The sequence below is a fragment of the Urocitellus parryii genome, chromosome 1 (assembly GCF_045843805.1).
Source record: "Urocitellus parryii isolate mUroPar1 chromosome 1, mUroPar1.hap1, whole genome shotgun sequence".
NCBI lineage: Eukaryota > Metazoa > Chordata > Mammalia > Rodentia > Sciuridae > Urocitellus > Urocitellus parryii.
The window spans coordinates 272,466,607-272,940,717 of NC_135531.1; the positions used below are offsets into that span (position 1 = coordinate 272,466,607).

A 474,111-nucleotide genomic window follows, 5' to 3' on the forward strand; every position below is an offset into this window, starting at 1 on the left:
AGGAAATGCACACAATAATTTTTAAGTCTAGTCATATTTTGGGAGAGTTAGGGACACATGGTCACTTCTCCCTTTTCCCCCAAGTCCTTCAAAGAACCAGAGAACTCTTAAAATACTGGTTTTGTTCTGAAACTTGACCTTGGACCCACTCCCTGTGTACCCCCACTCCACAACCCCTCACGGGGGCAAAGTCCCATTCTCCTGTTTTGGAGGAATAGCAGGTTTTCCTATGAGAGCCCCCATTCTTTCCCTTTCTGTCCAAAATAGCTCTGTGGAATAAGCCACCTATGCCCTTCCATACCCAGGGAAGACACATCTGACCAATCATATATCTCATTTCCTTGATTATCATGATTGTGAGGAATAAGCAAGGGAAGCAAGTCAGCCCAATAGGAGCCAATCATGCAGCTTAAAGATAAAGCTCCTCTTTACATAGCAGCTCAGTGATTTCCCTGAGAAGGCAGATGAAGGACACAAGCAAAAATAATACACTTAATTGCAATGTAATTGACCAAGTCTGTGTGGGGCAACATTTTTATGTTTGATGCATATCCATATTTTAATAGTGAATTTACTGAGAAATCAACACAAATGTTGAAAAGTTCACCAAGAAGGGATAATAAATATGATCACTGGTTGGCAATCTATGTCTATACTTGACTGTTCTTCCCAACTAGGAATCACAACCATATTCTCTGGTTTGAATGAAGTGAAAATTGCTGAAAGTAGCTTCTTCCACATTCTTGTGGCTAGGAACAGCAGACCAGGCCAAAAAAAAAAAAAAAATTACTGTTGGGGATTTTTTTCTCCCCTAATAGAAGACTCCATTAAGTACTTGAATTTTGTGGTTTTCAAACATATGATAAATGGGAGGACAGTAGTCACATGGGGTTTGGCAATCTGTTTCCAAATATTTGTGATATTTGTGTTTAACCCCAAATCTTCTTTCTTTGGTTATTAAAATGCACATGAATGACAAATAAAAAGACATGTTTTTTTTACACATCAAAAAGAAACCTTCCTGAGACCCTCATTGTTATACCAAATACATGCATGAAGATGTGAGAAAAAAAATCAAAAAGAATACCTTAGATTAGGTAGAGAGAAGTGATGGGAGGGGAGGGGAGGGGGGATAGGAGGGATAGTAGAATGAAATAGACATTATTATTGCTGTGTGTATATATGTGACTGCATGACCAATGTGATTCTGCAACCTGTACACTCAGAAAAATGAGAAATTATATCCCATCCGATTCAAATGTATGATATGTCAAGGTCATTGTACTGTCATGTGTAACTAATTAAAACAAATAAAAATTTTAAAAAAGAAACCTTCCTAAGAAAAGTTAATAATAACCATAGCATCACAACCTGTTCTGTTTTGAACTGGGAATGAATTTTTTCCAAAGATAAGCCAAAATGAAAGGTCATAAGTAGGGTCAAAACCAGAGTTAACTTTCTGAGTGAAAATAAGGTCAGTCTATGGAAAGAGCATACCTCTCCAATGCACATGTATGCAGATAGATATAGATAGAAAGATAGATAAATAGACATCTGTATATAAATAGATAGGTGTGTGTTAGACATTTTAAATGTTATTTTCACTAGAAATTAAGGGTGTGAAATGTCTGTAGCTCTATTTTAGAGAAGATTCTAGCAGCTTTCACACTCTCTGCTATCCCTTCAACAGCTTTAGCTCAGAACACAAAAAGTCCAAAGTGACCATTGTCTTATTGGATGATTCCATCATTCTCTTGAAACACTCCCCAATTTGTCTTCATTCTTGCACATTTCTTTTTACCAACCCCACTGCAACCAGATACAGAAAATTTGGGATTTTAATAACCTATATGGGGTGTGGAAATGCATAAAGCATAACATGTTTTTAAGGAAACTATAGGAAAATGCACTTTAAAAACTGGGAAGAAAATAAGGGTTCTCTTCAAAACAGACATCTTTATTTGAATTCTTTAAAGAATTCAAGGCTCTCAACTCTTGCTCTCATTTTCAATAACATTAATTCTTCCACTCTAGTCTCCTCTCTACCCAACAACTACTATGAACAAGAGAATCCAATGACTCTTTTTATAGCATCTTCCATGCAAAATCTCCAAACCATTTGTTCAGATGACTGATCTCAGCATAGTGGGTGAAGGGCATTAATAGACATTTGGAAATCCCTGTAAATCTATCATCCTGAAAGACAGCACCGAGCCCACGGTGACTCCAAAGAGAGAGAAATGAAATATGCCATAGACTCTCTGGAGGTCAATCGATCATATTTCTGGTGCTACTTGGTTTGACATAACCAAATCTGCACTGAAAATCAAGTCATCTATCTTTGTTCTGGTCAACTTAAAAAATTTAATCCTATTTGACCTTTCTTGAGGTTCAATCAAAGAAAAACAGATGCTTTTTTGCACTGGGCAACCCCCTTTTATCTGTATTGCAGTCACCTGGCCACTGTTCTAATTCAAGAGTGCTGAATGCCCTGTAACAAATCTATTCACGGGCTTTGCTTTTTGGCCCCCAGAGGCAGGAAGACTGGGAGATTTTATTTGTTTTATTTTGAGATGATAAAGGAAATTTATTTTAAGGAAGATTAAAGAGAGAAGGAAAGAAAGAAATAGTAATATGATGCTCTGACTCCCCATATGACTGAGGCAGAAATAAATCCAGAGAAATCATTAGATTCCCACAATCAAACAATTTTCTCACGGAAACTGTCACTCCAGCCAGAATTACTATGGCTTCCAGAAAGCAGATGAGGCTCTCTGCCTCTATTTGTTTTTATTAACTTAATTTAAAATTTACTAGAGGGATGTTACATTTTGTATAGAGAGGCTTTTATCCCAGAGCTCAGAGGATTTGAAATACTTCAACCACCTCTACAGAGTGATCTTTCTCCCTCTCTCCCCCTCTCTCTCACTTTTGTCTTCCTTCTCTCTTTCCCGCTCATCAAGAAGTGTTCTGCATACTCTTGGTTGGGTGTTTAAAACGCCATCATTGTCCAGGAACATCTCTCATTAGACAACTTCTCCCCAGGGAAGAGAAGCAATTCTCTCTGACAATAATGGGATATTTTGTTTTGTTCAAAGCTGGGCTAAGTTTCTGCAACAGCGATTGAAGGGGAAGGCAAGTCAAACCCACAACAAAGAACACATGTGTCCATTTCATTTTGGTGACCGAAAGCTAGCTAAGCAGAAAGAAGGAGTGCCTGGAACCAAAAAGATTGACCCATGAGCAAAGGCCCTTTGAGACTAATGTCTACAACACAAACCCCTCTCTGTGCATATCAGGCTCATCATACACGTGATGTATGAACACACATGTGATATACTAAATTCTCACACTGTGCTCTTCCTCTGTGTGTGTGTGTGCGTGTGTGTGTGTGTGTGTGTGTGTGTGTGTGTAGAGGCTAATTCAAACCCTTGGTTCTGTTAGCACAGATAGGAAAAGTAGGTAGATGGAGTTGGAATTTTCTTCTCTAATTGTATACTTTTGGGGTTTTCTTTTTCTTTCTTTCTTTCTTTCTTTCTTTTTTCTTAAATAAGAAAATGTATTTGTGTTAGTACTAATGGATATCTTCCTGTTTTTACTGAGAAATAATTCACAATGTCAGACCAACACTTAAAGGAAAAAAAAACGTTGAGAAAAGATGAGGTTTAATCAAATTCTTTGCTCTTTAATAGGGGGACTTAGGTAGAAGGCGGGGTCCCCTCATATCAGACTGCTTCACCATAGAATTGCTGTGGTTGTCTGTGAGTGGGAGTAATATATATGCTGGTGAATTAAAACCCAAAAAATTCCCACATCTGAAAAGATGTTCCTATATATATACTGTCTGATACATAGGAAGCCATTTTTATCTTTGAAATAAATGTTAGCAAATTCTGCATTACAACCCTAAGAGTCTCTGTTACATCATCATTTTCTTTAGCCATTCCAGAATATAATCATATAAGACATATATTTTAACAATGGTAATAAATCATATATTATATGAATAACAATATAAAACTTGCATTAATATTTTATACTAGGCAAGGCAAGAGTCAGCTATAGCATATACACTGAATAAGTATGACTAAAAACAATGTTAATATTTGTTTACATTCTTTGAGCAGGTATCACCTACCAGGCATTGTTATAAGCACTTAGCTCATTAATCTGAATGATGATCTTGGGAAGTAGCCACAATTATTTCCCTGACTTGCCATGTTAGGAAATGAAGGCAGAGAGTTTTAAGTGAATTTATCAATGTATTATACAAAAAGATCTATAAATATAACTCTATTACAATAACATCCGACATACATTGAGAGTGTGTTATACAACCCCAATTCCCTTAAGCCGTTTAATATGCATGGTTTTCGTACACTTCACCTACGTCCTTTGGTTCATACTGCTCTTAGGTGCAATGACACCAACATTAACTGTCAAGCTCAGAGACCTACCATAGAAACAGAGTCTTGCCCCGACCTTTCTGTGGAATTTTCCATTACTTGAAGAGGAGCACAAATGTACATTGGCCTTGACCATTTCTCTGTGGCAGGAATTGAGTGTCACCCTTTATATACATAATCTCGTTTAAAGATCCCAACACCTTGGCATGAAGAAACCGTTTTACAGATGAGGAAATGGTCTCAGAGTAATATTTCAAGTAATATTTGAAACCAGGAATCAAACTCATATCCTTCTGATGCCAAAGTACAAATGGGGCCATTCCATGGTTTCCTCTTCCGGATCTTGGAAAAGGGTAAAGGAGGTAAAAGGTTATACACTACTCTTTATCCCACCTGCATTTTAGTGGTGGTTGAATAAATGAAAGCTAAGCATATGATTATGTGAGCGAAAGTAATCAGTACATTATTATGAAATCAAGCATACCAAAACATATGATGTTTTCTGTATGTTAAATATGTGGCAAACACCTCTGTGATAAACAGCCTTCTAAACTGGCTCCCATTTGTTCTGTTCTTTGTATTTATGGTGTCATGGGGTCCCTTGAATCTGGAAAACTGATAGTTGTTACTTCTGAGATGAGGCAAAGGAGGAATATTACTTGTATCAGACTCGCATTCTGTTTCTCTTGCCTTCTAAGCTTGCTGGCTTCAGTAAGCAAGCTGTCATGTTGAAGAGGGCCATGTAGCAAGCAACTGAGGGTGGCCTCCAGCCAACAGCCAGTGAGGAACCAAGCCCTCATGTCTAAGAAGCTACACAGTACCAAACCCTGCCACCTCAACGCGAGTGAGCTGGGATCCTTCAGCAGAGCATTCGGATGAGATCACTGTCCTAAAATGGATGGAACGAGAGACCATCACGTTAAGCGAAAGAATTCAAATTCAGGAGGTCAAGGATCATATGTTTTTTCTCATATGTGGAAGCTAGAGAGAAAAAAGGAAAACAAATGTGGGTGAGGGGCATGGATCTCCTGAATGTCAAAGGGAGATCAGTAGAGGAAAGAGAACAAGGGGTGGGAGGGAGGGAGGGACAGGGCAAGGTTCAGGGGAGTGATATTGGCCAAATTATATTGTTGTATTGTGTGCCTATACAAATACGTAACAACAACTCCCAATGAAAAAAGATGGGGGAAAAAAAGAGAGAGATCACAGTCCTAGCTAACAACTTGACTGTGAGACACCTGAAACAGAGAACCCCGGGAAGATATTTCTGGATTTCCAACCTACAGAAGCTGTGAGATAATAAATGTGTTTTGCTTTAAATGGTTACATTTTACAGTAATTTGTTATGAAGTGATAGAGAATATATAACCTCCTTCTCCTATAAAATTTTCTTCCAGAGATGTTTTTGATGTCATTTTTAATTTAGCGTGATGCATTCACAGCTACCAAGAGTGAAAACATTGATTTCAGAAATCCCAAAGGACAGGGACAGCTGTCCAGTTTTGTTTGCCACGTTGTTGCTGGAAAAGTCTATGGGTGGTGGTTACAGCGAGCAGCACACTGGACCTAGAGTCAGAACACCTGGCTTTGCCACAAGCTCTGTCAGTTCACCCCTCTCAGACTTGCCTTGCTCTTGGATAATATGGGGTGAAGGTGCTTGCCAGAGATTCCATGTGACATTCCTCCCAGCATGAAGGGTAAGTAGGTGACCATCATTAACAGAGCTGAAAAGGTGTTACTGTTCAACAGTAAGCAACTGCATTCATTGTTTGTGAAGAGACCATCTCAGTCCGGAATTGCTGCTGTATAACCAGTATTAAAGATTAGCCTTTCTCCCTTAAAGTGGATCAAAACCCAAGTCAGGACCCAATGAGTCACATCTCTGTGTTAACACCTAGGTAGGATACTACTTCAAGCCAACCTGATTTCACAACTGCCTGGTAGGATAGCCATAAGTCATAACTGATGTCCTCCCACCCCACCTCCAGACCTGGGGACCATGACTCCATCAGGGACTTTTCTCAGCCCCTGGGACACAATGGTGTGCACATATGATGTCCACAGTTCATAAATCATGCACTGTGCTTCAAATTACATTTCCAGACAAAATCAAAGCCAGTGGAAAAAGAACTAACTCACTGGAAAAAACAGTTATGGCCCTGAAGTAAAATATCTAAAAAGCCAGAAGTATTTAAACAGTTTTATATGGACACAAATGTGAGTTTTGTGGTGAATCATTGGTATTTTTATGATTTGGAGAAATCTAACTCTGAAATTCTGAGGGATAAGGAACCACCACCTGAAACAGTAGCTTTGAATGGTAACTTCCTTGCAAGGTGAAGAAGACACTTTGGGAGATCTGTAAATTATTTCTAATCTATCTTGGGAAAATCTATTAAAAACCTGAAATGAGTTCATCTTGTGCTCATCACAGGCTCACACAACACAACAGTCATCCACTGATTCACCACGAAGGAGTGTTGAGCTCCTTTTATTTCTATGTATGACCGCATGCCCTTTTGATCAAGAAACAGCCTGATATTCGATTTTAAAGCTCACTATCAATATCTGTGAAGCATTTAACTTGTGTTATTTGGCAGGGGTTGGTTCAATTGTTTTATTAAATCTCATTAGTTCTACAGTGAAAATTAAAGCCACTTACACACAAACACACCTACATAACAGCCATGCCTATGTTGTTTCTTAAGTGAGCAATATCCTTTCACCTTTCAACTGTTTAGCAATTATGCAATGGACCCAATTAATATAGACAGCCAGCACAAATATAGCAGACATAACTGACTTTAGATGAATTAATAAGTACGTAATGAGACCTTTCTGCTTGTTAGCGTGAAAGCTGCAGACAATTGACTTTGTTCTCCATTTCCCTCTTGCATTTAGAAGCAGCTTAAAACAGGGACCCAAGAGAAAAATGTCTGACAAGTAAGCTTTGCTTAGGGAACATTTATTTTGGAGACCATTAGAGAAATAAGCTGGGCTGCGGTATTTTCCACACTACTGTTCAACAGCTTTATCATGCATGTCTCCTCTAGTCTATAAGTCTGTGATATTTAAAACCTTGGACTTGGTTGTTCCTGGTTCTGGAATCCAAGAGTGTTCATTTGTCAGTCTTTCCTTCCTGGATGTGCGAATGTTTTTTCTATGCAATTATTCCTTTAGACACAAGCAAGTGGTTGCAGTATTGGGACAAATTCGTGGGATCAAAACTGCCTGGAAACCTGGTGAAGAGTTTGATCTTGTTCCAGAAGCTAATACTTTGTTGAAATTCAATACCACATATTTTACCAGTGTGTGTTTAATGTACAGCAGTGGACAGGATCTGAAATAGCAAACGTTGATGCTAATCCATAGGTGTCATTTCCAGGCACTGCTTAAAGGATCTTTTAAAAACTACTCTGAATTCCCATGGCCATAAGTGCTACCAACAATAATAGAAATGTCCCTTATGATACCTCTGAATCTGAAATTTACTTGTAGATGAGGTATAAAAACCCTGAGAGACAGATAGAACAAGACCGACTATTTCCAATTTGCAGGTTAGGGAACTGAGACTGTGGTGAGTAAAATAAATAGGTGGTCAGTAGCAAGAAGTACACAGAGAATTAGAATCCAGATCTTACAGCAAGAAGATCTAGCCTATTTTGTCATGTAAAAAAAGATGTGATTTAATCAAAAATATAAAGGTAAAATAACACAATAATCATGTGGGCATCTTTATCGTAACTGGGCAAGACTAAAATAGAACATAAGTAATATTTGGAAGTAGCAATTGGGAGATGAGGTTCATTTGGAAATATGAGAAGATATTTTCTATCTAAAAAAAGAACTGGACTCATCTATAGACTCGATGATCCTCTCAGTTTCCACCAGCTACAAAGGAGCCAGCTACCTGACATGACCAACACACTTCTCCAAGTGAGACAGAGGGGGGCCAGTCTTCATTGCAGAATGTGCTCAGTTTCTGTGGTCACAGCTCCTGGATGTGTACAGCTCTTCTAGATTCACCAAGCTCCATTGTACAAGTTCCCATGGAAAATCTTATGAATGGGCCAGAGCAGATGCCATGTTCCCCCACTGACCCAAAAGGACTCTAACTTACAAAACCACCTCCTCACTCATCTGTGCACTCAAGAGGCAGCAAATCATGGTGGTGGCATGAGAAACTGAGTCTCTGGTCCCAAGCACTGGGAACCTCTTCCACTCATGATGTCTATCTAATGTGAGACCATGTTAGTGGAACTGTACCTCTTTCAATCTCTTTCATCATAGGACAAAATGCTTCTATCAAGGACATCACTTCCTCTATCTTGTTCAATTGATCCCAGAAAAACTTCCTCTCCTAAGTTAACAAGAAGTTGTCAAAAGGGAAGAGCATTCTACTAGAGACAAAAGATCATTTGTTCATTTTTAAAAAGATAGTAATTAGAGGTGGGGATATAGCTCCATTGGTAGAGTGCTTGCCTCACATCTACAAGACCCTGGGTTCAATCCCCAGCATCACAGAAAAAAAAAAAAAAACAGTAATCAAAGTCAATCTGAGAAGACTGTATTCTGTGATGGCAACTACTCTATGATATTCTTCCTGGAAAAACCATGCAGACAGTAAAATGATCAATGATTGGCAGAAGCTTGGGGAGGGAAAGATTAAGAGCACAGGGGATAAAACATTCTGATACTACAATTATATATATATATATATATATATATATATATATATATATATATATATTGATATTGATGTATTGATATATTCTCTAAAACCTACAGAATATTCAACACCTAGAGTGAACCCTCAATGTAAACTCTGGACTTAAGAGTCATAATGATGTATCAGCCTATGATCCTAATGAATATACTCCTCCAGAGGGGGTGTTACCAGTCAGGGAGGCTGACAGGGACAGTAGATATATTGAGAAATCTCTGTACTTTCCCCTCAATTTTCCTATGCACCTAAAACTGCTCTAAAAAAAAAGTCTATTTTTTAAAAGGATCTTGATTAAGGAAAATCAAGAATTATGCAAAAAGGAGGCAACTTTGTGTTATTGGTTTGTCAAAAATGGGGATAGGAAGGATAGTAGAATGAAACAGAGATTATTACTATATATATATATAAAACCACAGGACCAATGTGATTCTTCAAAATATACAATCAGAGAAATGAGAAAGTATACCCCATCTACATATGATATATCAAAGTGCATAAATGCATTCTATTGTCATGTACAACTAATTAAAACAAAAAAAAATTAAATGGTAGGGAAGTGAAGTCAGACAGTACAGAAGAAGCAAGAAAATCAACAGATTTGAAAGACATAACTGCCAAGTGCATCCACTGCGAGTCTCCGTTTCTCGTGCTTCATAGACAGGGTTCAAAATACTGACCACACGTTTCCTCCTGCCCTTCCCCCAGCTCCACCCTGACCACTGCTCCACTTTCACCACTTTCATTAAGAAAAAGTGATCATTTATTCGGTGTGGGGGGAGCTTCCATGCAGCATTCCACATGTTTTTACCTATGTCTTATTGCACTTTACTCTCTTGTTATCGTTTGTCCTGTTCCGTGTCTTCTACTCCACCATGAGGTCCCTGAGAGGGGGCCCACTCTAACTGCTGTCCCCTCCCTGGCACCCAGCTCTGTGCTCCAACACAGCAGCCTTCTTTCAAGGACTCCTTGAGAGGATGGACCACAAGGCCTCACAGTCTCCTGGCAGCAACTCACTAGAGAGAAAATGAAAAGGGAACATGTTCTCTTCCTTCCCCCAACTCCACATTCTTTCACACTGAAATACTTTATTTTTAAAAACAATCCAAATCGAAGAATCATCCCTTTAGGAGGTAGCGTGGATGTCCTTCTTAAGGGAACAATGTCCCTCTTTCTGGGCTGGTACTTCTAAGTAAGAACACGTGTGTCTGACCCTTTCCGGAAAGCAGATTTTCACAGAGAGGAGTCTGACGCGAGAGAGACAGACAGGAAACAGATTGAGAGACACAGAGATGGGCCAGGGACACCAAGATAAACTCTGACCACGTCATAATCTCACCCAGACTAATCCTGTCTGGTGGTCCCCCGGCATCTCCTAGGTGGTCCATTGATGGGTTTCTTGAGGAATTCATGTTTATAATATGACTGCATCTTTGTTTTTGTTTCTGGAATGAATTAATCATTTAGCTAGGATAGTAAATGAGGATCAGACACCGCCTTTCAACAAACGCAGTTCCTTTTGTCTCATTAGTACTTGAGAAAATATTCAGAGCGGTAGGATATGAGTAGGGGAGACCTGTCTAATGCAGGGTCTTTTCCCCTAATAAAAAACGATGCAAAAGAAGGAAATGTGTGAGATCCCTGTTACTATCCTCCTAATTTTATGGAGTTTCTCTCTAAACCATTGGGTTAAAACCATGTCAACATCAGATTATGGGTTTACAAGAAGATGTCACATGACTTCTGGCCTGCACATCATCTTTTGGGATATTAATGACATCTAAAACACTCTTTCCCCCTCGTCTTCCTTGAAACACTGATAATTTTTTTTTTCAAAATTCAACATGAGCACCATGTCTCCACGGAAACAATTTCTGATTCCTACACAGAAGGGTAGACACCACCTATGTTCCCTCACTTGTCTCTTGAATGGCCAGGACTGTTCTGTACAGAACAATGAGCTGAACTTGTACATTTATTTGTATCTCTTTCTGCTTCAATGATTTATTTCTATGTAACATACCATCCCCAAATTTACTTACTTAATACATTGCAGTCTTATGATGATGATGATGATGATGATGATGATGATGATGATGATTTCTCATGAGTCTCTGGGCCAGCTGGGCTCTGCCAGGCAATTCTTCAGCTCTAGTCGCTGTTGTCACTCATATAGCTGCCTTCAGAGGGATGGGACTGTGGCTAGACCTGGGCAGCGTAAGAGGTCATCTCACCCTCCAAGGCCTCTGCATAGAGGCCCATCTCTCGGTAGCCACTGCCCTCCAAGAGCGAAAAGGTCAATCTGCCAGGCTGCTCAAGGGCTAGGCCGAGAACTTGTGTAGCAATATTACCTTCACCTTTTATTGAACAAAGCAAGTCCCAAAGCCTTCCAGAGCAAGGGAGGCTCCACCTCCTGCTGGGAGGAGAAACAAAGTCTGAATGGCCATCTTTCTTCTGCCACCCTTCCTTCCCACACTGCAGGGCCTTCCAGGGTAAGGACTAAACAGTTTCTGAACCAGTACTAAACAAAGTCAAACATCTTTAGGGATGATCGTCTTTGAGAAATTAGGAAGGATGTTTAAAGATGCATCAAAAGGAATTTGAAATAAAAAGCATGTAAAGAGATTCCATAACCCACATTCTGAAGTTTCAAAAAGATTCTGGCTTCGACGTGGCCTAAGAGAACAATAGGAGGAGAGAGGAGCAGTGACAGATTTCAGTGGCATTCTCTTGAGATGCCTAAGGGAAAAAAGCTTCTTGTAGTCAGAACTATGATGAAAACATGCACTCCCTAGATTAGAGCTCCAAAATCTTCCATGTTCCACTCTTAATCCACAGGAATAACCAATCTGAGATTAACCTGATATCAGGTCTGAGGCCACATGAGACATTTAAATAAATTGCAAATGATAGCTTTATCTAGGTAGGGCACAGTGTGGCACATCCTGTAAATCTCAGCTTCTCAGGAGGCTGAGACAGGAGGACTGCATATTCAAGGACAGCCTCAGCAACTTAGCAAGACTCTGTCTCAAAATAAAAAAAATAACGGCAGTGTATGTAGCTCAATGGTCAAGCACCCCTGGATTCAATTCCCACAAATAAAAGGAAAGTTTTACTAAGACATTACATGTGAACTAGTAGGATCTAACAACTAGAATTCCAGGTGTTTGGTCTGAATATGAAATAGTGTACTTCATTTTATAGAAGCAGGATTCATGCAATGAAAGGAAAATGGGAGGCTTAACAATCAGTTGATCCAATTGCATCATTTTTTGGGAGAGTTTATGTAATCATCTTCATACTATAAGGGATGGATCATTGATTTTAAAGTTGGGAGTGAAATCTTTCTCAAGTAAAATTTGATTTGATAACCTATACAGCAAAAATGTTTAAATTTTTGCATATCTTTTGATGTATGAATTTTCCTAAGTGTTATTCCTAAAGGAAGTACTTATGAACAGGCAAAAAGACATCATTAGGAGCTGTTTGCTGTGGTATTATTTATAACAGTGAAAGTGTTGGAGACAACCTATATTCAAGCAATATAAGATTAATTATAAAAAAATTATAGTACATCTATAGGATAGGATTTGAGGTAATCATTGAAATTATACTATGGAAATATGTTTAACAATATGAAAAGATAATTTGCATTGGCTATATAAAAAGCAAAACATAATACAGTTATAAGTAAATATATACTGTATGAAAAGCTTCAAAGCAAAACCCCAGATGATTAACAGTGATTATCCTCGGGTAGTAGGATTTTTTTATTACTTGTGTTTTCCATATTGAACACATATCTGAAATAAAAAGCAGTAAACTTACATTTCTAAAGATTTTTTTTTTTACTTGTACATCACTAAGGACTATTTGGAAGGTGATGGAACAGAGAAATTTGATTTAAGCCAGAAGCTAGATTATGAGAGCTATTATTTATTAAGATACTACTCCAGATCAAAAATAATATTTAGGTCAGGTGTGGTGGCACACATCTGTAATCCCAGCAGCTTGGGAGGCTGAGGCAGGAGGATCACAAGTTCAAAGCCAGCCTCAGCAAAAGTGAGGTGCTAAGCAACTCAGTATAACCCTGTCTCTAAAAAAACATAAAAATATTCCAGGGATGTGGCTCAGTGATCGAGTGCCCCTGAGTTTAATCCCCAATTCCAAAATGTGTGAATATATACATACATACATATATATATATATGTATATATATATATATATTATTTAATGAAATGCCATTGAATATGCACTATCAAGTCTACTATACTGAACAATGAATTATATTTTCTCATTGATGTGATGTGCCTTCAGAACACACTGAGTCTGAAATGTCTATGAGATGCAGAACTGAGAAATGGAGCTACAGTTCTAGACTGTAAATTCCATGGAAGAAGGGATTTCAGCTGTTCCATTAAATACATATGTTTTGAATGAACAAATGATGAGATCATATGAGTCATTAATTTTCTATGAGATAGTCTTCAAGACAGCTCCCTAGATGATCTGACTTTACATCATTATGTCCTCTGCCGTGGCTGCCATGAACAGCCCACGCCCCAGGCACTCCTGAGGACAATTTTTGACAAGCCGTTATACACATACAACCAGGGCTGAGGAAACTCCCAGTGCATGGTCAAAAGCTAAACCACAGGGAGAAATTCAGTCAAGAACATCTAGAAAAGAATAGTCAAGGACAGAATTTTGAGAAATAAAAACGGGTGACGAGCTCACACATCCTCTCTGCCCACCGGTCCTTCTGATGTGCATGTGTGAGTTTTTCACAACTGCCTCCAGCAGACCGAGCCACATTCTGTAGTTCCAAGACCAAAGCACCAGAACCCTGCCACAGGAGGTCCCACATGGCCAAAAAAGTCCTCCCCATCAAATGTTCACCCAATTATCCCACATTGGACTCTGTTCTTAGTGTCTTACTCCCTATTGCAAGTCTTTTAAGACAAAAGATTGTTTGTTAGTATGTCTGTTTGTTTTTGCCAAAAATCTCAGTTCTTACCTGTCTAGGACCTAATTCTCTGCACCTGTACTATTTGCCTCTTGCCAATTCCCAGGTCCTCCAGCCATTGACTGAAATTCCTCCTTATTACGCATTGCTGAACTCTATAGACTTTAGATTCTGATGCTTCCTTCCTTTGAAACAAAAGCCAGTTAACTCCTATTATGTGTATGGAATCAAAAAAGTAAAAAATAAAATAAAATAAAATCTGGGTTGAAGTGCTTCTCATCTGAGGGGAAAAGAAACCCTAGACTTCCCACATCTCTGACACTTGCTGGGTATATGGTTAATCCTCTGAAACTTTCACCTTTTTCTGTATCATGGACTTTCTTCTGCACACCTGGATCTTAGATTTAATTTTGGACATATGCAGAAAATGCTTATGCTGTATTCTGTGTGTTTGTTGAGAGCCTCCTTCAGTTCTGAGTCACTCAAGTTCAGGATAAACCCATTTTGGATATGTATGCTAAATGTCCATCCTTATACTATCAATTTTATTTTTCCTTCTTCATAGTTACTAAGGCCTCTTCTTCCAAATGATTTTTCTTGCTCCCATCATAGATCCAAAGTTCCCACAAATAAAGAGCAAGACTCTTTGTGCATTCAGATTCTTCTTCCTAAAAAATTTCAGAGGATTTTCTCTTCTAGTGTAGGTGCCAGAAGGAACATAAATGGCATCCTATCTGACAGACAAGGTCCTGCCCTCATGAAGCTCACATTTTAGAGACAAATGAGCAAAATATTTAGGTAAGACAATGCCTAATTATAAGTACTTTAAAGAAAATAAATGGGAGGAAAAGAGATTTTCTAGTGTAATAAGTTAGACAACCTGGTAGGGAAAAGCCTGTCAGGTAAGGTCACTTCTCTACACAGGATTATGTTGTGGCAGACATGGCTTTGATTTCTGTAAAACACTAGTAAACATGAATGATTTCTTCTCAAGTTATTTAAAGTGTTTTTTAAGCATTGTTCAGGTTATTGGAGATATTTCATGCAGATTTTTAACAGATGCTGTCAAATCTAAATATTTGTTCAGCTCTTAAGATGGTATCCTGAGGGCAGTATTTTGTATTTTTAGATAATTGTGTTTATTTGCATGTGACCTTGATTTGTTACAACCAACTGTCTGATGGTCTCAAATTTGTGGAGATCAGTAGTACAGTGAGAACTCTTTTGTTATTCTTTCCAGTTTTAATTCTTTCCTTCATCTGATAATTACCATTGTCTAAAGGATTACAAAAGGGGCCTCCTTAAGAAAAGATACACATGGGAACCTTTTCAAACACTAATTTTGGCAACTAATTCAATTATCTCATCAAATGAGTGCTCCCTCTTAAGCTGGAGGCAGCATCTTTCCCAACCACATCTGTGAGCACACAGTCTCGGCCACATTTTGCAGGGAGACACATCTCAGCATCAGGAGACCTCACCCAGAGCTTTCACAAGTCACCCAAGGACCATGCAGAAAACAGCTCACAGCACCTGCTCTTCAATTCCTGTGCAGCTGAAAATCCATGTGCAATTACTACTGTCCTACAGCTGTGGAGACTGAGGTACGCTCCAGCAAGCAATTAGCTATAAGAATAGTTGGCAGCAAAATTGTAAAGAACTGTCCCTACTGGTCCCTGGACACAGGTGAGCCTGTCTCCTGAGGATCAACCTGTCTAGCTTTCAGGACATTCCTGGGGCCTAGCAGAGTTCTTGAGACAAGCAGATTCTTGTATTAGTTTTCTATGGTTCCTAACAAATTACTAACCAATTTTTCAGCTTATAAACAGCATTTATCATCTCACCATTCTGTAGATACAGGGTCCAGGGACACTGTGACTCAGCCTGAGCCCTCTACTGTAGTCTCCAGGCTGAAGTCAAGCTAGCAGCAGGGCTGAACTCCTCTAGGGAGGCCGCAGGAATGAGTCCACTGTCAAGTTTACTCAGGTTGTTGGCCAAATGCAGTTCCTTGTGAATGGAAGACTGAGGTGTCCATTGGCTAGATATAAGCGGAGGGATGCTCTCAGCTTCAAGAGGCCACCTGCTGTCCCTGGCTCATGGTCCCCTTCATCTTCACAGCCAGCAGGGGTGGGTCAAAAGCCTCTCATGCTTCGGATCTCTCTTGCCTCTTCTGCCACCACGTTTCTCTCTGACTCTTCTGACCACTCTTCCACTTTTTAAAAAATTTTTTCTTGTTGTTGTAGATGAACACAATATCATTATTTATTTATTTATGTGGTGCTGAGGATAGAAACCAGTGTCTCAAGCTCACAAGGCAAGCGCTCTATTGCTGAGCTACAACCCCAGCCCCCCTCTTGCACCTTTAAGGGTCCATGTGATCATATTGGACCGGCAAGAATAATCTCCCTATTTTAAAGTAATCCGCAAGTCCCTTTGCCATGTCTCGTGTTGGCGTTGGACTCAATCCTAACATCTTCATGGGCCTGGGGGTCAGGGCGTGGAGATCTGGGGAGGGGGGTGCATTGTTCTGCCTGCAACAGTACTCAAATTTTTTTTTAAATAAATGGGGAATTCACCTAATCTCAGACATGAGTCATATTGTATCCCCGTAGACTGGATTTGATGGATGAGGACCTGGGAAAACACAGAAAGAAAGAAGAAAACATTATTCTTTGAGCACAGGCTTTGTGGGCCTGCACATTAGCTCCACTTTCTAACACAGATCTATTGAGGCTCAAGTTAGTCATGCGACTTGTTCACTAGCAAAGCCCTCTAAATTCAAGTGCTTGTTGTTCATGGTTCCTGTCACATCGTTTCTTCTTGCTTAGAACTGTGTGTGTTATCCCCATGTCTAGTGGTGCTTCAGTACACAGACTCTGAAGCAAGGCTGTTTATACTCAAATCCAGGGCTGGACTGGTAGCGTTAACTATCATTATCTGTTGGAGCAATGGGTTTCAACCACATTTATTACCTTTCAATTTGTTTGTTTGTTTATTTGTTTGTTTTGTGACATTGAGGACAGAACCCAGGAGTGCTCTACCACTGAGTTATATCCCTATCTCTTCTTATTTTTTATTTTGAGACAGGGTCTCTCTAAGTTGCTGAGGCTGGCCTCAAAGTTATAATCTTCCTGCCTCTGCCTCCCCTGGGATTACACTGTCATTGGGATTACAGCCCTGCTCAATTAGTATTATTTTAATCTTTTACCCACAGATAGGTCTTATCATCTCATGATAAATTTGCATTTACTCTGCCACTTTCAATGTTCTCCATAAGCCCTGAGGAGTGATAAAATGGTAGAGGTGAGAAGCTACCTCTGAAATGTGGCCTGGACCTAAGTAATAGATTTGGAAGGACATGTGTTGGGGGGGGGGGTCCATCAGACACTGAGATGTTTCTCCAGGTGTGGCGGAGAGAGACACAAACCCCAGAGATGTCCGAGAAGCCCAGGCTAGGTGGACAGACCATGGAGTTAGGCATGGTGTTGATCTGCAGATGACCTCCATTCCCCATCACAGCCTGGCTGGGCCCCACTGAAGGAGCAGAATCGTTCTGTGCTTTCAGGACAATGAGTTGTGTCCCTGAAGGACCTCCTTTTCAGCAGCAGAAGCGTGTCTGTCTGTTACACAGGCTTACACCCCATTGCCCTCTTTTCTTTCCTCTCCCTCCCTCTCCTACCACCCTTCTCCCCACCCTCTCCTTTTGGATACCAAGACTATGAGAATACCATTTTTCATAGGAAGAAAGACCACCTTTCAAGTTTATGGGGCCCAGGTGAGCATCCGGGCAACACCGGAGTTAAACACTGTTCTCAAATCAAGTGACGCCAGCCAGTCCTTCTTTCTTGCCTTTGCACATCAAAGAGGAAAAAAATCATGATCAATATGCTCTGAGTGCCAAGTAATCACCTTCCACAGGAAGCAGAAACATGAGACCCAGTGAAAATACATCACTGATCCCCATAAGCTAATGACCACCAGAACTGAATTCACATGGAGACGTCTGCTCCCTTCACTCACAATGAGTGAGATCTTGCTATATTGAAGGAGCACGAAGAATGCATTTGAAGGAAGAGATTTGCAAGACAATTGAAATATTTCCATGCTGTCAGTAGTGTGTGAAGGATCATTTGATCATTCCCTTCTATGAGCTCTTCATGGTAACTGCCGGATCAGGTAGCTGTCCAGCAAACAAGTCTCTTCCATGAATTCTATTTCCCTCTTGGGCCATTGCCAAGAATAACAGATTGAACTTTAACTCCAAGTCTGAAAAGTTCCCCTTTACTGAGTAGAGTTCAACCCCAGTCTATTATCCTAAACTAACTGATAAAATGATCCTTTGATGCTATCCTTTGAACAAGTTGTGTAAGCTAAAACTTGGGAGGAAAAAAAGTCAGTGTATAAAGGAAGCTTTTGAGTTTAGCGGCTATCCTGATTCTTAATTTCAGACACAGGACAAACATTTTACACCTTAGGGTTGTAATAACAAGACCCACAAAACTTCAAAAGACAGGCTTGTGAGTCCCCATTCTTTTCATCTCACACAAAAACTGAAGTGGCCATATGTTACCTTTGTGTGCGAGAGAGCTGTGATTTATGTACATTCCAGTTTGCCCTGAATCTGGAAATAATTTCCCCTGAATATGAATGTAAAGGCAAAAAGGAAGGAGGCAGGGCGACGCACTGGGCTGAGAGCGAGCCCTGTTTGCATCCCTGGCATGCTGAACATGCTTCTGTGAAAAGGTGAGTCTCTCCCTCTTGTAGTTATTTATTCAAATCTGAATACCTCTCCATTGCTTCCGTGATCCCTTCCAGAGGCTGAATTACCAGCCAAGAAAATGACCTGAGGGTTTTGCAAGAGAGAGACAACAAGAACAACAAATAAAGATAAATATATAGCAATAGTTTTGATCATGGATGTATATTTTTAGCAAAATTATTCAAGTCCTCCCTACAGGAAAAACCAAGTACTTTGTTGGGCTTCAATCTGGTAGTTCAGTATTGTTGAAGTTGAAGTTATGTGGAGGATGGGGAAGAACCGCCATAATCTTTTCAATATCTAGAGCTTCTGGAGGATTTTGGCCTTCTCTCTAAGTTCCTAGCTAGAAACAGGGACTCTCCAAACTTTGTCATGGGCAAAGATGTTCAAGAATGAGTCCTGAGCCAGAGAGTGCCTGGCTGGACATAATAGGGGGTCACTTGTACTAGAAAATGTGTGAATGGATGGAAATTGGTATCCTTTGTATTTAGCACATGCTTTTAATGAAAAAAATCATTGACCTGTGATAGTGTGGACAAAAGTTGAGATTTTCTCCTCAAAAGTGGAGCACACATTTATAAGAAAGAAATATTTGCAGATAAATGTATCAGATTATAAGTGTGCACACACACACACGCTCACACACACACACACACACACACACACACACACAAGCAATATGCCTAATAATTAGGTCCCTCTGGCGTCATAACCAGAGCCTGCTGCTTTTCTTCCTAACACTAGGATGTCTTATTTTCTCCTCCTCTGTGCATTTGTCTGACTGATCGTGTTGTATCTGAGACTTGGCCAGTTGGAAGGATGATAGCCATGGGTTTGGGTGGCTGAAGGTGCCTGGAAGTTGCACCAGCTCTGTTTTCCAAGGTGGCCCATGAATTGGGGAAGGGGTGGGGATGGAAGTCGGTGGCAGTGATGGTTTAGCAAGGGGAAGGTCCAGATCAAATGACAACAAGCAGCAGATGGAAATGCCACAAAGAACTACCACTGGGGAGGTCCAGGAAGGGATCATGGACTTTCTTGATGGTTGAGAGAGCTTGGAAACAGGGACTTGGAGGAAGGCAACATTTAGACATTCAGGAAAATGGCCAGTGTGCTGGTGAAGTGTAAAGCTTCATCACAGGCCTGGGCTCAAAAGTATAGGGAAAAGACAGAATCCAAGCAAGATGGGGAGCTGGCAAGAGCTAGGAGGGTTCCTGCCTTGAGGGCCTGAGAGTCTGGCTGGATTAAGGAGGAAGGAATTGAGGACTCATGGCCATGCCAAAATAAGAGTCCAGGATGGGGCCTCCGTGCCATGAACAGGGCAGAGGCCCAAACCAGAACCAAACTAAAGCTGATGGACGCCTTCAACTCGTCTCCCCACTCTTAAATCATGGTCTAGTGGCAAGATTGACCGTGGCAGAGACCTGGGGGCCTTAGTGCACATTGGTGACACTTGATAGTCACCAGCTCTGTGACAAGCACCAAAAACTGGTAAAAATTAGGATGAAACAGCCCAACAGGAAAGAAAAGAGAGAGCACATTTGCTGCAAGGAGGTGCAGCAGGGCAGGAGGCACCCACAGGGAGGAGCTGAGAGTCACGGACAGAAGGGAAACGCAGGTCAAAGCATTCCCTGTGTTACACTCTGTTCTCTGCAAGTCAGGTTTCTCTTTGCACATGATATTCAGTAATTTGATCTTTAGTGACTGTGAACATTCCTACTGGAGTAAGTTGTCCTTGAACTAATTATACGGTGTTCATTCATATGAAACTCCAGAGACCCTCACTGGGGTAGAATGAACTCAACCTGAGCAGTGCCTGTGGTTTTGATCCCCAAATCCACTCTTTCCTGCTCTGCCTTCACTGCCCCCACTCCCCACTACTCGGACAAACTAAAAAACCCAAAAGTCATCCTTGACTTCTCTATTTCCTTCTTAATTTCTGCTCCCAACTGCCAAACCATCATCACTCTACTCAAAGGCTACTTCCTGAATCTCATCGCTCGCCCCTATGTCTGCACCAGCTAGTTCTCTCTCACCTGTGCAATCTCAGTAGATCTCCTATGGATCTCCCTGCTTTTGTGACTCCCCAAACCCACTCTGCAGGAGCAGCTTTTCATTATCTGCCTGAATACATCCACTGGCACCCGATGACCTCACTTCACAAACTTGCTGGATCCTACCCGTTCCTAAGTCTGGTCCCGAAACCCCATCACCCACTACTTCTCCCCACTTTGCCACCACATCCCAACCACACTGCCTTCTTCCCATGGCTTAATCTATAATCCATTCCCACCTCTGCACTTCCTGATTACTCTGTCTACAAAGATCATGGCTTCACATGGCTCAACTCAAGTGTCCCCTCCCAAAAGAGCTTCTGTTGCTTAGCTGGGAATGGTGGTGCACACCTGTAATCCCAGTGAGTCGAGAGGCTGAAACAAGGAGATCACAAGTTTGAGGCCAGCCTCAGCAACTTAGTGAGACCCTCAGTAATTTTGCAAGACCCTATCTCAAAATAAAAAATTTTAAAACATTTTAAAAGGCTGGGAGGGGTTGGGGCTGTAGCTCAGTAGCAGAGCGCTTGCCTTGGACGTGGGAGGCACTGGGTTCGATCCTCAGCACCACATTAAATATATATGTGTGTGTGTATATATACACACACACACACACACACACACACACACAAATAAAATAAAGGCATGCTGTCCATCTACAAGTACAAAAATAAAAATTAAAAAAAGGCTGGGAATACATCTAAGTGGTAAAGTACTCCTGGTTTCAATCCTCAATACCAAAAAGAGAGAGAGAGAGAGAGAGAGAGAGAGAGAGAGAGAGAGAGAGAGAAAGAAGAAGAAGAAGAAGAAGAAGAAGAAGAAGAAGAAGAAGAAGAAGAAGAAGAAGAAGAAGAAGAAAGAAAAAAAGGGGTTTTATTCCTTAAATGTTAGATCTTAAAATGTGATCACAGAAACAAGCCTGCTTGTCACTGAATTTTTAAATCTCCCTCTATTGCTTATGTAACATGATGTGCATTTTTTCTAGTCAAAAATAAGCATCGAGAACAGTGACCTGATTGAAATCTTTTATCTTAGCAAACTGTTCAATTCAGTAGCATAAATGAAGACATTTTAACCTCAGAAGGCTTGCAAATCTGTACCTGCTGAGTTACTGTGTGGCTGAGGGTAACAGGAGCTCCACAAAGTTCCAACAGAAACAATCTAGTAGACATGGCCATGTATTTTTTTTTTTTAATACAGGTATCTGAAGCAGCACATTTAAGCAAAACAGAGGCCTAGAGTTTGATTTAGCCTATCACTGTGTGCTGAGCTATGACTTGCAATTTTCTGAGTGACATGCAATAGAAAATTGAATATTTTAATTCAGAGAAAAAGAAAACAGACACAACTTTAGCATTCCTACATTCAGGGTCAGAGAACAGGAAATACAGATTGCATTGTATGGAACAGTCAAGCTTTTGGTGAAAAGCATCTCAGTCCTCTTGGTGAGAAACCCTGGCTAACACATCCAACCTTGGATGTCCAGAACCATATTAGCTCTTTTCACTGGGCCAGAAATTGCACTAAGTGGTTCATATCCACAATCTAAGTCTCCCAACCACTGAAAAGCTTAGACTCATTTTTATTCTAGGAAACTGAAGCTTGAGGACCACACAGTGAGGTGGGGGAAAGACCTGTTTCTCCAACACGGGTCTACCCAGCTCAAAGCCAATTTCTTCAACTAATGAGGCTACAAAAACAGAGACTCACCTAACGTCTTTGGAGAGTAAAACGAGTGTTCTGATATGAAGGAAGTGAAACAGAAAAGAGTATAAGAGGAGAAGGAACAGAAATGGTAATAAAGGAGAAAATTGGCACAAATCCTTATTATTCTTTGAGGTGGAGAGAGTATATTGGATTTCTAGCAAAATCCACTTTATCTTCTCAATTCAATCGGATTGACAAACCCTCCTAAGATTTATACCATGCTGTCACTGTCTCTCTGTCCCATCTGGTGACTGTGATCGTGTTCGAACATTAAATGGGAGGAAAATAAATGTGCAGTTCTTTCTGGAATGGCACCCACATATGTCCTCAGCCCGACACGTCGGATTCGGCTGAAGAAGACACACCAAAAACATGGATGTGCTCGCATGGGAATGGGCTCCAGTCCTTCCCCAAGCAGCTGCTTTATTTTGGGCAAAGCCATTCGAAATGCCAGATAGGATGAGAGCTCTCTCCCTGATGAGGAGCCAGCCAAATGTTTGTCCCCATGTTGGATCCCAAAGAGGAACTAAGAGGGCCTTCCAAGGCATCTTCTGCTGAATGTGTCATTCAAGATTCTTCCTCGCCAGAACTTTAGTCATCGGAGAAAAATATCTCTAGGTGAATTGTCCGAGAATAAATCACTGCCATCTGCAGAGAATTTCGTTCTTTATTTAGGCTTCCTGTGGCTTCTGGGAAATCCCTTTTTCTTTTTCAGTCAAATTCTGATATTTATTGTGGTTTTTAATGGTACACCAAAGAGAGTGTCTCTCTCTCTCTTTCTTTCTGGATGAAGGTATAATTAGCTGGGGGTAAATTCTCTTTTGCTTAATAAGACTACCACAAACTTTTCATTCTGAAAAAGCATGGATTTCTTAGGCACAAAAGTCCTTTTTCAGGACATTCTTTAATAATTTCATGTAAGATTCCTGTGAGTAACTTAGGGACATACATCTTTTGTGCCCAAATTTACAGATAAGAATGTAAGCCAGAGAGGCATAAAATGATTTATTGGATGGTAAATTCCAGCTCTCTGAGACTAAATCAGTCTACCTAGCCAGCAAGTTCTTACACACGACATTTCCTTCCTTTAGCATATTTTACAACTTAAAAAAAAAAATTCTCTGTTTTATTTGAGTCCCCTTTTGGCAAGTACTGTTGGAAATGACCTAGTGTTATTTCTGCATTTGTCTTTGATTTCAAGAGGTAAAAATCACGTTCTACTTGTGGTCTCATATTTAGATTTGTAACACAAATGTTTGTGATTGAGCTTCTGCTGGTGGGAACCAGGTAGATGGGTGCCTCACTGCACATGGCCCGGCGCTGCACTGGGAGAGGTCAGCAGGCTAAGACGTCGCCTCTGTCCAGTCCCTCACTCTGCTCCCTTATTCTGACATCCTCACAGCATGTGCAAACTTTGGAACTCAGATTTTGCTCCAAGCCACCCTTCCAGAGTTTGAGGACAGTCCCAAGGCAAATTTTGGAAACCGATCATTAATCAAGTTTGAGAAGAAATATGGAAAACAATTTCATTATTCCAGCAGATATGAAGTCATTGACATGCACATCTGAGGAAAGAAAGCCTAGCAGTACTTTGAAATAGACTATTTTTCTCCTGACAATGTTTTCCAAGTGTGAGTTTTGAACCATCTGCATTAAACATCGCTAGCAGTGTGTGGGAGAGTGGGGAAAAGTAGAGAAACAATAGTTTTAAAACACAAATTCCTAAGCCAGTCCCAGCCATGGTAATCAGAGTCTCAGAGCTGGGCCTGGGAATTTACTTTTCCCAAGATAATTCTTTTTGGGGGGTGTGGGTGGGATTACTGGGGATTGAACTCAGGAGCACTCCACCACCAAGCCACATCCCCAGCCCTATTTTATTTTATTTAGAGACAGGATCTCCCGTTGCTTAGCACCTTGCTGTTGCTGAAGCTGGCTTTGAACTTGTGATCCTCCTGCCTCTGCATCTAGAGCCACTGGGATTACATGCCAGGCCCAAGATAATTCTTGAGAATTATAATTTTTAAAATATGTATCGTTGCATTCTAATTATACATAATAGTGGAGTTCATTTGGACATATTCATAAATGCATAAAACAGTTTTCTCTATTTCAGTCCTCAAGCCTTCTTCTTTTACCCTATTGATCCCCTTCTATTTGTCTTCCTTCTATTTATTTTTCTTTAAATTGGTGCACTATAGTTATAACTAAAATTGCAAAATGAATTATAAGATATTCATATATGCATGTAGCATGACTTGGTCAATTTCATCTCCTAGTTTCATCTTCCCATGTCCCTTCCCTCCCCACTCTCCCCTCTCCGTTTACCCTCCCACTTCTTCTTCGTTGATCTTTCATCTATTTTCGTGAGAACTCCTTTTTTTTTTCCTCCAGATTCTCCATGTAAGAGAAAATATTTGAGCCTTAACTTTCTGAGTCTGGTCAAATGATTTAGCATGATATTCTCTAGTTCCATTCATTTACCAGCAGATCACATAATTTAATTCTTCTTTATGGAGGAATAAAACTCCAGTTTTCATGTATACTGTATTTTCTTTATTTGTCTATTTATGGGTACTTAGACTGATCCTATAATTTGGCTATTGTGGATTGTTCTGCTATAAATGTTGGTATGCAAGTATCACTACAAGTATGCTGATTTTAGTCCTTTTGGATAAACCCAAGCAGTGGTATAGCTGAGTCATATGGTGGTTCTATTTCTAGTCTTTTGAGGCATCTCGATGCTGACTTCCAAAGCAGTGGTACTAATTTGCAGTCCCACTAATAATATATGTGTACCTTTTCCCCACATTCTTGCCATAAATTTTCACTGTTTGCATTCCTGGTGAATGCCATTTTAATTGGGGAAAGATGAAATCTCAATGTACTTTTGATGTGCATCTCCCTGTTTGCTAATGATTTGGGACATTTTTTTGTGTTAACACTTTTGTTGACCATTTATAGTTATTCTTTTGAGAAATGTCTCTTTATATCTTTTGTTCATTTACTGAGTAGGTTAGTTTTTTGCCTTTTTGATTTTTTGTTTGTTTTTGGTATTAGGTTTTTTGAGTTCCTTATTTGTTCTGATTATTAATCCCCTATCAGAAGAGTAGCTGGAAAAGACTTTTTCTTATCCTGTAAGCTCTCTCTTCAGATTCTCTATTAACCTCTTTAGTTGTTTCCTTTTCCATGCAGAAGTTTTTTTTTTTTTTTATAATTTTACCCCACTTAACTAATTTTTGGTTTTATTTCTTGAGTTTTAAGAATTTTATTAAGGAAGTTGGCAGCTGCTCCAGTGTGTTAGAATACTGCCCCTATGTTTCCTTCTAGCACTTTCACTGGTTTAATTTCTAGGTCTTCCATCCACTTTGATTTGATTTTTGTGCAAGGTGAGAGGTAGGGATCTAGTTTCATTCTTCCACATGTAGATATTCAGTTTTCCCAGCACCATTTATTAGAAAGGCCATCTTTTCACCAATGTGTGCTTTGGGCACCTTTGTCAAGGATCAGATGACTCTATTTATGTGAATTTCTCTCTGTGTCTTCTAGTCTATTCCGTTGGTCTTCATGTCAGTTTTTATGTCAATACCAGTAGACTTTTGTATAGTTCTGTGGGATAATTTGAGATCGGGTATTGTGGAGCCTCTAGCATCACTCTTCCTGCTCAGGATTGCTTTGGCTATTTATTTTGAGTCTTTTATTTTTCCTTATGAATTTTAGGACTGTTTTTTTCTAGCTCTGTGAAGAATGTCATCACTGTGTTGATGGAGATTTCACTGAATATGTAGATTTCTTTTGGTAATATGGCCATTTGGGAATATTAATTCTACCTATCTGTGAACATGGTAGGTATTTCCATCTTCTTGAATTTCTTTCTTCAGTGTTTTATAATCTTCATTGTAGTGATCTTTCATTTCATAGCTGGATTTATTCCTAAGTTTATGTAGGAGTTTTCAGTCATATTGTGTTCTGGTTTTGGTTTTGAGGCTATTGTAAATAGAGCCATTTTCTGGCTTTCTTTCTCTGAAGATTCATTATTGGAGTGTAAGAAACCCTATTGGTTTTAGTTTGTCGATCTTGTATCCAGCTACTTTGCTAAACTTGTTTATCCAATCTAGAAGTCTCTCAGTAGGGTTTTTTGGTCCTCTAGATATAAAATGTCATCAACAAACAGAGATAGTATTATTTCTTTTTTTCTACTTGTATCCCTTTAATTTCTTCTCTTGCCTGGCTAGAGTTTCAAAAAATATATTGAATAAGAGTGGTGAAAGTGGACATCTTTTCCTTGTTCCTGATTTTAAAGGGAATGTTTTCAGTTTTTCTCAGTTCAGTATGATGTTGGTTTGGTGTTTATCATATATAGTCTTTCTGATCTATAAGGTAAGTTTCCTCTACTGCTAGTTTCTTCAGTGTTTTTAATATGAGTGGGTGCTGGATTTTTGTCAAAGGCTTTTTCTATAATTATCGAGTAATTGTGTAATTTTTGTCCTTGATTTTATTTATGTGATGAATGACATTTATTGATTTACATATATTGAACCAACCTTGCATTCCTGAGATGAATATAACTTGATCATAGTGTACAATCTTCATAACTTGTTTTTGAATGTAGATCACTGATATTTTGAGGATTTTTTCATCTGTATTCATCAGAGATATTGGTCTGTAGTTTTGTTTCCTTGATATGTTTTGTCTGATTTTGGTGTCAGGGTAACACTGGCTTCATAGAATGAATTTGGGAGTGTTCCCTCCCTTTTTATTTCATGGAATAATTAGAGGATAATTGGTGTTAGTTCTTTGAAGCTCTCGTAGAACTCAGGTGAAAATTCATCTGGTTCTAGGCTTTTCTTTGTTGGAAGACATTTTATTATTGCTTCAATCTCATTGTTTCATATTGGCCTGTTTAATTTTACATGTCCTTTTGGTTCAATTTGAAAAAAATATATGTATTTATAAATTTGTTTTATGGGCATGTAAGTTTTCATATAGTCCCTGATGATCCTTTGAATTTTAGTGGTGATATCTTCTTCCTCATCCCTACGTTTATTGACTTGCATCTTCTCTCTCATTCTTTAATTACTTGGGATAGGAATTTATCAATCTTGTTTATTTTTTAAAAGAACCAACTCTTTGTTGCATTGATCCAATTATATTTTTTATTCTCTATTTCACTAATTTTATCTATGAGCTCAATTATTTCCTGTCTTCTATTGATTTGGGGCTAGTTTGTTCATGCTTTTCTAGAGTCTTTAGTTGTAGCATTAGATTGCTTATTTGGGATGTGTCTACCTTTTGTTGTGTTTGTCATGTGGGCATTTAATGCTATAAAATTTCCTCTTAGTACCATCTTTATAGTGTCTCAGAGATTTTAATATGTTGTATCCCTGTTCTCATTTGACTCCAGAAATTTTTTTCAATTTCTTCTATCATTTCTTTTACAATCCATTCTTCACTTAAAAGAGTATTGTTCAGTCTCCATGTGCTTATGTTGTTTCTATATGTTTTCTTACTATTGATTTCTAATTTCAATCAATTATGACTTGCTAGAAATTCTGGCTACAAATGCTCTCAGTTATGGATCATAACTACTCACCCAGGGCTTAGCTTTGGAGGCCTACCTAGAGTAGTTATTCTCCAAATACAGCCCCAGATGAGTAGCATTAACTCTTGGGAACTTGCTAGAGATGCAAATTAGCAGACTCCCACAGCTCTACTGAATTAGAAACTCTGGAGGTATGGCCCATCCATCTGGATTTGAACAAGCCCTCTAAAGTTTGCACATTACATTTTTTGGACCACTATGCTAGGCAAAAAAAAAAAAAAAAATACACTAGAAAGTCCATTGACATCTGATATCAAAGACAAGATATCTTTCTATTCCTTCCCACAGATTGCTATGTGCAGGTGACATGCTCAAATGAAATATGTTCATTTACTAACTCTTATACTTTATAGTAGAAATCTTCTCATTGCTGCCTTTGTTATCATTTTACTCAATCAAAAGATAAGGACAATTAAGTAGAGATTTGATTAATTAAGAATTAAGCAGGTAATAACAGAATCATTTGAAGTGCTGCAAATTTCCATAATAATTTTTTTAAAAAAGTTTTCCCTTGTAAAATTTTACTTGCTACATCTCCTTATTCCACCTGGGACCATGGGACCATCAGCAAAAAAAAAAAAAAAAAAAGAAAAAAAAGAAAAGAAAGAAAGAAAAAGCAAAAATGAACTTCAAGACACATCTTTTTGTCTCACGAAAATACAAACCAGTGTTTGCTTTTTTTTTTTTTTTGCTTTGTTTTGTTTTATGATTCCTCCCTTCCTTGATACTCAAATGATTCAGATAAAACTCCAGGATTGGGGGTGTTGCTCAGTGGTAGAGTGCTTACCTAGCACACAGGAGGCCCCAAGTACTATTGCTAGCACCGAATTTTAAAAAATCTAGACATCAGGTTCCTTATTACAAATGTGCATTTTTAGTTTGCTCATCAGCTATGGCCTTGAAGCCCCAGTTACTGCCATATCTTAGAGTCATTCAAAGGTGACCACCTTGAGGAAACAGCATGCTATCAGAATGAACCAGCTCTCTCAATAGTTTTTGGCCTATGATCTATTTTTTAACTTCCTCATAAAGAAGCAGGTCCTTCCTGACATCAACCCTCTCCTTTATTCATTCTTAACATTCCCAAACACACGTGCAGGCATGTAAAATGACTTTTGTACATTTACACACATGTGTACCATCTCTGTTGTTTTTGCTTCATAGACTGCACACATTGGTCAGGTGGTAAACATGGAGTCAGGATCCCTGAGTTCCATTTGCAGCCCTTTCACTGACTAGCTACAGTCAGCAGGAATTATTCTGGTCCATCCAGCATCCCTTTCCTTGGGGAGTGACTCTTCCACCATTCCAAAGTAGTCTTCTTAGACTGTGTGCTACATCGGGGAGTGATGCCACCTCCTGCGGAAGAATCAGTCATGACCCAGGCTGAGACACTCAGAGAACAAGAGCCCCCTCTCTGGGCACAGTCATTAGATCAGAAAAAGTCCCCTGCCCAGATGGAGCCAACCATAATGTTCCCAGACCTGTGTCACAGGATGCAGCTACTCTTTCACTAAAACTATGATCGTTAAAGGCCTCTTGCCTCTGGCACTCCTGGGGCCATTTGTGGCACCTCCTAGAAGAGGTTAAGAGGGAAACCAGATGGGGGAGGTACATCTAGAAGGCCCAGGTCCAGTTACGTCTAAGATCAAGCTCACCCTTTTGACTCCTCAAAACTGACAACTGATTGTGTCAATCAATTCCCTCTTTTCACAAAATCTAATTTGAGTTGGGTTTGGGTGGTTTGCAATCAAGAGTCACATACAGTTACCAGAACATTCCCATAAATTGTTTTCTAACTTACTCAATAAATGGGAAACACATCCTCACTGGCCTTTTCCCAAACCTATGATTCTAAAACACGTTCTATTCTCTAACTTGAGCAGATTACTTTCTAATATAGCAACCAATTTATTTCTGGATCAGTTTTCTGTTATTTAAATAAGATTGAATTGTTCCTCCCTCAAATATTTTGTGGAGATGAGTTTGTCCTCTCTTAAATTTTTATGGATTCAAAATTTAGACATGCTGTGAAGAGAAAGTCCAACTTCTGCAAAAACAGTCCGCTGCCTGGTTTGCAAGTACGAGTCTGCAAGTACTGCTGTGTCAGATTCAGTCTTCTTGCCGTTGACCTTGTTGTATAACTGGGACGTCAGCCCCTTATTTGGTTCTGGTGAGAATCCAAACAAAGAGCAAAAGCAAAATGTGTTGATAATATTTGCTGACGTATTGTGAGCAGTTATATCGTAAGACCCAGGCCTTGGCAGGCCTGATAAATCCGAATGACCACAAGAAAAGGTTACATTGCTCTATAAACAGTTTTTATATATAAATGTCACATGAAAGGCAGTGGGATTTAAGATTTATGCTGTGGGGTTGCCTGGAAAACATCACCCAAGCACTGTTGCTCCTTGGGCTGTGGATGTAGTGGCACTCACTATTTGTTTAATCTGGGCCTCTCTTTCTTAGAACTCTACAATGTCAAAACAGTCCTTTGTTCTTAGTTTATATGTGTAAAATTTTATTAAAAAGAACTGGAGACATTTTATTTCTTTTATAAAAAACAAGGAACTAGAGGCAACTATGAGAAAATGTTTACAAAAAACACTTCTGGATTTTGGGGAACACAGGTGATTTTTTTTGTTGTTGTTGTGAGGGGTTTGTTTTGTTTTTCTTGGTACATAAAGTACATGGGGCTCTATTGGTTACACCAAATTATCACCCATATGGAACAAAGTTCCAGAAGTATTCGTGAGTATATTTTCTGTCCTAATAGAAGCACTTTAAGAAAAAAGTTATCAAGTGTCATAACTGAACCCAGAGCTGAAAAACAAAACATGTTTAGATGAAAATGTTTGAAAGCACTCAGAACATGAAGGAAGCCAAACTGGGAATCTCCCTACAAACCTGCACTTGTTAAAAGAGTTTTTCATCTTTACCATGAGAGTTGGGGTGGAAGGACTTAAACTACCACGGAGGCCGGCTGTTGCCATGTACATACAAACTGTACAGTTATTCTGCAGATAATTTAGATTTTTATTGCTTTGGTATTATTTGTCATTTTCATTATTACTTACCATTGCTTAATCTCAAGAAATAAAGTTTTTCTTCAGCATAAAAGCCATAGCTTTATTCACATATGATTATTTATTTAATCCAGTCTAATAATATTAACACAGCACTCACTCAGAAATGTAATAATTAAGCATCAAAGGAATTTTTCAGACAGACTATCCTTTCATGTCATTTAATATGTCAATTATCGCACAATATGATTTATTCATGGAATCTGGTATTACGTGAAAGGAAATATATTGTTCCAAGCATAGCTTGCTTCGGAGAGAGTTGTTGGGACTCATATTCCAAATCTCTCACAGTGAAAAAGATTCCAGGTTTTACATCAGAAGATATGGGCAAACAAACATGCATTTAAGTGTCTTAAGGTCAAACATAATATTTAAGGCAAGCACCATTTTTTTAATTGTTTCCCAAAATAAACTGATTATTTAGTGAATAAGTCAATAATCACAATGTTTAGTTCAATGGTGACTTATTACAAATGACATTTATTTCTTTTCTATTTTTATAATCAACTTATAAACTTCAAAAAGTATCAGAAGCTTAATTACATTTACAGAACAAAATGTAAATACTAAAATCCTGAGTGATGTAATAGGAAAGATAGAACAGATCGAAATCAGCAGTCAGAAGAGAAAAGGCTGACTGACGTTATGGGGAGCAGATGTCCTCCATCTACATAGAGAGGAGTCAAAGAAATATCACCTGAATTCAAGAAACAATAGAGAGAAATAAGTATAAGCATAGTGCAGAGTTACATAGGTCACCATAAACTGAAAATAACGTAACCTCTAAGTGAGATCTTTTAAAAGTAGGTACAAGACAATTCTTTATCTGCAAGAACAGAAATCAATACTGATATATTTGAGGAAAGAAAAGAGATAAATATTATTTTGCATTACACAGAAGTTATAAGAAAAATGAAGTCAGAAATGAATAAAGAAACTGTGGTATATGAACACAATAGAATATTACTTAGCATTAAAAGAGAATAAAATGATGGCATAGGCAGGTAAATGGATGGAGTTGGAGAATATCATGCCAAGCAAAGTATGCAAATTCCAAAAAACCAAAGGCTAAATGTGCTCTCTGATAAGTGGATGCTAATCCATAATGGCAGGGTGCAGGGAGAATGGAGGAACTTTGAACAAAGGGGAGTCACTGGAGGGGTAGAGTATGGGGGCAGGAATGATGGTGGAATGAGATGGACATCATTTCCCTGGGTACATGTATGACTGCACATACGGTGCAATGCTACATCATGTACAACTAGAGAAATGAAGAGTTGTGCTCCACTTGTGCACAATGAATCAAAATGCATTCTTCTGTCATATATACCTAATTAGAATAAATAAATCTGAAGAAAAAAAAGAAACGATAAATTCCCAGTTTTGTTCTTACTTGATCCATCAGCACCATTTGCCTGTGGATGACCCTCTCCCTGATGCCTGGCCTGCCTAGGCTCCTTGGACCCTACTCTCTGGGCTCTTTTTTTCTGCTTCTACCTTCACATTCCTCTTTGCTGCTTCCACCTCTCTGGGCTTTTAAGGTCATGGTGCCCCAGACCATTTCTTGATTGTTTCTTTTTCTCTTTCTGCACATTTTCCATTGATAATGACAGTCACTTAGCTTAGGATCATCTGGATATTATTCTAGGATTTTGAAAATTGCAACTAATTGTGATAATTAGTTGGCAAATATTCACTAAGCACCTATGATATCAAGGCCCTGGACTGCACTCTCAGGCAATATCGTTCTGGAGAATTTTCTGTGAGGATGGAAACATTCCATATCTGAACTCCCAATGAACCACTAGGCTGCAATGAACCACCCATTGCACCCAACTACAGGGATAGATTAAGCCCATAGACACTCCTAGACAATAGATATCCATTGGCAACCCTAAGATGATGTTCTTAAGCTTTCTCCAGTATCTTTTATATAACTGAAAGGCAATCAGGGCTTTATGCCTTTCACGGGTCTTCAAAATTTATTATAACCCAACCCATGCTTGGGTCAAAGGTACAGTGAAAGGCCATGTCTTGCTGGAATGCTTGAACTTGAACTTATACTCCAAGGCTGTGTCTTCCTTTAAGAATCTTCTGTTGAATGAAAAAAAAAATGGTCTGAGAAATTGGTTTTTCCCTAAACCAACAAAATTTGAGTTCTCTACAGTCCCTTGAAATTCTATTTGCAAACCAGCCGGCTGTTTTCTCAGTTCATCCTATGAAGCTCAGTGAAGCTAATACTTCATCATTCTAATGGAAACCATCTTGCTCAGCCTACAAGTTCATTGGTCACGTGTCTATCTTCCTGCTCACCAGGAAGACAATTATACCAAAGGGTTCATGGTTACATAAAGTGGACCACTACTTTTGTAGGCTTCTATGACAGTTCCTTCAGTATTTTACCAACCTACAGCCACTACTTAATCCCACATATTTTAATTTTTGTTTTAGCTGGCACACCATTATGAACATAAACTTCTGCATTGGCTTGCAATTGGTACAAAAACCTTGCATAACAAACACCTACAAAATCTGTAGTATCCAACAATATTTAGTTAGCTCACATTTTCTGTGGTTGACTAGGGGTTCTGTTAGGCTAGGCTAGAGAACCTCAGCTGGATGGCTTTGCCACGGGGGTCTGTCATCCTCCTTCTGGAATCTGTGACTGACTGGTCATGCTCTTCTCATGGCCACAACTGAAGCGCAAGAGCCCAGGACTCCACGTGAAAGAGCATCCTCAGATTCCATTGAGTCACGACTGCTAACATCCCACTAGCAAAGCAAATCACATTCTAAACCCAAATCAAGGAGTAAGGAATTTCTCTCTGTCCACTCTGAAGCCCAAGAAAGTTACATGGTCAAATCCAACATGAGTGGGAAATATACTCCTTCTGTGGAAGTGAAGGAAGAGAAAATATCAGACAAAAATTAAAACTACATCAAAAAAAATAAAATCATATTTCTACTTTTCTTTCGTAATTCCTATATTAAGGAAGAAGAAAAGATGAAAGAGAAGATTAGGAAACCAAGCTTCTGACCCCAATTGGTTCTAGCCACAAGAACAGTCGCTTTGTAGTCCCTAGCAATGACCAACCAGAAAAGGTTCTCTCAAAGGCACTTCTTCTTGCACACACACACACACAAAAAAAAAAAAAAAAAAAAAAAAAAAAAAAAAAAAAAACCTTCATCTTATCCTTGTGCTAACAAAGGCTTAGAAATCCTTTTTCTCCAGAGTTGCTAAAGAAGACAAAATAGAATTGATGGGCCCTTTCTGAATCTCATATTTATATGTCATCCCACAAATCAACTACAGGGACAGATCAAGCCCATAGACACCCTTAGACAATAGATATCCATTGGCAACCCGCTCTTGGGGCACCCCCTACCATTTGTAGCTCTGCTATTTCTCTATTACTCTAATAAATCTGACTTCTGTGCTCTCTGTCTTATGACTGTGGATTTCATCCTTTGAATTTATGAAACAAAGAACCCACCCATCCATGTTCCTGTTACACAAACACAGCTAAAATAAATTTCACTAAACTCATCATGAAGGAATTCATTGGAAAGCTATGTAGACATTCATAGAATCAAAGAAAAATTCTGATCATACAGGTAAGAAGAATAATAAAGACAAAGAAAAGCTCCAAATATCCAGGCAGCAGAAACTAACAGTCTCTGGGGGATTGGCCAGGCAATGGGGAATGGGCAAGATGTCCCATCCTCATGCAGGCCACTAGAGATTCAAATTCTCAAGACAGATCAGTTGAGAGAGTCTGCTCAACCCTAGGCCAGAGAGGAGGGAGCTGGAGCACTGTCTTGCCAAATCCACACACAACAGGGAAAATTTGTTCCCAGAGGAAAATCAATGCTTTATTACCAGGAGTGATGGGCTGCATGCTGAGAAGGCAAAATCAACAGGTATACACACCAGCCGCCTCATGGGCCAATCTATTAAAATTTTATGGACATTAAGGCTGTCAAAAGCAACACATTGTGCTAGCACACTTACACATGCCCATCCAATAAAAACTTGCTTGAAGAAATAAAACCATGTCACTCTAGTAAACATTGTTCATAAAAAGTATTAGAATCAGAAGACTTAGGCTGAAGATCTAGGGCTACTGTTTACTACTTTAAATGACCTTGGGCAAATCACTAAGTCAGCCTTTGCATGGCAGTACATTACTAAGTAAATTAACAGAGACAAATGAACAAACGGATAAAACTACAGAAGTACTCTAAAAACTGGGAAGAAATTCCCCTTGACAGCAACTCTTATGTGTTTAATGATACGGATACCAATTAAAAATGTCTTATTATGACCAAATCTTATCACCACAACATCCAAACCCTATGCCTATAAATACAGGCAAGTCAGGAACACATTCCTCACTTAAGTTCATGATTTCTTATTATAGGAAGAAGACACTCTGCTCATAGCCCTCAAAAGTTGAAGGAGGGCAGAAGGGTGGTTATTTGCATAGCAGGCAAGTTGGAAGACAGCCTTAATGAGACCCAGGTCTGGGTCTTTATTGCAAAGGCCAGTTCTTTATCACCATAGGAGGTACTAAGTTGGGAAAATATTCAACAGTCCTACAAAGTGAAATGGCAGAGGCAGGCAGGCAGAGAGAGACAGAAAAAGAGACAAAAAATAATAATAATAATGTTTCTTTGTATTGATAAGTCCAGCTGGAATTTTCCCGTTAATTAGCAATGTCTATTCATGCTAGACAGCACATTGTCTAATTCCATACTTAAGGCCTTTCACCCTTTTAGGTATTTGCCATTAGGAAAGAATTGTAAAGGGGATAGAGTATAGCAGAAAACCCAAACAGTCTTCGTGTTGTCAGCTGTGGGAGCATAAAGACTCAAAAGTGGCTCAGCCATGTAGCCCTTAGAAGATTTGCTCTGGCTGGGGCAATCCAGTCTCAATTTGGACAGCAGCTCACAGTAGATGACAAGGTAAATCCTGTGCAGATGAAGCTGGTATTAGCTTCCCCAAGTCCCACGCAGAAGCACTGCATCTTTGAATTCATCCTGGAAGCTAGTGGAGTGCTGGGCTGCACTGCCCACCTTAGCCCAGAGAGGCATTCCGTCCTCACTGATTCAAGATGGAACCTCATAGGACTGTGTCCCAGCTGGGGACCTGCTCATTCATTAGCTCCCACACAATTAGGCCCCAGTTTATGACTTGGCTTGTAACTGGCCTTTATTTGTTCTTTATTTCCTGTAGCAAAATAATGCTTTCGAGACAGTATATTTTTACCTCATTGCAATTTCCTTTTGTGCCCCAAAATCCAGATCCTTTGCCCCAGAGGATTGTTGAGGCAAAATCTTCCTGACTTTGTGGTTCCAAGAACTTCAACCCATTAAGAGACAATGTTAGTGCCTCTGGGGCAGACTTCACTTGTGGAGGGTTGCCCTAGAGAAAAACATAACAGATCAAAGGAGGTAGGGATTTTTATAAAAATAGTGAAAGGTTTCCTGAGCTGAAGTAATACTAAGGAAGAGAATAACAAGAACAATGTCCTGAGTGGGTCTCAGGAAGAACTACTCCTCTACATAAACACACACACACACACACACACACACACACTCATACACACGTAAGCACACATCCATACACACAATCACAAACACACATATATGAGGAGAGCATACACAAACACACCAAATACACATATACAGATAGACACAGAGACACAGACCCATATAGACACAAATACACATACAGGGACACATAGAAAAAAGCCACAGATACACACACCCATGGGCACCCATATATAGGTAGACACAGACTCACATGGACACACACACACAAGGACATACACACATGCACACTCTCCTCATATTCTACTTCTGGGGCAGAGCCTTATCAGTTGTGTTCAGTCCTGCTGGGTCCTGGGAAGATGAGATCCCTGTGTCGTGACATGACATCAAGCTTTCAGACTGTTAGTAGACTCCAAGGGGCCCAGGAAGAAAGAGTAAGGCTATTGCATTTGCTGCCAACCAAAGACTAGACAGCGCACAGAGATCTCAGGGGGTACCTGATAGATATACCAACAGATGAACCGAATGTCCCTTCATCCCAACACCTTGCTACTATTGCACAGAAAAAAGTAAGGAAGCTCCAAATGGTTTTGAGATAAAATTTCCAGCACACCAGCAGTATGGACCTGGAAACAGAAGTTGAGTTATGGAAAAAATAAAATCATATAGTGCTCACACTAAGATTTGTTGCCTAAGATCCACACGGGCTACCTGTGCATGTTTTTGTCTTTCAGATGAAATTATGAGCTCCTACCAGATGTCAAGCAAATGCTTCTCTCAAGGATTGTTACAGCTTAACCTGTCAGATGTGAATGTGTGTTTGAATCACTCAGATCTTATTAAAGTACACATTCTGACTCAATAAATCCAGGGTGGTGCCCAAAAGTCTTCATGTCTAACAAGTTCCCAGATGTTTCTGATCACAATAAGGAAGACCAGAGATTCATAGTAACCTGCACATGCAATAGATACTGGAGTGAGGGGAGGAATAAACAAGCAGATTTAATGAGATTCTTGAATTACTTGAGTAGTTTGAAGAGAGTGCTGATTCTATTCATCATTCATATTTTTACTTCTAGGCTCAGAATAAGAGAGAAGGAAGGTACAACATATGTACAACACTAGGCTAAATGTTCTCATGAAGAAATGCTACCTTCATCAATTATCTTGTTGTTGATACCATACATTCATTTAAAAGTTTTACTGAACACACAATCATGCATTCTGGGGTTGCCAACAAAATGCCACCTACATGGGGTTTACATTCTAGTTTGTTAATTTTTTGACCCTAGGCTAGATGAGATTTGGGCACATTTATCTCACCTGATCCATAAAAGAATTAGTTTTACAAATGAGAATATTATCAGCAGTCAGGGTATAAATTTGAACCTGATTTTCTTCATATGTTTCATGTCTTCTTTCTAGTATCCTAGTGAATGAATTTTACAGAATTAAGACATGGTAATAAATGATTGTCAGGCTCTTCAGTCAAGAAAATGACAAAAAGGATCTCACCTTATTGGTCAAATGTCATTTTTGTTTGTGAAAGAGATGTTCATTGGATGTCTGCACATCAAAGGACATCTGATTTCCCTCTGGAAAGCAGGAAATAGTCTCATAAATGAATCAGCTTATATGTTCATCTTTATTTCAGATTCTTTGTAAATTTATTTGCAATTCTTGTGGCCTCAGTGGTTATTACCTTATCACCGGAGACATTCAAGTGCTTAGAGAAGTGACTTCTAACAAAACAAGGAAAAAACCCTTTCTGAAAATGTAAAGAATTGGTAACTCTGGAAGTTCATTCATGCATCCTCTAACCATTCACAAAGAAATTTCTATCCCAACTCAACAAATTAAATTTCAGTAAAATCTTCTGGAGTAAACTGATTATGTCACCTTTCAGGCAAAATTCTTAGAAGCGGCATAACATGGCCCATGAACTAGAGAGATATTATGGAGTCTGGGGAAAAAGGACACATTGGAATAGATCAGCAGGCCCACATGTGAAGTCTCCATTAAATTATGAACTGAATGATTAAAAGTCATATAACATCTCCTGCTATACCTGGAAACTTCTCATACTCAGGAGGTTCTCTTCAACATAATATGCTTTATTTGGTCAACACAGTTCCCATTAAGTCATTTGTAGAAATGCAAGCATTAAATGTATGCTGCAGAGTGCATTATAATTATTTCAATACGAGGGTAATGGGTTAGCTTAAGATAGCTGTTGAAAGGATGAGATAACCTAGGTTGGCAACTGCCATAACCAGAGTGAACATGGTGGTCCTAGACACCCCCAGTTACTGCCTTTGAGACATCATAATCATTAAGAGCTCCCTTTCTTATATCCAAATGTGCCCCTCTTTTGAACAACAAATTACACAGTCACTTTATTTCTGATCAACTCTCAATTCTGCATAAACTTCACTCTTTGCCAATTTTCTGATTTTGCTGGGCATTTCTCTACACAAAAATAAAAGAGTAAGGAACATAGATTCAAGGGTCCTGTATAATAAGGGAAATTATAGGGTAAATCAGTACAACCAATGACACCATGTTACATCTCTATCATGAATATCTGAAAAGACTTAAAAATTTTATAATTAAGTAATTACATGGAGGCAGATACTACATGACAAATGATGAAGCTAAAATTTTAAAAAGGTAGTTGAAAAGTATTTGAGCACCTACCTGACAATGAGCATGACAATAGGTGGTATTTAGAATCTGTTGTGGGACAGCACAGGTTAAGGAAAAAAATGTAAGAAATTGTAAATGACAGGGACAGACTCTTACTCCCAAGTGTTGAACGACCTCCCCCAAGGTTACACAATAAATATGTGTCAGAGTTAAAAATAGAGGGAGTGGAAATAAAATAAACATTTATCAAGCATATACCATCAGTCAATATGAATTAGCTTTATGTCTTATCTCAATTCTGTTACCAGCCCTATTATTGTGAGAGTGTTTTTCTCACTTGCAAATAAAGAAACAGACCCTAAGAGAAATAACTTGCCTGAGTGAGAGAGTCCACCCCCAAATCTACTGAGGCCACAGCTATCATTGTCTCCCCTGTACTCTATAGATTGCCTTTATTTCCCATATCCCTGGGAAGAAAGTGACAATATCAGGAATTCACTGATTATTGAGATTCAGGAGAAATAAATGCAAAATTGTGCAAAATGTAATGCAAAAATAAATTTAAATAAATTATTTTTTTAAAAAACTGAGGGAATGAAAAAAGATTGCTTAGTCACATTTTCCTTATCTGATTTCAAAAGCAAATTTCCATGCAATTATGTATGATTTGGAAAAGGGGGAAATGGATTGTGCAAAAGTACATAGTGATCCAAAAAATATTTGCTGAGCTGATCATGCTGACTTCCCTAGAAAGACTCTCTACAGAATGGATTAACCTCTTCTGGCTGTTCTCCTAATGCTGTTTCAAACAAAACCCCCTATTTAGTGCCACCCTCATTGTTGTGGAAGGAAAGGAATCTCTGAGCTGCAGGTGGACACTTCAGAGCATTCAAAACATGAAGACATTTGTGCTGCTATGGATTCAAATCTCCCACCCCAATTTATCAAATGCTTTCGTGGAGGCTGGATGGAGGGAAGGGGCAGGAGAGAGCCAAGACACAATTCCTGGCCTCCAGGGTGTTATGATCCAGTAGAAAAGTGGAACAAGTACATTTGTAAGACAAGGAGTCACCTTGCAATTTGCCAAAAGTAAAGTAAAAACCGATATCTGTGAACTGAGTCTAGTCGTGTGTGTCTGTAATCTCAGCTACTCAGGAGGATTGTTAAGGTCAAGGCCAGCCTAGGCAATTCAGGGAGAGCAGGTCTCAAAATAAAATAAAAAATGCTGGGACAGTTCCTCAGTGGTAGAGTACTTGCCTACCATGCATGAGGCCCTGGGTTCCACTCCAGCACCACCAAGATAAAAATAAAAACAAGTGAAGATAAAGAACTATGAGCATGCTGGTGGTGTCCAGGAAAAATGAATTCTCATCTCCTTTTCCCACCCACAGTCTCATAGATGAACTTCATCGCCCTTGTCATTAGAACAGGCCTCACTGGCAAGGGTATTAGGGAGGAGGGGGAGGAGAGGATGGTTAATGGGGACAGGGAAGCAGTTAGATAGGAGGAGTGACCTCCAGTGTTCTATACACAGTAGAGTAACTGCAGTTGACAGCAATTAATGGAAACTTTGAAATAGCTAATAAAGAAGATTTTGAATATTCCCAACAAAAAGAAATTATATATGGGGAAAATATATATAAATTATATATATATATATATATATATATACACACACACACACACACACACACACACACACACACATACACATGAGGTGATAGAAATGCCAGTTATCCTGATCTTATCATTACCCATTGTACACATGTATTAAAATCCCACACTGTTCCCCATAAATATGGACAATTAATATGCATCAACTTAAAATATATAAGTAAAAAATAAAAATAGAATAAAGCAAGGCTCATAATGTCTTCCACGACTTCCTCAATAGTTTAAGAATGCAATTTTCAAAGTTGAAAGTGCACTTTGAAAAATCTTACTTCAATACACAAATGGAAGGCATTATTTTTAAAGAAGAAAACAGCAAAGCCTTGTTTAACTCTTAATGTAAATCCACACTGTCCAACTACATCATGGGTCTAGCAGGCTTCTGCCGGTCTGCAAGTGTACTGCCTCCCTGCCTGATCGCTGTCCAGCATGCTGTGCCCCCACCCCCAGGGCCTCTCTCACACTCAGCCATCTCCTCTGAGGATCTCATGCACGCACATACACAGCTTTAAGTCTCTGTTGACCCAAATTCATGCATTCAGCCCAGACCTCTCTCAACTCCAGACTTGATTTGCCTGCCTAGTGGAGATTTCCACTTGGACATCCCTAAAGCTAGAAGGAACTCACCATCTTTCTTCTCCTCCAAGGAGAGTCTGCTTCCCCTGTTCCCATTCTCCATGAATGTCAATCATCCACCAGATATAAAACTATAACCTGAGCATCCACTAGGTATAGTCCTCTCCTCCTCCAACCATCCACCACTTATTCTTCATGTTACTTGCTTAAGATATAACATAAGAGGGAAGGAAAGTGGCAGATGATATTTTTTACCATTTACTGCTCATGTTCCCACATGGTTAAATGTTGCTTGTTTTGGATTTCAGTATTCTAGGATCTCTTGTGTCTTAACAAGGAGAACAAAGAACATTGAATATCTATATAAGCATTTTCCTGACTGGGGTCTGTGAAAGGTTGTTTCCAAAAGATTGGAACTTCAGGTGTTTCTTTAAAAAAAAATATTTCTAAAAAATGAGGAGGTGTTTTCATGGAAGTCATATTGAGTATTGATTATGTGTCCTGGGCCTTCCCCCTTTGCCTCATTCCCAGGTCTGGGGCTTCTGGGCTGGCTGTCCTATAATGAGATTTTTCATTCTGGCCTCAAGAAAGGAGCAAGATGATTCCATCTGAATTGAACACGCAGACAGCAGTGTGCTTTGGTACGAATGTGGTATCTGAACTTGAGGAGTGTGACTTGATGATATTTTTCCAACTGGCTTTTTTATGTACCTGAGAGAATTGGGAGATTTGAGAGCGTACATATCCCAGCTGGCTCATAATTGGTGTATGACTGTCCTTTTCCAGGGAAGCTTGATGTAGCAAGACCACACACTAGCCTCACCTTTCACTGCTGTTCACTTGCTAGAAATAGCCATCACAATGGCTGTCCCACCTGACACCCCTTCCTGCCAAGTGTAGTAAGTTCAGATGTGGCTGCTCCCAGCTGCCAGCAGCATGCTTGGTACCTGCCTAAGGTGCTGAAAGCCTTCATGGGTCTCTCTCCAGACCTTGGACTCTTCCTTTTTCCCCTAGTGGGGTAAGGTCTTGTAGTCAGCCACAAAGCTAGTTGTGGTTTTACTCCTGTCTGGTGCATCTATATTCTCTTAGCAAGGCTTTATCTGGTGAAGAAAATCACCTGTGGATTGTTCCCCATCACAAAAGAAATTAGCGATTAACCAAGCTAAAATACATCAACCCTGCACTCCTGAACCCCTTTGCAAAGCCACCAAACACAAATGTTCAGTTATGTCCCACAGCATAGAACCTGCGTACTTTTCTTGCTTTTGAAATCTAGTTTCCCAAGCTGTTTGCACGTCAGATAAGACAACTTGCCTTTTAGAGGGTACACGTTGGCGAAAACTGGCAAAAAACACTTGAGGATTTGAAAGTAGCTCCTGCAGCAGGGCATTCTGGGTAAGCCCAAGGACTTCAGCTTTCAGTTGTGTTCAGAACAGGTGACGAGGGGCACCTGTGTCTCTTGGTGTGACATAATCTACATCAAACTGCAGGTCCTGTCCTAAAGAAGGGCACAGCTTGTTGATGCAGGAGACTCTGAGAGAATGAAGGAGACAGGAAGAAGCAGCCAGAAGGAAGAGCCTAGGCTCTGCCTTCTCCTGCCACCTCACTCTTTCTATTTTTTCTTCCTCAACCTTTAGCTTGAGCCCCTGTGGAATGAAAGCTGAGAGATGATCAGGAAGCCAGGGCAGGGCAGTCACCGTGATTCTGTGAATGCAGTGAGGGCCGCTCAGGGCCCAGAGCAGCACTGAGTTCTGGAAAGAAGCATCCTTGCCACCATACCCCAAGTTCTCATTTTGGGCCCCAAACTGCAGCATAACTTTTACTCCTGAGTCCAGTGGAATAGACTCCCAAGAAGGGCAGCAGCAGACCAAGGACAGGAAAAGTGTCTGGCCAGGGTGTCTGGAGGGGACGAACAACCCAGGCTTGTTACTGAACACAGGAGTGATACCACAGTTCAGGGACATCCAACCCAGGAGCCCTGTCCTGTGGGGGTTCTTATGTCTTCATTCCACCCAGAAGCTGGGCAGCCCCAGGCGGTAGATTCCTTTACCCCAACATGGACCTTCTTGTTTCCTCCTCCCCTTTTTCCCCAGGCCACACTTTCCCCATCTTCCCAGTCCTCAGGAGCAATCCATCCAAGGAGGTAGCCCGTGAGAGGCAGGGTCTTTTCTATTTTATTCCCGCAGGGCTCAGTCGGGGGTTGTGTCAAGACTCCCCATGGGGTTACTGGACTCCAAACAGTTTCATTAAATAAATGGGAAAGCTCAGGTCAGGGTTGTTGCTAATCTGGGGAGCTCCCTTGTCCTAAATCCCCAGGACTGTGTACTGGGGAAGGCAGCGTTTCATCTGAAACAGGACGAACTGCAGCCACGCATCTCTTCTGGCACGTCTAGGCTGAGCCCAAGGTTTGCATTCTAAGCACTGTAAGTACCCAGTGGCCACGATGGCAGCAAGCCAAACAGTAATGTTTCCTTTTGCTGTTGTTGAAAAGGGCATTCAGGAAAACAATTGAGCACAATAAGGGCCTTCCTGTTCCGGCAGGCAGGCCGGCATGTGAACCACCCGAACCACCCAGCAACGTGGAGTGAGTCATAGCAGGGAGCTGCAGCAAGACGCCAGGGTGGACCTCCACCAGATTAGCATTTTCAGAATCCATTTCTCACACCTCTCCAGGCACCCAGGGATTTCCAGGCTAAACAAAGTCAATGTTTACGCGGGGCCATGTCACCAGCTTTGGATGGGAAGGGCATTGGCAGCCTTCCCTTGCCGTCCAGCCAGGAAGTCAGTCCTGTAAAGAGAGGCCCACTGCAGCTTGCCCCCAGGATCAGAATGCTGAGATTTCCCGGCTTTTGATTATGTGGAGGACACAGACAAACATGCGCTTGTCTCACTAAGGTAGAGCCAGATAATTGCAGCTGCCCAGGAAGGGGAAATGACTGAGCGCCAATGAAATCAGCTATGTACTAAAGCAGTCAGAATGACCAGAGAGAGACCACGCCTCAAAATGGGTTTTGGGCCTTAATTTTTTTTTTTTTTTTCAGGTAGTGTGACTGAAATACTAAGAATTGCACTGACACGTCCTGGATCAATGGGAAGGAATCTAGAGATATAGAAGCCTCAGTGGTTGGTTGGCATTATTAAGAGTGTTTCTGTCTTTCTTTCTCCTTCTCTTCCTCCTCCTCCTCCTCCTTCTCCTTCTCTAGGCATCTTTCTCCCCTACCTCTAGTGTATTGTAAAACATTCTGCCCTGAGTGAAATCTAAAGTCTAAAAGATCCTTCAAAGTCTGACCCAATAGAGATGGTAAACTTGACATCATTCCCCAGACTGTGCTAGGAGCCAGCCCTCCAGCTGCTAATCAAAAGTTAACAATAATTACTGTTAACTTCCAAGCATCCACTTCCCGTACTCTAATACAGTTTCCACTAGTCATTTATATTTTCATAAAATGAGCTCAGAGCCAAACAATACTGTTTGGGCACTGCCTGTGTCTGTTTTCTAGCTTGCCTTGCACAAATCATCTGAGTTCTTCATTTCCTCATTTTAAAACAGGGATAATAATAGTGTCTACCTCCCAGGATTGTCTTGAAAGGGCTTCCTACGTAACCAGTTTTAAAGTCCTCCCAAGTGCTCAATAAAGGCAATTACTATTTCTATAAAAGTAAATTAATCAATAGTCATTAGATTAATTATTTTAATTGGAGGTCTAATAAATTGGACTTGGAAGAGAGGAAAGCTTCATGCCACATCTTGGGAAGGTTCAGCCTCTCTTCTGGGCCACAAGCTTCTAAAGACAAAGTGTTTTGTGATGAAGGATGGAGGTGATTTGTCAATGGAAGAGTGGTATCTTTTTTCAATCATAATAGAAAATATCTCAAAAATGTGTAAATTTCATGAGGAAGGATTTCTCCAACAAACACGTGAATAGTTTCTATTGGCAGATAGTTCCTAGAAACTCATACTTAAGGGTTATCTAAACCCTTAAACTACACAAATCAGGTAAATTAAATAAAACATTCATTTGCAAGACACTGAAATATCTGCCAGATTTGTATGCTAACTGGATGTGATAGCATAATATGTATTTGGGGGTTTTTGTTCACAGGTCCTAGCTCATAAATCCCTTCCTTAATCTTCTCTGCCTGTGTCTTAGAGCCACAGAGAAACCTCTGACTCTTTTTGTCAGACAGTAGATCATAAGACTCTTCTCATTCTAGAGGGCTCCTACCCTGCACCCTGAATGGAGGAATACTGCACAAAGGCCAAGAAGAATCTAAATAGACACCCAGTCTATAAGCAATCACCTATACAATGAAGTCTCCACAAAACCTCAAAAGGACAGGGTTCAGAGAGCATCCATTCAGCTGGGTACTCAGAGGCTCCTGGAGGCTGGTGCACCAGGAGACGACATGGAAGCTCCCTGCCTTATCTCCCATACCTCCCCCTGTGCATCCCTCCATCTGTATCCTTTGCCATACTCTTTATGATAAACCTGTTAATGTAAATAGGTATTTCCCTCGGATCTGTGAGCCTGCCCCCCCAAAAAAAAATAATTAATTGAACCCAAGGAGTAGATTTATAGGTGGCCAGTCACAAGCACAGGAAAATCCACCTGAAGCTAGAAACTGGCATCTAAAATTGATGTGGGAGAAGCAGTCTTGGTGACTGAACCCATAGCCCGTGGGAACTGACGCTATCTTCAAGTAGATGGTGTCAGAACTGAATTGGGTTAGAAGATGTTCAACTGGTGTCCACTGATACAGAATTGCTTGCTTGGTGTGAAAGGGACAAAACCCCTCCGTCAGGTGTTCTGAGTTTCCCTTATTGATGGGTGGTGTGAGAATAGAGGAAAGCACACCATCTATGTTTGCCTGAGACATACTGAATTAGGCTCAAAACTGGAGGAAATTCTGGGATATCCTTTCTCTTTATTCTAAAAGAATAATCATTCAACAAAACACATTCAAGTATCCATTCTGCTAAGTCCAGTGGCAGTCAGTTGTACATCTCAATTAAGCTCTTTGAAAACTCATTTTTTAACTGCACTGTTGTGTCAAATCTTGGATGTGATCCAAGTTAGGGCACATCTCATTCTGGAGTCACAATCCACATCCCTCTGGGAGTCTCGGCTTTGATCTCAGCCATTCCATGTAAGAAAAATGTCCACATGTCAAGAAAACCCAAGTGCAGCAAGATTTTGGCAACACAGACAGAAAATTAAGAATGATTCTGGTTAATACATCTGAAGCGTTTACACATGATCTTGGTGGGCATAGGTCATTTTCAGCTCAGTCAGGACTTTGGAAAACTGAACCACAGCAAGAGCACAGATGCCGAACAAATCAGCTACATCCTGTGGTTCTCTGCTTCAAAGGTAGCCACAGATTCTTAAGGTATGATTCATAGTCATCAAAATCTATGAATGCCCTCTGAAATTGTTCTTTCACTTCCCCTAAATAGCACTCTAACTCTTCAGATCTATGAGGCCATTAAGGTCCAGGAAGTGCAGCAGGTCAGGAATGTGGTAAGAAATGAGTGTAGCTGACATCTCCTTAGGCCAGTTGGCCAGTCAGAGCCTGCATCTACTTGAACCAGGATTAGAGGGAAGCCAGGCCTCATGCCGTCTTAAGCCCTTCAGGGGTCCAAGGAAGAGCTACTTCAAAGATACTCAATGCAAGTGGCTTATGTCATCTGGGCTTCTCTACTAAAGTTTAAGATCCTACCAAACAACTCTATATGTGTATGCCGGTTGTGAGAGTTTAGAAATAATGCCATATCAGAAAAATGCTAGATAAAAGAATCCTAACAGAAATACCCTAGTAATTCTCTCTGGGTTTCCCCTCCTTGGTACTATGGAGCGAACCCAGGGGCACTTTACCACTGAGCAACATCCCTATTCCTTTTTGTTATTTTGAAACAGGGTCTCACTAAGAAGCAGAGACTGGCCTCTAATTTGTGATTTCCTGCATCAGCCTCCCAAGTCACTGGGATTACAGGCTTCTGCCTCAATGCCTGGCACCTATTAATTGATTAATTCAAAACAGGGATCCACAAAAATGCTCAGAGAGCCCAATGCCACTCCAGGCATAAATTGATGACTATATCAGTTAACTTATATGGCATAGCAAGCCACCCCAGAACTTAGTATAGAACAACAGCTAAGAATGAACTCACGGTGACCACTCAGTTCCCAGCTCACTCATGTCTCCGAGGAACCAGAGGTTTGCACAAGTGCTAAAAAAAATACATTACTAGAGATAGATGCTTCAGCAGAGAGTTTTGGTTTCTTATTATGATGGATTTATGAGTTTTCCACAAAAGTCCCTTTCTAGTATGGCCTCAGTTTGGGAGGACTACAAAGGATGTCCTCTCCTGAGAGTCAGAGGAAGGAAAATAGGCAGTAGCCACACAGTAGCATACACATACCTTCTTGTAGCAATTGGGTTAATGTCAACCCAGATGTTGCTGTGAAGAGATCTCATAGATGTAATTAAAGTCCCTAATCAGTTGACTTTCAGTAATCAGTGGAGAGACCGTCCTGTTGGATCCAACTTAATCAGTTGGTTATCATTTATAAGAGGGCCCAGGCCTTCCCTAACTTCAGAGAGTCCATATTCCAGCTCATGCTTCTGGATTCTAGCATTGCTATGGTTTGAATGTCCCCAGAAACACTCATGTTGAAATTCAATCCCCATCAGGAGGCCTCAGAAACTTAGTGAGATCCTGTCTCAAAGTAAAAAATGAATAGGCCTAGGAATGTGGCTCAGTGACCAAGTACCCCTGGGTTTAATCACCAAAATCAGAAAAAAAGAAATTCAATTCCCATCATGGGGTATTAGGAGTTAGGACCAGGTGGGACCTTTGAGGCCTTTATGAGTGGACTTGGACTAATCCACTCAGGGACTGGTGGATTGGTGAGTTATCTTGGAAGTACTTTTGTTATGAAAGTAAGCTCATTCTGGCTTGCTCTCAGCACATGATGTCCTTCACCATGCCATGACCCAGCAGGAAGACCCAAGCAGATGGTGACACCATGCTCTTGGACTTCCAGACCCGTGGGCTAAATTACCCAGTCTGTGGTATTCAGGTATAGTAACAAAACAGGCATGTCCATGACTTCCCTTCTTGACCACCTCCTCTATGGGCTCCAGACATATCTAACCAGTCCCCCAAATTGCCTAAGCCAATCCGTTTTAACAAATGTCACATGGGTTCTCTTTCTCTCTCGAACCCTGACTGAGAGTTATCACCACAAGGCAAGAAGTCTATTTTTAAGTTTGTTGTTCACGTCTTCCACAAAGGTATGGATATCTACAGAGTGTGATGGGGTAAACATAGACTCAGGAGCCACCTGACCTGAACTTCCTGTTGGCATTTACCTTCACCACCCAGGAGACTTTGGCAAAAAATCTGACCAATTTTTTTACTTATAAAATACCTTTACATAGTAAGTCCAAATCTAACTACTTTCCAAGATTGTTTTGAAAACTCAGAGGAGATAATGTGTATGAAAGCACTTTTGTAACCACCAAACAAATGAAAGATCTAACATTTTTAGATAGAGGAGACAGAGAATGTGAAGGAATAAATATTTACTACTGCTTGTGGTGTGCAGGAAATATGAACACATTCTCCCAAGCGATCTCTGGGGCCATCTCCTAAGGCAGGCAGATTGCTGAATAACAGAGATGAAGACATTGCAGCTCTAGAAGTTGAGCAGCTTGCCTAGATCACAGATATGATTTGAAGGCCATTAAGAAACCAGTTCTATGACACCAAAGGCCAGGCTTTGCCTGGGCCTCCTTCAGAAAAGAAAGACATTTCTTTTCATGTGACACCATGAAATCCATTCTAGCTCCCAGAAGACTTGTGGGAAATATGTTCAGGATATGCAGCTTTTCTTTGGGACATGCTACTTTAAGTGAGAAGCAAACAGTCATTAGCATCGAAGTGGTTTCATCTGAAATGCCTAGAGTCAGGACACTTGAGAAATCAGCGAAAGATAAAACCTTTCCTGTTTCTTTGCCAAGTGGCAAATTTTTATCCCTTAATTTACAATTGAACAATTCCTGTAGAATAATGAAAGTGAAACCTCACTCTTTACTTATTTTGATTGCCACAGTCATTAGAGACTCACAAAGGACACTTTACCATGCTCCTGTCCACAGGGAAATGGCTGTGGCTATAGGATGAAGTTATTCAACAAACAAAAATAATGTTTTTACTGTGCCTTTTCCTCAAAACTTTAAAGCAGCCAGTATAACACAGGGTTTAGGCATTTCCTGAGAATTAATGGTCAACCATTGGAAAAGTCCTTGGGATAGTAAGTTTGTAAAATAGCAAAGAATAACCCTTCCACTGGATGCTGGAGATTTGGCAGCATTTGTGAAGCACAAACAGAACCTAGAATGAGCAAAGGTATATTCAGAGAAAATTGGTCTTTTTCAGATCACTACATTACATGTACAGTTAATTCTACTCAAATTAACTTTAAATATAAAGGAGGGAGAGGAAGAACACTTATTCATTATTCATATTATGCTTGGCATTTTATATTGCTTTTCTCTTAATTCTTGAAAGATTTCTTATTTATTAATCCCATTTTAATGTTGAGGAAGTTGACAAAGGTTTGCATAACTAGTGAGAATAGTGGTAAGGCACAAACCCAGCTCAAGTCAAGGGACTTATAATTTCTACTTTTTGCAATTTTATAGTCTTTTTTTCTTAAATGAGTATTTATTATTACCATAGTTCAAGAGGGTTTTTGTTTGTTTGTTGTTTGTTTGTTTTTTCAGTACTAGGGATGGGGAATTCAGGGCTTCACACATGTTAGGCAAGTACTTTACCAAGAAACTTCATTCGCCAGTCCAAGAGTTCTATTTTAATAAATAATAAATGTACCAACCTTACCACCTTGACTTGGAAACAAAACTGAACCTAGTATGCAAAAATCCAATCAATGCTCTTTAAATCTTCTTGAAGCTAGTGAAAATCCTCATTACTTCTTATATTGGGGCCACACAATTTTCATTCCTACTAGTTTTTTTTATACTACTATTTTTTTATACTACTAACTATTCCTACTAGTTTTTTTATACTACTAACCCTAGTGCAATCCCAATGACAGGAAACTTATTATATCCTATATTGTATATCAAACTTGGAGCATAGCATACAGTGGATGTTAACAAACAGCAAGTGCTCAATAATTGCAACTGAATGCAATCTTATACATGCCTGGTGCATCCAAACTTACAAATCACTCTTGCTCTTATTATTGCTATGACAGTTTGGAGTGTGATTATAACAAACTGCTAGCCCCACTTTTTAAATAAGAAAACTGAAACTCAGAATAAATTGAGCAATTTGTTCAAAACCTCTTGGATTCAACTCTTTTTTTTTTTTTTAGAGAGAGAGAGTGAGAGAGGAGAGAGAGTGAGAGAGAGAGAATTTTTAATATTTATTTTTTAGTTCTCGGCAGACACAACATCTTTGTTGGTATGTGGTGCTGAGGATCGAACCCGGGCCGCACGCATGCCAGGCGAGCGCGCTACCGCTTGAGCCACATCCCCAGCCCGGATTCAACTCTTAAGTACAAACAAAGGTTTCATTCTACTACAAACACTCCTTCATGAATACCTATCAATTTTTGTTAATGATTGACAAAACTATACCTTCTATTTAAATAAAATGCTGAAAGGAAAATACCTGGGTGATAGCAAACTACATGTTAAAGCTTGAGGTCCCAAGTTTATTATCAATGCGTGAGTGGGCTCTTACCACACTGAGCATCTTGTAAACTAGATCAGTAGTTGTCAGTCATAGTGTTGGGTCACCATGGTAGTGATGTGTCTGAGATCAACTCATAAGACAAGAGACATTTTAGAGATGGAAACTGTGATATTATCCACGTAGCACCTGATATTATTTGCCATCACCAATATCGAGGGCAGCCATGAGCAACCAAAAGTTAGTGATGGGTACCAGTTAACTTGATTCATTATCAAAATGTTAAAACAGAGGCCAAAAATAGTAAAAAATATACCTCCTTGTGGGCTGACACAGCTGTTTCTTGAGATTTTATATTTAGAGCATAAACTGAATAATTTTTAAGAAAAAAAATTGATATAGAGGAATGAACCTAGTGGCACTTTACCATTGAACTACACCGCCACCACTTATTTTTCATTTTGAGACGGTCTCGCTAAGTTGCTAAGACTGGCCTTGAACTTGTGATCCTCTTGTCTCAGCCTCCCAAGTAGCTGAGATTATAAATGTGGACCACTGTGCCCAGCTTTTAAGAAAAACTTTTAAATGATTATACAATGTCAAGTTTGGAAGAACTAAACCCGTAACAAATGCAATGTAAATCAAAAACCAAATGTGTGTGTGTGTGTGTGTGTGTGTGTGTGTGTGTGTGGTGTGTATGCAGCGCTCATAATCTCAACCAAAATTAGAATATTTAAAGGGGTATTTTTCACTTGAGTTATCCCAATGTGTAAAAACCAACACATTTTATTCTCAATTACACGTGGTCTTATTTGCTTCCCACAGAACCCGAAGGACATGACGAAGCTGAGTTATGCATTACTTGGCGCTATTTAGCCCACTCTCGAATCTTCTTACCCCGTCTAATCCCTTGTCATAACCTCTGGGAAATTCAACACTATGCAGAAAGAGCCTTTTGCTTTATGGTCTTATATAAAAGATCCTATCACCCAAAAGTCATGGGATACATTGCTGACTCAACCTAAAGAAGGATTTCAGGTTGGGTCAGCAACATGTCCCAGGGGCTGAGGCTGCCAAACTTCCTCTTAAGGCCAGGTCACAGCGAGCACCCTGAGGGGACTGGATGGATCCTGTAGTGACTGCTGGAACTCACTCCAAACCAACATCTATAAAAAGAAACTTCTCTTCAGTCTCCCCTCCCAATCAGCAAACCTGCGAGCTTCCTCGCAGGAAATAGAGGAGAAACCACTTTTTCTTTTCCCTCTGGCCTTTCTGGGGGAAGAACCCCACTTCAGAGGTTCGGAAAGATGATGTATGTGTCATTGGGTTTTGTCCACTCAAAGTCAGGTATCATATGGCAATGTAAGTTCCTCCTTACAGGCTCCCAGAGGTAGGAATGGGAGGGCGTGGTCACTGCGCACAGAACTGCCCCTTTAAAAGCACTGACTTTATTATGTAGGGGTTGGGTGCAAGACGACCCTTCTTTAGTCCTGTGCACCACCTTGGAACCGCCAGATACTTAAATAACACCCAGATTAGGATATTTCTTATATACCTTTGTCCCCAGCTCCCCACACCAGCCTGGGAGATAAAATATCCTCACAAAAGAGCAGAGACCCTATTTCCTTGACTGTCACCTCCTCTGACATCATCTCCAGTCTCCAGAAAGTCCCATTTGCTTATTAGGAAGAGTGGCCTGGGGGTAACTGCAGTTACTCAGCTCCTTTCACCCTTCTTCACTACAGCTGTCTCTACAATGTTGCGTGAGGCCTCTGGTCACCACAGGACTCTCATTGCTTGACCTGCTCTGGCCCTGTGACAAGAAAATTACCCTCCCTGCCAAAATGTATGTCCCTGTGGTACTCCTGAGAGTATCAGCCAGCCCCCACTCTCACCCCCAACACCAAGCACCTCCGCCTGGGGCACCTCCTGGGCCGCACCCATAGGATACCTGCAGCTGGTGCCAGAGGGAGAAGAATGAAAAATGAATGCCTGTCGTAGGCCAGCTTTCCCACAGAAACAGAACCAACAGGGAGGGAGAGGGGTGCGTGTGTGTGTGTGTGTGTGTGTGTGTGTGTGAGAGAGAGAGAGAGAGAGAGAGAGAGAAACAGTTGTGCCATGGGGGTTTAGTCCCAGTACCACCCTTAGATGCCAAACTCCAAGGATGTTGTAGTCTCTTGTACAAAACAGTACGGTGTTTGCCTATAACCTCTTCATATAACCTCCTCTATACTTTAAATCATCTCTAGATTGCTTATAATACCTAATACAATGTCAATGCCTCATAAGCTATATAAATAGTTGTTATACATTATGCTTAGGAAATAATGACAAGAAAATGGTCTGTACATATTCACCCCAGATGCAATGTTTTTTTTTTTTTTCAATATGTTTTTAGTCTCCAATTTAGTCCATGGCTGCAGAGCACATAGAGGGCTGACTCCGTGTGTGTGTGTGTGTGTGTGTGTGTGTGTGTGAATAAACATGAAATATAATGTATGCATCATCCATATAACATAGCATATAATGCATTTAATATATGTATATAAATAGATTGACTTAGGGGATTGTCTCACGTGGTGACATCTGGCAAGCCTGGAGCCTGCAGGAGAGGCTGGCAGGCTGGAGACCCAGGAAAAGTATAAGGTTGCAGGGTCCAAAAGTAGTCTGCTGCCTGGCAGAATTTCACTGGAAGAATTCCCTCTTTGGGGAGAAAGTTGATCTTTTCTCTCCCAAGGCCTTCTGCTGGTTGGATGAGGCCTGTCTGTGTTATAGAGGGCAAATTTCTTTACTCCAAGTCTACTGTTTTTTGATTCCCAATTTGACTGATTTAAATGCTAATCTCATCTCTAAAATACCTTCACAGGACATTCAGGATAGTGTTTGGCCAAATGCCTAGGTATCTATGTGTCAACATGGCCCAATCAAGTTGGCACATAAAATTACTGATATGATGCTCTCCGTCTCTTTGATTTGACAGTCTAGAGGCCTCCTGGCTGCTTGCCCTCCTCTTGGTGGGCTTACAGCTCTAAGCAGTGGTTCTCGAACCCCCCTGAGTATGTTTAGCTATCACAGCTTGGGAGCACTATTGGCCTCTCATGATTAGAGCCCAGAGACACTGCACAATATCCTCCAAGATACAGAACAGCCCCCAACAGCGCAGGGTTTTCCGGTCTCACATGCCAAGAGTAGCACTGCGGTTGAGAAATCCTGCTCTAAACGACCAGCTCACTTCCTGTCTTTCTAACCCTGTTCATTATTGCTTCATCTTCTCTGGCCTCCTTTCAGGTCACAGAACAGGCCAGTTCCTTCCCTCTTTAGGGCCTCTACAATTGTCATTCCCACTGTCTGAAGCACTGGACTCCTTGAATGGCCAGTTCCTGGTCATCTCTCCAGTTTCACCAAGAAACCCCAGCCTTGCCTGGCCCCGAGCCCTCCAATTCATTAACCTGAGCACTTCTTCATCTCCATCTGACATCTGCTTGTTTTACCTGATGCATCAGGAGCCTGACCCCCAGTAAGAGTCTGGAGGGATGGGTACCTAGGACTCTGCCCCAGGGCTGAGTGTAGGCCTGCCACATAGCAAGTGCTCCACAAGTACTCCTTGAACCAGGGAGGAATGTGTCTTAGATATTTTTAGAGAACACTGGCCTCCCTGTGTGTTTGGCCCCACACCACACCTTTCCACCAAGTCACATGGGCCCTTAGAGCACCTGTTCCCAAAGCATCACCTTGACAGTAGTTTTCATATGCTGACTCTGCACAGACAGCACTGAGTCATTTTCTCCTGAACCTAAAACATGAGCCCAGGTCTTTTCTCAAGGTCATTTCTCTCCCAAGACACAGTGTGGTCCCTCAAGACATGTCTGAGTCCTACCCCACGACTCTTCCTAACGTGCAGAGATTCAGCTTCAATTCAAAGGGGGACCACAGGTACAGAGCCCATAACTGATCAGAGTTCTTAAGAGGGACTTTCCACAAAAGGGGATTATTAAATAGATCTCATTAAAACAATTTACATTGCAAATACAACCAACCATACTACCTGGGACCACAGATGCCTCCTTCGAGGAACAATGTCATCTAGGCTGGACCATCTAGCTGGTCATCTGTATCCTGACCTTCATCCTGATTCTTCCCCCGCCCCCTTCCCCCTTGGTCACATATCTGGCATGTTTTTAGGGAGACAGCTAAGAATTTACAAATGCCTCTGAAGTGACTCAGTCTGTGGCCACTACTGATAATTTATAGTCCTTTGCTGTTTTCCCTGTGAGTACTGTAAGTGACATCTCTTACCCCCGTGCACCCTGCAGGACACTTGACGTGACCCTCAAAGCATCCTTCCTGCTTTGGCATTTCCTTACATGATCCTTCTGCTCTCCGTTCTGCTCACGTGGCCATGCACGTGGCTACCCACCATTGAATAGATCTGCCTCTGTCACCCCTGTCGGCACTTGGTCCCCTTCTGGACTAAATATCCATCATGTGGGCAGGAAAATCATGTCCCTTCACAAATCCACTGTTTAGGAGAAAAGATTAGGACCTTTGAGACAAGGGAGGCCATATTCACAGGGAAAACAGGAGTTGGTGCCCTTGCTCCCTCCATTCAAAACTCTCCTGTCCACATAAGAGTCACAACCTGTGGAGGGGCTGCTTATGTTGTGTCTCTGCTGCATGTGGGTGACCCCAACACCCTCCACAGCTGTAGCTTGGCTTCACTGGCATAGCTGCAGACAGTGAGCAGGCAGAAGGCACATCCCAGGCTGTACATAGAAGAAGTTAGGGTGAAGCCAAGTCTGGAAACCAAAGCCCTGATGCCTAGTGTTCAACCCTGTGATAACCTCATGGCACCCTTTCCCCTTCTGTCTGCCTCTCTTCATTTTATAAACCACCCTAGTCCATGCGCTTCACCACCCCCACCACCCCCACTCCAGCAATTTCCTGGAAACTCTAATCAGACCAGTAGGTGGTTAGGAACCAAACTGAAATAACGAGAATACTTTTATAAAATTGACATGGACACAAGCACCATGAGAGGTGACTTAGGGTAGGCTAACTACTATGAAGATAATACCAAAATCACAGTGACTTAACACTATGCAAAGGTTTTTTTCTGGCTTGGGTAACAGACCAGTGTGTGTCTGAGTGAGGAACCCATCCGCTCTCAATCCTCTGGGCCAGGGAGTCCTCCCTGGGCCCCCTGCCGCTGGCTGGTAGCTTGGGAAAGATAGAAGAGAGAATGAGCGAAGTCTCTTGAGACAGGCTGGATTCTGCCACTCTGCCACCTCCCATCCGTCAGAAGTCACCACGTGCTCACACCTAAATGCAAGAGAGGCTTAGAAATAAGTCCAGTCCTATCCCCAGAGCAAAAGGGAAGAATGGATCAAGTGAACTAGCGCAGGTTACCCGAGTCCACCTTTTCTATCATGTGGAAAAAGAGACTGCTAAAAAGTGTAACTAAAACATAGCAAAAAAAAAGGGAAAAAACAGAGAAAAAGAAAGATTTGAGAAACATCATTTGGACCCCTCGATAGATTCACGTCTGAGGTTGGACCAACTCCAGTAATTACCATTTCAAAGAGAACATCCTTGCATTTACCAAAACGTGTTCAGCAGAATAATAATTTCACAGGATGGCAGATAAAAAAAATCTTACAGCTTAAAGAGGTGTCTGGATGAACCAGCACTTTTACACAATCTGCAGATCCTCTTGGGCCCACCTCTTCTTCTGGCCACTGTGTGAGGTGTCCATTTCCAGGCTATCACTCAAGTGCCAGCTGGTAATGTTCACCTTGGCCCAATGTCTGGGGCCTTTCCTTCCAACTCAGGGCTTCCCTAATACAGCAGCCCAATTCTTCAGTGGGAACTACTCATCAATCATGGGGGAGCAACCCTGAAGGGCAGAGGTTTAGGCACATGGGGACCACCCCTGACCAAGGCATCTCAGAAGCCCAGGGATAAACATGCCTCCTTTCATGGGATAATTCTGAGACATTTGATAGGACTCTAATTAGAGGCTCAAATGATAGTTTCCATGTGCTGTTCTCCTTTTCTGAACATGTCCCTCTAGCTCCTATGTTTCAGTTCTATTCTCCAGCACAGATGCCCTTCGGGAGGCTGACCCTGTGCACATGCTGACTTCCTCTCCTCCCCTTCCTTACTCCCCCTTGCTCCTTGCCCTGCTCTCTGAATTCCTACTCCCTAACACACTACCCCCACACAGCCTCTGGCAGCCTCTGCTCTTGAGGTCACACAGGCTAAGACACTTCCTCCACTGAAGAGAGAACTCTAATATGTTCATGTGCACTTTGATTGTCCTGGAAGAAATAGATGCAGAATTCCCCAAAGATATTTGCCTGGACCACTCTTGTTCCTTTATATTTTCTCTTTCTAGCAACCTTTAGAACTAATATAAAGGTCTTTCTACTGATTTTACTTCTAGATTATAGGTATCTAATGCTCTAAGCTTATGTGTTCCCAACCAGATCACGAGTGCTGGGTAGAATAGACACAAATCCATTGACACAACCATCAGACTAAATAAATTAAACACTAAATAAATTCTTACCAGTGGGTTAATAGAAGGATCACTGATTGAATAAATATTCACACTTCAACTATTTCAGTGATGCCTTAAATAATCAGAATATTTTTTACTTTTATTTTATTTAATTGGAACAAAGTGAAATGTTAAATAGTTTAAGCCTCTATAACAATAACATACTGAATTTTTTTCTTCTTCTTCCCTCTTTTTTTATTTTTTGGTTTAAAATTCAGGGAAAAATTCTCCAGGGACACTGAGTCAGTCAATCAAAGATTCAAAGATGTGTTGAATCCCATGGTAGAGAAAGTAGTGAGCCACTGAGAATTCCAAAATAGATGTAGATCTTGTGGGAAAATAACCACCATGCCTTCCGCTCCCATAGAGGATGGTGCTCATTTGCCTGTGTCCTCCTCCAGTGTTTCTAATTATCTTGGGCTAAACATTTCTTTGAGAAAGTCTTTCCTACCTCCCAACTCCCACTCCCATGAACTTTGCTTTTATTGGTAGTGCTATCACAACTCAAAAGACTAAAACTTCAGTGAGAAGTAATGACATGTTTACAGGCAATAACTGGTGGTCGGTCCATCTTTGATTCAACAATCGTACTTCAAGGTAGAATTTTGTAGGTCTCTCTGATCTTCCAATTGGTTAATGTTTAACAAATTTCTATTGTCAATCAAAATCAAAATATATGCATTGTCTCCTTGAGCCCTGGGGCATAGTAGTTTTCCTTTCATGTTATCCCTATTTGTTTATTCACATAAATAAATAGCGTTGGGTATGTATATCATGTGATGGATTTATTATCATTATTCTGAGCCACTGCCTATTAAAAGGGGACTATTTGACTCCATACCTACTCTTTTACACATATTGTATTTAATTTTTGTTTCACAAAAAATCTGTAAATTAGGGATTTGCTATCCACCCTTTACAGGGAGGTTTAAATAACTGGCCCATGATTATACATCCAGTTAGGTGGCACAAGTGTGGTTCAGACCAATATATGTCTGATATCAAAGTCAGCACTCACTCAATGAACCTCCATTTGACTGATATGAGAAGAATCAGTGGTTTGAAAGGTTAAATGACATTATATATGTGCTTAGCACATAATAAAGTATCAAAAATTACTGGTGAGAGGATTATTATGATTACCGTTATTGGTCTCTTATTATCATTATTCAAGATTCAGACTCTTCAAACCTACTGTCCAGGCCTTAGAAAGACCTATGGTATTAAAACCATAAATGTGATGGTAAATTCTCTAAACTAATGTCAGAAGGTGAAAATATAAGGTCAATAAAGGTATTATCTCTAAATACGAAATAAATGAATTGAAATAAGGACTATCTCTAAAAGGTTCACAGTTGTTCACAGAATTTCAACTCAGGAAATGTTGCAGATGGATAATGATTGGCCAAGCTATGGAAAGGGCAAGCTGGTAATGAGTTCCTTAAAATAAAATTTAAAAAAAAAAAACATACTCCAGCTCATGATGGCCATATCCCAAGTTGATGGTTACACCAAAATGGCAGGGATATGGATTGACCAGCTATTAAACACTGAGTTACTTTACCTAGAAAGACTGTAATTTTTCTTTTTTAGAAGTATGATTTCCAACGTACAATATGTGGTCAAAAAACAAGCTGGCCAGGCTGAGGATATACCTCAGATGGCAGAGTGGCTTGTCTTGCATGCACAAGGCCCTGGGTTCAATCTCCTGCATCACAGGAAAGGGATAAAAAAAAATTTGTCACTTGGTGTCTGTTGCTCCAAATACTCTTTCCCACTTAACACAGGGTGTTTCAGGTCCTGGGAGCAACACACAGAAGTCTGTTATGTGAACGATACAACTAAGGTTCATTGTAATCCCAGTGGCTTGAACAGCAAGGACTGCAATGAGAACGTGCTGTTGGAATCCCAACCTCAGAGAGCAAAAATGTTTCTGCCACACTGCATCCTTGGAAGCAGATGGAAGTCCCTTTCACCTCCTCCCTTCTGGCCAGGAAGAGAAGCAGAGGCTCTACTGGGTCTCTGAGACCTGACGGCCAGGGATCTGAGGGATAGCTCTGGTGGGGAAAACGTCAGAGCAATAGTAAAGAGCTAGATCAGAGATTCCAGATAACAGCAGCCGGGAAGGCTCAAAACATCTTGGAAATCTCTGGGGTACCTTCTGATCCTGAGTTTCCCTATCCTAATCCCTGTGTCTTCTTTCTTCCCAAGGGTTCGAATGGTGTTTCCTCTTCCCCTCATTCACAAAGACAGTATGCTGGTTCTCTACTTGGGCTCTCATGGGCCAAAATCAAGGTGTCAACTGGGGCAATGAGACTTTGGTCTTCTTCCGAGTTCATTGGTTGGTGGCCAAGTTCAGTTTGACTAGAGGACCCAGGATCCTACTTTCTCGCTGGCTATTGATCATAGGTTACTCTCAGCCTAAAAGTCCACATCTCCTAACTCAGGGCCTTCTCTCATGACTGCCCTCCTTCTAATAGAATCTTTCAGAGTCTCCACTTTCCTTACCCTTCCTTGAGATTCTCAAAGGACTTTTCTAAGGTGTTTTCCTATCTAGGGTGAGCTGCAGATACTAAGGTGGGACCTAGGTGGGTATGAGGATGAGCCCGTGTAACACTCCTCATTCCCCTTTGTTTAGGTCACAAGATGCCAAATTCCTTTGCAGGAATCCTCCCCTCTTCATTGGGAGGCTGTGAAGGAGAATGTTCTAACTTGCTCTGGTCAAGAAGTAAAGCCGTATTCAAGCCAGGACTCCTGTTTCCTAGGATATTGATAATTTGGGAAGAGGGCTAAAATATGAGGAAAAAAGTGGCACCCTGGAAAAGCTATCAGAAATTAATTTGTACCTGCATTTATTCAATAACTACTATTGAACACCATTCCAGGAATTTGAGATTCGAGAGTAAAAACAAACAAACAAAAATCACAAAAATCCCTGCCCACTGTAATTAAAGTTGACAAGTTGGGAGAGAAGGCACACAAGAAGTAAGATAACTATAAAGAAAACTAGCTTAAGAAAAGGAGACAGAGAAGAAAAATGAGGTTCACCTGCACAATGTTCTTACTGAGAAGGTGACATTTGAGTGAAAACCTGAAGCAGGGTGGCGGCGGGGGAACCATGTGAGAGACGGGGGAACCATTTGTTTCCAGCATAGGAAACAAATGCAGAGGCCTAAGTGGGAAGAGGCCTAGTGAGGTTAAGGGTAAGCAAAGAGACCAAACTGGCAGATGTGCAGGAAATAAGAAGGGAGGGATTAGGACCATTATGGGATAGAATGTGCAAGACCCTATAGACCACTGGAAGCACTTTAGTCTCTCCTCTAAGCCTGTCTTAGTCAGTTATTGCTTCAAGACAAACACACAGACTCTGGGGTATAGAACTATAAGTGTTTCTTATTTCTACTCACTTGCTCAAAGCAGATACATGGCCAGGCCAAAGTCAAGGAATGGGGCAACACACTTCACCTCTTATGAGAGGGATAGAGAAAGGACAAATAAGCCATTCGACCAGCGAGCTATTGGAAGTGGTCAAGAGACCTGTTCTGTCTTTCATTGAACACCATCAATCTGGTTCAAAATACACTGTGAGAGAGCCAAGGTGGAATCAGGGAGATCAGTTAGAAGCAATTACACCAAGATCAGAGGGATAGCAGAGAAGTTAGTGAGAGGTGGTAAATTCTGGAAATATTTTGAAACTACATCAAAGGATTTGTTGATGGATTGAGCATAAAACATGATACAAAGGTTTTGCATTAGGCAACTGTAAAGACAGAGTTGTCACTTTTGAGATGGAAGGACAGGAGGAAGAGTGAGTTAAAAGAAGGTAAAGATGATGAACCTGGTTGGGACATGTTAAGTGTGCAATGTCCCCAGATGGAGATGTCAAATAGGTAGCTGAAAATCAGACTGAAGTTCAGGAGACAGGACTGAACTGGAAACCTGAATTTTGGAGCTAACAGTATGCAGAGGGTGTATTAGTTTTCTAGTACTGCAAATCAAATTACCACACACTGAGCAGCTGAGAATGGTACTCATTGTCTGATGGTTGTGGAGGTCAGAAGCCCACCACAGCATGACTGATTTGTCAGCCTGGGCTTTCACAGGCCAAAATCATGGCTGCAGGGGCTGAGGTGAGAATCTGGTCTTCTCCACATGGCTATCTTCTTCCTCAAGGCCATTAAAAGAATCTCTTTCTCATCAAATCCATCACCCTGAAAAAGATGCAGTCCCTCTTGTAAGAGCTCACAAATCCAGAATAATCACCCTTTTGATTAAGTCAGGGTCACCTGATCAATGACCTTATCACAGAAGTGATATCCCATCATATTCATAGTCCCACCTCCAGTCAAGAGGAGGTTATAGAGAGGGATGAGAATCTAGAGCCCATCTTGGAATTCTAAATACTTTGAGATTCAATGAGACCATCAAGTTTAGTGTAGATAGAAAATTACTTTCTTCCACAGAGACCCACAGAACTGCCTTGTCTTTATCCTTTTCCTGGCCTGATTCTCCAGTCTTCCATTTAGTTCTGATAGCTGCTCAAATCCTCGATCTCTACAACAGCCAGAGAAGATTTCCACTACTTTACAATATACAAATGCCAGTAGACTTTCCCCTGGATGAGTCTCATTCATACCAATGATTGAGGACCACTTGCTCAAACCAGCAGAGGAAGCCTGGAATGCAAATAAATGCTAATGAGTCTTTGGTACCCAAAATTCTGAGATACAACACACCTCTGCTTCCTGTAGGAAATCCTGTCTAAAAATTTGTCTTGATGTTTGCTTCATGGAAAGAGAGAAGTGCCTGCATCTAGAACGTGGCAACATGGCAGAACAATGTTCTACAGTTTGTTTTAGAAGACTAACTCCTTTCATTTCAAAACTGGGCATTACTCCTTTAATTCAAAATTGTCTCTCTTTTGGCTTTTCCCATGGTTTTCTGCTCAGTGTGGTGGACAGAGAAGCAAGAAGGAAATGTAATAGAGAGAGAATGTGGTAGAATGTCAAAAGACCCTGAAACCAGGGGCCCACGTAGCATCTCCACCTTCGAGACTTTGCTTTAAAAAAGGCAGTGAGTACAGTAACAAAAGCACAGACATTAGTGAGAGACAATGTAGTTTTCAATTCTGACACTTCCATTCACCAGTCATGCAACTTTGAGCTCATTACCCAGTGTTTTGTGTCTTTCTTTTTTTTCTCACCTGTGAAATGCAATAATATTACCTTACTTTCGGGTTATTCAAAGGATTAAGCAAGATGATGAATATAAATGCATTTATATCATTTTCTAAGTAACAGTGACTATTACTATGGCTATTGTCCCTGTAATTCTCTTTGAAATAGGAGTTGGAAAGATGACATCCCTATGTCTCTTACCATTGCCAAACATACACAAATCAGAAGCCTTAGGAGAGAAAAGCTGTAAATAGCATGAGGCAGCAGCTCAGCTTGCTCATATCCTTTGCCCTAATCTTGATTTGCTAATCTTATCCTGCCTTCCCATAAGCTTCAGTCTGGATTGGACAGAAAATTAACGAGTAGCGGGTGGGGAGCAGAACCCATACAGTTAAGCCATCCTGTGTAAATGCACATGAAGTCAATGGGGTGGGAATCATGAACCCCAGAAAAAGGAAAAGCAAACTAGGGCATTCAAAACCTTTCCTTGCATGAATGAAAAACCACAACAATTGCACAAGGTATGGCTTTGTTCCAGGTACCACCTTCCCCTGAATCAACACAGAGAAACAGCACTTAAGATGTGTACACAGTCATGTCTATTTTCTTGAACATTTTTTACTACACAAATATACAGTGTGACAGATATCTTTCCTCACTTATCTACACTGTAACTCTCTATTTTTGTATATTTAAAATTTTTTCCTTATATTACCTTCTGCATATTAGCAAGGCTTGCGTCAAATCCAGCTATTAATGTTTCTCAATAACTCTCACAGTTCCACTAATGAAAATAATCAGAGCACCCACAATTACGCAGTCTATTTTCACATTCGTGGATTCCAAGGATCATCTTCATCTAAACGTAAAGGTAAGGATGAACTAAATGTTCCCTTTTGGAGTTTTTCTTATTCCTCAATGCTTTAAACAAGTTGCTGCCATCTGATTATAAAAGACAAGGTTTGGACTGGGTGCAGAAGCACACACCTCTACTCCCAGAAACTCAGAATACTGGGGGAGAAGGGTTGAAAGTTCAAGACAAGCTTCAGCAGCTTAGAGAGATACTGTCTCAAAATTTAAAAAAAAAAAATTAAAAAGGACTGGGGATATAGCTCACTGGTAAAGTGCCTCTGGGTTCAATCCCCAGTACCAAAATAAGCAAATAAATGACAAGGTCTAAGCATATATGAAACTCACCTTGTTATTTTTCCTTGAGTATAGATAGACAACCTAGAACCCAAAGCTCTCAGTTCAAGGGATTCACAAGCATCAAAAGCTTAGCTATCAGGAATTGAACTGCTATAAACATCAATGTGGCTGTGTCATTGCCATATGCTACTATTGTGTATAATTTTAAAGAACCAATAAAAAAGAAAGTCAACTTTGAACTCAAATCAATAAATGATTTTAGTGAAATTCTTAAAAAAGAAAATCACAAGCAACAAGAAGAACCAAAACTCTAGAGCAAATACAATTGAAAGTTCTCATGACCTCTCTGACATGTTCTGACCTCCATCCAAGTTTCACCTTAGCTAAACCAGGGTATTCATGAAACAGAATAAAACAATGGCATGCCTCACTAAATCGGGGAGAGAGAGCTTTTTGACGATCAAAACTGCAAATATACACTGTGACAAATGGTCAGGACAATATTTGACCTCTAAATTTCTGACCTCTTCTTTCCATTTGAATTTGTAAGGGTTCGGGAAGGAAAAGTAAACAACTATCGGAGATGAACAACATTATTTTGTATTTTTTCCATATTTTGTGCATGAAATTCAACAAATAAATATAATAGGCATTAATAGGGGCCAAATCAACTGTATCTGTGAGTCAGCTGGATATTGATATGCCATTTTATCAGCTGCTAACTCAATGTAAGGCCATCCCACAAATTACTGATTCAATGCATTCAGTGATATTTAAAGACCTCAGGAAGCATCTAATTGCCCAAATCAGCCTAAAAAATGAGGCAGAAACTACAGAGGACAGAAAATTGTTGCATACACATACTCTTTGACTCCAAATAATTGCATATATATTTATTTCTCTCCCTCACCCCTTCTTTTCTTTCTTTTATTTTATTAATTGCCTCACTCCTTCTCTGCTATTTTCACTTCTTTTCATTTTCTATTCCTTTTTTCCTACCTTCCATATTGGAGGCAAAACATCAATAGTCTCACCGGTGTCATTAAAAAACCCCAGAGCTTATTCACGCTTGGCTCACGTTATTTAGGATTAAGGATATCTGTTCTACAGTTTCATCACATTTCCTGGGAATTGCTTAAGATGGGACGACCCACCAAGTTCACCATTGTGTAGAATTCACTCCGTTGAGCTTCCTTTGAAACAAATGCAGAAATTGACACCAGCCGTCGACCCGGGCGTTCCTAATTCAAAACCAACAGGAAGCGGAGCAGAGAAATGAAGAAGAGGGTGTGGATAAGGAAGGGGATTCGATGCCAGGAAATAAAGCCCTTTTCGTGGTAAGAGAAATCTAGAAACCACAAACCGATAAGGAAGGCCCTGGGGCTGCCTTCCCAAAGAGATGCCAATAAGGAAAACTGATTCTGAATTTAGAGGAAGCAACTGGCAGCCAGGAAAGGGTGTGGGCACAGGGACCAGCAGGGCAGCAGTGTGTGTGTGTTGGGGGGGGGTGGGGTAGAAGCCACAGAGGCCTCTGAGTCAAGACTCCGGCGTTTAGTCTTGGATTTGACATTAAAGCTGCATGGCTTGGTGCCACTCATTTCATCTCCGTGAGCGAGAGCCTCGTCTGTACAATGTGGAGGACAAAAATTTACCCCAGATGAAATCAGGCTGTGCAAGCCCCTCACCAGGTAGAGAGTGATTTGTAAATGTTAAACTTAGCTCCTATTAATATTTGCTGGACTTGTGGCCCAACCTTGGGATCTTTGCCTGGAAACACTGGGGTCTCTGCCTCAGTGTAGTAATGATTTGGAAGGTTTCAAGGAAAATGACAGAAAAGAAGCCTTTATCCCCTGATGAAAGGGGAAAAAAAAACGATCCTAAGCTTTCATACCCTTGGATAGAGGGCTGACTCCAAAGCACATCTGAAATGAGAAAGGGGTGTCTTCTGATGTTCTGACCTCCCTTCCCTGTGTCCTATCCCATTCAGTGCTTCTCCGGGAAATATTTTCTTGCCCCTTTTTCTTCGCTGTATTTATTCCCTTCTTCTCAAAACCTCTCCCAGAAGAGAACACTAATAAACCCGTTGTGCTAGTTGTAGTAGGTTTTCTAATCCAATGGTTTATAAACCACACAGAATATATGACTCCCTTATCTGAAGTCCCGATAAATGCTGGACAAACTTGGGGCTGGACAATGTCATGACACACTCAGGTTCCTTCTCTTGATGCTCTGTTCAAACAAGACACAGGCCTCATCCTAAGGGGGTTTTCCATGAGGCCATCAGATGGTCATATGTATCCGATAGGACCCCATGCTTCCTCCAAGAAGTGTCAAGAGAATGGGAAGGGGGCAGGGGGCGAGGAAGAGCCTCGACCCAACTCATGGAATCCAAGCCTTCTCTACTGTCTGATGGGACCAACTTGTCATTGATTCCTGGAGTTGTGTGCTAAACCAATTGCTGGTAAGGAAAAGACACTTACCATAATTCCTGGAGAGGAATCAGTGTCCTCCCTCTCTGGAGCTGGGTCAATCTCCCAACACCCACTTCTGCTGCATAGAGAGGACGGTGGAATAGCTGTTGTGCACTCAACCACAATATCCTGTTCCGTTTTCCTTTGTTTCTCCAAACAAAAACATTATTGGTGAGACTTTTGTGTTAGTTCTCCCAGAGATATCTACTTTTTCTTTTCAAATGAGGAAACAACAGAGAAAAATGAATCGTTAGGATTTTATTTTTCAAAGAGATGTTTGGGAAATACTCCCTGAAGGACTCTAATGCCGTATCTTCGAGGGGACAGACCAGATTTGGGAGACAAAGAGACTTCTCAGAGTTAGTATAAGGGAGGAAGAGGCTTGGAGTATAGGTTCGCCCAGGATGGATTAGACCTGGAGTGTTAAGGAGGCACCTTCCAGAAGGAGAGGCCATAACCTGCATTAGGGGTAGGAGGACTTAGAAACCAAATCAAGTCTGAGAAACAGCAAAATGAAGCAAGATGAAGGTGTTAATGTTAATCAAACACAGAAGAAAGGGTCAGCCAGAGAAGACAGACTGTTTGGGAATTAAATCAGAAAGAGCTGGAGAAAGCCTGGCAGAGCTAACCTATTCTTTAAGGAGCCACTAAGACAAAACTTGGACAATTCTGAGGGGGTATTTTTACTACCGAGTGAGATAAAAAGATGTTCTTCTTTGCTTTGACTCCAGCAGGCTTTAATTGCTTTCTGTATTACTTTGGGAGTCTGTATAACTCAACAAACAGAATAAATTATCTCTACCAAGAGGAAACCCTAAATAAATACATGGTGTTTAGTTACAGCAGAAATCACGTAGAAATACACTGTAAACTTGTTTTTTCAGAGGTATCCAATAATATTAATCAATATATTTTTAAATTAGCAGGATTATTTTCCAAACCGAATCTAACATGTCAGTAGAGCAGAGCCCTGTTCTGGGAGGGTTTGTGAGTATTAATTACATTTAGGATTTCTAATCAAGAAAACATGCTGTGGATGTTGCCTAAACACACAGGTGACCCTCAGTAATGATACAACTCTTGGGGTTTCAAATGAATGAAACTAACTCAAAGCAACTCTGGCCAAAAAGGCAATCTTATTTCTAGAAGGTGGAGAATCACCACTGGCTTTAGGCACAGTGGGTATCAGGATCTAAATAATGTTTTCCAAACTCAGTTTCTCATTTCCTCCTCCCTCTTGATCTAGCTTGAGTCCATTCTTCAATTTATGTTTCTCCAAGATGACCTCAGCTGACAGCCAACCACATCCTCTCAGCATGTTGCCAATTCCAGCAGGAAAACACTCAACTCCAAGCTAAAAAATTTAGGGAATGCAGTGATTGACTCAAATTGGCCACATGCCCACCTGTGAACCAGTGCTTCAGCCACACAAAGGGGATACTCAGAGTCCTGTGCCTCACACCTGTGGTCAGTATGGGGCAGGCCACTGTGACTTCCAGCCCCACGAAGTTCACGTGGAACTTGCAGGGTTGTCACTGGAAGGAGAACAAAGAACTGCCGTCAGAACAACTCTAGAAAAACTGTATGGCTCTGAGAGGCCAAAGCTACCACATCCTAGCTACCCTCTGGGTCTTAGTCTTTCTTCTGTAACTTCCTGAAAGGTAATTTAAATTTGCTCAGTGCCCCACCTTGAATATAAGCTCATGGTAATTCCTATCCACACACATCAAAGTAATATTTAGAAATCACCTAATAGATAATTTAAGAGTTCATCGAATTTCATATAACAAAATGTTTAATAATAAACATGAGAGAGGAGACCAAGAATACAACTGTGATAAATATGTTTACTAACTTCCAGTGCTGTTTGGCCTAATTAGATGGTAATCACTGTTAGTTAGTACACAGTGTTCATGCATAAGAAATAGGCACAATAAATATTTGATCTGAGTACTGATAATCCTGCCTGGGTTCTCCTTGTAGACACGTAAGTCTTTAAGGGAGGAAACTTTTTACCTATGTTTGTTATGTATTGTACTCCATTATGATTAAGTTTGAAGGACTAAAAAAATTTCACCAAGTCATACATAAGCAGAGATGTGTTCCGACATGACTAAATGACTTTTAAATAATTCTCCATTAAAATTCTGCTTTTAGCATTCTAACAAGTGAGCAGAGATGGAGAGGCATAATGATATTTGTTTTATTGACAGATTTTATAGCTATCTGTTATCCTGCTGTGGGTTCCATTTGTAGTTAGTTCATCACAGGGCAATTAAAGATATTGGTCCTTAGATACCCAGCCAGATTGTTTCTAAGTCATTTTGTTAATTAGAAATTACTACATTAATATGCATAACTCTTGGTAACTAACCTACTCATTCCAACACAAACTTCATATTAGTAGCATCCCTGAGAAACTTTTCCTGCAAAACAACCTTGGATCGAAAGTCTACAGAATACTTCTTAAGTAGTGTATTCACTTAGTAATAAATTGCAGTATATTGCTCTCATTAATTAAAGGGAATATTTACTTATATGCCACAGCAGATCACACATAGAAAAATCTGCTTCAAAACTATTGCAAAAATAAGCAAAACTTCAACTTCTCTTGCTTTAAAAGGCAGTGAAATTCAAAACAATTTACATTAATAAAATTATGTGTTATACTTACAAAACAAAATGAGCCCAGGCTTTTATGTGTGGACTGTGTGTGTGTGTGTGTGTGTGTGTGTGAATTAATATTATAATATAATTCCCAACATTGGCCCCAAGCCCAAAAGAAAGCTAGAAGTAAATTGCAAACTATTTGTGAGGTAGCAATGAGCTGCCTTCTCTGTAATTGTCTGAGCCCCCAGGGACGCCTGACCTTGCTTATCTGAGTGTGAGCGCACTGCTGGGTTCAGTCTGGACCTCTCCGTATCTGCACAGGCTGACTGGTAAATTAAGCAGGCCTCTCCATGCAGGTGGCCTGGCTTGCATATGTACTGCCTTTGTAGCCCAGTGACAAATGCCTGGTGCTCTTATGGGTGTTCCCTACCAGAGTCCACAGAAACATGGCAAAAGTCAGTTGGTCTTAAATCACAAGGAAAAAAAGGGCACCATTACCCTGGGCTCTGTTATTTCAATTTGTTTCTAGAACACGTTCTCTTTTACACTAGTGTACATCTGGGTGGGGGTAAGAATAAAAAAAGATGTCAGCAAACAATGTCACTTTAAGAGGAGTGCTGTATCAATGAAGAGAAAGATCCAGATTTAAAGGTAGCTTGGGACTGTCTCTTCGGAGATAGAGACTGTGTCCTGCACACCATGTGTCTCCAGTGTCTGGAACTCCCTGGCACATAAACACTATGAATGATCCAACTATGGTTCTCTGATTGATCCACAACAGGCCTCATGGATCATGTCCATCTTTATCTAAGGTCTTCCTCTTGCCTTCTCCATCATTTGAAGACAGAAGGTCTGACCTGTGAACCCTGTAAGGAAAGCGGACTGTGAGATACAGCTACCATCAGGTTGTGGACTCTTTTCTTGTGCAGACTTCAAGAACCTGCCCCTTTGGGTTGTACCTTTCATCAGTGAGTGGTGGAAGGGAAAGAGACTTCGGCGGGGGAAAGAGTGCTGTTAAAAACACAGGGATGAAAAACGGCAAGGGACGACCTGTTGGAGAAGAGATCAGGAAACAGTCCAATCCTAGAGGTTCTTAAAAGCCAAAATAATCATTCTTTCATGTTCTGTTCTCCCAAGTTAGCTCAGCTGTCAGATCAGTTGTGTGCATGAGATGACCTACCGCAGTGCCAGGAAGTAACTCAATAACAGGATCCCCTCATCCAGTCTGCTTCTCCTCGCTGGGCACAGGACTCACAGCCCAATCCGGCTGTATGCAGCTGGTGGGCATTTGGAGCCAGGTGCCTGCTGATAATCCTGTTAGGGCCTCAGCTAAATCAGTCCTCACTCAGCTTCTCCTAAGAGATCTAGACAGTAATTCTTACATGTTTCGAAAGCTGAGATAATTAAACTTATTAAGGCACAGCACAGAGGTTAGAGAAATGTCATGGATACCTCAATGTTTCAAAGTAGGCTGGAATTCTACTTTTTAAAAAGTAATTGCGCAGTGATGGTGGAGTCCAAACCATATGCTGAGGACCTTGCACAGTCTCAGTATCTCACATAAGTCATCCAGTACTCAATAAATAATAGGCTCTTGAAAACATTTTCTTTAATAGTAATAAGGGCTTCAGATAGTCTTGACACTATAGCATGGTTCTGGGGACCCTTTTAGTTAGAGAGTTCTAGGGAATGCTAGAAATTGGGAGGTGGGTCCCTTGGGAAGTCTCTGGAAGCCAGTGACTATTTAACAACATTATGGAACTATTAGATTAAATATATGTAATAACTGTTATAGCCATTTTGAAAAAAACTGTCAACCATCTAAGCTCTACCTAATGCCTCACTGTTTGAATAACCCCCTCAGCCATCATCGGCACATACATCCCAGAGAGGAAGCAGGGATTAGGCTTCCCTGCAAAGGGGCCAAGTTTGACTCTTCAGCTGTATTTGTCTGGCACAATTAGATAGGATGTGACAGGAATCTAGTTCACTTTATCCATGCAGGCAAGCAGATAGATCAAATCATCAGTAAAAATTGTTAGGACTGGGAGATCCATCAACAGCATACCTTGTCCCCACACTCCAGTCAGATTCCTAACAGCTAATATTTACCAATATGCTCCACGTTCCCAATATATTTATAAGGCCTTTCTAAGAATTCACTCACCAAAATCTCATACAACCCTCCAGGAGAGATTCTCCCATCACTCCATTTTATGAATGAAAAAAAAAAAATGGAGTGAACGAAATAGATAATTTTCCAAAGTTCCAGAGGTTGTCTCTGCCACAAAACTGCCTGTCTCCAGAATCTATGCACTTATCTAAGCCAGTGTTCTCCAGAGAAATTGAAACAATGGGATACATTGGTATACGAAAAGCTATTTATCATGAAGGATTGGCCCACATTATTACAGAGGTCGAGAAAACCTACCATTTATGGTTTGCAAGCTGGAGACCAGTGGTATAGTTTCAGTCTGTCATGGTTTGGATAGGAGGTTATCCCCCAAAAGCTCTTGCTAAAGCAGCAAAATTCACAAGTAAAAGGATTTGATTAAGAGAGCTGTAATGTAATCAGCCCATTCTAGTTTAAATGGACTGACTAGATGGTAAGTGGAACGAGGAGCAGGTGTGTCACAGGGGCCGTGCCCCAGAAGGGTGCATCTTCCCTGTGACTTTTCCCCTCTCTTTCTGTGCTTCCTGGTTGCCCTGATGTGACAGATCCCCTCCATCCTCTCCTCCCCCACAATGTGCTGCTTTGTCTTAGGCCCAGAGCAACAGAGTCAGCCATCTACATACTGAGACCTCTGAAACCATGAGCTCCAAATCAACTTTTTCTTCTCTAGTTGTTCTTGTTGGTATTTTGGTGACAGCAACTAAGTGCTAACTAAAGCACAGTTCAAGCCTGAAGGCCTGAGAACCTTGGGAGTCAATCATATAAGAGCCCAAGGCCCATAGGCCAGAGTGTCTTGTGTCTGAGGACAGGAGAAGATGAATGTCCCAGCTCAAACAGAGAGAGAAATTTGTCCTCCCTCTCCTTTTTTTGTTCTATTCAGGCCTTCAACAGGATGGGATGATGCTCACCCACTCTGCAGAAGGCAATCTTTATTCGTTCTACAGATTTAGATGCTCACCTCTTCCAGAAATAGCCTCAGACACAGCTAGAGATACTGTTTAACCAGCCATCTGACCACCCCTTATGGCAGTTCAGGTGACACATCACAGTCCTTCATGGTCTCCAGCTGCCTAGGAATCCAATGGGAGGTCAACAGAGGAGGCGAACCACAGGAGACATTTGCAGATCAACATGGCAGCTTTATTACCAATAAAAGCTGATTGGAGCACACAGCTTAGTACTGCCACAAAGGAGTGTAACACGCACCCTGAAAGAGACAGATCGGTCCACCTAATCACTGGCACAGCTGGACAAGTCTCCCTTTTGGCTGCATGGCTCTAGCAGGACGAAGTAGAAGGACAGGTGTGTGTTGTACAGACAGGCTGGATGGGAAGAGGGAGTCCTGCCAGAGCCTGAGCTGAGCTCCTCTCCCAGTCACCAGTGACTGTGGACAGAAACAGTGGAAGTGTGGCCACAGGTTCTTAACACGAGGTTCCTGGAGAAAACTTGGGAAGCCTATGAAATTGGAGAGGGGAAATTATTACTTCCTATTGTCAACTAACCTCTCTCTGACCTACCAACCTCTGACTGAAATTCAGCCTTCAGTTATGAAAAGAGACAATAAGCCAGATTTCTACAAGCCAGGCCTGTGGCTCTGGGAACAATAAGTGTCTCAGATATTGTCATTCCACAATACAAATGTGGAGACATCCAGAATCATCACTACTTCAAAATTATGCAAGTTCAGAGCTGCTACTAGATGCCGTTATTTAGTGCAATAAGAAGTATGCACATTAATTTACGTATATCCCAAGTTTAGATTTTAAAAGGTATTTTGATTTTGACCTCTCAGTATAATTATTTTTCTCTACACTGCAATGTATTGTAGTGTAGAGAAAAATAATTATAATGAAAGGTATATATCTAAAAACATTCTGAAGGGGTTCATAGGCATTGTCAGAATTTTAAAAAGTCCCCCCAAAATAATAGCCTCCAAACCTGAGGTGTAGAAATGGAGTTTTCTCCTTCTACCTGCACTGAAACATGCTTCTTTCGCACTAAGGAATCTTGTTTCTTTAGATTCAATGTCTCCCTCCTCTCTGTGAATCTGGTCATATCTCTCCATCAGAGTACTCAAAAAACAGGAGGGGCTGAAAGTGGAAATTCTATGATAGAATTGTATGTTGGGGATTTCCTTTATATCTTCCCTTGATCACAAATTGCTTTTGTTTTATATATTCTTGTCCTGCTTTTTTCTAAAAAATATTTTTAAAGATTACCAAAATGATGCCTTTTAGGACCATCACACTATGATATTACAAGTTCTAGTGATAGACTATCTGTCTGCCTGCCATCGCCCATGACCATGCCCTGGACATTCAAGCTCCAAGTCCAATACAGACACAAATGAAAGACAGGGGTCTCTCATAAAGGAACAGCTAAGAATCTGCTGTTGCAAACAGCAAGGGATGCTTCTTCACTGCTGACTGACCAAAGTCGATTTGGAATTCTTACCCTGGATACCACTCTCCCTTTGAACTGTATATTTGTGCAAGGAAAATTCTTCCCCACCCAACCTCAGGTTTTGTGTGTGCCCTACAGACAGCCTACCCCATTGCAGAAGTCTTGGTCGGGGGTCAAAGACAACTTTGTCCCGAGTATAAGCACCAGGTAGAGTTCATGGTTCCTTCCAACTAGCGTAACTTCTCATTGTCTAATCAGAAGGTTGAAATGAAGAGAGAGTAAGGAAAAAATAGACTGAAGACCCAGGCTAAAATCCTCACACAGATGTTACAGGTTTGCTTTTCCTAGAATTTCATCTTTCTTTCCTTTCTATTTTTCTCCAAATTTGAGTAAAGATCCAAATATTTGTTGCTAAGATTCAAGTCTTTGTCACCTTTCCAATCATATCATGACATCCAATTTACTTTGCTCATTTGTATAACTATTTTGCATTGCCCCACCCAAGCATCTCTCTCTCTCTCTTTCTCTCTCTCTCTCTCTCTCTCTCGTGTGTGTGTGTGTGTGTGTGTGTGTGTGTGTAAAAATGAGTATATTTCTCTTTCTCTGCCAAATATAATCAATGACTACATGACTACTGGCCAGTGCTATGGTGCTAACTTTATGAATCTTTCCAGGCTGAATGAACTAAGCCTTATCTAGGCACGCACTGTGAGGAGGACTATTTGTCTGATTAGCCTTCTTGGAAGATCTGAAACACATATGAATTTATCATGGATTCCACCTGGTACAGATATGCAAATAAAAATATCAGAACAGGTTCTTTAGCCTAGGACATTATACAGAATTCACTGAAAGTGATAAAATCCATACCAAGAAACAAACACTAGCGGTTACTAACTAATTAATATAACCGTGTCCAGAGGCACACACGCCAGCAGCAGCAACAGGCCCACCACACCCAGAAAACAAACTGCAAACTGCACTGTAAAGTTCTGGTGTTCCCTTCCCAGCCAGCCTTTCTTCCTAAGGAATTGGTAAAAGTTCAGAGCCAGGTGGGGCTCCTGTTCTCATTCTCTCAGTTCCACCCCCCCCAGAGACTCATTTCTAGGATTTCTCAGCTTATTTGCACTGCTGAGCTGTTTCTTTGTAGCAAGGCATTTAATTTTACCTGGGAATGATTCTCAGTCTGCAGTAGTGCTTTAAGTGGCATGGCTAAGTGCACAGTTTTGATCAACCCCATTCCAACTGGGTTTGCTTTTATTCAAAGGTTTCTGAAGTGTTGGCCACCTGTTGGTATGGTGCTTGTAGTTCTGTGCTTCTGCCTTTATTCTGCTGCTTGCAACATCTTGTCCACTGAAGCCCTGTCCAGCCTTCTTAGAGAGGCTACAGTGTCTTTAAAGTGGTTTTTAAAGCAACTGACTTTAATTCCAAGAATGTATCTGAAGTAAAAGAGTTCTCCCAGACATATGGAATTCATGGGCCTCTTCCCCCCTCTCCACCTTTGGTTCTGGGGATCAATCCCAGGGCCTAGAACATGCTAGGCAACTTTCTACCACTGAGCTACCCCCCAGCCCTTATGGACCTTTTGATAATTCCTAGGCAGCTCCTCTAAATGTGCTCCCTATGGGTCAAGCTCCAGGCTTTAAAATTGAGCCCCTTTGTCCCTATGGTCTCATAGGCAGCACAAGGAATTCTCAGCCATGGGGTTTTAACACCACATGTATTAGTCAGGGACAAGGTGCACTGGAAATAATTCATCACTGAAACTCGAAAATGATTGGCTTTTTCAATATGTCGGAGTCAATGCTAGGTTATTCTCATAGCAGTGACTAATTGCACTCACCTTTCCTTCCATGGTAAAGCTGTGGACATCCGCCCTGGGAATAAAATATAGCGAAAGGCCTAGTTATCTATGCCACAGGCTCTTAATTCTTGTGATAAGAACTGTTATTGTTAGTTTTGGTGTTTCAGTAAAATCTGACTATGGCCAGGAAGTATCAGAGCAGGATAAGCACAGATCTTAATCAGAAACAGACCAGCCATTGCATTGAACTCAACCTCAATTTGTGCAGAGGTAACTGGGCATTTATGGGAAGAAGGAGGGGCTAGGGAGGAGGCAGGTGGGGCTCAGTGGTCAAGGAAGTGAAAAGATACAAAAAGCAGGAGGTGGATTTGTTTTCTATGAAATCCATCTGGGTTTGCTAACTGACTCACCAACACTCCACTGGAGGCTGGGAGACAGGGGTCCTACCTTCAGGAGTCGGCTGGAAGATAATAGCATATTCTTTTGGCATCCTTCAGTTTTCCCAGGCAAGCACTTTAAGAGGGGCTAAGGTCATCCAAAGGATGTAACCTTGAGCTATTAGAAACTGTTAGGGTCTGTTCTTTATAAGCCAAGGTTGAGGCCTCGTTGAGACAAGGTCTCAGGGGAACCCTGGCTAGAGTTTGGTCAGGGAGAGAATCTTTCTAAGTCCATGTATGAATGTCAACTAATCATACTAGCAAAGTAGGGCTGGGGAAGGGGTTGGCTCATGGAGACAGTTTAAAATGCCTGAGCCACAATCAATCAGTTTGGCAATCACCCCAGGCAATACAGTTCTAGAAATCCACTGTAAATGTGACCATAAGAAATTGCCAATATTTGGCCATTTCTGATTCACAAAAGTAGCAAATTCTTGTCTTTGATTTAATATGATTTCGCATTGCGTTAAAACAACCCAGAGAAGTGACAGACCAACCCCCATCCCCCCATGCTGCTAGCTGGGTCTGCAGGCAAGGGAGGAAGGCACTCCACAATGATTTCATTTTGCTCTATTTTGTTTCATTCCATTTTTAACCAAGAGGACTGCAACACTATACAGTGTTACAAATGCTTCCTTGTTGTTACCCATGTTTGGGTCTGCCCATGTGAGAACAGCAGTGGAATTTCAATCTCAGCTCTAGGCCCTCCATGGCTACAGAAAGGTACATCCACAGAAATTAAGAATGGTTGGTTTAACTCCTCTGGACCTGGAAAGCTGTAGTTTGAAAATCTCAGAGGAATGGATTATCCTTTGACTTGAACTTTTCTGAATGAGTCTCTCCATCAGTAACTGGGTACTATTATATCTGCAACTTACAATTTGACTCCAAAATAAAAATAAAAATTGGACAGCATATGAATTATGCAGAATAGCTCTATTCTCTTAAAATTTTTGTTCTATGTTCATTTATCATCTTAACCTGATTGTTGTGGTTTCAAGGAAGGTATTAACCAAATACATCATAAGCTTTATACCTTTCTAGATCTATCAATATGGGAAACTGTATTTCCTTAGTGTGTTTGCCTGTATACATGGAACCAGTTCATCCTCCACTGCCAAGATCATAACAATTACTATTTCAAAACAAAGGTGTGGCCATGAGTCTTAAACATTGGCTGCCTAGATCTTCCTCTTTTTAGTACTAAACAGCCAAAGGGCCAAAAGGCCCAGCCCTTCAGGCCTCGCCTTCTAATTAAGGTTCAGGTGTACGCATCCTGGAAATGCCTTAAACATTTTATCAAGCGCAGGCTAATTATGATGGAGACTGTTGGGAGATGTCTTTACCTGTTGACGTTTTTTCAAAGGATTTCCATCTTTGATGAGGGAGGAAACCGCATATGGAAAGGAACAGGCATGCTTGCTTGGAAGCTCCTTGCCTATGGAGCCATAAGCAGACAATTCTTTTCAACCCAACAGTGGCAGCGCAGGTCACATTTGTCTGCTTAGGTTGCTGTCACAAAACGCCACAAGCCGGGTAGCTTAAACAACATACGTGTTTTTCACCTAGTTCTGGAAGCTGGTGTCCAAGGTGCTGCCTTATTAGATTCTTGGTGAGGGCTGTTTTCCTGGCTTGCCAACAACCCCCTCCTCACTGTGTCCTCACACAGTAGAGGAAGAGAGGGAGGGAGGACTCTGCCCCATCCTGAAGGCCCAGACCCCAAGACCCCGTCTAAATCTAATTATCTCCCAAAGGCCTCAACTCCACACACTGTGGCATGAAGGGCAAGGTTTAGACATGAATTTAGAGACATTGGTCTTTGGCATTGGTTAAATAAATAAAATCACAACAAATATTAAGGAAATACAGAGATGGCTATTTAAAAATAATACCCGTAAGATCCTACTGGACAATTCTCACATCTTTAGTGAACTATTGCTATACACCAAGAAATTTATGGTATCTTCTTCTTTAAGCATTTATATTTACTTTCTACTTACTCTCTCCAGTCTATTTTTTTTTTAACAATTTGGCTTAGTGTGCTAAAAATAGCCTATGTGCACTGTTTTTCCTTTCAGCGTCATTGTTACACACTGACTCCAAATTTTCTTGGAAACTAGGAACACCTCATGTGAGCCGGTGAGCATATTTGATTGAAGCTTACGTGGCCATTATGCAACCTTAGACGTGGGGCCCTGGTTCTGATGACTTCTGCGCTACCACTCCTTAATCCCACACCCTTTTGGAATTTATTTCTGCCCATGCAGAATCTGAGTATTAAACTGCTCTGAGTGGCTATAGTTAGATAGCCTCTATTTTTAGTAACAAACTGCTTCCCTGAGACACACACAGCTGCTCATTAACACTGAAAGCCTTTTCCACAAAGCTCATATTCTCGTCCTTCCTTTTTAATGCCCAATAGACTTCTTAGGGAAAATACAAACATGGGTTATATTTAGTTTTCTACTCAGCCATGGCAAGCCCCTGAATCTAGAGGAAGTTATAAATATACTATAAGGAAAATGTTCTGCTTCCTTCAAGTAGTATTTTAATACCACATGGTACTGTGACAGGAGGGGCACAGATGAATGATATTAAAATAAGAGGGATAGTGAATTAAAATGTGACTTTTTCCAACATGTGGAGTGACCAGGGCACTCTTAAAGATTTGTAGATGCTGACAGGATGGTTAGAAGGAGTAGGATAGACGGCATCTAAACAAGATGGTTTGCTGGAATGGGTATATCACTTCATATATTTACCCTCTGAGATCAGAGAAAATGTTCTTTGAAGCAAACTTCATACATATTTTTTCAAGCCAACATCAGTCAGTTAATAATTGCTGAGTTTTCATTAACTAGTATTCCACAGAAAACTTTTCTTATATTTTTATTGCAAAAAAAAAAAACATACCTCAGCTCCATGATGGGTAAAATAGACTATCAGGGGTTAACTTTGGAAACCAGCAAATTATAAAGTGTTTCTATAAGAGCATGTTCCAAATTCCAATTAAATGACTTACAAGTCGCATATAGAATGACCTGGTAGCAAGTTAGGACGTGACTTGTTAAGCATTTTCTCACCCTTAGCACATCTTCCTCTGTTTGTTTTGTTTTGTTTTCCCAAGATGTGATTTGGAAAAGAGTGAAACAGCTCTCCAACACTGATGAAAGGGCAGGACCCAGGATCTAGAAGAGACTTCCAGTAGGAAAGTGATCTACTTGCTGAGACATTACCACTTTTCATCACAACACATATTTGGCAAAGCAGTAATCATAAGTCCTTCTCCAGCAACACCTGCAACCTCAGGTTTTGGGGTTTCATATTTTGGCTTTTTTTCCCCCTTTTCTTTCTTTGACATAAGGGCCTTACCATATAGCAAGAACATACCTTATTTTATGATCAGCATTGCAGTCTTCATGAGAGAGAGAAATGGAAACTCCTAAACTTCAAAACCATACACTGAACATTCTGTCCATCCATTTTAAATTTACATGAAGAAGGTGCTCACATCTCTGCAGCCATTCCTCTAGAATGGTGCTGCCCTGCATAGAATCCTTTAGATTGTATAGCTACTTAAAATGAATAAGTAAATAAGTAAAATTAAACATCCAGTTTTGCAATTTCAGAAGCCACATGTGACTTGTGGCTACCATATTGGACAGTGTAGACACAGAATAGTTCCTTCATTGTAGAAGGCTTTATTGAACAATGGCACTGTGAGATATGGATTTTCCATGGTAAAACAAAGACAATGATCTACATTATACCCAAATGCTACACTTTAGGAGAGAACCAGTATTCTGGACCAGTGTTCCAATGAAGACTTCTTCATTTTACCTCGTGACTCTTCTAAAAATTCCAGAGGATAGCACAAGAAAGTCTTCACCCCATTCTTCAGACTTAGTGGCTTATTGCTTCAGAAAGATCTCCAATCACAGATTCAGACTTTTTTCTTACACAATCCAGAAGGCAAGGAGCAGCCAGGGAGTCAACCTTTGTTCTAACTCACTTTATTAGCAAGCAAATTAGGCCAGGACAACAATATAATTATCATGTTCCCCCTAAATGCAGCAGGGATTATGAATATATAGCCAAAGTCATAACACAGTTCTGGGAATAAAGCTTCCCTGGTTTCCTGTATGGCTTTTATGACACTTGTAAAGATGACTTGACATTTTCAAGAACTCAGCACATGGACCACCTGCTCAGGAAGGGAAGGCAGATAACAAAAACCACTTCTCTAGAAGACTGGGTCAGCCTTCCATAGTAGTCATCTAAGTTCAAGAGCACATAAAATATTCTTCTGACCTACCCCCTTTATTATTTGAACACTAATTTCTACCTTCTAAAATGCATCTATTAAATTTTGTATCCTAATAAGTGTTTAATTAAATGTAAGTCGAGCTGCCTTTCACTTAACTCTGCCATGAGCTTATTAAATTAAAAAAAAAATTATTAAGAAGATCAAAGTTCCTTCCTTTAATTCCTTTAGATCCTTTGGGGAAACCACTGTTTATCTCTGTAAAGTTCAAGTCTGCATAACTAAAAGTCAGCCAAATCTGACATCCAACCACTGGATCTTGTGGAGACCATTTCCCCCTCCTTTCTGTCTTCATATTCCCACTCCCTGCCCAGACTACAGTTTGGAAGTCGCTGAATGAATTCACAAGTACTACCGTTTGCATTTTCACACACTGTTTAAAGGCAGAAGTATCAGATTTCACAGCACTGGGAAGAAGTTGGCAACCACTTCAAAGCAATTTTGAAGCATCTATTACTTTATTAAGCAAGGATAATAATGATCTCCAAAGCACCAACTAGCTCATGTTTTCCTGTTCTCCTGCATTTCATTATAAATACCACAGTCTCTATTTTCCTGCTTAAACACTAGTTAGTACATTGCCTTTAAAATTACAGATCAGACAGAAATCACAAATAAAGAGCTCAAACCACACAGCTAAATGAGTTGCACAACCATGAGAGCTACCAAAGGATAGAAAATCTGCTGTAAGGTAATGTGTGTCTTGCTACTTTGTGGGCAGTAGTATGAACTTGGTTCCCCCATCCCTTTGTCTCTACCTTCTACACATTTCCACAGATATTGTGAGACCCAATAGCATTCCTTTACAAATTGTTAGTCCCTACAATAAATTCAATAATATTTAACTGAGTGTTTCCAAAATTGCTAATCCAATTGGAGATGGCATAAGTGTAAACTTTCTGTACTAAATTCAAGGAACTTATCAGCCTCGTCTTGGAGACAAGTCTAACCCACATTAAGCAATAATGAGAAAATCTAAAAATTTTAGATTCATTGTGAATTTGGGAAGATGAATTACCCTCCCCAGATCCCTTTCTACTTTAATGCCTTATAAATTCTAAGACAATAGAATTAGGGGACTCCATTATGCCTCTGTAAACCTTGTGGATGTTAGTGCCAAGGTGACAATTGAGTTGCCATTCCTGAAACTTGACCTTGTCACTTTCAACAAGACGTGTTCTTACCAAGTGATCCCTTGTACTTAGGGTGTATTTGTAAGCATCTAGTGACACTCCATCTCAGTTGATAACCATACTTACCTCTGCCCTCTCTGACAGTTCCCTGGATGACACACATGGAGGTGACTGACCTTCAATGCCACACTAACCAGGTCTGCCTCTCAAATATTACCCATTAGTAGTTTGTTCTTCTTCCAATTCCTATAAAAGAATAAATCCAATGGATTCCATATATTAACTCTGATTATTGGTCTTCCCATAGAAATGATTTAGTGATTATATCCCTCTGCCCCTAAAAAAAAAATTAAAAAAAATCAAATGTTGAAGAACTTAGAAATAGTATCTACCCATGAAATCTGAGGCAAATTTTAAATTATCTATGAATATAGCCCATTATTGGAGTATGCAGGAACTCAGGTTCCTGAACCTTGGACTTGTCCAAGGTCTGTTTGAGGAGTAAAGTTGGGTTTGGCAGAACACGAGGAAATAGCATAGTGACTTGGATCACTGAGTTTCCCCAAACTTCCTGTTCACATGATGGAGCCACTGCCTGAGTATTCTCTTTGATTAAGGTCAAAGTTAAATACCTCCTTTGACCACACTATTGATGTTCACCTAGTAATTAATGACTCGCAAAACTCCAATTGCAACCTACCAAATATTGGAGTTAAAGAGCTCTTTGTCATGCTCTTTGTCCTACATTGTTCTTACATCATGGAAAACATTTCTCATCATCACAACTGACCCAAATCCAATGGGGAAAATTCCAATGAACATAGAATCAGAGAAAGCACTGCCATATGCAAAGGACTGGTACAAAGAATTGAGAAAAACGGGAAATTATTCCATATTTGTAATTGTGAAGGGTGACTTATAAAGGAATAGCACTGGCTGCTTTTTAAATAATTATTCAGTATGAAAATTCAATAGAATTTAATTGGAAGGTAAAAAAAAATCTTTGACTTTAGATTGTTTTTCATCTACAGTTACATTCTAAATTATTAAGTATCCTCTATTAAAATAAAAAGAAAATAGGAAATGTCAAAACTTTTTAAAAATAAACTAAAATATTTATTCATCCAAATGAGCAATGGTTTTCTAGACAGTTACCTTAGAAGGTAACAAAACATTATAAGGAAACAACATTTTCAAACCCCAAATTTGTAGTTCCTTTCATCTCTAATGCATAAAACACATTGGAAAATCCAGCCCATTAATTAAAAAATTACACTTCAGTTGAGGCCCTACAGTATGGCCTGGATTGACAGGTCACTTCATTAACCCAGCTTGACCCAGGATCCCTGTTCTTACATTTCAAGTAATGTTCTAGTGGCAAAGGATACCAGCAATAGTGGACACCAAAAGAAGGAGTCACAGTCTCTGAAGATCATTCCCACTTGAACGTTTCAAAATGACTGGAGCACAGTTAGTATCATGGGGATTGGTTTAGAGCTCTGCAAGATAACCTCTCTAAAGAACTGTCCTGCAAAGCCCTGAGGACCATCTCCCAGTGCCACAGCTTTGCACAGTCTCTGAACCCTCCAGTTACACTCTTCTACCCCCCATTACTCCTGCCACATGGGTTTCACCTCTTTCTTGCCCCCGAGGTTAAATCCCATGTTTTCCTGGAAACTTTTCCTGACACGAGGTGCCCACCCTCAGTCAACTCATTGACTACACTGATTAGATGTTGTTATGAACTGAATGTTTTTGCTCCCCCCTAAAATATATATGTTGAAATAGTGACCCCCCCCCTCCAAAGAGCACAGGGAGGTAATTTAATTCATGAGAGAGAAACCCTCATGGGTAATATAATATCCTCCTAAAAGAGACTCCAGAGAGCTTTCTAGTTCTCTTTCCACCACATGAGACAGGAAGCCACAATCTGCAACCTATACTTGGGCCTTCACTAGAACCTAATCATGCTAGCACCATGATCTTGAACCTCCACCCTCCTGGCCTGTGAAAAACACATTTCTCTTGTTTACAAGTTACCCACTTTTGTTATAGCAGCCCGACAGTACGACAATGCTCCCTGAGCTCATTTCTACTTGAGATAGCTCTAATTATTTCCCTATATTGGTCTTTAAGCCCCATGGCATTTACCTTTGTACACATTGCTTCATATCTTCTTTCCCATCTAAACTGTAAGATATTTGATCCCTCTTGGGTTTCTACTTACCATACCATCCAACAGTGTGCCTAGTATGCAATAAGCACTCCCTAACTATTTATTAATACCTCAGTTGCAAGATAATTATTTTTCTACCTAACTTTTATCTATTATTTTCTCCTTGAATTTTTGGCTAGGTAAGCAATAAAAAGTAAAAAAGCATAGACCATAAAACATATTCTTAATTTTGTATAAATTATAATAAGACTCATTCTTTCTTCTAGGCAACAAATCAAACACCTCCTCTGTGGCAGTCACTATTATAACTCCTGAGAATTCAGCCATGTAAGAATAAAGCTTACATTTCAAGTAATGAAGAGAGAGAAAAAGTTAATCATCACTAATAACAACAAATAGAAAATAAAATATATATAATGGCAGACGGTGGCCCCATACTGGGGAGAAACAAATAAAGCATGGGAGAGGGTTTAGGACTAGAAGGTGGGTGAGGGGCAGAGGCCGAGGGTACATTTGAAATGAGATGATCAGGGAAGGGCACTAAGAAGGTGATGCTTGAGGAAATACCTGCAGAGAATGAGATGTAAAACCACATAACAGGTTGAGATCATTTGGGATGCTTAAAGAAACCAAAGTCCACACAGGTAACTGCAAAAGTCTTTGCCATTTCAGTGGGTTTCCTGAGCCTCCTATCCCTTTCTGGGACCCTCAAAGTGGTTCCATCAGCCCCTGTTCCTTTTTATTCCTCCATATTAATCACAACATAACACTAATGTTTTACTATACAACTCCTCAAGAGACTACGAGCTATTTGAAGCCAGGATTATCTCATTCGTCAATAAAAACTTCATAGTATTTAACACAAATCCTGGCCAACAGTGAGAAATCAATAAATGCTTGTTGAATACAGAATACATCTTCATTCAGGTAAATAATTCATCTCATCTGTATTCAAAACACAGTTCATACTAACCTGAGTTGAATGGTGTTTGTGTGAATACTCTTATTTTTTAATGCAAACACTTGGCAAACTTCTTTTGAAATCAAGAATTAAAATGTCTTATGGAAAACAATCAAAGAAAACTGGTGCCTGTTTGGGCACTTCTGTCTGAACAGTGAAGCAAGTACTCACCAAGTATGCATTTGAAACTGGGTGAGGTAGACTATGGTTCAATAAAGGATAGCTAGTGCAAGGAGAGGTGGTGTAGGCTCCCACGAGAAACTGTCAACTAGCACACAGAGTACTAACATAGTCCCAGAGTTTGAAGTTCAAGCCATCCACATGCTCAAGGACAAAGGAGATACGTCACAGTCTTCTTGGAACAGCCATGGTAGTACAGAGACGTAACTTTCTTACTGGCTTTTTAGCAGGGAGAGGGAATGTGAGCAATGCCAGTTTCCTCTAACACTGATCTACACCTCATGGAAAAGAAGTTTTCCTTCTCTATTAACTCATCTTGAGTATCCCCCAGGGACTATTAAAGCCCCAAGCCAGCAAAGTCCAGCAGGCTGTCATCTATGTTTTTGTCCAGAACTACTGGACAAAGGGTAACCATCCAGCAGCCTGGAAGGCTGACATCAAGGTCCCTGCTGATGTGCCCTGGCAACAAAGTATCATAAGGAAGTTTATTCTAATCAAATAAAATTTATTGTAATTATAGTTTATACAAAAGGCCAAAGTCATTTGTCATCACTCAATACCCAACTGTGAGCATTCCACAGTGTCACTAAGAGCTTGGGGGACACAGATGACTCGGGCCCCTTCCATATGCTCCTTGACCCTGAGCTGGTGTGGCAATTCAGTGAAATCTGCTGCTGGCTGCTAGCCAGACAGGATCCTGCCTGCTAGTTCTGCTCTAGTCATTTAATAGTTGGCCAGGTCCAGTTGTTGCTCTTCATGGTAACTCTCTGCCATCCCGAGGGGTGATAAGGTTCCCATGAAAAGCTGCAGGCTCCATCTCCCTACCACTGCTAACCCTCTTGCCTCATCTGGTTCCAGCCTATGGACTGGACCCTTGTTCTGATAGGTCCTTTAGACTGACAAACTAGAGAGATGGTTTTACCTGATTCTATTTCCAATTCCTCCTACTCCAGCTGTTCCCCAACAGGTCCCTTCCTTCAGTGACTGAGCATTAGCACCAAGGGCTTGGGACAGCCATCCCTGGCCCCCTCACTACCATACAAATGCTCCAGGCAGCTAAGGTAGATGGAGCATCATTTGTGGTCCCACATGAAAAACGAAATAGAAAACAAATGAAACAAAGGAACGCACTCAATGCCCTCTGCCATTCGAAGGCACACCTTAGCCAACAAACAGTGTGGAATCAATAATGGGCTTCTAGATGCTCTGGGTTCTTGCTATACTCAACACACCAGAGAGAAGGGGACGTGCTGTCCCAATGAGTGGGTATAAGCCAGAGAGGGCACAATTTTGCTGACTTACTGTAAAGAAAAAAAAATAATGAAGATAATCATAAGCCAGCTCATGGATGCCTCTTAAGTCTTACATTTGTCTGTGAACATAAAGTCGTGCCTTCAGGGAGCAGTGAATATAATGGAGTAGCCTGGAAATCACCTCTAAACCAGGAGGTAGAGACCCTGGAGCTTAAATTTCAAAGAAAGCTGGACCTGAATTTTGCATGTCAATTCTTTATTTTATAGATGAAAACCAAAGGCCTGGAAGTTAAATAATGAACCCCCAAGAATCTGGCTGGAGTTTTTAACTGAATCTATGCAGATGCCTGTCCCTAACTCTTTAATCAAGTTCATACGTGGTTCACTTTAGCCCTCAGGTTTCCCCAAACTCTAATGATGCTGAATGCCCCTTCCTTGAAAGAAGATACCCTCTGTTCAGAAACAAGTGAGTTACAGAACATTTCCCCTGGTTAACTAAAGAAATGAACCCCAGGGTTTCCCTCTGACCCAGCACTCCAAATGGTATGGTGAACATAACACACACACACACATACACACACACACACATACACACACACACACACACACACACACACACGCAAGCATGCACACACAACCACACACATTTAAAAAAGGGTAAAATTACAATATCAAGGCACTAAGGATGTAAACAGTCCTGATGGCATATAATTTATTACTATTCAATACAGGTAACTTTAAATCTAAATATTCTTTAATTGTTATCCTATTTAAAGATTTTAACCAAATAGGTATTTAAAATACAAAGAAAAATTAGTTTTAAATCACATGTTCTAATTTTTGCTCAGAATCCAAGGTCACTTTAAAAAAGAGAGAAGTAAATAAAAAGTAACAGAGTAAGCAGAATAATCTGATGCTTTTAATCTCATACAGATTATCATGTCATTTGTGTATATATTTATGTGTTTTAAACACGCACACACACACACACACAAAACAATAAAATTTGAAAGAAACTCAGCTGAGCAGGAGGAGGATGAAGGCATAATAAGTGAAAGTGAGTCACAGTGACAATGATCTATGGATCAGAAATTTGAGCATCTCCTCTCTGGTTTGCAGGTTTGGGGTAGGGAGGACACAGGATAAAGGGAAAGTCGGGTGTCGGCTTTTTTTCTGAAGTATGTAGAACCAATCAATCAATATCTTTGAAGAGAAAAAAAGAAGTATCAAATACTTGATTGATACACAAAGCACAATAAATTTAAGATTATTTGTCTAACCAAGAGATTTGCTTTCAGGGCAAGGAAAAAAATGATAAGTTATTTCTTACTGCAGTCAGTACAAGGACTCCTGCAAGAGTTGCACAGTAAGAAGCACTTACACTTCATTAGTGCCTTCTCAGCTATGAGAAAGAAGTCGCTATGGAAGTAGGAAGGGAATAGAAAAGACTTTATCTCTAATCTGGTAGCTAAAAGGAAACCAACTCATTCAGCAAGGAGGACCAACAAGTTTATTGACATGTGAACAAGCAAAGCATGGTGGGGTCAGAGTCTGCAAAGCAGATCCCAGAAGTGCCTTGATTCAGAAGTGACAGCTGGCAGGAAGACGGATGCTTGCCCTGGGGAGTACATATAGATTCCATTCCCTAAATAGCTTGACCTGTACCATGCACAGAACACTACACATAGATGATTTTTTTTCCTTTTGCTCTGTTCATTTTTTGTATTGATAAATACAAAATTTTTCTATGGGCAAATACAAATGGCTTTGTTGTGTGTTTTTTCCTAATGTAATAGCAATACATATTAACACATGTTTTGTGGAAAACATATAGATATAGAACAATACACAAATAGAAAGTAATGTCACCCATAATCTCAGCAATACTAATGATATTCTGATGTATCTATCACACTGTTGCTTCTTTACCATGCATAACTTTTTTTTAAATTGGAGATAATATCATGAACACTGTTTTATAACTGCCCTTTTACATTTTAAATAGTGTGATAATTTTGGCAATGTCCTTAAATAGTCTTTTAAAATGTGAGTTTTAATGGTTGCATGAAACACTACCTATGGGTGTTTCTATCTAACAGTCACCCTGCTCATACTTCAACTGATTTCAACCTACACAAAACTTTGTGATATATATCCCCAAGCCTAAGACTTGAACAAATCTCTTTCCCATTTTTCTTCCAGATAAATTTTCTGGAGGTGAAACTGTGTGGATGACTATGCATGTTTCTCCCGGCATTTGAAAGCTGATGTCAAATTGTCCTCCAGAAAATTCTACTGATTAACCTTTCCCCAGCAGTCTGTGAGTCTGCCTTTTCCCCTACACCTTCACGAGCAATAAATATCATTGCAAAAGGAATATATGGAGTTGATATCTAAATAAAATTAAGATGTTGTAATTTTAGTTATGATTTTTTTTAAAAAAATTGTTGGTGACACTTTCCTGACATTTATTTAATTCATGTGGTCTAGTGTGAAAAATCAAACGAAAATGCAGTTTTGTACTCTGCACGTCCTTCTACTCAAAAGCAGACAGGGTGGGCGCTTATCTCCTCTCCATCCCTATGCCTGAGGTCTCATTTCTCTCTGTCATTGTTCTTCTGACATGATGATAAAGCAGTCAATAAAAAAGCCAAGATAGAAGAGCAGGAGAGTCCATAAAAAACGCTTAGAAGGAGGAAGCAGATGAACAGAACAGTGGGAAATGGCACAGAAGGTTTCAACTTCTAGTTCTCTGCAGGAGAGGACCCAACAAGAAGCAAGTGAGTTCTTGCGAGAGAACACTGGGACATCTGGGAGATGGCAGACACTGGTGCCTCTGGAAATCTGTATTAGGGATAGTCCAACACATGTGTTCCTTCTTCCAACCCATAGACCTGGCAGCTGCTCCCTGGCCCTATAAAGAAGATGGATGGAGAGTGTACCTGGAGGGATCCCCAGGGAGGGTTCTCATTTTCTTGTATTTTGTTCAGTTTGGTATTTGTCAATCCCTGGAGAGTCTTAGTTTGAACAACAACAAAAAAAAATTATAAGGTTATTAGATTGAATTGTGTTCCCCACAAGATATCCATCCACCAAGAACATGAGTGTGAACTTCCTCCGAATAAGTTTTTGCAGGTGTAAGGAAGAAAGGATCTCAAGAAGAGATCATCCTGAATGAAGTGGAGAACCCTTACTAAAGACAGAGAGAAGATGACAGAGAACAGAGAAGGACATATGCATATTAAGGTGGAGACTGGAAATTATGCTGCCACAAGCCAAGGACACCAACGATCGCCAGCATCAATTCAAAACGGGGAGACAGGTGAGCAATGAACTCTTCCTCAGACCTTCCAGAGGGAAACAACCCTACTTTCATTGTGATGTAGAACTCTATCCTCCAGAACTCTGAAAGAATAAATTTATGTTCTTTTAAGTAACCCAAATCATATGGTCCTTTGTCCTAAGAAGCTAACACTATCAACCTAATTTGGAGAGGCCAGTCTCAGGAAAGCAGAGTGAAATCCTGAATAAATAAAGGGAAGTGAAGTTCAGACATCTCATTGGCCTTCTTCTCCTGCTCAGGTCCTGAATTTAGCCTTCAGGCTTGTACACCCAACCCTTCCCTGTTCAGGCAGGAAATTGGAAGAGATTTCTCTGGAGAAGCCCCTGACCTGGCTGGTGTCCCTCCTGAATGCCCTACTGTGGGGCTCACAAGTCAACCAGTTCTGCCCATGTGGACTTGACCTCCAATCCCCTTTCCAGGAAGCACTTACCTATAAATGGACACCCAATTACCAAAAGAGGAAAGAAATTCATATTAGCAAGTGAGTGGTGTGCACAGAGATTGACCAGTTGTGGGAGCACCAGATTTCCCTCCTTCCCACAGCGTCAATCCCTCTGTCTCTGGATTCCTGGAGTCTGACCTCACTGCTTTAGTCCCATGTCATTTATAAAGAGCTTTTATATTCATTTTGCCCTTCCATTCAGATGTCGTGTCTCAGGGAGATTGGTTCTATATTCCATGTGTCTCCACCTCCCTCAGAGCATTACCTCCTGAAAATAGTCTCTGTGACAAGACTACAGATGGGACCCAGCACACATTCAGCATAACCTCAACCAGCAAATCAGTCCTAGGAGTTTCCATGGCTGGACACATCATTCCCAAATGTGATCGTGTAAAGAGTAAAAAATCCGAGATTTCTAGGTAATGAAACTGAAGACACTAAAGGTTTTCTGACTTGCCCAGAGTCACACAGCCTAAATTGAGAACCAGGTAATCCAACTCCAGAGTTTGGATCCTTTTTTCCTTAAGTAGATTTTGCTTTGGACATCACTTAGAATTCATGATATTCAGCTACAGGTTGAGCTTCCCTAATCTAAAATCCAGATGCTCCAAAACCCAAAACTTTTTGAGTGCTGACACAATGCCAGAAGTGGATAATTCCACACCACGAAACTTTGTTGTGTGTGTAAAATTATTTAAAATACTATATGTAAAATTACCTTCGGATTATGTATGTAAAGTATATATGAAGTATAAGTGAATTTCATATTTAGACTTGGGTCTTATCCCCAAGATAGCTCAATTTCCAATAAATAAATAAATAGAGTCTGAAATTCAAAACATTTCTGGTCCCAAGCATTTTGGATAAAGAATACTGATCTACATAACCCTCATTCACTCCACCTCCATTTATAGCGTCCCTAACACCAGAGATCACAGGCCTGTCTTCATTAAGACCAAAGAAAGAATCCACTGATCAGTGCCATGGGTGGACTCTGAACTGCAGTGGAAAGCAGCCAAGCCCACAGCCTCACACAGGATCCTTCCAGAAGGATCCTCATCAACAGGGTTTCAGCCAGTGCTCCTGTGATGAGATTCAACTTGAACTTGCAAGAGTGAAGGACAGGAGAGCAGAGAAAGGAATCGTTTTTCTTCTCCAAATTTCCTCTCCTAACCTCTGTATCTGCACCAACTCCACCAGACACGGCCTCCACCTGGTGGTGTGCAGACTGACCGTGAAGCAGCGGTAGCAGCAGCTGTGATTCAAACCTGACCTGGCTCCCAGGCCCCCGTGGGTATAAATGAACTCCTTTGGGCCTCTAGGACTCCCTGGTACTGGATCAAGTGGCTCTGTAGAATTAATAATGCCTGAAAGAGGGGCTCAGATGTACCTATGAGGAAGCTCTATGACCTTGCAGACAGTGGCTGGCTGAACTATGATCCCTCAAAGATGTTGAAGATGAAATTCCTTGAACTTGCAAATGTTACCTTATTTGACACACACACCCCCGCAAAAAAAAAGACTTTGCAAGATGATTAAGTTAAGAATCTTGAGGTAGGGAAATTATACTGAATTATTACCCCAAATGCAATCACAAGTGTCCTTGTAAGAGAGAAACAAAAGGAGATTTGATTAGAGAGACAAGGGCAATGTGAAGACTGGCTGTCAGGTGCAATATGTCTGGCTTTGAGGATGAGGCTGTATCCAAAGGAAAGGATGCAAAGAATACTTGAGAGGCTGGAAAGGTAATAAATGGGTCCTCCCCAGAGACATGGAGTGGATAAGGCCCTCGACACTTGATTTTGGCCCAGTGAAACTGATTCCAAACTTCTGACCTTCTGTTATGTTTTGTATGTGAGGTGTCCCCCAAAAGCTCATGTGTGAGACAATGCAAGAAAGTTCAGAGGAGAAATGATTGGGTTGTAAGAGTCTTAACCCAATCAGTAAATTAATCCGCGATGGGATTAATTGAAGTTGTAGGGTGTGGCTGGAGGAGGTGGGAATTGGAGTGTGGCTATGGGGTATATATTTTGAATCTGGACATGGAGTCTCTCTCTGCTTCCTGATCACCATGATGTGAGCTGCTTCCCTCTGCTACACTCTTCTGTCATGTTCAGCCTAGCCTCCAGCCCCAAGAAATGGAGCCACCCTTGTAAGGACTTAGACCTCTGAAACTGAGAGGCCTCAAATAAACTTTTCTGGTTAGGTCCTACAGTCACAGCAACAAAAAAGCTGACTAAAACACCGTCTGAAGTCTTAAAGAATAAATGTGTTGTTTTAGATCATCACATTTGTTATAGCTACCATAGGAAACTAATGCAAAGATTCATGCCTGATAATGAATAACAAGTTTATTTCACATTCTTTTAGTAGAGCCATTTTTCTTTCTGTTAAATAAGTAGCGAACTTGATAACCAGGTGGTTTGTAAATAAAGAACAACCAACAGTTGGCCAGTCAAATGCCACTCTTAACTACTGGAAAATTTGTTTCTCATTTCTTCTGAGCCTTCCTGTATGGGCCTGTGGGAAGGTGCCAGGACAAGGCAATGTTCAATAGGACCCATGAATCCCAAAGCTTATGAAGATCTGCTCTTCCTCAATACCAATTAGCAAAACAAAACACAACAAATTCACCAGTCATTGTATGCCACAGTCTTAAATCCCTTCTTCCTTCATCTGCATCCAAAGTAAGGATAGAGAGGCTGAAATGGCAGTGTTGAGATGATGTCCACATTATCAACGGCAAAATAAAATTCCTCTCACTCATTTTCAACAGAAGGGCAATAAAGCCAAGGGGGGAAAAAAATAGGCTTAGTCACTGTAACTCAACTCCTGTTATTTGGCTCAAGTTCACTTTGTGGAAGAGCTTTGAGAAAATTGTTGAGGATATTTGATAAACAGTGTTTGGCCACATTCTGGGCACCTCAGATTCTCGGGCAGCATTGGTTGATAGAAGGTAGGCTGGCTTTTTAGAATGAGCTGAACCCAGCTTTGGCACTTCACACCTGGCCCTCAATGTTCTCATCTATGAAATGAGAGCATTGGCTTAAGATTGGTGTTTGCAAATGAGCATCTGTTTACTGATTTCATCAGCTCACATTGTCAAAATATTTAAACACCATCACTCGATGTATAGCTTCGAAATAGTGCTGCTTCAACATGTAACTGAAAAGAAAACTATTTTTCCTTTTATAGATAAAACTGTGTAGAATCTGCATCCTTTTAAATTCTAAATAGAGATGCCTATTTTTTGAAGGGGGTATTTCAAGAGAGCAACCAAAATAATGCCAGCTGGTTCTATAATGATCACATTTGCAATAGTCATATCTTATGATATTTAACCAAATGCTTAGTCAACTGTCGTCTTTATTTCACTTGACCCTATATATAAACATGTGTTTACTCTGTTGGATTCTTTGTTGAACTTTAATGAATCATATATACTTTCAGAAGCTATCACAACGTGTATTTTGTGTTTAAGCACCTCCTGAAATAAACTTAACAAAGTTGCTGAGATCAAGACACTCTGCAGAAAGTGCTGATCATTACCTGTTAAATAAATTAATTTATGCAGTATCATAGGTGGCATAGGTGAGAAAGTATTTATCAGTGAATATTTTCTACAATCCTCGATCTGCTAAGAAAATGCATTTACAGCCAATTGAGTGGTTAAATGTGTGAATTACTTTGCAAGAGTTTCCTTTTCCTCTTTCATCTTTGTAGAGGGAAAGTGTTTAACTTGCTGGAGTTTAAGGCAGAACCGGTGGGTTGAAAGACCTTCTGCACAGTGAACATTTCCCAGGAAGCTTCTCAGCATGGTGAGAGGTCAGAGGAAAAGAGTCCATCTGCAACCAGTTGTGAGATCTTGAGCACTTATCTCCCTAAGCCTGGGCTTGGACATCTTGAAATGGGGACTTGGGGAATTCCCTTTCTTTCTTCCCACTTACTGCCTGCCTAACTCACCAACTACTGTTCCTCACCAAAAGTCAAAAAGGGGGAGAGGAGAGCTAAACAGGAAAAACGTTTTGACATGCACAATGCTGTTGTAAGGTAACCAGGCCCTCTGGGACTAAGAAATTTCAACCTGACACTTTCTGCCTTACTTTTGTGCAATGTTTGGAGGACTTGGATAATCTGAATATACCTTTGTCTGGAGCCGAGCCTCCTCTATCAGTTAGTTTCTGTCCCTGGAAGAACACTCCACAGCTTGGATCCCCTGTTTGCTCAAGTCTTTGTCGGGCTCCTGACCACTATGCCCACCAACTATTCAGGGCACACGGCTTCCTGAGATTTAATCTAGCTCAAAGGGTGCCTCCAAAATCTAGCCCTTGTGGAAAGTTGGGGCTTCACACAAATCTCTCTTCACAAGATCCCCCCTACCAAGTCATCTAATTTACATGTTCTTGGCCCTTTAAATCCTTCATCTATGTAACAGTCATTTGAGTAAGACATCCAAGAGACTTGATGAACCCAACTACGATGTATAACCATTAAGCTCTTAAAAAAAAAAAAGACATCCACGACATATATAAGTTGTTCTAGAACCTATCTTTTGAAAATGTGCATATAGATGATCTTCTTATAGGTAAGTGTAGCATCTCACATCATAGCATCTTTTTTAAAATTTGAGCTATAATTTATAAGCCATAAAATTCTCCAATGGAGAGTGTACATTCCAATGGATTTTACTATATTCATGAAGTTGTGCAGACACCACAATTATCTAATCCCAGAGCATTGCCTTCACCCAAAAAAGAAGCCCCTCGTCCATTAGCCAACAATCCTCCCCCACCCATCCCCAAAGATCCTGCAATCCCTCATTTACTTTCTTTGTCAATGGGTTTAGTTATTCCAAAAATTTCAAGTAGACGAAATCAGACAATTTGTGGTCTTTTTTGATCCTTCTTTCACTTAGCATCATGTTTTCAAGGTTTGTCCAGGTTGTAACATGAATCAGTCCTTCATTCCTTTATCTAGCTGAATAATACTGTGATAACAGATATAACACATTTTGTCATCCATTCATCAGCTGATGGACAATTAGGTGGTTTTCATTTGGAGGTTATTATAAATACTTACAAGATTTTTGTGTGGTTTACAAGATTTTGTGTTCTCTTGTGTACATACCTAAGAGTGAAACTGAGGAATAACATGATAACTAGGTTAAACGTTATGAGGAACTAACTGCCTGGTTGCTTTCAAATATCTATATCATTTTACAGCCCCAAATGTATAAGACCCCTGATTTCTCCATCCTTGTACACTGCTGCTGCTCTTTTATTATAGCCACCTTAGTGCATATGGAGTGAGATCTCGCGATTTTGAGGTACATTTCTCTAAGGATTAATGATGTTGGTCACCTTTTCATATGCTAACTTCATTTGTATATGTTCTCTGGAGAAATGTCTATTCAAATCCTTTGCTGACTTTTTAATGGGATAATTGGTCCTTTTCTGGTTGATGTGTAAGGGTTTTATATATATATATATATATATGTAAATATATATGAATATGTAAATATATATAAGAATATATATATATATATTTATTTATATATATATTCTTACTACTAGACCACTCAGATACATGATTTCAAAACATTTTCTCTTCTTCTGTGAGTCATCCTTTTACTTTCTTGGTAGCATTCTTTGAAACATAAAGGTTTTTAATTTTGTTGATGTCTAATCTCTCTATATTTTTACTTTGTTTTTATTTTAAGCTTATATTTTAAATATAAATACAAGTATTTTATATTTATATTTCTTATATCTAAGAAACTGGTGCCTAACCTAAGGTAAAAAAAGATTTACAGCCATGTTTTCTTTTAGAAGCTTTATCATTCTAGCTATTAGAATAAGATTTTTAATTTACTTTGAGTCAATTTTTGTATGTGCTGTAAGCATTTATTGTATGTTGACACCACACTAAACCTCCAACTCAGCAACTTGTTGCATAAGTAAATCAACTACATTTTTGTAAACAGGAGATGGTAAAAGAATATCTATGCCACCAAAGGAAAATATCTTTGGCACTTTAAAATAGTCAGTTGTTTTTAAAATTAAAGTATTTACTTTCATGTGCATTAAAAATCATCCTTATGTATTAGAAAAGGTCCTTACTGTCCTTTGGCAATAGATGTTTTACTTCGTTTGACTTATTATTTTTATTTTAAAGTAATACAAACATGTTTTTTAAAAAGTCATGATGCATAACCTTTAGTGCATTCAAGTTATTCCAATATTCAATAACTAATTACTCAAAGGACGAAAACAAATCTTTACAAATAAACATGTTACTTTTATGGGTACAATCCTTATTAGGCACAAGTTAACAGAAATATTTTCACTCAAAATTGTTCTTGCTAAATTTAGGTGCCTGACAAAAAAATAACCTTGCAGCTTTCTGATCTTTTCTTAAGTAAAGTCTTGGATAAAATGAAGTGTCAAGGAATAGAACTTGGTAGACTGCCATCAGAACTCATTGCATTCGGAAATTCACGAAAGCACAAAGAGAAGACATTTCTAACTCAGTGGGTGTTAGAGAAGAGGGAAAGGAAATAGTACCAAATGATGTAAAAAATAACAACAACAAAAAAGTCCACGAGACAGAAACAGCTCAGAAAAGATGAAGAGAGTGCTTTTGGAATTAGACTTCCTACATCTGTGCCTCACTTCCATGACTGACCAGATGTATAAACTTGAACCAGTTAAAATATGTAGGCCTATTTCTTCCTCTGTAAAATGGGTTTCACAGTAGTATCCATGTAATAAGTATTTCTGTGAAGATCATTAGACTTGATGCAAGAAGAACACCTAACTTAGTTCCTTGCTGATAGAGAGAGCCCAAAATGTTACCTTTATTATTTATGAAAATTATTCCAGGATGGGTTGCCCCTCAGAGATAAAGAGCTTGTCTACCGTGCAAGAGGCCCTGGGTTTCATCCCTAGTACCACAAAAAAAATGTATATTTTCAATTTTATATATATATATATATATATATATATATATATATATATATATCTGCATATATGTATGTTATTCCAAAACACAGAATACTTGCATGAGGCTTTCAAATTACTGAAAATTCTTGGTTTCAGGAGTTAAACTCCTATTACTTGGAGTTATTATACGATACATAACTTCAGGATAAAACTCCTAGCAAAATAGGTAAATTTGGTTGTGATTCTAGTCTTTGGTCATATAATTCCACACTGGGGGGAAAAGATCTTGGAAGGCCCTTGGAGTAGTTATTAGACAATGAAAACAGAAAGAATCACTCCAGTAAAAATGGGAGAGCCAATGTAACCTGAAATGAGCATTATGAATAATAAATAAAGGTGCCAGTGAGTCTGTAGGAAAATGTGAGATGCCCCAGTTCCAGTCCAACTCTGACAGTAGACAGAACACACCATTTAACTTTTTTGGATTTCACTTTTCTCATTTGGCAAATGAGATTGTGTATCTCATCAGTTGATCAGTAAAGTCAAAAAGTTCATAGGCAAAGAGTTATATGATTACCATTCCAAAATGCTGATGACCATTCACTTATTTTAGATTTAATGCAACATTGTAAGGGAAAGCAACATTTTAAGGACTACCACTTCCAGTGACAGCACAAATAACCACATTAGCACAAAACTTTCAACTTATTTTTCAAGTGTTTGATTTAATTTTCTGAGTAGGCAATGCTTCCAACTAATTCTAACATGAACAAATGCAAAGGATATACCACAAAAAGCCTTTCTTTGTCCACCCAGCACCAATTCTTTCCCTGGCTTTCCAAACACACCCATAATAGTCATATGATTAGCTTCCTTATCATCACTGTGGATGTTGTTTACAAGTTTATATATTCAAGGCAACACTTGTCTTGTTCCTGATGTTAAAGAAATTGCACCTTAAGTATATTTATTAATCATAACTTTCATAATAAATTTTCAGCATACAACATTTTTCAATTTAATTAAATTCCTTTCTAAACCTAGAGGACTAGTCTTTTCAGGGTAATCAGTTGTTAACCACCACCAAAAGTTTTCTTTGCATCACTTGAGATGATCACATAATGTTTCTCCTTTAGTTTACTGATGTTCCAAATAATTTTTTAAAAGTCTGCAGTGGTAAACCATCCTTGCATTCCTGGGACAAAGTTTCCTTGACAACAAGGAATTGTATTTTGTTTCAAATACATTAATTTATTTAGGACCTGTGCATTTACATTATGTAAAGAAATGGGCCTATCACTTTCTTGGTTGTGTATGTACGTGTGAGTGAATTAGTTATTTTGTTTTGGAATAAAGGATACATTAGCCACATAAAATAACTTTGGCAAACTTTGCTCCTTCCTCCTCTCCCCTTCTGTAAGATAAAAATTAACTGTTTATTAAGATTCTGATAAAAATCACACATGTAAAACTCTCTCTGGCAGAAATTTTGAGGGGGAATCGAGTTTTTTTTCAACATCATTTTAATTTCTGTAACACTTGCTAATCCATCCAAGCTATTTTGTCATCAATGTTGATGTTATATTTTTCAAGAAATATTGCATTTCATCTGGACTTTAAAACTTATTAGCAAATAATTGTGTATTATATTTAATTTCTTTTTAAAAAGTATTATGTCCAAATTTATTGTCCCTTTTTCTCTCTATTCTGTTTATTTTAATCATTTCTCTCTTTCTTCTTTAGCAGTAGTGCCAGGTTTGTTTGTTTATGTGTTGTGTTTGGTTTTGTAATGGGAATTGAACCCAGGGGCACTCTACCACTGAGCTATATTTCCAGACCTTTTTAAAATATTTTTTTAAAATTTTGAGACAGGGTCTAGCTAAGTCACTGATGCTGGCCTCAAACTTGTGATCCTCCTGCCTCAGCCTCTCCAGTCATTTGCATTACTGGTGTGCAACTCAGCATCCAGTTCATCTTCTTGCTATTTTCTAAGAACTGGCTTTTGCTTTTGTTACTCTTTAGTATTATTATTTTTTATTTATACTCTGTCCTTCCATCCTGTTCCTTTGCTCTGTTGTGCTTTCCATTTCTTTAGTTGATCATCATGTTCATTTTCTTACCTTCCCTGTTTCTGAATAAATGTATTTAATGCAGTAACATTTTTTCAAAGTGCAACTTTTCTGTCATGTAATTTTTTAAACCAACTTTATTAACATGAAATTTACAAAAAATAAAATGTAGCTGTGAGTAAACAAACCACAGTCAAGATAGTAAATGTTCCCTCTCTCTTCCAGGACGTTCTCTGGTGTAGCCTGCCAGTCAATCTTCCTGATCTTTCATGGAATTTTCTGTGAGCATTTGGACATAACTATCTGTGTTGTCCCACAAATTTTGAACTGTAGTATTTTCATATCTTTTGTTACTGAGAATTTAAAAATTTGCTTCATAATTTCCTTTTAACTTAAGAGTTAGTAAAATGTTACTCTGTGTTCAAATTTATGAGTTTTAAGCTTTTTTGAAAACTAATTTTCTAATGCTTCTACTTTCCATCTAGTGCAGCATCTGTTTTCATAACTCACTATTCTAGAAAAATCTCCAGTGCAACCCACTTCTTGGTTTTATTTTTGTGGAGTGCTGCCTCCTAGTTCTCCACAAGTCTTCCAAGGACCTCAACTGTCAACCTGTGATTATTTTCCAATGATTAGTTTTCATTTTGTGCATTCTTTTCTTTTTTTCACTTGATTTGGTCAACGGATAGCTTTGCTTTACTTTGTCTTTTCGTAAACACCAGATCTTGGCTTTGCTGTGTTTTCTAACCCTCCCTGTCCTCTTCTTAACCAGCCCCTCCCCTCCTCTCCGTTGCTCTCCCCCTCTGCTTTCTTTCGGTTTGTTTTCTTCAACTGGTCAATTCATTCTCACTTTTCCTTACATATATACTATGTTTTCATCTTCATTATTTCTTAGATATTCTGCTGTTTCAGTGTTGACATCTTCTTTGACTCAGGACTTACACTGGAGACAAAACTATTTCCAGGTGAGTAGTGCTTTTGTTGCCTCTTATTGATTGATTGATTGATTGATTGATGTTCCCAATTGCAACCACTGAAGGTTTTTGTATAGATTCTACCCTTTGGATTTCACTCAGTTTTCTTCTTGTTCTAATATCTGATCACTTTTTGTGAATGTTCCATGGACACTTGGGGAGAAATATGCATGCCCTACCTTCAAAGGACAGAGGTTCGTAGGGTGCAGGGCATTGATTCCAGGACCCTTCACGGGTCCAGAAATCCATGAATGCTCAAGTCTGTTATTTAGTAGACTGGCATAGTATTTGCATATGCTCTATTTACACCCTCCCATACCCTTGAAGTCACCTCAGGTGACTTACAACACCTAATGCAGTGTAAGTGCTATGTTAATTGTTATTGAGCTGTAGTATTTAGGGAATGATGACAAGAAGAAAGAAAGGCCTCATAATTCAGAGGAGGCCTCACTACAAAGTACATGGGCCAGACCTGAGACAGGGGATGCTCCTGCAAGCGCTGGAGAGAGACTGAGCAGCCTTAAAGTGTAGGGCGGCTGCAGCAGGATGCTCCTGCACCCATGGCTTCATTTGCTTGGGTTCCATGCAGTGCTCAGTGTGGCAAATTCAAGTTTTGCTGCTTGAAAATTGCTAAAATGTTTTTCCTAATATTTTTGGAACCTGTAAATCAGGAGAAGGCCAACTGCATGTATCAGCCGAATTTCCCTGTTATTTGTGTTATTTAGATCTACTTTTGCAATTACCTCTTATTCACTTGATCTTGCATGGACTAAAAGAACACACAGAAATTTCTTCCTATAATGTTGTTCACCTGTATCTTCTTGTGTTGGAATTTCTTTCTTTATACATGCTGACACTGTGTTCTTGGGCACATATTCAAACTGCCACATCCTCATTCCGAGATGCACTCTTCATATTAAATTATGATGTAGTTATCAAGGCAGACCGAAGACCACAGTTATTGCAGTTCTATTTCCTCCCCATCTTCTTTCCCCCACTCTTCAATCTTTATTTATAATCTTTATCATCAGACTCTAATTATACTTTCAGTTCTACCATTTTATTTATCAGCTATAAATTATATATTTTGACTTTTCACCTAAAAGATCAAAAAAAAGTAGCATAACCTTCCTTATCGTCTTACACTAGCACCATGACGCTGACATCATCGTGGTTTCTAACATGACATCCAGCTCTGTAACAACACTGGTATTCATCTAATGGACCCTGTTATGACAGCCAGGCCTTCTGCTGTGCCTTTGCTTCAGGTCCCCAGCCCTCCCCTACTGATCATAGTGCTCACAGAGGAGGCCTCATCATTGTCCTAGGAGGGCCACCACGTGGCTCCAGTACCATGAAGACTACAGGAATGTGGCCAGTTTTGAAACCGAGACTCTGGCTTTGGAACCTCAGGCAGGGGGCTTGGCTCAAAGCACAGAGTCCAGTGCTGGTGGGGACATCGATGCCTTGTTGCAGAGAGAGGATACCAAGCAGGTGAGAGCAGCAGAGCCGAGCAGGAGGGACTTGCTTGTGAGTCCTGTGAGTCTGAAAGGCTCCAGAGAATCTGGGCAGAGCTGTTGCAGGGACCCTACGTCCTCCTTGACTGGGTGGGATCTGAATCACTAAAACTTGGGCTTAAAGGGAAATCTGATCGAGTGATTCCCAGGATAGATAGGTTTTAGGACATTGAGATGACACACCTGTTATTAAAATGTGAGACAACGGGAAATACATTTTTTAAAAAGATAAATGGTGAAGATTGTTTGAACAGAAATATGGGACCATAAATGTGTGTACAAAGCTCTTAGTCGAATAGATACAGATGTACATGCTTTTGTCTTTAAATAAGAATCGAAGTTATAACTGAACAACAACAAAAAAGAAATTACTTCTTTCTACAACAACTACCTTTTTCTGAATAGAATTTGAACTCTCCTCATCTTTCCTGACTTTCTACCCTCTACTACAATGAACACACACACACACACACACACACACACACACACACAAATACACCATCACAATGCTGTTGGTTTTTTTTTTTTTCCTGAGATTTCTTGTTTCACCTCCAACTGTCCACAGCTCCCCAGCACAGCCCAGAAAAACAAAGTCACCTTGTCACATACCCTTTCCTGCTGCCCTGGCCCAGAGGCCACTTCTTCCTCCTTTGAACTCTCAGGATGCTCTATCTGACCTCACAGAGCTTATCTCTTTCTGTCTTACAGCACCGTTGTTTACATGACTGGACACCAAGCACAGGAATAAAGAACCCTCTGAAGATGAGGGCTGAGTCCATCCCTCACTAGGTGGGTGGCCTTGGGAAAACACCAACTCCTATGAGCCTCCACTTTTTGTTCCGGCAAAATATAAAAGTGTCCTCTCTTCTCATTGTTCGGAGGGTTGGAAGGTAGTATATGTAAAACACAGTGTGTTTGGTAAAATACTCAAAAAGAAGTTGATTGTTATTACTGATATCTTTACTGCGGATGTTATTTTTGTTAGTTCTTCCATCCTCTGCTAAGGTATTTATTCATTCCTTCATTCAACAGGTATTTATTGGGGAGAAACTATGTGCCAGGCACTGGAGACACAGGAAGACAAAGAGAATTTGAAGGTTAAAGGCAGCAAATGAACAAGGCAACCAATGAACACAGAGATAACTTCAGATGAAGATAGTGCCATGAAGAAACAAAAACAAGATATGCAATGGAGTGGTAGGGAAAGAGGAGATAAGGAAAACCTCCCTGGGAAGAAGCATTGGGGCTGAGGGCGGGATGAGATCCAGGTACCTGTGGGACGCTCAGAGGCCAGAGCACTGACTCCTGCAGAGTGAAGCTGGCTCCCAGGAGCAGTTCCGGTTTACACCCAGTGTCCTGGGAGCCTCCATGGAGACAGGGTGGCCCAGGTTGTACCTAGCCTTGTGCTTGGCAGCATCTCTGACTCCTGGGCCATGTAACCTGGCAGCCAGCCCCAGGTTTCTGTGAGAGGTGGAGGTGGAGGGTAGGAAGGAAGACAGGAGGGAAGAAAGAGAAGAAGGCAGGCTGGAGGGAGGGAAGGAGGATGAAGGAATGTCACTGTAGCATCCAGACAGATGAATCTGATGGCTCTCTCCATTGTCAGGGACTCAAGACCAGACTGAGGCCCGTGGTGGGTGGGGAAACTTTCCATCCTCCCATGAGCATGTGGAGTCACACTGGTCTCCTTCCTGGGGTGGTCCCAGATGGCCGTGGGAGCTGGGAGCTGGGAGGTCTTGCAGAAGAACAACTCATCCCTGCCTCTGGCACTGGTCGCTGGCAGTTCTGTGTCTCAGGTCGCAGATAACAACTGTCAGATGGTCTTACTATGAAGCAATAAGCTTTCCCCAAACAAGGAGGCAGGCCAGCTCCAGGGAAGCGGCAGTCTGGACCAAACACACAAGCCTGGAAAAAATTAGAAGTACATGTGCAGAGGAACTAAGCACCTCTGGGAAATGCAAGGGGTTAAACCTAAGCACACAGTGTTCCTGACGCCCTTGAACACACCAGCCGGAAAATCGTCTTGCGTCTCTGGTAAGTGGAATAGAAACGAGGGAGAAACAAGTGGGTGTTCCCATGTGAGAACTAAAAATAGCTGTGAAAGGTTGGCCAAGCCCAAAACATGGAGGGAAAGAGAAAGGTAAGGAGTGGAAGAAGGTAAGAAGCAAGGCAGGAGGAAGAGGCAGGAGCAGCCTGCTCAGCACAGCCTGGCTCAAGGGTCCGGCTCCTTTGCCCTGGAGGGTCCTCCCTCCCTCCAGGTGGGTAGAGTAAGGGAAGCTGGCTTGGCAGGGTTCCTCTGAGCACCTCCCTCCTTTTGTAAAAGACACTATGGAGGAGGGTACCTAGACCCCCAAATGAAGGGAAAACAGCATCCTATCCTTAAATATGTTTAATCAAAATTTTGTTCTCAAATATGAAAAGGATTGAACTCCAACTGGTGAGTCACAGAGATCAAATGGCACGGTGGAGCGGGTCCATGGTAATGGACGAGCCTCTTCAAAGGAAGTGCCTGTGTGCAGAACAGAACATCAGCATTTGGATGAGCAGGAAGTGTGAGAGTGTGAGACTTGGGGACCACAGACGAATCCAACTTAAAGGTTAACGAGCCTGGATTGGATGGAAGTTTCTAGTTGCAGCTCCTATCTTGAGGAAGTAATGCAGCAGTTGGAATGGAAGGTAGAGCTGGCTGGCTTGTTTGCTATTATTAACATCCACTTTCCTCACGGGGGCCAGTCTTGTGCTCAGAAAGTGCATTTCTGAGAAGGAGGGCCAAGATCGCAAGTTCTCAACATAGGACGTTTGTACCAGAAAGATAGGATGAGGACTTTGAGTAAGGCATTGTTCTTTCTGTCCAAGGCCTTTTCAACTTGAGTTATAAAAAAAAATACAGCAAACTGTCACAGAGGAAGAGATTATGCCCAAACATTCTAAACATGTTCAGAATAAAATTACAACACCATGTCACCGATGTTCTGGGTACCAGCTAGAGATGAAGTACTATTCAGAATGCTTTGCATGTGGCAGGAATGCCTCTGGTCCCTCAAAAGTCTGCAAAATAGGTATTATTACCCCCCCCCCCCATCACAGATGGTCAAACTATGGTTCTGAGAGTTTAAGTAATTTTCCCAGAGTCTCTTAGCCAGTTAATAGAATCTCTATGTTGGCCTAGGATTGTATAAATTCAACGTCAAAACTCATCTCTCCATGACCAATTAAAAAAAAATAGTGACAGACTTCAATTTCCTGGTCATCTTTGGTGACAATCTTTTGACAGTTGGTGATGTTTACATGGGGTCTACCATCTTTGTGGAGCATACACACAGAAGGTAGTTTTCTTACCTGAAACACTTAGTTTCTTAGAGATTTTGAGTTTACAGTCTCCAAAGAGCCATATGTTTTTTACAATCTTGGCTGAGGGTTTCTTTGTGTCATGAAGAGCTACAGGGAATAGGGAAGAACAAAAATTGATGGCCCACCACTGGCAACAGGTGGGAGTCCTCTGTCACTCCGGAGGGCCTCTAATTCTTTTCCTACTCTCCCTCATTCTGTTCTTTTTCTGCCTACATAAGTAAGCAAGATTCCTCTTAGAGCAGGTCAGAGCCAACTTCAGAAGCTGGTGGACAGATGGTCATCTATAAAAGATGACTTCAGAGATGAGAGAAGGGTGCTGGACCCTGGCTGGACTACAGACCACCAGCCAAGCAGGGTTTCCACTCCCTAAAATCAAAGGAAATAGTTTATCTTTGATGAATTTATCCAAAACTTAATTATTTGGAAAATCTAGAAAGGAGCACTTTCTGTTAGCAAATACACAAATTATGTGCCATTTCCAAAGTAAAGTGTTATTTTTAGTTACAAAAAATGGGGAAGGGACCAGCTAGCTTGTCATGATCATTTTCAGGGCTCATGCCTATGAAGTGTCCAGTATGCACCATTAGCCATCAGTTCCCTTGTGCTAAAGTGCTACCTTACCTCCATGGTAGGTTTTCTTATTGAGGCAAATGTCCTGAGAACTAATACAATAATTTCATTTACTTCTGGGGAAAAAAAATAGTTTATCACATGTTCTCTGCATTCCAGAAAGAATCAGGCAGGGAGGAGTGCCCACGATCAACCAATACATAGCATTGAGGGGAGAAGGAAGTAGAATAAACTTTGCTGGCCCAATTTGCTCTAGGCTATTCCTTAATTCTATAAAATTTGGTAAGGAATCATGTAAATCATGATGATATTAAGAAACCATTTCTCTGTGACCCCAGAGCCTTTAGTGATTCTACTGGAAGTAACAATCCCTTTTCCCTAGGAATAAAACAATGTGCACACCCCCGAAAACACGGCATTTGACTTGGGAGTGTTGACAAATTTCTGAAGGCCAGGTTAAGATCAGATAACGCTCCTGTCTTCTAAACCAGGAAGGGGGTGGGCAGAGAGCAGAGCTTTGCTCTAAGTCACACAGTTCCTGGCAAGGCAAAGATGAGAACTGAAGTTTTCACACGGTCATGAAAAGAAATACCTCCCATTAGATTCCCATCTGTCAAACATTTCTGCAAAGAAAAATAGGAGGGTAGCACTACTCAGGAAGGAGTTTGTTTAGCTCAGCCAAACTGATTTTATTTTTCAACAGATGAAATAAACCAGATTCAGAACATTTTTTTCCCATATGGGGCATGAGACCCTGCTGACTAGAATAGTTGGTGTGTGGTGGAAATGAGAGGAGGATGAAAAATTAAATGAAAGATTTGTATTTAAACCAGAAGCACACTGTTGATGCCATACATATACTGGTTATTTTAGATGCACTGTTAACATTTGCCCCTTGTGTGTGTGTGGGGGGGGGGTAAGGTGGGGAGGATGAGGTGGGGTTTATGTGTGTATTTGTTTTTGACCTTCTGTGGGAAGCCAGAGAGAAGCTACATTTAACTTGGTGTGGAAAACCCTTCTTTAAGAACTGAGCATCAAGAGGTTAATAAGAGATTGAGGAGCCTTCCATTCTGACTTACCCAGATACCTTCAAAGCTCTAGAGAAGAAAGTTGGACTTGAGGTGGAGGGGCTGGGAAGAGGGCCCAGGCTGTAGCTGGTATAAAAACAGCAAACCAAGACATTCCACATGGCATTTTCTCACAACCCAGTGTCATAAAGGAGGATTTCAAAGTAAATGGAGTTTTGTTTCACTTTCCATGTCTTTTGATTATTATTGAATGGATCTGAGTTGGAATCCCACTTATCAACTGGATGACCATGGACAAGGCCTCTTCTACACATTAGCTTATTTACTCTATAAAATGGTGTCATACTACCTAAACTGGTTTAGATAGTATGGGACCACATGAACTGGTCCATGACCAACCACAGGCATAAAGATGAGCTGTGGCTCATGTTATTTGGGTTTCTACTAGATCTGATCCAGAACTCACGGGGAGGGACTGATGACCTCAGTTTCTTACCTTAATTGAGAATGAGGAGTTGCATCAAATGGTAAGTAAAGCAGCCCTCCAGCAGTAAGACTTTGTGATTTTATGATGCTTTCTGGCCTCTTGGACAGTCCTCCATGGGAGACATTGCCCACCTGCCTGCTCTGCTCCTCATCCCATCTACTTGGCCCTCTAGTGCTGTATCTATCCCTAGCTCTCCATATCCCGGGCCATCCAGTTAAGACTTCAGGAACCCTTCAGGACATGGCTTCCCCAATCCACTCACCAGCTGCACGCTCTGCAAGCTGGGCCCACGAGCGTGCTCCGCTGGAAGGGGGACACTATGGCACGTTTGGAATCTGTCTTAATCAATCTAGTATTGAGTTGATTTTAAAATAAAGTTATGTTAAGTGAAGGTGGAACTGAAATCCAGTTTCCTTATCTAGAATAAAGAAGTAGTTCAGACAAGTTGAAATCGGAGATGGCTTGCAGAACTAATTCGGGAACTTCAAAGAGCAGGGATTTTGTCGGGTGCCAAATCTCACACCTAGCATAAAATAGTTCCTCAGTGATATTGAGGGTGTGATGAGTGAATATTGAGATTTGATGATAAAAATGCTAAGGAATTACCTTCCTAGTTTATTTGATTTGGAACAATGATTCATTTTTTAAATCCAGTAATCCTCAAATATTTTACCTTTGTCTCATAGGTTACCAGATATTGTCTTTCTGGCCAGAATCCATGCTTCCTGTACTCATCTTAATTCTCAGCACTGCAGCTGTTCACAAGTTAGGGGGGGAAAATGGGAAAAAAAATGTTTTTTTGTCCCCACTATTCATTGAGGTCATGCTATTCAGGATTCCATAATCTACTCTGAACTTCCTCTGGACTCCCTCATGGAACCTCAAACTTTATTTTAGAAAGACAACATTTAACCGATTTCTCCTTTTTTTTCCCCCCTCCTATTTTTTTTTTCTTTTTTGATTGTTAATCTATAAAAGTGAGACACCATCAAAAAAGGATCCTCCCAATTCTACTTTCATTCAGCTCTACTTTCCAAACTATAAAATATCCTTTTAGTGTTTGCAGATGAAAAACATTCTAACGAAGTGTTTTTGGCATTCTAAAAGTACTAGTTGTGGCAGCAGAGGTTCAGCCTGTATGATAACAGGTTTTTTTTTTGTTTGTTTGTTTGTTTAAGCAGGTCCTAGAAAATTTCAGAAGCCCAGGGCAAGGGACTTTGTCTCAGATCCCAATTTTCTCTCTTGAAAAACATCTATGGCAGGGGCCAGCAAACATTCTATAAACATTTTGTAAAGACCCAGACAAGTGTTTTAGCGAAAAACAGTTAAAAAAAAAAAAAAAAAAAAAAAACAGTAAACAGTCTGATTCAGACTTTGTGTTTTTGTTTTTATAAGGTCACTGAATTTTTGTCTCCTCTATTCAACTCTGCTGTGAATACCAAAGGCAATATATAAATGATTAAACACAGATATGTTCCAATAAAACTTTATTTATAAAAACAAGCAGCAGATAGATTTAGGCCTCCAAGCTGTAGGTGGATAACTCCTAATTTGTAGACAATGAATAGGAAGATTAATTGGGGGGGGGGGCGGTTCACTGAGAGTATCATCCAACCCTCTTTGTGTTTTTATAACAGTTTATTGTTCTCTTTCTCAATATAAAAATAACATATGATCACTATAAAAGTTTACAGAAAAAGAAAAAAGAAAAATCATCCAAAATACCATCAGAATACCACTTCTTAAAATTTTGAGAAATAAACTTCCATTTGCGTACATATTTTTATAGAATCATGCTAATGTTGTATAACATCTATGCAAATCTACCTAATAACTCTATTTTCATGCTATTTCTTTGTAAGTTTAGACGAGTTTTACTGAATTTTACTTTTTGGGTTGTTTTTCTTTTCAGGAACTCAACTATAACAATTCTTCTCTCATTTACAATTAGGTAACTTTGATCCTTGAGATTTGGAGCTTGGAGCAACTTACAGAGAGGGAGCAGATAGGACATTACTTAATGAACTCCAGTAACATATTCCTTCAGAGTTGGGGTATAGGTCACCCAAATGTGTGTGTATTGGGAAGCCAATTTATTATTAAAATAGTTTCCTGTGGCCATTGCTAAAGTCTGTTGTTATAAGCACATTAGGAATTCTGTTAGAGTTGCTCTTGGTCTGAACTTTGGGAAAAACTGACTATAGCTCAGAGAAGTTCCTGTATAGAGGAGCTTCAGTCATTCATTCACTAATGGTGGGAACTATTTCTGTGATTCAGCTGACACTCAGGCATCTGCCTCCCCATATTTCCTATTGCTTTTCCACTCATTTTCCTAATCATCCATATCCCATGAGAAATTCTGATTCAGAAAGGTTCACCAGAGGTAATATGTAAAACTTAATGCCCCCAAACATATCTGTTTGGATTTTATGTGGCTTTCACGTCTAACCATATTACTATCCTTTTGTGTTCTACTAAATTAAATCTGGATATCTCTATTCTGTTGCTGAAATGAGGTGAACTTAGTGAGAAAAACAGAATTAGGATAAACTCTTGACACTAATGAACTAAACTAGATACAAAGGTAAGAAATGGAAATAAATGGAATCAGGCCCTGTTACCTTGTAGGGTGAAAGTTATAAGCTGGACAAGCCATACTTTCAGGCTCTCATATTATGTTTGTGCAGCAAGTTCATAGCTCAAGGCAGCTAGAGTAATAATGGGTTGTATTTTTTCTTTCTTTTCCTTTTTTTTTTTTTTTTTGTGGTGCTGGGAGGATTAAACCTAGGGCCTTCCCATACTAGGCAAGAAATGCTCTACCACTAAGCTACAACCTCAGCCCAACAGTGTTTTAAATTTGTGGAACATAATTTTAAGTGCCTGGAACCCAGAGACTTGCAGTGGTGTTGATGGGAACATAAACCCTGTCATCCAACAGTCCTCAATGTGAGAGACTGTTCTACCTCAGTAATCTGTGACCAGACACACTTCTCCACTACCCCTGGGTTACCTACAAGAATAAAATGAGATAATTGACATAAATCCTGGTGGCTAACCTAGAATAAATGTGGAGTAAATGTTGCTACTATTTATAATAGAATCACTGAGGTAATTACAAGTTCTACTTGGCTATGCATTTCTCAAAGGTCCTTCATTGACAGCACTTTACTTGCTATAGTTTGTTTTTATATATTTGTAAAGATAATAAGCAGCTGTGCTAAAAATTACACCATTAATTCATTCCAACTAGACCTCCCTCAAATTCATACTAATTAGTGATGTTCACATGTCATTTCAATAGGGGCTAGATGTTCACTTTGCAGTACCCGTAGGAGGGGAAAAATCAGTGGTTCTTGTTTTAAGTATAAATGGAGAAAGGTAATATAAAAGGAACACCAAAGAGCTTCTAGCATTTATTAAATCCGGTCATATGCTGCTCTGAAACAGTGAAAATATTATTTACACTGGCAGGCAGAAGGAAGAGTCCTCCAGCCGATGCCCCAAATAAGGATGGGAAAGTGAGTCTGTCTGCTTTCAGTGCAACACCATGCTTATAAAAAATTACATTAAAAAAAACTTGAATATGTTTCCAAAATGTCAAAAAACTTTTGAGTTACCTTTAACTATCCAGGACCTATCAATTACCTTCATTTTAAGCTGTTGAAGCAAGAAAGCTCAGAGGAGCAAGGGAAGATCCTGGCTGCTTCTATATAGGCACATGGCAAATTATTTTCAAAAATTGCAGGTGTTGCTATTCCTTCTATTGGTGAAATGATCTAAAACCTCCACTTCCACAGAAATGAGTCTCTCCCAAACTTGCCTACCAGAAGAGTCGCCTGCTGAAAGGGGCACATTCCTACACCACTCCACGTGTCAGTATTTCTAATAAGCAGCTCTAATAATCAGAGAAGTTTAGGCAACACTTTGCAGCAGTGGTTCTCAGCCCTGACCATTTGCTAGAATCTCCCTGGGAGCATCAAGTGCATCTGAAACAACTAAAGTTCAGGGCCCACCCCTAGACCTGTTAAACCAGCATCCCCAGAGTTGGCCTGGCCACTGAGTCTTTTTAATAGCTGTCCAGATGACAGTAATATGTATCCAAAGCTAATTGCCATCAGGTTAGGACTAGCAGCACCTGCCTTGGCCTTGCCAGGGAATTGGTTAGAAAAGCTCTCTCTCAGGTCTGGCCCCAATATCTGGAATGACAACCTGCATTTGAACCAGAGATCTGTGTGCACATTTAAGGTTGAAGAGGCTGTCCCAGTGTCTGTAAACTAAACACAAATCCTTCCACCAAGGATGGATTTTTTTTTTCCCTGCCTATTCTGTTCTCCCTCATCACCACCACCAATAAAAGCACCTTAAAATCTTTCCCAAGGCCATTTTGTTTATTCACTTGGCCTTTGAAAGCCAACTGAGAAGAGATAGAGTCAGGCAAAAAGATCAATTCCAAAATTACCTATGGAAGTAGGTTTAATGGTATCCACTGCTCCTGCCCAGCCAAATGCCCAGTTTCTGTGTCATGTCCCATAATCAAAAGACAGGAAGGATCACTAACATTCACATCGTGAAATTCATTTAGACAGTTTTCTTTAATTAACGATGAAGACACTACAGTTCTAAGTACCAGACAGAATCAAGGGGGAAAAAAATTGAAAATAAACATAACACTATAAAGAAAACTTGGAAAAGTGAAACACTTCTAAATAAAAAATATAAACCTGGCCTGGTACCCATGACATATATACATAATACGTATGTTATACACATATATACAATAAATGTTTTGGTAGCAATACAGACCATGTGTTGGTCTCTTGTACACAGATGAAGTAGCACCAGGAGCAGCACCACCATCTTAGGATGATAAACCAAACTGCACACACAGTAAGTGAAAATATATATGTAGTTGATTTGGCCCACCCTGTAGCCAAGAGGTGTAAGGAAAATTATTTTGCAAGAAAAAATTGTTCTGGGAACTACATTCTTAGGCCAATGGCAAAAAAGGAAAAAAAAAAATCAGCACTAAAGATGTCTACACAAATCTAGACACTTTCCTGTGTAGTGAATTTGTCCTAGCACATGGCATATTGGGTAACACTGGTAAATGAACAGCATGAGCAAAGAGAGATTTAAATGCCAGGTGAATGGTGAAAGGCTAACACACCGGATCTCTTTGTGTATACATCACAAATGCCAAGTCATCAACAAGCTAGGAAAGGAAGACAACTTGTCATCTAAATCATACATTTTCTAATCATACTAGCTAATTATAAGCTGTTTATTAATGATAGATCTCTTAAGAGTAGGGCCAAACACTCCCAATATCATTCAACCTTGCAGCATCGAATTTGATGCTCTGGTTACAAGCAGTGAGAAATAGCCGACACACACCAGACCCACACGTTCTGCAGCCACACCTAGGGGTCTGGTTTACAGAGCTATGGCAAGACCTTGAAGATCTTCCCAGGCTTGACTTTAGAAATGACCAAAGACCCTCTTTAACCCTGAACACTCTACTAACAAGGCTGTCATTGCTCCTCATAATTAAATCTACCGTCTGGATGGAGCTCTTTTCCTTAGCCTTGGCAAGGTGATATTCCTCACATCCCTGGAAGAGCATGCTTCTTCCTTCAGGTTTCTCAGTAGCTATATACATGAATCTAGCATCACCTCCAACTAACATTCACCCAGTGCTGGGAACACTATCCCTCCCTCAAATCACTACAAAGAAGTGATTTCATATTTGATTTCCACCCATTCTCTTTTGCATGCCTCCCAAAGGATCCTTCTCTCCCCTATCAGGGCTTTAATTCTCAGTGTCTGGTTTCAGGGCCTCCTTGTATGATGGACTGACCTGTAGAGCTCCACAAAGCCAATGAGAGACTGAATATGGGATCAGCCACAGTGCTTCTCTCTGTACTGATTTTTGTGGCTCTTGGCGTCAATGGGTGGTGAGCCTTCTTCCCCACCTTTAAACCGCCTATAGTAAATAAAATTGAAGTTTTCAGCTACATGGCATATTGCATTCAGGATGCAAGACTGCATAAAACAGGGCTTCAGTTCTGTAAAGCACTGTTGCTTACAGTACAAAACTGTTTCTTAATACTCTGTCTCCCATTTAAAAGATACCTAAAAGACAAAAGCCAGGGAAAGAAAGGTTAAAAATCTCCACTTTCTGACCAGATGATTCTGAGTAAATCCATTTTTGCATCACTAGATTAGTCAAGAGAGTCCCTGACCTTTGAGAGTTAGCAAGAAATAGCCACACATGTAACATCAGAACTGATTTGTCATTATTGACTCAGGTGGTTGATCATTAATGGATTCCCCTTATTTCTAACTGGTTCTAGGGACATGCTTTTGCCCAGAATGAAGATATCAAAGCTACAAAACATTTGTTCCTTTCACAAAGGAGAATTTTATAACTCTGCCTGTATCTAAGAAAGAACGCTGTGAAAGGTTGTTCTCATGAAGAAAAAGCCACTAACTTCTAGGTTAACCAGAGGCCACTAGAAGCCCCATTAATGTAAGCCCTTGGCTGGCCTACAAATACTTTGAAATGGATAAAAGCCAACTCTCTTAAATAGGAACCAAACACAAGGACTTAGCAGCTGATGTGCTCAAAGCAAAACCCTTTGAGTTAGCCAGAGCATGAGCTGTTGGCTTGAGTACCAGCAACTTCCAGTTTTAAGTCAGTAAAGTTTGATACTGCCATCAAACCCAGCTCAGGCACCTCTGGAAGCAGCTTAAATAAGAATTTCTACCTTTATTTGAATCAACAAAAAGTCAGCCATAGAAACTAAGAGATGCACTTTCCAGTCTGTTCATTTCTGTTCTCACCCAAAATATGTTGATAATTCCACATGCAGAGGTATCTTGGTAAGACATATTTAAAGTCTGGGTTCCTTGAGAAATAATAACCAGCTTAGCAGGAAAAGTAGTTGAGGCAGCTTTGTTCATTGATTTCTCTTTTACTACTTAAGTGCTCAACGGAAGAGAGCAGGATAGCTAGCTTTCTTCTTACACTAGCAAGAGTACGAATCAGAAGAGTCAAAAATGAAAAGTTAGTTTGAGAAAGTCTTTTCTTTTCTTTTTTTTTTTTTTTACAAAGGAGTAAAAAATAACTTTCCTATGAGATTTTCAAAGTTGGTGGTGTTCTCTATGAATAGGAAATGATGTAATTCAGCAAGTTCCTTGAAAACAATGGATTCTTATGACTATAGGCCTATTTATCTTAGAAATTGATGAGCATGCAAATGATTAAAATCTGCAACGATGAACATTGTACAATAGTCTGTGAGGTACATGCCATCTGGCTGAATGAACAGTAACACGGGCCTCAGCAGTGTGGGGGTGCCATTTATCTCCACTCCCTTTTAAGTAGAGCAGAGCTCCCCAACCAGCTGATCAGAGCAGCAGCCACTGTGAGGCCCTCCAACCCTGGCCCTTCCTTGTAGCTCCACCCAGGAGGATCAACCCTTCCCAGAAATAAACTGTTGCTCCTCCCAACAGCAGGGCTGGCAACCACTGATACAGACTTCACACTGGCTCAGAGGGAGCCTGAAATTTGCATGAATTCGCTTAACTTTTGGAAGTTTCCTGGCAAAAAGATTCAAAACTTCTGTAGGCAATATCTTTAAATGTGCTCATTGCCATTTGTGTTTCACAAGGAAAAATCCCAAGATGTGTATACTTTCTAAACAAGAAAAGGATTAAAAATTCTCACTGCAGGCTAGATGTTCCCATAGCAGGTCATTATGTTTTTATGTGCTCTCTGTGCACTGTTTTTTGTTTTTGTTTTTTGTGTTTTTTTTTGTTTCGTTTTTTTTTTTTTATTTTTTATTTTTTATTTTTTTATTAAACTAATCACTACTAGGCCAGCACCTACCAGGGCAAATGGGCCAGTTACATTCGGTTAAATAATGTAAAACCGGAAGTTCTCAGAACATGTGAACTCAGGGTCTTAAGGAAACTGACATGTAGCCCTGGTCATGATTTAAAAAAAAAAAAAAAAAAAAAAAAAGCCACTCTGGAATTTTAATTTCTGGTTAGCAAGCACTCACTTGTCTAAGTATACTCAATACAACGCAGGAAATGAAATATTATAACATGTGCACAGGAAAAAAAAAATGGTGGGAATGGAGCAGGAAGCTTCCAGAAGTGGACTGGGGGAAGGGGAGAGAAGAAAAGATTAACAGATTCTAGTTTATTATGAATAGAAAGACATTTCCAGAATTTACAAACACCCACATTGTTCATTCCAAAGAGAGCTTTTGATTTGAAAGGATCACCCAGGTCTCCTTCTCTTTACAATATATACAATGGAAGACTTTGATTTCCTTTTCTTATAATTTTGCTTCCATTCAATCATCAATTTTAAGCTGACATTTGAAAATACCCAAGTAGTATATATTGTTCTTCAGTTTAATTAACATGGTCTACTGTCTTACAGGAAAAATACAAAATTAAGATTAATTCTTTTAAGGAACTCAGCTCAACATCAAGTTTATATTACAAGAGATAGTATCAGCAAATATAACTATACAATTGAGAATCATCTATGGCACTATGATTCTTATTATATTATTTTTCTGAATTACAATCTTAAAACAAGGATCATACACTATTCTACTCTTGTTAGCCTTGTTTTAAGCATTTGCTCCACTCTTTACAACAGAACATTGTATACCTCAGTTCCACATCCAAAAAAAAAAGATGTGCTGTAAGAAAAGTTACATTTTCATTAAAAAAATTACACATATAAATCAAAACCTATGTTAAATATTTAATACTCTCTCCACCCAATGTGAACAGTTTTGAATGAAATAATTTACAATGACATTTTGTCAAACACAGTTTCAGCAGCAGATGAAACGAATCTTGTAAATGAGAGGAAACCCATTCTTTCGCAGCCTGGTAGTGGGCACATCAGCTCATTGTGGCCAGCTAAGTCCTTAAGGTTCAAGATGAAGTTCACGCAGACTATTCTTCTGGTGTCACAGTGCTTTTTTGCTTGGCACAATATAGAACGTGCAGTTCAGTCAACGAACTCCTGAGGATTGTATAAAGTAAACAAACTGAAATGGATGCATCGTACCATCTACAGAGGCGGAAGGTGTGAGGTCCTGATTGTGAATCATGAAAGAGTTAGAGTCTGGGTACCCATGAGTTAGAGGAAGATTTGCTGAGGTCGTTTAGGTCTTCATTCTGAAAGGGAAAAGGAAAGACTTGGTTTAGCACAGGCATCTCAAAAACACACACTCAACCCCAACTAGGGGGCTTGCCTTCTAAAAGGGAGAAGTCTCAGATAAGCCCAAGTAACAGGCACAAACAGTCCTGTGTACCTAAATAAAATTAACAAACTGTACTTGACTATTCTTTCTTTCAAGATGCAAGATGCAATCACAAACTAAAAGTAGTCAATATTAAATCGGAAAACAAATGTGATCTGGACATCTCAGAGGGTTAGCCACAACAAAAAGATTCTTTGGTGTTATGATGGAAGCAAAAATGCACATCATAGTTAGTGGATAAAATATGGTAAACAGGTTACAGGCAATCTATGCTCAATCTTCTTTTAATTAAAAGTCAACTGCAAATTTTAGCTTCTGAAGTTGCCGAGCTTAACATTACAAAATCTGGAATCAATTTTTAATGTGACATTGTTTGACAGAAGAATTTTAGATGCAAAGGAGACCCATGCAAAACAGACATGGTAAATTATTAAATAAGAAAAGAAAGGGATTCCGATTTAAGTCTTATAAAAATAAGTTATATTTAGGCAGAAGCAAGCATTACTTCTCTGCAATTCAAGAAGGCAGACCTCAAAGGGACATTATCCATAATTCCCCTTTTGAGATGAGACCCTTTTTCAAACTCATAAAGCATCTATGCTCTCAAGAATAATAATAGACAATCCTTGGAGCTTCATATTTTTCATGCATTCAAAAGTTACCTATACATATCAATATTTATAGAGTGCCCTGAGCAACATTCAGCACAGCGTAGCTGATCATAAAACTTGTTGAATGAGTCAATGGCCACATTAAGTTCTATAGAGGATTCAAATTTGAATTCTGCTATACACTTTGCCTTCTAGAAAGGCAGGCACTCTCCATTCATAAATAGATAAAATGCTAAGCTGGAAGGTGAATTTCCTGATAGATGCACATGTGGGGAAAAGCTCTAGATGCAGGCAGGAGAAAAAGAATACTTCCAGCGAAGAATCAAAGGGAGGAACCTCCCTGACACACTCGCCTTGCTTTGCGAGAAAAATAATTGGGTGTGTGGAAACAGGGTTTGTGTCTTGGTTGCTTTTATATGGCATCTTCCAGAGCTTCAGGTGTGCAAGAGATGTGAGTTGAACAAATGACAAGGACACAGTACACTTCCCACAGACGTGGTGAAACAAGGCCCAGGGGATGAGAGGGCAGCCATGAATGGGCCACTTAAAGGGTACACGGCTTCACAGGACAGCAAGGTACCTGAACAGGGCACAGTGAGTAGAGTCTATGGATCTGGATGGATGGTGAAAAACCTTGAATGACAAGCCATGAGGTCTTTATCCAATTATAGGAACAACAAGAATAGGCCTGGAGATATGATTAAGATCCACAAAGGCTACACAGATAGCAGCAGTTTCTAAAATTCACAAATTTAAATGTTGACCAATATTTTCACACCCCCCCTCCTTCAAGGGTGATTAAGGGTCAGACCCATCAGCATTCACTATTTACATGATAGTTTCACATAAGTTGAAGTTTACCAAATGAAGACTCTAGGTTTAGGAGATTTCTGTTTATTTCAAGATATTAACTTTGCCTCCAGAAAATCAGGTAAACAGACTATTATTTAATTTACTAATAGAGACTTGGCATGAAGGTGCCAAAGTAGAAGCAGGCAAACAAACAAATAGAAAGCTTATCCCTTTAACTTATTCCTTTAACTGCCCAAATAAATGGGACTTTCTTTATATGGCATCTAAAAGGGAAAGGTAGGCTCCCTTCTTCCAGGAGCCCTGATGGGGCTCTGTGCAAGTCCTCAGACAAGAAGGTCCAAGTCTCTCATTAACTTCCAAATGGCTATCAGAATGTTCCTACCAGAACATTCTAGTGCAGCTGAACACAGCTTCTCAGCTCCAGGACTAATATTAGGCAAGGAAGGCCACACCATATTAAAGGACTTACAACAAAATTTTGCCAAATATAAAATGAGGGGAAAGCAAAGAGCATGCACTATGTTTTTCATTTCTTATCTGGCTCCCATCCAGAAGGGCTGAATGAACAGCTCAGGACAGGAACAAACTGTACCCCGATTTATCATTCATTACACATGCCGTGCCAACCTGCATGCACAGGGTAGAAATCTGCACAGGGCAGAGATCTGGGGCCCTGAGAGGACAGGGGAAAGTACGGCCTCCAGGGTATTGAAATCTATTGTTGTGGACCAGGCAGAGCTCATCCCTGTAACTTTCCACAAATATGTTCAAAGAGCAGATGCAAAAGGATATATAATATCCATCATAGACCTTTCTTCTACAGTCTTATAACACAGTACTCTTAAAAGCCGATATCATAAATCCTGATGAACCCATGCTTCAGCCACAAAGCTACCAAAGGGTGCTATCAACTTAGGAATCTATGAAAAAGTAGAGCAAGTGGTAAAGAGTGAGGCAATGCAGACAGGGCATAGGAACACACCGCTACAGGTAGGTTAAAAAAAAAAAAAAAAAACCTGGAAAATTCTAAAGGGAAAGTCTGAATTTCACACCCGCCTGTCTTTGTAGTGTAGTTTGCCCATGGGTGTTGGTGAAAGTGGAGCTATGCTCATCAGGTAATGCCCGAAGCCAGCCCTCAGTGGGAGCCACCTTGGAAGCTGCACCCTTACTGTGGTCATGCAGCCATGTTGGCAGCAGTCTGGGAATGCCTTCTCAAGCCCCCAGTTCTTTTTTTGCAACTGCCTTCTCAGTCTTGAGCATATTCTTTTGAATAGTCTCTATAGCAGCCAGTCTCAGCCCTTGGAGGGCACATTTGATCTTTGGAGACAGCCAAATAGCTTTGAGAGCCAAATATGGCGAATAAAGGAGCTGATGAAGCAGAGTAATGGTTCCCAGAGAGGTATTATCTGAAGCCAAAGGGCTCCAAAATTGAAGTTCCAAAAAGACAGTTGTTCACAGCAGCTACTCCGATGAGTCAGCTGGGATAGGAAGTCTGACTTTTGGAACAGACCTCAACATACCCTTTATGGGACTTAAGTTCATCTCCCCACATCTCTGCTTTGACATGCTTGCAATCAAGACAGGGTAAGTTTGAATAAAGCCCCCAAAGAAAGGCTAAGATCTATGTGTATATATTGTTGTAATGTAGAAATTTTTTTTTAAAAAAATATTTTTGTGCTTATAGATGGACACAATACCTTTATTTATTTGTTTATTTCTATGTAGTTCCTGGGAATGAAGCCAGTGTCTCATGCATGCTAGGGGCAAGTGCTCTACCACTGAGCCACAACCCCCAGCCCCAGAAATATGTTTTTAAAAAGTTCCTTCAGTCATTCAATTCAACAAACATCTGTCAGTGACAAATTACAAATGTAATAATAAATATTGTCATAAGTACCAGAGAAGATGACATTCTCAGATGGACATTTAATACACTTTATAAACACAACCTCAATTGATACCAACCATATATAACTAATACTGCTTCCATGTTTTACAAATACAGAAGCTCATCTGAGCTCATCTGTAATGTTCATAAACTAGATACCCAAAAGTCAATTGTTTCCTTATGAGAAGACACTGCACAAATATCAAGTGGTGATGTTCTGTGACAGACTCTCTCTAGTTAGATCACTGGGGAATAACTTCTGAACACAGACACACAATGCACCTGTCACGAGATTTACTAGCAGGAAATTACATTTTGACAAAATTTCCTCACCACACCTTCTATGTGTATCTTCTTGTAAGATAAAACCCACTTAATCCTGTGGCCAGTAATGAAAAATGTAATTTTTAAAGTATTATCAAGTAAGTCAACACTTGAGCAATGCTACTTGAGACCTATGGATTATTGCATTATTGCATCCAGCAGGAATTTACATCTCCTGAACTCTACCCACTTAAACTATGCCTACTAAAGCTGAAAAACAAATACAGCTTTTGCTTTCTTCCACAGTCTCAGCCTACTGCTCGGTATTGACCGTGAAAGCTGGAAACAGCACAGTTAAGATCTAAGTATAATGGAAGGATCCTTCCAGCAATGCATTGTCAGTCAAAACATCAACAAGTGTATTTGCCTTGTATTTACCTGTTCTGAACATTTCTTGCCAATATGCGAGTCAAATGCAACATAGTAATAAATATCTGACCAGAGCACTATTAGTTGTTTCTACTGTAAGAAAATAGGAATAAAATTGTTTGGCTATTGTCATATACTGAAATGTAGCCAGAAAATAACCCTTCCTCATCCAACTGTGCTTAAAAAACAACTAGTACTGAATTTTCTTCAATGGAATCATTGTTTGAACTCTTATAGGTTCACCTTGAACATTTTTTATAAATTAAATCTCTCCACTTAAAGCAATGTGTCAAAGCAATCTGTTTGTTTCATTTAACATAAATGACTGTGTTTTTAAAAAATGATATACCTTGAATGCAATACAGAAAATGTATAAAATACAGGGAAATACAAAAAAAGAATAAATATTGTTTATAATTCCTGACACTCAAGAAAAATTACTATTCATATGTCGTTCTGTTCTAACTTTATCATTTATTTGAAGGATTTGAACTTTAAAAATTCTGCATTTGATGAAAAAAATAAAAAGCTTAAATTAGAAAAGTAGCATTCAAATTATACTTAGTTCTTTCTCATGTTTCAAAATCAGTGATGAGAAATGATTTGAAATTTTTAACCCTTTTCAGTACTGTATCCGTTCCCCATGTTCCAAAGTCACCGTATACAGCGGGAAAGTAGGGACTCTGGCTTCCTGGTTTTGGCGTCCAAAAACCTAAGTCCTTAAAGGAATGGCACAGAGAAAAATTCAGGAAGAACTGAGAGAGGAAGCTTCCTCCAGAGGAGAAAAAAGAATTCCCCTCAGTGGGGAATGGGGAGAGAAAAGATGGGGGACATGAGGGCCAGACGTCAGCTGGGACTTGAAAGGTGCTGGCCACGATGCCTATAGAGTCCCTCTCTATTCTGCTTCCATGGTGACTTCTTCCTTCACACAGTTACATCCAACTGTATACCACTACCACAACTCACTTCTTCAGCTATGTCACTAATGCAGCTGCAATTAATTCATGGTCCCACTAACTGAAAGCAGATCCCATCTTCTAGAATGTTGGCATATTAATAAAAAGCACCTTATAAAATACTGCAAAAGTATTGCTCTGTTCTTAAGCATCCTTGAATCTGGCAAATGAACCCAGTCAGTTAAAGAAAAAGTAATCATCATCTCAAATATCTTCATACTTCTGGTGGTAGATGGGTATTACTCATTTTAACATTCACACTATAAAATCTTGGACAAATAAATGAGACTGCTCATCTGCATGGTAGACCGGGAAGCTTTTACCAAAGGAATTTTTGTGGCTCAGAGTCTAGGTTCCTCCATCTGAGTTTGATGACAGCATCAGGAGATGAAGCACCATTGTCTGGGTTGGCTCTACTAGTTAGAGTGGTCACCCACGAAAAAAGAAAAGTCAGGCTAAATCCAGAGAGCTTCAAAAGTTACGGGCAAGGGAGAATCTCTTTGCTCTTCTCAAAGTTTAGTGGGAAGTGCGGAGACAGGCTAGAGCTTTGGAAAAGGACAAAACTAAGTGCTGAAGAAAGCATTCTTCGTTTTAAAGCCTTCAGGACCATACCCCCACCCCCCACCCCAATTAATCAATCAAAGAAGACTGACTAAAGTTAGAGGTAACTAAAGTTAGAGGTAAGATCAAGATGTCTGCTACTTGATGTTAAAAGGAGAAAGGCATTCAATCTAAAGAAGGGAAACCAACTGCTTTTAAAACAGGCCAGGACTGAGTGGGAAAGACTCGGTTTTGTGCTTAAATGGCAAAGGGTAACCAACCCGCCAGGCCAGTGCTTTAATGGAGCTGCTTAAATAGCACTTTAGCCTGTGCAAGTCGCATGGAGAGGGCTGTGAAAATAACAAGGGGACAGCTAGCCCTTCATGTGCACAGGGTTGTCAAGGAGGAAAATTCAGGGAGAGCTGCCAACACGTGAGAGGCCATCTCGCTCCAGTTCCCCTTTTGTCTCAGTGAAAGACCTTCTGGCAGGGCCGGTGACTTCAGAAGACCACCAAGGAAGAAAGACACACGTATGATGGAAAGGACAGGAGATCAAGGAGATCAGGAGTGACCAAGGAAGGGAGACCAGGCTCATCACCCCCGCTGTGGTGTAGCAGGACGAACACTGTCAGCACTGGGGCTTTTCCTCCCAGCTACAAAAGGCAGAAGAAAAGTTCTGGGAACTCTTCAAGATGGTTAGGATAAGCACACGAATCAAACCAACCATAACAGATCGTTCTCAATAATTATTAAGTATTCTATTCATGACAGTTACATCCAACTGTATACCACGACCACAACTCACTTCTTCAGCTATGTTAAGGAGATTCAGTGAAATATTCAGAGGTCTTTTAAACAGAAGAATAACTACTTCCGTGATTTACCATTCTTTTTATTAATGAAACATGCTGATCAAGCAAATGAGGTCAAGGCCATAACACCACCCACCCCCACCCCAGATCAAAACGTCTCCAATCTCTCTTCTACCAACGTTATAATATGTCCCATTTATATGACTGAATCAAGATAGAATAACTCAGAAAAAAAAAAAGCCCCTCTACATGTCAAGCCTGACCACGTGTACTATGGGGACAGGAAGCATTAATTTAAACAGAGTTCAACCAAAATCAACCTGTGATGAGAAGACACGAAAGTAAGATGCCGCGTCCAGAGGACGAGAAGCCGCTGTGTCCCTGCACCCATGGAAGGTTTTTCTGCAAAACATTCCCTCCCTCACAGGCACTGCATCCTGGCTCTGAGGTTTATATGGCAATATCGCGTCACTCTTTGGTTTGGGGTTTTGTTTTGTTTGTAACAGTCAGAACACAGGACACAGGTTTTATAGGTGTGGCTTTGGTACAAACCAGTAGAGTTAAATTACATCAGAACTTCATTTAGAAAGCGGCACAGAGAGAGCAGAAAGTGTAGCCCCATTTCTGCAATGAGGCGAAAGGGATTCAGGCAGACACGTTCCTACTTCCTTTATTTTTCTCTTCAACAATCAATAGATCTCTCCCTCTTGGCCCTCCCCCAGGAGGCAAATGGCTTCAAGAGAGCAAGTGCCCGACTCTCCATGTGAGTACAGTCAGTATAACGGTCCAGCACCTCAATTGTTTCTTAACCACCATCAGCTTTTCCATAACAGCCCTTGAACTGGGCACAGAACAGACTTGCAGAGACAGCCTGGGTCTGCAGAGAACTGAGGTAGGGTCATTAACACCGCTGACATCACTTCTGGCAGCTGGAGGAATGGGAAAACCTGTGTTTAATCTATTTCCTACTCACCGCAAGATTTAGCTGGAGTCCCCGATAATATGGGTTGTGGTTGACTTTATGGAAGAACGTGGTAATGCAAGAAAAATCTCCCCCAGTGGTATGGCCCGCAGGATTCCCTCCCCATACAGCTTTTTTTTTTTTTTTTTGGTGGGAGGGGTGTCAGTAAACAAGGCTGCTAGAGGACAATGTCATTCCCAGCAGTACCCAGTGAGGCCAAGCTCCAGCTCAGTAGAAGACTGCTCCATGACATCTAATTCACATCACCAGGAAACCACTGTCTTAAGTCACAAGAAAAAAGTTTTAGTCTTTGTTTTCTTTTTTCTTGCTTTGAGGAGGATACCAGAGGGAAAACATTGGCAAGAATCTGATCTGTGATTCTTTAAGATTAAGTGAATTGTTCTTAAAAAAAAAAAAAAAAAGGAAAGGAAAAAGTGATCTAACTTCTGGAGAAACACTGAAACTGTCCACAAAGACTAAGTATATGGCAGTATGTTTCACGTGTATTCAACCCACAATTCTCATTCACTTCACCTGAAGAATTCTTGAAGAAATGCAAATCACAAAGATTTCTGGGCTCTGAGAGTGATTGTTAAGCACAAAGCAAGGTTAAGGAGTATGGAAAACTGTGTCATACTCAGTATGGACCAATATTAATTGGGTCCTGTTAAAGATAAAGCTATAACAGTTGTTTGCAATGAAGTAATAATGCAATAAACTCATGCTCCTCTTGAATTGCCACTACCTGAGTGATAAGTATGTGATTTTGAGTTCTAAAATGTAATTTAGGAAATTCAACACAAAAAGGGTAACTTTGAAAATGAAAATGGAGCTATTATTACATGGCTGTCATGCTTTCTAAAGACTGGTAATTTTGTTTAACTCAAAACTTATTTCCAAGTTAAAACTTGAAAGGAAACTTCCATTATCTCTTCTCTTGTTCTTTGCTCTGTGATTTTAGGCAAGTAACTCAAGCCTCTTAAATCTCAATGTTTTCCCATGTAACACAGGATAGCAATATCCATTGCAGAGGGTTACCGAGATTAAGTGAAATAATACACAATAAGTTCTTATTTTGCATGGCATATAATAAGCCCTCAATCTTTAGTTCTTTTGTAACTACTGTTATTAAAAACCCCAAACCCGGAGATCTCACATCTCCCGATACCTGAAAATATACCAGCCAAAAAAACACCCCGATAGAACCAGCAAGCAAGAATGAATCCACAGACCAAATGCTAGCCAAGAGCCGGGGCTGAAGCTCAAATTAGGGATGCATTTTGGGAAGAGAGACAAAGTTATTTTGGAGGAGGTAGCACAGGGAAATGCCAGAACAGAAAGAACAGGGACAGGTAGTAGTAGCAGTGCTAAAAATATGCCCTGCGATACAAAAGAGGACCAGCCTACCTGCACAGGAACAGCACAAATTAACTACTAAGACAGCAGCATTCACTTACCTTTGAGCAAATCTTAAATTAATGCTGTCTACAGAAACTCCCTTCAAAGGCCCCTTCTAGTGCTTGAAGATATTAGAAGCCTGAAGCCCCCTGCCCTTTCTAAGTCTGTTAATGAAAGCCTTATAATACCACATGAAAGCACTGACAAAGAAATCACATGAATAGGCTTAAGTGGACGTTCAGTGAGATTTTTTAAATGCACTATTCCAGGTTCTAAAGCATGTTTATAATTGGTAGGGGAGGAACTGGGTGGCTTTTGTTTCCAAATTCTTTTCCCCAATCTCTCGTGTAAAGGAACTGAACAAGAGGGTGATCCAGCCCTTCAGTGCTGCCTGAGTCACTTGAAAAACTGAAATTGCTGCCAGATGCACATCTAATCGTTGGCAGCTGGAAGAGGAGGAGGAAAAAATCAGAAAGATAATCTGAAATAATTGATAATGTGTACATTGCTGCCTCCAACTCTAAGGTCTTGGAGGCAGACAAAGGTGCAGATTTCTGACTGCAAACACTTCTTTATTGTCTCCCATGAAGAGGCAAAATTCTCCCAGTTGACAAAGAGGGCTGACCTTTCACCCACTGACCCCAAAGCTCCTTTTCCTTAGCTTTCATCTTTCAAGTTTTACTTCCACTTCGATCCAGCTCCCCCCTGACATTTTAAGTTAGAAAATGTCATTTGCTTAGAGGTTCCTTAACAGCCTTCTGAATTAATCTGTGTCATGTTCTCATGGTGCTGAGCAGGCTGCCTGGCTGAGGTGAAATATCTCTGAGGGCAATTGGGCCCGATTCTTAATTAGGAGGCTGTGATGACTCTTAACTAAGAGATCCTTGCTAAGAAATATTGACCATGGCGAGGATGTGAGGAAAAAGGTACAATCAGACATTGCTGGTGGGACTGCAAATTGGATGCAACCATTATGAAAAAAGGTATGGAGATTCAGATATTCCATTCCTTGGTTTATATCCCAAAGATTTTAAATCAGCATACTACAGTGATGCAGCCATGTCAATGTTTATAGCAGCTCAATTCACAATGCCTTAACTATGGAACCAACCTAGGTGTCCTTCAACAGATGACTGGACAAAGAATATGTGGTATATATACACAATGGAATATTACTCAGCCTTAAAGAAGAATGAAATTATGGTATTTGCCGGTAAATGGATGGAGCTGGGGAATATCATGCTAAGGGAAATGAGCCAGTCCCAAAAAACCAAAGGCCAATTGTTTTCTCTGATATGAGGATGCTAATTCACAATAAGGGGAGTGGGGCTAGGAAAAAATAGAGTTACTTTGGATTAGGCAGAGGGGAATGAAAGGAGGGGAGGACAGAGAATAGAATGCATCGGACATTGTGACCCCATGTGCATCTATGACTACACAATCGGAGTGTTTCTACATCATGTGCAGCCAGAAGAATGAGAGGCTATACTCCATTTATGTATGATGGGTCAAAGTGCATTCTACTGGCATGTATAACTAATTAGAAGAAATAAAAAGAATAAAAAAAATCTAATATAAAAAGCATAAGAAAAGGTGATTTCTTATAAAAAAAATTTGAAGAAATGTTATTTGGAAGTTTTATTCTAATTAAATATTTACTGTCTTCTGGAAGGAAGGAAGGAAGGAAGGAAGGAAGGAAGGAAGGCTGGCTGACCAGTGTCTGGTATGGACTGAATCGTGTCCCCTGCCCCCTTATGTTCAAACCCCTACTGCACTGGTATTAGGAAGCGGGACCCTCTGGAGGTTATGAAGATGGAGCTCTCAAGAGGGGGAACAGTATCCATCTAAGAACAGACTCAAGGCTTGCTCTCTGCTCTCCATCACGAGAAAATACAAAAAGAAGATGGCCATCTGCAAGTTGGGAAGAGGGCCTCACTGGACACCATTGTGGCAGCACCTTGATCTTCAACTCCCCAACCTCCAGGACTATGAAAAAAAATGTGTGTTGTTAAGCCACACTGACTCTGTGCAGCAGCTAGAACTAAAACTGACTATCCCAAGGGAAAGGGTCCTGGCTCATTGGAAGCCAGGCAGGTTACCAGTGCACTTCTGCTGAAATGTTCTCAGAGGGCCAAACCTACTGCCCTCTGGTCTCCATGCATTTCACTACATCTCTAGAGTAGCTACTTCTCAGTATGGGTGAGTGGGGAAAAAGCAGGGGATATTTGGAAACATCTGAAGACTTCTGGTTGTCACAACTAAGGTAGTGAGGTCTGGAAGAGGTGCTCCCGGCACGGAGCAGGAAGAGGCCAGGAGTGCTACCAAACCTCCCACAATACACAGCACGGTAGCCTGCCACAAGAACTATCCGGCCCCCAAATGTCACTAGTGCTGAGGCTGAGAAATCCTGCCCTGGAGCAGTGGCCTTTAGCTAAGGAAATGGAGGAAGCCCGATCCCTGCCTCATTGTTTGTTTCTGGGGCTCACATTATCTCTAAACAAGAATGTGAGGCAAGAGGCATTTGTGTTTGCAGTCCCTGTTCTGGAGCCTTCCTGTATTCTGTGAAGTGCCACTACCACGCCCTTCAGGATCCCTCTGGCTCCTCCCTCCTGCACAGGGCCTTTCCCAGATTATTACTGCTGCTTAAAAATCCTCTACTGTTTCCCATTCCTTTATAACCTTTTTGATGGAAGATGGCTGGAGAATCCAGATAAGTCCAGGCCCATGTTCTCCTGTCCCTCCTCCAGAGCAAAACAGCAATGCCACAGCAAAGCACTGACTACAGAGGGAGAACAGGCAGGGCGACCTGAGCCCCAGAGACAAGGAGGGAAGATAAGCAAGATGTGACACAGCTGCACCTACTCTGACCATGAAAAAGAGAACCACCCCACGCTTATCACCCCAGGTCTGCTCAACCCATACTTTCTGGTGGATCCTGGACACATCTCTGGTCCTCCCTTCATGCCACAATTTAATAAAATGGAGAGAACACCCGGTACTCAGGATCTGTGGCAAACCCCAGGGAGATAACAGGAGAAGGATGCTGGGAGCCAGAGGACCCTTTCCTTGTGCTTCTTGTGACTATTTTCGTCATGTTCTCTGTCCTCAAATATCTGGGCATAAAAACAAAATGAAGGAATAGGCCCCCTCCCTTCCAGAATAGGTTGACTTTTGCAATAAATCCACCAAGCTTGCTCAATAAGAGGCCACTCCTAAATCAGGCTGCTATTTGCTAGAGGTGTCTCCCCCACCACAACTTTATGAAAATAATAAATCATCTTTCATCTTGGAAGATGATTTATCACCAGACAAAGGAAAAACAACAGTCAAAATACAAGACTGAAATACAAATTTCCATTGTTGTTTCTATGTGTATGATGTCTGCTTAGTTTAGATTTTTAGGCTTTCCTAAAGGTATCTTTAAAAAATAAAAACAGCAGGGTGCAGAGGGGAGCGGCCACATGCCATCATCCCTGAGAGTAGCCAGGGTTCTAAGAATTAGACCATAAATGGAAAGGAGTAGTCAAATACAAAGATTTTCAGACCAAACCCCAAGGTAATAATAGTAATAACCAACCCTCCTTAAATATAGCCACTGGGGTTTCTGTGGCCCCAGGGTTCCCCAGGAAAACGACAGCTTCTATTCTTCTTAGACTGTAGCCTGAAATGCTGACAAAATGCCTTTAAAATAAGAGCAAACCACACAATTTTTCCTTGTTATCAAACATCAACAGGCTATAATTAACACTTAATTGAGAGTCATCTGATTAATTCTGCTCAAAAATCACATGAAGTTTTTGCCATAAAACCGCATCATTAATGGACAGCGGCCTCCCTCCCTTGGCTTTTCCCCACTTTCCTTTCAGAGGGATGTAAGGGAGAATTGTGACAGGTAAGTGTCCGCGGAAGCCCTGTCCCTTGGAGCTGCTCCTCTCTCTTGGCGAGTTCTCACTCCCCACCATCACCAAAACCCACAGGGCCTGTGAGCACAGCTACTGACTCTGCCTACATCATATCAGAGAGCATTTAATATCAGAAACCATTTCTCCCAGGATCTCTGTTCAAGAGAATTTGCAGTAGAAACAAAGAACACCTCCCCAGGGTGTCCCCAGCAGAGGTGCCAGGAAGGTTTAATCCTAATTTCCATCTCCAAGGCATAGCTGGAGAATGCCAATAGGAAACTGACTTGAGAACCCTCTGACCTTAATTAGATGAGCTGGGCCCCTTCCCCATGGTGGCCTCCTCCCCCTGCCTTGACCTTGGAGTGGTTTACTACCACTTCTTCCTTGGAGAGAGCCAAGAAGTAAAAGAGAACTTAAAACATTCAACTTAGCACATTTCTCCTACTTGACAGCTCTGTGAAAGTGATAAGGAGGGTGGTACAATGACTAACCAAAATCCATGTCTAGGTGACAATTATTTCAATATTTTTTTTTTAATTGCTTCATGCTCATTTCTAGAGGTGACTTCCATTGAATGATCAAGTCACCATAAAAAAGGATTCATGGATGAATACGCAAGGAACCATCAAAGCAGCCCCAGGCCTGGTATTACAGGGACTTCCTTAATTGTGTTGTTAGGATCGATCGAGTTGCCTGACTATGAAACTAGGCAGTAGGGAGCTGGGTGAGACTAGGGGGTCTCTTTGCCCCCAGAGACATGCTGTAAACACAAGTCACTGGAAGCTTAATAGTGTGACTATTAGAAAAGCAAAATAATCATAACAGAAGGATATAAGGGTGGTACTCAAGTGTAAATAAAGCAAGCATCCAAGCAAATTGATCGACTACAAAATGAGAATTTCTATAGGTGAATACAGAATAGGAGAAAAGGACAAAAGTCTATGAAGATCACGAAATTTTTTTTTATAAAAGAAGAATACACATCACTGTAGGTATAAATGTTTGAATATCAGAGGTATGAAATCAACAGAAATTTGAGCTACCTAAATACTTATTAAAATTATTCCCACTATACTTGGCACTATCTAAGCCATCATTTTAGCACCATATCTAATTTTGGCCTCCACTGTTAAGCCATATGAGAGAAAATAATAAAATTAACACCAAAGCAGAGCTTCTCAAACTTGTTTTAAAAATTTCTCTCTCTCCTCTCTCTCCCTCCCTCCCTCTCTCTCTCTCTCTCTCTCTCTCTCTCTCTCTCTCTCTCTCTTTACTTAGGATCTCCTGAGGATATTGCTAGAATGAAGATTCTATTCTGATTCATTAGGTTTGGGGTATGGCCCAGGATTCTGCATTTCTAACCAGCTTCCAAGGGACCTCAATGCTGTTCGTCTGAGGACCACACTCTTGAGAAGCCAAGGGGGTAAGAACCTACAAGAAAAAGGGAAAGCTGCTATTTAACATTTTAAAAAACAAGAGGGTTTAGCTGGAGGACTAATGAGGAGGGTTACACTTTGAGTCATCTGTTCTCCATCTCCAAAAAGCAAATAGACTTCAGTGGCATAAATAGTTGAACTGAAACACGAGGAAAAATTTCTAGGTAGAGAAAGTTCTAGAAGGTACTCTTGACTGACACAGATTCAGATGACTGTAAAGACAACACTAGGGAAGACAATAAGGGTTAAGTTCTTTAAGACTCCAACTCCAGCTTCCATTCCCTTCCCTACCCTTTTATTCTTGTCCCTCCTCTCACCTCCTTCTTTACTTTCTTTCCTCCCTTCCTGTCTTTCTTTCCTTCATGCAAATCTGGTGATCTAATCATTTCTAAGATGTTCTTAATTAACTGTATCAACCCGAGATTTTATCTCCATCCAGGAGCATGTAGACAACCATCCAGTTGATTTTCAACTGGGGGGCCTAGCAGACATAACAGATTAAAAATGTTTCCAACCCTGAAATCTTGATCTTCTTCTGCCTGAACTATCTATATAAATTCCTATCTATATAAATGGTACCGCTTTTCTCCTAGAACTTAGAAACTTCTTTCCTCCTTATCTCCCCATGGTCCAAGCCTGTCCACCCCTCTCCCATTATAAAAAATAAATAAAAGCACAGCAGACTCCATATTTTGGTATTTCATTTTACCCTGCTTCATGTTCACGCTCAGGAGAAAGGCCCAGAGACTGAGGCAGTTGGACTGGGAAAAGGGGTATGAAAACAACAACTCAATGCATTTCTATCCCTTTACAAAAAGAGATCACTTTGACATCTGAGGGTCTTGGTCAAGAAGAACTTCCGTATGACCCTGTACATTAGCTGAGAGGTGAAGACCCCAAACTGAACAGGCATTTGTCTCAATACCCAAGGAAACACATACATCCTGCCCTACATCATCTTGTACCAAATAAACCACAAGGCACAAACCAAAGGTGAGTTCCTAACTCCACATCTTCATTAATTAAGGAGACCTCAAGTAGTAATAGTCACCAAACTGCCAACTCAGGTCTCATCTCGAAGGAGTCGAACTGAGATAACAAGAAATTACAACAGTCTACAACACCTTCAACTTCAAAACACCAAAAGTCTTCATATCCAAACACGCTTTCATTTTCCATTGGGTATGAATTCATCCTCCATCATGATTCTTAAAAACAAGGAGTACTCCTCATGTGGACAGCTCATCCCAAGAACCCCAGCTGCTTGCAAAGGGAGATCCAGAAATAGCATGTGGGGGAAGCCATGAAATCACAATGGTGTGAAGGTACCAATATTTGGAGAAGACTCAAAACTAAGCAAGAAAGGAAGGTTTGTGTGTGCTAATTACTTCCATTCAGGCCAGCAGACAGTACCAGACTGCTCCCGATTTTTACAGGAAGGCATGTCCCTGGGTCCTGTTTATTTGGAAGTCAGTCTCCAGATTCTGTCCTCCAGTCAATGAAGTTTTATAGCAGTGGACAGGCCTTAATTAGTTGATGGCAATTTTATCCACGAAGCCTGCCTCTGTGCTCTGATCCCGAGGTACAGTTTAACTGGTCTGGAAAAGAAGGCCGGGCAAGACATAAGCTCCTAATGACTTTAGGAAATGGTAGGAAAATGATGATGTGGCCAGAGATACTCCCCAAGAGCTAATTCTAAAACCACTGCTGAGCTCTGCAACTCACATGCTGCGCCATTCACACAGAGCTGTTTTCCTAACCAGTAGGGACAGAGTGAGAACACATTTTACCCAGGGCTGTGAGCCACAACAGGAATATAAACGCCTGCAAGGCACTCCGTATTGGAGCCAGGCGGCCACCAGACAGTGGGAAGACCCCAGCCCAGCTCCCTGGTGGGACCTCAGACACCTGATTATTCTCACTGAGCTGCCATTCCTGGTACAATGGTGATGAAAGTACTTAGCTCATTCCGTGGCTGTGAGGATTCAATGAGGTGGTGACTGCGAAGCAGGAGGCACAGATCCAGACAACTGAGCAATTACAGGACAATTGGGGTTTTATTCAATCCAATAGCAAGAACCTATCAGAAATCATAATGGGAAGGAGACAGCAGAAAGAAGAACTGAATGGGAGAAGCAAGGTACTGGGCACTGTATTTCTACCTCTCTGCAATTTTGTGTGTGGCAAAGAGGACAAAGAACCACAAAGAATCGTGGTATTGCAACTCAGCTGCTTACGTTCATCATATAATACCACAGGCACTAAATAAGTCCCCGCTGATTTATCACTGACCACGAAGGTGCTTCCTAGCTTGCCTTGAATTTCTTGTTTTAAACATCTTTGAACTGATCATTTGAAATGGACTGCCCTTAAATAAAAGGGCAATTCTAAAGCACCCTAAACTTTTGTCACCAGCATTTTTACACTTCCTTAGCTGGAAGGCAAACGGTGTCTAGTACGGTAGGTAGCACCAGGTTTGGAAATGAACTTTCATAGCATATGCCATGAAATGTAATTTTCCAACACTGAATACTTATAATTGATTAATACCCTATCCAACTTGTTCTTCAGGTTTCTTGTCTCCAACTCTAAACATGTTTATACTATCTAAAAAAAGGATTTACAGGAAAATCATAGATTCTCATGACTTACTCTAAGGTCCACCTAACTTGGTTAAGAGGTTGGTAATTTCAGCCAAAGCAAAGACAATGGATGTTAAGTATTTGTGAAGAGAGTCTCACATTTGGCAGTGATTAAAGCAGGAACTTGGTAAGTTTTTAAAAGTGTTTTCTTCTTTTAATGATTAAAAAAAAAAGACCCTCAGTCCGTCTTTTAATGCTGCACATTAAGCACCATGAATAAGAAAATAAAGCTATTTTAATATTGATAATTGTTTTCAAATTGTATCTTCCTCCCTTGTGGGATATTTTAGTAAATCATTCATAGGGAAGGAGTGAGGAATATAAACCACCCAAAACACACAGCAATTTAAGAGATCGATGGAGATCGATACTATTGCCCACACTGGTTATATGTCATGGATGTCAACGGTCTTAATATGCATTATTTCATACCACCCTCACGACCATACTGAGATTGTATTACTATTCATATTTTAAAGACAAGGAAACTGAGGTTTAGAAAGGATGAGTAAATTCCTCAAGATCTCTTCTCTAGTAAATAGGGCAGCTGGGATTCAAAGTCCATGCCTTTTGCCACAGATTTATAGACAATGCTATAAAAAGCATGGGTGGAAGTGTTGTCAACCCTTTCATCTAAATAGAGTCCACTGCAATAGACAAAGCTATTTTTATAAAAGGAAACAGAGGGTAAGCTTTGTGTTTACAAAGGGTAATGAGAAATTGCATACTGAAATGCCATGCTGATAAATCTGCACGAACTCAGCTAAAACAGCATTCCACATAATAGGCACCTGGATATCAGAAGCAACTTCCCCCTGGAAAACAGTTTGCAAAAGAGATTGCCATCATAAAAGCATGCTTTCATCCCTTATTATGTGTCCTCCTATAAAAACACTAAAAAATGAAATCCCTTATTTCTGCAAAGAGTCTAGACAGTGGTAGACACAAGCAACTAGGTGTGACTAATAGATCCTGACGAACAAATACAAACAGGACCTGTTTGTACCGAAGGTAAAGCGTGAAGGCCTGACGTTCACTGACCCCATAAAACAGAATCCCTCTTCCCTGTGAGGGCTGCAGGTCTGCGGCCCCACTGCTTCTGGCACAAGACCCGTTGGACAAGGGGATATTTTTATCCAGCAATTTTCCTTCAGTCCTTCCGCCCTTTATTTAGAAAGCCAAAATAAAACCCAGAAAAACTATACTTATAAAGTCATAAGCCATACACTATAATAGGTAAATAAAAGTCCTTTAACATTAGAAGCCAAGAAAGAAGATTAAAAAGTAAATGATAAACAGCTGTATCTCCCCTCCCAATTGTTTACATTCTTAGACATCCACTTTTTAAAAATATTCCCTATGTAGATCAAAACATGCTGTACTTTGAGAAGGAGAAAAACAATGACGTTAGTTTTAAAATATGACACAGTTTACATATAAACAGAGCTAAGTTTATGTGCATTATTCTAGTTGGCAGCAACTGAAGTCAATGGCTCAAATGGCAAGCTATAATTAAATGTGTTAATTATCTTTGCCTGCAGAAAAATAAAAAATACCTGTGTCACCTTTAAAATGGTGTCTAGCTTGAGCACATGTGCCCTGTTATAGAGAACAGGATACAACTGGTTTAACAAATCAAAATAATCCAAAAAGCTTATTCAAGTTGAACTTGGGTGCTCCTGGATGAAATGGATACAATATTGGGAGCACTCTCTTCATCCTCCTTCCCGCCTCCTCCCATCCCTCAACTATCCCCTCCCTCTTTGCCCTTTCAGCTCATGCAACCCATAAATGCTGCTCAGCTCATTCTTAATACCCAGACTTAGGAAACTGAATGGCCCCTGCCAACAACTATTTTTTAAATTTTTTATTCTTGCCTTCAAGCATCAAATATTAATCCAATAAAAAGCTACCCTTAAGAGCATGAATCTCCCTTTCCAGCACCACATATATACACAAGAGAAAAGCAAGAAAGAGTCACATCTTTAGAATTCTGGTTTGTTACATATTCTAAGGTTGACAGTTGGCCAAGGTCTTCAAAAGACAATATCCAGACCAGGCATGGTGGTGGCACACACCTGTAATACCAGCAGCTTGGGAGGCTGAGGCAGGAGGGTGGCAAGTACAAAACCAGCCTCAGCAACTTAGCAAGGCCCTAAGCAACTCAATGAGACCCTGTCTCAAAAAGCAAAAAGGGCTGGGGATGTGGCTCAGTGGTTAAGTGCCCCTGGGTTTAATCCCAGGTAACAAAAAACAAAAAACACAATATTCATTCATAGATTTTATGAACTTACCTCCAGTTGTCCTTTTAAAGGGAAATACTTCACCCCAGGTATGTTCTAAGTATTTGTTGTAGTTGTTGTTGTCTGTTATTAAGTGCTGGGTAACAAACCTAGGTCCTTATGCACACTGAGCAAGCCCTTTACCCCTGAGCTGCACCTCCAGCCCTCGGTGTAAGTTTTAACATAACATAATACAATCCAACTTCCATCAGGATCAGCAAATTAATATTAATGGCAAGAGAGTCAGTAAGTTCAGGCAGATAAAAGAGTTGGCTGCCCTGAACTATCATTAAGAAAGCATTTATCTTATACCCACGTGTCTAAGGTACAAGCCAAGGTGAATCACCAACTCATCTCCCTGAGAAAGCTCTGATGTTAAAATTTGGCATTGCTGACCTCACTGGATCAAGACCTATTCTCCCCTGAAGGTGATGAAACATCCCTGTCAGTGAATCATGGTCTCCCCAAAATCCCCAAAGATGATGTATAAACATGAGCCCTGAAACTACAAGTCAAAATCCTGACATCTAAAGACGTGGCTTCCGCGCTAATGCATACCCATGCTAATGCATACCCATGCTAATGCATACCCAAGGTTTAGTGAAAATAAAAGGAAACAGCAGGTTTTCCCCTTAGAATACAAGTAGGGAAGATATATTTTTTTAAAATCAGATGACTTACTGATTAACCATAATATACTTATTGAAGTGTTACGATAGCCATATGAAGTCAGATACCAATATCCCAATCCACAACTGGGATAGAATCACAAAGAACAGAATTGTCTCCTTTAAAATAGCACGGTTCCTTTCCTTAACAGGGCATATATGGTTATACATGGTCAAAGAGAGGTCTAATGGCATGTGTGCTTGCTTTAAATGATGAAGTGCATGGATAAAAAGCACAGATATATTTGACTATAAAGTACTGCAATGAATGGGTTATGACAACAACTCTATGTCATTTGTTTCATGATACCTCCAACAGAACAGAAAGCATTCACCCTTATAAAATGAGTAGAGCCAGCACATGTGGACTCTCCTGGAGATCTGACCCCAGGCATGCAGTCAGCTGCATAACACATTCCATAGAACATGAGCTCCGTGAGATTAAGTTCTGTATGCAAAGACACTTAGGAGCCATCTTCCTCTTGGCATCTGCCATCTCGTATTAGAGTCTTGACATTTTGTTTAACCATGTGTTTCCTAAGCTTATGATCAGAAAATATATAGCTTTCATTTCATACTGACTACTTTAACATGCTATGAAACACGCTTTAGGAAAATTCTGCAGTAAAGTTTTCCCTCCCTATATATCTTTCCCCTTGAACTTTAATTTTCAACAAGCATTGTGATAAAGTACCAGACAAAATATGTACAGGCATAAGCAAAGAAAATTGTTTTAGGATAGATAATAAAATGAACTGAACACAAAAAAATATGCTACATTTGAAAATATATTTTTTTTATTCCCAAATTCATATGATTTGCAAACAATAAGATCTTAATAACAATAATATACAATTTGACATAATACTTATATGTCAAAAGATTTCTTTGCTGCTCTGAATATAAAGGAAATAAAAATGAGAGAGAGAGGGGGAAAAAAAAGTGGAGAGCGAGCTTCCTCCCCTAATTACTCACAGACCCACTTTGAATTCAGAAAACTATTCTTCATGTTTCAGGACTCATGAATAAAAGTGTTTTATTTTTACCCTCATAGCATTGATAGACAAATGCTATACAAATGAAATGGTTTATTACTGCATAATTTTTAAATAATTCTTGAAGAACAGATGGGAAGATATTCTTCATTACTAGAAAACAGCTCTAGTATTACATTCATCTACCACCTTGACCAACATACGATGAGTCTTTTAAAAATCATAAAAAAGAATCATAAATGAAAACCCAATAGCTCTTTTCTCAAAATATTAAACAGCATGTTGTATTAATTTTTAGCCTAAATACCTTCCCAATTTACAGTTGTCTATATTGGGAAAATGAGAAGCTTGAGTGTCTAAATGTGAATATTTAGACTTGGTAGAATTTTTCCCTTATTAGGTTAGGCTTTGATATGATACAGAAATAATTATGATGAATTCGACTATTAGATTCCTACTTGAATTCCAAGAAGCTGTGATGATACACAATATTTTCTAACATATCTTTATGTGCCTAAATTATATACTGCCAGAAATATGGAAATGAAACATAAAGGGCATCCTATTTCTAGGGAGTTTTAAAAAGAGTTGGCAGGGGAGCAGTGAGGTTAAATGATCAGACACACATGGTAAGAACCCCACAATTAGCCAAAAAAGGACACAATCCATTCTAAGATTCCTAAAATGTCAAAAAAAAAAAAAAAAAAGTGGAAATTTTGAGGCTTTACAGATAAGATATTGGAATTACCTTTGAAGAGATTTTGCATATTCCTATGGCAAAAATACTAATTGTGCACTACACATTTTTTTAATCCAGTAAATGTGCAATAAGACAGGTATGCAATTATACATTCATTTCTGTTTGAGCCCGAAGTGTGACTTAGAGAGGCCCAATGGAAACTAATGAAAAACTAAGCTCTAGTATCCAAAGCTGTGTATTTCTTGAGGTGGGCAGATTACACAAGCTCAGAACACAAATACAAATCACACCTAGCAAGTCATATTCATTAGGCACCCTCATGGTTTTCAAACACAATTCCAAATGCTCATTTAAATAACTGGTTGATGGATTTTTTTGCAGTACCATGTTGGGTAAGTTTGGAAGAGTTCTTTCTACAAAGCAAAACATTTTGTCCAGAGAAAACGTTTGCAGAAGTTTGTAGCAAATGGATTTCTAAACATAGTACTTGCTTTTAATAAAGGGAAAAATCAGTACTGGGTTCTGGAACCTAAAGTTTTAAGGTTTTGACATAGTCCCAATGAACCAAGGCAGACCCGTGGCAGCTGGCAAATGTCTTGAACCATTAACCACCAAACAGCTGCTAAAGAAAGTCACATTCCAAAACCCTGTAGCACTCCCTGTAACATGGTAAATGTTCAATGTAATGAAATGGATGCTTGTGCTAAGGCTGAATGGAGATGTGTGAGCAGAGAGCAGCTCTTATGATCAAAACTGATACATACTTTCAAATGAATTTTTTGAATGAATGAAAAACAACATAAAAGTCATTTTTTTTTTCAAAATCCACAGATAAAAAACATTTTTTGGATACAATCTGAAACATGGCACTTCTCTAGTAAACTCAAAAGAAAAGCCACAATAAAATGAAAATATATTATAAATTACGAAGGCATGAAAATGTTTTGTTTTCTAGCACTCTGTTGAACATATACATGGGCTTGGATGAGAAAGAAAAGCCATGCATGGAACAGCACAGCCTCCAAACAAATCTTTTAATTTATGTGCACGAATTAAATTTCAATTGCATTGTTTTTGCTTTTGCCTTCTAACTAGATTAAAATTAATTTTAACACTGAGATGCAATAAGTGGATTTACTAAAATGTTGCCTGAACTATTTCAACACAAGCCAACACCAAGAATTTCTCCTTTCTATTTCTTGGAATGTTGAAAATATCCAATTAATTTATAAAACATCAATAGAAGAGGATCTCACAGATGGCAAATCTGATGGGTGTCCAGTTCACACTTCCCTACAAATACATGCATCATGCTTTTTTTTTTTTTTTTTCCTTTGGACTCTTAATCTGCTGTGGCTCCATTAGTAAGCCCCTAAAAATGTGACCTGGTGTTTTCACTCTTGTCCATCTGGAATGTGTCCACATCAGAGGAAATCCCTCACTCCTCCATCCCCTAGAAAAGCACACAGCTGGTGGAAATCTGGGCACGGATGAGGGCAACCACTTACACACACACACACGGATGAAATGCTTAACCCCTCGACACTTTCTTATGTTCAGATAATGCTAGGCAGGATGTGAGCTGTTTTTTGAAATTTAATTCTGTACTATTATAAGACACAAAATGATCCCTTGTTGAAAAAAAAAATTCCAAGAACAAAGCAAAAAATTTGCCATCAAATTGTCTGAAGTTCAAGGTGCTATCTTCTCCTGGCAGTTGAAGCCATGGAACCCAAAACGCATACCTCTAAGGCCAATCTTCTGAAAGTATCATTGTGAAACCCAACCCTACTACCCTGTCCTCTTTGGAGCAGGGGATCCACATATGGGCATTTCAGCACAGATTTAGGCAATGCCAATAGCATTTTCCATGCTGATCCCATGAAAACCAATACTTCTAAGATTCACTGCTGGCTCATGATGTGAAGCGCAACTGAGAAATCAAGCTGGGCTCCATATCAAGCTAGCCCACCTAAAAGCTGTGGGCAGGAATATGACTATATAGATAATTCCAGTTCTTAGCTATTGGTTTTAATGAGAAAAGCTGACCAGTAAAATTCAACCCTCAAAGTGATTTAACGACTACATAATTGCTCGGGAATGCATTTTGGTATTAAATCTGACTACTGTTGCTAACTGAGGTTTGACCATGCAAGGGGTGCTACTTACACCTTAGAGTGTGTGTAAACTGTGCACCAAGTTGTGCTATACACAACCCAGGTGATTACAGACTTTATTAAGTCATTTGAAACTCAGTTTCCAAGAGTTCTACCTCAGATAAAGCTGGAAAGTGTTCACTGTATCCCTGATACTTTCCAATGTAATTCTTCCCAGCCACCTTCTCTACTCTGATCAATTGTCACTCATACAATATTTTGCTTTTTATCAAATCTCAAATTGAATAAAGGTTTCTTTTTCAAGGGGCTTTCCTCTTTCCAAATGGAATTCTAAATTATGTATGATTAAGGTGCTAAATATGAATTCCAATTTAGTTTTACAGGTAGCTCAATAAACCAGAAATTCCCCCCAAATCTGCTATCTTAATTAAGCTACAAATTGTAAATCTTGAAACTCAAATGATTATTTCACGAATTCAATTGGAAATCATGAGAGAGCCCTAAGTATGGTCACAAATGACAGAAGTTGCCAAGTGGCATTCCTTTATATCATCAACTACAGGGAAATTAAAGTTTCTCAATAGTTTTAGTAAAGACTCCTGGTTATACTGGATGGTATAGGCATTTCCTCCCACTTACCCAAAAAGCAAATAAGAGAGGACTGAAGTGGCTGATGGATTCGAAGGGCTGAGCTGCAGCCCAAGCTCAACACCAACCATCCTTGATCTTCATACCGCACTCTCAGTTCAAATCAGGGAGGCTCAAGGTTCACTCTATTCTGACAACTGGCAGTTATTATTTTCCAGGAAATATAGATTCAAATTTGGTTTGATCTGTAACGTCACTTAAACCTCTAACTCTTGGTAAGCAAAAGTGTGTTTGTCGCTTTCCATTATTATTTTTAAAAATACCCCAAATGACCCATTTACAAGGGGGAATTGTTTATTTTAGCTCAGTTTTAGACGTTTCAGGCTACAACTGGTTGGCCTCAATGGTTTGGGCCTGTGGAAGGCAGCACATCACAGGGGTACACATGGTAGAGGAAGCTGCTCACCTTGTGGCTATTAAGAAGAAGGGGCGCATGGGTATTCTCTCCCAAGTCAAGCTCCCAATAACCTCACTTCCTTCCATTAGGCCCTCCCTACCTAGGCCTAATGGTTTCATCACCTCTCAATAATGCCACAGGCTGGGGGCAAATCCTTTAACACATGGGCCTTTGGGAGACAATTATCCAAACCATGGCCACAATATGTCCTACCATCATTCAAGTGTGGTATCCCAATTTGGACTACTGCCCGGAACTCTTTGGGAAGTTGTTAAACATGTCCTTTTTTGTGGAGGGAGAGGGGGGAATATCAGGGATTGAACTCAGGAGCACTCAAGCAGTGAGTCACATCCCCAGCCCTATTTTGTATTTTATTTAGAGACAGGGTCTCACTGAGTTGCTTAGCACCTTGCTATTGCTGAGGCTGGTTTAGAACTCACAATCTTCCTGCCTCAGCCTCCTGAGCCACTGGGATTAGAGGCATGAACCACCACACCTGGCCATTAAACATGTCTTTTTTGTTCTGACAAGTCACACAGCTCATAATTCCTGAGATGTTACCATCTGAAATGCCATGAGAACATAAAAGTGTAAAAAAAAGATAGAGAGCAAATCACAACATCATATGAGCTTTACCTGCCACAGGCAATGATGGTGCATCTGCAAGATTAACAGACACTGCACTGAGAATATTAATTGATGAAGTGGCTGGCAATGTTTACTGCACAGGGCCAGACTGTAAATACTTTTGTCTTTGTGGGCCACATATAGTCTGTATTGCAACAACTCAACTCTGCCATTATAGCTTAAAAGCAACCACAGACAACACATAAAGAAATGGGTGCTCCAATAAAGTGTTACAGAAACAGGTGGCAGTTGGATTTGGCCCACAGGCTCTAGTTTGCCAGACTCTCATCCAGTATAAAGTGAGAAAAGCTACATGTTTCATTGTGAGTCAGAAGTCAGAATCCAAAAGGTACTGCACATAAAAACAAAATCAGTTTGGAGAAACAACTCTCCAAATATAAAATATCTTTCTAATGAGAGGAAGTAGGTCAATGAAAGAGTTAACAAGTAGTCTGCCAAAGTATAAATAGGTGTTTGCTATTCTTAAAAAATTACCATACTATCATGATCAACCAAAAGATAACAAAAACAAGCCCTAGAACATTCGGGTCATTATCTTCCATGGGATGCTTTTATAATAAAGAATGCACAGTGTACAACCAGAGATATGAAAAATTGTGCTCTATGTGTGTAATATAAATTGTAACGCATTCTGCTGTCATGTATAACAAATTTAAAAAAAAAAACATAAGGCTACAAAAAAAAAAAAAAAGAAAGAATGCACAGTAACTTTCTGAATGAAAAGATGAAAGGGGAAAAAAGACAATACCTCCAAAAGCAAAAGGGAAGATCACTGGCGAAGGAATGAAGGGAAGACAGAGAGTGTGCTGCCGAGGGCCTTCTACTGTTGGAGGTCCTTTTGGTTGTAATTCATCATTCCCTAAACATTTCCCATACCATCTCATTTTTGGCTCTTTTTTATTCAAATTGCTACATTTTGGTTTTTTTTTTCTTTTTATACCCTTTGTGGTTTCAGTTCTGAAATTCTATGCAAGGTTCTGACTGTCCCATAATAAGGCTCTCTGGAAGGCTACTGTCCACATTTATGACAAAAATATTACAAAAAAAAAATCCACAGCAAGTGCCATAGATGCCACATCTCAGATCCTGGTGGTTACCTCCTGTGAATTCCAAGTTGAAAATGAAATGAGCAACCCAGAGAGCTTGAATTTCAAGGGCATCTTTATAAAGATGCCATCTGCTTTCCAAAAGCAAAATAGAAGCAGAAATAGTCTTCTCTTTTCTCACACCAGCAACCCAAAATATTAGATCTCCAATGGCCAAGGTATAATATTTCTGTGGTCTTTCTTTGTTTCTCTCATACTGGTCAAGTTTTCTTCCTCTGAAATTATTTGCTCACTTCACAATAACTCCAAATTGATTTTAAATGTCATTAAAAAAGACCCTTCATAAAAAAAATCCTCCATTCACAAAAACTTTTGAGTTTTGAATCAAATTTCTCTTTACCAATACCCAAGCTACTCTTTTTTTTTTACATTGTGAAATGCAACAATGAATCTCTGAGCATTAATATATCCTACTTGGTATGATAATCTTTGGCTCAATCACTTAGTAATCAGAGCTTCGAAACTCACTCGCATCAATGTTGTGTGGCAAATGAACTGCAAATCCTAATAATATGAAAATCTCTATATGTAACTCTGTAGTTTGTAACAAATGATGAAAAGTGAAGCATGAATAAATCTCAACAGCTCACAATCCAAGAAGCATTTCCATTCAGCCTGAAAAAACATTTTATGATTTCTCCCCTTAAGTAATATTTTGCTTTTACTTTTACAGCCCTAAAAAAAAAAAAAAAAAAAAAAAAAAAGGTGTGCACTTCTCTGTTCTCTGGCAACACAAAAGGATCACTAAACGGATGTGACAGAGTTAGACTTAAAAATATAGATTTCTGGAGTCTGGGGTTGTGGCTCAGTGGCAGAGTGCTTGCCTAGCCTGTGTGAGGACTGGGTTCAATTCTCAGCACCACATATAGATAAATAAAATAAAGGTCCATCGACAACTAGAAAAAAAAATTTTTTTTTTAAATACGGATTTCCAATTTGCTCTGAAAAGTATCCCACAATCCTGAAACATATCATTGGCCTAGAGACCAGAAAAAAGAAAGAGAATGAAGGAATGAGGATGACTTTGCTACTCGTGGAACAGGGAGTTAGAGACAATGACAATGACAGTGATCCTCAGCCTCAATTCTGTAGGTGAATCCCAGCACGGCTGGCCTCCTGTGGTGAGGTCAACAGTGTCTGCATGCTCATCTACATGCAAGCAGAGCACAGCAGAAACTGACCAGCGGCCTCAATGGTTTTTCTACAAGATCATGTACCACAAGGCACCCCACAGAGTGCAGGCACATTAAGTGTTGATTCTAGGAAAGTCATCAATACTGAACAGAGGACTCTATCATACAAACTTCATTTCTGGTTAATTCCCTTCAGAGACAAGAGAATCTGCTTATATTTCCATTTCCCTCACACTGCAACTTCAGGGGTTCCCATTCTTCTCTTAGGAAAAAAAAAAAGCCTCACTTTCCTATGGAAATACACAGTTGAGTTGAAATGGGAATTAGATAATGCTTTTAAATTTTTATTGACTAGCAAATATCAAACTCATAAAAATAAATGGCTCTGTTGTCAGATACCATGTCCATGCAGCCTTCCCTAGGACTGCTCCATGTCCAGCTGCCAGGGCCAGGAAATTTAATTTATTGGGACCCGTGAGAAAACAACCACTTATTTGCTCTTCTGCCTCACTGGTTAATATCACCCTGTCCCAGAGAGTTCTCTAAAACAAAACCATGAGCACTAACCACTGGTCTTTACTGGGCTCACAGGAGGGAAAGTCTACCCAACCACTGGCCTCATAGCTTTGGAGCAATGAGTAACTCAATTTCTACTCTGCAAAAGTTGGGAAGGAAAGAGCAGGAACTTCCCACAACTCTCTCCTGTTACCACTCTAAGTGAAATACTGGGGATGTCTCCATCACTTGAACCTAACCAGAACCAGAAGGAACCATTTTCAAAAGCAAATCTACTAAAGCATGGACACAATTTTTACAGTAAAATGGATTTAACTGAAAATTTCCATTGAAAAATGAAATTGAAATACATGCAGAAAAAAAGTGATTTTTATCCCATATTTAACAAAATTTAAGTTTTAACCGAATCCACGGCAAAGTCGTACAATGAACCAAGTGCGATTAAGTGTTCATTTTCCCTTTTTTTGGACTATTTATTCTTCATTTTCCTTCTTCGATTTCTTGTTTGGTTTTCATAGAATATTTTTTCTTAAAAAAAGGACCATTTCTGTGGAACTATTCAAAGACTTTAACAATTTTCCCAAGGCCCTCTTTTAATCCTATAATATTCTTACCTTGTATCTTAAAAGTACTAACACAGTTGTTACCTTGTTTCTTCAACAGTTGATCATCTAATTCTGATACTTCCTCTACTTCCTTCCTTGTCCTTGATTACTAGTGAAACCCAGCAATGATCTAGCATCACTTTCATCACCTTAAGAAAATTTTGCACCTTCTGCAAAATGTATATTTTCACATTGACTAAAAACTGATGGAGGAACAGACACTGGTGTTACATGTAGATAGACAATAAGAAAGGAGTTAAAAGTGGTTATTTCATTAGTGGATATTTTTGGAGCTACTTCCCTACTAATTCCTTATAATTGCAGAACTCAGATAATGAAGATCACCCTCCCATTTCCAACTCCACCACCACCATTAGGAGATTTGGTTTCATCAACTCACTAGCAGGCCTGCCTGAAACTATTAGAGCCAGCTGTCCAGAGCAGCTCTAAATAAGAAGGATCACAGAATCAACACCTAAAGCAAATGGCATAATCGAAAACACCATTAAAGGTTAATTTGACCAACATAATTTTCCAGCAAACAGGCAAAAATCAAGTTTGCAGAAAAAAGTAATAAAAATCTAACCAAACCCATTCTACCTGATTGACACCATTATGTTTTCACCATGGACTTCAAATATTTAAAAAAATAAAATAAAAGGCTCTGAAATGTAGGTGTTAGAGAAGACTAATATCCAGCATATAGGAAGATTAAAGAATTAAAATGAACTAATACTGTACTTCCTAAAACATACGGGCATCCATACAGTGCCAGTCAACCAACAGCCAAGTATGATCAGCAAGGCTAAATGTGGATCTCATAACCTAAAAATCACTTCAGATAAAAAGAATGCTGAAATAAGTCATAATAAGGGCCAGTGAGTGAACAAGTTATGTTAGGTGACAGTTTCCAAAACAAAAAGGACCAATTCGAGATCTATAAAAACCAGGTCAAAATATTTATAGCTGGAATGGTTGTTGGAGGCTTAAAACCAGGATTCTATCCTGGAAGGGGCGGGGAGGGGCTCAGCCATTCTTTACAGAAGAATTGAGATGCTGTCTTAAAGAAACCAGAGCAGGCACATCATAAAAGGAGTGTGTCAATGTCATTGCATGAGTGGCCAAACATTCAAGTAGGCCCAGAACCAGAAATAAACTGCAGTCACAATTCCCACTTGGGCATCTCAAGGGGTAGACCAATATGACCCTGGGGCAAAACTAAAGATGAAGCCTCCTTGAGGCACCCCTAGAATAGGCCTGGGTGATGCTGGGAATGAATCTATAAAAATCTAGATCAGAGGTGGCTTTAGCTTCTATCGACAGGGTTCCAGCTGATTGTCTCTATCAAAACTGAAGGCATAGGAGGAGCAAATCATCTGGAAGAACTCCATCTCCCTTCCATGTAAAACCCTGTAGGCATGGTGGATGGTCCTGGCACATATGCTAATCTACTAAATGGTCTTCCCATCAGACTTTGAAAGACCCTAGTTACCATGGTCTCAAAAGCCCTCCAAGGTCTGGCCCTAGGTTATTCTTCCACATCTACGGCCCCTACTGAGGGCACTCTTCACCAGCATACAGTCACGTTGTTCCTCTCTCATCCAGATGTTTACGCAAACTCTGCCTCCTTTTCTGCCTAGTCTTGCAAAGAACAGCCCACCCTACCCCTTTTTCTCTATCCCTTCACAGAGTTTCATTATTTTTATGGCTCTTACTCTCTGAAAATATATTAATTTTATTTACTTGGTTCTCATTTGTCTCTTCCATTACAAGAACACACACCACGAAGACACAAACCTACTACTCTGATTCACCAGTCTCTGTCTTCCAAAGATGTGTCTGAGCACATAAGAAGCCAAAATCAGTAAATATTTGTGCAATCAATAAATGGACACATACTCATTGCATTGATACAAATATGCTTCATGAAAATAATACATGGTAAATAATAATCAAATAGTCATCGATAAGAATAAAATAAACCAAACCCAGGGACTAATCAAAGACTTGGATTTCTGTGCACTACCTACTACAACAAAACCTGCTTGGTAAAACTGGCTGAAGTACTCCTTTGTGTTTCCTGAGTTTAAAATTCATTTTAAACTAGGCTCTGCCTATTACTAAGCCAATCTGAATGGCCTTGAAAGTCCACCAAAATCTTGATTCTTCCTTAAAGTCATTAAAATTGAATGAGGCGTGAAAAATAGTACTCTCTGTGACCCATTATCCTACAATGTCGCTCACGCCTGTTCATGTAACAGGATCACTCACAGTCAATATATTTCATGTACCTAGATTCAATATATTTGTTTGGTTTTATGCAACAAAAGACACAATTAGAACCCAGCACTGCTAAAAGAATTCTGTTGATTCAACATCACCACTATTACTCAACCATTCCATGACCACGGTTTCTTCTTACGTCACAGAAGACATGACCAAAATGACAAACCACTAAGCAGAGTCAGGAAAGAATTATCTAACACACAGTGAAACTGAAGACAACTAAGGCCACCAGCCCTTGCCCAGCCAAGCATGGTCACTGGCAATATAGGGCACAACAATGAATTAGGACAGCCTAGGTTCAAATAATTGGTGACCAAAAAGAAAAATGAGGCTGAATCAAGCCAAATGAGTGTCTTCAGGAAGCAACTGGGTCTATGAAAGATTAGTCCAAAGCAGAGCAAGTCTCCACCACCCAGAGAACCTCAGAGCCATTGTTGGGCTTGTCTTTCTGGTCAACCAGTCCACAGATGGAAGACCTGGACATGCGGGAGATGCCTTTTTATACTTCTGAGGAGTTTTACAGAAGACTTAGAAACAACTTCCATTTAAAGGCAACAATTTATCATCTCACCACTATCCCACCAATGCAGTTTAACAAAAGTATCCTTTGAGAACATGGCAGATAAGGGCAGAGGACTTTTCTGCTCATAATCTCTAAAAACCTGTCTCTACAACTCTGGAAAATCAGGAACATATACAAAGAGGTCATTCACCAATGGAGTAGAGTCTTCCAACTTTCCAAGTGAGCCCAAACCATTCACAGATGACAAGTGAAGTGTGTCACCTAGTAGATGAACTTGCTGTCTGTTGTTCAAGGTGTGGCCTTTCAATCTTAGACTCTAGCATCACAACTTCACTACTCTCCTAGCTGATAAGCAGTGGAGGCTCTGAGAAATCCATTCCTTTCCAAGCAGGAAAGAGGTTTAAGGGGGGAAAAAAAAGAACACCAATTAAGTCCTAGAGTCATAAATGTATTTTGAAAACTTTATGGTTAGAGCTAAGTCATAAATATAGACAGTTAATTACCATCGTTCAGAAATTATTTTCAAGCAGGGCTAAAATCAAACTCTACACATAAAAGAAGAAACATCATTTAACGAGCTACCTTTTAATTCCTTTATTCTCATAAATTGTGATTTTTTTTTCTTCCAAATATATCATTGAAAATCTGAATGGTTTCTTTCCCAGTAGAATTTTTCAAAAGAAACTTCAAAAGCAATACATTAAAACAAAATTTTGAATGTGGCCCACTTGGCTTTTTTTGATAAGTTTATGGTCAGACACTGGGTCCATAATCTCCTCTACCTTGCTTGACATATTCCTAGGGGTTAAACTAACTGGAATATCTTTATGTATTCACTGTCTGTTGCTCCTACTGGAACATAAGCTCCAAGAAGGCAGAAACCAGGTTTCATTCCAATTAAATTCCCATCATTCAAAACAGTGTGTGGCAATGTAAGTAGCTGAGGAATAAGTGAACCAATAGCTACATCTATAACACACACTCTCCGACACATAGCTGAATATCTAACGTGTGTACAGGATCTACAAAACAGACAGGGCACATATACACACACATCTTCATAAACCAGAGCGTGGGGGAGGCATCAAGCTGCAGTCAGGACATAGGAGTATTTTTCCTGTTTCTACCAAGAAACAACTATCATCTTGAGCAAGTAAGTCACTTGAAACTCTCTGGTCTTGAGTCTATTTATCTATGGAAAGAACATTTTGAAATTTATTCTCTTGAGGGACACTTTTGGCTTTAATATTTTTCTTAACAAATTCAAGAGACACATCCAACAATTTACATAATCTGCATGGATGGCAAAATATCTAAAGTTCTAACTCTTGCCAGACCTTCAAGAAATTAAAAATCATTAACTAACTATGGTCAATGGCTAGCAAAAAGACTATCATATGAATTTTAGCCCTCTCCCAACTTACCTCTTTGTTCTCATTTATTATTGTCTTATTCCTTGATCAGGAAACCCAAGTGCTCTGAAATAACTACAGAACACAAATTAGCCTGGTGAGCCACTGAGAATTGGCTAAAACCACGTACTCAAACCCAGAAGAGAGAAGCCAACTCTACATCCTCAGCAGCCCCCTTGCCCCCTCCCTTATCCTTAACCAAACCTTCTGATCATGACACACATAAAGACCAAGAATGAGTTCATGGTTAAATACCCACCCTTCTCATAAAAATAAGGTAACCTTTAAAATCACAAACAGCACTGCCAAAGGTATTCTGTAACAGTGAGAGCCAAACACCAAGAGAGGACTTGGCTATTTCTTGCTCTTCCAAGTTCCCTTTCATTGGATAAGTAAGCTCAGCTTCTGTGACCAGCCTGGAAGAGCCGATCTCATTTGCTCACTACACAGGTAAAAACATGGTTGCCCTTTCTGCCCGGCAAAGCACAGATCATGGGCTCTCTCTGCCAAAGACTATGGGACTCAAGAGTACAGATATTTAGCAACAAGAATTCTGTAAGAAGAAAACATTTAGCACTACCTAGTAGTATTTTTATTTTCCATATTTAATACATAATCAAATCCACAGGAACTATAAAATGTATGCACATACCTTCTTTTAAAGATTAGTAAATATATTTCAGCCTTTAATCCTGATGTACACTTACAGCTTGTAAAATAATTTAGCCCACATGTAGAACTTACATTCTTCTATGCCAAGCTAACAAATGCAACCCATTTTCCTAGAATTTAACAGCACAACACGCTCATATTCTGAGAAATACACATCTGAACTGCAGAGTCAATGCTGATGCGTCTTTTCAGGCACTCAGTCATGATACATTACTGCAGCCAAGTTATCTAGGAAGCTCACTGAATTTGAAACATATTTTTAATTAGGGTAAAACACAACCAAAAGTCCCCCTGTGTTCTAAGTGTGAAAGGGAAGTCGGTGGGATATAATTCCAATCACCATAAACCCCAGGCTTGAAGGGCAATTCACAGTTTACAACCACACTTTCATTTGATCCTCAAGACACACTCTAAGATGGATTGGGAAATATTACTACCTCCAATTTTATGAACCAGAAAATCAGCTCAAAGGATGACAGGTCCCAGAGGTGACAGAATAAGGAATAAAATCCACATCTTCTTTTTTTTTGTGCACGCTACTTCCATTCTGTCATTCGACCTCTAACTTACAATAGCCACCCCAGCCTTGCTTTACAATACAGGCAGAATCAATCCTGTCCACACACAGGGGATACAGTCGATGAAGGTATGGACAGCAGTATTCAATTTTTCTCTTACCCAAGCAAGTACACTGAATAAGAGGAAATGAAAGGCTCTTATCAAAACAGGAAAAGTGATGCTGGTAAACTCTGTTTTCTCTCCATAGCAACTTTTTTTTTTTTTTAAATTTCTAATCCTCTTATAGAAGATGATTACAAAAAAAGAAATCTTGGAATCAGGAAAGCAGAACTGAAACCTAAAGCTTATCATACTGATAAGGATACTTACACAGGAAGCAATAAGTTACCACTGCTTCCTGTTTTAAGTATTCTTATCTGTAGTACATGAAAGGTTTTTCACCAGAACCTCCCATTTAGGACACCCCAAAATAGCATCTTCTGATCTTCAGCTGTCAGCTGAAGTTGTTTCATAAATAGCCCAGCATATGTACCCTGAGAGTTGGGAACACTCTAAATGCAAATACAGCGCAGTAATACCAATTCCTTGCAGACTCTGTGACGAAATGGAATGTGCACATTCAAGCAATTCTATAGAGGATACCATAAATATCTGCAGCTAATGACCTGTGGAGCTCTATGTGGACTATTTCTAGAAACACTGAAGTCAAGTCATTAGCAGATATATATTCCTATTTAGTGTATGCATCACAAAGAAACATTAGATTCATTTGAGGTCTGTTAAATATTTAAACAATTAAAAAAAAATTTGATGCAGAGATTCATTTTGGTGAAAAGGGTGTATATACAGAAACAACTGGGTTTTTCATAATCAACAAGTATAGAGAGCAAAACTGATTATAAGGGAATGTGTTTGAAAATTTACACATGTAACTCAAGGTTAAATACACATACACACACACACACACACACACACACACACACACAGGTATAAGAGAATAAGAGATGCCTAGCCATAATCTACATGATCTAGTATGTCAGAAATTCTATTGCCAAAATCACGCAAGATGAGACAATTTCAGAGAGAGAGAGGGGAGGGAGAGAGAGAGAGAGAGAGAGAGAGAGAGAGAAGAGAAGAGAAGTATGTGTTAAAAAAAAAAAAGGAACTGTGTGGAATGGTTCTGTAGAGCACAAACAGAGGTTTTTATTATTTTCTTTGTGTGCCTTTGTGGCTCCCTCTTCCCCGACCCCAGCACGTTCACCCCAGGAGGGACAAGAGAGCATTTTGCTTTGGTTCTCTGAAGATCAGAGTGACTCCAAAATGACACATAAACCTGTAAAGTTCTACAGCCACTGAACACAAACACTAACACAGAGCAGGTTAAAAGTGGGGAGGGACATGGAAAACAAGAAGCAATCCTCTAACTGGACCTGGAGCTAGTTTGAATCACTCTTCTGGAGAATGTTGGACAACTCTGGACAGGAAAAAGATGTGGAAAACTCTATAGGTTTTGGAAACAACGACAAAACTAATGGAAAGTTTGAGAAGAATGATAAATTGAACATGGTAGCACACACCTGTAATCCCAGCAGCTCAGGAGGTTGAGGCAGGAGGATCACAAGTTCAAAACCAGCCTCTGAAATTTAGCAAGGCTCTCAATAAATTAGCAAGACCTTGTCTCAAAATAAAAAATAAAAAGGGCTGGGGATGTGACTCAGAGGTCAAGCACTCCTGGGTTCAATCCCCAATACCAAAGGGGGGGAGAAAAAGAGTAAAACCTGAAAATGATTAATATTAAGGGAAAACTAAGAACTAACTACACAAAGGTCTTCAAATATATGTAGCGAAACAACTCATAAAAGGCCAGTGGGATTGCTATGATAACTCCATACAAAGAATCCATCAGCAATAAAAAGAAAAGATCTATCAAGTCACACAAATCTGAATCTGAAGTACATATTGCTAAGGAAGGCAGTCTGATAGAGATACGAACTATAACGACTCCAATTATATGACGCTCTGAAAAAGACAAAACTATAGAAACAATAAACACATCAATGATTGCCAGAAGTTGGGAAGAAAAAGGAAGGATTAAATAGGTAAAGAATGGGAATTTTTTTAAAGAACAAGTTATTTTGCATGATATTCTAATGGTCAATAAAAGACATTAAGCATTTGTTAAAACCCACAGAGTTTATAGCACAAAGAACAAACCTTAGTGTGTGCAAATTTTTAAAAAAATCATTGGGGAGGTCAGCGATCACAACATGGAATACAGAATGTGACAAAAGAATCCAGGCACATCACAGTGCAAGGAACACACTCACTGAAGGAGGAAGGGTGATAAGGTGCTGACCTAAGCAACTCTGGAACTGAAGGGAGTCCTGAAGACAAAAGGTAAAAGAATCTGTACGTAAGCAGTGGGCCTAACTGACAAAGCTGTTTCTCACTGGGTCTACGTTAACAACCCTAATGCTGCTATGACATGTAACTGAACACACAACTTAAACTGATGAAGGACGATGGCAACCAGGTTGCTCATAGTTGGAGGGGGGAGGTGACAGACAAGTACAGGGAGGAGGCCACATAGAAAAGGACTGAAGGTAACAGTATGAACTCAGGTGTAGCTTAGTAGAGAGCTACATGGTTACATATGGAAATACTTATAGATGGATGTGGACACGAATCCATAGATACACATATCTATTTCCTTGCTCTATTGGCTGAGAGGGGGAAAAAAAAAAAAGCAATGGACACCCCAGTCCCAACACTCAATCTCAGTTTCTAATATAATTTTCCAATAAAAGGAACCAGACGTACCTTAAAGAAATGGATGATTCTAGGACTGGGGGATAAAATAGACAAGATGATCCTAGGGTATCTTGTAGCATCAGAAATTAAGAAAATGGACCCCCCAAAAGTGCAGAATTAAAAACCCTCAATGATAGGAATATGTCAAGGGGACATAGGAGCCAACCAAAAGAGCTAAAGCTGGAACAATCTGAACAACAAATAAAGTACTACTGACTATAACCCAAAGTGTAAAATAAATTGCCACAAGTCCCAACTGATGCATATGTGATTGAGTGAATTAATCAGTGATTCTCCTGCAAATCTGTGCAGGAGAATCCAAATATATATATATATATACATACACACACACACACACACACACACACACACACATAAATGCCCACTTCTCAGGCAATGGGCTACATATGTATCATGACTTCCTTCCAAAGAGTACAATATGGAAAGGGAGTAAAATAAGACCAACTTTTACAGTAGAAAGACTTGACCAATATGCCTTCAGCTAGGGAGTCAAGGTAAAGAACAACCTTGATAAACCAAGGAAGTAGTAATGCACATGCTTAATCGAATAAGAAGATGGTACTTTATCTTTTGTGATCTTCATCCCCAAAACACACTACCCCAGTCTAATCATGAGAAACACATCAGACAAATCCTAATTAGGTCCATGCTACAAAGTACCTGATCAGTACTCCTCAAAACTGCCCAAGTCAAGCCAGGTCTGGGGGTGTGCCTGTAATTCTAGCTACTTAGGAGGCTGAGGCAAGAGGAATTCAAGTTCGGGGCCAGCCTGGGCAATTTAAGGAACCCCTGTCTCAAAAGAAAATAAACAGGGTTCCGTGGTAGAGCCCTTGCCTAGCACGAGTGAGACCCTGGGTTCACTTCATCTTATTTCCCCTTTCAGTAAACTGATTAGCAGCTGTTCCAATGTTATGATCGCCCACTTCCCCTTCCATAACTTTAAATGTGTTTATCATGCTTTAGGTTTCATTGGTGTTGAGGACCTTATAGTATTTTGCGATAAGCTTTTTATTGGGTCAATTTGAACTTCTGGTAAAAATACGATTTACGACCTCAGACTTTAAAAAAAAGGTCAGGTGCCCTTCCTCCTCACCAGGAGTAAAATCAGGAAGGAAATGCTCTCAGGCGAGAATGAAAAAGTTAAAGTTAGTTCTGAAGGAATATCCCACCATAATTGCTGTTATCCATCACAAAAAGGAACCTAGAGATTGCGGGATTTCCTCCAGTGCTGTATGGATTTAACAAGAATGTGCCTGAAGATCTGTACTTGTAAAATACGCTGTGGTATCAAAATAAAAGCTCTTTACCCAAGAACACTTTCAAGTTAGTAGTCTTTCCTCCCATTTTGTACAAGGAATAAACACTGAGTGAAGCAAAAGAATGAAATGCTTTTCCAACAGAATGAAGCAGCATCTTGGGAAAGCAGGACCCAGTATATAAACACATCACCAGTTTTGCATAGTGGTCTTAAAAAAGAAAACAAGTACCCGGTGAAAATCACCAACACCCAATGCTGTGCCGTGAGCTACAAGCACATGTAGCCCTGTACATGCGGGTGGCCACACTTGCTGGAGGCTTCCATACTCTCAGCAATCTCTCCCTGGTTGTCACCTGATCCAGATCTTGCCTGTCAGTCTCTCTTAAGCAGATACACATGAACTTCAACTCTTACTTTCTTCAAGTTAATATGCTGCCCTATTAAGTCAGAAAAATCTGACTCCATTTCACAAGACAACCTTAATCATGACCAATAAAGCCACAAAGAGCACCAACGACCACTTAGGTCCAGGCAAATATAAGTCATAAGTTTCACAAGAAAATCAATGTGGTCAACCTTTCAAGTCCATTAAAGGGGTCAGAGACCTGGTTACTTCTCTCAGTGGGTCTCATTTATTCCCTGGGGAAGCTGGTCCCTTGACATCCTTCTCCCATTCAATCAGTCTGCAAGAAAGCAAGCTCTATGAAGGCTTGAATTATTGTCTTCACAGAGTTTTCTTCAACTCAAGAACTAAGGAATAGGACTGATGCTTAGGAGAAACTAACTCCTTGCTGATTTAATTAACCAGAATATTCCTTCATGTGTGGTCTTCAGCAATTCTCCACCACTATCTTCATGACCAGTTGTGTATTCTTCAAAATTTCAGGAGCAGCAACTACAACAGCTTAATTATTCAATGAATGGAAAGATATAAGTAAACCACATATTTAGTACCCACCAAGTATCAGGCAACAGTAATGTCATTAAAAAAAAACTCTGCCCTCCTCAATGAATATGATTCTGGCTTACCGTGAATGAGGTGCTGGTGTATTTCTAAAACTGTGCTTTAAAAACACATGGTCCAGTGTCCATTCTTTCACTATCTAGAGATGACAAACAGTACCTACCAAATGCCAGACTCCCTCCATTAAGAATTCAAACCACATCTACCAAGATAACAGAGAGAAACTGCCCTGCTTAATGCCAGATGCATACCTGTTGGAAAATATTTTCAAGCTTTAGAAACTAGAATAAATGTCAAATGACTGTGAAGAGCCAATAAAACTGAAGCCGTGCTTAAAATATAATAGAACGAATTTGTACTACAGAACTTGGGCAGTTAGGAATTTTCTATTAAAAGATAACAAATGTTTTTGCTATATGTCAAATTGCTTGGATACTAAGTTTTATCTCAATACTTGAAATGTCAAATAATATTTGTTATAACAGCTGACAAACTAGTTTAGGATACACGTTCTATTCTTTTGGTCACCACGCTAGATGAGTCTCAATCAAGTGTGGAAACAAACACTGGCAGATACAGGGGGACAAGTCTCAAATCCTAGAGATTAGGTTCAATTTCCTGGACCAACCTAACATTTCAGCAGAGCAGCTCACAACTGCCATGCACGCTAAATAGACTCACTAAAATTTAATTCCTGTTCCCAAACCTTACCCATATATTTTAGTAGAGGGACTAGTTAGCACCAATTCCAAGAGGAAGAAAGGGAATGAGGCAAAGGGACATATTAGAAGGGGTTTATGAATCACAAACTTAATAACTGGTCTCTTTCTAAAAATAAAGGTAACTGTGATATAATAGCTATTTTTCAAATAATTTTCTCATTGCTTTTGATATCTTAAACCTCAGTGCAAATGCTATGCTGTGACCTAGATCAGTAAGCTACAATTAACATCAGAGGAACTATATTAATAGAATAAAGTTGCTGAGCTACTGTTGGAGGCAGAGAAATAAATCTTGTCAAAACAAAGCAAAGTTTCTGTCAATCTTCAAAAGAATGGTTTGGGGGAACAGAGGAAGTATCCAAGACTTTAAAAGACACTGCAATTTCAGACTTGGGAATGATACAGTTGTAATTAATTTTACCCAAGTTTTCATATCCATACCAGATTACAAGGGCTCTTGTAACTTTTTTTTTTTCCTATTTAAAATACATTCAACACTACTAAAGCTGAATTTAGCTTTTAAAATATTTGATAAGTGAAATGTTTTGGGGTACTCAAAACATATCCACATTATTGTTTTTGAGGGTTTCCTAACGCCATCCTCTTCCCTGGTTCAAGGATTCTTCCCAGAAAGGCTGATAAATATGTTTTCAATTCAGGAGTGTTCTGTGAGCAACATGAAATGAACACTGAGCCTATCCTCACATAGCTCCTAAGTTTTAGTGGAAAAGAGTGCTCGGGACCAATAACTACAAGGACAGGTATTCCCATCATCCCTCAGGAAGGGTTAAAGTTTCTGAAACAGAGGCAGGAGCTAGGTATAGTCTAACACGGCAAATAAAATACTTCTGATGTTTTCTAGTAATCCAAATGTATTTTTGGTTTTTGTTTTTTTTACAAAATGCTAGAAATTCACTGAGAACTATTTAGAGCTAAGATCTCCCCCTAAATACCTTCTGCCACAATTTTAAAAAATAAGATTCCCCACGCTCCCCTCAACACCCCCCAAAAAAGCCTGAAGTTTCCCATCTAGCAAGTAAGTTCTATCAGTAGGGGTGGAGACGGAGCGATGGAATGGGGCTCTATTCTCAGAGAAGAAACACATTAATTAAAAATCCACCTAAAAAGAGCCAGTGAATTAGATCGAATTGGGTGGCATGGGTTTTTGTTGTGCACTTGATAATGCAAAGAGGATTTCCAAGAGCCCATCTAACACAGCGTGGTGGGAAGCTGGCTTTGAAGACACAATGACATTCCTCTAGCGAGTTTCAGGCTGGAGGCTAAAAGCGCCAGTCATTCATCTTTCCATCTAGAGACACATTCTTCACCCAGTTCAAAGGCCCGAGAAACAACAAGCCCGCACACTTTCCTAAGTCGTCCCTTGTAGGGACTTGTGAGGGACCAAAGGGCTCAGGCTGCAAAATATTATTAAAGACCTAGCTTTAGGAATGTAACCTTTTTATTGGACTGCAGTTTCCACCCTGAACCTTACTCCCCACCCCCGAACACAAACACACTCTTTCCTCCCTTTCTTTCTTTCTCTCCCTCCCTTCCTCTCTCTCACATGGGGAAAGTTTAGGGCAAAAGGGAAAGTTTTAATTATACTCTCATGATTTCCAGGGTACTCAAGCAGTGGAAATCTTTTTTAAAAAAATGGTTCATTACCCATTATTTTAAAAATGGAATATTTATATTCCTTAATCTAACCAGAGGGAATGAGACCAGCTTTGAAAGGAAGTTATTGTTTAGCTGTGGTTCAAAGAGTGTGCTGGAATTGGGAAGGGAGGGCAGACGGGCAAGTGAGGGGGGTTTCTGGGGGGTGGGTGGGAGCTGCCAAGATCACAATATAAATACCAAGCTCAACAAGCTCGGCATAAAACTCTAAGGCTCTGCCTCCCCCCACCACAACATACTTTATACAGTGTCCCATTTGGTTTTGTTCTGTAACCTCAAGAATATTTAAGGCATTTGAGTTTCTGGTAAAAGAAGAATGTAAATACTGGCTGATGGGAGTTCCAGGCAGAGTGAAGGAAAAGCAAGCCTTTGCTTTTAGCGTGACTTTGCAAACCATTTGAGTTTTCTGTCCTATCAACAGCAATTCTGTGCTATCTACGTTTGGGTTTGTGCTCAGGTGGCAAAAGCTCTCTTTCCAACAGTTTGAAAGTTTTGGACATAGTCCTTTCCCTCTACCTCTCCCCACAAAAAATCTGCTTCTCCCGGCAGTTCTCCTCTGGCTCAGCTAGTTTATAAGTAGGAAGATGTTCACTAGCTCTGGGTTCCCATGTTTGAGCTCAGGTCTGATGTGAGCCACTCAAGGGGTGTTAGGAAGTGTGATCCTCTAGTCTAAGTCACAGTAGGAATCTAACACAAACAGCATAAATCTTTTCACCAACCACCAATGCCACTAAAAATACAGGCAAAAGCCTCTGCTACTAGAAACTTCAGAAGTCTTTTTTTTTTTTTTTTTGAGATTAACTTTCAGCCTACACTCATCCAGCAAGAGGCATTTTTAAGCAGAAAATCTAACTCTTAAAAAGATGCCACCTCAAGACATAAATCTGCACTTGGGCAACAGAATATGGGATATAACATTATTTGTTTACCCTTCACACACCTGAATGTTAGGACTATAATACTTGCTATTCTCTCAAGTCATTTCCTGCCCCAACATTTAAAGTAGTTCCTATTACTCTACCCTCCCCTTCTTCTTCCTCATATCACATTTTGCAGTATACTTCTGTATTCACATGTCTATTCTTTGTTCCCTGTAAAGTATCACGAAGAAAGGAACATGCCTATGTCAGTCTCCACTGCCTGGCTCAAGGTATAAACTTGGAAGAGATTTATGGAAGGGAAGACAAGCATTTGTGATTTTCAAAGAAAAGTGAAGATGGAAAAATGAATTCTGTCCTACTATGAAGGAAATGGCTCATATTTCATCCAGAATTAGAGCTAAACATTATAATATCTTAACACTAATTTTATTCTAAATGTTCAACATGCAATGGATAAATGTTCATGATGGCAAAAGTATTTGCACTTATAGGTACATTTATATAATATGGTAATTCAGAAGAACATGACTGCTCTCAAGAAGTATTATGTATTTTTTACCCCTTGGTATTGATTGGGACACATGGTCCAATCAATAGCAAGCACAAACTGACAGCAGCAGCATCCTCCCTACCCCCAGACAGGTGAGAAAGGGTATTTTCAACAACCAGCCCCCAGCAAACCCCCCAGCACACTGTAACCACATGCATTTACTCTGGTGAGACAAGCAGAAGAACCACCTGGCTGAGCCCAGCCAAACCAGCAGCCTAGAAAATTCATCTAATAAATGATTGCTGTTTTAAAGCATTTAGTTTGGGAGTGGTTTGTTACACTTCAAAGGCTAAATGATACATACATCCAAGAAACTAGATAATTTCATATATAAAACTCTTTTTTTTAAAAGTTCCTTCATGTTGATGGATTTCATTTCTCCTTACTCCAGGTGACTAGAAGAAAATCAATACTATTGCTAGGAGCATATTGTTATTGGCAAGTCACCCCAAATGACCAAACTGATAACTCGGATTAAATGTTATCTGTTATCATAACATCTTAAAAGTTTCAAACAACCTCATTCTGTTCACACTCTTTCTGGGCCACAATCAGGTGGAAAAAGCAGAGCATCTGTCATTCATGATAAGTTCCTCTTTGGTTCAAAGTAGAAGTTATCTCAGCAATACACACACCCTTCTTATTCCACTCCTCCATGGTGTTAATAAATTTGGAGAAAATGAGTAAAAGATCACGAGCATAAAGCAATTTCTTTTATTATTTGTATGCAATCTTATGTCTACAATAAACTGTTCCCAGAACTTGAAACGGCAAAAGACTTATTCTATTTTTTAAAAAATCAAGTCTTTTGAGTTTTTCGATCTTCTTATGAGATCCTGGTGATTAGAAAGTCTTAAAAAGAATCCTTAACTTTATATTTAACCCTACCACTACTACTGCTACATCATACCAACAACTCATTGTCATTCTGTCTTGAGGTGGGGAGATACATGAGTACCACCATGAAAGGAACAAGAGAAGAAAATCAAGACTTTAAATGTTAGTGTTTGAAATTGCAGACACCTTTTCCCTTCTTAATTTACACATATGCTTCAGTGTTGAAAAAGGAGATCATTTCTTAGCGAATGCTTTTCCCCCTTCACTAGGTTATGCCAGATCCCTCACTAGCCACTTTCTGAACCTGAGGATTCAAAAGAGGTCTCGAAAGGATATTTTTTCTTTTTCCTTTTAACAACAACAAAAAAAAAAAAAAACAAAACAAAACAAAACAGGAGTCTGCTATGTTCCTTCAGAGCCAAACTTTGGGATCTGAGCATATTCTCACATGGAAGACTTTGAGCAGTTGGGCATTTAACCAAGCTTCTGTTACTAAGCTTCAAATTTTAGGAGAAGTCTATCTCTAGAAAGATGAATAAAAAGTAGCAATAAAGGTGGTCCATGAGAAGGGAGACTGAGGGACAAGAAATGGAGGAAGCCTTACTTCTGACCCTACACCTTTAAAAATGATCACTTTAAACTTAGAGCATGTGTGTGGACTGCCTATTCATGAAAGAAGACAGGGAAGGAGGGAGAAAGGAAGGGAGAGAAAGAAAGAAAAGAGTGTGAACAGACCCAGAAGCTATTAGAAGTCTTGGTGGTCTGAATCATGTTTTCTTTGTGTTTCTCAAAGAAAATACTATAAACTCAAAAACAAGTATGACTTCCTATCATTGAAATAGAGCCAGGCTGGAAGTGTACACCTGTAATCCCAGCAGCTCTGGATGCCGAAGCAGGAGGATCACAAGTTCAAAGCCAGCCTCAGCTACTTAGGGAGACCCTAAGCAACTCAGCGAGACCCTGTCTCCAAAAGGTTAGGGATGTGGCTCAGTGGTTAAGTACCCTGGGTTCAATCTCTGGTTCCAAAACAAAAAAAAAAAAAAGAAAAAAGAAAAAACACTGAAGAGAAGAAAAAACTTCCTTTGTATCCCCACCCTTACCTCACATTTCCTAACACCCACCCCACAAGTCCACATTCAGGCCCTATGCATCTAATATCTGGACCCTTCTTCAGGCCACTTCCCCTCACTAAAGATCCAAAACAAAGATACCTTTCTCTCTATTCTTGTGAATATTATGTTTGTTGGCTTAACACCTGCAAATGGGCCATTCGTCCAAATGAGAGTTTCAACTATTTGTATGTCATGGTGAGGATAATTTTTAAAAGCCTAAAGGTCTGAGGTAGCTTGGCATGTCTGTCTTATAAGTTAATGAAAAATGCCAATTTTTGTGGATCACTTTTTCTGAATCCTGGTTTTTTTCCTCAAATAAGTTGTTCCATAAGAAATGTAGTAACCACTTTGCTTATCTTCCCTCACATCTATTTTTTTTCCTCCATTTCTATGTATCTACCCTCATCTTCCTTCAACAAAATATGTAATATCTGGAACATAAGGAAGGAGAGAAGAAGAAGAAACAGTGGTTTGGGACCTGTCTAGCCACAGGCAGATAATTTACAGTAGGGTGGGGAGGTGGGTGACCTCTCCAGCACTGGAGTTGGTAGAGATCTTCTAATTACTACAACACCTAAACGTCAAGCGTAAATATGAATATTTTTGTATTAGATGGCCCTCCAAATAATTTTAACATAAACAAGGAAGTAATTATTAGAGAAGATCAGATGAATGTCAGTTGACTACATGGTAATTACTGAATATTCCAGTGGTCAGCACCTAACAGCTCTAATTTTTAATGTTGTGCTTTTTTAACATTTTGCCTGTTTCACTTAGATCATATCCTTCTTAAAAGCAAGATTTATGACTTTCTGTACAAAACATGATTTTTTGGCCACACTACATATATTTGAAAAAATAATAATAATGCCTCTCCTCTTAGATCACTTCAGCAAACATAACTATCAAGTTCTCAATGTTAAATGATACTGTTCAAGCAACATGACCTAAATATGTCAGGGAGGATCAAAGAACTTGCATTAAAGTATTTTTTGGTCAAGGAGAAAAAATATATAAAAAGGAAGGGGATCACGCAAATGTAATGTACAGTTAAAAAATAAGAAAGCATGGAATGGCAAAAGGGAAAGGAAGAAAGCAACTCAGTTTACACAATAAAGCATTCAGGTTAAGTATGAAAACTACAAAATCTCCTCTGCTTCAAGACAGCTAGCACAAAAATTGTAGTGTGACCTAAGTATTCCACTCTACTGCCATCAGGAATGAAAAGGCAGGCCAGGGTCAAAAAAGGAACGAGGGCACTTCTCAACAAAAACATCATTTTTAAAAGCCCTATTATTTCAAAGATCACTGACTCATGGAAGAAGCACAAATGACATTTATTCAACCAAATTTATTTTGACAAATAGATGATAGCAAAGCCTACAGCAAGAATATTATTAAAATGGAAAATGTTCCTTGTACCATTGATGACAGTACCTTATACTTATCTATCTTCCCCTGTATTCTGTGAATTAAGGTTGGGCAAGATACTGTTATTTTCATTAATATTACTACAACAAGAAGCCAGTAGGTGATCCTATCATTTAAAAAAGCCCTACAATAATTTTTTAAAAACTATTTCATATTAGTATGAAGTTAGCATAATATTACTATAGCAAACTAACATGAAAATTAATTCTATTAAGTTAAAACTCAATATGATTATAACTTCTCAACATGTTTCAATAATAACATTTTGAAAAGAGTTTTTAAAATCTGCCACATAGCTACAGACTCATAAGGAAATAATAAACCAAGTACATAATTATAAATATAAAAGGGCATCACTTTTAAAGACAAAAACAAAAGGTATTAGTATGAAAAAGTCACAGAATCTTTAGTATGAAACTGACTTCAAACCAAATTTGCAAGCTATTTTCCTTGAATACGATTTCCAGTAACTCTCTAAAATGAGGAAATAATAGAGCACACAGCTTTCATGAAAACAAAACAAAACAAAAACCTTAAAATTGTGAAGTGTTCCATTATACGAAATTACCAACCCATCAAAATAAAAGAAGACATTTATACACTATTCAGCTAAGAAATCCCACTATAGGAGGAGGATGGGAAAAGACTAAGTGAATGGAGTTCTGAATGAAAAAGTCTGCAGCCTATTCTGATGATTTATGGAGCCCCAGAAGGAGGAAAGAGGGTGGGATCTTCTGAATATACTGGCAACTCAAAGGCCAAGAAAACACTGGGGCAGTCAAGCAGAGTACACATAGCTCAATTAGCTAATCAAAAATCCTAGAGCACACAAGAAAACTAGACAACACTAATTTTGTCTGCAAGAGAAGCATTGAGCTGTTTCACACACCTAACAGAGGAAACTCAAACTACACAAAAAATTATGGAAGACTTCCCCTAGTCCCCAACTGGCTTCTCAGATTTCCTTTCCATTCACTTAAGTAGATATATCACTGGAGAATTCTGATGGTACAAAATGAGAAGCACTATCCATAAACAAGCTACCCAGAAGAAGGGTGATTCCCAACAGAATGAACATCTAAAATAACGTCACAGACATGCACTGACTAAAGCTTGACTGATACTGTGGGGCGAGAGGCTTCAGACAGTTGAACTGAGAAAGCAGGAACTAGCATTCTCTCACACTGGTGTATTTTTAAAGGGTGGGGGGAACCTAATCCAGTCTAGAAAGGGTTCCAAAAATTTAGAATGATACAATTAGGTGGGTTTGACTTCAGTTCTATAAAAACCTGAAAAATAAGCCCTCAAACAAGAAAGGTTAAAATCAGTCAAAGAATATTTTCCTTCCATATTCCTGTGTGCCCATCGTGACTGATGCAAGGACTAGAACAGTATATTCCAATATATTTTATTATAACCCCATAAACAGCCTCTTCAGAAAGAATCCTCATTACAACTGACCCATTAAAGAATATCACTTTTTTCAAAACATTCCTATGTTTAGAGCTGCAAAGGAGGTTAAAATAACTGAGAACAAATTTCTCAAGTTACTGATGAGGAAATCAGTTCAGGGAAATTAAAGGCCTTGCTCAAGGTCACCGGGCTAGCAAAAGGCGCAGACTGTGTTAGAACCCAAGATCTCTGGCTCTCAGGAACTGCTTTTTCCATTGCATCATTCAAGATAATGCAAAGCCATTTTCCAGGAATTTTGATAAAAAAATAAAAATAAAAGGCATTCCCTTTTGGATCCCAAGTGCCTTCCTATAAGCAATATTGGAAATAGTATTTATTTAGGAAGCATCAAGATAAATGATCACAACATATGGAATTTTTATGGATTTTTTTAATGTAAAAAGCTACCTAAACAATGGCCAAAACTAATAAGATTGTTAGATAACTAAAGTATCTGGAACAAGAAAGAAAACACTCCCTTTCTCTCTCTCTCTCTCTCTCACACACACACACACACACACACACACACACACACAAACACACACACACACAACCCTGTTCCAAAGTCATATTGGGTCACTCACAAGGGGGCAGTCCTTCTTAGGTACATTTTCACCTTGCTGTTTCAATTGGCACCTCAGCAAAAACACTGCCTTTGGGGCTTATGACTCAGGAAAAGGGATGCTGGCTGATGAGACATGTTTATTTGAGAGGGAGGGAGGGGGAAGGGGGAAATACTTCCCTAGCCTGTCTCTATCTTATTTTCTTTATTTAGGACAGGTAAATCTGAACATATTTTGCATCTTATAAAACAATACGCTCACAAAATTTTGTTCTGGGAGGGTGCAAAACATATCTAGCAAGCTTTCAGGATCAGTTCACCCATTTGCCCTGCTGGGTACCACAGACCAAAAAGTAATCTGTTTAAAAACAGGCAGCATTTCCTTCAAACCTTGGTAAGGAACCGCCTACTGAGCCCTTTCAATGAATCTCAAGATTCTCATGATCAAGCTGGAATCTAGGTTTTTATTTCGCTCCCAGTATACTCACAGCCTAGGAGGATGGGGTTTTCTTGGTCTGGTGTATCTCAGGTGCTTTGCAACTGCAGGTGCTCAATAAAGGGTCTATGAAAGCTGGGGTGCTTTCAGGCCAAAGGAATTCTTCTCTGAAAATTCCCCAAACTCTACCAGCCACGGAGCTCCTATTTCCTTCCAGCTCCATTTAGTAAAAGATATAACTTTGAGCCTCCTGAGCCAACCCCAGATTCCTCAACCACGTGCTGTAGCGCACTCCTGCTTGCAGATTTCAAGGCAGGAAGATAAAGGAACGGGTGTTGTAGTAAACCATAGTAAAGAGAGGAGGGAAACAAAATGGGGCATGTCACATGGTCACGGCCTGAATTTTTCTCAATTAAAAATAAGAGGAAGTGTGTGTTTCCGGCCTCTGTCAGCAGGCTGCTTGGACTTTTTCATTCTTAGGATTCTGCTCTAGATGAACAAATAAGGCTGAGCACAGAACATCCTCTGTAGTGGGGGGGGGAGTTGGGAGGGGGTTGGGTGAATATGGCTGAACACTGGTTGGGTGAATTATTGGCTGAGCACTGCCAGCGCTAGAGGAAGGGATGGAGGGAGACGGGAGACTGGGCTCAGGGAGGACTCGTCCCTGGCTGTCGCTGACCAAAGCCCCCGCTGGCCCCTCGGCTCTGCCCCTTGCACAGGCCACGCCCCCTCCCGCCCACAGCTCAACCATCTCTCGCGCGGATTGGCTACGTGGAGGCCAATCAGCACCCGGCCACCCCGCCCACCCAGGGCCAGCGGCTGCTCTGGCACGGGAGGGGCGGGGGTGGGGGGGTGAGCCTGCCACCGCCTACCAAGCTGCCTAGGAAGGGGCCCTGCAGCCCCCAGACCCAGAGACAGGCAGAGGCGGAAGGCTGGAGGGTGGCCTCGCCGCATCTTCCCCCACCCTGGCAAAACTGGAGGCCAAATGCCAAATAAAAAAGGGAGGAATGCAGGAAGCAGAGTTGACCCAAGAAAAAGGAAAGTGCCAGTACTGAGAGGGTTTGCTCTGCCTCTGAAGGCCACACAGCAAAGCAAAGAGGGGAGAGGGAGCGAGACCTGAGGAGGTAGTCAGTCGTGGAGGTCCGGAATCCTTGAAGTCACGGGAAGGAAAAATAGTGAAAGGAAGAGAAATGGCGAAATTCTTTTTTGAAGGGGGAAGGGGCTTAAAAGGATGACAAAAAGCAAAAACTGAACCTCAGAGGTCTGGCCCAGGTCTTGAGAAAGCCTGCTTTATCTGGCCAGTTGCAGTTTTAAAACCAAAAGACAAATCTGAGGTAAATGCTGTTTGAAAGTTGCAGGGCTGATGCTATCCTAAGGCTGAGAAGTCCTGTTTGCCCTCCTTGAGATCTCAATTTACTCCCTGCAGAGAGCAGGCCACTAGTACTGTACAGCGAAATTCTGAAAAGGAGAAAAACAAGGGCAATGTCAGCAATAAGAAATAAGAGGTGGAAAACAAAGGAAATGGGAGGGGAGTAGTGCTGGAAACCACCTAGCAGGTCAGAATTAAGTTGGGGGGAGAGACAGATGACAGAGAAGCAAGAAAAGGTTGTTGGATACAAGTCCTGAGCACCTGAGCTAAAGGCTACACAGACGTTCTCCTTTAATGGACACTGAGAAATAGGAGACAAACCGAGATGTTTACAAGAGGTTGCCAGGAGAAAGTGCCCGCCCTCATCTCAACCCCATTCTCTTCATCATGCTGCACTTTTACCTGAAAAATGGGAAAAAGGCAAATAGAGCAATTGCGGAGGAAGTTAGAAAAACAGTTTTCTCAAACTAACATGGGCATTCTGATCAGAAGCTGTTTGCCTTTGATAGGTCTGCTCTGTTCAGACGACAATTAACTATCAATAACATCTTTAAACTCAACAGGGCAAAGGCGAGCAAACAGGATGGAGGATGTGGATGTAACTGGTAGTATTTGGTGCCCCACTTAAAAAACACGTTTGTATCTTAAAAACATAGACTGTAGAATTTTTCTGGCATGGTGCAGTTAAAGCAGGGTCCACAGTTTAGCCCCTACATTCAGTGCAAACCAAAACAAAATATATGATTATTCTAGAATATTATATTTTCCCTAAGAAAGTAAAAAATAGAAGACTGGGAGGTTGTTTTGTTATTTATTTTTGGTTTTGTTTTTTAGTGTATCTGCCACATAAAGAGGATTTTATTTTAAAAAGCTTTTTAAAAATGAAAATTCTATATGGTTTGTTTGTTCAGGACAAACATTATTTATTCTACTCTATAAAAGAAACCTATACAAATTAAGAAAATGGGTGAGGAAAAACACTGTTCCTTAGTCTTTTCTTTCATCTGCTTTAAAATCAAAATTTAGGTTCTGGGTAAGTTCTCATTATATAAATGAAGCACTTTACAATAGGAATGGTTAAAGTGTTATAGGGATTCTGGTACCCAAAAACATCATTTGAAATAATCAAAATTTTTACACTGGCAACTAAATCTCTCTTTAGTGAATGATGAAAAAAGTGCTGAAATAAGTACTGATCAAATAAATGCTTTTCATAACATAACACCTAAATTCTTAGTTTGAACATTCAAATACCTGTATCTTCTATAAAACAGAGAATGATATGGGTTAGGTGTTGGGACACAGAATGAAGAAGGGGACCACATAATTCACAAATACTAGTGATAGGAACCCCAAAGCACAAATTAACTTTTGTGAACAGATACCTATTAAGAAGAATAAATGCTTTTAAAAGCTCATTCTGTAAGCATTTATAAAATTCACAAGATAATCATTTTGTCAGAATAAAGTGTTTCCAAATGCTGAAACTTCTGCTTTGCCAACTCATCACATTATCTGCAAACTATACTCCTCTCTTCTACCCACAATTATGACCACCAGAAAATAGATTCACAGAATGAAGGGCAGGCTAATTTCCTATTACAAATGTTTTTCATTTTCAATACAGCCTTAGCCACAGAAGACTTAAAGCCAACTTTCAACATTTCTGAGGCATCTACTCTTGAACTGAAAAAACAAATATTCTAAGAGCAAAGAGTACACAGTTTAGCCCTTACATTCAGTGCAAACCAAAACAAAACAACTTCCTTTTCCCAGACCTAATGTATCTTCTTTTCACCATAAAAATGTTAAGTAATTTTACAGAGGATGTACAGTAGCCCCCAAGTGATAAATGTGAAGGTTCCGCGCAAGAAGAGACAACTGCTAGGCAGACATGCAGGGATGAACTTCCATAACTCTTAACTCGTAATGGGTCCCAGGCGCATGCAGTTTATTGCATATCCTGTATAAAAGCGGCCATGCCTGTGAGATGGGTGGTTGTGTGAAAAATATTTCACGACTCCTGGTACAGGAACAAAAAGAAAATGTCACCCATAATCACCTTCTCAAGAGATCATAGGCAGATAAGTACTTCTCTCTGAATATGTATGACTAAAGTGCTTTTACTCCCCAGTCTTTTTAGGACAACATGAATAAAAATTGATGCTTCCTGTTGCTGTTTATGTTGCGTTGGTATTGTGAAAACACAGAACAAAAGTGCACACAGCAACTCAGTAAGATCACCCTTTAGAGCTCTGAGAACTATCTTTAGTGAAGAGCTGAGCTTCTGTGTGAACAAGTATTTTTGTAGAATTGTCCCAATGAGGGCTGACCTTAATAAACGGTCAAAAGAAAACTTCAATAGAAAGATAAAGTTTCTCATATATGAACTTCACAAACCTCAGAACTGGTATTATAGCATATGAGTTTTTAAAATACTACAGTATGTTATTTCACTTGGGAATTCTCAAATGAAAAAGCCCTCCTGTGGCTGCTCACACAGTTGATTATCTGCCAACAGTCATTGTGAGGTGAGCATCCATATGTCCTGACCCACCCACCAACTCTCAGTTAAGAGCATTCTCCCTATGGGAGTAGCGGGAAGGAGCACAAGGAGCAGAGGCAAAGAACAGAAATCTAGCACAAGATTAAAAGCAGTTTTGTCTTCTGAATCTGACACCATGAAACGCACCTGCTGTGACGTCCAGTTGAGCTACTGGCGGTCCTCTGGCTGCTTCTGGAAACTGATGCTGGCATAGGTGCTTAAATCCTCGCTGGAGCGGCTGGTGGAGCTGCTCTCACTACTGCCCAGGGGCTGATGAGGGGGTGGAGGTGGGGGAGGCTGTGGTTGAGGGGGGCGCTCCTGAGGGCGCTGTTTGAAGTCCTTGACCAAATCCAGGTCTATGTAGTTAAGACCATTCTCCAAACCCCCAGTAGCTCCACACCCTTGGGCCACCTCCTTGGGGGCTCCGCCGAGCTCCCCAGGTCTCAGCCAGACATTCTCAAAGGAAGCAGAGCTGTGGCGTTTGACATCCTCACTGCTGTTGCTGCCACCACCGCCACTGCCCCCTACTGCAGCCCCTCCTCCAAAGGGCACCGTGTTGGCCCCCCGGGAAGCAGTAGGTGTTGAGGAGAAGGTCTCTGAGCTATGCCTCCTCCGGCACCCTTGTGGATCTGCACGGATCACTTTGGCACTCTGGTTGCGGTTGGGACTGAGGTTTACCCGGGTGAAGGCGCTAATGCCCCCAGGTCCCTGTGGGCCCCCCAAAAGGGAAGAGTGGGCAGGAAGCTCAGTTGCTCCTTGAGGTGCAGCAGGGGAAGAAGAGGCTGTGGAGGCTGAAGGAGGAGCAGCCGCTGAGGCCTTGGGCAGTTTTACCTCCTCTGCAGCAATGCCTGTCCGCATGTCAGCGTAGCTAACAGGGGCAACTGGTGAGGTGTCCACGTAGCTCTGACGGGGACAACCCATCTGCATGGTCATGTAGTCACCCCGGCTGCTGGGCACTGCCCGGGTAGGCCTGCAAATGCTAGTAGTCCCTGGAGGTGCAGGGCCCACTCTGCCCATCTCCCCCCCACTGCTCTCCTGCCAGGCTGCCCTCCGGCCTGGCCCCAAGTCCATGTTCATGTACTCCTCAGTGCCAGTCTCGTCCTCTTTGGGAGCTGGCTGGAGCTGGGATGGACACCGAACAGAAGGTGAGCTGCGGGAAGTCATAGGGCCAGATAAGTAGCCAGGCTGGTCATTCCCAAATTCAATATTCACATATTCCCCTGGGCTTTTGGGCTCCGGAGGGTGCAGTAGGGGCTGCTGCTGTTGCTGTTCTCGAGCCCGAGGCAAGGTGCTGGCCTTGGGATCCCCCAAAGATAGCCTTGTGGGCCGAGCCAGGCGGCTGTTGGTCTGAGCAGCTGTGTCCACTTTTCGAGGCAAATGGGGCTGCAAGACATGATGGTGGGGATGTGGGAGGCCAGGCTCTGGCCTAGCCCCACAGTAACCCCCACCCAGGCTGTCGCTGCTGGTGGAGGAAGAAGAATCTTCTGCAGTTGCAGTGTAGAGAAGGCGACCAGAGCTAGAGGAGAGGCGGAGATGCTGGTGCCGGGCACCCTCCTCTGGCTCCCCAGGGCGCTGGGTGTGCTTAAAAGACCTTGGCAATGAATAGTAGGAAAGGACTGGCTTGTGCTGGGGATCCTCAGGGCCATAGTAGCAGTCAGAGGGGCTGCTGGTGTTGGAGTCCCCCACTGGTGACATGTTCATGTAGTCACCTGTACAAGGCAAGAGCTTGCTACCCCCACTCTCCACAGGGGGCTTGGGGTGAGACAGGGCATGAGAGTGGTGCCCACTGACCCCATTTGTCCATAGCTTCCCATAGCTACTGCCAGAAGGGGCGGCACTGATGCTGCTGCTGCTGCTGGACCCACCTCCAATGTCAGGGGAGCAGCTGCCACTGGGGGACATCATCATGTAGCCATTGGGGTCCACTCTCTGGGGATGACGTCTGATGGGGTTGATGATCTGCTGCGGGGCAGACACGCTCTTGGGGCTCATGGGCATATAATCCCCACTGCCCTTTCGGCTATTGGGCACTGGGGCCACTCCTGGGGACATGGGCATGTATCCATCATCAGTGTGGAGGGTGGAACTATCTGGGCGATGGTGGCTGCTGCGGTGCTCCAAGGCATGCATCTCTAGACCCTCCTCAGGGTAGGAATGGGTGGGCACGAAGGCAGAGTGCCTGTAGCCAGGCAGTCGGCCTCCACTGCCACCTCCTGGTGGATAGGCAGGCATCATCTCTGTATACTCCTCAATGGAAGCCACTGAGGACTGGGATGGGGTCTTCTGGTGGGAAATGGTAGGGGATGTCCCTGCAGAGTGGGTTCTCTTCCGGAACCTATTATCCAGATCAGCAGCACTGGCAGCTTCATCCCCAGTCAACAACGCTGGGCTGGTGCCCAAGCCAGCTCCTGGGATGTACCGGTGGCCATTACCACCTCGGGACAAAATGTAATGACCATTGGGAGCTGTTAGAGTGGAGGCCCCCTTTCCACCCATGCATATATAATTGCTCAGCTCCTCCTCGCCTCGGGCTGGTGGGGTGTGGCCCAAGGAATCTGGAGTGACACTGCGGAAGGAACTTCGGAAGTCGCAGGGGCTAGAGCCATACTCATCTGAAGAGATGAAACCGCCATCACTGGGGGAACCAGACACGGAAGCACTAGACCGCCTTGGAAACAGACAGTCCGAAGTGGAACCATGGCCACTGGTGCTGCTGGACGATAGACTAACTGGGCTGGTTGCCGAAGGCGAGCAGCGAGAAGAAGGCATGGGGATGGAGCGACTGTGGTTGAGAGGCGGGTGCAGCCGGGAGCTGCCCCGATGCCGGTGGGCGTGGGTTCTGTTGGTGCTAGGACTCACAGGGCTGCCATCCACAGAGGCTGGGCGGGACATGGTGCCTTCACCATCGCTGGAGGCTCGCACACGGAAGGATCCTGGCTTCCCACCTACCATACTGGCAGGGGAGGTGGCAGTGATGCTCTCAGTGCGTGATCTGCGGGTCAACCCCACCTGGCTGGGCGGGGGGTTGTTGAGATGGTGCCTGCGCAAGGGGACACTGATGGGGTTGGAGCAGTTGGATGAGGACTGGCTCTTGCTTCGAGGGCGAAACTCATCACTCATGGCCCGCATGGCCTCCAAGATAGTCTCATGCATGTTCTGGGCCACCACCGAGTCATCCACCTGCATCCAGAACTCCCCAGGCCCTGTCACAGCAGAACGGCCCACCTCAATGAAAAAGAAGTTTTCAGAGTGGCCGCAGCGTCTGATGTTCATTAGCTGTAGCACCACAGCCGCTGCCTCTGAGTTCAGCTTCACAAAGCTAATGGTCTTGCTGGTCAGGCAGAGGCGGTAGATGCCAATGAGGTTCTTTGTCTGACCCAGGCCCTTGGGCTTCAAGATCACCTGCCAGACCTCCTTAAACGCAGGTCCTGGCCCATCTCCATAGCTCAAGTCCTCTCCAGCCTCCCCGAGGCCCAAGCTGCCACTGCAGCTACCACTGCCTCCTGCTCCAGGGGCTGAGGCCCCTTCGTGGTGGTGGCTTTTGGCACGGTTGTGCAGCTGCAGGAGAGCCTGGTACCAGCTGTCTTGCTCAGCCTCACTGTCCGCAGCAATGGCAAAGTGCTCGTCCCGGGTATAGAGAGCCACCAGGTGCTTGTTCTTGGAGTCAGCACGTTTGTTGATGTTGAAGCAGCTCTCGAGGGGGATCGAGCGTTTGGGGGCGCTCGACTTGTGCCTCCACTTCTTCTCGTTCTCGTAGTACTCCAAGCGCGCAGGGCCCCCGGCCTCGCTGGCCGCCCGCAGCACGAAGAAGCGCTTGTGCATGCTCTTGGGCTTGCGCAGGTAGCCCACCTTGCGCACGTCCGAGAAACCTTCGGTATCTGGAGGACTCGCCATGCTGTCGCCACCGCCACCGCGGCTGAGCAAAAGGAGGCGCCGAAAAACAACTAGTTGGGGGGCGCAGGCTCCTCACCGCGGCCCCGCACATGCAAACAAGGCTGAAGGCTGAAGAAACCCCGACTCCTAAATCCACGCCGTCCCCTGCAGTGGGGAGGGGTAGCAAAGAAGGACGCAGTGGCTGCGCCAAGGAAGAGAGCCGACTGGAGTTTATGGGCGTTTTATGCCCAGAGGAGAGGCAATGCGTCCGGGGTGAATGCGGCCACGATCTTCCCGAAAGCCAAGTGTCCCCTCAACCACTGCAGCCAGGAAGGAGCTAAGATGCATCTCTAGCCGCCTCAGCTTAAGTCCCGCGCAGGAAGGCAGCGGCGACCAGCGGGTCCCTGTGGTGCCCCTGCAGGCGCGCACGCCTTCCCTCCTGAGTTCCTCTCTGGAAGTAGCGATTCACGAGGCAAATTAAATATCCTTGGGCAGGGGGAGGCGGGCTGCCAAGTCCCAACGTTGCACGGGGTTCTCCCTCCTCCTCCTTCGCCTCCTCCTTTGCCTCCTCCCACCCCCCCAACAGTCCCCGCCGCCACCAGCCGCCCAAATACCAGCTCAATCGCAGAGACCGCGGCGCTGCGGCTGTTGCTGCTGCTGCTGCTGCCGCCGCCCGCGGACGCGTCCTCCGCAGCCCTCATTCGAGCCCATCTCGGCGGGCGGGGAAAGTGGCTTTTCCACGCGAAACGCTACTGGGCAGACGCGGGAGCCGGAGACGGTCCAGAGGGACAAGCTCATCCCTGCCCCTCGCTCCAGTCGGCAAGGGAGGAGGGGAGGGGACTAGGGAGGGAGGCAGAGGGGGAGGTTTGGGAAGGATTCGGGGAAGACGCCTGTTCCCCGGGAGGCACTGCCGCTGCAGTTACTTCTCCCTCCCTCCTCCTCCTCCTCCTCGGAGAGTTGCCGAGAGCCCCAACCAAAACAAGCGGCGGCGTCTGGCTCTGCGCGCCGGCCCCCTCCGACCGCGCCGCCGTCTCACTCGGAGGAGAAAAACACGTGACGGAGTCTCCGCGCTCGGCAGCCGGGCAGCCGCCGGGAGGCTCCCGCCCGGGTCTCTACACATTCCGGGCCGAGCCCGCCCCGCGCCCGCCCCTCTCCGCCCCCCGGCCGTGCCGCAGCGGCGCCGCGCCGGGCCTCTGCGCTGCGCTCGGGCAGCGCCCCTCCGCGGCCGTCCGCCGGGGCGCAGCACCTAGCTGCCCTCGCACCACCTAGGGCGCCCCCGGCCCGCAGGAATCCCCTCGGCCGGCGCTCGCGGGGTGTTTGGGTGGCTACCCGAAAACACGAGGGGAGTCTGGGAAAACGGGAGGGGGCGAGCTCGGGAAGACGCAGGAGTGAGGGTGGGGGGTGACGGGGGGGGGCACTGCGGCTGCGGAGCCCGGCGTGGGAGGGCCGGGGAGGAGGGGGGCCCCCGGAGCTGGGCTAGATCTTACCTAACAGGTAAGAGGGACCCCTTGGGTAGAGGTTTCTAGTCAAGGTTTTTCCTCCCCGGAAATAAAAAGGTGTATTTCGGCTTCAGGGGGATAGGCCGTGGTAAGCAGATCTAGCTTTTTGTAAGGTTTTCTAAGGGACATCAGGGCTAGCCTTCCACCTTGGAGTCCCCAGATTTGCTGCCTCCAGGTACCTTGTAGGAAGAGGGATGCCCAAGGGCAGTGATTGGGGGGGGTTAAGGTCACTCCAGAGAACAGGAATTTCCCGGCAAGCGCCTCACGTCTGGCACTGTGGCTTTAGCTGCTGTTCAATTAGGGAGAACATGTAAACATCACAATTTCTCCCTCTTCCCCTGCCGTTCTAGAAAACAGGGAGTCACACGTAGGGGTAAGGGCAAATGAGATACCCCTCATCATAATCCCAAGTCAATTTTATTTTAGAAGGATGCTAGGGACCTACGAGGGTTCATAAGGCCAAAACCCTACTGTGCAAATATTGGTTGAAATGTTTGTTTCACACACAGCTTCCACACCCATTGAACCACCCTATAAATTTTTAACCTTGACCACAAGGATAAGCGGGAGAAAACAAGGATAGTGCCAGCTCAACTGTACAGGAAAATGAGTACTTCATGAGTTAGAACAGGTCAGCAGCCTGCGTCTAGTTGCACAGCCTCTTGTTTGGTTACCTTGCGGTATTTGTCTCACCACAAGCAAAAGCTCCCCAAAGTTTTTGGTTTGGGGGGTTATTTTTTTAAGGTGACCTATAAACAAGCAGATTGTCCCTGCTTTCCCAGCTGGTATTAAAGACCTACAGAGATGACGCGTGTCGCTGGGTTTAATGGTATTTTGTTTTCCAGTCCTGGCCTGTTTGGGGTTTCCGCCCCCTTTCTGCTCCAGGAACCCACCTCAGCCTCTTGCTTAAGCACTGCAGGATGCTCGCGGGGAAACGCAGCAGTCCTCTAGCTGGGCATGCTCAATGGCCAGGACTGTTTGGGTCTCCGGGGAGGGTGCCTTGGCCTAATGCGGGGTGAGAGGCGGGGCGAATTTCCTGTGGAAGCCTGCTGATTGGCGAAGCTGCCTGTCTTTCAAACCCTGCACTGCAGCGGTGGTGGGGAGGACGGTGAGGGTACCAAGGTAGGTTGCAAAGCGTAGTTAAAAAAAAAAAAAGAAGAAGAAGAAGAACAAGGACCCTAGGCGCCATTCATCGGTTTGCAATACGTGAGCTGGGGGTTCCAGCATCTATAGAGGGGCTTCTCCCACCGTAGCCGAGAAGTCTCTCATTTCTCCGCTCACCTTCGTGTTCCTTGCCACCATGCAGCTTCTTCTAAAGCTGGTTAAAGTATGATTGGAGTACACATGTTGAATTGAAAGCCCTCCCTTCTTTTACTCTGACAGCTTGGTGATGTGGGCACACGTGCCCACTACAGAAAGGCTATAAATAGCAGACAATTTGGAAATGGTAACCAGGCGGCAATAACAGGGATTGAAATTCTGGGTTTAGGAAGTGCTTTATGCGGGGAGGGTAGAAGAGGAGTCTGCGAAATACAGAAGCCTGAAGTAGTGCAGAAGTGTAACTGTGTAGGAGGTTTTTACCCTAGGCAAGAAAAAAGAATCTAGGTAAGGCCAAAGGACTTTTCACAGGTTTGATGTTTAGCGCTGGAGGGGGCACGTGTTTCACATTTTGTAGGAAAACAATTCAAATCCATAGACGTTTGTTTTCTGAATAACCTCTGCCCTACTACCGCCCTACCCCAAGTCTAAATAAAGGGGATGTACTTCTATGGGAGGAAGGGAGACCTTGAAAGCCTATTTAATTTACAAATATTACAGTTAATCTTAACAGGATGGTTAAGATTGTGATCATATAATACTATTATTAAAGCTTTTAAAAAGATGTCTCTCAGTAGTAAGGGATTTCTGTTTTAAAAACATAATTTATGGGCTGGGATTGTGGCTCCGCGTGGAGCGCTTACCTAGCACGTATGAAGCGCTGGGTTCGATCGTCAGCACCACATAAAAATAAATAAAATAAAGGTGTCCAAATGCAACTAATTTAAAAAAAAACATAATTCATGTGGCTAAAATATCTCAAAGAAATCATGAAATAAACCAAATCGCTGTGACAATTTCTCTTCAGACCAATGAACTTCATATGGAAAACAATCACTGAAATTAGGGTTTTTGCCATTTTTTCAATTTGCTAAGTTTTACTACCAATGTTAAAGGTGATTAATATTTATTAAATTATAGTATAGTAAGTTCAATTGTTCTCTACCTTTTTATTATTATTATTATTATTATTATTATTATTACTGGGTTGAGAGAACTCTGAAAATCCAAGTTCACATTTGGTTCATATAATATACAGAATAGAAAGAGGTGCTTTAGTGGAATCTAAGTGAAGTAACGTTGAGTGGATACATGTATTATCCTGTCACCTTACGCTAAATTTGTCTTGTGGTGTATTGTAATGAAATACACTGCATGAAAAATTTACTTCTAACTGAAAATTCACTGGAAAGGAAAAACAACCCATTACTAAAATACATTACTCAATGCTGCCATCTATAGGACAGTGAGAGACGGCTTAGATAATAAATGGGTAAAGTGCATTTCAAAAGAGGGCTGAAATAATGATTCATTGAAAACATTACCAGAGCCATTTTGATACCATAAATACAGTTAGGACTGAAGAAGTTAAAATTTTACATGTCATAGGTGCACTTTTGAGCAATGTCTACAAATTAACTTTAAAATGTAAATAATGCTCTATGTATAACACTATCAGGATTCAAAATTTTATATATATATAAAACACTATGCATTCAAAATTTATAAATTTTTACATATATCCCCAAAAGCTTGAGTTGAGGTAAGGTGCCACTCATCATTCGAAAATTACAAAGCATTTTTATATTAAAACAGTTGTTTTTAAAAGAAAAATGAGTCACTGGAAAAGCTGCCTAAATATTGGTATCTCATTAATTTTGGCAATTTAGAACAATGCTTGAGGGAAAAATCAAGACTTGGTTTTTTTTAACTGAAGTTCTATTTTTCAAAATATCTTAATAATAAGTATTTGAATGCATTCTCTACAAGGTAATATGAAATATATACAATGAAGCAGTTTCTTACATCTTTGATGGGGTAATGAGAGATACAAAATAAAGATAATTAATGTCTAAAGATGTTTGTGTGTGTTAAATATCAACTATTGAGCAGATGGAGAGCATGTGTATGCAATAACTAAAGAAATGTTTATGGAGGAGCGGAACCTTAAGCTTGAACTCTAAAGGTGGCTATAACTCCGACAAGTGATAGTCAGATTTTTTTTTTGCCCATTCGAGGTTTTTGAAGCAACTACTGTGTGTTAGACATCAGGAGAGGCTTCAAGGATTTAGGTATCTAAGACATGATCCTGCACACAGGAAGCTCACAGTTAAGTTGGAAGATGAATAAACACAGGATGAATGAAATCGCACAGCAATCAATTCCTTTCTAACTTAAAAATCATCAGTCACAGACTGGAAGTCTAGAAGATGCCTCTTCCCTTAAAAACTTTGTTTTCTCTTATAATTAAAATCGTTCATCCATTTAGATTGGAAAAAAAAAAAGTTTGTAAAGAAGAACTAAAAAATGAGCTGCAAAGTCACTTTGGCTTAAGAATCTGCAAGATCAGGATCCCTCAGACCTGAGGATCTTAATGCAGGTCCTGATTCAGAGGTTGGAGGGCAGGCTGAACAGATGTGTTATTTGCACACACAAGGTGAATCTTATTTCTGCACCACCCTTAGGTAGCAAAGTTCTAATAATGGATGATTAAGTGTAAGGCATAATATGGTACTGTGAGATGCAAGTAGGGCATTTACTTTTCAGTGTTATCAATACATTCGAAGGGGACAACAGCAGTAAAAATTGCATTTAACTGAGAGATCATTGCATTTGGAGCTTCTGTCTTTTCAACCACTGGTATCAAGAAAACTCAAAACTAATGCAGGATTTCAGAAAGACAGTTTCAAAGCATTTGTATTTTGATATAAATATAGAATCAACGGATGGATGAGGTTGAAAGAAAAGGAGGAGGTGAAAATGCCATGCCACTGTTTAATTTTCTCATTTCAGAATTTTACTGATTGGCGATTTGGGGTTGGGGGGTAGGTATTGGTGATTCTGATAGACTTGCTTTTTTGTTTTTTTCCTTATTTGTTTTAATTTAATTCATCAGCGATTATCTTCTCATTTTATTTTACAGTTTTTTGCTATGGACTGGGAGCTTATCATTATCTTGGATAATGCCATTCACTCTTTTGGTCAGTTAATCAAGGGAAATAATCCTCAGCCATTTCTTATATTCAAAGAGCCAACATTTTATCTAGATATATATGCCAGAAGGGTTTACAGTAGCAGAAGGGTTTACAGACTTTATAACACCTCTTGTTAATTCTGCCCAGTTCTTCATCTTAAATTTGTCTTTTTAATTGCGGTACATTCAGTCTAAAACTTGATAACCAAGAAAGTCTTCAAAATAGTTCTTCAACTTCATTTGTTTATTTTTAATGATAATTTCGAGGAATGATGAATATCCTAAACCTCTTCATTAGTCAGACTTTGTAGCTCAAACTAGTTGGTTTTCTGTACTAACAAAGCATTACTATGTTACCCACAGCCCCTTATTTTTCTCCCACCCTGCCTCAATTGGAAAATTAACAATTATATCTTTTTTCTTTGTTTTTAAAAAGTAGTTCCTCAAACTGGAGCTCATCACTCAAAGGGTTTTCATTTTTAAAAAATTAACTGATTAGAAGCTTAGGGATTTTAGTTTTGTGTGGTTTGGGAAGATAAGAGTTCATTTGAATTTGAGAAATTTGTAATTACATTGCTAACTGTGGTTTGGTGTCTGCATGTGGGCAGAAGAGTCACTCACCTCAGAATCACCTGGGGACTTGCTAAAATTGAAGCTTTCTGACTCCCATCATCCAAGTGATTATGAATGAGGATATTATGAAAATATAGATCTCTAGCAATTATTTCAAGTCTGTGAAAAGCTTTACATCCTATTGCAATGACTTTAAAAGTTTTGACCATGATCCAGAGTACAAATATACGTACAAACACAGTAAATATCAAAACCCCGTTCATATAGACAATTGAACACAACTTATCCTTCCCACCTGTAATGTACTATTTTCCTTTCTTGGCCTCAGACTCTTTCTCTTTTTATTTTAATTTTCCAAGACACACCAGATTAGCATACTAAGGTGTCATGACTTATGGGTGGAAAATACTGCCTGTCTGTATGAGTATTTTGGAATTCAGAAGCAAAACAATGTAGTCCTTGGTTGGGCCCATCCATAGAAACTCCTAAGGAGGAAATTATGATGTGTTCAATGCATCCTGACTTATTAAAATAATATTATTTTTGGTATCAATCAAAAATGATTTTTCCACTGCTTTTTTCCTTAAGCTAGTCTGTATCTACTAAGCATTCAAATCTGATGCACTTATGCTTTTTCATGCATTTTTACAATGGAAATCTGGAGACAATTGAAAGGCAAATTAAGAACAATCACCATTTTTTAAACAGACATTTGTTACGATTTCCCAGTATTATTTTCTTATAATATTGAACTAGTGTTATTTAATTTGCTATATATAAAGTATTTGAGGGAAGTAATGAAGGAGACATTATAAATGCACTTAAAATACATTCATATGAATTTATATTTTGTTTTTGCATCAGTTTGGATTGAGTTAAAAGGAAAAAGGGACTGTCCTCTTTTATCAAGAAGATAACCTTAGCAGGTCACAGGGACACACATCTATAATCCCAACAACTCAGAAGGCTGAGGCAGAAGAATCATTTCAGGCCAGCCTCAGCAACTCAGTGAGGGCATAAGCAACTTAGCGCCTTTCTCAAAAAAAAAAAAAAAAAAAAAAAAAGGCTAGTAAAATACCTCTGGGTTCAATCCCCAGTACAAAAAGAAAAAAAAAATCAGAAAGACACTGTCCCATGGGTAAAAAGAAGATAAACCTAAAAAAGAACATTAAATTATTAATTTTATTAATAACATTAGATTCATTAAAACTAGCTAAAATGTTACAATTTTGTATTTCTTAGTTTACCAAACAAATTTCTCTGATTCCTAGCAAGTTAAATTTTTAAGTGCTAATTTCCATTCATTCAATAAATATTCTTATTGAGCCTTGACTGTGAGTCTCTGTTTCTGGTGCTTTCGATAAGAGCAGAAGACAGACTGGTCCCCATACTTCAGGAAGACTACAATAAAAACTATACATTTTAAATCATGAAAATATCTAGCATATTAGAGAATGATAAATGCTGTGAAAGAAAAGAAAAATTAAATCAATGTAAGGGAGATTTATAAAAGAGCTGGTGCAGGTAAGCCTCATTCAAGAATGTAACACTGAGCAAAGACTTGAAGCAGGGCAGCTAACTAGCCAACTGGAAAACAGTGAAGAGTGTGCCAGGCAGAGAAGCAACTAGTGCAGGGACCCAGCATAGGAGCACACCTGGTACATTCAAGGAAGGTAAGGAGTTACGTCAGTTTTGTAGAAGAGTGAGAGAGGAGAATAAGAACAAAGCAGCCTAGTGAGAGAACAGTAGAGGAAATAATAAGAGATGGTATGGACCATTTTAAGGACTTGGATTTTTAATCAGAAGGAAATGGGAAACTGCTAGGGAGCATTTAACAGAGAGGTAGCATAATCTGACATTTTAAAGATGAATTCTAGCAGTCCTATTGGGAATTGTTATGGTTTGGATGTAAGGCGTCCCACAAAAGCTCATGTGTGAGACAGTGCAAGAAAATTCAGAGGAGAAATGATTGGGTTGTGAGAGTCTTAACCCAATAAGTCCTCTGATACAGATTAACTGCTAACTGAAGTGGTGGGGTGTGGCTGGAGGAAAGGGTTCATTGGGGTGTGTCTTTGGGGTATATATATTTTGTCTGAAGAGTAGAGTTTTTCTCTCTCTACTTCCTGACCACCATGCAAGCTGCTTCCTTCTGCCATGATGTTCTGCCTCACCTCAAGACCCAAGGAATGGAGCCAGCCATATATTGACTAAGATCTCTGAAATTGTGAGCCCTCACATAAACTGTTCTCCCCTAAAATTGTTCTGGTTATTATAGTCATACCAGCAAAAAAAAAAAAAAAAAAAAAAAAAGCTGCCTAAAACAGGAATGATCTACTGAAGAAGAGGGGCAGTGATAATAGCAGAAGCAGGTAGACCTGTCAAAAGACTATTACAGAAATATGGTCAAGAGATGGTGATAGTCATCAGAAGAAAGGATGAGAAGTGATCACATTCTGAATATAGTTTGAAAGTGGCATCTGCAGGATTTAAAGATGATTTGGATGTGACATGGAAGAAGTAATGGATGACACCATGATTTTGTTCTCTATAGAACTGGAAAAATAAAGATTTTATCAACTGAGATAGTGTCTTGGTTTTCTATTATTGGGTTAGCAGACCACTCCAAAGTAAGTGTTGTAAAATATCAATCACATTATTCTGTTCTAGGTCTTTGTGGGTCAGGAATTCAGACAGAGCACTGTCTTGTTTCAGCTCCAGGATGTTTGGGGTCCTAGCTAAGATGGTTCATATGGCTGGGGGTGACTCAAATGGCTGGAACCTGGAATTTTGGGGAAGTTTATTCACATGTTTCTAGAACCTGGCCTAGGATGACTGAAGTTTAGACCAACCAGAGTTCTCAAATCTAGTCTTTTCATGTGTTTTGGGCTTCACACAGTATGGGAGGTAGGTTCCAAAGGATGTGCCCACAAAGAAAGCATCCCAAGAGGGAGCTTCCAAAGAGTGGGTTTTCCAAGAGGATCAAGCAGAGTCTTATCACCTTTTATGATCCCACCTCAGAAATCATCGGGTTTTACTTCTACTGTACATACTCTGTTAGTCAAAGTAGGCACAAGCCCAGTCAGGAAGGAACATATACCATCATTATTTATGGGAGAAGTATCAAAGAATTTGTAGCCTCTTTTTTTTTAAACTACCACAGTTTAGAAGACTGGGGATGAATAGGAATGGGTAGGGAAGAGAAGATGAAGAATTCTATTTGAAACATGCTGAGTTTCACATGTTTATTGAAGTTCCAAGTGGAGATATCAGGTGGAAATTTATAGACATTTGATACTGGAGTTGAAAAGATCAGTCTTTGATAAAAATCTAAATATAGAGGTTGTCGGTATATGAGTGGGATTTAAAACACAAGATGCTGGATAAAATCATCAAGGAAGAGAAAGTAGGTAGAGAAAGGAGCAGGACAAAGGAGATTCCTTTTGTAGGAAAAGAGAAGACACCATAAGAGGAAGAAGAGAGTGAACTGGATCAATTGGTGCTGATAGTCACATCAAAGGAAGATTTGTAATTGGCACAGGCTTTAGGATTATTGTATTTGTGGATGTGTAAGACAGGTAAACACGGATCTCTGGTACCTACAACATGTCTAGGATATGACTGGATTCTTCAGTAAATCATAAGAGTTCAACACTCCTCAGATGTGAGCAGCAAATCTGTAGTGTTTATGTGAATAACTATGACTGCACATTTCATATTCTTAAATAAATGTAACTTGAAGTTGGGTATGGTAGCACACACATATAAGTAATCCCAGCAACTCAGGAGGTTGAGGCAGGATGATCACATGTTTTAGGCCAGCCCCAGCAAAATTTAGGTCCTCTCCCAAAATTAAAAATAAAAAGGGCTGGGGATGTAGCTCAAAGATAAAGTGCCCCTGGATTCAATCCTAAGTGCCAAAAATAAAATAATATTAACTTTAAGAATTGCCATGAGGCTAGAGATAACTGTAGTATTTGGGATATTATTTTAATTCTCATTATTCATTTTAGTCTTTTTGACTCTGAGATTAGAAGTCTGAACATTCTTGAAAATTTGGAAGAGTAGCAGAAGAGAAGTTCAGAGGAAAAATTACTGGTATAACACATTCTTATTTTTTAACTAAGCTTTTTTATGTTTTTGATAAGAGTTTATTTTTTAATTTTTTTTTATTTGTTTCAATTATTTATACAAGATAGCAGAATGCATTTTGATTCATTGTACACAAATGAAGCATGACTTTTCATTTCTCTAGTTGTATACGATGTAGAGTCACACCACATGTGCAGTCAAACATGTACCTAGGATAATGGTCATTTCATTCCACCATCATTCCTACCCTTAGGCCCCTTCTCTTTCCTCTCAAATGTTTATCTAGAAGAATTTAGTGATCTTAAAATTCCTCAAATAACATAACAACTTTCCAATAACTTATCTTAAGTGGAGAAAGATGAAATAAAATCTTATGTAAAATACAATAATGCCCATCAATATAATAATATAAAGTAAAACTTACTGTATCATTGGTAGGATACACAATTTACTAAGATATAAAAGCAATAACTCTTGAAATCTTTACAGAAATATGGAATATGCTTAAATATACCTCTGTGGATTTTGAACCTTAAATTATTATTGTTTTAGTTTTCCACTTTTCCATCATAATTCAGAAGCAAAAATAAAGCAAATATACAATGTGTTATGTGTCAACTGGTGATGGCAAGTGACCCATTCTACCTTTGCCCATGGCCATCTGCCCACTCCCCCAGGTGACCTTTCTTATACATGGGAATATTTGCTCAGGTGAACAATGCTTCCCACAAAGTTGTTTGTTCTTTCAGTTGCCCAAGGTTAATGGTAGTTTATTTGTTGATAACTGGGAGCACTTAAAAATTGCAAAAAAAAAAAAAAAAAAAACCATGTCTTTTCTCCTGCAACAGCCTCTTTACTTTCTCTATTCTCATCCCACTTTAAGTCACTTCTTATATTGAAGTCCAAGAGGATTGTTTGGAACCATGGAGGAAAGGGCCTTACCAAAATATGTTAGGTGGGAGAAGTGGTGATCTTGGAATTGTTCCTCAACAGTGCTCATTTAAAGATAATTATTATAAATAATAACAGTAAATTTATGACTCTGAAATTTGGGGGGAATAATTCTTCTAAACATTTGGCTGGTGCTTTCTATATGTCTCATTGAATTTCATTTGGTGACAGAGAAGATACTGAAAGTAAGAACAGCCATAAGTATCCAGTGCAAAATGTCTTTTGATATGTCATGTTTACAACTTACCACCATTTAGGTAATGTTTCACATTTTTGATAGCTATGGGATGCACCAGTCCACCATAGAAGAGAATTAAAATCATACAGAGAGCAGAATTTAGAATGGATGGTTAGAAGGAGTGTGTGCAGGCTTTCGTCCCCAGGGTATCCAGAGCTGCCCTGGAAACTACAACTCACCTTTCAATTTTGTGAACCACCCAGAATCCTTTCAACAAGTATCTCCCCTCCCCCAAACATGTACCTTCTAATTTTCCTTAAGGTAGTTTCATCTGAATTTTGTTACTTACAACTGAGTATGTCCTAATAGTGCAGTTAGGTAAAATTCAGATAAACATGAAAAGAATTATCCTAGGATAAAGTATAAGATTATAAGCAAGGAAACAGAATGTGGTATGGGATTTTCTGAGAAAACGGGCTTAACATGTAGTGGTTTTTAAGGAATGTAGTTAAGTAACTTCTCTCACCACAATGGGGTAGGTGTATAAATTCTTTCATCCTCTTCAGAGGGCAGTTGAAGAGCTAAAAAAATTTCAAGTACATATACCATTTGGCCCAGAAATTCCACTTTGAGAAATTAATTCTACGGTAATTATCGCATAAGAATATTTATCAGAATGTTATCTTGTCATGGAAAATGGCTGCAAACAACATACATGTCCATCAATGTAGAACTTGCTAAATTATTTATGCTACATTCACTTATTGAAATAGCACATAGCCCTTAGAGGTAATTAGTGGGACCAAATGTGTGAATATGGAGCAATCTACTCAGCAGAAAAGCAAGGTACACAATTGAGTCGTAAAATATTCTTACTTATATTTAAAAAAAAAAAACACAAACATGTATGCTTTTGAATACTTTCAAAAACTCTGGAAGGGCAAAACAAAAATCTCTGTGATGGTTTTCCCTGGAAAGGGGAGCTCCCTTTTTTTTTCCTATTCTTTTATACTGCTTGTTTATACCACCTTCATATATTAATACTCAAGATAAGTTGCTATAATTAATATAATTAAATAGTAATATAAAAGTTAATACAATTAAAATATAAATTATATTAAATATGATTCAAGTATAGGGCAGTGTCTTAAACTACTAAAATTAAATATTAAACCACTAAGATTAAAATATAAACAATGAAAACCTTAAAGTGATATACATAGATACCACTGCTTAGGAATTTCTGTGTGGGTACTGTCTTAAGCCCTCTCCAGGTATGTTATGGTTTGGATGTGAGGTGTCCCCCCAAAACTTGCTTGCGAGACGATACAAGAAGGTTTGGAGGAAAAATGATTAGGTTATAGCCTTAACCTAATCAGTGAATTCATCCGTGGTGGGATTTATTCAGTGGAAACTGGAGGTAGGTGGGTTGTGGTTGGAGAATGGTTCATTGGGAGTGTGGCTATGGGGTATATATTTTTGTGTCTGGAAAGTGGAGTCTCTGCTTTCTGATCATCATGTAAGCTGCTTCCCTTCACCACATTCTTCTGCCATGATGTTCAGCCTCATCTTGCCCCGAGGAATGGAGTCTGCCCTCTATGGATTGACACCTATGAAACAGTGAGCCCCCAAATAAACTTTTCCTCCTCTAAAGTTGTTCTGGTCCGGTCTTTAAATCACAGCAGTGAAAAACTGACTAAAACGATTTATTATCTCATTCAGTTCTCACAGCAGCCCTAGATGGGTACATTCTCAAATTGCAGATGAGGTTGCTGGAGATAAGACAGCAAAGATTAATGAAGCTGAAAGAGCAGATGACATGATTCCAAACTCTGGCTCCAAAGTCCGTGTATTTAACCATTCTCTCTTTTGCATCCTTGAGCCCGACTGACTTCACTGGAATAGTCCCAAGAAGGGATTTCTGTGGATAAAACTCAAATTTCCTTGCAGTTTATCAGCGGCAACCAATAAAGGATTATCTCTATAATGGCTAATAAAACAAGTCACTAAATGACTTTGCCTTCTGTACTAGTTGCTTAGATTTGACGACCAATTTTCTTAAACTGTTAAGATAAACACCACCCCATACCTTTCCTTAGAGAGAAATATGTAACAATGATATTCCTCTCCAGTAGTGGGAGCCATTCTGTCAAGTCAATGACACAGTTGAACTTTCACATTAGATACATCACTTTTGTTTTGGACAGAAGAGAGGAAATTGGAGGCTAAGTCTATTGACATGGAAATTTGGGGGCATCTACCAGCATTCACTTTTCCCATCTTTGCTATGAGACCCTGAAATCCTGTGAGCCAATTCAAAGAATGACAATCAGTTTAGAACTTAGATCTGGACTGCCTTGGTGCAATCTGCTCTGCCTCTTAACATCACTGTAAATGTAAACAACTTATTTAACCTCCTACATGTCTAAAGTATCAATAACATGGGAAATAATAGCATCTATTATATGTTTTAAATAGATAATATTTCTATTATTTGTGCTCAGTAAATATTAGTGATCTTCATCATCATTATTGTTTTCGAGCTCAACCATAGGTTCTGACTGGGATTAGTTACACATCTCCTCTACCTCTGCATCACCCCCACTCCACTGCAGAACCAAGCCTAGCAGACAGTGGTAAGGACTGTAAGCAAAACTAACCAACATGGTTTCAGCACCATTATGAAAACACAACAGGACTGAAGCAGACCTCAGCAAGCTTTCCTTTAATCCACAGTGGACTCAACCAATTAAGCACTGGAAGAGCTCATTTTCTGGGTAGGAAAATGGTCCTCAGTTACAGAGAGACTCTGAGTTTTATAGTTTGCAATGAGGGTGAATTAATCATTAGAGACTGAGGCAAAATGCATAGGTTTGGGTAGTCAGGAAAGAAGTTGTAAAAAGCCAGGTACTCGTCGTCACTGTGAAAAGCTCATCTTCTTCCTCTGGAATCCATTGTTACCCAGAGCTTCACTATTTGCTTTTCTCCTTCCAGGACTCATGGGCAATGGGAAAGGGTAGAATTCTAGGGCCCAGCAATTCAGTATCTGCCTCTTCCCCTCAAGACCCATTGTGTTTGGGAAGGGATGAATGTTTGCTTTTGGTGGAGATGCTGGGGATGAACCCAGGAAGGAATGAAAGTTTGCTTTTCCCCAAAAAATCCATTGTTACTGGGAAAGGATTTACTGGGAAAGGTTCAATGTTTGGCTAATTTCCCTGCCTCCTTCTAAGTTATACCATCTTTCTGTTTTTCCCAGGGGCTGTCTTATAAAAATATTCTTTTCCATAGCCCTTCAAGGACCACAAAAGCTTGTCTGAATTTCATCCTTACAGAAGAGGCAGGCAAAAGCTGAAGGATTTGACTCTCTCCTTAATCTATGTTATTTTTCTTAAATATCACTGTTGATATTTTATGTTTATTTGTTTTTGATCTGTTGCCTGTTGCCTTTAGGTGAGCAATAAACAGGTGTTTAATACAGGGAGTTGAAGACTAACTAGGAATGGGACTGTATGAACAATGGTAGGAAAGTAAAAAATGTAAGCAGAGATTCCATGTGGACTACAGTAAATGAACATGAGGTTGTGTCCATGGAAGAAATGAAACACACAGTTACCATCATGATGGCCATTATGAGAAATGACATGCACAGGCTCTTGGAGGGCAAGAGGAATGTCTTTATTAGAGACACCTTCAGAGCATCTAGAACCACAGTATAGAGCAGGCATTCAGTACTCAACTGTAGGACTGAATTTTATCTAATCTTACAGGCCCACATAACTGCTTTTGAATATAGCTCAAGATACTGGGGCTTATTTTTCAATAATGAGGAGACTTTGGCATGATCAACATAGGTATTTCTTGAAAATAGGATGAAATGGAAACTTTGGCTAGGAGTAGTTAGGAGTCTGTTTTAATAGTCAAATGAGATCATGAGGTCTCAGGGTATTGGTGGTAGAAATAAAGAGGAAGGAACAGGTGTAGAAAAAGAAACTCAGAGGAGGAGACAGTGGGTTGTAAAAACAGGTTGGATGTTAGGGACAACAATAAAAGTCAAAGCTGACTGGGATTTTAATCCTGAGTGATAGGTAAACAGGTGGGACACTTAAGCAATCCCTTTCCCCTCAGTCAGAGACTTTTTTTTTTTTATTGTTGGTCGTTCAAAACATTACATAGTTCTTAATACATCATATTTCACAATTTGATTCAAGTGGGTTATGAACTCCCAATTATACCCCATATACAGATTGCTGAATCACATCAGTTACCCTTCCATTGATTGACAAATTGCCTTTCTAGTGTCTGATGTATTCTGCTGTCTGTCCTATTCTCTACTATCCCCCCTCCCCTCCCCTCCCCTCCCCTTTTCTCTCTCTACCCCTTCTACTGTAAATCATTTCTTCGATTTGTATTATCTTGTCTTACCCCTCCTTTCCTCTTATATGTCCTTATGTATAACCCTGAGGATCGCCTTCCATTTCCATGCGATTTCCCTTCTCACTCCCTTTCCCTCCCACCTCTCATCCCTGTTTAATGTACATCTTCTTCTCAAGCTCTTCGTCCCTACCCTGTCCTTGTTTACTCCCCTTATATCAAAGGGGTCATTTGGTATTTGTTTTTTAAAGATTGACTAGCTTCACTTAGCATAATCTGCTCTAATGCCATCCATTTCCCTCCAAATTCTATGATTTTGTCATTTTTTAATGCAGAGTAATACTCCATTGTGTATAAATGCCACATTTTTTTTATCCATTCATCTATTGAAGGGCATCTAGGCTGATTCCACAATCTTGCTATCGTGAATTGTGCTGCTATGAACATCGATGTAGCAGTGTCCCTGTAGCATGCTTTTATTAGGTCTTTAGGGAATAGACCGAGAAGGGGAATAGCTGGGTCAAATGGTGGTTCCATTCCCAGCTTTCCAAGAAATCTCCATACTGCTTTCCAAATTGGCTGCACCAATTTGCAGTCCCACCAGCAATGAACAAGAGTGCCCTATAGTCAGAGACTTTTTAATCACAGAAAAGCAGGAGACAATTCTCTGTGTGTTTTTGACAGTCTCATATCCCCCAGGGTCACAAGAGTGATGCAGGGGACTGAGATGGATGCAGCACACAGAATGGACTGTAGTGCAGGCTCAGCAAGCAGCAGACAACACAGCAAGCAATGGATAAGCCACCTTTCACTGCTGTCACCCGCTGGGAGGTGGTAGATGGTTCCTAGCAGTCATGCTGTGGGTTCCTTGACCTACAAGGTTGTCTATATGACTGTTGTTGGAGGTGGGTCAGCCTTCAGTTTAGGCACATGTCAAGAATTTTCAGAGACTGCTTTGGACCCATAGTGGACACTTCTAAAACCTAATTATTTTTCCTTCCCATACCCCTATTCATGAATTCTAATTGTTGGTAACTTTAAATATATTAGTTATTGTGTTAGTCAGCTTTTCATTACTGGTACTAAAATACCTGACAAGAAAAACATTGGGGTAGGAAAAGTTTATTTGGGGCTCCCTTCCAGTGTTAGAGGTTCAGTCCATGGTCAGGCAACTCCATTGCTCTGGACCTGAGGTGAAAAAAAAAAACAAAACATCATGGCAGAAGAACATGGTGAAGGAAAGCTTCTCAGTTCATGGTAGCTGGCTGAGAGTCCAAGAACACAGAGACAAAGCATATAAGCCCCACAGCACACCCCAGTGATCTACCTTGTCCATCCACATCCCACCTGCCTACCAATTATCACTCAGTAATCCATTCAAATTATCAATTCATCAAACAGATTAATTTACTGACTAGGTATGGCTCTCATAATCTATTCATTTCACCTCTGAGTAGTGCTGCATCAACACATGAGCTTTTGGGAGCAACACCCCATATTCAAACTATAACAGGCATCTTAGCAGTTTCCCACCACTAATTATACAAAAAGTTAATTCCTGCAATAAACACAATTGAAATTATTTTTCTAACTATTTCTAAAATAATATTTTGTCACAGTTTTCTAGAATCTGCCCTTATGAAATCCTACATATTTACTTTGGGGATTCTCTTTTTTAAAATAAGGATCAACACATCAGTTATACATTTCATCCGACCATTGACAATGCATTGAATATATCATTTGGGGCTGAGGATATAGCTCAGTTGGTAGTGTGCTCACCTCACATGTACATGGCTCTAGTTCAACCTGGGTTCAATCCACAGCACCACCACCACCAAAAAAAAAAAGAACATCAAAGTTGATTGATGATAGACCATCAACTCCACCAACATAAGACAAAAGTAAAGATTAGTACATGCAAATTCTATATCACTCCATTAACTCTAGCTTAAGCTAATTCTGTGTGTACTATGTAGGAAAAATTATTTGAAGAGTTGGCACTGTATTTATGGCAAAATTACTGTGTTTTATTCTGGCTCTTTAGCAAACGGAAGACTGAATTTTCCAAAAGTTCTTTAAAATACAAGTTTTAGGACCCTGGTTACCAAAGTTTAATTTGCATCTCTAAGTTAAAATAGATTCATGGATCTTTTAGACATTAAAATAAAGATCAATAATTTGGGGTGGGGGAGTAGAATTTAAGAGAGGCTATTTATAACTGTAAGACATTGTTTTTAATGACCTGCCCCTGCTCTGTCTCTAGTTTGTGGACATGATGCTGACTACACATCTGTCAGTGTGCAGGTAGGGTTGCATTTGCCAAAGTATCTGGCTTTTGCTAGGAGCTAGATATAATAACATTCTGCTGACTTGCAGGTTTACAGAGTCTGTGATTAAGGGTCATCACACCTGGAACCTGATTTGATGTTGGTAACTGACCTTCTTTTCACCTTCTTCCCCAAGGACTTTTTGACTTAATATTTCTAAAGATATTATGCAGTGCCATCTTGCTGACTTAGACTAGGCAGTGACAAATTTAATATAACTTCACCTCTGCTAGGATGAATTCAAGACCCATCACTGTGCCCAGGAATCCAATGGCATATTTGAATGTTCTGAACTGCAAGCCTGATTGCATTCTAAAATAGTATAAGAATGGTGGAAAAGAGCAATTTGTGGGGCTGGGATTGTGGCTCACTGGCAGCACTTGGCTCACAGATGTGGGGCACTGGGTTTGATCCTCAGCACCACATAAAAATAAATAAATAAAATAAAGGTTATTGCGTCCATCTACAACTAAAAACCTAAAAAATAAAAAAGAGAAAGTTGTGCAAGAAACTGTCTGTTCATCTTCTGGAGAGTGTTGCCTCAGAGGTCATAAATTGCTTTTGTCTAAAAATGCTTGGAATGGCTTTAAAAATAGCCTATTTATGATCTATGCTAAGGGATGAATAATCTCTTACATCATGCTCCATATTCAATTCTGTGATTTACAAGATATGAACATGAGATAGAAAACCAGATCTAGCCAGTCATGGTGGCACATGCTTCTAATCCCAGGGAGTCAGGAGGCTAAGGCAGGAAGATAAGCAATTGGAGGCCAGCCCAAACAACTTAGCAAGATTGTCTCAAAATTTAAAAAATAAATAAATAAAAATAGAAAGGGCTGAGGATGTAGTAGCTCTAAAGCAAAGCACCCTGAGTTTAATCCCCAGTACAAAAAAGAAAGAAAGAAAGAAAGAAAGAAAGAAAGAAAGAAAGAAAGAAAGAAAGAAAGAAAGAAAGAAAGAAAACATAGGTGGTTTATTTCTCTATTGCTTTTTCCTGACCTCGATGTTTTTAAAAGACAGTTTGTATTTTGGTTTATTTTTTTGCTGAAGCAAAATGCCAATTTACATTTCAGTTGAGGTTTTCCCTAGCCATGCTAAAATGTAAAGTTCTTTAACATGTCAGTCCAGCAGCATTTTCTACAGCTAATGTTTCCAGTGTCTACAAGATGTGACATATCATCTATTCCACCCTTAGGAAGCTACTTTTGTCTTGAATAAGAGTGTATTATGAGCTTTATACTTTTAGTAATATGTTTACTCTCTGAATTTAAGAGAAGGCAAGGTCAGAAATTATATTAATTACTTGGGAATGTGTCAGGAGCCACTCTGGACAGGGGCTATGTACACACCTTTAAGTCCTGGGTAAAGAGGTACTAGACAGGTATTGCATCCATTGCAATGCTATTGGACCTTACCTCTGCTTGGATAAGAGAGGTGCTCTCCAGGAGTGGGCATCTTCCGATGGAGCTGGATTACACCCACTTGTTTTTGTAACCCTACCCCTTACCTCATTTGAATGGCTTCTCCCCAATAAAACCTGGGTTCAAGGCGTGCTCTCTCTTTCTTGCCGGCCTTGCCCACCTTGTGGGAACTATGGCTGAGGAGTAGTCACTGAACCCAAAGAAAAGGTACTTTCTGTGTCTGTGTCTTTATTTAGTCAGCCCAAATTTACTTGATGTGACCCTAACCAGTTTAGTCGTGTGTCGTGACAGGAATGGGTTCATTTGGTCAATGTTATCCAATAATTTTCTGAGAGCTACACATTAGTCTAGCTATTGGCTTAACTAAAATGCCTAGTGGGCTAAAGTAAATGATTATTCAGTTCAGTCACAGACAGTTGATCTGGTAGGCCTAGTTGATGGTGTTCTAATTAATGCATTATAATAGTCAATCAAAAATTACTTACTGGGCACCGATCAGGTACATTACACTGATACTCAGTAGGGACCCAAGAGGAAATAACCCACTAAGCCATTAGCTAAATAAAGACATAAACTGGAACCATAAACTTGAAGCTAATGAGGTAGACATTTGTCATTATAAGGTATCAACCTGTAACAATGTAATTGAATGACCCAAATGCACAGTTGTATTCAGGATCACCCAATCCAGCAGGGAACCAAAGGAGTCAAAACTTGCCCCTCTTTAAATTAGAGCTATCTCTGTCTTGGAGAATAGGGAAGATACCAAGTTAAGGCTGGCACTTAAATTACCATCTAGCCTACATATTCTCAATGGCAGAAACTCCATTAATATCTGTATGAGAACCATCTGGGGATTGTCGTGCTTGTGCAAAGGTCAGGTTCCTAGGACACACAGGAGACCAAATAAATGCAAATCCAGAATATGCTTTTTTTTAAAGCAAACTCTTTAAATTTGAAGCAGGTAATATATAGTTCACACATTCAGAAATACACTTTGTGGTTTTACATAGATCCCTAAGTGTTTCCTGTTTGTTCTGGTAAGATAACAAGTGCATTTTTAAGGTTTTATAAAGATTGGTTTAGAAGTGTAAGAATTTGGAATAATGAGGTCATTTGCAGGTATTATTTTAATTATTATTTGTCTTATTTACTCAAATCAGAAACTGCAAACTATGGCCTGATGACAGATATGGTTGGTCCTCAGGTATTCTGTGTAATTGGTCCAAAGGGTATTTTAAAATTAGTTGTCAATATCAAACATTAGGAGATAATTCTAGTTCCTTTTTAAAGATCAGATGGTTTAAGGATAGTATATTTAGTTCAATAAGCCAGACATGGAAAGAGAAGCATTGCATGTTCTTTCTCATATGTAGTAACTGAAAAAGTTGACCTCAAAGTAGAATAGCCATGATTAGGGAAGGGCGTGTCAGGTGGGAAGTTAAAGAAGGGTGGTTGGATATGATCAATGCATGCTGTGTGTGTGGAAATACACTGAACCCCATTAATATGTTCAGTCAATATGTGGTAATAAAAAAATAAAAACAGTGAATAGTTAAAAGTCAGATGATTTGAGAGTACTGGCCCCCAATTTCCGCATGGCTTTAGTCACTAAAATTGAAAAGCAGCTGCCCCTTTCAATGGCTAGTTTGCCATAACCCATGACTCAGATCATCTCCCTGACACTAAAGGCCAAAGTGTCAGGTGCCATTTATCACCACTAGGCTTCAGATGCTTTCTTCAACTCAGCCCACTTGACTCATTTATATCACCTGCCCAGATCCTCTAGACACTTGAGTTTATGACCACAATCTTAAGGATACTTCAAAACCTTTTACTCAAAAGAGCAGTATTTGATGGGATGAAGATAGATAGTCCGTGTTCAGACGTGTTTGCTGCATTCCCCTGGGGATACCCCTACTATGCTCCTGGGCAGAATCTGGACTAGTTCATTTAAAGAATGCCCATTAATCAAAAGAAGGTCCAATCTAACTCAAATCTTTCTAAGAGGCTACATAACTTGCCATGGCTAACTGATGTGCATATTTTATGTTATAAGTATTTTCTATAGGACAAGGAAAGATGTTGCTTAAAAGCTCATTTTACAGAAAATGCAGCTGTTTCCAGTATTTTACCAAAAGGAGATGTTTTTATAAACCCCTCAAAAAAAATTCACCCTTCAGTAATTATGATGTGTCAATGTAGATTGATCAATTGTAACAAATGTCACAGTCTAGTCGGGATGTTGATATTGGGGGAGGTTGTGCATATAAACTGGGCAGGTAACTTATGGGAAGTTTCTGTACTTTCCTCTCAAATTTTTTTTCTTTTTTTGGTACCAGGGATTGAGCTCAGGGGCACTCAACCACTGAGTCACATCTCCAACCGTATTTTGTATATTTTGTATTTTATTTAGAGACAGGGTCTCACTGAGTTGCTTAGTATCTCATTTTTCCTGAGGCTGACTTTGAACTGGCGATCTCCTGCCTCAGCTTCCCAAGCTTTGTGCACCACTGTGCCAATTTTTATGTAAACCTAAAAACTGCTTTTAAAAGTGTCTCTAAAATTTTTCATTTTAAAATCAATCACATGGGCTTTATAGACTATTCAATGGGTAACATGTCCTATATTTCTTCCATTTCATTAAAAATAAATCATTAAAAATATTTCATGTATTTATTTATCAGTAGGGCTTTGAAAACAAAACATGTTGGATTTCTGTAAGATCAAATATGGCATTGGAAAAATAAGCCTTTTCTCTCATTATTTTTACTCCATCGATTATGTGCACTGAAAATAAGTCTCAAGAAAATTCAAGGTAAAAATCTGTAAATAAAATATTAAGTCAAGGTTTAAATTTGAAAAGACCATTTTCTGTAATTCAGGTTTCTCTTTTAGGGCAAGTTGAAGACTCACAGTGAATTCATGAGATTTAGATTTGTGTTTCAAGTCTCTTACTTTTTGGCTGTGTGAATTTGAACTAGTCACTTTGTTTCTGACTTTCTCTTTATTTATAAAATGGAATGGTAATCCTACCTCATATATTGTTAAGAGGAGATATGTAATTTGATGGGAAAAGGTATGTGGTACATATTCAATAAATGATAGCCTTTATTTTAATTAGTTAGGGAACTTTCTCTATGTACTAAGCAGTATTTTCAAAGGACCCAAGAAAAGCTTCTCCAGAAAAGTAGTAGTAAAAACTTGTTTCAAGTTTTCTTTTCTTTTAAGTAGCTTTATTCAACCTCCCCTGATTTAAAAAAAAAAAAAGGTAAATTTATTTTCCATGATACAACACTGTTTAGGTGACTCTCTAGTTACCATTTTTACTTAGGGCTCCATATTGCTTGTATTTATTTCTCACATGTGTGCTCCAAAGAATTCCATAGAAAAGTAACTATTGGCTTTTAAAATTGTTTTACTTTTGAAAGTAAGAACAGAAAGGCCATTAACACAGATCAAAAAGGGGTTGCCTAAAAGCTGGCGGGTCAGAGAACAGTGCTGAAGAAACTTGGGGCTTGTACCTGGTCCAGCAAAGTTGGCAGACAGCATTCCCAGCAGGAGCTCCTTTGCAGCTTTTCCTTTGGGTGTTGTCCCATCCTCTTTATTCATGTCATTCAAGCGCCTGCTTTTCCTCCTCAAAACAGAAAACTGAATATGAATGATGATAAAGATGCTATTATAGTTAATCATTTTACTGAGCTATAAGTAGTGTTTATGGCCTTACCTCAATTAATCTTGACAAAGACCACAGAGAAAGAAAGTATTGCCCTGTGTCAGAAGTTGGTCAAATCACCAAGTCCCAAGGCTAAGGCTGGGATAGAAGCTTGGGTTTTCCTGATTTCAACAGTGATTAGTAGTATTCTTAGTATTATTTTTAAAGCAAATAAATGAGCTTTTTCAGCTTTTCCTATTAAAAATAACCAACTTGTTCTTTGCTTAATGAATTGAATTCATAGTTGCTGACTTTCCTTAGTTTTTCTTTTTGCATGAGTTACTGATCTCAATAAATTTAAATGCGTTAAACTTCTGCCCCAAATGGTTTCTTTCTTTAAAAAAAATTTTTTAAAGACATTGATGGACTTTTATTTTATTCATTTATTTATATGTGATGCTGAGATTCAAACCCAGTGCCTCACACATGCTAGGCAAGCACTCTACCACTGAGCCACAATCCCAGTCCAAATGGTTTCATTTTTATAGTTGCACCTTATTGTATGATTAGGAGTTTATACGCCTAGAGCTATGATTACCTCTTTTAGACATTATAACCCTAGACCCATTTATTAAGTATTTGTCAGTTGTATTTAGCTTAGTCACTACTTCCTGGCTCTATTTTCTTCATCCCCAAAACATATCAAAACTATAGATTTTTATTCCTTCCATTATTATATATTATCAAAACTTTAATAAAATGCATATGGAGTTTTATTTTTATTTTTTTCCATATGGAGTTTTAAATGTTTAAAAATTATGGTGATTCCATGGCTTGGGAATGTAACTCAGGAGAGAGTGCTTGCCTAGCATACCTGAGGCCCTGGGTTCTATCCATAGCACTGCCCAAAAAATAACTGATTCCTTATCTGTACCTTAAAACAACCTTACCTTTGACTCAGCAACTCCACTTCTCATCACATTTTCATATCTTATTGTCTTCTTTGATATTTTTTAAAGCATATTATTTCCTTTTATCTACATCTTAAAATCTTAAATGGAAGAAGCCTTAGAAATAATTGTTATTCCTTCATCTTACAGTTGAAAAATTAAGTTTCAGAGGTTACTCAAGGCCACATAGCTCATGGTAGATCTGAAATTTTATTCTGTGCACTTTCCAATTTTCTATGCTTTCTTGCTCATTATGTACCAAAAATATTAGAAACAACAACTTCTAATAGGCCCACAAATTGCTTTATAGATTTATGTGACAATAATTTCCACCACAGTCTATTAAAGCCATACCTCTTCCCAGCCTCCTCCTCTCCTTATTCTGTGATAACTTGTTTCCTTTTGACTTATGTTATATTCATTCAATCTATTAATTTCAAGGCTTTGGGCTATTGTTTAGTCAAATGAATTTAATTTTGTTGGGAGGCTTGTTCTTTTGTGCACATGAGGAAAGAAATGTTAGGAGTCATGGTGGTAGTTCATCATGAATGGTCTGAATGTTTGTGTTGAAAGCTAATTCCCAATGTGTTGCTATTAAGAGGTGGGCCTTTGGGAGCCCTCATGAATGGAATTACTGCCCTCATCATACAGGCTTGTGTGAGCTTCTTGGCCCCTTTTTGCCTTTCCACTATGGGAGAAGGTATCATCTGTGATTCAGAAACCTCTCCCCAGACATCAACTCTGCTGGGACCTTGATCTTGGACTTCCCAGCTTCCAGAAACTTGAGCAATAGGTCTCTTGTTGTTTATAAGTAACTCATTCCTTTAAGATTTTTTGTTTCAACAGCCTAAATGGACAAATATGGCAAATTTGCATTTTATTTTTTAATAATTAAGTGTGCATTCTCCTTCTTATTTGGATACATGGTCCAGAGCAGCTGTCAATATTTCCTCAAACTGAGCTCCAGGACACTTGGATATTGGCAACTTAAAATGGAAAAAAAGTAGTGCACTAGATTTGTCCTGCACTAGTAGTACACTAGATTAACAACTTTTTCTTAAAAAAAAAAAAAAAACCGAATTCCTATTCTTTTTAGAAAATATATGCTGAAGCAAAATGGCATCTTGTCTGCAATACACATTAAAATGAACCAGAAAATTATGTATCTATGTGTACACACGCACACACACACACACACACACACATTTGTCTTTGTCTGTTTTATGCTCTATAACAAAATACCACAGATTGGGTAATTTATAATGAAGAGAAGTTGATTTGGAGAATGGGAAGTCCAACATGAAGGTGTTGCATCTGATGAGGGCATTCTTGCTTGAACATGGTGGGAGGCATCATATGGGTGAAGAGAGAGTGAAAGGGCAAGTGTGGACTAAATTCCATTTTATTGAAAAAAATCTCTCCTGTGCTAACCAACCCACTCCCAAGATAACAGCATTAATCTATTCATGACTGGAGCCCTCATGACCTGAACACCTCCCAGCAGGCCCTACCTTTAAACATGGTTGCATTGGGGATCAAGTTTCCAACACTTGAACTTTGGGGACACATTCCAACTATAGCTTTCTACCTCTTGCCCCTAAAATTTATGCCTTTTCATATGCAAAATATATTCATTTCATCCCAATATCCCTCTACCCCTGTTGTAACTAGTTCCAGCATCAACTCAAAAACACGAAGTTCAGAGTTTCATTTAAATCAAGAGACAAGTAAGAGTAATCCACCCTGAGGCAAATTCCCTTCATCTGTGAACCCACGAAATTAGCACAAGTTATCTGCTTCTAGAACACAGTGTGGGATAAGCAAGAAAAAAAAGGAGTAACAGGCCTCAAGGAAGTCTGAAATCCAACAGGGCAAAAAACATTAAACCATAAGATTCCAGAATAATCTTTCACCCCTGTTTTTATGGTCATATAGGGGTGGTGGTTGGACCCCAAATCTCCCAAGGTACAAGTTATATCTGGACCCACTGAGTAATGTCTGGGTTTGCTTAGGGGCAATGCATTAGAATGGCAGGAGCAGAGTCCCAAGATGGCACTGGGCAGTGAATGCTGAGGACCCATGTTGCTTTTCTGCAAACATTGCCCTCAATGGTCCCAGCTGCCTCAAAGATCTCTGCAAAGAAGCAGGTATCCACCTATCCTTCTTCATCTCAGCAAAAGATTACTTGGTCACACACTTAGGATTCCCTCCTCAACATGTGTTTCCATTCTTTACATAACCACACTGTTTTCCAACTCCTCCCATTCTTTTCCCCCTTTTTTATTATTAATCCCATCTTTAAATTAGTTCTCTTTTCTCTCATTTCACTGTAAGCAAAAGAAGCTATGTGGCACTTTGAACATGTTCCTGCTTAAATTCCACCTACCATGAAGTCCTGGGACATTGTCACAATTTAGTCAAGTTTTTTGCAACTGTACAACAAGGATGGCCTTTACTTCAATTTCTAATACCTATTCTTCATTTCTATCTGAGACCTTCTCAGAGTGGCTTCTACTGTCCATATTTCTACCAACATTCTGATCAAGACTACTCAAGCAATCCCTAGGAAGATTACAGACTATCCTTATGGCTCTTCTTCTTCTGAATCATCACCAGAATTGCCCTTAATGCTCCATCCACAGTCTTTGGCTCTAGGGTTTTTTCCCATCCTGCTCCTCCAAGTTCTTCCAGCCTCTACCCAATATCCAATTCCAAAACCCCTTCTATATTTTCAAGTATATGTTGAAGCAACAGGCACTACTTCTTGGAACCAATATTCTTAGTTTGTTTTGTGCTGCTATATCACAATTACACAGAAAAGTAGTTTATAATAAACAGAAATTGATTTGATGAATGGTTCTGAAGTTTGGGAAGTCCAAGATTAAGAGGACACATCTTATGTGGGCCCTTTTTTCTTATATTATAGGATGCATCACATGGGCAAGAAAGTGACAGCTAAGAGAGTAAAAAGTGCTTTTATAAAAAAACTTTGCCCACAATAACACACTTCATCCTGAGATAATGGCATTCATTCAAAAGGGTGGAATCCTCATGATTTGAACACCACCTAGCAGGCCCCACCTCTAAAAATCTGTATGGGAATTAAGTTTCTCACACATGAACTTTGGGGGACAGATTCAAACCCACAGCAATACATTTCAGACTTTGTATATGTATAAATATATGTATATACACACACACACACACACACACACACACACATATATATGCTTATATATACATATGTATAGTTTTTTTCTGTATATATATACATGCACACATTTTTATATAACCATTTTCATATATATACAGATATTATATTTAATACATATATACACGTGTCACCATTGTGTGTGTGTGTGTGTGTGTGTGTATACACACGCTATATAGCTGTATACAAAAGTAAGAGGGCATATGATAGAACAAATGCTAATATTTAGGACATCTTCTAGGAATACACAGGAAACTTTTCTGAGTACTTCAAAATACAATTTGAAGAATAATCAGCAGTATTAAAACCTGAGATGTCACATAGACACTGACCTCTCACTAACTATGGAAAAATAAACAGAATTGTAAAAATTCTTTTTCACTGATACATATTCAACTTTCTTAGATATGATAGTCTTTATATAGTTAATTTCCAAATAACAAATCCTTTAGAGTAAAAATGCTTTTGTTAGAAGTCAGGTATGCTAAATTAAAAAAAAAAAAAAAGAAAGAAAACTCCAAATCATGTGAAGTGGAGGTATCTGAATTGCTGGGGATGTCAAAACTCCCTGCTCCACTCCAGGGCTTCTATTTTGCCTAGTCCTATTGTAGCAACTTGGGTAGAACCTTAGCAACAATTCCACAAATACTTCAACTGCATCTTTTGTTCCAGGCTCCCTCCACCAGAGCCGCTCTTCCAGGACTACAATTTGCTGGTGGCCAGATGGACCCATTGGCCTTGAACTGAAATTCAGTCTAAAGTGTTTCCTCAACAGCTCTACATTTTAGATAGGTTTTGTTTAATTGTGGTTGGAAAGGCCCCTTCCAAGGGATTTTAATTATTAGCAAGCAGTGGCAGAGACACAGTTGTGTGGGGGAGAGCGTGCTGTATTCATGTGTGCCCAAAGGAGGTCCTAAAATCACTTTCAGACCACAAGTTGATAGGAAAGCTAAGCCAAAATGCCTAAGAGTCATTTATTACTGCTGTCATCACAGACTGATTTTGAAGCAAGTTCCCTTTTACACATTTTTTCCTAGTAAGAATATTCATAGCTCTTTCTTTTCTAAGAATTCATTATCTAAATGAGTTTTTCATAAACCACATATTTAATATTCATGAAACATTCTGCCAGATTTTAGGATATGTGGTTAGGAAGGCTCCTGTGAGGTCTCAAATGGCACACAGAAAATGTGATTTGGGAGTTGAAGTAAAATTATTCATTGTAGTCATAGAAGCATCAAAATTTTAGTTGATACAAAAATAGAAGTGGTAGTTACATATGTGAAAAATATTTTTAAAGGAATGATTATTAAAATAAGCTGCTTATTTAGGATGTATTATTTGAAAGAAACTGGAACTCTCAAAAGAATATTCTACTATTACCCTACTGTTATTCTATATCTGTAAACCCAATTTAATTTTTAGATAATGATCATAGTGAGTTAAAACAAAATTAAGGAAGATTTTTCCAACACATTCAATAGAAAAAACACTTCCTAAAGTGAAAAAATGTAAACAACTGAAATAAACATATCATTCAAAATAATTCTGAAGTGGATAGTAAATAATTACTTTCATTTTTAGAGTGTAGATAATGAATAAAAAACAATAAAAACCTTATGTCACCATGCACGGGTAAAAACAAAATCAGCTCTTCCATGGATAATGATATATCCACGACACCCTACCTGACAATTAATATTCAGAAGTAGGAATAATGTACTTAAACTATTCATCCTTCTACCCACTAGCTATATAAGTTTTGGAAAATTAACTTTCTGACCCTCTGTCTCCTTTTTTGTAAAATGAAGACTAAAGTGCCTGGCATGTAGTAGACAGTCAACAGATGGTAGCTAATAATAGTTAAAATAACAATTGTACTGAGAGTTGATTGTGTTCCAAATTCGGATAAATGCTCTAAGTGGATTATTACAATTAGATAGTAGAGATCATGCTGGTGGTAATAGTGATATCTTACAGGGTGTTAAAGGAGTGAAGTAATAATTTTAAAATCAACTAAAATAATGAATTGAAGGAAAATAAAATCCAAGTCTGAAGACTCAGACTTAGCAAGACAAGAGAATCAAGGGTTATGCTAAAGCACAGGGTATCTTTTGAGTTGTTCAAGCCAAGGCTGTCCTTTCCCTAGCTAATCTGTGGAGCAGGAACTCTCCCTCTCTTATGAGGCACTGCCATTTCTGGTGTCCAGATGACTTACGACCACAAACCCCTCCAGGTTCTCCTGAACTGAAGCTCCAAGAGAGAGCCTTTGACTAACTGATTCCTATATCCCAAACAGATCTGATGGAACCAGGGCAGAGAAGAAGGCTCATTCATCTTCTATCTCCTTAGGACAAACTTTAAACAATGCACGAAGAAAGAATGAAGTTTTATTGGTTTAATGACCCAATATAGGAAATAAAACACTCTATTTATGGTATGATTGGAAATCAGGGAATGGTTGATGTAGGGGCAGGAGTTTAAGCATTAAATTATATTAAAATACCTGCAGAGTAACATAATTATTTTATTGTTATAACAGCTCTTCTCAGCTCCATTAGATTAATTGAGAGTTGATTAGTGAAAATTGATATGCAATTATAATAATGTCCATAATCATGTCAGGATAATTAAGCATGGCAGGTTTTCTTGCAAAAGCATTGCTCTATTTGTAGTTATGGTAATACCTTATTACTGACAGGACTTTTTCTCATTGGCTCAGAATGAACTCAATCATGATAAAGTCTTAATTCTACATTCTTCTTTTAAACCAGTGAAAAACCACACATTATAAGAATTTCTGAAACATGTTAATAGATTTTTTTTGTTATCTATTTTTTTCCAAGTAGGTTTTAATATTCTACTTTTTTTTGGCGGGGGGAGAGGTTCCAGAGATTGAACCCAGGGGCACTTAATCACTGAGCCACATCCCAGGCCCTTTTTACTTTTTGAGATAAGGTCTCAATAAATTACTTAGGGCCTCATCAAGTTGCTGAGGTTGGCTTTGAACTCATGATCCTCCTGCCTTAGCCCCCCTGAACTCCTGGAATTACAGACATGCAATGTCTGTCTACTTGTAATTTTATATCCATAGTGTATAGATAAACTTGCCACTTATTCTGCCAAGTAAATTCTCCATTCCATTCAGTCCATTATCCACACTGTAATGCTCATAAATGAAGAATACTGGACATGATGGCATACCCTTTTCAATTCTCACTATGATTCAACATAATACTATGTAAATAATATATAACATAATATTATGCTTAAATGCTACATAAAATATAAGTCACCCTAATGGTTCTTCAAAATATTCTGCTCTCTTCACTATTTTTTGTCCTGGAATGCTCCTCCATTCATCTCAGTAGGTCTAATCCCACTGATATTTTGAGAGATACTATAACATTTATTATAGAATATTGTTATAACTGTTGTTTTATATTGTTAATTTCTTACTGTACCTAATTTATAACTTATACTTTATCATAGGTTTAAAAATGGTATATATAGACTTCAGTAGTAGATATGGATTTTAGAACAAAGACCCCTAGAATAAAGGGGGCTACTGTAATATTTTTGATATTCATCCATGTTGCAGAATAAATCAGGAGTTTGTTCTTTCATTTCTTTATCTACTAAGAGTTGATGGTTCTTACATTGTTTATAATTTGGGACTATTGTGAGCAATACTGCTATTAAATTCACATGCAAGTCTCTTGTGGACATGTCTCATTTCTCCTGGGTGAATTTGTTTCTAAGAGTGGAATTGTTGGGTTGTACAGTAAGTGTCTGTTTAATTTTCTAAGAGACTGCTTGTTATCCAAAGTGGCCATACCATTTTACATCCCAACCAGCAATGTACAAGCATTCTGGTTTCTCTACATTCTTGTCCCAACTTGTCTTTTTTAGTATAGTTACATCAAGGGGTACAGGATGGTATCTCACTGTGGTTTGAATTTTCATTTTTCTAATGATTAATGGACTAATGATGTTGAGACTATTTTTATGTGCTTATTCATAGATCTTATCCAGTAAAGTATTCTTCAAAACTTTTGCCCATTTTTTTTTTTTTTTTTTTAAGTACAGAGGATCCATCCTAGAGCCTGTAGCATGATAGACAGGTACTCTAATTCTGAGATACAATTCCTAGCCTTTTTGTCCAGTTTTTAATTAAATCAGTGCCTCCTTATCCCTCTCCTTCTTATGCTTATTTTTGTTTTTTATTTTCAGACAGGGTTTTGTCAAGTTGCTTAGGGCCTTGCTAAATTGATGACCCTGGCTTTGAACTTATGATCCTCTTGCTGCAGTTTCCCAAGCCACTGGGATTACAGGCGTGCACCACCACACTTGGCTCAACTTCCTCTTCTTCAATGGTAAGAGCACTTTAAGATTCCAGATGCAAACCTTTTAACGGTTATATAAACTTTACAAATATTTTCTTCCAAACTGTAGTTCAGTTTTCATTTTCTTAATGACATCTTCCATGTACCATTATTATTATTTTTTAATTAGGAGAAAGTCCAATTTGTCAACTGAAATGAGGCAATCTAACCTGTCAAATTTTGTTCTTTGCCAATTTGTTTTGATTATTCCAGATCTTTTATTCTACATATGGACCAGCTTATCAAAATGTACCACAACAAATGCAGAAGTTCACTGAAATTGAAAGGGACTGTGGAATGAATCTATAAGTCATTTAAGAATTGTACTTTAATATATTCTTTAGCTTTCCAGACCATGATTATAAATTTCTCTTACCCATCTTAAGTAGTTTTCATTGAACAAATCTTGCATTTCTTTTATTACATTTATTTCTAATGTTTCTAAATATTTCTTTTTTTTCCCCTGGAACTGGGGATTGAACCCAGGGCATTTTCAAACTGAGATACATCCCCAGTCCTTTTTATATTTTGAGACATGGACTCACTCAGATTTGTAATTGTTCTGTCTCAGGCTCTGAAGTCATTGAGATTACAGGACTGTACCACTTGGTTAGATTTTTATTCTTTTGATGCTTGCTGGAATGAAACTGTTTGCTTGATTTTATTTTCCTTAAACCAGGAATGCCAATTTGTAGCATACAGAAATACATTTATTTTTTATATTCTAAGACTATGTCAAAGTCACTTATTTTCATAGTTTGTGTGCATATGTGTGCGCACAAACATGTACACGCATGCTTTTCTTAATAATTTCTACATACAGGATCAAGTCATCTGTGAATAGACAGTTTTACTTCTTTACAATCAGATGCCTTTTAGTTGTTTCTCTTAAGGCACTGGCTGAAACCTCCAGTACAATGTTGAATAGAAGTAGGGAGAGCAGGGCTGGGGTTGTACCTCAATAGAGCACTTGCCTCACATGTGTGAGGCACCGGGTTCGATCCTCAGCACCACATAAAAATAAATAAATAAAATAAAGATATTGTATCCATCTACAACTAAAAAACATACAAAAAAAAAAAAAAGTAGGGAGTGCTTCTTTCTTGTTTCAGATCTTGGTGAGGATGCACTCAGTGTTTTACCCTTAAGTATAATGTTGGCTCTAGAAGGATGATGCCCTTTTTTAGGAGGAAGAAGTTCCATTCCTACTTTTTTTTGAGTTTTTATTATAAATGTGAGTTGGATTAAAATAATGTCTTTCTACTCATACAGAGATGATGCTATGATCTGAATGTGTCCCCTTAAAATTCATGTTGAAATCTCAACCCCCAAGGTGATAGTATTCAGGGGTGGAGCCTTTGACAGGTGATTAGGCCATGATAAGTGAGATTATTATCCTTACTGAAGAGACCACAGAGAGCTAATGCCCCCTTTTCATGATGTAAGAACATAGCAAGAAGGTGCTACCTATGAGGAAGTAAGCCCTCACCAAATACTAAATTTGCTGGTGACTTGATGGTGCCTCCAAAAGTGTGAGAAGCAAATTTTTTAATAAGCCACACAATTTATGGTATTTTTGTTATGACAGTCCATATGAACCAACAAATTGTGTGTACTTTTAGTCTGTTAGTATGGTGTTTAAAATTGATATTTTGATGTAAAAACCAACCTTACAGTCATAGTGCATAATCAATCCTTCATATATAATGCTGGATTTATTAATACCTTGCTGGGAATTTTTGTATGTCCATGAGGAATACTGATCTGTAACTTTTTTTTGTAATGACTTTTTGTTGCTTTGGTATCAGGGTAATAGCAGCCTCATAAAATGAGAACAGTTCTGTTTTCAGAGTTTGTATATGATTGCATAATTTCTTAAATTTTGATTAAATTCACCATTAAATCTATTGGGGCCTGAGTTTTCTTTTGTGGGAGGATTTTGAAGTATTAATTTTTTTACTTTTACATAGGTCTACTATGAGTTGAATTGTGCATAGGTTTTAGAGAAAGCATGATCCTGTCAATACTTTGATCTTGGACTTCAGGTCTCTAGAACTCTGAGCAAGCATCTATTGTTTTAAGCCACCTAGTTTGTGGTACTTTTCTTTTTACAGCAATCCCAGAAAATGAATCAAGGGGCTAGGAGTATAGCTCAGTGATAGGGCACTGGGATGCATGAGGCCCTGGCTTCCATCACAGCACTGATTTTTTTTTTTTTTTTTAACGATAGAATTGAATGAACTAAATAATAATAGTTTGATATTATTTCAGCTAGGCATGGTGGTGCACACATGTTATCTCATGAGACTGAAGGAGGAGGATTGCAAGTTCAAAGCCAGCCTCAACAACTTAGTGAAGCTCTAGGCAACTTAGCAAGACCCTATCTCAAAATAAAATACAAAAAGGGCTAGAGATGTGGTTCAGTGGTTAAGCACCCCCGGGTTAAATCCCTAGTTAAAAAAAAAAAAAAGTTTAATATTTCAATTCAATATCTTACTCCCAATAATGGTAGGATTAACCAAACAGAAAACTACTAAGCCTTGAAAAACACTAGCAATCCAACTGATAAGTAAAAACCAAACACATTATATGCAATAAGCATAGTGCTATCTTTTCTCATGATAAAAATAAATACTTTTGAGGCTTTAAGAATTATTATTTGTAAGGTGATATAACAATTACATGCCTTTTATGTTAAAGGACTTTTGTTATTGATTCTTTAGTATTTTTAATACTTGTTCAGTGATTCTACTGACTGCCCCATGTTAATGTTTAAGATATGTAGTTATTATCCAGGTGGCGCATGCCAGTTTAATTGGGACTTGAGAATGATACAATATACCAAATTAGAAACTTAAAAAACAATTTTAGTGTGCTCAACAAATCATATAGAATAAAAGAGAGTTTAAGAAGATTCTTTTTTCTATTCCCTTAAATGTCTATGAAATTTTTCACTGATAATATTTGATGGACCTTTATTTTATTTACTTACTTATATGCAGTACTGAGAAAGGAACCCAGTGCCTCCCAGGTGAGAGGCAAATGCTCTATTGCTGAACTATAACTCCAGCCCTATTTCTTTCACTGATAATATTTGAAACCGAAATATAATTACCTAAGTACATCCTTAATCCCTACAACTGCATTTTTACAAGGTTAATGGTCTGAGACCTCTTGATTTCTCTTGTATTTGATGTATTATGATAAAGACAAGAAAAATCATGCAATTATAGAAAGGAGTAGTGGGTAATAAAAATAAAAAATTAGATTAGTATTAATTGAATGAATGCATATGGTCATGGATCAGAAGGATAAGTGGGAACCCCTTCTTTTTGAGAAATTACATTTATTTTCCTCTAGAGAAATATTTCTGTAGGCAATTTACTGTTTTCCTCTTCCATTTGACTCTTCCTGGGAATTCAGTTTCTGTCAGGAACTTTCTAATCAACATAGTGTTTTTAAATAAATAATTTATAAAGCTCAAGTATGCAATTCACTGAAAATCTTGTCATATTAAAGTCTCAGATACACATATGTATTTCCTGTAAAGGAGCCATATTTTCACTTCAATTTTAACTCTAAAATAAATTTTTCTTTAAAGAATTCTGGCAATTACCAATGACAGAAAATAAACTTCTGATTTAGGCAATTTTTGTTTTAATAGGCAAAACACAGCTGCTACAACCGCCAATAACTAAAAAGCAGCATAAAACCACCTGTTTTCGGTTGCTTTGTTGGAAAAAAGTGCATCTTTCCCCTAGTTTTAGAAGATCTTATGCCAAAAGATAGTTTTCTCCTATGAAATAAATACAGCATTATAACATTTAACTTAGTCTGATTCCAACAAGTGAACAAATGACACGTGGACCTCAAATACCTAACACCTGAAGTCCTTATTAAGGCAAACAGACTCGGCAGTGCAGCCTCCGAGCTAAGTTTTAGGGAGTGCAATGTACACCCCGACTTTGTTCCTCTGGCCTACTTTCTAATGCTGAGATAAGCAGCTCTCACGCCGTCTGGGGAGAACTTTTGGAAGTAGGAATTTGCCTGTCCCACCAACCATTCGAAGGCAGTAGCGGCCTTCCAGCAGCTGCTCAGGGGCCTACAGCACCACCGGACCCTAGCAGGCAGTTTCTCGGCCCCGAAGGAGCCAGGGCGCCAGTAACTCGCCCTTCTCCCCACGAGTCCCTCGAAAGCAACCGCTCCTTTGCTTTGCGCGTGGCAGACTGCTGTTAGCTATTTACGACAATAAGGAGTGTTATTCCGCAAGTTTCTCACGGATCCTGCGGATGAGTAGAAAGAACAAGCTCAGCCTACTGCGCTCTGCGGCGGTCCTTCCCCGCGGCGACCCCGCGGCCTCCAGCACCTGGGGACCACCGGCCAGACACGCACAACTGGGCATGCGCCGCGGCCTGCCTGCGCGCTTTACGGCTCTCTTCCCTAACCCGGGCCCCGTCGCGAGGCTGCTGAGGCTCCCACTATAGCCGGAGAAGAAGGAGCGTCTGGGATTGGCGTCCGTGCGTGATGACGCACGTGCGTGCGAAGACGTGTGGACGCAGGCGGGCCATAGAGCGTGAGTTTCCACGTCTGTTTGGCCCCTCTCGCGTAGCTGGTTCTGCGCTGCTTCTCTCCTGTTTTCCCTGGGCCGCGGGGGCTGGCGGCTGGGCGGGGGTTGTGGGGCGGCGGTCGGCGCCTCCCCGGGGGAGGGGGCTGGCGCGGGGCAGGGTTGGAGGCGCCGCCTCTGGCTCCTGCGCGCTCTTCCCCAGGTCTGAGGGCGGGTCGGATTCTCTTTCCGCGACTGTACCCTGGGTCTCCTGGTCGTTGCCCTCTCTGTGCTAGAGGCCGACCTCACCCGGGACGAAGTTCCGAGACGCTCAGGATGGGGTTGGGTCTAACGGAGTTCTGCAAGATTCTTTTTGAAAATAGGACGATTACGGCCACGTTGCGTCAGCACAGGGCAGTAACCCGTACCTCTAAACAAGTTGTGGCAAATCAAATCCTAACTTCAGATGTGATATTTAACTTAGGAGAAGGGAAATCCACCTTTAACCCTCTTCTGCTCAGACCTTAAAAAACCTTTGGATACTTTTTCCAAAAGTGGATCATCACATGCTTATGTTTTTTCCAAACTGAGCATAAACTCTTGAAAACTTACCTTTTATCAAAGTGAATTGTCGCATAGTTATGATTCCGTTGTTGAGCTGCGTAGGTCTCTTGCCGTAGTTCAATGGCACTAATTTTTTTTTTTCTCTTTGAAATTGCATTTAAAAAAGCTTTGAAAGCTCTTGTGTGTCTCCCCGCCCCCTTCCGCTTTTCTAATAAAACATTAAAGGCTTCTGACTTGCTGCTGGTCTGGACTTGGGAAAACAAGTGATCTTTCAAATTATAGGGATGCATTGGTTCCTATGTTGTTCCATCAGCATCACCTGGGAACTTGTTGGAAATGCAAATTTTGGCGTCTTATCCCAAATTAGAGATTATTTTAGCAAGCCTTCCATTTGATTCCCAGTGCATCTGGCGCTAAGGTTTCAGAATGACTGACATTAGTGATAATGCCCATTGTGGAGTCACAGGGGGATTTGAATTAAGTTCAAGTGTAACCTAGATATAGAATCTTGGACAAGTCACTTAAATGTTACTTCATGGGCCATGTGAAAACGAACAAATGCATTTATCACCAATTCATAAAATTCTCACCAAAGGTGAGATATTGTTATTACGTTAGGACTACCTGAAATTAGTATGAGAATTGTGTTGGAAGGATTCTTTGTTGGGTTAAATAAGAATTGTGCATTAGAGGAGTGTAAGCAGGGCTTAGAGGGTATTTATTCTGTTAAATTGTAAGTAGTCAAGATTGTTGGATGCAGGGTATTCTGTTAAAAGAGCAGTTCTAATACTAACGCTATTAAGGTTGTAGTATTGTTGTAGAATCAGTAATTATGTTGCGATGTGTTTTAATGTTTTGGTATTTCTGGTTTCGTGGACTTAGTTGCAGTTAGTTATGTTCTTTTGATCCAAAACTTGGAAGAGACTAGAGGTAAATACTTTCTTTAGAGTTGAAAAGCATTATAGAGTAGTGATTAGTATAAAACAAAACAAAACAAAAAACCAAGACTAATGAAAATCTGTCCTTGTCTTTTGTTCCTGTATGTCATACAGCTCCCCTGTAGCAAATAGGCCTTATATCTACTTTCCATACTTCCATTTTGTGGAAGGATCACAGGAGTTAAGCTAGATGTACCTTCATCCTGCTGTCAGATGCAGTGTTTTCTTATACCTATTCTTTTCCTTTTTCAAGTCGCCATTGTAGGGTGAGAAAAAGAAATATTTGGTATCTGAAGCTACTGCCCTAAAGCCTTAGCTCATTGCAGTGTTGAGACAGGTCAGTGTCAAACCATGGCCTATGCAATACAATGCTTTGATTAGAGAACACTGTGTATTGTGGGTGAGAGTTTTCAGATAAACATGTCACTTTGGATATCAGATTCTTAATTTTGTTGACCCTCCCCTTGACAAATTGATACTACCCCATCATGAAACATTTGTTTTTCAAAGGCCCCAGATAATTTCTTATTCTCCATATGAGAGAGGCAAATGTGTAGCAGTGGTTTGGGGTCACACAAACCCTGCTTTGGTTTGGGGTCACACAAACCGGGCTTTGAATCCTGCCCCTACTATGTACTGATTGTATTTATTAAGACAAATTGACATCATTCCAGCATTACTTTTTTATTCTATAACATAGAAGTCATAGGGTGCCTATTCAGTTCATTGAATTAAATGAAATAATATGTAAAACATGTTTACCATATGTTAGTAATATACAGCTCAGGAGTGTTTCCTTTTGGACAGACGAAAAAAAGGTATTTATTGCCTCAAATCTAACCTTGGTCCATTCATTTTTTAATATTCTTATATATGAAGTATTTTTTTAACCTAAGTGCACTACTTTTTAAGTAATAAGATGCTGAAGTAGAGTCAAAACCTTCATATAATCATGAAAAAGAAACACTTGGAGGAAGTTAAAACTCTAATTGAGGTTGAAAAAAATCTTCATTTTTATCATAACAGCCACTTCTAGAAATTGTTTTGGTGTATACTGAAGGTCAATGCATGGTTAATATTTTAGTATCTTTAGTGATTCTTCTATCGCTGATTTCAGTGGTAATAGTCAAGTATAGTAGGGGAATATATCTGTTATAGAAGATGACACCTCATTGAAAAAATACACCAAAACATAAGGAAATGTTATTAGTCCTGAAAGAATTAATATTTTTCAATATGGAATGCTTAGGAATAGCAACTGAAACAGTTTGTTCCAATTTTTTGATGAATTTCAATAGCTTTAATTATTTAAAAAAAAATCATAATTTTTTAATTTGTTTTAATTAGTTACACATGACAGTACAATGATCTTGACACATTATACATTTGAATCAGATGGGGTATAATTTCTCATTTTTTTGAGTGTACAGGTTGCAGAATCACATTGGTCATATTTTTTTTAAGAAGTAATAAAAAACACGTTTTATATTTCTATATATTGTTAGGTATATATTGGCATGGAAAATACTTGAGAATGAATCTAGCTTGTAATTTAATTTACTTGATAGTGTATTGTAACATGGAGATGGGGAACAAATGTAAAAATAAATAATTTATATCATTGTAATATGGAGGAGGGGTTAAGTACAAAACAAAATAATATATTTACAGGAAAAGTATGTGCGTGTATATGTAAAAATTATTTTCAAAAACATTAAAATAGACTTACTTAAAAAGATTTATCTCCTTTAATGCTGTAGTTATGTCCTCTAAACAGAGAACAATGTCTGACCTGAAAAGTTTAGAAAATTAGAGGCTTTGAGATCAGTGAGGTAAAGAGCTCTTGATTCTGGGTACCCACCTTTAGAGGAATATCCAGGGAAGCTAGTATTCTCAAGAACTAGGAAGGAAACTACTGGAGGGATATAAAAATCTCAGGACATGATCTATACCTAAAAATTAATGACATTAAGAATTCTGTGAATGGGATTCACAAACTTGCATTGATGACAGTTCCCAGTTTTCAGCAGTGTCAGCTTATGTATAGCTTCTCCTTCAGCATTGTGAGTAGTTTTTTTCCCCCCCAATGTAGCTTTTGATTTGACCCATATTTTACAACCATGGGATTCTGTGCATATTTTTGAGAAATCAAGATTTTTTTTAAAAAAAGAATCTCAAGTTGTGACAGCTGTATCACTATTAAAAGCTATTTAGTATTTTAAGCAACTGCCGTTTAGCATTACAAATGACTCAGGGAAAAGGGGGGAGTCAAGGAAAATATACAGTATTATTTGTGTTTACTATCTACCATATTTTGTTGTAAAGGCAGCTGTCCTGCATTTATATGATCAAGTTTTTTTTATAGTTAATAATGAGCTTTCATAAGAAAAATAATTTCAGATGCTAAGTGTTAGATTGTTATTAATAGTGGTAATAGTAATAGTACATTGTCTTTTTTCACAGGTTGGGGAGGGTTTCCTGGTGACAGCTGGAGTATGGGGGAGGGGGAGTCACTTTCAATCAGCCAGCTGCTCTGTGTAGCATCATGATGGATAATTTTGGCTGTATTCAGAAAAGAATATGTATCCTATTTCTGGGATGCAATAGATAGTGTGCAAGAGTCCTTTGGGATCTAGATGATAGCCAGCTAACAGTGTATGCATTCAGGTTTGCGTGTTGGTGTTATTTACCATCTAGTTTCTTGGACATTGTTACATGCACATCATAATTACAAAGCAATAAAGTCTAGTTCCACTGGGGGAAAGGCTCATTACTTTATGGAGAGGAAAGGAAGATGAAACACAAAATTTAGTAGTGTACTTTCATGTAATACGCTATTTCATTTATTCTTCACAATGACTCTAGGAAGTAAGTGGAATTTTTCTCATCGGGATAGAAAAACAGAAGCTCAGAACGATTGATTACATGATTTGCCCATGGCCACCTACTAGTAAGTGACAGTATGTGTATTTGACCCTAGTTCTTGTGGTTTTAGTTCCAGGAATGTTGTCATTACACCAACAGCTATTTCTTCATTGTGCTAACTTGCTTATGCATTTTTAATCCAAAGCCACAGCATCAGGATAGTAATGAATGAAATTTATATACATAATACAGTGCCTTCAAGTTTATATAAATAATAAATAGGAGTGTGTGTTTTGGCAGCTATGTATAATTTGGGTTTTTTCCCTTGGGAGAAAAAGTCTCATAGGCAACAATGAAAGAAATTTTGTCACCCTTTTAATGTTACTAGTACCAGCAATTATTATAATGTTATTTGTTATAATGAATCAGTTGTGATTCTAAATTTGAACAAATTTAGAAATGTTGTGCATCTTGCCCATATTACTCTTCCTTCGTACCAGTATATTAAAGGATATTTTTTTCTTTCGAGGAATGTTAATTTTGTGTTAATAGGGAACCTTTTAGTTTTCAAAATTACTATGTGCCACATAATAACTGAAAAAGAAATTCTTTCATTTTCATAAAATGAAAATTTTCATTTTCATTACTGTTTTTCGTGATGGGTTTTCAAGAGTCATTTCATCCTCTTCCTCATTGCCCATATGATAATATCTAGTATTTCCTTTTCTCTCTTCCTTATGTCATATATAAAACTTTTGAAACTTATTTTTATTGTTTTCTGAACACTCCATGCTCCTTTACATACTTTTTTGGGGGAAGGGGGTATTGTTATTTTTAGTACTGGGAACTGAACCCAGGGGCACTTTACCACTGAACAATATCTCCAGCTCTTGTAATTTTTTTTTTTTTTTTTTTTTTTGAGACAGGGTCTTGCTAAGTTGTTTAGGGCCTTGCTCAGGTGCTGCTGTGGCTGGCCTTGAACTTGCAGTCCTCCTGCCTCAGCCTCCTTAACCACTGGGATTACAGGAATGTGCCCCCATACCTGGTTTACATAAAGTTTTTTTGTTGTTGCCATTTTTTATTTGTTCTAATTAGTTATACATATCAGTAGGATGCATTTTGACATATTGTACACAAATGGAGCACAATTTCTCATTCCTCTGGCTGTACATAGTGCAGAGTCACTCTAGTAGTGTAATCATACATGTGTATAGGGTAATATATCTGTCTCATTCTGCTGCCTTTCCCATCCTCACAATCCCACCCCATTTCTCCCTCCCCGCTACATAAACCACAGTTCCTTCATTCTTTTCTGTCCCTGCCCCACTATGGATCAGAATCTGCTTATCAGAGAAAACATTCAGCGTTTGGTTTTTTGGGATTGGCTTATTTCAGTTAGGGTGATATTCTCTAGTTCCATTCATTTAACTGCAAATGCCATAATTTCCTTCTTCTTTAAGGCTGAGTAATATTTCATTATGTATATGTACCACATTTTCTTTATTCATTCATCTGTTGAAGGACATCTAGGTTGGTTCCATAGTTTAGCTATTGTGAATTGAGCTGCTATAAACATTGATGTGGCTGTGTCAGTGTACTATGCTGATTTTAAGTCCTTTGGATATAAATCAAGGAGTGATAGTTGGATCAAATGGTGGTTCCATTTCAAGTTTTCTAAGATATCTCCATACTGCTTCCATAGTGGTTGTACCAATTTGCAATGTATGAGTGTACCTTTTCCCACACATCCTCACCAACACTTATGATTGCTTGTATTCTTGATAATTGCCATTCTGACTGGAGTGAGATGAAATCTTAGGATAATTTTGATTTGCATTTCTCTAATTGCTAGAGATGATGAACATTTTTCATGTTTGTTGATCCGTTATATATCTTCTGTGAAGTGTCTGTTCAGTTCCTTAGCTCATTTATTGATTGGGTTATTTATTTTTTTGGTATTAAGTTTTTTGAATTCTTTATATGTCCTGGAGATCATGCTCTTAATTTAGTTCTTCATCATTTGATAATGTTGCTGTTTGTATCTTTGCTTCTCTCTCTGTGGTTTCCTAAAAGAACAGCCCTTGTCTCTATAGGCAGATGTTCAAATAGTTGTTAAATGAAGGGATGTAGATGGAGAGATACAAAATCGTGTGCTTATTGCTATAGTTTTACATTTATTGGTTTTCTTTTCTGGGTTCATGTTTGGAGAAATGTGATGATATGTATTTGTTAAAGAATTGTATGATAGTAAAAAAGTGAAGGAGTAAATCTCTTTGTAGAAAACCATGTTGTACCCTTTCATGTTTCTTCCTGAAGGTCATGATATTGAAAAGATTGAAGAAGCTTTGTGTTCAGTTTTTTTGTGGGGGGAGTAGGGGCTGATGGATCTGTATGATTTGATTGGTCTGAAGTTCTAGGCAGAACCTTTTATTGAGTGATAACATTTTATTAAATGTATATACTAGACTTCTTTTGAATGATGAACAAAGGCAGGAGATCCAGTATTGGGAAAATCAATTCAATAATTAAAAGTATTCTTTAAAAATATCAACTTTGTATAAATAGAAGACAAATTTTAGATTGTCTGGTTTTCCTTTTGAGGCATCATTCCTCATCCAGTGTCCAGGTTTACACACCACCTATTTGAGAGGACTTTGTCTAATTTGTGCAGAAATTGCTCTCATGCTCACATCATTAGTGTATTATTGCTTTCTTTAGGAATAGTATGTGAGATACAGCCTGTATAACTTCTGCATTTTGGTTTTTCTATGGGCTTTAATGTTGTACTCAGTAGAAATGGGAGTTGGTGGTGCTTAAACTAGGATCTGTTTATCAGCCCTTTGCAAATGTCATTATTCTGGGTGGGGTTCTTCATTTATAAACAGTAGAAACCAGGTTAACTGAGTTACTAAATAGTTTAGTCACAACAACAAATTATTGGAGTTGTGTGGATCAGCTCAGAGAATCAACAGAAAATCCAGACTCTACCTGTTTGGTAAACATAAGCAGCTAGGTGACCTCTCAAGGTTTGAGTAGATTGTGTAGGTCTGGAAGGCTCTTCAAGTTAATGTTCTGAGTATCAGCTCCAAAATTGTTGGTCCTAGTTTCTCTGTACTAGTTCTAATTCCAGAGAGTTGTTTATTCATTGTCACCTTTGAATCAATATAGGAAAGGTCACCTTTTATTGACAGTCCCCTCTTCTCCTTCAAGACCATATTTAATAGAGGTGGGGAATGGATTCCTGTTACTGGAAGAATAGGGTATTGATGCTAGGCAGGCAAAAATTCCTAACCTGTCCCCTATCACCACGTGATTTGTGGATGTCCTATGTGTTTGGGGAACATAACACGTCTTTGAAGTCTGACATGCTCTCCCCACTTCTTGACTAGTTCTTGTGCAGAGAAGATTTCAGTCTCATAAATAATTCAAAACCAGTTCTTACACAGGGATTAAATGAGGGATGGTGGTGGTGGTGGTGGTGGTGTCGTCAGTGTCTATCACTTTTCATGGACTTTAGGTAGACAAAGAAATATTATGTGGAGCAAACATGAAAATAGAATTCCTTAAATCTTCTTGAAGAGAGTGATCATGGGATACTGGCATTGTGGCTCCCCATGTGACTCCTAGTTTAAAAACCTTGGTCTGAAGGGCTGTCAGTTGGGAGAACTTTAATGAGCTCTCATTACACTAAAACTTGTGGTCTAAAAGAGAAGGAACTGGCTTATGATTGATACTGGAAATCATAAGTGGTGATGGGTCAGAATTGGACTTGGCACTAATTCACCTAGCTGTGGAGCAAAATTCAGAATTATATACCAAATCTAGTAGTTTCATTTTTTCAGTCACTTTTTATGTGTAAATGTAGTCTAATAATTTCTGTTAAGACTATAACACTTAAAAGGAGGGAAAGTAAAAATTTATGCCAGCTGACATATTGAGATTTTTTTAAAATCTCAAAACAATAGAGGCTCATTAAATTCTCAAATCATCAGATAATCTTGATAGAAACTCTTATTTGAGATTTTATTATAAAATTTATTTTAATTAAAACCTTTTTCTTTCATGTTTCTTGCACGTACTCTATTTTATGGTTTTAAATGTAAATGTATAACTGAATCACTCAAGTTTAAAAATATAAGATTATAGAAAGTCTTAGAAAATAATTTGTACTCTTGTAAAAAATGCTTCAAAACTTTAAAACTTTTTATCTTCAGTTTTATTTGTTTAAATGCATAAAACACTATCATTGTCCAATTTATGGTTATATTTATGAAATTTCATTTAATACCAAATGACCCTTCTTTTCTCTTCTTATAGGGTAGACACTGCAGTTAACTGTCCTAAGGTCACATGGCTAGTTTGTTTTGAGCTTTAACAAGGGCAATGCCCTTAATTATACTGTCCAATACTGCATACATTAATATCATAGCCTTGTATATAATTTTGACAAAAGGCATTGGGACATTTCTTTTCCCAGAGCCTATCTATTTACCCCCAGTTCCCTGACAACTTCTTTATGTTCAGAAACTGTTAGAATGTGTTGTATTACCCATCATCTTATACCTCTGTTTGTTGTGAATGTGGCAGTAGCTCCTATAGTACAGCAGCGTGCACTGTGAAGCCTTTTGTCCTTTATGTCTTAGAGCAGGCTGACAGCTTTCATGCTGAATTCAGCAAGAGTGCTTTTCATTTAACAAACTAAATGTTGTTTTCTAGGCGAAAAATAATTAAATGCTTTTAAAGATGTATTTGATTAACAGGAGGCTGAGAGCTCTGTAAATTAATTATAACTGTAATAATGTCATAGCCCTGTCTTTTGTTATTAACCAGGTAATTGACCAGAAGTTTAGAAGCTTATTGTAACTGACAGTAGTTTGACCTTGTATGCTGTTTGGAAGTGAAACATGCACAATGAATGTAAATGCAGTTTGTTCATTGAGCTGCATGTGTTGTCAGAGCATCTGATCTGAGGTCCTTATTTTTATTCTTCTATTATTTCTTTGTTGAAATTGGTGGTTAGGGTTATATCCTTGAACCGAGTATTATACTTATTTCTCTTACTAAAACCATCTGGCTAAACACAAATATTGTCTGTGTCCTTGAATAACTATAATCAGAAATGAAATGTTGGCACATTTAGAATGTACAGTCCAGTAAACAAATGTCAAAATTAAATGAGTCTTGTTTTAAAAGTGTATATGATGGAAGGTAAAACAACTTTTGATAGAGAAGTCATAAAGGAGAAAGTAGGGGTGTGTTTGACAGTTGAGAAATTTATTCCCTCTTACTCTAATTTGTCCAAGAAAGCTAAGAGCATACTTGGGTGATGAGAATCTTTACCTTTGGTGAGTTTGGTTACAGAACAAGATGGCATGTAAGAATGGGATGTGGAGTAGAAGTGGGATAATAATGGCTAACAGCCCACAGTTCTAGGTGTTGGACTTCCCCTCCCACTAACTTGTGCTTACTGTACAGTTAGCTCTTCTTGAATACGACGTTTATATTCCTGAAAATTATCATATTAGGCAAAATATGGTAATAAAACCCCTAGAGTTTCTGAACAGATGTTGTCAGGAGTACAGCACTCAAAAACTTTGCCAGTGGCATATTGAAAAAAACAAACAAACAAAAAGGTGAGAACCTAATTACATGATAGCACAGTTTTATGCATGTTAAATGGTTAAGAAATACATAAGTACTATAGTAAGTATGGCAGTTCAACTTCAAAATGTCTTGAATGTTGCTTTTAGAAGTGGTTATCAAAAGAATTGCAGTTTGTGAATTATTGCCAAGCGGTGGAAGGAGGGTCATCTGATGTTGGATGGCAAGTTGTAACTGCAGATGTGTATTAGTATAACTCATAATGTATTCTCTGAACTGAGGTAGCTGGAAGATGTTTGAGGAATATAAAATTGTAATTTCCTTGAATTTCTATGTAATTTGCTTCAGGTAGGTGCAGTTTTCTGCATGTATTACATATGAAATTTATATTATTTGTTATATATTTATATAATTGCATACTTGTATATTTATAATGTATGTTTATGTTACATATTTATATGTGTGAAATTTATATTATACCCAAATGATTACCTTACATATTAGTTGTATTTGAATATATTTGCTCATTTCAGAACTTGCATTATAATAAGATTGATGAGATTTACTGCTTTTATTTCTCTAGTTGTTAATTCTTAAGCTGGTCTACACTTGGACTCCAACAATTCATCAAAATTACGATTTATGTGTTCCTACCAATTACTTCCTCCAGTATCTTCAGTCCTAGGTAAATTGATCTTGACTATGATTCTCTATATCAGCCACTCTCCAGATTTCAGAGGGGTAGACTGACTTAACTCCTCAATTGTCTGACAAATCTAATAAACAAAATATTATTTGATTCTCTGTTCACCTTTTTTTCTCGTTTGGAGGACAAGCTCTTTCCATGTCAGAACTCAGACTGGAAGTTAGCCCTATATGGCTGTATTTCATTTCTCTGTGCTAAAGCACATACATGCTATTTTCTCTCTTTAAAATTTCTTTTCTTCTCTTATCTACTTATATCTTTCTATACCTGGTTCAGGTGAGGAAACTTCTCTACCATCTCTTCTCTGAATTGACTGAATATTTTCTGTATTGACACGTATGTGTATATTACTTGCACATTTCAAAAAAGTGATGCCATAAGACACAGGACTATAGTAAAGGAAAATGATAACAACACACCCAGAGGGCTGCATAGCTCTCAGCAGAAGAAAGCAAGTTTAATAGGGGAACTTAAGCTTTTTCTAGGTTTGATAGGATTTTACACAAGGAACAGTAAGTCTGAATGGTGTTTTATAACAATACAAAGATGGTTTCTTTGGTGGGACCTATGTCAAGGCCTCTGATATCAAGTTGCATTTCTGCAGAAGCCATTCTTCAGAGGCAGAGTGATCTGTGTAGCTTTTGGCGATTTGTCAAAACAGAGGTAAAAGTTAGGATAGTGATTCTTAATACCAGTAAATCTTAGGTGAAAGCAGTTTGTGTTTCTCTGTGACTTCCCTTTCAGATGAAACTTTGCTTTGCACAGCTAGGCCAGGGGATGAAGGAATGCAAAGTAGGGGATACTTTATGACCCTAAACCTTCCTTTCAGAGTCCTAGCCAGCCAGATGTGTGGCCCTGATGGGGTCCTCTGAGAAGCCAAAGGGGCTTTTGTTCTCCAACTTCTCCATTTGTTTCTATGAGAAAAATAATTAGAATTTTAAAAACTTTTTATTTTTATTTTTTTTAGTGTAGCTTTAACTAATCATAGTTACCAAAAAATAATTGGGTGTTTGAACAACAATATTTTGTTTTATTCTCCTAAATACAGATGTATAAATTGATTTGTATTAAGAAAACAATCGCAACTGATGTGGAGTCAAAGTTTTATGCAATGAGATTTCCTATATTGAAATATTTTCTAAATACACGTATATGGGCATGTTTAATGGAAGTACTAGCTGCCTTTCTTGGGAAAGACTATTCTTCATACTGAGATTACATCCTTATTTTTTGTGTGATTAAAGTGTCATATCTCTCATTAAATGACAGTAAGATAATATCTAATCTGAGCTCTGACACAGAAAGAGCTTGTCTTCCAAACAAGAAAAAATGCTGAACTGAAAATCAAAAAAGATTTATTACTTTCAGTGTTAGACTAACTTGAGAGTCAACAGTTTCATTGTAAGAACAGAGACTCTGGAACTAGATTGTTTGGGTTACAATCTTGCTCATCAATAAATAATACATGTTTCATGAAGTTTAGAATATTGAATGGGGTGATTATAAATGTGACGTTTGAGAGCAGCATTACCAAAGATTAACTGGTGATGTCTGTTTGTATAATTTTAGTGAGTGTTCTGACTTTTCTTTTTGATCTGTATATTAGAATAAACATCTGTAGCAAAATATGTATTTCTTTTTCAGTTATTAAAACAATAGCTACTAGACTTACGCTTTCTGAGTTTTTTGTGTGCTGCAAAGCAACTTGATGTTTACCTTTGTCTAAAGAAACAGGTTGTTCAGGATGATGATCTTGGGTATCAGATGACATTCCAAGTGGTGGGGCTGTAGCCTGATCTAGAGCCACAAAGGTAGGAGCTAAACCAGAATGAGCAGGACTGGTACAGTTGATAAAAGCAGAGGTGGAAGTGTTACTTCCCTGATGAACAGTCATTCCAGTTCTTTTTTATTGGTTTGCTTTTTTGTGTAAAGTCTGCATTGCTGGGGACTACACAGGCAGTCCCACACTACTAAGGCCTCACTTTTTCCTTTTTACTTTTATAGAAGTCTTTCACTTTTCATTGTTAGTCTCTTGGAATAAACTAGCTGTGACTCTTAATTTTATTACCTTTATATAATTCAAGCTGACTTTAAATTGATACATGCACCTTTTGTTTTTGTTGCTGTTATTGTTATTTTGTTGTTGAAACTAGTTCAGAGCATTTCCTGAACTTGCAGTTCCTTTCCTGAGTTTTCTCCTGTTACCTGAAACCAAAACATATTTCCTTTGGGCTTTTTTTTTTTTTTTTTTCCCTTCAGCAGCTGGTCCTCAGTATAATAGAAAAGGAGTTTTTTGTTTGCTTGTTTGTTTTTTGAGGTGGCTGGTGGTGCTATTTTTTGTTTTCTTCTTTTATCTTTTATTTCTGTATGCCTTTATTCTCCTCTTTAGTGGCAATGACAGGAAAAAAGCTAAACTCTTCTGTTTAACCTGGTATTCTTTGTGCTCTGCCATGCTCTGCCATATTCCTTCTCAGATAAAATTGACCTCACCTTTCCATGAACACTTCAAATCAATCTTAATGATTTTGTTGAATTCATTGCATAGGACTGACTTATTCAGTCTTGACACTTTCTTTTTTGGCTTGGGCATCTATTTCTATGGTAACTACCTTCCTACATTTAAACTTCTTTTTCCCCAGATACCACCATAATTTTGCCTCAGTAGTTTTGTGTTTACAAAAATAAATTTTATGAAAATGCTGACGTGCAATTTAAATTCAGGATTTGAATTCAGAAATTGTGGTGACTCCAGAATACCCCATGTGACAGTTTTAGGAGGTGAAATATATGGGAGGTAATTAGTTCACGAAGGCAGAGTCCTCACAGTTGGGGTTAATGCTCTTATAAAAGGGACCTTTGAGAGTTCTCTTGCCTTATATGAGGATACAAGGAAAAAGATTGCAATCTGCACGCTGTTAGAGGACTCTCACCAGAACCCGAACATCCTGGTACACTGATCTCAGATTTCCAGCTTCCAGAACTGTGAGAAGTAAACTTCTGTTGTTTATACTATCTAGTCTGTGTTCTGTGTTATAGTAGCCAAAGGAAACATCTCTTTATCTCTTTTGGTAAGATCTAATTCTCCATAAAAGGAAGCCTTTTGCTTTTAAATGGTAAGCATCAAAATCTTCACACTTTTGACCACTTTTTTTCTTGTTCATGAAGTTCTAATTAAATTTCATACTTTATTATAAATAAAAGTTGAACTAAAACGAAATAACTATTTTAGTCCCTCTTAAAATTAAAAAAAAAATTATCTCAAACTTTATCTTATCCTCCAAGAAGCAGTTGTGTGAAAGAAAGAGTTTCTAGTCTAATGACTTAAGTTAAAAAATATCGGATATGAAATAGAATATTGAACTATATTTCCCCGTCTCCCTGTAGATCATAGCCTAGAATTTAAAAAGATTTTTACATAACCACATACAGGCATTTGAGGCATTTGTTACATGCGGTAGAAGTACAGAATGTGGAATTTCTTGAGTGATGGGAGGGCCGGGCTGTTGGGTCTTTCACAGACATAGTAGCAGTTGCAGTTGCAGTTGTGGGAGGCAGAGTTGAAGGGCTTGACAGATGAGCAACACAGTCAGATAGGGAGAGCTGGGTTCTAATAGTCCAGTTTATGGGTATTGTCATCTTAGTTTCTTATCTCTATAAAAAACATGGAATTTATGTCTCATTGTTTCACAGTAGAACCAGTGAGATTTTCACTAAATTGAGACTTACAGAGTGGTAAATACAAAAGATAAGCTTAAAATATAAACTGTGGGATGTGTGTGAAATTCACATTGGTGACCTCTGGTGGTTGGGGAGCCTCTATGATTGCCCATCCTTGGAGATGGCCTTGCTTATTAAGCACCTTGGACAGCGAAAGCTGAGACCTGACATTTCAACACCCCCACAAAGTCTCAAAGTAGAACTCTGTTGAGTTGCTTCTCATTTGGCAACTCTATAGGGTGTGCTTCAGGAGCCCATGGCAGGACAGTTAGATGACTTTCTTGGGAAGTGCTGGGTGGACCGGCTAGTACATAAAGTGTAATGTTGTCTTCACAGGATCGTGATAATTAAGTGAAATGAAGCAAATTATACATAATTATTTTTAAACTAAAACATAAATATTTGTTATTGGAGAGGGGGTTGACTGTTATAAGACCTTTCAATTCCTGGGTTGAAGAGCTTGAAATTGATCAAGACAGTGATAAAATTTAATATCAACTGATACTTATATGGTTTTTATTATGTTTCAGGCATTGTTCTAGGTATTTTTACGTATATTAATCATTAGAAAAATGATGCAAGACTTATTGTTTAGTGTCTGTTTTTTGAATAAAGAAACTCAGGTATAGGCTAAGAACTTACTTAAAAATATATATTATATATATTATATTATATTCTAAATATATATATATTTTAACTTCTAAGCAATTAAACCAGGATTTGAATCTGGGCCATTTAGTTCCAGAATCCATTATGTTAACCATGATGCTGTATTGAGTCCTTTGGTGATGAAAAATAGAAAGCCATTTGATGGATTTCAGGGGAAAGATAAGATGATGAAATTAGATTTTAAGCAAATTGAGTTAGGCATTATGTTAAGTAGATTGGAAAAGAATGTAAGGTACTAAAGGCCTGACTTTTGGGGGGGTCTGTTGCCACATAACACACGTGGTTCTTTTTTTTAATAATTATTTTTTTAGTTATAATTGGACAATATATTTATTTATTTATATGTGGTTCTGAGGATCGAACCCAGGGCCTCGAACGCTACCGCTGAACCACAACCCCAGCCCTAAAACATGTGGTTCTTAATAGTTACTTGAAGTATTATTCTTATGTCCATTTAGTTGTCCCAAATTTTACTCCCTGTAGTTTCTGTATATGCCTGTATATGCCTTCCACATGAGTGGTATTGATACATAAGGCAGGGTCTTATGAAAGGCAATTGGACTTTGCTCACTAAGGAATAGAAAATTTTGTATTTGTATTCACTTTGGAAGATGGTTCATGAAGGAAAAAAGAAGAACTATTGCATCTTAAAAACATCAGCCTGCTCACTTAATATCACTTCATATTTAGCCATTGGCATTAGAGTGATAGTATAATGGGTATGTCAAGCTGGGTGAGAGTTACTTAATGTGGTTATAATGATGAAGTATATGAGTTTGGAGATGCATTGTAATAAAGGTCTTAGCAGCCTTCAAAAGAAGAAAAGGCTCTTAATTCCTGATTTCTTGTGGAACAGAGTTCAACTTGTAGATATTTCCATGATTAGATACTGGAATGTAATTACTGAAAGTGTCATAATATTCATAAAGACTAGATTCCCATTACCTTTATATAATTTGATTCTAGTTTTCATTTTTAATTCATGAAGTCAGTTTTCATCCTTTTTTTTGTATGTGTAATTTTAATGTGAAATAAGAAAACAGTCTTACTCTGATTCTCTTTGATTTTATCATTAATGTATCTCAGGAAGTCACTTAACAGATTTAGATGGCCAGAAAATATTGTCATTTATGTGCAACTTGTCATCAAACAATTATGCTAGCTCACAAAGATTTCACACCATACCCCCAGGACTCCCTATTTACTAAGCAACTTAGGTAGGTGATGCATTCTGGTAAATTGAACATGGTGTAATGATGTGAAATTATACCATCTGCTATTATATTTAATATTTAAATATTCTTAAAAGTATGATTTGCATGTTATTCATAAAACTGCATATAGCAAAGCTTTTTGGAATCCATTTATGCATTTAAAAAGAGAAAACAGATTTCTTTGCAAGTATTCAGTTAATGAATTCTTGTTTTTTCACTAAATGTAAATGTATTTTATACTATACCATTTTTTAATTTAAAAAATATCTTAAAATTCTGCATTTTATGATTGTGATATTTTGGGACCTAAGGAAGTTAATACCTTTTAGGAAAAATGAAATTATACTAAGTTTTATTGAAGAACAAAAGATTTTATTAATCTGCTGAACCACAAATACTCATTCAATGGTTCTATATTAACAAATAGAGAAAATAATTTCTTAATTTGAACTCTGAAAGCCATGAATGCTAAGACCTCTGAATTAAGAAAAGCTCTAGTTCAGTTTATTACTCGAGAAAGCAGACCATTCTAAAATGGAATAAAACTGTGCACTATTTTGTGTGTATTTTGTCTGAGTTAATGTGCTGTTAAGCACTAATTTCTTATTCTTGCAATTCAAAAAGCAGGCTAAGTTTTTATGTTTAGTGTAAATATTTGCTGTTTCCATAACATTTTTGCATTATTTGGAGCACTAAAACATATTAACCCTCTGTTTCTTTCAAAATGATTTTACAAAACATTCATAGTTGAATGCTTTGGCCTATGCCATGCTATGTTATTGAAGTGCATTCATATTTCCTTTCAACACTTATCTTCACAGGGGAATGGTAATGCTACAGTTTTTGCAGCTTAGCCAGATAGTTTCTTTGTGGTTTGACTTTCTAAAGCTTTAACCAGTATTTGAGCTTGTTAAAAAGTTTCTTGGAATCAGACAGACAGACAGAGACAGAGAAGGAGAGAGAGAGAGAGAGTGCCATAGTGTGAGAAAAGGAGGGAGGTCTGTGAGCACACATACTCTTATCTCTGTGTCTGTGAACCTGTTTGTGTTCATATTGTATTTGAAGCAATGCAAATTTAAGCACTTAGTATCATTAGCCATTAGGGGAATGCAAATCAATATTACTCTGTACCTATTAGGATGACTATAATAAAAATATGGATTAAAAACAAGTATTGTTGAGGATATGTGATATCAGAGCCCTTATACACAGGCAGAAAGAAAGTAAAATGGCACAAAAAATTTGAAAAACAATTTCTTTGTCCCTCAGAAAGTTAAATATTGAGTTACCACATTACCCACCATTTCCAATTCTAAGTATATACCCAAGAGATCTGAAAATGTGTTTATATAAAGAATTGTACATGAATGTTTGTAGGAGCATGGGGGTGATGCATTCTATTCGCCGCCATCTTCCCACCCTCAGCATTATTTATTATAGCCAAAAAAATTGAAGCAACTGAAATGCCAATCAGGTGATGAATAGATAAACAAATATGATCTATCCATGCAATGAAATAATTGACTATAAAAATATGAAATATTAATTAATACTTGTTATAGTATGCATGGATGAACTTTGAAAACATTATGCTAAGGAAAAGAAGCCAGACACAAGAGGATACGTGTTGTGTGATTTCATTTATATGATATGTCCAGAAAAGGAAAATCCATGGAGACAGAAATCAGATTAATAGTTTTCAGGGGCCGAGGGATGGGAGGGAGAATGACTGCTAATGGATTTGAGGTTCTTTTTGAGGTTATGAAAGTTCTGGAATTAGTACTGTCATGGTTGCACAACCTTGTTAACGTACTAAGAACCACTGGATTTTATACTTTAAGAGAGAATTTATCGGGGCTGGGGCTGTGGCTCAGCAGTGGAGTGCTCGCCTAGCATGTGCGAGGCACTGGGTTCCATCCTCAGCACCACATAAAAATAAAAAATAAAGGTATAAAGAAATCACATCAATCTTTTAAAAAAACCAAAGAAAAGAGTATTTTTCTTTGTTTTTAAAAATCAAAGCTTAAGCATCTGGAGAGTCAGATATTATCAGAAAAGTACTAAGCCTGAGTAATAGTAGGCCTTTGATAAGCACTTGCCAAATGACTTGAACAAACTTACATTTCCCCAATTTTTTTTTTTTGAAATTTGAAGAAAAACTTTATTGAACATTTGAAAAACAATCCCTCAAAGATTGACTTTTCCGGAAAATTGTAGACCCCCTATGATTTTTAGAGTGTATGCTTAAAATACATGAAACTTAAATTTTCCAAAGGTTTGAAAATAGTATTCAAGTTATGGCATTGATCTTTCTGAGATATGTAATGATCTGATCCACCTTTTCTTAAATTTTACAGAAAAATTCTTAAAATTTAAGTGAATAATTTTAAGATTTGTTTGTACTTATATAGAAATCTCAGTCTTTGAACAGCATTTGATTATTTTCATTAAGATTCTGTGTTCTCTTTCTTTCTTGTAAAATTAATTTGGTTAGTATTAGACACCAAATTGGGAATATAATTTATAGATAGTATATATTCTTACAATTTAATAGCCTCAATTCTTATTGAACATTTAAATCTGAAAATTGAGGTATGGATTGCCTTGGTAAATGATAATGATGAAATATTTTCTGCTTTGTAAGTAGAATTGAAAACCACTATAATTAGTTCCTTTTCCCTTTTTATTCCTTTCTTTCCCCCTTGAGACACATTGGTTTCCCAAGTTATAAATTCAGTTTCTTTTGTTTGTTCTAGCTGCTTAGTTTTTCTTATTACGTACCTGTTTAATTTTTAATTTCTCATTATAAGTAAATATGGTTAATTTTCTTATCAATATTTCAAGAAACCTTTAATTTCTCTCTGCCACAACCTTGATACAGTGCTGTCTAGTGTGTATTACTATGTAATGAAAATGCTATTTTGTTTTGTCAAATAGTTCTAGCAAAGCAACTTATCAGTACATTTTAAATGAATCAGAGGTTTATTTCTGTAAAGTTGAGATAGATGTTACAACACTGTCCTGAAACTAAAAATGCTAAGTGGAATAATATGCATAGTGCTATGGGAAAGGTTGTTAAAGTTGCAGGAAAAAATACTTAAATATGAATATATTGGTATTCATATATTAATTAGTTTCATTTATCATAAGATGTAGATACATTAAAAATAATAATCTTGAGTCATTTGGGAAGTGTTTTTTAAGCATGGAGCATATGCCAGTCACTGTGTATTTGTGGTGATCATGTGGTTGCTCTGGGCAACTGTGGTAATCAAATTGGATAAGGTATTTCTTGCCCTCTGCCATATATGCTGCAATCATAAAAGTTCCTTTGACCTCTGAGCACCCATGAGGCTGGAGTAGAGTGTCTGAGGCAGAGACTATCATGAAATGAGAGCAGAAGTGGGCAGGGCACTGGTGTTCATGAGGGTATAATTTAATAAAGAGTTTGAACTTTATTCTCAAGGTAATGATAAGTCATTGAAAGCTCACTGCAGGGGAGTTCACTTGAGTTTTGTGCAAGAGTACTTAGCATTGGTGGTAAATGTTCTAGTATTAGGAGAAGTAAAGAATCCAGTTAGAGCATTTGTTGTAATCAGGCAAATTATGCTTGTGGCTTAGACCAGAGTAATTACTAGTCTAGAGCTAGAAAAAGAAGTAGATTTATTAAAAACTGTTTGGAAGAATTGGATCAAATGAACAATTTCTATCTCATATAGTAGATATATTAGAATGAAGAATTTCTCCTGGGTATTTGTACTAACACATCTAAAACCAAGTCAAAACATCTTATCAGTTAAAAGGAAATAATTCTGATATAAGCATTAAAAGGGAACATTAAGAGGAAATTTTTCTGATTGATTTTATATAAATATATATATATATATATATATATACACATACATACATATATATATAAAGATTATACCACATAAATTAGGCTAAATAAGAATCTAACGTATCATAATGAACTCTTCTCCTGTTCTTGTACTTTGTTTCACATTTATTCCAGTAGGACTGATGTTTTGGGTATGCATGCCAAGAGATGACAAGAAACAGAAATTGGGATTATTTTGATTAACCTGAGTATTCTGGAAAAAAAACAAGGAGTATCTGAATGTTTTTGTATGCAGCCATGAATTGGAATGAATGGTATAACCAGGCTGAACTACATGTTGCAAAATAGTTTACAATGTTTTATAGAACCAATTACCAACAATTTCCTAATAACCAATAGGTGGTTTATGGGTAGAGTCTACAATATGAAAAATGTTTGTTTTCTTCTCCATAGCATGGCTAGGATGATACTTCATTTTGTGATTAGTATATGGCTTGTTGCCGTAATGTTCAGAGTCAGGTGTTCAGTTGATCCTGAGAATTAACAAAACTTTATGGATGGGATTTAGAGATAGGAAAGTGATGAGGGGATGTGAACAACTTGATTGATGGAGATTCCATGTCATGAGATGGGGCACTGAGAGGAGAAGCAGAGTTGGAAAGGGTGTGTTCCAGTGTCTATTTTGGGACATATCGAGTCTGGGGTAGGGGATGTGTGTAGGGAGGCAGGGAGTGAGGTGACCAGCCTGCTCATCCTTGAGCTATAATACAAGTTAGAGTGTATAAGTCACTTCCAAAACCAAATAGATGGTGTAGGTTTTTAGTTCCTAGACAAGTGGCTATCACTTATTATTCCTTTGTGGTCTCTCATATAGCACAGCACTGAAAACATTTTTGTGAATTTGATAGGTAGGACATTAACAATATTCATTATGTAGCCAATGCTCACTTTTTATGTTGTTTTCCATGGTGTTCCTAGGACTATGCTTGTCTTGCCCACAAGGTCAAGTTACAGATTCAATCTTCATGTTGACCAGTGGGATTCTCTAAATTAACCAGTGACAGGATAAGTAATTTATCATCAAAAAGGAAGCTGTCTTATTGACTTGTTATGAAATAGGACTGATTTATCTTTGCTACTTAACATTTATGTTCTACTTATTCACTACTCTAGTGGCCTTTGTAAAGTGGAGCCTAAAAAATATTATGTTTTTATCACTTTTACTGTGGTTAGATCTGATTTTGCATTAAGCATGCATTCACTGAGGATTCAGAACACATAATATGATTCATCTTTTGAGTTACTGCTAACAGTTTGGTTTTTTGTTTGTTTGTTTAATTTCCTTAACATACAAATTATCATTTAGGGGCTAGAATTTTAAGTGTTTTGTTCTTTGTTGTACCTCCAGTGCCTGACACAGGGACTGGCATACATTTAGCACTTGATAAATATTTATTGTATAAATGAGTAAAAGAAAAAATGGCTGAGTCATTATTCTGTGGGAAAGGATAATTTACTTTTCAGAAACCAAGATATCAAAGCCGACTGTATTGTTTCTTAAGTTCTATTTTCTTTTCTTAAAAATTTTTTGTTTGTTTAATTACTCAGCTTTAAAGAAGAGTAAAATTATGGCATTTGCCAGTAAATGGTTGGAGTTGGAAAATATCATACTAAGCAAAATAAGCCAGTCCCATAAAACCAAAGGCCAAATGTTGTCTCTAATATGTGGATGCTAATTCACAATAAGGTAGAGGCACTAGGAAAGAATAGCATTACCTTAAATTCTGTTTTTCCTGTAAGATTAAGTCCCTGAAATCTGCAGAGAAATCAAGTCTGAAAAATATAAAATTGGGACTCATGTAATAAAAATAATTATAGAAACCACAAGCGTAAAAGTCCATAAGTGTGTGCAGGAGAATGAGGATAGAGAAAAAATGAACAAATGAAAAGAGAAAGGTGGATTGGAAGGAGAGAGAGGTTGCAGGAGAGCAAAGTGTCCAGTGGAGCAGGAGCAGTCAACCTGGGGGAATGAGAGGTGAGAACGGATGCAGATGAGAGGAGACCTTTGGTTGTGGTCAGAAGTAAGGAAAGTGTAATGTGAGCCTGGGTGCATGCTGGGAAGAATGAGGAAGTTCCCTCCTTTGTTTTATGCTTTTCTTTACTAGTGATTGAAATCTAGGAGGAATTATCTATCTACTATCTATTATTTTTTATTTTTATTTGTTGTGTGTGTGTGTGTATGGTTCTGGTTTCTAGGGATTGAACCCGGAGGCACTCAATCACTGAACTACATTCCCAGACCTTTTAAATTTTTGTTTTAAGTCAGAGCCTCACTAAGTTCTTCAGGCTGGCATGGAACTTGGGATCTGCCCACCTCAGCCTGTGATTAGTTACATGCTTCCATGCCTGCCCTAGGTATGGGAAGAAGGGAAGCTTTATTAAGCAAAGATATAATTAGTTTTGATTGTCTGTTATAAATAGCCCAGCACCCATAGGACCCTGTTTGCACTGATACTGAAAGGTTTATTTTGTGATTTCTTTCTCTCTCTTTCTATAGTAGAGGTTGAACGCTGGGGCACTCCAGCACTGAGCCACATATCCAGCCAATTTTATGTGTTTTGAGGTGGCGTCTCATTAAGCTGCCATGGTTGGCCTCAAACTTGTGATCCTTCTGCTCAGCTTCCTGATTCTTTGGGATTATAGGCTTATGCCACTACTCAGCTATTTTGTGATTTCTTGTAAGCTGGCTATTTAATGATCAAGGCACTGTTTATTTCATTACTCCATTTATAAATAATGATACATTCATATATACATATATTTTCAAGTGTGTGTGTGTGTGTGTGTGTGTGTGTGTGTGTGTGTATGTATTATACAGGTGAAATTATTTAGAGTGATTGCAGATTTTCAGTAGCTGAGAATAAAAAGTTGACCTGAGTCCCAATATGAAAAACACCCATTTCTCCAAAGTTATTTAGGAGCTCTCAGTTGAAAACATTAAATTTCTCTAATTTATGAGAATGCTACAGAGCTAATATAATAACAAATCCATTGTAATAAAGAAACTTGGTTGTACTAGTAATGGGAGTGTATATACACATGCACACACACAATAATTTTTCAGGGATCATTACTTTGGGTGTGATGCTGATAAGAATCCACATTTTTGAGTCTTATTAGAATTCTACCATTTGCAAGGGAACTAATTTTCACATAAATGGTATACTTATTATTTTAAAAGCAGAAATAATAGCTATAATTTATTTAGCACTTTGTTTAGAGTATGTTGAAGTAATCCTGGGAGGAGGAGGTATTATTCCTAAAGTGGAGAAATTAAAGTTCAGAAAGTTTAAGTGATGTTGTAGGTCAGAGAACTAGTAAGTAAGAGAATCTTTCCCTTTATTACTCCAAATTCCATTTATTGTCCAGTGTGCTAAGTTAGAATCCTGAGGTTGTCAGATGAGTTTCTTGGAGTTGGGGGGCCAGGAAATCTCCATAAGAAAGCAGAGATCACTAAATGAGAACCTTTTCAACATCCTGTTCCTCGTTCTGTCATTTTATATCTACACCTGACCTTTATTTTTCTTTGTGTTAAGAGGAAAGACTCTTCCCTTTTGTTTCTTTTTATCTATCTCTTGCATCTTTAGTCTGTATTTCTCCTTCTTTTGTTACTAGTTTCTCAGGAACATAGATCAGTCCTTCTCCAAAGTAAATATTCTATATTAGGCAGTAATTGCAGCAAACCTGCCCATTCCAAAATCTGAAGTAAACTGAGTACCACTTATTTATATCACTGTTCTCTGAGTCAACAAATTAGGTTGGGCTCTCCTGCAGTCACTTATACATCTATGGTCAGCTAGACAGCTTTGTTTCTGGAGCTTAGGTGCCCAGTGGCCAGGACCATCAGGTGACTGGAACATATCTTTTTTCATCATTCAACCAACTTGCCCAGCCTTCTCCATATGCTTGAAAGAGATTTAAGAGAAAAAAGCCTGCAAAGCCTCCTGAGGTCTAAGCTCAGAGTTCATGCAGTATCCTACCCCAAGCCCCAGTTCTCAAGCTGTCAGCTGAAACTTCTCACAGTGCCGCCCTGGCTCAGAGGGTGGGGAAGAGTCTATTGAACCATGGAACTCCTGTTGCTAGCTCCAATTCACCTTTTAAGACTGTAGTCCTGTCACCACCTTGGGCAGAATTGTGTATCTGGGCCCTGAGCTCCCTCTCTTCTTGTGTTTAGAATATGTGTGGCAGTTGTTTGTTTACCTCTTAGTGGAAAGCAAGTTCCTTAAAAATAAGCACTGTTTGATTCAAGGATTTGCCATATAGTAGATAACTTTTAAAAACTGATTTTTTTGTGTGTGAAAATAAAACATTTAAGAAGTTGATACCCGGCAGGATAGAATATAATGTATGCTTGAATCTAAAATCCTGCTTGTTGACATCTTGAGTGTTTTTAAATTATTTTTTTAGTTGTAGTTGGACACAATGCCTTTATTTTTATTTATTTATTTTTATGTGGCACTGGGGATCAAACGTAGCACCTAACCAGTGCTAGGCGAGCATTCTACCACTGAGCCACAACCCCAGCCCCAATCTTGAGTATTTCTATTAAAAAAATAAAATAAAATGGGAAGGGTGAAACTTCTTGGCCCAGGATTCTTAGTAGAAATTGCTTACTATTTTATACATTATCTTTGTAGGCTTTTCATTAGGTTACAATTTGTTTTTTTTCATTCTTCTTCATATTTTTTTATTTTTTTAATTGATTTTTAAAAATAAATGACAGCAGAATGCATTACAATTATTATTACATGTATACAGCACAATTTTTCATATCTCTGGTTGTATATAAAGTATGTTGACACTAATCGTGTCTACATACATGTACTTTGGATGATGATGTCCATCACATTCCACCACCATCCATGCTAATCCCATGCCCCCTCTCTTTCCCTCCCACCCCTCTCCCCTATCTAGAATTCATCTATTCCTCCCATGCTCCCCCTTCTTACCCCACTATGAGTCAGCCTCCTTATATCAGAGAAAACATTTGGCATTTGTTTTTTGGGGATTGGCTAACTTTACTTAGCATTATCTTCTCTAACACCATCCATTTAAGGAAGACACATTATAATCTCATGATATGTGTGTCAGAAAACCATACCTGTCCGTTAACTAGTCCATTGGAATTTGGGATAACAATTTCTATGGTAGAATGCAAAATGAAGGAAATATGTCAGCCAGCATCCTGGATGTTACTCAGGAAGACACTGACAATTTTTCTGTCAGAACAGGAAGTATGGTATACCTAACATGAGCTTATGTTTAAATGAATTTCTTATCATGTACCTGTTCTTAATTGATGGATTTTAACATGTATTATGTTTTAGGTTCAGCTGTCTGTATGCCTCCCCATATTACTAAAATCTGACCATATTTCCTCATCACTGGGCTGTTTTCCTGATATATAATCATGCAGCGAAGATCAAGAGGGATTAATATGGGGCTCATTTTGCTCCTTTCTCAAATCATCCAAGTTGGGATCAACAATATTCCACCTGTCACACTAGCAACTTTGGCTCTCAACATCTGGTTCTTCTTGAATCCTATGAAGCCACTGTATAACTCCTGCCTTAGCGTGGAGAAGTGTTACCAGCAAAAAGACTGGCAACGTTTACTGCTTTCTCCCTTTCACCATGCTGATGATTGGCATTTGTATTTCAATATGGCATCCATGCTCTGGAAAGGAATAAATCTGGAGAGAAGACTGGGAAGTAGATGGTTTGCCTACATCATCAGTACATTCTCCCTACTCACTGGGGTGGTGTATTTGCTCTTGCAATTTGGTTTTGCTGAACTTATGGATGAGCCTGACTACAGAAGAAACTGTGCTGTGGGTTTCTCAGGTAAGGCAGACAAGTTTCTGAGATAGTAGGCATGAAGGCAGTGAAGGTCACATGGATGCATAGGTCTCTAGTTGGTGACTCCTTAGAGGGTAAGGGTTGCTAGGCCTGCATCGTGAAGAGCATGCTGATTAGAGCACAGGAGGGACATTATTTTTTCAGCAACCGTCATATGCTGCATCATTTACTCTTTTGTCAGTTTGGACTAGGACTTGCTGGAAGGTGGTTTTGTAGGAGATGTCATGCTGGAACATGCACTGGCCCCATAATGGTAGGGCCACAAAAGGACCCACAGATATATTTGTGATAGGGAGTTCTCAAAAAAGATAAGTATGCCTGTGAAGTAGATTCACTGTGCACTGGTTACCATCTTGGCTAAGTCTGGTGAGACAGAATACACCCATATACAACAGATTACATGAAGAAATGTATTACTTACAGATAGGCAGCAATGGACAAGAGAAGCTGATTCTGCAAGGCTCAGAAAGCTGCCCAGGGCAGATGGAGTCTTGACTGTATGTGTTCCTTTTATACCACAGGTGGCTTGGTTGTATTCCTGAAGGCCATGAGTTACTGAGCAAAGCTTTGAAGGACATTCTGTTCTAGTAGGGGACTAAAACAGAACCTGGACTGATCTGGATAGCTTCCCATTTATCTCAGGATGTTTCATTTAGCACATTCCAGTTATTCTCCAGAACTGCAAGCAAGAAAGGACTGCTAACAGTCCAAGGGCACCAGAAGATCTGTCATGCATGTGCCGCTTCTCAATTTCATTAAAATAAATGTACCACACCCTTCCATGGCACACACACCATGTTTTAGGAGCCATGATAGTCACTCTATATAATATATCCTGTTTAATTCACGTGGAAGATCCACAGGGAGATGGCATCCTCTTGATATTGTAGTTGAGGAAGCTAAGACCCCAAAAAGTGAGGTAACTAGCCCAAGGTTATACAGCTAGTAGGTGTTTGAACCCAGCTTGCATGACTTTAGCCATGTGGCCTCTCGTCTTCCCCCCTCATTGCAGATATTTCATGGAACTAAAATTTCCTTGAGGACTCACAGTAGGTGTTCTAAATATTAGAATGTAAAGGGAAGGAAGGAAGTCATTAAATAAGGAAATCTAATCCTCCTTTCTACTTTTCCTACCCTTCCTCCCCTTCCTTCTAAAATGTATCCATATTAATCTAACTGTGGGAGAAGAAAGAAAATTTTTACACTCTGCCTTCAACATGTTTTTCCATAGAGGTTAGAAAAATACACATTACTAGTAATTTTTTATTGAGTTAAAATTCATCTAGAGTAAAATTATCTGTATTAAAGTATAGAATTCAGTGGCACTTAATACCATTTCTGGTATCTTATTCTCATTTTATGTGTTATGTATTTGGTAGCACACTCTAAGTCCCTATGAACTTTTGTTAAGAAACATCAAAGGGGTGACTGACTGCCTTGAACATTGTCTTTTAACAAAAGCTGGGTTATAAGGAATAGAAGATTATGTTTCAATGCATGAAGTTAGATTTATTGAATAATCATTGTCATGTTTAATTAATTTTCTTTGTAAATGTAAATTCCACGTTAAAATTGTTGATATTTTTATGTTCTTTCTTTCTTTTTTTTTTTTTTAGGAGTTTTGTTTGCCTTAAAAGTTCTTAACAATCATTATTGCCCTGGAGGCTTTGTTAACATTTGGGGCTTTCCTGTACCCAACAGATTTGCTTGTTGGGCAGAACTTGTGGCTATTCATTTCTTCTCACCAGGGTAAGTGTTTACTCTTAGGGAATAAAGTGAAGAACTTGATGTTCCATGGAGAAAGAATTGTAATAGTGATGAAGTAACAATTTTTTTTTTTTTTACAGTGAAGCTTATTTTTTAACTATAAGGATAGAATTGACTTTAATGGTTTTAATATCAGTGATTCATAGTTGTGTCATTTTGGGATACTTGGCTTAACTGAGTTTCAGTTTCCTTACCTTTTAAGTAAGCATAAGAGATCCTAATATACAGATTTGAGGATCAACATTATCAGCTAACCAAGAGTTAATTCTAATAATAATATTCCAAAGAGGTACCTAGAAATCACATAATCATAAAGATAAAAAAGCCCACAGGTGTGTTAATTTAATTTTTTTTATTACCAAGATCAGTCTGGACTAGGACTTGCTGGAAGGTGGTTTTGTTAACATAGCTATTAATTATCTTGGTAATAGAATCCCATAACAGAAGGTCTTACTCAGAATGCCACGTATAAAACAGATCAACTCTGAAGTGTCCTGAGTAAGAGAAAGCATGAGGCCCAGTTTCCTGTGTTATTTGGTGTCCCTGTGGCTGCCTCAGAGGCAACTCCATGAAACCTTCAGGCTCTGAGGAGCAGTTTCAGATGTGCTGAGTACAGACGAACACGGAGACTCAGAGGTTAAGTCTCCTGGTCGAGTGACCCCCTCCTTGAGTGCCCATCTCCTTTTTCTTTCTCTGCTTTCTGTTTAGAAAAAGGATGAGTTGTGTTATTTTTTTCTGTCTCTTCCACTTCCACTTCATTTAATCTATATCATACAACTGGAAACACATGGTTGGTTTGTTTCTTTTTACTCTGGGGACCTGACCTGGACAGTGTTTGGAGAATCAAGAATATTCAGAAAGGAGGAGTTTTGTTTTGTTTTGCTCTTCTCTTTTTCAGACATGAGTTTCACTTTGGTTTTGATTTGTGTGGCTGTGTTGGGTGTCATATCTTATTTGAGAATGTTCTTGTTGGGCTGTGTGTCAGGCCAGTAACCTTGACTCCTTCTTAAATGCTAATTTCCCATCATGGGCAGCCATTGGCAGCTGGTGTATAAATGGCAGTGATGTGGCATTGAACACCACTCATTTACACTTGTATTGTTACTTGTGACAGTTCAATAAGAAAAGCCTAACAAAATCTTCAAAGTTTTCTTTGAAAAAGGGTCCAGTGATGTCTGTCCCTTATTTGAACAGCCCTCTCTATACCTTGTCACTCACAGCTTCTCTTACTTGCTTGATGTGACTTGGTTCTCTATGTAGATGATAGGCCCTTCTCTGTGACTGGTAACACCCAACATTCATATGAAAATCACTCCCTCTGGTACTTGAACTATAATGAGTCCACTGAATAACAGAGCCTTTAATATTCTCATGCAACTATTTCTGAAGAGCTCATCGTGTATTTCCTTTTTCTTTTAGGGTCCCTTTACATGGAAAAAGTATGGTTGCATTTTTTTCTGATATGCTGATTCTATGAGGAGGGACCTGATATTCTGAGCATGAGAATTAAATACAATTTCCTATCTTTGAAGTTTGAAAGAACAAATCTTGGTTTTTAAGATTTGATTGCTTTGAATGATCAACTTCTAATATCCAAGCATCTAGTTATGCCTGTGTCCAAATAAAGACTGAGCTAAACACTAGTCCAGGGAACCTAAGAAGCCAGTGCTTCTTTGAGATGCATCTTGGCAGACTGGGAGAAACCAGAGCTCTCATTGTTTTGCATTGTTTTCTCTTGGTGGTTGTCAATTACAGTTTTCATTGGGGAAGCACTGTAATTCTTTAGAACAAAGCCTGCTTTTCTCAGACAACTATGCGGGCTGCCCTTTGGGAGGAAAAAAAAAATCTGCCAAAGCAAACATTTGATGGACTCTATGTTTCATGAAAGCCATGAAATCCGTAATTTCTCCCAGTTACAAAGTTTTATGATTGCAAGGCACTCTAAGTAGGCACTGCAAGGGGTGGACTTGACCACCAGAGTATTCCTTGTGTGTCTTTATGTATGTGATTGCTCAGCTTCACTCTAGTCTTTTCATTTGCCTTCGTGTCCTGGGACCCTGTGAGATGATTGTGTTTGAAGAGTTGTCCCTGCTTCTCAGGTGGCCCAGGAGGCCACTTCAGTAGGCTGCCTCCTACATAGACTGGGCTTCCTTCTCATCTCTCACCCCACCAACATTCTGCTGATGTAAGCAAGTGGGATCTGGTACTAAGATTTGTTCTAGTTCAAATTATGAACATCTGTAATTTTTCATGAGTTTTAGGCTATCTAGGCAGAAGCTCAGAGAAATGAATGTCACCAAGAGTAAGACAGCCACTCAGTGAACACGCTAGAGGATATTGGTCAAGTGTGAGAGAAACAGGGCTCACTACTAGCCAAGGGATCTCAGGCAAATCATACATCCTTTCCAAGCCTCATTTTCTTAATCTGTAAAATGGCAATATCTCTTAGCTCTCTATTTAACAAGTTACTTTTAAGGAGTCAAAGAGGTAATTCATATCAAAGTGCTTTATAAATGAAAAAAAAAGACTGTTTAACCCAAATTTTGAAATAAGTCACTGGAAGAAGTGTGCAGTGTCCCTAAAATGAATCATACCTATCTTTTTCTTTTTAAAATTAATAAGTCAGCTGTTATTTAATTTTGTTTGCTTGAGTTCTACTCTCCATTCCCTTTGCTCCATCCTGAATGACAGCATTCTAAAAATGCCCCTAAGACACTCACAAACACTAATTAAGCAGGCCATGACTGCATCTGGGCCCTGGGAGATTCTTTGGAATAATATGGTAGTTCTGAAAATATTAACCCCTTGGCTTTGGGTACTGCTTCACTGTTAATATTTGACAAGAGTAATTACTTTGACCCTACTAAAAACTTCTTGGTTAGATTGAGCAAATGAGAAAAATATATTTAATAGTGTTTTTTGTTTATGCTTGTTTATATTTTTTTATTGTAAAAATTTTCAAATGCAAAGCAAAGTAACTGAATATTTTAAAGTAAATTGTAAATATCATAATAACTTTACCACTAAAAACTTAAGATGCATGTTCTAAAAATATCCTTTTATATAAGTACATTATTTGTGTCATTCTAAGAAAAGTATCAGTGATTTCCCAATGTTGTCTAGTTATCTAGTGTACATATTCAAATTTTGGGGGGAGCTAAAATGTCTTTTAGATTTTTTTTTTTTTTTTTTGCAGCTGAGGAGGAGGATCCAAAGTTCACATATTATATTTGATTATTACATTTCTTTGTCCTCCTTTAGGGCAGTTCATCCCCCTTCTTATTTTCCATGACAGTGATGTTTGGAAAATATCAGATGTCTTGTTTTTTAGTACATTGCCATGTCTTTGCTTGTTTCTTTAGGGAGTTAACTTCTCTCTCTAGCCCCTGCATTCTGGAAACTCAAATTAGGTCTAAGGCTTGCTTAGATTCAGATTAAACTGATTTCTTTGCCAAGAATACTACATGGGGCTGGTGATGTAGCTGAGTGGAAGAAAGCTTGCCTAGTATGTACAAGGCCCTGGGTTCCATCCTTGATATCACCCCCCAAAGAAGAAAAAATAAAGGCAGCTCCAGGGAGGTGATGGGGCATCATGATAGGAAGGCTATAAAAGCCAGGAAGTCAGGTTGTGTCCCCGGCGCCATCTCAGGAGCTGCTGAGCTTGCCCAGGCTGACAGAGCCTGCAGGATATTTCACTGGATCCCAGCCACTCCAGGAATTGGAGCCCCAAGGAATAAGCCAGAGGTGTGTGAGGAAGTGAAGTTGTACAAGAATGCCTGGGAGAGGGAGAAGTATGACAGCATGACAGAGCTGAATGCAGTAGAGAAGACAGTGTAAGCACTGGAATAAGCATTTATCAAGAACTGCGTCACTGCCAACGAGTACACTGCAGCCTGCTCTCAGCGCTTGGTCCAGTACAGAGCTGCTTTCTGGCAGGTTCAAGGCTCAGAAACCAGCTTCATTGTGAATTCTGCCACAAGTACTGCCTGGGCTGCCCTCTAGCCATGGAGAGGGTCAAGGACGATATGGGCAATCTCAATCACTGCATTGCCAGTGTTGCCTCACTTGTCATCATAGTCATGGACAAACTGCACCTGGAGATTCAACATGGACAAGATCCAGCCGACCTGTGGGAGGTGATGGAGACCATACACCATATGAACCACCTACCCCCAGACTTTGAGGGCCACCAAACATTCAGCCAATGGCTACTAATTGGCATCTGATGAGCTGGATCACTCCCAGATACGCCAGATGCTCTTTGATCTGGAGTATGCCTCCAGCACCTTTAACTGCTTCCTGCACACCTGAGTCTCATCATGGCCCATGGGGGATGTGGGATGGCTACCTAGGGGACAATTCCTCACTCTTGGCCACACCCATCCTGGACATCTTCATGAGATTTGATATCTAGAGGAGTTGTCTGTGTTTGTGTTGTGAGGACTCACCCCCAATAAAAATGCTGTCCTTCTGCCAAAACAAATAAACAAAAAGCCAGGTTGTTCCTCTATTAGAAATTATAAGTTTAATCACTTAAGGTGATCAAGGTTAAAGGGACAAAGACTTGCAGTCTATGTGGGTGATACATGGACATCATTAGGTAGGTTCCCCATAACTTTAACCTTTTGGTTTTAGTATATATCAGTGATGGTTCTTGTCTGAATTAGTTATTTCAAGGAGACTTGTGAAGAATGACTTTCTGATTCTATTATTCTTTCTATGTGTCAGTCTTTTTTTGGCCTAGGGATTGAACCCAGGGCCTTGTGCATGCGAGGCAAGCACTCTACCAACTGAGCTATATCCCCAGCCCCAGTTTTCTCATCTTTTAAGTGATAGAAATAATTATTCCTCCTTTACAAAGTTGTTGTAGTCGTGATGTGACATAATGTATTAAAGAACTTACAATGTTTCTTGACATGTAGAATTTTCAATACATGAGAATTATTTTTGTTGTGATCCATAAACTGTCAGCTGGGCCTTGGGAAACTTTCTTCAGTTCCTTCTCTATGTGGCTAAATTAACTAGACCCTTGCTACTAATATCTCAGATCTTTGTACTATTTCTTGAAATCGATAAATAGGAACTTTTATGTTTCTTACTATAGTTATTCAAATATCAGCTAGTGTTTAAATAAGTATTTAAGGGAGAGCCAAGTATATAAGCTTCAGCAGTCAGGTCTTCCAACTCAATTCTAAACCAGTGGTTCCTTAACTTTTGGGTCATAAGACCAATTTAAGTCTTAAAAATTTTTGAGAATACCAAAGAATTTTTGTCTGTAGGGATTATGCCTATAAATATTTACTATATCTAAGATTAAAACAGGATTTTAAAGAACTTAATATTTAGCAAATTAACTTAAATTCATAACATCATTTATTAAAATTCATTTAAAATAACAGTAATAAGCTCAGTATGGGTTGACATAAGCAAAAGTGACAAAAACAAAGTGCCTTTGACAAAGTTTAACTTTGTCAAAAAGGAAAAGTTTATAAAACGTAAACTTTTATCTTACAATTAAACATTGTAAGAGACTAATAATAATTAATAGTAAAACAAAGTGCCATTGAGGACTGTCACCAGGCAGGGACACAGTGCAGGCCCCCAGGGTGCCTACTCGGACCCCAGAAGGGATGTGAGAGCAGCCCAGGCTGCAGTCTCCCGCTGTGGAGCTGGTCAACATCACCACATGCCATACCCAGAGCCCAAGTCTTGGCTTGGCATCCCCCGCACCCTCTCTCACATACTGGGTGACTTGCCAGTATAACAATATATTATACTAAAAGTTATATGAATGAGGTTCTCCTCCCTCTTTCCTATCCATCTCTCTCCCCTCCTGTTTCTCAGTCTCAGAGTGCCTTAGAAGCCAATTTGGCAGATTGTTGCAGAGTGGCAGTGCTTATAATCAGGTCAAAGCACAGGAGTAGTAATGCTAGCCATGGTGATAGTTCTTGACTTAATAAAACTTTGTATATTGACACTGCTAAGATGTATGGTAAGAAAGAATCTTCTATCCATGAAATTTTGAAAGAAAAAAAAAAGACTTCTGATAGTTTTGTTATGTGATTGATTATAGATAACCACAGGAAGTAGAGCTATAGCTAAAGGGAAAGGGAGGCTACTATAGTTTCCAAATCATAAGTAAATAAATGGCAGGAAAATTCTGTGAAACTTTTAAATATGTTGCTTAAGTAATAAAAATAACAGCTGATTCCTATATTTTCCAAGGAATATGATTTAATCTGTGGAGAAATACATTGATTGAAACATTTGGTTGAAAAACAATTTGTCTTTACATAGGAATGTATTTGGAAAGGGTAGGAGGGAATGCTTTAATAGCATTCTAAGATAATTGTGGATGTTATTTGTTGTACTAAACTAAAACTTGGCAATTGTTAGTTTCTTGAAGATTAATTCTGTTGTCGAATCTGAAACTCTATCAGTGAATCATTCCATATTCTGAAATCTTGAAATCCATTGGTTTGTCTTGAACTTGGAAAGGATCTTTCTCCTGTGTGTGATGTTCTGATATTTTTCTTTGGTAGTTTGCTGATAGATAGACTTTGTAAATTTTATAATATTAATTTTATAATATCAAAATATCACATTTGTTAAAACCACTACTGATCCCATCAGAAAAGTCTTAAGAACTTGAAAACTGTCCAAATTCACAGTGGTTGAAGTTTTCCAAAATTCTGATCTCCACTTAAAAGCTCAAATTTTATCATTGGCAATAAATGATGTCAGCAGTTTGCCTTGAAGGCTCATTTGGTTCATTTTTGAGAAAATGTGTACCATTTTACATTTATTTAGATGGAGTTCATCATTTTTTCTTTCAAGTAATTGTGGTAAAGAGATAGTCCATGAAAAGAACAGCTAGCTTATCTTGTAGCTGAACAACCACACACATACATTTCATGGACACTGCATCTTCCTTTGCTATTTAGCTGCAATGTTTCATGCATATTTCTCATTTTATTATGTAACAAATTAATAAAATGGGTGGTAATATTGGTGCTTAATAAAATGAAAGAATTTTACCTCTTCACCTAGTGCATTCTTAAATAAAGCTTGCATTACAAAAAAAAAAAAAAAGCATATCTGAAGAATGCAGTGACGCCTACATCCTGGGAACAAATTTTTACTCCTCACACTTCAGATAGAGCTCTAATATCCAGAGTATACAAAGAACTCAGAAAATTAAACAATAAGGAAACAAATCACCCAATTAACAAATGGGCCAAGGACCTGAACAGACACTTCTCAGAGGAGGACATACAATCAATCAACAAGTACATGAAAAAATGCTCACCATCTCTAGCAGTCAGAGAGATGCAAATCAAAACCACCCTAAGATACCATCTCACTCCAGTAAGAATGGCAGCCATTATGAAGTCAAACAACAACAAGTGCTGGTGAGGATGTGGGGAAAAGGGTACACTTGTACATTGCTGGTGGGAATGCAAATTGGTGTGTCCAATTTGGAAAGCAGTATGGAGATTCCTCAGAAAGCTGGGAATGGAACCACCATTTGACCCAGCTATTCCCCTTCTCGGACTATTCCCCAAAGACCTTAAAAGAGCGCACTATAGGGATACAGCTACATCGATGTTCATAGCAGCACAATTCATAATAGCTAGACTGTGGAAACAACCTAGATGCCCTTCAATAGATGAATGGATAAAAAAAAAATGTGGCATTTATACACAATGGAGTATTACTCAGCACTAAAAAATGACAAAATCATGGCATTTGCAGGGAAATGGATGGCATTAGAGCAGATTATGCTAAGTGAAGCTAGCCAATCCCTAAAAAACAAATTCCAAATGTGTTCTTTGATATAAGGAGGACAACTAAGAACAGAGCAGGGAGGAAGAGCATGAGAAGAAGATTACCATTAAACAGGGACGAGAGGTGGGAGGGAAAGGGAGAGAGAAGGGAAATTGCATGGAAATGGAAGGAGACCCTCATCGTTATACAAAATTAGATATAAGAGGAAGTGAGGGGAAAGGGAAAAAAAACAAGAGAGAGAAATGAATTACAGTAGATGGGGTAGAGAGAGAAGATGGGAGGGGAGGGGAGGGGAGGGGAGAGAGTAGAGGATAGGAAGGGCAGCAGAATACAACGGACACTAGTATGGCAATATGTAAAAAAGTGGATGTGTAACTGATGTGATTCTGCAATCTGTATACCGGGTAAAAATGGGAGTTCATAATCCACTTGAATCTAATGTATGAAATATGATATGTCAAGAGCTTTGTAATGTTTTGAACAACTAATAATAATAAAAAATAAACATTAAGGGTTTAAAAAAAGAATGCAGTGACTCTTGGTACTCTCTGGGAGTACTGCTTTGCTTCATTCATTCATGCTGAGACAACAGCAGTTGTATACATCATTGCTTTGTGCCATGAGTGCAAATGTGAACACAGTGAAAAGGAAGATAATTATTAATACTGTTATAAAAATGATGTTCACTTCATGAATCTCTGGAAGAGTCTTGGGGATATCAGTGGTCCATGTAGCAGTTTGAAAATTACTACTGTGAACTCTTGAAGTTGCCTTTCTAGTCACCAGAAGGCTTCTTAACTTATATGAAAAGAAAAAATGGTGATGGTGTTGGATCTGAATAGTAGAGCCTTTTCCAAGGGAGCAAATGTTGTCAGGGATGGGAGGGAGAGGGAAGCAGGGGAATATTTAAAATTATATATAGCTACTGAAATTGCTACTTAACTGTCAACAGAAACTGTTAACTCTAGACATGAGGAAAGGCTGTTTGTCCCTCTTTTTACTGATATTGACTATGAAATATGTCTGTCCCATATGAAGCTGCCATGCTACTTTGAGTTCTCTCCTTGCATCTTACCTGACTCTGCCTTCCATCTGTGAGTTGGTGGTGTCACTGCCAGGTATGTGAGTGTATGGCATTTACCTTCAGTCACTGAGTCACCCCAGCCTTGGGTTTTCACTTGAGGCTAAACAGGATGGAATAGAGGCTGGACACCCCTTGGTGCTCTTTATCAATTCCTGATGCATAGAATTTGAGTCCAAGAAAATGGTTTTTGTTTTATATATAAGCCACTTCATTTGGGGGAGATTTGTTTTGCAGAAGTAGTGATGGCAGCAATGAGTTAAATGAAAAGAATGCAAAGGCAATGTCTAGGGAGTTAGTGAGGATAGAAGAGTGAAGGGAAGAGAACAAAAGAGAAGGCTTTTCCTGAGCTACTGTCAAACAGTAAGTTGCCAACAGCATCACCTGCCAATGTAGGGCTTTAAACCAGTGGCTTCCACCTCTGGTTTCTCATGCTTTAAGGAGCAATGAATTGAATTGAGTGGGTCACAACTGGCATCCCAAAAAACAGAAAAAGAAAAGAAAAAAAGACAGAAATATTAGTGTTGCATGTAGTAAGTATAATTTCAAGGAATTTGCCTTCAGCTAGAGATCCATGTGTGCTAGGTCAAGTCTCAAATGAATTTTTATGTGGAACACAATACAGGAAAAATATGAGAAGAACAGTTTGAAAGCAGTTATTAATTGCTTAAACTAAATTTAAATATATGTATAAGATCAGCATCATTTATTGTCTTTAGCAGAAAAGAGAATTTGATTGTCAGGACTTTGGTAATAATGAGAATAATAGGCTGCACTCACAGATTTCTACTCATCTATTAACCTTTGTTACCATAAGCACTGTTTGTTCCTAAGCCTACTCATGACTGTGCTCTCAAGATAGCTCTCTGTATATGGAAGTAACTACTGGTAGATTTATACTTCACCTAAGCCAGAAATGCTAATAATAGGTTTTAAATTATAAAGAAAGTTATTAATAAAGCCTTCTGAAAAATGGAAGAAGAGTTATCTTCAACAAAGGAGGAAATGAGATATAAAAGTTAACACATTTCCCAAAATGCAAGCCGAACATATCATCATAAACTTTTTGAAATGTCAAAGTATTTCTAGCTGCTTAGTAGAAAATAAAACAAAAACCAGTGGATATTGGGTCAAAATATACATCAGGAGTTTGTGTAAACAAACAAATAAAAAATATGTAAATCTAGTGACATTTGGATTAATTATGCTTGGGAGAGAAAGCCTCTTTTACAGAAAGACTCATTTTACAGAAATGATTGAGAACTCAAGAAGGAAATTTGATGATCTCAGGGTTTGGTCAGTATATGTGGCAGCTCACTGAGAGGTGGAAAGGGCTGCTGTTTGGAATTCAGATTATGCAAAGATAGCTGAAGTTGTTTTTCAAGAAGTTATGCCAGTTTATTGGATTATTTTTGACTGTTTAGCACAAAGTGGTCTGTGTGTATATTTACACGTGTTCATTATCCAGGATGAGAGTTTCCTGAAAAATAATTTTTCGTTTCTATGGTAGCTGGCATCACATAATTTATCTTTGTGTCTATTGGAACTATCACATTTTTCTCATAATCTTGGATGAGAAATTTACATAGAATGATACTCATCCTTTGTTTTATTTCATGGAAACATGTTCTCACAACCTGTTAAGGGTTCAGTTTAAATCAGTATTGCAGGACTGTCCAGAGCAGATTAGTAAAGTAGGGGAAATTTTTCTTCTGCTTTCCTTGCGTGTTCATTTGTATATTTCCTCCCTTTCTTCTGTATAGGCTCCCATAATGGAAAGTTACTTGAGTCCTTTATTGTAAGAGTTAATTTGTCCTGCTTTTCAGGAGGGCATGCAGTAAGAGAACTCAAGGTGCAAGCAATACTTAACCCCAAATAATGATTCCCTAGTATTAGATTTTATAAGATGAGAATGAGAAATTTCCAAGCAAAAAACTTTTCCTCCCACTATAGTTGGAACTCATTGAGGGAAAGGGGGAATATAAATTATCTCCCTGGCTCTGGAGGCCAAGCCTGTAGAAAGAGAGAAGGCCCAGCCCTGTACTACATAGCTGGACTGAGTGATTCACCCATTCCCTGACCACTGTGGGAAGAATTTAGAACTTAATGGGAATTGCACGACGAGCAGAAAAGACTATTTTATCTGACTGCTGGTGCATTTTCTTTAGTTACTCTTTTCTAAGAGATTTAATGTATCAATTTTTTTGTGGGGGGGAGTGGTTTGGGGGAACCAGGGATTGAACTTAGGGGTACTGGACCGCTGAGCCACATCCCCAGCCCTATTTTGTATTTTATTTAGAGGCAGGGTCTCACTGTGTTGCTTAGCACCTTGCTTTTGCCGAGGCTGCCTTTGAACTCGCAATCCTCCTGCCCCAGCCTCATAAGCAACTGGGATAACAGGCATGGGCCACTGTGCCCACCTTAGTGTATCAATTTTTTTAAAAAAATTGCTAAACATTTAATTAAACTAAAAAGGAAGCAATGGTTAAATGAAGAGGTAATCTTATTTCCCAGCTTTTAATTGAAAGAGAAACATATTACTGTAGAAAAGTCAAAAATATATAAATGTATGATGAAGAAAACAAACTGCCCACAGTCTCTAAACCCAGAGAAAATTACTATTAGCGTTATGCTGTCACTTACCTCTATCCTTGTACGCAATTATATTTTTTACTTTTTCATTTAATATCTTATAAACACAGATCTCTAAAAGCCTTGGTTTTAATGGCTGTATAGTGATTCCTTAATTTAATTTTTCATTCACTAGTTTTACATACTAATGTTATTACTATTCATTCAGATTACAAATGAAGATATTTTCAGAGAATTACTTACAAGTCCTTGAAGTCCTTCCTAGAAGAAAGTTAAGGGTTTGGACTATTTTCATGACTCTTGGTATATATTATCACTTTACTTTCTATTTGTTCCAGTTTATAGCTGACCAGCAGCATCTGAAAGTGCTCGCTTCCTTATTTCCTCAGCTCCTTCTGATCTAAATATTCTCTTAAAGCTCTTGGAAATTTTGATACATAATAAAAATTATTCTATTTTTTTACAGTTCTTTTGCTCATTAAGTGAGATATTTTCTTTTCCTTTTTAGTCAGTTGTAGTTCCTTGTCTGTGTTTATGCCCTCTAAATATTTTTAAGAATCCGTAATTGTTCAATGTTAATGGCTGATGATAATGAATACCAGGTGGTTCTTTTTATCAGATTATGTGTACAAAAGACCTTAGCTATACAGTACAATTTTAGTTTCACTAAGTAATGACTTATAGAGAATTTCTTTTCTGCTAACACTAATGGATAAAGATATATTCTAGACCATAACTGATAACAAGAAAGCCATTTGTATGGAGAATAAAGTGGTACATTTGTTACAATTAATGAACCAATATTGACACATTATTATTAATGAAAGCCCATACTTTATTCAGATTTTCCCAGTTTTTAATTGATATCCTTTTTTTTTTTTTTGTTCCAGGTCCTCATGTCTTCTTAGGCTGCTGTCTTAATTAGCACAGGATGGCATAAAAAATAACATGGACTGTGTGGCTTAAACAACAGAATTTATTTCTCACAGTTCTGGAGCTAGACGTCTAAGATCAAATTGGCAGCATGATCATTTCTTAGTGAAGCCACTTTTCCTGTGTCCTCATGTAGCAAGGTGAGAAAGAAAGAGGCACAGATAGATGGATGGACAAAGGACACATGGGCACAAATACGCAAATTCTATTTTCACTTCTTACAAGGGTGCTAATCCTGTTGCAAAGGCCCCACCCTCCTGACCCCATGGAACCTAATTATTTTGAAAAGGCCTCATCTCCAAGTACCTTTACATTGGATGTTAGGGTTTCAGCATGTTAATTTGAGAAGGGCATAATTTAGTCCATAGCAGCACCTCTGGACTATGACCATTGGTTTTATTTATTTTTTGATGAAATTATGAAATATCATTTCAGAGTATCTGTGTGTAAACATCAGCTTTCATTTGCCTTTATGAAATTCAGAAGTAATGTTCAATTAGCCCATGGTTTGTAAGCAAATTTTAATTTAAGTGCATGAATAAATATTGTCTTCTGCAATTGGTTCCATAAACACATGGGGCTGGGGCTGTAGCTCAGTGGTAGAGTGCTTGCCTAGCATGCATGAGGCACTGAGTTCGATCCTCTGCACCACACAAATATAAACAAATAAAATAAAGGTATATAAAAAATAAGCACATGGTATACAGGGATGCAAATATATATGAGAAATTTCCATACTAACTTGACTACACAAGCTGCAAATTAGACCCTATTTAGGGCCTGTTCTATCTTAGCCAGCTCAGAATGCTGGTTGAAGAGCAGTAGGTAGAATCCAGGAAGCAGCTGCTTTTCTAGTTGAACAGAATTGTCTGGATTAAGGTTCACTATAGGGCTGGACCTAATTGGCCAACGTGCTGTGATATAATTGTGGGTGTGTAGATGCAACACTAACTTAAGTTGTATTTAACTAACTAGACTTGTTAATGATCAATTCTGGTGACTTGGTGACAGGTACAAGACTTGAGTGCACTGTGTTGAATGTCTCAGATAATGATGACTGAAGGTTATTTTAAAAAGGAATTTTTCAAAACTCAAGAAAAGTAATGTTTAAGGTTAGTAGGTGATATGAATAAATATATCTATTAAATTGAAGAGGACTGTATAATGTGTTTTACACAAAAATAATGTTTTTTTTAATCTGAGAAGTTAATTATAAATTTACCAATAATTTTGACTTCGATTTTTTTAGTAATATATTTTTTTCATTAAAAAAATAATGAAGCCTGTGAAGCCCATTTATTTCCTTGAGAGTATTTAGAATATATACTTTGGCCTATTTGGAAATTTTTTTCCAGGTGACACTATTGGAGATAAATGTTATACAATTAAATATTCATTCTCAACTAATAAGATGATAAACCACATCTCTAGAGATTTCTGATGTATTTACTTAATTTTTCCCATTTCAGTTTGAGAAATGTTTGAAAATAGTGAGTTCTTTATATTTGATAATTTCCCCTTCTTCTGCTGCAGTATTAAGTGATTTTTAGTTAAAAGTCATGGGAGTTAAATAGGCAAGAGGACTATTTTCCATTTACATTCAGGTTTGGTTCAAATTATGCAAAATGAAGACAGTCAGTGCTATGAATTGAAATCATTAGTACATCAATTATTCTGTGATAACCAGCTGAGAACAGGCTGCAGAGTGCATAAATGTTCCTTCCATTTCAAGTTGGATTCTCATTAGCTTATATGAGAGAGAAAATAATTTGGTTCTATTTATCTCTCTTTAAATGGACATTGTTCCCTTCTGAATTCAAGAGGAAAGCATTTTAATTTTATAGTCATTCATAACACACAGGTCAAATAAATAACAAGTTTTATATCTAACAATATATATCACTTCCATAATTTATATTGCTATGGTGGCTTGATTCTAAGACATATCTTTTTAGGACGTAATATGCCACAGACATGATAAAAGTAACATCAAAAGTCAGTAGGGAAATTGAGGCTTATTTAATCAATGAAACTTGAAGAATTTTTTTTAACCATTTGAAAAAAAACAATTTAAGAGCTTTATTTCACAGATTTCTGATGTTTAGAAAATAAGATGTACAAAATGTCTAAGAATATGTGAAGGAAATTTAAATTTCTATTTTGTTTTCTTGAGATAGGGTCTTGCTATGTTGCCCAGGCTGGCCTCCAGTTCATCATCTCAAGCTTCCCAAGTAGCTGATTTTGTGATGCCTGGCTGGAAATTTAAATTTCTAAGAAAAAAACAAAATAAAAAAAAAAAACATTGAACATAACCTCAAATGAAGACAAAAGAAACAGATATTTTATTTCAGGTCAAAGTACTTTATAAATTAATAAGGGGCCAAAATAAATAAAATAATAAAGGGCCAAAAATATTAGAAATAAATTAGAAACAAAAAAAATGCATCTTTAGGATGTATAGGATTAGCTGCAAGAAAAATACCAGTAGGCAAATTGACAAAAGCCATCAGAAATACATCAATCAGGGCCTAATACATATATAATACAAAATTCACAAGTAAAGGAAAATTAAAATAAGCCACTTTGCCTATTAAATTAACTAGTTAAAAAATTATCTACTTGCTATTATTGAGGGTTTGGTGAAATGGGAGTTTATGTAAGCCTCTAATGGGATTGACTATATGTTGGGACAAACATTCTGCAAAGTTATTTAATAAGCATTAAGAACTATAAAAAGATTTATACCTTTTTATTCAATTATCCTTTGATTCAATAATTACCTTTCTAAGAATAAACAAATTACAAATAAACAGAAACTAAAAAAAAAAGGTTATTATCAGTCTACTTAATGTCATGAAGAACTAGAAAATGAATAACCACTTACACATCCAATAGTAGGTAAATGATTCAAGAGATAATGATGTGATGGGGTATTATAAAACCATTAAGATGGTGTTGTCAGAGAATATGTTAATGGAATTGTAAAATGCTCATGATAAAGGTAGAAGATAGAATAAGGTATGTTGGTACATACCTATATTCCCAGCAACATGGGAGGACTGAAAGTTTGGAGCCAGCCTCAGCAATTTAGCAAGACCTTCAGCAACTTAGCAAGACTGTGTCTCAAATAAAAATATAAAGGTCTGGGGATGTAGCTCACTGCAAAAATGCCCCTGAGGGGTCAGTCTCAAGTACCAAAAAATATAATAATAATATATTAAATATTACATATAATGTAGTTTTCATTTTTTTCAAAGTAAAATAGTTATTCCAAAGAGCTTGAGAGAAATATAACAAAATATTTAGTGGTTAACTCAAGATGATAGGTACATTAATATTATTTTTTCTTTAAAATTTCAGTTCCCCATATTGTTTTGTGAGAATGTTATTTGTAGTAGAAAATTCAAGTTATTCAAATTAATTGTATAGTAACATAGTTTTCACAAATCTTATTTTTTAATCTATGTATTATGGTTTGAATCTTTAATGTCCCCCGCCAAAGCTCATGTATTAAGCAATGAAGGAATGTTCAGAGGTGAAATCACTAGATTATAAACTATAACCTTATCAGTGGATTAAGCTATTCAGTGGATTTGAATGGACTACTGGGTGGTAACTATAGCAGGAGGGGTGTGGCTAGGGAAAGTAGGTCTCTGGGGTTGTGCCCTTGGGGATTATGTGGCTCCTTGCACTGTCTCTGTGCTTCATGGCCACTGTGAGATGACAGCTCTCCTCTTCCACATCCTCATGCCTTAATCTTCACTTCAGGCTCAGAGCTGTGGAGTTGGCCAACTATGGGTTGAGCCTCTGAAAAAGGAGCACCAAATTAAGTAGTAGTTTGCTCACAGTTACACAAAACTAACACACCACTATGTCTTATGCTCTCCTTATACCCACTTTCTAAAATGGTGGTTGACACATATCAGTGCATGTTGGCTAAATAAAGCCAGAGATTGGGGTGGCTGGTCCAGTCAAAGATAAAAGACTGAGTACAAATAGGTGAGTCAGGAATCCAATACCAGAAGTCTAGAGTAGGTAATAAGGGAAGACCATCTTATGTAAAATCAGTGTACAGCTATAGGCAGAGTCTGAGATTCAAATGAGAGGTGGGAAAACTGAGCATTTAGAAGCCTTGAAAATGCATCCCAGCAACTGGCAGACAGTGAAAGTGCCACCAATGCTAGGAGTACCTGGCCCCAGGGGCTCTGCCTTATCTCACAGGGAGAATCTAAGATGAGGCTTCAGAGGCAGCCCCAGTCATCTCTAAGAATATAGAAATCTTATAGAGTATTTTCCCAGCTCACAAGATGATGATAATGACTTAAAAAACTAATCAAGTAGGCAAGCCTGTAGTGAGTTTAATTTTAAAAATAAGGAAGAAAAAGCAGTAGATTTGAAAATACTAGAAATAGCTACAAATATAGAGGAAACAGTGAATTTCAAGAAAGATGTATTTTGAGGGGAATAACTGTGTTAAGACTACTTATAGAAGAGTCTCCGTTGTTTTTTTTAAGTTTTAAACTAATATTATTAAAACCTAATTAAATTTTCTTTTTAAAAGAAAACCTCACTGAGATTTCATGATTCAAACAGTATTTAATAAATAATCTTTAAGAAGTCTTTTGAGTTTCTCTTATATTCTCTATCTGCTGTATCAGTTAGAACTTCAGTTTTATCCCAGGATGTGTCCCCCCCCCCAAGTTGTGGTTTTATTCAATGAATTCTTACCCAGAAAACCCTCAATTATAATGTCAGTTTGTTGAGAATTCATAATCCTATAACATTTGAGGGAGGATTACTCAGTGTAACCAACATATAGATTTTGAGGGTGGAATAAATTCTCTGTGTAAGAGATACTAAGTAATTTGGAACTCTAAACACAGAGTCACATTTCCTCTTATTCCTGTTAAACAGTTTTGTGAAGTGTGATGCACCAGTTGGTAAAAATACCTTAGGACTTGCTAATGAAAGATAGTGTGTACAGAATCTGCTTTTCTAGCACATATTTTTATAGATGTTGAAAAGGCTGTTGTCAAACAGTATTTTAAAAACTGTCAGAGGTGTATGTGTATTTTTCAAATGAGTTTTAAATAATTTAGTACTATACAGGCAGCAGAAAAATGACTTTATAAACTTGTAGTGCTCTTTTGTATGGAATACACAAGGAGTGGTTCTGAATTAAAAATTAACACTCTGATCCATCTTTTTACTAATAACCAGTGTAGTGCTAATGGAACTCTGCTGTTACCATTGTTGTTTTGGCCATTTTCCCATTAAAGAATGCCTTAAAGTCTTCTCAACAGATACTACAGAAGTACTAATGGTGAAATAGGCTTGTAACAGCAACCTTTGCCTGGTTTAGCTAACTTGATAGCCAGTCCTGTGGCACCCTTCCCTTTTCTTGCCTCTTAGGACTATCTGACAGAGCAAATACAAAAGATGGTTCCCTTTGAGTAAGTGAAAGTTTACTCTCTGCTTGCCTATCAAGCCACTTAGTGGGTGAGCAGCATTGGAAGAATATTAAAAGTCCTCTCTTTAATTCAGGAGACTGAGAGTGAAAAAGTAAGGATCACAGATTGTTATGAGTCTTAGACACCACATTTCTCATTGATTCATTATTCATGCTTCTCATCTTTATCCTGCTCTTCCTGTCCCCAGATTTCTTTTTCAAGGTGTGACAAAGGAAAACTTATTTTTGTGGAAAGGCTAATGAATGCATAATAATGTGTACATTTCTTCCTCCTGCCAAAGGGCAGTAAAGAACTGTGATTTTCCTTAAGACAGTATTATTATTATTATTATTATTATTATTACATCTTAGTTATTTTCCTCAATGAGATATTTTACATGAATGATAATGGTATTACTTATGTTCAGATGTTAACAAATCTCTAATCTGAGGATCTCTATGATTTTGGATTAAATTGTTTTCATGACAGAAGATTTAAAGTGTGTTTGGGAAATAACTGAAATCATAGTTACAAAGGGGATTGTGGTAAGACACAACAAGGTTGGAAACACCTGTTTTGAAACATTTAGTTTAAAGCTTTTTGCATTGCAGCAGTAATTTTGAAGATTTTCCCTAAGAAACTGTAAAAGTTTATTTAAAATTCATAAATTCCACTCCAGTGTCTCTGAGTACCCTGCATATGATTGCTATCAAATGTCTTGAGCATGCTAATTATGCACTGTTTAACACACTTGTGTGTAATGGTATTCTGTATGCTGCAGAACCAATTTATCCTGTTTATTTGGTCTGAAAAGGACTCATCAGAACTGTTGTCACTCATCTGGGTAGAGGTGGACTGCCCAGTTATTTATGTGCTTCACATTATTGTAAGATTCTTCTCAGAGAACCTTAGAAGTTTTTAATGATAGTTTGAGGTCCCTATTGATCTGGATTTCATAGATTTTTTTTGCACATTAATTTCAGTTGACCTTTCTTAAGGGTCAGCTAAGAATCAATAGTAATACAAGGATTAGATGTGGAAGGGGCCACAAAAGTTCTCAGTAGTAAAGGAGATTAAAACCACCTGGTGAAACAAATCTTTCAGTGAGTTGAAGAAGACATATATTTTTTTTTATAAAATTTTGTTGAGGAGTGCAAATTAGAAATGGTAGATTATTTTTTGGAAGTGTTTTGTGAGTCAAAACATGATCATTATATTGTTAGGCTTGTGTTACATGAACAGATACATGGCTTCTAGTCATACTTTTGTTTGTTTTTATGTTCCTCATTGCAGATTAGAAACCCTAATTATACTTTCCCAGGCACACAGAAACTGAGTCAAGAGTAGCAGAAGGCCTGTCCATCAGGGAGGGAGCACTGAGGATGGATTTACTACTGAATTTTTTTCTTTCAATATACTTTTTTGAGTGCCACTTTAACTTTTAGCTCCCCATTTCATAGCTCTAGACCCTTGGCTCAATTACTTCTGAGTTCCACATGTGTAAAGTAAGACCAATAATAGTTCCCATCTCATGGACTTGTCATGGGAGTTAAAAAGGTAATAAGGCCAGGCATGGTGGTGCACACTCGTAATTCCATCTGCTCAGGAGGCTAGGGCAGGAGGATTTTGAGTTCAAAGCCAGCTTCAGTAACTGAGACCCTGTCTCCAAATAAAATGTAAAAAAGGACTGGGGATGTGGCTCAGTGGTAAAGTGCCTCTGGGTTCAATCTATGGTACCCCCAAAATAGCAACTAATAAATAAATAGATAGATAGATAAATAATTAATGAGAAAAGTGCCAAAATTGGTATTTGGCTGATAGAAAGACTGCTGTCACTTCAGTGTCCCTGAGTTGTCACCTGTGGGTACATGTGGAGAGGCTGATGAAGCTGAAGCCAGTGAGAACACATCAAAGTCTTCTGGGACTATCCAAAACATGTAATCCCCTTGGAAGTATCTGCTAACATATACTGAATAAAATAGCCATGGATTTTCAAAGTGTTCTTTAATAAAGATAATAAACAAGTACTTAAAAATAGTGTTTCTGTTTTATATTTTAAAAAGAACTTATTTGAATTTTGGCTGACATTTTGTTTAATGTCTATAATGTGTCAGACCTTATATAAGATAGTGTTTTATGTGTTTTCTCTCTTAATTCTTGAAATGTTGTTATCTCCTACATGTGAAGAATGGAGCTGCATCTAATAAAAGTGGGTAGGTTCTGGGAATTAATGTAGCCACTAGAACATCTGGGCTGATGTTTCTTCAGTGGGGTAACATTCTTATTGACTCATTGGAATCAAGTCTTTCTGCCCTCCTGTAGTCCTGGCCTACTCTGGAATACCTAACAGAATTCTCTCTGAGAATTTGAGTTTTTCTGATTCTATAATTCTTCTGTCATCTTTTGTCACTTTAGCCAGGATTCTTTTGGTTACAATTTAAAGAAACTCAGCAAAGTTTATTAAAGAAAAGAATCTTCATTGACTTGCATAGTTAAAATTTCTGGGGGTGACTATTAGCGATTTAGGAATTTCAGATATGACAGGATTCAGGGACTCAAAGTCATCATGATTCTATTTTTATCTCCTGGCCCTAGCTCCCATCCCCACCACCTTATTTTGGCCTCTGTTTTAGTTAACTATTGCTATGAAGGAAGTTTTCTCAACCTAATGGCTTAGAGCTACGCACATTTCTTACCTCAGCTTTTGTAGTCGATCAGGAGTGTGGGCATGGCTTTTCTGGGTTGTTGGCTTCAGGCTCTCACAAGGCTGCAACAAACATGTCAGTCAGCACTGAGTTCTCATCTGAAGGTGTGACTGAGGAAAGATCCACTTTTTCTGTTGGAAAAGTTTAGTTCCTTATGGGTTGTTGGACAAAGAGCCTCATGGTCAGTTGTCAGCTAGAGGCTGCCCACAGTTTTTTGCCCCTTGACTATCTCCCTAGAATGGCTCACAATATGGCAGCTTCCTTTAAAGAAGAATCTGCTGGTGGGGCAGAAATTAAAGTCTGATATTACATTCATGGAAGTGACATTCTATATCCTGTTGGTTAGAAACAAGTCACAGGTTGTACCCATGCTCAGAGTGAGGGAATTATCAAGGGCATGAGTATCATTAGGGATCACCTGTGATCATGTTAAAGTCTGTCTACCACAGCTTCATTCTCAGAAGAGCTCTCTCTACATGGTGACAGCTGACTGCCACCAACTCCTGTCTTAACATCATCTTGTGGGTATCAATCCTAGGAAAATAGAGCCACTATCTCCTTGGCATTTACTCTGGCAGACATAACTAATAGAAGAACCTATTGGAAGGATATCTGGTCACTTCTAAGAGAGTGCTGAAGGACCAAACTGGAAAAACTGGCTGTTCACTTGTTGTCATTGACCATTGCTTTATTGGACTCTCATCACTAGATTCTCAGCTTTAGGTTCAAGGTGTAGCTATCCTCCCATTAGATGATTGAGGTAACATGCCTGTGGTGAGCTGCCAAGAAGGGAGATGAGGAACTATCTGTCCCTTGTGGGACTCCATTGGAGGTGAGAGAATGTTTCTTTGATTGTATGCTATTGCAAAATGGGCCCATTTGAGTCTGTGTCTTCACTAGCATCACTTTTGTCCCAATGTTCAGCCTAACAGGTTGTATTGCATGCACAGATTCACGTCTAATAGTCACTATTCAGAGCTTTGTAGCTGATGTTTCTGTGCTCTTGTTTAACCTTAACTGTGCCTTATAGAAGTCCCAAATAAAGATGCTATAGAAGCAGAATGTGGTATTGATGGCATGTTCAGGTCTCTGAGTCATGTAGTAGATGAGGCATTTCTGTTTCTCATAGTCAGAATTTTGATTCACATCAGATTTAACTAAAACAGAATTTGCCTTTTCTGAAATTATATTCTAACTTTATTTTTTAACTTTTTAAAACTTTGTTCTTTTTAGATATACATGACAGTAAAATGCATTTTGACATATTATACATAAATGGAATATAACTTCCCAATCTTGTGGTTGTACATGATGTGGAATTACACTGATTATATATTCATATAGGAGCATAGGAAAGTTCTTATTCATTCTACTGTCTTTCCTATTCCTATTGCCCCTCCCTTACCTTCATTCTTCTTTGACTGATCCAATGACCCCCCCCTCCATTGTGCATTAGTATCTGCATATCAGAGAGAATATTCAGTCTTTGGTTTTGGAGGATTAGCTTATTTCACTTAGCATGATAGTCTCCAGTTCCATCCATTTACCTGCAAATGCCATAATTTCATTCTTCTTTATGGCTGAGTAATAATATTCCATTGTGTATATACACCACATTTTCTTTATCCATTCATCTATTGAAGGGCATCTAGGTTGGTTCATAGTTTAGTTATTGTGAATTGAGCTTCTATAAACATTGATATGGCTGCATTACTGTAGTATGCTGATTTTTAAGTCCTTTGGATATAAACTGAGGAGTGGGATAACTGGGTCAAATGGAGGTTCCATTCCAAGTTTTCTGAGGAATCTCTTTACTGCTTTCCAGAGTGGTTGCACCAATCCGTAGTCCTGCCAGCAATGTATGAATGAACCTTTTTCCCCATATCCTTGCCAACATTTGTTGTTACTTGTTGATAATTGCCATTCTGACTGGAGTGAGATGGAATCTCAGTGTAGTTTTAATTTTCATTTCTCTAATTGTTAGTGATGTTGAACATTTTTTCATATTTTTGTTGACCGATTATATTAGTTCTTCTGTGAAATATCTATTCAGTTCCTTAGCCCATTTATTGATAGGGTTATATGTTTTTCTGGTGTTAAATTTTTTTTTTTTTAGAGAGAGAGAGAGAATTTTAATATTTATTTATTTAGTTTTCAGTGGACACATCTTTGTTTTTTTATATGTGGTGCTGAGGATCGAACCCAGGCCGCACGCATGCCAGGCGAGCGCACTACCGCTTGAGCCACATCCCCAGCCCGGTGTTAAATTTTTTGAATTTCTTTATATATCCTGGAGATTAATGCTTTACCTAAGGTATAGGTGGTAAAGATTTTCTCCCATTCCATAGGCTCTTCCTTCACATTCTGGATTGTTTCCTTTGCTGTGAAGAGGTTTTTCAGTTTGATACCATCCCATTTATTGATTCTTGATTTTACTTCATGCGCTTTAGGAGTCTTGTTGAGGACTTCGGTTCCTAGGCTAACATGGTGAAGATTTGGGCTTACTTTTTCTTCTATTAGGCACAGGATCTCTATTCTAGTCCCTAAATCTGTGATCCACTTTGAGTTGAGTTTTGTGCAGGGTGAGAGGTAGGGGTCTAATTTCACTTCACTACATATGGATTTCCAATTTTCCCAGCACCATTTAGTGAAGACCTGCCTTTTCTCCAGTGTATGTTTATGGCACTTTTGTCTAATATGAGATAACATGTGGATTTGTCTCTGTATCTTGTATTCTTTACCATTGGTCTTCATGTCTGTTTTGGTGCCAATACCACGCTGTTTTTGTTTCTATAACTCTGTTGTATGATTTAAACTCTGGTATTGTGATGCCTCCTGTGAGAAAAGTGAAGCAGGAGGCATCATAATTCCAGACTTTAAACTTTATGATCCAGTTTTTCTCTCAGTCTTTGTGTTGAATCTAGGGATTCAAGGATTACCTCAACTCTGCACTATTGTCATCTTTGGCCATATGACTTTTTAAAATAAGTCCAAATAACTTGTAAATCTTTTTAAATAAGCTCATATGTTTATTTACATGCATTTGCAAAGCTGTGCTTACTCATTTAGCATTAGAATATGTTAAGATCACTTACCAAGAAGGGAAACAGATGTTACTTCTGTGGGATAAATTGTGAAGTTCAGAGTCTTGCCTACTCCCCCAAATGTTTTTGTTTTTGTTTTGAGGATACCACAGATTGAACTCAGGAGCACTCGACCACTGAGCCACATCCCCAGCCCTGTTTTGTATTTTATTAGAGACAGGGTCTCACTGAGTTGCTTAGTGCCTTACTTTTGCTGAGGCTGGCTTTGAATATGTGATCCTCCTGCCTCAGCCTCCAGAGCCACTGGGATTACAGTTGTGCATCACCACGACCGGCCCAAAATGTTTTTCTTATTGGCCTGACATGGCAGCTGATATCTCGCTATTGGAATTAGAATTGGGGCTTAAGATCAATAATCCTCAGCACTTCAGATTCAGAGTAAAAACACTATTGCCAAAAAAGAATAATTTTGCATAATTTCTAGGAGTTGGGCCCAAGGAACTTTTAGAATGTTTTAAAGGATTTGGGTGTACAGCTAGAGTTGAGAACTGGCAGACTAAGTCTTGGACCTAGGAAGAAGGTCATTCATGTTAGTTATGGGGTGTGTAAGGAATATGTAGATATCAGTTCCATAGTTGAGACTCTTTCTTACCATCCTTTGTGGAGGTCAGCCAAGTCAGTCTCTACTTGTATTGTTAAAAAGCCTGACTATCTTAGAGCCATGGAATTTCTACCTATAGCACTGCTTCTGAAAATTCTTCCAAAAAGCTAAGCTCACAAGAATATCCTCTATTTGCTTCATAACAGTAGCACATGTTAAAATCAGGCTATAAACAATCTACCCTCTCTTTCATTTTATATTTACTTTCTGGAGGTGATGTACAAATAATCATTCATGTGGTACCCAGAAATATTTTTGTCTATACTAATAGCAGATGGCAGAGTGCTTTTCACATGCCAGGTTGCATTTATTCCACCACAGTGCAATATGGAAGTGATCATGACCTCTTTCAAATAGTCTAACTCCCCATGTGCATTTCAGTTGTGCTGGGAAATTTTCTTGTATATCACTTCAATATGTTGTAGATTTACTTGGAATCCTTGGAATTTGTGTATAGTGTAGTCACACAAGAAGTGCTTTGTAAAGAAATATTTTGGGGCCTCATGATTAAAGGTCATCAATTCAGCAAACATTTAATAAGCATATTCTGTAAGCCAGTGGTTTTCCACTGGAATGGGTGGCTTGGTCTCTAGGGGGAATTTTGGAAATTTACTGAGTTGTTTTTAGTTATCATGATTGGTAGGGGTGCTACTGGCATAGGTGTTCAGGCGCCAAAGGTATATGCTGTCTTGCAGCTTGTAGGACAGTCCCCTGCACCAAGACTGGTTTTCATGTGTACATGCATGTGCATGCACATGCCTGGTCTGTTGAAAGAACATTCATGTAGGTGAAAAACCTGTTTATGATTATCTGAACCTAAAAACCTAATTGTACTTTTCATATAAACACAATGTTTTGCATAGATTTCATATATAATGACTTTTCCAGGGAAATTGTAAATTGAATTGTAAATGTAAATTGAAGGAAAATTGTGCTTTGTTTTTTTTAGAATCAAGAATTATTTATCCTCATATAAGATCACATCACCATTGCAACTGTGAGTGTGATGTTTGAGTCATAGAAAGCCCAACTGTAACTGCCTGCATTTGTTATTCCCATTTTTATGCAGATTCCATACAAAGCACAAGCAAAGAACTACTTTATATGTCTCCTGGTAGTGTTGTGCTAAATCATTTATAATTCATAGTATTTTGTTACTGTTTCTATTTCTCTCTCCCTCCCTGCCCCCCTCTCTCTTGTCCTGGGGATTGAACACAGAGATGCTCTATCCTGTGCTGTATTCCCAGTCTTTTTTTTCTAAATTTTGTTAAGTTGCCCAGGCTGGCCTCATACTTAGGATCTTCTTGCTTCAGACTTCTGCATAGCTGGATTACAGGCTTGTGTCACTGTACCCAGCATATGTTTTTTTGTTTTTATAGCTAGAGCATCATGTTGTGATTGCATGTGTATGTATCTGAATTTTCATAAGTACGTCTGTAAGTTATACTTTTTGTCAATTTCAAGCAAATAGGGGAGCATTACTAAATATTTGGATTCTAAGGGGGCTTTGGGTGTGATGGGTTTAAAAGCCAGTGGACTAAGCATCCTGACAGTGGCAGACAACTTGAAATTCCAAATGCTAGAAGAATGCAGAGGATCCTGCAGTAGCTGGAGGAGTAGCCTTTTTCAAGTCCTGAGGGAAACCTGTGGCCCAAGTGGGGTATGGTGTTAGCTGGGTGAAATGAGAGGCAAATAAAATAGTGCATGCAGGTCCTAAATTTAGGGTGGAACTGTGGCTTTTTGGGAATGGCTCATTTGCTCTGGGGACTGGCAATAGGGGAAAAGAAGGCTAGAGAGTCAGACAGAAACACATGAAGAGCTTTACAAGCCTTGTGTCTTGAAACATTAGGGAGATACCAAAGGGCTGGTGGATTAGGATGAAGTTTTCATGTTATTCAGACTTGCTCATTAGAGTTGTTAAAATGGGCTGAATTAGGGCCTGCCTAAGCCAGAGAGCAGCATGAACTAAGGCAGTAGGGGGCTCTGGAAAGCTCTTGAGGAATGAGGTGTCTCACTAGTCAGTCCCTGTACTCTCAACTACTTTTCTGGATTGTCTTAGAGGCAGGAATGGTCATGGTGTGGTGCAGAGCAGATGGAAGGATTTTAGCAGATGGGTTCTACTCAGGATCACATTTGGAAGATATGGGGACGAAAACTCCAGGATGTGTCTGGCTAAGGAAAATGTCTGATGTAGACAGAAAACGAGGCTCACTAACAATTTCACCAATTTTAACTTTTGTTAAAGAGGTTCATTTATTTTGTACATTATGTCATTTGTTGTTTTCATTTAATTTGACCCAACCTTTCATTTTGTTTTGACAGCTATTAGAATAACAACATAGATTGCTAAAGAATTTAGTAATAGCTAGACGTGTTTAGGTAACCTGTTATCCCAGTGATTCAGAAAGCTAAGACAGGAGGATTATAAGTTCAAGGCCAGTCTCAGCAACTTAGTGAGGCCCTAAGCAACTTAGCAAGACCCTGCCTCAAAATAAAAAATTTAAAATGCCAGGGTATAGCTCAGTGGAAAAATGTCCCAGGATTTAATTCCTAGTACACTCCCCTTTCATGCTCCCCTCTCCCAATTATCCTGTTAAACATTCTCTAGTAGCTTTCCATTATACTTAAAAAAACACTAATTTCTTACTGCCATATATAAGGCCTGTATGATCTGACTTTTGCCTGTTGTCCAAATTCATGTCATGCAGTACTTCTGGCCTGTGATCTTTGCTTATTATGCTAAGCCATCTAAGAGCAATCTCAGTATTTTAAAAACACAATATTCTCCTTGTTTCAAGCTGTTCCATAAATACTTGTCTCTGCCTGAAGCTCTCTTTGCCACCTCTGGGTATGCTGGCTCTAAATCCTACAATGTCATTTCAGATGACACCTTGAAGAGCCATCCCACATGACTTTTGGGGAAAGTTGACTCACTTTTCTTAAACTTACCACAATTTGTTGGGTGTGTGTGTGTGTGTGTGTGTGTGTGTGTGTAGACACTAAACACTAAATTATAAGCTTCAGGAGGCAGAGACTGTTTTTGTCTTGTATATTTATTAGTTAATAAATATTTGAATGAATACTACTTACTGGAACCAGTTCAGGTAATTGTCTTGTTGCATGTGTAAGGGCATGGAATTGAGAGCCAAGGAGTTGCTAGGCATCATTGGTTATCTTGGAAGCTTTTTGTAAAAGAAACTTGACTTTTTTTTTTCTTTTTAAAGCTGTTGTTTTTATGCAGATCATGGTTGTGCCTCAAGTAAATGTCAGTGGTCAGCTCCCAGCCCCATGTATGCAACTGGTGCCATGTTTAATAAACCAAAATAGATAGTGGAGGGTGCACTGCCAACATTTACTTTGGCGGGATGTCATATTGGCAAGTGGCTGGTTTTGCTTCTGTGGCTAAAGGTGATGGGAGTGAGAGAGCTAGGGGGCATGGTGAAGAGGGAGCACATAGAGCAAGTCCCTCTCAAGTTTCCATTGCCAAAGACTGTGCTGTGATAATGGTTGAAGAAGGCATCAAGGACAGGAAAAGGTGAGTTAAGAACAGCGTGTCTTGGGAAGAAGCAGTCCTGTCAAGAGATTCCCTAGTGGCATTAATATGTAAAAACCTGAAAATTCTCACTATATCTTGTTACATTGCTGCTAATGTAGGATTTATTAAGATCAACAAACCCCAGAGTTTCTGGTCAGCCCAGTCCCCAACCTGGTATTATAAGCTTTTATAGAAAGAAATTATGGAAAGTACAATAGGCTGCTTCTCACTGACTGACTTTTCCCTTACCTTGTTCCCTTATCTTGTCCAACACTGCCTCTCCAGCAAGTTACATCCTTAATGATGTCATTTGCTCTGCATATACCATGAGATTATATCTTAGAGTAATACATTTTCTGCTTTCTGAGCCATGCTTGAGAGGACAGCCTCTTTAACTGTAGAAAGAATTTGTTGTTTAACAGAGGAGGACCTTTAAAGCTTGTCACAGCTTTCAATCATAACTCTAGTTTTTTAGTCTTGAACAGTGGCACATGAGAGCAGACATATTTTGCATAACCATTTAGCTTAACTTTACAAATAACCTCTTAAAGGGCTGTCGATCAGTTATGTTGGCTTAATAGGAAAGAACACTGTTGATATTAATGATATATGCATGTAGTTTGTATAATTGATATCCATAATAATATCTTAATCTTACTTATACTCCAAAATTGCTTTCCACCATTATTATCACTTATAAATAAGGAGTAGCAACATTGACTTGAAGTATTTCCATCTTTAATAATTTTAATTTTAAAATTTTTCTCATAAATGCATATTTAAATATATTGTTAAGAAATATGTAAGTAGTGCATATCCAGGGACAAAAATTAATGACTGAACATTTTCCAAAGTTGTAGAAACACTTGAGACCTTATATTGAGAAGCACAGCAAATTGCATGCAGGCTAAATAAAACAAATCTACAACCAGAAGGATTGTGGTATAATGAAAATATGTCCAAAATAAGGAGGAACTCTTAAAAGCTGGAAGAAAAGACAGATTACTACAGAGGAATGACTATCCATTTGACAGTATGTTTATCACTAGCAGCAGTAGGTCCTATACCTATCATCAAAAGGAGAATGCCAAAATAAAGACCTGTCAGGATACACAAAAACCAGAAGTTTTTTTTTTTCCTTAAACATTAACTGAAAGAAGTACTAAAAGTTGAATTTTAACAAGAAGGAAACTGAACCCCAAAATAGTTTTTATCATCACAGAAGCAATGGTATTATGTTAACAAACTTAAGTAGTCTGCATAAATAGCTGCCTCTTTGCAATAATTTATACTGAGAATCTTCGTTTGTGAGTAATTCAGGCTCAGGGTGTCAGCTTCCATGCATACTGAGAACAGAGAGAAGCCACGGGCTTATTTTCTCTTGAGAGAAAAACTTCAAAACTTGTGTTTGGCATGTGTAATTTGGTCTTAATAGTTTTTCAAGCTATTACATTTGAAGGTCAGTCCCATCCACTGATCAGAGCACTCCAGTGTGTCTTTCCCAGGACTTCCTTGGCCCTTCACAGAGCCCTGGAGTCGGGGATAAAGTACCCTAATCCTGTGGCAAGGGAGCCATCCTCCCAGTTCACTCTTCCATTTTCTGCAGGTGCATTTCCTCTTTCAAGACATGGGTGTCCTAGAATAATAGAGCATGCAGGAGGTGATCTATCAAATGGTTATTATCAACTGCATGGCAAGTTAGTGTATTTCTTAAAATGAGTTGTAGCCTGGCATTGTGACACACACCTGTAATCCCAGCGGCTTGGGAGGCTGAGGAGGAGGATCACAAGTTCAAAGCCAGCCTCAGCAATTTATGGAGGCCCTAAGCAACTCAGTGAGACCCTGTCTCTATTAAAATACAAACAAAGGGCTGGGGATGTGATTTAGTGGTTAAGTGCCCCTGGATTCAATCCCCAGTACACCCCCCCACCAAAAAAAATACATTTTCTTTATTATTGGGAGAATTTACCCCTTTTTTGTTTAATGAGATTCTCAGTTTGGGTTGAATAATATTATAATCTTCTTATATTCTTATTTTAAAAAAAGAACACCTTTATAGAGCTTAAATGAAATAATAAGAATGGTTAAATGGTTTGAGATGGGAACTTTTGTGGAAAATGCTGAATACTAGAATGATGCCATGTGTTCTCTGGCTGGCTTGTCTCCCTTCCCTGGTTATTTTCAATTATATTAGGACAATTAAATCATAACTCAAACTTCTGAAAACCCATTAGACAGATAAGAAATTCATTTTACTGTATTTTACTCTAAATTGTAAATGAGATTCAAGATTAATTGTCTAGTAGGTTGAGATTTTAAATTGAAATTTTCTCCCATGTTATTTTATAGTATATGATTCACCATGAAGATTGGTTTTAAAAGTTTAAAAATATTGATCTTTTAAATTCTTTTCAGTTAAATTGAAGTTTTATGTTTTTTGTTTTTTTTAAATTTGACCCTGGCCTCTTTGTATCTTTCAGACTACCACTTTCTTTCCCATTTTTAGAACTTAATGGAGGAGGGTTTTATTGAGCCTGAATAGAGAATAAAATCAGTACTTTTTTTTTTTTTTTTTTTTTTTTTTTAGGGGGGCCGGTTTAGCTAAAGCAGAGCCAAGTTCATAGTGTTTTTTCCAGGAAATGGGAAACCAACGTCCAATCCTTTATTGTTAATGTCTAGTTATATATACTGTGAGGTAGATGAAAATAATCAGTGTCACGAGGGAACAGTTGTGTTTGTGGCACATGTGTACATATGTGTGACTTTCAGCACATGGGGGCTTGTCTGGGCAGTGGTGACATTTAATTGACTGATGGGGACAAGCAGCAGTGCTCACCTGTCTACAGAAGTTTCTGGTCATCTTTTTTTTTTTTTTTCCCAAGTGTTCCTTCCTCATTGCCTATTCTTTTCCTGAGAGACAACGAGTCTTTCCATAGTTCTGAGACAATGGAATAACTTATACCTGTCTTTCTTATGGCATCTCGGGCTTTCCCCTATATGTCACTATTGCAGTAGGCAAAGTGTGTCAGTTTTAACTCAGACTACCATGTCTCAGTGAGCACTCTAAGTTGAAGATCTAGTGGTTTTAACTTGCCTACTGAAGATTTTGATGAAATGATTCTGGTGCGCTTGAATCATTCATTCTACGCCTGTTTGAGTGCCTATCATGTGCCAGGCACTGTCTTATGTGTGTGGAATGCCTATGCAAAAACTGCAAGGATCACTGTACTCTTGGAGTTTACATCAGGATCTTTTCTAACTCTCAGTTGCCCTCCTTCTGGAGAAGGGAAATCATTCCCCCAAGTTGCAGAAATCTATTCATTTATTTTGGTATGTTTGAGCTTATAATGGTACATAACACCATTATTACCCTCAGAGTATTTGTGTGTGAGATATAAACACAGAAGATGGACAGAGGAGCAAACATATAAATACCTTGCTACCCAGTAGACTGGATACATACTATAATAAAGGTAGAAGCAGCAGTGACTCTTCAACTGGGGCATATTTTTATGACAGGTGCATTTACCCTTAGTCTTGTGGTCAATTATCAGTGCTTGGGGTGTGTGGAGATGGGTGTAGGGGCTGATGAGATTAGAGGAAAGAGATGGGTGAGACCACACATTCAAAGGCCTTGAGTTCATGCTAGGTATTCTGTAAGTAAGCTGGTGACTTTCAGAGGATAGTAGTGACATGATTTGCCCTCTCTGTCTTAGGAAGATAAGCAAAGTATGTGGGATACACTAAAGAGCAAGAGCTGGGTGACAAGGACATAAGCTGGGTGGTTTTCTTTGATTTATTCTTTACTCCCACAACATATACTTACTTAGGACCTGCCTTGTGCCTAACCTGGGCTTTTCTAAGTAGTTCAGGCAGGAACCTAAGAGGGCTAGAAGCATAGCTATAGTGGAAAGGCTGAGATGTGAGAAGGGCAACTGATACAAAAGTGAGACCTAAGAAAAGTCCAGTTTAAGGTGAAGATGGGAATGTGATTTTGTCAAAAGGTGGCAGATAGAACTCACTGTGTAGGACTCATCTTTGTGGTAAAACAGGGAGGTCATTAAGAGAATCTCTAGTAACTTCTTCAACTCTTGACTAGGACATTGTTTAACCAGTGAGGTCTGCAGAAATAACCCATAGCCCACAATGAATGAAGTACCATGGGTTCTCTAGGGGTATTGTACTTTTGGTAGAAATGTACCTTTAAAATAAATTTTGTAAGTGATTGCCAGTCTTAGATGCTGGTTCAAGAAGAATGGAACCAATGCATTGCCTTAACTTATCTTTCAAGTTTGAAGTATAAATTTTTGTTTCTTTTTGCTGGGTGACTGAAAGATGCATAAGAATACAGATTTGGGGGTATATGCATGTGGGCATCTCAGTCTTTTTGCTGATTTTCATTTACTTTCTGCCTTACTAGTCAGTGGTATAGAAAAGTGTAGCAATCTGCTCTGTATTAACACAGACATCCCCCAATGGCTAGATGGTTCCAGATTTACTTCTGAACAGAGAAAACCATTGATATTTTGTTATGAGAGGAAGAGAGAAAAACTGCAAGAAATATAATGGCTTGTCTTGGCAAAATGCTTCTGCTGCTCTAGAAGAGACAACCCACTTCTTTTACTTTAGGAGGGCTGTTGCATTTTAAACATGTGGTAGTTGTTATTCATTATACTTTTTTTTTCCTAAGGTAGGAAATGTTGTTCTTTGGTCTGAGTTAAATGCTGCTCAGCATAAAAGATGTGATGTGGAACAAAGCCTGCAGACTGTGACTAATTGACATGCACTAGGCTAATGAGAAGACAGAATGTCTCTAATCAGCAGCAGAACAAACACTCACAAAGGGTCTCCTTCCCTCCTAGGACTTCCTTCTCAGGGCATCTGGCTGGGATTCTTGTTGGACTAATGTACACTCAAGGGCCTCTGAAGAAAATTATGGAAACATGTGCAGGTACGGAACAAAACGCCTTTGGCATGACAAGCTGGAAGTTCATCTTAATTTTAATGTGAACAGAAGCAACTCCAAATCTCCTTGTGGTTCAGCTTAGGAATTCCCTAACATGCTCATCTTTCCTTTTTAAACCAAGAGATTAAACAGCCAGTACAGTTTTTCATATTGCTCCACAATGTGGATGCAAACACAGATGTCAAATCTGAGGCTTTCTTAAGGGACAAATATTGGAACACATTTATACCCTTAACCTTAATACTACTTACAGAAAACTTTAATTTCCTCAAAAATGAAAAGAACTAAAGTAGGTTAAAATAGTACATTTTTTTTCTAAAATATTACATGGATGAATAAGTGTGCAAGGCAGAGTTAAGAAAGAAAACCAAACCTAGACTGAAGGACAAGGCTAGTATCTTAAAGAATTCAGAATGACCTCTAAGTCCCTGGTGGGCAAGACGTATATTCATGCATGGCCAAGCCATGTCTATCATGGCTTGAAGCTTGACTTATGCTTTTTTCCTTTATTTTTTGTCTTTGTTTCTCCTTTAAATTGATGCTCAATGAAAATACTTTGTTTAGAAATAAATGCATTTTTAGACCTCTTAATTTAAAATGCTATACTGGTTTGGACTTGTAAGGAAACTGTTTTGCAAACACTTGTTTTATAGACCATGTAGTTCCAATATTTCATCTTTTATTCATGGAAAATCTTCTGAGACTATTTTACCTTTTCTTGAACCATAAATAATTTGTTTTCACAGTTTGTGCCGATGACTGGTATTCTTGAGAACCATATAATATTCATGATATTAGAAAGCTTTCTCGGCACTGTGCTGTCGCCTCTATTAGCAGGTGGCGTTTACTTCGCGATGATTTTTACAGACTGTGCTGCATCTAAGCAGCTTCCCATTTTCCTGCATTTGCCCATTACTTATTTCCTTGTGTAAGCTTGGAGGAGGCAGCCGAAACTTCATTTATGAAAGTGTCCAGTTTTATTGTCTTTTCAATACAATTTAATTATGGAAATCTAGTAATGTGTACAGATAAAGGAAAAATGATTCTCAAGAATTCATTGTTTACTTCATTTTTCTGCATGTCTCACTCAGGATTAAGGGGCTGTTAAAGCTTTCTGCAGACATGTTGCAAAACTTAGGCAAGTGCTTGGTTTAATTTTTAAAGAGGATTTCCCCCACCCCCACATTTATAACATTTAAACTCTTAGTTTTCTTCCTTAAAAGTGTGCCTGTTCCTGTTGAGATATTTTTACATCAATGTGCTTTTGAAGTAACACAGCAGAAAATTAAATATGAAAAATCGAAACACATTCAGGGCAGTTTGCAAATAACCTGTGGACACTCTGCCTGTTTTCTGGTGAAGTGAAGAAAAGATCTAGAATGAACTGAGAATTGAAGTGACACAGGAACATCATGAAAATGACCCAGCCTGTGGAGGCTGCAGTCTTGAGAGCTCTTGGAGGAGGAGAGTGGCACTGAGGAGGTTCCCCAGCCCTTACTCTCTGCACATCAGCTGTGCTGAATTAACTATATAGGGACAGAAAGGAGAAGATCCCTTAGGAATGGTGGGGAGTGTGACTCTCCTAACACCCTTGTCAAGAGAAGCCTCTCTTTAGCCAGAGCATTTCTACTTGTGTAGCAGTACCATTACCCAAGCTTGGTACCTTGTGAGGCAAAGACTGTTTTAACTCAACAGAAACCGTTAAGGAACTGCAGTGAGTATAAATTAGGGTTTCATTACCTGACCCCCAACATCCTGTCTCCTGGCCCCCAAATAAAAGGGAGTTTATTTGAAATGTTTAGAAATCATTTGAAGTGACACTAGACTTTGTTGTGAAGCCTGTGGCTACATTAAAAACCTTAATTCCTTTGTGTTTAGGCATTTTCTCCTCTAATATTGGTTATCCACAACAACAGTCCTACTTTAATAGTTCAGGTAAGTGCTTTCATTTAATTTTAACTTATTTTTAAAATTATAGTGTTAACCAATATAGAGCCACTTTAAAATATTATTGCTTTGTACTGTGGTAGAGTAGCTCACATGTTATGTAATTGTACCTCTATCTTGCCTGGAAACTATATGGGGAGGGGTAACCTGGGACCATATTTGAGTGGGTTAGCAGAGAAGAGCAGGGAATAAGATAACTCTGGCATATAAAGCAACTTCCTGATTGGTATGAGCTTTATCATACATGGTAAGACTCATACTAAACCTAGGTTCCTTGCTTATCAGTCTGAGACTATACTGTTGGCAAAGTGTCAGAACTTGGTTTCAGGTGTATAGTTCTCTATGGTCTACTCCATCCATATTCAGGTGGACTCATACTTACCCTAAGATGCTAATATAGGCATATCTCTAATACATACAATGTGGCTTAAAGAATAGAGTGTATTTTTCTAAATGTTCTCCATAAATCAGTAGAAAGGACCCCCTGATTACAGCAAAATACTTGTTTTAGGCTCAGGCCTTTATACTTCAGCCTGGGGCAGTATATTAACTTTTTGTTACTATAAAGAAATATCTAAGGTAGGCTAATTTTTACAAAGAAAAGAAGTTTATTTAGCTGACAGTCTTGGAGGTTCAAGGGCATGGTTTTGGCATTGGCTCCGTTCTGGAGATGGCCTTGCTGGCAATCTAAGGCAGCACAAGCTTCACACAGTGAAAGACAGAGTGCCTGCTGATTATGTGTGTTTGGTCTCTGAACTTATAAAGCCATAATGATTCAATCATGAAATCTCCATATTAATGATCTTTTAAGCATAACCCTTTTCCTAAGGGCCCACCTCTAAATGCCATAGTCAGGTTAAATCTCCACCTTCTTAATACCATTAACATATGACTTTGGGGATTAAACTTCTGCAATAGTTCAGAGTGGCAAACCATGTTCAAACCAAACTAGGCAACTACACTGTAGTATCTTGCACCAGTACTAGCAGACAGGTGTTAAAGCTACAGGTTATGGAACCAATGGGTGTCTTAATGCAATAGACTGAATGTGCCTCCCTTCAAATTTGTATCGTGAAATTCTAACCCCTAACGTGATGGTATTTGGGGGTGAGACCTTCGTTAAGAAATTAGGGATTAGTGTCCATATAAAATGGACGCTAGAGAGCTTTCTAGCCCCTTTTATGTTGTGTGTGGATACAATGAGAGATTGGCATTATGTGACACTGGAAGAGGACCATCCCTCACCAGAACTGACCATGTGGATACCCTCATCCAAATATCTTCCAGATATTTGTTATTTAAGCCACCCATACTGTGGTTATTTGTTATAGCAGCCCAAATGGAGTGCTGTAATATATATATTCATAATATATATGTCAATTGAGAGCCACTATAGCTTAAATTTGGGGTCAGGAGTCTTTTCTACAAATTCTACAAAGGGCCAGATAGCTCTAAGGACTTTTGGATATATGGTTCTGTTGCCGCTGTCCTTGTAGCATGAAAGCAGACATAGACAATTTATAAACAAATGAGCACTATTGTATTCCAGTAAAAACTTACCTACAAAAATAGACAGTGGGTTGGATTTGGACCTTGAGTTGTAGTTTTTTGACCCCTGGCTTAAATAAGGTTAGCACAAACAATTATTGCATGTCTGTGAGCGTATATGTGTTTATGTATAAAATCACAAATATTTAAGTTTTGCTCTATTTCCCGAGTGTTCTTAGCCAGAGACTGGTTTACCCAGTAGCATCATGTTGTGCAGAGTGCCAGCCTGGACACTGGGGGAGAGAACAAAAGAGCAATAGTGCCTGTCTAAGAGAATTTATAATCTTGAGTGGAAGTGTAGGCACGACATACCTTTGAAAAGATGAAACAACAGAGATAGGAATTAGGTTGTAGAGAACTGATCTAGGTATGGGGTGGTAGAGAATGATGGGATGATAGCTAATAAGGCTAGTCTTTGTTTTTTCTAATCTCCTAATTAGTTCCTACCCCAGATCTTCTGGGTGTTTCTCAGCTCAAGGTGCCTACTGTATTCCGCTCTGTTCCCCTCCCTTCACTCGAGCCTGGGAAGTGCCTCCAGACTCTTGCCTTTTTCTCAAGATTCAAAATTCTGTATTACTACTATACAGTGTTTGAAATATGTTTTCTCTAGTATTCTACTTTACTTTGGCAGAAAAGCTGACCTAGTCCAGTTGCTCCTTCTTGGAAGAAGCAGACACTCTATCCAGCTGTATTAATTTAGAGGGTCAGTGTCCAGCCCAGGAGGAGGAACTAGTGGGATTGCTTTACAGGAAGTCATTGGGAGAAAATGGAACACTGGGTCTTGATGGATGGCTAGAAGTTAAGGATAGCAATGGAAGAAAAGGGCTTTCTAGGGAGAGGAGGCAGAATCTGAAAAGGCCTGTTTGGGATTATCCAGAATGTATTATAGAGGCACTGAAGGAATAAAACTGTGTGTGCCAGTATTGAAGCTAGTTAAGCTGTTGTTTTTTTTTCTATGTGTTCTCAAGACTTACCTCATGATTATGAATCCAGGCTGTATATTGTCATCTGAGGCCACTTTTATAACCTAATAATACCTTGAGTGCCTCGAATTCATCCTGGACCAATTAAATCAGAATGGAGGTAGAGGTAAGAACTGGGACGTTAAAAAAAAAAGTTCCCAGATTATTCTGATGAGATCAGAAACAAAAATCATAGCCTTGGATGAGTCGAGTTCCCTAGGCTTGGGGACTACAGAAATGAATGCTATCTGTGCCCCATGAAGTTTTCACTTCTGAGGCTTCACCTCTGCTGATTTGGCTCCTTCAAATTCTGGAAACTTAATCTGGATGTAGAGGAACAGTGGTTGGACAATACCAGCTTACCTGCCTCTGCCTGTAGACTCACCTGAAGAGGCAAGGTGTGATAAGTAGTTATGAACTAAGCTAGTAACTATGGTTATTTGAGAGAGCACTTCAGAAAGTATTTTACACTTCTTTCCTGGTTTAGGTTTTTCAGTTTCCTAAAGAAATAGCAATGTTATTCTGGGCAAAGAGAATAGAAAGAATGTACTTGAATGTACAGACATGTCTTAAACTGTGATGGATTGCCTAGTCATCACATCTTACATGACAGCTGGGAAATTGAGACTTAAAAAAGGTTAAGTAATTTGGCCAAATTCATGCAGGTATTTAGTAGTAGAACTAGGATAAAGATACTAGTCGCTGATTCCTCACTGCTGATGGGCACTCTGCCAATTTAGTCTTATAAAATAGAGCAGTTTCATTTATTGTGTTTACTCTCTTTTCTTCTTCTTCCTCCTCTCACACACTCCAATTATTTAAGAAAACAACAACAACAACAAAACAGCAACAGAGAAACTCACTTCTTTTCTTTTTCATAGAGAAGAAGCATAGGCACAGAAGATGTACAGGCCAGCGAATTCAAGGCAGAAATACAAGTTCCTTTTACCTTTCTTTCTAATCCTCTGTAAGATCGCCATATGTATATTCCTTCCTCTGAAGTGACTAGATTTCTTCAAAGGCAGAGCTACAGAAAGCCAGGTGGACTTGCTAACAGTCATCAGGGGAACTTTTATGAAAGCATATGTATCTCTTATAAGTAATGATTTATTCTTAATATGATCCTCCTTTGCTGGGAAGTCTTTATAGGTCAAAGAATCTCATGAATGTTTATAAAGCTGTTACCAATTTTTCTAATCTTGTGGTGTTTCTTGATCTCCTTTGCCATGAAATCCTGGTATGTGTATAAGGAACAGATGGAGTAGTTAATATAATAATGATAACCAGAGTTTCTTTTACTACAGAGCCAAAGTATATAGCTAAAAAAGAACATTAAATAAGAATTCATTGTAGGATATAATTTAAACTTATTGATCTTAAGTGTTTGATTGTTAGGTTTTTCAGGAATGTTTATTATGAAGATTTAAAAACATCTGATTGGGCCAGCAGAACAGCTGTAGAAAATTTTTGGTCCTAGGAGGCCTATTCTCATCATAATAGATATTGATGGGATTTTTGCTCTTGTTGATGATTTATGACTGGTGATATAGAACTTTTAACCATACGAGTCTTTTTTGACTTAAGCCACCAAAACTTTCCCATTCCCTCTCCCCACATTCTGTCTGACAAGTACCAAATTAGGTTTTATAATATTCAGATGTTTAGAGTTGGCTAGTTTATTTCATTAAAGCACTGCTAGGTTGCTTTTAAATAAGGATAATATGAAGAAAAATGTTTTTCTGTAGTAAGAAAATGTTGCCTAAAATCACTGCTAATGTACCTGCAATTAAAACTGCATAGACATATGCAGTGTCTATGTGCAGAGTATTTGGAGGCTTTGGGTTATTTGGATTTTGAATGAGCTGAGTGTTTTGGGGGTTGGATAGGTATAAATGCTGCTTAGACCTTCCATAACACAATGACATTCCACAGGGGTTTGAAAGTGATAATGAGCCACATGGGAAATTACCCAATATGCCTTTTGTGTTTCAGTAGAATAATTGGCATTCTTAGAGAACTGGGCAGTCTCTCTATTCAGAGATTGTTGAAGTATCCCATGGTATTTGGTGACTTATCCAGAAATATTCTAGTAGTGTTTCAAAGGGGTTGCTGTTTTCTTTTGTTCTTTGTGAAGAAGATATATTAATTTTGGTTTGGCTATTTGTTCTCTTATGAAAGGCTTATTTTTTGTGTATGAACAGTGTAGAAAACAGGATTTGTAATTGTCTCAGTCTCCTCTATTCTCAAGATATGAAACTTGTTTGAGGGGGTGGTTATCCCCATCACATCAGTGGAATCTAATTTTTTTCTGATGGTTCTATTGAGGAGGAATATTCCTCTTCAAAATTGTAAACATTTTTTGGATAAGCCATTGTAAGGATTTGGAAAATTTACTTATCACCTTCTCCTGTTTTAAATATCAATAACATTAACATGTTGACATGGGAAATATGTGTGAGAGGATATGGAACTTGGCTAATTTGAAGTACTTAGTAAATACTCACTAAATTTATATTGCATTAGGTGCAAGGCTTTTCAGAATTAGCTCTAAAATGCTAAATAATTTTATTAAAGGTTTCTTTATATAATTCATTTTTATTACTTTAGGGACATTTAGTATAAAAGAAAACCAAGCTAAAAGAGTATTATAATAATTAGAAGAACTAGGAGAGGGATAGGAGGTTGAGAGATGTTAGCTGAAGTATACAAATTTCTCTCTGGGGATGATAAACATGTTTAAAATTGGTTGTGGTAATAATGGTACAGCTGTATAAATGTACTGAAAACTCTTGTACATTCATTTTATCTAGCAGCCAATTTTTTGAAAGTGCTATTAATAGGAACTCTAGTCTCTGGCATAGAATTGTAATTTCAGAGAAACTGACTAGTGTAATCTTGCTATCACTTCCTAAAGTCTTCCCAGCGTGGTCATTCTGCGGTGTATATACTAAACATCAGTCTGCTCCTCTTCTTAGTGAGCCACAGGGCAGTATGGCCTTATTAACTCTTTCAACCATTCTCTTGAGTCAAGTCAGAGCTTCACAGAAAGACTCCATAACTTTAAGCTGCAAGAGTTTACTCTGTATGTCAGCAGCCCATTTCTCTGGTTCCTTCTCTAGGGCCTCTGAGTACCTTCTAAATTAACATCTCCTGTCTTCATGAATACTTAAGATTGGTCACTGTGGGTATAACAGAGACAAGACAGTCATTGCTCACCCTTGTGGAGGCATTCACCATTGGTCACCCTATCTCATTTAGGGTAATGACATTAGTTTATTTGCTTGCCTTTGGTTATAGAAAGCAGGAAGTCTGCAACAAAAGAATAGTCTGTTGCTATGTCCTATAACCTTTTTGTTGTGCCTGTAGGCTACTCTGGATATCAGAATCATCCCTATGGCAGGCCAGGGTACACTGAGGTGCCTAGGAACTATGATGCGTACACAGCAGGACTGAGTGAAGAGGAACAGCTGGAAAGAGCATTGAGAGCCAGCCTCTGGGACCGAGGTAAGAGTCTTGTGCCCTTCAGTTATTTTGAAGCATACTTCACGTGGTCAGGTGGCCTGAAAAAGGGCTATTTGTAGAAAATTAAACTTTAAATAGTTTATAAAAAGGATATATAGATGAAAAAAATGTGTGCAGATTGTGATTACAAAGAATGGGGTGTGATGCCATATTCCTAGCAACCTAAGATAATAAGGTGCCAGACTGTGTACATATTATTAAAGTGGTTCTTTTTATAGGCCTGCTGCACTTAACATTTTGACATTAAAATCAAGAAACTTAAAAAATTTCTCAGGTGCGTGAACAAAGGGGTTACTTTAGAATTTGTATCTGTAAAGCAAGCTCTATGTTACTGTGTACAGGGAGTTGCCTTAAGTCTCCCATAGATCTCCCTCAAACTCACAGGAGCCACACAAACTCAGGTTTGAATTCTGTTGAACCAATCTCTCTAGGAGCAGAGACTAGGAATTTGTACTTTTAACACATTTTCCGGAAGATTCTTCTATAAACTGCTATATGAGAACCAGTGTATTCATTCTGACATCTTTGTTCTGTGTTTGACTTTTGTTTATTTGTTTTTAATAGTGACTAGAAAGTACCCATTCATTCACTAAGCATTTATGAAGGTCTTATTATGTTCTATGTAGCGTACTGTGTTAACATAGATTAAAAAATGGAACTTGCCTTGAAAAAGTTCACACTGTCTGGCAGGGCAGATGCTTATACACTGTACAAGTAACCATGATGTCAAGTGACAGTCCTGTCTCAGCGAGATCCTGAGTACTAGAGGCAAAGGAAGCAGGTGAGCTTTTTCTTAAGGAGAGCTATCTGATTTTCACAGAGGAGGTGGCCTTTGAACCGGACCTTCAAGAATTTGTAGAATTTGCAGAATCCTGGAAGGGCATTCTAAGTAGGAATCTGAGCAACATCATGGACACAGAAATAAAGGGTGTGTTCAGCCAGCCCTCACTCTTGAACACAGTATTAGGAGAAAGGAGGAAGAAGAGTGGGAAGCTAGGCTGGGGCTACAAGTCCTAGAATTAAATAGGCCAAGTGAAAAATGAACCAGCGTATGGTATAAATACCAGTGGAGCTCTGCATGAGAGTCTGCTGTGTTCAGAGTTGTGTTTTGTTTTTGAATCCAGCAGCAGTCATTCTACAAACAGGGATTGAGCACTTGCAGGGTACCAGGCATTATGTTTGATTGTGAGAAAACACAAGTCAATATAGTTTCTTACTTGAAGGAATATAGTCATAGCAACAAAAGTGTGCCTGGAAGTGGAGGACAATAGCAAATAGGTAGTCAAACCAGAAGACCGCATCCTAATAGTCTGAACAAGAAATAAGAACCTGGATCATGAAGGTAACAGGAGAAGTGTAGAAGAGATAAATCAGTATTTCTCAAGTAAAGAGAATTAGAACTATGTGTCAGTAACCTATCACTATGGACAGATGACCCCAAAACTTGTGGTTTAAGACAGGAATCATTTTGCTCAAGAATGTGTAGGTCAGCTGGGCTAGGCTACCTGAACTTGGCTGGTGAGCTACAGTGTCTGCAGTGGCCTGTTAGGGGCTGGCTGATCTAGAATGGCCTTATTTACATAAATGACTGTCCTCTAATGTTGGTGATTGGGCCATGCATCCATCCTCATCCAGCAGACTAGTTTAGGCTCATTCACAAGGTCACAGTATAAAGTTTCCAAGGGAAAATGTGGAAACAATCAAGGCTTAGGATAGCACAGTGTCATTTCTGTAGTGTTTTGTTATCTAAGCAGATTTACAGGAAAGGGAAATAGATTTGCCCTCTTGTTGGAGAATAGCAATCGAATTGCAAGAGGTTATTGATAGACGGAAAGATACAGCATTGGGGCCATTTTTGTAATACTGCATTACATATTATCAGTAGAGAGCCAGTATCATCATTTAAAGCATGCCTAGGCTGTAGAATCCTGAAAACTGGAGGAAGAGTCCCAGAGCCTGTATTTTAAAACAGTTTTCATGGTTCTTCCTATGCTCAAGGATTTAATCATTATTGAGTTAGACATGAAATATAATGGAACAAGCAGGGCAAGACAGAGCTTCTCGGCATAGATTTTAAATAGCCTGTTTCATCCCCCCATGTCAAAAATTACTAAAGGGTGATAGAAAGTCAGAAAAATCAGGTATCCTGAGTCAGGATATTTGAATGGGGAATGTAGAAAAATCTATGTGAAATGTAGTCGGAGAAAGGAAATGTAGACAGATGAACATACTTTTTGAAGTTTTATTTCTAAAGGCTTATTATATGTCCCCATCAGTAGTCAGGCAGGTAATTAATAAAGGAAGTACAGGTGTCTTTCTCAGAAAGAAAAATAAAAAGTAGAACTTCCTCGAGTAATTTGTCTCTCAGAGACAAGAGTGCGGGAAATGGGTAGGTGAAAGCATCCTCTGATGGACCGGGTGAGTTTGGAGCAATTCTAGGGCCTGGAATAAAGCTACAGAAGAGTCTAACATTCTGTTGATTAGAAGGAAGCTTGAGTAAATTTCTGAGACTTTTTCATTACTGAAGAATGTTTATCACCAGGCTAATGTTAAGTAGTTTTTATTTTTCATGCTTAAAAATAGGTAATATTTAACCATTTAGTAATGGGGGGAAATCAGACACATACTACCTTGAAAGGTTTCAGAAAGTAATATGATATTAATGTTAATTTCTTTTCATACATTTAATCCTATTTTTAGAAACTTCTTATAAAAAACTCAGAACAGTATATTGAATGACAATAGAAATAACTTAAAATTTTCTTATACCTTTAAGTAATTTTTATGTTTTGTCATCTTTAAAACATTACAGTGAAGTTAAAAGAATTATTTTACTTTATAAAGAAAGGTTTTTGTACATCAGAGACTATAAGACTTAATTACTTTTGGTGAGAAGACTATTTCTGAGATTATTTTGAAGCTGAGGGTTTTGTTTCTAGCTGTCCCTAATTAGTTGTTTGATTGGAAAAATTTGGCTTCTACTTTGGGGTTGTTTCAAATTATTATAATGTAAAACTGCTGTGACAGACAAGTGGAGTTGGTACTCAACTAATTTCATCATCTCACCTTTCTTTTGAACAGAGTCATAGATTTTTCTCCTACAGATGAATTTTCATTCTAGTTACAGAAAAATCACAAAAGCACTGAGTACTTGACATTTGTCATCCAAATAGCCTCTTGATACGCCTGAAACACAGTGACCTTGTTTAGCATTCTGTATTACAGTGAGTGTTCCACTGCCAGCATATCTAATTTTTTTTTTATTTTATGGAGTAGAAAACTTGTATTGTTGGAAGATTGTTTGTTGAATAAGTTGTGCTGGGTTAATTAAGTAGCTTGAGGAGGAAAATAGTTTTTATCATGACAAAGTAGTATACTTCACATTCCAAACTGAATGAAATATAAAAATGGGGAAATAAAATATTTTTTAAAAGAAGGGGAAAAAAAAAAGAAGAGATGTAAATGAGTAGTTACTGTTGATTTTTAGATACAGACAGGACTTTCCTAATCAGAAAAACAATGAAAAAATTATAGAAGGAAAGAGAACTAGATTTTTTTTAAAGAAAACATTTGACATTGTCATTAATGTAAAGAACCCATATAGTATAATAATCAATGCTAACTGAATTAGGAAAATGTAAATGGATTTGAATATATAATTCAAAAAAGATTTACAAAATGACCAATGTGTTTCTGAGAAAATTTACTATATATCAGTGAGAATTCCTTTTTTTTTAATCTTACCACAATAAGTACTGGTAGTGGCGCAGGCATTTCTATGCTGCTGATGAGAATGTGAATTGATATAACTTTCTGGAAAACACATTCAGAATATATAATCAAGAGGCTTACCTTCCACAATTCCTCGACTAGAAATCTAGCCTGAGGAAATGTTAGAGCTAAGGCCCAAAATGGATCTATCAGTTATTTATTTTATAAATAAATGTAATAGGATAAACATAGCCTATTAAGTCCAAGCTTTCAATTCTGCAAATGTTTAAACAAAATTGACATAAATGCATTAAAATAAATTATAACCTAGAGCTTAATGTTATCTTTTTTATATATTTTCATATACATATAAAATGCAAATGTATATTTCCATATGCTATAATTACTCACCTATTTTTCAAGAGAATAGAACTATAAAAATCCAATACTTATTTCAAAAGTTACTGTAAGAAGTATATTTGTTGCTTAATTTAAGCTTTTATAGGTGTTCCACATAAGGACTATGGGACTAATTAGGTTAAGTAGATTGACTACTACAGTGTGAACAAGGACTAAATCAGTGATAGTTCAGTTTAAAGGTAGAATATTATGCAACTATGAAAAGTAATATTTTTTTAAAGGTAGTGGTATGAAACTGTGATTATAACATAATTATCAAATGGTATAAAATTGTGTACTTTATGATCAGAAATTTACAAAATAAAAATCCAAAGCATGGGCTGGGGTTGTAGCTCATTGGTAGAGTGCTTGCCTAGCACATGTGAGGTACTGGGTTAGATCCTTAGCACTACATAAAAATGAAATAAATGAATAAATGAAAAATAAAATAATTTTAAAAACTCCAAACCACATATTTTCCCATAGAAGAAAAAGTAAAAAATTATAATGAAGACCTTTTTAAAAATGTCTCTTTAGTGTTTTAAGACAATTGCAAAGTATTTTAAGGAAAATAAAATTGAAATTAAATTAATAATTTGTAAAGTTAATTCCTTTGCTGTCATATGTTACTGTATAATGGGCTTCAAGAAGTCTCTTTAGAACTGTTGTCTTGAAGCTAGTTCCAATGCTGTTTAAAACATTCATTGGAAATAAAATTCTGTGATTGAACAAGTTTAGATACCAGTATTATTGCAGATCTTCAAGTGGGTATAGTTTACAGTTTTCCCCAAATTCATTTGAATGTAGAGCTGGTGTGTATGCATGTGACTGTCCAGAAGAAGATGGATGGGGGAATTGTCTTGGCTGAATCCTTGGAAAGTGGATGCAGACATCCAGTTACTTTATCTTAAAACACTTAAGTCTTTGTCTCTGAAGAGTAAGGGAGCTTCTGCTCCTTATCCATGCTACCATTGTTACATCAAAGAAAACTAGCCATGATTTCCAAATTAGATCTTTTTTATTTGTCTAATTAGTTGTACATGACAGTAGAATGCACTTTAACACATCATACAGAAAAGGAGTATAACTTCTCATTCTTCTGGTTGTACATGATGTAGAATGTACATGACTATCGGTCGTGTAGTCATATATGCACATAGGGTAATAATGTCTGATTCATTCTACTATAATTCTTACTCTCATACCCCTGACCCTTCCCTTCACTCCCCTTTGCTTAATACAAGGTACCTCTATTCTTCCCTGGCTGCCCCCCTTACTGTAAGTTAACGTCTGCATATCAGAGAAAACATTTGGCCTTTGGTTTTTTTCTATTGGCTTATTTCACTTAGCATGATATTCTTCACCTCTATCCATTTATCTGCAAATGCCATAATTTCATTCTTTTTTAAGACTGAGTAATATTCCATTATGAATATGTACCACATTTTTCTTTATCCACTCATCTGTTGAAGGACATCTCAGTTGGTTCCATAGTTTGGCTATTGTGAGTTGAGCTGCTGTAAGCATTGATGTGGCTGCATCACTGTAGTATGCTGATTTTAAGTCCTTTAGGAATAAACCGAGGAGTGGGATAGCTGGGTCAGATGTTGGTTGTATTCTAGGTTTTCTGAGGAGTTTCCAGACTACTTTCCAGAGTGGTTGCACCAATTTTCAGTCCCACCAGCAGTGTATGAGTGTACCTTTTTCCTTACATCCTCACCAACATTTATTGTTGCTTATATTCTTGAAAATTGCTATTTTGACTAGAGTGAGATGAAATCTTAGAGTAGTTTTGATTTGCATTTCTCTAATTGCTAGTGATGTTGAACATTTTTTATATATTTGTTGATAAGTTGTATTTCTTCTTCTGTGAAGTGCCTGCTTAGTTCCTTAGCCCATTTATTGATGTGTTATTTGGTGGTTGTTTTTTTGGGGGGATGGGGGTGGAGGGTGTTGAGTTTTTTGAGTTCTTTATGCATCCTGGAGATTAATGCTCTACCTAAGGTGCAAGTGGCAAAGATTTTCTCCCATTCAATAGGCTTTCTCTTCACATTTTTGATTGTTTCCTTTGCTGAGAAGAAGCTTTGCAGTTTGATACCATCCCATTTATTGATTCTTGATTTAACTTCTTGTGCTTTAGGAGTCTTGTTAAGGAAGCCAGTTCCTAAGACATGGTAAAGATTTGGGCCTGTTTTTTCTTCTATTAGGTGCAGGGTCTATGTTCTAGTATCTAAATCTTTGATTCACTTTGAGTTGAGTTTTGTGCAGGGTAAAAGATAAAGGGTTTAGTTTCATTTTGTTTTCTATGGATTTCCAGTTTTCCCAGCATCATTTGCTCTCTTTTCTCTAATGTATGTTTTTGGCTCCTTTGTCTAGTATGAGATAACTGTATTCATGCGTGGGTTAGTCTCTGTATCCTATGTTCTGTATCATTTATTTTCATGTCGGTTTTGATGCCATTGCCATGCTGTTTTTGTTACTGTGATTCCAGAGTATAGTTTAAGGTCTACCTCCTGCTTCTTTTTTCTTGCTAAGGCTTGCTTTGGCTATTCTGGGTCTCTTATTTTTGCAAATGAATTTCACGATTGCTTTTTTTTTATTTCCATGAAGAATATCATTGAGATTTTTATAAGACTTGCATTAAATCTGTATAACACTTTGGGTAGTATGTCCATTTGACAATGCTAATTCTGCATATCTAAGAGTGTGAGAGATTTTTTCATCTTCTAAGGTCTTCTTCAATTTCTTTCTTTAGAAACATCTAATATTTAGTCCAAAAATAGAATGCCCCAATTTTCTTAGAAAACATTTTTTATAGCCAAATTTTCAAGTTTTCAGTGTTGCATTTGATTATTTTCTTTTATATAAAATGACACCCTGCTTTTTTTTCAGGAGACTACTCTCATTGAATTTTTGAAGTTCCACATTTTGTCTGATTATTTCTTCATGGTGTTATTTAACTTATTTCTCCATTCATGTCTTTCTATATATTGATACTTATATTTGAGGACTTAATTAAGTTCAAGTTAAACATTTTTAACACAAATATGACCTAGATGATGCCATGTTCTTCATATTGCATCATAGCAGGAGATACAAAGTGTTGGGCCATCCCACTGATACTGGCTTAAGTTTCATCATTGGGTTAAAATCTCTCAGTTGCAAAAGTATGGTTTTTTTTCCCTTCTTCTCTTAGCATGTCTAGTATAAGGAGATTCTATGTCACTCTATCTATATCCTGTTTCCCAACAACCATCTAATTAATGATTTTTGTAGTCTTGATGGTCTTTGCAAGACTATCAGAATTTCATTGAGTTCAGTGTTAAGTATTTTTTACTTACCTCTTTTTAAATTTCTTTTTAGTAAAATCTTTCCTTTGGGGTAGACAGTTATGTGAAATTTGTCTAAACTGTAGAATTGTGTGACCCCCAAAATCAAGATACAGAGCAATTATATCACTCGAAAAATCTCTCTCTCACTCTTCCTTTGAAGTCAGCCTCCCCTACCCCTAGTCTTGAAAAAAAAACTGGTTGCCTTTATCTTCAGAATGCTTTGCTTTTTCCAGAATGTCTTGTAAGTGGAACCATACAATATTTACCTTTGGGGGTCTGACTTCTTGGTTAAGTACATTTGTTAAGTGTATTGATAATTTGTTCTCTTTTATGGTTGAGCTGTATTCTGTTGAATGGATATACCACATCTTTTCTGCTGTTTTTAATCCTTTCATCAGTTGAAAGACATTTGGGTTTTTTCTAGGTTTGGGCACCTATGAGTAAAGATGCTATAGAAATTCACATATAGGTATTAGTGTTAACATAAATTTTCACCTAAGTAAATACCTGGTTTTGCTGAATTATGTAATGTGTGCATATTTAACTTCATAAGAAACTGTTTATGACTGTACCATTTTCTATTCCTACCCACAGCAAATGAGTGTTCCGGGTGTTTAAGATAGTCTACAGCACTTAGTATGTTCAGTTTTCATCTTGGCCATTCTAATAGTATAAAATGGTGTCTGGCTATTGTTTTAATTTGTTTCTCTAATAGCTAATGATATTTCCTTCTATGTGATTATTTGCCACCTGTGTATCATCTTTGCTGCAGTCTATTTCATTATTTTGCCTAGTTTTTATTGGATTGTTTTTCTTACTGAGTTTAAATTTTTTTTATACATACTGGATACTAGTCCTTTATAAGACATGATTTTCATATATTTCCACCTAGTCTTTGACTTATCTTTCCACTTTCTTAACAGTAACTTTTGTGGCACAAAAGATTTTCATTTGGATGAGGTACAACTTACTAATTTTTAAAGCTTTTAGTTTTGTATCTAATTTTCCCCCTAATGCAAAACCCTGAAGGCTTTATCCACATTTTCATATGTTACATTTAGATCTATAACCCATATTTTCATCTTTCTTTTTTTTTTTGGTATAGTACAAAAATGAATACTGTGCACTTCTAAGTATTTCAACACTATTTGTTGAAAAGATAACCATTTCTCCACTAAATTACCTCTGTACTTTTTAAAATAACAATTAGTTATATTTAATTCAGGCTATTTCTGTATTCTGTTCCTTTTCATTGATCTGGTCCTTCACCAATACTACACTCTTTGGTTTCTTTAGCTTTGTAGTTAGTCTTAAAATCAGTAGTGTGAATCCTTAGTCTTAAAATCAGTAGGGTGAATCCTTCAACTTTATTCTTTTTCAAAATTGTTCTGATTACTCTATTTCCTTTTCTAAACATAAAATTTAAAAGGAGCTTATTGATATGTAGAAAAGTTCTTTCTAGGATTTTGGCTCTATAGATAAATTGGGAAAGAATTGACATCGTAATGATGAGTTTTGTATTCAAGGATAGAATGTTTTCTCTCATATGTGGAAGCTAGAGCAATGTAAGGAGAAAAGGGGAATCCGATATAATAAAGATAGAGGAAAGATGAGTGGAGTAGAAGGAGATTGAGGGGGAGGAAAGAGGGACAGGAATGGGAAGGAAATATGGAATGAATTTGACAAAATTGCACTATGTGCATGTATAAATATACCACAATGAATTCCATCTCTATGTGTATCTGTAAAGCACTAGTGAAAAATAAATAAGTAAATAGAATACCAGTAGAATAGAGGAAGGAGAATGGGGAGTGGAGGGAGGCACTGGGAATTGAAATGGAGTAAATTCTATTCCATGCATGTATGATTGTGTCAAAATGAACCCAACTATTATGGATAACTGAAATACACTAATAAAAGCATAAAAATAAATTTAAATACAGTATGGTTTCTCTGCTTATTTAGAGTTTTCTTATTTCTTTGATCAATGTTTTATAATTGTTAGATTTATACCTAAGAATGAATAATTTTTGGAGGGGGGAATGCTATTATAAATTGTACTTAAGTTTTTTTCTGTATCTTTTGAGATGGTTATATATTTTTTCTTTGTTTGTCTAATAACATACTAACTTTCTGAAGTTGAAGCAGGGTTGCACTCCCAGGATAAATTATACCTAGTTCCAGTATATTAGAGTTCATTCCTGTGCAAATGCCATGCATATTTGAATATGTATTCTGCTATTCTTGGATGGAATATTCATAAAGGGTAATTAGATGAACTTAGCCAACACTATTGTTCAGGTCTTCCGTATTTATTTGCTTGTTCTGTGGAATACTATGAGTATTTTGAATTACAGGGGATTCACATGAGTAATATTGAATTTAGATTGTTGCTTTCTTTACACTGGATACACCAAAGGTTCAGTTTCCTCTAGTGTTAACCTTGTTTGGAGGATGGGGCTGATATTTTTCCTTAGTGCCTGCTTGAAACTTGGTATCAGGTCCTGCTTTTGTTCTGCAGCTCAGGGGGCTTCTCCTTCCACTCACTTGTGCCTCTCCTAGTGGAATGCTGCTGTTACTTGTTACTCTGAACCTTTAGTCTGGTGGCTGGAGGCAAGTGGGGTCTGTTCTGATTAACCTTTAGTTCTGTCAGTGACTGTGTCCAGGGGTTTGGCCCCAGACCTTCTCAGTGTTCTGCTAGTTCCCTAAGGGAAACTGGTTGTGTTCTCCTTCCAGGCTGTCAAGGATTTTGTTCCATGGGGCCCTGAGGGAGGATCTAGGCAGCCTCTCACACCATTCCTTCAGTGCTGAGCCAAGTTGGAAAAGGGCATTTCTCTGGACTCTCACCAGTCTTTTGTGAGATTAGGTGAGGACCTGAGAATAGCCTGAACATGAGTGGGGATTCCTTATATCACAGCCCCCAAGAGTTCTGTGCTCTCTTGCCAGCTCATACTCAGCCTTAAGCAGTTATCAGCTTTGGCTCCATTCTTCTTCGTATCCAACATCATCTGCCCTCAGCAAGCAAGTGCTCGAGTACCGTTTTAGATTAAGGTTTAGTTGGTTTCCCAACCACCTCTGCTCTTTGATGAGTTCAAGGAAAGTTCTTAATTTTTATTGTTCCAGCATTTGTGTTTATTGTAATCATGGGAGTATTGTTTTTTCCAGTTTTCTTTCCAGATTCCTTGTGGAAGCTGGAGCATTCCTTATTCTTCATTGGAGTTTGAATCTATCATCCCTTACTCATTTATTTTATTAGCTGCTGCTGCTGCTCCTGTTAACTAAAGAGAATTTTTCCTTTATGAAGTTGGTAGAAATTAAAAAGACTTGAGTAAATAGTTTTTTCTTTGATTTCTGGTTTTCCTATGAAGGAGTGTTAGTGCAGTAGCCACCAATAATGCTGAATTTGAAAGGGCTAACTAATAGAAATTCATTTGGTAGATACAGTGCCAGTCCTGTAGCAGTAAATTTCATCCTGTTCTTTATTTAAATTAGTATAAAGATAAATTAAAGAATAAAGATAGCAATTTTTTTGACTGCAGAATTTGCCATTATCATATTTCTAATAGTACCTGGCCATAATTACAAGTCTTGAAACTCATGCTAGGAATAATACCAAAATAGCTTTTGTAGAAAAAATAACAAAATGTCTATTTATTTCAAGGACTTGTACACTTACTAATGTTAACCGAAATCTTGTCTTTTTCTGTTGGCAGTCTCAGCTTTTATAAACAAGTCCAAGAAGCAGCTGATACTATAATAATAGAAAAATTTTGGAAAAGAGCCATCTCTTTTTGAGTCAAAAGGCAGATGCCAACCAGGAACATTAGCTCATTTTTTTTTCTTTTTTCTTGTCTCCCCTCCCCCATATCTCTCCATGTGTAATTTGTGCTTCTTTTTTTTCTCTTTAATAGCCTGCCACTAAGTTCAGCTGGCACTGGGTACAAAGCTGTGTCCTTTTCAACTTCTGTCTGCCAGCCTGGAGCATGTGTACTGGTTAAAGCTGGAAATCTTTACTGACATGTGGAATAACTTGTGCTTCTCCTCTTAGACTCTTCTGAAAGGCAAATAGCCACAATCACACTTTGGCTGTCTTGTGAAAATCAGGCAGAGTTGTCATCCCCCACCCTATACTGTGCAGTTGGGGTAGCTGGTTAGCCATATGTGAAACTATGGTATAATATACTACAAAGGTCTTGGCTTGAGAATGAAATGATTGCTGCTTTGTCTCTTTAGTTTTTAGATGTAAAATTACAAGGGAAGACATATTAGAAAAAATTTAGGTTCAGAATTAATATCCACTGCTTTTGTTGTTAACAGGTCATTTGATGATATCTTTGAATTTTGTTTTTTTAAGCATCATGTGTTCATAGAGATTATTTGATGTATGATTTAAGTTTTTTTAAAAAAAGAGGGTTTACTCTAAGTTGTACATTTTCTTTTACTGAAACAACCTCAAGGCATGTGAAAGTAGCACAAGTGTGTTGTTCCTTTATTGTGTAGAAATTTTTGAGAAAAATAAATTACATCCAATATTTAAAATCTGTAAGGAAAGAATGGGAACTTCAGCAGCCTGAGTTTCAATCTTATCAATCTGACTTTATTTGAGGTGTGAGTCATTAAATCTGATCAGATCTTCATTTTGTTATTGTTTGTTTATAATGAAGTTGAATTGATACTATTCAGTATCCCTTATAGTTCCATTATTCTCTGGTAAAGGAATGGAGTAGAGAGGATAGCAATAAAGAGATGGAGTATGGGAAAATGTCAGGAATATGGTGTTTGACACATAGGTCTTAGGGCTTACTATGAAAGCTTTCTGGAAGATAAATTAACACAGCAATGCACGGCAGATATAATTTGATAAATACATGCATTAGATGGTGGTATCTTACTCAATTGCATGATTATATGAGCTTTCATGGGCCCATTGCAAGCATAGGCAGTTGGCAGTTTTTAACATATGCAAATTTTCACTGCTGCCTTGCTTGGTTAACTTAGCAGGAACATTGCAGCCAGGACAGAGATATGCTGCTAATTCTGTGTGACCACTTAGCATTTTTTTTAAAAAGTAATTTTGTGTGTTTTCCCCCAGGAAAACTTTCTATGTAATAAAAAAGTACCATCTGCCAGATTGTCTAAAAGCAATTTCAGTGCAGAACAATCACTTGCTTTAGATTACTGGTTCTTACTTGCTACTCTGTGTTTTGGAGGTATTCATTTCAGTGAATAAAGTTTGATATTGGAGATGTGAAATTGAGCATGTAAAAAATATAAGTACTACACATGATTTTTCAAATCTGTAAAACAACATGTGAATATTTCAGCCAAGAAGAAAAATAATAAAGTGGACCAGAATTCTGTTTAGGTCCTCTTGGGAAGTGCCAGTCTTCTATTTAGGTTCCAGACTTTAAAATATTAACTACACACCAGCTATTGCTTTAAAGAGAGACATGTGTACATGAAATTTAAACATGTTTGGGAAATTGACATTGTTATATATGAATTACTTTATAATTTTTTTCTTCCACCTACCCTCCAAATCACCATTTATTGAAAATCATTTTCATATGCTAATGTGTGCATTTAACAATAAAAGTACCAAAAAAATCAATAAATACTTTTATCCACTTATTACCTATGCCCCCCACAAACTACTTTTGGGCTACCAAATATTAATGTTTTCAGAATACTGCCTTGCACATTTGTGATGTTGCTCAATATGGTTATTCATTCGGCCACTCAGTGACTCCTTATTTGAGCCCCTCCTATGTATCAGCATTATAAGCAGTAAAGCTACAGAAGTGAATAAATCTTGTTCTTCACCACTAAGGTAAAAAGGCTCTTCTTTTTGGTGAACAGCAGGAAATTTAAGTGACCTGCTTAAGTTCCACTTAAGCAATATATTAGAGTTAGGAAAGAGATGCAGTTTATAATGGAGATGTTGAATTAAGTATTCTTCAGAAACCCTTCCAGGTCCATTCATTGGTAAGTTGACTTACATAAGGTGACCACTTTACTTATAGTGCTATATTCTCTACTTCAGCTATCATGATTCCCTAATGTAAGAATTTATGGAATATGAAGTTTATCAGTATAATGGTTTGGATACTCATTTATGTAATTTTTAATCTTAGGAGCTATTGATATGTGTATTTAGTGTTTTTATAAGATCAAGTCCAGTTGGAGAAAACCATTACTATCTGCCTGATTCAGAATTGCTTATTTCTCTAAAAATATATTATTTTGAAAAGGACATATTGGATAGTATGCTAAAATTGCCATGGATCTTACCTTCTTTTTGGTCAAAAAATTGAGGTTGTAAAGAAATTTGTAATAACACATAATAAAATGGGATCCCTGCCCCGCCCTTTTTTGAGGTGAAGGCCTCAGACTTTGTTTTACAAACTCAATAGTTTATATTTTCAATTAACAAAATTGTATTTGTTTTTAATATTAGTTTTCTAATTCTTTCTTAAACATCATAAGAACATATCAAAAGTATATATTACACTTTTCAAAGAGTGTCTTAACATTTTATCTTAAACTTGAATGGTGATCTCTTTTAATGTCCATAAAGTGCCATGTTGTTAAGCATATTAAATATATAACTGCCATTTCAGTCTTGGGAAGGGACATGTTAGTATTACTTTGATCCTTTGCTTAGTTTATTTGTATGCATATTATGACATCACTCTCTACCCTACAATTATATACGACTATAATTTATCAAAATATTTAAAACCCAAAGATAAAATATTTAACTTATTTCTATAGCATATTATGTTTGCATGTTTTCCTGACAGTAGTTTAAAAGTTGTAAAACAAATTGTTTGTATGGGGAAGGAATGTCCTTCTTATATAAGAAGCCTGTATCTCACAGGACATCCCCCCCCCCCCAAACAAATGCTTACTGTAAACAATTGTAAATAATCTGTTGGGTTGTCATTATTTTTGCCAAAAATTATAGCCTATAATAGTTGGAAAATATTGGGATTTTTTATTCTCTTTTGGTTTTTGAGATGGAGTCTCACTACAGTGCCCAGCCTAGTCTCGAACTCCTGGTCTTGAGTTGTCCTCCCACCTCAGCCTCCCAACTGTTGGGACTTCCATGCTCACCATCATACTGGGCCTTAAAAATACTGTTTTAATATATACATATTAGCAACATGAATCAAGGATATTTGCAATGTTAATTTAAATAGAAGTTAACTTGTCTTTAGTAGTTTTCCTTTTATAGAAGAAAGATTCATAACAAAAAATGAGTTAAAGTGTTCACATTAAGTGTGCCTCAGACACCAGAATTTTAGGTTGAGCTACTGCACATCACTCCGGTTACTCATCAATAGCAATTATTCATATGAGAATCTTCACTACTGTCTGTGTCACCTCCTTGAAGCAGTCTCACTCAGAGTTGCTCACTTTTTCCAATTTGTTTTATTGTGTTGTTTTGCTAGAGAGAAAACCGATATGGTTTCTATTTATCATAGAATCACGAGTAGCTTTCAGAGTGGTCTAGTTTCATCAGATGGCAGTTCTCCAAGAATTCAAATTATTTATAATTTTGTTGTACTTAGTTATAGAGAGCCAGATGTGAGAGTCATGCATAATATATATTTATGTATCTCCACCAATCTCAATTAGAGGATGTAAAGATGATCTTTTATCACATCTGTTATTTAAATTTACTTTTGTTGTAACATAGAACCCAAATTGCACAAAGTTATTAAGATTAGTATAAATATTAACCTAATTAAAATTATATTGTAATCGTTTGCTTTGGAAAATTGCAAATGGCCTAATCATGCAGAGATAAGAGACAAGTTAAATAAATCATCATATAGAATAATACTGAGCCATTAAAAAGACAAAGAAGCAAGTTCACAGTGTGTCAGATGAGAAGCAAGGTACTTTGTTTCTGGTAAACTCATTTGTTTTAGTCAGACTTAGTAAAGGTATTATTTTAAAGGTAGAAATAATATTTAACAAAAATGCCAGTTATCTTTACTTTTTAGGAATATGATTATAGTGACTTATATTCTCTTATTTGGCTGAACTTCAGTTCTAAAATTTCTTCATATAGAATATTTGTAAAGAAAAGCATGTTATGGAAATTATTTCATACATTACCAAAATATTAAGTATTTTTTTCTACTCTCTATGGTCCTAGTTAATGTGAGACATAAAGCTGTGTTTTGTAGTGAAATGCAGAGAAAACTGTCTCTTCTCCAGTGTTCTGCAGTCTCTGCAGGATGTTCTGACTGGACAGAGGAAGGACTATGAGCTCTCTGGCCTTTCTCTCCCTTTCCTGTTTGTGTGATCCCTTCTTTACTTTTTCATCTACTCCAAACCTTCCAGACTAAAGTTATCAATTGCTCTTGTTATTAGCAGCTAGTTGTCCCTAGTTACTACAATGATTTCTTCATTCCCCTTCCCCTTTATTTTTATTAGCACAATGCATAAATCACAGGTGTACAGACAGCTTAATGAGTTTTACATATGTATGCAATCATGTAGCCACAGTCTCAATTAAGGATAAACACTCTTCTGACTTCTGTAACGGTAGGCTAATTTTACTTGTTCAAAGTCAGTGACAATCATCATTGTTCATCAGGGAAATGCAAAAGCTAAAATCATAATGAGTTTCTACTACACGTACATTAGAATGTCTAAAACTTAAAAGACTGATAATCTCAAGTGCTGATTAAGATGTGAGCAACTGGAACTCTCTGCACTAGTTGTAAAATAGTACACCTAGTTGGAAAACTGGCAGTTTTTAATGAAGTTAAATAATGCCTACCCAGCAATCTCACTCCTAGATTTTACCGAAGAGATTTGAAAATATAAGTCCACACAAAGCATGTGCATTGCAGCTTTACTCATAACAGCCCCAAACTGGAAACAATTTCTTTCTTTCTTGAGATTTCCAAAACGCACTGCATTCAACCTTAGTTTTAGGCCGCTTTAGCATACCATTTAGGAATCCGGGCAACAGGCCCTTCCATTTACCTTACAGTATGCAACATTGAAAGCTCCATAAGTTTTATTGAATGCCATGTTTTCATATCTTCTCTGATTAACCTCAGTGAAAGTTTGAGTGAGGTGTTTAGAACTTGGGGTTGGGTTGGCAAGGGAAACAGTGGTCTGGCACTCTTTCTGCAGAAGAGCATTTTTGTTTTGCAAAATGCAATTTTGTATTACTAGAGAACAATATGAATTGACTCTTGAATCTTTGTGTTCAGGATTCTTTACAGATCAAACGAAAACAACCCAAAGCCCAGTAGTATTTAATTTTCAGCTTAATGAGACTAAAAGGAAACCATTTGCTTTTAGCTAATATGATGCTGATATAAAATGTAGCTAATCCATGGACATTAAGGGAGATAAAGTGTTTAATAAGTGTTTTCTAGAAGAAGTGACATCTGTATGGGACACCTGCTGTCTTCATTATGTCTTTAAATAAACTGTGTCTCAGGGGGTTAGCAGGGCCCCTCTTTTGGCACAGTGTGCTGTGACAAAGACAAATTTTGAGCCTCAAGTAATTTACTGAGGAGAATGCTTTTTGGCAAGGAGGGAATTAAACCCCTGGCTTAGACAATGCAGGCCCAGTGAGGCCCGATTGAGTTTAACTTTGAGATTATGACCTTTGTCAGGTTATGACACATTTCCTACCCCTTGATAGGCCTAATTATTTGCTGTTTCATGTTTTAGATAACATAAACATTGGATATGTAGTATGTAGACAGTTCACGTGGACAGAGCTTCTTGTTATGTGGGCATAGACGTTTAGAGGAATGCTATATTTCTTTGTGTGTTGGGGGGTGGGTGTGGCGCTGGGATCCCAGTGGCCACTAAACAATGCCTATATTGGCAGTTTATTTCTGTTATGCTTTTGCTCATTACCATCCTGCATGCAGTAGGGACAGGGGAGGATGGAAGTGAAGCAGCACTAACGAAAGCTGTTCTCTGCATGCCTTTTAAATCAGTTGTCATTTTCACAGACTACAATCTAACCAAGAATGATTTTCATAAGCAATGGCTATAAAAAGCCTATGTAGCTCCAGAAAATAGTATTTAATCAGCTCTGTGGTTCATTTTGTTAGCCTCAGGAAAAAGCAACTCACCACCAAATTCTACTCTCTCATAGGTAGGATTTTTAAAAACCAAACCCAAAACATCTGCTTTTTAGCTGTATGAACCTAATGCTTTGTCCCCCTATAGGGGCAGCAGTTATATAGTTGCTATGCACTCTGTATCTCTCAGACCTTGACACCAGACAAGGGGAACATCATCAGAGTTAATGAGCAATTAGGACATTTTCCCCTGTCAATTAACTGGCAAAATAATGAGACCAAATAATCACTGTCCTTAAAACTGTCAAGACTTGTACATATTAAAAAAAAAAAAACTTTCTCCTGCTCTTTTGTGGTTATATGAATAGACAACTACTTAACTTTAGAAAAATAAAATAGAAATTGCACCTATAGTAAACAGAAGAGAGGTTTACGATGGGATATCATTTATTCTAAACTCAGAATTTTGAATTTTGGCTGGGTGTGTTGGCGCACGCCTATAATCCCACTGGCTCAGGTGGCTGAGGCAGGAGGATTGCAAGTTCAAAGCTAGCCTTGGCAATTTAGTGATGCCCTGAGCAACTTAGCAAGACTCTGTCTCAAAATAAATAATAAAAATAAAGGGCTGAGGGTGTTGCTTGGTTGTTAAAAGTGCTCCTGGGTTCAATCCCAGGTTCTACTCCTCTACCCCGCCCAAAACATGGATTTTTTCCTACCGAGTCATAGTGACATTTCAACATCTATCACCTTATTTTGTCTCAAAGGTCAACAGACAAAATATATAGAGTGAACATGCTTTTATTGTGTGTGAATAAATAAATGTATGAAGTGTAAGGTTGGAGCAGTCTAGGTATTGATCCTAATTTTGAATAAATATATTCCAAACCATGGCTCATCTATGGGTTTGGTTTTTATCCTGAATATAATGAGAAGTTAGTGAAGGATTTGAATAGAGGAGTGAGTAAAGCAGAGAAAATAAATAAAAAGTTCAGACATAGGAAGATGATCTGTTGGAGGAATGAAGTAGATTGTGACTACAGTGTATTTTGCAGTGTGGGGACCAAGATGGCAGGTTATCAGGATGGAGAGAGAGAGAGGTGGTGTGCAGATTATGAAGGGCCTAGTTTCTGAGATTAAGGGTTTTGCCCTTAATCCCTAGAATAGTCTAAACCATTGAGAGTTTTAAGTAGGAAAGCAACAATATCAAATCTGGGTTTTAAAATCACTTTACTTGGTGGGGGGAAAGGTAGAGGGAATGTACTGAGCCATAGCATAGCAGGTGCCATTGTAAGTGGCCTGTGTCTGTATGTGTACCTGTGTGTGCAGATACTCAGAGTTCTGACGACTCATATTTGATATGGAGTAGAACTGAGATTGGAACCCGGGCAGTCTAGTCTCAGAGTCTGAATATTTAATTGTTACATTTTAATCATACATTTTGCCATTCATGTATTGTAGAGCATGACAATGGTGTCATTTTCAATAATTTATAATTAATATAAATAATTATTAGTTTGCTATTTTAAATTAACATGAAAAATTTATACTAGTTTCCTGGGGCTGCCATGCAAACATTACAGACTGTGTTAATTAAACAATGGAAATTTATTTTCTTACTTCTCCAGAGGCTAGAAGTCCAAGGTCGGGTGCCAACGGGTTTGATTTCTCCCAAGGTTGCTTTCCTTAGGTTGCAGATAGCTGCTACCTTTTTCTGTGTCCACACATGGTTTTTCCTCTTCTTGTATACATGCCTGGTTGTTTTAGTCAGATTTTGCATCACAGTGACCAATTTACTGAACAACAAAAACATAGCCAAGGAAAATTTATTTGGGTTCATGGTTTCAGGAGTCTCAGTCCATAGATAGCCAGTTCCATGCTCTGGCCTCAGAATGAGGTGGGTAAGGCCTAGTGGAGGAAGGCTGCTTAGTTTGTGGCACCATTAGGAAGCAGAGAGAGAGAGGAATGGGCTGCACAAGAACCATCCTTCCAGGGCAGTTCCCCAGTGAAGCACCTCCTCTAGCCACCTAGTTCATTCAAAACTAGGATGAACTATAGTTACAGCCCTTACAATCCAATCGTTTCACCCATGAACATTCCTGTGTTAATCCAAGAGCTCTGGGAAGACACCTCTCATATCTAAACCATAACATTCAGCCCCTAAAAGCTCATGTCCATCTCATTGCAAAATGCAAAAAGTTGGGGCTGGGGATATAGCTCAGCTGGTAGAGTTCTTGCCTTGCAAGTACAAGGCCCTTGGTTCAGTCCCCAGCACCACACATACATACATACACACACACACACACACACACACACACACACACTCCATCTCCAGGAGTCTTGTAGTCTTAACAGTTTTAGTATTGCTGAAAAGTCCAGTCCACATGAAAGTCTCCCGAGATTCAAGCAAACTCTTGGCTGGGAATCCCTGTAAAAAATTAAAAACAAGTTGCATATATCCAATATACAGTGGCACAGAATAAAGTTTCATTCCAAAAGAGAGGAATAAGGGCAATGAATGAAAGAGATGGGGCCAAAGCAAGACCAAAACCTAGCTGAACAAACGGGGCTCCTAACTCTGTGGATAGCATCTAGGACTCAGTGGCAAGATGTTCTGTATAAAGGGTTTCGGCAGCCCTGCACCTTTGCCCATGGCAGTTGCAGTGCACATGGGCTTTCTTATAGCCGGCTGTCTCCACAGCTAGCATCTTTTCTCGGCAGACAGTCCATATCACTGACATCTCTTAATTCCTGGGGTCTTCATTCCTGCTTTAACTTTACCTTTACAGCTTCAAGCATTACCCTCTCAAGGACACTCCATGGACTCTAACTCTGCTGCATTTGCCTGGCCTCCCAGGCTTTCCTGAGAAATCTCAGTGAAAGGCTTCATGACCCCTTAACTTAAGCATCCCATATTTCTGCAGAACCAGCACCATGTGGGTGATGCCAAGGGCCTGCTTACAGCTCACATAATACCTGGCCCCCTGGAGCACAGCTATAGGGACCTTTGAGTGCTCTGTGGCTCAGGATAGTGAAATAACTTTTTAGGACCACTTGTGTGAGTTGGATGCTCCCATGATCTCTTCTCAAAGGAATTTTCCTTTTTCCATCCATGAGCCTGACATGGGTATGGTCTTGCAAATTCCTGAGATGCCCAGAGCCATCTTTCCTATTGTCTCATTGCAAAGTTCTTAGCATTGCCTTAGGGGCTGTAATCTCTTCAGCAAACACACCTTTCTTTCTTTTTTAAAATTTATTTTTTTTCATTACAATCCTTATTTGTGGTAATAATGTGTATTAAGAATTGTAATGCAAAAAAAGAGTACATGTATAATGGCATAAGCTGGCGTGAACAGAGGTATGAAAAATAGTGCTCTATATGTGCAAGCACACTTTTTCTTAATCCCAGCTTTATGTGCACTTTTTTAAGAAAGTTTTTTAGTTCTGTGTTCTGTTCCTATTGTGGCCAGAAAAACTGCCAGCAATATCAGTGCCACTAACTGAGTGCTGTGCTATCTTGAAATATTCTCCATCAGGCTAATTAGTCCATCATCTTTAAATGTAGCCTTACAGAAACTCTGAGCTTTAGCCTAGACAAAATGTAGCCAACCAGGTTTTTTGCCTGGTCTTTAGGAGACATTGCATACCATCACAAGTTCCCAAAGAATCTGGCTGATGATTTCAGGGTATAGATCACAAATTTCTCAAACAACTTTTTTGGTGTGTGTGTGTGTGTGTGTATGTTTCAGTTTTCAGTGTTAGTCTAAGTTTGGGCTTCATCTTCTATAACCGTCTCTTTCTTTTAGGGTTTAGAGTAGAGAAATGATTCTAATTATTAGTTTTCCTTTTCCACAAAACAGTAGGCAGGGAGATCTGACTCCTCCATGCTCAGAAATTTAGGCAGACAAACGACAGAAGCTGCAACAGGAGATGAGGGAAGAGACCCAACACTAAGGCAGTGACTTGCAGGAGTACTAAGCATGATGCAGAGACAGAGGTGTCCCCTTGCTGCTTGGCCTCTGGCAGTTAGACCCACTCTTCAATAATGTGATATTCCAAAGCCAAACCAACCCAGAGTGTGTTCTTCTTCCCTCTTTGTTTATGAGTGTTCCCCACATCTAGTGCTGCGCTTTTATTTACTTCCTAAGTCATTGTCAAGAAAGATGAATATCTCTTGATTGATGATCTCAGTGAGGTATCTTGAGACTGTAGAATTTCCATCTGTAAGAGAGTTCAGCAGAAGTCTATTCTGTGCTCATTGTATTCATGCTGCCTACAGGATGAAATTCACACCAATTTCTGGTCTTGTTTAAAGCACAAATATCAAGGGACTGGATCTTAAGGCATAGCAAGCAGTGGGCATGGTTTAGCACCATTAGTACTGAGTAATGCTCAGGGTCAGGTATAGAACCAGCTCACTAACCTAAACGTGGGAACTAACATTGCCAAACTCCTAGAAGACAGTATACATGTAAATCTTCATGGACTGGATTAGATACCAAAAACAAAGCATCAAATGAATAACATATAAATTAGACTTTATCAAAATGTAAAACTTTTCTGCTGCAGGGAACACCATAAAAAATTGAACAGACAATCACAAAATAGGGAAAATATTTTCAAACAATATATTTGATAAAGAACTTTTATATGGAAAATGTAAAGAACTTTTATAATTCAGTAATAAGACAGCCCACTTAAAAACTGGGCAGATGATCTAAATAGACATTTCTCCAAATTGCTGTGTCATTATTTTTGAGGAAATGCAATTAAAAACACAACGAGATACCTCTTCACATCCACTAGGATGGTGTGTTTATAAGATTTTTGTTGCTGTGACCAAAATATCTAATGAGAACACCTTTATTTTGGCTTGTGATTTCAGAGATTCAGTCCATGGTAATCTTAACTCCACTGCTCTGGGCTTGAGGTGAGTCAGAACATCATGGCAGAGGGGCATGACAGATAATGCTGCTCAGCTCTTAGTGGCCGGGAAACAGAGAGGACCAGGGACCAAATACAGTCACCAGGGACACACTATCAGTACCTACCTCCTCCAGCCACACCCCACCTGCCCCAGTTACCACCCAGTGATCCATTCAAAATATTAATCCATCAAATAGAATACTCCACTGATCAGGCTACAGCTCTCCTAACCTAATCATTTTGCCCCTGAATATTGCTGCATTGAATATCATGTTTCCAGTACATAAATTTAAGGGAGAACACTTTGTATATAAATCCCAATACAAGACTACAATAATCTTTTTTTCCCCCAAAGGCAGTCTTAAATACCAGCAAGGATGTGGATAAATTAAAACCTTCTTTCACTGCTAATGGAATTGCAAAATGGTATAGCTGCTTTGGATGATAGTCTGGCAGTTACTCAGGTCAAATGAAGAGTTTAACCTTAATATATAAACCAGTAATTTCTAAAAGAAATGAAAACGTATGTCCACACAAAAACTTGTGCATGAAAGTTCATGGTAACCTTATTTATAGTAGCCAAAGAAAAAGTTAAAAAAAAACCCAACTGCCTATCATCCGATGATGGATGAATAAAATGTAGAATTAAATGATGAAGGAAGTCCTACCTCCTCTAGCCATGCCCTACTTGCTTTCAGTTACCACCCAGTTAATCCCTCTAACTTATTAGTCCATCAAATGGATTGATCCTCTGATTAGGCTACAGCTCTTGGAATCTAATCATCTCATACTTTAACATTCCTATGTTAATAGGAGCTTTTGGGAGACACCTCCTTTCTAAACCATAACAATTATGCAATTCCAGGAAAATACTAAAAAATATTAAGTTGTGCACTCTCAATTGGCAAGTTGTGTGTTTAGGAATTTAATTTCAATGAAGTTATTATTATTATTATTATTTATATCTTTATTTTATTTTTATGTGGTGCTGAGGATCAAACCCAATGCCTCACGTATAGTAGACAGGCGCTCTACCTCTGAGCCACAACCCTAGCCCAAGCTATTATTTTTTAAAAAGTAAGTATATCATTATCCTAATAGAATGGAGGAGAAAAACCAAAGATTTAAAAAATGTGTTGTATCCCAAATTTAACAGCTTAAAGTTTAGGATGGATTTTTCTGGTGACTGTCTATGTGTGTGTTTAAAGCTGAGACTTTGGTATTCTAGATGCCAGACTCCTTGGAAAGGGCCATGTCTCCTTTCCCACAGACTCCAGAAGTGGTACCCAGTTCCCTGGTCTTCTACCATACTCTCTCTTTTTTCTGAGTTCTTTTTCTCCTAATTCAGCAAGAGCTAGACATAATATGAGGCTTATTTTCTTCCTGCCTTCTGCTCTCTTTTGAGATCTCTTAAGCAAGTCAAGGTTTTATAAAATCATATTTTGGGTAAGATAATAGATCTGAAAGAACTTAGGGTATATGCCAGAAGACTTATTGTCCTATTGGTAATAGATGTCCTTAGCATAGGGCAGGCTCAGTAAATCTTTGGGAGCCAAACACTTCCCCAATAAATCTTGTGTACACAATGGGAAATTGTGGAGCCTGTTGGGCTTCATTTTCTCAACTGTGAAATCTGGATGGTGGCACAAACTTATTCTCAGAATAATAAGACTTTAGTTTTATGAAGATCAAATGACATGATGTACCATGTAACCAGGCATGGTGGCACATACCTATAATCAAAGATATTCAGGAGGCTGATGCGGGAGAATCTCAAGTTTGAGGCCAGCCTGAGCAACTTAATTTTAAAACAAAATGGAAAAATGGCTGGGAATATAGGTCAGTGATAGAACACTTGCCTAGCATACATGAGGCCCTGTGTTACATCCTCAGTACAGACAAAAAGAGAATATCATGAAAAGAAAGTGAAGAGAGCTATATAGATGCTAATTTTGATGTTAAATGAATCTGTTCTTTAGGAATTTGAAAGTATTAGTTTTTATAGTTTCATTGAGACATAAATGTCATATAATAAACTACATATATTTTAAATGTGCAATTTGTTCAGCATTGATATATTTGTATACCTCACCACCATTGGGACAATTAAAGAACCCATCACCCCTGTTTCTGTCCCATGGTCATTCATCTAGGCTCTCCCTCACTCATACTTATTCTTCAGCCAACCACTAATATTCTATCACTGTGATTTAATTTGAATTTTGTAAGTTTCTTTTTATAAACGAAAACATACTGTATATAGTCAGCCATCCATATCCGTTGGTTTTGCATCTGTAGATTCAACCAAAAATTAAAAATACTTGAAACAAAAAATTGTACTGTACTTTTACAGACTTGTAATTATTCCATAAACAATAGAATGTAACAACTCTTTGCATGACATTTAACATTGTATTAGGTATTGTAAGTAATCTAGAGATGGTTTAAAATATGGGGGAGTGTATGCATAGATTATATACAAATACACCATTTAATTTAAGGGTCTTGAGCATCTCAAAGTTTGGTGTCTCTAGGGCATCCCAGAAACAGTCCCTCTGGATACTGAGGGACAACTATACTTTGATCATCTGATTTATTTCACCAAGCATAGTTAGTTGGACTTTATCCATTTCACTGTGTATATTAATAGTTAATTCCCTTTTATTGGAAATAGTATGTCCTTGTATGGATATTCTACAATTTATTTATCTGTTCATCTGTTATTGAAGTTTTGAATTGTTAGCAGTGATTTGGCTTTTACAAGAAAGCAGCTACAAACATCCATCCACAAATATTTGCATAAATATATACTTTTATTTCTGCTGATTAAATCCCTAGGAGTGGAATGGCTGGGTCATGTGAAAAGTGCATGTTTACTTTTTAATGAATTGTCAAACCGTACTCAAAATAGTTGTAACATTTTACATTGTGTGTGATTTTCATTTTAATTTCGTTAATGAATAAAGGCATTGACTACCTTTTCTTGTGTTTATAAGTCTGTCCCTTTGGCATTATTTCTAACCTACTCTCTATATAAAGGAATTTCTTTAAGTGATTGCATAACCTAATCGGAATGCTTTCTCCTATCAATATAGGAATGCTGTGGACTTTCTGTTATATAGTATCCTAGTAGTTAACAGGCATTCTTGTGAAAGGATCCAGAACATCTTCCTACTCGATTTTCCTCTGCTCCCCCTGTACTAGGATTGAATCCAGGGTCATTTGACCACTGAACTACATCCCCCACCCTTTTAATTTTTTATTTTGAGATAGGATCTTACTAAATTTCCCCAAAGCTGGTCTTGTAATCTTCCTGCCTTAGCCTCCAGAGTAGCTAGGATTACAGGCTTGCTCTCCTGTGCCTGGCTCAATTTTTTTTATATGTTGGATTATTTTGATTTTATAAATTTTTGGCTAGAATTTTAAAATATTTCTTGATTTTCAAGGCAGAATTAGGGATCATCAACTTATATTTTATTAATTATCTAATTCTATAAGTTAATTATATAAAAGTGGATTTTTAGTTGAAGTCAGCTCTAATATTGACATCTTGCTATGTCCAGAAATATAAGATCTGAATTGGAGGATGCTTTGAAGGTATCGTGGTCATTCTGTAAGTGTTCCCTGCAGCCTCCATGAGAGCCTTCTCTTGCTGTCAGGCATGTGAGTCTCTGAAAGGACGAGTAAAATAAAACAAAAATAATAATTTTTTTTTTAGACTGTCACAGAGTTGTTACTGAAAGGGATTAAAATTGAAATAACTTACTGAACTGGCCTTAATTTAAAACTGTTTTATGCTAGGTATGTTATGAGAGTCATCAGATACATTTTAGCTAGCCAGAATAAGCTCTGCCTATTATGGATTTGGTTACTATAGTTTTAAATATATAGAGAGGGGAAAATGTAGGCAGAAGGGTTTGTAATCTGTGTCCCTTCAGTCTGTGATGAAGCCTTTTGCATACAGCTTTCACAAGTTCAGCATGGTACAGGCTTTGCATCCCATCAGGCCTCAGGTGGAATCTCAGCTCAGATTTAAAAGGTTGTTGTGGGTGGGGAGTTACGCCCTCCTCTTGGGGCAGCCCAGATGTCCACCTGAGATGGGAGACAAAGGGCAGCTGGCATAAGGAGGCCCTTGGTATATGCCCTCTTCTTGTCTCTTCCTTTATCTTTCTCTTCTTCCATCTGTTTTCTCTCCCTACTTACTTTGGTCATTAATTGAAAATTTTATTTTTGCTTCCGTTTTAATCATTTGGGGAGATAATAATGGAAATGAACTTAAGCACTGACATTTAGAAAGCTTCTGTTAGTACCAGGCATAGCTTTTTTTTTTTTTTTTTTCATTTACTTTTCACGAGAACTCATACAGGGAATAGGGTACAGTTGAGGCTCAGAAGAAACCAAATGAGTGATGGAGCTGGGGTGTGATTGCAGGTCTGATTCCAGTGCTCTTTATCACTCTGTGTATTGCTTCTGTGAGCTAGTTCTGGGAGTGTTCAGTTCTCCATGTTTCCACCTTCATCTCCAATGATGATGATTATGAAAATAGTAGTAGCTGCACATATCTTGAGCCGGGCACTGGTCTGTGCACTTTTCACATATTAACTCATGTAAGTTTCACAACAGTACTTCACAAGTTCTTTTGCTGTCTCCATTGTTCAGAAGAGGTTAAGTAACTTGACCATTTACAAAAGTCACATAGAGTTTAAAATTGGCATTCAAACTCTGATTCAAAGACTGTCACTTCAACAGTTCTTAGAATTTCTTTTTCAGCCTATTTTGGACTCATCAGAGAAGAGATAGGAACTCCCTCCTGCTCAACGTGTAGTCTTCCAGTTTTCCAATAACTTGTAAAATTATTTCCTTATCCTTGTTTCACTCTGTCTAATGTGGGATGTATTGGGTATTTTCATTCCAAAACTAAATTGAAACTGATGCCTAAGCAAGGGAGAATAAATAGCAAATTCATTAACTAAGAATCTATTTACAGTCAATTCCCAAAGCTCATTGTGCAGTCAGTGCTTCTACATCATTTAGAGTTGCTAATAAATGAGTCTTTGCATTTTTCCAAGTGTCTTGATATTTACAAGTCTCATATTTTACCATAGGAAGTAGTTTCAACAAGCATATTCATGTGTTGACAGTTCTAATTAATACAAGTAATTAGCCCTGACAGAAGAACTGTGAAAAGAAGACCCATTCATAAATTTGCTAATTACATTACTCTGCTCAGAATTTAATTGCAGTCTGATCTTTAATCTATATACTCTGATCATTTCTGTATATGTGCAAAGCCCATCTTACTAAATTCTTTAGATTTTCACATTTACTTCGGGTAAAGAAATTTTATCAAAGTTAAATTTGCGGTTGGAGTTTAATTTTCCAGTCTGCAGGAACCGGTGAAAATCAGAGATGATCATCTTTCTGGACAACAAACAAAAGGATGGGAAAAGCTAGGCAAGGGAGGAAGAAGAAGAGGAAGAAGTCGAGTACATACCATAGGCTCTCTTACATATCTAAAGCTCTTACTTTTTGCGTACTTATTTTGATACCCTCTCTGAACGCCTAAAGTAGTTTTATTTAGACTATTGAAAATTTGAAGATAATTGCTTACTATGATCCAAAGTTGAGCCCTCTTCTCTCTGATATGAAAGGCCTACTTTTCAAGTGCTTCTGTTCCAGAGCAGGTTCTCAGCCTTGGCACTGTTGACTCTGGGGCTGGATTCCTTGTTGGGATGGAGTGAGGCTTTCTGTACATTATAGGAGACTGTGAAGCATCCCTGGCCTTTCATCACTGTATACCATCACATACTCTTCCAGTTGTGACAGAAATATCTCCAGAGTTGGCCAGTTGACTTTTGGGGATCAGAATCACCTCTGGTTGAGAATCATTGTGCTGGAATATAACTTAAGGTAAAAAAAGAATTTGGATAAAACCCATAGAGGACACTAATATAAAATTTGCTGTAACAAAATTAGTGAAACACCTTTTCTTAGAGACATTTATTATCATTTAGGCATCATTTAGACATAATTAAGTTATGAAATATCTAGATTTGGAATGATATCACTTCAGTTGGAATACTCCTTTCTACATTTTCAATATCAAAGGCCCACTGATCTCTTTGGTAGAAGTAGAGCTCTACTTGGTAGTAGAGTAGCCATATCTAAAACCCCTTACTTCTCATATGAGATACACCAGGCTCTTAGCATTCATGGATTTAATATTTGAGTTTTCAACTACTTATAGGTGAGCTCAAAGTTCTGAATAATCAACTGTAAGCATTCTTTGGCCTCCTTCCCAATTTGGTTCCTTCTCTTGCATTGCTTTTCTTCCTACCCTGCTTAGATTTCTGATGCCTTATTTCAGGTACTCTTGGGTAAATATCTCTTTCCTATCTGAAAAAAAAAGTCAGGCGTGGTTGAGCCTGGACACTTGGCTTCTTAGACCTGCCATCTGGCAGCTGAGCCTAACTAGGGGACATGACCCATCCATCAGAGCGGACTGAGCTTATTTTAAATTTATGTCCACAACTCAGCGGTCCTGGACTTCCTTAACCCATTTTGTCCCATGATCTCACATGTAGAACACTTATAAAAACTCAGATTAAACAAGAAATAAACCTCTAATGGTAACTTTGAAATAATTTTTTATATTCCCAGAATTAAAAATTTGGCACTTGATGGATTAAGAAAATGGAGTCCCCTGTAAGTATCAAAGGCCCACCATGAAGATGGCTTCAACCACCCATCACGGAAACCCTAAATCACTTTCACTTTACCCACCCTGTGCTCATCTCTTCCTTCCTGCACAGGGAGGTCTCCTTCCTCTTTTCAAAGAGCTAATCCTTTACCTGGCCCATTTCCTCAGAGAAATGTTTTTTTATTATTGATTTTTTTCCTTTTTGCTTCTGTCTTCAGAGAAAGGAAGGAAAGGCCCTGAAGCCAGAAACCCACAACTGCTTTTCAGTTTCCTTTCCATTTCCATTTATACTCCCCTGAAGAACGTTTTGTCTTCATTTCATCTTTAAATCTTATCTCCACTACTCTAATGAAGTGGTTCTCCTGTGACCTCAGTGTCAGCAGGGCTTAGCATCACTTTACTTCCTCGAATTTCCCTACAGTGGTACACTTCTCCCTCCTTGCGTGTTCCTCCCTTCTTCCCAGTGCTACACTTTCCTGATGCTGCTCCCACCTTTGTCCTTGTTTTCTTTTGTAGACTCACCACCTTCTGTGAATATTGGCTACTCTAATGACCAAATTGTAGATCCTCTTTTCTTCTAAGGCTTTGATTATTATTAATATGCCTGCAACTTCCACCTTTATCTTCTTAGCCCAGATCTCTTAGCCCAGCTTCTAAAATTATATATAAACCTACTCAAGTGCGTTTCAGATGCAGCCTGTGCCAAACTGAACATGTAATTCTTTTCTAGTTCCCCCAACCCATTTCTTCTCACTCTTGCCTCCTGGATGTCGTCAATAGCCAAGCCCTTTTCATGCTAGCTCAAAATATGTCTCCAGTCCTTCCACCTCAACTAGTCAGAGCCACTGTGACCTATGACTGGATGGAAGGAGACAAGGACACTGAGGTGCAAACCCAGATCACACAGTCTTTTAGTCTGGTCTAAGGATCTTGGTTTTTCTCTGAGTGAGGTGAATGACATTAGAGAATTTTAAGTAGAGGAATAACATAATCTGTCAACTTTTAAAAGGTCACTGTGACTACTGTATTGAAATAATATATGGAACAGCAGAGCGGGTTGAATGGTATTCCCCCAGAAGATATGCCCACCCAGAACCTCAGCTTATGACTTTGTTTGGAATATAAGGATCCTTGTAGATGTAATCAAGAATCTCCAGGTGAAGTCATCCTGGATTAGAGTACACCCTAAGGCCAGTGACAAGTGTCCTGATAAGAGATAGGAAAGGAAAAGACAACACATAGAAATAGGCCATCTGAAGACAGAGGCGGAAACTGGGGGGCTCTTACAGGTCAAGGAATGCCAGATTGCCAGCAGCCACCAAAAACTAGGAAGCCGGATTCTCTCTGAGCCACCAGGATTTAACCTTGCCAACACCTTGATTTTGGACGTCTGGCTTCCAAAAATTTGAGAAAATTTCTGTCGTCTTAAGTAACCCAACTCTAGGAAATAAATTCAATCAGCAAAGGCAGAAGCAGGAAGACCAGTGAAGAGTCTATAACCATGGGCGGGCAGGAGAGGACTGTTTCTCCTACTCAGTGGTAGCAGTGGAGGTGTAGAGGTCAGCTTCTGGATACACTGGGAAGGGGGAGCAAAAGGATTTTTTGACAGAATGGTGTGATTGTGAGGAAAAGATACGTAAAGGGTGGCTTATTTTGACCAAGGCCATTGGAAAGTTGGAGCTACCAATGATGTGCACTAAGAGATAGAGCAGGTTTGCAGGAAAAAGTTTGAGTTTGGTCTTAAAGTTGTGTCCATTGAGAGGGTTATTAGAGCCCCACCAAGAAATGGTGAGTAGGTGGCTGAGTGAGGTCAGAAAAGAGACACAGTCTAGGAAGACATCATCGTGGTTCAAACAGTATTGAAGTTCAAGACAGTGGATGAAATCGGCAAGAGGAATGAGTATAGAAGAGAAGGAGATCAAGGACTGAGTGCTGCGTCCTCCAGTGTTAGGAGGTTGGAGAGAAAAGGAGGTGTGAGTGAAAAGAAGGGACCAGTGAAGCAGGGTGAGCAAACTGAGAAGAGAGTGCACAGTTCTGGGAGACAAGACAAGGATCTTCTTCCATGAGGGAGTATTCAGATGCACCAAATGCCATGTAGTCTCCCCAGTCCTGGTAAGATGAGGACTGAGAATGATCAGTGGATTTATCCTCATAGACATGAGCCACAGTCTGAGTTTTAAATCTCTCTCACCTTTGCCCCTAATAAAAAAAATAAAAGGCAAAAACATGATGGCCAACACAGGCTGCATTACTACTGCTGGCTTTCCTAGCCTTGTGTAGGAGAATAGTTAACTAGAGCTAAATAAGTAAATTCCTGTTGTGACTCATCCTGAAGCTACACAGAGTCATCCAGATGAGAAGCTGGTAAAGAGCAAGCAGTACCTGTGTTTTGGAACATCAGCCCTTGTACTCTTTGGTGTTGCTATTTCCTCTCCTTATAGCACCTGCTTGAATATGGAGGGTACTTTCCTAGGATTTATCTCAAGTAGCTCTGCCCAGGAGAATTCTCTGAAGTGATAGACATGTTCTCTATTTCCATTGTCCAACATAGTAGCCACTAGCCGCAAGTGCTGAGCACACCAAATGCATTTAGTACAACTGAGGAACTACATTTTTAGTTTTATGTAGTTTTAATTAATTTAAATTAACAAGTGGCCATTGTACAGTGCAGATCTAGAGCATTGATTCTTCAAATGTGGCCTGGAAACTTGTTAGAAATGCAAAATTTTGGAGCCCAGCCCAGACCTACTACCCAGAAACTCTGGGGGTGAGACCCAGGATTCTGTCTTTTAAAGGTTCTGCAGGTGATTCTGGTTTGTAAAGCTTGAGAACCCCTATGAGTTCCTGATTTATTGAGTCTAGAGGGGGTCTGAACATTTGCTTTTCTAACAGATTCCCACATAATGTTGTGATGCTGGTCTGGGAATCACACTGAGAACTGACATAGGAGATGGAGCCCCTCTTTCTAAGGTGTTCCCAAATTCCAAAGAATATATTCCATAAATACTACATAACAAATAGCATAAGTCAGGATATCCCAAATGTATTTTCCAAAAATCTTTCCAGCTATTATCTCATGATGTGGTAACAAACTGTGCCCAGCTTTTAGGAGGTTCTCAAGTATTTGTTCAGCTAATAAATTTATTTCTTTAAATTAGCCTAGGTAAAATGTTTAAAATGGAAAATTCTTATTCTACCTGTAACCTTATGCATTTAATGACCTTTTGGCATCCGTGATAACTTATTAGATTTCTACTTTTCTAATCTTGTTATTCTGCAACTCACTTTAGAAGTCATTATTGAAGGAATTTTTATGTTGTAGCTTGTTAAATGTGTTATGATGGTAAGAAGGCAGTTCTTAACTAGCAATCAGTACAGTGTGCCCTCCAGCGGACATTTCGAAGCATATATGTGCTAGAGCATTTGGATTGCCACAGTGTCAGGAGCCAAAGGTAAAGGCAATAAACTCATCCTTCAGTGCCTGGGGCCCACGAATGTTATGCACAGTACTCTTCTGCACAGGGAAGAGAGACACAACAACTGGTTGTTGGGTGATAGTAATATCTCGTCAGTGAAATGACCTCATATTCTGACTAACCTTTGCTAGCCCTAGCTTCCCATGAGTATCTCACAAGAGGTAATGCTCTTGCATGATATAATTTAATTCTTCCAGCAAATATTTATTCACTTGTAAGACTAAGTACTGTGTGGTTTACAAAGACATGAACCTACCTACAAAGAAGTAACAGGACTAGCAATGAACTAGAAATGGTGTAAGAATTATATAAACTGAAAGAACACAGAAAGGGCATTACTTGGTATATCAGTCAAGGTTTGATGAAGAAACAGAACCAGTATGAGATGTATGTTAAGAATCATTACAAGGAACTGGCTTATGCAATGGAGAGTGCTGACCAGGCAAATCCAAAGGGCAGACCGTCTGGAAGGGTAGCCCAAAATTCTCAGGCAGGGCTAAAGCTGCAGTCCAGGGTAGAATGTCCTCTTCAGATAAGTCTCAGCTCTTAAGCCTGCTAACTGATTGGATCAGGTCCACTTAGATTATCTAAAATAATCTCCCTTGAAGTTAACTGATCATGGACATCAGTCACATCCATTGAATACCTTCATGGCAGCACCATGACGAGTATCTGAATAACTGCAGACTATAGCCTAGTGTCCATCAGCGTATAAAAAGACGATCACACTTGAAGATTGAATGTTTAAAGATTATATGTTAAAAGATGTGAATATTGTTCCCTCCTTGAAGAATGAGAGGTTGTTAGGTGGGGAGTTGACATTTCTAGAGAGCATGACTACTAAAATTCAACCAAAATGAACAGGAGATGCAAGACAGGAAAGCACAATGGGTGTCCACAGGATGGCTGGTTTAGCAAAGTGGGCTTTCTGAACCTCAGTTCTCAATTTTCCCATGTAAACCATGGGTCAGTATTTGTCAGAACTATCCCCCAGGATAGAATGAGGTGTTTGAGCATGTCTTTGGAAACAGTTAGTTCTGTGAATGCTGATGTTTTATGGAAATGATGGTGGTGGCAGGAGTATTAGTGAGAGCATGGAGTTGGCACTATGGGGAAAAAATGACTGGCAGGTCAAACAGCCTTTATGTTCCAGGCATTGTCTAAAATTTGTATCTTCAATTAAGAAGAGGAAGTAGCATTATCTCAATGCTGGTTCTTAATGAACTAAAGAGCATAGAAAAAACAACCCTGTGTGTGAATCTGTGCCGAGTTATTACAAAGATGCAATAGCTATTTGCTCTGGGCTTAAGATAGTACAAGCTTTTATTTACAGAAGTAAATTCTGGTTTTGATGCTTGAGGTATTGGAAGGGAAGAAGGATTATATACTCTAAACTTATTGAATACTTTGCCTAAATAGGAAAAGAGAGACCATTTCCAAGGAAGTTATTCTAAGTTTCTTAGGTAATGGCCATTGTAGCCAGTTGACACAGTCACCAAAGAAAGCACCAGCAAAGGGCTGCCAGAGTGGTACAACTTGACAGATTTCTCTCTTTTTCAGAGCTGTGGATTACAAGCGAAGCTAATTTTGAACGACATGTCCCCTCACCCCCCACCTCCGATTTTTAAAGCCATATGTATTTGAAGGAAATTTAATCCATATGTTCCTGAGTCACTTTATGCCTAAATCATTAAGAAGTTATTTTGTAATTGTGATTTCATGTTTGAAAGCTTTTAAAAGTATTTTTAGTACATTTTCATTCTTCACAATGCTGAAATTTTCTTGGTTTGTTTTCTTGTCATATTTAAACACACTGTATATCATCTTAACACATCCTGTGGTGAGGCACAAAGGGAATCTTGAACCCAGAAGGAGGGTCTCGAGTACTGGAGTAACACACTAGAAACAGCCGGTTTCTACTTGCAGAAGTTTATAATTGTTACCCCTCTTTAGATTTTTATGCTTCTTCTAACTTGGTCATATCACACCCCAGTCCGCTCCCACCCCATTTCCCAACTGGGTACACATGAAGAGGAAGAGGGAAAAGAGAACAAGACAAAGTCTAAAATTAAATCACCTCCAAGGATGTGTTTCTTTGTTATGCTACATGGTCCGTTTTCAAAATTGAGTTCATTTTCCCCTTTTACCTACTACCACAACCAGCTGGGAGGATTAAGGTATATCATAAAATGTCAGTCTACAAAGGAGAAAAATAAAGTAGAATTTAGGAGCACTCTCCAGCTTCTCATTCTTAGGACAAATAAAAGTGGTGTCAGCTTAGGGTTGGAGTTAATTTTAAAACATTTTCATTTTTAACTAAACTATACTTTCAATACGACAACTCTATTTGAGTCTCATGATGTCAATCAAGTTTCTTCTATACATGAAGCAGCCTGATTTGTTTGTGAGTTTGTCCATCAGCAGCATCTGTAGGCTACAGAAGGGCAGCAGAGCAGTCTTATTTGGGGTACCGTAGAGACTCTTTCTGTTCCAGGGACCTGGGCCTGCATAGACAGGTGCAGAAGCATACACCACCTGGAGGAGCAGAGACTTAAGTAGTTTCACAAGTTTAGTGTTTGTCTCTTCAGCCCTTTGAAATACTTTCCATTCCACATTTTCATTTGGTTCTCAAAACTTCCCTGAGGACTGTGGTTCTGGTTTTGATTTCTAGCTTGTTTTCATGAAGAAGTTGAGGCTCAGAACTGTTTCTTTGACATTTTACAAGGTGATTGGGGCTGTTTTTGGTGCCTCTGTCTTCACTCCATTACATAAACTCCAGGAGAGTAAGGATGTCCAGTTCCCTCTTGGGGGACATCTGAAGACATATGTGGGCTTTTACTTTTGCAAATCCCACCCATATAATTTCAAATGTATTAAAACATATGCAAATCCTATTCATAGTATTTAAATACATACTTAAATAAATCAGTATAAGAGTGTGTGTGGGTGTGTGTATAAACATTAACATGTATCATCACATATAGGAGTTGAGTTATAAATGGCTGAGATGGTACTTTTCAAAGACGTTTACTTGAACATTATTTTTAATTTTACACTTGCTTTTTCACTTTGGAGCCATTTGATTACGTGAGATCTCACACATTTTCACAAGCACCTCTCGAACTCATACTCCCTCGGCACCATCCCTTCTGTGGAGGAAGCTCACTGCCTGCTCTGTTCTTCACTCCTGTGTCCCTCAATCCTATGACAGACCCCAGGAAAAGGCTTCATAAATATTTATGAGTGAGAGAAGGAATAAAAGAGTCAATGAGTGAGCAGCTAGTGCATGATGAAGCCTGGCATGAAGGCACATCTGAACCCCTTGCTGGCTTGTTTTTTTCCCACTGCCACCACGGAGAAACTAAAAAGACGTTTCGCAGACTATGTATTCAAAATGAGTTCCTTGTGCCTCTCTCAATGTGCTTTTCCAGACCAGATTTTTGTTTTGTTTTGTTTTTAATTACAGCTGAGGCACAAGAAAGAACAGGCTACACGGTTTTTTGACTTGATAGTTCTTATACAAAGCATTAGTGGCCAGTTTCAAGTCCTAATCATACCTTGTCTCTGTTTAATTACTGTCATTTATTTTTCCTTACAAGTATGGGATAAATGACTTATGACCGGTTAAATATTCAAATACATTTCTTGACAAAACGAAAGATTTTTGATTGTTTGTTTTGCCTGTATGTTTTTTGGTTTGCTTTGCTTGACATTCTAAGTTCTAGGTGTTTGCTCGTAGGTATTTCTCAGGTGCTTTGTGTTTTCATGGATGTGACTTTTTTCTTCTTTCTCTGTGGCCTTTCTTCAAAGCTCTAGAATTTGGTATCAAGGGACCCTTCAAACATGATAAAAAGTTAGAGAGAGCCCACTCCTTACAAAAGAAAGAAACACAGAGGGTCTAAATGAGAGGGAGGAGGAGAAAGACAGGAGGACCTAAATGGAAGAGCCATCCTTCCTTCCTCAGCCCTGATTTCACCCAGAGAAAGGTGGTCTGCACATGTAAAAGGATACTGAGAGCCTTTGCCCCTTTTGGGTCATCTGTACCCCCAGAGTCACTGGAGGGCATGGTGGACCTCACTGGATGGCTACAGGGCAGACATAGGCTAAACTCAAAACCTACAGTGCCGCATCATGAGCCAAGTTTCTGGGTCAGGGAAGGAGCTGGAAATGGCAGAACGTATTCTCCCTTCATGAAAATTCTTTAGGGTTTCAGACATTTAGCATAGCCTATTGGACACCTGTAGTAGTAATACCACAGTGAACAAGACAGATTTGCCCTTGGGGACCAAAAGTCGGTCTGTTTAGTTGGGCAAGCTATTGCTTCTTGGGGGTACCTTTTTTGAAGTATATTTGAAGTGGTTTTGGTTTTTGTGTATCAGTTTTTGATGTGTGTGTATCATCAGAGTTGCTTGAGTATTCAAAAGACAGAGACCTTCTGTTTGTCGGCTTAGAGTTAGAGGAGGGAAGGGAGCCTGCAGCATAAAAATGGGGCATGTAGAGCTTAGGTTTCTGTATTTCTTGGTAGGCCCTGACTTCAAATGACAGATGCAGAACTTGTTAAGTTTTGTTGCTCACTCTGGTTCCCGCCCTTCCTCCCTGGACTTCAAGCATAGGGACACTTGTTCACTCTCAGTATTTCCTTTCTTGTAGCATAATCATGCACTGCTGGACTGTGGATATGTTCTGAGGTCTGCATTAGTAGCAATTTCATCACTGTGTGATCATCACAGAATGTACTTACACAAGCTAAGGTGCTACATGTCACTAAGTGATACAACACCAAAATACAAGCAGCTCATTATTGACTGAACCATTACCTGCACATAACTCTGTGTGTGTGTGGGGGGGGGGGGGTACATGCATGCACAAGAATGAGTGTGTGTGTGTGTGTGTGTGTGTGTTATTATCCTTAAATGACCTTTTCTAAACTCACATAGACTATTTAAGTTGCAGTAGGAATCTCGAAGTATATTCTCCCAAGAGAAAAAATGAGATTTTTGTGGTATCTTTTTAAGGAAATAATTACTCAAGAAAAGTGTGTGAGATGTTTTCTTCTGCCAGAGATGAATATGAATGGATGTGGATGAATATGATGTGGATGCCTGGGGGAGATGACTGGCCCCATTGTCTAAGGAAGGTGGGAAGATGGTGTTTCCCTTTCCACTACATTTCCGGTTTGCTGTTCCATTAATCCTAAACTGTCCCCCTCCAAAGATTGTTGCATATTAATTAAAAGCAGAGCTCTACACCATAGGGTATTTCAGATGATGATTCCAGGATGGAACCTCTCATGTTCATTTTCTCCCCCTCCATTGCCCTTCAGCAAGGACATTTCTAAAATTTTATGTTTGAGTTGTTTTCTTTTCAAAGAAGAAAGTAAGATCATGTGTAAACCAGTCTAAAAACATAGATTTTCATTCTCGAAAGTTTCAGGCCATTTATTATCATCATTGTTATTGTTTGAACAAGTGATTACCAGATGGGAAGGTCCCTGACCAGCCTCATTCATTGACAGGATTGAAGCTATTGTATCTTTCTCATAGCATTTCTCTGAGCATGAGAACAATTCCAGAGTCAGTAAGTAAGAGTATTCTGTGACAGGATTGTAATTCTGCTTCCGTATGCCCTCAGCTGCCGGTCCTGAGAGGCCCCTTTTTGCTTGCACAGCCTTACTAAGTGGCAAAAGGACTGTCTGCCTGGGGTGAGCATCAGGGTTTGGGGAAGGAGGCCTAGCCTGCCTCCCAGCCTGACCTCAGGCCCGCTTCCTTAACCCTGTTTCACATGCATGGATAGTTGACCCATGGGTTCCTTATTCATGGTTTCTTTTCACATAGCACCAGGTGTGACAATATAAGTAAATAATTAGGATTTTGACCGTTCTGCACGCTTTGCTTTCACCAAAGCCACTCAAAGTTCTAAGCATACTTTGCTAGCCAACATAGGTCTTAAATTTGATCTGGACTTATCTGGGCCTTTTGCTCACTGTTGACTCAGGGAGGAAGAGAAATCAGTCAAGAAACAGAGTTCTTTAGTGGAAGTTTAACTGCCTGCCAGCTGCACATGGGATAATTATAGCCCAACCTCAAAGAGAAGTCATTGTCCTGATAGCTTTGGATTAGGGTCTACATGAGCAGCTGAGCCACTGGAGTGACCCCTTTGGCTTGAAACCTGTTGAGAACATATATTGTTTAAGATGATAAATAAGCAGTACATCAGTGCAGGCCATGGGAATGAGGAGAGTTAGGTTCTAATTCTAGAGTTGTCACAGTTAGCTAAGGGACCTTAAGTAAGTTTTTTTTTTTTTTTTTTAGCTCTTCTGAATTCAGTTTCAATATCTATAAGACAAGAGGGTGTCTAGGTAGCTTCTGTAGTCCAGCCAGCTCTAAAAAATTTATGTACATCTTAATGAGGGTTTTATTGCACAGGTCCCATGGATGTGAATATATGTACTCATGTAAATCACATCCACACTCTTCATATGATTGAACGGTCTTCTCAAGAGAAGAAACTGTGCCCGACTCATCCTTCTGTCCCCACACTCCACAGTGGTGCCCTCCAGAATATGTGTGTTCAGTTGGTATTGGTTGTATTGATTAATGAAAGAAGGAAAAGGCAGATTACCACCATTAAAGACAATCACAGACAGTTTGGTGTTATTGGAAATGTCAAGTTTCAAATCAAAGGAGTTGATTTGAAAGACATAGCATTCAGACAAAACCTGTGTGGCATCCCTGGTCTGGAGCTACATCACTTGGCCCTCCCATCTGCCATTTCATCTTTATCTGTGTTCATAGTAGAGCTTGAAGAGGTGAGGCACCACTAGTAATGACTTCCTAAGTCCAAAGCAATACTTTGACAAGCAGCAGCATCAAAGGAGCGCTGTTCCAGCACATTGTCCCAACACAGTAACTATTTGTGGTAAATTATCAAGATGTGTGAACCTGTACATATCTCTCTTTGAAACTCCCTCACATTTTATCCTCTTGATCATCCCACCTGTACTCTGTAGGAAACTCACCTGCTACACACTTATGCATTCACTTGAGTTGAGTACTACTTCTACCTTAAACTCCTCTAAATTATTTTATTATTCTTTTTATTTCTTGGTACTAAGGATTGAAACCAGGGGCACTTAACCATTGGACCATGTCCCCAGCCCCTTTTATTTTTTTATTTTTAAACAAGGTTTTGCTGAGTTGCTTAGGGCCTCACTGAATTGTCAAGGCTGGTTTTGAACTCCTGCCTTAGCCTCCCAAGTCTCTAGAATTACAGATGCATACCACCATGCCCAACCTTAAGCTCTTCTAGAACATTCATTTACTTGATAGAAAGAGAAAAGAAACTGAACTGAATTCATATATCAAATTATTGTCTCTTGGCAAGGAGAGGAGGGGAAATATAAGGGTTAGGAATACCATACCAGTGCCTAGATGTTGCTTCTGAATGCTGCAAGCATGGCAAGTCTGTTGGAGACCTCTGCAATGCAGAATCCCGGGTGATGGGGCCCAAGAGCAGTGATGAGTGTAAGCAGTCACTATTCTCTTCTTCAGATTGCCCCTCCCATTTGGTGGTGTTTCATATATAAAACTTGAGGAGTCATTTGTCATGTACCTCCCTCTGCCCCCACCCCCTTAAAGAACCATCATCTTTTTCTAAGGGGTCTCAAACCAACAGGTTACAGTGAGAGGCCTCCTACTAGGCATAAGACTCCAGGCCTGTGCACCATCAGGCTGAGAGAGTCTGGCCTTACAAATCAGGTTTGCCAGCAAGCCACTGTTGTCGTGACATTCCGGTCTTCGTGGGAAAAGGCCCCTTTATGATCTTTTGGTTTTGTACCTTAGTGTTCAGAATAAGGAGCCCAAGGCCAGGAAGGGTCAAGGACAACGCTGAACCTATATCTCTGGTGTCCCAGTTTGGACTCTGTGCACCTTCAGCTTGCTTCCTGTTCATTTCATTCCATACACTGTACTTGCATTAAATGTCATGTTGCCTTCATGACTGCTGCTCCCTTTTTCTCTGTAAATATTAATTTGAAGTATGTTTTCTTTTGCTTTGCAGTCTCGCCTGCCCCCTGTGTGTCCAAAATAGCCAACTCTAATTCATGAGAATGTTATGTCTTTAGATGTTTATAACCAAAAGAATTCCTTATGGTTTTTTTATAACAAAACAACTTGGATGTGAGTATTTTGTGTTGGAAAGGCGAGCCAAGTTCACAGTGCAGCAATTACAAGGCAGTGCATTATATGTCATTTGTAGCCTGCCCCAGGAGCAATAGTGAGCTGTGAAACACCATCCTGGCCCTACAGCATAATTAGCAGGATCATACGCTGCACAGAGAAAAGTGCAATGGTTGTCATCTGAGGTAAATAAAAGTAAGGAAAAGTTCTTATATAGGCAGTACACTCAAAATTATATAAAGACCAGTCCCTATATCAGGCAGCAGATATGTCAAGAGCCTTCATTGCTAATTGTAGAAACCTTTGAGGTTTAGCAGCTCATAAATTTACACTGGGAATTGCCCCATTGTTCTGAGGTTATAAGTGTTGTCTTTGAAATTTAACTGATGTACTTTTATATTGCATTCCTCCAACAGTACCACTGTAAACATGAAGGACTTACATTTTAGCATAAATTTGAACAGTGTGGTTTTAAAAGAGTTACCACATCAAAGAGAGGCTGTTTGGGCATGTTGTATAAATTCTTTTCTCTATAGTATTTAAGGCTACAAATGACTCATAGAAGTATGTTCCATTTAGATCAGTCAAGTTGGTAGAGTGAACTCCCTAAGCTTTTGCTACCCTAAGAGAATTTTATTTTGCCCTAAGAGAATGATCTGAAAACAGGTCTAGATCTTTTGCCAAGTGAGATGCCCTTAATCAAATGTCCTTTGATCTGCAGAAATAATTCTAGAAATACTGTACTTGATATAAACAGCAACAAATTATATACTTCTTCAACATCCCCTAAATTTGTTCATTCCTCTCCAAAAAAAGAAGAAAAAAAAAACCTCAAATATTCACAGTAACAATTTGCTATCTCCTCCTCCATGCCAATTGCAGCCCTTCTCATACCCTCATAGTCTCCATTCAAAAAACAAACAGAGAAAAACAAAACACTAATATTTTGCCATGCCTCTGTCAAAGTGAGGCAAGATCCAGTAGTAAAGGGAAAAGTGTGGGCAGAGTTTCCAAAGCAACATGAACAAAAGAACAGGACTGAGATCTGACCTTGGACTCCAGGGCTCTGAGACCTCAGGAAGTCCTTCCTCAGAGTTCATTCTTTTCCCTAAAATGACAATGGCCATTAATACTCTCCATCCCTCTTCCTCCCTTCCATTCCAACATTTGTATTTCTTTGTCCATCCCAAGAACACAAACCCTCGTAGTTCTTACCTCCGTAGCACTTACAATCAAATAGGGATGAATCTTAGTGAAATAATCAAGTTCATGAGTAGTCACCAACTGTGGTATCATACATGTTGAAGAAAGAGGATCAGTCCTTTAAGAGTCTCGTGCAAAGGACCATCATTGGGCCAATTGAGGATTCATTTTCCTAAGAATGTGGTGTTTGCACTGAGAGCTGAAGGAAATGAATCAGAGGAGAGGGAGGCTGCGGGAGGTAAGGTGAGACAAAAGCAAGCCTGGCCTGGGCCAGCAAGGAGGCCAGCGGCCGTACCATGTAGGGCTTTCTTTTCAATTTAAAAGAATTTTTTTCTTCTAAAATAAAAGGAAACCTTTGAAGGGTTTCAAGTAGAGGAGAAAGTTGATGGAAGCTGTATTTTTTAAAAGCTTTCCTGGCTATTGTGTGGAGAATGGCTGGTGTGAACACTGGAGCAATTTTTGGAGATCATTTAGGGACCCAGGTCTGGTCTAGGCTTACCATACAGGTGACTCGGAGTTGGTGACAAGGCAAATGGAGAGGAATGAACTAATTTAGGGGATGTTGAGATTAAAATGACTTGTTTTGGTTATGGGTGGAATTGTATGATTTGGTGATGAATGGAAGAAGAGTGTGTCCAGGATAACTCTAGGGTTATGGCGTATGTGGCTAACTGGATGGACAAGGGACACATTCCTAGCTGGGGCAGGGATTATTAGTATAATAGGTACCATTTACTTTTGATTGCTTGGGTCTAGGTGCTGGACCTCTTTAATTCATTTGGTCTTCAGAACACATCTATCAAGTAGATCTCTACATTGTACAAATTGAAAAATAGAGGATCACTATAAGAAGTTACTTGTCCAAGGACACAGAATAGGGGCAGAGTCGGTCAAGGTCAGATAGCTCCCTTTGGCTCCAGGGCCAGGTAGCAGAAGGGCAGCTTTGTACAACTCCAGCATCCACTCCTGGTAAGTAAAGTTTGGATTATGCAGAATAAAATGAGTGGAAGAGTAAAGAAGAAAGCCAAATGATACGAGAAGACCACCAAGAGACGTAGGACTTTGTTCCACCTCTGGGGAGGTGTTAGGAAAACCATTTTCCCTTTGGACTTCAGTGTCCTAGCTCAGAAAGAAGCAGGTTAGAACCACCATCCCAAAAGCTCCACTGCCCTCTGAAAATCTGGATTTTAGGATCTCCTGAATGCACTACATGAAAAAATCCCTCCCACAGTGATCAGGTCCATAGTTTCTTTCTTAAAACCCTAAATAGGCCTTTCAGTACCAGCTTTTTATTTGGCAAAACCACATATTTAGGTATTTCCCAAGTTGTTCAGAGACAATGTGTTCCTCCCTCTTATCCAAGTCTTCAGTTATTCAAGGTGGGCCTATTTCTAGATTCCTAACTTGGAATTTAAAGCTTAAAACAGTTAGTTCTGGTGTCTTCCTTTCCATTGGAAAAATAAGTTTGATTTTTCCAGAAATTATTAACAGACATTTAGGAGTAATTCATTTTTATTATTATCAAATACCTCTCCATATCATAGACCATTTTAAAATCATTTCTGAGCTTAATTCTAACTCAGCTGAGACACTTGGAGGGAGGCTATTTTAAAGGTGTAAAAGGTCTGCAAAAGCCCCTGGGGTCTTCCTGAGGCTAGGAGGGTTCCTTTCCCGGGGCTGCCCCTTGCCTTTGTAGATTAGCACATATATACACACAGACATGTAGAAATATACATGAACACACACGCATTCCCACACATAAACATACTTTCTCTAGTGGATCACAGACCAGGACTGGCAGGAGATAAGAGTTAATCAGACCTAGAAAAACATGCAAAAGGCCGTAATTAGGCTCAGGATTATTTTAAGTACCTTCAAATATAGAAACTACCATGTTTTTTAAATGACCATTTGCTTCTAAGATAGTTCATCACACCATAGAAACTGGCTTCCCAGCCTCACGGTTCTGGGCTGACTGACCCATGTGAGCATTTTTAGCTCTGAGAAGCAAAGAGCAAGGCTCTTGCTTGCTTGTGTATTTGTCCAGATGGCCTCTTATGCCACTTAGCTCATGGAATTATCCACTCTGGAAGGATAAAGGTTGGGCTGTCCTCACCTCCAAGTTATCTTATAAGCTCTTAACACTCATAAGTCATAGATATCATATTTCTGAAAACTATGCTATTCTTCCTTTACTTATTTTTTTTGGTTTTATTAGTGTATATTAATTATATAGAATAACAGATTTCATGGTGGCATAGTCACAGGCCTTCACTTATCTTCTACCTCCTCCTGCCTCTGCCTTTTTTTTCTTCCTTTCCTCCCTCCCCTCACTTTTCCCTTTCTGCCTAGCAAGCACAGAGCTGACCACAGGCCTCACGTTGCTTTACTTTCTTATGGTGGGGCTGGGCTGGGCAGCCCTCTCCTGATGCCCTCAGCCCTGCCTGTGCTGCTGGTCATGACTCACTCTAATTGCCAGAGTTATACCTGCAGGAGAGGGACAACAAGGGGCTTTCAGCCTTAATGAGGGCTTTGAACCACTGTGTCCTCCTTGTCCACTAAGAATCTCAGGGACAATTTGCTAGGTCAAGGATTATTTTTGTAATTAGGCATTGATATCGGTACCTCTGGACATGTAGTTATGCACTACTCAAGCGAATGGTATTTGAAAAGTTGAGATACTTTGAATTTTTAAAGCCTTTAAAACAGCATTCAGCATAGGTGGATATAGTACATCTCATACATCTCAGACTATTTCAAGTATCAAATCTGGGTCATCCAGGGTTGAATGTAGCACAACCTAGGAAACTACCAGAGTCTCTGGTTCATGGGAAATGTGACCCTAAACCTACTTATACAAAATCAAATGCCATACTGGTACAGATGGTCAAAGCTCAACACAACCCCAGGAAACAATATGACATTCCTCTGATCAAAGTTTCTCAAAATAGGATCTAAGAGCCAGTGGCATCCTAGCCATTTAAGATGCCTGTTAAAAATGCAGATTCCTGGAGCTGGCATGGCTCAGTGGTAGAGTGCTCATCTAGCATGTATGAGGCGCTGGGTTCGATTCTCAGCACTATATATAAATAAGTTAATTAAATAAAGGTCCATTGACAACTAAGTCCCACCACAGGAATCCCAACTTAGAACCCTGAATCTGCCTCTTACCAAACTTCCTCATGTGAGTTTGGGAATCCCTATGCTAGATCTAGTATCTGGTCTTTTCCCTTTGGAGACATGCCGTGTTCTTTGCAGGAATGTAGCGTAGAGGCATCAGATAGCTGCAGGACCTCTTTCAGGGTTCACTTTATTTGCTGCTAGTCAATCCACCCAACTTGCCTCAGGGCCTCTGTCCTCACATGGGAGAGAGCAAACTCTGGTCTCTTTAATCTTATTCTGTTATGATTTAGATACAAAAATCATTTTTTTTTTCATTTTATTCCCCAAAAGCCCATGTGCAAGACAATGCAAGAATTTCCAGAGGTAAAACGGATTAGATTATGAGAGTTGTAAACTAATCAGCAGATTAATCCACTCATTTGGATTAACTCGGTGGTAACTGTAGGTAGGCACAGTGTGGCTGGAGGAGGTAGCTTAATTCAGGTGTGACTCTGGGGTTTTTATTTTGTCCCTGGTGAGCAGAGCTCTCCCGGCTTCCTTGTTGCCATGTCCTGAGCCGCTTTTCTCCTCCATGCCCTTTTCTTCCTTTATGATTCTCTTGTCAGGTCTTTGGGTCACAGCAACACAAAGCTAACTAAGACACCTTTCATTCCCAAGCCTAGCAGCTCTCATTCTCCAGGGACATGGTTTCTCTAACAGTTTTCCACTTTGACCTGGACTTGACCACTTTGGGGTGGTTGCTTTCAGCAGAAGAGGCTTTTTGTCCCTTTCCAAAGTTCTCTTCCCACTGGCTCTCCATCTTTTTTCCTTATTCCTCAATGTCTTGAGAATGTTTACTCATACTGTTTTGTTTCGTTTTTCCATGCACAAAAGTTAAAGATGTTTTAAATGAGGTTTCTGATGAAAATACTGGCTAATTTTAAATGATCTGTGATTTAATTTCAAAACTCAATGAAAATGTATCCTTTATCTCTTGCTTAAAGAGCTGGAAATTGGGCCATTTCTGGTTTGAAACTCAAGTGGAAGGGAGTGAAAATAAAATAGGTCTAATGCTTCTTTAAGCCTTCATCTGCTCCAGGGCTTTGAGAGCTTGCGCCAAAAGCATTGTTTTAGGAATTTTGTTGTTTGCTAGTAGAGGACCCCTCCCCATGCTCGAGTAAGAGGGTGAACCATGCGTCCTAAGACTTGGAAGAAGATTGCTGCTGACCTGGCAATTATGAAACCACCACTTGGGACAGGGCCATATCTACTGGGAAGCGCATCCTCTTGTCCCTCAGATGCAGGGGGCCTGCCCAGAAGCTGCTGAACCACCAGTTGCTGAGCTGCCAGCCTCACAGACGCTCTTAGTCAGTTTGGACTGCTTTAACAAAGTACCACAGACTGAGTGATCAAAACAACAGAAATGTATTTCTCAAAGTTCTGGAGGCTGGAAATCCCAGATGCTATCACAATTGAGGTCTGGTGAAGTTCCTCTTGCTGGATTATAGCCTTCTTACTGTACCCTCACATGGCAGAGCAAGCTTTGGTTTCTCTGTTCCCTCATAAGGACATTAGCCATCATGGAGACTCCAACCTTATGACCTCATATACACCTAACCTGAGGGCCCCACCTGCAAATACCATTACATTGAAGATTAGGATTTCAGCATATGAATTTGAGATGGACACAAATTTCAGTCTGTAGCAGATGCCTTTGTGATCTCTTTGATCTCAGACCAACTAGACAGGACAGCAGCAGCTAACTAGCTGGGGTCATAGGCTAAGGAATTATTTTAAAAAAATTCTCCTAGAGAAACCATTAGTGGTAGACTCCTTTGCAGATTTCTAGGACTTTTGGAATACTCTCTTTATAAGTCCTCATCTTGCACATCATCCCAGTGTTAGGCCAGAGAAACGTCAAGCCAAGTTCTGACAGTCCTTAGACAGCTGTCCACACTCAGCCACTGCATTTGGACATAGAATGGGAGCTATAAGACCCTCCTTTTATCTACCTTCCTCCCTTCTGATATTTTGCTGGGGTTACAAAAAGAAAAGGAACAGAAGTAAGGGGTGGGGACAAGTATAAATAGAGGGGTCTGTGTGAAAATGTGAACCAGTAAACAGAACCACTTTGATTAGGCTTAAAATAAATCATTTTTCATATTACTGCATCCAGGATTGATTGTCTTGTTGCCACAGATTGTATCTGTTTATCTTCTGATTTGGAGTTAGAGTGGAGAGGGGGCTACATATCACCCCTATAAAAGCAGGCAATGACACAAGGTAGTGTGCACAGTAGCAACAGGACATTGTGCATTTAAAACTTGTTGAAGTGTCTATATTCGTGTTCATGTCTTTCTCTCTCCCAGTGCCTTGTCAGTTTCCTCTGCTCAGGAAGAATTCTGATATGACACAGAAACTGCTAGATGCTGGCAAATAGTCCCTGGGTTTCAGACCATCTAGACAATAAACAACTCCATAATATTCAGTGCAGCAGCTTCTGTAGAGCCCATCTGTTTCAAAATAACCCTAATTCTGCTTACAATGCGGAATGCTTTGTTGACTGGAATTTGTCCTAGTTTTCTTCAGCCTTTTCAGTGTCATAGGCTTCTGGTTCCACCTGCTGGCAAATGCAAATACGGGAATGAAACCTGTGGGGGATATTTTCAGTTAAAAGAGAAATCTGAGCTGTTGTAGCGTTCGGGTTCTCAAAGGGTGGTGTAAAAATACAGTGACTCTGTAGCAATCAAATCACAAACTGTTTCCTACCCCCTCTGGCAACATAGTGTCAGACCAGTGTTAGAGGACTACTTACCCTGGAATTGAGGAATCCGGAGCCCGATGCAGGGGAGGACTGACTCATTATATCCACTCATTATATCCAACATTGCTCCACACAGAAGATGAACAGCTGACAAAGCCCAATGGAGAAACCTACCCCACTGCTTCCAGTTTACCCCTGAGCTCAACTGGCAAAGTTCAAAGCTTTATTGTCTTGGAACTCATTAAAAAAAAAAAAAAATTAAAAGTGGAGAAACCTGGCAAAAACACCCCTTAAGGCAGGGTTCAAATTTAACATTGAAAAGTCATGTTGATAGCATGGACCTATGATGGGTGATGAGAAGGCACTTCACCAAGACTCACACTCCAGTCTAGTCATAAGATGAACTTCAGACAAACGTAACTGACGGGCTGTCTACAGGATGTCTGGCCACTCTGTTCAAGGCTGTCAAGGTCAGGGAGACAAGCAAAAGACTGAGAAACTGCCACAGACAAGAGAGACTAAGGAAACATTTTAACCAAGTGTGCTGTGGTCTCCTGGATTGGCTCCTGGAACAGAAAAAGAAAAAGGCAATTAGTGAAAAAACTGAAACTGAAATAAAAGTCTGGAATTCAGTTAATAGCAAAATACAAATGTTGATTTTTTGGAGTTGCCTCACTATACTAGGTCCCACCATGACCCTTCTGCAAAGATATGGAATCTCCATCAACATCAGAAGAGGCTGAGAACTGCAGCCACCCATCCTAATTTGGTTTTCCAAAAGGGACAACCCCCATCACCACCACCACAGCAGCAAAGCCTGACTGTAATAAGGCCTGCATCCATCCAGATCTTTAGGAGCCACTTTGGGAGTCAGGCATATTAACTTCTGAGAGGAGTAGAGGATTCTAATATCCCAACAGGCTTTCATCATTTTCTAGCATTTTGCAGGTGTGTGTGTGTGTGTGTGTTATCTTTTACCACTCACCCCCCCTGCCCCCAAAGACTTCTGTATTCTACCTTCAGTTTTCTTTTTCTTATTGTAAAGTATATCCTCAAACTTATATCTCAAGACAGAGCCTGTGTTCAATTTCTCTGTCACTACAGCTGGACAACAAGGCCTTCATGTGACATAAACAATGGGAACATGGAGGTAAAAGACATAGTCTTTTTCCTCAAGGAACCTCGTGTCTAGTTTTCCATGAGTTTTCATATATTTGCCTAGTGACCATCCCTCAATGATTATTAATTGGAAAAAGAAAAGTCCTTTAGAACATGAACAGGGAAGGGGCTTGTTGGAGATGGTCAACCTCTTTTCAACCCCCAAAGTCAAACAGGTACCTCCAGATACTAACTAAAGGCATTCTGGTTTAGATAAAGGAAAATTCAGAGCATCCTAAAGCATCATTAAATGTATATAAAATGTCTTTAAAAATCATTCCCAAGCTGTGCACAGTGGTTAATACCTGTAATCCCAGGGACTCAGGAAGTTGAGACAGGAGGATTGTAAGTTTGAGGCCAGCCTCAGCAATTTTGTGAGGCCCATTCTAAAAATAAAAAGGACTGGGATGTAGCACAGTGGTAAAATGTCCTTGGTACAAAAATCATTTCTAATAGTACCAAAATGATAAAAACTTTAGAAGAATTTAAGACATTGATTTTCCTTAAAAAAAAAATAGAAAAGCACTTTTGCATCAAAATCTGTTCATTTGTTTTTTTGAAGAAAGGTTTGTGTTCCAATGACTCCTAGTAAAAGAGAAAGAGATGCTCCGTTGCACAGCTGCTTCTTCCTTCCTGATCCTCTTCCAGCAGTGAGGTGGAAGGATCATAGAGAGCTATTTTTCTTTAGGAAGTTACAAACCATACTCTATTTTTAAAAATACTTGATAGTTAACTACCAAAGCTGGCTTTTGCAAGAGGTGCCTATCTGTTGGTAAATCTTACTCTTTGCCAAAGGAGATGCTAATTCTAGATACATTCAGTGGTTCAAAATAAAATCTTACTATTTGCAGTGAGCCTTAATCTAAGGCAAAATGTAAATTGTTGCTGCTGTGAAAGACCCTGTCTCCAGATCGTTTGGAGAATCTCCAGATCGAGACAGTGATACCCTTCAGGATTACAGATTCTGGGATTGATCAAAAAAGATGATTAACACACCTGTGTCTGAAGCACAATAGACACTGGTCTAAGCTTGAGTCTTGACCCCAACAGGGTCCACCTTGGGGTCTAAAAAGTGACTTCCAGTCTTTAAGCCTGAATTTTTCATCTGTAAAATAAATAAGGAAATTCTGCCTGGAGGGATAAATAGGATAAAAGGCACAGATAACAATATGGATGAATCTAACAAACATAATGTTAGGTGAAGCCATTCACAGAGAGTACCTATTGAATGAATCCACTTATGGACAAAAGCCGGGAAAATGAATCTCTGCTGTTAGAAATCAGAATAATGGATTCTCTTGGACAATAATTGTGCAGTGTAGATGGGGGCTTCTGAGTGTTGGAACATTCTATATTTTTACCTAGATCTGGGTTCCATATGTTCATTTCAGGAAAATTAATCAAGTGATGCACCCCCAAAAGAAAGGTAGTGGTAAATGGGATGGCATACAGCAACTTTCCAGCAAACGTTCTTTTGTCTCTCCTTAACTTTGGTTTTTGGATATTCTAGGGTCTGGACCATATGCTGTCTGTATTGTAGGAAACATTAAACCTGACATTTTAACTTACTCAGATTGCTAACTGGATTATAATCTATTGGGTTTAAGTCACTTGTGTCCTTTAAAGGTCTTCAACATCAACTAACGGCAGGTAAAGTGGGGACTGTATTACTTCCACTTTGAGATTCCAGGTATTTTTTCAGAATTAGGAAATACTCACTACTGCTAGTTTGCTTGGTTGAAGAGATAGGAATGTGAATGTATTCTATCTCAGATCACACCTACATGTTACCCTTCTCATAAGTCATAATGAAAGTTTGATTTGTATGAAATTTAGAAGGTTTAAATGAATTTCAAATATTTTTAAAAAGAGATCATATTATAATTAGTGACTCAAGAGGTAAAGTGGTCTCACTATCCCTAAGTGCCTCCCCCTTTTTAAAAACTGCCTTTCTAGATTGCTAGATTGCTGGGGTTTCTTCCAGACCTTTTTGGTCTTTGTCAGTAAATGACTTAGCAACAATCCTTTCAGGAGGTTTTGCTATTCATGGGATTCTAATAAAGTACCATCCTTGAAAGAGAGAACATGGGTCCCATGCTGCTGCCCTCCTTTGCCAATAGAAATCCCAGAGAATGCAGTGATTTATTTAGAGCTTTCCTGTTTTTTTCTTTCTTTCTTTTTAAGTGATTTTCTCTTTAGCTCCCTAATTTAAGTGAGAGATATTATGCCATCCTGCAGCTTCACTTTAGTATAATTTCACTGAGTGGCATAGAGTGCTCATCAGATCATGGGCAGATCTGTGAATACCAGGAAATTAAACATCTCTGTTTACATGGATGGCGAACAGTAGGAAAAATGGCCGTCAACTGATGGCACACTCTTTAGCAATTCTTATCTGAAGAAAATTGCTTCTCTTCCCTTAGCAGTAAAATGCAGGGGTTACTGCATTATACATAAGGATAGAAAACTGAAAAAAATTCCATCAAGAACCACAAATCAATAAATCTTGTGATCTCACTACTGGTGCTATAATTGAGCCAAATAGCCCTAAGCTGGGCAGGGTTCCTGAGGTTCTTTGAAGCACACTCACTGTTTCTTTGAGTAAAATTGAGGGCTGACCTTCATTTACAGGAACAGAGAGGCAAATCTCTTAAATACTAATATTCTGTACCAGGTTCCTCGGAGCAGGGCCATTTCACTCAGGCTGGTGATGTTCAATTCATGATATAACTAAACAGAAAAAAGGTCTTGGCTGGTTATCCCAGCTTTCCCAGTGACCCATGTTACAAAAGTGAGCTATTCAGTGAAGGTTGTTAATTACCTTTTTTTTTTTTTTTAAATCAGTACTCAGAAGGCAAATACTTAGAAACTAGCAACTCCACACAAAGCACTGCTAAAATGATCTATAAACATGATTGGGCTCTTATCTTTAAGAAGTTACTAGTTTTGTTATTTTGTTTTATATACATACATATCTTATACAGAGCTGGTTAATAGAAACAAATGAGTATTTAACACATTTCTTGATGTTAGATATTAAAAACCAAAAAATTCAGTGTTCAACAGGCCTTCATTACCCAGGTAGCACTCAGCTAAGCACTTTATATGTATTGTCACTTGTGATCCTCTCAACACCCAGTGAAGGAGTACTCTTACTATGCCCACTTCACAGATAAAGAAACTAAGACCAAGATAGGGTAGCCCAATGTTCATGGTTGTGCAGCTGAAAATTTGAGGAGTTGGGATTTAATCCCAGGTTGTTGGATTCCAGGGCCATGGATGGGACCCTACAGTCACCTTGCTCAGTACGTTCCCTCACATGGGAACCAGTCAGTTCCTGCTGAAATGCAGAATCTCATCCACAGCATCTCCACTAGTCCAGGCAGAGTTGGGAAGCCATATTCCAATTCCCTATCCCTGTGTACTTAACAACTCTAAGTACATAACACAAACACAGGGATAAGATCCTCTGAGACAAGCCTGGTGAGGACCCTGGAGGATCAACTCAGCAACAATAGGTTATGTGACACAAGCAGAGAACATAGGAATGGTTAAGAAAAAGTCAGTGCAGTGCAGGACACTGGAAAGCAGGGCCTCGCTGAGGCTGAGTGGGCAGCCCAGAGGCCTTGTCTCTAGTGTGGCCCTGACCCAAAGTGCACACACAGCAGACAGCGGGCAAGTAGCTAACTGCCATCAAGTTTATAGTTCTCTTCAAAATACAAAGATTGTTTTACAGTTAAAAACTTTGCTAAAACATTAACTAGAATTTAGAACAGTGCAGTGTTCAGAGACAAAATGAAGCAATTCAATCTTTCCTAATAGTCAAAAACACTACTAAGTTTTAAGAATTTAAAATACCAAAAAAAATCAGGTCTTATTCCAGTCAGGCCTTGCTGCTGCTATGGTGGTGGTTGCCCCTTTTGGAAAACCAAACCACTTTAGTGGCCAGCAGGATTTAAGGAGACCCTTTGGAATTTCAGAGTCACATCTTTTATAATAGCGGAGTTAAGGGCTTAGACTGAATCTTATTATTTTCTTAGTTTCAAATAGCAGTGAGTTCTCACATCTCAAACTGAGTTTGGGCAGGAAGGCTAGAGATGGTGAGAAGGTGTAGGCTTAACATTTGGTGTTTGGGAAGTGATGGCATTTGAGGAAATGGGAAGAGAATCAGAAGACCTAGGTTCAAGTTTTGCTTCCCTTTGTGCTAGCCTGTGCCCTTAGATGTGTTCCTAACACTCTCTAGTCTGAGTTCCTCTTCTGTAAAATTGGAATGATATAGATTGGAAATAAAAACTATGTGCAGTGGGGTGCCTTAAAGGACTATAGAGGATAAAAAGCATTCTTGGTCCTCCCGACATGAGTTTTCTGCTTCACTATGTGGCATCTCTTCTGTTGACTCAGCCCTGGTTCTCCTTGAACACCCTGCAGATGAGTCAGAGCATGTATGCTGGCTGCTCATTTTGAGAGCTGGACCTGAGGAACCTTCCGAGTCTGCCTCTTCTAATTTTTCCCTGTATTTCCCTTCATGGAAACATTAATTAATCCTCCCAAAGGGAATTGCAGTATTCTCTACTATGTGAAGTCACCAGATGATGCTGTATCTCCCATTGGGAGTCTGAGGACTCTTCCAGCATCCATGGGTTGGTGCCCTGTGGCTTGATATCAACATGTCACATTGATATCAGGCCACAGGGCACCAACTTCTGATTCTGCCCACAGCTCATTCTAACAGAGCTCTCTGGAACAGGGTGTCAGACACTGGCTTGAACTGACAAGTACAACTGAGGATATTGTTGTTCTTAAAAACAACTGTGGAAGGCAAAGTAGGATTTGGAGCTGATCACATAATGCAATTTTGAGCAATAAACTAGTGATGATTTGATTCATGAATTTGTTATTTCAGAGCACTTACCATCTTGAACAAAGAAAAATTCCTTTACAAATATGTGTGACAGAAACCACATCTGACAAAACTTTTAATCTTATTCATAAAATCTTTATGAATTATAGGGTCTATGGCCTATAATATGCTGAATGACATCTTTAATATAATAACAAATTGACACATATTTCACAAAAAAAGCCTTGCAGGAGAGATTTACTCAGCAGTATTGAGCGTGGGGTGAGGCTGGCCTGTTCACTTTGTGTGTGCAAGTCAGAAAGAGAGACAGGGGTTCAGGATTGTCATTCTTCCCTCAGCAGGAAAGGAAGGCCCATTATGGGTAGGCATTGGGATCCCCAAAACAGTGGGGAAGGAAAAGCGTAAAAAGGGACCACCTTTGATCCTGTTTTGGATTTCTCTTTGACAAGTGAAATTCTAGTCCTAGCTTGAACAGATTGACTCTTAATCTCCCATTGCTTTAGGAACATTGCTTTTTATAGTCTTAACAGTTGTCATTTGATTTAAAAATCTTGGAAGAGGCGCCATTCTTGGAGAATGAGCAAAAGGGATCAAGCGTTCACTTCCTTTCCCTCCGGAGAAAGCAACTCCTCTTGCCCACCCAAACTGCCCAGCAAGGCCAGCACCGCTGGAATATTGTCCCACTGTATCATCCATGTCAGAACCTCAGTGGGCCATGTTGGATGCTGCTGCCTGGCTATAGTAGATACCTTGGGAGTCACAGGCAGGTGCTGTTATGTCCCTATGTTTATTGGACACAACTGTGTGCTTAGGGCTGTTTCAGGCACTTGGGAGCAGGGAGAAGAGTCAAAAATGTGCCCTGCCTTTTTAGAGCTTATGATACTAGTATGAGAGTGAAGAGGTATACAAATGGCAACACTATCTGGCAGGATGTGGCAGCCACTGAATGAGGACATCTCACAGGAAGGTGCTGAAAGTGGAAAAGTTTGAATTTGGAAAGTTCCCTAGTGGGTGGCAAGGCACTGAAGAGGGCAGAATAATGCTTTTGGTTGGTGTAGGTACTAAGTGGGGGGAGTTCAGGGAAAATTAACAGGGTTTTCAGAGATGTGAAAGTGAGAAGATGTAGCCTTTTGGTCCATGTGCTTCAAAGTGGGCCGGCTACTTACCGGTCCGTGGTCCTCATGGAGGATACGGAGGCTCTCTTGGTAGGTTTGGCTGCTGGTCCCTTGACATCAAGGACTGTATGGTTTTCTTCCTTTATTACTCTATGTGATGCCTGAAAGTGTTTTCTCTATAGTAACTAGAGTATTTATGTCATTTTAAACTACATTGTAGTATGTTTATAGATAGAAGAAACCTTTTTAATATGAAAGGTTTGAAAAACTTCAGATGGAGAGTTCATATGAAAAATCAGGCACAATATTTAACAGTCATGTGAAGGGTCCTTCATATGAAAGTACCTTCTTATGACCTTTTAATATCATGCCTGAACTTTTGTCCGCCTGGCCAGGTGCCCATCAGTGCTCTGTGGCCCATGCTGTCCCCATTTGTCTCATTCAGGGTGAGATTCTGATCACAAGAGTGGGATAGAAGGTGGGAGGTTAGAGGGAGGGAAAGGAAGGCCCCAGAGGACAAGTTAGTAGAGATAGATGGGCATTTAAAAAAGAAGAAGAAAGAAAACTAAGCCCTAGATATGATGGAGGGCTAAGTAGGCTAAGTAATGCAAAATATGGAGCCTGGTAGAAGGAAAAAGGAACAGAGAGGAATGTTAAGAAGAGCCAGAATTAATCAAATTAAGTTCCAGGGACTGAACCATGCTAAAAATATTGACTTGATGTTGAAATTAATATTGACAGCTGAAGTTTAAATACGTTTGTTATATACCTTTTTCATGTTAAAATAAAAATGACACCAAAGTGCTATGTTGACATTCTCCCGCCCCTCAGAATCCTAGCGTACATGATGCCTTGTTAAGTGTCAGAACAATGGATAGCCAGTATTTGATTTTCCCTTTCCTTTCTCACTACAGGAAACACCAGAAATAGCCCACCATCCTATGGGTTTCACCTCTCACCAGAAGAAATGAGGAGACAACGGCTTTACAGATTTGATGGCCAGTGAGGTGGCACAAGGTCTTGGGAAGACATGGTCCAGTTGTGTAACTATTGCTCATTTGGCTCACTCCCCAAGCCCCTAATTAGTTTTAAACAAAAACAGAATATACCATTATGGCCCCAGATTGCTCTTGTCTGCTGTGAACCATCACTCCATGGCCCCTGCAAGTCCAGATTGCCTTTTCTGAAAACTGAACTTGTCCAAGGTGGGCTCAGCTTCTGAGAGTGGTCCTTCTGGCCCTATTTTCTGCTCTAACAGAAGGTCACTTCCTCAACTTTGGGACCAGTTTCCACATTCCTTCTCTCTCTCCTGACTCAGTGGTGCCTCTGCCCTATTTTGCTTTTGAAGACTGTGACTTTCACCAGGAAGCTTTGTTTTCACAAGATGGGAAGATCAGTCCCTCACTCTGCCTGGAGTTCTTGTGCTGACTTGGCAGGAGATGGGCACATTGCCATGGTGACTGCCCAGGAAGAGGATGTGACTACCTTCCCAGCATACTGTTCTCTTCTTCTTCTCCCAAGCATCTCAGCTCCTCTGGCCACCAGGTCTGGGTGCTAGTCACAGTGGCTTGCTTTTTGTGTTGCTCTGCCTATAGAAAGAATGTTTTACTGAAGAAGTGTAAGAATGGCCTAAGATGGAGAAAACACCTGCCCACTCCATTAGGTATCAGATGGCACCTGCAGTCAGAGTTAACAGCCACCCCTCCAGTGGCAGTAAGTATACCCACAAGATGGGACCTATCATGTATCTCATCAGCAAAGCAGCAGCAGCCACATACAGAGTAGAGTGAAGGCATTCAGTGGACTGAACACTAGCAATCCTCCTTACAGGAAGTATTTTTTCCTTTAAAAAAGTGCCTCTTCATTGTCCTCTGTAACTACCATTTGTCCTGGACAAGTGTTCAAAACATGCCCTAGGGCCCTGCAGTGTTAGACACAGATTGTCTGTTGAAGTCATTTAAGGTATTTCCTGGTGCAGGTGTGTTATGAATAAAAAAGAACAAAGCCAAACATCATTAATGTTGAATTGTCATGGAGCTATTTATTTTTAAAGAGACTTAGAAGCAGTCAAAAATCTTCCTCTTTTGACTTATCTGTCATTTATAATAGTTTTCTGACTATGAAAATAATAAATATGCCTTCTATATGCATAAAGCAAACATTTAGAATGAAATAATACTAAGTGTTAACAGTTTTTTTTTTTAAGAGAGAAGAGAAAGAGAGAGAGAAAATTTTAAATTTATTTTTCGGTTTTCCATGGACACAACATCTTTATTTTATTTTTATGTAGTGCTAAGGATCGAATCCAGCTCCCCGCGCATGCCAGGCGAGCGTGTTTCCTCTTGAGCCACATCCCCAGCCCCAACAGGTTATTTTTGAGGGGTGGAGTACATGTGATTTTGCTTTCTTTTTATAATTTTATATTGCTAATTTTTTAAGAGTGTGGCAGGTACTGCAGTCAGGAAAACCAGTTTATATAATGAATCAAGAAATACATAACCAGTAAAACAAAGGTAAAATACTATGCATCCACTAAGAAAACTCACAGGATACAACAGTAATGCAAATAAATACATACACAATTTTAAAATCACCTGTATACCCACCATTCAGAGGTAACCAGGGTTAATATTTTGGGGAAGTGCCTTCTCGATTTTTGGTTTTGTACATTTCACAAATTTTGCAGCACACTGGCTATGCAGTTTTTTATCCAGTTCCTAATCTGTATATACCTGGAAGAGATCTTGACACCTACATATAAAGGAGCTAAGAAAACCACATGGATCCAGGGAACTCTCCGACCTGCCACCAGCTGGCACAGTGACACCCAAGCTCCTTGATTTAATGTATCACTGATGTAAAACTACAGCTTGTTGATAATATAAATTGTATCCAAGTCTGGTAGCTTTAAATAATATTTATATTAAAATGTTCAAAAGCTAAATTATTATTATCTCCCAACTCTATAAATTTGACTTCTAGAAGAAGTAACCTCTTTCTTACATGCCATATTTTCATACACATAGAAATTATGCTGTAACACTTATCTCTCCACTGCCATCATCATCTGTGTATAACTACACCAAGATGTGCCTTCCACAGGGAGTGAGGATTGTGACTGACCCTGGAACGACACCTGTGTTTTATTTACCTTTCTGCATTCTCCCTGTGTCCCACCTCTACCAGCCCGAGGCTTGTGGTAGGTAGGGGCTTATTAAAAGTTAGTTTCCCACCAAAGTGTTTTTCCAGTTTCTTTAAAAGGCTTTCTGGCTATGTTTTTATTGCTGGAGTTCAATATTAGTACCACCTCACTCTATGTGATTTGTCAGATACTAAAACACTGGAATTAGATTTGGGGTGGTATAGATATAATATGCATGCTTTCTTTAGTTATGGAGTGGAAGATTACCAAACATTCGGAGATGTGGGAAAGGTCTTTTAGTAATAAATATAAACCATCTATTTTTGCACAAAATAAAGATGTTCTGGAAATTATTATAATTACGTTTTTCAGTTAATGGGCTTGCCTATAACCAGTGTTTACTGTCTTCAGTGTCGATTTGGGAGAGGGGGTATCATTGTTTTTTCCTCTACAGTAAGGAATCCCCAAAGTTATGCCAACAAACGGGAACTGGGTTAGAAAAGACAGATAAAGGCAATGCCTTAAACAAAGTATCTTTAATAGGGAGTGAACTTTAAGAGCTGATTCTTTAATTTGGTTTCTTTCTTTAATCATAGTTTCCTGATCACTTGTTACACACCCAGTTCCCACAGTTTGTTGTGGTAAGTAAACTTAAGAGACCTTTTAATTTGGACTCTTTCCTTGGTTCTCAAGAGGAAGTAGTTAGAATCACTTCCTGTTCATGAGTTGAAATTCATTGCCTGAGATTCCACAGTTGTGCACAGTAATGTTCAACTCTCCTCTGTCTTTATAAATGCCTGCTGATGAAGCTCAAGCTAAGAAGGAATTAACTACTTTTGGTAGCACTAGGGCCAGTCTACGTATTTGGCACATGTTCTGCTGCCTGGGGAGTAAGCTAAGGGAATGAGGTGACCCCTCCACACACAGGATCAGAAGGTGGGGTTGGGGTGGGGGAAGACCTTGCATCCTTGTTCCCAGTTTTAGTTTCTCTCCAGAGATTGATTATTCAATAGCTAAAATATTCATTTAGTCACTTAAAAAAGCTTATCATTTCTTCCTTTCCCTTCCTGTGGCTCACTACAGTCATTTCCTAATTTTCTTTCTATTTAAATTTTTGGGGCCCCTAATATTTCATTTTCAAACCACAGACTCTCAGGAGGACCTTAAAATCTTTCAAGTCATTACTCTGCTCAGTGCTTCAAAGTCTTCACTCATTCTCCACCAGGCTACCCATCTAGGCTTCCAAAAACCACTCTTTTGCAATGCCACTCATCATCTCAGATGCCTTTTATTGTCTGTTGGTTGCCAAAGATAAAAGTGGGAGTCGTTAGCCTGGATAACAGGGCTCCACCCAGGCTTTTGACCCCACCCCATTTGTGCACAGCAGAGCCTGCTCTCTGGCCTCCCCACCAACTGGGATCACTATTTTCTAACCTATCCAGAAGTAGAGAAAGTTCCTAAGAGGTAATGGTGTCATGAGTGAGAGCACTGTCTATAGCAACAGGCAGAGCGGGTTCAAGTTCTAGGTACTAACTCTATGACCTTGAGCAGGTTATTTATTCTAAAACAGTTTCCTTAGAGGTAAAGTAGGATATTTGTGGCGTTGAGGGAGCACATATGGTAGGGTTTATATGGTTTCTGTTACATAGTAGGTGCACAAGAAATGTTAAATATCCTTATTTTCCCATCAGGTAAGAGTTTTAACCAAATATCATTAAAGTTCCCTTGCATTTAAAAGACTAAGTCCAAGAAACTTATTGATCACCTGTACTCCACTTATCCACAAGCCCAGCAACTCAGGGCTACAGGTTACATTTCATATTTCTATAGCTGACTCACATACCTTTAATCCTGCAGAATAACCTTGTGAAGCAGATGGTTTCATTCTTGCTCAATTAATGAGACAACTGAGGCCCAGAAATGTCTGAGCCACACACTGTTCAGGCAACTCAAGGGGTGTAGATGCAGCCTTTCTGCCCTCAGGCCTGTTTTTGTTTTTTGTCTCCTTCACTGGGTGCAGAACTGTGCTTCACAGAGCCTCAGAATCCCATCCGTTCAAGCCTCTGATCTTCCCTTTTCAATTCACATCCACCAAGGAACATTCCTTATTGTCCCCACTATGCCATTTCAAAGGGTGGGACCCATTATGAAGTAGGTTAAACAAAGTAAATCCACTTTGGCTTGAAAGAAAATTAATTCAAACGAAACACAATTATTTAGGGAAGCCACTACAGAACTTTATGTATAAGGAACCATATTATATATAAGTGGTAATACAGCAAAGACTTAAGTGTCAATGGCAAGCCAGGCATCTTGCAGAAGTTACTTGTTCAAGTTACTTGTAGCTTTACAACTCTAGGTTAGAGAGAGGAATGCAATTTATTAGCCATGTTTCACATTTTTTTCCATAAATCTTTAAATATTTAAGCACCATAAAATTCAAGCATTTCACACAAATGTGGCAGCCAGCCTTGGTGGTTTAAAATGCATTATGCAGAGTTTCTGGCAGATAATAACAGTGACAATTACACAGTACTGATCTTTAACGTCAATTGTTTGTTCCCCACAGAACTTACCAGTAATGTCCCTGCAGGAAATTATGATTGTGTGTGTGTGTTTGGTACAGTAATTTTGAGGATATAAATAAAATAGCATTCCCCAAAACATTAAGAATTGACCAGGTATAATAATTCTAATCAGTAATTTGTATGCCTTTTGAGAATCATAGCTCTCTATTGTGTGTTAAAAAAAAACCAAGGAATATTTTTCACATTGAATAATTAAATAAAAGATGTGGCCATAATCAATGCATGATGATAGCTATTTGTGAGAGAGATAATCTAACTTTAACTTTCAACACAAGAGTAGGTATTATGTCCTATCATCCTATTAGATAAATGAGGGAAGTGAGGTTGAGGGAGTTGTGGAACTGGCCCAGGTGAACCAGCTGGATAGAGATGGAGCTGGATCAAGATCTGCGTACAACCGACTCTAAAGTCATTTTCCCACCATTCTTGCAGCTGAACCAAGTAAAAGTTACAATTGTCAAATTATTGCAGTGAGCTGATAAAACACAAATCTAATATAATTTCCTGGAACACAGATGGTTTGCTAATCTACAATAGGCTCCAAATAAAATCTTTGATAAAAATCTTAAGTTTCATGGACCATTCCACTGGCTATTTTTCTAAGCACCATTACATACACACAAATTTTGTAGAGGCATACTTTTGCTAGGAAGCTCTTAAATCAAGAGGGAATAGTGGTTACAGTATGAACTGTCATGGCACAGTACAATGAAGGGTCTTCTCTAAGCCAAGTCTTTTAAATCTCATCATTTCTGAAATTTCATTTTGTATTAAAAATTATTTTTGAGGGGAAAAGTGATGACTAAAGCTTAATTGTCTTTCTGCAGGAGTTGTAATAGGAGATTGTGGGTGTGCAGAATGTTGAACATTCTGATATTTTGAAGTAAGAAATGGCTTATTTACCATTTTACCACTGAGGACCTTATATGCAGACCTGAACATCTAATGCCTAATGAGGCTTGTAGAATTATCATTGAATAAAAGTGTTGGCAAAAGTATGCTCAGTTCTGCTAGCACTGGACAAATGAAGTGTGGTCCCTGCCCTCCGGAGGCTTAGATTTTAGTTAGGGAATGAAGGACATGTGCTGAGACCTTAGAGAAGTACTGGGGAAACAGAAAGAGAGGCCAGCCCCACTAATTGTATTGGTGGCAGCTGAAGAGAGTCCAAATCTCCTTGAGGGAATTCACATGCATGCCCCTAATTTAGTCTTGAAAGATATGTAGGCATCTGCCAAGTCAGTAGACCAGAGGGAAGATATGGCTGGTGTAAGAGAAGGAACCAAAGGCACAGAGGTACTGCGAGAGTTTGCAGAACGGTGTGCAATTCATGGTGGCAAGAGATAGTCCCAGGTGTAAGCCATGGACAGTTCATGCTGGACCTCTCACCCATTGTGAAGTCATTTGGACTTGGGCAATGCAGTCATTGAAGGGTTTTAAGCCAAAAGATAACAAAGCCAAGTTTGGATGGAACTTAGATGACAACTGAGATTTGAAACTGGAGGAACTGGTCGGAAGATGTCTACTGCAAGAGGGTAGTTGGAGAGTCTCGTTAGGTACAAAGAGGCTGGAGAGGAGGCAGCAATCCAGAGGAAGATGACTCGGGTGCAGCCTGAGGAGTTGGAGAGCAGAAGGAACCCGCCACATGCAGCGTGGAGGACCACCTGGTGTCCTTCCCAGAATAAGGATCCAGAGGGAAGAAGCATCCTAGTCCTCCAGCATGAGCCTCAGAGCACTTCCCACTAGGCAATCAAGGTACAGTCCAACCAGTTAGGGGGAGAGAGATTTTGATAAGGATCATTTACCAGTGATGGATTAGAACAAATTCATGGCCTTCAAGAGAAAGGGTAATTTAAAGCACATTGATATATAACCAGGTGAAATAAATAATGGCTTAAAATAAATAAGTTATTTTTCCTATTCTGCCAATTTGACCATTTAAAATACTTCTTCAAAGCCAGGAGGGCAGCATTTGGGCTATATTTAGAGAGGACTCCTGTGATGTCAGTATTCTGAACTACCTTATACTCACTGTCCCAGACACACTGTGGAGGAAAGTCACTTAATGCAGCCTAGTGTTTGTTGTATTGTTTGTTTGTTTTACATGTTTTAAAGTTTGCTAAGATAATATTCTAATACCAGAGTTAAAGGATTTAAAATAATTTAGCAAACAAGATACAATTCTGATGTTCCATTTTTCACCCTTACCTCTAATAGGCTTAAATTTGAGCTACCCAGACATATTTAACATGCATAGCATGGTTAAAAGGGGGGCAAATTAACTAGGAATGTTTTGCTACATCAATAAAAAATTTCAACTTAAAATATACATTTATCCTTTTTAGCAGAATGTACCCTTAAAATAGATTGCCCTCCCACAGGAAGCCCATAGAAAACACATTTAAAATCTATTCTACAGAGAAGAACTCATTACTAACCAAAGTTTGGCAAGGAAAACATTTGTTATAAACAAAATTTTAATTGAGTTTTCTCTCAATTATTTTTAAGCACACTGAAAGTAAGCACTAATATGGATGTTACTTTCATGAAAAGTTCCTTCAGTTTTCTCCCAAATGACACTTTTTTATGTGAGGAAGATCAGTTTCCTGAAAATCTTTTCTAACAAATCTTCTGTTTTGTAGGATTAGACCATCAGATTCCTGGCAAAATAGAAAACAGACCTTTTCCTATTTGAAAGTGACACAGCTTCTAAACTTTTATAAAAATTACTGATGCCAAATGTCAAATGACTGCCTCGGTACAATACTCATAAAAGGTATGTTTTTAAAATTGGCAAACTGGGATGTTCCTTTAAACACGAATCATGGGAATATAAAATTCAAGTTGTAGATTGTCTTTGTTTCTTTTAAAGACTGTCCATACCTTCCTGGGGGGGGTGACCCTTAAATGAATTTTCTTACCTAAGCTTAATTAAGTCGGCCCTTAATTTATTCCCAAGTGCATAATGATAGCCCTGTCATGTCCCCAAGTGAGCTGGCATTATGTATGTGGAGAGAAAGTGTCAATTGTGAGCTGTAAGGAAGCTCTGCAGGTTTTCCTGGGGCGGGAGAGAGATGCTTTATAGAAACCCTGTGCCCGCCTGAGTAAGCCCCATGTGGTTTCAGTCCCATTAGCACTGAGGACCCCGACTGGGGAAAAGCGGTCTGTTTGGGAGCTCACTGCAATGGAGAGTCAATTTTTGTGAATCACTACTTTAATATTCATTAATAGCTTTTAGGCTCCTAATCCCTTATTGAATATATTTTTTCCATAATTGCTACTTTTCAAAAGGGTTGCCAAAGTAGGCATTTCCATTCTCTGAAAAATGCAGAAGAGAACATAATGTTTTTATATTCATCTGTGATGTGTTTATGCTAATGTCGCAGCTCTAGAATACAGCGACTGTGGGCCTTCCTGGCACAGTGATTCATTCTGCTTTGAAATGAACTGTTAATGCTGGCAGTGTGGATTATTTTTTTTTCTTTTTCTTTCTTTCTTTTTTTTAAATCTCTTTGGGTCATGGTTTTATGATTATTTAAAGTGCGTGGAAAAAAATAGATTACAGAGGAAATCATTTTTGAAATGTTGAAAATCTCTACTTTCTGGTTTCATTTGTTGCCCTATTTTTTTTTTCCTGTAAAATCCATCCAAAAGCCACTATATTATAGAGTAATTGACTTCATTTGTTTGAGATGCTGTTAACCAGTGAATGAAATTTTCAGTAGCATAATTTGTAATCTTGCTTTTACCATCCACTCACCTTTTAGGGGATTCACATATTTTCAAATAAAGCCTATACTCCACCATCCCCAACAAAGCAAGAATATGTGGACTTCATCTAGATTAGTGGGTAAAAACAAATCCACCATGTAACCTTTGCTTAATCGGCAAGGAAGGAGGGAGGAGGACCTGGAGGACTATGGGAATGACCACCTTGAGACAGGGAACAGCTGAAAATGAAGTGGGGTCCAGAATGAGCACCAGTGAATCTCTTAGCACAGCCTGGGAAGCCTGAGCTCCCTCCGAAGTGTCTCTTGGCACACGCTGATGAGTTCCGCCTTCTCTAGCTATACTTCACACAGACCTGGCACCTGCTGATTTTCTGGCGCTGGGCCTGGCCTTCTTTCAAGGTGTCTGGTGAGGGGGCGGAGGAAAACTGCATGTCTGGTTTCACCGACGTCAGCCAGAAGCTGTACTCATTTGCGAAAAAGTGGCAAGTTCCCTGCCGGCCCTGGCATTCAAGGAACGGTGCCGCTCTGAAATCTTCCAGGCAGCTGCCAGGCGACATGAGGGCCTGCCCTCCTCCTTGGTCCCCAGCTCCTGTGTGCTACGCAGGCAACAAGAGAGAATTAGGGCTCAGATACACGCCCACAGCCCATACCCACTTCGGGGCCATGCCCAGGTCTGGGCCCGCTGTTAACATTTTTCTTTAAATCATTTCATAAAGAACAAAGTACAACCCACTGGGAAGTAGTAGGAAGCACACAGCGGAGCCAATTTTGCCAATAGCTAAAGCAAATCCATTTTCTAAATTCTACCAAAGTGATAAAAAAATTGACAATAAAAAAATAATAGTGGCCCTGTATCTCAATCTACTGTGGTTTGTAATGGCGTTCACGACCTCATGTCCTACTGCTGTCTGCACAGAGTGAGCAAAATTACTGTCCAACCCAGACAGAAAGGGCCAGAGAAGGTGCTAGAACACAGCAGGTGTGACAAGACCCCAGGGCAGGGCACTCACCATCAGGAAGGAGTAACCGATCCAGAGGCTCCTCCAGGCCCGTGGACACGGGGGGATGGTCTGGTCCTGGCTGTGCACCGCCACCGCCTGTGCGGGGGCCTCGCACACGGCACAGCGGCTGATGTACGGGCGGATGTCCTCCTCTGCGAGGGGCATCATGGGGAGGGGCGCTGCGCTGGCTAGCCAGTAGGACTTGTCGTTCCTCCGGGCATAGTGGCACACTTGGTGGATGTTGCAGTAGGCAAAGGGCAGGGTGCTAAACATCGGAAGGCAAGACCCCGCCAGACCTCGGAGCAAAGGAGAGACACCAGTGTGAGCCACCTATGCTTGCGAGGGGACCTTTCCACACAGGACATGCGCAGACACCTGCTCTGGTCTGTGGAGGCTCACGTCACAACCTGCTCGGTGGTGGTGGGACCGCGTGGGCCAGTCCTCATCTGCTCTTCCCTCCCCCGTGAGCCCAGCAATGGGCAGGTGCTGGAGGTGTGTAGGATCATCTGTCTGTCTAAGTGAAGCTCAGGGGCCAGGCGGAGCAGCCAGGCAGGCAGGCAGACAATGAAAATTCAGCCTGACAACCCTATGAAGGAGGGGTACCTGGGGCTCTGGGAGTGACAACTGGAGGAGTTATTTGAAGCTGGGACTTGAAATTTATATATATACATATAAGACCTCAAATGTTCCTTCTTCCTCCTGTCCCGTGCTCAAGGGAACTGTGATGGGAAAGGTCACAGCTGAACCCAAGGAGAAAGGCAGATGGATGTGTGAGCAGCTGTCACCCTAGGCTTGTGCCTGTAACTCTCTTTCTAACATTGGGGTCACAGTCCCCTTGGTGCATCAATTCCCACTGCCCTTCAACCACTGCTGTCTTGGAAAGACAGTGTTTGTCAGAACCCAGTACCTAAACCCTTGCCTGCAAGTCCTGCAGTTTAACAACAAATTGGTGTTGGCAGGTGCTATGAGGTATAACCACCAGGCGTGGCCATGTGCCATTGTACATGTATGAAATCCAGGAACTCCCCAGGTCCTGATTAAATAGTTCACATTTGGGAGTAAAAACTGCCTTTTATGACAGAGTTGTATTTACCTTATTGTGGAAAAATTGTTTATTTTATCTTATTTTTTGTAATGAATAATAGGTGGCCAGATAATAATAACTATAAACAGAATAAGTTTCTTTGATACCTCAAAAGATAGTTGGCAATTAGCATAGTAGTTTTTGAAGTAATAATAATCTCATAAAAGATGAACATTGATGAATCTGTAATATTAACCCTGAGGTATTATTCTCCAATGGCAAGGGAATCTTGTGATATATCCTTACCAAGGTCTTGATTGTGAGCTTTCTCTTGGCCTTCCAGGTATAACAGACTATACCCGGTCCAGAGCTGGGGCATGCCCACAGGGCAGGAGGGTTCTTGAGCTGTCTGGCTGTGGAGTACTAGGAGGAAGCCACTGAGGTATCCAGGGCCAACTCCTTTGGGCCCAGGATCACCAGGGGAACCAGGAGGGCCTGGAGCAGAAAAGAAAAGAAAAGCTTAGGGGGTTCTGTTCAACAAACATTTCCAAGAACCTCTATTCCAGTGCTGTACTGAGCACTCAGAAGAGGGAAGGAAGCAGGACACAGGCCACTTCCAGGAGTATCCCCCTCACACAACTGCAGTATACACAAACACAACTCCTCCAGCAAGTGCCACAACAGGCATAAACACGACTCCTCCAGCAAGTGCCACAACAGGCATAAACACGACTCCTCCAGCAAGTGCCATCTTCTTTCTGCATCTGCAGGTGCCGCAGTCATGGGTTCTGCCAACCACAGATTGAAAATACTCCAAACAAAAAATTGCATCTGTACTTAACATGCAGACTTTTTCCCCTGTCCTTATTCCCTAAACAGCAAAGAATAACAGCTACTTACATAGCACCTACATGGTATAAGATATTAAAAGAAGTTTAGAAATGATTTAAAGTATACAAGAGGATGTGCATAGGTCATGTACAAATAGTATGCCCGAGGAAAGCAGCCTTGGATGTTGGCATCTGCAGTGAGTCCTGGAACCAACCCCAGCTCGTGAATCCTCAGGGATGATTGTATTTGGTACCAGCAACTTCTAGGTGCTTGAGCTACATTCGCATAAAAAGAGAAAACAGGGCAATCCCTGCCCTCCCTGAGCTTCATGCCACTTGAGGAAAAGAAATGACAATAAGCATAACAAAATGGGAAGTTGTAAAGCACCTTAGGAAGTAATAAGTGCTGGCAAGAAGAAGAACATTTAAGTGTGGTCTCCCTGCCTTCTCAGACCTGGCTGGGGGCCGGCCTCCTCAAAGTTGGTCTTCATACAAGTGCCAGGCCTCTCTGGCTCCGAAACACCAAAACATTATAGGTTCCACTCTGAGGAGGGGGCTTGGGATCCACACACATCCATCTCTCTCTATCTCTCCCTCTCCCTCTCTCTCTCTCTCTCTCTCTCTCTCTCTCTCTGCTGGGGGTTGAGCCACAGGGTGCCTGCCATAACGCTGAGCTAACCCCCACGCCTTTTTTTTCCCCCAGGCCGGTCTTGAACTTGCAAAGTTCTCTTCTTTTATAAGGGAGTGAGGTGGAAGGAAGGGCTAGTTTTAGAATTCTTGTTGGCAGATGAGAAATAAGCACTCTATGAAAAGCAAGCAAGGTCTGTCCCCTCTGACACCCCAAAGGAGCTGACCTGTGACCAGGCCAACTGGCTCTTTCTAATTGCCAAGAACAAAAGGTGAAGTTAGACTTTGAAATGAAAGGTGTTTTGTTTTTGCTTTAATCAACTTGTTCCTGCAAGACTGACAGGCTCTCCCCATCTACACTGTAAATCAGAGATTACTAAGTGGCTGCTTGTGGACTGAATCAGGTCTGCTCATGTGTTTTGTTTGACCTGTAAAGATTTCACAATTCAAAATTTCATACTTGAAAGAAAAGCATGTTGGATGTGCATCTGTATAGGGAACAACTGGCCAAAGCTGCATCTTCTAGAACCAAGCTCCACTCTGCTGCAGGCACTGTCCACCCAGCCCTCCTGGCTCATTACTGCTCATTACCAACCAGGTGTGGACTTCCCTTGACAGAAGCTCTCCAAAGATTGTGTCTTAAGTATTTGGGTCCTCATGCCTGAAATGCTACCTGTTTTTTTTTTTTTCCTCTCTATTTTTTTCCTTCTGATGTGCTGAGGATGGAACCCAGGGTCTTACATATGCTAGGCAAGTGCTCTACCACTGAGCTACACACCCATCCCTTGCATTATAGTTCAGATTTATATTCTGAAGAGTCATATCTCCCCTCTTACCTACTCCCCCAGTTTTTTCCTTAAGAGCCCTGTATTCTATATATATGTATCAGTAGCTATTTCAATAAGATCAAGTTCCAGATGCCAGGGTGTCCACCTATAATCCCACCAACTTGGGAGGCTGGGAGAGGAGAATCACAAGTTTGAGGCCAGCCTGGGCAACTTAGCAAGACTCTGTCTCAAAAAATAAGACTGGGGATGTAGTTCAGAGGTAAAATGCCCTTGGTTCCATTTCCAGTACCTACCCACCTACCTACCTATATACATACACACATGGATAAGAAGTAAACTCAAAAAAACCACAGGCCAAGCCATACAGCCAGTGACGCAGGTTGGGAACACTCACTGTGCCCAAGATCCTCAGAAGTCTCTCAAGGGCAATCCCATAGTAAACCAGGCTGATGGGCCCTGCAGAGCCTTGAAAACGGAACAGCTGCAATAGCCGAGCCATTCATGATGACGCAGAGCAGTCTGGGAGAGTGCTGACAGGATTTATGGACTAGATCTGTTGGATGGTTTTGCATCCATTTGAATATGGGAGACACAGCCACCCGCTTCTCATGTCTCCCTAGTACCTGCTGAGCTGGTTTCTAAGGCAAATACTTCTAAGAACATCCTGTTTGCAAAGCTGCTTGAGAGGACAGAGCATCTTAGGTCCCCAGCATCAGAGAAAAGAGGAGAAACAGAAACCCTTACCTGGGGCTCCAGGGCAACCAGCCTCTCCAGCATCACCTTTGTGTCCAGGAGGTCCAGGAGGCCCAGGGACACCATCATTGCCCCTCCTGCCATCCAGTCCAGGTTCTCCTTTGCACCCTGTGGACAAATTCATGACAGTGGTAAGAATAGCAAGGCTCCTGGGGCCATTGCCACATGCACGCAGGTGCCAGCCCAGGGCTTCCTTCTTGACTATGCTGCGCCAGTTCATCTATTCTTCTTGGCTATGAAGCTACAATTATGCCATCTCCAATTTGCAGTTGGGACAGAGGAGTCTCTTCATTAAGTAGATGAGCCTGTAAAGGACTGGGCCTGACTCAAAGCAGGAGACCAGGAGCCATTGAGAAAGAGCTTTTCCCATTTTCTTCGATATTATTATATTTTTCCTTTAGAAAAAAATACTTAAACATGTATGGCTTTTATAATTACATATTATCCTTTGGAATGAATTTTTTTAAAGCCTCCATGAAGGAATGAGTGAAATTTAATAGGATTCAGTTGGGGGTTAAGTTAAATTTGGAGCCAGCAATTTTTAAAACAGCTTTTCAATTGAGTGTTTACAATGGGCGAGGTATCAGGCTAATTCCTTCACATGGGTTATCCAAGTCACTCTTCCCAGCAGTCACAGAACAAGGTATACTCTTATGCCAAGAGGTAAAACCAGCTAGCCAGGCTGGTGACCTGAGCTGGGTTCACAAAAGCTGGCTGCAACAATAACTAAGAGAACGGCGAAAGAAGCATGCAACACACAGAAAGACCTTCTGCTTGCAAGAATCAGGGTTGGCTCTCGACCTTAGGGATCCGTTGGAAAGAGAGAGAGAGAATGCTTGAAGCCAACCTATTTATTGAGGAAAAAGACATTCGAGAAAGTTCAACCCAAATAAGGCAAGGGATTAGGTTTCAGGGGGTTGCTTGGTGATGTCCTGTGGCCAGCAGATTGACTGACATCTTGGAAGGCCACACCCATCTCAGGTGCCCTGTGGGATCAAAGACAGAGCAAGTGAAAAGGGCACGTCGCACAGTCCAGTCAAAGCAGCAACATCTGTCCAGTCCCCTCATGTGCTCAAATGTTCATAGCTCACACACACAGCCCATGGCTGGCTTGCAACAAGTAGGGAGAAGGCTCAGGCCATGGAGTCCAACAGGTATGGTGAGCAGCAAACCTGGCCCCAGGAGGCCAGGTGTAAAGGTTGCTGCGACCTTAGCCCCCCCAGGGTCTAGGGACATTCTTAGAGAATGAAAACTTGGAGACTATTGCAGCAACCGTGCTCCTGGAGGGGGTAAGTGCCTGGTTACTTCTTTTGTCCAGACGTCAATTAATTGGCCAAGTCTCCATTTGGTCAGAGTGGCAGACGTGGTCATTGTCTTTGGGAAAGTTATTGCTCTAGCTGCCTGAATTACAAGCCCTCTACTTGTTTCTTGTTGTTGTTGTTGTTATTGTTATTGTTATTTTGTTTGTTTTCTCTCTGTTCCACAAATTAACTTATTAGGGACAGATTCGTATTGCTCTCCTCTTAAATTGATATGTTGAAGACCTAACTCCCAGTGTCTTAGAATAAATGACTAAGGAACAGGGCCTTTGAAGAATTGATTAAGTTAAAATCAGGCTGTTCAGGTGGGGCATAATCTAATCTGACTCTGTCTTTCCAAGAAGAGGATACTTGGACATACAAAGGGACACTGGGGATGTATGTACCTGGAATGCACAGAGCAAAGGCCATGTGAGGACATGGAAGACCACCATCTGCAAGCCAAGGAGAGAGGCCTCAGCAGAAAGCAAACCCACCAACACCTTGAAGTTGGACTTGCAGCCGCTGGGGCTGTGGTAAAATTCTCTGTTGTTTCAGCTACTCCACCTGTGGCATTTTGTAATGGTGGCCCAAGAAAACCTTAAAGCGTACCTTAAAACTAACCTTTAAATCCAAGGGGGCTCTCTTCAGTGGCTTTGCATCTTGCCTCCTTCCTCTGCTCTCCCATAATGATGTGAGGATGACAAAGCTGAGGATGCCAATCAATCTCAGCAGTTCACTGAGATTCCCCCCCCCCCATTTAAGAAACCAGTTTTGCCCATTGACTTGGGCCTCAGCCCATCAAATTGATGAATTAAGAAAAGACAGAAACCCAAATCCTGTGCCTTAAATCACCATCCCTGTCAAGGAAAGGATGCATGGAGGCTTAAGGAGGGTTGATTTGGTTTTGGCAAGCCAGCAGAAATCAGATATTCCCACAGAGTTTCCTTCTCTGTCCTGTCTCTGAAAGGCCCATCCCTGAGCCTCTTTTGCCCCAGACCAGGTCCTAATTGCAATTACCTGTAGTCCAGTCCAGGCCTCTGACCTTTCCCTGCCACCCCATCTGAGAAACATCCTAATGGCTCAGGTACTGCTGGTTCTGTGAACAGAAGCCCAAAGAAGTTCTCAAACAGTGGTCCTCCCACTTTGCCTCAACAGGGCTGGGGTGGGGCTTAGGAATCTACATTTCCAAGTTCCCACTCGATGCTCTTTCCAGGGACCACATTTTGAGAATGACTGTTCCCAATTATAAATTAAAATTTAAAGCTAAACTCTTTCTGGTAATAAAAGTGGTAGTATATTCTGAAAATCCTATATCTCTGCCTCTTCTTTTTGTTGTTGTTGTTATTATTATCTTTTTCATATTTCTGCCTAATCTTTAAGCCAGAAATTCTACCCGGAATTTATCTTAAGGAAACAACATTGACTCTAACAATAGCAAGAAGATGTTCTGTTTATCCGGTCAGTTCTAAGTGCTTTCTCTGATATTTACTCATATAAATCACACCACCAGCCCTTTTAACAGATGCAGAAACTGCATCACCCAGAGCTTATGTGGCACAGTACAAGTAGTCCAGACCCAGAATCTTCCTTCCTAATGTTAGTTTGTTCTCCTTTACAATCAGGGCTGCTTATGGGTGATTATGGGTTGCTTATTCATTACCCAGAAAGATATTCATTACCAGTTGTTTATTATGGTGAAAAATGGAAACACTTCAAATACAGCAGTTCCTTGAGGTTGGTCCCTGTAGCAGCAGCAGTACCACCTGGGAACTTGTTATGAATAAGGAATCTCAGAGCCCTCTAACAAGCCAGGAGTCCAGGGTGGGGCCTGGCAATCTGTGTTTTCACAAGCTCTCGGGGGATTCAGATGCTCAATCAAGCTTGAGAACCAAAGCCTTAAATATCCCTTGTGACCCTCCGTCCCTGGCTCCAGGTTAAGTTCCACTGTTATGGATTCCCACATTACCCTTTCTTAACACTCCACACAGCTACACTAATTCAGTGAATCCCTTCATTTTCTGCTAGCCTGTTGCTCCAAAGGGCAGGGCCTTGTTGGATTAATTTGTTTCTTGCAGAGCAGCTGGCACTGAAGCAATTAATAAATAATTCATGAATGTGGTAGTTAAATAAATTATGGCACAATGAAATAATGCAATATTCTGCAGCCACTACAGATAATATTGTAGGAAAATATGTAATGACATAGAAGTAATGTCACATTAAAAAGAGCAGTGTGCAAAAGAATATGCATAGAATAATCTCTTTTTTAAAAACGTGCAGAAATGAGACCGGAAAGATATACAGGCAATAAATAGTACCGTTTAAAATGTTTAGTTTCTTTTTTATAAAAACGTGTACAATAAGGATTTCTTTCCTCCTTTTACCAAATAACTACCCCCTTGGCTAATGCTACCATCTCCTGTCCCCTACCATACATATCTCTCTCTACAGTTCTCAACATCAGGTGGTTCTGCCCTTGCCCACTAGGGGGCGATTGGCAACATCTGGAGACATTTTTGGTTTACCTTTTGGTTGACCCGTGGCAAAGGGGTCTGATTCTGACATTTAGGTGGTTAGAAACCCGGATGCTGCTCAGTAACCTATAATGCACAGGATAATGGATTATCTGCCTCCAAATGCCAACTCTTAAGAAACCCTAGGCTGAGAAACGATGCTCTACCTTGTAGGTTATGCCCAAGGGTCCTGTATTCATTCCCCAAATATTCATCTAACACTTTCTATGACCCAGGGCTGTGAAGGGTAGCAACAATGAGTAAGAAAAAGCCTGCCTTAAAGTTATTGTGGTCTTTAAAGCAGTGGTCAGAAAAATCACAGGCCGTGGGTCCCACTGCCAGGAGTGTGCCACGGTGATACTAGACATATGTTCATTCATTCACACGTTGTCTGTGCTCGTGTGTCAGAGCAGCCAAACTGAGAGGTCACCACATCAGGTGTCTGGCTCCAAAGCCTATGAAACCTACTGTCTGATCTTTACAGGAAATGGTTTTGGCCCCTGGCCTAGGAGGATGGACAGAACGAACAAGCAAATACATATACTTCTGGTGACACGAATGTGACACTAAAGATTGTAAGTAGAGGACACAGAGAGAAGGGCTCTAGCCTTGAGCCTTGGATTCAGACAGGAAAAGCTCATAAGGAAGGGCAGAAAAAACAGCATGTGCAAAGGCCTAGAGGAAAGTGGGTTATGGCACCTTCAGGACCTAAAGAGGGCAGCTGGGGGCATTTGTAATAGGCAAATATTGGGTTTGTCCCTGGAGGGAATAGGGAGGCTCTGGAGAGTTCAGAGCAGGGGACTGAGGTGTCAGGTGATGCAGATGTCTTGCTTCCCTTCCTCACATAAGCCCACTACCTCCTAGAACCATCTGGAATGTGTGCCCCTTGCTGCTTGCATTCTAATACAGCAGCCTGTCTGAGGCTTCCCTCTACCTTCTGTCCCCAGCTGTTCTCCCCACCCTGCACAAGGTGGTTGAGATGCATTTAGTGAGGACATTCTGATATTTGATGTGCTGACATCACACCTTTGGAGCACCTATTAGAAACAAATTTGAGTGCCCCATGGTGCCTAGACTGCATTTATTTATTCCCCTGGTGGTACTAGGGATGGAACTCAGGGCCTCACACATACTAGGCCAGCACTTTTCTTTACCACATCCCAGCTCACCTGGGTTGCATTTTGCATGAGATTAAGGGAGAAAAAAGATGTCATCCTACCCGGGGAAGCAGAGCCTACCTGGGGAAGGGAACCTCATCTCCCCAGGTATGAGCTGCCATATCCCTTTCCACTAGCTTTAAAGAGAACATCAGTTCTTTGGGAAGGACCCCTACACTGAGCTCAGATATTCTCAGAGCCCCTGACAAGATGATTTCAGCATACAGCCACTGTGCTGTTCTGGAAAGGGCTGGGAGGAAACATTGCAGATCAAAGGCATCTGTGAGGAGAAAGCATTAGACCTTCTGGGTGGAGGATCCCTATCAGTTGCCAAGTTATTCTCAGCTGTCGCCTGCTTAACCTAGGCAAGAGCGAACCAAAAGTTTGGGTTTTCTCTGCAAGTCCAAGCTCCAGCACCTGGTAATGAAACTGGCTTGGGGAAAGAGAAGGTTTGAAGTAAAACAGGAAGAAACCAGCAATGCCATGGAGTGGGGAGGTGTTTCTTCTATTTCTACACAACCAGCCAAAAGGGTGGTATACCCCCACCGCCACACACACCTGCAAAATTATCACCTTCAGAAAAGCACGGAAAGCAAGCAACAGGTGCTACAGGTGAGACCATGTCACGCAGGGTCGGGCCACTTTAGACACTCCTGATAGACTTGTCTCCTTAGTAACTGGATAGGATGATGGCAAGGAGAGACCAGATGGGAGCGGGGAACCGGAAAATATGGAGGGTGAAGAGGGCTCCTTCATAAACAGGAATCCAGAAGCTGTATAAAAGAAGAGGGGCTCAAAAGACAGTAAGGGCTTCAGAGCAGGATAAAAATAGGATAAAAAGAGCCCCAGGGGGACTGAGCTATAGGGGAATGCAGTTCACACCTCGAGACCCTGGAGAGAGGGTGATGCTTCGCCTGGAAGAACTAAGCAATATTTTTGTTTGGTTTTAGCAGTATTTACATTCTGTGGCAGAGAGGTGGCCTTGGGATGTCCCTACTGCCAGCCAGCAGGGTCAGGGACACCAATAAAGAGAGGACATAAGAAGCCAGGGATGGGCCCCTGCAGATGAGCCCTTCTAACCTACATCAGGAGGAATTAGAGAATAAAGGTGATCACACCTGGGCCCGCATAGCAAGCAGAGCCTCCTTAGGGAGCTCACAGTTTTTGGAGAGAGAATTTGCATATGCCCAGGATCACTATCAGGTGATAGCACACAGAATTTACCCATTTGATATTTGTTCTTCTCAATTACTATTTTTGATTGTTTTCCAAATCTGCCATGATGGGTGAATCCAACCATCCATCGGGTCTCAATTTTGATGTTGAGGCAAGAAAGTGGTCTCAACCCAGCTGCCAGCCACAGTCAGATGTGGAAAGTTTAAAAGCACTAACAATCAGGCCCCACCTCCTTCCATATTTATTGGTCTCACATGAGGCTTGGCACCAGTCCCTTTTTAAGCTCCTTCAGGCAACATGGACCTACAACTAAGACTGAGTCGCTATGGAAGGCGTTATTCTTAGCTGAATCTTTTAAAGACAGCATTCATATAATAAACCTAGGGTTTCTCACACTTGAGCTTGTATGCAAATATCCTGGGGATCTTGTTCAAACAAAGATTCTGCTACAGCAGTTCTGGTAGTGGGGTTGAGTTGCTACTATTCCCATACTCAGAGCATCAAGAATAGAGTTGATTCCTAGTTCCCAGGTTAATAGACCAACCTACCCCACTGTGCTCCTATCTCCTTCCTGCTGGACGATTCTGGCTCCTCAAAGCCCAGTCTTTACTTATGTCTCTGCTCCAATGCCAGCTTTTGCTGGGTTTTAGCAGTCCTGCAATCCCCCACATGGATTTAACCTCTCTGTGCCCTCTTCTCCTGTGCCATTGGCCTGCAACTCCATTAAAACACAAATTACAATCTGCCATTGAGTCACGTATGTTCCACTGGCTATTTCTGCCATAAGGCTGGGAGACCCTGGAGGAAGAAATCATCCTATTTATCTTTGAATTGCCCACAATAGCACTGTAGTTTACAAAGTGTAGAGGGAATCTGGAAGTATTTGCTGAATTGAATTTGCTGGACCTCACTGCAGGTCACATCTTCCACTTGTGAGAAGTACTTTTTAAAAAGTTGTTGGAGGGGGGAACCCTAGATATTGCAAACATATGCATAACATATATGTTTGGGTTTTAAAATGAGAGTGTGTGAGTTACACTGATGGGTACAGAGCTTTACCCTGGTTTGAGTGACAGAGAAAAAGACCTTAAGTAAGCACCAACCCAATTCCAGTGTTCCCAGGCTATTAAGGAAAGTCACTACAACTGACACTGAGATTGTGCACAAACACAGAAACAATGCAGCAAATACCAACAACAAAAACCTCTGTTATTTTGAGGAAGGCTCCAGAGATGTTTTGCTTCCACCTGAGAACTACACAGACTCCTGTTGAGGGGGCACTTCCTGGATGCTTAGGAATCACAAGAAAAACTGGTGGTAGAAAACTCAGTTCTACTTCTAATTCCTTTTTCTGTGAACCAAGAAGAACCCAAATCACAGCTGGGTAGAGGGGAAACAAGAGAGGGACTGGCCTTCGAATAATCTGCACACAGGTTTTCTGGACTCATGGGCACTGCCAACTGGTCTCAAGAAAGCAGTGACTTCTAGATGCCCAGCCTCAGACTGCCTGACCTCTTTGTAAATTACTCATCATGGAGGGGATCTGTGAGAAGAAAATAAACCACTTGGAGAATGCTGTTCACAGAATAGTTCAGTTTAAATACCCAGAATGATCCTGCTGCCTTGACAATGGTCACACCAGGTACAGTTAGGTTGAGTGAATAATGCAGTCACTGCACAAAGTCAGAGCCATCCTCCTTCCCCCTAGCCTTCTTCTAAGTGACACGTCTTCTCTTCCTTCTTGAAGGCTCCGTTTCTGCTCCATCAAAGCCCAACTCAATTGCTTTTCACTTAAAACCAAGTCAATAGCTATTCAAGGTGATTGATAGGGCATCCCCTAGACATTTAGGATGCTGTCTTGCCAAGGGCTTTCCAAACTCTGCATCCAGAGCTAGCCAACTATAAAGGATTTAAGTAGGAGCTCAACATAAAACACTTCTCAGAGGTATGTGGATCTAGTAGTGCATGATTAAATCTTTAGATCTATGTGGAAATAAATAAGGAAATTTTCACTTTTACTAGTGGTTTAGGCTCCATACAAAAAGCTATACAATAAAACACCTAGGCTTTCATTTCAGCAATATGTTATGCAAATAACAAATAGAGTAAGGCTCATACCTAGTCCTGGGGGGCCTCTCTGTCCTGGGAGCCCCACAGCTCCTTCTGGTCCTCTTGTGCCTGGCACTCCAGGAAGCCCTGGGATCCGGGGACAGGCATCCACATCTGCAGGTGGCCCTGGTTCACCTGGAATTGGAATCACCTGCTGTGTGACGGGTTCAATGTTGATGAACAAGATCCTTCTGCACTCTCCAGCTAAGGAGAGGCTTCTGACACTACCCTGAAATGTCAACAAGAACCTCCAACAGTCTGGTGCCCATTCCGTGAAGGCAGGAGCTTGTCTTGTTCACTGCAGGGACTCACAGAAAACTTCCAGAAAAGTGTTTGTGGCATAAGTTACTAACTTGTTATAACTGGTGAATGGGACATCGGAGGAAGCAGGAGCACAGTTGGCTGAGACAATGATAATTTGATGATCTTTATAGGATTTCTAATCTCTGGGTGATTTAAAAAAAAACTGGGGTGCTAATCACAGATGGCATTCCAAGAGGGACTTGTGGATCCCTAAAGTTCAGTTTAGTGTGTCCTTAATTCATTACTGTATTAGTAGTCAAGTAGATTTTCCTAGTGTCTCTTACTAAATTTCAGGATTGCTTAGGGCTCTAACACGGTGACTTTCAACCTTGAAAGAATTTTGGAATAAGCTGGGAGAACTCTAAAAATATTCTGAAGCCAGGATGTAACCTTCACAATGTCCTTAATTTGGCTGCACAAAAAAACCCAGATGGAGCGCTTTTCAAAAGACCCTTAATCTAGACTTATTGCCCTGGTGTTCTAGGGTGAAACCTGGCATTTGTATGTTTTTAACCACCCCAGGTGACTCCAGTGTCAGCCAGGCCTGAGAAGCACTATTATGAAGCTTAGTTCTGACTTCAGCACCTCAGAGTCATCTGGCAAATTTGTTCACCAAAGTTTCTGAGTGGAGGTCTGAGGTGGGGTCTGGCATCTGCATTTCTAACATCTTCCCAGGTGAGGTGAATGATGTTGTTGACCTGGGACTCTTACCTTGAGAAGCATCACACTAAAGAGCTGATGTTTTAAAATTCTTGGTTACACTTACAACTTCAAGACATTTTTTTTTCTCCTAAAACTTCATTCACTTGCCTTGCAAACATCCCACAAGGGACAAGAAATAACATTGAGCAATAAATGGCAGCCAACACCTACGGAACACTCTCAGGCACCAGGCCTGCACTAAGCACTTCCCTGCTAGATTCCCTCAATAGCAACATGTGGTGCTACTGTTATTAGAACGTCATAGGTAAGAAAACTTGGTGAATGACTTATGATCACACCACTAACAAGTTGAAGAGTCAACCACATGTCATACAGCTTCAAGAACTCTTAATATCTGTGTGATGAATTCTAAGAAATGAACGCTTAATAACACACCAGTTAATTAGCTATAGTTTCTTAAAATTCATCCAAATGTGCATCATAATTTTAATAATAGCTGAAAAAGATACAAGAAAATTCTAGCACAATGTGGCCACCATCACAAGCTCTGGTCTGCACAATTCTTAATGTACTGTATAAATTGCACTTGAACTCTACAGACTCTTTGGAATGTAACCCTTTATAAATTATGGTTATGAAGCCACAGGCAACACAGGGAAAGATATATTTTCACAATCTGTCTAGTTTAATGTAAAATTTGGCTTTTCCACTATGAGTGATTTGGGGAAGATGCATGGGAACATGTCTGATTTTCCCTGAATCATCTTGGGCCTTTCATGGGTGGTTGGGGGATGGAGACTTGGCTGGTATTTTAGATTTAGAATTTTGATGTTATCTTCTAATGAATTTCTACATACAATCACCACAGAGAGAACTGGAATGAAAACCCATTAAATGTATGGCTATAATTTTTAAATATCAGTATTTAAAATAGCAAGATTTAAATATTATTTTACTTTGCTTTTTACTTTTTAATAAACCAAATGCTGAAAGAAAGGGACCAAGGTGTCTCTTCTAAGGACCCTAAAAATAATATATAGCATCTGTATTCAGGGAGATTTTCATTAGGGTTTATAACAGATGCCTGGAAATAGTAAATGCAAACATTCACGATTTTTTTCTTTTTTTCTTTTGAGGAACACTTTGTATTCTCTTTGAAAGTGCCAGACTCTCTTATACACAAATACACTTTGTTTTTATGTCATAAGTGAATACTTTCTTTGTAACACAAAGAAGTGTGGTTCTTGAAAAGAGACTCCAGGGTATGACAGGAAAGCCTTGTCACAGTACATTGGCTGGCAAGGACCTATCTTTTAATAATGTCCACACTACTTATTTTAGGGATGTTCTGTACATTTATATTGTAAAATCCAGAAAAGGAACTTACATGAGCACGTGCTTTGGAATCTGAGGGTGGGAGCACTCAAACTTGGTGCCCCGTGGAAAACAAAACATGTGACATGCCTTGGCCACCACAGGGCTAGAGACATTAGGATGCTCTAATACGAGGTCACTACGTCTGCAACAGGGAAGCAAAGCATTGGACCCTGACAGAGTTACAGCACCACTCCATAACAATGGATCGGCATATTTCACAAAGACAGCAAAATTACAGAGAAAGCAGACTGAGGAGAAATGATCAATTGCACAGCCGTGCTTACCTCTGGGACCTGGAGGGATTCGAAGCCCAAAACGAGGCCGCAAGAAGATTTTCACATGGTGGAAAGAGATTTTAAATTTGTGAATTAGGACAAAAATGACAAAGATTGTTTGAGAACATAAATAATAATTTGGGACAGCATCAATGACAAGCAGAGTGACAGCACCTTATTTACATGAAAATGTCCACATCAATGTGACTGACAGGAGTAGCTATGATTCTGTACTAATGGAGTTTTCATCTCTAGAAAGACTTGAAATGCAACTCTCTGGAGAAATATAAAATTCTGGTTGATTTCTTACGGCAAGTGTGCCCTGAATTAATGTGGATAGGAATTCTCTCCATTTAAAAACCTTTTGAAAATTCTGTACTAATTTGCCAAATTTCATAGGCTATGCACAGAAAGGGAATATAAAAATAAACCAAGTGCAAGTTCACCATCTTTGTACTAAGATGCCCATTATCTGTTCTCTAGAGTGCCTTTTTCGGAGACTGAAGAATATTATGAGTTACCACTACGTTGCTTGATCTTGACCCAGACTCTTGAAAGACATTACTCCTGCCAGCTTCACAGGCACACATCTGTTTCACTCTATAGAGTTAAATTAAATAGCCTTTAACTTTCAAAGGAACTAATGCACTTTATAGAAAGTAGTTAAATAGAACACCGGGTGAAACCCATGGAAATTCATGGAAAGGTAGTGAATATACAATACCAACAAACAGTAATCAAATCCATCTTTGCCTTTTGTGAGAAGGAGCATCTGTTTGCTTAGAAATAGTGTATATAACAGCATCTCTTAATTTTTGAACTCACTTATTTTGATTAAAAAGATTAGTCTATCAAACATGAGTCTTCATGATACAGCCTGAGAATAGCATATTTTTTATATCAGAAGGGCTTCATTTCAGAATAGTTAACTACTTTCTGAGTGATGACTGTCAGTACAGTTTAGGTTGCTCAAGGGATGGCCATGCATGAGAAGCTTACCTGGAGGACCTGTGGGCCCTTTTCTACCTGGAGGTCCAGGTAAACCCTTCTCTCCAGGTGGCCCCAGAAGACCAGGTGGCCCTGGAGGCCCTGGAAACCCCATTGGTCCTAAAATAAATGTAAAAATGAGGGCGCTGGAATGAAGCAATATGAAGACAATGACATTTGATTGACTTTAGACACCCACTCCAAGAAAGGGTCCCAGAGTAGAGATCAGCCTCAAGTCTGTCCATAGGACAGCCAAGAGCTGCCTGTCTAAAGGGAACACAGTGGTCACTGAGAAGGATGAAGGAGGACATGTCCAGGACCAAGATGAAACTGAAGGAGAATGAGAAGCCTGTGACCCTGAACTTTACCTGGTGTCGGTCCGATGATTGAACCCCGGGGAAAAAAAGGAAAGAGGTTTGATGTTGCGGAGCCAGGTGCCCCCAGCTGGGGGTCCTATCTCCCTCTTGACACTTTCTTAATCCTGGAACCTCCAACCGCTCAATTCTTCCCCTTCCAGCAAGTCCTCTTGTTTCTTAGATTTCAGGCCAGGCCCCATCTCCTCCTAGAGGCCCTCTTTGGAATCCCAGCCAAAGCCCAGCAGTTCCCTCTGGGCTCCTGGTTCAGAGCACTGAGCCTGATTATGGAGGTGTGAATGTCCGTCCTCCATTGGGAAACAGCACTGAATGAGAGTGGGCTGTTTAAATCTATGACAGCTGCATTCCTGTGGTGTCTAATACATGCTGATGAAACGGAATATTTCCCACTGCACACGTGGTTAAAGGTAAACCGAAGGAGTCCCTGGTCTTCTCCACAATAGAGCTCTGTCTGCCCCCTGCCCTCTGGGAAGGAAGTGAAGAAGCACACTTGCTGCTTCCACCAATACTCCTAATTCCCTGCAGATCCTTGGGCTGGTCACCATGATTTACGTGGCCTGCTGTTTCCCTGGGCCTAGAGTTTATGTCCAGGTGGAGATTCATTCTGCAGAGAAATAGCTGTGGAAGAAGAGTGTCAGCCAGCCCCCCTCCTCTTTCTTCTGCATGATTAGAACATGTCTGTCCAATTCTGATGTCCAATAATTGGAAACCCACATACTTGCAGATAAGAGCCACATCGTCTGAAATTGATTTTATTGCCAATACAGATGAAGAGGGTTGCTGTATAGATGTGTACTGCACAATTTCACAGGTGCCATTTGCACTACCCTCATGGTGGTTTTGATCTCCCCTCTGCCCTAATCTTTGCCATGCTTCACATTTGTGTCAGAAATAAGGCAAGGTGCAACTATTGGGTCCCTTGGCCAACATGAGTAGATGCTCTTCTGATACAAGGCTTCATTATTTATGCAATAAAGGAGTTAAAATGTGTAATCATTAGTGGTCCTTTTTCAACCAAAAAAGTTCTATGAACTTAGTAGTTCTCTGAAATTTTCATAAAAGCACATATAAGTGCTGTCTGCTGAGCATTTGAAAAATGGCCAGTCTAAACTGGGTTGTGCTAAATGTGTAAAATACACAACAGACTTCAAAGGCAGGAATAGCAGCTTCATGCAGAAAATAACTAGGTTTGCACATTCAGCTGTGTTATCTCATTGATAATTTCATACTGAATTCATGATTATAAATACTTTAAATTATGCATGTGACTTACATTCTATTCCCATTGCTTGGTTATGGTCTAGGAGTGACTAAAGAGAAACTTGTATTTTTTTATTTTTACATGTTCAAATTGTACCCAAACTTGGAGACTTTGGGGGGAAGTAAGGTCATTTTTTAAATATACTTCCTGTTTCCACAAGAAATAGGAATGACACCATGGAAGGATGATACCCCAGACCCTCAAGAGTAAGAGATGGATACCCTTCACATACCACTTAAGGAACAGCTTGTATTCATACCTTTTTGGCCATCTTTTCCATCACATCCTGGAACACCCTGGCACCCTGGAGGGCCTGGGGGACCTGGTGGCCCCGGTGGCCCCGGCAGACCACAGTCACCTGGTTCCCCTCTCAGGCAGTCAACACTCCCAGGAGGCCCTGGAGGCCCAGGTGCTCCTGACCACAGGAAGAAGGCAAAAATGTTTCAAAGACTAAGGTGGCTACCTGAAAACTTAAGAAAAGTAATCTAATGATTTGCAAGCAAGGGATATAGGGGGTTAGAAGAATAAGAGAGTCAATATTTTGTCAGAAATGAAATGCAGATTGTGTCTCTTGGAACCCAAGCTGAGAAATAGTGTAGATAATGGGTTAGTAACTGTCAGACAAAATGAATCTAAGCAAAATCTTCTTCCCTTTCAAGGCCATTCCTTTTGGAAATATCATTTTATGGACTTTGTATTATTATCTCACTACTTTAATTGAATGGATGGATGGATGGATGGATGAAAGAATGGGTGAGTAGGTGGATGGATGGATGGATGGATGGATGGATGGATGGATGGATAGGCTGGCAGACAGGTGAATAGATAGGCTTTTGACAAAATATCACATCAATTGATACAAAAGGAATATTCAAATTATAATCCTATTTGAAAATTAATGTCTGAAAATAGGAAAAAAATCAACCCAAATTCTTTCTCCACTTTGTTTCTATATTTCTTAGCAGTTTTTCTTGCTTTTACTTTTATCAGCACACAGTTCCACCTTCACTAAATCCTAAAGATTCCAAGATGGTGGATCTGTGTGTAGAATAGCTCTAGCAGGGAGAATGTGGCCGTCAGCACTGGGCAAGCCATGAGACTGAGCCAACCAACTTTGTCAGTTAATAATAACTTCCAAAGGCTTACACTGCCCGAGCTCATCTCTATTAAATGGTGAGAGGAACAATATGCACTGTTAGATGCCCATAAGGAAACATTTCTGGGTGTACAAGAGGCCGGGGTCCTGCCACTCTGGGCCAGGGGACAGGTGGTAGAAACCAACAAGGAGCATGTATTTCCCTCCTACTGGGCACTTCTGAAGACTCATGGGCAGCATCATGCTAGTAATGAGAAATGCTTACTCTGCATCAGTTTGTGCCTGGGCAGAGGTGCCTGATAGGACTGACACAGAAGAGTGAAGGGACTACATTCTGGGCCTGAATAAGTCCAATACCCACAATCCCACCCAACTAGGTCCCAACTGATCTGACTGCCTAGGTGCTTCTGCTCTGCCACTCTCTCATCCTAGAGCCCTGCTGAGCTGGTTGCCTCTAATGAAGGGAGAATTCCCATCCTTCACCATGTTGGTGTCATACCTCTTGCACCATCAGAGCCAGGAGGTCCCTGATCTCCAGGTGGACCTGGGTCAGGAATGTCACCCTTAGGAGGTCTTCCTGGAACGCCTGCTGGACCAGGTGGTCCGGGTCTCCCTGCGTAAGCACATGTTTACACATTAGCCTTATTGTATTTGAAAGGTTTAGAATTAATGACTTAAAAAGGGACCAAAACATGCTGCTTCTTACCTGGAGGACCTGGGGGACCTTTTTCACCAAAAAGGCCAGGAGGAGAAATTCCTGGGCTTCCAGGGTCTCCTGTCTCCCCTTTCAACCCAGGGAGTCCCACTGGACCGGGTGGGCCCATTTCATGTAAACCTTAATAGGGAAAACAGCATGAGTATGTCCTGATCTTACTTGTCCTTGTTATGGTACTTGACAAGGAACCACTTCCCCAAAGTGGCTGGTTCTGCAGAGACCAACCTCTGGCTGCAAGGGTACTTCTAAATGGTGACCTGGATCATCATTTTCTCTAATGACCCAACACACTGGTCAACCACAAATTTGATTTCTTTTATGGTTATTTCTCAGATTAAAAAAAAAAAAAGAATAGGTGAGTGAAAATACTAACCTTCCAACCTTTACAAAGGACAAAGCAAAACCAAATGAGGTGCAATAATAAATAATTATGGGGCTGGGGTTTTATCTCAGTGGTAGAGTGCTTGCTTAGCATGTGTGAGGCACTGGGTTCAATTCTCAGCACCACATATAAATAAATAAAATAAAGAGCCATTGACAACTAAAATAAATAAATAAATAAATATGGATAAACTTCTTTGAAGGTTGAGTGGAAGGTGACATCTAATGAGAACTATGGTAGTATAGAGCTTCTCAGTGAGAAGGGAGCATATCACAGTTTTCCTGGAAAGACACAGATCTAATCAGGCTATTTGGAAGAGCCACTAAATGAACCCCAAGTGGCATAAATTACTTTTTCTTCTCTGTTTTTAAGTATATTTTTAGTTGTTGGTGAACCTTTATTTTATTTATTTATATGCAATGCGGAGAATCAAATCCAGTGCCTCACACATGCTAGGTAAGTGCTCTACCATTGAGCCACAACCATGCCCTTAAACTACTTTTCAATGTTCACAATTAATAGAGGTGTTTTCTCTCCAAAACACCTAGCAGCACAAGTCACCTTTCCCCATAGTCTCTCAAATCTACATGCTGAGTTACAGTTTCAATTATACTTCTTTTCTGACAAACTGACACAACCAATGTGTATGATATGAGAGGAACAATCTAAAACACACCTGTTTAAGATCAGCCTCTCTGTGATATCCAAAATAACAGCAAATAGTTCAGGTAATGTTTTTTGTTTGTTTGATTCTTTGTTTTAGTCATGGCAGTAAAGGAATGTTAAAAGTGCTAATTAGATCCACATGGCTGTATGAGACACTGCTGTAGTTAAAATTATATAATTTTTTTTAAAAGCCCAGACTTTGTTTGTTATTCACAGTACTTTGCAATCGGCCCCACGTAGGCAGTTATTTTTAGTGGAGAGACAAAATAAGACCAACTCAAGGCATTACTAACCTCCTTTCTTAAGTAGATTTTCTTAAATGTCCTTTTATATGTCATCCTCAGCACTAGAAATAGCTCTCATACTGTGTCTCTCTCAGCTATGACAGATTTTCAGTTTTACTCCTAAATCTTGTGGAGTGAGAAACTACCCAGGAGGGTTCCACCTAATCTCCAGGCCACCCACAGAAGCTCGGTTTCCTGAAGATGGCTTCTTAATCTTACCTGAGGCACCTTTGCTTCCTTTCTGACCCTTCAGACCATGCAAGCCGTCCAGGCCAGGAGACCCCAAAGGACCTGAAAAACACACCAGCCCTGAGTACGGAAGGCAAGAGCAGCCCCTAATACCAACCTTAGTCACTGCCCCAACACTGCCCGACAGAGGGCATGCAATAGAGCAAGGTGGACATCTCACACTCTGGAGGTCATTATCAGGGTGGGACTCCTCCGGGCGATGGTTACTCAACACATTCATTTGCAGGTTTGTAGCACAACAGCTTAACATGTTTCCTTGGTTTGTAAGGCACCCTGTCGAGTTATAACCATATCATGATCAGCTGCAGTCCAGAATTACTGGCTCTTGATGTAGAAAGTAATCAGATTTGTCTGTAGCTTTTTTTTTTTTTTTTTTTTTTGCAACCAGTTCTTTCAAAACCATTCTGACTCCTTTTTACAACAACCAAATTTATTTCATGATGATCATCAAAATCTCCAGGCTCTGTAATTAGATGTTATCCCAGAGAACCTTCTGTCGGGCATCCGTACAGTCCTCACAGCAGAATCTACCAGCCAAGCTTCACTTCGGCCATCACTGAGCGCTTCCAGTGGACACAGTTTCCTTAAGATTTTCCACTAACACAGTTTGAGTGTGTTTGACCTCCCCCAGATGGGTATCTTTTCAAATGCAAGTTTCCTAATTGCCCAGCATACAGTTGGAAGAGGAAGAAGAAAGGGCAGAAAGGATGGAGAAGAAAAGTGAGAGGAAGGGCAAGTGACCAGCACCACAGAGCACTTCCCCAGGGCTGAGCCCCGCCGAATGCCATCCCTCATGTCTTACCCCACTGATGACTGGGAAGACAGGCTTCTCAGGGCCTGGCCACATCTGGTCACCTGCCTATTCCATTGGTGGAGCTTCCATCCATTTTCTCCCCATCCTGTTCTTTCTCACCCAATACCAAGCAACTCCACATAGAACCAGCCATTCACTTAGTATAGGGACCCATCTCTCAAATTTGGGACAATAACACCCCTCAGTTTATATAACTGAGCATACAGTAAGCACCGTCGCCTCCACCTGTGAACCTACATGGGGTAACCTGATCAACTACACCTGTGCAGTGCTGGAGGACTGTCTCCCCACCTAAGGGTCAATCAAGGTGTAAGGCCAGGTCCTGTTAGTCTTTCTGCCCCCACACTTAGTATATTTTCTGGCACACAGTAGGTGTTCATAAGTGTTTGTTGAATGACTGCATTAATGAGAAAATGTGGACCAAGGAGGTCAAGGGATTGAACAGGTGAGAGTAACCATATTTTTTAAAAGGTGGCCTAGACTTTCTATTTGCTTGTCACTTCTTTCTTTGATACATTTATAGGATACGTATGATTTGGAGATCCTGGAGGAATCCATTTATACGTACATAAGTTGAGTGCTGATGATTATCTGTCCATTAAAGCAGGCCCTCCCTCTGAGGACTTCTGAGAGTGGCAGAGTTAGCCCCTCCTTTCTATTTATCCCAGTACTTGAAACAGACAGTTGTTTTTCTCTTTTTAAGATCTCAACGTTAGATGGCTTCAAGTGAGTTATATTCTCTTGCACTGAAAAAATGGGAATGCATCTTTATTTTCCCTGGATCTCTTATTCCTAACCATTTTTAACCAGCTCTGGCTTAGTTTATTTTCCAATCCTCTTTCCTGTTTTATGAGCCAAAATTTCAAGTTTGCACCAAAAGAACACAATGACCTTCTTCATCCGCCAAATCTGGATATTTATTGCAATCTATCTGAAATGATAGTAAATTTTTTGAGACTACTTTGCTATTTCCATGTGTTTTGATCTCCAGCTTTTGCCACTGAGATTGATGGCTTGGGGGACTTGGCTAAGGGTGGAATGTCCCAGCCTCTGCCAACTCTCCATTGTCACATCAACACATCCAGATCCCGAGTTGTCACAGCCCAGCCCCTTGCCATTGTTGAACTGGCCGACCCTTATCTGACCTAATGTTATCTTTCTAAATTGAATGCAGCTACATCTGGGTAGGGTTTTAAGGGTAATTTTTCCTTTTGACTGAAAGCTTTTTATCAATCCCATCTCTAAATCAGAAAGTTGTTCATGCATAAAATATATACAGTGCAGATGAGAGGCAATTAGGCTAACAAAGCACATTCCTGGGTAATGAGGAATTTTTATTCACCTCTCTGATCTTCCTGTCCTTCTGCTTAACAGCCATCATTTAAGGCTGCATTGAACTGCACTCACTATACAGGGTGCTCTTCCTCTAGCCAGTAAATCTCATCTCCGCTCTAGCACAGTTGGCCACCCATCTGTCCTAGCCAGCCCCCTCTTTGTGACTGGATTCCCATTCTCAGGTTATATTTTTGTTCTCAAGCCTGAAAAGTCGGCACCCCAGGAGCCTTCTACTGGTTTACATTTCTAATAGGGTGTCCAGTGTTTCCCTGCTAGCCTGGGACTTTCCTCAGGGTCCTACCAGACATTCCACAGCCTAACATAACCCTCCAATCCCAGGCACCCAGCTGATGGGAAGGAGGGGATTTCATGACTATGGGTAATGACTGAAGAAACTTGAATACTCTTATCAAAAATAATACTGCAATGAGGTTTTTTTAAAAAAAAAAAAATTAAAGAAATTCATCAAATGTAGGAATGTCTTCTGAGGGCACAGATAAGGTTTCCTACTGCACCGAGCTTCAGCAACCAAATGTGTCTCATGACATACTTATGGGAAGGTGGGAAGCAAGAGAGAAATAATACCTGTTATGACAGAACAAACAGGCAATGACATCGGTGTGGTGAGTGCTGCAGGGATGGGCAGGAGGGTTACAATCTAGCTGTAAAAAGGAGGGACATTTCTACCCCAAGGCACATAGTATTGCTTTCCTGACAAAGGACACTTCAGAGTGCTTTTTAAAAGTGAAATGCATTTACTTTCCACAAGCCAGAATACCCAATCCACACTCTTTATAATGCTGTTAGTCTACAAATAATTCTCTTTAGGTTTCCATCATGACAACTTTACATTCATACCCCATCCCAGAATGGGGTGTTTTAGAGGGAATATGTACTCAAAAATTTAAATCTCGGAATCAAGCCACTTTTAGCATATGCTTAAGTTAAAGTTTAAATCTGATTGAACACAAGCAGGACTCCAAATCCATATGGCCTGTTCTAGCAGAGCAAACAACTTTGAGTTCAGCAGCTGGTTTGTTCAAACAAGATAATCAGTCCCCCTGACTTATTTAGAACATACTTCAAATATTTAGTTTCTCAGTTCAAAGTGTTTCTGCCGGAGTGTGGTTCATTTTGATATCAGCGTGATCGACTGCAACTGTGGGTTTGCACTGTAGCTGTTCTAACCTTTAGGAATGTATTTCACTGCTTTGTTTTGTTTAGATGATGGTTTCCAGGGCGGTCAGCAGTGAAACAGTGTCACTACATGGCCAGGAAGCACCATTGCAGCTGCTCCGTCACCCCCTCACTATCTCCTCTAACAGACTCACCGATTTATGATGCAATCAGAGATTACTTCTCATGAAGATTTGTGATGGATCAATTCATCAGCTATTAGTCTTTTAGTGACATGTCATGTTGAAGTTGTGTGATAAATGCAAACTAAATCAAGGTAAAAAAGAATCAACAACAGTAGCATGAGTCTTGTCATTTTGGTGACACTGGGTATATATTATGAGAGTAGGAAGGAGTGGAAATTTGGTAGAAGTGGTTAATAATGGGAAGTGTTTTCTTTCTTTTACCAACTTCTTTACAGACATAAACACAAAAATAATCAAGGAATACCCCATAAGGGCTGTAGGGGACGGGAGGGGGCATGAGGTAGGAAAGATGGTGAAATCAGATGGACATGATTACCCCAAGTACATGTATGAAGACACAAATGGTGGGACTCTACCTTGTGTACCACCAGAGAAATGAGAAATGGTGCTCCGTTTGTGTACTATGAAATGAAATGCATTCTGTGTCATGTATAACAAATTAGAATAAATTAATAAACAGTATTATCATCTTGTTTGAAACCCTAAATTCGTCACCAATCTCTGGACCTCCCATTACTGAAAATGTCAACGAAGAGGCAGAAGAGTGTCAAGTTGTCCAGTGACCGGGAGCCTTCCTTGTCAATTTATTTTGCCGTGTAGAAATACACAACTTGTACCAATGCATCAAAATAGCTTCCTTGTGCAGTCTTGCCACAGGGAATACATACCACACTACCACTCGCTGAAAATTTGGAATTATTTGGAAGCTATTCCATAAATGAAGAGGAGAAAAGATGGAAGAACAGAATTTGGATTTTCAAAACAATAAAATGGTTAATCCTAGAACTGGTGGTGTCCACTTTCCTGAGAGGAGGCCCTTTCTACTTTACTAACATTCAGTGTACGTGTGAGTCAGTGAGCAGAAGGCAGGTGGGAGAGGAGCTGGAGGAGACCCAAAGCTTCCCCGAAGGAAGTCAGCAGGTAAAGCTCTGACCTTCAACCTCACTGCTACTAACTCAGGGGCACAGTCTTGGGTTTGTCTATTTGTTTACTCACACTGCCAACCAAATACTTGTTTTTAAATAGATCTCTACTGGATACCAAGAATATATAAAAAAAAAAAGGTCTTGCTTTTAAAAAATCATCTATTTGGTAAGAAAAGCCTCTAAGAAAACAAATGGACACAATGTATATTTAGCGTTGTAATGGATACAACACTAAAGGTGTGCATGAAGTACATATGGAAAAGTGCCTTTTCTAAAATAAAAGAAATGACCTCAAAAAGAGAAGCTTCATGGATAAGTTAGCAGTCATGAAGATCTGTTAATAACAATACATTATATTATTGTATATTATTTACAGATTTGCACTGGTCCTCTATTACTTTAAAAGGCCAAATATTTCCACCAGGAACAATTTTTCTTTATCTAACAAAGATAATGAGTACTGGTTACTCTTTTTCCATAACACCTTAGTCTTTTCCTCCCTCCCCTTATCACAGTTGGTAAATATATATCTATTTACACATATTTTTAATGTCAGCCTCTTCTACTAGATAACAAGTCCCATGGAGGCTGAAACTTGAACCTAGTAGCAAGTTCCTCAAAACTGCAAGCCCAGCATCCAACACAATATCAAGAGCATAACAGGAGCTCAACTGTCCTGTGGTAAGAATAAAAGGGTAGACTGACCATAGTGAAAAACACCGGGTGGATGCCTAGAAGTGAGATGGCTGTACCCTGCTGTGGACATGCCCTGGTGGAGGCAGGTCAAGGTCAAGACGGGTACTGCCTCAGGCCCCGTGGGAAGAAGAGCAAGAGGTGCTATGAATCTGCTGTTGTTGGGCTGGATCTGTGTGATGGGCTGGGCATATTTTGACTTACCTTTTATTCCCGGAGGTCCTGGTAGCCCTGGATCCCCCCGGAGACCTGTGGACCCAGGCTCTCCCCTTTCTCCTGGATGACCCTTCTGCCCAGGCATCCCCTGATCACCTGAGGACAACAGGGAAGTTCTGCAGACACCCCGATGATGTATGATGACATTCACTGGGGAATCATCTACATTTTTAATTCCTGGGTAGCCAGGAATATTTTCCTAAGTTTCCTTCCAAGATATCTGAACTCTAAAGAGAAAAATTAACAACTTAGAAGGAGAAGATACACTTCAAGATGATTGAAGTTACCATTTATGATTTTAAACTTGCCCCCTTTTCCCTGAATTGACAGGAAAATGGATTATTAAAACGCTGGGCTGTAAATGTGGTGTTTGCCTTGGGTCCAAAACAGGGGGCGGGGACAGCATTGTGAGTGGCAGGTGGAAGGAGGAGAGTGGGAAAGGAGCTGCCTTTGTCAGACCACCCCGGTATGGTACAGGTGCCCTGCTGTGGTCTTGGTGACTCCCAGTGACCCAATTAGAAGGACCAACCTCATAGGTGAGCAGTAGGTGAGTTTTAGTGGCCTGTCTAGAAGCTCAGACTGGGAATCAGAAGAGCCACATGCAAAAAATGAATAACAATCCCTAAGGTATGTGAAGACTGACTCCAAGAGATAAGGAGCACTCAGGAAGGTTCCCTTTCAAAGTACCTGGACACCCTGGTGGTCCCAAAGAGCCAGGCAGGCCTGGCTTTCCTGGTGGTCCTTCCAGTCCTTGAACTCCAGGCAGGCCTTGATCTCCAGGGGCTCCAACATGTCCTAAAGAAGGAAGGTGGAAGCCTGAGACATTGAATCTATTAAATAGCCAACCGCACCCCTAGCTATTCTTTTCTATATTTAAATCTTATATTGAATCTTATCTACTTCCTTATATTTAAATTTTTCTGCTGAAAGATTACATTAAGGAATAATGGAAAGCAAAATGCCCATAATTCAACCACCTTAACAGAGTTTTCAGTATGTATATGAGATGAAAATAATACCCACAATTTTACATTCTGAATTTTTAAATTACTGTTATAAGTAATTTTTCAATTTTATCATAGTCCTCTTAATTACCATTTGTAAAAGCTGATAGCTTATTGATTCAATGTTAATTAAATTAAGTAATCTAATTTTCTCCTGCTGTTGGACATTCAAATTATTTCTAACTCTTTGCTATTATGCCTATTGATCTTCATACATCTTCCTTCAATTTTTCTCCTAATCAATTATTTCCTTATGAAAAATTCCTAGGAGTAGAATTTCTAGGTAAATAGTGTGATATTTTGGTTCTTTTAAAATACATTTTTAAATGCCAAAAGTGTTTTTAAAAAAATCACAGTCTTTATGGAATTCCATCTCTAAATACTTGAGAAGTTAAGCCTGAAACATTTTCTTACATGGCAAAAATAACATTATCACAGCCAAAAAATTAATGACAATTACTAATATCATCTTATGCTCATTCCATACTTGGACCTGTAATGTTCTTCACAGTTGGTTTGTCCACATCAAGTTCCATGCCAAGATCACAGACTGCAGCTAGTGGATATTTCTCTTAAATTTTAAAAAATCTGAAACAGTCCCCTATGTATGACAATGACTTGCTGAAGAGAAAAGCTGAGATCCTCTCTTGTCTATTATTATTATTATTAATTAATTAATTTTTTTGCAGTACAAGGGATTGAACCTGGGGCCACCCACATGCTTAGTCAAGGGTTCTACCACTGAGCCACATCTCCAGGCACTTTTAAAAAAAAATTATTTTGAGGCAGGGTTTTGCTAAGTTTCCCAGGCTGGTCTCAAACTTGCCATCCTGCTGCCTCAGCCTCCTGAGTAGCTGGGATTTGCAAATGCATGCTACTGTGCCCTGCTTGGGGTCTTCCGAAATAGACCATTCAGCATCTGATCTTGCCGGAGGTAACCTATGGTTTGAAGTGAGGTGCTCAAGTACTCAACCACCACATGTCACTCATCCATAGCTCTGGAACCGGAATGCCAAGAGCACACCATGTTTTTACTGGGGACCTTTTGTTAGTTGGCTTATTTTCTTGGCAATTTAGTAAGAATAAAATGACACTCAGACACTTTAAAGGACATTTCTTTGGTTACAAGAGAATGACTATTTGCTCATGTGTTTATTCATGATATAGGACTTTAATTCATGTTTACAGGATGAAACAATATTCTGTGCTGAAAATCAATGGCCAAATCTGCGGACAAGCTCAGCTCTGTACTCACAAACCCATGGGGGTGTAATCTTTATGTACTACTGTAAGAGTAACTTTTGGTTTGCAGCTAGCCGCTATAAGCAGCTCAGAGTGCTTGAAAAACCTACAGGAACTCCTGCAGGATGGGACTCTCTGCTCTAGCGAGCCCTCTGAGAAACCACATCCTCAGTGACTGAGGTCAGCATTGCCAGGGAACCGAGAGGCAAGGGCCTCAGGGCATGATTTCCACAACTCATAAGGCCCCCTCTCATAGGGACAAAGACCCTACCAATCTGCCTTCCACCGAGTAACAATATTTAGAGCTTCCTCATAGTGCGGTTACATTAATCATAAGATGATTGGCTTCTAGAAGTTGTATAACCTGCTTTACTTGTGTATGATTGGAGGATGCGCCCTACCCAAGCCCAATATCAGTTGTACTCATTTCCACAATAAATGAGCTTGCTTGGAGGTCTGCTGAGGCTTGTCACCTGCCTGCTCTTACCAGCTCTGTGTCCCCCACACCCACTTTAACTGAGGTAGCCGAGTGACCTACAGCATCTGGCACCCAAAGTCTGCTCCCAGCTGCGCACCTTGGGGCTGGTTACCCCATTGACCTCGGGTAGGGACCCCTTCCCTGTTCCGTGTGCTGACAGTTCCTTGAAGGTGAGCAAGGAACCCCTTTCTTACCCCCTTTCCTTGTTCTTGTCGAGCCTTGGCTCTGAGTTGAGGCACACTGCCATAAAGGTTGGCGTCACCTATGGCTCTTCCTTCCCCTTGGTTCACCTGGTGAATTCACATAAGGGACTGATCCTCCCAGAATTCGGAACCTCGATTTTCTCTGTTAAAGAGAACTTTGCTCTGGAGACACCATATGGACCTACGGCCTTGACCTAGCAAGTCAAGGAAGTCCCCAACTAATCACAAGATATTGGATCCTAAACACACTCTTGTTTGTCCTATCTCGGGGCTTCCGTGTCTGAACCATCCCCTTGGGCTCCTGTTGTGGGTATCTTGATCCTTATGGGTGGTTATCTTAGTGTGACTTTGTTCATACCTGAGAGAGTCCAGGAGGCCTCTAATAGGTCCACTAACCAGTCATGGGCAACCTTCCCCCTGTACAACGAGTCCCACAACTAGCAGCTCTGAACGCACTGCTTTCTCAGCGTGGACTTATAGTGAAACCAAAAGACACTGATCACTTCTGGCAGAAATCTGTCTTTTTGGCACCCTGGATTGGCCCCAAAAACATATGGGATCCATAAATTTGGATGAGAGTCTTACACTCTGCAAGGAAAAAGGAGGTCCATGAGGGACACATTCCCCTTGCCTCTTTCATACTGATTCTTCTTGCCATCATTGCCAGCCTTCAAGGCTCTTCCACAGAGGAGGTCATCAAAAAGCATAATGACTCTTTGGAGGACAAAACAATGACTCTCCAGGCCTCTGCCTCCAGTGTCATTATCCAGATGAGGATAATGACTCAAGAGAGGATGACCCTGATGCTTCACAGTGTCCTGCAGCAACCTCTCTTCCCTTGTCCGCCTCCCTTGCTCCGAAATATCCATGGAAAGAATTACACTCCTGCGCCAAGGAGAGACACCCTTTAAGGCCCTCAACCCCTTATCAACCCCCTTATTCCCCTCGTAACCCCTTTTCTGCCTACCCTGGGTGCCCACTCCTTTACCAGATCTAGCATTACTGAGTCTGGGCCTGACTCACCTTACTTCGAGGAGGTGTTAAAGCAATGGTCAGCCCAATTGCAAACATCCTTTGATTGGATGAACCTTCTTAACTCGTTAAGAAGTTAAGGAATGCTTAACTCATCCACAATATTTAGTGTGGAAAGCTTCCTTCAACGAGAAGGCAGAACAAATGGCGAGGAACAACCTCTCCTATGCATCGCCATCATTTTAGACAGGTTGATTGGTCGTGGTACCTTTGTGAGCCCTCAAGAACAATCCAGAATTGGAAATGTCATTTACTTTGACCAAGTTAAAGATATTGCCCTGAAGAGTCTTAAAAACATTACACCTCCAAAATATTACACCTCTTCAGAAACCTGATCCAGAGTCCCCATGAGTGGTTTCCTGACATTTTTGTCCCAAGTCATTGAAGCAGTTGAGAAGCTTATCCAACCTGGCCCTAATCAAACAGTTGGCATGGGAGGGGGCTACAAACAAAACTAGGACTGCAATTGCCCCCGTCCGCAGTGAATCCCTTGTTAAGTGGATCTCTGCTACTAAAGAAGTAGCCCCTTCCTCTGGGTCCATTCAGACTTTAACAGCTGCTATCAACAAGCTGCTAATAAACAAAAACAACAGACCTTCCCAACTGAGATCTGATCCCATTTGCTGGGGCTGTAATCAGCCAGACCACATTAAACGGTACTGTTCTAAGAATGGCAGCCACCCTGGCCCCAAGACACCCTGCCCTAGATGCAAAAAGGGTTATCACTGGGCAAAGGACTGCAAACTCAAGCCTTTAAATTTCCCCTCGGGGCAACTCTCAGCCCTACCAATAAAAGGGAACAGACGCCTGCAAATTTGCTGTACGCCACCCATTTTGGACACCAAACCCAGAATGACCGTTATGCTTGACGATATTCCTGTTAAAGGCATAGTAGACACAGGGGCTGATGTTTCCATCATAGTTTCTAATAGAGCATCCAAGATGAAGAAGTGGAAGACATATCCCAGTCCCAGTATACAAGGCATTGGTGGGCTCCAGGCCACTAGGAAGTTATCTCTTCTGTCATGTGGCAGGACATGGATGGAGAGAAGGGTGCCTTTCATCCCTTGATTGCAGAAGTCCCTATCACCTTATGGGATAGGGACATCCTGGAGGACATGGATGCTATCATAACCAATGATGACAAAGCCTTATATGATGAAATAATGATACATGATGAGACAGGGCTATCGGGAAGATGGGTGCCCCCCCAATTCTAAAGGCCACTGTTCCCTTGACTACTAAACCTGATCCCATTCCCCTGGAATGGGACACCACAGATCACATCTGGGTGGAACAGTAGCCTAGACTAGAACCCAAATTAACAATTCTTAAGCAACTAGTTCAGGAACAATTAGATCTTGGGTATATTGAACCCTCCAACAGTTCACACGATACGCCTATCTTTGTAATCCCCAAGAAAAATGGGAAACATAGATTACTTCAAATTTGAGGTCAATTACAAACATATGAAAAAGACAGGTTCATTTCAATCGGGTATTCTTCACTTAGCCAGCATCCAGAGCAACTACCTTATTGTTGCTATAGACCTCAAGGATTGCTTCTTTTCCATCCCTATAGCAAACCAGGACAGACCCCTTTTCACTTTCATGGTGTTAGTTGGGAACCTAACACCATGATACCCGCCCAGAGATATCACTGGGCAGTCCTCCCACAAGGGATGAAAAATAGCACCCCCTCCCATATGTCAGCTCTTTATCTCTCATGCGACCAGGCCCCTTACACAGCATTGCCTGGTCATACATTATATGGATGACATTTTGCTTGCTCACACAGATTCTGACAAATTGCAGATTTGCCTTAAAAAGATGATGGACCATCTCCAAATACTAGGCCTTTGCATAGCCACTGACAATGTACAACATTCTGCCCCGTATGAGTTTTCGGGCTACAAGATTGCTGCAAAAAAATACAACCTCTTAGGCCTACCCTGACTATTAGGCCTCAGTACTCACTTAATGAGCTACAACAGTTATATGCCAGATTAACTGGCTCAAGCCTTTCCTTTGTTTATCTCCTGATGAACTCATCCCTCTGTTTGATTTGCTAAAAAAAAGGAGATGATCCTTCCTCAAAAACAAAGCTAACCCCTCAAGCAGAGACGACTGTTCAAATGATCAATGACAGCCTCTCAAGGTTACAGACCCATAGATATGACCAGTCAAAACCCCCAGTGGGGATAATATTAATAATTTCTGGAGCACTGCTCAGTGTTATTTGGCAGGCCCACGGACCCCTATTGGATGCATCTGGCCTGGAGTGAATGTCACAAAATCACAGGTAAATTAGAAAGTAAACTTCTGGTAGGGTTAAAGGTAAGAGATTACTGTAACAAGATTTTTCACATAGAGCCAGACACCTTGGTGTTGCCATTAACACACACAGAGGTCTCATCACTCCTACAGAATAATACTCTGTTTCAGACTTTACTGTCTGACTTCCCTGGACAGATTGATAATCAGCTCCCCCTTGAGAGGATGCTCTAAACCTTATAAATCTTGGAGATTACAACTCCTAAGCATGCATTCTCTACATCCCAGCCCATACTATCAGCACTCTGTGTGTTCACTGACGCAAACACGTACACTTTTGGTGTTATTCTGAAAATTCCCAATGAACAGGACATCTTCCATGTAGAGCACCACTCAGAGTCAGTACAGTTGGGAGAACTTAGAGCAATAATAAAGGCACTCCTTATGAGCATAGATACTCCCATTAACATCTTTTCAGACAGCAAATACTCTGTTCAGGTAGCAAAAGCAATTCCCTGTGCAATTTTTAGACCCACAGGTAAGCCTATTGACCAAGCTCTTCAGACATTCAAGGACCTCACAGAAAACAGGAAATATCCATGGCTCATCTCATATGCAAGATCCCATGCTAGGCTGCCTGGATTAATTGCCACAGGCAACACTCAAGTTGATCAATTTATTTCCTGCAACTCAATATCTTTAGACCTCCTGGAGCAAGCACACATACTCCACATTAACTTACACATGTCTGCAAGTAATTTGAAGGCCTTGTTTCCTGACCTTACTATGACACAATGTAACATTTGGTTCAAGTTTGCAAAAATTGTGCTCCTCTGGCGCCACTTGGTCCACTGCAGCCACAGGGAGTAAACCCCAGAGACCTCTCTCCTAATAAACTTTGGCAGATGGATGTCACTCACATCCCCTCCTTTGGTAAACTTAAGTATGTCCATGTTAAATTGAGCCTGGAAGAAAGAAAGAGACCACCGTGACATCCCCATTGGAGGGCACACAAGATAACCTGGGTATTATCAAAGCCCTAACAAATCAAGCTCTGACCATGTCACCTGCTGGAGACCAGAGCCCCGGTACCTTCTCCTTGCTTATGTGTGTAATTGTAACTACCTGCTGGAGACCAGAGCCCCGGTACCTTCTCCTTGCTTATGTGTGTAATTGTAACTTGCAACTCACAGGTAAGTGCACAACAGGTAAGTATGGAAAAGGAAGGGCCTCTGTCTAACAGCCTGATAACTCAAGGCTCTATGCTGGCCTGTCTGATCAAAATGGGCACATTTCAAAGATGGCCCATGGAGGGAGAACTACTTTGCAGATAGCTGTTACTTAAGGATGGCTGTCTGTGGGACAGTTCTCTTCTCATGGATGGCCTCTGGCACCACCTAGAGGCAAAAACCCTCCAGTGAGCAAAGTACTCAATGCCACTGCAAATAAAAAACCATGAGAGCAATCCACACTCATATAATCATGATCATGATCATGTTCTCTCTCAAATCTTGCAGAATACTTCCCAAGGACAAAATTCAGAAGGACAACAGGAGCCCCCTAGACCGACATCACCATAAGGCTCATGGTCCTCAGCCACAATTGCAACTGCCGCTCTTGCGGCTCTCCTGCACCTAGCCAGAGGGACCACACTCAACTGGGTGGAAACTACTCATGCTGTTGCTGGGACTTTAACTGGAGTTTCCTTTTCTCATGCATCAATGCAGACAAGGACTCACTAGATGCTATTATGCATCATTCTGTCAATCATCCCACAAGTACACACGTGGTGGATGGGGGATCCACTCACCTGTTGGTTTGGATGATAATGTATTGCCTTTCTTATTTAATACTAATGTTTCTTCTCGATGCCCTGTAACCTCTAACCTAATAGCACAGCACCCTTGGAATTTGTCACCCTCAGTTAGCCATACATGGGCCTTTACCATTTTTACTAATGTTCTGATGCAGAGAGGTTATGTAAATTCACAATTTGCCTTCACGATGATACTCTTTGGGAGCAGGGGATGGGAGGCATTACAGGTTATCGGCCACTCTCCTTAGAGGGAGAAGCAAAAGTAGTCTCTATCATGCCCTCTAATGCTAGAGACTCACGTTCTTGGCCACAACCCTTCCTGAAGCGATGCGCTTGGAAGGAATCTTAAAATACCAGTGAAGGTATACCCCTAAAAGCTATATCTTGGAGAGATTGTCTCTCCCTTTCCCGGCCCTGTTTCCTTTCTGATGAGCTTATCAGTTGGTTCAAGCCCTACTTAAGAGGTGGATGGGAAATGAAATTTTCAACAAATACAAATACAGTACTTTTCAAAAATTATAGAAATTGGGTAACAAATGCTCAAAATACAAAAGAAAGACAGGAGATTTTTTTTTTGCAATTAGGCAGACAATTGTTATGCAGTGCTTACAAATGTATAGATGTCATTCCTATTGTCACCATGGATGCCATTTGGTTTAATGGCTCTTTCAATAATCCCTCAGCTACCCATGCTACTCCAAGACCATGTATGTCTTAAGCCACCCTTCTTCTTTGTAACTTCCACTTAAAATCACAAAAATGGTCGTCTTAATTGTGATAATTCCCATTGTGAGTTAACCAATTGTTGGAACTTCTCCATCAAGACAGCAGTGCTAATGAGAACACCCCTCATGTTATGGTTCCTAATGGAGGATGACTCCTCCATTCAAGAGGTTCACTTTACAAAAGATATTTCCCTTTCCAGAATTAGGCGAGATTTGGAAATTACTGCTGCCATCATAGCTGCCTCCCTCGCTGCAGTCACAGCAGCTACCGACATTGATATAGCTTTGACCCAGTCCACAACAAATGCTGCAACCATTAATCAGGTAGTGCAGCACTCCATCAAAGCCCTGACCACCCAGGAGTGACTAAACCTGCACCTGCAAGGAGGTATCTTAATGTTACAACAACAGATTGCCCATATTGATGAAAAGAAATTGATATGCTTCAATTGAATGTTAGGGTACCCTGCAGTCTTCAATTTCTGTATATTTGTCAAACCCCTGTCTCGGTAAAAAATGTAACAGAAGCTCAACTTGAACTAGTAAATAGACTATAGGGACCTTGGGATATGGCTTTTAGAAATTTCACTATGACACTGCGTTCCCAGATTCTCAGTCTAAATGAAACCAGAGCAAATCTAATTCTTAACCCTTCAATTCTACAGCGGCTATGGGATAAATTGTCAGCTTTAATTGACCCCACTAACTGGATCCTTGCTGGCATTGGCATAGCTCTTCTTGTTCTAATGTATGTTCTTAAGATGCTTCCAAAAAAGGCTGAACAAAATAGAAATTAAGCAAGCTATGATAGTATATGCATATAAGGAAAGTCAAAAGGAGAGTAAGGAGTCTCCTTCATTTGTGTGGATGGCAGCTATGGATCGGATCTAAGTAAATACTAAGGGCCAATTATGAGGGATTAGGTCCTGAGTCTTGTCGCAGTTCTCCTTTTCGTCTGTCTCTCTGCTTTGCCCCAATACAACTTCCTTTTTCTCATCTGATTACTGTTTGCTGGTTCTATGGCCTCTCTCTTTCCTTTCTGAACACAGCCTCTCTCGCCCAGTGCTGTGAGCTGAGCCCTCCCTGGAGAAGAAACATAAGTTTCCCAAAACCTGTGACCAGAGCCGGGCCCCACCAGCAGGCGAGGGGATCCTAAGGCAGATGCTGGCGGCCACAGGGGCATTAGTTACCAAGGAGGCAGAGAACTAACCCTCGCACACTCCACATCACCCTGTTTGGCCCGGGAGGATGGCCGGTTAGTCAAAGACGGGTAAGATTTCTCAGGGAGGAACAACCTAAGACAGGCACCGTCGCAGAGGGGCCATCAGGAGAGAACTTGGGGGCCAACAGAGGTGAGGCACAGATCCTCATTCCCGCAGCTGGGCAAGGGCCTGAGCCTTCACCCCTTGTAAGGGAGGTCTCCTGCCCCCATGGCTGCTTTGCTCCCCACGCCCAGCTCAGATCGGGACCCAAATAACAGAGACCTAGCCAACAGCAGCGGCCCACTCGCCACAGCAGGACCACAGGGAAGGGGCAGCTGCAGGAAAGGGCTGGGTTTGGATGTTGTTCTTGTTTCCCCTTCTCTTCCTTACGCCTCTTTATCTGTAGTTCTGCACCTTTTTCTTCCCTTTTCTCTCTCCTTTTCTTCTCTTATCATGGTTCTCCTTTGGCTACAAATTTAATAAAAAGGGAGGAAATGTAGGAGTAACTCTCGGTTTGCAGCTAGCAGCTACAAGCAGCTCAGAGTGCTTGAAAAACCTACATCCTCAGTGACTGAGGTCAGCATTCCCAGGGGTCTGAGAGGCAAGGCCTCGGGGCATGATTCCCCCAACTCATAAAGTCCCCTCTCATAGGGACAAAGAGCCTACCAATCTGCCTTCCACCATGTAACAATATTTAAAGTTTCCTCATAATGCGTTTAATCATAAGATGATTGGCTTCTAGATGTTGTATAAGCTGCTTTGCTTGTGTATGATTGGAGGATGCGCCCTACCCGAGCCCAATATCAGTTGTACTCATTTCCACAATAAATGGAAGGTCGGCTGAGGTTGTCACCTGCCAGCTCTCATCAGCTCCCAGTGTCTATGTTTGGACTCCACACCCACTGTATCTGAGGTAGCTGAGTGACCCACAGCAACATACTAGGACACACCAAACCAGCCTGTGCCTGTACATACTCCCTGATGGAATTTAACATCTATCAGCCCCACTTTGTGTTATCTTATTTACCCCAAGAACATTGCTGCAGGAAAAGTATGGCAGCCCTGTTGTCAGCTCCAGATGAGAAAGAAGCCATCTGAGACTTGCCACGAGAATGTGGGGTGTGTTAAGAAGAGTATCTGAGAATCTGTTCTGTGTCTCCTCTCTGAATTAAAGGGACAGGGGAAGGATCCACGTAGCCATTACTCCAGGACACACTGCACATCTGTGTCTTCTTGTTAAGCTCATTCAAATTCAAGGCAAGCTTTGCCCAAGCCTATTTAGGAAAGCTTTCTGATGGTGAATAACACAGAACTTTAAAATTCTAAGCTGAAGTCACCGCATGTAAGAAAGGGAACACTTTACAGGGCAGTAATCACAGGACACCAGGCCAAGTAGGCTAGCACAAATATCCTGCAAAAGTCTAAGTGTGAAATAACTCAGACTCATGATTTTTGACTTAAAATACTAGGTAATATCAAAGGCCTCCAGTTTGGACTACTTTGCGCTTATAAAATGGTGTATCTGCCTGGTTTACCATCAAAGTACCAATGAGCATGGAAAAATCTTCTCACGTTTGTCTGGCCTGTTGGTGAAGATAACTGCTCTTTACAACTGTGGAGTCATCTTTAGTCCCCAAACTTATTTCAAAGTATCTTATTTGATCCTCAGAACAAACTTGTAATATGTTGAGGAAATTGAGCAGAGAAGACAATGGACCCATCCAAAGCTACCACAGTGAGGGTAGAGACAGACCTTGGCTCAGAAGCTTCTCTGGCATTATTATGAACCCCCACGATGCTGACCACCAACTATATATTTAAGTTATACATTTCAGTTAAAATATTGTGCTATCTCAATGCACATGTTTGTGTAAGAGATAAAAGACTCATATGAAAGGGAGAGAAAGGATTGTGGGACAGGAGGTTTTGTCCCCAAATAGCTTGTTTTTTTTTTTCCTTTTAAACTTCAATTTGGTACAAAAACAAAGAAAATAAAATTTTCTGTAATAGTTCAGCTTAGACATAGCTTCTGTTATATGAACTAAGGCATGGCTGTCAGTAAGGGAAACTTTAATGTACAAATTTATTAATATAAAATATTTTAATTTAAAGGGGCCCATGTAAATACAAACCTGGTCTTTTTTGTTGGGAGTGTGTGTACTGGGGATTGAACTCAGGGGCACTCAACCACTGAGCCACGTCCCCAGCCCTATTTTGTATTTTATTTAGAGACAGGGTCTCACTGAGTTACTTAGTGCCTTCACTTTTGCTGAGGCTGGCTTTGAACACACAGTCCTCCTGCCTCAAACTCCCAAGCTGCTGGTATTACAGGTGTGTACCGTTGTGCCTGGCTTAAACCTGGTTTTTAATCTCACCATTGTCAGCTGAATGCTCTTGGAAAAAAGCCATTTGAGTAATCATCTGTAGATAAACATTTCTTCTATCCATGAAGTGGGTGTTCCTGTGCATGCATCTTTGTCAACTTTTCTGATTGCTGACTTAAGATAAATTCTGAGGAGTAGAATTCCTAAATCAATGTTTGTTTTGGGTACTGGGAATTGAACCCAGGGGCACTTTCCCAGCAACCTCTACACCCCTAGGCCTTTCTTTTAAAGTTTTTATTTTGAGACAGTGTCTTGCTAAATTATGGGGACTGGCTTCAGCCTCCTGCCTCAGCTTCCCAAGTTCCTGGGAAAACAGGTATGTGCCACCATGCTCACAAATGGCATGCATATTCTAAAGATTGATGTGTGCTCCCATAGGATCCATAAAGGAAGTAGAAATTTATACTCAACATTTTCTGAAAGGTAAACACATGAGTAGAAAGCAAGGTAACAAAATATCCTAAGACAACCCCCCCTCCTTTGGGGGGTTCTGTTCTGTTGGCTTGAATGCAAATGCTCCTCCCTTTCCTTAAAAGGGATGGAGCTATGCAAAGCACTACTTCCCCTCTGCCACAGGGCATTCCTGTAGCAGGCAGTGTCCTCAAAGGAGGGCAGGGGCTCACTGGTTCATCATACTTCCTTCTGAGGCATTCCACATAACTTGTGAGTGAAAACAAAATATCATTGTTTGAATGGCTTAGAGCTCTTGTTGACTATGAGGTCTGGTATTTGTTCGGTTTGGACTGATTTTTCATAAACTGTAGTAGATTCATTGATAGCTCCACAATGGTGTGCTTCCCTTGCATTCTTGTATGCCGTTCTCAGTAGGAGACCGAGGACTGTGAGCAGAACCTGTGGCCCTGTTAAACTGCAGAGGTTGCACATGGTGCCAATTTTAATTGCTTGCAATATTCACCTTTGACTTTTGTCAAAATATAGGCATGCCCGGGGGAGTGTATTGTCATGTCAGCGTCAATGGTCACATGAGCATGATAGAATACAGAATCCGTGGGGTGTGATCCTTTCGTCCACCAGACCAGGGGTGCCAGGGCAGCATTACACACAATCCTTCTGCTATGTAATTTAATGGGCAAAGAGGAAAGAAAACACTGATACAACCATTGCCAGCTTGAAGGATAAAAGTAATGGTTTTATTTTTCAAACTAAGGTACTTTTTTTGTTGTTTTAATAAGAAAAACATGCAGCTATACCTTGACATCCAGGGCTGCCTGGGTCACCCTTAGGACCAGGTGGGCCACGATGGCTGGCAGGCTCACCTTTGCTTCCTGTGAGTGATAAAGTACACAGAACATTAAGAAAATTAAATTTAGTTTCACACAAGTGACTTAATAAATTTCATGTTTGTCTTTATAAACTATATTCAAAGTTTCCAGGGTCAGATTTTTTTTTAAAACCTACATTTTTTTTTTCCTAAAAATGGACGCATGATTTCATGGTTCATAATGATCATAAGAAACCATAATATTGATTTTCAAACTTAGGTTTCTTTTTAAGAAATTACTCCAGCATGGTGTGATTCTGTGATTATGTTTTAGAAACAAATGCAGAGATCGCCACTGCTTCAGATGCGGCAATCACATTTCCAGCTCTCTTACAAGGAAGCTCAGCTCAGTGTCCTTATAAAACATAATATGACGAAGGCGTGTTTTATTGAAGACTTCACAAGAGATGCACACCTAAAGGCCACTGTGGACAGTGCCTCCTGTATTCATCTCTGCTGGTCTAATTCCAGATACAAAGACTTACATTATAGCTGGGAGCCAGTTTAAGTGAGGGACTCAAAGTGGAGTGGGAGGGGAGAGCCAGACAATAGGAGGGGTTATGAGAGAATCAGGAAAGTAGTTAGTACCTGCCCACTAATGCTCTCTTCTAAGAGAGCCCACTCAGGCCTTGTGGCCATGATGCTTGCACCTGACCCCACTCTTAATCATGGTTAATTGCTCAAGGGATTGGGATCTGGTGTATGACACTCAGCCAGTCTTTCCTTGAGAAGTTGGAATTAAAAACTGAGGATTGGGGATCCTGGACTACTGGGGCAGAAACCCAGAGGATTATCATGAGTCGATCAATGTAGAACATGTTGGAGTACAATCCAACCATATCCAGAAAGGCCCCCAAAAGATACTAAATAGGTGGTGATGAAACCAGTTGGTAGAGAGATAAGTTAAAGAACCAGACCATGGAGGAAAAAAAAGCAAGACCCCATGCATTGCCTAAGGGCCTGAGCTGAGCATTCCAGTCTGACAGAACTGTGTCTCCTGTTGGTGGGTTGCTGAGATAGCTTTTTCTTTTTAGATTCATGTCACTTTACCTCCTTGCAAACATGGCCTCACACAGGTACAAAAGAAGCAAGAAGAGGTAGCTATGTACTGTGAAGGAGAGAGACAAAGGGACTATCATACACTCATCAGTGAGCACAGGAGGAACGATTTCTGAATGCTGAAGGCTTAAACCATCAAAATCAAATTTAAAATGTTCCTATTTGTGATCATTTCTGGAAAAGAGATCAAAGTGCTTTCACTGAATGAGTATGTTTGCTTACAGTAATTATCATTTATAAAGCATCTCACATGTCTTATCAGATTTGAGAAGATCTTAGGTGGCTCATTAATTAGTATTTCATGGTTTAAAGTTTTTTTTTATTTTAATTTGCATTGGAGGAGGAAAGGGAATTAAAAGGACAGTAGAATTAATTGAATATAACTTTCCTAGCCTTGTATTTGAACACACAACTAGGATTACTCGGCATCATGTACAACCATAAGAATTGGATCCTAATTAGAATAAGTTACTCCAGGTATGTATGATATGCCAGCATCCATTCTACTGTCAAGTTTATCTAAAAAAGAACAAATAAAATGAAAAACTTAGAAAGTATATTAAAGTAAATATATATCTGCATGTCAGACCTGTGAAATCACACAGTGAGGTTAAGGCTAAGGTTTAAAAGATGAACCAGGTTAAAATAGATGTAAAGAAATATATTAACTTACTGATATACCCAGAGTGAAACTATGAAAGCTTTTACGCAAACATTGTAATTTAAGATATTCTGATTTTTGTTTATCTGTTGGTTTGTCCTAACAAAGGGTAAGTGAAACATCTCTTTTTCTGAGAGTTTTTTTCCACCATTTTTAAACTTTCAATTTCACTTTCCCCCAAAACCTGATGAAGGTGCACTGTCAGTTGTGTTTACCAGGCAACATTAGTTTTGGCACGAGATAAACTGAGACCTGTGAGGCCGAATCCAGTCTCCTACTTTATTTATTTTGTAAATGAATTTTTATTGGGATCTAACCCTACCCCCTTGTTCACATCCTGGCTAGAGATGCTTTCATATTACAAGAGCACAGTACAGTAGTTGTGCCTGAGGTCAGGTCCCTCAGAGCTGATAGTTTTTATCATCTGGTTCTTTATTTGGGGGGAAAAATAAATTGCTGGCTCTTGGCTTATGTTAAAAACAATTATAAATTATATCTGGTTCGGGAAGCCATGGAACCCTAATAGCTGAGCTTATGAAGTAAGTCCTTAGAAGAAAGACTGGCTCCTGTGGGACATGGGGCTTCTAACCAATGGGGACACGGCCCACAGGTGTGGAGCTGGTCTCCTTGCACCCAAGCTGCCCCTTGGAGGGCTGTGGTTACTACATGTTCTGCTGTTCAGACCCCACTGAGGGGGTGGGAGCAGCCGAGAAGATTAGAGAAGATCTTAGGTGGTTCATTCATTCGTATTTTACCTTGGAATCTGGTTCAAGTCACTCAGCTGAGTCTGCAGACACCTCCTGTCTAGAACCCTTGGATCTGAGTGACAAATGAGAACCCTCTCTGAGGAGAGTCCCTTGGATGTTCCAGTTTGTCTGATACACTTCATTTATCATGCAAAAGATGACCATCCACAGTGTGCAAGCACCCAGGATTATGAGCTTGACAGGCATCTACTGTGTTTCCAAATCATACCTTTGGGTCCTCTTGCTCCATCAATTCCTGAAAATCCAGGGGGGCCTGGATAGCCCGGCTCACCCTAACAATTTAATGAAACAAAAATAAGACCTTACTTGGGTTTCCAATGCAAGTGGCACAGGTATGACAGGATCCGGTTATAATTGTCTGATATCAATTTGTTTTTTTGTAATTTGCAATGGTAAAGAAAATTGGAAGTGCATTGCAAGCATACTATCACATGTGTCTAGTTTTCAAAAGTCAATAAAACTCCTCCAGAATTAGAGCTATTAATGTCAACAATTAGGATACCATCCTCTATTCATGCTTACAGAACAGTAGTTGTACCATAAGACTTGAATTTTAGGTTTTGAATGAACAAATCAATATTAACTAAAATAGAATTAGAAGTCCTGTTATACCATAAACTTTAAAACTCCATTTTATCCACAAAGATGGATACTGAGTTGTTATACATTTTCAAGAAGTATGATACAGTCTACTACATTTGTTATATATTATGGTTCTCCAAGAGTATGTTACTTATGATTATGAATACCAAATGTGTTAAAGCAAAATATGATAAGGAGGATTAGAAATCATAATTTGGGTGCTTTTTCAGGATAACCTTTCATCCTGCTGAACCAACAGCCATGTGGCGAGTCTCTAAGGAGGTGCTTACAGCTGGCTGGAGTATGTGACTTGCTCATCTATAGTAGCGGAACCAGGCATGAGCATGGGTCAGGAATTTAATTTAAGTTATACCATGGCCTTCCAGAGGACTCCATGCCTCCTTCTGTGATCCCTTACATTCCAACAGCCTATGAAAGGGAAATGATGTACACTGGCCAATCAGGGCTCCTTATGGGATTCTAAGAGCAGAAAGGTTTTATTGTTTCCTCTCTCTTGCAGCAGTAAACCCTTACCTGGTCTCCTGGAAACCCTGGAAAGCCAATGATCCCTCTGAGGCCAGGTGAGCCTGGAGGACCAGGGGGTCCAGGAAGCCCATGCTGCCCATTTCGACCAGGCTCCCCTCTGTGGAATCCAGGTGGGCCATATCTTCCTGGCTCTCCTCTTCTCCCTTGCATTCCAGGACTTCCTGTATCACCTGATGAGAATGGAAGATTATAAACCTTTTGGCCAAAATTTTGAGCTAGACAATAGTTGTGCCAAAGGGCTCAGTCCTACTTTTAAAAGACGAAGTCAAAGGCATTGGAAATCCTGACTTGCACTAAACCACATCTCCATGGTTTTTGATGTCCATGACCTCACTGTGAAAGAGGCTGTCCAGGAACAGATTCAGGACTACCAGAAGAAGGACAAAGTGTGCAGGGTTATTGGCTCCAATACACTCACTTTGCAAATAAGGAAGAACTTAGCAGAGAAGTTGAAACATTTTCCCCTGGCAACTGGTCAAAGAGAGAGCCAAGGCAAGAACCCAGGCTTCATGCAGATTAAGCCTGAACTTGCTAGAAAACACAAATGTGGTTGTCAAAATCCTTTCTATGCAATTTTTCTAAGGACTAGCATCATGGCAAAGGGGTGCTTGTTAGAAAGACAGCATCCCTGGAGGCCTCAGGCCTGTGGAGTCAGAATCTGAATTTCATAAGATCCTCTGGTGATTTGTATGCACACTGAGCTCTGAGAGACACCAAAGTGACCTGGATATTGAATACTATTCAATTTAACATCAATGACTACAAACAGAAGTACTTTAAACCTGACTCCAGTAATTTATATGTATCTCAAGTTGATCCTAGTTTGGAATATCCCAATCTATCCGAATCTATAAATATGTAAGAGCTTTAGTTAAGTGTTAGCACAGAAAATAAAAAAAAAGCATCACAAAGTTCATTAATGTGTAATTTTATCTAAGAAATTATCTTTCCTGATCTCCATGTTAGTGTAAGAGTTCACTTGAATTACCTGTAAAGATGACATGCATGCCCATGTATAGAAGCACAACACAATAGTCAAACTATGAAATGTGACATATATACACAATGAAGTTTTATTCAATAAGAATTAAATTATGTCATTTGCAGGAAAATGGATGGAACTTGTTAACAGTACATTAAGCAAAATATTTCGAATTCAGAAAGTCAAGGGTCATATTGAGGTTTTCTCTCCTATGGAAACTAGAGAGGAAAATGGAAAAGAAAGATGAGGAGAGTGGGAGCTCATGAAAATCAAAAGGAGATCAATAGACAAAAGGAACCAGAGGGAGGGGAAGGGGAGGGAAAGAGGAAATACTGGGGAATGATATTGGACGTTACATAGTGATAATGTGTGCATGCATGCGTATGTAATAATGAATCCCACTATTATGTACAATAAAAAATATGGGGGAAAAAAGAAACCTTGAATGTTTGTTTACCTCTCTCTCCTGGGAAGCCATTATCCCCAGGAGGCCCAGGATCACCAGTTTTCCCCTTTGGGGAAATGATGGCCATCTCTCCTTCATTTCCAGGAGGTCCTCTTGCTCCTGTAGTAATGCCAGAGAAAAAACACACACCACACCTGTACCTTGTCTGTTGCTCACTTCACCCTCAGGTTACCAGCCACCATTAAACACTAACCCCATTCCACTGCACTAGAGTTGACAGGATGCACAATTTCACCAGCTTTGACCATCTGAAGGAAGGACTGCTCCTTCCGCATTCCTGTCCCTGCTGGTCCAGCCCCTTAGGGACCACAGAATGTCTGCTAAGTTCAGCCAAACAGGTCCCAGAGTCTTCAATGAGTTCAGACAGGTTTGAAAAACTCCAGTCTACAAAACTGTCTGTCTGTTCTGTAAAATCTGAATTGCTCATCTCTCATTTCTGGCTCCATCTCTTCCCCTTCATTAACACCCTCTGTTTATTTTCTTTACATTGACAGAATAGACACATGTTTTAATATGGTTTTCCAGAGACTTCCAAAAGGTAGGAAAACTTTGCCAACACTGTCCAGTGGCTGCTAAGCTCTTTGCAGTTCAGATCAGCCTTGGATGATTATTTATGTTTCAGTCAGAGTATTTGTACCATCTTGGTCAGCCACGTTGGACATTTCAAAAAGAAAATTTTAAAGAGCCTGTTTATCACCACATCACTGGCCTTCATCCAGTTTTTAATTTCTATTGGAATAATTGGAACTTTGCAAACATCACTTATCTAAGGTAAGAAAAGAGTGACTTTTAGACTCGTGGGTCGATGAAAGCAACTTGTAAGCTGGTAATATAAAACAAAAAATAGGAGGATGGGTCAACTAAAAAGAAGAGGTCATTTAAATGAAATATGAGACTATGTACCCATAGAGCTTTAAGGGCCAAAGTCTTGTTTCTAAAAATGCCCAAAAGTTCTTCTTGACACTGGAAATGTTACCTTTACCCAATGCAGCCTCAGGATTGAGTGGTAAAAGTAAACTTTGAGCCAGGAGGGATACAGGACATTGGAGTCAGTGCTCTTGAAACTTAATTTTTTTTTTCATAGTGATGAGACTCTTTCTTTAAATGAAACTTGGGGGCAACTGAACTCAAGGCACAGATGAAAATCAGCTCATTCTAGTCCAGAGGTCTGCAAACTACAGCCCACAGGCCACATCCCTCCTGCTGCCAGTTCTTGTACAACCAAGAGCTGGGAATGGTTTTTACACTTTTAAATGGTTGCAGGGGAATGGGGCAGGACTCAAAGACAGAAAGCACAAAACAATATTTTGTGAAAATCATATATAAATTTGTGAAAGTAATATGAAATTCAAATTTCAGTGTCCAGAAGTAAAAATGCCCTGGAAGATTGTATTTTACTTCTGTGTGTTGCCTCTGGCTTCTGCTCACCTGAAATATCATCTGTCATGCTCTTTACAGAAACAGGCTACCAATCCCTGGTTTAATTGAAACAGAAGTTGGGGGACAGGGGCTTCCAACAGCTGAGAAAGTTCTCTGAAACCCACCATCTATAAGTCCATGTGTTACGAACCACTGATTATTTTTTTCCTAATAATAGAGCAATTCATTTACCATAGTTGCAGGCAATACAGTTAAAAGGTAAGAAAAACGAATTTTGTTTAAAATTTTGAAACAATATACTGCAAAGCTAAAAAGAAGGGGAATCTAAACCATAGATTAGTCCCATTTTATTTTTCAGAGGTCATATTTATAAGTTCTGATCAAATACCAGAAACAAACATTGTGCCTGGCTGTGTTGTTAAGAGCACTTACCTTTGACACCTCTTGCCCCCTGCTCTCCCGGGAAGCCAGGCCAGCCCTTGTCTCCAGTCTCTCCCTTTCTGCCATGTTGTCCTTCAGGACCTGGCTTTCCTCTCTCTCCGGGAAAACCTACGAAGCCAGGCAGCCCCTGGGGTCCTGATGGAAGGAGAACGTGGGTTTTTAGGAAAGCATTGTAAGGCTGCTGTGGTTCTGGTGTCTGGGCTCTCGCAGTCCCTGGAGAAATGTGTACTCCACACCTAACGGAGTTTGCAGGGACAGTAAACAACCGTTGTCAACTCTACTGCCTTTAATAGCTCTGCTCCTTCACCCAGTCCTACTTTCTACCCTCCAGACCTGACATGGAGGCCCTGATGATTCTTGGTCCTGATCCCACAGGGCTTTAAGAGGACCAGGGGGTGGGCTAAGGATGAAGACATGCATTAACCCTGACCAAGGGCTGTATTGGTGACCAGTCCTCTGAGCTGAAGTGTTTGTGGGTCCTTTCCCCGTTTTCCTACACTAGGACATTCTGCCACTGGAAATAACAATGCAGGGGCAAGAAGAAGGAAGACATCATTACTAGAAAGACAAAGTCAAGCTGACAGAACAGTAAATTCTTGAGTCTGGTCATACAGAAGGGCTTTACTTGCCAGTGGATTTCAAGTTTATAAAATGGGGAGAGATCATGGAAAAGCACTATTTACCCTTTGGGCCTGGAAGACCAGGCAGCCCATCTTCCCCAAAGGGTCCTGGGATTCCTGGAGGTCCTGGGAGTCCATCTGCCCCTGGCAATCCTGGGAGCCCAGGGAGGCCCTTCATTCCAGCTGGCCCAGGAGGCCCCATATCTCCTTGCTGCCCTTTCCAACCTGGGGCTCCTGAGAAAAACCACAGTGAAGACAAGGGGTGAATGGAAAGCTGGCTTCACACATGTACAGCAAACCCATACTCATAGAAGCTTAAATTATGTATCTGTGGGCCAGGCGCCCTGGCTCACGCCTGTAATCCCACCAGCTTGGGAGGTCGAGACAGGAGGATCATGTGTTCAAAGCCAGCCTCAGCAAAAGTGAGGCACTAAGCAACTCAGTGAGACCCTGTCTCTAAATAAAATACAAGATAGAGTTGGGGATGGGGCTCAGTGGTTGAGTACCCATGAGTTCAAACCCTGGTACCCACCACCCAAATTATTTAGCTGTGTCCCATGAAATAAAAGCAAAACAATATCAATTAAAATAATGGAGCAACTTCTGATCCACCTAAGAATATGCTTTTCTGGATGCTACAAAAAGAAGGGGAGGTAATGTGAATAATTATTTAGCTGTGTCCCATGAAATAAAAGCAAAACAATATCAATTAAAATAATGGAGCAACTTCTGATCCACCTAAGAATATGCTTTTCTGGATGCTACAAAAAGAAGGGGAGGTAATGTGAATAAATATTTCCCAGGAGGGATGTGTGAAGATTACAAAAAAAAATTAATTGAAAATGGCTAGGCATTAAAAACGAAATTTTATTTGTCTGTGCTTTTAAAGGAGAAAAACTACTAGAACAAAATTGCTAGAAGAAAACTTTTCAGGTGCTTCTTGAAGCTCTGGCCAAGTGAACTCCAGGTAGGCTGTTAGCTGTGATGAGAGAATTATAGAAATCAGAGCAGCACCATCTAGCATTACTGGCATTAGAGATAAGGCTGTAGTGGCAGGTTTTGCCTCAAGCTTATTTAGATTTTTCAAGTGGGCACATCTTGCATTTGGACAAAAGCAATAACATGCTGCAATAATAGAACCAACAATCTGAATAATGAAATGAGTATCATATTAGAAATAGCCCCTGTTATGGTCTGAATGAGTTCTCCAAAATCCATGTTAAAGTTTAACTGCCAGTGGGATAGTATTGAAAGGTAGGGATTTTAGAAGGTGAATGTCATCAGGATAGAGACCTCATGACTAAGATTAGTGACTTGTAAAAGAGGTATGAGGGGTCTGGGGTGAGTGCTTGCCTCATATGTGTGAAGGATTGGATTCAATCCTCACTACCACATAAAAATAAATAAACAAATAAAGGTATTATGTCCATCTACAAATTTAAAAAAAATTGTTTAAAAAAAAGAGGTATGAGGGAGCTCTCCTTCATGCAAGCATACACCTCTGAGGAACAGATCCTCAAACCCCTGGTGCCTTGTCCTTGAACTTTCCAGGCTGCTACAGAGTTGTGGTTCCTAGGCTCAGCATCTCCCTCATTTAATGCAACCCACTGTGAATGCAGCCCCCCACACACTGTACCATGGGACTTGGGTGACATGGAGCAAGGACATAAACTAACATGAAACTCGGGAATAATAAAGTGTTTTGTCTTTGATTTGATACTCATGTTTCTGCTAAGATCCATAAGAGATCAAAAGAACAGATATTTTTATTTTTAAGTAGGGTAAACCACAGACCCCCTAGGTTTTCTCAACACCTGCTGACACTTACCTGGACTACCTGGAGCCCCAGGGAGTCCTGGTTGGCCTGGAATTCCTGGTACACCTCTCTCACAGGAATGACCAGGCTCCCCTGGGATACCTGGAAATCCAGAAATTCCTCCTCTGCCTTTGGGACCTTTCAGGCCTGGGAGTCCAGGAACACCAGCTACCCCTGAAATGATAAAATGCCTCCATGACATTCATGGCTTCAGACTACAGAGATGGCCTGTAATAAATTGTCCATGCATGTCAATCCTGGAAGTAAACTTTTCATCAGGACTCAGGGCTCAAATGAGCTAAATTTCTAAATGGATTTTTCTTATCATAAATGCAGTGAGCTCCAAATGAATGGAAAAACCAACCGTTGCTAAGTGAGTTACTTGATAAGGTTATGTGAGTGGCAAAGCAGTTACCTATGCAAATAAGAAACCACATGGTTCTTTCTGATTCTAATTAACCTCTACCTTTGCAGCAAGCTTTACACCAAATCTCTATAATACTTACAAACCCAATTTGCACTGTATGAATTTGCATTTTGTAAGAGATTTTATCACTTATACTGTCAAATTTCTATACTGGAAACACAGTTCGTCATCTTCCGAAAGAAAAAGAAAGGCACCATAATTCCATACCTGAGCCTAAAAAAATATATTTTTCTGTTTTCATTGTATTTTGGTTCGTTTGTTTACATTTAAAAAATAGTAATGACAGTGCATAGCTATTGGATTATTAAAATAATTTGTGAACAATGCACATTAAATCTGCAAATGTTTTCTGCCTGTTGTAATCTTTACAAATATGATTTGTAATAATAATTGAAAAGTATTTCTTGAGCGTGTGTGCGTGCGTGCGTACATGTGTGTGTTTTACTTAACTCTCTTCATTGTTTCCAATGTTTCTTGCACTATGGATAATATGAGAGCATTTGTATAACATTCATCTTCTATTGAACATTTCCCTTGGATACAGTTTTTAAATGAGAAAGTGGTATTATAGGATCTTACTGCTTTTCAGGTTTTTTTTTTTTTTTTTGCTTGTAAGTATTTCTGAATTACAAACTACCATGTAAGCTCCCTGAGGGAAAAGACAGGGACTTATTTCCTCAGTCCCCTCCATCTGCCCTATACAGTTGCCCCTGTTATCCCCAGGGAATTGGTTCCAAGACTTCCTGTAGACACCAAAAGCCACAGTGACTCAAGTTCTTGTTATTAAAATGGCTTGGTATTTGCATATAAGCACACACTTGCTCCCATACACTTCAAATCACCTCTAGACTCCTTAGGATACCTAATACAATAATAAAGGCTATGCCAATAGTTGATATACTGGATTGTTTAGGAAATTATGACAAAAAAAAAGTTCTGTACATATTCAGAACAGGGGCAGTTTTTTTTTTCCCCTGAATATTTTTGGTTGATGGCTGGCTGAATCTGAGAATGAGGGGTGTGGATAGAGAGGACTGACTATACTAACCTGTGCTAGTGGATACCTAACCAACACTGGCACAATTAGGAAAGGACCCTGAGCAGCATCTGGTCTGTAGAGCACACTGAGATCACCCTCACCCAACTCGGCGAAGTTGTGACCCACATGTAAGGGGTCAGAAGTTTTAAGACTGGTGACCACCTGAAGGTGGTCATTTTAATGATACCTCCCAGAGTATTTTTATATATAAAAACCTACAAACTCCACGCTGGATCCTGGAAAATTCCTTAGTGATTTCAGAAAACGCTGTGAACCGGTGTCCAGACCATCTTCCCACCTTGAGTTTCACTGCCTGACCTGCTCACCTGGACTACCTGGAGCCCCAGGGAATGGGGCTACCTGCGGCCAGTGTCCCCCCACCCTGTCAACACTGGCAGACATGCATTGTTGCTGTGTGGGAATGAGTTGACCCAGCCATGTTCAGCTGTCCTGCACTTGAAAATAGCCAATAAAAGGCCAAGGCGACTGAGGGGGTGCAGGTTGTGTGAAATGTAATCAATGCCTACCTGTGAGGAAAGGTGCTGGTGAAACATTTAGATTCTAGCTATCCAAAGAAAGATAGTCTAAACGTTGTTCAGGGCCTGTTCCAAATCTGAGCTGGAGACCTTAGGGCCCTCCTACCTTCTGCCCCTGGGCATCCAGGTTGGCCTTTGGGTCCTTTCATCCCTGGAAGTCCTGAAAGACCTCTGTCTCCAGGGGGTCCTGGGGGGCCAAATGTAGGATCTCCCGGAATTCCTTTCTGACCTTTCGCTCCAGGTGGCCCAGGAAGGCCCGGGGGCCCAATAAGGGAGGATCCCTTTTCACCTCCCAAGCCTGGATCACCCATGTCACCACGAAAACCTATTTAACAACAAAAACAGTTAGTAGTTGTGTACCAGTGTAGCACCAATGCACATAAGAAGACTGATATTTGATAAAAACACACTTCTAAAATTTACAGGAGTATGGACTTAATACTTAGGAGAAGGTTAAAAGGAAATCCTTAGAGAACTTAGTAGGTAATGTTGTTGTTTTTTTTTTTAACACCCTTAGTAGGGAGATAAATTAAACTTTGCATTTTCTATAAGCCAATGACATTTCCCTCATTGCTTTCTTTCTCTGGAAAACATTCTGTCTGGACTGAGACGTTTCAACCACATAATAAACACGTAATAGCCTATAACTCATGCTTCCAGGTAGAAGGAGCCTTGACGTTTATAAGATTATTATAATCTACAAATTATCCCAACACATGTAAGGGTCTAATTTATCAAGATAAAAACATTTCCCCATTACTGAGGAACCCCTAGAACACTTTCTTAAAGTCACCCATTTTTAGAAATATTTAAAAGTTCCCAACAGACATTCCCAAAGCAGAGAAGTACTTCATTTACCAGGTGGACCTGGTATTTCTGGTATTCCTGGTTTGCCCCGTCGGCCTTTCTGCCCATCCGGACACCTTGGTCCAGGAGCCCCCGGAGGACCTGGAAATCCCTTCGGACCTAAACAATAGCAACAAAACACAGGCTCAATAAAAACACAAATCAAATGGGAACAAAGAGGGTTTTTTTTGTTGTTGTTTCTTTCTTTACATTTATGTCTCTTTTAGAATATTTCTATTTTATGGAAGCAAAGATATTGCCTTCTCTGGTTTACAAAATTATTTTATGAACCATGTCCTCCAAATAAGTATTTTGTAAAGTGATTTTGTTAAGGTACTTTCTCAGCAACTGTACTGTAAATGATTCTTCCTGAAACTTTTTGTATGAATATCACCATTGAAATGAATTCTTGGTATCCTCCTTTACCTTGTCTCAAACGCAAATCTGCAGGCCTAATCTGTTCTTGTAGGAGGGCCAGGTGATGGTCAGTATCTAACCTGGTGAGAAAGCACCACAATAAAGGCCAAATTTATTTCCCTGCATCTTACTGCATCAATCCATAAGTGAAGCATAGGCACAAATGCCTGCAAAAGGAATTGAGATTTTATTTTAAATTGTTTGTGATTTCCTGCTAGGAGATATCTCAGTTAATATAACCTACAAATTGTGAGCTTCAAAGAAAGGCCAACTACCAACCTGAAGTGTGAGTGTTCACTTTCCTTGAAGCTAAGGCTGGTGAAAACAATGAAACGTTTTTTATCCATTCATGACAAGGTATGAAGAGGAAATGAATGTTCATTCAGTCAGTTACCCAGCAGTTATTCACTCCGCTGATAAAAAGAATCATACTTCTACACTCTCACCATTGCCTTAAGGTTGATGGAGTGTACTACCTCCTGCCTTTTGACGTGGGGCTTGATTGGCTTTGGACATTAACAGCTATTATGCAATACAAAGCATGAAGGCAGCCTGTGAATCTGGGCCTGTCCTCTTGCGTTTCTGCAGTCACATGAGGGCTCTGCAATGGCTGTGTGCTGCAGAACTGGACTTAACTTGGAGCCAGAAACCAAGCCAACAGACTCCATCTTAGATCAGTGGAATCCCCACCAACCTATAGACCCATAAGAAAGAAAATAAATGTGTGTCCCTGTAGCTCACTGAGATTTGTCATCATTGTGATAAAAGTAAATGGCTCTAGAGGGCAAGAGAGAGTTGGGCACCATTTAACCTTTAGCTACTTTTTGTATTGACGTAAGACAAGAAAAATCACCTTTAGAAACTCTGCTAGTGCTTAATGAGTTGATTTAAGTAGACTCTAAAGAATAAAAATGAATTTGGCCAAATCCCTGATACAGATTTGGCTTTAATTCAGCTAAGAACAAGTGATTGATTCAAATGAAGCAGATGCATGAAAGTGCAATCAAGAACACAAGCATGTGGGATTTTTCAGAATATGTCTGATCAGAAGCATGTCCTCTTGGAAAATTGAATGAAGTGAAAATCACAATCAATAAACAAGTGATCCTCTTCAGAAAAAGGAAGAAAAGGAAGACACAGCTTTAAAATTCTCAGAGGACACTGTAGCTGATATGTGATTAGATCAAGGTAAATTCTGTGCACCAAAATTTGAAAAGCCCATTCAGAGTGTGCCCAAGCCAGTAGGCTAGGGTTCCAGCTATAAATTATTCCAAATGCTGTTTTCCCCTAGTCCCATTAGCCCTTAAACATTATGATAATTTTACAAATATTCTAACTTGATGTCAAGATTTGCTATTGGTTTATCTGTCTTGCTGGTTCTTTTGCTCTGGAAGTGTATAAGACAATAACTCCTCACAGATAGTACCTGGAGGTCCATCAAAACCCGGAGAGCCTGGCCTCCCAGGATAGGTTACATTACAAAGGATGGTGTCACCTGGAATGAAAAGAAGAGAGTCATTTACATAACTGCAAGGTGAGTCCCAGGCAAGGTAAGCCTCAGTGACAACTTGCTTAAGACCTGTTTCCCTATATGTTGCACATGTAGAATTCAAAGGAATACCTGAATGACACTTCCAAGTATCATTCAGTATATTACTTAAATTGCATTAATCCAAGCTGGGCTCAGTGATGTGTGCCTGTAATCCCAGTGGCTCAGGTGACTGAGGCAGGGTGATCACAAGTTCAAAGCCAGCCTCAGCAACTTAGCACCCTGAGCAATTTAGTAAGACCCTGTCTCAAAAACAAAACAGGCTGGGGATGTGGCTCAGTGGTTGAGCAGCCCAAGGTTCAATACCTGGGACCAAAAAAAAAAAAAAAAAAATGCTTTTATATCGAATTTTGAGAACTATCCTGAAATCTGAATTTCAGCTGTCTGAAACATTATCAGCATAATGAATATAAGAAAGACACTGTTTCTAAGTATGTGTCCATAATCTAGAAAAAACCAATATGCTCACAGATCCATAGGCATCTGTACTAACAGGGCCTTGGTATCTAACATGACAGAATCAGAAGCTTTAACAAATCATGAAATAGCACAAGGTCCCAAAACAGAGTTGAGAGTTGGCAACTTGTTTGCACAATATAGAATTATACAAATGAAGAGACTGAACTAGACACCAATAAAGCTACCATTCAGTGAGGGCCTGCCATGTGTAGGTACTTTAAATATATTGTCTTTGGTTCTTTTAATGACTAAACAATGTAGCTGTTATCATCCCCATTTTAATTGATGAGGAGAATAAGACTTCAAGCCTGTGCCTCGGAGTTCCAAGATCCTACTAGAACTGAAGGTGTCTCTTTTGTAAAAGGAATATCTCACAATTTATTACTACATATACTTTCAAATCCAAAACATACAAGATGAGTACAAAAATCTGTCACTAGCTCTGCATGACATGGCAGAAACTAAGGGAACAGTGTTTGATAGAGTAATTGCAAGAATAGGAATGTATTAGCCTCAGAAGTTACTGAGGTGGCCCATTCTATCTAGCACAGTGGGGAAAAAATATCAGATGAATAAAAATGATGCACCAGGCACAATGGTGCAGTCTGTAATCCCAGCGGCTCAGGAGGTTGAGACAGGAGGATTGTGAGTTCAAAGCCAGCCTCAGCAACTGTGAGGTTAAGCAACTCAATGAGACCCTGTCTCTAAATAAAATACAAAATAGGGCTGGGGATGTGGCTCAGTGGTTGAGGGCCCCTGAGTTCAATCCCTGGTACCCCTGCCTAAAAAAAATGATGCTGGAGTTTTGGGGGTCATTAGACTTACATCTTTATCATGTACAAAAACTTACACCTTATCAAATACAAAGGTATTTGTTAATCTATATTGTCAAAGCAAGCAACAAATATTTATTTTATTTTAAAATCTCAAAATTAACAATGTAGGCCAAGATATATGTACATTATAAAAGAAATTTTAAATAAACTTTCTTGGTCACCTTCCTAAAAGTTTCAGCTATAACCCTGAAAATCATTTTATTCTCTGAAAGTCACACAACTGTCAAATAAAATTATCCTCTTTTTTTTCTTCCCAGAATGCTTACAACTGGTTTTTCATGGACAATGATTCTTTTAAATGACATACTAGTGTTTCTTTTATTAAAATATATTGCATTATCTCAAAAGATAACAAAAAATAGATACTTTGAATATATATATGCACATATGTGTATAATTTTAATATAGTCAAACTATATGAGTTTATACTGATAAATGAATGAAAAGCAATTTTAGTATGCCAAACAAATAAGTCAATAAAGATAACTAGGCATTTTAAGAATTTGCATTAAATATTGATTGTATTGCAATCTTGACTACCTGCAAGATACAGAGAGTGCCTGGGTAGAATTTTATTTATCTAATAAGCCATACCCATAATCACTTTGCCCAGCAGAGACTCACTATAGCTCTCACAATTTCACTTAATATTCTGCCACAAAAGCATTCAAAATTACCTTTCTGCCCCTTCAAGCCAGAGGGCCCCCTCAAACCTGGGTGGCCTGGAACTCCTGGTGGACCTCTCTCTCCTGGTGGACCAGGAAATCCGAGTCCTGGAGGCCCCACAGGTCCTGCTTTCCCAGGGGAGCCTGGTAGTCCAGGAAAACCTTTACCACCTGGGGCTGCATCTTCATGATCCCCCTGGGAATGTTTACATCATAAATCAATTACCAATCTTTGCAAGTCCATGAACTCAAAAGTAGTCATTGTAGGCTACAGAAACAGGTAAAAAGTTCATTAATTCCAGGAGACAGTTATTCTGTAGCAAGTATAATTTAAAATCATTCACTTTGATTCTTCCAAATATTTTACAAATACATTTTGTATATTTACTCACATATCTATGATATGAATGTGTGTGCTATCCCTCAAATACACAAAATCAGGTGCATGATGTACCTTAAATACAGAATAAAGATTTTATGTAGAACTGCTCTCTAATATCAAATATCATACAATTTAGAAATAAGTAAATCAAGGGATGTGGTGGGCTTATGAATCAAGTGATTTCTTATGTGTTTGAAATTGTTTGCCCGCATTCTTATGTGAAGGTACAGGGGTACACTCCATCACCCTCTGTATCTGTGGGCAAAGAATGAACAAATCTTTTCCCCTTCTGCATGAGAATTTGACCTTTGTTTGACAGTCTAGCTCTGTTTTTCTGGAAACCTGATAACAATTAGATTATCAACTGTATTCCTAGGCAACACTGCTTACGGTAAAATGGATCCTTGAATGCAAAGTTTGCATCTGGCCTGGAGGGACTTAAACACCTGTGGGGAGTCTTTACAGTTGATACTTCCCTGAGTGGTAGCACCTATAAATGTCATGTCTGCAAGCTGTGAGTGGAGATGGCACCCCATGGAACATGAGGCTCTCAAGTCAGGGCTGCTCCCGCACCCGCCATATGCAATTTCATCTTCTTGCCACTACTGAATGAACAGCTGCAAGGATTCTCAACTGTGAGGGACACCTGGCACTGTCCTTTGGCAAGTTGAGAGTCCTATTTTCCAGTGTCCTAAGTGTCCTGACCTCAAAGTGGTCTATGATAATCTTGTGGGTCTGAATTGTTTCAATTAATCTAGGAAGAACCACTTTCCCCAGTGTGTGTTGCAGAAAAGTAGATGTTGTAGAAATTCCTCTCCCAATTTGATCTGTAAATACATTGCTTTTTCCACATTTACATGAGTGCATTAGGACAATTGCCATTTGGTTTCCAAATGGTTTAAGAGGAAGAATGAATAAAGCAACAATTACCAAACCTAAAACAGAGATCATTTATGTACTTGATACCAGCCAAAGGCCATAAAAGCTATAAACACCACTGAACCCAATTTTCAAGCTCTGTCTCTTGTCCACATGTATTTGGTTGAAGGGGTTTCCTGTAAAATCAGATCATGGCCCTTCCTACTACAACACTCTCTGTGATTTCTCATCACATGTGGCCAGCACATTTTGAAATAAAACAGACTGAAACTTTCATTTCTATTTATCCTGCTTGACGGGTGGATAACCTTGAGTGACATACCCTAAGCCTCCATTTCTTTTCTGCAAAACTGGGAAGATGACTGCCCTCCATTAAATTGCTCTTACCGACACCCCAGCCCAGTCCCTGTGATACTATATTGAGCTGCATCTTGGTACATGGAAAAGGAGAAAAAAGATGTGTGTGTGTGTGTGTGTGTGTGTGTGTGTGTGTGTGTGTGTGTGACTGTGTGTGTGTGTGTGACTCTGTGTGTGTGTGTGTGTGTGTGTGTGTGTGTATTACAAAGGGAAATAAGATGGCAGGAGAAGTGCACATACCCGGGGTCCCGGATCCCCCTTTTCTCCAGCATGTCCATCCTGACCATGTTGTCCGTGCTCTCCTGGAAACCCTGGGGGCCCATCAGGCCCTCTTTCTCCTTTGTGCCCTAGAAACGGAGGCCAAAGAACATTTGAATTCTTATCAGCAGGGATGTAAGTAGAAGGAAAACTTGGACTAAAGATTAAAACAATGGCTCAACCCTTATGTGGGTTGGAAGAGTTTCCTGAGTGTCTCAGTTGTTGACAGTCACATTAACCATGCCAAAGCCAGAGAGGAAAATGACAATTGTGTAACCATTTGAATCTCTCTCTTTCTCTCTCTCTCTCTCTCTCTCTCTCTCTCTCTCTCTCTCTCTCTCTCCCTCTTCCCCTCCCTCCCTCCCTCCCTCCCTTGTTTGTGTGTGTGTGTGTGTGTTAGTTACTGGGAATTAAATCATTTTATCACGGAACTAAGTACCCAGCCCTTTTTATTTATTTATCTTGAGACAGGCTCATGATAAATTGCCTAAATTGGCCTCAAATTTGTTATCTTCTTTCCTCAGCCTGGAATCACAGGTATGCACCACCTAGCCTTTCACATGTTGTTTAGGTAAGTCAGTGAATTACTTTCTCCCCAAACTGCTCCATTCTAAGTGTCGGTTATAATTAAAACACTCTGAACTAACACAGGAGACTATAATGCAGGAGCAAAGAGAAGGCAATTCAAAGGAGGTTTGGTTTCAAACCCAAGTTCAACTACAATGAGGATTTGAGTATGTGACTAAAGAAACATTGATGTTTTCAAGTAAGACAGGATATTTGGAACTAAACATTCACACTGCTCTATGAAGGGCAAGAAATATTTTTTAGGCAATCTCAACAGTCCTAAATTATACAGAACTGAAATAAGGGAAATAAAAGCAAAATCATGGACCATATGTCATTCATAAATGTCTGGGGGATAAGTGACTGATCCTACTCACCTTTAACTCTGGATACAACCATGTCACCCTTGGCTCCTTTGTCACCAGGGCGTCCCGAAGCGCCAGGTTTTCCCTTGGTGAAAAATAAGAGCAATAATGAGATTTGTTGTGATGGATCAAAAGTTATTCCCATTCAAAAGTCACAAACATTCATATATATCTAATCTCTCTCTGCTTTCATCCTAAATCTCTTGTTGAAGATTCTGGCTTGTCTTTCTTAGTCTTGCTTCCCAAGGTGGTCCTACCTTATAAAAGGCTTTCAAAGTACATGTGAAAGGCAATCAAATCTAAATAAGGTCCATACCTGAGTCAATAGAAACTCATTAGTGTTGATTTCTTAAGCTTAGCAATGTGTGATGGTTACATAAGATACCATGGGGGGGTGGGGAGCTGGGGAAAGATCCATGGAAACCACACATGATGGTGCAAGCTCTTGTGAGTCTTTTAAAAATCACCTTGGGGCTGGGGTTGTGGCTCAGTGGTACAGAGCTTGCCTAGCACATGTGAGGCACTGGGTTCGATCTTCAGCACCACATAAAAATAAATAAAAAGAGGTATTGTGTCCATAAAAAACATACCTTGGGCTATGTTCTGTAGACTTGAGAGCAAAGAGGGTGAGTTAAACAAAAACATTGCCACAAAGCTGAAGGCAGAAGTCTGTCATGGAACATTGAATGTTGGGGAAGCTGAGAAGCAAGAGCAGGAAAACAGGCCTTGGCCTGCACATTGCCTCAGTCTAGCAAGGAAACAGCCAGGTCTGACAGGTGAGCTCAACACCTTTGGCCGTCCCGTTGCCCCATGTGAGACCACTTTTTAAGTGTCACATATTACTGAATATCAAACCACCTCAAAATTATGGAAACCTCTTCTTGGTATATTAGGCAGCCACACGCCACATCAATGCCCTTGTAAAAATGCTACATGTAGCATAACCTTGTGCATCTAGTGACCTGGAGGATAAAAAGCAGGGACAGGGGGAGAGCCTGAGTAGACCCTGGGTGCCGCTCACATGGGTGCTGCTCCTTTGTCTTATTTTCATACAGTCTAAAACCATGTTCAAGGCTGCTTCATTTTCTCTTAGTTGGCCACTAATTTAGAAGCTGTGAGCTGTAAATGGGAGGAAAGGTATCAGTAAGGATGAGGTTCATGGCAGCGCCGAGCAATCACAGAGAAGGGGAAGCCAAAAGTGGACATGACAGGCATCAAAACTCGAATGGGCAAAATGGCTGAGAGCTGTTTAAATGTAAAGAAAAAACAGCTCCATACCTGTGACTCTGCCCACCCCACACCCTGAGAACATCGCTGCAGCAAACCACCCTGACTGTAACTCAGTCTGTGAGACATGGAAACAGAGAGTGGGACAAATTTCTTATTGAATAGGTAAATTAGACAGAAAAAGAATTTAAGCAATCATAAAGTGCTAATAGGGGTTAAGTGTTACTTTAATTTTCATTTGTACTAAGTCATAAGTGATAACAGCAATAGGCCAAAGTGTGGGGTATATAGTATCCTGTGGGAGCAGATAAAGAAAATGTCCTTCGGGTGGACAAACTGTCAAGTCTGAAATCTATTCACATAGCATCACACCAATATCTCTCAAGGAGAGAACGTGTGGGGTGTGCTTCCTAAGAAGCCCCTGGTGCTCTGGAAATGATTCCAGCCTGGGAGGCCAAGCAGGTTATTATTGAGCACATTGGAGACTTCGAATGGACTAGGGTCTGTTTTAATGTCTTATGGATGTAGGATTTTCAGTACAAGGTCATATCATAGGCTTACTAGAGCTAGTCTGGAAAAAAAGTATCAGTGTTGTCTTTAGATATCATTAAAGAAACATTTACTAAGATGTTACTGAACATTTTGAAAGATATGAAGTAGCAGACATTCCTCTGAGTATTGAGGGTTCAGCAGCTGACAATTCCATCTTGCCCTGGGGGCACTTAGTTACTAGCGAAACAGGCATTTAACCTAAGAGATTCCTGGGCAAAACTTCTTCACCGCAGCTTTGGGACTGAGAGCTATTTCTCACAGTTCTAACACCTGAAATCACAACTATTTGTGTTAATGCAAGAAAAACTCCAAAGCAGCAGAGGTTCCTCTCTGCAGGGCACATTCAAGTTGTCATGTGTACAGTCTAGATCAGAGACTTCAGTCACAGATGCCTAGAGGTCGTGCCTGTCCCAGGGAAGCTGGTGGGTGGCATGGTGGGAAGCTGATAGGCGCAGCCATCTCTGCAGACATACCCAGGCGCTGGTGTAAACATATTAACCTTGTCTTCCTGTGTCCAATTTCTCAAGGGAAGCCATCCATGTCATGTTAATAATCCTAAAGAAACACAGCAAGGACACAACCACATGCCTCAAGGGTCAGATTTAGCCCATGACAACTTGTGACATCTGGTTTGCTCCCAGATTCCTCAGGGACAGTGACCCTGGCTCTCTTGTTCACTAGCATGTACCTGAGAGCTCTCAAAACAGGGCTGTACTGAATATTTACCAACCAAATTGTAAGACAGTGTTGCTATACCCATTTTATAAATGGTGTGTCTAAGGTCCAGGAGACTGCAGAGCTCACAGATGTGAGAGATGGGATTGGAGCTGGTCTTCCTGTTCCCTGGCCCGAGAGCCTTGCATGAGAGCATCCTGGTGGGAACTTCAACCCAGGCAGCACTTGTAGGCTAACACAACAGATACAAAGACTTGGTTCAATCACAGGGAAATTGCAAAGAACTTTCTTTTCTGTTTTCTAATTTCCTACCAGTCTGTGGCTGCAGGCCCAGGGACCAGCCCGTGAGAGAAGAGATACTTGATAGTGCTTGCCTGTGGTCCCTTCCTGCTCTCCTCACATCTGCCTCTCCTTCTTTCCCATTCCTAGTGGTTCATAGTACAGTCCTTGTCCCCGACTGTGACTACAGTGAAATGGATTTTGTGCAGAGAAGTCACAGGGACAGACTCATCCTGAAATAAGGACATCAGAAATGGGGCTAGTTGGAAGAGGCAAGCCCTAGAGCAATTGAAATAAGCAAACCTTTCCCAGGATAACCCTGCATGAGCGAGTAGTCCATGCTCAAAGGTGTTTGCCCTGAGAAGCAGCTCAGTGTAAAGCCACACACATACTTTAGAGCTGTCAACAATGTCATTAAGATGATTAAGTAGCCACACATGAAAATGGCTGTGATAAAATGTTGAATTAAAAAATAGCAAACTTAAAAATGCAAATTATTATATCACCATGTTCATTCAACATGTAGGCATCAAGGACCAGCTTCCTGTGAAGTAGACTTTGTGAGCGTGCTTTATGTGATGAGAGAGGGACTTGGAGACCTAAATTGTCACCTTTGCTTTAAGCCCTAAGTTTGGAACCTTCTTTTCATGATATTTTTTTCTGGGAGAAGCGGAGAAGAGTACTTTGGGCTTGATGGTCAAGCCCAGGTTGCCCCAAGATTAAACTCTTTAATAAGGAGTGGACAGAAGGGTTGTCCCTAGCCTCCACAGAGGCCCCAGTGGTCTTTGATTTTATTCTGAGGGGTCAGACAGCTGAAAGTCTCATTTATAACTCTTAGAAAATAAGAACTTGAACTAGGTCTCAACCTTCTGGCACAGAACATCTCGAAAACTCTGACAAAGCCAGTATCTGGACCTCCAACCCAGACCTCTTGTCTGAATCCTGAAGTTGAAATCCTCCCACTGCTTCCGTGACAACTCTACTTGCTTGTCTAGTAGACACCTGCTTGTTTGGAATGCCCCACAGGCACTGCTTCCTTCCCTACCAGTGCCGGCTCCTTCCAGTGCCTTCTCCATCTCAGTCTAGGGCCACCTTCTTCCAAAGACTCAGGCCAAAAACTCAGCTGCATCCTGGATTTCTGTTCATTCTGTATCCTCTGTTCAAGCTAACACTCAATCTGTTGCTTCCATCTTCAGAATCTACCTAGGATAGGACCACCTCTCACCCCGCCCAGCTCCACCACTTTAACCCAGTGTCATCAGGATTCCTTGGCTAAGCTTCTTGCTTCTTCCCTTGTCTGTGGTCTTTTCTGCACAGAAAAGAGTGATTTATTCAAAATGAGTGTCAGAGTGTGTCTCTTCTTAAAACCCTCCCCTGGCTCTTCATGATGCCCAAAGCTCAGATCTACCTCACCTGCCAAGCACCATGCTCTGCAGCCAAACCTAACTCCTGCCACCTCTTTGAGGCCATCTCTTCCTGCTCTGCCCTCATTCTCACTGGACCCACACTCGATGGTGATGGCCTTTGTCACCATCTGCCATGCCCTGTATTTACTCACTTATCTGTTACATGGTCTGTGTTCTTCCTGAAGCTCTGGGAGGGAAGGGACTGTTCTGGTGTCCTTCCCACCTGGAGCAGTGCCTGAAACATAGTAGGCACTTAATAAATATTAATTAGTTGAATAAATGAATGATGGGTGGAAGAATGAATGAAAATAGATAAATTTTTAAAAATTGTTTTATATTTTTATTTCAAAAAAATTTTAGTTGTAGATGGACACAATACTTTTATTTTATTTTAATCATTTATTTTTATATGGTCCTGAGGATCAAATCCAGGGCCTCACACATGCTAAGCAAGCGCTCTACCATTGAGCTACAACCGAAGCCCCAAGTACCTAACCTCTTAATCATTAAGATGTTCACAGGTTCAAAGCATAAAATATATATCATATTAAGACCTAGAAAGAGGCCCACTAAATTCTATCTCTGTCTCTGTAGCTGGAAAGATTCTAACTAGTAGGAGGTACTCACTGGTGGCCCTGGAGATCCTTCAGGACCAGGAGGGCCTGGGTCACCTCTTTCTCCAAGAAAGCCAGGCAGTCCTAAGTCTCCTTTACTCCCTTGCCTCCCAGGAAGTCCTGGAGGGCCAGGTGGGCCCACAGGACCAGGTTGGCAGGCACAGAGTCCTTCATTTCCTAGGTAAGGGATAAAAGTCATGTTTGTCACATTTCCTGAACAAAATCCCCAATAAGAGCTTTACTATACAAACCAGTCGTGTGAATACAGAACAAAAAGACTCTGATGTCTAGACACAACTCTTATTACAAAGGATTATGAGGGATATAGCACGAGGCAGGTTTCAGGGGTAGCTAGGCATGGTCCCTATGAGGTGAGTGTATGGAAACACAGGGAGTGTTTCGGGTCTTAATGAACTCCCCCGAATAAATTCTAGGGAGAAAACTGAGATGCAATTCCACTGAAGGACTGAGAAGCCTTTATTTGATTTCCATTGAGGAAACAAACAAGTAAATAGGTTAGGAGATAAACCCTGACTAATCAAGGAAACAAAATAATATATAAAATATATAAGAGGACCTTGTGAGTAGAGTCACCCTCTGGGTGTGAGTTCCATTCATGGCTAAGAGACAGGAGTGGACGTCATGGTGACTTAGCCACAGTGCAGCACAGAATGCTGAGGTGTCCTCACAGGGAACAGTCAAGGAGGGTGACTAATGGGGATGAACCGTCCCACAGTGCACCTCACAGACCCCCAGACCCTGCACCTGGGGTCGTCTCCAAAAACCTTTCCCCGGAAGCATACTTGCCTTTTTCTCCTTTTGAGCCTCTTCCTCCTGGGAGACCTACTTTGCCCTTTAATCCTGGTGGTCCCGGGTGCCCAGCACTACAATATATCGCTGTACAGTGGGCAAGAGGGGCAGGGAGAGTCCCATCGTTTTGGTTAATGTCTTCTATTGAAAGAGAATCTCTCACTCACGTCCTCCTCCTCCCCCTCCCTGTTCCTCTCTCATCCCCAAGCTCCAATCCCTTTTTCCTTAAGGATTCTCTCTCCTGGTGCAGGGATATGAACACATACAGACCCTGTGACTGTCGTGGCATGGCCTAAGAGCTGACCGAGTCCTCGTTACTCTCAGCCGTAAGTTAGAGAGCTACAGGACTAGGTAGTGGACAGCAACCACAAAAACACATCAAACAAGGTTCTTCTTCTTCTTCTTTCCCCCCCCCCCCCAGTGGGGTGTATGGGAAATATTTTTTCCCTTCAAATATTAGTCGTTAGTTAATGAAGAAAAACATAAAGATGGCTTGGAAAAGCAAAATGTCGGAGGCATTGGGTTAAAGATGACAGATAAAATGCCAATGATAAATTCCCTAAATCCTGGTAGAATTAAAGACAGTAAAAGACTATTAGAAAAAGGCATAAATCTACAAGACAAAGGAAGAGGAACAAACAGGCAAAAAATGAGGCAGGAAGTCCTTGTCCACCCTAAAAATGCTGAAATCCAAGCAGGCTGTGGGGAGAGCTGGGGAAGAACTGGATCTGTATCAGAATCCACCCTCACTGGAATGATGGTGAGGCTCAAAGAGGGATTTGTCAAAGAAAGAGACAGGAAGAGCCGTTTCCCCAAAACTGTAGCAGGAAACAAGCAATATCCCTTCCAACTGTAACACCCCGAAATTGGAGGAAACCGACACTGCAGCAAGAACAACACTTTTACAGAAACTGGGTAACTTATATAGCAGATGAGGGAGAGCATTCCACCCCGAAACAAAAGGAAACGTTAATAGAGAAGAACACAGTCCTCAGAAACAGAAACACACACGTTAATCGTGAGAGTTGGAAAATGGAGTCAATGACATCTCCTCCAAAAAATTTAGAAAATAAAAAGATGAAGACTAATCAAGAGAGATTAGATTTTTGTTAGTAGAAAAATTAATACAAAGTCTGGAATGAGAAAGGGAGGGGAGGATATTTCAAAGAAATACTTGAAGAAAATTTTCCAGAAGTGAAGGATATATATTGAATTAGACACATCAATCAAATGAAGCCATTGAATACCGGCAAGTAAATGCAAAGGTACCCACACCAAGGCAAATCACTGTGAAGACACTGAAAACAAAGGAAAGCTCCTACAAACTTCCAGAAAGGAAAACAGATTTCAAGCAAAGGATCAAGTCTCCAAATGTCATTGAACTTTGCAGAAGCAACACTGGAGTCTAGTGAATGATAGAGAATGCCTTCAAAATTCTGAGAAAGAAGATCTGGAATTTAATACTTTGCCAAACTATCAATCAGACTCTGCAGTGAAATAAAGCCATTTTCAAACTAGATTCCCAACTTTATGCTCTTATTCAGACCTTTTTTTTTTTCAGGAAATGTAATAAGGGAGGAGGGAGTATATCATTGAAAGTAATATGAGTTGTGGGGGAGGGGGAGAAAATATGAATATGAAGACAATTCTCAGGATAATGATGAAAGATGATTCCAAGACAGAATCTCAGCAACAAATCAAAAGGGCAACCAGACATAATTTGAAGAAACCAAAAAGCTCCAGGAAAGACTTTAGAGAATATTTAATGAGTTAGAATGTACAATAATGACATTTACATAATTCTGGGTGGTTTGAAGTTAGTTAATAATAACTATATTGAAATGAAGCAAACACACAAAGAAAGAAATATGATTTACAAAATGCTGTGGGAAAAGTAATATATATATATATATATATATATATATATATATATATGTAGTTCAGCTGGTGAACATATTTGTATAACCATTAAGTGTAAACACTAAATATTTATGTGATCAAAATCATATTAATATCAATAGGTCATGGGGTAGAGAACACTCACATGTGTGGTGGGATGGTAGTAAATGAGAGTTAAATTCATCTTCTATGGGGGGGGGACTCAAACTGAAAAGTTAAGGAACTACAATTCAAGTACGTTGAATCACTATATGGAAACACATAACAAAGATCCAGTTATGTGTGCTGCAATAATCATCTCTGGGGAAAAAAGAACTTCTAAGATTTCTGTTCTTCATAACAGGCCTGTAGAGCAGTTTGACTTTTAAATCAGACCCATCTATAACTTTGATAAAAATAAAAATTATATTTATTTACAAAATTCTGTCATTTGTACTTAAACTCTCAAATAATTGCACATACTTTGATATGATAATCCAATTTCAGCTTATATTTGCAATAGATTTTAATATCATTAAGTTGGTCCATGAAACATGATATACTTTTTTGATATTAGAAAGTCCTGCTTTCTGAATGAACCTCACCTATCAAATGCAGTGTAAATACCAGTGAGTGTAAAGGAGGAATACTTTACCATCTGATCCTGGGGGTCCCTGCAGCCCTGGAGCTCCAGCCTGGCCAGGTAGTCCTGGCCTCCCCGGCTTTCCTGGGGCAGAGTCCGGTCTCCCAGGAATACCAGCTAGCCCAGGAAACCCAGGAGGACCAGGAAACCCTGGTGGCCCAGGGGGTCCCACCATGCCTGCAAGAGAAATTAAGAATGAAAAACCACACAGAGTAAATATTTCTGTAGATGAAATAAAAATCAGTGTGTTCTTATCCAGATCATGAGGTTTCTTAAAGGGAAAAGGATGGAACAAGAGGACATTAGGCTCAGTAAAATAAGCCACACCGGCAAGAGGAAGACCACATGATCTCACTTACATGTGGCATCTAAAACTGTCAAACCCATAGAAGCAGAGAGTAGAATGGAGGATGTCGGGGCTGGAGGAAGGGGGATGGGGTGATGTCAGTCAAGGGTTCAAAGTCAGCTATGCAGGATGAGGCAGCTCTGGAGTTCTAACTACAGCATGGGGTGGGAGTTGACAACACTGGACTGTGTACTTGAAATTGCTAAATGAGAGATCCTAATTCCTTTCACCACACACACAGATGATCACTATATAGAAGTGATGGACATGTCAATCAACTGGAATGTGGTCATCATTTCACACCATATGCCTACATCAGAAAATCAGGTAGTAGACTCATAATTTTTAGGTCAATAGCCTCTCTCTCTCTCTCTCTCTCTCTCTCTCTCTCTCTCTCTGAATATAAGTCATTCTTTCTGAATGACTCTGCACATATCAAATGTAGTATAAATGCCAGTAAATGCAAAGGAGAAAAAAATTACCTTTTTTTTTTTTTTTTTGGTACCAGGGATTGAACCCAAAGGCACTGAACCACTGAACCACCAGCTCCTTTTTACATTTTATTTAAAGACAAGATTTTGCAGAATAGCTTGGGGCTTTGCTAAATTGCTGAGGCTGGCTTTGAACTTGAGATCCTCCTGCCTCAGCCTCTCTGGGATTACAGGCATGTCCCACTGTGCTTGGAAGATAAAGCTATTTTTTTTTAATAAAAAGAAAAGTGTTCTCTATGATAATGCTCCAAAGAAGTAACAAAAAAGGTGATGTTTAAGAAGTTTGTTTTTCCATAAGTTTGCTACCTACCTATAAAACAGGAGTTATAATAATCTGAAAAAAACTATATTTTTAAGGAAGGGGAAAATGAAAAAAAAACCCTGAATATCCCAGCTATTAAAATGCCTCACCTCCTTTGAATAAAGGATACAAATGGAAACAGACAAGTTTGAAGAATCAAATTTTCTTACTTTTTCCACATTTTTAGGGTTACTGGGAAAGAAGTGCACTTTATTTAATTAAAGTTGTTACCTTTTCAATTTTTCCACATTAATAACTTGGTAAAAAATAATTCAAATACACCTACAAGTCCATGTAATGGCTAAAAACATAGATTGACATATTATCTGTGTGGAATATAAAATACCTTACTTCTCACAGCAACTCAGGGTGGTGGGGAAGCACAGTGGTAAGATTTGAACTTGGCCGCTCTTGCTCTAGCTACCCGATCTTAAATAGGTTATTTAGCTAGCAAATCCTCTGTATCTACCCGGTAGGCTTGTTATGAGGATTAAACAAAATAATCCACTCAAGGAGTTTAGCACAATATTTAGCAATAACAAGGGGTTCAGGGTATTCAGACAAAGTCCAAACAAGTAATACAACTACAGGAAATCCTGCCTGCCCTTGACATCTTACATGTCTGTGGCTTAAAGACAGTGGCTGGAAGCTTGGGATGAGAGTCATCACTTCTGATAGCTCCTTCTGCCTAAGCTTGCCTGGTTCCTGAATCTTTCCATGGAAGACTGCATTTCTCAAAGATGGCCCCACAATAGCTCCAGTCCCACATGCCCCTAGAACCTTGACTTTTCCCTATTGAGAAAAGGGGTGTTCCCTTCCCTTTAATGTGGCCCTTGTGGAAGACTCTTGCCTTGTGAGCTGAGACATTTGGGACTTGGAGTTTGATGCGACCAAACAATCTCAATTCTCTGCAGTCCCTGATGCTGTGAGGAAGCCTAAATTAGGTAGAGAGCCCCCCTAGGGAGCCTGGAACTACACCAGCAACAGGAAAGAGATGCTGATTCATGCCTGAATCTCCTGTTCCAGCCCCCTCTGTGATTGCAATGGGGGAAAATCCAAAAGTCAGAATGGCTCCCTTCAGCCCTTCCTGAACTCTTGAACTTCAGAGTTAGAGGTGACACACTGATTGCTGTTGTTTCAAACCTCTAGGTTTTAAGTAGTTTGTTCAGCAGCAGACAACTGAAACCTGTCACAATGGGTAAGCATAGCATGCTGGTTAAGTTAATGGCTACCATTAGTGTATGCACATGTGCTGGGGCTTTGCCTATGTTTGCAAAAAATATCTTTCCTCCTCAAAGAACTCTGCCGAGTTTATACCTTACAGATAAGGCCCAGAAAGTTTACGCCAAGTATCAGTGACAATAGTAATAGCTGACACATTGAGATTTTGCTGTACACCAGGCTGAATTTGAAGGACTGTATACATATAACTCTTTCAACCCTAACAAGACTCCCTATTACAGACGGGAAACTTGTATGTAGTAGAAATTGGAATGTTTCTAGTTCATAGTGTAAATTTCTAAGAGTTTTACTATCCTATATTGTATTAGGTGGTTTCCACTGAATGGTAAGGCTGGGATTGGGTTCTCATTGTCTGACTCTGAAGCCTTTCTTATCCCATGGTAGATACTACAGATAATTATCAAATAAAATTTTTATAACAGGGCTAAAAATATGGGTATATTTAGAACAGATAAGTGTGTCCCTGTGTGTTTGGCGGCCATCTGGACTTCCTGCCTTCTTGGGGAGCTGACTTGGATTCTCCACATGCAGTCTGGTTGATGTGGATGCTAACTTTTGTCTTGTTTCAGGCCAAGGAGAAAGCTGACCCATCTGGGTGGCATATCTCAGCCTTGCCCCACACAGAAGAGCATGACATTAATTAAATTGTGTCTAACATCACACAAAATTTTTTTTTCAAAAGAATGAAATGGAAAAAAGAATGTATCTTGGGCCCGGGATGTGGCTCAAGCGTAGCGTGCTTGCCTGGCATGTGTGCGGCCCGGGTTCGATCCTCAGCACCACATACCAACAAAGATGTTGTGTCCGCCGAGAACTAAAAAAAATAAATATTAAAAATTCTCTCTCTCTCTCCTCTCTCACTCTCTCTTTAAAAAAAAAAAGAATGTATCTTATACCAAAAAGGTATTATTATGTTTCAATCTGTGTGGATAGAAAGTTGTACATGTAATGTAAAATAAAAGTACATCTTTGGTTCATAGTCGAGATTCAAAAACCATTGGGTCGATTTACTTGAAAAGGGCTGTGGAATTAAGAGTTGTCCTGTATATTTTGATCTGAATCTGCTAGCGACACTTTTTACTTCCTCCCACTGTGTTTTGATTTCAATCTCCAGGGGACATTATTTTTTATAAACAAGCCCAAAAGGAGAAATCTAAGACCAGAGTTCAGTGCTTTCTGACCAACGGAATATTCTATCTGATTTACATAATCCTGGGTTAATTAAGCCAAGATTACATTAGCTTTAAATGAATTAAACAAAGCTCTATTTCTTTTGTTGTCATCAAAGAGGAAGGTAGATTTGTAGATCATTAAACAAGAATTTTGAAGTTAAAAGTTGAATATTTCGGGAATCTTCTCAGGCCCTCTTGGTAAATATAACAAGAGGTACTGGCTAGATAAAATTACATTCATTCAACAGATGTAGTCAGTTCTCCTGGGTGCAGAGAACACACACATCCTACAACCTTTTTGATCCCTAAACTCGCCAGGAATACTGACCAGCACAGCTCCCCGAGGAGTTAGAGTCCTTATATCAGTTGGACTCTTTCCCAGGCTTTCTGTCCAATGTCACTGTGACCTATAGTTTTGGGGGCTCTTTTTGGTAATAGTGGAAAGCCTCTTGTTTTTGAAGTAAGGCTAAATCAAAGTTTCCTTTTGGAATCATCATTTTTATCTGCACATTTCATGGAGAAGAGTTAGGTTGGGGCCAAGGTGGATAAGGAGAATTTTATAAGTCAGTGGCAACAGGGAGAGCCTTCCAGGAGAGTGGGGAAGCTGAGGAAACACTATAACCCAGCAGCAGATTCCATAGTGTCTGCAGGTGACAGTTCTGTAGGAGGCCTGTTATACGACCCATATCTTCCTCGCAAGACCACTCTGTTGACTGACCATCTCTGAGGTCCAGCTGAGGAACCCATATTCCTTCCAAGTAAGTAATTGACTGGTTTGTGCACAATGCTCCTTCACCCTGGATGTGCACTAGAAATACAGAACCCAGCACTTTGAATCTTCTCTGAATGCAAGCATCAGTTTTCTTTAGAGCTGATCTCAAACTCAACTAAAGTTGAGGATCACAGGTGTGGGTGTGAGATAGGAAATCTGGCATATGAGATATAGTGGGTTCCTACCTGGACAAGTGTCCCCTGGTCTGCCAGGGTGACCTGGGGGACCAGGTGGTCCAACAGCCCCCATTTCTCCATAGTGGCCAGGGAATCCTGGGTCCCCTGGAGGACCTGCCAAAGATCATGACAGATGTGAATAAACAAAATTTAGTATACATTTTAAAATTCAGACACAATGATTTTTTTTTGAGGGGGGGCTTGGTAAAGTCTAATTAGGAGACTCAAGCAGTTTCCTGCCACCTTTTAAATGGAATATCTTAGAAGGGATCGCCTTCTGCCATCCCTTCTCTGCAAGTACATAAACTTCGAGCAGAGTTCTCTTATTGATTTAGGCCATGCCTTTCTTGGCTGTAGCATCTTGTTGGTGTTAGTAAAAAAATTATCTGATCCATTTTTTGGCAATTAAATAAAACTATTTTCTGATGGATGACATAATAGAAATCCCAGCATACAATTTACCTACTGAAATAAAATGTGATGTCTTATGGTAATAGACATGAACTAGGATGCACAACTCTGCATCTTTTCCTGCACATGTAGAATCTATTCTCCTGCTATACTTTATGAATTTAACCTTCCTGATGTACAAGCTACAAGACCACTGGGCCAGACTCCTTTGTCTGGATCACTGAAATCCCATTTCTGCAAAAATTATGGGGGAATAAAAAGGAACACAAACCTTTGAGTGGAAGAGATGGAGTTACCAAAACACCTGGTGGTCCAGGGTACCCACGGTCTCCAGGATCCCCCTGAAATTATTCATTCAATTTTTTTTCAAAAATACTATTATTTCAATGGTGTTGCCTTGGTATTAAACATATGTTAGAAGGACTGTGTGCATTCTTATAAGAAGTCAAGATTATAGGCTGACTAGAAAAATGATTGACTTATGGAATCTTAGGAGGACAAAGCTATACCTAATCTCCAGCCGACACATAGAGTTAAATGGTAAACTGACAAAGCTTTCACAAAAGAAAAATAAATTTTAACTCCAACAAAATTATTCTACTCCCATAAATTAAATCCTGCAGAAATCACTCAATTTCTTAAATGTACTCTGATCACTTGGTACTCTAATGCAAATAGCTTATTCACCTAATAAGATCGGAATCTACATTTTATTTTAGATGCAAGTATTGTCTTCCTTAACCATGTCCTGAGCTAGGACTGAATGTGAGGTCACAGAGGTTACAAAAGAAAGAAAAAAATGCTATGGTGGTAAAAACAGACTGCTCTCCAAGACCCCATCTCAATACTATGTAATGCCATGCAATTATTGAAACTTTCACTATAATCACTATAACCCCCTTTCAAAAGAATTATTTCTCAAATGTAAATCATAATCATGCTTAATATGATAATGATATAATAACATGGTAATCATGCCCAATAATGTATGGCACACATAAAAATAATGTACATAAAATTCACTCTTTCGAAAGTTACATTTTTGATTCTTCAAAATACTTTTTAAAATAAATTTGATAACATAAATGGTATAAATTTTTATCTTAAATAGTTTCAGTCATTTACCTTTGGGCCAAGAAATCCAAACAGCCCAGGATCTCCAACCGGTCCTTGTTCTCCCTAAAATCAAGCAAAAACATTCATTTTAAAAAATGACATATGATCAGGTGACAAGTTGCCTCATTTTCATTTAATTTGGACAACACATGCTCACTCAGATCTGCTCTCAACACTGCTCTGAGGCTGCATCAGGCAGTTTTGTGCTTCAGGTTTTGCACCCACAGCTAAATCCTGCAATCCATAAAATGAATGCTGGCCTTTCCAAATCTGTGAATGTTGGCATGCAATAGGGCAACTTGTGGTTGATTCTAAACTGCATTTGCTAATGAAAATGCATTTATCATCACTATAATGGTGTATGTTTACCTTTAATCCTGGAAAACCTGGAGATCCATAGGAACCAGGGTCACCCTAATAGATGGATGAAAATCAACAAGCAGGGTTAAATCAAAATGCATATGTCCACTCAATGTATTATTTTTTTTAATCTTAGATTGTTCTATGGATATTTAGTCTTATTTACAAAGATAGGTGAATAAAAGGAAATAAATATGAAAAGGATTCCATTTCTTTATGACATCTGATACTTTAATTGATGTTTAGTCTTATTAAAAACAACTCATATGATGGCCAGTGTTTCAATTAAGAATGTGTTTCTATTGCTGATGTTCTTCCAGTTTTATTTAACTTAATGCTTGCACTGCACCAAAAATGTTTGAAATCACTGCAATATAATTTGTCTGAAAATTCATACTTGCTTTACTCAACATCACCAATAAAAATGGCCATGGAAGCCAATGTTGAACCATTCAGTACCAAATCTAGGGTCAAATAAGCTTAGTGCCCGCACCATCTGGGAACTGGTCTCCACAGTGACCCCGTGGAGCATCCCACTAGTGACATGTATGATGTCTGGGGCTTGACATTGTGCTTTTATTTGCTTTTCTTCTAGCAACTATCCCTGGACCAGCACCTTATTTTATGAAAGGGCCTTAAATTAACCATTCCAAGTGACTGTCACATTGACTCTGAGCCAGAAGGACGATGTCACCACCCTGTCCCTTTCCCCAATTCTTCTGTCTTCTGTGTGCTTGTTTCATCTAAATGAGGTCAACAGAAGGGATGTCCTGGGACATACACAACTCTTGTTGTGCAAAGTATATTGTTCTTATGTGAGGTATTCTCCAGTTTTGAGCTCATAGGAACAGAGCTCATCACACAAATGTGTGAAAGATCCTGGACTCCAGATTCACCAGAGTTAATGATGAAGGATCCTTACCCGAGGTCCTGGGAATCCAGGAATACCCTTCTCTCCTTTTTCACCAATACCAGGCTCTCCCTTTAAAAGATGACAATGTTTAGAAAGGTTCAAGCTACAATATTTCATCAACATGGAAAGAAAGAACAAAATGAGAAACAGAAAAACAAATACTGTCCACAGCTTACAGAAAACTACTTTAGAAGAGAGGCCCCATAGGATTATAGCAAGGTGAAAAGTTCTAGTAAGATATGTTAGCATCTAAAGCAATGCTAAGGACTGTGTAAAATTTTGAATTAAGATAGCATCTCATACAAATGGAAATTAAAATGTCCTTAAATAAACTACCTTATGTCCTGGTGGTCCTGGCAATCCAGTCATTCCATGAATTCCTTTTATACCCTAAAAATCCCAATGGAAATAAGCTGACTTATTATTTAGCATACTGAATTCTATCTCTTCCAGAAATCACCTCTTGTGATGACCTGTTTCACTAGTTTACTATAATGAGGAATTGTCCATCACCTGTCACAGTCAGCAGCTGAGATCCAAACACTACAACTCTGACCCTATTCAGACCACAGGAGAAGTATAGAAGCATGGGGGTGGACTACCTTGGAACCAGGGATACAAACAGGGAATTCTGCAGGTTGGAGATGCAGCCGTGGAAAGAAGTGGACATTTTGAGTCAGGCGGGGAAATTTAACTAAAAATTGACTACAACAGAGCCTAATGTGGACTTGGTAATATCCATGCTGGAGGCTGACAGAGGAATTCCTACTTGCAAAGTGTCTATTATGTGTCTACCTCTGTGCATTTGTTACCTTTTCAATCATCAAAACATTAAACCATCTACAACATCTGAAGGACAACTGGGACCTGAGTGACACAGTTTAGCAGCCCAGCTAGGTCTGCCACTCAGCAGCTGGGTAGCGTTGAGAACAGGGGTTGCAGGGATGCATATGAGGAGCTCAGAACTCTGGGGCCATAGGTACATGCTCAGAGTTAATGTTTTCTATTACAACTTCACCAAGATGACTTATGTGGGGTGTTACCTTCTCTCCTTTGTAGAGACTAGAATCAGGGGGCTCTATCAATAAGGTGGGTCCAGGAAAACCTTGCTGGCCAACCTCACCCTTTAAAAATATCAAGAGAATAGAAATTTCATATTAATTCACATTTTTAAACAAAGAAAACTTTCACCCATGTATGATGGTATAATGCTTCTAATCCTACATGTCATGAATTTAAAATACCAATCATGGCAAATGCATCATATAATTTAAAATATTTATCATGTGTTTTTTAGTAAAATGTAATACATGGTTATGGTTAAAAACAAATTTAAAAAATCAAAATGATCCATAATCTTACCATCTAGATAGGATCTCCATTAGAGGTTGGTATAATTTTTTTGTGGTGTATGTATCTCCACATATATATGTGTGCATATATAATATGTACTGACATATGTGTACATACATATATGTGAATAAGTGGTTTGTTAAATGCAATTTAACACGTACTATTATGAGGATAATACTATATAATTACTTAAGCATGATTTAAAATATAAAATATAATTGTTATTTTATTAAATTCTTAAGTAATTTTATATTTTCATGACAATATTTTGTGATAATTTTCCTATCATACTGAAACTTCAGAATCATGATTTTTAATGTCTACCAAATAATCCATCTTAAGAATGTACTATAATATATAAGCCATTCCACTCTGGTTAGAGTTAGTCTTTTTATAGTTTACATTCAAAAAAATTTAAGTTGTTTCATATTTATTTTAAATAATATTTTCAAATTCTCTGTACAAAATAATTAGCCAAAAGTTTTTATTTGTGTCATTATAGATACTGTTCTCTTTAAGGAAAAAAAAGTCCCTTAAATTGATTTTGCCATTAATTCTCACCCTTAAGTAGAAGGTAATTATTTTATACTTTTGTGAATATTACCATTATTCTAGGCTTAGAATTATTCAATTTTTCTTGATGCATCCTGGCTGCTTAACAGCGTAACACAAGAATCAAAAGTATACATGAAAACATCATGGAATGGAGGAAAAGCCCCTAATAGAAGTGGAGCAGAAAGTACAGGTCACAGATATATAAAATCAACTCTGTAAAGGCAAAAATACATTACAATACACACTTAGGGGACTCACAGCCTCAACACTTCACATTTAGCATTACTAAGTGGCTATACATGTACAGCATTGTAACAACTGCTCTCCATGGTGCATCTTACAGATCAATAACACTCAGGTAAATGAGCAGCAAGTATGGGTGAGGACTTTCCTTTCTGAGATGACCTCAAATGAAACCTGAGAGGCCAACAAACCTGAAATGTCTTTAAAGTATGGGCCACGGTAGTATTTTTTTCACACTATGAAAGTGCCAAATATTCAGTGTAGTCAAAAGTGCAAAGAAGGAAAACCCAAAGGCTGAACTATAAAAAGTCCATAATCAGATTGTCTGGGAATAATTAGTCACAACCATTTAGGTCTGTGTTTCTTAAAACAGGATGGGAAAACATATTCTTGAACACAGGAGATATCTGTACCCAAATTCTAAACGATGCTTTCATTCCCCTGCCAATCGAAAAGACTATAAGCATTTTTTTGGATCATTTGAGGGGCCAGCCCAGAGCCAAATGCCTCCATGTTGTTCTATAGCCTGAGTCTGCAATTGCATCCAGCTGCCGTGGCACTGAATGGCCCTGGCTGGAATGCTTGCCTGGCCCTATGACACCCTGTCTCAAATGGAAATGTGGGCTTTTGCAGCTTTAGCAAAGGTATTCTTGAGGGTACCCAATTTCCCAAGTTCAAAAAAGATTGTTTCAGTGTATTTTTCATTCAGTCATAAGTCAGTGGTTCAATAACAGTTTTAATAATTATATATTTGGGAATTTACTTTGTTCTTTTCTATGTATGATAGTAAACATTTAATGTGCATTATCTATTCAATAAAATAATACTTATAAGTATGCAGTATATGATACCCATTTCACAGAAAAGAAAAATGAGGTTTAAAGGAATTCAAGAGAGGTTTGATGGTGGGTTGAATACCCCTTCCTCCGGGGACATTTGGTAATGTACTGAGAGTTTTAGTTGTCAAAATGGGGGCTGGGCATGGAGGAGATGCTCCTGGCATCTTGTGGACAGAGAGAGGTCCAGTATGCCACCAAAGACCCTGCAATACACAGGACAGCTCCCACAATAGTGCTGAGGTTGAGAAATCCCTCTCTAATGTATATTTTAATATCTTTTTGGTTTTGCTCCTTTTGCAATGTTAGGTTTCTACTTCTGTAACCTGTATTCTCTGATCAACAGTCTATCATAAATATTTCCCCACATCATGAAGTCTTCCTATGAATTTTTTATTTTGACATGGGGTCTTGCTAATTTTCTTAGTGCCTCACTAAGTTGCTGAGACTGGCTTTGAACTTGCAATCCTCCTGCTTCAGCCCCCTTGAGCTGCTGGGATTACAGGCATGGGCCACCATGCCCAGCTTCCTACGTATTTTTGACTATTGTGTAGTAAAATGACTATCTGTAAAATGACTATCTCAAACTTAAGCATATCAGAACCCCCTTTGAGCAGGAATAAGGTCTGTCCTACCAAGTCTCCACACTCAGTGTCAATCTTGGCCTTACACAGAAGAGATTCTCAATATCTTCTTGCCCACAGTTGCTAAAAGAGCCACTCATCTAAGACGTTCAGATTCTTTCCAGATAGCTGCCATCTTAAATCACTCTTCTCAAGCTTATCTTTACTAAGTTTCATGCTTTAGCAGAAAGGACTGTGGGTGTAAGGGAGGCAGGAGAGGGGACCCTGAGGGGGTTGGGAGTGAAGGGGACATTGAGGAGAAGTGGAGGGAGGGTGAGCATGTTACTAAATTCGCTTGGATCCAGTTACTTATATTTATGTATGGAGTTTAGGGTTTTAATGAAATTAACTCAAATAAATTAGTAATTACACAAAACTGCAACCCTAGATATATTATCAAAAATGCTAAATCTCTTTTTGCTAGGGTGAAATGTGTCATATAAATTAACTTGAACATAGTGTTAAATTTGGTCAAAACTGCCATTTTATAGTCAGGGGTAACGGTGCCATAATAATTCATCAAAGAGAAATTCTCAGTCATAAAATCAGGCAGACACTAGACATGAACCCAACCATCCAAGAGCCTCCACAACTAGACAGGATGCACATTTCAGCCCAGGCTCCTCGTGGCCAAAGGGGGTCCTTACCGGGTCTCCCATCTGACCTTTCACTCCGACACCAGGATTGCCCTGAAAGAGAAAATAAATCTAATTGCTTTTGAATGTTAAAAAGTAATTAAATTAATTAAGACTACTTATTAACATTTAAGTAAATAAATTAGTTGAGGTTTAAATACTTTGATAGGAGGAAGAAGATAACCCTGACAGATACAGGTGACCAGTATTTCACACAGCATGGGCTGTGTCTAGGTATCTTACTCATGACCACCTACCTTCAAACCTGGATTCCCAGGATGACCCGGAAGTCCCTAAATCAATGACAAAAACCCACAAATCAATGATCAGTCCTAGACATCAGAATATATTTTTATTGGTTGTCCTAAGTTTATTTGGGAAACAAACATTTGGTTTTAAAATGTGCATGAAATATTCTCACTCATATGTGGAAGCCCCCCCCCAAAAAAAAAAAAGATCTTCTAGCAGTAGAGAGTAGGCGAGTGGTAGATACCAGAGGCTGGTCAGGCTGGGAAGGAGAATAGGGGGCGGGGAGAAGGTTTGTGTAATGGGCACAACAGTCAGGTACTTTTCTAAGAAGATTAAGTTCTAGTGTTTCATAGCACAACCGGCCAACTATAGTTAAAAATAATTTACTGTATATTTCAAAACAGCTAGAAGAGAGGATTTTAAATGTTTCAAAAACAAAGTTTGAAAAATATACAAAGTTATTATTAATAACAAAGTTTGAAAAATAACAAGGTTTGATAAATGTTTGAAGTGATGGGTATGCTAATTACTCTGATTTATCATCATACATGTAAACATGTATCAAAATATCACACTGAACTCCATGAATATGTACAGTTTTATGTGACAATTAAAAATAAAAAACATAAAAGTCTGACTTTTTTTGTACTGGGGATTGAATCCAGGGTGCTTTATCACTGAGCTAAGTCCCTAGCCCTTTTTGATTTTTTTTTTTTTTTTTTTTTTGAGGCAGGGTCTCAATAAGTTACTTAGGGCCTTGCTAAGTTGCTGAGGCTCGCCTCAAACTTGCGCTTCTCCTGCCTCAGGCTCCAAAAGACTGACTTTTTATCGTGTATGGGCTACAGTTCGATATGAACATGAAGACAGTGGCTTATTGCTGGGGTCCCTGTGTGTGAAGATGGATTCCAGAGAGTAATGGTGGGATTTTGTTGAATGGACAGATTTTATGACCTCTCAAAGAGCCCACCTATGCCTGAACCACGACTGAAACTTGACCTTTTTCATTTCTTCTTTTTCTTTTGACTGTATCTTAATGTCAACTCTGGGTTTGTAGAGGGATAGCATCAGCAGAGCTGTACTTACCACTAACCCCGGTGCTCCAGGATATCCCATGGGGCCGGCTGGTCCTCTTGTACCCCTAGGTCCCTATACAGGAGAAAAATCAGCACATTCATTTTGGTAAATCATAATCACCCTCACAGCAAGAGCCACATAATCAGAATAGATAAAAACCATCAAATTAATCAATCCCCCCCCCCCACAGATCCTCAGCTAGAGCAGTGTCCACAGAGCCTGAGGGGGCAGTCTCCAGGTGGTGGGACAAACCCTACAGTAGGGTCCTATAAACACCCAGAAATCAATCTACTTTTTTACAAATAAACCTTGTATAAAAAAAGTTGAGAAGAAAACTTGCAGCTAGACTGCTAAAATTTCTACATATTGCTATTTTGGTATATATCAGGATGCTTCAAAAACATTGATATTAGTTTATGTTAATTAATATGAAAATGTGCATGTATTTATAATCTTTATTGACTCTTTTTAGCTATACATAAGATTAAGACTTGTGTATAGCTTACACAATGATACGATCATGGAACATAAATTTCTCTAAGTCAGACCTTCCTTTTTCCCTTCCTTCTACCTGCCTCTGTTTCCTTCCCTCTATTCCACTGATTTCTGCTCTTTACATGGAGATTTTTTTTAATTAGTGTCTTTTGATATACCTCATGGTGAGACCCACTGTGATGTGTTCATAGACATACCTAGGGCAGGCAGGTCACATTCAGCCACTGTTGCTCCCTTATCCTGTCTGTCCTACCATCGCCTCACTCCCTTTCCTCTATTTCACTGATATTTATTCTATTTTGATGGAATTCCCCCTACCCTTTTCTTTCTTTTTTTTTCTCCTTATTTGAGACTAGTTTCCATGTATCAGAGAAAACATCTGATCTTTGACTTTCTGGGTCTAGCTTATTTCACTTAGGATAGTCTCCAGTTCCATCTATTTACCAGCAAATGCCATAATTTCATTCTTCTTTATGGCTGAGTAATACTTCATTGTGTATATATACATTTTCTTTATCCATTCATCTGTTGGTGGGAACCTAGGTTGGTTATTACATTTTTCCTTTTACTGTGGCATAACTGTGAACACTTTAGCAGGGAATGGTTACAGTTGGGTCACCCTAGAAGGGTGGAGAGAGGCCCTTTGCTCCACTGCTCTTGTCAAATGATTTGCAAGTGTGTAATGAAATCACCCTCATTAGGAGAATGAACAGGACAATTGTTATTTTAACAGTGCCATCAAGGACATCTCATTTTCTACAAGACTAATGTCATCACTGAATCAGACATCTCAGGGACGGGAATGTGGAGCAAAATATTAAATAGGATATGCAATTGTTGATTCGGCAGGCAAAAATGGCACCAAGAGGCAGAGTAAAATAATTTCCACTTGGTATTTGCAGGTGGCCTATTATATATGTGGTTTTTAAGCAGACTTACCTTCCTAAATATTAAGTGTCTGCATAGACCTGATCAACCCAAAGGATGGTTAAGAGAGAAGGGAAGATAAGGGGAGGCCTCATGAGACCAAGGCCTGCCTGTGGGCCTCAACCTGTGTGCCTGTCACAGATGAACTTCATGCTCTGCTGTCTCCATCTGAAGTTCTTAACAATTGTTACTTAAGGGATCTATATTTTCATTTGGGATTAGGTGGGACCATCAAATTGTGCAGCTGGTCCTGCTGGGTTTAAAATTGAGTGCATGGTAGGCTGTTTGCAGAAGAAAGAGAAGCATGGGAGAAGCATGCTCGGGAGACTTACTGGTAAGCCAGGTGGTCCTGGGTCCCCTCTGTCTCCCTGTAAAAATAGCAACATATGGTTTTACAAGAGCCACACAATTTCCCTAAAACACACAGGATGTAAAAATAGAAACACACATAGGAATTATTTGGACTAGACTAAGGGTGGGGTTTGCTCAATTTTTCAGTGTTGGGAAGATCAACACTGGGAAGGTGACTGTCCTTCTCCATTCCCAGGTCCTGAATTCTCCTCCTACGCAGTGGGGACTGTATCCTCTCTAAAGTCATGATGACATAGAATGAAGATGAAGACTGCCTTTCTGTTTAAATTTGCCTAAATTCTCACTGCACTGGCCCTTCCTCCGTGCAGTTTGCCTGTCTCTGGTCTCATGGCCACACCTGGCCTTGCTCCTTCGACCACCCTAGAGGGGATGTAGAAGGGGCTCTGGGGAGTGTCTCTCATACTTGCCTCTGTCCAGACGTAATGATGGACTCTGCCCTGAGACTCAACCTGCTTTAGGTGTGTATTTACTTGGATATAGACTCTTTTAAAAAAATATAAGTTATGCATAAGATATCTTCACCTCTTTGGGGCGTACAGTTATTTCTGTGGCACTCAGTGCATGCGCATTACTATTCAAGCATGACCGTGGCCTATCTCCAGACTTTTTCATCTTCCCCAGAGAAAGCTCTGTACCCATTAAACACTAACTCCCCCAGGGGCCCCCCGCAGCCCCTGGCAACTGCTACTCCACTCTCCATCTCTAGGAGTTTGACCACTCAAGGGCCTTATGTAAGTGGAATCAATATCTACCCCTTTCCAACTGGCTTATTCCGCTTAGCATTATGTGATCAAGGTTCATGCATATTGTTGCATGTGTCAGAATTCCCTTCCTTTTAAAGGATGAAGACTATACATTTGTAGGAATGTACCCACCCATACTCATTTGCCTATCCATTCATCTGTTGATAGACACCCGGGCAACTTCCACTTTGGGGCAATTGTGAAGAATGCTGCTGTGGATGCACTAATACCTGTTCCAGACTCTGCTTTCAGTCTTTTGGGTTATGTACCCCAGAAGTGAAATTGCTGGGTCATATAGGAACCCAGGTTTAATTTTTTCAGGAAATGCTCTATTGTTTTCCACAGCAGCTAAGCCATTTTACATTCCCACCAGCAATGACCAAGGGGTCCAACTCTCTGGGTAGCTGCCAACACTGGTTAGTTTTGTCATTTTTTTATAATAGCCATCTGAATGGGTCAGAAGTGGATATGGACTTAAGAGCATGGTTTCTCAAAGGTATTTGATCCACAGACTGTTTTTATTTAGTTTCTGCTTAAGACAAGAAATTCCTCCTCTCCTTCCACGTATAATTATCATCACAATTACAGAAAGATAATAATAATTTCCATAACTAATATCAGAAGTATGTTACAGTTTACAATCTGCTGCAATTTGAATTGTTATAACAGGTCACCTTGATAATGCTGAGAGGAAAGCAGGGTAAATAATATTTTAATTTTCTTTCATAAGGAAGGGAAATGAGTGTCAAGGGATGACTTGAGGTCACATGGTAACTAAGGGTCAGTTTGCTCCTTCCAACACACCACACTGGCTCCTGGAATGACCCTGTTTTATAATGAAGTTTATTATGTTGTTTAAACATTAAGCAAAATCATAGTTCTTGCTGTTCATGTATGAATGGGGGCAGAGACTACAAATAAATACTGTGAGCTCTCAAAAAGGATCAGCACTCTAGTGTGGCCACAGAACTTAGGGTCTAGTAGTAGTCTGGGATGAGTTTTAACTAATTGTTGTAGAACATTCTTCCTTTAGAGGGTATAACCATATGTCTTGAAAATGTACTATATTTTCTCTTGATCATCATTTTTTCTGACCTTCCTTTATTTATCCATGACGTCTTATATTACAGAGATGAGTTGATCACTCAAGAGCTTATTTTGGAATGTTTGTACATCAGTGTGTCTGCTAAAAACACAGAAGCACTTAATTTATAAATGATAGTGCTAGAAGATTTCCATAATTCATAAGATCAATAGTGGTGACTTATTATACATGAGGACAAGTATCACTATTAGAATATTTTAATTATGAATAAATAAGTGGTCCTCAACAAGGGCTTATTTTCCTTCAGGGGACACTTGGTCATATCTGGAGATGCTACCTGCACCTAGTGGGTAGAGTCCAGAGGCCAGGCGAGCTGCTCAATATCCTACAATGCTCAGAAAAGCCCCCACAGCAAGTGATTATCTGGCCCCAAATGCCAACTTGAGAAATCTTGAAATAAATGTATCCTTGCAACTCTGAGATGAGGAGACACTGGAATTATAAAGCCATAGCAGCTAAGGCCATTGCCTTCACACAAGAAGCAAGGGGCCACCTAAGTATGTCAGGGCAATGATAAAAAATCAGTGCATCCAGTGACACTCCTCAGGAAATCCCTATCCAAGTGTTTCCTACACAGCTCACCTCCTTAGAAGAAGAAAAATTTCCACCCACAATGATCATAATACTTACCTGAATACCTTTAATGATACCTAAAATGAACACTGAATCTCCTTTTTCTCCATATTCTCCAGGAAGGCCCTGGAAATAAAATATTCACTTAAGAGGAAAAAGAATATTACTATTTCAATATTTTCTTTTTTATATGAAATATTACTCACCAGTAAAATTGCCATTGGAGCAATTTCACTAGTGGAGATTTATCATCTTAATTATTATTATCATCCTAAAGTTTTCATATAGTTAGGGTCTGTTAAGGAATCTTCTAAGACAGAGTATTCACTAATATATAGTTATTTACTCATTATTCAGCAAGAAGATTGCATTTTCCTCACCATATAAAATATAGACATTATTCTTAAAAATATCCAATTCTGCAATTTTAATCTATGCACGAGAAAAAGTTAAAAAATGAAAGTATTGTTTTTTATCCATTTCAGTATTTGTATTTAAAATAGAGCTTATATTCTATATAAGACTAACTTTTCAAAACTATAGCATGTTCTTTTGGGAAGATTTTTGTATGTAGCTGCTATTGGCTTAGGGTGTTTTTTTTAAAAAAAAAAAGTGAATGAAAAGCCTCAATGTATTTCCTTCAGAGGTTTTTCTATGTTAAATCTTAATATCCTATTTAATATCTTAATATATTTAAAGTTGGTTGCCTTATAAAAATTTTGCCTTCTTCATTCCAACTATTATGAAAAAAACATACAAATTTCAAATTTGACCTGACTTACAAGAGCACCAGGTTTTCTTCCAATGGGAAATATTTAAGGGTTTTATAGTGACATCAAGAGTTTGAGGACTCACATGTGCCTACACAGAGCAATTGGCTTTATACAGGTCCAATCTGCATGAATTCAGTTCCCTAGTTAACTAATACCAAGTCCTCCAACAGCAGGGTCCAAACTTTAGTTCCCATCATAACTGAAATCAGTTGAGTAACTGCAGAAAGACCAAACTTCCCTGCTAGCTCTTCAGTGCACAGGTCACTACAGGAATAAGAGACGTCAGTCATGATCACTGAAAGACCATGTCATTCTTTCAAAGCCTGTCTGTGATTGTTTCCTGCATGTCTATCATTCAGAGCACACGCACAGACACATAGACAGCAAAACATAGAGATGTGCTGTCTCCTATCTCCCAGCCCAAATGACATGTTACAAAAATGGGTCCATGAAAGAGGGAATCAGCCAGCAAAGACCAAATGAATGAAAAAAATGTCCACATTGAAAGTGACATCCAAATGGAGCTGACCAGGAGAATGTGGGCCCCACTGTTGTTGAAGGGACTTCACACCCACAGCCTGAAGGCAGGGGGACAAACTCTGCAACATAAAGAGGAAAGGGTTGTGATGGCAAGAATGAAGATATAACACAGGCAGAAGCTTCCCAGTAAAGGAACCCTGCGAGATGCCCCACCATGATGAAAACCAGTCCACACTTACAAAGGAGAATGACATTTTGCTAACGCATAGAAAACATGTTCATTTGGTTTCATAAATCATGCAACAAGAATACAAGCACAATTCCAACTACTCTTGATAAGTGTTTAACAAAGAAATGAAACACCCTTTGATTCTCAATGTTTTAAATTATAGTATACTAGGTAAATAGTAGTTTTAATTTTTCATTTCTATTTTTATTAGTGACAGTAAGAGGATTTTTAACACTAACAAAACATATTATTAAATGTCACAGGACAATAGTAAATTATCTCATGGGTCAATAAGGATGCTCTCTGTGGTGCTAGCTTGCATGGCCATTGTCACATTACCATGCAAAGCAAGGACCGACTGCCTCCAGAACAAGGGAGGGAAGGAAAGGAAGTTGATTTGCAAAGAGACCACAGTGCCACACTTCAGCACTACTGTCAGCGCTACATGCTGGATCAAAACTACAGCTTGGAACCCCTGCTGTCTTGGATGTGGGTGGCTCAGTGGAATAAGGTTTGGTCCAATTTGAAGAGCTTAAGAAATGTACATCCAACAGCCTGTGCTCGAATCTCCAAATGGCTGAGTGTGACAGCAAAAGGTGGCAGAGACTTCACAGTGAAAGATGGCTATGGCACCTATGTGCCACCACAAGAAAAATGTGAGCTTGGAATTTCCTTGGATTCTGTATTCAGATTAGTTCCACTGGATGCAGAGCAAAAGAAAGATGCATGAAGAGAAAGTAGAAGACTCTGGTGGTGATTCTATGAAAATCTTTTAGAAGAAATTTGGTAAATAATGTTTAATCAGGGAAGAGGAAAGGCTGCAAAATAGTCACAGAAAATAAATTTTGAAAGGTCAAATTATCTTGGATCTTTATTTAAGTGTGTTTGAGGGGGGGAATAAATATAAAGAATAGAGGACAAATAACAGGTGGAGAGAAAGGGAATATGAAAGAATATCCTTGACTGAAGCTGTGTTTAAATAGAAGTCCACATTTTTAAAGAAAACTAAAGTCAAGTGCACCATAGTTGTCCTCGAGAGCTGACTATTGTCCAGTTTCTGGACTTCCATTCCCATCCCTTTCAAATTTATCTTCTTGCCCTACACAAGCTACAAGGAGAAAACATTTCCCAGATTTTTTTGCAGCTGGATGTGAGTTAAGTTCCACCCAGGAGACATGGAAAGCAGGAGTGAGGGAGAGATCCTTGTCTTGGTCAGCTGCTGCTGCCAAACAGAAAAGTAGAAACCTGTTTGCTGGTATCTGGACACAACGGTGAGAGACAGTGGATAGTGAACAAGCAGATTCCTGACTCTGGATCTCAGCTAAGCATGAGCCCTGGAATCAGTAGCCTGTGTTGGACTGAGTCCCACACCTCTAACTGGAATGATAAGAGCAAACTCCCTGTATTAAATCCTTTCTATTTGACATACCTAGGCGGAAGTAAACCCTGAATGAAAAGCAATATAAATCTTGCTAATTGGCCTCTCTACTCCATTTTCCTTACTATCCAGCACCCAAAGACATCTTAATGAAACATCAATCAAATAAATGTGCTTCTTTCCTTAAAACTATTCAGTGTCTCCTCATGGAAAAGAAAATCTGGTTCCAGCCACAGTCTATCAGTCCCCACTCATTCCAGTCCTGTCCACCTCTCTACCCCCACCCCAAGTTACCCTCATTTGTTCACCGTACTCCAGGCACACTTGCCAGACTCTGTTTCCTAAACAAACCAAACCTACTCCTACCATGGGATCTTTTCAGTTAAGTTTCCTATGAGGGTGAGCTATAGGTGTCTTACTGGGGGGCCTCCCAGGCCAGGAGCTCCTCTTTCTCCTGGGAACCCTGGATCACCTCTTGAGCCATTGTAGCCATTCAAGCCAGGTTTGCCTCTGGATCCAGGAGGCCCTGGGTGACCCTATAAAACAAAATCATAAGTGAAGGATTTTTGCAAGAATACTATAACACAAAGTTTTATGCAATATGGATCTCAAATTATGGCAGTTGTGACTCTCGTTTTTATTTGTTTAATTTTGTGAAACTTACTTTCCCACCTAAAAGTGCTGTGTGGCAGAGTGAAACTAAAAATAAAAAGTGTCGGCCGAATGTGGTGGTGCATGCCTGTAAATCTAGCAGCTTGGTAGGAGGTCGAGGTAGAAAGATCACAAGTTCAAAGCCAGTCTCAGCAATTTAGAGAGGCACTAAGCAACTCAGTGAGACCCTGTCTGTAAATAAAATACAAAATAGGGATGGGGATGTGGCTCAGTGGTTGAGTGCCCCTGAGTTCAATCCCTGATACCCCCCCCAAAAAAAATACAGTAAATAAAATAAAAAATGTGTAATATGTCAAACTTAAATTAATTTAGTTTGGCGTGTTCTGGAAGATTTTGGAGAAAACTTTGCTTGGAATTCTTAGAATCTAATGAATGAATTGCAAAGGCCCCCAAATACCTCTTCATTCTTCCATCTGATTTTCATGTTAGAAATGAGAGTAGCCCATTTTCAATCTTAAGACTCAACAGAAAATAAAACATCTATTATGAGCAATACGTTTATTTCAGAACACTGCACTTGATACTGCAAGTGCATCTAGTTCCCACCTTGAATGGTTTTCCCTTATCTGTTTGAAAAGTTTTCTCTCCACAGAAAACATTTTGGTTTTAGAATTATTGCATAAAATTAAAATGTAAGCACCCTTCCCTGCACCAAGATGACAAAATAAAAGCCAATTTGCCCAATATATATGCTTTTTGAACATGTGATCTCAAAGGTTCTAATTAATGTTTCTTCCTTCTTTGAAAAAAAATGGAGAAAATTTAGTGATACTTACAGGTACACCATCCAAACCTGGAAATCCAGGAACACCAGTTGGACCCTAAAAATCCCAGAAAACAAAACAGATTTTAAAATTACTAAATTCTTAGATTAATAATTTGACTTACAACAATTTGAATAACTGATGATGCATTAAAAAACACTTAGTGGTCATTGCTTTTATATTGATGAGTTTAATCTTTGGGGAAGGGGGAGGTGAGGATGAGCTGGGTATTGAACTCAGGGCCTCATGTGCAGTGGGCAAGTGTTCTACCACTGAGCCACATCCCTAGTCCTAGGCTCATGAGTTTAAGCACCAATGATTAAGAGTGTTTTGGTGAATACTTAGGAGGGCAATTTGCAGTGCCAATTCAAATATAGCATTCAACATGCTAAGTCAGAAATTTAACTTCTCACAATCTATCCTGGAGTAACAAACTCTTCAATGTAAACAGCAATATGTGGGGTTACTTTTGCACACTGGGACTAAACAAAGCTGGGGTAGAAACTCAGATGCTCATTAGCAGGAAATAAAATACAGTCTTATTCACACTATGGTGTCTGATACCATATTATTAAAGGAATACATTCAATTTATATCAATTAATATAGAAAAATCTTTAAGACATATTGTTGAGTGAAAAAGGAAGAGTTTAGCATGGATACACAACATTATGTTATTTAGGTTTTTGCCAACCCCATAAACAATGCAACTCCTAAGTGTCACCCACTTAGGGGGTTTAAATGTATAGAGAAAGATCTAGCTGGGCCTGCTCCTCTGGAGTGGGGAGTTGGGATGAGGATTGGTTGTGGCAGAGGAATTCAGACTTAATTTATCACAAGATGTGAGTATGGACTGCTTGTGATCATAAAAACCTAGTAGAGCAGTACTGGTGAGAGGGAAATGTGAGTCTTACCTTGAAGAAGCAGCTTACCTTATCTCCTTTCTCCCCTGCTGCTCCTGGAAGGCCAATGTCACCTCTCAGTCCTTTCTCTCCTGGAATCCCAATGGGCCCAGGGGGCCCCAAGGGCCCTATTGGACCCTGTGGCCCTAGTGGTCCTGGTTGACCCTGAGAAGGAAGGGGGCATGACATGATTTTTATGTAGTGTCTTCTAACACAAATATAGAGTCACACAGGTCCATGGAAGGCTAGAAAGTTAAAAGTTTGAGCAAGTTCTGATAATAGAGACCCCAGTGTTTAATCGAACCGTAAGAAACCAAGCTGTTGCCTTTCTCAATCTGAACTCAAGCGGAATGATAATTCTGCAATATTACCTGGGTGTGTGTGTGTGTGCAAGCATGTGTGTGTCAACATATGTAGGCTGATGGTGGTTCTTATACTATTTTAATTCCTTCGATTGCATTTATAGATCCCCAGCTGTTAATGAAACATAGAAATAAAATTACCAGTCTTGTCACCACGGTGTGAGTGCCATGCAGGTGGGAGGAGAACCACCACATCTTTTACTTACTTCAGATGTACTTCTGATGATTTGAGGTCTCAGGACTATTATCTGATGTGAGATGAAGGGATGCTTCATCATGAGCCATCACAACATGGGTCACCCACACGTGAAGACCTGGCTATGTGACCCCAGGCTTGGTGGTCTCCAGTGAGTCCCCTGGATGGCAGTTTCAAAGCACATGTTGTACCTCCAGAGTTTGAGTGCACTCTTGGTGTTCATTTGAAGTCAGGCTGTGATTTTTTTGTGCTTCTTAAAGAGTTTTCCAAAGATTTTCAAGAAGAATCATTTTATATGCCCATGTCCCCAAACTCAACCTGGGTAAATAGTCAACAAGTAAGTCTGAATTGATTTGTGGACAGAAAAGTTTGAGGGATTTCAGGAGATATCTGCTCAGATCAGCTCTCTAAAACTTCTAGGGCAAATACAGGGCTGCCCGTAGGTGTGTGGGGCCCTGAACAACATGTTTCCTGAAGAGTCTCATCTTCATGAACTGTGAGTCACCCATAATTAGTGTACCAGCCCCATCCATTCTGGCTACCGACCTCACGTGATTCCACGAAAGAAATAACACATGCTGGTAATTGGGAGTGTCCTGATAACAGCCTCTCTCCTGAACTAGGGAGCCCCCCAACCAGTCCGTAAGTATGAATGCTGGGCACTTCATAGTCAGCCCCACACTGGAGAGCACCCTCATGGAAATCAGTGGTAACAGACCTGCTGGGGCTTGGCCCACACTGCTGCTGGCCTTGGCAGAGTGTGTGTGAGTGTGTGGGGGGGTGCTGAGGCATGGGGCAGGAGTCCTGTAACAATAACAAAGGAATATTCACCACTAAATTATTTGTAAAGTCAGGAAAAATGGGTAATCCTGTGAAATCCACCCACCGGAGACTGAGTGAATACATTATAATACTTTCATAGAGTAGGTCGCCACAGCCTTCCCACAGCTCCATGCAGTGTGGAACACACATCTCAGTTACCCTGCCAGGGTTAGGGAGCTGGGGGTTAACCTGGGGACCACTGGTGGTGGGTAAGAGTGCCTGTGGGCTTTTGGGACTTTGAAAAAGAGCTCCCAGACAGAAAGATGCAGGGTGGGTGCTAAAGTCTGCTACAGCAGGAGCACTGAAGCCGTGGTCTAAGAAGAGTGTCTAGGGCGCTGATGACGTTTGTAGGCAGTCATTAAAGAAAGCAAAGCAGATCTGTCTGGGCTGACATACAGCATCCTCATGATGCTCATGAAGAGGAAACAGAGTGATTGTGGGTCCGGGCTCTGCAGTCAGCCCCTGTGCACTTACTAGTTGTATGATCTTAAGTACATTTCTTAGCCTCTCTGATCCTCAGCATCTTCATCTGTCGATGGCTTATGTCATAAGAATAAAGCATGCAATGTTGCTTAACATAGCACCTATCATAATCGATGCTGTTATCATCAGGGATTATTATTATAAATGGTTCATTGTTAAATGAGAGAACACACCATAGAATCGCATGTCATATGACCCCAACTGTAGAGAAACAAAACAAAAAGGAGAGATGTTCTCCCTAAATACGTGTTTATAAATGAAGGTTTCCAGAGGCATTTTCAAAAAATGGCATGAGAGAGAAATGGAAGCCAGGGCAGCAGCTTCACAATCCACGGTCAGTAAATGTGACCTTTACAATGAATACCAGTTACATTTCCCTATTGCCATTAAGTCACGGACCCAACAAACATTATTGATATTCTTTAACTCCCGCCTCAGCTTCACATGTACTTTCCCTTTTCTTGATGGTTTCTCGCCCTCATCACAATGGCTGCTATTTATTATTTACGAAAATTCTAAAAGCCTAGAATTTTATTTTATTCATTTTTAATTTGTGTGTGTGTGTGAGTGTGCATGTGTGTGTGTGTGTGTGAGTGTGTGTGTGTGTGTGTGTGTGTGTGTGTGTGTCAGGGCTCATGTTGCCCAGGCTGGTGTCAAACTCCTGGGCCTGCGAGTAACTACAGGCACACACCGTGGCACCCAGCTTAAAGTTCAGAATTTTAAGAGAAGCTGAAATATATTTAAATACATGTTACAAAAAAAGACACCATTAAAATATGAACAATAATTATATGGGCACAAACCATTTGGGGGCATGGTGAGGGCAGATTAATTTAAATGGGTATCACATAAATTCTAAATTACAATCTGAAAGTAAGAATTACTGTGACTTCATATGACCTTTTCAATGCATGTGAACTAATTTTACTTCTAAGATTAATCTCACTTCTCAGTAAGATTAATTAACATATGTTGAAAAGCTCCCATTTTTTTCTTAAGTATAAGGGTCAGGAAATAACTGCTTTTTCATTAAGTTTAAGAATTACCTTTTTATCTTGCATATAATTTATACATAAACTCCCCAATCATCTTCTGTGAATAAGGTATGTTACAATAATGTATTATTTAGATACATAATCAAGCACACACTTGAATACAACAGGGTAACTGAGACAGAGACAACCGATTAACTGGCTATAAATCTCTTTAATGTGTTTCATTTTAGACTTGCAATTCTGAATCCAATGAGCTAATGGAAACTTGCAGAGGAAAAAGAAAATGGGAAGCGTTTAACTTAGTGTTGAGAGTGACAAAACTCCACTTAATGAAGCACAGAAATGCATCCTGATTTGAGGAAAATAAAAACACTTTGAAAGAAAAGGAAACCAAGACAGGTTATCTGCATTACTGTGGACAACCATCCCTTCCTCTCTTCCCTATTTCTCCCCACTTGCCACACAGACCTCCTGGCCATTTCTGAACTAGCTTTGTTGTTTCACAGTTTTTGTGCATGCTGTCCCATCCCAGGCTGCCCCCGTCCCTGGCCCTGCTGTCTCTCAATGCTCCCCTGGAAAGATTTCTCTGATCTTTTGCCCCTGCCCTTGAGAAGTGGATGCCCCTAAGATGCTAAGTCTTAAGCCCTCTCACCAGCTCCTATGATCCTGTCTTGATCTGTGTGTCCCTCCCAACCCCATACTACTGGACCATGAACTCCTAGAGCACAGAGCCTAGGTGCCCAAGATCATGATGGTAAGGAAGGCAGATAGATATATCAGTAAGCTCTCTGTTACTACAGGAACACCTGAGGCAGATTATTTGTAAAGCAAAGAGGCTGGTTTGGGCTCATGGTTCTGGAAGTACAAAGTCCAAACAACATGGCACAGTCTCTGGTAAGGTCCTCTTGGGCTATGTCACATCACGGTGAGGGTGTGTGATTCCTCTCTTCCTCCTTATCAACACCCTAGGATTCAATCACTGGGACTCCACCCTAATAACCTAATCTAACCTAATCACATCCCAGAGACCTCACCTTTAAACACCATGGTAGGTTTGAGTTTCCACTCTCTTAATGCAATTAACATCTGACTTTGGGGATTAAACTCCCGAATGAGTTTGGAAATAGAAACCATCTTCAAACTGTAACAGCAGAGAATAATAAATGCTTAATAAAATATGAAGGTGAGCCCTGCCCTGACCCCAAGGAAAGAACTGTGTAAAAGCTTCCTTATGACTCTGAACATTGGCTTATGGTTGTTTTGCAAAACGGTGAGAATCCCATATCACCGTGCGAGGGGTACAACTGCACAGGTTGAGGAGCCGCGCTGAGCACGGGTGGTGCTGGAGTCTATTGTTGAGGCATAACCTGGAAGCCACTGTGCCTCCACCACAGCCTCATTCAACAGCACGTGCAGCCTCTGCTTGGCAAGTGGAAGAACTAACATAATACACTGAGCGCCTGCTTTCTGAAGCCTGGAAAGACTTTGTGATGTTGCGTTCAGCATTGTTTTTCATATTGTTTGTTAGGTATTTTGTTATATGATAAATTTTTTAAAGAAATGCATTAAGCCTTGGATAACAGTACTAAAACTGTCAGAAACCTGCTCAGGAATATTTCCCAAACACGAATCTTTGAGAGAGTAGTTTGTTAGTTCAGCCAATTGGAGTTAATAATTTATCCACAGCAATATAGAGAGTAATTCTATTTTTGTTACATTGTTTCATATAAAAAAGGGGCCATTTACTATGCTTACAAGTAAGTATTTGGGATTACTTATTTATAAGGCTATATACTTATTTATAAGGTTATATTGCTGAATAGGCACCAATAACAGGTCCACAAGGACATTTTTATAACTGGAGAATCCTTAATCACAGGAATTTTGCAACATTTAAAAAAAATCTTTTTAAAAGAAATATTGCATCCACTTCTAAACCTTCCACCTGAAAACAGTAACATGGCATGAAACTGTTGGTGTCCCCATCTTAGTGTAGCAAGAAGCAAAGCTGCCCACAGAAGGACCGACTTCCAGCATCCCATCCCTGATTTGTTCTTAGGTTGTTGGTGGTTTTCCATTTGCTTTTCTTTTCTTTCTTTCTTTCTTTTCTTTTCTTTTTTTTTTTTTTTTTTGCTACTGTGTGCACAGATCGCCTCTGTGGTTTGTGACTTTCCATGTGACAAGGCGAAGTCACTGAATTCAGAAACGACAATCGTCTTGACAGCTGAGAAATGTTGGCATGCTGTTTGAAGCCACTAGGTCGTCTCAAAGGTGGACCTGGTGTGGTCAGACCCCATATCTGTGCCTCGTACCATGGCAGAGGGCCTGGGCCAGCTGTACAAATAAAGGATGAAGGAGATCAGAGCAGACAGAAACCACATTCCACCCTGCCCACGCAGGCCAGGGCATTCCGTTAGGATTTTGTCCCTGGTTCATGGTCTAAGTAAGGAACATCTCTTAAGAGGGGCTAAGATCAAATAGCTTATATTACACAAGTTAGTATTGGAGACCAAAAGATGAAAAAAAAAATACATAATACTTAAAAAAATTAATCTCCAAATCAGTACAAGGATTGGGGAAATAGCAATAAATAGACAACTAAAAATACGTGCTCCTACACGCTCCTTCTTCATGCTCTTTCCCAGCCAGGAGTCGAGTTGATATCACCTGGCATGAAGGCACGCATGCATGAATGAAGGAACGAACGAACAAATAAGTAGAAAAGCTGCTTTCATTGTATTAATCCTATGGAATTTTCCAAACCCTCCTTGGACTCCAAGACCATGACATTCACTATCAGAAGTGTCACAGAAAGGACAGGAATTTATTTATTAAACTTAGTTATACGCTCATCACCCTAAGCATTTAGTCAACCAGCCACACTGACAAGTGTAGATTACTAGCCTCTGTAAAGGACAGAGCCCACCCTGGAGCCATCAGTCATTCAAACTCAGGTACTGGTATCTTGAATCTACACCGGGACTGGTCAGTCTCTCTCCAAAGATTCTCCTCTTCCCACTAAATCACTAAATCCTTCCACTAAATCACACATGATGCCTACAGTGACATTTCAATGCCCAGCTGCCTGAATTATATATAAAATTAAGAACTATATATGTTTATCTGAATATACTCTATTTTCCTTTATGAAGTTTCCTTAGGAAACAATATTATTAATCAAATTGATTCAAGATCTCTATTTTTGTGATCATCAAATGTAGTTTTCCAGTTCCTCCATTGATTTCTGACTTTCCTAGATTTGTTCTCGGATCTTCTTCGGCTCTGAATTCACACTCGCGTGTCAGAGTGGAGCTCACTCCTGCTCTTCCCCCACGCCTGTAGGTGCAGACTCTCTTCTTTCCAGCAGGGTGGAAAATTTTGGCTCACTCCCTTTCCCTCATTCTCCATGATTCTCCCTGACCACATCTGCCACATCTTGTCTTGAACTAATGTCACAGGGCTGTGTCACCTGCATCCCCCTGGGGATTCCCTGGGTCCTCTCCAGCACAGGTTACCCCAGCACAAACTCCCTCCATTCCTTGACCTGTCTTCCGCCCACACAGCTGCCATCTCATGTTGTCTTCCCTTCCTTTATGTTATTGGGCTCACCCATACTTCTTCCCCTCCACCACCCACTGACCTAGCCCACTGACCCCTGTGATTTCCATGTGTGCACACTCATACACACCCTCTGCCCTCTGCTTTAATTGTACTTGTTGGCTAGGACAACAGTAACCCATCTTCACCTGTAGCTTAAATACCACAGGGTTACTATGACGGTGATCATAGTAACAGTTAGAGCTGCTTCCATGAGCTAGCACTGGCTCTGTCCTAGACACCTGCACAGCCAGCGCTCTGCCATCTCCTTGGGGAATCTTGGCATCCTCACTCCCGAAGGAGGAAGTCGAGTCTCAGAGAGATGTGACAGATAACAGGAGACCAGGTGGCCACACACAAGGAAGCAGAGATTCAAACCCAGCTCTTCAGACCTCAAGGTTTCTGCCTCACTTTCTACCCCAGGTTTTATTAATCCTTCCTCCAAACTCTCCTGTCCACCCTAAAATAATGAACACCTGAATAGACTCCTTTCCTGATTTTCACTATTGTTTGGTGCAGATTGCTTAGTATCTGCTTAAGTTGTCTTTCGCAACCTCAACTTTTAAACATGTATTTGCAGATTGATTAATTGAATAATATTTCTATATCAAAATTCACAAAGTAACATTTTAGTGTATCTCTTTTTTTTAATGCTGCCCTTATTGTGTTATTCCCATATTTAATGCTTAATTGTAATTCAATAAATAGGCCACTAGGTGTCACTACAACATCACGTAAATCCTCAAACAGGCCTCAACAAGTCCCTTGGAGAATGGCCCCAGGGTCCTCCTCTATTGCTGGATATGAGAAACAGCTGTAAAAATTAATAATGAAAAGGTGTTACTTTAAGGGTAGATTGTCCGAGGAGACCAAACTGCACCTGAAGAATATTTTCTCTTCACCTTAAGTTGACCTTACTTGGTAACAAGGGGCTCAGGGTAAATTCATCACTTTAGCCTGGAATAACCTCTAGGGATCTTTATCTGTGTTTTTAGAAAATAGCATGGCACAGGGGGGAGAACCCTGCACTGAGAACCAAAGACACAGCTTTGCCACTGAATAGTAAGGTCGCTCTTTAGACAGGTGCCTGATGAATTGTTTTCCATTTTGAAACACAGTGGGAGCAATAGCCTGGCATTGTGCACCTGCCATGGGAACCAAATTAGGCGTCTGGAGCTCGTGTGGTAAGCTCCTGCTGAGAAGTACCCAGCTGAATCTCCTTTCTCCAACCTGTTCTCTGCCCCTTGCCCTTACCCCTTGTTTTTCTCCTACCTGCTTCTCCTGTGCCGCTCCCCTTGAAATGGTTAAGGGGCTCCACCTGGAGCTCCTCAGAGATACCGGCCTTTTCTCCCTTTCTTTTGGGAAAATTCACCCATTCCCATGGGATTTACTGCATCCATAGCCAAACAATCTGTCCAACCCCCTCCCTAGTCCAGACCTCTTACTGAGCACCAGCTACACATGCAACTGACCTCAGGCTCTGGACTTGGGATCACCCTTCAAATGTGCTCCCCAGTCAAATACCACTGTCCACACAAGTGTTAGCACCTCTACCAGGGGGTCTTGCATATCTCTAACCACCACACCAAACAGCCCTGTGGAGTCTCCTCTGTTTGCCATCAACCTGCCTCCCAATATTTCCAGCCCACCCATATGCCCACCTCCATAGTCGCCTCTTTCTAAAACAACACATCCCCACCCCTGTGGCTGCTATGGTCTCCTAACAGGCTCTCCCTAATATCATCCAAATGGCTATGTCCTCCAAACAGTAGCCAGTGGTTTGAAGGTTCTAATTACACAGGATGTGCCGTGTCCATTTGGTCAACAGCATCTCAGGCCACTTGCTTTCTTCCCTGCTATGATCAAACCCCTTTCTGGACATCTTTCCATCCCCAAGGACACTATCCTGTCTCCTACTTGAGTAGAGACTTTCTATTTGTCAAATATCTTATGAGTTGAATGGTACCCATGAAAGGATATGTATGCCGTGTCCTTGTCCCCTGAACTTTCAACAAATGCCTCAGGTGGCAAAAGATGAGAGCATGTGTTTATCTTGGATTGTCTAGATGGTCCCTAAATGCCATTACATGTATCCTTATAAAAAGGACATGGAGGTGCTGGTTGGGGCTCAGTGGTAGTACACTTGCCTAGCATGTGTGAGGCACTGGGTTTGATCCTCAGCAACTTATTAAAAATAAATAAATTAAATAAAGGTATTGTGTCCATCTACAACTAAAAACATATATATTTTAAAAAGGTACATGGAGCAAGATTTGATGCAGACACACAGTAGAAGGCAGAATGGTAACAGAGGCAGAAATTGGAGAGACGCAGCCAGGAGCCAAGGAATGCCAAATTTTGCGTTGCCGAGAGCAGCCAGAAGCCGGAAGAGGCAAGAACAGAACCTCCCCTAGAGCCTGTGGGTGCCAAAACCTTGCTTTTGAATGTCTGACCTCCAGGATTTATGGGAGAATAAATTTCCATTGTGTTAAGCCACCAAGTATGTGCTAAGTTACTACAAAAGCCACAGGAACTAATATAAGGCTTCCTCCAGGCAGTGGCTGGGTGACCTCTAATTCCACGCATTGATTAACCCCCATATCCTTGTGCTCTGCCACCCCACATTCATACTGCCATGCAAAGCCAAGTCACAGCACCACATGGTCCACCTGGGAAGGCAGTGAGCACCTTTGTCTCTTCTTTTTCCATGAGGCCCACCATGCACCCAGCACAGGGCTGTCACTCATCAGGCACCTGGAAGCAAGCTGGAACAAAAATTTTGTCTGCCTCTACTACTGGGCTCTGAGCTGCATGCCACAGGGACTTTCTTCTTTATCACAAAGGACCCATGTCCTCAGCTGATGCCTGCAACATGGGGAGTGTTCAGTGGTTATTGCTGAATGAATGGAAATGTATTCTTGATTAATTGCAGTGATGGGTGTATGGTGGAGAAAGGAAACGATAAGCACATTGGGGACAGAAATTCCATGAGAATTTCTTGGCAAATTATTGAAAATGAGTTTGAAAGAAGAAACTTGCTTGTCTTTCTTACATCCCTTATGATTCTGTATTTTCTGTAATTTCGTCAGATGCTACCCTGGCACTGGAGAGGAATTGTTAAACTTATTGATTCCAATTTTCCTACATGGAATAGTTCCCTGAAAATGGGCCAGACTTTCAGGTGCACCTGTATCGCTTGCCCTTATCTTGCACCAATAGCAAGGCCACTTCCAAGTGGTCCTGACATGTTCCTCTTGAGTTCAGCATGGCCCCTACATTTGCTGGGCCCTGCACCTGGCCTGGCCTGGGTTCGTGCTGGGCCACCCAACAGGGCAGTCATCACTGTGGACTTGAACTCCAATGAGAAGACCTGCTGTAAACCATGGGCAGCTGAATGAGGTGGCTGGCCTGGGCAGATGTGCAGCCACTTCAGGCCCAAGCTGCAACTAAGGTTCCCAGGGGAGGTCTCCTTATATTAGTTCTACCTATGCAATTGGTCCAGTGGAAAATGCATGATGCATTCTAGAGTGTAGGAAGTAAAAACAAGTTTGTTCCCCTTTGGCACACAGATGCTAGATGTCAAGAGCATCTCATCAGCACACTGAGCCTGATGTTAGTTGGAGTTATTCTTCCATAGAAATATCACCTACTGCTGCTGCTTCAAACACTATTGTTGCTAGTAGAGCAAACAGTAGAAAATAACAGACAAGGATCCCTCCTTTATCCCCAGGTACGAGAAATACTTTCTCAAGCATCTATAGAGGAAATCCTATAACTGAAGATTATTCCTTTAACTTTTTCAAGTGTTCCACTGTTTAGAAATCATGATAGTAGCCAGGCATGGTGGCACAAGCCTGTAATCCTAGCAACTCAAAAGGCTGAAGCAGGAGGATCACAACCTAGTAAGGCCCTGACTCAAAAAAAACAAAAAATAAAAAAGGCCGGGGATGTAGTTCAGTGGAGGAGCGCTTGCCTAGTATGTGATAAGTCCTGGGTTTGATCCCTAGTACTGAAAAAATAAATCATGGTTACTGTTCCTGCCAGGGAACACTTGAGTAAGCTAAGCCAATGTTATAACTTGGGCTGAATTCCACCAGGATATGTTTAATCATTAGGCACTAGGATTTTTATGCCTTTATAAGACAAATAAATGTCTTGTCCAGCTCCCCAGTCCCCAAATCCAACAGTACTACCCCAGAGCCCCCTGGTGCAGGTTACCTGCAGTCACCTTAAAGGGGTTTGAGTCTGCCATGTCAAACAGGGATTTCTTGACCAGAGAATTTTTCAATGCTGACAAAATGAGCCAGAGAGTTCTTTGAGGACGAAGATATTGGAAAGAACAAGAAAGCAAAGCCAAAAAACTTTACAACTTCCAGTTGTTATTGGATCTTGCTTTCATCAAAATAGAACATAATTGACTTATGTGAACTCCGGGACATAAAAATGATTGCTGTGAACCACTTATCAGGCCACAGTTAGGAAGTGTTCTAACCCACAGCTGTGAGAGTGATAGAGACGGAATTCTAGAACTTCATGTGCAAATAACTTAATGATATGAAAAATATTAACAATAATTAAAATCCCCCAAGTAAATTCCATTTTTATCTTGGAATGCAGCCTCTTAAAAGTATAACAGATGAGTGAATGAAATTGCAGGAAAACTACTTGTAGTGTACATATTTATATGTACTCTCTACATATAGATATCTAAACTTTCCAAAGGAAATAGTGACCCCACTAATTGTCTGATTTTGAGTTTCAAACCCCAATACTCACACAGTTCTTGAGTTTTAAGTCATTTGACCTCCTTATATGAAAAACAATCACATCATGAAGTTCTCTTGATTTTGCAGTGGCTAAATTCCCATGGACGGTAAACAGTATGAATCTACTCTTTTCTGGAATCAACGGTAGAAGGTGTCTTTATTTTCCTGGTTGCTAAAGCAAAACTTTAAAAAGTCCATCCTGGTTCCTAAGGACATGACATAATATTTTCCTACAAAGGGACAACCACTGAATGCATAGAGCTTCCTCCCTTAAAACCCATCAAGAAAAACTTTGAATCCTGCCGGGTTCCACCTTCATTCTGAATCAGAATGAAGTCTAGGGAAGTGTAAGGCTGGAGTCACAAATCGTTTGGAAACCAGTAGCTGTCATTCATGAACCATGCCCCACATTACAGAACCGCAGGACCTGAGAGCCAGGAGGGATAGGTCCAGCCTTCTAGTGAGAACCCTCGTTTCTCAGGTGGGAACACAGAACCTGGAAAGGTCAAGAGCATAAGTCTCTGGCCCTCAGCCAGGGCTCTTTCCCCAGTCTCTGCTCCTTGAAAAGCTCTGAGCACAGCAGGGATCCCAGCTCACCTGCTGCTCAAAGTGCTCCACCAGGCCCTACCTGAACCCACAAGGAAATCTGCCTGATGAGAGATCCTGCCCTTCACCTCAGGCTTTGGCTCTAGTGTGAGGGGAGGAAGGCAGGCGGGGGCATGATTCCCCACTAACTGGTTCCCTCTTCTCTTGGGAAGAGCAAGTGCCCCTACCCATCCTCTGCATGCTGACCTGGCCCCCAAATCCTAACCAGAGTGGTCTAAACTCCCCGTTGAGTGCCATGTACAGGGATCATCTCAAAGCCGTGTGACAAAATGACTCCCAGCTCCCAAAGCAGGGAAATGAAGAGGACTTGGGTTTCCAAAGTCCACTACAGATCGGGAGTCAGGAAATGCCTTTCGTGCCATTCTCATGACCATCTTTACCTAGTGCATGGGCACAATCTCATCAAGAGTGTGGGCATAGCCACACTCAGCCCTGCCGGAGCTGAGGAGCCGGAGAGGGAGAGTGGAAGAGAATCCCCGTGAGAGTCTGTGAGGAGTCCCAGTGGCGAGTCCCAGCAGGGAGGGGGTGGGTAAGCAGGGACACTGCAGGGCGGTGTCAATACTGAGCTCCTTCTAGAAGGGAGATGGCAGTAGGGTGAAAGAGGATGACATTGAGAAACAGGTAGAGAAGAGGGGGTGTTCCGAATGTCTTCCAGAGAGAGCCAGCAGCCCAGTGGATGTGGCTGGGGAGTCAGAGGAGGCAGTAGTAGTGATTATGGGTGGAAGATGAGTAGAGGCTAGACTGCCGGCCTCTGTGGAACACTGATGAGGCTCAGCTGGTTCAGCCCCAGGCAGGTCCCAGTTCCATCTCTAACTCTAGCTCCAGGCTCCCATAAAGTGGTAACCATAGCCTTTCCTCGGCCCTGGGCCAGACTTGCTGTTGACGATGCTTCAGCCATGGCAGTCCTGATGTGGGACTTCAATGAAGTACCCATCTAAACACTGGTCTCCAGGAGAGGAACATTTTTCTTTTAAGGGATCACAGAGACTATGCCACAAATGGCTGGGAAGCCTCAGGGAGATTCATCCAGCCTCCGGAAGTCAGGGTATTCCCACCTTTAGAGTCTACCTTGAGCTGTTCCTGTAGCTCAAGAGGCAGACTGGCTGCTGGAGACCTGAGCAAGCCCGCTGCCCGAACGATCTCCCAAGTTATGCATGGGCCCTGCTCCCAAATTCTCCACTGGAAAACAATCCCTGCACCTGCATCCCTCACAGGGAGAACCTGTCTGTCTCAGGAAGGACAGAGCTTTCCTGTTATGTAAGCAGCCCTCCCTGACCACCCTGAATCAGAGAGTGCAGCTCAGCTTCTTGAGCCTTCTTGGAACATAGACTGCCTTGGAGAATGCCAAGGGCACTGGTTGTGATTGACAGCCCGAGGAAATAGAAAGAAAAGGACGAGTGGTCTAATTACAAGGACACTGAGAAGGCTTGGTCCCATTAAAGTGCCCACCTGGGTGTTTTCCCCATACTAAGCCCAGGTGTTGGAACCTTAGTGTAATGATATTTCCATGATCACGGGGCAAATGTGGAGGAGAAGCCAGACACCTGGGGTGACTCCTGGCTCTGCACACAGCAAGTTAATTAGAACTTGGGACTTTGGATTCCTTGTATTGTCAGATGGAAATAACAATATCACCTGCCCTAGGGAGCTTTTGTGGGGTGACAACAGGCTCCTCAGCCTCTGTGCTGCAGGCTTTTTTTTCTCTAATGGTTCTTTATTTATAATGTAGACGGAAGCAACTATTACAATGTAGAAAGGAGACACCTTACACAACTGTTATTTATACAAGTTCAGAACAAAAAAACTGCACAGGGAGAGGTCAACTCTCAATTCAAGCTAGCAACTAAACCACAATAATTTACCTTTAGAAAAGATCTTTTTTATTTTTAGCTGTGGCTAAAAATTTTAGCTGTGGTTTGGGAGCTGCGCTGTGCATTGTAAGACATTGACATCTTTGTGGCATCTGCCCAGGGGACCCCTCTAGCACCCTTCCATCCAGTGCCAACCAAAAACTGTCTTGACACTGTCAAATGTCCTGGAGGAAGAGCCCAATTACCCCCAGCCAAGCACCACAGAAGGGAGGGACAGATGTGCCAAGGCACAGGCACAGCTGCTGACACACCCCAGCCTCCTTTAAACCACAGGACCCACCACGCTGGCTCCATCGAAGCAACCGCCCCTCTTCATTTTTGGTTTGCTCTTCTTCCCACTACAGAGCTGATCAAATCCATTTTAGGGGGGCCTCAGGCCCAGAAGTCTTAAAATTTAGATGCACTTTTTTTTCTTTGTGTATTTCTATCATCTTGGTATGTTTGCATTAATAACCTCACCCCAAAGCTGGGATTTTTGTAAATCATCTGTACATGTACATGGAAAAGCTAAAGTACTTCTTAGGTTGCTAGTTTTTAGTGTCTTAACTTTGTTTTCCTTGATGATTCAGTTTTTAAATTATACGCTGAAAGTAGCTTGACAAAGCTCAAGATAAATTGTGGTGACCAAAATCTTTCATATATTGCACAGAGGTTTGCTGTCATTTACATCAATAAGTTTGGTGGCTTACAGTAAAACAGTCTAACAAAGGAACCACAGAACACACCTACCATGTCACAAGAAAAACATGCAATGGGAGAAAAATTCAGTCCTTTCTGTCAGGAAAGTAATTTTATTTTGTTGTAAAGACCAATCTCTACTGAAACGTGCTCTTTGAGGATCCCGCACAGCCCTGTGAGATTGATGTGGACACTGTTCTGGACTGAATGTTTGTGTCTTCCCCAAATGCACATGTTGACATCCTATTGAGATGGTACCGGGAATGGGGTCTTTGGGGGGTTGTTTGGTCATAAGCATGGAGCTTGCATGAAGAGGATTAGTGCCCTTCTGCAAGGACCCCAGAGTACTCTCTCCATGTGAGGACACAGTGAAGACAATCATCCAAAAAAACAGGAAGAGGCCCCCACCAAACACAGGACCTACAGGCACCCTGATCTTGGGCCTCCCATCCCTCAGAACTGTGAGAAATAGGTTTGACAGCAGCAGCTGGCAGCCCATTACCATCCATGCCGAAGTATTAGAGCAAATAATTCTTTTTGTATACATAGATCAAAGGGTCCATCTGCACCCCTTAATTATGTACAATTATGTGTCAATTAAAAGTAAAATATACATTTAAAAAAACTGCCATGATCTTGTAAGAAAGACATGTGTTCCAGAAGCTATGGACAATTTTTAAAGAGCTAAAAATTTGTATGTGATATTTTGTCTGTGATATTTTGTTTCAGCAACCTGAACAGAAGAAGGCACATTTTCAAAGAATCATTGATCTGATTTAAAAACTGTCCAAAACTTCTGAAACACAATCCCTTTTGTAAGATTATGGGAGTGTTTTTTAAAAATATGTTTTTTTAAATTATCACACAATTGTACATATTTAAGGGGTGCAGAGTGGCACTTCAATGTAGATCTATATAAAAATCACAAGAGCATTTTTAACTGAAGAATTGTTTGCTTTAGTACTCAGCATGGATGAATAGTGGGCTGCCAAATGCTGCTCTCAGAACATAGCGGAGATGTTCATGAAGTTCAAGAAGCCTGACAAGCAGTAACCAAGAAGTTCCCTGTGCTTTGCAGAATTGACAACAATCTAATCATCAAGAGTACTTTTCTGGGTGGACTCAAGCTAGACACTAACCTAGTCTACGCTTCAGTCTCCTACACTCCAATGTTGGTCTGATTAAGAAGGTTGCTGCGAGGCCCAATGAGCCAGAGCATTCCCAGCACACATAAAAGCTCCTGGCCAATAATAAGCTTGAAATAAGTACAGCTATCACCATGATTAGACACCATCCCACGGGTTTCAATGGGTGTCATCCATGAAAGACTAACAGTCAAACGTCTGAAAAGACTGCTTTTTAAAAATCGAAGCAGCTTTTTGCCTCACTCATCGCACTACATCTCAAAGCAAGATAACTGCCAAGGACGCAATCCAGTATGCATCCTGTGACAGCAAGACCCTTTCTTCATGAGACCATTCACAAGATTAGTGTTGCAAAAATCACAGGTGAACCATTACTGCGCAGGCCATCTTCACAGCTTGACACACAGTCTCATGTAATTGAAATCGCTTATCAGAAGGTGAACAACTCTGATTGTAAAAGACGTAAGTATTCTCAACATAAGCACCCACAACATGTCGGGGTCTGAGACAACTTAATGTAGGTATTCAGGATGGTTCAAAATGCAGGCAAGCTGCCTGGTCTGATGGTTACATCACTTACCCGAGAGCCCTTATCAGGAAAGCACTGGCACATGGAGCAATCTCTTCCTCCACAAGGACCGATGTATTTCTTCCCACCCTGGAAACGGAAGCAGCTTCTTTAGCATGCAAGTGCTCATCTCTTAGTTGGGTACATGCCATGCACAGCACAACAAGCACTCTGGGTTTGCCTAGCTCGCCAGAATCCCATGGTACACTCTTAACCTTTGGATCCATGAGAAGCAACAACTATACTGACGTATTAAAAGGCAAAGCACTTACACTGGGGCTTCATAATCAGCAGGGCTGACTATACCAGCAAGTGGCTTCCAAGACTGAGGACACTAGGGAAAAGACATGGTCCTTCTATAGTCACTTTGCTTTGGCCAGAAGCTTCTACAGTTTCTGTCTCCCAGGAAGGCTTCATGATGTACTAAGTTGAGAGCAAACTTAGAGTACGAACCAGACAGTTGAGCAAACCACACGTATACAGAGGCATCTAATTTAGTTGATGGGCTTGACTTTTTTCATGATCACCTTGCTCTGCCTCCTGGATCAACTGGCCTGTCTCCCTTGTGAAGTCCTTTCCAGGACCATTGTCCAGTACGGTCTCATGCTTCAGATAAAAAATTATTCTTCCTTACAGTGTGCCAATACTCCAAGATGGTTCCTCTAATGTGTCTCTCAACCAGAAAACTTCTGAACCTAAATAATTGGTGCCCTCTCCCCATTTTTAAGCTGACTTTTCTGCATTAGAGAGTCAACACACACACACACACACACACACAAAAACACACACACACACACATACACCTATGCTCTTTGGCAAGAATCGTCACTTTGTTCTCACAAATGCTAATTATCCAGAACCAGTGTCATCAGCCACTTTAATACAAAAGTGTAGTCCCAGAGAGCCTGTAAGTAGGTCCCTTAGAACAAAGGGTCATACAGTGTGCCTGCATTCATTCACAGGGGCTATGGGTTGGATGGGAGAGGTGGACAGGTGTTGGTCAAAGATGCCCTAGGTGGTGGGAACTGAGGGCATGGACAGGAACATCAAGTCAGCACCAGAGACAAACTGCCTAACAAACATGCACATAGTAATTGCACATTTCTGTAATTGACATTTTTTTTTTTTTTACTACTAGGGATTGAATCCAAGGATGCTTTATCACCAAGCTACATCCAAAATTCCAATTCCCAGTCCTTTTTAAAAAAAAATTTAAAATTTGTTTTATATGACAGCAGAATGCACTACAATTCATATTATACATATAGAACACAATTTTTCATATATCTGTTTGTATACAAAGTATATTACACCATTTGTGTCTTCATACATGTACTTGAATAATGATGTCCATCACTTTTCACCATCATTTCTAACCGCATGCACCCTCCCTTCCCCTCCCACCCCTCTGCCCTATCTAAAGTTCATCTATTTCCCCCATGCTCCCCTTCCCTACCCCACTATGAATCAGCTTCCTTATATCAGAGAAAACATTTGGCATTTGTTTTGGGGGGATTGGCTAACTTCACTTAGCATTATCTTTACCAGCTCCATTCATTTACCTGCAAATGCCATGATTTTATTCTCTTTTATTGTTGAGTTATATTCCATTGTGTATACATACCACATTTTTTAAATCCATTCATCTACTGAAGAGCATCTAGATTGGTTCAACAATTGTGAATTGTGCTGCTATAAACCTTGATGTGGCTGTGTCCCTGTAGTATGCTGTTTTTAAATCTTTGGGGTTTAGAACAAGGAGGGGGATAGCTGGGTCAAATGGTGGTTTCATTCCCAGTTTTCCAAGGAATCACCATACTGTTTTCCATTTTGGCTACACCAATGTGCAATCCCACCAGCAATGTATGAGTGTGCCTTTTTCCCACATCCTTGCCAACACTTATTATTCTTTGTATTCTTAATAGCTGCCATTTTGACTGGAGTGAGATGATATCTTACAGTAGTTTTGATTTGCATTTCTCTGATTGCTAGAGATGTTGAGCGTTTTTTTCATATATTTTTTGATGGACTGTATATCATCTTCTGAGAAGTGTCTGTTTAGGTCCTTGGCCCATTTATTAATTGGGTTTTTTTTTTTTGGTGTTTAGTCTTTTGAGTTGTTATATACCCTAGAGATTAGTGCTCAATCTGATGTGTGAGGAGTAAAAATTTTCTCCCAAGATGGAGGCTCTCTATTCACCTCACTGATTGTTTCTTTTGCTGAGAAGAAACTTTTTAGTTTGAATCCATCTCATTTTTTAATCTTGATTTTAATTATTATGCTAATTCCTATGACCTAATCTGACATGACAGAGATTAGGGCCTACTTTTTTCTTCTATTAGATGCAGGGTTTCTGGTTTAATTCCTAGATCCTTGATCCACTTTGAGTTGAGTTTTGTCCATGGTGAGAGATAGGGGTTTAGTTTCATTTTGTTGCATATGGATTTCCAGTTTTTCCCAGCACCATTTGTTGAAGAGGTTGTCTTTTCTCCAATGTATGTTTTTGGCACCTTTGTCTAATGTAAGATAATTGCAATTTTTTGGGTTAGACTCTGTGTCCTCTATTCTGTGCCATTGGTCTACCAGTCTATTTTGGTGCCAATACCATGTCATTTTTGTTACTATTGCTCTGTAATGTAGTTCAACGTCTGGTATAGTGATGCTAGCTGCTTACTTTTCTTGCTAAGGATAGCTTTAGCTATTCTGGGTCTCTTATTTTTCCAGACGAATTTCATGATTGTTTTTTTCTATTTCTATGAGGAATGTCATTGGGGTCTGGATTGGAATTTCATTAAATCTGTATAGTGCTTTTGGTAGTGTGGTCATTTTGATAATATTAATTCTGCCTATCCAAGAGCAGGGTAGATTTTTCCATCTTCTAAGGTCTTCTTCGATTTCTTTCTTTAGGGTTCTGTAGTTTTCATTGTATAGGTCTTTCATCTCTTTCATTAAGTTGGTTCCCAAGTATTTTTTTTTTTTTTGAGGCTACATCCCCAATATCCCCAATTCCAATTCCCAGTCTTTTTTTTTTTTTTTTTTTTGAGCAGGGTCTTGCTTAGTTCCTGAGACTGGAAATTTTGATCCTCTTGCAACAGATTTCCCAAGTCACTGGCATTATAGGCATGTGCCACCATGCCCAGCTTGATAGATCTTTTTAAACTGAAGTTTCTAGACCAATGTATAATAGGAAAACATAACACAGCTAAACCGATATTTATAGTTCAGATGGAAGACACATAAACATACATATATGTAAAACATAATACATATAAATATGCATGTATATATGAACACATATAGACAAACATACATATACATAAATGTGTATGCATGCATGTGTCTGTGTGTGTGTGAGTGTGTGTGTGTGTGTGTGTGTGTGTGTGTGTGTGTGTAAGAGGGAAAGGAGTCTTTCCAGAAATGCTTTTCAATCACACAATTTCAACTTCTTTGGCAGAAAAGTATGCTCAGACAAAATCCCAAATAAAATATCTATAAGCATTAATGAAAAAGGCATCTTTATAAATAAAATTCTCCTGGGTCATTAAAAGTATGTAAGAATTTGAAGCTTCACAAGAGCCCAAGCAAGTAGATAATTTAAGTTAAAAATGTATTGGAAGTTTCTGAAATATATGCCCCTTAAATTTTGAGTAACATTGTTATCTACAATACCTACATTCAAAATACTGATAAGGTTTAAAAAAAATTAAATACCCAGGGCCAAGTTGGGACAGCACTTAAAGTAGCTAGTCTGAACACTCGGGTCATTTAAGGTTGGGATTCATTACTGTGTGTTCAGTGAAATATCAAAATAACCAGAGGAAAAAAGGTCAGTTGATCAGATGGCTTGATAATGAAGGGTTTTTTATGTATTTATTTTTACTTATCTTTGCCAAGCATCACTGAGATGTTTTTAGCAAAATTACATCACAAAATAGAGTCAGTTTAAAATAGATCAGCAGATTCTAATAAAGCAACACCTCAATAAACATTTAAAAGGGAACAGTGAATTCACAGGGGAAGAGTCTGACCCTCAAAAATAGATTGCATAAACCCTTTGAAAAAAAATAAAGACAGTATCTCAGACAACTAAACATTCAAAATATGAACTACACTGAGGGGGAACACACTTGTACTCTCAGGAAACCAATGTTACTTTTCTTCAAAGAGAAAAACAGGAAAAGTCATCTGCTTTATCTTGGGCATTTTAAAACAAATATTTGCTGCATAAAAAAGTTCAAGAAAATAAGTTAATTTCTAGAAGAATAGCCATCTGCCCTAAAAATGGACCTCAATGGTGTCTGGGTATTAATAAGCATACTCACACCACAATCTCTCGTACACAGAAGCACACATGTGAACAAATGCGCATACACACACACACACACACACACACACACTTTCAGTGATTTTTGATCTGCTTTTATTATTACCCAATGGTATACTGCCCAATACTTTGCTACTTTCACATAATCAAATGTCTTCATAATCATTCTGACAGAATCTATATAGCTATCCATTACAAAGGAGCTTAACTTGTACAACCACCCTCTACTGAGAAGTGTCGATATTGCCTCAGTTTGTACCTCTACCTTTAAAATCTAATCATTATATCCACTCCTGTGTGACCACAAGCCAGTGGGAGGGTCCAGGATAGAATGATCCTTGGTTCAGGAATTATATTCATTGGCATGGAATATAAGGATCAAATGAAGTGAAATTTAAGACTTGGTAGACTTAGAAAACAAAAGAATATGATATAAAAATAAACTCAGAAAAAATCAGGTGAGATCCACAGCAGTCAGCCATTGTTCTCAGATGTACATGAACAAGTCTTCCATCCCCCCTTAACATGGAGAAGACTAAGCCTTAGGTATGTTAAGGAATAAATCAGTGGCAGAGCCAAGAACCAAGGGTGCCTGTTCCTTGACCCACGTGCTGTCTGCTCCCAACTGGTAGGAAGAAGAGAACAAGGTTAATGACATGCTTCCATTTGCTTTGGAAAGACCTTAGATAATCTGAATCTCTGAAATTGGATTGGGTGGACCCAAGCCAGTCCAGTTGTTTAAAGATCAACCTGAGTTACAGACAGCTCATAACTGGATTTTCCAGAAACTTCTGAGATTGGGTTTAATAACTTAGATTCTTTAGTGAAGAGGCAGAAGTAAGAGGGCTTATTACAGAATGTTCTAGGCTTATCTTTCTGCAGAGCTAAAATGTTCGAATTTAACCTTATATTTTCTGATTTAATCTTGATATGGCCCAGCTGTCTCAAAAAAAAATGTGTTTAAGAAAAGGTTATGTTAATTATAAACAATCCAACACCCAGGCTATTCCAAAAGCAATCTTGACCACAAAATATTGAAGAAACCTTAGAGTTACTGTAGCTAAACCTCCATTTCCCAGATTAAAAAAAACTGAGCCCCAGAAAGTGTTTAAAAATATAACAAAATTGGGGCTGGGGATGTGGCTCAAGCGGTAGCGCGCTCGCCTGGCATGCGTGCGGCCAGGGTTCGATCCTCAGCACCACATACAAACGAAGATGTTGTGTCCGCCGAGAACTAAAAAAAAAATAAATATTAAAAATTCTCTCTCTCTCTCTCTCTCTCTCACTCTCTCTCTCTCTCCTCTCTCACTCTCTCTTTAAAAAAAATATAACAAAACAATACATTCAAGAAAGTGAATTCTCAACATACAGTCAGTGTAAATTAATGTACTTACTCCATATACATGTTGTACAGAAAAGAGAATAAGTATAAGGTACCTGCAGAAAATCAAAAATTCATATTAATTTAAACCATTCATTTTCATGCAAAACAAACTAAAAAGATAAAGAATAAAGGAGTTAATCCCAGAAAGCTTTTTATTTCTAACAGGTTAGGACCACCAGCTGATTGTCCCCAGTGGCCAGAGATGTTCTGCTCTCTCTGGATGTCAAGATGACTGTTTGTTCCTCTTTTTAGTCAGTCAAGGAAGCAGGATGGAAGGTAATGTGGTCCTCCTGAGCCTTCTCTCTACACCCTCTTGTCCTTCCTCTTGTGCAAACACGTGAGAAACACCACTGAGAGTCACAAAGCCATGTGCCTACGTGTGACCCTGATTAGGACATGGGCAACTGGGGCAGATCTAGTCTGTATTTTCTCGCTTTCACCCTTCTCCCAGCCATTCTATTGGAATTCATGATAATTCCAATAAAGTCCAGTTGACATTTCAATGTAGTAAATAAGTAAGTTAGAGAAAAATCTGAAGGAGGTGTTAAACCCAGGGAATAAGCTTTAAATCAAGTTGAACTCTTATTTACAGCCACTGCTTGTTAAATGACTTCTTATCTCTTGGGACATTTGTAAATAGGATATGTTGTATCTCTTTTTTTTTAAGTTTATTTTTTTAGTTGTAGATGAACACATTGCCTTTATTTTATTTTAATTGTAGATGAACATAATACCTTTATTTTATTTATTTTTATGTGATGCTGAGAAGTGAACCCAGTGTCTCACACATGCTGGCAAGTGCTCTTCCACTGAGCCACAACCCCAGCCGGACATGCTGCATCTTATGGCAGTTGTGGTCACCACACACTCGCATTAAAACTGTGGGCACCTTTCACAGAAGATCTAACTCAGAAATGTCGGATAATATGCACCAGAGCCCTCAGGCAAAATAGCCTCCAAGGGCCCAAGCATGTCAGATAGGAACCTCATTACTGTCCCTTCACCCTATACTGTTTGTCTTTCTCACTGACATAGATATTTTTCTTCTAAGAACCATCCATAATTAAGATTCTTTTGCAGTTTCCTTCCTGTCCACTCCACATAAGACATGACTACATTTCTGAAATAAACAGATTCCTTCCCACCACCCACTCCCTCTTCCTTCATTTCCCATAAACACAGTCATCACCTTCAAAACTTTTCGCCTTCCTGCTCTTTAAGTCTTAATCCTCAACACCTTTTAGGTCATATTTAACAATCTCCTATTAGCTTCCTATGGCTACAGCAACACATCCCCACAAACTCTGAGGCTTAAACAATGCAGATTTATCATCTTGTACTTTGGGGCATCATAAGCCTAATTTGGGTCTCAATGGTGAAAATCAAGGTGTTTCAGGGGAGAGTGTGATCCCCTGCTTTCCCAGACTCTAGGGGCCACTAGCTTTCCTTGGCTCGTGGTCCATTCCATCTTCAAAGCAGGATGAGTGTTTCTCTTGCTGCATCCCTCTGGCCTCTGCTTCTGTAGTTACATTTCTCCTGATACTGATCTCCTGCCTCCCCCTTTGACTTCTAAGAACACTTGTGATTATATGGGCACACTCAGATGATCTAAGATCAACTATCCCATCCCAAGGTCTGCCAATTAGCAAACTTAATTCCATCTGTAACTTTAAACCCCCCTTTTCAATATAACATAACATAGTCACAGGCTCCAGAGATTAGGGTGTGGATGTCTCTGGGGGTCATTAACCTGCCTACTGCACTAGACAAGTACTTTGTCCCAACTCTACTAGTTTCAGAGACCCTGCTGCTCTGGGCCTATAAGGCTTTTGCTATTCAAACCCAGTGAGTAAGAGAGTAGGAACCCAGAGCCTTTAGTTGTGCAGCTTCCCACTGGGTGACCTTGGAGCATTTCAGGGAGGGTAGACAGTGTGGACTTTAATAATGAGTCATATACAGCAGGCAAACCCTTTAGCTTTCTGGAACCATTTGGCTTTTTGATACTGAGGCATTTAGATAATCTACAACTATAAAACAAACACTTAGGAGAAAGTATTTGATAAAGGCAGGTGATCACACAGAAGACACTCACCCAGGATCTGTGACCAAGGGCTTGGTCCATCTGAAAGACACCATGTGCACAGGGGCTTTGCAGACCAGCCTAGGGACTAGAAACTTCTGCCAGGCCTCTCTTCTCTTCTGGAAGACTCGCTGGCAGGTGAAGTTCTGTGTCCTGGGTTAAAATCTGCATGTGTTAAATGTAAATATGTTTCTTAAAACACAGTGTGCATTACAATGTTGAAAATAATTACTTTCATTATTCATAGTAACAGAGGTATTCGGGCATGAAAATAAGTGAAATATTAATATGGGCTACAATGTGAATGAAGCTTGAAAACATTATGCTAAGTGAAAAAAGGCCACTATGTATGTATGTATATAATGTATATAAAATGTATATAAAATGTCTACAATAGGCCAATCTAGAGAAAGAGAAAATAGATTAGTGGTCGTTAGGAGGAATGGAAAGGGAAAATTAGGCAACTGTAGGATTTCTTTTGGGGATGATGAAAATGTCCTAGAATTTAGGAAGTGGTTATGGTTATACAGCATATGGACATAATAAAAACTGTTGGATTATAAACTTCAAAAGAGTTAAAATGGTAAACTTTATTTTTTGAACTTTACCTCAATATAAAAGGAGAAAAAAATATTTTTAAACTTGACTCAAAGAACCTTTTATTTGATCGTTGGCCCCAAGAATTGAGATGTCTCATATTTAAAATCTTTGGCTGTAAAGACCTGTCCTTATTGGAACTGGTAGAGAGGGGAAACCAGGAGTGTTAAATGTTGCAGGCTATTTTTAAATTTCCGGATAAAAGCTGGGTAAATTAATTCAATGCTGTATTTATGGAACATTAGTTTTCTGGGTAAGTGGTAGAACCACATTCCACGATGCTGTTTCAAAACCAAATAGAAACAGAATAACTCTGAATACCTAGATCTTTTCCACCCCTAAATTTATAATTTTAAGTATCTTTTTTAAAAATCACATTCTAGAAGCAAGTCTCAATAAAAGTATTGTTTTAGAAGGAAAACACAAATTGGTTTGAGTCGTTCAAATTGTATTCAATAATTTAAACAAACTGAAAACAGTCTAAGATTTAAGAAAGCCAGAGATACTTGCATTTTAATCCAAAATTAGATACATGATGAACTTAATCTCTACACATATCCACACATATTGTGATAAAGAGTTGCCATAGTCATCTTCCAGGGAAGACAGACTGTGGTCTAATCCTAGGATTTTCTCAATACATTTTCGTTGGATGCAGGTATAGGCCAATCTGCAGAAGCCCAGTGGGTCTCCCACCAGCCAAAGAGAGTGAAAGGGCAAGGACACTGGGAGCATCCTGTGCATTCTCAGCACCCTGAATTTAATTAGCTACAAACCTTAGGACAACAGGGCTGCTGCTGCTTTTATAACCCACAGGCTTATCTTCGGGGCCCTTGTAGTGTCTGGAATATATAGTGAGTGCTCAATATATATCTGTTGGATGAATTAACTTGTAAAAGACACTTGGGACCTTAGGGATGGGAGACAAGTATATTCAATGGAGCAGCTGTTAAAGGCTGTGGAGAAGGCTAACTTGGAATACACATGAGGCTGTGGAGAGAGAAATCATATTGACCTTGGGGGAGGTGAAGAGAAACTGACACTTTGTGGTTATTTGTAGGGTCCTCTTCAGAGCATTGCCCACATAAAGTCAGTTAACTCTTAACATGATTTCGAAAAAGTATTATCCCCATTGCACAGGAAAAACAAAGGAGATCAGTTTATGGACTTCATACAAAGTCACAGAGCCATAAGTCACTGCAGGACCAGGACTTTTCTCTCTGGTAAGTGTTCCTTCTCCCCAGTGACACTCTGGCATGGAGGACTTCAGATTTCTCTCCTCTTATCCTCCCATAAGAATTTTTAAACTATGCACCCTGCCCTTCTTTTTCTTCTTAAGTTAACATTTAAAAGCTTTCATCTTCTCTTTAAGTTGTTGCAAAGCAAAGGATTTCTGAAGTATCATTAATGGTGACCTTTAAAATAGAACTGTTCCAGCATTATTTTGATATATCAAATGGATCATAATGCCACAACAATCTGATTTTCACCCCTATCAGATTAAAATAATGCATACAAATTCTTTCACAGGAATTTCATTTGGCTTGTTTTTAAATTTTGAATACGTATTTCCAAGCCACTCCCCGACCCATTTTAATGCAGCATATTTTATACTTGAAAATCTTATATTGATCATTATCATACTTCTCTGCAACAAAAATGTTTATAAAGTAAATATCTTTTTATTTCCTATGATCATAGTCCTCTAAGTTTAATTTTTCCTGCTGGAATTGATTTTTCCTTATAATTGTTAGATACATATATTTTTTTCATCAAAAACAAATTCACATATTGTTTATCAATTATTAAACATCAAAATAGTTGTATTGGAAATGCAGGCTCTTTATTTCTCAGTTCAGTCAGCTCTAGACCAGCAGCTCTTCCTACTGAAATTGACACAGTTTTTAAAATAATATTTCCTCCTTTATTTCCAAATTTGAACTGTTCTTGAGTTGTATACTGTAGTTTGAAAGTCTCCTGCCTCACAGAATTCATGTGTTGAAATCTAATCCTCAGTGTTTTGATATTAAGATCATGAGGGGGGGGCAATAAGATCATGAGGCTGAGCCCTCATGCAGGGTATTTGTGCCCTAGAAGGGTCTGGGGGAGCTTCTTTGCATCTTACTTCTGCCATGTGGGACTGCAACAAAGAGGAAGCCCTCTCCAGACACCGGATCTGCCAGGACCTTGATTTTGAACTTCCCAGCCTCCAGAACTGTGAGCAATTTCAGTTGTTCATAAATTACTCAGTCTGAGGCACTGTGTTATAGCAACCCAAATGAACTAAGACACACATCAAGATTAGTGTCGTACTTCATCATCAAGAATTATTTTTGAATTCACTACCAGCTGTAAGCCTTCAAGTGTGATGACAGCTGAAGTTGGAAACAGTGACCAGAGGCCATCATAGCCAGTAGGTGGAGCACTTCCTGTTTGGATGGTCCTTCCTTTGTCCTTACAGAGGGTTCTTCAGTTCTGGGACAAAGCAGGGTGGCAATGTCTGGGATGGATGGGGAGAGGAATGTGCCTTTCTTTTGAAAAGTAGGAGAAGAAACAGTGTAAGAAGCTTGAACAAAGGCAGAGCAATGCTATGAAAGAATGTACACGGCAGCTGGGCATCTGGAAACAGATCTTTTCATTAATTGTCCATAAAATTAATTACATAACTCTTGAGAATCTCGTTGCTTCCCAAGGATCCATGTGCCTCAGTTTGAAGATCTCTGTTTTAAATGAGCTGTCAACGGTAAAAATCTGTACTGTTCACTGTTTCAACTGGAACAGACCTTAGAAACCCATGACCATGCACGTCTAGCCCAAAACAAACTACAAAGGAGTCACAGAGAATTTTTTGACCGTTTTCCTGCCTGCAGTGCAGCTACTAGGTCACAGCTGAGCAGAGCCCCCGTCTCGCTGTCAGCCCGACACTGGGAACAGCCATATGCACTGTGCTCTGTGATTCACAAAATGCGATCACGCATGTTATCCACAGCCATCTATGAGCCGCTTCTTTGTTGCAACCACCTGTGTTACAAGCCTAAGAACATTTGCATCCACCAAGATTTTGACTGCACCAAACAAAAATAGCCCCTCACTCAGAATAGCATCCCTCTAACCTACATTCCCACCAAATTAATGGCTTTTGTCATGTGGGATTAGAGGGGACAGAATGTTTCTATTCAAGTTTGTCACTATTACAAAAAAACAACCCAAGTGCTATGCCACTAAAACATATGCAAACAACAGCTTTAGGAGACTGCCTACACAGGAAACTTCTGGAAAGGTTCTGTGCCTTTCAAAAGGACATGCTTTATTTTTCCAACTGTTATTCTCAAGAAGGGACCATTGTCTAGAGCTCCCTCAGAGCCCCACCTTCAACCCAGCCCCTGGAGGCACAGACAGGCTTTCCACCACCTGGTCCTGTCTCCCCAGCCACACAGAAAGGATCAGGATAAACCACTGGACCAAAGGTGACTCCATGCAACAGTGGCTTAGTGACAGACAACTGTGACTCTGGGCTGGGAGGCGGTACAAATAGAGACTGAATGGAGAGGCAGAGGAGGGATGGGGGTGTATCAAGAAATGCTTAGAGGGGCTGGGGTTGTGGCTCAGTGGTAGAGCACTCACCTAGCACATGTGAGGCCCTGGGTTTGATCCTTAGCACCACATAAAAATAAATAAATAAAAGAAAGATATTGTGCCCAACTACAACTAAAAAAAATATTAAAAAAAAAAAAAGAAATGATTAGAGGTAGAGGCCAGTATTAGAGGGCTAGGGAAGACCAAGGCAAAGTGTAAGCCTGGATTTAGAGAAAATAGATTCTCTGAGTAAACGTAAAATGCTGTTTTCAGAGAGGAAAATTCAACGAAAAGAATGATTTTGTGGGGAGGATGAAAGATGGCTGGGAGCTGCCCGCTATGGTAAAGCCATAAAAGTCAAGTGACTTTTCTTGGGTGAGTGGACCTGAGGACCACCCCACACCCAAGCCCAAGGAGGCTCCACCCAGCAGGGAGCTTGCCTCCCCTCTCTGCCAGGGAAGCTGAACATCAGCACCAGCACCTGGGCCTTCGAATCACCTGTTCACTGACCCCAGTAAGGTCCAGAGGCTCTTTCCCATAGAAGACAGAAGGCAGTAAGTTCTAGTTCATATGTGCAGCAAATATCATCTTGCTGTCTTCTTCCCACTCCCTGAGATTATCTTTTCCCTTTCACTTCTTTACGAAAAGTCCTCATCTCCAACTCTTTCTGGTCTGTGTCCAGTACTAGAGTCACTCCCAAATGCTAGGTTTGGGAACAAGAACTGAGATCTTCCAAATCAATATCTCTACCAGGGAAATTTGTTTTCTCTGCAACAGGATCCTGAGAGGAAATACACCCAGCTGGGCTCTCCTCTATGGAGGTGAGGAGAATGGCCAAGACAGTGGGGACAAGATGAGCAGGAGACTGAGGATTGGACCTTTCCAGTCACAAAGAGCTAACAAAAGCTTAGTGTCTCTTCTCTCCCTAAGCAACAGGAAATCTTTGAGTTCTGTTTAATGATTTTGTTTTTGTTTCAGTAAAATAATCAATTAACTCAGTGACTACATGTACTTTCCTTTTGATCTTCTGACACTGAGCTATCTGAAGACTCTTTCCAAGGATACGTTTTTCTGATGGTCTGAACACCTATTTTATATACCTTTCTCTTTCCAAAATATAATTATTTGGGGGGAGGGTGATAGCAGGGATAGAATTCAGGGGGACTCATCCACTGAGCCCTATTTTGTATTTTAGAGACAGGGTCTCCCTGAGTTGCTTAGCACCTTGCTTTTGCTGAGGCTGGCTTTGAACTCTCCATCCTCCTGCCTCAGCCTCTTAAATCACTGGGATTATAGGTGTGTACCACTGCACCTGACCAAGATAGAATTCTTTAAGGCTTGGGTCTTATAAACAAATAAGCAAAGGGCCTCAGAGGATAGGACACTGCTCCCAGGGAAAGCAGGACATACCTCGGTTACCTGCCCCTCACCTCCGCATCTCCCTGCAGTTCCTACCCTTTCCCTTTTAAGCTGACCTTTTCCCAGTGTATAAGATGGCTACTTGGTTTTGCTTTCTTTTCTTTAAAAAATGTTTTAAACTTATTATTAACAGATAAATAAAAACATAAAAATCATACTAATAAGGTACTATGGGATGCTTTGGTACAATTATACACTGTTTACAGTTTAAATCAGGCTAAACGTACCTACTCCCTAAAACAGTTATCATTTCCATATGGGAAAAACCTTGGAAATATGTTCTTGGAGCTTCTTGAAATGTATAGTACATAATTACCAACTATAGTTACCCTGCTGCAGTAACACACCAGGGCTTCTAACTACCAACTATAACTTAGTACCCACTAGTCAACCTCTCCCCATCTCTCTACCCCCATCTCTCCCAGCCTCTAGTAATAACTACTCTATTCTCAACATCCATGAGATCTGCTTTTTTTTTAAGAATCCATGTATGAGTGAGATCATGCAGAGCTTGTCCTTGTCCCTGGCTTGTTTACACAATGATCTCCAGTTCCTTCCAGGTTTTGCTCTTTCTAATACCTCATTTGGGTTGATTCTAACTGCAGATACAGACTTTCAAAGAATTCATTTTGGTTTGAGCTCTTCAGAGAAAAACAGTCCTTCTTATCACCTAGCCCCAGGTTTGTATAGTGGGTCATCAGTCTGTGTGGTCCAGGGACCATGGCATGAGTCTGGAGCTTTGTGTTCTCTGAGAAGCAAAAGGGAAAACTTGACAACTGCTCAACTAAATTCTTGAACTCTACTCTGAGTTCCGACTTGAACAGAATACTGCTGGACTGGAGCCAAGCCCACCCCAGCTCTCCTTCCCTCCAGATTCTATTGAATTGTCAGAGGACTGCAGAATCCTCAGTTGACACTGGATGGAGTTAGGCCTGGAGTCTGTCACTGTAACTCAGCTAGCCCACCATTCTGGCAGAGTAGGCTTCTATTACCCTTCTGTCCTTGAGGTCCCCTCCCATTATCAACAGAACATCCATATTAATAATGCAACCATAATAATGTCACCCTTGGGAATCCCATGAAGGGGACGTATGTTCCAAAAATATACAACAGATTTTCAAACCCAGACAAGTCTTTTACCTCCAAGTCAAGAGTGACATTCTTGACTCAGTCCTCTCAAATCTCTTATTAAAATGACTAACCTCCCAGGTTTCCCTTGGCCTAGGATTCCCCCTCTCCCATCCCCCCTACCCCACCCTCCCCCACACCCCTGGTGTAGAGCTGACACTCCATCTGGATTCTCTGGACTTTTAGACTTCCCAGAATTGCCTTTGGGGTGAGCTCTGGCAATAACTCCTGATGGTTTCACTGCCAGCTGCGACACGAGGCTGCATTTGCCTGCATGGCCTCTGGCCTCTGCTCCTCCACAGACCACATAATGGAGAAGGGCAGAGGAGAAACAGGGTCAAACCTGGGTGGGCTCTTGGGAAGGCAGCAGACTTAGGAAGGAAGGAAATCTGAGGAATGAAAAAGAGGACTAAGCTATGACAGTGTCTCCTAAGTATCTTTGAGTCAGTCTGTTTGCTTGAGACGGGGTCTGGCTATGCTGCCCAAGATGGCCACAAAACCTGAGGTTAAAGTGTCCTCCTGCCTTGCCTTTCCTCATAGCTGGCTCTACAGGTGACACTGGCCTATCTTAAAGTATCTTTTAAACACCAGGAGAGAAAAACTACTGAGAGGGAGGAATGTTCAGTTAATGTGGAGGAAGAAAGCATACAGAAGGACGATTCTAGGAAGAATCACAGAATTAATTTGAATTCACTCCGAGGACAAAATGGCATTTGGTTTTGTCAGTGATTGAGGGACAGTGGCTTCCTCCCCCTTCTGCCCCCTCCCAACCTGCTCTTCTTCCTTCTTTCCTGATCCCTCTTCTGCTCCTGTATTCCCTCTCTTCTTTCTCCTCCCTCTTCTCCTGCTCCTTCTTTTCCTTCCTTCTCCTCTCCCGTTTCTGCATCATCATCAACATCATCATCATTATCATCATCATCTCCACCATAAGGAAGGACCTTATTTACAGAGGGCTACCTAGAGGGTCGACTCCATGCCAAGGGCTTTTATGCAGACCTGCAAACTTCACAGTGGCTCTGTGGGGGGTCATCTGATTTCCTTTTTCCACAAATGAGTCACAGAGTAAGTGACCTTGTCAGAGCCTTCCTACTTAACCACGACACAAGACAGCTTTCATAACTTATAAGAATTCATGAGTGAATTTTAGAATTCCTGAGTGAATTAACCTTAGGAATGATGATATTAGCCTCTAATACCTCAGGAGCACAGAGTCAACCGTAAGTGAAACGGTGCACCGATGCAAAGACATCCTGTTCTCCCTGAATTATGAGATGGAGGCTTTTTTACTTGGAATTTCAAGTCTAGAAACTCCTATGGGAGGGACAGTTGGAGGCCTTAAGGGCTCCATTCTACATAGGATATGGGAAAGTCAAATATTTAAGCATTTTAATTGTTTAAGCTAAAAGAGAAAGAGATTCATAAAAGCATCCAAAGAAACTTTAAGGTCAAGAAGAAGTATTGAGGTGGGACAGAAAAAAAAAAATGGTTCTAATACAGGACAGCCAATCCCTGCTGGGAGGGGAAATGGTGCTTCTGTGGGTTGTAGGCCTTTCTAAGAACAGCTTTGTCACATTTTTCTCATGGATGCATTCAGGGCTGCTGCAATCTCTTCATCTCCCTTGCTTCTGATAGGAGTTGATTCCTCCAGACCTAAAATCTCTATAGCAGATCTCTCCATGAAAGACAAGACCTAGAACTGGACTTCCCTTGGTCCGCCACTCTGGAGCCTCATAAAAGATTTCAAGAGCATCGCCCAAACTGAGGCTTCAGAGCCAGGCCATCACATGGACCATAAAAGCACACAAAACCACATATGACACAGTGGTGTGGACTCGGACATCAATGAGTCACAGAGCGAAGCCAAGAGGTGTTCTATACATGAGACATTGTGTGGATCACTCTCGGCGAAAGAGTTGACAGTAGAAAGGGTCACAAAAAGAAGGAATTCCAGGGGCTGCAGTTGTAGCTGAGCGGTAGAGTCCTTGCCTAGCATGTGTGAGGCCCTGAGTTCAATCCTCAGCACCACATAAAAATAAACAAAGTTATTTGATAAAAAAGGGGGTTCCAGAATTAAAACAAGGTTACTTCCTCTCCTGAATCTTGGAAATCAGGTGTTTCTTTCTTTTGTTAATCTTCAGATATTTAAGCTAGAAAGAAATCTACATTAAGTTTTTACAGCAAAAGAAAGCACATGCATAAGTGTAAAACTAAATATAAAATCTAGCCAATATATTGGTCTGGGGTTATGGCTCAGCAGAAGAGCGCTCGCCTAGCACGTTCGAGGCCCTGGGTTCGATCCTCAGAACCACATAAGAATAAATAAATAAAATGAAGGTATTGTGCCCAACTACAATTAAAAAATAATTTTTTAAAAATCTAGCCAATATATATAAAAACTGTAAAAGCCAGGTACAGTAATCCCAGCAGCTTGGGAGGATGAGGCAGGAGGATCACAAGTTCAAAGTCAGCCTCAGCAACTTAGCAAGGCCCTAAGCAACTCAGGGAGACCTTGTCTCTAAATAAAATATAAAAAATATAAAATTAAAAAATATTTTTAAAAGAGATGGGGATGTGATTCAGTAGTTAAGCATGCCTGGATTCAATCACCAGTACCAAAAAAAAAAAAAAAAAAAAAAAAAAAGACAAAAGAAAACAAACTATAAGAAAAGATTTCTAAAATCATTAACAATTTAATAATGTATAAAATTTGAAGTGATTCTCTATAAACTAGTTTGGAATTAATGAAAAAAATTATTTCTAATATCACTTTCAAACACTTTTAATTCCACATAAATATCTATGTATGATTATTAATTCAAGAAATAGCTATCAACTTCTCACATTGTGCCAACTCTCATTCTAAACACCATGGGAACAACAAAAAAATAAATAAATTTGGTTTATCTGAAGTGATCCAGTATGTATGTGTGTATTTTAAAAATAGCCTCTGTACTTGCTCTCAAAAGCTGTGTAATCCAGAAAAGTAAGTTACCTTACTCTCTGCATAGGGACCATGATCTTTGATCTTTTATTCTTTGCCTTTTAATGGAATTTTATTTTTTATTAATTTTTTAAAATTTGTGTTCAAAGCACATTAGTGCATTATAATTACACCCTAGTGAACTGTGTAGTTACATACTTGTAGATGTGTGCAATAGAATAACATAATTCGGTCAATTTCAATCCCTAGTACCTGCCCTGTGATCTTTGATCTAACCTTAAAGCAGGAGCAGCTGCTCCAGATGGACCATGCAAAAGGTGACACACATCAGTGGGAACAGCAAGTACAAAGACATGAACCTACGGGTGTGTGCAATGAACTTGTGAAAACTTGAGGAGCTTGGGTGACTCAGGAGGAGTTGACTTGGGGCCACTCCATTCTATTCTAAGAAGTGTGCAGTTAGCTGTGAAGGCGAAGCATGTGATGTGACGTGTGTGATGGATAACTGACATTCACCACCCAGTTCTGGCACATGGCAGGTTTCCTTTCCCAGCCCCTCCAGAATGAAGCATGGTCATGTGACCTGTTCAACCAATGAAGTGTGAGTGGAAATAGTTTACATCCTATCCAGGGAAACTTTCAGGACAGTTTTGATTTGGCACATTCTCTTCCCCTTCTGAGGCAATCATAGAAGATGCTCAGAGTCATGCTGATCACAATGGTGATTTTCCAGGAGGATCCTGAGTGGCTGTAAGCACAGCCCCCACTCTACCCCACCCCTATGCCCTGCAATGAACAGATAGTGTGAATGAAGGGGGGGAAAAAAAAAAACAGACCTGTAACTCTGAGCCTCTGGGTTTGGAGGAGTGCTTTTTACTGCCCAAAAAAGGAACCTGTGCTTTCTGACACGCTGTGAAATTTTAAATGATAACTCTGACAATGACATATATAGAAGATGGATTCAGAGAGCCTGCAGCTGCAGCAACTGGCTAGAGGACTACAAAAACCCACAGATGATATTTATGTCAGGCACCAGGACCAGAACTGTGAGCTTAGAAAAGCAGCAAAGGAACCCAGAGATGTGATGGCAAGAGCTGACCTGAGTTTGATCATGACTTGAGATTGCAAGAATGTCTGATAGTCTAATTGTTTCAGAGGTGATGAAAAGAGAAAGTTCTTGAAAGAACAGGCTTGACTAACAGGGAGATGAAGTAAGATTAAAGAAGGAGCTACAGGCAGCCTGGAGAAGCTTATCCCATCAAGAGCAGAGGCATATCCCCATGCAACAGAGGCTATAAGAAGATAGTGAACTTTGGAAGAAAACAGATGTGAGAGTGAACAGGGGCTGAGTCATTGAACTTTGCTCATTCATTCATTCAACAATAGTAAAAATCAAAGAAGAATCCTGCCCCAATGGGACTTACACTGAAAATACAGAGAAGCAGGCATTTTTAAACACTGCAGAAAATAGGACATTGTGATTTTTAAAGGGAGGAAATAATAATTAAAGACAGTGGCCAGAGGGGATCCAACATGGCGGCCGGCGAGCAGGCAGCATTTTCTATACCTCCGCAGTAACGGGATCAGAGAGACACATAAATACACTTGCATGGGGCATGCTGAGGAACTTCTAACAACTTTCCACTGAAAGGAGACCTGCCGATAACTAGTAAGTCTGTGGGAGGGGTCAGTTGGTCCCAGGTGAGTGAATCTCCGCAACGCGGACCAGGGACACAATCCCGCCGGCCACCGCTTGAGTCTGTGAACGGCCTCTGGCGGTCCAGCGATAGGTTCCACATTCCTACCACCCCACCCCCAGCCGGCTCGGTGCATTGCAGATCAGGGACACAATCCCGCCGGCCGCCGCTGAACTGCAGCGAACATAGGAACCTACTGGGCCCCGCAGGCCTAAGTCTGTGAACTGACTCCAGCGGCTTGGTGCTAGGATCCACACTCCTAACACCCCACCCCACCCCCAGCCAGTTCGGAGCAAAGCGGACCAGGGACACAACCCCGCAGGCCGGCCACGGGCGGCGGCCAGACTGGGCCCCGCAGGCTTGAGTCTGTGAAAGGCCTCTGGCGGTCCAGCGATAGGATCCACATTCCTACCACCCCACCCCCAGCCGGCTCGGTGCATCGCAGATCAGGGACACAATCCCGCCGGCCGCCGCTGAACTGCAGCGAACATAGGAACCTACTGGGCCCCGCAGGCCTAAGTCTGTGAACTGACTCCAGCGGCTTGGTGCTAGGATCCACACTCCTAACACCCCACCCCACCCCCAGCCAGTTCGGAGCAAAGCGGACCAGGGACACAACCCCGCCGGCCGGCCACGGGCGGCGGCCAGACTGGGCCCCGCAGGCTTGAGTCTGTGAACGGCCTCTGGCGGTCCAGCGATAGGATCCACATTCCTACCACCCCACCCCCAGCCGGCTCGGTGCATTGCAGATCAGGGACACAATTCCGCCGGCCGCCGCTGAACTGCAGCGAACATAGGAACCTACTGGGCCCCGCAGGCCTAAGTCTGTGAACTGACTCCAGCGGCTTGGTGCTAGGATCCACACTCCTAACACCCCACCCCACCCCCAGCCAGTTCGGAGCAAAGCGGACCAGGGACACAACCCCGCCGGCCGGCCACGGGCGGCGGCCAGACTGGGCCCCGCAGGCTTGAGTCTGTGAACGGCCTCTGGCGGTCCAGCGATAGGATCCACATTCCTACCACCCCACCCCCAGCCGGCTCGGTGCATCGCAGATCAGGGACACAATCCCGCCGGCCGCCGCTGAACTGCAGCGAACATAGGAACCTACTGGGCCCCGCAGGCCTAAGTCTGTGAACTGACTCCAGCGGCTTGGTGCTAGGATCCACACTCCTAACACCCCACCCCACCCCCAGCCAGTTCGGAGCAAAGCGGACCAGGGACACAACCCCGCCGGCCGGCCACGGGCGGCGGCCAGACTGGGCCCCGCAGGCTTGAGTCTGTGAACGGCCTCTGGCGGTCCAGCGATAGGATCCACATTCCTACCACCCCACCCCCAGCCGGCTCGGTGCATCGCAGATCAGGGACACAATCCCGCCGGCCGCCGCTGAACTGCAGCGAACATAGGAACCTACTGGGCCCCGCAGGCCTAAGTCTGTGAACTGACTCCAGCGGCTTGGTGCTAGGATCCACACTCCTAACACCCCACCCCACCCCCAGCCAGTTCGGAACAAAGCGGACCAGGGACACAACCCCGCCGGCCGGCCACGGGCGGCGGCCAGACTGGGCCCCGCAGGCTTGAGTCTGTGAACGGCCTCTGGCGGTCCAGCGATAGGATCCACATTCCTACCACCCCACCCCCAGCCGGCTCGGTGCATCGCAGATCAGGGACACAATCCCGCCGGCCGCCGCTGAACTGCAGCGAACATAGGAACCTACTGGGCCCCGCAGGCCTAAGTCTGTGAACTGACTCCAGCGGCTTGGTGCTAGGATCCACACTCCTAACACCCCACTCCACCCCCAGCCAGTTCGGAGCAAAGCGGACCAGGGACACAACCCCGCCGGCCGGCCACGGGCGGCGGCCAGACTGGGCCCCGCAGGCTTGAGTCTGTGAACGGCCTCTGGCGGTCCAGCGATAGGATCCACATTCCCACCACCCCACCCCACCCCCAGCCGGCTTGGAGGCGGCCAGACCAGGCTCCGCAGGCCTGAGTCTGTGAACTGCCTCTAGCGGTTTGGCGCTAGGACTTTGGCAGTGCTTAGTGCTGAGTTCCAGCTTTGAGACAGAGGAGAGAAGCGGTCCAGTTGGGTTCCAGACACCGGTCGGACCACAGAGGAGGACAGCAGCCGCCATTTCGGAGAGATGATGTAATCATCCCCATGTTCTATTGATCTCAGCTCATCCAGCGACGGAACAGGTGATTTCAGGCTGGTAGTTGCCTGCGTCTAGCAGACAGATTTCTTGCTCAGGCTCGGGACTGGGGATCTTGTGGAGAATACTCCTAGAGGCTCATGCCTGGCAAGGCGTGTACCAGGCACTGAGCAGCTGGATTCTGGTTCCCGGGGCTAACCTGGCCCAGGTCTGAGGAAACTGCGGAGACTGCCGGTGGAGGCCAGCTCCAAGTGGAGCGTGCGCTGAGCTAGGGGCGACTGGGTTCTGACTCCCGGAACAGTTTTGGCCTGGGGCTAGGGAACCCGTGGGGGTCGCTCGCTGGAGCCAGCTCCCAGCGGAGAGTGTATCGAGATAGGAGAGGCGGAGTTCTGGCTACCGAAGCTGCTTTGACCCAAGGCTAGGGAACCAGCGGTGTCTGCTTCTCAGTCAGGGTCCTGTTGGGTGCTGTGGGGGCAGAGTGGAGCTTCCACCTGCACCCAGAGCAGGCCAAGTGACCCGCCGGCGTGGTAGCATGACACCCCAAACGCAGCTGGGTCTGAAGAGAGTAGCCGCCCACGCCTAGAATAGGACCAGCGACCCCGCGAAGCGGTAGCCAAGTAACCTCATTTGGAGTAGGGGCTGTGCAGAGCGGGCAGGCAGACCTGCGGCCCACTGGCAAGACAGGCCAGGTAGCTTGCCAGAGTGGTGGACACGTAACACCGAGGCAGTTGCGTCACACTGGTTGGAGTGGGGGCGGAGCAGGGTCGCCGCCCGGGTCCGGAGGGGGCCCAGCGACCCGTTGGAGAGGTAGTCAGGTACTCCCATTGGGAGTGGGGGCTGTGCAGAACTGTGACCCACCGGCCTAGAGGTATGCCAGCGTGGTAGACTCGTCACACCAATTGGAGTGGGGACCCAGCAGAGCCGCCACCCACATCCAGATCAGGACCTACGACCCCAGGGCGTGGTAGTTACGTTACCACAATTGGAGTGGGGGCAGAGCAAAGCCGCCTCCTGTGCACGCAGGGGGGGCAGACCTGTGACCGATCAGCGTGATAGACAGACCACCATAATTAGAGGAGGAGCACAGCCACTACCCACCCTGCAAGGGAGACTTTCCAACTATACAAGAGCAACATAAATAAATAGGGGGTAAATTTCAAAAACACAACAGTTGCACCAAGCAGAAAGAAACGCGAGCAGTATGAAAAGACAAGGAAAGAAAGGACCACAAGCAATGCAGGTCAACTCAACTTTAGAAGAGGTAATAGCTGCAACAGATGGAATATCAGATAAAGAGTTCAGGATATATATGCTTCAGATGATCTGGAGTCTCAAGGAAGACATGAGACAGCAAAATCAGACAATGAAAGATCACATTGACAAACAAATCCAGGAAGTAAAAGATCAATTTCACAGGGAGATAGAAGTAATAAAAAACAAACAAATAGAAATTCTAGAAATGCAGGAAACAATAAACCAACTTAAAAACTCAATTGAGAATACTACCAGCAGAGTAGATCACTTAGAAGAGAGAACATCAGACAATGAAGACAAAGTATTTCAGCTGGAAAAGAACATAGACAGCTCAGCAAGTCTGCTAAGAAACCATGAGCAGAACATCCAAGAATTATGGGACAATATCAAAAGACCAAATTTAAGAGTCATTGGGATACAGGAAGGCACAGAGCTCCATGCCAAAGGAATAAACAGTCTATTCAGTGAAATAATACGAGAAAACTTCCCAGAATTGAAGATTGAGACAGAATCCCAAATCCTAGAAGCCTACAGGACGCCAAATGTGCAAAATCATAAGAGATCCACACCTAGACACATTATAATGAAGATGTCCAACATACAGAATAAGGAGAGAATTTTAAAAGCTGCAAGAGAAAGAAAGCAGATTACATTTAGGGGTAAACCAATCAGGATAACAGCTGATCTCTCAACACAGACTCTGAAAGCTAGAAGATCCTGGAATAACATATTTCAAACACTGAAAGACAATGGGCTCCAACCAAGAATCGTGTATCCGGCGAAATTAAGCTTCAGGTTAGAAGATGAAATTAAAACCTTCCACGATAAACAAAAGTTAAAAGAATTCGCAGCTAGAAAACCATATCTTCAAAAAATCCTCGGCAAAACATTACAGGAAGAGGAAATGGAAAATAACATTGATAACCAACAATGGGAGGTAGGACAGTAAAGGGGGGAAAGTAGTCAAAGAGGATAACAAATCAGGTTTAGTAACATCAATAAACAAATATGGATAGAAGAACAAACCACATCTCAATAATAACCCTAAATGTTAATGGCTTAAACTCACCAATTAAGAGACACAGGCTAGTAGAATGGATCACAAAATAAGACCCAACAATATGCTGTCTACAGGAGACGCATTTGATAGAAAAAGATATACATAGACTGAAGGTGAAAGGTTGGGAAAAGGCATATCACTCATATGGACCGCGGAAACAAGCAGGAGTGTCCATACTCATATCTAATAAAATAGATTTCAAGCCAAAGACAATCAAAAGGGATAAAGAAGGACACTTCATACTGCTCAAGGGAACCATACACCAACAAGACATAACAATCATAAATATATATGCCCCAAATAACGGTGCAGCCGTGTTCATCAAGCAAACTCTTCTCAAGTTCAAGAGTCTAATAGACCACCATACAATAATCATGGGAGACTTCAACACACCTCTCTCACCACTGGATAGATCTTCCAAACAAAAGTTAAATAAGGAAACTATAGAACTCAATAACACAATTAACAACCTAGACTTAATTGACATATATAGACTATACCACCCAACTTCAAGTAGCTACACTTTTTTCTCAGCAGCACATGGAACCTTCTCAAAAATAGACCATATACTATGTCACAGGGCAACTCTTAGACAATACAAAGGGGTAGAGATAATACCATGCATCTTATCTGATCATAATGGAATGAAACTGAAAATCAATGATAAAAGAATAAAGGAAAAATCAAGCATCACCTGGAGAATGAACAACAGGTTGCTGAGTGATCAATGGGTATTAGAAGACATCAAGGAGGAAATTAAAAAATTCCTAGAGTTAAATGAAAACACAGACACAACATATCGGAATCTATGGGACACATTGAAAGCAGTTCTAAGAGGAAAATTCATTGCTTGGAGTTCATTCCTCAAAAAAAGAAAAAACCAACAAATAAATGATCTCATACTTCATCTCAAAATCCTAGAAAAAGAAGAGCAAAACAACAGCAAAAGAAGTAGAAGGCAAGAAATAATTAAAATCAGAGCTGAAATTAATGAAATTGAAACAAAAGAAACTATTGAAAAAATTGACAAAACTAAAAGCTGGTTCTTTGAAAAAATAAATAAAATTGACAGACCCTTAGCCATACTAACGAAGAGAAGAAGAGAGAGAACCCAAATTACTAGCATACGGGATGAAAAAGGCAATATCACAACAGACACTTCAGAAATACAGAAGATAATCAGAAATTACTTTGAATCCTTATACTCCAATAAAATAGAAGATAGTGAAGGCATAGATAAATTCCTTGAGTCTTATGATCTGCCCAGATTGAGCCAGGAGGATATAGACAACCTAAACAGACCAATAACAATAGAGGAAATAGAAGAAACCATCAAAAGACTACCAACTAAGAAAAGCCCAGGACCGGATGGGTATACAGCAGAGTTTTACAAAACCTTTAAAGAGGAACTAACACCAATACTTTTCAAGCTATTTCAGGAAATAGAAAAAGAGGGAGAACTTCCAAATTCATTCTACGAGGCCAACATCACCCTGATTCCGAAACCAGACAAAGATACTTCAAAGAAAGAAAACTACAGACCAATATCTCTAATGAACCTTGATGCAAAAATCCTCAATAAAATTCTGGCGAATCGGATTCAAATACATATCAAAAAAATTATACACCATGATCAAGTAGGATTCATCCCTGGTATGCAAGGTTGGTTCAATATACGGAAATCAATAAATGTTATCCACCACATCAATAGACTTAAAATTAAGAACCATATGATCATCTCGATAGATGCAGAAAAAGCATTCGACAAAGTACAGCATCCCTTTATGTTCAAAACTCTGGAAAAATTAGGGATAACTGGATCATACCTCAACATTGTAAAAGCAATCTATGATAAGCCACAGGCCAGCATCATTCTGAATGGAGAAAAATTGAAGGCATTCCCTCTAAGATCTGGTACAAGACAGGGATGCCCTCTCTCACCACTTCTGTTCAACATAGTCCTCGAGACACTGGCCAGAGCAATTAGGCAGACGAAAGAAATTAAAGGCATAAAAATAGGAAAAGAAGAACTTAAATTATCACTATTTGCAGATGATATGATCCTATACCTAGCAGACCCAAAAGGGTCTACAAAGAAGCTATTAGAGCTAATAAATGAATTCAGCAA

General features: G+C 39.9%; 3 protein-coding genes, 1 long non-coding RNA gene, 1 other non-coding gene and 1 pseudogene across 7 annotated transcripts; 4 read left to right on the forward strand and 2 right to left on the reverse strand.

Moving 5' to 3' along the window:
• Positions 1–114,858: 114,858 nt before the first annotated feature.
• Positions 114,859–173,739, reverse strand: Irs1 (insulin receptor substrate 1). Its single transcript, XM_026409550.2, has 2 exons — positions 168,944–173,739; positions 114,859–116,206 (listed from the first exon to the last, which is right to left on the reverse strand). Exon 1 carries the CDS (start codon positions 172,688–172,690, stop codon positions 168,965–168,967), a length of 3,726 nt encoding a protein of 1,241 aa, XP_026265335.2. The 5' UTR covers positions 172,691–173,739; the 3' UTR covers positions 114,859–116,206; positions 168,944–168,964.
• Positions 173,740–209,069: 35,330 nt separating this feature from the next.
• Positions 209,070–336,395, forward strand: Rhbdd1 (rhomboid domain containing 1). 3 transcript variants are annotated; one of them, XR_013342132.1, is made up of 8 exons: positions 209,070–209,149; positions 234,619–235,134; positions 236,766–236,898; positions 269,568–269,656; positions 271,550–271,606; positions 277,495–277,632; positions 333,556–334,354; positions 336,380–336,395. XR_013342132.1 is itself a non-coding variant. In XM_026409547.2 (8 exons), the coding sequence occupies exons 3-8, from the start codon at positions 234,702–234,704 to the stop codon at positions 333,645–333,647; spliced, it is 942 nt and encodes a 313-aa protein (XP_026265332.1). In that variant the 5' UTR covers positions 209,126–209,149; positions 213,487–213,571; positions 234,619–234,701; the 3' UTR covers positions 333,648–336,121. The 3 variants fall into 3 exon arrangements, 2 of the variants coding, with proteins under 2 accessions (XP_026265333.1, XP_026265332.1); XM_026409547.2 differs by lacking the exon at positions 336,380–336,395 and adding an exon at positions 213,487–213,571 and having other exon boundaries at positions 209,126–209,149; positions 333,556–336,121; XM_026409548.2 differs by lacking the exon at positions 336,380–336,395 and having other exon boundaries at positions 333,556–336,121.
• LOC113197298 (vacuolar protein sorting-associated protein 28 homolog pseudogene) lies at positions 240,561–241,227 on the forward strand (annotated as a pseudogene).
• Positions 336,396–337,520: 1,125 nt separating the features above from the next.
• LOC113197299 (uncharacterized) lies at positions 337,521–349,704 on the forward strand. Its single transcript, XR_003302672.2, has 3 exons — positions 337,521–340,123; positions 341,011–341,144; positions 348,783–349,704. It is a non-coding gene; the product is annotated as an uncharacterized LOC113197299 (long non-coding RNA).
• On the reverse strand, positions 342,182–456,267 carry Col4a4 (collagen type IV alpha 4 chain). The gene is made up of 47 exons (XM_077790975.1): positions 456,174–456,267; positions 454,092–454,134; positions 448,385–448,462; positions 432,314–432,448; positions 431,395–431,439; positions 430,366–430,482; positions 427,144–427,212; positions 424,626–424,661; positions 422,881–422,943; positions 421,806–421,841; positions 421,561–421,602; positions 418,347–418,427; positions 417,640–417,693; positions 417,313–417,372; positions 416,400–416,444; positions 416,040–416,093; positions 415,186–415,255; positions 414,513–414,617; positions 410,016–410,180; positions 407,480–407,569; positions 406,686–406,849; positions 401,932–402,004; positions 400,970–401,076; positions 399,124–399,307; positions 397,029–397,097; positions 395,198–395,305; positions 394,446–394,664; positions 392,350–392,511; positions 390,585–390,755; positions 389,893–390,036; positions 388,072–388,179; positions 386,621–386,802; positions 385,713–385,776; positions 382,947–383,021; positions 370,064–370,171; positions 369,365–369,472; positions 363,981–364,052; positions 362,421–362,549; positions 362,214–362,327; positions 360,878–361,033; positions 358,996–359,103; positions 358,006–358,014; positions 355,388–355,513; positions 347,114–347,230; positions 344,431–344,619; positions 343,110–343,396; positions 342,182–342,695 (listed from the first exon to the last, which is right to left on the reverse strand). Exons 1-47 carry the CDS (start codon positions 456,215–456,217, stop codon positions 342,432–342,434), a joined length of 5,049 nt encoding a protein of 1,682 aa, XP_077647101.1. The 5' UTR covers positions 456,218–456,267; the 3' UTR covers positions 342,182–342,431.
• On the forward strand, positions 398,032–398,163 carry LOC113197302 (small nucleolar RNA SNORA66). Its single transcript, XR_003302673.1, has one exon. It is a non-coding gene; the product is annotated as a small nucleolar RNA SNORA66 (small nucleolar RNA).
• Positions 456,268–474,111: the final 17,844 nt, after the last annotated feature.

Bases quoted from the DNA above. Each gene is read 5' to 3' on its own strand.
- Irs1 (XM_026409550.2), bottom strand. From the start codon at position 172,690: ATGGCGAGTCCTCCAGATACCGAAGGTTTCTCGGACGTGCGCAAGGTG.
- Rhbdd1 (XM_026409548.2), top strand. From the start codon at position 234,702: ATGCAGCGAAGATCAAGAGGGATTAATATGGGGCTCATTTTGCTCCTT. The intron at 235,135-236,765 runs GTAAGGCAGACA...TTTTTTTTTTAG, and splicing joins CTGTGCTGTGGGTTTCTCAG to GAGTTTTGTTTGCCTTAAAA. The intron at 277,633-333,555 runs GTAAGAGTCTTG...TTCTCACTACAG, and splicing joins AGCCAGCCTCTGGGACCGAG to GAAACACCAGAAATAGCCCA.
- Col4a4 (XM_077790975.1), bottom strand. From the start codon at position 456,217: ATGGTGTCTTTCAGATGGACCAAGCCCTTGGTCACAGATCCTGG. The intron at 402,005-406,685 runs GTGAGTACCTCC...TTTTTCACCAAG, and splicing joins AAGGATCTCCAGGGCCACCA to GGAAAACCTGGCGCTTCGGG. The intron at 388,180-389,892 runs GTAAGTGCTCTT...GCATTACTACAG, and splicing joins GGGGGCAAGAGGTGTCAAAG to GAGCAAGAGGACCTCCTGGA.